Source organism: Sus scrofa, chromosome 8 (assembly GCF_000003025.6).
Source record: "Sus scrofa isolate TJ Tabasco breed Duroc chromosome 8, Sscrofa11.1, whole genome shotgun sequence".
Lineage (NCBI taxonomy): Eukaryota > Metazoa > Chordata > Mammalia > Artiodactyla > Suidae > Sus > Sus scrofa.
In genome coordinates this window covers 71,971,162-72,522,892 of record NC_010450.4, presented here as the reverse complement: position 1 = coordinate 72,522,892, position 551,731 = coordinate 71,971,162, and the positions used below count along the sequence as shown (strand labels likewise).

General features: G+C 43.9%; 3 protein-coding genes, 3 long non-coding RNA genes and 1 pseudogene across 14 annotated transcripts; 3 read left to right on the top strand and 4 right to left on the bottom strand.

Moving 5' to 3' along the window:
* Positions 52,449–54,487, bottom strand: LOC110262130. The gene is made up of 2 exons (XR_002346718.1): positions 53,165–54,487; positions 52,449–52,899 (listed from the first exon to the last, which is right to left on the bottom strand). It is a non-coding gene; the product is annotated as an uncharacterized LOC110262130 (long non-coding RNA).
* On the bottom strand, positions 79,024–425,332 carry SHROOM3 (shroom family member 3). The gene is given in 16 exon segments (XM_003482418.4): positions 79,024–80,170; positions 80,173–80,455; positions 83,689–83,961; positions 94,044–94,194; positions 97,911–98,420; positions 99,941–100,741; positions 105,748–105,821; positions 112,556–113,971; positions 113,974–114,116; positions 114,119–115,408; positions 115,411–115,772; positions 121,998–122,129; positions 143,296–143,427; positions 306,190–306,344; positions 424,310–424,564; positions 424,995–425,332. Coding segments are annotated over 15 exon segments (5,970 nt in total). The 5' UTR covers positions 424,475–424,564; positions 424,995–425,332; the 3' UTR covers positions 79,024–80,087.
* On the bottom strand, positions 165,409–168,471 carry LOC110262128. Its single transcript, XR_002346716.1, has 2 exons — positions 166,388–168,471; positions 165,409–166,094 (listed from the first exon to the last, which is right to left on the bottom strand). It is a non-coding gene; the product is annotated as an uncharacterized LOC110262128 (long non-coding RNA).
* LOC110262129 lies at positions 306,306–316,878 on the top strand. The gene is made up of 3 exons (XR_002346717.1): positions 306,306–306,385; positions 315,944–316,037; positions 316,596–316,878. It is a non-coding gene; the product is annotated as an uncharacterized LOC110262129 (long non-coding RNA).
* Positions 416,550–420,105, top strand: LOC110262127 (annotated as a pseudogene).
* Positions 433,927–532,780, top strand: CCDC158 (coiled-coil domain containing 158). 9 transcript variants are annotated; one of them, XM_021101463.1, is made up of 23 exons: positions 433,928–434,157; positions 447,954–448,096; positions 453,479–453,592; positions 458,126–458,235; positions 458,352–458,679; positions 459,034–459,110; positions 460,325–460,435; positions 461,094–461,208; positions 467,833–467,952; positions 470,000–470,197; positions 471,395–471,877; positions 474,533–474,722; positions 476,666–476,818; positions 481,162–481,274; positions 483,560–483,718; positions 484,949–485,041; positions 485,825–485,950; positions 517,542–517,699; positions 520,465–520,524; positions 523,058–523,125; positions 526,278–526,436; positions 528,954–529,053; positions 532,577–532,780. In XM_021101463.1, exons 2-23 carry the CDS (start codon positions 448,055–448,057, stop codon positions 532,695–532,697), a joined length of 3,198 nt encoding a protein of 1,065 aa, XP_020957122.1. In that variant the 5' UTR covers positions 433,928–434,157; positions 447,954–448,054; the 3' UTR covers positions 532,698–532,780. The 9 variants fall into 9 exon arrangements, with proteins under 9 accessions (XP_020957125.1, XP_020957122.1, XP_020957119.1 ...); XM_021101460.1 differs by having other exon boundaries at positions 453,375–453,592; positions 484,961–485,041; XM_013978793.2 differs by having other exon boundaries at positions 453,375–453,592.
* Positions 535,013–539,906, bottom strand: STBD1 (starch binding domain 1). The gene is made up of 2 exons (XM_003129093.4): positions 539,057–539,906; positions 535,013–537,185 (listed from the first exon to the last, which is right to left on the bottom strand). The coding sequence occupies exons 1-2, from the start codon at positions 539,721–539,723 to the stop codon at positions 536,326–536,328; spliced, it is 1,527 nt and encodes a 508-aa protein (XP_003129141.2). The 5' UTR covers positions 539,724–539,906; the 3' UTR covers positions 535,013–536,325.

The following is a 551,731-nucleotide window of genomic DNA, read 5'->3' as shown; positions in this document are numbered from 1 at the left end:
TTCGATCCCTGGCCTTGCTCAGTAGGTAAGGATCCGGCATTGCCATGAGCTATGGCGTAGGTTGCAGATGTGACTTGGATCTGGTGTTGCTGTGGCTGTTGTATAGACCGGCAGCTGCAGTTCCAATTGGACCCCTAGCTTGGGAACCTCTATATGCTGTGGGTACGGCCCTAGAAAAGACAAAAAGACCAAAAAAAAAAAAAAAAAAGAGAGAGAGAAAATTTGAAAATCCTGACAAGCCAACTCTTTCACTTTATAGATGAAGAGAAATGCCTTGTCCAAGATCACCCATACCACAGATTGACCGATCCTCTGATTTCTAAGCCACTGCTCCATCCACTAGCCATCAACTATCTAGCTCACTCTTGAATTATCTAGATCACTAAACATCACCAATTCGATGTTTATATGTGCACCTCTAATTATAGGTACATGTACCAACCACCGTTACAGACTTGGAGATAAAATGGTGAACAAAATACACAAAAATGTCATCTTTGTTTTTTTTTTTTTTTGTTTTTGTTTTGTTTTTTTTTTTGCTTTTTAGGGCCGCACTCACGGCATATGGCAGTTTTTGGGCTAGGGGTTGAATCAGAGCTGTAGCCACCAGCCTACACCACAGTCACAGCAATGCCAGATCCCAGCTGCATCTGCGACCTACACCACAGCTCACGGCAATGACAGATCCTTAACCCACTGAGCAAGGCCAGGGATTGAACCTGCATCCTCATGGGTACTAATTGGGTTTGTAACTGCAAAGCCACAACAGGAACTCCAAAATGTCTGTCATCTTACAGCTTGTATTGTATTTGGGGGGAAAAGGCAATAAACAAAAAAGATAGGTAAAATACCCAGTGTGTTAGATTTTTCCAGAAAAAAAAAAAAAAAAAAGGTATGGGCTGGGAGAGTGTCAGAGTAGTGTGAAGGTTTAAATTTTTCAATTAGGAAAATCCTCACCAAAATTCTTCAATGTTCTTGACATCAGGGTCTCCCACGTCCTTATCCTATTTTCTATATATCTTACCATTCTTAGCACAGTACTTTGAACATAGAAGACATTCAACATCTTTAGTGAATTTAATTTAATCATAAACCGACACTTGAAATACAAAACAAGCTAAAAAATTCCCTTTTATTCAAACCGAAAGCAAAGATCTTAGGGAGGTCTTGTTGTGGCACAGTGGAAACGAATCCTACTAATATCCTGAGGATGTGGGTTCGATCTGTGGCCCCGCTCAGTGCGTTAAGGATCTGGTGTTGCCCTGAGCTGTGGTGTAGGTTGTAGACGCAGCTTGGACTTGGCATAGCTGTGGCTGTGGTATAGGCCAGTGGCTGCAGCTCCAAATCAACCCCTAGCCTGGAAACTTCCATATGTCACGAGTGCAGCCCTAAAAAGCAAAAAAAAAAAAAAAAAAAAAAAACAGAGATCTTAGAATTTCCATACGAAAGTCCCTAATTATGAAACAAACCTTGATCATTAGTTACTGTTTTACTTATTTTATTTTGTTAGCAGTTTCACTTAAACCAGTATGGTGTATTTGATATGTGTATTTTTAGCCCCAAATTAACCCTAAAAAAGAAAGAAGCGTATTTTAATACTTGGCAGAGTAGCTCCTCATGTAAACATAGCTTAGGTTGAGTTTCCCATCTGAAACTTTGTAAAATCAGTTGATGCATCATGCCTGGAAGTCGGGGAAAAACTTTTCGCAGAGATTAGTTTAGAATAAACCAGATAAGTCGCATAACACGGGAAGACTTTCAAACCCATTTCTTTTCAGTATAAAAACTGCTGGGAGTTCCCGTTGTGGCGCAGTGGAAACAAATCTGACTAGTATCCATGAGGATGCGGGCTTGAGCCCTGGCCTCACTCAGTGGGTTAAGGATCTGGCATTGCCGTGAGCTGTAGTGTAGGTTGCAGACGAGTCTCGGATCCTTCGTTGCTTGGCTGTGGTGTAGGCCGGTGGCTATAGCTCCAATTAGACCTCTAGCCTGGGAACTTCCATATGCTGCGGGGGAGGCCCTAAAAAGCAAAAAAATAAAAAAATAAAATAATAATAATAAAATATTCAGAGTCGTGTACCGTCACTAGCCTCTAGTTTCAGAACACTTTCATTATTCCAGAAATAATCCCTTTACCCATTAGCATTCACTCTCATTTCACCCCAGCATCCCACGAACCAAGGTAGTTACTCATCTCCTTTCAGTCCCTATGGATTTACCTGATCTGGATATTTCATATAAATGAAACCATACAACATATGGTTTTTTGTGTCTGGATTCTTTCACTTAGCATAATGTTTCAAGGTTCGTCCATGCTATAGCATGTACTTCATTCCTTTTTATGACTAGTAATATTCCATTATTGGCTATCACACATTTTGTTTATTCATCAATTGATGGACATTTGAACTCTTTTTTAGCTGTTTGAATTATGCTGCTATGAGCATTCATGTACAAATTTTAGAGTGAACGTATATTTTCATTTCTCTTGGGTATAACTAGGAGTGGAAGACCTAGGCCATATGGTAACTCTAATATTTTTAGGAACTCCAAACTATTTTCCGAAGTGACTAAGCCGTTTATATTCCCAACAGCAGTGTTTAAAATATTCCAATTTCTCCACATCCTTCTTCACCAATGCTTGTTATTATCTATCTTTTTGAATATAGCTATCTTAGTGGATATGAAGTGGTATCTTGTTGTGGTTTAAATTTGCATTTCCCTAATGATTAATGATATTGAGCATCTTTTCAAGAACTTATTGGCTATATGTATATATTCGTTGAAATTATCTGTTCAAATACTTTATCCATTTTAAAATCAGGCAATTGCTAGAGTTCCCATCATGGTGCAGAAGATGAATCTGACTAGGAACCATGAGGTTTCGGGTTCGATCCCTGGCCTCGCTCAGTGGGTTAAGGATCTGGTGTTGCTCTGAGCTGTGGTGTAGGTCGCAGACTCGGCTTGGATCCTATGTTGCTGTGGCTCTGGCGTAGGCTGGCAGCTGTAGCTCCAATTCAACCCCTAGCCTGAGAACCTCCCTATGCCATGCAGGTGCAGCCCTGAAAAGCAAAAAAAATAAAAAAATTAAAAAATAAAATAAAATAAAGCTATTTTTTAAATTGCGGTGTTTAAGTTCTTTATATATTCTGAACACTAATCTATTGTCAAATATATCATTTGAAAATATTTTCTCCCATTCTGTCAGTGTCTTTCACTTTCTTGATAGTGTCATTTGTTTTAACATTGGATAAAGAACAGTTTACTTTTTCTTTGGTTGCTGTGTTTTTGGTGTTGCATTTGAGAAACCATTGCACATGAAGGTTTTCTCCTATGTTTTCTTCTAAGAGTTTTATAGTTTAGATCTTACAATTAATTCTTTGATTTTGAGTTAATCTTTGTGTACGATATAATGGTTAATTTTATGTATCAGCTTGACTGGGCTGAGGGATGTCCAGATAGCTGGTAAATCCTCATATCTGCGTGTGTCTGTGAGGGTGAATCCAAAGTGATTAGCATTTCAATCTGTAGGCTGAGTAAAGATCGCCCTCACCCTCTTAGGTAGGTATCGTCCAATCCACTGAGGCCCTAAATAGAACAAAAAGGCAGAGTTCCCATCCAGGAAACCATCCCACTAGTCTCCATGAGGATGCAGGTTCAATCCCTGGCCTCCCTCAGTGGGTCAGGGATTCGGCATTGCCTCGAGCTGTGGCATTGCTGTGGCTGTGGTGTAGGCTGGCAACTGCAGCTCTAATTTGACCTCTCAGCCTGGGAACTGCCATAGCCACCTGTGCAGCCTTGAAAAGAAAAATTAAAAGAACTAAAAGGCAAAGTAAGGGCAAATTTGCTTTTTTGTTCAAGCTGGGACATCCGTCTTCTCAGGCCCTTGGACATTGACACTCCTAGATCTCAGGCCTTTGGACTCAGAATGGACTTATATTATCAGTCCCCACCCTACCCCCAGTCTCAGACTTTTGAGTTTTTTACACCATTGGCTCCCTTGGTTCTCAGGCCTTTACGATTCGACTAGAATTATACCACTTCACTGGGCCTCCAGCTGGCAGACAGTGGATTGTAACTTCTTGGCCTCTACGACCATGTGAGCCGATTCTTCAGAATACATCTCTTTCTGTGGAGTTCCCATCATGGCACACTGGGAACGAATCCAACTAGGAACCTTGAGGTTACGGTTCGATCCCTGGCCTCCCTCAGTGGGTTAAGGATCCAGCATTGCCATGAGCTGTGGTGTAGGTTGCAGACGGAGCTCGGATCCCATGTTGCTGTGACTGTGGTGTGGGCCGGCAGCTGTAGCTCCGATTCAACCCCTAGCCTGGGAACCTTCATATGCTGCAGGTGCGACCCTAAAAAGAAAAAAAAAAAAAATCTCTTTCTGTATGTCTCTATATATCATCAGATATATATTTATACACGTATATTGGCTCTGTTTCTCTGGAGAACCCTGACTAGTATAGGTAAGATTCCAACTTCATTTTTTTACACATAAATATTCAGTTGCCCCAGCACCATTTGTTAAAAAGACTACGATTTTCCTACTGAGTTGTCTTGACACTTGTAGAAACCAATAGACCATACTGTAATCATTGATTTCGGGACTCTCAATGCAGTTCCATTGATCTATAGATCTGTCTTTATGCTAATATTTCACTGAATGGACTGCTGTAGCTTTGTAGTAACTTTTGAAATTGGGAAGCGTGATTCCAATTTCGTGCTTCCTTTTCAAGAATATTTTAGCTTTTCTGGGTCCCTTGCATTTCCATATGAATTTTAGGATCAAATGGTCAATTTCTGAAAAAAAGGCACTTAGGATTTTGATAGGATTGGACTGAATTTGGAAAGTATTGCTATGTTCGCAATATTAAGTCTTTCCATCCTGAATACAAAATATCTCTCAATTTATTTAGGTCTTTCCTAGACATACAACCAGCCCTACCACTTTATTTTATTTTTTTATTTTTTTTTGCCTTTTAGGGCCACACCTGAGGCACATGGAGGTTCCCAGGCTAGGGGTCGAATCAGAGCTACAGCTGCCAGTCCACACCACAGCAATGCCAGATCCGAGCCACGTCTGCGACCTACACCACAGATCACGGAAACGCTGGATCATTAACCCACTGGGCGAGGCCAGGGTTCAAACCCACAACCTCATGGTTCCTAGTCGATTTGTTTCTGCTGTGTTACCACAGGAACTCCAACTCTACCATTTGTATCCTTCTAGATTTCTCGAAAAACGCTGGACTGTTGCAAAGCCTCCTATGAATATCTTATTCCTCAGCTTTTCCTTCCAAATTTTTTGGTCAGTTTCTTGTTTGTCTCAGTTGTTTTCACCGCTTGAGGCAGTTGTGATGTTAACTGCTGTTGATCATTTTGATAAATGCTCTTGTGGAAAAAGCTGTTTTGAGTCAGGTCAAATATAGACAAGACTTTAAAACAGAGTTTTCCAGGAAATGGTTTGACATATCAAATAGTGACAATTCTCTGTGAATGGTGTTCTGGAGAGTTCTGACCCCATTCTTTCCCTGCCAGTGGCTACTAGGCTGCTGGTTTTCCCTGTGAATGGGGTACTTTTTAAAATTTTTTTTTTATTTTTGTCTTTTTTTTTTTTTTTTTTTTTTTTTGCTATTTCTTGGGCCGCTCCTGCGGCATATGGAGGTTCCCAGGCTAGGGGTCGAATCGGAGCTGCAGCCACCGGCCTATGCCAGAGCCACAGCAACACGGGATCCGAGCCGCGTCTGCAACCTACACCACAGCTCACGGCAACACCGATCGTTAACCCACTGAGCAAGGGCAGGGACCGAACCCGCAACCTCATGGTTCCTAGTCGGATTCGTTAACCACTGCGCCACGACGGGAACTCCGGTACTTTTTTTTTAAAAAAAAACTCCTTCCATGTGTATTTCTTTCATTATTATTATTATTTTTTTCTCTTTTTACAGTCACATCTGAGGGACATGGAAATTCCTGGGCTAAGGGTCAAAAGGAGCTGCAGCTGCCAGCCTATGCCTCAGCCACAGCAATGCCAGATCCTTAACCCAACTGAGCAAGGCCAAGGATCAAACCTGCATCCTCATGGACACTATGTTGGGTTCCTAACCCACTGAGCCACAGCGGCAACTCCCCATTTGGTTTCAAGGCTGCTATAGAGCTGGGGAGAAGGGGTAGGAATAGGGCAAGTGGTGGAGTTCCTGTCGTGGCTCAGTGGTTAACGAATCCGACTAGGAACCATGAGATTGCGGTTCCATCCCTGGCCTCGCTCAGTGGGTTAAGGATCTGGTGTTGCTGTGAGCTGTGGTGTAGGTCACAGATGCGACTTGGATCCCCTGTTGCTGTGGCTGTGGTGTAGGCTGGCACAACAGCTCGTATTAGACTCCTAGCCTGGGAACCTCCATATGCCATGGGTGTGGCCCTAGAAAAGACAAAAAAAAAAAAAAAAAGGAATTTTTGAAGCAAAGATCAGTAAAGTGATCTGTCTACAGTGACACAGCTAATAATCTATAGGCTCAGTACTGCTTCCCCGACCTGACTGACTTGCTGTTTCTATTATGTCATTTGATTTCCCCAAAGATTAGGGAGTGGGAATCTCAGAGTTCTTTTGGTATACTCATTCTCCATCTATGTATTATTTTTAGAGATAGTGGGGAAAGATGGATAATCTGACCCAAAGCACAAGATAAAAGTAATATTTTATCTAGAATTGAATCATTACTAGTTCCAGCTTAGTAAATGTAAGTAAGGAACTTATCTGACTTCTTAAAACTCTTGATTAATAGTTTATTGAAGTTTGCCGATGAGATTTACAAAACAGACTAGGAAATTTTCCTGGAAGTCTGTAGCTGCTAAGCTAAGACAAGGAGTATGAGTACCTGTTTCCTTTTGACCTATAAAGTGGGAATTATTGCACAGCTAGTCCAGATAATTAATGCACAGTTACCTTGTGACCCAGTGTGACACTTATTTGGCCTTAATTCACTGATTTTAATGTTCATCCCTAGTGCTTTTTATGCCACAATATTTTTGTCAGTAAGGTTACTTTATTCCTCAGTTTGCTAAGTAGGCCTTGGAGTAATTTTTTCAGAAATGGCATGGAGGTGGTAGATTTCCTGGGCCCTTGAATAACTGAGCATGTATTTCTGTTGGCTTTTAGTATAAGCAACACCTCAGCTGCTCATAGACACTTGAATCACAGGTCGTCTTCCTTTTGAGGTGTGGATATAGGTACAGACATTCCACTTCTTAATAGGGAGTCGAACATTTCACAGGTTCTAGAGAAAGACTCTGTATAGATTACAAGAGGAATGGCCCAGGAAGCCTCTGGCCCTGGTCGAAGTGTTTTAGATGCTTCTGAGGGTACCTACTGGTGTCTTTAAGTCTGTCTGCTAAGGCGTAGGGGCTCTGGACTGGAGGAAGTGATCAATTTCCATGACAACATGAGTAAAACCTGCCCCCATACACTGCCCTCCCTTTGTGGCAGTTCCAGGTTCAAAGATTCTCCAGGTACAAAGATCTGAGGTCTAGTCTATGGCTAATAATGGACACGCATGGTGGCTGCAACCTAATCAGACTCAGGGGAAGGTAGAAACCGAAGTTCATTACCTCTTGTGGTAGACACTAAGTGCCAGGATTATTTAATGATTCATGTTCATTTCTGTGACATAAGCAAATGCATATGGCTTAGCATACCATACTGTAATAATAATAATAAAAACATGTTCTAAGTGTTTACACATTAATTCACTTAATTCTCACAACAACCTTAAGAGGCAGTGGGTCCTGTGCCATTCCCATGTTATAGATGAAGAGACTGAGGCAAAGGATGGACAAATCATTTGCCCCAGGTTACACCTTTAGCAAGTAGCAGAGCTGGCAAGAAAATTGATCAAGGCTGATATCAAAGAATTGGCTTCTCCCCACCACACTCTTTTGATATCATGATATAGTCAAACTTTATTGATGTAAATCTTTAAAGTTACTATTGCATTATCTGTAAAAAAGAGTTTACTGTTTCTGACTGTAGAGAATATTGTTGGAGTTCCCTAGTGGCTCAGTGGGTTAAGATGTTGTCACTGCTGTGGCTTGGGTCACCGCTGTGGCATGGGTTTGATCCCTGGCCTGGGAACTCCTGCCTGCTGCAGGTAGAGCCCCCAAAAATAAAACAAACATTGTCAGAAAATGTTTAATAAACACATCCATGAATATACACTGACTTACATTTGGCATAATTGACATCCCTTTACTTGGGCTCATGTCGCCTCACCCTTTCCCCTTTCATGACTACCTCTGTCACTTATAAACACATTGCTTAAAGCTGTGCTGTGAAGGGGTTTAGATGAGATAATCAGGTTTCTTCTAACTAAAATTCTGTGATCCTGTGAGATTTGTTGTTAAAGAAAGGTGTTAACGCCTATTGAAGTCATCTAAATAAAAAATTTTTAAAGTCCCTTTTGTCTTTTTAGGGTCGTACCCATGGCATATGGAAGTTTCCAGGCTAGGGGTTGAATCGGAGTTGTAGCCGCTGGCCTACCCCACAGCCACAGCAATGTCAGATCCAAGCTGCATCTGTGACCTACACCACAGCTCACGGCAATGCCGGATCCTTGACCCACTGAGCGAGGTCAGGAATCGAACCTGCGTCCTCACAGATGCTAGTCAGTTGCGTTTCCGCTGAACCATGACGGACTCCCATCCAAATAAATTGAAGTGATAAAATATATGAGAGATGCCAAGGGAAATCAGGGGCGCTCATCATTCTCATTCGTTAGGTTTTCTTTGAGGGCAGTTTGAAAGCATGTGTATGTGTGCACTCGTAGGTGTAAAAATCTGGTATTTCCACTTTTAGAGGGTTATGTCAGGAATGTTTTGGCCATAAATAAGGACAATTTTGACTTGGTTTACAGTGGCTTAAATGTGTAGGGGTTCATGTTCCTGGATTAGCAAGAGCTCTAGAGGTAGGGTTACTGGCCCTGTTCAACCTGGACCCCTGGGATGCTCTTACCTTTGTTTGTCACAAGAAGACTGCTTCTGGCAGCCGTAGAGATGCTCTCGGTGATGGAGGAGAGTCCACTGTCTGGATCTCCTGTACTGTTCTCGGTGCACTGAGTGGCTTCCAGCCAGCGACTGACACCATGGGGGTGGAGGTGGGGGTGAGGCTGCAGTGCAGGCCATTCCTGCAGGATGCTTGCTGTAAAGGATAGGAGCAGGACAATTGGCAACATTTGCAAAAGGCCCATGGATTAGAATATAGTTGTCAATCAGGTTTAAAGTTTTTTTTTTTTTTTTTTTTTTTTTTGCTTTTTAGGCCTGACCCAAGGCATATGGAGGTTCCCAGGCTAGGGGTCTAATCGGAGCTGTAGCCACCAGCCTATGCCAGAGCCACAGCAACGTGGGATCCGAGCTGCGTCTGCAACCTACACCACAGCTCACGGCAACGACAGATCCTTAACTCACTGAGCAAGGGCAGGGATCGAACCCTCAATCTCATGGTTCCTAGTCAGATTTGTTTCCGCTTCGTCCCCACAGGAACTCTCAAAGTCAATGTCTTGATTTTGATCATTGTGCCCTGGTTATGTCAAAAAATGTCCTTTTTGGAATCCCTTTGAGGCTCGGTGGGTTAAGGATCTGGCATTGTCACTGCAGCCGCTCAGGGAGCTGCTGTGTCATGGATTCAGTCCCTAGCCTGGGAACTTCTACATGCCATGGGCTTGGCCAAAAAACAGTCCTTATTTTCAGGAAATACATATAGAAATCTTAGAGACAAAAAAGTATGTTATATCTGCAATTCACTTGCAAATGGTTCAGAAAAAAGCACACAGAGGGGGAGGATGGCGAGGTAAATAGGGTAATTGCTGTTCCTGGGGGAATCTGGTATACAGAAATTCTTTTTTTGCAACTTTTCTGTAAGTCTGGAATTGTTTCAAAATAAAAAGTGAAACACATCTAAAAAAAAATACTTTGAGATTCAAACTAGGTGTTACAAAGGTTACAAAGATGTCAGATTTTTTTTTTTTTTTTTTTTTTTTGTCTTTTTGCCTTTTCTAGGGCTGCTCCTGCGGCATATGGAGGGTCCCAGGCTAGGGGTCGAATTGGAGCTGTAGCCATCGGCCTACGCCAGAGCCACAGCAACGCAGGATCTGAGCTGTGTCTGCGACCTACACCACAGCTCACGGCAATGCTGGATCCTCAACCCACTGAGCAAGGCCAGGGATCGACCTGCAAGCTCATGGTTCCTAGTCAGATTCGTTAACCACTGAGCCATGACGGGAACTCCCAAAAGATGTCAGATCTTGTGGTACAGTAATTCAGGGAAACATACGATACGTGGTTCCCAGTTTACCCTGTCTTGTATTTCCTTATCACTTAGAAGTTTCTGTGGTAATTTATCTCATGCCAGTAATAACTTGCTGCTTCTCAATGTAAATTAAAAAATGAAAACAAGAATCAGTTGTTAAAGCCCTACTTTCACAAGGGGAACCAGTGAGCAGAATTTGGCTCGGGTGTGGCTCTGCTGATGCTCCTGCCTCGCCCTCGCCCTCTGCTCACCTGCTGATCTTGCATCCAATCTCTGGGCTCTGTGGTCCCATCCCTAGTTCCTGTCCACTGGCCCCTTTGGTCTTTGTGCTTTGTGCTCCCCCCAGAGAAGGGCCTTGAAGTGCCTCCACATTGATCTTCAGTTCTGATTGTGTCTTTGCCATAGTATCTCTTATCTCCTTAAATAACATTCCTTGCCTAACCCTGGACCCTGGTGCCCACCACTCTCTCCTGTTCCTTGGCTCAGCAAAGCTTCAGCCTTTTTCTCCTCTCCTCCCCCACCTGGGCTGCAATAAAATCCCTTCTTCATCCCTTCCACAATATTTACTTACTAAGCGTCTACTAAGAACCTGGCACTGTTTTAGATCGAGAGAACAAAACAGACCAAAACGATGCTCAAGCACGGAACTTGCCTTCTGGTAGAGGAAGGCAGAAAGCAAAAGAAATGGGCCAAAGACAGTTGGAGAGATGGGGAGAGATGGCTTCCAAGAACAATCAAGCTTATTCTGTGGAGCCTGTGGGTCCACAGCCCAGAGGCAGTGACTGCAACAAAGAGAAACCAGGAGGTGGAAGGAGGTTCATGGTGAGTCCTGAGAGCTGAGCATAGAACGCTTTTCCAGCAGGAGAAACAAATGCCTATTACACCACGTCCAGCTGGCCTGAGCAATGAAGTTCTTTCCAGGAAGGAAAATAAGCAAAGTGTAATTGGACCTTCTTGGAAAATGAGTGATGGGACCGGCTGATGGGAAAGATAGGTGTCTGAGAACCGGCGCCCTGATTTCCGGCTGGGGTGGCCTGTGCATGGCTCTTAATGAGACCCCAGGACTGGAAAGTGCCAGGTGATGAGATTCCAGGAAGTCTCCGGGGGTGCTTTGCCGTCTTCACCAAGACAGTCTGGATTGCAGTTTACAAAGGCATTGGCAGTGTCACATGGCTGTTCCAAGCGGTTCGAATTGGTCAGGCACATGTTCAGTGTCCCAGTCGGTGCTGGTGTTTGGTAATGTTGAGACGGAGCCCCTGCCACAAGGGAGGGAAGACGTGGAGCTGCTCTGGGTGCGGCCCTCCTGCCTCCCCTGCCCCAGCTCAAGCCCTAAATAGCCCAGAGCGGTCCTTAGGTTCCCCCAGCGTGGTGCTCCCTCCCATAGCAGGGATCGTGGAGTTTGCCCCTAAATGGTCCTCACTCAATCATGTACCTTTCTTTTTTTTTTCTTTTTTGGGTCTTTTCCAGGGCCATGCTTGTGGCATATGGAGGTTCCCAGGCTAGGGGTCTAATCGGAGCTGTTGCTGTCAGCCTACGCCAGAGCCACAGCAACTCAGGATCCGAGCCACATCTGCAACCTACACCACAGCTCACAGCAACGCCAGATCCCTAACCCACTGAGTGGGACCAGGGATGGAACCCGCAACCTCATGGTTCCTAGTCAGATTCGTTAACCACTGAGCCACGAAGGGAACTCCCATGTACCTTTCATTTAAAACTCTTTTTTATTCTTTCATGATAGGGACTTAATCTGATCAAACTATCTTACTCTTGGCTGTTGCCAACATTGAGTGTACAGATCAGCCATCTAGGGGGGTAAAATGAGGACTCCTGGGCCCCAGGCCAGATCTACTTAGATTCTCTGTGGTGGATCTAAGGAGCTGATAGGGTCACTGAAGATCAAAAATCCCTGCTCTTTCCATACCTGGGACTTCCTAGTGCCTCTATAAAACCAATACCTGTTTTCCAAGTTGCCCTGCTGATAGACATACCTGGAACCTCATTAAACAAACTCAGAAGCCGTATCCAAACCCCTGAATCAGAACCTCCAAGACAGAGGCCTAGGAATTGTTCTCTCTCTCTCTCTTTTTTTTATGGCTGCACCTGCATTATATGGAAGTTCCCAGGCTAGGGAATGAATCTGAGCTGCAGCTGCAACCCGAGCCACAGTAGTGGCAACACTAGTTCCTTGAATCCACTGCACCAGGCTGGGGATGGAACCTGCATCTTCACAGTGACCCGACCCACTGTGCCACTGTGGGAATGCCTAGGAATCTCTATTTAATAAACTCCTTTTGTTGTTGTTGTTTGGTATCACTAGAGAAGTCTGAATATGATTAAAAAAAAAAAAAGGACAGGGAGGCCACCATCAGACTCGCAGAGAACACACATCATAGATAAGGCACAAATTGCTGTCTTCGGATTAGGATCCAACTCCAGTTCAATCTGCTGTGGCCAGTTGAAGTGGGGTCACATGGTAGAAAATACAACCATTTACACCATGGAAAGAAATGTCGGGGACTTCCCTGGTGGCTCACTGGGTTAAGGATACAGTGTTGTCACTGCTGTGGCTTAGGTTCGATCCCTGGCCCAGGAAATTCCACATGCTGTGGGTGCAGCACAAAAAAATGCTAATTAAAAAAAAACACTTATTAGGGAGTTTCCTTTGTGGTCAGCGGAAATGAATCCAACTAGTATCCATGAGGATGTGGGTTGGATCCCTGGCCTCGCTCAGTGGGTCAGGGATCCTGGCATTGCCATGAGCTGTGGTGTAGGTTGCAGACTTGGCTCAGATCCCATGTTGCTGTGGCTGTGGTATAGACCAGCAACTGTAGCTCCGATTGGATCCCTAGCCTGGAACTTCCATATGCTGAGGGTGCAGCCCTAAAAAGCAAAAAATAAATAAACCCACTGTTTGGAACCCCCTCCCCCCCAAAATGCCAGGAACTCTGGGACCATCACAATGGCAACAAAAAGCAAAGATGTGATCTAACATCTGAATAAAGGCTTGAGAGATTTTCCATTTATTGCAAATGTAATTGACAGTTCCAACATAAATGAAGTAAGAAAGGATGTGAAAAAAAAGGGAGTTTAAGCTAGAAACTGAGAGCACAAATAGAGGTCACATTCTGAGTTTTCAGGGGTAGACTTTGCATTCCCCTTTGCTTGAACTACTATGAGTAGATTGCTGATTTTTGCAACTAATGAAGCTCTGCCCTAATGCAACAATTGCTCTGAAGTAAAGGAGATGGATATTTCTTAGAAACTTTGATTCTACATTACTTTCCCCGTAAAAGTCCTAAAAGTTGTGCCAAAGATATAGTGACCTCCAAATATAGATATGGAGCCCAATTCTGTCCAGTGGCTGCCTGGTGCGTTGCCAAGATCTTTGGCCCTGCGGTGTGTCTGGTGCTCTCTAGACCACAGATTCTCCAACTTTTTGGTTTTAGGACTCTTTTGCCCTATTACAAAATCATTGATAATTCCAAAAAGCTTTTGTTTATGTGCGTTGCATCCATTGATACTCACTGTGTCTGAAATTAAAGCAGAAGTGTTTAACATTTTAATTTCTTTATTTTAAAATAATAATGTATAGGCTATAAATATTTTCCCAAGAAATTCAGCAATAGAAGTGTTTTCTTCCAGGGCCAGAGAATGAGCTCTTGTCTAACACTCAGAAATGAATTGTCCAAGGAGATACACATGCTGACAAAGCAAAAAAGACTTTATTGGGAAGGGGCAGCTGGGCAGAGAGCAGCAGGGGAATGGAACCTTGGAGACCTGCTCTGCCAAGTGGCTCAGTCTCAGGCTTTACGGGAATGGGGTTAGTTTCTGGGTTGTCTCTGGCCAGTCATCTTGCTTGGCCCGTACTTGGTCTGGCTCAGGGTCCTTCTTGGTGGCGCCTGCACCTCTCAGCCAAGATGGAGGCCACCGCCAAGGATTCTGGGAGGTTGGTTGTCTCCTTCCTCCTGTTGGCTCCTCTCAAATTCTCCTGGTTAGTTTTCAGGGCAGCACAAAGTTCCTTATCAGGGCTTCCTGTTGTGAGACAACTCTTGCAGGAGACTATTATCATGCGTGGCCAAGGTGGGTGGTTTCTGTCAACAGTTCCCTAACAGGAGTGTCCTTGTTTTACATTCTTTGCAAGTATCTTTCATGTCTGGCTTAATAAGAGAAAACTGGATTCTCATTCCTGCTTCTGGTTCCATCAGTTGTGACGCCACATTCAGGAAGCCGGCAGGAGGACACTCCACAGCAACCTCAAGAGGGAATGACAATGATAAAGGCTCATAGACTCCCTCAAAGGGCTTTGGGGAATTCCTAGATGTCCCCAAACTACCTTCTGAGAACTGTCACTCTAGATATTGCAGTTAGTAGGAATAAAGGCCAGGCTTTGGAAAAAAATATATATATATTTTTCTCAAATGGAAACAGTCTCTTGCTTGGCTCTTATCCTCAGTCTCTAGCTTCAAAACTCTCTCCATCCTCTCATCAACTTTGTTCTCCACTGAGAATAGCATCTTAAAGTAATGAATTAGCTTCTTTTTTTTTTTTTTTTTTTTTTTTTTGGTCTTTTTAGGGCTGCACCCTCGGCATATGGATTTTCCCAGGCTAGGGTTCAAATTACAGCAACACCAGATCCGAGCAATGTCTGCAACCTACACCACAGCTCATAGCAACACAGGATCCTTAACCCAATGAGCCAGGCCAGGGATCGAACCTGCTTCCTCATGGATGCTAGTCAGATTCGTTTCCACTGAGCCACGATGCAAATGCCTGAATTAACATTTTTTGAGCAATTTCCACGTGTCAGGTCCTAGAGAAAGCACTCTACATGCATTATCTCTTTTCATCTTTACACCAACCTGTAAAATATTAGAAAATACATATATTGGTCTCTGTCTCTGGTTCCTGGCACAAAGCTCCTAAATCCATCGACATTTCCAAAGTGATAAGAACTCAGAACACTAGGAGCATCTTTTGTTCTAACGTATGGTCTTTGACCCCAGTTCTTAAATCCCTTGGAATTTCCTGGGTGATAGCAATGGCTTTTGTTCAGTGAGTTGACTCTGAATGGCCTCCTGCATGGGGGCTGATCACCAGAAAGATCAGGCTGTGATGAGAGGTTTGGAATTTTCAGCCCCACTCTCCATTCTCCAGGGAGAGAGGCTGGAAATGGGTTGATCAATCATGCCTCATCAATGGAGCCTCCATAAAAATCCCAAGAGGAGCTTCCAGGTTGGTGAACATGTGGAGGTGCTGGGGGAGGGGTACACCTGGAGAGGCCATGGAAGCATCCACATACTTTGCCCTGTGCAGCTCTTCCTTTTGGCTGTTCACCTTTTGTAATATACTGGTTCATCTTTTATAATTTCCTTTATCACATCTTTTTTTATATATATATATATTTTTAGAGCTGCACCCACGGCATATGGAATTTTCCAAGCTAAGAGTTGAATTAGAACTGTAGCTGGTGGCCTACACCACAGCCACACCAGATCCGAGCTGAGTATCTAACGTACACACCGCAGCTCATGGTAACACCATAACCTTAACCCACTGGGTGAGGCCAGGAATCAAACCTGCATCCTCATGGATGCTATTTGGATTCTCTCTCTCCTTTTTTTTTTTTTTTTTTTTTGTCTTTTTGCCTCTTCTAGGGCCGCTCCTGTGGCATATGGAGGTTCTCAGGCTAGGGGTCAAATTGGAGCTGTAGCCACCGGCCTACACCAGAGCCACAGCAACACCAGATCCGAGCCACGTCTGCAACCCACACCACAGCTCACGGCAACCTGGGATCCTTAACCCATTGAGCAAGGCCAGGGATCAAACCCGCAACCTCACGGTTCCTAGTCAGATTTATTAACCACTACGCCACGACGGGAACTCTTTTTTTTTTTTTTTTTTTTTTTGTCTTTTCTAGGGCCACTCTTGCAGCATATAGAGGTTTCCAAGCTAGGGGTCGAATCGGAGCTACAGCTGCCAGCCTACACCACAGCTCACAGCAACACTGGATCCTTACTTAACCCACTGAGCGAGGCCAGGGTTCAAACCCGCAACCTCATGGTTCCTAGTCGGATTCTTTTCCGCTGCACCACAACAGGAACTCGTGGTATCAGAAGTGTTCTGAGTATAGCATTAGTATGGGAGTAAAGGAGAAACACAGGAAGAAAACCGAGGTTCTCTTTATGCAACCCCAAAAGGCAGGAGGTATTGTGATCCTTTTTTTTTTTTTTTTTAACTGATGGAGGAAAAACGAGGCCGTAATGTGCTCCCAATCACAGAGCAAGTAAGTTAAGAAACCAGGAATCTAAATCAGACTTCCAGCTTTTAATTGTTAGATCTTCCTAAATAGTAAGTAGCTCATTGTAAGCTCATATATAATTTTGAAGCAAGATTTCTCATTTTATGCATTCGATGTGCTTCTTTTTTTTTTTTTTTGTCCTTTTGCCATTTCTTGGGCCGCTCCCGCGGCATGTGAATGTTCCCAGGCTAGGGGTCAAATTGGAGCTGTAGCCACCGGCCTATGCCAGAGCCACAGCAACGCGGGATCCAAGCCATGTCTGCGACCTACACCACAGCTCAGGGCAACGCCGGATCGTTAACCCACTGAGCAAGGGCAGGGACCGAACCCGCAACCTCATGGTTCTTAGTCGGATTCGTTAACCACTGCACCACGATGGGAACTCCTCGATGTGCTTCTTAAATTATTTTCAGTTTTTGAAAATTCAGTTCAGAAAATTAGATGTCTATTGGGAACCCTACGATTTTGAAGTTCTCTCTTTTCCTGTGTATTCATCAGGGCTTGCTCTATAGTCTGGCTTCAGAAAGTTTTATGTCTTTGGCTGAATATTAGTTTAGGGGAATCCTGGTCTCAAATACCATTTGAGTTTAGAGATTTTTTGTCATTACTGTGTTCTACCCATTTGGAGTGGGTTGAATAGTGTCACCCAAAAACTCAGGTCATGGAACCTTGGGGTGTGATCTTATTGGGAAATGGGGTCTTTGCCGATGTAATTAAGATAAGCCTTGAAATGAGATCATACTGGGTTAGGGTGGGTCCTAAATCCAATGAGCGGTGTCCTTATAAAAGACAGAAAAAGACACAGAGTAGCATAGGGAGAAAGGCCATGTGAAGCAGGAGGCAGAGACTGGCGAGAGCTGTCACAGTGAAGGAGCCCCCGGAACTAGGAAGGGGCAGGAAAGGACTCTCCTTCAGAGTTCTGGACTCTAGAACTGAGAGAGAAGTAAATTTCTGTTGTTTTACGTCTCCCAGTTTGTGGGAATTTGTTATCGCAGCCCCAGGAAACTAATATACCATCCTTCAAGACGTGGTCCCAAATCAACCTCCTTTCTATGGCCTTCCCTCATCATTTAAGAGAAAAGGGTTTCTCCCTCTGCTGAACTTCAGGAGTACTTGCTGTCTCCACAGTTCAGGACTCAGGTTTTTTTCTTTTTTCTTTCTTTTTTTTTTTTTTTTTTGGCTTTTTGCCTTTTCTTGGGCTGCTGCCATGGCATATGGAGGTTCCCAGGCTAGGGGTCTAATCGGAGCTGCAGCCGCCAGCCTACATCAGAGCCACAGCAATGCGGGATCCAAGCCACGTCTGCAACCTACACCACAGCTCACAGCCATGTGGGATCCTTAACCCCCTGAGCGAGGCCAGGGATCGAACCCACAACCTCACCCTTCCCAGTCGGATTCGTAAACACTGAGCCACGATGGGAACGCCAGGACTCAGGTTTTTATCATGTATATATGTCAGCTTCTCCAGGCAGAAAGCTTGTTGTCTAATCCTTCCTTGAGTCTTGGCTGAGTCCTAATTCAGCTATGTGTCTATGTACAGAACACAAACATGTATGTATACATATGTATATATGTGTACACACCCACACATGTATATGCACATATGTATATACATATATTGCGTGCCTATACATATTACACATTTGTGTACATGCAGATATGTATATTGTACATAGCACACTATATATTTATGGTTGCATGTGTGTATACATGCGTATGTGCACATATATGTATATACACACACATGTATGTATGTCTTATCTTTAATACATCATTGTTGAATGTATAGTTTTCCCAATTCTTTCTTTCCATTTAATGATCCATTCAACAAATATTTATCGAGCGCCTACAATGCGTCAGACATTATGTGTTTCTTATCTTTGGGGTAAATCCGTGAACCAAAAAGACAAAATTCTGTCCTGATGGAGTTTACTTTTCACTGAGAATGCAAGTTTGAAAGTCACATACCCTAGTCCCATGTTTGAGCTTAGCTTCTATATATTTCCCTGCCCCTTGTTGTCTGGAGCCCAGTTTCCGATGTGAGACTTACCCTGGCATCCTCTCAGATCTTCGTCTTGACTGCCAAGGCCAGAGAGGAGGGGGTGAAGAGATTTGAGGGGTGTTTCAGTTCTTTCAGAATGGTTCTCTCTCATAAGCCGCCCTTGTGTTCTGAACTTCCCTGCGCCCATCGAAACATATTTGTCCGCTGTGTTGGAGCCAACTTCTGGAGATTTGATGTGTGAGTCTGGATGCAGGCCAAGAGAACAGGAAGGCATGCAAATCTGGGCAGAGTGTTAGCCAGGACCCAATGCTTTGGTCTAGTCCCAGACAGGGGGATAGTGCCACTTTTGCCAGGATCTGTGGCTCATCAGCTGTCCTCTGTTGCTGCCAAAATAAGGGATTCTTGCTTCTCTAAGTGGGTACAAATGCCAGTCATCAGGACCACGTGTATGCAGTAAGTAGGGTGTGTTTTTTGATAGGGGAAAAATGTGGAACAAAGAAAAGTGTTGGTTCTCTAGTCTCTAGTGACCATTTTGATGTCAGCCCAAAGCAAATCTGATTGATATGCTAGTCTCTCTGTAGCTAATTTGAGGGACGGGAACTGTGGTCATAGAGAATACCAGTGCATCAGTCAACCTGTCCACGTGGCAAATGCGTATTTAAAGATTAATGCTTAGTTATTTGAGAGTGTGGTGAAATAGCACTCAGAAACTGCTATTGGGAGGAAGTAATGCAAATTAATACAAACTTTTTTTTTCCTTTTTTTGTCTTTTGTCTTTTTAGGGCTGCGCCCGCAGCATGTGGAGATTCCCAGGCTAGGGTCTAATCAGAGCTGTAGCCACCGGCCTACGCCAGAGCCACAGCAACGCCAGATCTGAGCCACGTCTGTAACCTACACCACAGCTCATGGCAACACTGGATCCCTAACCCACTGGGCGAGGCCTGGGATCAAACCCACAACCTCATGGTTCCTGGTCGGATTCGTTTCCGATGCGCCACGATGGGAACTCCAATACAAACTTTCTAATATGCACTTTAGCAACATGTTTCAAAAGTCTTAACATGTTCATCCTCTTTAATCAAGTAATTTTATTTTCAAGAATTTATCCCAAGGAAATAATTTTATATTTGCACAAAGATGTATTCAGAAAGATCTTTGCAGTGTTGTTTACAGTAAGGAAAAACAACACAAATGTCTAACAACAGGACTGGTTAAATTAACAATGCTCTATCTATGTGTTAGAATATGAAGTAGCCATTAAAAATTGTATTCAAATATTGAAAAATGTTAATAATTTTAAAGTGAGGTTTCCATGTAGGTGCTAGTTATGGTATTCTCTATACCTTGGGGTATGACTGAAACTCGCGATAATAGAAACTAAAAATTGTTCTCAAAGAATGTTTACATCTAATGGAAAATGCTTGTAAAGTATTATTAAGGAGAAAAGGCAGATTATCAAACAGTATGTATTGATATATGGTAGGATTCCATAGGATTCTCATAAAACAAACAGACCTTTCTGTTCATTTTATATACTGAAAAAATATATATATATAAAATGTTAACAGTGGCTATCCCTGGGTGGTGCAAATATAGAAACTGTAGATTTTTCCTCTTATATTTCTAATTATTTTCAAACACCCACTTAATAAGCATGTAATGTTTTTATCATCAGCAAAAAAAAAAAAAAAAAAAAAAGTTTAAAAAAAGGAGAGCCTTTTAGAAGAAGGGCAGAGAGTCCCATAGGTCTGAGTCCTGGTTCATGACTTACTGGCTGCATGACCTGGGGCAAATTTCTTAGCCTTCTTAAGCTTTAGATTTATGTCTGTAACAAGAAAAAAATGCTACCTACTTTACGGGGTTTATATGAAGATTAGATAATGCAGATGAAGCTCTTAACATGATATCGAATAGGGAGTGAGGCTCAGTAAATATTAGTTTAATAAAACCCAAGTCTGACTTCTGCTGTGGTCATGATAGAATAACTGGGGATTTATTAGCCTCTGCAATAAATAACTAGAAAACTGGACAAAATATAAAAAACAACTGTCTTCATACAGTGAACAACAGGTACGCAGAACTTTGACCCCTGAGAGAAAAAGAACCAGCGTGGTTCTCGGATTTCCTTGGATTTCCCAGGCTTTCTGGACCATTGTATAGGGAGAGAGGTGGCAAGAGGGACATGACTGAAATGAGACAGACAGAGGTCAGAGTATGTGGCGGCTGAGCACCTGGAATTGGTGGGGCAAGTTCCCAGACCAAAAGATTTACAGAAAAAAGGACTCTCTAAGTATACAAAGGATCCCCTTAAGTCTTTTATTTTTTTTCTTTTTAGAGCTGCACCTGTGGCGTATGGAAGTTCCCAGGCTAGAGTCGAATCGGATCTGCAGCTGCCGGCCTACACTACAGCCACAGCCACTGCCACAGCAACGTGGGATTCTTAACCCACTGAGCGAGGCCAGGGATTGAACCTGCATTTTCATGGATACTATGTTGGACCCTTAACCTACTGAGCCACAGTGGGAACTCCTTTCCCGTAAGTCTTTGGACATATATTATGCTGTACATCTGTGAGGTGAGATTCCATAAGTTGGGCACGTAGAACAATTATCAGAGAAAGGAAAACTCAGGGACCTGCAATCTGAACACTAATGGCTGCTTGCAGAGGCTGGAGAGACCTTCTAGTTGCAACCAGCCGTTCATTAGACTGCAAAGAAGCCACAGCTTGAGAGTAAGGCTAAAGTAATCCTAAAATAAAGGATACTTTAGATCCTTCCAAGAAAAGCTTGAAAATAAACCTCAAGAAGACTTCAAAAGCCGATCCCCAACTAAATTAACTGCCTATAAGAAGAAAGCTCAGTGCCTTCTAAGAGAAAACAACAAAAATCCAGACACTCAGAGTTCCTGTTGTGGCTCAGTGGTAAGCAAACCCGACTAGCATCCATGAGGACTCAGGTTTGATCCCTGTCCTCACTCAGTGGGTTAAGGATCCGGTGTTGCCATGAGCTGTGGTGTAGGTCACAGACATGGCTTGGATCCTGTGTTGTTGTGGCTGTGATGTAGGCTGGCAGCTGTAACTCCCACTGGACCCCTACTTTCATATGCCGTGGCCTTGGCCGTAAAAGACAAAAAGACCAAAAAAAAAAAACCATCAGACACTCAACAACAGGACCCTCACAATGTCCAAAATATGTTAAAAAGATTACCAGACATGTGGGAAAACATGAAGATATGATCCTTAGCCAGGAAAATAAAAGGCAACCAACAGTAGAAACAGATACATAAATAACTGAAATGAAATTAGCAGACAAGGATTTTAAGAGAGCTATTGTAAATATGTTTAAGGATTTAAAGAAAGCTTCAATGATTGCAATGAGAAACATGGAAAATTATAATAAAACAATCAAATGTAATTTGTAGGCCTAAAAATCAGAAATACTTAATTTGTAGAATGGGCTTAGCATGTGATTGCGCAGAAAGAAAGGAGAAATAAAAGAACTTGAAGACGTAGCCAAAAAAAAAAAAAAATTCAAACTGAATCTCAGAAATAAAAAGAGCCAGAAAATATGGAGTTCTTACTGTGGTTTAGTCAGTTAAGAACCCGACTAACACCCATGAGGCTGTGAGTTCTATCCCTGGTCTTGCTCAGAGGGTTAAGGATTCGGCATTGTTGTAAGCTATGGTGTAGGTTGAGGATGAGGCCTGGATCTGGCATTGCCATGGCTGTGTCCTAGGCCAGCAGCTGCAGCTCCAATTCCGACCCTAGCCTGGGAACTTCTATATGCCGCAGGTGCCATCCTAAAAAGGAACAAATAAATATATAAACACATCAATTAAAAGCAGAGATTGTTAGGAGTTTCCATTGTGTCTTAGCGGTTAACTAACCCTATTAGTATCCATGGGGACTCAGGTTTGATCCCTGGCCTTGCTCAGTGGGTTAAGGATCTGGCATTGCTGTGAGCTGTGGTGTAGGTCACAGACTCGGCTCGGATCTGGTGTGGCTGTGACTCTGGTGTAGGCCGGCAGCTGTAGCTCTGATTAGACGCCTAGCCTGGGAACCTCCATATGCTGTGGGTGTGCCCCCCCCCCAAAAAAAGCAGAGATTGTTATTCTGGAAGAAGATAGGATTCATATAGTTTGTCTAAAAGCAACACTCTAGGAGTTCTTGTCGTGGTTCAGTGGTTAACGAATCTGACTAGGAACCATGAAGTTGTGGGTTTGATCCCTGGCCTTGCTCAGTGGGTTAATGATACTGTGTTGCTGTGACTGGTGGCTACAGCTCTGATTTTAGTTCCCTAGCCTGGGAACCTTATATGCCATGGGTGTGGCTGTAGAAAAGGCAAAAATAAAAAAATAATAAAAAATAAAAGAAACACTCTAAATATAAGGACAGAGTTTAAAAATAAAAGAATGAAATAAAATATACCATGCAAATATTAATCAAAATTAAGCTATATTGAGGCTATATTTGAACCTCAGGACAAGGACCATTATCAATGACAGAGGGATATTTTATAATGATAAAAGGATGAATTCACTATGAAGACATAATGCTAAATATTTATGTACACAGTAACAGAGCTTCAAACTACATGAAGTAAAAAATGACAGGATTAAAAGGAAAAATAGACAAATCCACAATTATAGTTAGAAATTTTAATACTCCTCCCTCAGTAATTCATAAAATAAGTAAACAAACATAAGGATATAGGTTTGAAAACACTCTCAGTATGACCTGATTGGCATAGATAAAATATTACAGCCAGCAGTGGCAAATACATATTCTTTTAAAGTACACTAAGAGAGACAACATGCTAGGTTATAAACTGTCTCAGTAAGTTAAAAATGAGTATTTTTTATGTTAATGTAATTATATGAGAAAAGCATATCTGTAAAATCTCCAAATATTTGGAAATTAAACACATTTCTAAGCAACCAATGGGACAAAGAAGAAATTATAAGAGAAGTTAGAAAAATTTCAAACTGAATGATAATGCAAGTACAAATATTAGAATTTGTGGGATTCAGTTAAAGCAGTGCTTAGAGGGAAATTTATACTATTAAATGCTTATATTAGACACAAAGAAAATTCTAAAAGTAGGTAGGAAATCATAAAGAGCAGAAATCAATGAAACAAAAATTGGGCAAAAATAGAAAAAATCTGGAGTTCCCGTTGTGGCTCAGAGGTAACGAACCCAACTAGTATCCATGAGGGTTTGCGTTCAATCCCTGGCCTTGCTCAGTGGGTTTAGGATCTGGCGTTACTGTGGCTGAGGTGTAGGCCAGCAGCTGTGCCTCCAGTTTGACCCCTAGCCTGGGAACTTCCATAGGCCGCAGATGCGGCTCTAAAAATAAAAAGAAAGAAAAGGAAAAAGAAGAAAAAATCAAGTAATACAAATGTTGGTTTATTGGAAGGATTAAATTCATACAGTTGATAAACCTCTAGCTGGACTGAAGGAGAGAATACAAGTTACTAGTACTAGAAATGAATGCAAAAAAAAAAAAAAGGGAGTTCCCGTCATGGCTCAGTGGTTAACGAACCCGACTAGTAACCATGAGGTTGGGGGTTCCATCCCTTGGCCTCATTCAGTGGGTCGAGGATCCAGTGTTGCCGTGAGCTGTGGTGTAGGTCGAAGACGCGGCTCAGATCCCACATTGCTGTGGCTGTGGTGTGGGCTGGCAGCTGTAGCTCCAATTAGACCCCTAGCCTGGGAACCTCCATATGCTGTGGGGGTGGCCCTAGAAAACAAAACAAAACAAGAAAGGGACTATTAATGGATATGGCCATAAAGTTCATACATACAGTTCAAAAGTCTCTTGGTGGTTTGTTGAAATTCAACATAGGAAATCAATCAACTTCAAAAAGAAAAAGATAAAGAAACAAACCCTGGTGAAACAGTCCTCTTTGCCACGACCCTCCTAGCCCCTGACCTTATTCCCTCCCCCCATAATTCTGGGCAAGAGTTAAAGAGTTGACCTGATTGTGTGTCTGGAGAGAGATGTGTGTGCAGCAGTCACAGAGCAGCTAAAAGCGGCTGCTGGAAGCAGGAGAGCTTCCTGGGTCAACTGGCAGATGGGAGGGAACAGCTCATCTTCTGGTTTCCGATCAATTAGGAAGAGAGCATCCCAGTTCTGAAATACTGGAAGTGACTTTTCCATCCAATTTCCTTCTTTCTATGGGCCCTGGAGTCTGAGCCAAGCCTTGCACAGTCTCAGGTCATGACTGTACAGTGGACCCGCCTGCCCGCCACCATCCATCATGCTGAAAGCCCTGGCACGAGGCTTGGGGCTCTCCGCCAGCAAGACTGGCAGCCAGTGACACGGATGGCGGAGGCTGGCTTCTCCTAAGGGCCTCTGCCTGCTGCCTGGTGAAGCCGGGGGTGGTCTCCTCACATGCCCTTTTCAGAAGGCTTTGTCCTATTTTGCTTTGTGGGGACTTGGTCCCCACCAGCCATCAGCTGGGTGGCAGCACTTGAGGCAGAGAACTGAGCCAAGAAATGATGCATCACAAAAGAACATGAACCCAAGCTGCATTTCAACATCTGTTTCCTACGTACCGCCCTTCAGAAAGTGTGGCATTGTTAGCTTTCCAAATCAGTTCCCAGCAATCCAGGAGGGGAAAAAAAGCCATTAGTGTTTGAGGTAAGGTTGGGTCTTTTCCGATAGGACAGTTGAACTTCTCTTTGAACCTTGGGGGTCCTGAGGGATCCCCAAATTATCAGCATTTAAAAATCATGCAGACAGGTGTCTTGGCAGAGTCTATGAAGGTTGCTCTTTTTTTTTTTTTTTTTTTTTTTTGCTTTTTAGGGCCATCTCCACAGTATATGGAGGTTCCCAGGCTAGGGGTCTAATCGGAGCTGCAGCTGCCAGCCTACACCAGAGCCATAGCAACGCCAGATCTGAGCCGCGTCTGCAACCTATACCACAGGGACGGCAATGCTGGATCCTTAACCCACTGAGCTAGGAGGCCAGGGATCAAATCCACAGCCTCATGGTTCCTAGTTGGATTCGTTTCCACTGTGCCACAACAGGAAGCCCCCTTTTTTTCTTTAAAGAAAAAAATTTTTTTTTTACTGTAGTTGATTTGCAATATTCTGTCAGTTTCTGCTGTACAGCAAAGTGACTCAGTCACACACACATATGTATATAATCTTTATTTTCATTTAAAAAAATTTTCATATTTGATTTAGTGTTCTGTCAATTTCTGCTATACAGCAAAGTGACACAGTTATACATAGATATACGTTCTTTTTCTCATATTATCTTCCATCATGTTTTATCACAAGTGATTGGATATAGTTCCCTGTGGGCAGGCACTTTAAATCCTCAGAGAATTTGGGCAGGGATTGACTAACTCCTTAAGACGGAGGACAGTGGTTGATCTAGGGTCTGGACTGCTGTTCTGGTGAACATCTCATAGCCAGAAATTCCACAACCATGATGACCAGGGGGTGGGCTTGGGGCTGCACAGGCCCTGGAATTCATGAGCCTCGTGACCTTGGGCAAGGTCACTTCTTGGAATTTTCAATGGTCAGATAGAAATACTAAAGCTGCTTTTATAAGGATATTGTGTGAAACAATGACCTAGCACTTACAAAGCACTTGGATAATGCCTGGCCTCGAGTAGATACTTAATATTATTAGCTATTTTTATTATTATGACTATTAGACTCACATCAACTGCAGTCAGTCTCCATGAAACACATCCTGTTTGGCCCTTTGGGTTTTACAGAATACTATAGAAATATTCTGTGCTACAGTCAGCCAATGGTGGATCAAAAATACTTGAAAAAAAAGTCCAGAAAAGGGAGTTCCCATTGTGGCACATCAGAAACGAATCCGACTAGGAATCATGAGGTTGCAGGTTCAGTCCCTGCCCTTGCTCAGTGGGTTAAGGATCTGGCGTTGCCGTGAGCTGTGGTGTAGGTTGCAGACGCGGCTTGGATCTGGCGTAGCTGGGTCTGTGGTGTAGGCCGGCAACAACAGCTCTGATTAGACCCCTAGCCTGGGAACCTCCACATGCCATGGGTGCAGCCCTAAAAGGACAAAAGACAGAAAAAAAAAAAAAAAAAGAAATTTGAGAGTAGGGCTTCATTCTACTACTGGAATGGTCATCCTGCTACTTTTCAGTTCCATCCATTCATTCACTTAAATCATCTATTCGTTTATTTGCTCATCAAATTTATTAACCATTGTTTGCTAAGGGCCTTTCTATGTACCAACCATTAACTTATAACATGAAAGGCCGGAGGGTACTGTGGTCATGGTATGACATGGGGATTATAGCCTGGTGGTGAAATCTGAAATAGGGCACTTTGGTCAAGCAAGTTTTTAGGTTCTTGTTGGTAGCCCCCAAAGAAGTTTTGAGAAAAGTAAAGATAGGTTACTTCCCCATGCTTCACTACCAGGTTATCATGAAAGCAAGTTTCAGACCAAGTCCTGCCACATAGACAGACATTAGTAGATAGAAGTTCCTGCTGTGGCTCAGCAGGTTATGAATCCCACTAGTATCCCTGAGGTTGCGGGTTCGATCCCTGGCCTTGCTCAGTGGATTAAGGATCCAACATTGCCATGAGCTATGTAACCGGTGGCTACAGCTCCAATTTGACCTCTAGCCTGGGAACCTCCATGTGCCTCAGGTGAGGCCCTAAAAAGCAGAAAAAAATAGAAATATTAGTAGATAAATATTCACTAGTCAGCAGGCACAACAGAGTTCATGCAACTGTTCTGGGAGAATAAATCCTAGATCTCAGCCTGCTGAGTTTCTTCCACCAGATTCCACATGAGAGGTTTTTTCCAGGAAGCGTCTATGGCTTCTAGTGGGCATCAGACTATCAGAAACCCCTGGTCAGTGAGCAAGCCTCAGGCACTATCACTAAAGGTTTGGGCTCCAGGCCCCACCAGCTTTTTACGCCTTGTTAGGAATTACCTTTAAGATATTTTCTAGCCACTCTATCTTGAATTCCTTTAATTTCATCACTGAAAACCCATTTCTAATATCAGTCATGCATTAAAATGTCACTAGCTTCCAGAGTTCCCGTCATGGCTCAGTGGTTAACAAACCCGACTAGTATCCATGAGGACTCGGGTTCAGTCCCTGGCCTTGCTCAGTGGGTTAAGGATTCGGTGTTGCCGTGAGTTGTGGTGTAGGTCACATACGTGGCTTGGATTCCTTGTTGCTGTGGCTGTGGCTATGCCTAGTGGCTACAGCGCCAATTCGTCCAATTGGACCCCTAGCCTGGCTTGGGAACCTCCATATGCTGCAGGTGCGGCCCTAAAAAAACAAAAATAAATAAATAAAATGTCACTAGCTTCCCAATAAAAACCCACCTCTGATACTGACTGTACTTACTGGAAACTTATTGGTTGTTGGTGGAGGTGTGATAATGCAGAGATTGGCTTGGAGCCAGGAACTTTCTGATGAAATGTTAGCTGCCTGCTGCTTCATGGAGCTTTCTTGGTCAGTCCCAGGGTTTTGACTTAACCTGAGAAACACACGTGTGATATTATATTGTAAATGCTGAAATGTTTTAAAATACATTACAGGCACTAGAATACTTGCGGACAAAAAGGGCTTGCAGGATGAACTCAGCATCCTCTGGGATCTGATTGTTAGTTTTCTGGGCCAGAAATTTAATTTTGTTCTCATAGCACAAGAAGAAAGCTCAAATTAACCAAGCTTAGGGAGCCTGGTATATAAAATCAAGTTAATTTATTTGTTTATAGGGAAATCTCAAACCATTGTGCAGCTTTGATATTCATGGGATAAACATATTTTCTCCCTGGACACTGTTTTAAGGGGAAGTTACCATCACAAAATTGTTTGTTGAACACTGAAATTCCAACAAGAGGCTGTGGTTGTTTGAGCCACAAGAAGTATAGATCTACCAGAAGTACTCGAGTCTGTAAGCCAGGGCACCTTTCTTTCTTATCTGAGCTTAAATAGACAATGCTGATTTCTTTTTTTTTTTTTTTTAAGAAAAGAATTACAGATTTAATTGCACAAAGATATGTTTTGCATGACAAAATAATTTATAAATGAAGATAAGAGACAAATAACAGACCAGAGGAAGTAGTTGTACCATGATGCAGAATGGACAAAGGGTTAATATCCATAATATACAAAGAGTTCTTAAAAATCAACAAGATCAATATGTAGAATAATGGGCACAGGATAGACAGCAACACTGATTTCTGACTTTTGGGTTCCATGCTCCAGTCTACTTGCCTTTCTTCTGTTCGCACAACAGACCACAATTTGGGCCATTATATAATTCATTATGTTCTACCTCTTACTAAATCAACCATGATATTCTAGTTACAACTCCTTAGAAATATGCACTTTTCATTCATTGAAGTCAGGAGCAGAGTCAAACTCTTCCATCACTTTTAGATAGGACGATAGCTAATCACATTCACTTTGAGTATGTGGATTATACTGACTGAAATTTCAAAGGGTGCGTTAGACAGTGTTCTTTGAATTATAAGGAATGGAAAACCCAACTCAGAATTTGTTGGTTTATGTAATTTCAAAGTTTCTGGTGCATCTGGATCCAAGGATTCAATGTCATCAACCTAGTCCTTTGGATCTGCTCTACCCCGTGTTGGCTTCACTCAAGTAGGCTGTTGCCAGTGGCCCCTAAGAGTTCCAGATACACATCCCCCCTCTAAGTCCAATTGAAAAAGGGCTTCCCTCTTTTCAGTTCCTATAGTTAAAACTCTTTGGCCTGGCTTGGGTTGTGGGTGCATCAATGCACCAATCATGGTATCTGGAGATAGAATACATGGATTATCTAGACCTTGGTACCATGACCACTCCTGAGGTCTCGTTTCTGTACATGAATTGAGACTGAGTGGAATATGATGATGCTGTTACCAGAAGAAGGTGGGTGGATTCCAGGTAAGCAAAACCAACAGATTCCACTGAAGAGGTAACCTGATTTGTCTTATCTCCAAGTTCTAGGGGGTTGCTTTCCTTTGTACTATGTATGTCCAAAAAACAGGTAGTATGGATAATGCAATGTTTGGCCTCTGCCTGACATCCAGGAGCTCAGTCTACCAAGGAGAATAGGTCTGTGCACAATGACCACAATGAATAAATCAACAAGGTCAGTATCATGTAAACAGTACAGAGGGAGAATGGAGTTATGGCCAGAGATCGAACCCATGTCACAGCAGTGACGAGGGCAGTGAAGACACTGGATCCTTAACACACTGCACCACAAGGAAACTCTGAGAGGTCAGGTTGCCGATAGGTTATGATAGGTGGAGACAGAGGGGCTGACGCTGCAGGGGAGGGAATTGCACAAGCGAACATGCTGTGATTGGGAAGAGGAAAGAGGGTCCATCTTTTGGGGTCTACCAGAATTCCCCAGAATGTGTGGGAAACATCCGAGCACTGTCAGGTTGAACAGGTGCTACCTGGCAGGTGTGGGCAGCCCATCAAGGATAAAGGAGTTTCAGGAGTTGTGAAGCTGTCCCATTTTTTTCAATGTTTCTGGAAGTGTAGTCCAGGATTTTTTTTTTTTTTTTTTTTTTTTTGGTCTTTTGAGGCATATGGAGGTTCTCAGGCTAGGGGTCGAATCAGAGCTACAGCTGCTGGCCTCCACCATAGCCACAGCAACACAGGATCCTAGACTCATCTGCAACCTGCACGGCAGCTCATGTCAACGCTGGATCCCACTGAGCAAGGCCAGGGATCGAACCCGAGTCCTCATGGATGCTAGTCAGGTTCATTAACTGCTGAGCTACAACCAGAACTCCCAGGATGCTTTTAAACATGCCAATGTCTGTACTGATCCCAGACTCTGAGAAAGTAGGTCCTTATGCTTTTTGTTTGGGGCTGAAGCCCAAGTGGATTTCAGGACATCCTCCAAGCCTGCATTTAGCCGGTTTTGACAGGACTACCCACTTCCAGTCACACGTACCAACTCCCTTGCCCTTTTGGACTGAGATTCCTCTGCCCTGCCCTACCTTTATGACTTTGGCTGGAACTAGAGCCCAGGTGTCACAGCCTAGGTGTCCAGGTAGGGTGCAGGGTACAGGTCTCTGTTGACCTTAAGGAAGAAAGCAAGAGCCTTATCGGATCTGCAAGATCAGCCAGGCGGTTCTTCCTGTGACGGCTCTTTAGGGGACATGGGTACAGACCAAGGAGAGAGGGTTTCAGATTTTGTTTGGAAAAACCCAGACCACGTGACGTCTGTCGACACTTAATGTCCAGGGCAGGGAGTGCTCACAGGCACAGACTGCGGTTCACAGGCTTCCAACACTTCGTAGTCGTGGGTGGGTTTACACCCCAGGTAAATAAACACTTCCATTCAGCCCCCACTGCCAAAGGCTCACATTTCTTGCCTGCCGGCCTCGCTCTGCGCCGCCGAGCAGCCTGGTCACTGTTACTCTAAGGCAGAGGCTGTGTCCTCTGAGGAAGGAGGCCTGGCCACACTCTAGACCCTCCCCAGTAGCTTTGCCAAGTTCCTGGAACTCTGTCCTTTTTGGGAACTGTGTCAGCATTTGGGGGAAGAGAAGGGTGGGTGGTACTGTTTATATGATTTAAATTGAGTAATTGGCTCCTGGAAAACTTAGAGAAGCTCCGCACTCCGGAAACGGAAGAGATGAGCTAAAGGGTAGACAGACCAGGTGGGTGTCACCATTTTCTGTGCTCACTGGAGCCATGCTCCCCTCTTGGGTTCTTGGCTTCAGGCCTTTTCTGCAGCCTTATCCCACCTTTCCACACCCCTTTCCCTCCCTCTTCAGAGCTGGGCTGAATTAGCAGAGCTGCCTGGAGTGGCCTCCCCAGAAAGAGGGGCAGGAAGGGGGTACCCAGGACTGCTCCCTACCCACAGGGCTCAGGGGACTTGCTCAGCGAGGGGGCCTTTCAAACCCGGGCTGTGCCCCCTCTGAACCATGGGGTCTCCGTGGCCCCAGGCTCACGCCACTTAGCTCAGGGCAAGCAGATTCAGGCTTCGGCTCCCAGACCACTGCCTATGGGCCCAGGAGCTCCTGCTGCAATTAGCTGGCTCCCCTCAGCCTGAGATGCCAACGGGTCTCTTTCCCTTAACTCAGCACACTAGGACTCCCGGTTTCATTCTGTTCTCTGTTCTCACTCTCTTTGGAAGATTCTGATTCTGATTCCCCCTGTGGGATGACTTCTAGCACACTGATGACTTCTTGTTTTGTCTTCCTGGCTCTGCTGAAGTGACCTTTGGAATTTCATGGCTCCCTGCCACAACCCCCGGTTCTTCCCAGCATCTGTTTAAACACTGCACTTCCGGTGGCAGTACCCTTTGCCTTTCTAACCCTTTGGTCATCTGGCTCCAAATTCCAAAGGGGATTTTACTGCCTGTCAGGTCAGTAGTAGTGCCCTGGGGCCAGAAGAAAAGCCTTAATAGCACGTTCTCTTTGGGTATCAGGTTGCCAACATTTTAAAGGTTGGCACTTGGGGAAAATTTCAAGGCTTCTTTTACAAGTTGGAAAAAACCACAACCCAGTATCCGACGCCCTCCCGACGAGCCTTTCCTCCACCCGTGGCTCCTCTCCCTCAGCTGAGACGTGCACTTTATCTAGTTCCCTGGCCTCTTGGACTTTGCCTAAGCTGTTTCCTCTGCCTGGATCACCTCCCCCAACTCCGCTTTCTATTTCTGCCTGGCACGATTCCTGCCTGATCCTAAGTGTCAATGCCAACACCCAACAGCTTCCCTCGGTCCTTTCTCATCTGATTTAACCTCTCCCTCCAGCCCCTGTCCCCCCGTTGTGCTATTTTGAGATATAGCTCTATGGATACAGCTTTATATTGAGATATAATTCACGTACCATACAATTCATCCGCTTAAGGCATACAGTTCAGTAGCTTTTAGGATAGTCACAGAATTGTGTAACCGTCCCCATAATCAATTCTAGACTGTTTTCATCACCCCCTTCATCCCATACTCGATAGCCATCACTCAGCAATCTGCACCCCACTCCCCTTTTCCCAGATCTTCTCCACGAATCTGCTTTCTGTCTCTATAGAGTTACTATTCAGAACATTTCACGTAAATGGAATCATACCGTATGTGGTCTTTTGTGACCAGCTTCCTTTAAAGTAATGTTTTCAGGGTTCATTCACGCTGTTAGTTGTAACAGCAGTCCTGCATTCAAGAGGCGCATTTAAAAAACACTTTACCATGATGGAATATGTCATCCTCATAGAATTTTTACCCAAGACACCGATTTCTCGACCAGATTAGCATTTACTTTATTTATAGAGACTTTGCAAGTATGTTGTCTTTCCAATGGTGCCTTGCTTGGTACTCTCCTGGTGGTGACATAGCATTGGTTCTACAGAATCATGTGGTGGTTTTTTGTTTTGTTGGTTTGTTTTGTTTTTTAATAACCGCATGTTCTAAGTGTGCATTCTTGTCAACCTTTGCAACAGTTATTTCATACAGATGTTTAATATTTAAGCTACTGTGCTCTTTTCTGTTATGTATTCTGATTTTCAAGGATTACTTTTTTGTATTATCAAAAAATACATTTGAACTTAGCATAAAAAAAATAAAAAAATAAAAAACACTTTACTGTCTCTGAGTTAAGGATGCATCCTGAGACCAGTGGTGCACATGGGACCTATGTTCGTAAATCGTTGACTATACTCAACAAACCACAAAGACATCGGCACCCTATATCTACTATTTGGTGCCTGAGCAGGAATGGTAGGTACTGCCTTAAGCCTACTAATTCACGCTGAATTAGGTCAGCCCGGAACCTTACTTGGCGATGACCAAATCTATAATGTAATTGTTACAGCCCATGCCTTTGTAATAATCTAATTATCAGTAGCTTTTCTCTTTTAGTAATACCTAAAATAAGGATGCATCTTCTAAGCAAGGGTTTCAAATTCAATGCAATGTTATATTTATATCTGTGCCTTACTTCCTATCACATCTGCTTTGCAGCCAACTCATGTTTATGAGTCTCGCTTGCTCATAAACTATAGACTCTGGAACGATAGCAGCTATGTCTTAACTATCTGTGAATCCTTTAAAAGACCTAGCACAGTACTTGGCTTTCAGGAAGTGCTCAATAAATATGAAAAAGAGCTAATGTTATATTCAGAGACAGAGTCTCCAACAGCACCAGGGTAGAGCAGAGCAGGAGAAAAGTGCAAAATCTTCATGCACACTTGGGGAGCATACAGTGTGCTTATGATTGTTAAGTTTCTGGTGATTGAGATTATTAATTAACTAAACATTTGAGCACCTGCTCAGTGCCAGGTTCGATGTTCCAAGCAGAGAGTGTTATAAAGGTGGTCATGACATGCTCCCTCTCCCAAGGAACTCATATCTTAGAAAGACATTTATATCAATGGTTATACAACACGGAGGATGGATGCATGCTGTAGGCACTGCTGATGCTGAGACAGAGGTAGAGGACACTATTTAGAGGGGGCATTCGTACTTAACTCTTAGGCATTTAGAATATGAGCTTTTCCTGAAAACCAGCACTGCTGAGTAAAGGCAAATGTGTCACATCACAATTTACTGAAAGGACAGAGCCAAAAAAAAAAAAAAAAAAAAAAAAACCACAGCCTTTTTGCTGTACTAATAACTGAATCAAAACTTCATCAGAGACTATTATTTGTTGCTATATGAAAACCTTTGGGGTACAAGGAGTGGTTTAACAACATGCTGATTATATGAATCTAGGCATATGTGAGTGTTAGTTGAGCAGGAATAAACTAAAAAAAAGAAAAAAGAAAAAGAATATGTTTTACATTCTGGCACTCCTGGCTTTCGTCACTTCCCTGTGAACTAGGCCATGATACTGAACTTTCCGTGGTTCCACTTCTTTATCTCTACTATGGATATTTAAAAAAATATGTATCTCTTACAGTTGTAAGAATCAGATGAGACAACCAGTGCAAAACATCTGGCATATTAGTAGGTGCTCAAATAAAGGATGGTTTTATTCTTGTGAATTTTATTTTTTTAAATTTTTTTATTTTTTTGTCTTTTTGCCATTTCTTGGGCCGCTCCTGCGGCATATGGAGGTTCCTGGGCTAGGGGTCAAATCAGAGCTGTAGCTGCCAGCCTACGCCAGGGCCACAGCAACACAGGATCCTAGCCGCATCTGCGACCTACACCACAGCTCACAGCAACACCGGGAACCTTGACCCACTGAGCAAGGGCAGGGATCGAACCTGTAACCTCATGGTTCCTAGTCGGATTCGTTAACCACTGCGCTACGACGGGAACTCTGATTCTTGTGAGTTTTAGATCATTAAACCTTTGGGGATTTGTGTGTGTGTGTGTGTGTGTGTGTGTGTGTGTGTGTGTGTCTTTTTGGGGCTGCACCGGAGGCATTTAGATGTTCCCAGGGATGACTCAGAGCTGTAGCTGCCAGCCTACACCACAGCCATAGCAACGTAGGATCCAAGCCCCACCTGCAACCTACACTACAGCTCACAGTAACACCAGATCCTTAACCCACTGAGCAGTGCAAGGGCTCGAACCCACGTCCTCATGGATACTAGTCAGGTTCGTTAACCACTGAGCCATGATGGGAACACCAGGGGATTTTAGAAATTACTTAATCAACCCTCCCCCCCATACAACTAACTTGCCTTAGGATCTAAACACTAGGTGGAGCCTCTGGGTGGAGGAGGTAGGAGCAGGCTTCCTGAAGGGGAGGCATTAGAAGGATGGGAGATGTTAAAATAAGCCAAGAATTTTCAGTAAGTAAGATGGGCTGTTCCTCTAGCCCAGCCTACTGGCCCTCCTTTTTTCCTCCCCATGTGCAGCCACTTTGTTTATTTTCATGGAGCCTTTATATTTATATATGTAAACTCTGCCCTGTATTTGTACAGCTCTTAGCAGGAAAATCTCCGCCCTGTCTAGATCATAAGCTCTGGTTCCTTCCTGTGTATTATTTTTCTCCTCTCAACAAGCTGTACTTTCTCTGGACTGTCAGGGGCTGAGGTTTCTGCATTTTTATTCCTCAAGTGTCTAGCATGATGGGCAAAGGAGTTCTATATAAGTGTTGTGTTGTGGTTTTTATTTTTAACTTTTTATTTTGAAATATTAACAAGAGTTGTTGAATGAAAGAAAGAATCACTGTATTTTAAGTGAATAATGAGTTCAGTAACTGACAAGTGGTTCCAGGGTGGACTATAACAATGGACTCCTCAAAAGAAAAAAATGCCTTTCTTTCCTAAGGGGAAAATCAGGTAGAGATGAAAGCTAAAAGAATTGTCCTCATTTGTTCAGTTTTTTGGTTTTATGAGAAATATTTTGCTCATGGGGTTCCCATTGTGGCACAGTGGTTAACGAATCCGACTAGGAACCATGAGGTTGCGAGTTTGATCCCTGGCCTTGCTCAGTGGGTTAAGGATTCGGCATTGCCATGAGCTGTGATGTAGGTTGCAGATGCAACTTGGATCCCACATTGCTGTGGCTGTGGCATAGGCCGGCGGCTACAGGCTCCGATTAGACCCCTAGCCTGGAACCTCCATATGCCTCGGGAGCTGCCCAAGAAATGGCAAAAAGACTAAATAAATAAATAAATAAATAAATAAATAAAAATAGTGCCTTGACCAGATATAATCATGGCAACACCAGGCTCCAAAGGAGGCTGGGAAATGTAGTCTTTATTCTAGGTGATCAGGTGCCAGGTAAAAATCACCATTCAGGAGTTCCCGTTGTAGCTCAGTGGAAGTGAATCTGACTAGCATCCAAGAAGACGCAGCTTCGATCCCTGGCCTTGCTCAGTGGGTTAAGGATCCAGGGTTTCTGTGAGCTGTGGTGTTAAGTCACAGATGCAGCTTAGATCCTGCGTTGCTGTAGCTGTGCTGTAGGCAGGTAGCTGTAGCTTCGATTCGACCCCTAGCCTGGGAACCTCCATATGCCAAGGGTGCGGGCCTAAAAAGACAAAAAAACAAAACAAAACAAAACAAAGCAAAAAAACCCCACAGTTCATTTACCAAGAAGGAGGAAAGATGACTATAGGGGCAGCAAGTAGCTGTCTCTGCCGCAAGGGTCCAAATACATGCCCGTGAATGTTAGGGTGGGTGTGGCTGGGACAGAGAGGGTGGTCAGTGTCCCCCAGGAAAGCTCTGTTGGGTAACAGACCCATGTAAAGTGCTATCCTGGAAGTTAGCAGCTTCCCTCCCAATAAGAAAAGTTCATAAGTACCCCCCATCCCCTGCAAGCCCCCACATTCACCCTAGGATTCTTCTATTTTTGATGTTGTTTTGTTTTTTGTCTTTTTAGGGCTGCGCCCATGGCATATAGAGGTTCCCAGGCTAGGAGTCTAATGGGAACTGTAGCTGCTAGCCTATGCCAAAGCCATAACAAAAACGCCAGATCTGAGCCTCATCTGTGACCTGCATCACAGCTCACAGCAATGCCGGATCCTAAACCCACTGAGGGAAGCCAGGGATCGAACCCGAAACCTCATGGTTCCTAGTCAGATTCGTTTCTGCTGCGCCACTATGGGAACTCTTTTGTTTTCTGTCTGGATCTCTTCTGAATGCAGCTGAGATGTTGGGTCCCTTTGCTTCACCCCTTGACCATTCTTGAGATTAGATTTGAAACTAGGCTCAGGCACTCAATAAACATGTAATGTTGGACAAGTTATCGAACACCCTGCACCTCGTTTTCCATACCGCTGAAATATTAATAATCTATAATAATAATACATAAAAATGAAAATAAGGCCTGATAGAATGTCAGCTTACTTTCCCAACCAAATGGGCCATGTGAAAGCAGACACTCTCATCCCCTCCCCACCCCCCGAAAAATCAGCATCTTCCTGAGATATTCCAAACTTAATCCATATGCTAATCTTTATCCAATTCTGATTTTGTTAGTAATGCCAGAGTCTATGCAGCGTGTGCTTTGTGCCAGACACTATTCTAAGTTGTGTGTGTTGATGCATTTACACCTCCCAACAAGCCTATGAACTCACCATTGCTATGCCCACTTGACAGGGCAAAGTTAAGCAATGCACTGAATTCTTTTTTCTTTCTTTCTTTTTTTTTTTTTTTTTTTTGCCTTTAGGGCCGCTCCCTCAGCATATGGAGGTTCCCAGGCTAGGGGTGGAATCGGAGCTGTAGCTGCCAGCCTATGCCAGAGCCACAGCAATGCGGGATCTGAGCCTCGTCTTCGACCTACACCACAGGTCACGGCAAAGCTGTATCCTTAACCCACTGAGCAAGGCCAGGGATCAAACCTGCAACCTCTTGGTTCCTAGTCGGATTCGTCAACCACTGCTCCACGATGGGAACTCCTGAAATTCTTTAAACCAGTGACAGAGCTAGGCTATGGGTCCAGATAGTCTGGCTCCAAAGTCTGTGAACTTTAACAGCAAATGCTAAGGCCTCCATGGGAGCCCCACACCCACCCTTTTATCTTCTTAAGATCATGGTTAAAGATTTGTAAATTTTGCCAGGATGGGAACCTTTTGAAAGCCCTCAACCTCTCCCACCCTCCCCATCCTTTATCTTCTTTGTCACTTTCAGTCTCTTACAAAAGCGTTTTTACTTGGGTTAATGATCAGTTATTCAACAAATATTTGTGTCAGGATTGAGTCTCTGTCGCTTTAACAGTCTTTGGAGGGGAGATAAGAAGTTAAAAGACAATTACACCTATGATTCAGGAACTGTACTTCTGAGTATATAGCCCAAAGAATTGAAAGCATAGACTTGAATAGATCTTTGTACATCCACGTTCATAGCAGCATTATTCACAATAGCCAAAGAGTGGAAACAACCCGTGTCCACTGACAGGTGAATGGATAAACAAAATATGCAATATACATACAATGAAATACTACTCAGGAGTTCCCGTCGTGGCTCAGTGGTAACGAACCCGACTAATATCCATGAGGACCCAGGTTCCATCCCTGGCCGTGCTCAGTGGGTTAAGGATCCAGCCTGGCTGTGAGCTGTGGTGTAGGCTGCAGATGCAGCTCGGATCCATGTGTCTGTATCTGTGGAGTAGGCCAGCAGCTGTAGCTCCAATGTGACCCCTAGCCTGGGAACCTCCATATGCCGCAAGTGAGGCCTTGAAAAGACAAAAAAAAAAAAAAAAAAAAAAAAAAAAAAAGAAATACTACTCAAACTTTAAAAGGGAGAAATTCTGGTACATGCTGCAACATGGATTATGAATTAAGCCAAGGGAAAAAAAAAAAAAAAACAACAAAACAGTGTAGTGTGATTCCACTTATATGAAGTACCTAGAGACGAAGTACACAGAGGAGTCAAGTTCAGAGACAGAGTAGCATGGGAGTTGCTGGGAGCTGGGGGAAGGCAGAATGGGGAATTTAGTGTTTAATGCGCGTGTAGTTTCAGTTTGGGAAGATTGAAAAGCTCTGGAGGTGGACGGTGGTGATCCCTGCACAAGCATATGAGCGTATCAAAGTCATTGAACTGTACCCTTAAAAATGACTATAATTTCGAGAGGCTGCAGAGTGGAGGTAGGTGACCTGGGCAACTTCACCTGATCATTTGTCAGGTCACCAGGATAGCTTTCCTTGTCTCCTCAGCCCCTTTTCTTTGGCTGGTCTGAACGCATTCCCCTCTCTTGGCCTTCAGCACAAACTGGCGCTCTGGGGATCCCTAGGGGACGGGGAGCAGCCGGGCAGGGCAGCCCAGTGATGCTGGGTGCTGCCGAATCCTACCAGGCGCATGCGGGTTGCTGAGGTCTGGACCGGGGCAAAGCGCAGGGCGTCTAGGGCATAGTGGCTGAGGCGGAAGCCTTTCTAGCTGTCAATGGGCAAAATCTAGGTGAGTGAAGGTGGGCGCCGGTGTCAAATGGGGTGAGAAGAGACAGAGGGAAGCATAGGGATTTGAGAAGCGTTGGAGTTCCCATCGTGGCTCAGTGGTTAACGAATCCCACTAGGAACCATGAGGTTGCAGGTTCGATCCCTGGCCTTGTTCAGTGGGTTAAGGATCCGGCGTTGCCCTGAGCTGTAGTGTAGGTTGCAGACACGGCTCGGATCTGGCGTTGCTGTGGCTCTAGTTTAGGCAGGTGGCTACAGCTCCGATTCAACCCCTAGCCTGGGAACCTCCATATGCCGTGGGAGCAGCCCAAGAAAATGGCAAAAAGACAAAAAAAAAAAAAAAAAAAAAAAAAAAAGTGTTGCTAGTGGTCTAAAGGCAGAGCAGCGTGGGTAGAAGAGCACTCAGGGAGGACAGCCGGCTTTCCGGTTTGGACCAGGAGGTGGATGGGTGAGCTGTTCCTGAAAAGGGAATAGAGGGGGGCGGATGTGTTGGTTGGAAATAGTGACGTCTGGTTTCTATTTCTGGACATGCTGACTTTAAGAGGTTTGCAAGATATCCAAGTAGCTATTTACCCTAAAGGAAATATCAGTTTTAAATTCATACAAAGAAGAGTTCAGGTTGTGACCCAGCAGGTTAAGAACCCAGCATAGCGTCCATGAGGATGCAAGTTCCATCCCTGGCCTCGCTCAGTGGGTCAGTGATCATGGGGTTGCCTGGGAGCTGCAGGTAGGTCACAGATGCAGCTCAGATTCGGCACTGCTATGACTGTGATGTAAGCTGGCAGCTGCAGCTCCGGGTTAGACCCCTAGCCTGGAAACTTCCATATGCCGCAGGTTCAGCAATAAAAAGAAAAAAAAAAAGTTTATGTAAAGAAGACTCAGGGGGATTCATTAGAGGAACAGATTGAGATTGAAACACACACACACACACACACACACACACAAGCAGTGTTCAGAAAACATCCAAAGAGAATACAGGACCAGGGTGCAGCCTGCAGAATTTTGGTATCTTCCAGTGCAAGTCTGATTTATGTTTATTTTCCACAAGTAACCCACACTCAGTTCGTTCTCTTGGTTCTCGTTAGCAAACTCACTGATGAGGATCCAGCACCAGCTCTGTGGTCTTCCTGGTTGAAATCCAAGTCACAGTTTCCAGGACTTGAAAGGAAAGAATAAGACCCTTAATTTTTCAGTATTATACAATGCAACCCCCTGCTTTTATGTCATTGGGAACGGTTTCTTTGTTTCTAAGCCTGACTTGCCTTCAAAAGGATAAAAGGATTTTCGCTGGGGAGATAGCTCTATTATTTCCTTTCCTTTTTTTTTAGGGCTACACAGGGGTCGAATTGAAGCTGGAGCTGTTGGTCTACACCCACAGCTCACAGCAACTGGGATCCTTCACCCACTGAGCGAGGCTAGGGATCAAACTCTTGTCCTCATGGATACTGGTCGGGTTTGTTACCGCTGAGCCACGACGGGAACTCCTTCTTTTGCTTTGTTTTAGATAATGTTTACCTCCCCTTTTACACGTATCATCACTGCCGATGCAAACTTCACACATTACGCCTGGGCACACGGATTGGCCTCGGCTTTTCCTGCCTGTTCTTACTTTTTCTCACGGCTCTCAGAGCCTTGGAGATGCAACCAGGTACATCACTGACCTCCTATCTGAGGCCTCCCTCCATCTGCCTGAACTTGGGACAGTTTCTCTTCACACATTCGCCTAGTTTTCCTTCCTCTTTAGAGAGCCAGTACAGCGAAGACCAAATATGGATGATGCTTGGGTTTTGGACACTGTCCCATTGTTTGTCAGTTCGTGTGATAGCAAAAAAAGAAAGAAAAAAAAACCCAATCAGTGTACCGTGTTACAGTGCACCGGGTACTTCAACATTCATCATCTTATCATCACCTCCTAGGCCTCAGTTTTTTCAGCTGTGAAATGGGGAGAAACATATCTACTCATCTTTGTCCATCACAACACTTGCAAAGATCAGGACGGATAAGAGATACAGAATCTGTGGGAAATGACCAAATCTATTTTAAAAATATGTACAATCTTAAACTTACAGCCTGTTTTTTGGAAACTCCTAACTGTTACTCTCCTGGTTTTCTTTTTTCTTTTTTTTTTTTTTTGGCTTTTTGCTATTTCTTTGGGCCGCTCCCACGGCATATGGAGGTTCCCAGGCTAGGGGTCTAATCGGAGCTGTAGCCACCAGCCTACGCCAGAGCCACAGCAACGCCAGATCCGAGCCGCGTCTGCAACCTACACCACAGCTCACGGCAACGCCAGATCCTTAACCCACTGAGCAAGGCCAGGGACCGAACCCGCAACCTCATGGTTCCTAGTCGGATTCGTTAACCACTGTTCCACGACGGGAACTCCTCTCTGGTTTTCTTTCCAGCAAAAATACCTGCCAGCTCCTATTCCAATGCTTTTTTTTTTTTTTTTTTTTTTTTTTTTGTTAAATGAGGCCACACATACAGCATATGGAAGTTCCCAGGCTAGGGGTCAAATCAGAGCGGCAACCGCTGGCCTGCACCACAGCCATAGCAACGCCAGATCTGAGCTGCATCTGTGACCTACACCACAGCTTTTGGCAATGCTGGATTCTTAGCCCACTGAACAAGGTCTGGGATGGATCCTGCATTCTCACAGTCACTATGTTGGGTTCTTAACCCACTGAGCCACAACAGGAACTCCCAATGCTCTTTTTATATGAATTATCTTATCAAGCTCTTACCAGGGTAGGTAGTAATTGCATTAAGAATCCCCATTTAGTAGGAGTTCCCGTTGTGGCGCAGCAGAAATGAATCCGACTAGGAACCATGAAGTTGTGGATTCAATCCCTGGCCTTGCTCAGTGGGTTAAGGATCTGGCATTGCCATGAGTTGCAATGTAGGTCACAAATGTGGTTTGGATCAGGCGTTGCTGTGGCTGTGGTGTAGGCTGGCGGCTATAGCTCCATTTCGACCCCTAGCCTGGGAACCTCCATATGCCACGGGTGCAGCCCTAAAAAGACAAAAAAAAAAAAAAAAAAGAATCCTCATTTAGTTTTTTTGAAAGCAGGTACAAATATGCCCATTTTACAGGTAAGGAAACAGAGGCCCGGGAGGTGGAACTAACCAATCCTACTGCACATAATGAATTGGTGGCAGAGACAGGATTGTAAACCAGATCTGATGTGAATCTGGGCTTCTGCCCTGAGCCTTTAGGATTTACTGAGTCACCTGGCTCTCCACTTGTCAGAGTCGCCTCTAATTTCCTTCTTCTTCCTCTGCCTCCCTCTCCCTCCTTCCTAAAACTATCTTTATTTCCAGGCCTCAAAAATGCCTATTTTGGAAACCACAAGTAAACAAAAGAAATCTGCTTGGATGCTATGTTCTCCCCAGGCTCAGTGTGGGATGTGGAGGTGGGGCCGGAGGGAGGTGAGGGGGTAACTGGCCGAAGGAGAACATTGACTGCACCGCATGCATCCTCTTTAGAGAGTCGGGGAACCAGTCTCCAGAGGTGGCGAGGATCCCCCGCTGCTTGCAGCTGCCAGTCCCCGGACCCCTCTCTTTTGACAGTCCTGCTTTACATCCCGCATCTTGGACGGCTAGGGGTCTGGCCGAGGAGGGAGAGAGGGGGGCCCAGCCAGAGAGGGGGTTAAGGAGAGGAGGAAGACTGAGAAAAGCAGCTGGAACTCATCTCCTGGGGTCTGGCCAAGAAGGAGGCCCAAGCCTGGGGAAACCTTTCGTCTCCCACGATGCACCCCCTCCCAGCTTCCTCTTCAGTCTGTGGGACACAAGGACTTAGCCCACTGGTGGCAGCTCCCAATAGAAAGCACCACAGACGTCCTGGCAGCGTGGAGACCCACACTGGGAGAGGAGATGTGCTTCCATGCGGCAAGGAGCCCGTGGCCAGAATGAAGCAATGTCCTTCCTGGTGTCAACATTGTAAATCAGAAAATGAAGTCTCCAGGTAGGCAAGATTCCAGTCAGCAAGGCCGTGTGGCCAGCGAGGCTGGGACAATGGCAATGCTGGATCCTTAACCCACTGAGCAAGGCCAGGAATCGAACCCATGTCTCCATGAATACTAGTCAGGTTTGTTACTACTGAGCCACAATGGGAACTCCCTTTTTTTTTTTTAGAATTTTATTTTTAAAAATTTTTATAGAAGTTCCCATCATGGTGCAGCGGAAACAAATCCGACTAGGAAACATGAGGTTTCCGGTTCGATCCCTGGCCTCGTCAGTGGGTTAAGGCTCGGTGTTGCCGTGAGCTATGGTGTGGGTCACAGACACAGCTTGGATCTGGCATTGCTGTGGCTGTGGTGTAGACTGGCAGCTGTGGCTCCGATTTGACCCCTAGCCTGGGAACCTCAATCATAGTTGATTTACAGTGTTGTGTCAACTACTGTACAACAATGTTACCCAGTCTCTCTCTCTCTCTCTATATATATATATACATTCTTTTTCTCATCCTATCTTCCATCATGGTCTATCCCAAGAGACTGGATATAGTTCCCTGCTATACAGCAGGATCTCATTGCTTATTCATTCTAAAATGTAATAGTTCGCATCTATTAACCCCACACTCCCCTCCATCCCACTGCCTCCTCCTCCCCCTTGACAACCACAGGTCTGTTCTCTAGGTCTGTGAGTCTGTTTCTGTTCTGTATATAGGTTCTTTTGTGCCATATTTTAAACTAGGTTAGAGAATTTTAAAACTTCAGTATCTCTGTGAGACTCTGGTCTTCAGAGGAGCTCCGCAGAGGGCAGGAGCCCTTGTGTGAGGGGAGGAACCAGGAAAGAAGTTTGGTGAAATGAATGTGGGGCCAGTGAGCGAGTCCTCTGCTGAGGCTCTTAAAGTCATTCCAGGCTTTTTTATTTATTTATTTATTTTTAAAATTTTTAAAATTTTTGGTCTTTTTGCCTTTTCTAGGGTCCCGTGACATATGGAGATTCCCACTGAGCAAGGCCAGGGATTGAACCTGCAACCTCATAGTTCCTAGTCAGATTTGTTAACCACTGCGCCACGATGGGAACTCCAGGCTTGTTTTAAATTTAGAGAAAATCAAGTCATTCTGGAGTCATTCTCGGTCTGTGCATGAGATCAGAGGAAACTATTTTAGAAAATAGATTATATCATGTTGCTTCCCTGCTTATAACCATTGGGAGCTTCTGTTAGAATAAAAGGAAATCCTGGAGTTCCCGTTGTGGCTCAGCAATAACAAACCCGACTAGTAGCCGTGAGGATGCAGGTTCGATCCCTGGCCTCGCTCGGTGGGTTAAGGATCTGGTATTGCCATGAGCTGTGGTGTGGGTCGCAGACACAGCTCAGATCTGGGATTGCTGTGGCTGTGGTGTAGGCCAGCAGCTGCAGCTCCGATTAGACCCCTAGCCTGGGAACCTCCATATACCACAGGTGCAGCCCTAAAAACAGACAAAAAAAAAAGAATTAAAGTAAATCCCAAACTTGCTGCCGTGGCCTGCAGACTTCATGACAGGTCCCTGCTGGCAGTTCCCACTCTGTTTCCCACCCCATGGACTCTAGCCCTGCTGGCCTTCTTAGATTCTACAAACTCCACACTCAGGGGCCATTGAATCTGCTCTTCCCTTTGCCTAGAAAAGTGTTGTTTATGGGCGTTCCCCTGTGGTGCAGTGGGTTAAGAGTCTGGCATTAGCACTGCAGTGGCTCAGGTCACTGCTGTGGTGCAGGTTTGATCCCTGGCCCAGGAACTTACACATGCTGTGGGCGTGGCAAAAAAAAGAAGAAAAATGTCTCTGGCCTCTGCTTGTGATAGTACTTTTCAAACTACAGGTCATAATCCATTAGTGAAATTAATTTAGTGGGTCGTAACCAACTTAAAAAAATTAAACATAGTAGAAAATAGATATATTCGTGGAGTTCCTGTCATGGCGCAGTGGAAATGAATCTGACTAGGAACCATGAGGTTGCGGGTTTGACCCCTGGCCTTGCTCAGTGGGTTAAGGATCCAGTGTTGCTGTGAGCTGTGGTGTAGGTCACAGACTCAACTTGGATCCTGTGTTGCTATGGCTGTGGCATAGGCCGGCAGCAACAGCTCCGATTAGACCCCTAGCCTGGGAACCTCCATATACCTCTGGTGCGGCCCTAGAAAAAGACAAAAAAAAAAAAAAGAAAAGAAAATAGATGTATTTGACATACTAGAAAATAGACCATATAACAATAGATATTGTTTTTGAAATACGCATGTGGGTACTCTTAAAGGTACTGGCTTAGGAGTTGATGCTGCATAACTCAGACTTTTTAATTTTTTTTCCTATTAGGGGTCACCTTTCTGATCTCCTCATAGAGGCACTTCTATGAATGTCTGAAAAAAATGATTTGAGCCTGGAGTTCCCATTGTAGCTCAGTAGAAACAAATCTGACTAGTATCCATGAGGATGCCGGTTCGATCCCTGGCCTTGCTCAGTGGGTTAAGGATCCAGCATTGCTGTGAGCTGTGGTGTAGGTTGCAGATGAAGCTTGGATCTGGCATTGCTGTGGCTGTGGGGTTGTCCAGCAGCTGTAGCTCTGATTCTACCCCTAGCCTGGGAACCTCCATAGACTGCAGGTGTGGCCCTAAAAAAAAAAAAAAAAAAAAAAAAAGAAAAAGAAAAAGAAAAAAAAGAAATGGATTTGAGCCTAGCCTCAAAGATAATTAATAACCAATTAACCAATCTTAAAAAGTCTTCATGTACACTTGAAGATTGGTTAAGACTGTTCTTGTCTCCATGGTGCATGCCTTTATGGTATTAATAGGAGAATTGCTGCATGTGGGATCCATGATTAAAAGTTCTATAGCACCATATGATATCATTTATATGTGGAATTTAAAATATGGCACCAGTGAACCTATCTACAAAACAGAAACAGACTCCCAGACACAGAGAACAGACTTGTGGTTGCCAAGAGGGTGGGCGGGGAGGCAAACTATTACGTTTAAAATGGATAAGCAATGCAGTCGTGTTGTATAGCACAGGGAACTATATCCGATCTCCTGGGATAAACCATAATGGGAAGAAATATTTTTAAAAATAATGTACATATATGTGTAACTAAGTCACTTTGCAGTATGGTAGAAATTAGCACAACATTGTAAATCAACTATCCTTTAATAGAACAAAAACGTTCTATGGCAGACATGGCTGTTTAGCCAACAGACTCTCCTAGACTCATAGTTGCTTGCCATATTTTACTAAAGAGCCTGGAAAAGCTAAGTATTCCACTCTCCAGACTCCCTTGCAGCTAAGGATGGCCATGTGACATGGATCTGGCCAATGAGATATAAGTGAGAGTCTGCTCAAATATTGCTGGGAAAATGTTTGCTTTTCTAGTAAAAGGCACTCTGGTTGGCATTGCCTATACTACTCCTTTGTGCTTTGAATGAAGATGTGATGCCTATAGCTATTTTGGATCTGCAGCAGCCATATTTTGATGATGAGGGAAAGTCCTGGAAAATCAGAGACGCTGGCTCTGATAATTGGAAGTTCTGTAAACTCTACTCATGCCACATTTGCTGATGTCCCAATGGCTAAAGCCAAGCTCAAAATCAACATGGCAGAGAACTACACAATGGTATGGATACCAGGAAACATGATTCTTTGGAGTCATTAATATAACAGTTTGCCATCCCCTTTCTCATTTTATTTCCATCTCTTGGAAAATTGTATACAGGATACATAGTAGTATATATAGTATACTCATACTATTAGAACAAGACCCTTGACAATCATCTAAATAAAAAAGTGTTATATGCAAGCTTATGATGTCCAAAATGGAGTGGTAGCCTTTTAGATGTGGCATCATGGTATAGTGCACAACCTGCACAACCATGCCCAGAGGCTCTAATAAGTCTTAGCCCACTTTGTTGTGAGGGTTAGGTTCAAGGTTTATGTGGTTTTGCCCCTTCACACTTAATATCATGCCTGACATTTATAAATGCATGTCTTCTGTCATTTTCTCCAAATTCCGTTTGTTGACCACCGAGCTGCCCTTAACTTTTTAAGCAAAATAACAATTAGCAAAAAATATATTCTGAGCCCTTTTAATGTTCCAGGCACTGTGCTAAGTATCTATCTTATTTTATTTTATTTTATTTTAGTATATGTGCTGCCAAAGCAAGCACAATATCTCATTTAATACTCAACAACTTTGGGGAACCAGCATCTTTATTATTCCCATTTTATATGTGAGAAAATTATGATTTAGACATATTGTGCCACAAATCACACAGGTAGTACAAGAACAGTAAAACTGGTACTCAGGGAGTTCCCATCGTGGCTCAGCAGAGACAAATCTGACTGGCAGCCATGAGGACGCAGGTTCGATTCCTGGCCTCGCTCAGTGGGTTATGGATCTGGTGTTGCTGTGAGCCGTGGTATAGGTCACAGATGCAGCTTGGATCTGGCATTGCTGTGAGCTGTGGTGTAGGCTGGCAGCTACAGCTCTGATTTGACCCCTAGCCTGGGAATCTCCATATGCCATGGGTGAGGCCCTGAAAAGCAAAACAAAACAAAACAAAAACTGGCAGTCAGATCTGTTTGCCTCCAAAGCACATGTCAGGCATCCTCTGAGTGGTATTTCTCACAGTGAACTCTCTGGACCAGCTGCATCAAAATCATCTGAGGTCCTTGTTAAAATGCAGAGTTCTGGGCCCCATCTCAGACTTACTAAAGCTTGATCTTCTTGGCATGATTCACTAGGTTTCTCATAATTTGGCCTCTGCCCCCTTCTCTTGTTTCACCCTGGCTGGTCCTCTCCACTGCCCCCGCTGTGCCCGCACACAAAGGCACACACTACAAATCCATGTGGCAGGACTCCACATACCCGCGGATGCTGGTTCTCACTGGGAACCTGCACTCTCACATCCCTTCTTAGAACAGCTTCACTTCCCTTCCCGCCCAGTTGTGCAGTCCTCTGAAACTCCTTTCATCCTTCAAGGCCCAGGGTTTTGTTTTTTTTGTTTTTGTCTTTTTGCCATTTCTTGGGCCACTCCCACAGCATATGGAGGTTCCCAGGCTAGGGGTCTAATTGGAGCTGTAGCCACCGGCCTACACCACAGCCACAGCAACACGGGATCCAAGCCGCATCTGCAACCTACACCACAGCTCAGGGCAACGTCGGATCCTTAACCCACTGAACAAGGCCAGGGATCGAACCTGCAACCTCATGGTTACTAGTTGGATTCATTAACCACTGAGCCACGACGAGAACTCCAAGGCCCAGTTTAAAAGCCAGCTTCTCAGAGAAAACTTTCCTGTTGCCTCTTCCTCAACTGGAGGATGCTTTTCAGAGTTTTACTTTGTATTTCACTGTTAGTGCTACGCCACACTTACCAATAAATCTGTTGCTTTTTTTATGTCTTTATTATCATTATCATTTTTCTCACTTGCTGTGACCTCAGTAGGGCATTTGGTAAGTTTTTATTGTTTCTTTTAGATGTAATTGATATCTAAAACCCATTAGATGCAGGTGTACAACATAATGATTTGAGACCTGTATTCAATCCCCCAAATAAGTCTAGTTAACATCTGTCTCCAGTCGGTTACAAAGACATTTTTTTCTTGTGATGAGGACTTTTGAGATGTACTCTCTTAGCAACTTTCAAATATGCAATATAGTATTATTAACTGTCGCTATCTCTACATTGCATCCCTGACTTACTTATTTTATCACCAGAAGTTTAGAAGTTTGTACCTTAGTGGAGTTCCCGTCGTGGCGCAGTGGTTAACGAATCCGACTAGGAACCATGAGGTTGTGGGTTCGGTCCCTGCCCTTGCTCAGTGGGTTAACGATCCGGCGTTGCCGTGAGCTGTGGTGTAGGTTGCAGACGCGGCTCGGATCCCGCGTTGCTGTGGCTCTGGCGTAGGCTGGTGGCTACAGCTCCGATTGGACCCCTAGCCTGGAACCTCCATATGCTGTGGAGCGGCCCAAGAAATAGCAACAATAAAACAACAAAAAGACAAAAGACCAAAAAAAAAAAAAAAAAAAAAAAAAAAAAGAAGTTTGTACCTTAGTAAGTTGTGTTTGTTTTTGGCTGCACCAGCAGCATATGATAGTTCCCAGGTCAGGGATTGAATCTGAGCCACAGCAGTAACAACGCTGGATCCTTAACTCACTAGGCCACCAGGTAACTCTTAGTAAGTTTTAATATGTTTTTCAATAAAGTCAAATGCTTTAAAACAATAATAGTTCTAATGTTTTGGGTTTTGGTTTTTGGTTTTTTGGGTTTTTTTTTTTTTTTTTTTTTTTGCTTTTTAGGCCGGCACCCACAGCATATGGAAGTTCCCAGGCTAGGGGTCAAATCAGAGCTACAGTTGCTGACCTACACCACAGCCACAGCAACTCCAGATCTGAGCCGCATCTGTGACCTACACCACAGCTCACGGCAATGCCAGATCCTTAACCCACTGAGCAAGGCCCAGGGATTGAACCTGCAACCTCATGGTTCCTAGTGGGATTCATTTCTGTTGCACCACAACGAGAATTCCAATAATAGTTCTAATGTAAAAATCATAATTTAATAATAAATTAGGTCTTAGATTATACTAAAAAAAAAAAAAAACAAAAAAACTCCATACAATCGCAAAGCAAGACAGTTAAAATCAGGAAACAGGATGGGGTAAAAATTGTTTTTCAACTTATAAAGGGAAATTTAAAATAGTTTATTCTAAATGCTAGTATTTGGAATACACATAGATTCATGGACATTTACTTGTTTCTAATTTTATTACGGAAAATTCAAATATACACAAAAGTAGAGACCATCACACCAATTCCTTGACCTATTGACTAGCTCCAACAATTACCAACATTCTGCTGTTCTTTCAAATGTTCTAAAATACTTTTTTTTTTTTCCCTTTAGGGCCGCACCTGGGGCATATGGAGGTTCCCAGGCTAGAGGTCAAATCGGAGCTACAGTTGCTGGCTGACACCACAGCCACAGCAACGCCAGCTCCTTAACCCACCGAGCGAGGCCAGGGATAGAACCCACAACTTCATGGTTACTAGTTGGGTTAGTTTCCACTGAGCCACAACGGGAACTCCTAAAATACTTTTATTAATTAAAAAACAGAGAGGAGGTGCCATTGTGGCATAGCGGAAACTAATCCGACTAGGATCCGGGAGGTTGCGGGTTTGATCGCTGGCCTCGCTAAGTGGGGTAAGGATCTGGCGTGGCTCTGGCTGTGGTGTAGGCCAGCAGCTGTAGCTCCGATTGGACCCCTAGCCTGGGAACCTCCATGTGCCGCAGGTGGGGCCCTAAAAAGAAAAAAAAAGAATTCAAACAAAGAGCTGAAAGCAATTAAGTTAATTTAAACATACCCCTCTGTGTGATGTTGCAAAACCAGCCATGGTTTAAAAAGATGACATGAATAGCTATCATCTAATCACCTCATCCGTGGTGAACACCTCAAGTGCTCAAGGCAGGAATGCAGTTTCCCACTCTGAGCATCCTGTGCTGGGGAGGAGTGCAGAGGGGTCTCAGACCACCCTGGCCTGGGGCTTGGGCTGACAGCTGGGGCAATCAGATACTCTCGATTTTCTGCTCAAATTTCCTAGTAGCTGGTTGAAAGCTAGGTAAGGAGGGGTGATGATAATTGGGCCAGAACTTTCTCTGAAGGGAAATGGATATCAAAGGTTTTGACTGGGGTCACAAATTCATGGCAAGTCCTACATTTAGACTTCGGGTGATTGTGTTTTGGAAACAGTTTAATCATATTGTTTTGTGAGTATGTATTTAGGAGTCATTTGTTTAACGGAAACACTTAAAAGAGTCAACAGTGGGAGTTTCCATCATGGCTCAGTGGTAATGAACCCAACTAGCATCCATGAGGACGCAGGTTCCATCCCTGGCCTCACTCAGTGGGTTAAGGATCTGGCGTGGCTGTGTCTGTGGCCAGTTGCTGTAGTTCTGATTCGATCCCCAGCTTGGGAACCGCCATATGCCTTGGGTGCGGCCCTAAAAAGACAAAAATAAATTAAATAGTGTACAGTGTGGCTTTATTGGCATTTGTCAAATTTGAACACAGTATTCTGGGAACCCCAGCAAACGGAAGAAGACTGAGATGTTGTTGACCTCTGCAAGCCTCTGGTGGAGGATAGAAGGATTCAGGAAACATTTTGTTCTCCAAGTTCCTGTCGTAGTGCAGCGGAAAAGAATCTGACTAGGAACCAGGAGGTTGTGGGTTCAATCCCTGGCCTGGCTCAATGGGTTAAGGATCTGGCGTTACCATGACTTGTGGTGTAGGTTGCAGGCATGGCTTGGATCCCATATTGCTGTGGCTGAGGTGTAGGCTAGCAGCTGTAGCTCTAATTCGACCCCTAGTCTGGGAGCCTCCATGTGCCACCCATGAGGCCCTAAAAAGAAAAAGGCAAAGAAACATTGCTCTCTTCAGTGCTGCCCCGAGTTTTCTTCACAAGTGGCTCCTGTCTGAAGCTGATGGAAATAGTGCCAAGGTGAGAATTGCATCAGAGGGAGGCAACGAAAAGGAAAAAAGGCCAAGAAGCTGGTGGGTAAGGAGGCGGAAGATGTTTGCTTGGAGACGGCAGCAAGGAAATAATAAGAGAAAAATGAGAAATACCAAGACCAGATCTGTGAGACGGGAGGCCCCTCATGGTCTCTGGGTCCAAAATCACAAACTTGGACTTTTATTTAATCCAAATGTTTCTGCCTTTCTTAGAAAGGAGAAACCAGAGAAAAAAAAACAAAAAAAAAAACAAAAAAAACCCACCTGGGTTTTCATGATAAATTTTTTTAACTGGAAGGCAAATTCCAGATGCCCATCTTAGAGGGAGCCTCAGGGAGAGCCTGAATTCCTTGGTCTTGAGAGAAAAGAATGCCTGGGGCTTCCCTCTCTCCCACCCTGGCCGGCGGGAGGCTCTGCCAGATCCCTTGCAGATCTTTGGCGAGGCTGCCCAGCTTCAAGGTCAGGGGAACAAGGAGAGGAATTCAGAGTTTCTAGTAGGTGCCGGAAAAGCAGCCCTGCGGCAGAGCAGGGAGTAAGAATTGCTGAGTCGGTTGACCCTCCATCCCTAGGAAAGGGGAAAGGCTCTGGGGAGCCAGTGGCGTCCTGGAGAAAGGGTGGCCTTTGTGAACACTGCAGGGTCAGCTGGATGCCAGGAATGACACTCCCGACCGCCCCTCCCACGTTCTCCCCCAGGAAGGGGACGGATGCACAAGGGGAGGGCTCGCTGCACCACCCAGGGAGGGCCTTTCGACCTTGGCAGTGAGGGCTGCTGGGTGGCGCGGGAAAAGGAACTAGCATCTGGGAGAACAGCCAACAGACAGGGCCCCTGGGGTGGCTGGCTAATGAGCTCATCCATCCAGGCAGGTTCAAAGACAGGCAAGTGTGTCAGGGGAGGAGCTGTTCACACAGCTGAAGGATAGAGAGCCAAGCAGCACGCAATCCTGATGGTTTTCTCTGCACATGATTCCCCGGGGAGGGTGTGGTGGATAGACTTTTTTTTTCCTTTCTTTTCTAGTTAGCAGGTATGGAGAGCATGAGCCATGACATCTCAGCCATGCATTTCTGGGAAATCGAAAATTGAAGTGATTTGGTTACAGATTTAATTATTAATATGGCAAAACTAGTTTTGACTTGCACCGCCTCATTAAGTTGATTGGTTATAAACTGGGCAGGGCTCTTGGGAATGGATGCAACACATGCTCTTGGGTGTCTTACACTGCGCCCCCCACCCCAAGGAGAAAAGAGAAGCTAGGCTTTTGCAGTCTAACAAGTACCACGCAGCAAGCTCATATGTTGTATGTATGTGTTGCATGTAAAGGATACTCACAAAGCTGTATCCGTTCTGTTTCTGCATAAAGAGAAGCCACATGGAAATGTGGATGAGGCATGGGATTCCAAAGCTGTAATATACACCAAACAGGAAAAACTAAAGTATTTGTTTGGGATGAATGCCGTTCTTTGCCAACTGCCTGCTGAAGCATTTTGATTCCAACTCAGGATGGAGGGGAGGGAGGGGGAGAGAGAGAGGGGCAGGAAGGAAACTCTTTGGGGTGCACGCAGAATGCATTCCCACCTCCCGATTGTTGGGCATCTTTCTTCTTAACAACTCTATTTTTATCTTTGTTCTCCTTATAGCTTCTTTCAACATTTTTCTGCTTACAGAGTGGGTGAGGAGGCACGAAGAGAGTGAAACATCCAAACTGGGTCTCAACCTGAACCTAGTTAAGTAGAATTTCTTTAGAGCTTTCGACCCCTGGCACAGGCTTAATTCCAAGCGCCCCCCCCCCCGAACTTTCTCTCCCATTCCTGGGTGTTTGCAGGCATAGAGCCCATGGGGGGGAGAGGAGCAGAAGGGACATTTGTTTCTGGCATCGTGGTATCAGGGGTCTCAAATATGGCCTTTTGGCATTAACTCCAGATGAGCTTACACATGCAGCAGTTGTATTACAGGCGCATGCATGCCTAGAGCACTGGCTTATTAAAGGACCTTCAAAATACACCCCAATGAAGCTCTAAGTATATTGGAGCTGTTTTTGCATGCTTTCATTTCAAAAGTAAGTTCAGAATGTCAACGGAAGTCATCCAGGCCTCTTGCACCTTCTGAGAAGACTTGAATGCGCTGTTATCAAACGCACACAAGCAGAGCGTCGTCTTTTCTGCAAATAGGGTCATCCTTGAAAATTGGAGGGTGTATGTTCTCCGCCTGATGCGGTTGCCCCACTAAGAAGCCAAGGGCAAGATGACAGAGTCTACATCGTAGGGACACCCTTGGTCTTCTGGAAGATCCCCCCCCGCCCCGTTTTCACTGCTTTCTCCTCAGCTGCCAGTGGAATCTGTGGGTTCCAGGTGGAGGTGACGCAGAAGCAGAAAGTCGCGCAGCTCCAGGCGCCCTGGCCCCCACCTGCAGGTTCCCTCCTCCTAGCGTCCCAGGCGTGGGTTTTCCTCGCTCTGCTTCCTCCTCCAAGGCGAGCTGCCCAGCAGATGTTCACTGTTAAAAGGAAACGTAATTAAGCACGGCTGCTTCCCCTTGGAGATAATGCCGGCGCCCGGGGGAGGTGCCAAACCTGGCGAGGAGTTAAAGCGGGGGCTGGAGGGAGACGGTGCTGGCCACCCAGACCCCGCCAGCCGGGAGGAAATGCGGGCAAGTCAAAAAGGAAAAGGAGGTTGGGGACCCTAATTAGAGGTTTTTCCTCTTTGGGCTGCTCGAGAGCAAACCGAGAGGAGAAGGGGTCAGGGCGGGAGCAGACGGATTGGCTATTGACGGTGGAGGGGACTCCACGGAGACTGAAGCCCGGCGGAGGGGAGGGTCCAGCCGCCCCCGTCCGCTGTTGGTGCCGCCGCCCCAGCCTCCCTCCTGTGGTCATCGAGGATCGTCCCCTAGGCCTGAGGGGCTTCCCAGTGCCGGCGCAGCGCTAGAGGATGGATGCAAAGGTAAGGAACTTGGGGTCTTGGTACCCACGGCCTGGAGGTCTGGAGGGAGATGGGCTATGGGAAGAGAGTGACACCAGGGTTATTTACACTAGACCTATTTACAGCGGGCAGTCACAGCGCCGGGCAAGTGAAGTCAATGCTGCTGCAATTATTTAATGTTAACTATTATTATTTTGGAAGGCTGCAAGCACCTGGAGGAGGGCAGGGTCCAACTGCATCTGTCTTGCTGCTGCTCTATCACCCTCACCTAGAATAACTGCTGGGACATAGAATGAGAGCGTCCACTGACTAAGTGCCCATAAGCTATATAATGTATATATGGATATTACCTCTATATGTATGTAAAGTGGATGTGTATGTGGACACACTTTACATGTATGAAGTCATCTGATCCTCAGCCTAATCCTATGAGATATTAGCCCCATTTTACAGGTGATCAAACTAAGACATGGGATGATAGAGTAGCTTGCACAGTTAGTTACATAGCGAATCTGGGTTGGAATATAGGCTGTTTGGCTACAAAACCTATGTTTTATGTCTTTTTGCCTTTTCTAGGGCCGCTCCGGCGGCATATGGAGGTTCCCAGGCTAGGAGTCTAATGGGAGCTGTAGCTGCCAGCCTATGCCAGAGCCACAGCAACGCAGGATCCAAGCCATGTCTTTGACCCACACCACAGCTCACGGCATTGCTGGTTCCTTAACCCACTGAGCAAGGCCAAGGATTGAACCCGCAACCTCATGGTTCCTAGTTGGATTCGTTAACCACTGAGCCACGACGGGAACTCCCCAGAACCTATGTTGTAAATCACAGTTCTGTAAATGAAAAATACTTTGAAATGAGAAATTGATTTACTGGGGAGAGTTGAAAGCCTTCACTGATTGAATAGCGTTCTATTCTGGATCCAGGAGGGTTTTTCTTAGGGTGAAGGATCCTTCATGTTTTGTATTCACCACCATTGGGCCAATTGCCCAACTGACTGAATTTGGAGCAGGTGGCTCAGGTACTGTTGTTCATGGTGCAGTGAGGCGGCGAGTGAATACAAAGGGGAAAATTAAGTTCTGGTATCTTTGTGCGGAATTATATTCTGAGCAAAACGAAGAGGTAGGGCCACATTCAGTTGGACAAAGAAGAACCAAGAAGAGTTTGTGTTTGCCCCCTGGAGTTGTCTACTTTTTCCCACTAGACATTTTTTTTCTTCTTTCATTTTTTACAGTTTTATTGAAGTATAGTCTATTTACACTATTGTGATAATTTCTGCTGTACAACAAAGTGATTCAGCTATACATGTGCATAATCCATCTTTTTCAGGAGTTCCTGTCGTGGTGCAGTGGTTAACGAATCCGACTAGGAACCATGAGGTTGCGGGTTCCGTCCCCGCCCTTGCTCAGTGGGTTAAGGATCCGGCATTGCCGTGAGCAGTGGTGTAGGTCACAGATGTGGCTTGGATCCTGCGTTGCTGTGGCTCTGGCATAGGCCAGCAGCTACAGCTCCGATTGGACCCCTAGCCTGGGAACCTCCATATGTTGCAGGAGTGGCCCTAGAAAAGGCAAAATGACAAAAAAAAAAAAAAAAAAATCCATCTTTTTCAGCTCTTTTTCCCCCATAGACCATCATAGAATATAAGGTAGTGTTCCCTGTGCTATATAGCAGGTCCCCATTGGTCAGTCATTCCCACTAGATCTTTCGAATCTCTTACATACCTCATTGCTTTCTTCCCCTCTGTCTAGATCTATACTTGGAAAAAGAACTGTAACTCATCCAATAGCATTTAATCTTCAACAAGCATTTGATGAGCCTATCCCGCAAAATAAGTAGATGAATAGGTAGAATGGGTAGATTAGGGATAAAGTAAAGATTGTAAAATGTTGGAGTTCCTGTCGTGGCTCATTGGGTTAAGAATCCGACTAGTATCCAAGAGGATGTGGGTTCGATCCCTGGCTTTGCCCAGTGGGTTAAGGATCTGTCATTGCTGGGGCTGTGGTGTAGACCAGCAGCTATAGCTCTGATTCGACCTCTAGCCCTGATTCAAACCCTAGCCTGGGAACTTCCATATGCCGCAGGTGTGGCCTTAAAAAGCAAATAATAATAAATAGTAAAATGTTAGTGGTGGAATCTAGGTAGTGAGCATGTGTTTTCACTATAAAATTCTTTTTTAAAAATTTTATTTATTTAAATTTTACTATTTTTAATAGTTATTTCCCCATAAAATTCTTTATTTTTTGTTGTATGTTCAAAACATTTCAAAGCCTTGATTACCATATCGAAAAGGGCAGGAGGGAATACTGTTTTAAAAAAAAAAAGTAGTGAGATAGATCTTTGTCTCTGGAAAGCTTTTAGTCATTAGAAGAAATAAAGCACATATACAAGAAACTGCGTTCTAACTCTGGGATAGTATTTTGAGACCCTAAGTCTGGTCCTTTTCCTTTCTCTGTATTGTATTCTTTGCCCCATCCAAAGGCAAGGGATGTGGCTGACTGTGGAAACTAGGAGGAGGCTGCAGCTCCTTTTGGCTTTTATGTCAGAATGTCCAGACTGGTAGGAAAAGGAAATGCCCTAGAGACAGACAGTCCCCTTTGGAGGAGCAGAGGCGGAGTATTGCTTCCTGAACCTTGGGATTAGAAAGAGATTCTGGAAGGAGTGGCTCTGCTGGCTCACACTGAATAGGAAGTGCTCAGATTAGAAATGTCTCGAGTTCCCGAGTGGTGCAGCAGAAACAAATCCGACTAGGAACCATGAGGTTGTGGGTTTGATCTCTGGCCTCGCTCAGCGGGTTAAGGATCCAGTGTTGCCGTGAGCTGTGGTGTAGGTTACAGACACAACTCGGATGCTGTGTTGCTGTGGCTCTGGTGTAGGCTGGTGGCTACAGCTCCAATTCAACCCCTAGCCTGGGAACCTCCATATATGACGTGGGTACAGCCCTAAAAAGCAAAAAAAGGAAAAAGAAAAAAGAAATGGCTGTGTGTGGTTTACAAGCCTATTAACACTGTCTTCTAGTTGATTGATCAAACTAGGACACACGAGTTCAATCCCTGGCCTTACTCAGTGGGTTAAGAAGCTGTTGTGTACATCACAGACATGGCCCTAAAAAGCAAAAAGTTTCCTAGGATTATGATTAGTTTATATTGAATCTATGATCAGTTTGGGGAGAACTGACATTTTCCATTTATTTAAAATTCTTTAATTTCTCTTAGCAATGTTTTATAGTTATAAGTATAGGTCTTTCATGCCTTTGGCTAAATTTATTCCCAGTCTGTTTCTTACACAATTATAAATTGTAATAAATTAAATTTCTAGTTCAGGGAGTTCTTGTAGTGGCTCAGAAGAAATGAATCCAACTAGGAACAATGAGGTTGTAGGTTTGATCCCTGGCCTTGCTCAGCAGGTTAAGGATCCAGTGCTGCCGTGAGCTGTGGTGTAGGTTGCAGATGAGGCTCAGATCCTGCGTTGCTGTGACTCCAGCGCAGGCCAGCGGCTACAGCTCCGATTCAACCCCTAGCCTGGGAACCTCCACATGCCCTGGGTGCAGCCCTAAAAAGACAAAAAGACCAAAATAATAATAATTTTAGTTCAGTTTTCTTTTTCTTGAGATATAATTGACATATAGCATTTTTATTTATATACTGCATTAGGGTTGCCATTGTAGCATTAGCCAACACCTCTATCACATCATATAATTATTTTTTTCATTTTTGTGGTAGGAACACTTAAGAGCAGCAAGTTCGAGGTTTATAATACAGTACCGTTGTCTAAAATCACTATACCACGCATTAGCCCCTCAGGACCTATTTATCTACTAGTTCTAGTTCAATTTTTGATTGTTTGCTATTATGTAAGAATACAGGGAGTTCCCCTTGTGGCTCAGTGGTTAACACATCCAACTAGGAACCATGAGGCTGTGGGTTCGATCCCTGGCCTTGCTCAGCAGGTTAAGGATCCAGCGTTGCTGTGAGCTATGGTGTAGGTCGCAGACGTGGCTTGGATCCCCTGTTGCTGTGGCTCTGGTATAGGTCGGTGGCTATGGCTCCGATTAGACCCCTAGCCTGGGAGCCTCCATATGCCGTGGGAGTGGCCCTAGAAAAGGCAAAAAGACAAACAAAACAAAAAAACAAAAGAATACAGTTAGTTTTATATATTTACCATGTATCCTGAAACCCTGTTAAATTCACTTCTTGGTTTTCGGAACTGTTTATAGATTGGCTTTGGTTTTTTTTTTTTTTTTTTTTTATAATTTTGTCACATGCAAATAGAATTTTACTTCTTCTTTGCAAAATTTTCCTTTTATTTTTGCTTCATGACAAAGACTAGGCCCTCCAGTATAATCTAAAATAGAGATGATTCCAAAAAAAATTAATTTCCCTGGTGGTCTAGTGGTTAAGTATCTGGTGTTATCATTGCTGTGGCCGGTTTGATCCCTGGCCTAGGAGCTTTTGTATGTCATGAGTGCAGCAAAATAAATAAATAAAATATAGTAATTAATAATAATTAATAAAAAAAGAGAGGGCATGTCCTTGCCTCAATCCTAGTTTTAGGAAGAATATTCAAAATTTCACCATTAAACATGATGTAAATATAGATCTTTGGGTAAGTTATATTTTTCATAAGTGTACATTTCATCTGTGTTGTTAAACTTTTTGGCATAAAGTTATTCATAATATTCTCTTAATTATCCTTTTAATATTTATAGGATCTATAGATCTTTCCTGACATAGGTAATTTGTATTCTCACTTTTTTTCTGGATCAGATTACTAGGGGAATTAGTAAATTTGTTGCCTTTTGCCTTTGTTAGTTTCCTCAGTTGTTTGTTTTCTTTTGTGTTGATTTCTACTTTTGTCTTATTATTTCCCTCTCCTTACTTTTTTTTTTTTTTTTTTTTGCTTTTTAGGGCCCCACCTCCAGCATATGAAGGTTCCCAGGCTAGGGGTCGAATGGGAGCTACAGCTGCTGGCCTATGCCAGATTCACAGCAACTCCGGATGAGAGCTGCATCTGTGACCTACACCACAGCTCATGGCAACACCGGATCCTTAACCTGCTGAGTGAGGCCAGGGATTGAACCTGCAACCTCATGGTTCCTAGTTGGGATTCATTTCTGCTGTGCCACAATGAGAACTCTTCTCTCTCCTTACTTTTACTATATGTTGCTCTTTAGCTTTTACAGTAGAAACTTAAGTATTTAAGACTGTCCTTTTTTTTTTTTCTGACAAAAGCATTTAAAGCATTAAAGTAAATTTCCCTGTATTCACTTCTTTCAATATATTACATGATTTTTTTATGTTTCACTATCATACAATTTAAAATATTTTCTTGTGATTTCTTTTTTGATATAGAAGTGTGTTGTTGAATTTACAAATATTAGGGGATTGGGGTTGATAGATGCAAACTATTACATTTAGAATGGATAGGCAGTGAGGTTCTGCTGTACAGCACTGGGAACTATAACCAATCTCTTGTGATAGAACATGATAGAAGGTAAGATGAGGAAAAGAATGTATGTATATGTATGACCACATCACTGTGCAGTGAGACATTGACAGAACATTATAAATCAACCAGAGTAATAAAAAGACCCAGGTATAAGATAGAAGTGTGTTGTTTAATTTATAAATATTAGGGGTTTTCATAAGTGTCTTATTGCTATTAATTTCTAATTTATGTTCTTTCACAATTGAATTAATCTCTATGGTTTTAACCCTTTTAATTTTATTGAAACTTGCTTTATGGCCATATATATATTCTATCTTGGTATATATATCATATGTAATTAAAAAAGAATCATACTCTTCTATTGCTAGTTGTAATATGTAGAAATAGCAATTAGGTCAAGATGGTTGGTAGTATTCAAATTACTTTTTTTTTTTTTTTTTTTTGCTTTTTATGGCTGAACCTGCAGCATGTGGAAGTTCCCAGGCTAGGGGTCAAATCAGAGTTAAAGCTGCCAGTCTATACCACAGCCAGACCAGATTTGAGCTCCATCTTCCACCTATGCCACAGCTCACAGCAGTGCCAGATCCTTAACCCACTGAGTGAGCAAGCCCAGGGATCGAACCTGCATCCTCATGGATATTAGTCGGCTTCAATACCACTGAGCCACAGTGGGAACTCCCAAATTATCTATGCTTTTACTGAGAATTTTTTATGTGGTTTTTCTGTCAGTTAATGAGGGAGAGATGTCATGATTATGGATTTGTATTCTCTCTTAAATTTTGTCTGTTTTTGCTTTTTGTATTGTATTCTTCAAATAGGTGTAGACGTATTTATGATTATTACCTTTTGGTGAATTGACACCTTTTTTGACACTTTTATTATTATGAAATGTCCCTCTTTATCTGTGGTAATAATTTTAATGTTTTTTTTTGGCAAGATTTTTATTTTTTCTATGATAGTTGTGAGCCACATGGGAAGTCTGATTTTTTTCTATGATAGTTGATACTTTTCATCTTAAAGTCTATTTTATATGATATTATTAATACAGCCACTCTGGTTTTATGATTAGTGTTGCTATGACTTCTTTTTTTAACTACTTTCAAATTATTGGGTTTTTCTGTATATCGAAATGTATCTTGTAGAAAACAAAGTTGGGTCTTGATTTTTATAATTTATTTGGACAATTTCTGCTTTTAAATTGGATTCTTGAGGCTATTAAACTATAAAGTAATTATTCATAGATAACATGTAGGGCTACCATGTTGTTTTCTCTTTGTTGTTTTCTGGTTTTTTTCTTTTTCTTTCTTTCCTGACTTGTTTTGGGTTGTTCGAGTACACTGAAAAACTCCACTTTAACTTGTGAATTGGTTAGAGCTTTTTTAAAAAATTGACAGTCTAGGGACTACAGTTACAAATCCTGATGTTCCATAATGTGTTAAAATCCTTATTTTTTGTCATAAAAGTTGGATAACTTCTATTGCTCTGCTTCTAAGTTTACTGACACTTCATCCCTATTGTGCTTTTAAATTCATTCAATGTATTTTATTTATTTATTTTGGTCTTTTTGCCTTTTCTAGGGCCACTTCCGAGGCATATGGAGGTTCCCAGGCTAGGGGTCGAATCGGAGCTGTAGCCACCGGCCTACGCCAGAGCCACAGCAACGCGGGGATCCAAGCCGCGTCTGCGACCTACACCACAGCTCAAGGCAACGCCGGATCCTTAACCCACTGAGCAAGGCCAGGGACTGAACCCGCAACCTCATGGTTCCTAGTTGGATTCGTTAACCACTGTGCCACGACGGGAACTCCCTTTTTTTTTTGGTCTTTTCATTCAAAGTATTTTAAACTTTCAGATATTGTATATTGTAGTTTTGTCATTTCTATTTTTTTCTTTACGGTTTTTATTTGCTGAAATCTCCTATCTCTTTGTTCCTTATAAGCTTTCATTTTTTTTAAAAACTGAAATATAGTTGATTTATAGTGTTGACCAGCAAAATGATTCAGTTATACATATATACATGTATATTCTTTTTCATATTCTTTTCCATTATGGTTTATTACACGATACAGAATACAGTTCTCTGTGCTATACGGTAGAACCTTGTTATTTATCTATTTTATTTTATTTTATTTATTTATTTTTTTGCTATTTCTTTGGGCTGCTTCTGCGGCATATGGAGGTTCCCAGGCTAGGGGTCCAATCGGAGCTATAGCCACCGGCCTATGTCGGAGCTACAGCAACGTGGGATCTGAGCTGCATCTTTGACCTACACCACAGCTCACTCACGGCAGCGCTGGATCCTTAACCCACTGAGCAAGGCCAGGGATCAAACCCGCAACCTCATGGTTCCTAGTCGGATTTGTTAACCACTGCGCCACGACGGGAACTCCTATCTATTTTATATATAGTAGTTTGTATCTGCTAGTCCCAAACTCCCACATCCCCTTTCCCCTTTGGTTACCATAAGTCTGTTCTCCATGTCTATGAGTCTGTTTCTGTTTCATAAATAAGTTCATTTTTGTCATGTTTCAGATTCCACATATAAGTGATAGCATATGGTATTTGTTTTTCTGACTGACTTCATTAGTGTGATAATCTCTAGGTCCATCTATATTATTGCAAATGGCATGATTTCATTCTTTTTTATGGCTGAGTAGTATTCCATTGTATATCTATTCCATATTTTTTTTTATCCATTCCTCTGTCGATGGGCATTTAGGTTGCTTCCATGTCTTGGCTAATGTAAATAGTGCTGCAGTGAACACTGGCGGTGCATGTATCTTTTTGAATTATGATTTTCTCAGGATATATGCCCAGGAATGGGATTTCTAGATCATCTGGTAGTTCTGTATTTAGTTTTCTGAGGAACTGCCATACTGTTTCCCATGTGGTTATACCAGTTTACATTCCCACCAACAATGTAGGAGGGTTCCCTTTTCTCTACACCATCTCCAGTATTTATTGTTTGTAGACTTTTTGATGATGGGCATTCTGACTGGTGTGAAGTGATAGTAGACTTGGTTGGTATTTCTCTAATACTTAGCAATGTTGAGTATCCTTACATGTATTTTTTGGCCGTCTGTATTTCTTTGGAGAAATGTCTATTTAAGTCTTCTGCCCATTTTTCTTTTCTTTTCTTTTTTTTTTTCTTTTTGTCTTTTTGCCTTTTCTAGGGGCCCTCCCACGGCATATGGAGATTCCCAGGCTAGGGGTCTAATCGGAGCCGTAGCCGCTGGCCTACACCACAGCTCACAGCAATGCCGGATCCTTAACCCACTGAGCAAGGCCAGGGATTGAACCTGCAAGCTCATGGTTCCTAGTCGGATTCGTTAACCACTGAGCCACAATGGGAACTCCCTTTTGCCCATTTTTCAATTGGGTTATTTGTGTTTTGATATCGACCTGCATAAATTATATATTTTGGACAGAGATTAATCCCTTGTGAGTTACTTCATTTGCAAATATTTTCTCCCAGCCTGTGGGTTGTCTTTTCTTTCTTTCTTTTATTAAATGGTTTCCTTTGATGTGCAGAAGCTTTTAAGTTTAATTAGGTTCCATTTGTTTATATTTGTTTTTATTTTCATTACTCTAGAAGATGGATCCAAAAAGATATTACTGCACTTAATGTTCAAGAGTGTTCTGCCTATGTTTTCCTCTAAGAGTTTTATTGTATAACATTTTACATTTAGGTCTTCAATCCATTTTGAGTTTATTTTTGTGTATGGTTTTAGAGAATGTTCTGATTTCCTTCTTTTACATTTATCTGTCCAGTTTTCCCAGCACCACATATTGAAGAGATGTCTTTTCTCCACTGTGTATTCTTGCCTCCTTAGTTGTAGATTAATTGAGCAATTGGTATAAGTTATTCTTTGTATGTTTGGTAGAACTCCCCAGTAGAGCCATTTTGTCTTGGACTTTTGTTTGCAGGGATTGTTTTTTTATTACAGATTCTATTTCACTGCTAGTGATTGGACTGTTCAGAGTATTTCTTCTTGGAGCTCCCTGTGGTGCAGTGGATTAAGGACCTGGTGGTGTTACTGTGGCAGCCCAGGTCACTGCCGCCGTGCAGGTTCAATCCCAAGGCCAGGAACTTCCATACGACTCAGGCGCTGCCAGAACTGCACCCCCACCCCCCCAAAAAAACCTCAAAAATATTTCTTTTGATTCAGTTTTGGTGGGCTGTGTGTTTCTCATTATGAGCTTTTATTAATGAACATTTTCCTTTAACTAACTGAGCCTGGTTATAGTAGCTGGCATAATTTTTGGTGTTTGCTAATTCCAGCTTCTGGGTCATTTCAGGATTGGTTTTTGCTAATTATCTCTTGAGATTGAGTCACAATTCCTGCTTCCTCCTGTGCTAAGCAGTTTTATTTTATTTATTTATATACTTATTTATCTATTTATTTATTTTTAGGGCTGCATCCACAGCATATGAAGTTCCCAGGCTAGGGGTTGAATCAGAGCTGCAGTTGCTACCCTACAACACAGCCACAGCAATGCCAGATCCAAGCCTCTTGTGCAACCTACAACATAGCTCACAGAAATGCTGGATCCTTAACCCTCTGAGTGGGGCCAGGGGTTGAAAGCACATCCTCATTGATACTAGTTGGGTTGGTTATTGCCGAGCCACAACTGGAACTCCAGCAATTTTAGATTGTAAGCTGGATGATGTAAATATTACATCCTGAAAACTGTATTCTGTTATACATTTCTCTAGAGAGTTGATATTTTTGTTTTGATGAGCCAACTAATGTAACTGGAATCATATTTCAAGCTCCATTTTTGGGACAGCAGTTCAAATCTTAGCTCAATTATTATTGTATCTTCATTTTTACTTTTTTTTTTTTGCTGTTTTGGTCTTTTTAGTGCCACACATGTAGCATACGGAGGTTCCCAGGCTAGGGGTCGAATCGGAGCTACAGCTGCCAGCCTGTGCCACAGCCACAGCAGGTCTGAGCCGTGTCTGTGACCCACAGCTCATGACAATGCCGGGTCCCTGACCCACTGAGCAAGGGCAGGGATTGAACCTGTGTCCTCATGGAGGCTAGTCAGATTCGCTTTCACTGAGCCACGATGGGAACTCCTACTTATTTTTTAAAAAATGTTTATTATAGTTGATTTACCATGTTCTAGTTCTGCTCTACAGCAAAGTGACCCAGTCATACATATAAATACATTCTTTTACTCATTATCTTCTATCATGTTCCATCACAAGTGATTTTTTTTTTTTTTTTTTTTGGTCTTTTTGCCTTTTCTAGGGCCGCTCCCGTGGCACATGGAGGTTCCTAGGCTAGGGGTCCAATTGGAGCTGTAGCCGCCGGCCTACACCAGAGCCACAGCAAGGTGGGATCCGAGCTGCATCTGCAACCTATACCACAGCTCACGGCAACGCCGGATCCTTAACCCACTGAGCAAGGCCAGGGATTGAACTCACTATCTCATGGTTCCTAGTCAGATTCGTTAACCACTTAGCCACAATGGGAACTCCTATCACAAGTGATTTGATATATAGTTCCTGTGCTATACAACAGGACCTCATTGCTTATCTATTCTATTTATTTATTTTTGTCTTTTTTGTCTTTTAGGCCCGCACCTGCAGCATATGGAGGTTCCCAAGCTGGGGGTCAATCAGAACTGAAGCCACCAGCCTTTGCCAGAGCCACAGTAACTCAGGATCCAAGCCGTGTCTGTAACCTATACCATAACTCATGGCAACGCCTGATCCTTAACCCACTGAGCCAGGGATCAAACACATGTCCTCATGGATGCTAGTCAGGGTCACTAACCACTGAGCCACGATGGGAACTCCTGCTTATCCAATCTAAATGTAATAGTTTTCATCTACTAACCGCAAACTACCAGTCTACCTGACTCCTTCCGCCTTGGCAACATAAGTCTGCTCACCATGCTAGTGAGTCCCTTTCTGTTCTGTTGATAGGTTCATCTTGCCATATTTTAGATTCCACATATAGGTGATGTCATATGATATTTGTCTTTCTCTTTCTGACTTAACTCCACTTAATTTGAGAGTCTCTAGTTCCATCCATATTACTGCAAATGGCAGTATTTTGTTCTTTTTTATGGCTGAGTAGTATTCCATTGTGTATGTATACCACATCTTTGTAACCCATTCATCTGTCAATGGACTAAATTTAGGTTGTTCCATGTCTTGGCTATTGTGAATAGTGCTGCAATAAACATTGGAGCGAATGTATCTTTTTCAGTGAAAGTTTTGTCTGGATGTATGCCCAGGAGTGGGATAACTGGATAATATGGTAGTTCTATATTGAGTTTGCTGAGAAGCTTCCATACTGTTTTCCATTGTGGTTGTACAAATTTGCATCCCCACAAACAGTGTAAGAGGGTTCCCTTTTCTCCACACCCTCTCCAGCATTTGTTATTTGTAGACTTACTAATGATAACCATTCTGACTGCTGTGAGGTGGTACCTTGGTGTAGTTTTGTGGTTTTTTTTTTTTTTCCTTTTCTAGGGCTGCTTCCAGCGGCATATGGAGGTTCCCAGGCTAGGGGTCAGAGCTGTAGCCACCGGCCTACGCCAGAGCCACAGCAACTAGGAATCTGAGCCATGTCTGCGATCTACACCACAGCCCACAGAATGCCAGATCCTTAACCCACTGAACAAGTCCAGGGATCAAACCCGCAACCTCATGGTTCCCAGTTGGATTCTTTAACCACTGCGCCATGACAGGAACTCCCCTTGTTGTAGTTCTGATTTGCGTTTCTCTAATAGTGATGTTGAACATTTTTTCATGTGCCTGTTGGCCATCCGTATATCTTTTTTAGATAAATGTCTATTTAGAACTTCGGACTTTTTTGGTTGGGCTGTTTCTTTTTTCTCTTGATTGGTATGAGTTCTTTGTATGTTTGGGTGGTATGAGTTGTCTGTATATTTTGGAGATTAAACTCTCATTGGTTGCATCACTTGCAACTATTTTCTCCCATTCCGTAGGTTGTCTTTTCAGTTTTTTCATGGTTTCCTTTGCTGTGAAAAAGCTTGTAAGTTTGATTAGGTTTCACTGGTTTATTTTTGTTTTTATTTCTATTGCCTAGGGAGACTGACCTAAGAAAACATTTGGATGGTTTATGTCAGAGAGTGTTTTGCCTGTGTTCTCTTCTAGGAGTTTGATGGTTTTGTCTTTTGTTTAAGTCTTTAAGCCATTTTGAGTTTATTTTTCTGCCTGGTGTGAGGTTATGCTCTAGTATCACTGATTAACATGAAGCTGTCCAGTTTTCCCAACACCACAAGCTGAAGAGACTATCTTTTCCCCATTTCATATTCTTGTTTCCTTTGCTGAAGAATTATTGACATTAAGTGTCTTGGTTTATTTCTGGGCTCTCTATTCTGTACCACTGATCTATGTGTCTGTTTTTTTTTTGCCAATAGCATACTGTCTTGATTGCTATAGCTTTGTAACATAGCTTGACATCAAGAAGTATGATGCATCCAGCTTGGCTGTATTATTCTTCCTCAAAATTATTTTGGCTATTTGGGGTCTTTTGTGATTCCATACAAATTTTAGGATTGTTTGTTCTATGTCTGTGGAAAAATGCCATTGGAATTTTGATAGCAGTTGCACTGAATCTGTAGATTGTTTTGGGTGTCTGGACATTTAATATTAATTTTTGTAATCCATGAGCATGGAATGTCTTTTTTTGTATCATCTTCAGTATCTTTCATCAGTATCTTATAGTTTTCAGTGTACAGGTATTTCATTTCTATGAATTTATCCTAAGTATTTTATTGTTTTGAAGCGGTTGTAGTTGGAATCGTTTGCCTGGTTTCTCTAATAGTTTATTTTTAGTGTATAGGAATGCAACTTATTTTCCTATATTGATTTTGTATCCTGCACCTTTGCTACATTTTTTTCTTTGTTCTAACAGTATTTTGGTGGAGTCTTTAGAGTTTTTCTCTGATATCCTATTATCTCTGCAAACAGAGACTCTTCTACTTTTTTTTCTGATTTGGATGTATATTTTTACTTTTTCTGGTCTGATTGCTGTAGCTAGGGCTTCCGATACTATTTGAATAAACATGGTGAGAGTGTACATCCTTGTCTTGTTCCTGATATTAGAGGAAAAGCTTTTGGCTTTTCACCATTGAGTATAATGCTGGCTGTGGGCTTGTCATATATGGCCTTTATTATGTTGAGATATGTTCCCGCTCAACCCATTTTGTTGAGAGTTTTTATCATGAATGGATGTTGAATTTTGTAAGATACTTTTTCTGCACCTGTTGAGATGATTATATGATTTTTAGCCTACATTTTGTTAAGGTGATGTGTCACATTTATTTGTGGATGTTGCCTCCTTGGAATAAATTCCACTTGATCATGGTGTATGTTCCTTTTACTGTGTTGTTGGATTGAGTTTACTAATATTTGGTTAAGGATTTTTGCAACTATGTTCACGAGGGATAGCGACTGTAATTTTCTTTTACTGTAGTGTCCGTGTCTGGTTTGGGGATCAGGATAATGCTGGTTTCCTAAGATGAGTTTGGAGGTATTCCCTCCTATTTTTTGGAAGAATTTGAGAAAGATTTGTATTAGTCTTTAAATATTTCATAGAATGCATTTGTGAAGCCATCTGGTTCTGGATTTTTGTTTGTTGGGAGGTTTTTGATTACTGATTCAATCTCCTTACTAGTAATTGCTCTGTTCAGATTTTCTATTTCTTCATGATCCAGTCTTTATAGGCTATATGTTTCTAGGCAGGCATTCATTTCTTCTAGGTTGTCCAATTTGTTAGCACATAACTGCTCATTGTAGTCTTTTATGATCCTTTTTATTTCTGTGGCATCAGCTTTTTTTGGGGGGGGGTGGCACGCATGCAGCAAATGGAGGTTCCCAGGACAGGGGTTGAATAGGAGCTGCAGCTGCCAGTCTACAGAAAAAGACAAAGCCTACATAAAACAGGTAGGAGAGGTTGAGATGCAGTCTCACCAAACCCCACCCTGGGTGTAGTTGACAACAACTGGGAGGGAAGTTGTAACTCCCAGCTCCTCCCTCAGGAGTAAAGAGTCTGGAATACATATCTGGTGCCCCAACTTTTAAGACCTCCATTTGAGAGATGGCCCCTAAAAATATCTAGCTTGAGAGCTCCCTTGTGGCATAGCGGTTAAGGATCTGGCATTGTCACTGCAGTGGCTTGCTGCTGTGGCATGGGTTTAATCCCTGGGCCAGCATAGTCCACTAAACTAGTCTTATAAGAAATGTTAAAGGGGCTTCTTTAAGCTGAAACAAAAGGGTGCTAATTAGTAAAAGAAAACATCCAAGTCTAAATCTCTCTGATAAAGGTAAATAAATAGCCAAATTCAGAATAATAAAATACTGTAATGGTGGTAGGTTCATCATTCATAAGTCTACCATGAAGGTTAAAAGACAGAAGTAGTAAGAATAACTATAACTACAGTAATTTGTTAGTGTATAAAAAAGATGAAAAGATGTAAACTGTGACATCAAAAACATTAAATGTGAGAACTATGTCTAGATACTTACATCGCAACAGAACAATGGAAGGAAAAAAATGTATACATGTTTGTGTAACTTGGTTCCCATGCTGTACAGTGGAAAAAATAAATTAAAAAAAAAGAATCAGAAAAAAAACAAAACAAAACAAAAAAATGTTAAATGTTGGCAGAGCTTTAGAATGCATTTAAGTTATCACCTTAAAATAGACTGTTAGAATTCTAAGATGTTTTTATGTAAAGCTCATGGTACCCAAAGTAAAAAAACCTATAGTAGACCCAGAAAAGATTAAAAAGAATCTAAGCCCACTGCTATGGAAAAATCATCAAAGCACAAGGAAGAGAGCAAGAGAAGAAGAAAGGGACTGAATTATAAAACGGCCAGAAAATCAAATGGCAATAATAAGTCCACATCTGTCACTAAATAAATGTAAGTAACTGGACTAAATTCTCCAATCAAGACATAGAGCAGCTGGATGAATTTATAAAACAAGACCCAACTCCATACTACATACAAGAGACTTTGTCTTTTTCACCCAGTGTATAGGAATTGCTCGGCTAGTTTCTGGATATTCTTCAGAGGGAATTGTTCTATGTGTAGCTGTAGATTTGGTGGGAGGAGGTGATTTCAGGAGCCTCCCATATTGCCTTTTTTTGTATTTTTAGTGCTGTGCCTGCAACATATGGAAGTTCCCAGGCTAGGGGTCAAAGCAGAGCTGCAGCTGCCAGCCTACACCATGGCCACTGCAACATGGGATCTGAGCCCTATCTGTGATGACACCACAGCTCATTCCAATGCCCCATCCTTAACCCTCTGAGCAAGGCCTGGGATGGAATCCATGTCCTCATGGATACTAGTTGAGTTCATTACTGATTAAGAACGTGACAGTGTCTGTGAGGATTCGGGTTTGATCCCTGGCCTCGCTCAGTGGGTTAAGGATCTGGCATTGCCACAAGCAGCGGTGTAGGTTGCAGATGTGGCTTGGATCTGCTATTGCTATGGCTGTGGCGTAGGTCTGCAGCTGCAGCTCCAATTTGACCCCTAGCCCAGGAACGTCCATATGCCTCAGGTGTAGTAAAACAAAGACATTAAGAGTATTTCACTGTATTGATGTACTGTAATTTAATCTGCTTACCTGTTGATAGAGATTTGAGTTGTTTTCAGTTGCCTGTTGTGATTCAAGCTGTGTGTGTGTGTAGATAATATTTTAATTTCTCTAGAGCAACTAACCTAAAAGTGGAAGTGCTAGATCATAGGGTAAATACATACTTTGTTTTGTAAAGAACTACTGAGCAGTTCTCTGAAGTGGCTTCCTTGCTCACCCGAGTGCATAAAAACTCCATTTGTTCCACGTACTCGCCAACACTTGATTTTAGTCATTTCAGCGAGTGGGTTATGGAACCTCATTGTGGTTTAAATTTGTATTTCTCTGATCACATAAAACTGTCCATTGCCTTTCCATGTGTTGATTGGCAATTTGTTTATCTTCTTTTGTGAAATGTCACTTTTAATTTTTTTTAATGGAAGTATAGCTGATTTACAATGTTGTGTTCGTTTCAAGTGTACAGCAAAGCAATTCAGTTACACACACATGTATATGTATGCGCGCATACATAGTTCAGATTCTTTTCCCATATAAGTTGTTACAAAATATTGGGTATAGTTCTCTGTGCTATATGGTGGGACCTTACTGTTTTATCTATTTTATCATAGTAGTGTATATATGTTACTCTTAAATTCAATTTATTCCTCCCACCTTTCCCCTTTGGTAGCTATGTTTTCTATGTCTGGGAGGTCTCTTTAAATTTTTTTTTTTTTTTTTGCCAAGATGTTAAAACTGGGTTATTTCTATTGCAGATTTGTATTTGTGTGTCATCCATATTTATGCATTATGGAGATAAATCCTTTTCTTAGCTACCTCCTCCTGATTTCTGATCAATTCAATCTAGAGAGCTGTGGTTCTATTTGTGTTAGCAGGCTTATGATAATCCCTTCTCAGTTAGCCATGCCAATGAGAATATTTAAGAACATTTAAGGGAGTTCCCTTTGTGGCTCAGCGGTTAATGAATCCCACTAGGACCCACGAGGATGTGGATTCAATCCCTGGCCTCGCTCAGCAGGTTGAGGATCCAGTGTTGCCGTGAACTGTGGTGTAGGTCACAGAGGCGGCTCAGATCCCATGTGGCTGTGGCTGTGGCTGGCCTGGCAGCTGTAGCTCCGATTTGACCCCTTGCCTGGGAACCTCCATATGCTGCGGGTGTGGCCCTAAAAAGCAAAAAAAAAAAAAGTTGAGAGTAATGTAAACATGCACATTTCCTGCTCTACTTCCCAAATGTGCTGCTTTCTTCCTACCTGTGGAGGGAGATAGTTTAACCACATCTTGAAATTATTTCCTTAGTTTCTTGTTAAGGAATAAGCATATTATTCCTTAGGTAGCTTTTAACTCACATTTGCAAGATGGTCTTACAATTTCTTCTTAAACTCTGTTATATCACCTTCAATATTTATTGTTCAAAACCAAGAAGGCTTCGGTAAGGTTTGTGGAAAAGATCAGGAAAGGATGGAGGATGAAAAGGATTTGCATTCTCATTGCAAAAAAATATGTTTATTCAGGCTTAAACATGGAGTAAAGTAATTATTCCTTGACTTGGGGAAAGTTGCCTCAGTATTAAATAATAATACCAAAACCCATCTAAAGATGTGTTATTAAGCTGAGTTTATTATTAAACTCATTATGAAACTTTTTGAATAAACTTGGAAAATGCCTGTTGATGGCCTAAGCTGCCCATCTACCTGCTGAGCACCGTAGCCCTGGATGCGCTATCAGACTATCTGCTTCCAAACATTTCATACCAGGTGGACCTGTATTCCATTTTTTTTCTTTTAATTGTGAAGAAGGTTAGTGTTCTTAAGTTCTTCATCCAGAGCTTTTGAATTGTCTTTGTTGGTTGTTCTTCTTACCCACTCAATTCCTGCTACTGAAAAATCAAGTGATGCCTATATTCTCTTCTAATCAGAGAAGAGAATTAGCTCTCATTCACTCTCATGTCTACTTATACATGTCGCAACATTTGCAAAGTCTTCCTTTACCTGTTTCTCTCTTTTTTTTGAATGAGCTTGAATGTGATGAATTTTTCCCCTAAATTGAAAAGAAAAGCACATTCTTTTTTTTTTTTTTTTTAACCATTTCTTGGGCTGCTCCCACAGCATATGCAGGTTCCCAGGCTAGGGGTCTAATCAGAGTGGTAGCTGCCAGCCTACACCAGAGCCACAGCAATGCAGGATCAGAGCCACTTCTGCCACCTACACCACAGCTCACGGCAACGCCAGATCCTTAACCCACTGAGCAAGGCCAGGGATCGAACCTGCAACCTCATGGTTCCTAGTCGGATTCGTTAACCACTGAGCCACGACAGGAACTCCTGAAAAGCAGAGTCTTGACTTTACTCAAAGGTTGTCTTGCCTTCTAGCTCTTTACTCATTCCCACTTTATCCTTTCTAAGTCACAGCCCCTCTCCCCCGCCACCCGAAGAAAGACAAAATATAAATGGAACCCTTTGGGAAATGAAGAAAACTGTAGAGTGAGGTGGACACACACACACACACACACACACACACACACACACACACACACACACACAATGGATAGAAAGGCATACCTTGTGGAGACGCCAGGAGACAGACACAGGTACACAGAGGCAGAGCTAGGCAGAGACAGGGGTGGACGGGTATTAAACTTACATATCCTCTTAAATAGGTCTCCTTCTAAAACCACTGCTTCAGGTGCTTTGAAGAATATGAGTAATGAAGCACATTTAAAGAAAATACGAGAAACTGCTTTCCTTTGATGGTTTCTCCTTCAAGAGATAGAAATTGGCCACTTGATAGGTTTTTTTTTGTTACTATCAGAGAAAGAGATCTTACAGAAGCAACAGCTAAAAAATCCTATATGATACCAGAAGTTAATGCTTGAGTAAAAATCTAGACGAGTAAATCTGTGCCAGTGATCAGTTTATTGCCTCCTGGCTCCGCATTCACCCTTCTTCGGTCTATGCTCTGTGGCTGTGAACAGCCGCGTTCATCTCCTTCGCAATGCATGTGATGTTAGGCTTTCTCAGTAGAGGGCGCTGGAGGGCAGGGTGGAAGGTGAGGATTGCATCGCTGTTTGGTGTGGGTGTGAGGACGTCCGAGGACGTTCTGGCCCAACCACGGGCTGGCCTCAGCCGGTGATAACCTCCTCCCAACTCTGTGAACCAGAAGGATTCCTGCTTGCATCCACACCCCTCAGAAACTGCCAACACCCGCTCCCCCGGACCCCATGTGGATAACCTGTGACTCAGAGGCTTTCCACTGAGCCGCCACCCCCTCCCAGCACTGCCCCCCCACTGCCACCCCCAGTCTGTGCCGTGGGAGTGACTTCACCTTACCCGGCTTGCACTCCGAAAGGTCGCTTCCTGCTTGCCCTGGGAACTGCAGAGCAAGCTCTGGCCTGAGCAGACCAGCAGCCTGCTCAGTTATTGGTGGGCTGAGTTCCCCAAGGAGCTCTGGACCCCAGCCGTGGGGAGAGGGCCCTTTCCAAGCTTATCTTTCCTCCAGGACTCCTCAGCCGGCAGGTATCACATAGAATCTCCTTATATTCTCTAGATGCTTGTTTATCAGAATTTAAGTAATTGCTGGAGTTCCCATGGGTTAAGAATCTGATTGCAGCGGCTTGGGTTGCTGTGGAGCTGCGGGTTCTATCCCCCCGAGAGGCACAGTGGGTTAAAGGATCTGGCATTGCCACAGTTGCAGTGTAGGTCCAAGCTGCAGCTCAGATTCAATCCCTGACCCGTGAACTTCCATTATACCATGGGTGTGACCATAAAAAAAAAAGAAAATAAGAATTTTATAACTTCTTGTATTAAACTTCCATTATGTAAAGTAATAGCAATATTGATGTTTCAGCAAGAAATGCAACTGCTTTTCCACTCATAGAAAATTTGAGAGGAATTTATGGAATGAAGTAGGAATAAGGGAACCAGTTTCTTCATTCACACTTTTTTTTTTTTTTTTTTTTTTTTTTTGCCCAAGTTTGATTTTAGGCTCTTAGTCGGGCAGTGGCTCCTTTCACTTCTTAAAGGAAATGAACACATTTTTGTTTCACTAGCTAGACTGTCAATTCCAAGACAAGAGAAATTCTAAGTTATATGTAGCATGAGACATGTGATGAAGCAACAGAAATCGGAATTTCTGGTCCCCACTGAAAAGGCCAGTCATAGATTTCAGGTCAGCACAGCCATCATGGCAGCCTTTCAGATGACACTGTGTGATACGCCAATTCCTTTAGGGAAGAAATAATGAGCACATTTGGGCCTGAATAAGGACTTAGCGTGTTTAAATTTAAAACAGATCTTGGAGAGAGTGAGTGGGGGGTGGGGGGAACCTGGAACCACACAACCTCTGGGATTATATAATCGTGGGGATGATATTAACTCATAATAATGTGCTTAATGAGAGTAAATGTGATGGGGCTTTGAACGTGAGATTGCCATGACACACATTCATGCTAGTCCAGTTGTGATCCTAACAACAGAAACTGTACAAACGAGGCTCCCAGATGTCAGAGCACATCAGATAAATCGGGGAGCTTGTTAAGATGCAAGTTCCCAGCCTAGCTGGTTGTGTCCAGGAAACTGGCATCTTTCACAAGCACTCGTGATTCTGACGTAGGTGGCATCTTGACTGCCCTTTGAGACAAAATGATTTCATGTCTGAATGAGCTCCCTTAAGAAAAGTGAGGCTTTGGAGTTCCCGTCGTGGCGCAGTGGTTAACAAATCCGACTGGGAACCATGAGGTTGCAGGTTCGATCCCTGGCCTTGCTCAGTGGGTTAAGGATCTGGCGTTGCCGTGAGCTGTGGTGTAGGTTGCAGTCTTGGCTTGGATCCTGCATTGCTATGGCTGTGGCATAGGCTGGTGGCTACAGTTCTGATTAGACCCCTAGCCTGGGAACCTCCATATGCTACAGGAAGCAGCCCTAGAAAAGGAAAAAAGACCCCCCCCCCAAAAAAAAAAGTGAGGCTTTATTTGGAAGTAAGAGTTGGAGTTCCTGCTGTGGTGCAGTGGGTTAAGGATGCAGTGTTGCTGCAGCTGTGGCAGAAGTTGCAATGGGACTTGGATTCAATCCTTGGTCTGGGAACTTCCATATGGCGTCAACGTGGCCAAAAACCAAACAACGAACAAACAACACAAAAAGAAATGAGAATAAACTAGAACACTGTTACTGTGTTCCTTTCTGATGCTAAAATGGCCTTTATCATTTTACCCCATGCTTCATCCCAGAGTTTCGGCAGGGCAGCAATGAACACTCTGTCCCTAAGAATCTACTTTTATGTAGAAAAGCCCCTTCACATTCATCCGGCTACCTCTTTCGGGAGATGGAAAAATCGTATCTGGCTGAGGTTCTTCCTTTTTCGCTCCTAGCAGTAAGGTGAATAAAACTCATTGTGTTCTAAGAAAGGGAAAACAGTTCCAACTTAACAGAATAAAGCCAATAATATCACGGAAACCTCAAGAGAAAATTTTGGAATCATGTAAGAATAAAGAGCCAGCATTTCCCAAAGTACTCAGGAAAAAAAGATGCTTAATTAAAATGCAAACTTAAAAGCAGAACTCGGGAGTTGCTGTAGTGGCTCAGTGGTTAACAAATCTGACTAGGAACCACGAGGTTGCAGGTTTGATCCCTAGCCTCACTCAGTGGGTTGAGGATCCGGTGTTTCTGTGAGCTGTGGTGTAGGTCGAAGACACGGCTTGGATCCTGCATTGCTGTGGCTGTGGTGTGGGCCGGCAGCTGTAGCTCCTACTGGAGCCCTAACCTGGGAACCTCCATATGCCTCGGGTACGGCCCTAAAAAGACCAAAAAAAAAAGTAGAACTCATACTAGGCATGACTGTGATCTACTTTTAAACTCAGAAGTGACTTTGGATCAGACGGAGTACTAGGAAAACTGAATGTTCCGGGCTAGTTTCTGTTTTATAAGCCCCCACATACCTCATGTAAGCCCTCCATCCTCACTTCAACAGACTCTTGGGAGCTGACCCAAACTTACCCAAGCCACAAGTCTGAAAATCATGGTGCAAAACAGAACCTAAAATGATCCCCTGGAGCAAAGGAAAAAAAGGTTTGGTTTCGACAATGCTTCGGGGAGAAACTTAAGACACATTCACAGTGGATCCTCCCTGCATTCTTTGGGGTTAAGCAGCCACAAGAAGCAAAACAGCCTGAGAAAAGGCTGAGTCAGGCAACATGTAGCCACACGCCCAGGAACTTCTCCGGAGGCCTCCCAGTTCTGCCAGAGGGCATCACCTTTTCTCAGACCTTCAAGAGGTTGCCGGTGCATCAGCAGAAGGCCGTTCCCCTCCCACCTGACTTCTCACAGGAGGGGGTATCTCTGAAATGATCCCACCATGGGGATGCTTACTGCCTGAAGGAACATTCCTGAGGATGTCATGGGTGTTTGAAATCGGGACCAACAACTTGGCCATGGTTGCTAGGCTCATGATTTTGGCTCAAGATATGGTTTGGAGGGGAAAGGTGGCTTCTACTGTAGCTTTTTTGAGTCGTGGGGAAGAATGCAAAAGAGGAAAGGGATAAAGAACAGGCTTATTTTCTAGTGAAAGTGAATAATGTAAATTAGGTTAGTGGTTTCCACTCCCCAGAACCCAGAGGTCAAGTCCTGTTAGAAATATCACGTCACCTGAAGATTCGACAGCATCACACATGGTACCTCACTCGTTTCACATGAGAGGACAGTGTTTCAACGGAGCGAAAGGATACTGTCCTCAGTGTTCCAGCTTGCAGGTGCTTGTGGCGCCTTGAAGCATTAGCTGCTGCTCCACCACGGGGCTCACTACTCTGACACGCAGAGGTTAGAAAAGTGGTTGAAAAAGACTGCATGTGTAAAATGTTCCCAGTCAAATCCTTAAGGGTAATTTTGAAGAGTGCTGGGAACTGGGCGCCCCGGAATCCCCTGAGGAACTTCACTAAGAACTGCTGAAGACAGGGAGTTCCCATCATGGCTCAGTGGTTAACGAATCCAACTAGGAATCATGAGGTTGTGGGTTCGATCCCTGGTCTCACTCAGTGGGTTAAGGATCCGGCGGCGGTGCCGTGAGCTGTGGTGTAGGTTGCAGACACGGCTCGGATCCTGCGTTGCTGCGGCTCTGGTGTAGGTCGGCGGCTACAGCTCCAATTCAGTCCCTAGCCTAGGAACCTCCATATGCCGCGGGAGCAGCCCAAGAAATGGCAAAAAGACAAAAAAAAAAAAAAAAAAAAAAGTGCTGAAGACATTAGCTGGCCAGCTTCCACCTGCTCTGACCCCAAGGCACAGCAAGTATCAGCAAGTCAGGTGGTCAGTTCCTGATTGGACTTGATCTCAGGCTCCTGTGTGGGCCTAAGTCTGAGGAAATGTCAACGAGGCACACTATTTTTTCTTGACTTTAAAATGACCATGACCATGCCGTGTGGCTGCTGAATGCCATCACTGGTTCTACTGAGTCCCTGGGAGATGGAACCTCTAGATGTGAGAGAGAAGCTTTTGAAGCCATTCCTGGGAACCTGAGCTGCAGTCAGACAGTGTAAAACTTCCAGAGAAGGAAGCAATGCATTTTGTTGATGGCTCATAAATTTCTGGGGGGGCCTACTGGTTTTAAATTCATCCAGACACATCTGTATTGGGACCAAAACTACACTTTTGACGTTCTTATCTAGAAAAATTTCATTCATTAAAATATACCAAGGAAAAAGGGCATTGGTATCCTCTCCTGCTTCTCTAAGGCTGGCTGCTATAGTACGTGGAGCCCACATCAGCACAGGTGGCCACCAGCCAAGGATTAAACCCACGTGAGAACATCAGAACTAAAGCACAGCCTCGGCTGTGCCACTTGCTCCAAGTACCAGGCTGTTGCCCTCCCTGGCCACTGACAACATAGCCTGGTCACTGGCCCATCACCTCCTCCCATCTTCTGTTCATCATTTTTGCTTTTTAGGGCCACACCTGTAGCATATGGAAGTTCCAGGCTAGGGGTCCAACTGGAGCTGTAGCTACCCGCCTACACCACAGCCATAGGAATGCAGGATCCAAGACTCGTCTGCAATCTACACCAAAACTCACAGCAAAACTGGATCCTTAACCCACTGAGCAAGGCCGGGGATCGAACCCACATTCTCAGGGATACTAGTCGGATTTGTTTCCACTGTGCCACAACAGAAACACCCTTCTGGTCTATTTTAATAGACTTAAAGCATGTGCCTGACTACCCTCTAAGGTGTTCTTACTGAAGTATAATTGTGCAAAATCATTCTGCAGATATTAAGGAGGGAGTCTTTAATAAAAGTGTGGTTAAGTTTGACAGTTTGGGAAAAGAAACTTTGAAAAGCATCCATAAAACAGCCTGATAATGTATCTCACTGCAGAAGCCAGTGTCAGGTCAAATCTCATACAGTAGGACACATGAGTTCCGTTTCAAATGGACTTGGGTCCTGGCCTCCTCCCCTTGTCAAGAGGTTGGAGAGTTGTCCTTGTGAATAAAATTCAGCTTTCTCTCCACCCCCGTGATAGTGACAGGAACCCCTCGAAATGACGTGGTAACCACGGTGCATGACGCCTTCTTCCTGGGAAGGCGGTTGTTGCAGGAGGAAGGCGGTGAGTCGGGCAGCGGTGGCAGCAGGGCCTCCCCCACACTCGGCTGAACACAAGGGCTACTCAGTCTGTATTTACGGAAAAAAAAGTCCCCACACGTAATGTGACTGTCTTTGGAATTCTTCATTTCATTTAGGGTCTCACAAAACAGCTCAAACGTAACCTTGTCTACATCCAACACAAGAGGGAGGAGCAAATAAATGGTTAGCACACTGACAATGATCTTTTTTCATTGTTAAAAATATAAATAACAGTGTTCAAGGTTTGACAGTTTTCCCCTCCGTGTGTGTTTCTCTGTAAGGCTTTATGCCGCAGGCCCTTCAGGAATAAGAACCAGTACCTGTCATCCGCAAGCAAGGAGGGCCACTGTGCCTAGATTCCTGAGGGGGACACACACTGACCCACGTTGCCTCAGCCTGTGAACAACTAAACCATCAATCACCCTCCAGCCAGGTCTCATGGTTGCCCTGATTTCTTCCTCCTACGAAATAACAATAGAAAGGGGTGAGTTCTCAGCAGCATTCAGGCTCTCAGAAGATCAATCATGAAGGCGAGAAGGAAAGGACAGGCTTTTTCCTGGAGAGAATTTTTTCCTTTTGTCCAGAAACCGCCCCCACCCCCACCCCCCAAATAACCCATCCAGTGTAAAGGGTGGCTTGGACTGAGACATTTTTCAGGTTACACAGTGTGGAGAGAGACAGGGTGACGTGTTGGTTTGGGTTCCGGCAAAGAGGTTAAAGTGGAGAGGTCACTGCTGGGAAGAGACCGCTGACAGCACATCCCGCCAGAGCGGTCACGTCGCCGGCGAGGTCTGGGGCAGTGCCAGGGCCCCCGCCTTGGGAACAAAATCCGAGGGAAGACTCTCCAGCAGACACTTGACCTGCTCCTGGCCCAGCTTGATCTTGTCGTCCAGCTTCCGCTGCTCGATGAGGAGGGTGGACTTCATCTTCACAAAGTGCTGGTAGTCCTGGAGCTGCTCCTCAGAGAGGTAATTGGCCAGGATGTCCAACACCACGCGCTCCCTTCGATCCAGGTTCTCCTTGAGCTCCCGGGCGTCCTCGTGCTGGCCAGCCAGGACCTTCCTCTTCTCGTTGAGAGAGCTCTGCCGGGGCGAGACAGGCAGGTCAGCCAAGGGCCAGAGGAAGGGGGAAAGAGCCCAACTGCCTGCAGAGCGACCTTTTATGGGACCGGGAGGCAACTTAAGATCCTATTTCGATTGTCACTCCAAAGTAAGGAGACTCGGTTTTTTTGAAAATCAGGTTATTACCCTGAGGATGCATATATAGAGGTCGCTCACGTGTCACGTGACAGCTTTGATTTGAGGGAGATGATGTTAAATTGGCTGGGGTAATGGCTTTACTTTAGGCTTCTAGACTTAAAAGGATGATCCAGGATGCCACTTAAAGTGGTCCAGGTCACAGAGACACAAAGGAGAGTGGTTGTTGCCAGGACGTGGGCAGAGCAGAGAACGGAGGGGAGTTGCTTGTTTTGATAGGTTTAGCGTTTTAGTTTCATAAGATGAAAAAGTTCTGTAAATATATACTTAGCGCTACTGAACTAAGCACTACTGAACTGTACCTAAAAATGGTTAAGATGGGAAATTTTATGTTATATGTAGTCTACCACCATAAAAACAGTGAAGGGAAAAAAAGTCAGTTATCAGGGTACCTTGAGTATTTGCAAGTATTTACATTTATAGTGGTTCCCAAAGTGTAGCCCAGCAACATCGCCTGGGAATTTGTTAGAAATGCAAAAGTTGGAGTTCCCGTCATGGCTCAGTGGTTAATGAATCTGACTAGGAACCATGAGGTTGTGGGTTCGATCCCTGGCCTTGCTCAGTGGGTTAAGGATCCAGTGTTGCCGTGAGCTGTGGTGTAGGTCACTGCGTTTCAGTGGCGTGGTGTAGGCCGGCAGCTGTAGCTCCTACTGGAGCCCTAACCTGGGAACCTCCACAGGCTGTGGGAGCGGCTCAAGAAAAGGTGGAAAAAAAAAAAAAAAAAAAAAAAAAGAAAGAAATGCAAAAGTTCTAGCCCTCTTCTACCTACAGAATCCAAAGCTCTGGAGGCAGGGCCCAGAGATCTGGAATTGAATAAACCTTCCAGGTGATTCGTTTGCAGCTGAAGGCTGAGAACAAGTGCCCTAATCCGTAATCAACAATGGGAACATCTCTGAAAAAAAAATGTTTTCATTTTCAAGCCTCTAAATCCAACATGAGAGAAATTCATTTTAACAATGATGGCAATTTCATATTCTGAGAGTTTCTTATACAGACCTAATGGTAAGGGAGCATATTATCTTTAGGGCCAATTTACTAGATGAAAACCTTTAATGTGGCTTTTGACCCAATATGCTGATCGATCTATCTATATGTATGTGTGTGTATAGTTATATATTATTAGCATCATTACAAATTTTTTTTTCATTTTAAAATTTTAAACAATTTTATATTTAACCAGATTCTTCAGGCCAAAGTGAGAATCTTTTTTTTTTTTTTTTTTTTTTTTTTTGTCTTTTTGCTATTTCTTCGGGCCGCTCCTGCGGCATATGGAGGGTCCCAGGCTAGGGGTCGAATCGGAGCTGTAGCCACCGGCCTACGCCAGAGCCACAGCAACACGGGATCTGAGCCACGTCTGCAACCTACACCACAGCTCACGGCAACGCCGGATCGTTAACCCACTGAGCAAGGGCAGGGACCGAACCTGCAACCTCATGGTTCCTAGTCGGATTCGTTAACCACTGCGCCACGATGGGAACTCCCCAAAGTGAGAATCTTTAAAGTGGAAATTAATCAAGAAATCAGATTATTTAAATATATACCTCACTATAAATTAGCTTATGTGGGGTTATAAAAGGCTCATGTGTCTTTGCTCTAACTCCCCTTAAACTAGCCTGTTAGATCTTCCATTTTCCTAGAGGAAGAGTACAAAGTTAAAGGTTTATCTTACACATAGCTCCATTTTCATAGACTTCCTTCCCTTAAGCAGAAAAACTCATCTTAAAAAGAACCCTTTAGGGGCTGAATTTGCATGAAGACATCTTTTAAAATACTGTAGAGAAATACGTTAAAAAGTAAGAACCTCCTCGTCATCTTTAAAAAAATGATGAACTATTTTAAGCATCAGCATTGCATTGAGAGCAGTAGAATATCTGTATACCCATCACTAACAGTGCTAAATCTTAGCATGAACATTTTTCATATTTCAGATTAAAAACAAGAGAGGAGTTCCCATCATGGCTCAGTGGTTAGCAAATCCAACTAAGAACCATGAGGTTGTGGGTTCAATCCCTGGCCTTGCTCAGTGGGTTGGGGATCTGGTGTTGCCGTGAGCTGTGGTGTAGGTCGCAGATGCGGCTCAGATCCCCCATTGCTGTGGCTCTGGCGTAGGCTGGCGGCTACAGCTCTGATTGGACCCCTATCCTGGGAACCTCCATATGCCGCGGGAGTGGCCCAAGAAGTGGCAAAAAGACAAAAACACCAAAACAAACAAACAAACAAAAGTAAGAGATTCAGTTGAAGCCTTGTATATTCAGTTGATATACTTCCCCTAATTCCCTTCCCCATCCCCTGCCCCTCCCATTGGTAACTCTGATCCTCAGTTTGGCATTGACCATTTATTCTCCTTTCCTCATTCTCATGTATACTTTTAGTTTCTTTTTTTTCTTAGGGCCACACCCATAGCATACAGAAGTTCCCAGGCTAGGGGTCCAATGGGAGATATAGCTGCCCTGCCTATGCTACAGACACAGCAACACGGGATCTGAGCTGTGTCCGCAACCTACGCCACAGCTCACGGCAACACTGGATCCTTAACCCACTGAGTGAGGCCAGGGATCAAACCTGCATCTTCATGAATACTAGAAGAGTTCTTAACCTGCTGAGCCACAACAGGAAGTCCCGCCCCTCTCTCTTTTAATGTCAACCCTCATCATGCTTTTTACCTTTCCTTTTTTTTTTTGGCTGCAGCATGCAGCAACTTAATGTGGGATCTCACTTCCCAGACCAAGGACTGAACCCAGGCTGCAGTGGTGAAAAGTGTGGAATCCAAACCACTAGACCACTGGGGAACTCCCACCTTTTCTTTTTCTGGGTAGGACGGAAGGAAAGAGACTCTGGCACCACGTTTTTACTTCCCTAAGCACTGCCCAGGCAGAAGTACCAGCATGGCATCTTGGCATGGAAGATGCCATCACCCCTGTTCCCTGCTCATCTGCCCACTGGACTGTCCCTGCCCAGAGATGGTCATCTTCTCGGGAAGGGCTCCTGTCGAATCAGACTTCTCTGTGCGCATGGGCGCAGAGGGACGAGCTGTTGAATGGAACCACGAGGCCACCTACCCTTTCCTCGTCACTGGCGTCTTGGCCAAGGCCGCTGAGGACGTTCTCCACGCGGGCCAGGCGCCCCGAGAGGGACAGCAGCAGGTTCACCACCTTGTCCAGGTCCCCGATGAACATCTTGTACTTGTCAATCTCGTTGGGCTTGCAGAGCTCGCTGATCCAGGCCTCCACCTCTTCCCCCAGGGCGTTATTGAGCTTGATGTCCATCAGCAGGCTGCCCTTCGCCTCCTGCAGGGTCTCCAGCTTGTGGGTGAGGCTTCCGATCAGCTCCGCCTGTGACGAGAGAGGAGCGACAGAGCGCGATCAGTGGAAGGAAGCAGCATCTCTCCTCCCAGCCGCGCCTTCCTGCCTTTGCTTGGAGGCTCAGGTAAAGGGCCCCCTGCTCTGTAGGGACTGCCCCCTCCCACCCCCTCCCCCAGCGTTTCCTTTCCCTGAAATGTCTACAAATGCCTTTCTCTGAACCTGCCCAGTCTTCACAGGCCAACACTCAGTACACATGGCCTGGGAATGTTTTCCAAGTGTGTCGTGCTGGGCGTAGCCCTGCCTTCCCAACTGGTTTGCTAACTACTCACTTTGACAAGTCTTTCTGAGCCATGTTCTCATGTGATGCTCACAACAATACCACAGGTAGGCAGGGTAACTATTCTTGTTTTATGAACAGAGAAGCCAAGAGTCAGGGACCTGCCCACGATCACAGAGCTGAGTTGACTATTAATCACTGATACCATCTGTACAGCCATTACTGTGAGCCAGACACTGTGCGAGGGAAGTCTAGGGACCATCTCCCTCAGCCTCCCCCACAGTTTTGTAGTATATACTCCTCTGTCCCCAGAGAGAGCACAAGGTGAGGACGACACATGACCACTGGGTGGGGCTGAACGCGGGTCGGCTTGACTCCAGGGCCACCCTTGGACCATCACTGTACATAGTCACATCGACACTGTCACCAGAATCCAGTCCCTTGTTCTGGCCACGGCTCCCACTGCCTCCAGTTACCAGAGCTGTGTGATCTGCCATCTTACTTACAAATTTCTATATAGACAACAAATGCACAAATATCCAATACATTTAACTGAAGAATGAAGTGAAGGTCTTAGTGGTTTCACGTTGGACTTCGTTTATAGGAACTGTCTACTGCTACTTTGCTGCAAAAGAAAATGAATCCAGGCTTTCTATTTTTTAATTTTTTGTCTTTTTTTGTGTGTTTTTAGGGCTGCACCTGCGGCATATAGAGGCTCCCAGGCTAGGGGTTTAATCAGAGCTGTTGCTGCCAGCCTACACCACAGCCACAGCAACACCAGATCCGAGTCGTGTCTTCGACCTACACCACAGCTCACAGCAACGCTGGATCCTTAACCCACTAAGCAAGGCCAGGGATCGAACCCGAAACCTCATGGTTCCTAGTCGGATTCATTTCCGCTGTGCCACGACGGGAAATCCTCCATGGCTTTTTAAATTAGTCTTTCATTTTTCTCTTTGCCCGAGGTGGCAAGATGGAAAAAGAACATTTTCCCCCCTTTGGTTAATAACCTATTTCTTTAGCACTAAAAAGGTTCCAGCTCAACATTTATATATATGTGTATATATATACATAAAACTGAGCTGTCTGTTGGAAACTTTGTAAAAAAGGGTCACAGTTTCTGTGTTAGTGTAAGTCTTCATTTTAAAGGAAGAGAAAAAAAATATTTTTGACTAACAGAATTGAAGGGTACTGAGGACTCTGTGTACCATTTCTTCAGCATGAGCACCAGAGAATACAAGAATCACAATGATATAGGAGAACATCAATTTCTTCCCAATCTGCCTGTCTGGGAGCTGGACCCCAGAGGTACTTCAGTCTAATTGAGGTTCATAATGTCCTCAACATGTCCCAGTTTTGGCTCTGGCTTCTCAACCCACCCAATCCCAGAGACTGAAGCTGTCTCACCTGTGGCAGCGACTCGCCATGGCTTTCTTTTCTTGTTTTTCTGGTTTTTTTTTTTTTTTTTTGGTCTTTTTAGGGCCATACCCATGGCTTATGGAGGTTCCCAGGCTAGGGGTTGCATCAGAGCTGCAGCTGCCAGCCTACACCATAGCTCATGGTAATGCCGGATCCTTAACCAAGTAAGCAAGGCCAGGGACTAACCCTTTGTGTCCTCATGGATCCTAGTCAGGTTCATTATCGCTGAGCCATGATGGGAACTCCTCGACATGGCTTTCAACAGGCAGTTTAGTTAAGACAAAGTAGATACAAATGATGCTTTTATAGTGGGAAGAAAAATGTACAGTGTGTATCACTCCCCTAAGGAAGAGTCTGAGCCAGAAACATGCAGGTGGGAGAGAATATTGCTTAATGTTGTTTAATTTTCCTTATATTCCCCTGGAAAACTCTTCTTTTTCTGAAAAACCGTGCTGGCTGGCAACTATGGTATTTGCAAGATAACCTGTGGGAGACCTCCAGCAAAATGGCCAGCGGGGCTGTCGCTCTTGCACCGTGCTCTCTGCTCCTACGAAGGGAGTGGCAAGGTTACTGGAATGGAGAGCAGGAGGGACCATAAACGCTGCTGCTGTCACATCTCCCAACATCCCTGCTGGACAGGGTTATGACAAGTCAAATGGCACCATTCCCGTCTTTCAGGCGGATAGTGAGAAAGACTGACATCTATAAGACGCTGGCCCAGGAGGTGGAGCTTGCATTTCCCAGGCTTGCCACTCTCGATGTTAACCAGACGGTACTTACTGATAGAAAACTAGGTTTACCGAATCCGGAGAGCACCAACATTAACTGAGCATCATCATTCTTATCACTTCAACCTCAGGGAAAGGCCACCTGCTTATTCAAATGTTTTGGGAGCCATTTCAACCTCACATCTTGAAAAGGATATTTTCTGGAAAAGGCTTTTAAAAAACCAGTGTAGAAAGAAAAGGGAAGAGCCTCATGTTTTCCGTTATTCCTATGAATATGACTTCCTGTGAAACCAATGTTGTCATTTATGTCATTTCTGGAAGGGACTCAAAGGACTTTTATCAACGATGAAATCGAGATGACTTTTACAACGCTCAAGGCTTTCAGCAGCTGGCATCTTAAGGGACAGGTATGATGATTTTTAGTTCACAAATGAACAGGAACCAGTAAAGCGAAGGCTCTCTTCCCCACGTGGGGACGAGTGGGGAAGACAGGAGAACCCTTCCCCCGAGTTCCTGCTGAATGTGGCTCACTCGTTTTGCAGGCTCCTTCTATCTAAGTAGGGCCCACCACGTCCTTGACCTGTCCACATTATGGCTTTAATTGAAGGGGACAGGTCAGCAGCGCTGTAGGGGCAGCCACCAAGTGAGCACGGTTCAATGGGTAAGGACAAAGAAGCTGACAGCGCTCTGCAGCCACGAGGCTCAGAGTCCAGCCCCCTCTCTGTCTTTCCCCTGCAGACCCTGTTTGGTTTTCAAAGCCATCAATGCTGGCAGAACTGCAAGCTTATGTGTATGGGAGCTGACGTGTCCTCCGGGCTTCATGGGACAAGGAAGAACAGAGATGAATAGGAGTGATACATGGAGGCTGATGTGGGAAGACCCAATACGCATGACGTGGAGTTCTGATTTCTGAAGGCTGCTGGCTGGGCTGTAATGTGACACCTCACAGCCGGCCCACACCTGCTGACACCAGTGTTACTGAGCAATCCATCAGTCACTCCTGGCCCAGAGGCTGCACATTTGGATGGTATTTAAAATTTTAATTTCACCAATCCTTGGAAGTATTAGAGATTTGAATTTTATTTTACTCACTTCTTTTTTAGTTGCATTCACGGCATGTGGAAGTTCCCAGGCCAGGGACAGAACCTGAGCAGCAGCTGCAACAATGCTGGATCCTTAGCCCACTGTGCAGGGCTGGGGATTGAACCCACGCAGGCAACACCAGCTCCCTAACCTACTGCGGCACAACAGGAACTCCTACTTTTTAAAATATGGTTAAGAGGGATTTGAGTAACTGAAGGAAACAAGGGAAAGTTGGCAGTACTAGATAGCCATTTCTCCGCTTGGCAGATCTCTTAAAAAATTGCCAACCCATACCCATAGCATTCAGTGGGGGAGAGAGAAGTGTTTTGATTCTTTTTTTAAAAAAACAACTCAACAGCTCTCAGGAGCTAATGAATTTGCAAAATCATTGACATTTCTCCATTTCTCTTCTGGCATAAACTGTTTCTAAGAGCTCTATTTCTAAGGGCTCTTTCGGTAAACATAGTTTAACAGACCCTCCCACCCACCCACCTCACCACCTGTAGGCAGAAATCTTGCTGGGCCCTGCCCACCTCCTCGCTGCTCCAGCACTGGCTTGAACCCTGGTCCAGAAGTCAGGAGACCCAGCTTTCACTGAAAGCTCGCCATCAGGCCAGTCACTTGACCTTCGGTGTGCTGTCCCCATGCACACCAAGAGCACTCTAATGCCTGCCTAAAACGAAGAGTAACGTTGGGTGTCTGAGCTCTTTCCCCGGGGCAGGCATTTCTTAAGTGTTTTCCCATTCAATTACTACTCACAACCACCCGATGAGATGGGTGCTGTTATCACCCCCCTTTTACTGATGAGGAAAGTGAGGCGGATAGAGGTTATTTCCCTTGCCCAAGCTCAGGCCGCTAGAAGGTGGCAGCCCCAAGCTGAAATCCAGGTCCTTTGGCTGCAGGGTTCAGGCCTTTCATTGCTATGTTAAAAGAGCTCAGAGGAATGTTGTGGGATTCAGATAAAATAAAGCAGGTGTGGGGTCTTGGGAAAATATAAAAGTATGAGACACATGCAAGCCGTCACTGTTTTGTGCTGTCATTAAGATGAGGCAACAACCTGAAGCACGCACACCAGTCGCTTGGGTAGAGGCTGGCGGGGGAGCATGCCCCCCTACCCCCAACAACACGGCTTCCCCTTCTGCTCTGACAGGGATGCCACTAACGTCACTACATACACACAGCTGGCCTCTAGTGCTGGCCTGTCTTCACCTACATGAGGAACTTGGGGCTCCTAGCCGCGTGGCCAGGGTTTGGGGAGGAGCGAAATTCAGGCTCCTGGGGTGAAACCAGGACTAGGGAAGGCCCTCAATAGGAGGATCCAGGCTGCAGCATGAGACTGTCTTCTGCCCTGAGCCACCACGTCCCATGCTGTGCAACCTCATCCAAGCAGGTCATGGGGACCCGACGGCCACGTCTGATGGCCTCCAGCACATTCCCTGTCCAGACAGGCTCTTTGCCACTTCCTCTCGGGAAGGCTCCTGAGCAGCAGGTTGTCAGGTTTGTTTAGCCTGGTGTCTGGGTAACAGGGATGAGGACTCTTTCCTTCTCTTTGCATTCAGCCACCATCCTCCTCCTCCCTCCCCGGATGACCTCTCATTTTCCCTGTTCCTACAGGACAGTCCCCTTCAGCTCTGGCTCGCCTCTCTCGTCTGCTCCATGTCTAATCTGCTCTTAGGTTCTATTTTACATCCCTTTTTAAAACATGTAAACCCATCTGTTCCTGGCTGCTCCTGCAGACTTGCCGGGGCGGCTGCAACCCCCTCCAGCACTCCCTCTTCCCTGTCTGACTGCACACACAGACACCTTCTGAAAGGCAGGTCACTCGCCCTGCGGATAAACGCAGGGAGGAGGACTGATGGCCAGAGGCAGGAGCCCACTGCGGCCGCCCCCACTCACTGCAGTGAGCATCCTGGCCGCAGAGGGCTCTGTGAGTTACCAGTTGCATGCATCGGGGATGGGGCCGAGCTGGCAGTGTGACCCAAACAGGGTGAGCTTTCTATTTCCTCCCCCTTTTATGCTCCAGCTCTGTCTGGCCGGGGAATAGCCAGGGCTGAACCACGCGGGGCACGTGGCAGCAGAAACACTGTCAGGAGCCAGGACTAAACGCTGAGCCATAAAGCGGGCAGGGCAGGGCAGGGCGGTCCCACTTCTGCCCCTTCCTTCTCTTTCTCCCTCCATCTCTCCCACACCTGCCCCCAAGGCAACTCTCCTTGCAGAGCTGCCCAGCACAGTGGTGACACAGGCATTTAAAGAGAAAACCCCTCTTCCTGTTCAGAGGAACTGAGGAAAAGGACCTCAGGGGTCTGCTGACAGCGAGGGGACTGCTGACCATTCTTTTATGAGAGCATCTCAGCCATACAGGACAGCACAGCTGTGCAGGCTGCTGTGACACCGAGAGAACTTTGTCCAGAAGCCCAGGAAAAGGATGGGGGTATACTGGACAGGAGAGAGCAGGAAAAGAAGCCCCCCTAACCCTATGTGTGCACTGCCTTAGGTCCTGGCTCACCCTCAAACTGTACATGTGGGGGACCGACCTCAGGCAGAACCGCAAAGGCTTTGAGAACTGAACTCGACCCTGTCCCAGACTCACCCCCATGAGGTGCCTGTGTGAGACAGACACATGCAATGTAGAATGCAGCAAAGGCTCTGAAAACCAAATTGACCCTGGTACCAACACCCACAGGTGGGACAGAACTTGTAGCCTAAACCTAACTAGGTTGACTGCCTGCTAAAGCCAAACAATAAGTCTACATTCTTCAGAAGATTTTAACAGAACCCAGAGTCTCATAATACTCGAAATGTTCAGATTACAATGTTACCTGACATGAAGAGAACCAGTAAAACACAAGCAACTCAGAGCTATCTCAGCCTGAGATAACCCCAACGTTGGGACCATCAAAGCCTTTAAAAGAGCTTTTGTCAGATCCGTCTCCTAGAGTAATGACAAAACAAAAATAAACAAATTGAACTTAATTAAACTTAAGTTTCTGCACAGCAAAGGAAACCCTAAACAAAATGAAAAGACAACCCACATGAATGGGAGAAAATATTTTCAAATGAATCAACTGACAAGGGATTAATCTCCAAAATTTAAACACCTTCTGTAGCTCAATACCAAAAAAAACAAACAACCCCATCAAAAAATGGGCAGAAGATCTAAACAGACAATTCTCCAAAGAAGACATACAGATGGCCACAAAACACATGAAAAGATGTTCACCATCACTCCTTATTAGAGAAATGCAAATCAAAACCACTATGAGATGCCACCTTACACCGGCCAGAATGGCCCTCATCAAAAAGTCTACAAACAATAAATGCTGGAGAGGGTGTGGAGAAAAAGGAACCCTAGTACACTGTTGGTGGCAATGTAAATTGGTGCAACCACTGTGGAAAACAGTATGGAGATGCCTCAGAAAACTAAACATAGAACTACCATTTGATCCAGCAATCCCACTCCTGGGCATCTATCCAGAGAAAACCATGACTCGCAAAGACACATGTACTCCGATGTTCACTGCAGCACTCTTTTCAATAACCAAGACATGGAAACAACCTAAATGTCCATCAACAGAGGAGTAGATAAAGAAGATGTGGTACATATACACAGTGGAATATTGCTCAGCCATTAAAAGGAATGAAATAATGGCATTTTTAGCAACATGGATGGACCCAGAAATTACATGCTAAGTTAGTCAAACAGTGAGACACCAACATCATATGCTCTCACTTACATGTGGAATCTAAAAAAAGGACCCAATGAACTTCTCTGCAGAAGAGATACTGACTCACAGACTTTGAAAAATTTATGGTTTCCAAATGAGAAGGGTTGGGGGGGTGGAGGGATGTGCTGGGGGTTTGGGATGGAAATGCTATAAAATTGGGTTATGGTGATTGTTGTACAACTATAAACGTAATAAAATTCATTGAGTAAAAAAAAAATCATGTATTGACCAAATGAAAAAAACAAAACAAAACAGCTTTTATAACCATGCTCCACAGTAAAAGTAAAGACTCTGGAAATGAATGGACACCACAAAAAACTGAGTGGAAATTCTAGAAGTGAAAAATATATTTGATACTAAAAAAAAAAAAAAAAATCACTGGCAGAATGGAGGCAGCAAAGTCACTAAAACTGAAGATAGATTAATAGAAATGATCCAACAGAATAAACTGACAAAAAACTTTAAAAACTGAACAAAGTTTCAGAGACTTGCAGGGGAGTAACAAAAGGCCTAACATCTGTGTCACTGGAGAGAAAGGTAAGAGAAAGAGATTAGTGCATAAGAAAGGATTTAAGACATAATGGCTAAACACTTCTTCAATTTGGTGAAAGACAAAAATTTACAAAATCAAGAAGCTCAGCGAACTCCAGCAGGATAAACCTAAGAAAATCAGGCCCATATATATCATAACCAAACTGCTGAAAATCAAAGATAAAAAAATTTGAAAGCAGCAAGAGGAAGACAAGACATTGCCTATAGGAGGAACAAGTATTTATTTATTTTTATTTTTTTGCTTAATTTTATTTTTTTTTAGGGCTACACCTTCAGCACATGGACGTTCCCAGGCCAGGGGTCTAATCAGAGCTGCAGCTGCCGGCCTACACCACAGCCACAGCGACAGCAACACCAGATCTGGGCCTTTTCTGCGACCTACACCACAGCTCATGGCAATGCCAGATCCTTAACCCACTGAGTGAGGCCAGGGATTGAACCTGCATCCTCATGGTTGCTAGTCAGATTCATTTCTGCTGCGCCACAACAGGAACTCCAAGGAATGAATACTTAAAGAGCTGTGCATTTCTCATCAGAGACCATGGAAGTGAGAAATGGGTCATTTTTTAAAGTTGAAAGAAAAAGAAGTCATATTCAGAATTCCATATCCAGTGAAGATTCTGTAGGAATGACAGAATACAGACATTCCTAGACTAAGGAAAACTACAAGAATTTGTCACCAGCAGACAGATGCTAAAAAAAAAAAAAAAGAATGCTAAAGGATATTTTTCAGGCTGAAAGGAAGACAGACCAAAGGGAAACTTGGAACTTTAAGAATGAAGCAAGAGCAACAGAAACGGGCAGTTGGGAACCATCGGGGTCACTGATGATCTCTTGGGCAAAGCCAGTTCTGAGAAACAGCAGATTCTTTCTGCCTTTTGAAATATTCCACTAAGTCTCCAAGCCAAGCCTTCAGAATAAGGAATCATGGGATCTAGTTAAGCAGATTTTTGCCTAATAGATATGGCAGGGGTTGGCCAAAGAAGTGAAGGCTCTCATTATTCAACTGTCTTTAGACTTTATATACGTCAGAAGTTCAGACGGTTTTATATTTTCACTAATACTTCTAGTTACTTGGGATATTATAATTCATCATCTAGGATATAGAAATAGAATACATATGAAATGATTTTTAAAATGCTAGTTTCAAGGTTTTTTTTTTGTTTGTTTGTTTTTTGTCTTTTTGCCTTTTTTGCCTTTTCTGCGGCATATGGAGGTTCCCAGGCTAGGGGTCGAATCGGAGCTGTAGCCACCGGCCTACACCATAGCCATAGCAACGCGGGATCTGAGCCATGTCTGTGACCTACACCACAGCTCATGGCAACACCGGATCCTTAACCTACTGAGCGAGGCCAGGGATCGAACCTGCAACCTCATGGTTCTTAGTCAGATTCGTTAACCACTGAGCCATGACGAAAACTCCTAGTTTCAGGTTTTAAATTGTTAACAAATCGGGACTCTGGTTTCCATTGTTAGTGATTTTCATGCCTAGAAATGCATCTTAGGTTATTAATAACTTTAATATATTAGGCAACAAATGATTACATTGCAGAAGTTGGTGGAAGACTACATTCTTGCCTAAGAATGACCTAGACCAAGCGTCATGTTGTAACACCATCCTTAGAAAAGCTTCTTGTACATCAAGAAAACAACGCCATGCTGCACATATTAACAGATGCTTCAGCGACATTAACTAAAAACTGACATATTTTCTCTGTTTCCAGATTGGATATGTAACTCGGAGTGACACACACATTCTATTCCACATTTAGGAACTTGCAGTTCATTAAAACAAAAAAGTCTCACAGGGTTCTCCACTGCCACACCGTCAAATCCAAATGCTAGCATTGCACACAAAGCCCCTCGGGACCTCCAGGACCTTCTGCCCCCATGGATCGTCCCGGCCGCATCTCCTGCCATTCATGGCTCTTCTTTGTTATTCCCTAAATTTGGTAATTTCTAATGGAATTACCAGCCTTTTTATTTTACATTCCCATATACCAAAGCCTCCTGGAATGAGCCTTCTTCAACCCACATGCACTCCCCATGGTTTTTTCACACCTTCGCCTGCATACCTCCAATGCCCCTCTCATCTCCTGATTCATGCTGATTACTCCATGTAACATGTGACAAGCAGGGCACCTTTACTTTTGTCATTCATAAAAAACAAAAAACCACAGGAGAGCTGTGAGGCAATTGCTCCTGGTGCCTTGCAAATCAGGAATGTCCTGGTCAGCGGGGTTGGTCCCCTCCGGCTGTAAGGGGCTGGGAACCCTGCAGGACCGTGACTGGCTTTCTAGGGGGAGCAGAACCCCATTCTCTCTTTACCTTCTTTTCGTTGACATCTGCCTGCTCCTCTTCCTCATTCACCTCTTCTGGCATATCTTTGATTTTGTTCAGAAGCTCAGCCTTGGGAGCAGATACACTGTAGTAGGCAGGACAGCTGACCAACACGCCCACCGCGTCCTTGTCTTCACTCCTGGGCCAGAAGGAACAAAGAGTACAGCCACACACAGCACATAAAAGAGGCTTCATTTCACCACATGTCTGTCCATTCAGAAATGTGTAAAAAAATCCTATTCAATATCTTCCTAGAAGTTCGAGGGAAAATGAAATTTTTTTTTTTTTTTTTGGTCTCTTTAGGGCCACACCTGTGGCATATGGAGGTTCCCAGGCTAGGGGTTGAATCAGAGCTACAGCTGCTGGCCTACACCGCAGCCACAGCAACGTGGGATCTGGGCCATGTCTGGGACCGACACCATAGCTCACGGCCAGGCTGGATCCTTCACCCACTGAGTGAAGCCAGGGATCGAATCTCCGTCCTTATAGATGCTAGTCAGATTCGTTTCCCCTGAGCCACGACAGGAACTCCTGAAAATGAATATTTATTAGTGACTGATGACTATGTCTGGGGCTCTTGAAGCCAGCATACTTGGGATGGAAAACCACCAGGGCAGTAAGGGGAGGCTAGCAGGAGTCAGGACTGTGGATGTGCTGGATGACCCTTCACCTCTCTTCGTGTTTGTCCTTTTGTGATACACAGCAGAATGATATTCCCTGTTTCACAGAAAGGCAACAGGGAGCCATGACTTAGTTGATGTGAAAGTATTTTTAAGGTGCTGTACAAACCTCAGGTTTTAGGTCAACTATTTCCTACTCATCCACGTTACCCAAAATTGCTCCGATGCCCACTGTAATTGCTGCTTGCACACTTACCATTTTTCCTTCTTCTTCTCTGAGCCGGAGGCTCTGTGTAACCCTGCGAGATCTGGACTTGCTGGCCAACAGTGAACCAATACAAGATGTAAAATCTACCCCCTGATGACACAACAGGGGCAGGGCTTCAAGACTGGAGAAATTGGGAATCTGATAACTGGTGTTCTTTGTGTTGCTATAATCAGACTGCTTTTTGGACGATGTCATCAGGGCATAATAGGTTCTTTTGGAGAGGTAATCTTGTGACTTTTTTTTTCTTATTTTTTTTTTTTATTACAGTTGACTTCCATTGTTCTGTCAATTTCCATTATTTAACATCTAGACTGTCATTTTACTACGGAACAAAGAATCACCAAAGTCATTTTTACTAGTTTCCTGCTAAATGGGGTTATTCCTCTAAACAATACAGTTGGAATTCCTGTTGTGGCGCAGTGATTAATGAATCTGACTAGAAACCATGAGGTTGCGGGTTCAATCCCTGGCCTTGTTCAGTGGGTTAAGGATCCAGCGTTGCCGTGAGCCGTAGTGTAGGTTGCAGACGCGGCTCGGATCCTGAGTTGCTGTGGCTGTGGCTTTGGCTGGCGTAGGCCGGCGGCTACAGCTCCATTTAGACCCCCTAGCCTGGGAACCTCCATATACCACAGGAAGCGGCCCTAGAAAAGGCAAAAAGACAAAAAAACAAAAACAATATAGTTACCTTAATCCAGTTAATTGAAAAAATGGGGAGAAGGTCTGATACATGTCTTCTCCCCAGATAGATTCATCACCTTACAAATGAGCTTCTTGGCCACTGATTAAGTAAACCTCACGGCGGCTCTTGCCAGTCTCAGGCACAACAGGACAACACTCCCTTTTACCAGAAGGTGGCACAGGTCATCCTTCTGAAAGTTCTCAGGAAGCTCTCAGTACTACAGAAGCTACATGGCCACTTCACTTCTAAACTTTGAAGTTCTCAATGCTAATGCTAGGAAATACTTTTCTTTCTTTCTTTTTTTTTTTCTTCTGTCTTTTTGCCTTTTGAGGGCTGCTCCTGTGGCATATGGAGGTTCCCAGGCTAGGGGTCTAATCGGAGATGTAGCCACCAGCCTACGCCAGAGCCACAGCAACTCGGGATCCAAGCCGCGTCTGTGACCTACACTACAGCTCACGGCAATGCCGGATCCTGAACCCACTGAGCAAGGCCAGGGATGGAACCTGCAACCTCATGGTTGGTTCCTAGTCGGATTCGTTAACCACTGAGCCATGATGGGAACTCCAGGAAATGCTTTTCTAAGGGTGTACCTCTACATTGCTTTACAGTAACAGGTACTGTAATAGGTACGGTATAGGTACTACAGGATGTACCTATGGTGCATGGTCAAGGACAACCACTTATAGTAACTGCCTGGCATGTCCACGGAAAACTCATTTGTGGATGCCCAGCGAACTGCTTTGCACGTTGTAGGTGCTCAGGAAATGTTTGCTAAACACATGACCCTGGATAAGTCACTTCTCCTAAATTAGTCTCTTTCTGCCAAATCTGAAAAAGGAGGGGTTGGACAAGATGACTGCTGAGGCCCTGTATCAGGAGGGCCTCTGATAACATCGGAGAAACTGTAAGTGCCACACAGTTCTCTTCTTGCTCCCCTCCCCTGCTACTCAAAACATAGGGTTCCTGGAAGCAGTTTAGTTAGGATCAGTTGGAAATTTCTAAAATGCAAGCCCAAATGTAGGTGAAATGCTCTGATTTTATTTAATCTGGAAGCCACCGACTGGAGCTCCAGTCTGTTGATCCATATAGCTTTCTTTGAAAATTTAAAAGAAAATTTAAAAAAATGTTTCCTCTAGTGGTCCCTTAAGGACATCAAACATGCAAGAAAATATTGCAATAACCTAGGAGAAATCAAAAGAAGGAAAAAGAGTGGGGGAGGGGTGGACTAGGGGTTTGGGATTGGCACATGTGCACTGAGATGTAGGGAATGACTGGCCAATGGAAACCTGCTGCACAGCACAGGGAACTCTACCCAATATTCTGGGATAATCTCCATGGGAAAAGAATCTAAAAAAGAATGGATGTGTGTACATGTATAACTGAATCACTTTGTTGTCCCAGCAGAAATGATCTCAGCTGTATCAACTGTTAATCAACTGTATCTCAATAAAACTTTAAAAAATGAAAAAAGAAAGGAAAAACAGACTGCTCCTAGTCCTCTCACTGGCCATGGACGAGCTCCAGGACACATGTCATGGGGCAGGGAACCCGCTGCTCAAGGAGCTTCCAGCAGGAGGCCTAAGGCTGAACAAAACCACCAGTGCACTCCTATTCAGATCTCCTTTGATTTTCAGGACTTGAGCAGATGTCAAACCTACCTTTTCAAAGGCGGGGTAGGTCAATCTGTTTCTCCAAGCTCTCACCCTGTTCAGAAAACCATCTTCCCCTGGGCCAGGCTGGGGGAAGGGCCTCTCAAGCACCCTATCTGCCTCTCCTGCCTCAGCACTGCCCCCCTGTGGAGCGCTCTGTAAGAGCAGCCCGGGCAGAAAGGGCAACTGCACCTGAGCAGAGATAGGGGCGCTAAACACAGAGAGCACCCAGATGCTGTCACTCACATGTGGTATGATTTCGGTTGGGCATGTTCTTAATGTCTCTGTGTGCCAGTTGCTTCATTTGTAAAATGGAGTTAAAACTGGTAGCTATCTCAGAAGGTTCTTGTGAAGATTAAATGAGATAATGTTTATACAGAGGAATTAACACAATGCTTGACACACACAGAACATGAACGTAGAAATTAACAGCAATTCTTATTATATTGTTATTTTTGGTGTTGGGCAAATAACTCAAGGTAGGTCAGAGCCATTCCCCTAAGGCTGAGGTGAAATGTCACTCTGGGGTCAGGATCTTTGGAAGCAGGAAAACCTCAGCTGAGTGGTTCTAGGCTTATCATCACCCACGTGGAAGGAGTTCAGTTTTAAGTCTCTTTAGGGACATGAGCAGAGACTTACCTCTTGGCTATGCATCCTGGGAAGCTGACAGTTCTCTGCATGGCTTTCCTCTTCATGCTGTTTTCCTTCAGCAAAGCTACATCTGGGGGGAACAAACCTTCCATCAGGTCCATGGTTGTCTTCATTTTGGAGTCTGGATCTAAAATGTCTGCCAGAGATTTGTCTTGGTGGACAATTTCCTTGGCCAGAGCCTCTGTTCTGATGTCTTCGGAGGTCTTCTGAGGACCAGAGTTGACATTCTTTTCTAAATCTTGAGTCCCACTGACTGGGTCGTGCATGAGGCTTTGGGGCTGGATGGGAGGTAACTGCCCTGGGCTTGGCTGCTTGCAAAGAGACCCTGGGGGTTGGGCCAGGGCACTCGTGGGGGTGGGCGGGTTGGTCTCGTTGGCCTCTGAACTCTTGATAGAAGGTTGGGATCTGGACACCAGTATCTGACTATCAGTCAAATGGGCTGGAGCAGGCATGGGCCTTTCCTCGGCAACGGTCACCTTGGCAAGCTTGCTGGAGCTGCTAGGGATATTAAAAAAGGGGGTGGCAAGAGGAGAGTCAGCAGAAGGGAAGACGGGGAAACACCTGCATACTGGGGCTGTAGCTGCCCACACATCAGGAGTTTCTGGGCTGTCATTCCCCACAAACTTCAGGGGTCAAAGGGATCTTCAACCACGCCCACCAGCTGGTCATAGGGAGGTTGTGTAACTTTGTAAGGGGGATGGATCTAGTAGGAATTCAGTTTTGGCGAGTGCTGCTGTCAGATTCCAGAGCTTTATGAAAGTGAAGGGTAGTGGTGGTGTATCAAGGAAGTTCCCACAAAGTCCTATCAGGCAGTGCATTTTTAGTGCCGTACTAGGGAATATGTGTCGGGAAGGCTTCTTCCCCATCCTCCTGGTTCCAAGAAGAGGTCTTCCCTAAACACTACTAGCCTTTAGCCTTACTCTTTATTCCTTTCTGTGGACAGGGAGTGACTCTGGATAGAGAGGCTGACCACAGTCCATTCCTAGTCCAGCCTCCTCCTTTAGAGAATAAGGCTGCTTCTTGCATGTTTGTGTATCTAGCACAGATGACTGTTTATTTCTATTTATTTATTTATTTAGTCTTTTTTAGGGCCCCACCTGGGACATAAGGAAGTTTCCAGGCAAGGGATCTAATTGGAGCTGTAACTGCTGGCCTATGCCAGAGCCAGATCTGAGCTGCGTCTGCAACCTACATCACAGCTCAAGGCAACGCCAGATCCTTAACTCACGGAGCGAGGCTAGGGATCGAACCTGCGTCCTTACAGATGCTAGTCAGATTCGTTTCCACTGAGCCACACCAGGAACTCCAAACAACCCTGTTTAGGAGTTCCCATCGTGGCGCAGTGGTTAACGGATCCGACTAGGAACCATGAGGTTGAGGGTTCGATCCCTGGCTTTGCTCAGTGGGTGATCTGGCGTTGCCGTGAGCTGTGGTGTAGGTTGCAGACGCGGCTTGGATCCCGAGTTGCTGTGGCTCTGGCGCAGGCCGGTGGCTACAGCTCCGTTTAGACCCCTAGCCTGGGAACCTCTGTATGCCATAGGAGTGGCCCTAGAAAAGGCAAGAAGACCAAGAAAAAACAGAAAACAAAAAACAAAACCCTGTTTCATTTGGGGCTTGGTATCAGAAGGCCCATTTATCCTCAGAAGCCATATTCTCACTATCAGCTCCCTCAGTAATAAAAGTGGCATTTTTGTTTTCTGTACGCCTTCTTCTTTTGCCTTATTTCTTGACTGATTCAGAACTCAGGGAAGAGAGATGCTGTTTATTTGGACCCTTTGAACTGCCATGTCCACAAAAGTGAACTTCTCCTCTTGGGTCCTGGCTTCTGTTTCCCCTAGTTTCACTCCTTGGTGCTCAAGGACAACTGGCATAACAACCGCCAAGGTCAACAAATGAAACAGCGGTGCCAGCTTCAGGAGCTGGGCTGGCATAAAAACCCTCCACCGGGCTCTTGGGTAGGTGGTGGGCAGAGGCGCTGCGGGGAAGCCTGGGGGATGGGAGTCTCTTCCTGCTCTCACCTGGCCTGGGGCTCCTGGCAGCCCTCACTGTCCTGCGGTGGCGGTGGCGGTGCCGGGCACACGTGGGGAGGGGGCGGGGGGAAGAGGTCCAGGGCCAGGTCCCTGCTGGGGGTCAGGATCCGGGCCGGGGCCTCCCTGCTGGGCGGCGCTTCGTGGGCAGGGCTGGCTGTGGATGTGGGGCACCGCTCCCTCACAAACACATCGTCGTCGTCGTCCTCCCGAGGCGGCGGAGAGGCCAGCAGGGCCGACTCGGAAATCCGCAGGGAGATCCTGCCCGGAGCGCCCGCGGCCCAGGGTGGCGTGTCTGGGTCTGAAGTGCTGCTGGAAGCGGGCAGGTCGTGCGGCCTGGGGGAGCGCTGGGGGCCCTCGGGGAGGCTGTCCTCCCAGCTGGCAGCGAGGGGCAGCTTCAGCCAGGCCTGCGAGGCCTGCCTCCTCGCCCCCTCCTCCAGCCCGCGCTCGGGGCTGGGAGGCCCGGCCGGGCTGTGGCTGCGGCTTCTGGGGGTCCCGGCTGGGGTTGGGGGCTGAAAGCAGTAGCTCGAGGGGCCAGGGGCAGGCGGGGCGGGGCCGAGCGGGGTCACGGGCACCGCGCCGGCGTCTGGGAGAGGTCCTTGCGCTCCGGTGGGCAGCGGCCGGGGGCAAGGCGTTCTGCTGGGCTGTCTCGGAGGCTCCAGGGGTCCAGGACCCCCGCCAGGGACAGAGGCACCACCACCTGCTTTGCAGCCCGAACCCCCCCAACGAGGGTTGGGATGGTGTTGGAGCGACAGCATCTCTTCACGGCCTCTTTCGGAACAAGTGAAGGGCCTGCAGCAGATACAGACAGGAGGGTTAGCTCTGCAGAAAAGCGCAAACACTGAGCCCAAGGTGCGTAACTCAGAGCAGAAAAGCATTTGCGGGAGAGAGGGACCCCGGAGAAGCTGCACACTGTCTTCCCCCTGGCTGCTCATACAAAGAACAAGCTTAAATGAAATACCAGGTGGGCATAAACTCCTACAGCAAAATGTCACAGGGCAAGCCTGGGTCACAAGCATTTCCTATTATTAACCCTCTCTCAGGGCCCACCTGCGTGGACAAACACCACCCCCCCTCCTGCTTTTAAGGAGAGGCTCCAGGATATAAAAGGCTAAAACTAGCAAGGGCATTTCTTCAGCTTCTTTTAGGACTAGTTTGGGAACCAGCTCCTGACTCGGGAAAAGAATGCTGCCTCGGAGTTCCCATCATGGCGCAGTGGTTAAAGAATCCGACTAGGAACCATGAGGTTGCGGGTTCCGTCCCTGGCCTTGCTCAGTGGGTTAAGGATCCGGCATTGCTGTGAGCTGTGGTGTAGGTTGCAGACACAGCTCGGATCCTGAGTTGCTGTGGCTCTAGTATAGGCCAGCGGCTACAGCTCAGATTTGACCCCTAGCCTGGGAACCTCCATATGCTGCGGGAAGCGGCCCTAGAAAAAGGCAAAAAAAAAAAAAGAATGTTTCCTCATTCTCTCTAGGTGCCACTCTCATGGGGGAGGGGGGGACAGTCTGTTCAGAAAACATGTGTGTGGGCTGCTGCCACCAAAGGTTTTATTTACAATTTTCTCTTCCTCTCCCAGTGTTTCCATTTCTTAAAATGGAACGTAGGAAGAAAAGGGAGTCTCACCTAAGGAGCTAATAAGCAGTTACCGCTGAAGAAAGAGATGAACAATAATGGGCAAACAGGTGCATGGTGATTTAAAAAGTGGTCCTCTAGGCTTCAAGGAAAAACCCAACAATTTCTGATACTTTTGGTATTGTGTTCAAAAGGAGGCCAAAGCAAGACACATGTCTGCAGCACTGCCTGCCTGCCAGGCAAGAGTGAATGTGAGGATAAAAAAAGTCTCCAGCAGGAGTTCCCGTCGTGGCGCGGTGGTTGACGAATCCAACTAGGAACCATGAGGTTGTGGGTTCGGTCCCTGGCCTTGCTTAGTGGGTTAAGGATCCGGCGTTGCCATGAGCTGTGGTGTAGGTTGAAGACATGGCTCAGATCCTGAGTTGATGTGGCTCTGGTGTAGGCCAGTGGCTACAGCTCCGATTCGACCACTAGCCTGGGAACCTCCATATGCCTCGGGAGCGGCTCAAGGAAAGGCAAAAAGACAAAAAAAAAAAAAAGTCTCCAGCAAACCATCATAATGTGCAAATCCCCATTTGTAGCTCTCTGACTAGTGAATCTGGCGGGCAGATGGCACTTTTTGTTTGATAGACCCACTCAGTCCCTAGAAGGAGCCCCAGCACAGGCCTGCCACAAAATCATCTACATGCCAGGAGAGGGTAAGACAGCAAACAGAGGAAAAAGGCCATGAAGCAACAAATTAGCTCTTCTTGTGCCATTCTTTTTTCTTTACTCTAAATGCCGACGACTGAGCAAGGGGCCCAGGCATTTCCCACTCGGATGCAAACCTTCCCCTCCCATTGCAGATCCTTTTCATTTAGAGGCAGTTTCTTTACCAGGAACCGAATATCCAAGGGTGCTATTCTGTCCTTCCTGGCGGTAACTAAATGGAAACCCAACGGCAGGAGATTTGCCCGGGCTGCTCTTTATTCCCGTGTCTTGTTCATTTTGGTACCCCCAGATCGGGACAAGAGGTACCGTCTCAGTAAATGTCTGCTGAACAAATGATTTCTCTTCTGCCCAACTGCTGTTTGACTGTACACGGTGAACTGTTTTTAAACTCAGCATCCTCTAAGAAGACAGGGGGTAAACTGGACTCTGATGCTTTAAGGACTAATTCAGGCATCTTCATTTTGCTTTTTAAAAAGGGGAGCCATCACTAAAACACACAGTAAAATCGTAGTTATCTTTTAAAGATCTAGCCTAAATAACCTTGATACAATATTCCTCATTTATAGGTTTATAGGAACCATACTTAAACTGCATTTTCTTGAATGTAACAGAGTTTAGTTTGGCTGAGATTATTTTTCCCTGTTGATTGTTTTCCAAGAATAAAGAATAGAGACAAAAAGATTTTTGTTTCTGGAGTTCCTGTCATGGCTCAGGGGAAATGAATCCACTAGGAACCATGAGGTTGTGGTTCGATCCCTGGCCTCGCTTAGTGGGTTAAGGATCTGGCACTGCTGTGGCTGTGGTTTAGGCCATCAGCTGTAGCTCTGATTGGACCCCTGGCCTGGGAATCTCCATATGCCTTGGGTGCAGCCCTAAAAAGCAAAACAAAAAAACAAAACAAAAATTTGTTTCAGTCTTTTTTTTTTCAGTCTTTTTTTTTTTAAGATGGGCAGACTTTATTGTAAATAAATTACACATCCACAAAGTGGATTTTTTTTGGGGGGGGGCGCACCTGCGGCATATGGATGCTCCCGGGCTAGGGGTTGAATCGGAGATACAGCTGCTGGCCTACACTGCAGCCACGGCCACGCAGGATCCAAGTGTGTCTTCGACCTACACCATAGCTCACAGCAATGCCGGATCCTTAACCCACAGAGCGAGGCCAGGGATTGAACCCACAGCCTCATGGATCCTTGTCGGGTTCGTTAATCACTGAGCCAAAGGGAACTCAGGGATTTTTTTTTTTTTTAACCTTTTGAAAGGTCCCCTGGATTTGACATCCTGTCACCTAGCTCTGCTTCCATGCTCTGGTCCAGAGACAGACTGTTTTAGTCTCTTTAAGAATAGAGTGTAACAGTCAAACATCTGCTGATATGTATCCAGGAATCCTAATATTCAAGAATGAAGTTTGGTTAGTCTCATTTCTTCCCTTCATAGCATTTTTTAAATGTTAAAAAACCTAAAATTTACAAACATAAAATTTACTACTTTAAATTTAAATTCATTTTAATTTGAAATTCTTTTTCTTTTTTTTTTTTTGTCTCTTGTCTTTTAAGGGCCACAGCAACAACTTCTCTTTTCTCCCTTCTCCAGCCCTTGTAACCACCATTCTACTTTCTATAAATTCAACCACTTTAGATACCTCATACAAGTGGAATTATAAAGTATGCATGACCAGCTTATTTTGCTTGGCATAACGTCCTCAAGGTTCATCCATGTTGTAGCATGTGACAGCATCTCCTTCCTTTTGAAGGCTAAATAATATTCCACTGCATGCACACAGCACCTTCTGTTTATCCATCCATCAGTGGACATCTAGGTTGCTTTCACTTCTTTGCTACTGGGAACAGTGCTGCTGCAAACATGGGTGTGAAAATATCTCTTCAAGACACCGCTTTCTATTCTTTTGGGTTTATGCTCAGAAGTGGGATATATGGCAGATTTTTAAGTTTTTGAGGAACCTTCATAATGTTTCCCATGGCAGCCTCACCATTTTGGAATCCCACCAGCAGTGCACAAGGGTTCCAGTTTCTCCACATTCTCACCAACACTTGTTCTTTTAGGGTTTTTTTGATAGCAGTCATCCCAATGAGTGTGATTTTGATATGCATGTCTCTGCTGATGTGGAGTGTCTTTTCAGGTCCTGTTGGCCATTTGGAGAAATGTCTATTCAAGTCCTTTTTGTAATCGAGCTATTTGATTTTTTTGTAGTTGACGTTAGTTTCACCCGAAGACTTCAGATCAATTCTCTTTCGGCAGAGCTCTGGTTTACTGTTAGTCTTCTTCTGTCTCAAGCTTTTATTTAATGCACCCAAACTAACTAAAGTCCTCAGCCTCACCTTGACTACTTTGTTCACTTTAGGCATAGCTACAGGAGCAAGAGCACGGAACTAGAGACGGCTGCTCTTGGCAGTGAAGGAGGTAACTCAATACCCACTTCCTGATCGTGCTGGCGGTATTAGGTTGAGCTATTGAGAAGGTGAATACAGAAAAAGAGAGGAACAACGACTAAATGAAACACCACGAAAATTGAGGAAATGCCTTGAAAAAACATGGAGCTAGTAGGGAAGGTCTAACTATATTACATAAAAGATTACAGTAGATAGATAGCCCTGTAACGCTGCGATAAAATGATACACAGGCATGTGGTCTAGGGGAAACTCTCTTTGGAAATTTCTGCTTGTTTAGCTCCAAGTGACTAGTTCAACAATTCAAATTCTAAAAAATGGTCCTATAATTATATCTTTCTACCAAGGAGAAATGATTTTGATGGCAATCTTTTAAAAAGGGCTTCCTTGCTATTTTGTATGTCTAAGTGCCTAAAATAACGATTTTAGAGCTTCATTTATTATTCATATTATTCATATTATTATTATTTTTTATTTATTCTGGTGCTTCCTGTGAGTTTATTTTGCTCTTTGAAGCTATTCATGAAACTCACATACTTCCCCTTGTGCTTTTTTCTGAAGACCTGATCCTTTGGCACAGAGCCAGAAGAGAGGCCCTGCATGTGAGAGTCGGAGGATATATATGAGAAGAGCACATCTGCCAACCATTTGGATGCTCAACTTACTAGAATTCAACCACTGCCTCAATAGTGCACGTCTCCAACCTACTTTATTTTAATTGTCTATTTTCCTTTTCTGCCGCACCCTCAGCCCGTAGAAGTTCCCGGGCCAGGGATCACATGGGAGCCACAGCTGCAGCAACACTGGGCCAGGGATCAAACCCGTACCTCAGCAGTAACCCATGGGGCCACAGAAACAACGCCAGGTCCTTAACCCACTGTGCCACAGTGGGAACTCCCAAAACCTATTTTAAATAATATCATTCTTAGGAAAAGCCATCTATAAATAAAAAAATAAAGTTCCCCAGGGCTGAGTCAAACTGAAATGGCAGCACACGATACTATAAAACATCATAATATTACATCTTAATTTCTGGTAGAGAGAAAAGAAATATTTAACCCCTGCAGCATTCATAAGGCAGAAGGCATCATAAATACACATACATACCTGGATCCTGGGCCAGCCAAGTAGCATGGATCCTTCACAAGACCAAAGCCATTGTCTTCCCCCAAAAGCACATCCTTAAAACATAAGCCACAGTGTTATTACCAACAGACAGGTATTTAAATTTACCAAGGGGAGGAGGCAGAAAGAAAAAGGAACATGTTTTGGAGGTCTGCTATTTACTGTTAGGCACCAGGGCGGCACTCTTACATACTAACCCACTTTATTCTAAAAGCCCCCAGAAGTATTGCTAACTCCACCGCGTGGAAGAGCACACGGGCCCTAAGTGGTTAGCCCCCAAGGTCACAAGTGGCAGAACCTCAGTCTATCTCACCAGGTGCCTCTCCTAATAAAGACATTTGCTAAGCAAGAGAAGTTTGACAATTATCTCCAGGTTTCAAAACAACTGCTACACCTGAAATATGATGAAAATTACTTCAAAGGGCCAAGTTTTGAAACAGCAATAGGGAAATATGGGAGATGACAGGAAAAGGATAGGTTACTGAATTCAGGAAAAATCTCAAGAATTAGATATGAATCTGGTTTATACTCGGGCAGACACTGATTTGATTAGCTAATTTTGTCTTTTTAGGGCTGCACCTGCAGCATATGGAAATTCCCAGGCTAGGGGTCGAATCAGAGCTGCAGCTGCCAGCCTACACCACAGCCACAGCAACACAGGATCCGAGCCATGTCTGCCACCTACCTACACCACAGTGCACAGCAACGCCAGATCCTTAACCCACTGAGCGAGGCCAGGGATCAAACCCACATCCTCATGGATACTAGTCAAGTTCGTTACCACTGAGCCACAGCAGGAACTCCCTGTTTTTATTTTTAATAAAGGTATATATAGGTTTCCTGAAAGGGCTGTAGGTCAGTTTTTGCCAGTATAAAATTCAGTTCACTTGAACAAGGACTAATTGCTTTTCATCCGCTTTCTCTCTCCCCCCCCAGCCCCACCCCGCCCAATCAGCAGTAAAGGTACTAAAAAGCAATGAAAAGGCAAAGGTGGGCATAGGGCCAAAGAACAAACAACCCTGAATATTGCTAGTAACTGCAGCCTCCTCTTAGTGGGCATTTACTGTGTGCCAGACACTTGGCCAAGTTCTTCACAAACCTCAAATTATGTGCCTGGATAATTTGTGATATTTCTCCTGTAATTTAATCTATGACAATGGGGACAGGGCGGTAACTTCGCCCAGAGAAGATAAGTATCTTACCTAGTTAAGTAAATGGAGGAGGAGCTAGGATTCAAACGCTGATCTCCTCAGAGCCTAAGGTTTACCCCTGGGATGGCAAGGGGAGTGGTGGCTGAGCTGGATGCAATCAGATGGCCGTGCTTTGAGAGAAAGGAAGTCCCTGTGCCGCGGACTTGCTCAGTTATCACCAGAGGGAATGGGAATTCCTCGTCTCCATGACACTGTAGGGTCCCTTTAAAGTCTTTCTCCACCCCACCCCCTCTGTGGACCTGAATGTTCAGCTTTGCCAGCAATTAACTGGAAAAGTCTCTAGGTCCCTTTAAAGCTCCTAATCTAGAAATGTTCAAATCTATATCTTTCCATTCTATTATTTCCTTTGAATTACAGCGTGAGCTTGATATTTATGTGGGTGTCAATAAAATAATGGGAGTTAGACCCAGTAATAGGCCATTGAGAGACACTTCCAAATCTCCTATCAATGGAAGCACCATCTGGGCAGAAGCATAATGCCTTCCCCTTCTAGTAGAAAGCCTCTTGTTGCATTTATTTGCTTTGTTTGGCCATATATGCACGGTTGAAGACTTCATTTTCTGTAAAGTGGTAGGAAGTACAAATTATTATGGCAGTTTATGAAAAAGCAGCGGCTGTGGGAGAAAACCTACGTATAGGCTTAGACCAACAGAGGCTGTTGTTAAGTGTCTGTTTTTGCTAATTGTCATTGACTTAAAAACACACTTGTTCTTATTCTTCATGAGTCGCAGCACATTTAAAACCATCCATCCTTTCAAATCTGAATTCTCACTCTTACTTTTGAGTTCTGAGTTAGGTATCCTAATAGCTCTGTAACCAGTGAAATATGAAGACAATATTCATCTACTTTGGAATATCAGCTTCAAGTATCTGCTCAAAGGAATTAGACATTCATTTTATCTATCTATCTATCTATCTATCTGCTTTTATGGGCCGAACCTGTGGCATATGGAAGTTCCCAGGCTAGGGATGGAACTGGAGCTGCAGCTGCCGGCCTACACCACAGCCACAGCTGTGCTGGAGCCAAGCCACATCTGTGACCTACACCACAGCTCACAGCAACACCAGATCCTTAACCCACTGAGCGAGGCCTAGGATCAAACCCACATCCTCATGGATACCCACATCCTCTCAACCCACTGAGCCACAATGGGAACTCCCTAGAAATTTATTTGAAAAATTTTAAAATGTTATTGACATGTAAATGACAGTAATTGATTACTGTTAAAGTGCAATCAATTCACTGGCTGGAGTCTTCAGATGTAAGATGTTTAACTTCATGTCCCTCCCACCTACCCAGCCCCAGTCTTTTCTGATCCTAAGAAGCAGTATGGTATAGTGACTTTAAATTTCTGGAGTTGGACAATATGCGGTCAAAAGCTTGATCCATTACCTTGGGCATATTTCTCACCCCTTCTGTGCCTCATTTCCCTTCTCTGTAATACAGAGGTAACAACAGTATCTCCTTCTTGGCACACAGGTAGGATTAAGTTTATGCCTATAAAACACAGTACAATGACTGGCACATAATACACATTTGATTATTAGTAGCTATTTGTAACTTTACATTTTGTGGAAAGCTGATTCTGTTACTTATTCCCAAGTGCCAAAGGGCCTGTGGAGAGGTGCTAAAGATGATTTACAAGCTGCCTCTTACAGACTCCAGCCTACATCGAACCCTGTGGGGCTCCCTGCACACAGCAATTTCCTCAGCAGTTAAGTGTCTGTCACATCATCACACGATGAACGTGTTACATGTCAGAACTGAAGATCTCTGAAGACACAGGGGGAACCACAGAGGACCCTAACTCAGCATCTGGAAAAAATCAAGACCCGATCAGGAAACATTTCTTCAAAAGGTTTCTTTTTATAGCCTCTGCTATATTTTAGAACTATGCAATGAAGAGGTGTGAATTTCCAATATCCAAGGTAGAAAAATGTTTGGATTTGTTTTTGTAGCTTTGCAGGCAGGGCCTACCTACTTTCAAGAGGTTAAGTTTTCCAAAGTCTCATAGAAAGGAGGAGATAGCCAAGAATTTGATGTGCCCTTCTGCTCCATCACTATTATCCATTTGTTCTGCAATTTCCCCTTCCCAATGAAGAGGGATTAAAGAAGAGGCAACGGGAGGCTGCCTGCTCAGAGACAGACCACAGCTGGCTCCGGAGAGGGGCAGGCCTGGGAGTGTCTGAGCTGCTCTCAGGCTCTGAACAGTGGCAGCTTTCTGCAGTCATCATCAGGCCCAAGAATGATCAATTTTTATAAAGAGAAATTGATTTCCATGCTGACCTTGTTTTGGAAGCAGAAACTCTCCTCACTAATGGACTTTTAAAAAGGAGCCGAATCTTTGTCAAAAGCTTGTAAAATCCTGCTCTGTTAGCATCCAGCTGGCAGGAGCAAGCAGCATTTGTTCAGGATGCCCTGGGCTGAGCCAGCACTGGAAATAGACTCTGTATTTTAGGTTTCATTCAGGGGACAGTCTAGTCTCCTCAGAGACACTTCATTTCTTGGAGTTCTCTAAAGCTGAGATGCGAAAAATTCTTATTTAACACCTTCCCCAAAGCTTGACTGGGTAATGGTAAAGTTCCCAGAATTTATTCAAATTAAAAAAAAAAAAGTATGTTGAAATAATAACCACAAGAATTGTGTGGAGACTGGTTTTATCTTGTTTTTAGCTAGTTCTACAACCAAGGTAGATAACGGACATGTGAAGAAGATCGAGGGGCTGACCTTGCCGTGGACCAGGTCTCAGGGCAGGTGCAGTGTGGCTGCCGAGTGAGGGAATGGAAGAGGAAGCCCAAGAACACAGCCTTGGTGCAATGGCAATCTGAGAGATGATAACCTATTTTCAGAATTTGTCCGAGCAAAGCAGCAAAGTATTTCACATTGAAAGATGTTCCTCCCTCTGGCAAGATATTCCCCAAGTTAAATAATTTCTAAATGTGGTACTCTATTGAAGAAAACATTAAAAAGTGTTCTGTATTTAGTGCCTGTCCACAAAACGTTTTTTTGTTTTGTTTTTGCTTTTTAACGGCCACACCCGAGGCATATGGAGGTATAATCACATGCCGCACCAGGCTAGGGGGTTATTTATTTATTTATTTTTTGCCTTTTTTTTTTTCCCCCTAGGGCTGCTCCCCACGGCATATGGAGGTTCCCAGGCTAGGGGTCTAATTGGAGCTGTAGCCGCTGGCCTACGCCAGAGCCACAGCAATGCAGGATCTGAGCCGCATCTGTGACCTACACCATAGCTCACGGCAAGGCCGGATCCTTAACCCACTGAGCAAAGCCACAACCTCATGGTTCCTCGTCAGATTCATTTCCGCTGTTCCACGATGGGAACTCCCTACAAAGTGCTTTTTAATAATATCAAAGAATTGGGATTTAACTGGGACCAGTGCTCTCCACCACTTACGGTTGAGCTCTATTTCCCAGCTTACCAGGCTTGAGAAATATTTGGAAGGGAAGGCAAAATAACATTCATAACCATCCAACCAATTCCCCCAAAGAGAATAATGACATCTAGTGGGGAATAAACAACAGAAGGTGGCTTGGTTTTCACCTAAACATTTCTATCTTCTTTAGAACATGGGGAGAGAAATGAAGGAAATGTTTTGCTTTGCTAGGCAGTAAGCTTCTAAAGCCCACCAAACTAGCCAGAATGGCATGTTACAAATATGGATTTAAAAGCGTTTTAGGGGCAGGGTAAAGAGGAAATTAGCCCTGTTCTTCATTCTAAGGGGAGGAAAACAGCTCTCAGAGGATTGCTTCTATAGATTTTGTATGTGTGTGTGCATTCATACCAGGGAGAAAATATTTCTGAACTGAATATAACTGGAAGGGAGCCAGGTCATCTCTCAGAAGGCTGTGTATGTGTTTAAGAAGCAGTGCAGCAAGTGCATTTCTTAGGCAGTAATGGCTAATCTCTCTTTGTCTGAAGCTGCTTCCTCTGCCTCCCACACACAACCCCCAAACCTCTGTCAACGTCCTTCCCATCCTTGACAGCCTGGCTCAAATCCCATCTCCTGCAAGAGAGGCGCTCTCAGATCCCATCAGTCAGAATGAATCACTTTCCCTCCCATAGCATGTTACTTTTGACCACCACCAAAACTTTCATCTTAGTTCTAGAAAAATTCTTATTGTGTGTTCATTCTAGAAAAATTCATATTCTGTGCTTAGTTGTGAACCCTGGCAAGGCATGAGGCTTATTCTCCTTCACATCTCTTTCAAAGCTACAGTCCTTTTCATAGAACAGACATTCTACAAATGCTTGCTGAGTGACTGAATTCTCTGCCAGGGAAAAGAGAATCTGAGGGGTGTTGTAACCTGTGGTTCCATATGCATGGACTCCTCCTATCCTTCTTACCTGGGTAGGGAACCACAAGGCGGGATGCTGATCTGCAGTGCAAGTGAAGCTTAAGGACGGTCTAAGAACTGAAATTAATGGACTCCTGGGAGTCACAGGGCTTGGGTTTTATTTCTAGCTCTGCCTAAAATTTCCAGTGGAAAGCGCCTCATGATCTTGGCATGGTTGGAGCCTCTGTTAGAAAGTTCCTTTATGTCAGAATTGAAAAGTCTGACATTCTTCCATCTTGCCAAGGTAGTGCACAGAAAGAGCTCAGATAAAAGTCAGAGAGACATGGGTTTGATATGGATAATATATTCTACTGCACAGGAGTACTTATGAGGATTGATGAGATGTAAAGGCATACTTAGTTGAGGGCCTGAAACTCAATAACCAGCAATTATCAAAGCCAGTAACTGTACCTATTTTGTAAACGCAAAAGTCTAATAGAAACAAAGTGGGTGTGAAGCTAAAATCTTTAAAATGAAACACAGCCTCCATTACATGATTGTTTAAAAAAGACCAAAAAAGCAAAACACAGAAAAAAAGCCAAAAACCCAGAGAAGAAAAATTAATCCCTAACTTTTCCTAACCTAATTCTTACACTGAGAACTGGGTGACATTAAAATGAAGTCATCACATATATATACATGTATGTATACACACACACCACACACTACATAATATGTACACGCTAGGACCCGGGGATGGATACCAAAATCTGCCTGATGCTATATGAAGTGTCATAGTATTTGCATATAACCTACATACATCTTCCTGTATACTTTAAATCCTCTTTAGATCACCTATAATGTAAATACCATGTAAAGAGTTGCCAGTGTGCTGGCAAATTCAAGTTTTGCTTTATGAAACTTTCTGGGATTTTTCTAAATATTTTCCATTCCTGTACCGATATGGGGTACAGGATATGGGGATATGGGATATGGGGCTTATTGTGTGTGGTATGTCTATAGGTATAGATACACGTATACAGATAGCTACATGTATACATATGTATCTACATAAGCTATCTATACAGCTGTATAGATTTCGTGGTGGAGCTGTATCTCTGTAAGGATCTCATCCCAGAGGAACATTGAGAAAGACATCGCTTTACGAAAACAAATACTAGTCTCTTGCACGTAAAAGGAAAAAGAAGGGAGGAGGTGGGCTGGGAGGAGCACTAAAGCTTCCAAGATGGACAGGGCAGTCCTAGGCCCTGCGGCCCGCACGTACCTGGCGTTTGTCTGCAGTGGGAGATGACCGTGATCTCACGTGGACTGGGACAGCGCGGACGTCCAGGCGCTCTAGCAGGTCCTCGGCGGACATGGACTTCGCGGCCCTCCCGGCCGCAGCCCCCCAGGGGGAGGGCTCTCCAGGGGTCCTGTCCAGCCTTTGGGGGCCTTTTGGCCCACTGTTGGCGCCACCAGGCAGCTCTCTCGGGGCTTGGTCCCCGCGGCGCCGTTCCCCGACGAGGAGGCGGCTGCCGGCGAAGGAGCTGCTGCGATCTCGGGAGGCCCGCGGGGGCTCCCCGCCACCCCCCGCTGCAGTGGCCGGCAGGAGGGTGGCCTCCCGGCGTGGGGGCAGGCTGGGCTCCCGCAGCGAGGAGAGGCTGGAGGCCGCAGCCAGGCCCGGGGCCTCCGGCGCGGGCTGGAGGTAAGCGCTCTGGGCGCGCTCCCGCAGCGGCCCGGGCTCCTGGAAGCTGCAGGTGGCGGTGGCGGTGGCGGTGGCGGGCCGCTTGCCGGTCTTGCGCTGAATGTAGTCGGCCAGGGCGCTCTGCTGGAACTGCTTCAGCTCGGGCCCCGACAGGCTGAGGGTCGAGCAGGCCCTGCCGTCGCGCTCGAAGATGAGGCGGCGGTCGGCCATCGAGCTCTCCAGGCCAGGTGGCCCCTTCCTGGGCGGGCCCGGCGGCTCCGGGTCGGCCTCCTCTGAGACCCCCACCTCGTGCATCTTCTCGGGCTCTGAATACGATCGCTTCTTCTGCTCGGGGGTCAGGCGCCGGCGCGGGCCCCTCCGGGCGGTGGGCAGTGCGGGCCGGGCCGGGTCGCTCTCCGCAGGGGTCACGCTGTGCCGCTCGCGCGGGGTGTGCGGGGAGGCGGCAGCTGGCGCCTCCGGGCTGCGCAGCCCCACGTGGGCTGAGGCGGGTCGTGGCCCCCTCGGTCTGGAAGTCGAGGACGTCCCCAGCTCGAGGTCCCGGCGCCGAAAGGAGGTGGCCCCCAGGACGCGGGACTGCGCATCCTTGATGCTGTTCCGGTAGGCGCGGCTGAAGGGGGCGTCCAGCACGGGTGACTCCGGCGACCCAGGCCTGTCGTCCCGCCAAGCGGCCTCCTCGGCCTCGCTAAAGAGCTGGAAGGTGCTCTGGCTGCGGAGCAGGCGAGCGTCCCGCCTCAGGGGCTCACCGGCCCGCAGCGAGGGGCCCCAGCCAACCTCGGCACCACGTCTTGGCTGCTGACCACACGGCTGCCAGGACATCTCTTCCGACTTGGGATCCCCGTTTTTGACGTGCAGTTCCCCATTGCCTAGCGCTTCTGCGCCTTCGGAAAAACGGATGTGGGCTTTTGTCTCCTCCAAGTCATTCCCCGAAGTACTGGACGTCGGGAGTGTCCTACTGGGCCTGTAGTTATGGCCGTAACTAGAGCTGCCCGCACTCGGGGTCTCTGGCTCCCTTGCTCTCGTTGCTCGATCTTGAAAACCTTCTCGAGCACCGAGCAGTGGGGCTTCCCGTACTGAAAGCCCTGCAGAGCAGAGGCGCTGCTGGAACTGAGCCTCCTACGGCCCAGACTGGCTGTCTCCTGGGGGGTGGGGAGGGCGGCTCTTCACATCTTGGGTCTGAACTGTGGAAAGAAGCCAAGGCACCCGTTCTCCCCTCGGGCCTTAGATAGGAACCTGACCTGTCCAGTTGGCTCCTGTGATCGGGAGCAACTTTCCTTCCACAGTCCTCTGCCTTGCTGTTGACTACAAAGGGGGCTGGGCCCTCCAGGTAGATCTGCTGGGCTCCCCGGCCTAGATCCAGGCCACTCTGCCCCCTTAGATCCTCGGGAATGTTCTGGAGGGAGGAGAAGGCAGATTTGGTCTTGCCAAAGTTGCCTGGCATGCTCTGGCCTAGGCTGCCTCTGTCGGGCCTACCCCGGAGGTTGGCGTTGTGGTCTTCGTGGAAATCTCCGTCCCAAGGCTCTGGGGGCAGGAAAGATCTGTCATCACCCACCTCCCAGGCCTGAGCCTCGGGGGAGTGGGGACTGGGGTAATGAGAATATTTGTTACCATGGGTGCTTTTCCTCTCACCGGGATGGGGGCTGTTGCTGTGGAGAGGCATGAGATGCCTTTTCAGGGAGGGATCCTCTTCATTTTCAGGCACTGAGGGGAAATGGACTTTGTAGGGGACACATTTGGCTGACGTCTCAGGTTTCCTCTCTACTGGGGACACCGAGTCATAGTCTAGGGGCTGGCAGAAGGCAAAGCCAGGCCTACTGGATCCGTTCTGGTTCCCGTTCTCATCGAGGGCAGCCACCTTGTTGCCAGCCCCCTGGGGAGCTGTGTACCCACCCTCCTTGGCCAGCGCAGGGTAGAGGGTGCCGTTACTGCTCACGGAAGCCCGGGGCACCTGGGCAAAGTGCGGCTCCAGGGAAGGTACCGGGTAGATGCCAGTTGGCAGCAGAGGTTGGCCAGGCTGGGCTTTCTGGGTGTAATTATGCTTGGGTTTCATGGGGGGGCTGTTTTCTGGACTCTTCTCTAGCACGGTATGCAGCTGTTCCTCTGGGAAGGCGGATTTCAGGGCACCTGCTGAATTTGCCAGAGGCCGGCAGAACCGTTTCTGATCCAGGCTAGACCAAGAGCTGGGCCGTTCTCGCTGCCGAAAGGCTGCATAACTGTCACTCCGAGCTGGGGGCAAGGGCGCGGCCACTTTAGGAGGCAAGTTGTCAGCGGCAGTCTCCAGGGAACTGGGGCACTGCTGGCTCCAAGAGGAGGGTATTGCGCCCTTGCTCCGGGGAACATTATGCCATTTCTCATAGCTCTGACCATCCGTCGAGGCTCGGGCCTCCCTCCCGGGCAGCAGCAGTGCTGCTGAGTTCACCTCATACTCTGCTGAGACCCCCTCCGGGGATCATAGACTGTCTTGACATAGCGGATGTCTGCCTGCCTCATTCCTTCCAGGAGGCCACCTCGAGCAGAAGTGGCGTCCGTGGAGCCTGAACGCTCCCGGCCAGACATGCCAGGAGGTGGATACTCGAGGATGCTAGAACTGGTGGAGAAGGAGCTGTATGCCGAGTCTCTCTTGTTATGGAGGTGGCCGAGCTGGTCGATGCTGCTGGTGGACTTGGCCGGGGAGAGAAGGTGGCAGGCTGGGTATCCCCCGCTGGGCTCCAGGCTCTCCATGCTCCCCTGGGAGCTGCACTGGTCAGGGCTCCGCCTCAGATAAGCATGGTCGTAGCTGGAGAGGTCACTGGTGGAGGAGCTGCAAGAAAGGCAGGCAAAGCAGTCAGCACCGAGCCCTCATCAATCGGGCGGTGTCCAGGCACAGCACCCAGCTTATAAATGTACTCTTGTGCAAGATGTTTGGTTTCTGGAAGGGTGGGTGAAAGGGCCATATTTGGGCCTTGCTCGGCCTCCCTACATGTCGTCACTAGGAGTGACTGCCCAAGACCGTCACCAACGTGCCTCTAATTAATCACCCAGGCTCGCCAGGGGAGAAGCAGGGGGCACGCAGAGGCCACGCAGCACACTGATGTGATCTGCTACGACATTCTGCACATGCCAAGAAATGAGAGAGGTGGGCAAGCAAAGGGGGGGAGGGGGAAGGGGAGTGATGGAGACTGACATTTTGTGTCTCCTGTGGGAAGAAGGGCACCGCTTAGTAAGAGACCAGGCGTGCAAATGGCTGAGGGACACTCTGTACATGTCCATGGCTTTAGTTGACATCTTTCCTTTTTATGGAATTAAAGGGCTACTCCCTGGCAATCTTCCTGGAATCTCAACTGTACAACAGACAATCTTGTTTGTGGTGAGAAAGCCCAACACGAAACTGGATGAAAGGAATACAGAGAGAGAGGCTCGGTAAGAAGTCTTCATCACCGGAGCCCATCACCCACAGACGACCTCCCGGCGTCTGGGCAAGCCTCGTACACTGGAGGGTGACACCTTCTCCTTCACAAGCTCCTCCAGTGACCCTCAGAGCCTGCTGGGGCAGGGGGAGGGACCTCACTCCTGGCAGGGTACATCCCAGAAAGTGCCATGACACAGAGCTCCTTATAATTAGCCTTAATTATAAACTCAAAATAGACTTCCCCCAGCATGCTGGGGGAGGGAGGATATAGACATAGGAAGGAATAAGCAGTTCAATAACCAAAGTGAAGTCTCCATAGTTCAAACACTTGAGACTCACTGCTCTTTAAAGAAGAACCAAGAGTTCTTGCCTAAGGTTTTCCTTTTTTTTTTTTGTTTTTCATTTTTTGTTTTTTGTCTTTTTGCCTTTTCTAGGGCCGCTTCCTCAGCATATGGAGGTTCCCAGGCTAGGGGTCTAATCGGAGCTACAGCTGCCAGCCTACACCACAGCCACAGCAATGCAGGATCTGAGCTGCGTCTGCAACCTACACCACAGCTCATGGCAAAGCCAGATCCTTAAGCCACTGAGCGAGGCCAGGGATCGGACCCGCAACCTCATGCTTCCCAGTTGGATTCGTTAATCACTGAGCCATGACGGGAACTCCAGGTTTTCCATTTTTAAATGAATAGGCACCTAAGTGCTATGAAAAGTCATGGACTTATTACTGTTTTTCTAGATTCCATCTAAGTAAATACGGTGCCTTACTGGCCGCATATGTGATAATGCTTTATGGCTGGACTGTTTTCAGAGCACATGGGAAGTGACCAGAAGGAACATAATCGGAGTCAAAACTGGTGCTGGAATTCAAGGAAAGGAAGGCCACATTTTTGGCCACTCCCCTCCAGAAGGTAATCTTTCTCTATCAGGGCAAGTGAACTTACTGAAGGGAGCAGCCCACTTTGGGGCAGACAGGTGTAAATTCAAGAGAGAAACGAAGGGAAGAGCTCCTGAGGCAGATTAGGGAAATCAGATCTGGCACTCAGGGCCATGGCCATATGTCACTGCCAGCTTTTGCCACCATGCTCCCCTTTGCATGAAGAGGCTGTGTTGAAAATGCACCTGACATGGCTCAGGTGAGCTTGATCCCACATGATCCACTCGTGCTTCCCTTTAGCTCCTCCAACAGAAGATTCAGAGCTGCCACTCTGAGGGGACACGGAAGCAGTAGATCCCACAAGAGCTGTTTTGCTCACTATGCAGGTGGCAGACACTGCTTAATTCTCCTCCCAACTGCTAAGAATGTTAGCAGTCTTTTGCTAAAAGGATAACTCAAATCTAACTGAGGAACATGCAAAAAAAAAACCCAAAAAACAAAACAAAACCAAAAAAACCTCAAAGTGCATAAACCAGTGGGTTAACTGAAACAACTTCCAAGTCGGAGGAAATGCCATCTCCTCAGATCTCAAAATACAGATGATATTTAGAAATATGAAATCACTGGTATACACTGCTCCAGGCAGAAAGGGTAGAGTGGGGTCCATCTCAGAGCCAAAGGAAATGCAACCCACCAGCCTCCGATGCAATGTGACACATGCATGCTTCTCCCTGCCACTCAGAGAGGGCTCTGTCCCTTGGAATTCCCATTCCCAAGCAGACTGGGGACTATGACCAAGCGACCTATGCCGTGCCACTGTGCCACTGAGTGCCCTGACATGGCCTTCTAGGAACAAGTTCTTCTACCATGTTCTGGAGGCCGTCCTTCTGATTACCCTTGCCATTCCTGCTTCCAAGATGGCACGCTTAGTGATGGTCGAGAAGAACTTGGCATGAAGGTCTGTGACCCCTGAATAGTTTCAGCCCACGCAGAGATAGCCTCATGCTCAAGAGGAGCACACCGAGTGTGTCAGAGTTCTTACTGTGGTCTGGTGACTTCAACCTCATTTTTACCCTCCATCTTGCTCGCTGCACTCCAGGTTAGTGGGCAACTTACAGCCTCAAACGTCAGGGTCTCGGGGGTTCATCCTCACGGTTCCCACCACAAGAAATGCTCTACGCCAGCTCACTCCCTTCCTTTATTTAAGTCTCTGCATCAGCGAGGACTTCCTGGACCTCACTCTCGAAAACGTACCTCTCCCCTCCTTCCTCCCTGTGCCTCTGCTTTATTTTCTTCATGGACATGTACCATTTGACATGACATCCTATCTGCTTAAAAGTACTTTCTAAATACTTAAAACACAGCAAAGAGCACAAAACACGTGTATGACAACATTGCCTAAAGGTACACCCAGAACCTGAATTCCTTAGACGATCAGATATGTTTGGATAATACTGAGCTAAACAAGTTGAATAACTTTAGTTACTTTAATTCTTTATTTTTATTTTTTATTATTCTTATTTTTTAGTAGTTATTTCCCCAATACTTTTATTTTTATTGTTTTTAATAGTTATTTCCCCAATAATTTTATTATTTTTTAATAGTTATTTCCCCAATACTTGGTAGTTATTTTAAGACGTCAGAGTCCGTCATACACTGTTGCTTATGTGATATGCTTAAAGGAAAATATACAAAGCAGTGTTTTCTTTCTTTTCTTCTTCTTCTTTTTTTTTTTTTTGTCTTTTCTGCCATTTCTTGGGCCGCTCCGGTGGCATATGGAGGTTCCCAGGCTAGGGGTCTAATCGGAGCTGTAGCTGCCGGCCTACACCACAGCCACAGCAACGCAGGATCCGAGCCGCATCTGCAACCTACACCACAGCTCATGGCAACACCGGATCCTTAACCCACTGAGTGAGGCCAGGGATCAAACCTGCAACCTCATGGTTCTTAGTCAGATTCATTAACCACTGAGCCACGATGGGAACTCCACTAAGCAGTGTTTTCTAAACTTAAATGATCCCAGAAACTTTTCTCTAAGGAGCACCTAATGGATGATTATTCCAAGGACTGCATCTGGGGAAACAATAAATATTCTGGGGTAGGGGGTTTTATGTCTTCTTCAGCCCTCTGCCCTCAGTAACTGGAAATCATCCATGACACAGAGAGTATTCCAGGCATATTTGCTGAAAGAATGATTGATGAACATGTACGGCTTCTTCAATATTTTAAGACTGTTCTTTCAGCCTCTCAGGAGGGAACCAGATCACATGACTTTTCAAGGCTTCTTCTAAAGTCCCCAGGTCTTTAGAAGTTCTGATACTTTAGGGCCACTGTGGGACTTCCAGGGGACAGCAAAAAGACAGTGATGAGGGTCTGACAAAAGCAGCTGAAGAACGACTGCAGTGAAATTCCCGATGGGAGCCAGCAGACAGGGCCAATGACGTGTCTTCAGCCTCTTTGAACCACTCTCTCCCTCTCTCTGGCCTCTGCCCAGCCCCAAGCTCCCTCCTCCTGCTTTAAGAAGAAAGAGAAACAGAGCCACACATTTAGGACAGGGACTGGGTTTCTGGAGCTAAAGGAAGGCTGTCCCAGGGGTGTGGAGCACCAGGCCACTAGATGCCACTGTGCTCCTCGGAAACGTGATGCAGAGCTTCTGCCAGAGCTGCCAGCGGGTGGCTGAACAGACCATAGGACGCTACGTGCATGCGGGGGCAGAAAAGAATCTCCGTGCCGTGTCATCCGGGGTGACCTGAGCTTCCTATCTCCCTCTGCACCCCACACAGAGCTCTTGCCCTGCCAGTCACTCTGTCGGGGGAGGCTGTTCTGAAGCCTGAATTAGAGGGTCAAGATCCACACCCCCGCTGGAGGCTGGGACGCGGAGGAGGAATGGCACAGCCTTCAAAATATCGTACTTCTCTCTCTGCCTTCTTTTCTGTAGTTTAACTTTTTCTAGCTTTGTACATATTCTAAATATATGTTAAAATCACACTGTTCATTTCCTACTTTTCAAATAAATTTTTTTTTTTTTAAAAAATACGGTATTTACGTATTTCTGAAGCCAGCGCCGCCTTCTCCTGGGGCCCTGGGGAGCTCCCCATAGTTACTGCGAGCAGTTACTCTAACACGGATTGCAGCTGCCTCATTTTTCTCTTTGGGTCAGCGTGTTTTTTAGGGCACAGTATGACATCAGATTTAGGGTCTCCTAAGGCTAGGGGGTTAGGAGGCTCCAAAGGGCCCCACTGCTGAGGGGTACTCAGTGATACACACCTGCATTGTGTAAGTTTATGCCATCAACCCAACTCAAAGCTAGGTTTCACGGTGCCTCAGATAAGTCTTCAGCCTAATTATCATAATTGGTTTTCATAATTATTGAGTGCCTCCTACGTTCCAGGAACTAAACTAAGTGTTTTTCATATGTTATCCTGCTTAGTCCTCACTACGATCCAATTAAGTATGTATTATTAATTTTATTTTGCAGACAAGGAAACCGAGATCAAAGAGGTAAAGTGATTTACTCAAGCTTAAGTAACAGGAGGGGAACTTGAGATTTAAACTGAGGTCTGGAGTTCCCGACGTGGCTCAGTGGCTAACGAACTCGACTAGGAACAATGAGGTTGTGGGTCCGATTCCTGGCCTTGCTCAGTGGGTTAAGGATCCGGCGTTGCCATGAGCTGTGGTGTAGGTGGCAGATGCGGCTGGGATCCTGTGCTGCTGTGGCTCTGGCGTAGGCTGGTGGCTACAGCTCCAATCGGACCCCCAGCCTGGGAACCTCCATATGCCGCGGGAGCAGCCCCAGAAAAGGCAAAAAGACAAAAAAAATAAAAATAAAAAATAAATAAAATAACTACTGTAGAGGAATGCTAGCCACTGGTTACATGCCACAGCTCTGAAACCTGACTTGGGGCCTGGATGTGAGTCTTGACTTGGGGGCTGGTCAGATGTTTGACCTTGGCCAAGTCTGTCTCTCCAGCCTCACTGTCCTGTCCTGTGAAAGGGGGTTAAGGACACTGTATCTGTTTTGAGGGAGTAGGTAAGGATCACCCAAGATGAAGTGCACACAGCAGTGATCGGGGTGTGCACTGCTTCTGTGGGAGCTAAGTTGTTAACTCGCCTTAAGAGAGGGAGAAAAACCAAGTGTGAAGTTCAAATACAGAATTCCATCATTCCGATAAAAAAACAGACATATGTGACTACAGAAAGAAGGACGTGAGGCATGAAGGGAAGGGGCTGTCGCTTCTTCCAGCGCAGGTTATAACGTGTAATTGAGAAATGTCTGTCTGACGGAGAATCGACAGACCCCACAAGGATCTCAAATGGCCAGTCAGCGCCCAAAATAATCCTGGCCTCCCTTCACGCCACTCTAGCCCAGGATGTGAAGATGACTCAGACATGTTAGGGGTTTTGAGAGGATGAGGCTAGTGGGTAGAGAGATATAATACTCAGCAGAAGTATAAGCAAACAGTCTAGGAGTTCCTGTTGTGGCTCAGAGGGTTAAGAACCCAACATAGTGGCTGTGAGGATGCAGGTTCGATCCCTGGCTTTGTTCAGTGGGTTAAGGATCTGGCACTGCCACAAGCTGCAGTATACTCTGGCAGCTGCAGCTCAGATTCAAACTCTAGCCCAGAACTTCCATATGCCACAGGTGCACGTGGAAAAGAAAAAAGAAAAAAAAAAAGGAAGAAAAAAAGAAAAAGAAAATAGTCTTTTCTGGGAACAGGACATCGTAGAGTAGGAAGCCCTGGGTCTCAGTCATGGCTACTTACCTGGAGTGGTAGCTTTGGGGCCAAGGAGTGCCGATCGAGCCCTGAGATATCTGCATCATGCTGGCATCGGGTTGGTTTTCGCCAAATTTGGTTGAATGCCAAGAGTGAGGTCGGCCTGCAGGTTCACTGCGCCTGGGGAGACACGGGAAAGGGACCCCCAGTATGAGGAACAATCTCAGCTGATCGCTTCATCAATGAGATTTATGGACTTTGAAGCAGAGCCTGCTGTATCCTCAGAGATTGAAAACAATCAAGGAAATACTCTTAGTAGCCATTGTTATTCTCTGCTTTATTTTTATTTTCATTCTGACATGATTTCGGTGACAGAAAAATATTGCAAACTTAGTTTACAGAATTCCCTCATAAATCTTAGGGCACTGTTGGTGAGAATGCTAATTGGTATGGCTACTATGGAAAATAGTGTGGACTTTCCTCTAAAAAATTAAAAACAGAGCTACTAATATGATCCAGCAATCTCATTTCTGGGTATCTAGCCAAAGGAAATAAAATCAGGATCTTGAAGAGGTATCTGCACTCCCACATTCACTGCAGCATCACTCACAACAGCCAAGACACGGAACGGATAAAGAACACATGCAATGTACATACAATGGAATACGTACATTGCATGGGAAAGAAGGAAATCTTGCCATGTGCCACAACTTGGATGCATTATGCCAAGTGAAACAGGCCAGATAAAGAAAGACACATATTGCGTGATCTCACGTATATGTAAAATCTAAAAAGGACAAACTCAGAAAAATGGAGTAGAGTGGTGGTTACCATGGGTTGTGTGTAAGGGGGGAGGTGGGGATTTGGGTCAAAGGGTGCAAACGTTAAGTTATAAGATTAACAAGTTCTGGGGAACTAAAGTACAACAGGGTGATTAGAGCTAATAATACTATATCACATGCATTCTTTTTATTTTTTTATGTTTTGGCTTTTTGGGGCTACACCCACGGCATAGGGAGGTTCCCACGCTAGGGGTCCCATCGGAGCTGTAGCCTCCGGCCTACACCCCAGCCACAGCAACGCCAGATCCGAGCCGCAGCTTCAGCCTACACCACAGCTCACGGCAACGCTGGATCCTTAACCCACTGAGAGAGGGCAGGGATTGAAGCTATGTCCTCATGGATGCTAGTCAGATTCGTTTCCACTGCACCACAACAGGAACTCCTCATATACATTCTCGAATGGGAATAGGTTTTAAGTGTTCTCACCACAAAAAAAGAAACAGTAACTCTGTGACTGAATAGAGGTGCTAATTAATACAATGGTGATAATCACTTTGCAATTTATAAATGTATCAAATAAAGATGCTCTACACTTTAAACTTATACAATATTGTATATCAATTGTATTTCAATAAGGCTGGGAAAAAAATCCCACATAATCTTCACCTAGCTCTTGTAACATGTTAACATTTTTTTGGTTTATTGATTTAAAGCACATGAAGTTGTCTTGGTCTTTCTTTGTACTACTTATTATATGATACGATATAATATAACAGGGAGCAATAATCCCTGCCCACCTCCCAAGGGACTTTGTGTGGCTCTATGGCTTAAAGCTTTCTGGGGATTCTAAAGTCCTCTGTCATATCCTGATGCTGAATAAATGCTATTCTTTTAATATCTTCATAAGAAATACATAAAAATTAGCAGCTACCTTGGTGTTAACACTGCCCTAAGCTGCAGGATATAAACGAGATGCTCTCCAAAACAGCTTTTCACTTTGCAAGTCAGTGCCTTTACTTCTTACTATCCTGCCCTTATAACACAAAGAACTGACAAAGCCAAAGGGAAACCGTGGGTGTCCTTCAGGCTGTGAAACTAAAGGATGAACTTGGTAACAAGGACTACACTGCTCTAGGTCAGAGTCAGGGGAGTAGCTGTGCTTCATTTTTGGCAAAAAAGGGAGGTGAGTTATCATGTATTATACGCTGAAAACTTTTGAACAGTAAGACTGTAGGGGAATCTTTCTGTGGTTTAGAAACACTTTTTTGAGATCCAAGAATCCACTTTGATGTGCAGAAAGTAAAGCTACTAGTACCTATTCCTTTGCTAGTCTGCCAGTACCATTTCAAGAGTGTTACGTACATCAGAATAATAATAGCCCAGGTGTCAGGAGATGTGGGTTCTCACCCCTGCTTTGTTATTAACTTGCTGTTTAGGCAAGTAAGTATAAGTCGCTTTCCCACCCAAGGACTTTTGTTTGCCTAAAAACTAAAGACATTAATCAAAGAGCCTGGATTAATCTCATTTTCATCTGAAGCAACTTTTAGAATGTGTAAGAGACCCTGAAGGACTTAAGAGATAACGATTTCCCAAAAATACATACATTTCAACTCTCTGAAGAGAGGATATGGTGATAGGAAAATGGTCTTGTGTGAAGCCAAGGATCTGGAGCAAGCAAGGTTTTTAGCAATGAGTCAAAAAATACTGGGTGGAGGGACCCGCTAGTCAGGTGGACCAACATCTGGGCTGTGACATAGGCCAGGCAAAGTGAAAACAGTTGAAATCTCTTGATAAAATTCTGGGGATGGGAGTTCCCATCGTGGCTCAGTGCTTAATGAATCCAACTAGGAACCATGAGGTTGTGGGTTTGATCCCTGGCCTCGCTCAGTGGGTTAAGGATCTGGTGTTGCTGTGAGCTATGGTGTAGGTCGCAGATGCAGCTTGGATCCTGTGTTGCTGTGGCTCTGGCGTAGGCCAGTGGCTATAGCTCCGATTAGACCCCTAGCCTGGGAACCTCCATGTGCCGCAAGAGCGGCTCAAGAAAAAGGCAAAAAGACAAAAAAAAAAAAAAATTTTTTTTCTGGGGATGGAGAAAGGCTGCAATGTGGCTAAAAGTCTCAGCTCTGAGGTCTGATAGAGCTGAGTTCTAATCCTCATACCACCAGTGTTTAGCCTTTAGATTTTAGTTACATTTCTTAAACCGCTCTGAGTTTCCTCATCGTAAAAGGCAGATTATAACCGAACCTATTCATAGATAGGGTTTTACGTGAGATTAACAATGAGATGATGTACCCGGCGCATAGTAAGAGCTCAATACATGTTAAATACAATTATCATCAATCGTTCATTATTAATGAATTGACAAAGAGTAGAGACAAGCTCATCAGAGAGATCTGAGAGGAAGGACAGAAAAGGAGAGAAAGAGGCTGAGGGAATGAGGAGGCGAGGGGAAGGGACAGGAACCGGGGTGGTTGGTGGCCCAGCTCGGACCCTCCCAGTACGGTACTGGGTTGGTAACTGGGGCAGAAACGGCACTGAGGCTTACTGTGATCACAGCCTGAAGGACCTTGGCCACCGTGCTGAGGCCAGGACAGTGACTGTGACCTCTAGTCAGGGAGGTAAACGCAGGCCAGGAAGGATAGATTTTGCCTACCTGGAACCTGGGAAAGAACTCAAGGAAGTGGCAGTGTAATGGAGCAGAACCCGTGGCACCTTCCTGAGACGGGCCCCACCCCCACATCCTCGCTGCAGCTCCTATCTGGGTGTCCAGGTAAGGGCCTCTGATGCACACGTCCTGAGCTGTTTTACAGATGCTAAGCCCCCAGCAAGTGGAAGAAATGATCTACTGGATGACCTCAAGCCTGTAGCCCCCAGACCCACTGGTGCCTAAGGACTGATAATGTTAACCCCTGTGATTCCACGCTGTTATCTCTCCATCAGCTAATGGGAGCACTAGGCACTAGCTCATCATATATTGTGGGACAGCCCTACCTCACTTTGCCTTTAAAAATGCGTTGCTGGGAATTCCTGTTGTGGCACAGCAGAAATGAGTCCGACTAGTATCCTTGAGGATGCAGGTTCATCCTCATGGATGATGGCAGCTCGGATCCCGAGTTGCTGTGGCTGTGGTGTAGGCCGACAGCTATAGCTCCAGGTTGATCCCTAGCCTGGGAACCTCCATATACTGCACGTGCAGCCCTAAAAAGCAAGAAGAATAAAAATTCAAATTAAAAAAATTGCTTTGCTGAAATCTATTGGGTTTTTTTGTTTGTTTGTTTTTAGGGCCACGCACGAGACATATGGATGTTCCCAGGCTAGGGGTCGAACTGGAGTTACAGCTGCCGGCCTATGCCACAGCCACAGCAAAACAGGATCTGAGCTGCATCTGTGACCTACACCACAGCTCACAGCAATGCCAGATCCCCAATCCACTGAGCGAGCCCAGTGCTCAAACCCACATCTTCATGGATACTAGTTGGGTTCTTAACCCGTTGAGCTACGACAGGAAGGCCGGCGTTCTGGTATTTTGAGTGCTAGCTGCCTGGGCTCCTTGCTTGGTGCCTGCAGGAAACGCTGTGCTCTCCTTCACCACCACTCGTGCCAGGAGACTGGCTTTACCCGGGCACAGGCAAGAGAACTCAAGTTTGGTTGAGGAATAGGAACCCAGCTTTGGGCTCAAGCAATGAAGCAGGATGCAAAATCAAGAAACCAACCACAGAAGCCAATAAATGACAACCTGCTTGGCTCCTTGCCCCATATGTCTCTAAGCCTCATAGTAGGTCCCAGCTAACCCGTTCCTCGGGGTTCAGCACTGCCCCCAAGTTCAATGAGCCATTTCGCAGAGGGGGCATTCAGGGAGCCCTAGGTTAAAGCCTCCGTTTCGTAGCAGTCTGGTGTTCTTGCTATTAGCCCCACTTTGACCTTTGACACCCTGCTCCTTCAAAAATAGGGTGATGACTCTTCAACCAGTTCCTCGAAGCCAGGCTGCTTCCCTGACCTCCAGCTCCTCACTGACTTAAGAGTCCCACTTTATCAGCCAGTTCCATCTAGTGATGAGAAATCCTTCCTGGTATGCCAAGCCCCTCAAGGATTGGCCCGAATCCTGCAGCCTGTAAATCCCAGAGTCAGTGTTGACACCCAGGCCAATGACTTTAGGCTCAATAAATGCTGTGGCTTACATACGGCAAAAGCCTAGAACTTAACAAAAAAATATAAAGTCTCTTTAGCCTAAGGCACCTGGAGACCGTTCATATGCGTACCATTTTGGACACAAAGGGTCCAGAATACATAAGGAGAAAAAACCACTCGTCATCTTTCTGCCCCCTGGTCTGGCCACCTGGTAAGAGGAGTTGGCAGGACCCCTCTCAGTAGTAGGATGCTAGCCCTGGACAGGCACTGGCCTTGAGAAGCCGATGGAGCAAGGCAAAGAGTGAACTCAGCCACACCCCTGAGGATGCTAATGCCGAGGATGGCTCTTCAGCAGCTTTATAGCCCAGCAGTATCTGCTCACCCCCAGCTAAAAACACCAGTGCTGCGAAACTTTCCCCATCCAAGGCAAACGGACAGGGCCTGAAAAACCCTACAACGATACAGAAAGAAGATCCCTCTTCCCATCAAGGAGATTAGGTATGAGATGATGTTTACGAGTAACTTCAGGGATTCCAGAGAAGCCCTCTTGTCTGAAACCTCAATGGAGAGAGGAGAGGAGGTGCCCTGAAGTAGAATAGAGCTGCCCGAACTTCTGTCTGATGGTCCAGCCCCTTCACGATCAGACCCCTTGCTGAACATTCTGAATCAGACTCTAAAATATAAAAGAAGGCTGTGCAGAGAACAGTGAAGACACATGGAGCTGTTTCACCAAAATTAAGTGAAGAAAACTTCTCTTTGGGCTTAAAGACAATAGCAAGGCTTGCTTTTGCATTTACCCTATCCACTCATTCCTTCCCGCTTGTTCAAGGGCGTCCATCCAGGCTCCCTGCATGCCAGCCACTCCGCAGGCACTGCGGATGCAAAGGAGAACCAAGTATCATCAGGCCCAAACAATTCACAGTCCAGGAGAAGAGATAGCCAAGTCAATGGTTATCCAGCGAGATGGTACAGAGACCTGTACAAGGTGCTCACCGAACTGAGAACGAGTCACTCGGACACAGAGAACTGACTTGTGGCTGCCAGGGGGGAGGGGTGGATTGGGAGTTTGGGGTTAGCAGAGGCAAATCATTATACATAGAATGCATAAAAACAAGGTCCTACTGGACAGCACAGGGAACTATATTCACTATCCTATAATAAACCATAATGGAAAAGAATGTGAAAAAGAATGTATATCGTACACACACATACCCATGTGTATGTAAATAAAAGTACATCACTTTGCTACACAGCAGAAATTAACCCAACACTGTAAATCAACTATCCATCAATACAATACATTTAATTGGGAGTTCCCGTCGTGGCTCAGTGGTTAACGAATCCGACTAGGAACTATGAGGTTGCAGGTTCTATCCCTGCCCTTGCTCAGTGGGGTGAGGATCCGGCGTTGCCGTGAGCTGTGGTGTAGGTTGTAGACGCGGCTCGGATCCCGCATTGCTGGTGGCTCTGGCATAGGCTAGTGGCTACAGCTCCGATTCGACCCCTAGCCTGGGAACCTCCATGTGCCGCGGGAGTGGCCCCAGAAAAGACAAAAAAGAAAAAAAAAAAGAAATTCTGGAGTCACAAAACACACGGCCTTTGAGGAAAGTCAAGTTGCTTTCCTTGCATGGGAGACAGAAAGGAAGTACTTTAAGGAGGGGTCTCTGAGAACCATCACAATTTGGGGGGTACTAGGTGGAGTGGGGCTGCAGGGAGTCCAAGAAGCTTCCAGAGAAGGAGGAAAAGGAGGAGAATGTGGGAGCTTCACAGAACAAGGAGAACTGTCAACATCCATCCCGGCCACTACAGAGAGATCAGTCTGATGCGGGCGGAGGCACGTCCACCAGATCTGATGACTGGTAAGTCATGGCCATGGAATGATGGGCAGAGGCCAGATTAGGATGGGGTGAGAGGGGAATGAAAGAGAAGATGGGAAAAGCAAGAGCAGGTGCTTCTTTTTTTTTGGCTTTTTGCCTTTTCTAGGGCTGCTCCTGTGGCATATGCAGGTTCCCAGGCCAGGGGTCTAATTGGAGCTGTAGCTGCCGGCCTACACCACAGCCACAGCAACAGGGGATCCGAGCCGCATCTGCGACCTATACCACAGCTCAGAGCAACACCGGATCTTTAGCCCACTTAGCAGGGCCAGGGATCGAACCCGCCACCTCATGGTTCCTAGTCAGATTTGCCAACCACTGTGCTACAACGGGAACTCCAAGGGCAGGTGAGTCTTTCAAGAACTTGGCTCTAAAGGAGAGAAAGGCAGCTTGAACTAGAAGACCAGAGGGAGCTAGGCAGTGTGAAGGGTTCATGCTTGCTGTGTTGTTTTAAATAATGAGAAGTAGGAGCAAATCTGTCGGAGACAGGGAGGGCAAGCATGCGCTGAAGACATGGGATGGAGAGAGGCTAACAGTCCTTAGGACTCATGAGGAAATGGCAAAAGATGGCATTCTAGGGCACGTGGCAGGCATGGCCATCTACGGGAAGGAGGCCAGTTCTGCTGAGACGAGAAGAAATCAGGAGGTGAGAGGTTGATGCTCCCCAGTATGAAAGGGAGCAAGTCGGGGGACAGTGTAGGGACTTCATCCCCATTGTCCCCTATTTTCATTATAAAGCCCCAAAAGGAAGAGTGAGGGGGCTTGATGTGGAGGGTGGGGCTCAAGGGACATGATAGATGAGGACTGAGGAGCTGAAACTGACCAGAGAGATATTTAAAAGATTTTAGCAGAGCTTCCGTGCCTACCCACTTGCATCTCACAAGCGTCCTAGCCTAATAAATCTATTTCTTGCCTATCAAAAAAAAAAAAAAAGATTTGAAATAACTAAGACATGGTCTCCCCCCTTAAGGGGCTTATATTCTGGTGGGAAGACCAAATGGAGTAATTCTCTAGTAAACAGAAAATCATAAAGAAATAATTCCTACAGAAAAGATGAGGTAAGTGCCCAAGACTGGCAATGCCAAGCGGGACACCCCACGTGGGGAGCTGCTTGCGGAGCAGACTGCAGAGGGAACTATTTGCCCTGGGGTAGGAGGTGGGGGCAGACTTCATCACAGGTTCTGAAAAACATCCACCTTTTCTCTTGGATGCAGAACAGCTGTTGGGAGAAGGTTTCAGAGATAAATCTTTCTTTTATAAGATTCTTCTGATATGTACAGTTAAGTGACGAAATGAGGAAAAAGAATAATGCAAATGATGACCAAAATATAGCCCAACTCTTATAAATGAGTACAACCTCAATAAAGAGCAGTTTGGCAACATTCGGTAGAATAATTTTTAAATGACATATCCATCAAAAGACAGAAACCCAATGCTCATCAGCAGCAGACCAGTTGAGCCAGTATGGTACCTCCACAGGATGGGATACTTGTGTGGCCACTGAAAGAACTGAGTAGGAGTTCCCTCTGTGGCTCAGTGGTTAACAAACCCAACTAGGATCCATGAGGACACAGGTTCAGTCCCTGGCCTAGCTCAGTGAGTTTAGGATCCAGCGTTGCCATCAGCTGTGGTGTAGGTTGCAAGCACAGCTCAGATCTGGCATTGCTGGGGCTGTGGTGTAGGCTGGCAGCTGCAGCTCTGCTTTGACCCCTAGCCTGGGAACTTCCATACACTGCAGGTGCAGCCCTAAAAAGCAAACAAACAACAAACAAAAAAACACTGAGTAGTTCTATACATATTGATATGAAAATATCTCCAAGTGTACAGTTAGAGGACAACAGTAAGGGAGTTCCTGTTGTGGCTCGGCGGGTTAAGAACCCAACTAGTATGCATGAGGATGCAAGTTTGGTCCCTGGCCTCAGTCAGTGGGTTAAGGATCCGGTGTTGTTATGGCTGTGGTGTAGGCCAGCAGCTGTAGCTCCGATTTGCAGCTCCTAGCCCGGGGAACTTCCATATGCCGTGAGTGCAGCCCTAAAAAGAAAAAAAAAAAAAAAAAAAAAAAAGGACAACACTAGGATGCAGAATGGTGCCTACAGTATCCTGCCGTGTATGTGTGTGTGTGGGGGAGGCATGATAATCACTTACATTTATTCATGTAAAGAATATTTTAGGAGAATACTTGAGAAACGAGAACCAGTGACTGCCTCTGGGGAGGAAAACTTGTTTTTCACTCTATTTCCTTTTTTTAACTTTTGATTTGTGTGCTGTGTACATGTGTTACCTATAAAAAAGCAAATTATTTTAAAAATAGCATCCCATTTTAAAAAATATAGTTCCCTGTACCTTGAGATAACCAAAAAAGTCAAGCAGCTGTTTACTGACTTTTGCAAGGATGCCAGTAATTTCATAAGCATTCCTCAAGAGTACAGCATGCTTTTACCTTTTAGGATCGCTTTGATCTAAAAGAAGATAAGGGAGATATGTTCCCAAAGCACATTTCGTCATGAGCCTATCGATAAGAGTCAGAAGATGACTTAATTTTAAAACTGAGCAAACAAAGTTTGGTGTGTGGGTGTAATTCAAACACAGCCCTTTTGTTGTCTTCCTAACCGCAAACAAGGAAGCCTGACTGCGTGGGATGGGCAGGCTGATGAAACTGGAATTAGCAAGTGACACGATGTCCTCAGATGATTTTGCCCGAACACAGAGATTCTGGAATGCAAAGCAACTTTTGGAGAAACCTACAATAAAGCAGTTCAGGTCCTTCGAGCAGTATTCACCCATCATCTGCCATGTGTCTTCTGCCTTGTTCAAATACCAATGGAGCTCTGGGATGGGAGTGGGGGGTGGGGGTAAGGGGGAGGGTTACAGATGGCCTCAAGGAGTTTATAATCTTACTGGGGACCCTCAGATGCAAGAAAAAGTATTCAACAGCATCAAGGTATTAACTCATTCACTCGAAAACTCTTTGAAGGCTTACTGAGTGCCAAGCATCATTCTAGAAAAATTGACACGTGTTCTCGCACTTAAATTTCATACTCTATCCTTACAATCGATGTAGGGCCATTAATGAGAAAATGAGGTCATCAGGAGCGAGTGGGCAACCTGTCCCCCGTCTCGAGGGTTTTGAGGAGCAGAGCTGCTATTTCGACTCACGCATCTGTCCCCAGAGCCAGTGTTCTTAACTTCCGAGCAATGAGCAGCATAAATGAGGTGAGGTGGGCAGAGCAGAGAGACAGACAATTAGCAAGAAAGCAAATAAACAGGGTGCTTTCCTGGAGTCAGAAGGTCTCTGGAGGAAATAAAACTGGGGCATGTGAGAATGTGATGAGGGTCCTGCTTTGGGTGAGGGATGGCCTCTTTGAAAGGGTAACAGGCAAACCAGATCTAAATGATGGGAAAGAATTAACCATGCAAAGAGCCCGGGGGGTAGGGGAGAGGAAAGGGAGGTTTTGCAGTAATGAATTGGAGGTTTCCAAGGAGCAGAAGAGAGCAGAGCCAGAGCCTTGTGCATGAGGGACAGACGGGAGAAAAGTCAGGAGATCACCTTGGGCCAGGTAGGCTCTGAGGATTTTGGTGTTGGCATCCCAAAGCACACGAGCTGCCAGTGATCAAGAATGGGGTCTGCAGCTGGTCAAAAGGCCTGGTAACAAGACTGCGACTTTCAATGACCTGGCAGGATTGGTATGCTTGGGATGAATGGAGAAGGAGACAACACAACTTGGAACATAAGCAATTCTAAGCAGTGGGAGTTAATTTGTTGGTTGATGCTATTCCTTGATGAGCTGTTACAACAGAGACTTTGCTTGGGCTCTTCTGGGCGCAGTAACATTGTAAACCATGCCAGTTATGAACTGGATGTGAGCTGAATGGGTGAGAATGTCAAATATATGCCGACTACCAGCACGACCAAATAAAACATCAAATTCTTCATCCATTTACAAACCACTCCTTGCCATCATTTGTTTAGTGCACAATGCAGCGAAGTCCATCATAACAAGGTTCTAGTCTAACCTCCCTCCCAAAAAAGAAAGAAAATACAATAATACCAATATATTAGAATTAACATGTCCTGGATTTGGGTTGAGGGTCTTCATGATATACTTACTGAACACCACATGCTTATTAGCAGGGGATAAAGCATCTTCCTTAAGGTTCTTTTTGCACCTTGCTATTATTTTTGTCCCTATTTCTCTTCCGCTTTTAAAAACATTATGAAATACTTCGAACATCCATAAATGCATGCAAATGAAGATTAAAAACACTCATGTACTTAGTACCAAAATGGACCAAATCTTAGTATTTTCCCTATTTTATTGCTGGTATTGTTTTGAATAGGTAATTCATTCATATAGTTTTTTTTAAAGATCAAAATCATTGAGAAATTGGGTTGTGGGATGGAAATCCTGTGAAATTGGATTGTGATGATCATTATACAACTACAGATGTGATAAATTCATTGAATTAAAAAAAGAAGTCATTGAGAAATCTTACTTTCCCTGCTTCCCAGCCCCTTCCACGAACCATTTCTCTTCTCCCTACAGGGAACATTTGTGGTTATTTTCTTATATATTTTTCCCAGTGCTTTGTTATGCAAATATAAGCAAATATGAACAGATCTCGTTTCACCCCTTCACAAAAGGAAAGCTGTGTGGTGGTCAACCCCTCGCATTTTTTAACTTAACAACACATACTGGAGATCATTCTCGATCGGTATTTACAGAGCTTCCTCACAGTCTGGCTTTTCCTTTTAGCCTCCTGGTATTCCGCTGTGGGCGTATACCGTATTTATTTAACCAAACCCTTTCTGTAGACACTTTTTGTTATTACAAATAATACTTCAATGAAGAACCATGCCCATACACTGTTTTCTATCTATGCCGACATATCTGCCGAAATTCCTTGAAGGGGAATTGCTGGCTCAAAATAAAATGTACGTGCAATTATGGTACTTATGGCTAAATTGCCCCTTTCATGCTTTAAAGGAGAAACAAACTTAACATGGATGTTAAACGTCACTGTGCAAGTAATTAGGGGGCATTACAACTCTACCTTTAGTACAGAAGAACTGATTCGGACATGAACAACAAAGACTTTTTTAGACATTTCCTGTTTATAGGAAAATGATGCACCCCAAATCCTCATGATAGAAATACACAGACCATGAAAACTACAACCGGGGTTCCTGCTGTGGCTCAGCAGTTAAGAACCCAGCTAGTGTCTGTGAGGATGCAAGATCAATCTCTGGCCTTACTCAGTGGGTTAAAGATCCGGCATTGCCGCAAACTGAAGGGTAGGTCATAGATGGGCTCAGATCTAGTGCGGCCCTTAGCCCGGGAACCTCCATGGGCTGCAGGTGTGGCCCTAAAAAGAAATGAAAAAGAAAATAAAGGAGAAAAAGTAAGAAAGGAAGGAAGGAAGGGAAAAAATTATGACTAAGTCAAGCTGCACTGGGCTGCACTGGGCTGCACTCATAACACAGTTTTATTCATAGATCCAGATGGAATTCTCTCTGGAATAAAAAAAAAATCACCCTAGGAGTTCCCGTGGTGGCTCAGTGCTTAACAAATCCGACTAGGAACGATGAGGTTTTGGGTTTGATCCCTGGCCTCGCTCAGTGGGTTAAGGATCTGGCATTACCATGAGCTGTGGTGTAGGTCGCAGACGCGGCTCAGATCCTGCGTTGCTGTGGCTCTGGTGTAGGCCGGCAGTTGCAGCTCCGATTAGACCCCTAGTCTGGGAACCTCCATATGCCAAGGAAGCGGACCAAGAAATAGCAAAAAGACAAAAAAAAAAAAAAAAAAAAAAAAACCACCCTTTATTGAGATGTTTTCTACATGTTCACAGGAGACAGAGAAGCTCTTGAGACTTTTTAGAGTTGAAAAAAAAATCATCCTCCAAAATGTAGAAAAAGGTAGTGATTGTCCTTTAACATACTTCTGATTGTGTGTGTTCACCCTCTTAGCCATTTTCAGCACCTCTAACCTCTAGTTTCTATGACTACTGGGCTCCTCAAGGCTATACTTCAGATTTTTTTTGGGGGGGGGGTCATTTTAGGGCTGCACCTGTGGCATATGGAAGTTCCCAGTCTAGGGGTCCAATCAGAGTTGTAGCCGCCAGCCTACGCCACAGTCACAGCAACGCAGGATCCAAGCTGCATCTGCGACCTACACTAACATCTCATGGCAACACCAGATCCTTAACCCATTGAGAGAGCCCAGGGGTCTCAAACCCACATCCTCTTGGATACTAGTCAGGTTTGTTACCACTGAGCCACGACAGGAACTCCCCAGACTTTTTTGGATCCACAGAAAAATCTAACAAGCTAACATTTCCAAGGCTTTTATAATTGCCTCACTAACATCTGTGTCTTTAAAAAGTGGTTCAGTGGATAGAAAGGTATGTGCATTAGGTAATATAACCCCATAGCAACACACAGTCCTTTCTGGAAAGAGAAGTTCTTTTTAAATGTCACATCCTGATAATATGCCCCAGGGACTTCTGGCTTTGGCAACTGAATTACAAGTAAGAGTGAAATCAGCTACCAGACAAAATAAGACTCTGCCACCTAAAATTTGCATAAAGAGTTAAGAAAACCACACACATCCCTTTCCTTGTAAGACAGTTTACCCCATTCTTCCACACCTGTTTCAACAGCTTTCACTAGAAGTTTATCTCATCCTAGTCCTCTGTTTTGAAACATTTCTTAAGGATTAAGTTTTATTGATAACCATAAAAAAGAGGGGACCAGCCATGGGGATAGGCGTTTTTCACTTAGTCACCAATGGGGAATGATGCTGAAATATCTTTTTCTCAATATTCCCCTCTTTCTACACTCCTCCCCTCAACTCTGATGGCTACTGAGGAATCAGAATAGTCAACTCTCCTCCCGACACTTTGATGTCTGCCTGGGAGTCATGGCAGAAGTGATGGCAACACTCTTAACATCTTTGCTCTGTAACAACATCCACCTTCATCTTTCTTTGACTTTCAAATTCAATTACAATAGGCTAGCACAGCATACATAGACTACCATATGCTCTGATTATCAACAATTTCTTCTCAACTATCAATTTTTTTTTTTTTTTGGTCTTTTTGCCTTTTCTTGGGCCGCTTCCTGCAGCATATGGAGGTTCCCAGGCTAGGGGTCCAATCGGAGCTGTAGCTGCCAGCCTACACCACAGCCACAGCAACTCGGCAACACCGGATCCTTAACCCACTGAGCAAGGCCAGGGATCAAACCCACAACCTCATGGTTCCTAGTCGGATTCGTTAACCACTGTGCCATGATAGGAACTCCTCAACTATCAGTTTTGAACTGGACATTTTATTTGCTGGAAGAAGGAAGGAGAGACTGGCTGTACTGATGTCTTCAGATATCAGATATTACAACTTTAAAACTCTTGGGAGTTCCCAAGTGTTAAGGACTGGTGGCTCAGTGGGTTAAGGACTAGCATTGTCAATGCTGTGGCACGGGTTTGATGCCTGGCCTGGGCACTTCAGCATGTCACGGGTACCGCCAAAAGTAAATAAAATTTTCTTTACTATTTCTCTGTGCCACAGAATCTGTTGCTGGATTTGGGGAGAGAAATCACTTCCTTGCTATTTGTTTTGACCTTCCACACACAGACACCCATAAACACACTCTCATGGATCTCAGAGGGGATCAGATAGTTGCAGAGAACTAGAAACACAGTGTGTGCCCCAGCATCACCCGAGGCTTGCCCAGATCAGGAGCAGCTCAGCAGCGCAGGTGAATCAGGAGCAGCTCAGCAGCACAGGGGAAGGTGGGCGGGCTCTCCCCCTCCACCCAGGGCAGGGGCTGCCAGCTGAGGGCAGGAAGGGCAGGGCCCCACCACAACAGGGGATACACCCCCTTCCCAAGATGTAAATCCACAGAAGAACATCCTTGAGGGTTTAAAGGATGCCCTTTAAACCAAATACCAGCCAGGATATTTCAAAATCAAGCTAATTAATTTTTATACAATGCCAGTGCACAGACTGAATTTCATTTGCTAAGATAAGTATAGAAAGGTTTTTTTGTTTTGTGTGTGTGTGTGTGTGTGTGTGTGGTAGAAGCCTTACCTCTTGGTCGTGATTTTTTTTCTAAACACCATCCCATTCAACAAAAACAAATACATGCTCCCCAAACGTCCAACACCAAAGACACTAAGTTCTCTTTTGGAGCGAGTCTGATGCATCTGATTGTGTTTTTCTTTTCTCTATTTCACTTTCTCCTCATTCAAAGGAAGAGGCGGCAAATGAGAAATTAAAGGCAGCAAGAAAACAAGGGAGATGACAGAAAGCATTAATTTTAGATAAGAACCTTAATCGATGGGCAAAAGAAGAATCTACATTTTAAAATCATACTGGAAAAAGAATTATTCACTAAAATAAAGTTTTCAAATATTACCAAAACCGGAATGAAAAGAATAGTGAGGGTTTTAAGGTAGAGAACCCCAGTCCCACAGTTCCTATGTACCAATATCTCCAGAATGAATTTTACAACAAGGAGGAGTTTACCAGCCACCACCATTCACAACCAACGTGACACTGTTGGGGAGAAAATAACACAACTCAGAAGAATGCTCTCTCTTATTCACCTTCACATGAAAGATGGCCAAGGCAAACTTGAAAAACCAGCCCAGCATCTCTATGTATGTGTGTTTTATAATTTAAGCAATTCATATTTTCTTTTTTACCTGGCACATGGTATACCAATAAGATGAATGCCTGTCAGAATAAATACTCAAGTCACCTTGAATTCTAGTGCCTGACCTCAACGGCACGGCCACCTGTTCTCTGCCATATCATGATTAAGTAAAAGCATCCCTAGACATAAAGAGTGGCATTAAGCATAGCTCTAAACAAAAATTTCATATCAACAATGATAAGGATAAGAGCTGCATTCAAACTCCTGCAAAGCAAGGATAATCAAGTATTTAAGCCTTCCGTGGTGATGGAGTTAAATAAGGTACAAACACTTCTTTTCAGGTAAACTCAAAGTTAAACGAGAAGACCACACCTTGTCTTCAAAATTGAGAAGACAGTTGCAGGTTCCTTTTTTTTACACAAACATTGGCACTAAGAATAGAGAACTTGGCTCCTAGGACACAGATAAGTACCAGTTCCTCCAAAGAAAGAGAAACTGCTATCCTGAAATTCCCTGGGGAAATAGGGAAGCAAAACCACAAAGCACACGACACAAAAAGCAACTGCTTACGTGAATGAGATCAAAAGCCACTCTAAATAGTACATCACAAGAAATACGGCAACTCTATGTATCAGAGAGAATGACTGACAATTCCCACATATTAACAGCACAAAGAATTTCCCGAGGTGCTCAAATCATGAGACCTTCCGTGACACTGAAGAGAAATGGGCTTCAACTTAACAAGCGGTTGGTTATTAATTTGGCTTAATAAATAGATACGGCACCCCATCAAAAAGACACGTGTGAAAGGCTTGGCAGGGGAGAATCCTGCCACTCAAGATTCATTCTAACAGAAGAGCGGGCTTACCTGGTGGCAAAGAGGAACATCCTAGATAACAACCCTCTGGCCAACTGCAAGTCATACTCAGGAGTGGGATAAAAAGCCATTTCACCCTGTGACTGCTCTATCTGCTCCTCGATTCTCAACGATTCCAGGCGGTTCCATGCGCCTCCCCTCAGAGGGCCTGAACTGACCGGAACACACTAAGCTTCATGTATGTGGGAGGGGCTCATTGCCAGCCACTTCTGTAAATTGCCCAGTAAAAGTCAACTCCTGCTCTCTAAGAGGAAAGGAGAGAAAGAGACGCTTGGTAACTCTCTGAGAAGAGCCAGCATCATCAGACAACAACACACAGCTTGGAAAGGCCAGAATTCTAGGCTGTGGGCAGGAGGAGGAGGAGGCAAGGAAGGAAAATCATCTGTGGAAAAAATGCATCAAACTGCAATAAGGAAGTTTTCTTTTTAATTGATCTCCTCTGCTAAACCCACGTCCTCCTCCACAGGCAAAAATGCCGCTGTCTGCAAAAATGTCTGTTAATGGCTTGAAGCTTCCCACAGTGGGCGAGGCGACTGAAGGCAGTCCTACACCAACATCCACTGAGGCTCCCTGACACACCGGGGCGGCAGTACAGGGACAGAACTCATTGCCAACAGAAATGCAAGTGCCAGCTGAGCTCACCTTGCTGCCCATTTGAGAATGAATGAAGTCAGAGCCTGAGCGTCTATTACCCATTCACCTCAATTCCCTTTCTAGAGCCCACATGGCCACGTATGGGTAAGTGCTTCCTGATGAGATGGGAAAGTCCTTATAATGATGGTGACCCTCGGTGGCGGGTGAGGAAGGGATGAGAACTTCATGGAGGAAGCACTGGCTGGGGAAAATCTCTGAGTTTTTTTTTTTTGTTTTGTTTTGTTTTGTTTTTTTTGGTGTTTTCTAGGACTGTTCCTGCGGCATATGGAGATTCCCAGGCTAGGGGTCGAATCGGAGCTGTAGCCACAGGCCTACACCACAGCCACAGCAACTCGAGATCTGAGCCGCATCTGCAACCCACACCACAGCCCACGGCAACGCCGGCTCCTTAACCCACTGAGCAAGGCCAGGGATCGAACCCGAAACCTCATCGTTCCTAGTCGGATTCGTTAACCACTAAGCCACGATGGGAACTCCCTGAGGTTTTTTGTTTTTGTTTTTGTTTTTTAAGGTGAAACACCTCATCTATTTAACTCATTGAACTACCCTACCCTGAGGCTTGACAGATTTTAGGGAGAAGTTCTGCCAAGACAACTTCATAGGAGTCCAAGATCATAGGATTCCTACTGACAAGTTAGACGAGAGAGAATTCAGGGATCTGAGCAGGAAAGGAAGGGTTGGAGGTATGAGAATATTAAGTCCTGGACCACTAAGAGTTTTTCTCTGTAGCTTGGTGGTTTGGCTGGTCCCTGTATAGACCTTAGGACGGGGGGAGGCAAGGATGGAGTTTCTTCCTTCTGCTCTTTCCTTTTCCTTATGTATAAGTGAAAAACTCCTTTCTGGCTAGTTACTCCATGAAAAAAGGAGCTACACACACCCATGCCCCATTGGACTTGGAATTGGCTTACAAGGTGATCCAAGCCCTTTGCAATTCCAAAATCAGTATAGGAGTCATGACCTGCCATGAATTAGACTTGCTCACTGCCCACTACTAGCCTCCCACATCCATACCTGTAAGACTCCCAAGACACTAAGCACATCGTGTCTGCTCTCCCTAAAGACATCCGCACTTCACCCCCTCCCACACTGCAAAACAGGATTTAGACCACAGCCAGCTTAAAAGGACAAAGACGGCCAAAGCTGGAACAAAGTGAGCAATAGTGTAAATAACAGTCTTGGATTATAACCTGCAGAATAAAATAATACGAAGGACTCCTTACTGATATAAATAGCTGGACAAATAAGTGGGGGAAAGAGACAGCTCTTCCTGATGGAAGACTTCCAATGAATAAACGAGGAAGGAATAAAAGAAATACAGACTCATATTCAGAACGTTTCAGTAATAACTGCCGCAGGCAAATATCTTTCCATGGCTGCTGAAATCAGCAGGAGAAAGCCTGAGGAGGAAGAATGTTTGCATAGCCTCAAAGCTATCGCCCACCAAAATACATACCCATTACAAGACACACGTAACAACTTCAGAGTGAAGAAACCTGGCTGACCTCACTTTAACCAGGCAATCAAAGGTTAACATCACCAGCAATAACACATATTGACACCATGTGACCCCAGAGAGGACACACCAAGAAGGACATGTCACTTTTGTGGTATGTTTGCCAAAAATGCATTACCTCAATCCAATCGTGAGACAATATCGGACAAACCAAGATAGGAGGCATTCTACCAGATAGCTGGTCCATACTCTTCAAAAGCATCAAGGTCATAGAGGACAAGGAAAGACGGAAGAAGTAGCACAGATTCGAGGAGACTAAGGAAATGTGATGAGTAAACACAACATAGGAATGGAAAAGGGACATTAGCAGGTACAAAAAAAAAAAAAAGAAGAAATCTGAATAAAGTCTATGAAAGTCTTACAGGCTGTAGTGAATATATTACACTGGAAGCTCCCATGTGGCACAGCAGGTTAAGGCTCTGGCGTTGCCGCAGCTGTGGTGCAGGTTGCAGCTGTGGCGCAGTTTCAATCCCTAGCCTGGGAATTTCCACATGCTGGGGGTGTAGCCAAAAAAAAAAAAAAGTATTATACCAACGCTAATTTCTTTTTTTGTTTATTTATTTTACTGGAATATAGTTGATTTTACAATGTGTCAATTTCTGCTGTACAGCAAAGTGATTCAGTTACACATATACACACATTCTTTTTCAAATTCTATTCCATTATGGTTTATCACAGGACATTGACTATAGCTCCCTGTGCTATACAGTAGGACCTTGTTGTTAACTAATGCTAATTTCTTAGTTTTATTTTACTATTATTATCTTTTATAGCTGCACCTGCAGCATATGGAATTTCCCAGGCCAGCGATTACAAATGAGCTGCAGCTGCAACCTACACAGCAGCCCCGGCCAACACCAGATCCTTTAATACACTGCACCAGGCCAGGGATGGAACCCGTGCCTCTGCAGAGCACCCAAGCTGCTACAGTTGGATTCCTAACCCCCTGTGCCACAGCAGGAACTCCTCTTAGTTTTAATATTTATACCATAGCTGTAAGAGATCTTAACATTAGGGAAAGTGACATGATGGATGTATGAGAAATTTCGGTACTATTTTTGCGACTTTGAAAGTATTTCCAAATAAAAAGTAAAAAACAGAACAGGCAGGATTCAGGATCTGAACATAATTGGATGAGAACCACGCCAATTTCCAAGTGCAGCCCTACATCAGTGAAACCCGGGTTGCAGAGACCCCAGAGGAGAGGAAAGAGGGGGACTACTGCAGGGGCTCACAATACAGTTCTGGAGACAAGACACCTGTAAAGTTCTTAGAGTGTAAGTAGAGTAGAAATTCCAGCCAGTAGGATGTGAGCAGGTGTGATGTTTGCAACATCCAGTGCCTGACTTTTTCAAAAGGACACAGCTTGCCTGTCTGCCTCTTCCAGTCTCCCTCACACAGACAGCACCAGGGGCCTCGACCATGCTGAGAACGCCAGCACCAGCTGTGTTTGGTTTTGTTTGTTTGTTTTGCTTTTTAGGGCACACCTGTGGCATATGGAGGTTCCCAGGCTAGAGGTCGAATTGGAGCTGATGCAGGATCCAAGCCTCATCTGCAACCTACGTAGCAGCTCACGGCAACGCTGGATCCTTAACCCACTGAACAAGGCAAGAGATCGAACCCACATCCTCATGGATCCTAGTCGGGTTCGTTAACCGCTGAGCTGTGACGGGAACTCCAACTGCAGCCTTTTTTTTTTTTTTTTTTTTTTTTTTGCTTTTTAGAGCCACACCCTAAGCATATGGAGGTTCCCAGGCTAGGGGTCTAGTCGGAGCTATAGCTGCTAGCCTACATCACAGCCACAGCAACACCAGATCCTTAACCCAGTGAGCAAGGCCAGGCCAGTTGGGTTCGTTAACTGCTAAGCAAGGACTGAAACTCAACTGTTTTTAATTACAGTTTTAAAAACACTTCTGAGTGTTTTTTAATTTTTATTTAGCTCTTTTTTATGGCGTACCGAGCCATATGGAAGTTCCTGGGCCAGGGACTGAATCCAAGCCACAGTTGGGACCTACCATGCAGCTGTGGCAATACCGGATCATTTAACCCACTGTGCCACCAGGGATCAAGCCTGTGCCTCTGCAGGGACCTGAGCTGCTGCAGCTGGATTCTTAACCCACTGAACCACAGCGGAAACTCCCTGAACATAGTTTTTTTTTTTTTTCTTTTTTGGCCACCCCACAGCACATAGGGTTCCTGGGCCAGGGTTCAGATCTGAGCCCCAATTGTAAATTATGCCACAGCTGTGGCAATGCCAGGTCCTTTAACCCACTGTGCCAGGCTGGGGATCGAACCTGCATCCCAGTGCTCCAGAGACATTGACAATCCCATTGCGCCACAGCGGGAACTCCTCTCTGAAGGTGTATGCTTTTTTTAAAAGATATTTGCATCAAATGATTTGAGGGACACCCCCTGCCCCCCGCCGATTACCTTCCAGGAACTTTATGCTTCTTCAGAAACTAGTTTGAAAGCTGCCCTTAGAAGTTCCCGTCATGGCGCAGTGGAAACGAATCTGACTAGGAACCATGAGGTTGAGGGTTCAATCCCTGGCCTTGCTCAGTGGCTTAAGGGTTCAGCGTTGCTGTGAGCTGTGGTGTAGGCTGGCAGCTATAGCTCCGATTCGACCCCTAGCCTGGGAACCTTCATATGCCACAGGTGTGGCCCTAAAAGGCAAAATTAAAAAGAAAAGAAAGCTGTCCTTAAAGTGTTTTCTTCTGAACTCTAAGCTCCCATCTGACCTCGCCATTCAGCCCCTCCTCACCTCACTCATCAGCCTGAACCTTGTCCAGCCTCGCTCCCACGTCCCTCTGACAGCAGCCAAGTCCCTCTGCTGAACCGCTCGGCACAGCCCTCTGTGCCGCTTACCTGTGCTTCAGCCGAAGTTTAGCGGCTCCTGACCATGCTGCTTTCCGGTGCTGTGGATCAGAGGTGAGGTGCTCCGGGCCAAAGGAGTCAGAGGCGCCAGTATCCGCAGGGCCTGGGTCTGCATACACATCTCTGGCAAAAACAAGAAAACAGGAAGTCAAGCGTGATGCTGTTCCCGGGCAGGTGCACAAATACGTCCACATGGGGATGCGTGAGACTCAACCCCACAGCGAGAGCAGGCAGCGCAGCGGCGCGCGGAGGGCAAAGCTGGCCCCCCAACCAGGTGCTTTGCCCGGAGCAAGGTGGATGCGCTACTCCGCAAGGTAGATGCTGTGTTTCTGTGAAGCAATAACGTGCACTTCTCAATCTGAGGGGACCAGATTTTCCCCACCAAAGGGAACGAAAGGTATACTGCCTATCATGAAGCTAAACCCTCCTGGAAGTCAGTATCCATCGGCGAGTAAGTGAAAACCAGGGTCTCTAAAGCCACTGTCAAAGGAGGTGGCCCCCGAGACAAGCCCCCACTGATTACACTGTCTCTCGTCTCCGTTTCCCAGTGTCACTGTAAAGAGCACCACCTCCGAGGGCGGCAGCCCTGGCTCTGTCCAGTGGGTGGGAGCTCAGAGGGGCACAGGCCAACTTTGAGCCCAAGCTATTTCAGATTGTTTAGATTCCACTGCGCTGGAGGCAAGCCTTTTGTGTGTCCGTTGAAATCCACCCTCCACCCTCACCCCCAGTCCCCAACATCATTCCCATAAACTCTTTTCCTCTACACGCCCAGGGAGGCACAGAAAAATGTTAAGCTCTGAGTGGTCCATGTGTTCTGCCGCAGAAACAGATGCATTTCTTCTCCCTGGGAGAGCCTTGGCTCCTGAATTTCCAAACTCCCTGACTGTACCTTCGAGGCCTCCTCTTAATGGGACTGAAGACTTTGAAGTGGGTTTGCCGCGCTGGGTGACAGTGGTGTGTTTTCAATGTCTGTCTCTGAGGATCTTTCTAAGCCTCTGAGAGTTGATGGGTAGCCCCTGCACCGTGTCCTTTGAGCAGGAGAAGGTGCAAATGCCTTCTGTTTCTCATCTGTAAAGGCCTGAGCTGAGAAGCAGTGGGATTATGAATGGTGTTGATGTCTTTGTATTTCAGGACAAGGAGGGAGGAGACCAGGGAGTCAGCTGGGAGTATCCCGTCTAAGGTCAAGTTTTCATCTTTGCCTTAGTTTTACCTAAGCACCATCACCGCCTTTGTTACATTACTTTTCTCACCAAATTTGGGATTCCTGGCTTTGAAGATATTCAATATTCCTCTAGACTTGACATCTGAAGACCTGGCTGCGGAGCTGTCACTTGTGAGCTGAATGATGCTGGGCAGGTAAATGCCGAAAGCTTTAGGTTCCTCCATGGGAACATGAGAAATAAGAGGCAGGGCACACCATGTCAGGAGCCTGGCTCTAGGGTCTGCTGCTCTGAGTTGGAGTCCTGCCCCTGCCGGTGAACCAGCTCTGCGACCTGGTCCTCTCTGCACCTCCGTTCTCCCATCTCTGAAATGGGTGCAAAGGACCAATGGCTTTCATTGGGTTGCCGAGAAGCATAAATAAACTAATTCAGGTAAAGTACTCAGAATAGAGTCTGGCATATATTCAGCACTCAGCAAACTGCCGCTATTTATATGTAGCCTTCAGGGTTGCTATCAAATTTCTAGATAATGTCTAGTGACTCTCAAGCATGCTGCCTGCACACGGGGTAAGTGCTTAATGAACAAATCATTTTCATGTTTGTCTTCAATGGTACCTTCATTTTAGAGCTTCTCTGAGCTCTCTTTTTTCACGTAAAACAGACACAAGTAATCTACGCAGGAAATAATAGCAAGAGCCTTGTCCAGAGTTAACATATCAAAGCCTTTTGCAGAATTCATCATGCGGTCTCCAATTTCTCCTACAATTCTCAGCAGCACCAACCCCCATGACCATCTGGCTTAAGCTCAGGTGGAAAGTATACTCAAAGGTATCTCATCATCAAACCCACGAACATAAAGAGGACACAAATGTATACAGCACATCCAAGACTACCCCCTGGGAGAAGCCATTCTGACGACAAGCTTGCCTTTCCCTGTCTCCTCTAGATCCTGATGCTGCCTGTTGGGGGGAAAACAATAGAGACCAGGTCCGAGCTTTCACAAAGCCTTTGTGGCACTTAATAACTTCCTCACTGTTTTGCCTAAACCACAACCGCTGGCTCTGTCTCTTTGGCACAGTGGCTGAGCCCCTTTCTCGTTCCGTGCCCCCACCCCCCCCCCGCCCCGAGAGGTACCACAAACAGATGGTCCAGGGTGCGGGCTGCTGGAGTGAAGGGCTGGTAGGAAGAGCAGGCAAACGGGATAGAGATGGAAGCATGGCGAATATGAGACAAGCTCATCTTTTTAAGGATCTGCAAAGCATGGTTCTCAATCCCAGCGGAGATCAGCAGCTTAGCCGTGCTCTCCAGACCAGCTGAGGGTAACAGCTGGGGGTGAGGGTTTGTAAAACTTGTTGCTTGTAGCTGGTTGCTGATGTGGCCCCCAGGCTAAGTCGTAGCACAGCCTCCCCACTCACCCTCGCCTCCCCCCACCCTGGGTGGGCTGGTTCCCGGGACTCGTGAGTGGGTTTTTTTGTTTTTTCGTTTTTTTGTCTTTTTGCCATTTCTAGGGCCGCTCCCACAGCATATGGAGGTTCCCAGGCTAGGGGTCCAATCGGAGCTGTAGCCACCAACCTACACCACAGCCATAGCAGCACCAGATCCAAGTTGTGTCTGTGACCTACACCACAGCTCACGGCAACACCGGATCCTTAACTCATTGAGTGAGGCCAGGGATCGAACCTGCAACCTCATGGTTCCTAGTCGGATTCATTAACCACTGAGCCACGACAGGAACTCCTCCTGAGTGGGTTTTTCCGGATGCCCGACACCAAGGAGGAAGCAGGCTGGAAGGAATGCAGGAAAAATCACCAACCACCAGAGCACACTTTTTCTGCCATAATTCTCTTTCTGGAAGAACCTGGACAGCTAATAAACATTTTAAAATTCACATGTCCTAATGAAAAGAAATTCCACAGTGACGCTTGCTGGCAAAACTAATGAGCCATTTTTGACGGCTATTTTTTTAAGACTATTTCTTGCTGTTCTCCAGTCATGGTATCACAAACTGAATGAGGAAACAAAGTGAAGCTGACTTGAGAAGATTTAGCAGCGGCTAAAAAAAAATGACCGTGGTTGCTGTACAGCAGAAATTGGCACAACATTGTAAACCAACTATACTTTTAAAAGAAGTTAAAAAATGAAAGAAAAAAAAAACCTATAGCAAACAACTGAAAAAAAAAAAAAGAGGGGGGGACCCACTACCCCAGTATCATCTTTCTTTGCCAAATAGTTAAGAAATCCAGGCCAACCACCTACGTATTTCTACTTCCTACGATGCCTACATTCATATTCCACCCCTCATATTAACAACTCATGAATATATACTGACTGCTTTACTGTTTGGTATTTCAATAGAGTCTTTAACTGCTTTCTGAACTGAGTTTCAACCAATATTGGAGAAAAAAGTTCCAGATCGTCCTGTTCCGGTAGCTCCCCTGAACACCACGAAAGCTGGGGAAGGATGGGAAGCTGGAGCAAAAGATGCAGAGAGCTGGGCCGGGCCTGATAATCCGGTCTCCCCAGATCCCTTTAGATCGTGGTTCCTACTCAGTTTAAATGCGGATGAGGAGAGGGAGCTCCCATCTCCTCAGCAGGTTACAACCTCAGGAAGAACCTAGTTCTGAGAATCAACTGTTTCGCCTTTTTTGGTTGTGTTTTGTCCAGGAGGGAACAGCTTCCTCTCTGGCCATAGCCACTCCTGTCCCCTGCAACCCAGGAGCCAGCATCACGTTTTTAAAAAAGTAAATGAGTTCCTGTTGTGGCTCAGCGGTAACGAACCAACTAGTATCCATGAGGATGCTGGTTCGAGCCCTGGCCTTGCTCAGTGGCTTAAGGATCCGGCATTGCCATGAGCTATGGTATGTATAGGTTGCAGACGTGACTGGGATCCTGCGTTGTTATGGCTGTGGTGTAGGCCAGCAGCTGCAGCTCTGATTCCACCCCTAGCCTGGGAACTTCCATATGCCTTGGGTGTGGCCCTAAAAAAGCAAAAAAAAAAAAAAAAAAAAAAAAAAGAAAATGAATTATGTCATCTAATAAAACCATGCACTCTGGAGAAAATCCAAGTTGCTAACAGCTTGGCTGCAAAGCCTCGAGGGACCTGGTGCCTGCCCACCAAACTTTCAGCATCTCTCCCTTCGCTCCCCATGTCCTCACTAGCCTGCCCTGGGCACCTGGAGCCTGCCAAGCTCTCCGCTCTCGCCCATGCGGTTCTCTCCACCTGGAATGCGCTCCTGATGCTTCTGCGCTTGGCTGGCTCTTCCTCCACCTTCTGGTCCCGAGTAGAACCTTACCTCCTCCGAGACGGCCTCATCTACCACACACAGGTTCTTCCTGCACCTGGGCCTTCCCTTCAGGGCACTCAGGACCACCAGCAAATGTTCACGTGCATGGTCGGCTCCCTTTATGGGACAGTGATCTCAGCAACGTCAAGGCCCACGGCTGGCTCTTCTTCAGTTTTGTGCTTTTAAAGCACTACATCCTCAGGTCCTCACACAGTGAGTGGCTCATGGTAGGCACACCGTACAGATTTGTCAAATCACCATTGATTGTAAAGGGGAAAGTCGTGCGATGCACCTAAAATGGAGCTCGATGACCTTAAACTCTTTTTCTTTTTAGGGCCGCACTTGCAGCATATGGAAGCTCCCAGGCTAGGGGTTGAATCGGAGCTACCGCTGCTGGCCTACGTCACAGCCACAGCAACCTGGGATCAGAGCCACATCTGTGACCTACACAACAGCTCATGGCAATGCCAGATCCTTAACCCACTGAGTGAGGCCAGGGGTCAAACCCACATCTTCATGGATCCTAGTCAGGTTACCACTGAGCCACGTTGGGAACTCCCAACTTTAAACTCTTTATTTTTCAGTAACACTAGATAATAAAATAGTTTTATTTATAATTTATGAATCCAAAGCTAATCTTTACTGATTTTTTTTTTTTTTTTGGTCTTTTTGCCTTTTCTAGGGCTGCTCCCGCAGCATATGGAGGTTCGCAGGCTACAGGTTGAATTGGAGCTATAGCTGCCGGCCTACACCACAGCCACAGCAACGCAGGATCCAAGCTGTGTCTGCAACCTACACCACAGCTCACGGCAACGCCAGATCCTTAACCCACTGAGCAAGACCAGGGATCAAACCCACATCCTCATGGACACCAGTCAGTTTCTTAACCTGCTGAGACACAACGGGAATGCCTTCTTTTCGTCACTTTCTATATAAGGTTGGGAGACAGTTTGGAAAGGAGAATTCAGCCCTAACTCTTGGTCCCTGTCATCAGCAGCTGCTTTCGTGGAATAGAGAGGACCCATGTTGGGGAACTCTTGGCCAAGCCTTTCAACAAACAGTTGGCACAGCCCAGGGCAGCTTTGTTGCCTTATGTTTCGAAGGAGCAGCATTTTGAGATTAAGCAGACAGAAGTGCACTGATACTGGGCAAAGCTGTCCTCAGAGCCCTTTGGAGAAACTCCTTGGATTGAGGCTGGGTGCTCGTGTGTATTCATTTTCATAACTGGCTTCATGGAAAGTCGTGCCCGTGGTTTCCTCTGTTTCTGTTTTCTTCTTGTCCCGCCTCATGTCTGTCACGCACGGCTCTTCCCATCCTGTGAGGGGGCCTCTGCTGTCACTGCCAGCGGCTCCCCTTTGTTGCCTGGAGGTGGAGATGGCCTGCATTCTCGGCTTCCTTGGCTTGTGAAGGAAGATTTTAAGAACTGATGTCCTTAGGTTCAGATTTCTGTTCTTGGTCTAACAAGCTCTTCTTCATTTTCCGATGACTGGACGTTTCTGGAAGGTTTCGCGGACATTCTCAGGGAAGCGCCCTTTCTTGAAAACCCCTTGTCCCTACTGCTGACCTCTTGGTACCCACATACTTAGATCTATCTTTCGAGTCACTGTCCTTTCATCATTTTCCTTTTTTTTGCTTTTTCACTCATTATTTACCATCTAGGAAGCTCACTCTGCATTCCCTCAGGCCTGTATTGTATCTGGCATGTTCCATCACAGGCATGCCATCTACTTGTCCTTAAAACCCTCCTCTTCCTGCTCACCCACCTTGTGAGGCAGCTTCGTTATGACAAAGGGTCCCTACCTAACCCTTTAGCCACGCACAGGTGTGCTCTGTACGGCTCGGCCCAGTGTGTTTGCACTTCCTGCTCCTTTGGCTAACGCTTGTCCTCGCCCTCCCAAATGGACCACGTGTGCAACTTATACCACTGACATTCAGCATGTTTCTGATTCTTTCTGAAACCAGAAGCCTAACTATCTGCAGATCTCAGCCAGTGACCTCTCTGTCAACACTGCAGAAAGACTGGCAAAGGGTGGATAGGGGAAAGAGCCAAATGACTAGCCAGATCTTTTAACCTAACTATTAAATATGTAATCTGGAATTCCTGTTGTGGCTCAGTGGTTAATGAATCCAACTAGGAACCAAGAGGTTGTGGGTTCAATCCCTGGCCTCGCTCAGTGGGTTAAGGATCCAGCATTGTCATGAGCCGTGGTGTAGATTGCAGACGCGGCTCAAATCCCGAGTTGCTGTGGCTCTGGTGTAGGCTGGTGGCTACAGTTCTGATTGGACCCCAAGCCTGGGAACCTCCATATGCCGTGGATGCGGCCCTAGAAAAGACAAAAAGAAAAATAAATATTTAATCTGCTCCAAATTTACTTTTGACTCAAAACCCCCCACCCACGGGGCCCGAGGACTTAGCCAGCGTGGAGCACGTGCAGAAGAAAGCCAAGTGCCCTCATGCACAGGCTTAAACTGGTGACATTGTCCCCGGTGGACTGTGTGGCCCAACTACATACTCGGAGCCTGAGCTTAAATCAACTCTAGCACGTGGCAGGCTGCATAACCTGAATGAACAATGTCAATTCCACAGCCAGCTGCTTGGGCTCCTGGTCCAGCCCGATCACCTCGCAGGTGTTTGACTTTGGGCAGGTCACTCAACCACTCATGCCTCAGATTCTTTGTCTATAAAATAAGGATAATTGCAGCTCTTTCATCAAAGGGGGGGTTGTGAGGCTTGAATAAATTAATATGTGTAAAGCACTCAGAACGGTTGGTACCTGGCAATCAGGGTTCAATTCATTTTTTTCTTTTTTGTTTTTTGGGTTTTTTTTTTTTTTTTTTTTTTTTTTTTTTGCTTTTTAGAGCTGTACTCACGGCACATGGAGGTTCCCAGGCTAGGGGTCGAATGGGAGCTGTAGCTGCTGGTCTACACCACAGCCACAGCAATGCCAGATCTAAGCCACGTCTGCAAACTATACCACAGCTCATGGCGACGCCGGTTCTAACCCGCTGAGCAAGGCCAGGGATCAAACCCACATCCTTATGGATACCAGTCAGATTCGTTTCCACTAAGCCACGACGGGAACTCCCAATCAGGGTTCATTTCTTACCAAGAGAATGGAAACTTACATTTATTGGGCACATGGTAAGTACCAGATACTGTCCTTGAAAAAGTCATTCAGTTATCTTCTCATCATTTGAGACAGTGATGATCCTCATTTTACAGAGAAAAAATGCAAAATGAAATAAAACAAGCAGAAAGATGTCTGGCCAGAGACCACGCCACCCCTCATTAAATGCCACTGAGGATCCCTGGGCTTTCCATTTTTTCTTAAGCATCAGCCACATCCCAAGCTATGCATGCTTCCCATTCACATGAGACAAAAAGATATGAATGAAGACAAAAGACGAGCAAATGTACCAAAATGTTACTACTTAGTGACAGGAGTACGGGTGATATTTTTCTTCTCTTTTTCTATATCTTGCAGATTGTCTCCAACTGATGTTTATTATTTTAATTATTAGAAAAAGTGAAATTAGTCTTTCTTTTTCCTTTCTTTTTTTTTTTTTTGTCTTTTTGCCTTTTCTAGGGCCGCTCCCGCAGCATATGGAGGTTCCCAGGCTAGGGGTCAAATCGGAGTTGTAGCCGCTGGCCTACACCACAGCCACAGCAACCCAGGATCCGAGCCGCGTCTGCGACCCACACCACAGCTCACTGGATCCTTAAGCCACTGAGCAAGGCCAGGGATCAAACCCGCAACTTCATGATTCCTAGTTGGATCCTTAAGCCGGATCCTTAAGCCACTGAGCAAGGCCAGGGATCAAACCCGCAACCTCATGGTTCCTAGTCGGATTCGCTAACCACTGAGCCACGACGGGAACTCCCAAGTCTTACTTTTTTTTCTTATTTGAGTGAGTCTCAGTCTAGTTTCCCCATATTTTAAAAGGAAATTCCATGCTAGGAAATGGCAGTGGATGTATCTATCTCAGGAGCAAGTTTGGGCAGCGGGAAGACTTCACGCTGGTGGCGGTTTTCCTTTGGGATCTCCAGCGACCACTGAAAATACTCAGAGGAGGGCTCAGGAAGCAGGATCAGCAGATGGGTGTGAATTGGTCTTGAGCAAGTGAGGCCTCCATCCTTCTTCCCTCTCCCTGCTCTCCCTAGTTCCCTAAAAAATCATAATTCCTCACTTTAATGTCATCCATTATAGCCTGAACGTACCTCCTGTGCATTAGTCCACCTGGTCCTAATACTAATCCCAGAGGGCAAACAGAGCAGGTATTATTTATCCCCATTTAACAGATGGTGAGACAGCCTCACAGACCTGCCTCTCCCAGAGCACACTGCACTAAGGGTCACATAAGAGCAGCAGCTGCAGACCTATGCCACAGCTTGAGGCAACGTCCGATCCTTAACCCACTGAGCGAGGCCAGGGATAGAACCCACAACCTCATGAATACCATGTTGGGTTCCTCACCCACTGAGCCACAACGGGAACTCCCGAGAGGATCTACTAGAGGTGGGAAGAGCAAGAGAGACAGAGGACAGGAAGCAACACAGCGGGGGTTCCAGCAGCTCAGGCGGTGAAGGGCAGGTGGCAGAGGTCAGGCAATCCAGCTTAGCACAGGCTCTTGGCACGCCAGCACACATCCATCCTACTGCCACAATGCCCAAGAGGAGATCTGTGCCTGCGAAAGTGGAAACGAAGCCAAAAAGGTGGCAGGAAAGGATAGATCTTCAAACAAAGAAGTGCAAACAAAAGGGGAAAGGGGGGCAAAGGGGAAACAGGTCAAAGCGTCTACCTCAGAGACAAAGAAGATTCACCTGCAGAAAACAGAGAGGCCACAAATGAGGGCAGCCCGGCCTCCGATGAAGCAACAGAGAAAGAAGCCAAGTCTGAACAGTACCCTACGCCCGGTCCTGTCACTGGTCCCTGTCTCCCTTCTCCTACAACCCAGAGGAACACTTTTATCCACTGTTTTGTAAATGCAGGTTTTATAGTAGCTTTAGAAACATTTTTAAGGAGGGAATCCCACCTCATCCCACTTTTTAAGTGTAAATGCTTTTTAAAGCATTTAAAGAGGTGAAATCAGTTGCTGGTTGTTCATTTTGCGGTGCAACCAGAAACTAGTGGAATACAGGCAAGCTTTGACTGTTTCAGGGGTCACCTTAACATTCCATCAATGGGGGTAGGAACACACACTTTTTTCTTTTTTTGGTCTTTTTAGGGCCACACCTCTGGCTTATGGAAGTGCCCAGGCTAGGGGTAGAATTGGAGCTGCAGCTGCCAGCCACAGCCATACCACAGAGCCACGTCTGCGACCCACACCACAGCAATGCCAGATCCTTAACCCGCTGAGCAAGGCCAAGGATCGAACCTGCTAGTCAGATGCTAGTCAGATTCATTTCCGCTGAAATCCCTTGAACATACATGTTAAATGACTTCTGATGTTGTTTTTGGTAGAACTGGCTCCTAAAGCAAACCACTGTGATCTTGGCTCTTTTGGTCAGAATTCTGTGCACCCCGTAACAGTTTTGGTCATGCTAATCCAGTTTTCCTATTAACTTTGCTAATATTGCTGTGAACCACTGAAAATTTGAATATGCAGTGGATATATTAAATCATGAATTAACGATCTAACAGTGTATCAACATTAAATATATTGGTATTTGATGTTATCTTGTTAAGGAAACTGCCTCCAAGTGTTAAGCTGGAAAGTCATTGGAATAACTATACAGAAGAGAATCACCACAGCATGATTTTTTTATATTTTTGATACATAAAGAATTGTGTACAAGTTGAAATGTCTGTACCTGGTCCTCAAAACAACCAATAAAATCTCAATTATGAAGAAAAAAAAAAGGGATATGGTAGAACACAGGAAAATAGATCTGATAATACTTTCTTTCCTTATTTCCACAAAACATAAGGAAAAAGGTATTTAGATGGCTAAGTAGACACCAAAAATGGCCCTACCTGCATATGCACCATTATAGAGGGAACCAGTACTGGATGAGCAGCCAGAAGACTCGAACTATTGGGTTTTCATGAGTTTTTGAGGTTTTCAGTTTCCTTTTCCTTTTACCAGTCTATGAGCTAAGGTGGAAAAAGGACATAAATGACAAATCCTTTCCAAGTGAGAAAACAATTTCTTGAGTTATCTCCATCCACAAGTGACAAGCACTTTCTTTTGTGTGTGTGTGTGTGTGTGTGTGTGTGTGTGTGTGTTTAGGGCTACACCTGCGACATATGGAAGTTCCCAGACTAGAGGTCAAATCGGAACTGCAACTGCTGGCCTACACCACAGCAATGTGAGATCCAAGCCACATCTGCGACCTACACCACAGCTCATGGCAACACGGGATTCTTAACCCACTGAGTGAGGCCAGGGATCGAACTCACGTCCTCATGGATACTAGCCGGGTTCGTTTCTGCTGAGCCACAGTGGGAACTGCGACGAGCACTTTCTATATGCAGGATCCAAGTAGGAAACGTTATGGAAGAAAAGACAGTTGCTGATCTCTAGTCTTGCTGGAGAGAGACACCCAGAATTTGGTGCCAGATCAAGCTGGGGTCCAGCCTGAGCTCTGCCAGTCCCTGGCCACTAGTCTGACCCTTAGGACCTCGTCTATAAAAAGGGAACAAAGTACTATGTGTCTGGTGAGCTGGCTGAGATGACCTGGCAGGTGAAAACCACTACTAGAGCAATTATCATTTAATCCAAGTGGCCTAGGAGAGGAAGAACATAAGAAGTCACCCAAGGGGTGTGACAGATACTGGAGTAAGGATGGGCTCTTTAATTCCTTAAAAAGGGAAACTGCAAATGACCAAAGCATTTGGCAAGAGATATAAATATTTAACTGTTGTGTGTGTGAACAGGAAATATGGGCCATTACCTGCGCCCCAAGGAACAGATTGGCACAGAGGACCTCACCATCTGGGCGAAAGAAATGCTCCTGGAGGAGTTTCCGCTGTGGCCCAGTGGGTTAAGAATCCGACTGCAGTGGCTTAGGTCACTGCAGAGGCACAGGTTCCTTCCCAGGCCTGGGGCAGCGGGTGAACCATCTGGCATTGCTATAGCTGCTGGCTTGGATTCAATCCCTGGCCGGGGAACTTCCATATGCCGTGGGTGTGGCCATAAAAATAAAAGACATAAAAATAAAAGAAATGCTCCTGGAGCATCAAGGCTGATAATTAGCCTGAGGAATTCACTGGGCAGGAATGGTACTCAGTATCTGCATTAAAAACATAATGCTGGAATTCCTGTTGTGGCTCAGTGGTAACGAAGAACCCGACTAGTATCCATGAGTATGTGGGTTTGATTCCTGGTCTCGCTCAATAGGTTAAGGATCCGGCGTTGCCATGAGCTGTGGTGTAGGTCACAGATGGGGCTCAGATCCTGCGTTGCTGTGGCTGTGATGTAGGCTGGCAGCTACCGCCCTGACTGGACTCCTAGCTTTGGAACTTCCATATGCTGCAGGTGCAGCCCTAAAAAAAGCAAAAAAAATTTTTTTAAATAAAAATAAAAACATAATGCTTACAGGGGAAATTGGTACAACACTGTATATCAACTATACTTTAATAAAATAATAATACATAAAAACATAATGTGTTTTTAATGCACAGGTTTTTTGAGCCCCTGGAGTCCTCCCACCTCAGGCTCTAGGGAGAGGACCCCTGCCCTCCTGCAGGTGGCAGTGTGTGTGGGAACTCTGGCTCTGGAAGGTTCCTAGGATCCTAGTGTAGTCTATGGGAGCCAGGATTTTCTCTCTCCCATCTACATGCAAAATAAGCTGCTCCAGTCCTAGACCTGCCTGGAGAAGAGGGATGGACATTAAAAATGTAAATGGCGATGGTCATTCATTGGGAGAAAATAGGTCCCTTGCTAAATTTGGCATCGGCTGAGGAATCTTAGCAAAAATGAACTCCCCCCTCCTTGTTTGTGAGGGAGGCTTAATCCTTACTTTGCCCAAGAGGATTATTGGGTCTTAGAAAGAAGCTCATATGCACTTTTTTTTTAAAGCTTGTGCCAAATGCATTTGTGTCCACAATATCCAAGATTCGTTCTACTTTTTAGGGTGGATAATAGACATTCCATGCTATTTAAATGCCTCCAAATCTCAAACCTAAATGTTTCCAACCTTCCCTATCACCCCAAGTGGGACTCTGGCTCTCCTAAACTGTCCCCTGGCTGTCACTTCATATTCTTGGGAAGCAGGGTTTCAGTGGAAGCCAGGGTACCAAACTACAGCTGATTTGTGGAAAAGTAATTGTGGTTAACAATATACCTTGTCAAGGTGACTGTAACTGTGGTTCCACTGGCTCAGTTTCTACTTAGCCCCCTCATTTTTCCCTTCCCTTGGTTACTATAGGGTTATAATACCGTCCCGAGCTCTTTTCCTTTCTTTTTCTTTTTCTTGTTTTTCTAATCCTGATGTTCCTACTTATTACAGCACAACCCTCTCTTGTCCAGGGAATTCTGGACCCAGTGACATATGTAACACAAAAGCAGGACTAACAAAAATCTGTAGCTTACATGGTGCTCTCAAAACATCCTTGAAAAATATGACAGGAGTTCCCATCATGGCTCAGTGGTTAACAAGTCCAACTAGGAACCATGAGGTAGCGGGTTTGATCCCTGGCCTTGCTCGGTGGGTTAAGGATCTGGCGTTGCCGTGAGCCGTGGTGTAGGTCGCAGACGCGGCTCGGATCTGGCATTGCTGTGGCTCTGGTGTAGGCTGGTGGCTACAGCTCCGATTAGACCCCTAGCCTGGGAACCTCCATATGCTGGGGGAGCAGCCCTGGAAAAGGCAAAAAGACAAAAAAATAAAAAATAAAAATATGACAAATGGGCACCCTTATTGGGTTTTACCATGTACAAAGTATTTCACATAACAAATTCAGTGTTTGTAATAACCTTATGAAGTGTTCTTCCTCTTTTACAGGAAAGGAAACCGAGGCACGGGTAATTTCAGTAAGTTGCTCGAGGTCACAAAGAAAGTGATAAAGCCAGGACCCAGCACATTATAAGGCTCCAAAGCATGGCTTCAGCCAGGTTCTACAACGGCTCTGTCACCTAAGGGCTCGGGTACCTGCTGGCTGAACGAGCTCTAGAAAACAAGCTGCCTGATCACAGGAAGAGCATGGCAATTCTTCCAGAACTGCATCCTCAGCATCGTGGTCTGCGCCACCTTCTATTGGAAACTGCTTCTCGCTCTTGCCACCCAGGCCACTTAATTTCCACCTGTAGTTGCAATTCATGATTTAGCTCTGGGGCCAATGGGACTCCCAGGGAGAAGGCACTTGGGCCTCAAACAGTATCTGAGACAAGAGCTCCAGGGCAAACTCTGAGCTAGTTGTGTTCTCATATTTTTTTTTTTTTTTGGTTTTCAGGGCAGTTCTCAGGTGAGGGGTTCAATAGGAGCTATACCTGCCAGGCTACACCACAGCCACAGCAACCTGGTATCCGAGACTCAACTGTGACCTACACCACAGCTCATGGCAATGCCAGATCCTTAACCCACTGAGTGAGGTCAGGGATTGAACCCGCATCCTCATGGATACTAGTCGGGTTCACTACTGATGAACCACAACAGGAACTCCTGTGTTCTCTTTTTTTTTTTTTTTTTTTTTGTCTTTTTGCCTTTTCCAGGGCTGCACCTGCAGCATAGGGAGGTTCCCAGGTTAGGGGTCCAATCAGAGCTGTAGCTGCCAGCCTACACCACAGCCACAGCAATGCCAGATCAGAGCCATGTCTGTGACCTACGCCATAGCTCATGGCAACGCCGGATCCTTAACCCACTAAGCGAGGCCAGGGATCGAACCTGCAACCTCATGGTTCCTAGTCGGATTCATTTCCGCTGCACCACGATGGGAACTCCCTCATCTCGAACCTCAGGTCCTCACACCATCCCCCGGTTCCCTGAGCCAACCTGGTCCTCCAGGCTGGATGTCAATTCCTTCCAGACCAGAGCCTGGCCCTGTCTAGTACCAACACAGATGGTCCTGGCACCAAAGCTGAAGGGAAAGCAGGTGGGGAAGGAGGGGTCATCTTTATCTGACTGGGCAGGGCAGGTCCCCTGGCTTTCTCTGGGCACCAACACACAGGAGGAGGTGGCAGCAGGCAGGAGCATAGCAGGTCATGGGACGGCCGAGCCAGCCCAGGGCAAGAAATCCCGTGAGCCATACATCAGCCCTGATCTCTCCTCCCACTAAAACGCCAGCATGCCAAGCCTGGGAAAGGTACAGCATCCACGACAAAGCGAAGGTACTGGACTGTGACCCTATGTCACAATCCAGCGGCAGAGCAGTGGCCTCCGGCCCAGCCAGACCTGGCTCAGTGGGAGGCAGCCTCCTCTCACTGCAGAATTCCAGCTGCTGGTGGTGAAGAGGTAACCATGGGAACAGACACAAAGGGCTTAAAGTTGAGGACAAGAGGCTGGAGGCGATGGTGAAGAGGCAGAGGGGACTTCAAGTGACAGTCCTGCCATTCTCCTAACTTTAGCCGCAAATGGCTACTGGGGATCAGACTTAAAGACAAGTGGAGCTTGCACACAGCCAAGCAGCCTTGAGGGGTCGGGGGCAACCAGGGAGCCAAGATCCCTGGGGGTCCTTTCCCCAGATTTCTTTTCTCCCCTTCAGAGAGCGGAGCCCCCAAAAGTTTCATCTGCCAGGAAATTTGCCCTGAGATAACATGGCTCACTTGGGGAGACAAAACCAATACCCGATGACATTCCTCTAAGTACAAGCAGCAGGAGTTCCCATTGTGGCTCAGGGGTAACAAATCCAACTAGCATCCATGAAGACTAGAGTTCAATCCCTGGACTTTCTCAGTGGGATAAGGATCCGGCGTGGCCATGAGCTATGGTATAGGTCGCAGGTTCGGCTGGGATCCCATGTTGCTGTGGTGTAGGCCAGAGCTGTAGCTCCAATTCAATCCCTAGCCTGGGAACGTCTATATGGCACAAGTATGGCCCTAGAAAGCAAATACATAAATAAATTTAAAAAGCACTTTGCAAAGGGGCTCCTCCCCATGCCACCACCCCCACCCCAGCTTCAGCCCACTGCCTCCACCCCAGCTTCAGCCCACTGCCTCCAGCGGCACCCACTCTGCCTGCTGGGAGGCTTCTCTTGGTGGGTCTTAAACAGACCTGGCTCACTGGGTGGTGGAGGAAATGGTCCTGAAATTTCAGCTGTCAAGCTACATCGCAAAGGAGAGGCATGGATGTCGAGAAAGGTAACACAGAGCATCTTGCAAAAAAACCTGCACTTTGGTGGAACGGGGTGGGTATCAGGTGGCAAGGCTCATGCCTAAACAGAAAATTGGGTGTGTACAATTGCCCCCCGAGGCATCCACACATTACTTTAATAAACTGGCCAAGGTGACTCCTAACGTCTTCATCAAATCAGTAGGGTTCTCAAACCACCACTGGAATCTTTATTCTTATTTAAAGTTCTAACTCCAGAATCTAGCAGTTGAGGAAATGTCCAGGAAATGGGGGATACAAAATATCCCAAGGTAATAGTTTACTGTCCCGGTCCCCATCCCCTTTTTTGTTTTTTTTTTTTGTTTTGTTTTTTCTCTGCTTTTTATGGCCATACCCGCGGCATATGGAGGCTCTCAGGCTAGGGGTCAAGTTGGAGCCACAGCTGCCAGCCTACACCACAGCCACAGCCACGCCAGATCCAATCTGAGCCACCATCTGGGACCTACACTATAGCTCACAGCAAGGCCAGATCCTTAACCCTCTGAGTGAGGCCAGGGATTGAACCTGTGTCCTCATGACTACAGGTCAGGTTCATGTCTGCTGAGCCACAATGGGAACTCCTCTCTGTCTCTTTTTTAGTATAGTACAGCAAAGTGATTCAGATATATACATATAAATTCAGTTATATATATAAATTCAGTTATGTGTGTATGTGTGTGTTTACATACACACACACACACACACACATATAAAACAGATACACACCACTATACACAGAACATATAAACAGCAAAGACCTACTGTTTCTCTTATTTCCCAGGCTCTGGAATACACTTCTCCCCCTGCCTTCCTGGTAGAGACCAAGATAACATCACTTCTATGTCAATCCCTACGTGGACTCAGCAAAGTCAAGGCCAAATCCACATTTTCTGTTCATCAGTCAGAGAGGGCCACTGACAGGAAGACTTTTGAGGAACTGGGGAGAGACCTGACATGCTCACGAGTGCCTGTCCCAGGGCCCCCCCACAAAGCAGAAAGGAGACCTTCTAACAGCTTAGGAGCACACCAACTCCAGCCCCAGCATTCAGGTGTATGAAGCCCGTAATGGTGGCCCTAGCGCCATGTATTGGTGTTACTTTCTCCTGCAGTCATTCAACCTTAAAAATAATTTATCTAGGGAGTTCCTGTCATGGCTCAGTGGTTAACGAATCCAACTAGGAACCATGAGGTTGCGGGTTCGATCCCTAGCCTTGCTCAGTGGGTTAAGGATCCGGCGTTGCCGTGAACTGTGGTGTAGGTCGAAGATGCAACTTGGATCCTGCATTGCTGTGGCTGTGGCATAGGCTGGTGGCTATAGCTCCAATTAAACCCCTAGCCTGGGAACCTCCATATGCTGCAGGAGCGGCCCAAGAAATGGCAAAAAAAAAAAAAAAATTTACCTAAAAGTGACAGCTTTTATGAACCTCCTTAGTTGCAGGCAAGATCTTGTTCCATGTCCATGCCCTGGGCAAGCTAGCCCATCTCTTCTGTGTTTTGGGCTCCTCACCTTTGAAAAGAGACAATAACAATGCCTCCCTCATAGGAGTGTGAGGAAGATACACGAAGAGTTTCAAACAGTGCTGGACTCTTAGCAAGCACTGGCTAAATATCAGAAAGGAATACCTGGAGTTCCCGTCATTGTGCAGTGGACACGAATCCAACTAAGGAACCATGAGGTTGCGGGTTCAATCCCTGGCCTTGCTCAGTGGGTTAAGGATCCGGCATTGCCATGAGCTGTGGTGTAGGTCACAGATGCAGCTCGGATCTGGCGCTGCTGTGGCTCTGGTGTAGGCTGGCAGCTGTAGCTCCGACTGGACCCCTAGCCTGGGAACCTCCATATGCTGCAGGTGCAGCCCTAAAAAGACCAAAGACAAAAAAAAGAAAAAAAAAGAAAGAAATGAATATACCCACCAGATGCCAGCCTATTGTTACATGTATTTTGTCATTTTCATTTAATCCTTATCACAGCCTAATCTAATATGTATTAATATGTCTTTCAAGGTATTATTACACCTATTTTGCAGATGAGGGAACTCAGGCTTAAAGAATTTAAGAACTCCCTCAGGGTTGTGGGATGGAAATCCTATAAAATTGGATTGTGATGATCACTGTACAACTACAAATGTAATAAATTCACTGAGTAATAAAAAAAAAAAGAATTTAAGAACTTCCTCTCAATTACTAGTAGGGAGCAGATTCAACTGCAGCTTGTTCTGTCTCCAGAGTCTAAGACTTTTCCATGACACCTCACTGTCTTTACAAAATGCCAGTTAGTTGTTCTTTCTAGTAAGGATAAGAAGAAGAAATTCTGCTGTTTAAAAAAATAGCACCAATGGGGCAGGGAGGACCAGGATTTTAAACCTCTGCCTTAAGCAATAAGCTTTTTTCTTTTTTTTTTTTTGCCTTTTCTAGGGCTGCTCCCACAGCACATGGAGGTTCCCAGACCAGGGGTCTAATCAGAGCTGCAGTCACCGGCCTACGCCAGAGCCATAGCAACGCGGGATCCGAGCTGTGTCTGCAACCTACACCACAGCTCATGGCAACGCCAGATCCTTAACCCACTGAGCAAGGCCAGGGATCGAACCCGCAACCTCATGGTTCCTAGTCAGATTCGTTAACCACCGCATCATGACAGGAACTCCGCAATAAGCTTTTTTAAAAAGCCAGCAAGACTAGTCTAAGACAGAGCCCCCTGCTCTGAAAAAAATTCCAAGAGAAACGACACATTCCCACTCACAGTCAGGGCAGCTACGAGCCCTTCCTTATAAAACATATTATTATTCATCACTGAATTCCCAGAGGCTAATATGTTCTCAGTAAATGTTTGATAATTGTTTTGTGAATGAATTAAACCAATCCAACACTAAAATGCCTCCACTGGAGTTGGCAAAGTTGGCAAAGTGTATCTTTTCCAAACACTTTTTTGAACCTAAGTAAACTGAAGCTTAATAGATGGACTATCATTACATTTATCACTCTGTGCAAGATATTTTACTGAAAATTCAAGTTACTACATCCCTTTAAGAAAAAGCACGATAGTAATTTGATACAGACATCAAGAGTTTTCCTTTTCCACCTACATCTTTGGAAAGAGGAGATAACCTGTAAACCTTTCACCTGAATTCTGTGAATTCTGTGAACCCAGTCTGGGAGTTCAGCTTCAACTATCATTAAATCAGTCCTCAAAAAAAAAAAAAAAAAAAAGAGGAGTTGCTTAGCAGATATTTCCTCTCTTTGAGGTCTACCTCAGTTGGCAAAGCTAAGCCCCAGTGGTATTTTGATCAGGTAGATAAGAACTTCAAATTCCCCGCAGTCTGGAAAAAGAGCCCCTTACAATGAAGACAACATAGAATCCTACGGATACCGGTTCAATATGTGACAAGATCCTTGATCATCTAAATGAGACGGCGTTCACGAAAAAGGGCAAGTAACTCCAGCATCAACACCAAAACCACATATTTATCACGGTCCATGGAATTACTTAATACGTTCTTACCAAGCTAAATACTTTCATTATCTAACTCAATCCTTGCCACCACCCTAGGAAGGAGATGTTTTATTACTGTCCGATGTTTCTGAGATCAGAGACATTGAATAACTTGCTCTCAGAAACTTACAACTAGAGGCAGAGATGGGATGTATATACCCTTGTCTACCATAGAAGCTAAGTTCTAACTGAGCTAATGCTTTGCATGTAATAACACACATATGTCTCAAGTGCTGTTTGGTAGAGTCTGATAACTGCGTAAGCATCACTCAAATCAAGACCTAGATCTCCAGGCTCTCCAGGGCTCCTAGATCTCCTAGTCTCTCCTGACCTCTTTCCTGTCCATCTCCCCACTCTGCCCCGTCAAAGCAACCAGTAACTTCTGAATTCCATTCGTACGTCTGTACCACAGTTGACCCACCTGTTTTCTTGTTGATGGGCATAGGGTTGTTCCCAGTTATTGGCAATTATATGTAAGGTTGGGGTGGCCACTCCGTACCAGTCTCTTTGTGGACATTTGTTTTCATCAACTTGGATAAACAGCTAGGCGTGGATATGTTGAGTCATAGGGTTGATGTATGTTTAACTTTACAACAAACACAAGTTCTTAACCCCTGTACTCTACTCCCTCAGAATGGCACTAGCTTATTAACATGTTTGACTTCTCCTCTTATAGGATAAGTTCCTTGAGGGCAGAGGACCCATCACCAGTCGCTGGGCTACCTCCCACATAACAAATGTTTGCTGAACAAATGAATGACCATTGTTCACACTCCTGTTCCTTCTTTGGGTGTTACCATAGCCTAAGAAAACACGCTTGGCATGCATGGAGAAATACGGTGAGCTGAAGGGTGTGAGGTGGGGATAAAAAAAAAAAAACTGCACAGCCAGGAGACTCTGGCTTCCCCATTTTCTTTTTGACAGGACCTTTCCTAGAAAGTGAACCCCTCCCAGTGACCCTGGAGGGAGAGGGAGGGGTGGTTGCTCCTGATCGAGTGACGCTATGGACAGGGAGGAAGGTGTCGCTGCAACGGAGGTCACGCAATGGTTAGAATTACAGGATACTTCTATCACGCAGGAGGGCGGAGGAAGCAGCAAGCCATGAAACCCCAACCTCTTTGGTCCCCAGCAAAAAAAAACAGCAGCATGGAATAGCCTTCCACAGAAGAGACAGGAATACTTGGTTTTGGTCAAAGTACTACCATGGTTTCTACATTGGAAATGGAAAGCCAAGAATAAGTTTGTTCTTTTTTTTTTTTTTTTTTTTTTTTTTTTATCTTTTTGCCTTTTCTAGGGCCACTTCCCAAGGCATATGGAGGTTCCCAGGCTAGGGGGTCTAGTCGGAGCTGTAGCCGTCGGCCTACATCAGAGCCACAGCAACGCGGGATCTGAGCTGCGTCTATGATCTACACCACAGGTCACAGCAACACCAGATCCTTAACCCACTGAGCAAGGCCAGGGATCGAACTCAAAACCTCATCGTTCCTAGTTGGATTCGTTAACTACTGAGCCACCACAGGAACTCCAAGCCAAGAATAAGTTTTGAGGACAAAGTAGAATGCTAATGTAAAGAAACCAGATTGAATACCCAAAGTGAGAGACTGAAAAGCGCACACACACACACACACTTACACACCCCTTCCTGTTTTAGGAGGCAGAACTTTTAATTTCCATGAATCCACACATTCATTTACTTAAGTAACAGAACTTCCACTTTATTTATTTTTGTCCTTTTTAGGGCAGCACCTGTGGCATATGGAGGTTCCCAGGCTAGGGGTCTAATTGGAGCTACAGCTGCTGGCCTACACCACAGACACAGCAATGCCAGATCCGAGCCTTGTCTGCAACCTACACCACAGCTCATGGCAATGCCGGATCCTTAAGCCACTGAGTGAGGCCAGGGATCAAACCCGCAACCTCGTGGTTCCTAGTCAGATTTGTTTCCGCTGCGCCACAATGGGAACTCCCAGAACTTCCACTTTATTTGAGAACTTCTTAGCAAAAAAAATCACCAATAGAAAAGGATCGGCAAGTCCTGGGGATATTTTAAAATCTTTCTTACCAAAGGAGAATCTTTTACCTAAATCAAAACAGGGCTGGCTTCACCTCATCCTGGGCTCAGGTACATTCAAGGCAATCTTTACTTCCTTTGGTTCCAGGTTATTGAGAACTGAAACTTGTTTAGAATTCCTCCATTGGGGGGACCTGAGAGGTGACCCAGCCTTCCTTTTTCCAGACTGTTCAGCACTGAAGCCATCCTAGGCAGATGGATGTTTATCCTATTCTGAAAATCTCCAGGGAAGTAAATGCTCTCCAGCCTCCCCTGGTAACCTTCTCCAGGGTTTTATCAAGCGTACAGAGAGGAAGTTCTGATGCAGAAACCAATAAAAATATTAACTCTATGAGCTTAGTTACAAGCACCGGAAAGGGACATGTGTTCGGGCACTTTGCCTTCATGGTAGAGACGTATTTACAAAACAGGCTCTACAAACAGAAACCATTTGTCAGGAGCAGATGTGGGAAGGGACTCAAGAGAAACTGCCACAGTAAATTCTGTCCCATAAACCATGTGAATAAGTTATCGTTGGTTATAATGGTTTTCTAAAGCACAAATTCATTTCCCTGTCAATTGCTAGTTTTAGCTCCTAAACCAGGTTTGTAAGCAATTTTTAAAAGTCCATAGCTGCAAAGTTTTCAACTGCCTAAGCTTCCAAGAAAAACAAGGCCTTAGCAAACAGAATGTAAATGTTAGGGATAGAAACAGTTTTCTTCTTTCTTAGTTCTATATAGTCCACCTTTTCTACAATGATCATGTAATATTTTTAGAGTCATACGGAAAAGACTTTTAAAAGACAAGAAGAACCATCAAAATTAATTAAAATGTAAACCAACTTGTGGCGAGATTATTGGAAGGAAGATTTCACCATATGTCTGACCAAGGTACTTTTATTTAATCAGAAACGATCATTTAACCAGTCTTTAAATATTAACTGATTAGAAACAGGAGAAGAGGTCCTGTTGCACCAGGACGTCTCATAGCACTACCTCCATAGAAATTATATGAATGTGGGCACCCAGTCCTGTCCTCTCAAAAGCTTCGGAGCACAGAAGCGCATCACGCTATGATTTAAAAAACAAAACAAAAAAAAAGCCAAAACACATTAGCAAGAGATGGTCACACCCCACCCCCACCGGAAGCTGGATGTATTGAAATTTTATAACCTCGCCCCCACCCCTCAGCAAAGCATTTTTATCTCTCCCGCAACTCAGTCAAGCACGTGTCAGGTATAGTTTCATTTTCATGATTTAACGTTTGCTCCATGACAGTGGAACACACCTTAAAAAAAAAAAAAAAAAAAAAACCTGCCTTAAGATCTGGAACAAGTGGAAGGGGGGAGGGGCAGGCATGCCCCTCAAAAGCACACTTGGGCTCTTTCCTACAGAAACAAATCCTGTAAAATTAAGAAAGGCAAGTCGTTCTGAACGCAGTAGGAGCCCTCGGGGGAAGCAATTTATCAAAATTAAAATATTTCACAGATCATTTCTTCTGAAAAGTTTTCAGGCTGTCAATAATCCGCAATTCTTTCGCTCTTGGAGTGGCAGTTTCTGCCTTCCTAATAAATTAAAAAAAAAAAAAAAAAAAAAAAAAAAAAAAAAAAGCTAAGGCCCAGAGTGTGAGGAGACCCTCGGGGCGCGCCACCCTCCCCCTCCTCCCAGCAGGCAGCTGCTGGCAAAGGAAGCCCGCCCGGGGGCCCATCCTCACGGATCCAGAGTCGCCGCAGGGACCCACATAGACACCCTTTAGAAAGCAGACGGCGGGTCACCCGCCCTCCCTCCCCAAAGGCGGCAGTGCACCCCGCCGCCCCGGCCACGGGCCAGGGAAAGCGGACCCCAGCCCAGCACTCACCATCGCGCTCGCGGGGCCGCGCGGGGCTCCCGGCCGACGCCAAGTTCAAACCTCACCACGGCTCGGAGGAGGCGGCGCGGGGCATCGCCGGCGGAGCTCGGCCGCGCTCAACAATGGGCCGCTCGGCCGCGCCCTGCGCCGGGGCTACAGCGGCTGCGGCGCGGCGGGCCCGGGGTGCGGGGCTGCGGCTGGTGAAGCCCGGCTCCGGGCCCGGAGGGTGCGGGGGCGCCCGACCACCACGCCTCCCCGGCCGCGGGGGCCGCGCCGGAGGGTCCGCGCGGGCTCGGCGCTCGCCACCAGGTAATCCCACAGGAAGCCTCCCGGATTGGCCCGGCTGCTCAGGACCGGATTTGCATTTCAATGGCAGCGCTGGCTCCCTAAGGTTTGAAAGCGGATTCTGGGCTGCGAGAGCCGGGCTCCGCTCGTCCGTCCGCAGTTAAGGTCCTCGGGTCCTCGTGGTGTTAAGGGGACCGACGCACACACTCCCAGCCTCTGCTTTACCGGTTCACAGTCTGATAGGTGTCTTAATTCCACCTCCCCGCCTGTTTTGAAATGAAGATGAATCGCAAAGCACAATATCAACTTCAAGAAGCCCGCGCTCGCTTTTTAGGGGCTATACAGTTTGTAATTGATCAAATGAAGCATGAATGAAGCAAGGTAAAAAGTTCACAGCTTAAAAAAAAAAAAAAAAAAAAAAAAAAAAAAGCTCACGTTACAAGGAAAATAACCATCCTTTTTCTCCAGGTGTCCTTTTTCAGTATAAATCAACCAGAGAGATTCAGGTTATTGCTGATCTCTAATGCTGTTGAAACCTCCCTTCCAAGTTCTTTTGTTTCCACGAGCATCATCTCTAGATGAGGGACAGGTGGTTATTTCAGTGGTTATGAGTGTGATCTTTCAGGAGATTTTGGATTCAGCGTTGCAAACTTTGGCATCTTAGGCAATGCACATATTTGCATCAGTCTTGCATTATGATATGATAGAGGTGCCCACTTAATTTGCTTAAAGAAGGTATGGTGTTATTTTCCATTTCATCGTTCTTCAAAATCTCTTCCAGCCTCTTTCAACTGAGGTAAGATTTTTTTCCCCTAGAGAATACCTTTCTTAATTGCTTTCACATGTCATCTCCAGAGATGAAAATAACAGTAAGGTTTGAAATTGGCTTTATTTTTTCTCACTCAAGCAGAATTTCTGTTAAAATTTCAGGTTCTGTATTTAAGGCAGTAAATACCCATAGAGACACAGAAAAAAGAATGCCTAAAGAGGTAGGAATTAGAAGTCTCAGTTCCCATAGCATTAACACTATTTGCTTTTATGTGGCTGTGCTCTATGTAATATTCTGGCAGAATGCAGAAGTATCAGGGGCTACAGCAAAAACTAAATAAACCTCTTTACTGATATCTTCATGGGCAGGCTCCCCCATTTCCCCAAGGTATTACCCCCCTTAAAATTGCATTTTGTTATTACTACGGTAATACACACACACACACACACACACACACACACACACCCGCACACAGTCAGTGAAGTACCCACACACGTTGTTGCTAGCTGTTGGAAGCAAGGAGGCCGATGTTGCCTGTCTTGTGCACTAATGTCCTGTGGGAATCTAGTTTTAGGGGAAGTAGTGGATGCTCAGAACTGAAAGAAATGGTCATGTCCTTATAGCTTAGAAAGGACATTGCCTCTGCCACAATGCTGATGAAATAAGAATTAGCTAAGGACACAGCCAGGAGCTCTGTAGGCAGAAGAGATGAGACCTCCTCTCCTGCTGCTGTTTTATCTTGTTTTCTAAGTGCTCAGGGTCAGGTGAAATCTCCTAAGGGTGGACCAGATCCCTCTATTCCTGTGTGAAACATCACTTTGAATTGGTGATTAAAAATACACTTTGGATACTGAAAACAAATTTATGATTACCAAAGAGGAAAGGGGGTAGGGAAGGAATCAATTAGGAGTTTGAAGTTAGCAGATACAAATTACTATAAATAAAACAGATAAACAATAAGGTGCTACACTATATAGCACAGGGAACTATATTTAGTATCTTGTAATAACCTATAAGGGAAAAAAGTGAAAAAGAATATATATGTATACATGTGCATAATGTTTATACATGCACACACACACATATATGTAACTGAATCACTGTGTTGTCCATCAGAAATTAACACAACTATAATTCAATTTTAAAAGTTAAAAAAAAAAATACTTGGGATCCAAATTTTACCTCTCACAAGACCTGTATTATACCAGTGAAATCCATCACTATGATTGGAGCTCCCTGGGCTTCCACTGTATCACCGAGTCTGGAAGAATACTTTTTACTTGTATCTGTAATTTAGAGGCTTGTAGATGAAAGGAAAACAAACTGTCTCATGGGATCAAAGGTGGACTGGAAATGAGAAATTCTCCAGTGCAATACAGAGTCATTCAAAATTCTCTCTGCATGAGCTAGGGGCAAGTTCCCTCACCTGGTGCCTCAGTTCTTCTGCAAAATGCTCCATCCCTTCCTCACAAAGCATACATGATAAATGACTGTGAAACAACCACATATGTCAAGTGGACATATGGATAAATGCCAAGATGTTTTTTGTCAAGTCATGCTGCCCTTTCGTTCCTGTACCAGGACTACTCTTAGAAATGGTGCATCCCACTAGAAAACAAAGCATTTTATTTTTTTCACATGAAAACAGCTATCTTTCAAGAAATAAAGCTTTAAAAAATGCAAAAATCATTTATGAGGAGGTAACAAATAGGAAAGTACACATGCAGCAACCTGCTCTTTGAATGCTTTTTCTTTTAAGTCATGATTATTTTGTAAAACACCTTTATTGAGATATAATTCTTGTACCACTTGGAAAGAGCCTGCCCCCCAGGCACCCCCCCCCAACAGCCTTCTCTGATTCTGGAGTTGGTAGTGGGAGGAAAAGACCAGGGGCCAGATTGGGTCTCTGACAGCCTGGGGAACCACAGCACCCACCTACACAGAGAAACATCAGCCAGGGTGTGGAAGGTGCAGCCAGGTGGGGGTGGGGGTGGGGGGGGTCATGAGTCCAAAGCAGGGGTGGTGACAGGAGCTAATGGCGCTGAGGCAGCCGGCACAGGCTCTGTATGCGCTCATGGGTCCAATAATTTTCCTCCCATCTCGCTTAAATAGTTCGACCTACAGACCCAAATTTCAGTGTGAGTTAAATATGACAACCTAAAAATATTTTAAATCGTATTAGCCTGAGGATCTAGCACAATTCAGAATCGTCTGGTTTATACCGTATATACATTTAGATGTGTTTTTTCTACTACAATTGTCAGGTCTTGTTACTAAGGAGAAACCTGAGAACAAAATAATCTTTTTCAAACAAAAAGCTTAAGAGATTTCAGATTATTTCCATATATCTCTAAATTTCTGCCTCAGCAATGATTCTTTGATTATTTAATTTTAATCGTTCTAATACATTTAATTAATTATATCTTTAAAGAAACTGCATATAGAAATCATATACATGATTCAGGTTCTGAATTTGTGTGTGTGTGTCTTTTTGTCTTTTCTAGGGTTGCACCCATGGTATATGGAGGTTCCCAGGCTAGGGGTCCAATGGGAGCTGTAGCCGCCGGCCTACACCAGAGCCACAGCAATTCGAGATCCAAGCCGTGTCTGCGACCTACACCACAGCTCACGGCAACGCCAGACCCTTAACCCACTGAGAAAGGCCAGGGATCGAACCCGCAACCTCATGTTCCTAGTCGGATTCGTTAACCACTGAGCCATGACAGGAACTCCTGAATTTTTTTTTAACAAATTAACTTCTTTTCTGTATTATGATAGTAAGTTTTATATGTTGTACTTGGTTAAATTTCACTTATAAATAGTCTACCATTACTTTTATACTTTAGAATATGAAACTAAACTTCACCTAGAAATAATCAACATTACTTCTTACCAATTCAGTTTTGCACCTTTCTATTTTTCCAAAGAAACATAAACTAAGTTGTCATGTGAAAAATATAACTACTTGAAACATGAGTCTTTGCTAAATAGACTGCCTTTGCCATAGCTATGCAATAAATTCCCTGGTTCCCTGGTTCATCTGTCCTCTTATTTTGGATGTGGACACCTTAGAAAAACGATGTCAATATCCATTAAATATTGAAAAATTCTATGGACTGTTTAATGGTCAGTATAAGCACAACCAAGAAAGAATATACTGGAAACATAAATTGTTTGCTTCAGAGAGAAAATATTAGGAAAGAACATATGGTGTGCTTCCTTCTCAAATGGGTATTTGGGTATATAACTTTTTTTTTTTTTTTGTCTTTTAGGGCCACACCCGTGGCATATGGAAGCTCCCAGGCTAGGGGCTGAATTGGAGCTGCAGCTGCTGACCTACGCTACAGCCACAGCAGCTGGGGATCCAAGCCACATCTACAACCTATACCACAGCTCACGGCAACGCCGGATCTTTAACACTGAGCGAGGCCAGGGATCAAACCTGAGTCATGGATGCTAGTCAGGTTCGTTAACCACTGAGCCACGACTGGAACTCTAGTTTATAACTTCTAATGTCATATTCCCTTCGATAAATATATTGATTTTTTGAACGACTCACAGCGAAATGTGAAAAACAAATAAACAGCCACCCTACCAAATAAAATGTTAAAATGGAAATTGAAAGTAAGGAAACACACCAAAGACAGCTCCAAACCTGGGGAGGAATTGATTTCATAAAGTGGTGATTGGAACATGAAAGGGGAAAACTCTATCATTTCTTGAGCTTTTCAGCACTAGTTACCCCTCTACCACAGGCTCTTCCCATAAATACTCAGCAAGCCCCCAAGTCCTCTGAGCGACACCTCCTTCACTCTCTCTCCCTACTGAAGGCATCTGCTGCCTCTAGCGGCTGATTCACATTGACCAGGGCACCTCTGTTTTCTGCTGTTCTTTGTAGCCTCAGGACCAGGGCCCCAAGTAAGGGCCTCTACGCAACCTCGTTATTATCCAGAAAGCTACTTAGAATCTTGCAGAGGTCAGAACCCAAGGAAAAGAGAGGGGAGAACTAGGTAGGCAAAAGCTCACTTGCCGTGTGTGTCACTACAAATGCATGTTGGTACAGCACTCAATGGCAGCATGCATGGCTTTGTGGGTCAGATTTGGGACCCAGCATGAAACCCGTGTCTAAACAGAAGCAAAAAGGAAGGACAGAACAACAACAGACCTAGCAGAGTCAGACTTGAAGGAACAGCCTTCGATGGTGAGGGTATAGCAAGTTTTTGTCCTCATGACATACAGGAGACAAAGGCCATTTTCAATGCTATGGGGGGGAGCGGTCACTAAGAACCATCACTCAGGTCGGCAGCCTCAAGTCATTCAGGAGACAAGGACTGACAGCCTTCTCTTTGGAAAGTCTTGCTTGAAAGACTAGAAATGCATCTTGAAGATTGGAAACAACCTAAATGTTCATGTAGAAAATGCTTAAATTGGAGTTCCCGTCGTGGCGCAGTGGTTAACGAATCCGACTAGGAACCGTGAGGTTGCAGGTTCGATCCCTGGCCTTGCTCAGTGGGTTAAGGATCCAGCATTGCCGTGAGCTGTGGTGTAGGTTGCAAATGTGGCTTGGATCACGTGTTGCTGTGGCTCTGGTGTAGGCCGGTGGCTACAGCTCCAATTGGACCCCTAGCCTGGGAACCTCCATATGCTGCGGGAGCGGCCCTAGAAAAGGCAAAAAGACAAAAAACAAAACAAACAAACAAACAAAAAACACTTAAATTAATTGTGCAGCATTTAATAGGAAAGAGATGGACCTACATTTAGTGACATGGAGCAAAGGCCAGATCATTAAGTACAAAAGCTTCCCATTGGCTGTGTACATACACATTAAACACAATATTTAGTACATGTTTTATGAAAGGCCAGAAAAACTTCTGGAAGGAAAGGCAGAGCTATTCCTGGGGTGTGGGACTGCAGGGTGAGGACCTGTGGGGAGAAACACAAATTTATCTTCTGCTTTCAAACACCTATAGCGTCTGGGCATTTTTTAGAAAACCAGAAGCATGATTGACCCTTTGAATTAAACGTATGCAATAAAGATTTGACTAATTTAAAAAGCACCTTGTGTTCTGAAATCTTTCAACCATGTAAGTTATTTTTGATTAACGGAATATGACTTTCTGCTCCCTCCTTTCCTCTGTGCGTTCTTAGGGTGAGGCTTTGTAAGACAGCGAGGCAACCCAGGAAACACAGTTTGGACATGAAGCTTCAGCTGAATCCAATTTCCTGAGAGCCTGGGTACTCCAAGGCTAATGTGGAAAGACAGAAGAGAAGGTGGAAAATGAAAAATAGAGACAGAGAGGCGTTCCCATTGTGGCTCAGCAATAACGAACTCAACTAGTATCCATTATGACGAGGGTTCAATCCCTGGTCTTGCTCAGTAGGTTCAGGATCTGTGAGCTGTAGTGTAGGTCGCAGACCTGGCTTGGATCTGGCGTGGCTGTGGCTGTGGCTGTGGCTGTGGTGTAGGCTGGCAGCTGTAGCTCCAATTCAGCTCTGAGCCTGGGAACTTCCACATGCCATGGGTGCGGCCCTAAAAAGACAAAAGAAAAAATAGAGAAGCGGAAGAAAGAGAGAAAAAAGAGTTGGGAAGAGAAAAGGGTGAAAGAACGAGAGACGGTAGCTACTAGAAAGCGAAACAAGGGGAGGGCAGGAGAGAAATAAATGGAAACATCTGGGGTTTGCTTTTGGCGCAGCAGGTTAAGGATCCAGCGTGGTCACTGCAGCAGCTCTGGTTGCAGCTGTAGCTTGGGTTTGATTCTTGGCCCAGGAAATTCCACACACCACGGGCGTGGCCAAAAACTAAATCCAACTCCCAATCAACTATGATAAAAAAAAAATTTTTTTTTTAAAACCAACTCCCCAAACATGAAGATGTGCTTGAACACATGTGTGAGACACAAGGGAGCACGTTCACGAGGTTATTAACCAAAGTTACCTGGGAGAGGTGGGAAGGGGGAAATACTAACTTTTTCATTTTACTTTCATTGTGTTGTAGGATTTGTTACAAGATCAAATAATAAAATGAAAAAAATAAAGAAACGGACAACTACGAAGAAGAAAAAAAAAAACTTCAGCAAACCCACCTTTGATTGCAACTTGGGCATGTCACAGCCTCAAACCTTTACCCTCCACCTAGATGAATCGTCTAACAAATATGATATTTGTTATCAGAGGAGTTTATCTAATGTGAAATAATAAGAGCTGTCAGGGAAAAACTGAATAGAAAGGTATGCAATTCTAGAAGTGACCAGATTTCTATCCCACCAGCATCTTGGATGGCCATGTCAAGAAATTAAATAAAAATCAACCAGGACTTCACTGGCTGATAACTGTCAGCAGTTCTGGTCACTGCTCATGTATGCACGCAGTCTCCACTTATTATTGCTGTGTCACTGATGCCATTACACCCTTTTCTGGAACCAGGAATTAATTTCTATACCTACAATAATCCGACTATAATGCAGGGAGAGTCTAGTTCTGGACATGATTTAGATGATACCATTAAACTTTCAATTGCACTTATATTTTAGTTGGCAGAATATCATTCAGAAAGTTTCAGAAGAGCTTAGGTACAGGAACTTTCCCACTCGCCTGTCCCTCCTCTTCCTTCTGTATTTCCTTCTTTTTCCTTGATCCATTTCAATTCAAATACCACCTACTGAGCACCTGCTAAGTGCAGAGCATTGAAGATATCAGGATGGATGAGGCTTGAGCTCTGACTTCAAGGAGCTCAGTTCAGTGGAAAACAGATATCTAAAGAAATTATTTCGGAGTTTCAGTCGTGGCTCAGTGGTTAACGAACCAACTAGCCTCCATGAGGATGAGGGTTCGATCCCTGGCCTCACTCAGTGGGTTAAGGATCCAGCATTGCCACGAGCTGTGGTGTGGGTTGCAGACACTGCTCGGATCCCACATTGCTGTGGCTGTGGTGTAGCCCAGTGGCTACAGCCCTGATTGGATCCCTAGCCTGGGAACCTCCATGTGCCATGGGTGAGCCCCTAAAATGACAAAAAACAAAAAAGAAAAAATTGATTTCAGTACCACGTGATAAGAATAGTTTCGGCTGTTGGGCAAGAGCAAGGATTGGATTCAAGAGCTGGCTGGGGGTGTGCCTCTACTGATCTCACCAAGCCTCAGTTTAAAATAAGAATAATTAGACCTCCCATAGGTTTTTGCGAAGATCTACATGAACGAATCACAAGGGTGTGTGTCTGGAGGGCAGGGCTAATAGTGAGATATTAATGGTTCTTATTCGCCCCATTGAATTTCCTCACAGTCCTGTCTTTCCTCCCAGGTGGTGTCACTCATTGATCAAGGCAGGCATGACTCAGCAGCATTTTTATAACGAAAGAATCCAGGCTTAAGATTTGAGCGACTACTCCATTAGAGCCAGGATTTCTTCAACAGACATTACAGCGTTCCAGGACTGACCAAACAGGGCAAGGAGAGTCAGAAGGGAAGGGGAGACAGAAGCTGGAACAACCTCTGAGTCCTACACAACGTAAGACCAAGGCTGCAGATAGGCTTGGGGATCTGAAAGCAGCAAGTCTATGGATCCTGCCTCCAAGCAAGAGTTTGGAGAACTGGCTTAGCCCCAGAGTGGCTGGGAACTCAGCACAGAGCAGGAGTCAAAGAAACGTCTGCATGGCACACCTTGGTAGTAGAGTGGCTCACACTTTCACCAGCGCCCAGCCCAGCGTGGTCCAGGAGAGGCAGAGTGTTTCTGGTAAAGCCCAGAGGGCACAGATGCCTGATGGATCTGGGGAGCCTGCAGATACGACCATCCCAGTTTGTGTGGTGACCAGACGTGTCAGACACCAGCACGGGGAGATGGTGATGTGGAAGACAAAGGTGCAACTTTACCCGATTTTCCTGCAACACACACACACACACACACACACCTGGACTCTGACTAAGCCCCTCACAACTCAGCTGAAACCCCAGGAGCTGGAGGAGACTCTGAACTGAGTTTCTGTCTCCCTGCTGAATGAGGACTCAAAAGAGAAACTATAGTCAATTTTTCTTTCTTTCTTTCTTTCTTTTTTAGGGCCACACCTGCAGCCTACAGAAATTCCCAGGCTAGGGGTCTAATTGGAGCTATAGCTGCCAGACTACACCATAGCCACAGCAATGCCAGATCCAAGCTGAGTCTGTGACCTATACCACAGCTCCGGGCAATGTCAGACCCTTAACCCACTGAGCAAGGCCAGGGATCGAACCCACAACCTCATGGATGCTAGTCGGGTTTGTTACCACTGAGCCAAGACAAGAACTCCCAGAAAAATCCACTTTCTAAATTCACGTGTAAAAAGTCCAGGTCAAGCACAGTTCAAACAATGAAATCTCATCAGCTTAAAAGTGACTGTACCTGTTTGTGTTGGAGAAAGGGTTTTTCCTTTTCAACCCTGAAGCGCTGAGCAGGGTTGATGTGAACTACAGCTGCCAACCTCCCATCAGCAGCAACCACCTTCGGGAAGAAGGTGACTGTGTGCTTGGTATGTGAAGGGCATTTGACTCCTGGAAAAGACATGTGACCTAGGTGACAATGAGTGCTGACCGCCCAGAATCCTGAAAGGTAAAACCCCAGAAGTGACAGGTCCTTCAGAGCGTGGGTTCACCTGGAGTACATTCAAATACTGGAATGTCCTTGTCGCCAGGGAAGTGGGGCGGCTGGACAAGGGCGTTCAGGGCTGAGCCAGCCAGCAACAATCTAACCTGCGCCTGCGCAGAAGCATGAACGTGAATTGCCGTCAAGGCAAGTGCGTGTCTGAGCTGACGGTGGCCAAGAAGCCTATGAACAGAGGACTGTAATTTTCTGGGACATCATCCAAAATGTTTTGATGCAAGCTGTAAACCCTGTTTTTTTTTTTTTTTTTTTCTTCCTTTCCAGAAAAATATTCGTTAAGTTTCTGAAAATATAGATGGAGATAAATAAGGACCGGAGGCGGGGCGGGGGGAGGTGAGGAAGGGAAACATAACCAATTTAGGGATGGAATTCAGTGCGATTTCTGTCACTGGTTTGCAGCTTGTATTTTTAATAAGAACTGCTTCCTTGTCTGAGAACCCGCGTGGTGCCGGGTGAGGGAAAAGAGCCACTGAGACTGGGCGGGAGATGAGAGATCAAAAGGGAGAAAAATTAGGCAGAGCTGACTTGCGATGAAAAGAGCTGCACTCCTGGAGGGCTGTAGGTGGAGGGTTTAAAGCCCAATGGAGGTATCTGAATCTAATCCTATGTAATACATAAGGAGAAAATAGAATTGGAAATGCAGATGGGTGATACTGTTATAAACTGGCATACAAACTGAACAAGTGGTTTACAGAAATCTGCCCCCTTTTTTTTTTTTTTTTTTTTTTTGCCAGACCCTCGGCATATGGAAATTCCTGGGCTAGGGGTTGAATCTGACCACAGCTGCAACCTACACCAGAGCTGCAGCAATGCCAGATCCTTAATCCATTGCACCGGGCCAGGGATCAAACCTGCGCTGCCCAAAGACCACACCAGACACTTAACCCGCTGCACCATAGCAGGAACTCCTACAGAAGTCTGTCTTAAGGTCTACAAGTATCATGTTATTCCACTTCTTGCAAACCTCTTATTACTTATAAAGAACTGCTTCCCTGACCAAGAGAATTCATCAAAGACACCATCAACGATTTGTTCACAATGACCCAAAGCATCGACAAAATCAAAACGATTTTTCAAAATTGCTCATTGAGGAGTTCCTGTCGTGGCTCAGTGGAAACAAATCCAACTAGGAACCATGAATTTTGGGTTTGATCCCTGGCCTCACTCAGACGGTCAAGGATCCATGCATTGCCACGAGCTGTGGTGTAGGTCGCAGACAAAGCTTGGCTCTGGCGTTGCTGTGGCTGTGGTGTAGGCCGGTGGCTACAGCTCTGATTCGACCCTAGCCTGGGAACCTCCATATGCTGCAGGTACAGCCCTAGAAAAGGCAAAATAAAATAAAATAGCTCATTGTTTTGGCACTTCTGGTCTTTCCATTATATCAGAATTTTAGACCTTCCAAAAAGGACGTCTTATTAATCTTATTCATGGCACTGACATCTATTCTCCCAACTGGGTTTTCATCCTAAGATTGAGTTATATGAAGTCTTGAATACACATAAGTATGTAAATGACATCAATATGGCATATAATGCTTTACAAATAACCCAAATGGTACAGAAGTGTATCTTCAAGAGATAATAACAAGAAAGTTGCTCAAATAAAAACAACTGGAATTTCTGAAATGTAGAGGACTTGCTTTGATAATTTACTGCCACTGAGGTTTAGACAACGTGGTATTTACCGTCTACATGTTTTTCAAAAGGAGTTGCATCCTCTTTAGTGCTTTAGGTTTTAAAAAAAAATCACCTTATCTTCATTTGTAAACTTAATTTTGAAAATCCAATATTCCACTAGCTAGTTGTCAGTTTCACTGGTCTTGAAGTATTAACATCTCTGGCTCTTGAAATAAAAACAAAAAGTAAAGGAGTTCCCATTATGGCTCAGTGGTTAATGAATCTAAGAACCATGAGTTTGCAGGTTTGATCCCCAGCCTCGCTCAGTGGGTTAAGGATCTGGCATTGCTGTGAGCTGTTGTAGAGGTTGCAGACACGGCTCGGATCTGGCATTGCTGTGGCTGTGGCATAGGCCAGCAGCTACAACTCCGATTAGACCCCTAGCCTGGGAACCTCCATATGTCACGGGTGTGGCCCTAGAAAAGACCAAAAAAAAAAAAAAATTTAAAGGTAGCTGCTGTTTACTTTTTTGGCAGTCTCACTCTATTGGCTTAAAGAAGCCTATTAGTCTCTCCTTATTTTTTTAAAAACTCACAAACTATGTGCTTTAAAAAAATAAAAGATTCCAGCCACCAAGCACCAATAATAGTTCATTTTCTAGGATCTTTTTCATTTGCCTCACATGACACAGTTTTGTTTTCTACTTTCACATGCAGATTCCAGCAAGGGGAAAATTTTCCTTGCCTTTCCAGCTTATTTGCTTCTGAGCACAACTTTCTCCCAGGAGGTGTTCAGGAAAGAGTCCCAGCCCAAGCCGGATGTCAGTGTTATTCCACATACTTTAGGGCTCTCGCCTAAGAACCAGAAGATAAGATGGGAGAGACAATTTATTTTTAAAGTTCTTGTAATCAGCACCTTTGGGAGGTGTCCAAAGTGTGCTTATATTGGCCAAAGGCAATTAGGTGCAGAGTCCCAGGCAGACTCTCGTAGGCTGTTGGCTGCCGTTTCTCCGTGGGAGACTCAAAGAACCGAGCATAGCCTATCAGTAATAGTAACAGGAATAGTAACATTTATTTTGTGCTCAGTATTAGTGTAGCAGATGCCTGAGGATTTACATACCTTATTTCCAATGACAGTAATGCCCCGAGGTAGCTATTCCTAGTCTCATTTCATAGAAGAGAAAACGAAGCTCAGATTTTACAGAACTTGCCAAAAAGCCAACCGAGTAGAAGGGGCAGAATTAAGAACCAGACTCCACAGCCCAGGCCTCGCTCTCACACTATCCTGCATGACCAAGAGGACACTCAGGTTACGCCACTTTCATCAGGGGCGAGGTTTTGCTGGCTCCCAGAAGGTGAAGGAAAGTAGGTATATCTATTCTCTGTTGGCAGACTTCATTGTCATTCCGAGCACCCAGGAAAAAAACAGCCTCTTTTATTTTTTATTTTTTTGGCCATTTCTTGGGCCACTTTCTCGGCATATGGAGGTTCCCAAGCTAGGGGACAAATCGGAGCTGGAGCCACTGGCCTACACCACAGCCACAGCAATGTGGGATCTGAGCTGTGTCTGTGACCTACACCACAGTTCATGGCAATGACGGATCCTTAACCCACTGAGCAGGGCCAGGGATCGAACCTGCAACCTCATGGCTTCTAGTCGGATTCATTAACCACTGAGCCATGAAGGGAACTCCAAAAAACAGCCTCTTAAAAACCCTTTTTTGTCTATATGTCTAATGAAGGGGGTGCAAAGCCCCAGATCTCTCCAGAATGCTCTTTTTCCTTAAATAGAAAGTGACTACATCTTTCCCTTCAAAATTGTGCCTTTTCCCAGTGAAGGGCACTTCACTTGGCCTGATTCCATTCATATCGACATGGCTGTAAGGGACAGAGTTTTCCTAGTTGCCTCTAACGAGCCCAGTAACTAGCGTTTGGCGAGCAGGCCTGGGTTTCCCTCCTTGGTGCCTTACCAGCATTTTCCTTTGGGTGGAGATTCCTTCCTCGACCCTGATCTCTGCTAAGGGTATTCTAGCCAACTTCCGAGGACCTGCAAGATGTATTCCTTCCTCAAGGAAAGTTCTCTGATCCTTCACCAAAAGCAAGTTCTCCTCCTCGGAATGTTCCAAAGCACATCACTCAGCCATCGTCTATAGCCCGTATCACATTTCACCTGGAAGAGAGCACCTGATGCCATTAAGACAAAACTCTCCCTTCCCAGACTAGATGTTTAAGAGCGGAGATGATGCTTCCTTCGTCTCTGACGTCCAAGGTGCACAGCACATGACAGTACGCGGTGAATTAATGTTTGCAGGCCATTACACCCATGCCCAGCATCTCATTTTAATGAGTCCAGGTTGTTTTGTCCCCCTTTGTTTATGTCAGTCCTATTCTTTTCTTTCCTTTTTTTTTTTTTTTTTTTGTCTTTTCTAGGGCCGATCCTGTGGCATACGGAGGTTCCCAGGCTAGGAGTCTAATTGGAGCTGTAGCCACTGGCCTACACCACAGCCACAGCAACGCCAGATCTGAGCTGCATCTGTGACCTACACCACAGCTCACGGCAACGCTGGATCCCTAACCCACTGAGTGAGGCCAGGTATCGAACCTGCAACCTCTTGGTTCCTAGTCGGATTCGTTAACCACTGAGCCATGATGGGAACTCCTAATGTCGGTCTTATTCTTATAAGACCTTTCCCCATTCACTGTAGCCTTCCCCTACCCAACCCGGGGAATTTATGAACTAAATTCTTAGTGCTTCTATACTGCGTTGAAGCACGATTTGTTTTATTATGTTCATGCTCCATGTGCCCTGTATTTCCTTATGATATGTATTTCTGGGGCTTGTGTCTGTCCGGATGATGCTATTACTCCTGCTGTGAATGATTTTCATTGAACAAACACTGTGTCTCAGGCTCTGCTGAATGCTTCATTTACCTTATCCTGTTCCTTACAGAACTTCAGGGGCCCTGACTTTGTTCCTTGGCCTGTATCAGCCTGCAGCCTTCTCTAGTGGAATGCACTCCAGGGTTCTGACAACCAGACAGACGGTAAGACACTAGGAGGTAGAGACGGCATCTTTCTTACTCATGTCTATTGCAGTGCCTGGCAGAGAACAAATCCCCAAAACACGTTCCATAGGAGTGCTGGAGTTATACTGAGTTCACAAAACAAAGAGTGCTTTAAAACCTGTTTTTAGAAATACCAGCAGAGGGGGAGCTCCCGTCGTGGCTCAGTGGTTAACAAAGCTGACCAGCATCTATGAGGATGCGGGTTCAATCCCTAGCCTTGAGCAGGGGGTTAAGGATCTGGCGTTGCCATGAGCTGTGGTGTGGGTCGCAGACACGGCTCCGGTTTGACCCCTAGCCTGGGAACTTTCATAGGCCGTGGGTGCGGCCCTAAAAAGACCAAACAAAGAAATACCAGTGGACATTTCATAATTATCGAGTGAGAACTGGTCCCCTATCAGTATGGGAACTGCCAGATTAAGAATTCTACTATTAAAAAAAAAAAAAAAATCCTGAGATCCCCACTCTCCGTTAAATGGATGAGTTTTAGGCAAAAGCATGAAAGGCCGTGCTAAGAATCTTGACTGCAAGCTTCCCTCCTGCTCCCTGCCCGCACCCCGCCTTGTTTATCTCTGGTCTGTACTCCTATTTGCGTCTAAAGAGAGCACTGGTCTCCTCTTCATGAGCTGGAATGAAAAGATCTGATGGGAACTTAAAAGCTCCCCCACAGGAAACTGTCTAAGCCCGTGATTTACATCCTGGTTTTCTTATTAACTAACTGCCAGGTTTCGGAAAACTGGAGCCAACCCAAGTGGGGACCCTGGCAGCTGGTGTGAAGCGTGAGACCAGAGACCAGAGAGTCACAGTGGCTAAGAGTTGGGGGTCGGGGCGGGGGGCGGGGGGAACGACGAGGAGGCTGGGGAGGTTGGAGGGAGGAAATGGCTTCTGTAAATGTACCTGTGCTCCCGGTAAGAAGGATGGTTCTATGCGGTTAGAGGACAACTCACCCCTGATCCCTGCATAAGGGGGGAGTCAGGGAGGCCAGTCTACCAAGGGTTCAAGGGCAGGATCTGTTTCCTCCTTCACCTATCTTAGAATGTGTAGGAGAGAGGAAAAGATGAGTAATCGAAAGAAATGCAAACAGGCGATCACTGTGCACGGAAAACAGATAGCTTTTCCATGACATGAGAAACACTTCAAATTTTGACTTCCTGACAGATGAGGTAATGAGGACATCACACAGAATCCGAAGACTTTGTCTGATTAATTGCAATTTGTAAAACGACAGTAAAGGGGGGAAAAAGGGGAGGTGTCGTTTCATGGGCAGAGAGTTTCAGTTTTGCAAAATGATGTTCCGAGATGTCGCACAACCATGTGCATCTACTTGGCGCTTTATAATGGCTAAGATGGTAAAGTTCGTGTTATTTGGGTTTTTTTTTTTTTTAACCACAATTAAATTTTTTTGAAAACTTAAAAAAAATGAAAGAACAAAAAATAAAAAGAAAATAACCAATTCTATTCCAAAGATGAAAATGCATTACTCTTCTTTTGCCCCCCCCCAACCCTTATTCCCTTAGTGAGTCATCTCGTGTTATACATAAATATTCTCTCTCTTTATGTGGACAAAAGGGGGAAAAAGAGAAATACCTCAGTATCTGCAGAAGCAGAGAGGGCAATTGTGGATCTTCCTCTTTCTGTGGTTCTCTTTGAACCACTGGCCAATACGATGTTTTTGAAATTGCATGTGTATACTGGGTAACAAACAGCAAAGAAGCGTCTGAAGTCCAAAGAATAGGCTACATTAAGTCCTTACTACTCAATTCCCAATCAAAAGTCTCATAGAGATTTGGAAAGTTAACAACCGTGGACAGTCATGCCAACAGGCAAAATCAGGACCGATGCAATCGCCTTCCTAATTCTTCTTCCTCTCCCTTGGCCCATCCCGTTGTTTTCGTTCTCATCCAGTTGGGAGGCTGAGCTGTTTATATTGACTGATTTAATTTAGGGAAGGGACTGTTTTTGAATCTGGCCTGGTTTGCAGTTTTTCTCTTTTGGAGATGGGTGTTTGTTGATCAAAGCGACAAACAACAGTGTTGTTTTAATTTATGCTTCCTTTAGTTCTGCAAATTTGGGGAGGAGGGCTTTTTTATAAGAGGTAATGAGGCAGAATCCTCTTAATGGCAAGGATATTTTCTCACCAAATTAAAACCCATGTATGCTTTTTAAAAAATAATGAAATAAAAGTAGCTTTTCTTCGGGAAGCAAATAAATTTTAAAGTAAGAAACTTCCCACACAGTTTGAGCTTGCTGTTCCTATCAATACAGGCTTGGGAAGGGGATACGAGGATATTTTCTTTTCTTTCTTTCTTTCTTTTCTTTTCTTTCTCTTTCTTTTTTTTCCCAAACTTGAAGTAACAGAATAATTTACAGCAACAAGAATCTGATCAAAACATTTAAGACATATGCTTGCTAAAGCAATAATCTTAAATGCCAATAGCAGGAACAGAATTTTTTTCTTTTCTATTTCTCTGAAAAAAATATAAATATATGTAAATATATTTCATTTTTCAGCCATGCCCATGGTATGTGCAAGTTTCCAAGCCAGGGACTGAACCCATGCCACAGCAGTGATCTGAGCCGCTGCAGTGACAATACCAAATCCTTAACCCACTGAGGCACCAGAGAACTCTCTGAAAATGTATTACTTTATTTTAGTCAAATGAGCTCAGAACTTTGTGCAAATACCACTTCATTAATATTAGTCCCATGTATACAATGAGACTAGAAAATTTTGCTATGTTTTATTTTTTTAAGAGGGACAAACCATCTTGACTTTCTCACAGCATCATTAATGGAAATAGTACATACAGCTTCTATGTCCTAGATCAGAACTCTGAAAAACACTCTTTCCCTTAAGTGTGGAGACCATGGCATCACATAAATAAGAAAAGTCAATACCAGCTAAACCTGTCTCCCTATGATGTTCCTTTCTGGGTGTTCATTCGTCTAAAATGCATGTTTTATTGAGCAACTACTATGCCATGGGCACTGTGTGATGGAATCTGTCTATCAAGCTGGAGAACCACGGGAAAGCATCCCGAACCAGAACTGAGGGATTAGGAAAGGATTCTAAGCTGTGGGCCAGGAAATGAATGGGCATTAGCTGGGCAAAGAGAATGGAGGGAAGAGAGCCCAGCAAAACCTAGGCATGGAAAGAGATCGGTATGGCTGGAGTGGAGCACAAAAAAGAAGTGGCAAAGAGGGCTGGACACAAAGGCTTGGGCAGACACTGGACATGAAGGTCTGGTCACGTCCTGGTCAGGAGTTGGAAGTTTTTTTGTTTTTGTTTTGTTTTTTAGGGCCACACCTGTGGCATATGGAAATTCCGAGGCTAGGGGTCAAATCGGAGCTACAGCTGCCAGCCTACACCACAGCCAGAGCAAAGCGGGATCCGAGCTGTGTCTGTGACCTACACCACAGCTCATAGCAACACCAGATCCTTAACCCACTGAGCAAGGCCAGAGATCGAACCTGCAACCTCATGGATACTAGTCAGGTTTGTTAACCTCTGAGCCACGAAGGGAATTTCAGGAGTTTGAAGTTTATATACAAAGCAATGGGAAGGCGTTGCAAGTTTTCAAGCAAACCAATGGGGTCAGGTTTGCACTTCAGAAAGATCACTTTGCCTGCAGTGGCCACGGATGGGAGAGAGGCAAGGCCAGTGGACCAGTTAGGATGTGACCACAGGAATGCAGCCTAAGGGTCTGTCGTCCTTTCACCCTAGAAAGCAAGCTCCATGAGGGCAGGGCTTTTTGTTCGTTTACTCACTATGTAACCAGCACCTAGAAGAGTGGGTGCCACATAATATTTGTTGAACAAATAAATAGTCTGAAATAGAGTAATGCCAGAGAGGATTTAAGAGGAGGGTAGATGGGGAGAAAAATTAGGAAGCGGACTAGCCTTGTTAATCTTTGTGAAATTTGTTGTTAGTTTTTTCAGTCATGCCCCTAGGCCAGGGATTGAACCAGCACCACAGCCATGACAAAGCCCAATCCGAAACACACTGCACCCCAGGGAACTCCTGCGAAACCTTTAAAATCTCTTTCTTGATATAAATAGTCAGGCCTCTTTGCATCCTTTCCAAAATAAATCCATTTGATTCAATATAAAATATCTAAGTTACTTTCTAAAATAAGATGCTCACTTTGTATAAATCAATGATTTTTGGTAAATTCACAGAGTTGTGCAACCATAGCCATAATCCAGTTTTAGGACATTTTCATCACCTCAGAATGTCCCCTTATGCCTAGGCCCTGCTCTCGCCTCCAACTTCAGGCAACTCCTGATCTGTTGTTTGTCTCTACAGCTTTGCCTTTTCTAGATGTTTCAAATACATGGAATCATATATGATGTAATCTTTTAGGCCTGGTTTCTTTCACTTAGCATGTTTCTGAGTTCTGCTATGAACATCTGTGCGCAAGTCTTTTGGGTGGCCAGACAGAGGCCCTGATAATGAGCATTAAATATAGGAGGTGCTGAGACAACTGGCGGGCTCAAGATTTCAAGCTTGGGCGGCTGGAGGGATGGTGATACAATTCACTGAAATGGGGAAGAGCAGATGAGAAGCAGCTTTGATGGCAAGGTGACCTCCATTTTGGTCAAGTGCCTGGGAGCCCGAGGCGGGTAGGCCCAGGAGGCAGGTGACAGGAGGGTCTGGAGGGTTAGCTTCTTCAAACTGTCCACAAAAGGCCCATTTAATCTGAGCAGCCTGTTTCATGTTTAAGATTTATTTTTCAGGCATAATAAAAGCAATTCTCTGTAACCACGACTCATCTTTCTACTAACTCGACCAAAGAAGAAATTCAGAAGACATCACATCAAATACTCATTTCGGTTTGCATAATCATTATAATAATACCTTCTATCTGTTCAGTATTTTAATGTTGGTAAAACACACACTTTACTATCGTCACCATTTTTAAGTGTATAGCTTGGTGGTATTAAGTACATTCACATTATTGTCCTGCTATCACTACCACCCATCTCCAAAACTCTTTCATCTTTTCTTTCTTTCTTTTTAATTTTGCCTTTTAGGACCTCACCCGTGGCACATGGAGGTTCCCAGGCGAGGGGTCGAATTGGAGCTGGAGCCACCAGCCTACACCAGAGCCACAGCAACGCAGGATCTGAGCCACATCTACGACCTACACCACAACTCACGGCAGCGCTGGACCCTTAACCCACTGAGCAAGGCCAGGGATCAAACCTGCAAGCTCATGGTTCCTAGTCGGATTCGTTAACCACTCCGCCATGATGGGAACTCCCCATGATCAGTTTAAAATCGTAACTACAATTACCCACATGCACCGAATGCGGCCAGAACTCTCCCCAGCTTACAGAAACACTGGGTGTCACTGGGCTTTTCTGACACTTTAGGTCTACAAGGCAACAAATTATTCTTTCCCCCCCTTTTTTAGGATTTTGGTGATACCACCTTAAATCAACCAAAACTTGAGACCCAAGCCTTTATAAAATTCTTTATCTTGGAGTTCCTGTTGTGGTGCAGCAGAAACGAATCTGACTAGGAACCACGAGGTTGCAGGTTTGATCCCTGGCCTTGCTCATTGGGTTAAGGATCCCGCGTTGCCCTGAGCTGTGGTGTAGGTCGCAGATGCAGCTCGGATCCTGCGTTGCTGTGTCTGTGGTATAGGCCGGCAGCTGTAGCTCCAATTCGACCCCCAGCCTGGGAACCTCCATATGCCAAGGGTGTGGCCCTAAAAGGTTAAAAAAGGATCCTTTATTTTCTGGATGATCTCTGGGGTCCTGAAAGTGACCCAGTTCTGTTTGTTTCTGTGATGAAAGTGGGAGCCTCGTAATGCACTTATGTCACGTTCTGTGGTGCATCAGGTCAGGCAGGTCTGTGCTGACATAATTAAATGTCCCAGGACAGCACTTATTGGGGAATGAAGTTATGACATGGGGCCAGGATGACATACTTGATGGAAGAGGGAAAATTAGACACACACCAGCAAACAGCAGGGAGAGGTTTGGAAGGCAGGACCAAGCATTGTCCCAGCTCTACCACCTGAAACTGTCTCTCAAAAACACTAACACTCTCCACACACGAAGAGAGCAGACAGTTCACAGAAAATACCAGAACGGGGCAATGTTTTCATTTTACCAGGCTCATGAGAGGCCTCTGAGAAGTGCCAGAAGGTAAATGAATACAATCAGCCAGGTTAAATAGCCATAAACGTCAGCAAGCACCACTGTAATTTTAAGCAACGTAGGAAAGAGTAGCCAAATCCACAGATGGGTCCAGCACCGGGGAGAGCCCTGGACTGGCCACTGCTGGAAAGGAAAGACACACGGGTCTGGGAGCAGGCCCCGCTCCTCTGAACGGCCGTTTCTTCTGTCAGACTCCAGGCTCTGTGCCCAGGGTGCAGAGGGAAGGATCCAGCTTCCTGGAACACCCTCCCAGATGGCCCACCCTCAACTGGTATGGAAGGCGGGACAAGAAATTAAACACAGCATAGCAATGGCAGGGAGACAGAGATAAAAATGGAGTTCCTGTTGTGGCTCAGTGGCAACAAACCGGACTCGTATCCATGAGGACATGGATTCGATCCCTGGCCCCACTCAGGGGGTTAAGGATCCGGTGTTGCCATGAGCTGTAGTGTAGGTCACAGATGGGCTCAGATCTGGTGTGGCTGTGGCTGTGGTGTAGACTGGTAGCTGCAGCTCCAATTTGACTCCTAGCCTGGGAGGAAAAAAAAAAGGATCCCAGCCCGACCATAGTACATGTCTCATAGGCCAGGCCATAGCCACTTGCAGACTTGAAGGGCTTCTATCAATATGAGGCCCAAGGGCAGAGGCTCATTTTGACTCAAGGCTGGAAAAGATCCTGTTATATAGGCAGTAAACCCCTCCCACCTATGGCTGGATGGCACCAGCAGCTGTGGAACCCGAGGTAAGAACTGCAGAAGCCTTGGCCCCCTTTTAGAGAAGGGGATCTTTGCCTCTAAGTCAGTAATTCTCACTCTTGGCTGTACCTGCAAACCACTTGGGAGGCTTATAAAACCAGAGGCCCAGGGGAGTTCCCAGGTGGCCTAACAAGTTAAGGATCAGGCACTGTCATTGCTGTGGCTTGGGTTTGATCCCTGGCCCAGTAAGTTTTGCATGCCATGGGTGCGGCCAAGAAATAAAATAAAATAAAATAAAACAAAGTCAGAGGCCCAGGACAAACCCTAAACTAACCGAATCAGAATTTTGGGGGATGAACCTCTTGCTAATTTTAAAAGCTCCACAGATGATTCTCAGGTGCAGCTAAATAATCACAGCTGTCAGTCACTAGGATTCTAGCGCATAAACTTAAGCATTATCAACTAACTTACTGCATACATTTCAAAAGGTGACACAGAAGTTCCTCCAGAGAAATATACCTTAGGAAGTGGTATGAGTTAGCCTGGGCTACCATAAAAAAACACCTGGCTTAAACAACAGAGATGAATTTTCTCACAGTTCTGGGGGCTGGAAATTCAAAATTGAGATGTCAACAGGTTTGTTTTCTCCTAAGGTCTCTCCCCAGCTTGCAGGTGGCCGTCTCATCACTGTGTCCTCATGTGGCCTCTCCTCTGTGCGCATCCCTAATCCCTCTTTGTGGGTCCATATTTCAGACTGGATTAGGGTCACCCTAAGGGTCTCGTTTTTAATTTAAGCATCAATTTAAAGGCCCTATCTCCAAATACAGTCAATTCTGAGATATTGGGGGTTAAAGCTTCAACATGAATTTGGAGGTTGGGGTGGGACACAATTCAGTCCATACATAACATCTTCTTGTTGGGGGTGGGGGGAGCTTATGGGGCCAAACCCTCAGTATATGGAAGATCCCAGGCTAGGGGTCGAATCATAGCTGCAGCTGCCAGCCTATACCACAGCCTCAGCAATGCAGGATCCGAGCTGCATTCACAGCCTATACCACAGCTCCTGGCGATGCTGGATCCTTAACCCACTGAGTGAGACCAGGGATTGAATCCATGTCCTCATGGATACCAGTCAGGTTACTGCTGAGCCACAATGGGAACTCCCATACATAAGATGTTTACTTATGTTTCTCTTTTTCAGCCACACCCGTGGCATATTGAAGTTCCCAGGCCAGGGTTTGAATCCAAGCCGCACCTGCAACCTCCGCCACAGCTATGGCAACACCCGTTTCTTAACCCACTGCACCACAGTGGGAACTCATACATAGAAAAAGTCCTTTAGATGACAGGGTGGCTTTCTTGGATAAATTCTCTGATTTCACAAACAGCAAATGTTTCATTTCCTTAAAGTAAGAATTTCCCAATGACTAAGCAAGCCCATTAGGAAAAGAGTACTTTTTTGAAACGATGTGAATGCTGAGCAGGGAAAACGCTCTTTTAAATGGCCAGAATTAAGGCCAGGAAGTAGCTCACCTATTTTAAAAATCTGGCTCATTATCTTCAATAGCTAGGAAATGAGAGCCAAGTGTATTTGGTAGGTATCGCCCAGAAAATAAATTGAATAGTCAGGCAAGGTGTCTCAAAACTGCAGCCTGCGGTGAGGCAGGCGTCATGACTCAGATTCCTACAGAAACTGAGAAGGTAAAGGGATGAAGCGAACCAGGCAGACTCATGCTGTGATTCAAGGGCCTGTTCACACCTGGAACACTCGTGCCCTGGTTCAAGGGCCTTACACAAAGTGAGTCAACTCTTACCTGAGCTCCCAACTTCCAAAAAAAAGCGCTCGACATCTGGATTTTCATGCAAAAATTTCCCATTTTTAAGTGTTGGAAATTAATTCAAATAAAAAACGTCACCATCCTGCGGGCCAAATAAAACACTTTTCCAGGAGTGGCTAGGCTGGTCTGCCGCTGGTCATTGCCTCTGGTGTAAAGCCAAGGGGCCACCTGGGTTTGAATCTGAATTTGGCAAGTTGTTGGACTTTGTCACTACGCTAGCCTGTCTGGAAAAGTAAGGGGGGAGCTCCCGTTGTGGCTCAGCAGTAACGAACCCGACTCGTATCTGTGAGGACACAGGTTCGAACCCTGGTCTCACTCAGTGGATTAAGGATCTGGTGTGGCTGTGAGCTGGGTTGTAGGTCACAGACACGGCTGGGATCCCGCTTTGCTGTGGCTGTGGTGTAGGCCGGCAACTGTAGCTCCGATTCTACCCCTAGCCTGGGAATGCCCATGTGCTGTGAGTGCAGCCCTAAAAAGCCAAAAAAAAAAAAAACGGAAGAAAGAAAGAAAAGAAAAGTAAGGGGGCTTTGGGTGAGTTTAGCGAAAGTGAAAGTCAGGGACAAATTCTGTTATTTTCTATTGGAGGAAATGCAGAGTCTCCAGGTCCAGTGAGATTTCCAGCACAGACTCAAGGACTCCTAAGACCCCAGCATCTAAACAGGAGCAGGTCAATTCCACCAGCTCTTTGCCTCCTTCAGCTAGTTTCAAGCTGAAAGAAGATAACTTTTCTTTTTGTTTGTTTGTTTGGAGTTTTTTGGGACCACGGCCACGGCACAGTTCCCAGGCTAGGGATCAAACCCACACCATGGCTGTAACCAGAGCCGCAGCAGCGGCAAAGCCGGATCCTTAACCTGCCGAGCCACGAGGGAACTCAGAAGATAAGTTTTCTGGAATGGATCTGGCTAATCTAAAAATGTTGATTTGGAACTAAGAAAGATAATGTCATCTATGCCTGATTTTCACTAAATGTTCTCTAGATGGCCAGAGATTTCTATTGTGGCTTAAATCAACAAACCTCAAAGTCCTCTCTCAGGACCAGACACCTCACAAGAAGCAAAGAGTCACTGGAAGGCAGTGAAGCGCGCTCTGCCCAGGAATCTAGGGACATGGCTCTGAGCTCATCTCTGAGTGCCCAACCCTTTGAATCCTTTCTCCAGTCTTTAGTTGGACTCTGAAGACCTCAGGACTTTTCAACCCTCTATTCTATTATTCTAGCTACCAAAATTAAAATATCACTTCTCAGTTCTGCAACCAGTTATAAGAGACACCATCAACTTGGTCAAGTCACTCCTATGTCTAAGTTTCCCAGTCTTAATACTGCTGGCTAGTGAGCTTGGTCGTGTTAGATGGACTGTCAAACTCAATGCTGGGGAAGCACTTAGCTGCTTTCAAATGCAGGGAGTTTCATACATGCATAGCGCACATGTGGTAAAGAGATAATTACTGAAACCACAGTAAGTATGATTATTCAGGAGTAAAGCATTTTTGAAATCTCAAGCTTTAGAGTTCCCATCGTGGCTCAGCGGTTAACAAACCCGACTAGCATCCATGAGGACATGGGTTCGATCCCTGGCCTGGAGCAGGGGGTTAAGGATCTGGCGTGGCCATGAGCTGTGGTATAGGTCACAGACATTACAGATCCCGCATTGCTGTGGTTCTGGTGTAGGCCGGCGAGTATAGCCCCAAATGGACCCCTAGTCTGGAACCTCCATATGCTGCGGGTACGGCCCTAAAAGACAAAAAGACCGAAAAAAAAAAAAAAAAAAAAGAAAAGAAATATCAAGCTTTGAAAACAATGGATAATGAAAAGGGATGCTGGTTTTCAAGCTTACCATGGACTGCTGTGGTTGGCAGAATTCTAAAGATAGCCTTGAGATTCCTGTCCCCTGGTTACAAACATTAATTTAGATACTACTGAGAAGGGAGTCTGCAGGTGCAATTATAGTTCCAAGTCGATTGACCTTAAGATAAGAGATTATCCAGGTAAGCATGACCCAACCAGGTGAGTTTTTTTTTTTTTTTGTCATTTTTAGGGCCGCACCCACGGCATATGGAGGTTCCCAGGCTAGAGGTCCAGTCGGAGCTGTAGCTGCCGGTCTACACCAGAGCCACAGCAATGCGGGATCCGAGTTGTGTCTGCGACCCACACCACAGCTCATGGCAATGCCGGATCGTTAACACACTGAGTGAGGCCAGGGATCGAACCCGAAACCTCATGGTTCCTAGTTGGTTCATTTCCACTGTGCCACGATGGGAACTCCAGGTGAGTCTTTTTAAAAGCAGTAAGGAAGAAAATTTGAACCTCAGCGCAGGGGGTTGGGGGAGGGGTCAAGGTGTTTTGCAGGCTTAAAAACAGAGGGGGCTACATTGAGGAAAAGATGCCCGCTGCCTCCAGAGCAGAGAGCTGCTCCAAGTGACAGCCAGTAAGGAAACCACAGGAACTGACCTGAACCAACAATCTGTGTGAGTCAGAAGGTGGATTCTTCCCAACAGCCTCCAGATAAGAACCCAGCCCAGGTGCCACTCCGTTTCAGCCTGTGACCTTAAACATGGAACTCAGGTGAGTCATACAAGACTTCTGACCTGGAGAACTGTGAGCTAATACATCTGCTTTCAGATGCTAGGTTTGAAGTAATTTCTTACACAGCCATAGAAAACTAACACAACTGCCAGCAACAAACACTGAAGGTTGTGAAGCAACTGGAACTGAGTAGTAAGGTGGTACAACTGCCCTGGAAAATGCATGGACATTTCTTATTAGACAAATGCACATCTACCGTATGATCCAGCATCTCACTCCTAAATATTCACCCAAGAGAATGAAAATACATGTCTACAAAAAGACATGTGCGCACTAATACCCGTAGTAGCTTTATTCATTAACAGCCCCATACCAGACACAGCACAAACGCCCATCAACAGGAGGACGAATCAGCAAAGAGCATACGCACCAACATGGATGAAATGAAAACCATTACGTTGAGTAAAAAAATCATACAGAAGAGTACATACTATGGGAGTTCCTGTCATGGCACAGTGGTTAAGGAATCCGACTAGGAACCATGAGGTTGTGGGTTCGATCCCTGGCCTCTCTCAGTGGGTTAAGGATCTGGCATTGCCGTGAGCTGTAGTGTAGGTTTCAGACATGGCTCGAATCCCACGTTGCTGTGGCTGTGGTGTAGACCGGCAGCAACAGCTCTGATTAGACCCCTCGCCTGGGAACCTCCATGTGCCACAGGAGCGGCCTCAGAAAAGGCAAAAAGACCAAAAAAAAGAAAAAAAAAAAAAAGTACATACTGTGTTATTTCATTTATAAGAAGTTCTAGAATCGGCAAAACTAATTGATGGTGAAATAAATCAGAAAGCTGGATGGCTCAGGGTTGGGGGTGGACTGAGAAAGGTCATGGATCTTTTGGGAATGAGGAAAGGGATGCATGTCTTGATAAAGGGCAGGTCACACGGGTGTATACATTTATCAGGACTTGTGGAACTGTGATATTTAAGCTTATGCGTCAGTTTATAAATGATCTCAATAAAAATATATTGAAAAACGAATTAAAGAAATAATTTAAGGAGTTCCCGTTGGGCCGCATGAAAAACTGTTGGGCACTGTGGACTGTCTGGAGGACCTCAATTCACTCTCATACTTACTCGAGTCGTCCTGCCGAAAACTGCCCTAAGTTTAATTTATGCTCAGGTCCAACATGCTAAAAGGTGACTGGTGAAGATGCTGAAGAGTCTGCAGCCACCAAGTAAGAAGGGCTCTGAAGGGGGGCCGGGGGCCCGGGGCCCAGGGGCAAGCGGCAGTGCCCTGAGACTCCTGCAGGAGGAAGAAGGCGTAGGAGCTGCAAGCTCTCAGGTCGGATGGCCCAGGGATGGCAACCCACAGGGGTGGCCTCTAGGTGACACCCAGCATGCTGAGCCCTGATGGCCTCTGGAGATACTGCTGTGCAGCCACATCCCTGGTTTCTTTAGCATTAACAACTGGGGAACACATACACTCTAGGGATGGGGTGTTTCAGTTAAACTCTTCTTTATACTGAAGCATAGCTGATGGACCATGTAAGTTACAGGTGTCTGACATAGTGAGTCACAGGTTTTAAAGGTTATACTGCATCTGTAGTTAATATAAACTGTTGGCTATATTCCCTGTGTTGTACAAGATATCCATGTAGCTTCTTTTAAACCCAACAGTTTGTACCTCTTAATCCTCCACCCCCATCTCATCCTTCCCACTGGTGAGCACAGCATTGTTCTCTACATCTTTGTAAACTCAGCTTTTTTACTTGGCGAAAGAGGCTTCTCAAAGCCCATAGAGATTTCACTGGATTCCACAGGCTTATACTTTGGTGCTTGTGAAAGGACCCTAAACAGAGCCAACAATTGAAGGCTAAAATTTTTCTCAGTTTGACCGACGTGGTTCTTTTTTTTTTTTGTATTTTTGCCTTTTCTAGGGCCGCTCCCTCGGCATATGGAGGTTCCCAGGCTAGGGGTCGAATCGGAGCTGGAGCCACCAGCCTATGCCAGAGCCACAGCAACTCGGGATCCGAGCTGCATCTGTGACCTACACCACAGCTCACGGCAATGCTGGATCCTTAACCCACTGAGCAAGGCCAGGGATCAAACCTGCAACCTCATGGTTCCTAGTCGGATTCGTTAACCACTGCGCCACGACGGGAACTCCTGACCGTTGTGGTTCTAAACCAAAACGATGGATAGGAAAGGTGGCGCTTTAAAATGTGGGCTGCATTTTTTAGAGTTCCCGTGTGGCTTAGCAGGTTCCAGATCTGCACATGATCACTGCAGCAACTCAGGCCACTGCTGTGGTGCAGGTTCCATATCTCCTGGAAACTTCCGCATGCCTCAGGAGTGGCCAAAAATATAAATAAACTAAAATAAAAAATAAAAGTAAAATGCGGGCTGCACTTTTTTCTAAGGAGCTGTAATGGTTAGACAGTGGTGGGAGTGGAGGATCTAATGTAGAGACGCCACCTGTTTGGCAAGGCGTCTTGGGTCTGTTGGCCTCTGTCCTTAGAAAGTTCCGCCAGTAAATGGAAAGTGACAGGTACTTGGCCCTCTTGGGAGGTGAAAAGTCAGATCACATCCACATCCGGGAAGCTGTGGCTATAGGGCCAGGAGAGGTGGGAAAGGGTGGGCCTTGAGGATTTACAATGAGAGTTAAAATGAGACAATTTAGGGAGTTTCCTTGTTGCCCAGTGGCTAAGGATCCAGCATCGTCACTGCTGTGGTACAGGTTTGATCCCTGGCCCAGGAATTTCTGCATGCCACGGGTGTGGCCAAAAAAAAAAAGGAGGGGGACACTGAAATCAACTCTCCTGTTAGGTAGCCACCTGGAGAAGAAAGAATGGAATCTCAATGAAATTCTTTCTTATGTGAGTCTTGACTAATTTTTTTGGTTTGTTTAATAAGAACAGTGGTTTGAAAAAGGTTTACCAGTGAGTCAGGAATGGGTTTGGCTACATACACCATAAATTAGTTACAAATTTCCTAATTTTTTCTTTCTTCTTCTTTTTTAAAAAAATTTTTTTAGGGCTGCACCCACGGCATGTGGAGGTTCCCAGGCTAGGGGTCAAATCAGAGCTGCAGCTGCCACCTATACCACAGCCATAGCAACGCAGGATTTGAGCCACATCTGCAACCTACACCACAGCTTACAGCAATGATCCTTAACCCACTGAGCAAGGTCAGGGATCACACCCACATCCTCATGGATACTAGTCGGGCTCTTAACGGCTGAGCCATAATGGGAACTCCCCTAATTATTTCTAAAAAAGTTTTACTTGGAAATGATGCAAGTGCCATTGAATCCATAGGTTTTGCTCTTTTTTTGTAAGTTTTGTGTATCTGACTTGTCAGTTTTGCAATCTGCTTGACTCTGATACTGAGAAGTGTTTGCTAGTTTGGCTTTGTGTGGAACTGAGACTTGACCTGTTTTCCAGCCACAGGTGCCCATGTTAGATACTCCTTGGATCCTACCCATCGAATCCACACATCGGGATGAGAGTCTGGAAGGGGTTCCCATAGCATCCTGCAGGAGCGCTTAATGCCTCTCTCACCACACTATCCTGTTCCTGGTTTGTCCCTCATCTGAACACGAGGTCTTTAGGGGCACGCACTGGTTTGTCTTATTTACCTGAATGCCCAACAAGTATCCGACACACAGTCAATGGAAATAAATATTTTTAATCTTGCAATTTCCTGTTCCATTCCCTGGGTAGATAGAAAGCCAACCCTGTTTTTTTTTCTTTTTCTACCTGGAGATACACACTCACGGCTCAGTTTCAGAGGATCCAACTATATAACCTTTCCTTTGCTTTGTTATCTTTAGAACGTCTCCCCAGGGTTCTTTCAGAAATGAAGCAAGAGTTTCTGAATAACCTGGTGAATTCCAACTAGGGCAGGGAACACAAGTCACCGAGGCCGGGGTTTAACACCTGTCATTTGGTGGGCAGCTCCCCCTCCTCACAGTCTGGTGGGTGCTAAGCAGACGTGACTATGCTTTTCTAATTTTCACAGCTGGGGTGGGATTGTGGGGATTTATTATGACATGTGTGGAAGAGCCTTGGTACTGCGAAACAGGTCTGGTTATCAGCTTCACTTCATCCATGGGGGGAAGGACCAGAGGTAATGGGAGCTGCCCGGGTGATGCACGCAGTAACCCATCTGGATCCCAAACCAATGGTTTCCCCACATGCCCCATGAATGTGCCAAACTCTGCAAAGACAGGACCAATTGCAGGACTGCCCCACACGGCCATGGAGGACCCAGGTGGCACCCATCTGAGCACACGTGTCCTTGGCAAGGGTCCTGAAACCAGCCCACTCTGCAGGGGACCAGGCATTGACCACAAGCTTGACTAACTTGGTGGGCCCAGAGACAGTCTGTTTTCTTGTCTGTCTCTATCAGGAAACCCAGTGGTCACAGAGCTGAGAAGCAGGTTTCCTCTCTAATTAGTGCAACAGACCAATGGATGTCACTGTTGCACCACAGAAGCAGAATCTCAACCCCAAGGGGACTTTGAACAGCAACGCACTCACTGCTAGATTGCTTTAACAGAGCAGAGTGCACCTTGAATCAATGGGAAACTATTTTAAGTGGGATGGTATGATACTGTGATTTATCTATATTTGGTCATTCAGATCTTCCATCCACAGCTCCAGGTTCACAGCTCCCAAACCCTTCGAATTTCCTATGAGATGTCTTTTGTTAGGTCAGTTAACTCTCAGTGAGGTGACTTGGGGAAAGCACCGATGGGTGGGGGCTGGTTGCCAGTGGAGCCAACCTTGTGATTAGAGGGTTGGAACTTTCAGTTTTGCCCGCAAACCCAGGGGAAGAGGTTGACTTCAATCACCAAGAGCCATGCAATTGTGCCTATGCAATAAAGCCTCCATAAAACCCCATAAGGACAGAGTTCAGAGGGCTTCCGGGCTGGTGAACACGGGAGACTAGGGAGGGTGGAGCGCCTGGGCGGGCATAGAAGCACCATGCCCTTTGCCCTGTGCCTCTTTTCCATTGGGTCGTTCCTGACTTCAAAATAAACTGGTGATCTAACAACTAAAATGTTGTCCTGAGTTCTGGGAGCACTCTAGCAAATGAACTGAGCCCAAGGAAGAGGCTTGGGTACCTCTGATTTACAGCCAGTTGGCCAGAAGTCCAGGTAACAAGCTGCACTCGTGATGGGCATCCTGAGCTGGGCGGTAGGGAGCAGGGTGGGGAGTGTCATCAGAACCCCCAGTTTGTAGTCTGCAGGTCAGAAGCACAGGTAACTACCTGGGCTGTGTCTAGTTCTGAAGTGTGTGTGTTCAGTCTTGTACGAGTGAACTCTTAACCTGTGGAATCCGATGCTATCTTTGGGTAGATAGTGTCAGAGTGGAGTTGAATTCTCAGACACCCTGCTGGGGATTGAGAGTGGCTGGTTGGTGTAGGGAAATCCCCCTCCCCAAACGCATTGAAATTGGGGTCAGAATGCCAAAAGATGGTAATTAATATTCATTCCATTTAAAATTTTTTTTTCTGGGTGTGCCCACGGCATGTGCAAGTTCCTGGGCCAGGGATCAAACCTGCGCCACAGCAGCAACCCAAGTCACAGCAGTGACAATCCCAGATCCTTAACCTACTGCGCTGCAAGAGAATTCCTCCATTTAAAATTTTTATTTATTTATTTATTTATTTATTTATTTATTTATTTGTCTTTTTGTCCTTTCGAGGGCCGCACCTACGGCATATGGAGATTCACAGGCTAGGGGTCTAATCGGAGCTGTTGCTGCCAGCCTACACCACAGCCATAGCAACACCAGATCTGGCTGCGTCTGTAACCTACACCACAAGCTCATGGCAACGTTGGATCCTTAACCCACTGAGCAAGGCCAGGGATCGAACCTGCAACCTCATGGTACCTAGTCAGATTCGTTAATCACTGAGCCATGATGGGAACTCCCATTTTTAATTTTTAGAGCAAGTACATTCAGGTTAAGTGAAGGTGAATCACTCAGGTTAAGACAAATAGCTTTGGACAGTGTGGAGAGCCATAGTGACCTCTGTCTGTCACCTATCAGGGAAAAAGCTGAGAAAATTAATCAAACCAAGTCCTTTGACTTCAAATATTGCGTTTCTCCCACTATACATGACTATCTTTCACAGACAATGTGCAAATTTATTTTATTTTTATTTAATTCTGTTTATTTTAATTTTTTTGTTTTTTGTTTTTTTTTGTTGTTGTTGTTGTTGTTTGTCTTTTAGGGCCACACACAGCATAAAGAGATTCCCAGGCCAGGGGTCAAATCGGAGCTACAGCAGCCAGCTTACACCACAGCCACCGCAACTCTGGATCCGAGCCATGTCTGCGACCTACACCACAACTCACGGCAACACCAGATCCTTAACCCACCGGGCGAGGCCAAGGATCAAACTTTCGTCCTCACAGATGCTAGTCACATTCGTTTCCAATGAACCACGACAGGAACTCCGATTTGCAAAATTATTTTAAAAATACATATGCTAATACTTGGAGTCAGACCTCTCACTGTATCAATGGCCTGGCATAAACGTTTTGGAAAGAACTTCTAATCATCAGTCTGTATAATGGTCAAAGGAATCAGTACATTTATTAAACACTCATTCTGTGCCAGGAACTGTGTTAGACTTTTCACAGCTCTGTAAGTATTATTTCCATTTTTCATATGAAGAAGTTGGGGGCGAGCCAGAGTAAGTGATGGTTCCAGTTTATAGCTGCTAAGGGACAACACGGATACAAACCCACGTCCCCTGTCCTGCAAAGCCCCTGCGCTTTCCAACGGCCCAAGAAAGAAATCTCAGTGACAGTCCCTGGCAATTCTTAGAAGCCTTTAGAGCTGTCATAGGTCACAGGCTACAATCATTCTTGGATTTTCTGACGTCAAGAGTTGTCACTGCTGTCAAGCAGGCTTAACTGGCTTTTTTGGACACTTTCTTAAAATATAAGTAAATTGGGCAACTAATCCTACATGTCTGTGTCTTGGGTCCTCTTGGAGCTTTGAAGTCTAGCTTTGGAGATGGAAGAATTAAGGGAGCAATCCTAGAGAGAAGACCCACAGGAATTCCTTTGTGTTTATCTTAATGACACCCATAAGATCCATCATGTAGCACAGTGACTATCATCCCCCTTCCTACCCAACATCCATTCTTGGTCTTGGTCACATTTAACATTTTTGGACAGAAACAACAATAGGACTAGAGATCCTCTAATTGACCCAGAATTTAATGGTGAGGCCGAGAAAAAAAATAATATCAATTACCAAATAATTTTAGCTATCCTCATGTCCCCGACTATGTGTCTGAAGAGGCAGAACAAAGCACTATGGGCCCAAAGACTTCACCAGTTGGTGCCAGGAACCTGAGAAGGGACTAAAGCCACCCAGGTGGCTGCTCTTTGCATGTAATATTTGGTGAGCCACTCAACAGTTTGGAATGCATGAAAATGATATGGTGATATTGGCTTAATTTTCATTAACATCAATCATTCTTCCATTCAGTAAATAGCACGTACCAAGGGTAAAAGCCAATGGTGTACAGTGGAAATTCTCACAACCTTGCAAATCAACGATACTTCAATAAAACTTAACAAAAAAGCCAGTGGTAACTGGAGTTCCCGTCGTGGCTCAGTGGTTAACGAATCCGATGAGGAACTATGAGGTTGCGGGTTCGATCCCTGGCCTTGCTCAGTGGGTTAAGGATCCGGCGTTGCTGTGAGCTGTGGTGTAGGTTGCAGATGCGGCTCGGATCCTGCATTGCTATGGCTCTGGCATAGGCCGGCGGCTGCAGCTCCGATTGGACCCCTAGCCTGGGAACCTCTATATGCTTCGGGAGTTGCCCTAGAAATGGCAAAAAGGCAAAAAAAAAAAAAAAAAAAAAAAAAAAAAAGAGCCAGTGGTAACTGAGTCTGCTTCTTTTGGAGTGATGCCATTTGCACCAGTTTAATCTATACTTAGCCAGAGTCACACAGTAGAAGAGAGAAGAAGTCGGACAGTCAGGAGCTCCTGCTGTGGCGCAAAGGGATCAGCGGTGTCTCTGGAGAACTGGGACACAGGTTTGATCTCTGGCCCAGCGCAGTGGGTTAAGGATCTGGTCTTGCCACAGCTGTGGTATAGGTCACAACTGTGGCTCAGACCTGATTCCTGGCTGGGGAACTCCATATGCCACGCGATGGCCAAAAAAGAAGGAAAAAAAAAAAAGTTAAGACAGTCAAGCAGGGCTCGGGTCACTAGCTGTGTGACTTAGGGTTAACCCAAAGCTTCAATTTTCCTCTGAGCTTCAATTTTCTCATCTGCAAAATGATGATAAGAAGAAGCTGGTCGGATAGCATAATACATTGCTTACCCTCTCTGAGGATTTCCTGCATGCTAGACATGGAGAGCGATGCCTTAGAACAAGTGTGACAGGCTGTCATCCCAGAGTGCTCCTTCTTCCTCATCTCTCACATCCAAAGAGTCACCAAGTCACGCCTTCTTATCTCTGAGAGCATTCTCAAATCCCTCCCCTCCTTCCTTGGCCCTCGTTCAGGCCGTTATTATCTCCCAGCTGCCTAAATCAGACTCCCTGCTTTGACTCTTGCGTCCCTTAAATCCATTCTCTGCATACCAACCAAAGCAATTGGTGTTAAAAAACCCATGCCACTCCCGACTTAAGGCCCGTCAATGGCTCCTCACCTCCTACAATCAAGCACAAGCTCTTAGAACAGCACGCAGGGTCATCTGTGGACCCCTTCAGACTTTTGCATTTCCTGCCCAGCACATACACACACTGTAGGCTTTTGTCATCTCCACATCTTGTCTTAGGCATCCATGTTGCAACACTGAACTATGCCTCTGTTCAGGATTCTCATCTCCTGCATTTGACTTGTCTTTGAAGACTCAGTCCAGACTAGACAATGGAGGGAAGCCTTCCCTGATGCTGCCAGTCTTCTTGGGCTGCTTCCCAAGCTGCTGAGAATGCTCCCTCCCAGACCGCTACCATGTGCTCCCAGTTCCTGAGCACATTGAGTTCACAGCATTTGCCCCATTGTTGGCAATTTATTTATTTATTTATTTATTTATTTATTTATTTATGACTTTTTGCCTTTTCTAGGGCCATTCCCGCAGCATATGGAGGTTCCCAGGCTAGGGGTCGAATCAGAGCTGTAGCCACCGGCCTACACCAGAGCCACAGCAATGCGGGATCCAAGCCGCATCTGCAACCTACATCACAGCTCACGACAATGCCAGATCCTCAATCCACTGAGCAAGGCCAGGGAACGAACCCGCAACCTCATGGTTCCTAGTAGGGTTCGTTAACCACTGAGTCACAACGGGAACTCCTGGCAATTTATTTATTTATGAGTATTTTTGGCTTAGCAGATGCTTCTCCTTAAGGAGAAAACCCTAGCATTTTCACCCTTTTCTCCCCATCAGCTGGCACGGTTGCTGGCACACGGACAGGGCTCAGGAACTAAAGTGAATGCAGGAACGGAGACAGTGGTGTGACACCCAGCTCATGCTCTTGGCAGACACCACACCCCATCGCAAACAGGTTGTGTGTCTGGAACACTGGTTCTCAACCAGGGGCAATTTTGCTCCCGGAGGACATTTCACAATGTCTGGTAACATTCAGGTTGTCACAATGAGGGGGAAAGGGAGTGTGCTTCTAACACCTGGTGGAGGGGCCCTGGGACACTGCCTACAAGACAGCCCCAGGACAGCCCCGGCTCAAAGAATTGCATAGCCCCAGAGGTTAAAAAGAGCCAAGACTGAAAACTCCTGATCTAAGAGTTCCTGTTGTAGCTCAGCGTGTTAAGAACCTAACATAATGTCTGTGAAGATGCAGGTTCAATCCCTTCCCTGGCCTCACTCAGTGGCTTAAGGATCCAGTGTTGACACCAGCTACAGAGTAGACCGCAGCTACAGCTTCCATTCAACCCCTAGCCCAGGAACTCCCATATGTCACAGGGGTAGCCCTAAAAAGAAAAAAAGAAAAAGAAAAATCCTGATTTAGAACAGGGTCTGGTACATGGAAGACCTCAAGAAGGGATTCCTACTGCTGGCAGCCTAGTGGCACTCGTGGCAGAAATGACAATCATGCTTGAGACACATCATGTAATTGTACAGGACACTGTTTTCAGTGCATCGAGCAGTTCTGTAAGACATTCGCTCATTTCACAGCAGCAGACCTGAGGGTGTTCAGTTCTACTTTCACAGTCAAGCTTTCCATGAAGCAGAAAGGAGGATGGGTGGAGTATGACGTGTGGCCCACTCCTCCCACTGCTCTCCTCCCACACCCAATCCACCTGCTCTGGTCTGCATCCCTGAACGACCAGCTAGAATGCCCAGACCACACGGGTAAGTCGCTTAGCTCACCAGCTATGGTGTTGCTGGAACACAGACACACACACACACACACACTCACACACACATATATATATACAAACACACACACACACCATACTACACACTCAAATGTATTTCATACCTTATGGAAACTCATAACTCAAACACCCTCTCCAGGAAGGCCTGGCCTCTCAGGGATCATAAGAGAAAAATGTAATAATTAAAACTTTTAAGCTGTCAGGTGAGTTTTTTATTACCCACTTGACATAGCACAGCTCAGGCAGTGGCCTGTGGCATGGAACATGGGCTGATCCACTTTGCAGGAAACGCACGGTTCCATCAACTATGCGTAATCCAGAAAAGCTATTCATCTGGGTGATTCTTCTCATCCGTGCACATCCCACCACCTACTGTCCGGAGAAGAAGGCTGCCTAGAGGTACCGAAACCAGGATGGAAGTTCTAAATTCAACAAAGGGACCCCGGTCTATAATTCAGCAGCCTGACCCTGTCTGAACCCTGTGGTAAATTTATGATCAGTTTCTCCTGGTTATCTTCAGCTCCTCTTTCAGCTGCCCTCTTATCAGGCCAGATGTCTTTTTGCTTTTGAGAAGAGCCATCTTCTCTGTCTCAGCAACTCCCCTTTCTCCTTATCTAACTCGAATTATTAAACTGCTAAAACTGATGGCCAGCACTGCACATGTTGGCCTTGGCTTAATACACACTGGCACACAAGTGCCTGTGTACTTCTTTTTGCAATTAAATTTTGCACTTAATTCATCCTAGAACTTCTAAGCTGAGATGACGCAGTCCCCCACCCCCCAACCCCATATGTTGAAACCCTAAAGGCCAATAAAGTAGCTTTGAGTCCTAGTATAAGTAGGAGTGATTTTCTTTACTTTAGAAAACCGTTTTAATTCAACAACAATGGTTTTGTGTGTGTGTGTGTGTGTGTGTGTGTGTGTGTGTGTGTGTGTGTGTCTTTTTGCCATTTCTTGGGCTGCTCTCATGGCATATGGAGGTTCCCAGGCTAGGGGTCTAATCAGAACTGTAGCCGCCAGCCACAGCAACTGTAGTACCAGAGCCACAGCAACGCGGGATCCGAGCCACGTCTGTGACCTACACCACAGCTCACAGCAATGCCGGATCCTTAACCCACTGAGCAAGGCCAGGGATTGAACCTGCAACCTCATGGTTCCTAGTCGGATTCGTTAACCACTGCGCCACGACAGGAACTCCCAACAACAATGGTTTTACCCATCATTGAAATCACACCCAGGTAGAAGTTCAGAGTAATGAAGTTGGACTCTGCAAAGCTTCCTTTGCCAAGGTCCTAATTTGCCAGATAGATAACCAATGTCCCAAAATGATGGGTTTTGATAGAGAATTTCCCATTGGCTACAGTGCCATTAAATATATTTTAAGGGAGTTCCACTAAATGTGTAGTGAAGAGGCTCCTGCTGGTTGTGGTATGGTTGTGGTGCTCCTTGGCTTGGGCAATTAGTTCATTTAAATGTAAATGAACAGAAAATGCAACACTATGCCATGAGCTGTGGTATAGGTCACAAATGTGGTTCAGATCTGGCATTGGTGTGGCTGTGGCATAGGTCAGCAGCTACAGCTCCAATTCGACCCCTAGCCTGGGAGCTTCCGTATGCTGCGGGTGTGGCCCTAAAAAGACCAAAAACAATAACAAAAAAAGAGAAGAAAATGCAATACTAGCCTGCTCTTAGGTTACCCAACGGCTTTCCAGCTACCCACCCAAATATCCTCTAAGTGGCGAAGGCATTACCTACTGATGTTCAAGGCCCTAGCCCCTTTCCAAACCCAGGAGTTCCCTGACCTCTTAGTTATTGTTACATGGTGTTAGAGACTGAATGCTTGTGTTCCTCCACCAAATTCACATGTTCATATGCTAACCCCCAATATGGCTATATTTGGAGATAAGGTCCTCTAAAAAAGTAAGGTTAAATGACATCAGAAGGGTGAGGCTCTGCTTTAAGAAGATTAATGTTCTTATAGGAGACACCAAAGAGCTCATTTTCCCCCTTTCTTTCTGCTATACTTTTGCAGGCACCCAGGAAAGGCCATGAGAGCATGCAGTGAGAAGGTGGCCATCTGCAAGCCAGGAAGAGAGCTGTCACCAGAAGTCAAGGCCTGCTGGAACCCTCATCTTGATTGTGGACTTTCCAGCCTCCAGAACTGTGAGAAAACACATTTCTATTGTTCAAGCCATGCAGGCCATTGTATTCTGTCATGGCAGACTGAGCAAACTAATGCAGATGGTTATTATAAACTGTATTAAGAAGTGAACAACCTACTATGGTTATAACAATTACCATCCACAGCAATCACCTAACATCTGTTCCTGTGTACAAGTCATCAAAATGCAAGATTTTAGAAATTAAGAAAATAATTCCATTTGCAACTGCATTCAAAAGAATAAAATATCCAGCAATAAATTTAACCAAGGAGGTGAAAGACTTGTACACTGAAAAATTATAGACACTGATGAAAGAAGTTGTAGAAAACACAAATAAATGGTAAGATATTCTATACTCATGGATGGGAAAAATGAATATTGTTAAAATGCCCCCATCACCTAAAGCAATCTATAGATTCAATGCAGTCCCTACTGAAATCCAATTCGCATTTTTTACAAATGGAACAAACAATCCTAAAATTTGTGTCGAACCACAGGAGACCCTAGATAGCCAAAGCAATCTTGAGAAAAACAAAGCTGGAGGCTTCACACTTTCTGATTTCAAACTATATTACAAAGCTATTACTATAGCACATAATATACTCTAGTCAAAACAGTATGGTATTGGCATAAAAACAGACACAAAAATCAAAGGAACAGAACAGAGGGCCCAGAAATAAATCCATGCATATATGGACAATTAATTTGCAAAAAAAAGAGTCATGAATATACAATGAGGAAAGGACAGTCTCTTTAATAAATGGTATTGAGAAAATGGGCCAGGTTTATGCAAAGGAATAAAACTGGACCAGTATCTTAACACCATACACAAAAATCAACTTGAAATGGATTAAACTTGAACCCAGACCTGAAACCATAAAACTCCTAGAAGAAAACATAGAAGGTAAGCTCCTTTACATCCATCTTGGCAATGAATTTTTTGGGTGGGCTGTGCCTGTGGCATGTGGAAGTTCCCCAGCCAGGGATCGAACTTGCACCACAGCAGTCCCCTGAGCCACTGCAGTGACAATGCTGGATCCTTAACCCACTGTGCCACAGGGAACTCCTTGGCAACAATTTTTATATTTAAAACCAACAGCAGACATAAACAAGTGGAACTACATCAAACTAAAAATCTTCTGTATAGCAAAGGAAACCATCAATAAAATCAAATGGCAATCTATTGAATGGGAAAAAATATTTGCAAATCTTATATCCAATAAGTTAATATGCAAAATATATAAAGAACTCATACAACTCAATAGCAGAAGGCCCAAACAGTTCGAAAATGGGCAGAGGAACTGAATAGACATTTTTCTAAAGAAGACAGTCAGATGGCCAATAAGTATATGAAAAAGTACTAAGTGTCACTAATTGTCAGGAAAATGTGAATCAGAACCACAGTGAGATATCACTTCACAACTGGTAGAAGAGCTATTAGCAAAAAACAAGAAATATTAAATATTGGCAAGGACTGGAGAAAAGGGAACCCTCATGAAGTGCTGGTAGGAATATAAATTTTTTTTTTTTTTTTTTTTTTTTTTTTGTCTATTTGCTATTTCTTTGGGCCGCTCCTGCGGCATATGGAGGTTCCCAGGCTAGGGGTTGAATCGGAGCTGTAGCTGCCGGCTTACGCCAGATCCACAGCAACTCGGGATCAGAGCCACGTCTGCAACCTACACCAGAGCTCACGGCAACGCCGGATCGTTAACCCACTGAGCAAGGCCAGCGACCGAACCTGCAACCTCATGGTTCCTAGTCGGATTCGTTAACCACTGCGCCACGACGGGAACTCCGGAATATAAATTGATGCAGCCACTAAGGAAAAGATCATGGAGGTTCCTTTACATTTTTAAAATAGAATTACCATATAATCCAGCAATTCCACTTCTGGGTATTTATCAGAAGGAAATGAAGACACTAACTTGAAAAGATATCTGCATTTCCATATTCACTGTAGCATTATTTACAATAGCCAAAAGATGAAAACAACCTACATGTCCACTGATGGATAAGTGGATAAAGATGCTGTGGTACATATACACACTGGAATATGATTCAGCCATAAAAAGAAGCAAAACCTGCCATTTGTAACAACATGGAGGGACCTTGAGGGAATTATATGCCAAGTGAAATTAGCCAAAGACAAATACTGCATAATCTCATTTACATGTGTAATCTGGAAAAAAAGAAAAAAACCAACTTCATAGATACAGAGAACACACTGGTGATTACTATATGCAGGGAATGGGAGATGGGGAACAGGCAAAATGGGTGAAGGTGGACAAAAGGTACGAACTTCCAGATATGAGACATGAGTGCTGGAGATGGGACTGTAGATAACAAGGAGTTCCCGTCATGGCACAGTGGTTAATGAATCCGACTAGAAGCCATGAGGATGTGGGTTTGATCCCTGGCCTTGCTCAGTGGGTTAACGATCCGGCGTTGCCGTGAGCTGTGGTGTAGGTTGCAGACGTGGCTCGGATCCTGCATTGCTGTGGCTCTGGCATAGGCCGGTGGCTGCAGCTCTGATTGGACCCCTAGCCTGGGAACCTCTATATGCCATGGGAGTGGTCCAAAAAAAGGCAAAAAGTCCAAAAAATATATATAGATAGATAGATAATAAGACTGTATCACATATATATATATATATATTTTTTTTTTTTTTGTCTTTTCTAGGGCCGATTCCTGTGACATATGGAGGTTCCCAGGCTAGGGGCCTAATCCTTTTTTTTTTTTTTTTTTTTTGACTGTATCGTATTTTTAAAAGTTACTAAGAGGAATTCCCCCTGTGGCTCAGAGGTAACGAACCCAACTAGTATCTAGAGGATGTGAATTCAATCCCTGGACTCTCTCAGTGGGTTAAGGAACTGGCGTTGCTGTGGCTGTGGTGTAGGCTGGCAGCTGCAGCTCTGATTCTACCCCTAGCCTGGGAACCTCCATATACCACGTGCGCGGCCCTAAGAAAAGGAAATAAATAAAAGTCGCTAAGAGAATCTTAAAAGTTCTCATCATAAGAAAAAAATTTTAACAATGTGTGGTGATGAATGTCAACTAAACATACTGTGGTAATCATTTCACAACATATATGCATATCAAATCATGGTTGTACACCTAAAACTAATATAATATTATTTGTCTATCTCAATTGTTTTAAATGCCAAATTTTATTTTTTTATTTTATTTTTAAAAGATTTTTATTTTTTCCATTATAGCTGGTATACAGTGTTTTGTCAATTTTCTACTGTACAGTAAAGAGACTCAGTCACACATACATATATACATTCTTTTTCTCACATTTTCCTCCATCATAAGTGACTAGATATATTTCCCAGTGCCCCACAGCAGGATCTCATTGTTTATCTACTCCAAAGGCAATCGTTTTAAACCAGGATTTGTTTTACGTCAGATGGAGAATCAATTATAAACGAATCCTACATATACATGACTTTTTAACATCTTCCTGGATCATTTTATCTAATTTGGGAGAAAAGCTAGTTTAGTTTATCATACGATCTTAAATTTATGCAGCACATTTTCCCCAAGAAGTTCAAAGGAGTTTGCTCAAAACCGCTCACTGGTTTTGTTTGAAACCCCAGGATCTAGAGGCAAAAGGTTGATTCTACTGCCCCATTTTTCACTGAAAATCATCTTGCTTTCCCTCCGTACTTGGTGAGAAAAGCAGCTCTTTGATTTGGGGATCTTTTTAAAATTGACTTTGTTCTTTTTTAATCCCAACTGCTCCAGGCATCATTAGCTCTTTTTAATAGAAGTTTTGATTTCCTTTTATCCCCTTGAGCCTGGGTTCCAATGTCCTCAAAGCAGCACCTTTTAATTGGCCTGGAAAAGGTCACCGTTTTAAGAAGAGGAAATCATACTGAACATTTTACACAGTCAATGTGGGCCTTTGAGATCAGAAAGGGATGGTGGCAGGCGGTGGACTCATCACAGCAATGCTTGGGTGGCATGTGCTGACTCTCCTAGACATTTCTTTTTTCCCTTTTCTTTTTTGTCTTTTTAGGGCTGCACTTTCGGCGTATGGAGGTTCCCAGGTTAGGGGTGGAATCAGAGCTATGGCTGCTGGCCTACACCACAGCTCACTGCAACACCGGATCCTTAACCCACTGTTTGAGGCCAGGGATCTAACCTGCATCCTCACGGATTCTAGTCGGACTCGGAACTCCCTCCTAAACATTTCCAACATAATCTTCCATGTAACTACATATACCCACTTTTAGCCAACACATGCCCAGGTATAGGTAATTGGCCTTTATTTAAAATTCATTTGGGGAGTTCCTGCCGTGGTGCAGTGGTTAACGAATCCGACTAGGAACCATGAGGTCTCGGGTTTGATTCTTAGCCTCACTCAGTGGATTAAGGATCTGGTGTTGCCATGAGCTGTGGTGTAGGTTGCAGACGCGGCTCCGATCCTGTGTTGCTGTGGCTCTGGCATAGGCCAGCAGCTACAGTTCCGATTAGACCCCTAGCCTGGGAACCTCCACATGCCACGGATTCGGCCCTAGAAAAGGCAAAAAATAAAATAAAATTCATTTGGCTTTGGAGTTCCCATTGCAGCTCAGTGGTTAACAAAACTGACTAGCAGCCATGAGGATGCAGGTTCGATCCCTGGCCTCGATTGGTGGGTTAAGGATCTGGCATTGACGTGAGCTGTGGTATAGGCCACAGATGAGCCTCAGATCCCATGTTGCTGTGGCTGTGGTGTAGGGTGGTGGCTACAGCTCCAATTGGACCCCTAGCCTGGGAATTTCCATACACCGTGGGTGCAGCCCTAAAAAAAGACCAAAAAAAAAAAAAAATCATTTGGCTTTAAGACTTTGTCTTTTGTTTTAAATTTAGCCAATGGCTGAGAGGCAGTATAATTTGGATGGTGGTTGCCTTATATGTAATGACCTTTGGTGACACTCTCCTGTACAGACGCCCCAATCAGATGCTTTTTAGAAAATGATACGACGGCATCTAACGTCTTCTCCCACCTCCCCGACCACATGCTGTCTTGTATATTCTAGCAGTGACGTCTCTAAGGAAGTCTAAGGTGTAATCAGATCTTATATAGACATGGACACAGTTTATAATCAAAGAAAGCTTTTTGAGGGAAAGCTACTCTATTACTTCACTTTCTTCTAGTGTTACAAAAACTAATCGGGATCTGGAGTGGGTACCTAAATCCTGCAGCGGAGGAGGGAAGCAGTAAACCTTTCAAGGATCTGAAAGAATTCACAGAAATTTGACGCCATCAGGGCAGCAGTAAAGGGGGTGGGGGGAGCGGCCAAAACAAAACAAAACAGAAAACACCTAGTCTTTAAGGGGTTAGCCATCCACTTCAAAGAATCACTGACATAAAGTCTCAGTCTTCAATATTTCATCTGTTTAAAGACACCTTTAAGAAGCCTCAGTATTTGGTACCTTAGGAGGTGTTACTCAGACACTAATGAAAAGTTAAACGTTGTTATTTCCACACAATTCCTATCTTATGGATGGACCATGGATAAATATTATGAAAAAATGGCATATCAGAAAGATGCTACAATACACAAAATAAAAAAAAGTCTAGGTCCACAGGTTTTTCCAAAACTATTGCCTGAAGAAAAAGAAATTGATGAAGTGGTTTTGTGGTTTGTTGTACAAACCTCCCAGGATGGAGTTCCTTAGTTTCCCCTTCTTTTGAAGAATGGGATGAAAGTCTAAGTTTATGCACGTAATAGAAGTAGAGCATCGAGGATGAGGTCCTCATCTCATCTTCCCGGAAGCGCTGAGTTCTAAGTTAGATGTCACTCACGTGAGAGGGACAGGGACAAATCAGAACCCAATCAAGGTAGAGGGACTTAACAGCCCAGGATTTTGGATCACAACATGCAAATAACAGGTGAAGGAATTAAACAACTAACTTGGAAAAGGGAAGATTTAGCAGAAATATGGTAACTGTTCTCAAAAATCGGAAGGTGGTAAAGTGAAAAAAACCATTCAGTATCTTCTGCTTGGTCCGAGAAGGATGAAAGGACTGAAGTTAGGATAGAATTAGTATAAAGAAGAACACTGTAATTTGAAATGCTCTGCAAATGAGGTTGTCTGCTTTAGGGAATTCATTTTCTTTCTTTTCTTTTTTTTTTTTTTCTTTTTAGGGCCACACCTGTGGCATATGGAAGTTCCCAGGCTAGGGATCAAATCAGAGCTGCACCTGCCAGCCTGCACCACAGCCACAGCAATGCCAGATCCCATCAACACCAAAGCTCATTGTAACGCTGGATCCTTAATCTACTGAGCGAGGTCAAGGATCAAACCCACATCCTTATGGATACTAGTTAGATTTTTAACTCACTGAGCCACAACAGGAACTCCAGGGAGTTTACTGTCTATAACAGTGTTCAAATGGAGGCTGGGGGATCACTCTAGGGAGCTGTTATAAAACATAAGAGACAAGAAACTGAACCACTTGGATTTTCAGTTCCCCTTCTAACCCTGGAGTTCTATAAAAATGCCCAGTTTGGGGTGAAATCATTCAATGCCACAAAATTAGGTAAAACAAAAATAATTCAAAAATTAATGGTTTTCAGGATCTAGGACATAGAATTTATCTTGTATGGTCTTTGGTAGCCTTTCCTAACACAAAGCTAAGGGGTTAATTTATTCCATTAAAAGAGGCTGTACACAATCCCACTCTTGGGCATATATCCAGACAAAACTTTCCTTAAAAAAGACACATGCACCTGCATGTTCACTGCAGCACTATTCACAATAGCCCAGACATGGAAACAACCCAAATGTCCATTGACAGACGATTGGATTAAGAAGATGTGGTATATATACACAATGGAATACTACTCAGCCATAAAAAAGAACAACATAATGCCATTTGCAGCAACATGGATGGAACTAAAGACTCATACTGAGTGAAATAAGTCAGAAAGAGAAAGACAAATACCATACGATATCATTTATAATTGGAATCTAATATACAGCACAAATGAATATTTCCACAGAAAAGAAAATCATGGACTTGGAAAATAGACTTGTGGCTGCCCGGAGGTAGAGGGAGGGAGTGGGAGGGATCGGGAGTTTAGGATTAAAGGATGCAAACTATTGCTATTGGAATGGATTTACAATGAGATCCTGCTGTGTAGCATTGAGAACCATGTCTAGATACTTACATCGCAACACAACAATGGGAGGAAAAATTATGTGCATGTGTATGTGTAACTTGGTCCCCATGCTGTAAATAAATAAATAAAATAAAAAAGAGGCTGTATAGCAAACCAGTCTAGTTCACTTAGATAACAAAACAAAACCACTAAGTCCTCCACCGAGATTGTGTATCTACACTCATCTACGTAAACTGGCTCTTTTGAAATTCCCGAGTGGGCTAGGCTGGGTGGCTGGATGTGGATTTTCTGCAGCTGTCATGTCACCTAGCTGGGATGTGGAGGGGTTCCCCCCACTCTCCCCAGGAACTTCAGCGGCTTTTCCCTCAGCCTCCGCCAGCAGGGAGGAGACTAAATGGGAGGTTCGAGGCATCCTCTGGGACTGTTGAGAGGCAGTGGGTCAAACTCCAGACTAACAAGAGACCTACAGGGAGGGGATGAAGAGAGTAACAGCAGAAAGGAAGGTGCTTCATCTCTCTTTTTTTTTTTTTTTTTTTTTTTTTTTTTTAAGGCTGCACCTGTGGTATATAGAAATTCCCAGGCTAGGGGTTGAACTGGAGCTGAAGCTGACCCACTGAATGAGGCCAGGGATCGAACCTTCATCCTCACGATACTAGTCAGGTTCATCACCGCTGAGCCACAGTGGAACTCCAGGAAGGTGCTTCTTGGGACAAGTCCTCCTTTACATGCTGGTGTTTGTGATGTGCTCCAGAAGGAGAAGGGGCAGAGCCCCTCTTTACACACTAACTTTTCCTCCACAATCGACCCCAACGTGACACGCTGCGGAGCCCACCTCGTCTTTAGGTAAAAAGACTCTCGAAAGACATAAGGAGAAAGTGTGGTGCTAAATACACAGGCTTTGGAATCATGGAGCCAGGGTTTGAATTCCACCTTTCTAATTTCTAACCATATGGACTTGAGCAAGCAAGTTAACGTCACCTCTCTAGGTCTCCGTCGCCTCACCCAGAAAATGGGGCTGGGAACCGTACCTGGTTCATGGTGAGGACGAGAGAAATGCGAGGGTCTCTTATGGTCACAGAAACCAAAAGCTGAGTCCCTCCTGAGCTTGCTTCTCCTTGAGTCAGGTCCAAGACCCAGAAGGAACAAGCAGGGCATTGAGGTAAGAATTTAGGTCACGTCACACCTGTGGCTCTGCTGATTGGAAAAGAACCTGAACCCACACTGGGGAATGCTGAACGTGAACATGAGCCCTACACAACTTTTATTTATTTATTTTTTTTAATTTTTTTTTTTTTGTCTTTTTTTTTTTGCCATTTCTCGGGCCGCTCTCGCGGCATATGGAGGTTCCCAGGCTAGGGGTCGAATCGGAGCTGTAGCCACCGGCCTACACCAGAGCCACAGCAACGCAGGATCCGAGCCGCGTCTGCAACCTACACCACAGCTCACGGCAACGCCAGATCCTTAACCCATGAGCAAGGGCAGGGACCGAACCCGCAACCTCATGGTTCCTAGTCGGATTCGTTAACCACTGCGCCACGACAGGAACTCCCGCCTACACAACTTTTAAAGGAAATAAAATGAAACTGTATTTTCTGACATGGAGAGATGTCCGAAATACATTAAATGAAAAACTATGATTGCCTACGGGGAAAAAAGATTACTATCGACATCCATGATGATAATATGTCAGCATACATAAAAGAGAAGAGCTGGAGGAATTTCCACCCAATAATGGACAATGATTTAGGGGGCAATTAGGATTGCATGGGACAGTCACTCTATAGCTGTTATTTCTATAATATTTGGATGTTTATAAAGAATATGATTCTTGGAGATCCTGTCGTGGCTCAGTGGTTAACGAATCCGACTAGGAACCATGAGGTTTCGGGTTTGATCCCTGGCCTCACTCAGTGGATTAAGGATCCGGTGTTGCTGTGGCTGTGGTGTAGGCCGGCGGCTACATCTCCGTTTAGACCCCTAGCCTAGGAACCTCCATATGCCACGGGTGCAGCCCTAGAAAAGACAAAAAAAAAAAAAAAAAAAAAAAAGAATATGATTCTCTTTTGGGGGGGCCTCACCCAAGGCATGTGGAAGTTCCCAAGGCCAGGAATTGAACCCACACCAAAGCTGTAACCAGAGCCACAGCAGTGAAAATACATGATCCTTAACCTGATGAGCCACCAGGGAACTCCTATTACTCATTTTAAAATTAGGAAAATCAGGAGTTCTTATTGTGGCTCAGCGGTAACCAGCCCAACTAGTATCCACGAGGACGTGGGTTCGATCCCTGGCCTTGCTCAGTGGGTTAAGGATCTGGCATTGCTGTAAGCTGCAGTGTAGGTCACAGACTCAGCTCAGATCTGGTGTAGCTGTGCCTGTGGTGTAGGCCAGCGGCTGCAGCTCTGATTCAACCCTTACTCTGAGAACATCTGCATGCTGTGGGTGCAGCCCTAAACAAACAAACAAAAAACAAAAAAAAGAAAAGAAATGTGTAAAAAGAAAAAGCATATTATGCAATTATAGATTTTTATATTGCATTGTATATGGATCACCTTACCTGGGAGCAGGCAATGAATAATGATGAGTGCTAAGCAGATGCAGAAAATGCTTCTCAGTTCTCCTTTCAAATGAGAACACATTGCATTCTAGAACCTCTCATCATACCATAAACCCTCCCATGAGCCTGCAGAAGTAGGCATTTGTGGTTAACACTCTGAGCTGTGCTGCCTGACGTCCTGGTCTGAATCCTGGCTCTTCCTAACCACACGACCTTGGTCAAGTTTCTTGATCGCCAGTTTCTTTGCTTCAGTTAACTGACCTCAAAGAGGATGTGAGGATGAATTGAGATACTGTATGTAAAATGCTTAGAACAATGACTGCCATATAGTAAGCACTTAATAAAGAGTCCAGTAAGCACTATTTTCATCCGCATTTAGAGAAAACTGGATCCAAATGATACCTTGATCTCAAAATGAAACAACCACCTCCTCCAAATCTTGGAATTCACTCCCACTGCTGCCTCTCTAAGACCAGGATTTGATTACATAACTCATAGATGGTTGCTGTACCTTCCTGAGCAGGCGGCTTGCTCCAACCCACCTTGCCAGGAACTGCTGGGTCCAGCTCTTTGGGGCTTTCCTTTTATCCTTTAGGGTTTGGCTTAAATGGCCTCAGTGGTTTCCCCTATTGAAAGTCTCCATGTCAAACATCTTTGCCTGTCCCTTCACAACACTGGCTTCATCCTACCTTTCTTATATGTGACACGGGATTTCAAACACAAACCCTCTGCCTCAGCCTCACTGTTTCCTGAGAACCACTAGAGCATCCTTAATTCTGAGCCTCTGCCTCCGGCCATTGCCCACCCCCACAACTCTTTTTCTTTTCTTTTCTTTTCTTTTTTTTTTTTTTTTTTGTCTTTTTAGGGCCGAACCCATGGCATATGGAGGTTCCCAGGCTAGGGGTCAAATAGGAGCTGTAGGTGCTGGCCTACACCACAGCCACTCCAGATCCGAGCAGTGTCTGCGACCTACATCACAGGTCACAGCAACGCCAGAGCCTTAACCCACTGAGCAAGGCCAGGGATCAAACTTGCCTTCTCAAGGATGCTCGTCAGATTTGTTTCCGCTGAGCCATGATGGGAACTCACCACTCTCACCTCTTAATCTCCTCAGCTCAAGATCTCAGTCAGTAATACCATTACCAATATTACCAATATTCAAGAAAGCTGTCTGACCACTCAGGTCCACAGTGAAATCCTGTGAGCATCCACTTTGAAATCCTAGAGCATCTGATATCCCAGGCTGACCTCTCACTTGAGACTCAGTTATTGTCCCTGAGGCAGGTATCATGTGTAAACTCAATAATTTTTTAAAAATTTATTTTACTGAAGTATAGTTGATTTACAATGTTGGGTTAATTGCTGCTGTGCACCTAAATGGTATACATTCTTTTTCATACTCTTTTCCATTATAATTTATCACAGTTTTGTTTGTTTGTTTGTTTTTGTTTTGTTTTGTTTTTTGTCTTTTTGCCATTTCTTGGGCCGCTCCCGTGGCATATGGAGGTTCCCAGGCTAGGGGTCGAATTGGAGCTACAGCTGCCAGCCTACGCCATAGACGTAGCAATGCAGGATCTGAGCCATGTCTGTGACCTACACCCACAGCAACACCGGATCCTTAACCCACTGATCGAGGCCAGGGATCGAACCCTCAACCTCATGGTTCCTAGTCGGATTCGTTAACCACTGAGCCATGACGGGAACTCCATATCACAGGTTATTAAATATAGTCCCTTATGCTATACAGAGGACCTTATTGTTTATCCATTCTCTATATAATAGTTTGCACCTGCTAATCCCAAATCCTCAGTCCATCCCTCCCTAATCCTCCCTTGGCAACAACCAGTCTGTTCCCTGTGTCTATGAGTCTGTTTCTGTTTCATAGATAAGCTCATTCAACAAACATTTATTGATCAGGCTTTGGGAATTCAGAGATGAACAACACAAAGTCGCTATTCTTATGGATCCCACGTCCTACTAGAGAAGCAAGTAAACAAACGATTCCTTGGCCACAGCTGGCCACATGCCTTGTCAGAAGCGCAGACAAGGTATGGTGGTGATCCAAAGACAGAAACAATGACAAAAGAACGAATCTAGATTAAGGGCTTGAAGTATGTGGCTCAACTTTCTACCAAGCAAATTTGCCTTTCCTCTGGCTGGTCACAAACATGGAGCTGGAGCTGAGATATTTCAAGATCCTGTCCTACTCAAGGTCCCAAAATGACAGGCTCTAACCGGTTTCCCCTCTCTGGCACACCGGCCTCTCTCTGGAGTATATTTCCACCTTCCCTGCCACTTAGTTCAACTCTAGCTGCCTATTTATTTGTTTAAAATGTGAACCAACTGGTCAGGTGCAGTAGTCAAATTCTGCATATGGTCTGAGGCCAATGCATGGAGGGCGTTCAATCAATAATGGCACCTGATGTGCCTTTCCTAGATCCCAGCTGCCCAGGTCTGAGACTGAGGCTGGGATCCTTGGAGGAAAGAGTCAGTGGATGAAAGGTGAGGGCTCTGGAGACCATGAAGGCAAATCTGTTCTGATTGCCCCCACCCAGAGATTATGCACCTGGTGGGCTTGCTGTAGTGAAGCCGATGACATGCAAATGTTACTGCACTGAGTTGGTGAGGGTGTGACCTTCCTGACACGGTTTTCCCAGATTCAATCTGGGTAAAAGTGCAAAGAGCCTTCCTCCCTATGAGCACACAGACCGGTATTTACTTGCCTTCATTAAGGAGATTCTCCTTCCTGCGAGTGGGTGGTTCTGGGAGGGGTGAGGCAGGAGACTCTGTTGGATTATATGGGCAGTCCCCAGGGAAGAAGCTCAGGGAGGAGACAGGAAGTCCTTATAATAAAATTTCATGGACAGCACATGTCCACCCATTGATCAGTTCATCCCTTATCTATCTACCATGGGATGGGCAGTGAGGCTGCAAAGATGAATGTCATAGGATCTGGTTCATGCAAGATACTTGATAAATATTTACAGAATTAGCAATTAAAGTGTATGCATTAGCTTTCCTTTGATTATCATTTCCTACTGGAGAACATTCTGTACTTTCTGGATGACAGATAATATCTAGCACATTTCAGCCCACAGGAAGAGAGGCTTTTCAGCCAGCACTAAAAGGATCTGCCAGCATATTCCTTCCAGTCTTGAACTTAGATCTCCAAATGCTTCATGTTTAACCTTCTCCCTGCTGTCTTCTCCCAATCTCCACTTACGATTCCACTGTTTGACCCACTATTTGGTGTCTCCTGGCTTCTAGATGATAATTCAAGGACAGATTGCTTTCAGGCTTCCCTGGCAGTTTCAACTTGTCTCTAGCTCTCTCTTCTAAGCCCCGTTGTCTCAGACAGCGAGGGGCTGGAGAGGCATCAAGGGAGTTGTCTCCCAGTTCTCGCTAGATCACCTGGCTTGGGGGCAATTTGGCTGGTCCAGCCGCATCTCCCATTCTCCGTCTGCAGATGGGCAGTGATGCCAACTGGCCCAGAGATAGAGCAAGGGTTGGTGAGCTCATAGCTGGAAGGCATGATGTATCCAAGAACAAAGCAACGTTATGAGGTGAAATTCTGATTTTTATGGTCCATCAATACCAAGCCTCACACTGTTTCTGGCTTTTCTGCCTCTGCGATTTTGGCACATTACTTCTAAGGAAGAGGTCGCATAATGAGCATGACTGTCTTCCCAAGCACAGACTCCCACACGCAGAATGCATTTGGCACAAATCAGAACACCAGAGGGTAGCTGGCTGCTAATCACACACTGCCAGCAGGTGAGCACGAAGTGCACCTGGCTTGGAGAGGCACTTCTGATGCACGAGAGCATTTTTCTAAAGTTTCATGTAAAGCTGGATTCCATTGAACTGCAAGTTTGAGAAGAACTCATGTTACAAAATGAGAAATCAATTCTTACGCTTAAAGATGCCCAACTTGCAGATTACAGCTACCGAGAAAGAAAGAAACCACACACAGACACACACAAAGACACCAATGAATTATTTTTTTTCCCCCTACGGACGATACACAACCAATTCTTTGAGCATGGACTGTGGAAGTCCCTCTAGAAGAAAACTCTCCTTTATAGCTGCTTGTAATCATCTGGCAGCTGACAAATATGTTAGCGATGCACACAAAAGAGCAGCTTAAATCCAAAACAAACACCACTCTCATAAGCTGAACATAAAAATGGCAAAATCAATGTCCACTAAAGGGTGGATAATCCCAATTGTTTCTTATATTATAATGTTCAAACATAAGAATAAGCAAGCAGCTGCTCTTTCTACTTGAAAAAAAAGAAATTGGACAGAAATAGGATTCTCTTAGAGAAAAGGCCTTTTCATCTAAAACCAGCACCACCACCACCCCCGCCCCCCGCCCCCGGTTGCTGGAAGATGCAGGCAACATCCGTGCTGTGCTCGCGTGGCACGCACCGCTTTCCATTTACCTGATGCAGGAAGTAAAAGTACCAAGGGCTGGACCCCTGCCTTTACATTTGCCACCTCTCCCCAGAGGCCCTCACGCAGGAAGATGGGCTAGAAGGAAACACAGGCCAGTGTCACCCGCACTTACGGATTTTGCTGCCTTCTTGAGTTTTGGGTCCCAAGCCTGGGGAACATCCGAGCCAAGCAGCCGCCCTTGCTTAGCACCATATCCGAAACAGGCCAGCGACAAGGTTGGTGCAGGCGGACGGGCGGGCAGGCGGGCGGGGAGGACAGGCAGCCCAGGGGGAAGAGGAAGAGCTGGCTTACTCTTACTCACCATCCACTCAGAGCTGGCTCCGGTTGTAAAAACAGCAGAACTCCCCCACGCAGGAGCACCTCCCCGCCACCCTGCCTGTCACCAACCTGCGGTCATAGGCTGTGCTGCAGGCATGTGAGCAGAGAGAGCTGGAGGAGGGGACACAGACCAGACACCCCAAGACTCTGCTGCTCAGAGAAACGTTCATTTCAGTGGGGGCTTGGTGATTCTGGGGATCAGCAACAAAAGGCACATCCTTCGAGCGCAGGGACCATGGAGTTACACGTGGATTTATTAGGGACTCAGCAAATGGCTTTGGGCTCCTGTTTGGAACACCTCCCAATAAGCAGAACCTCCTGCCAAAGGTGTGAGCAGTTCTCTGAGATTCAAGTTAAGGCAGTTTCTGAGACCCTGGCAAAGATCTGGCTTCTGGCGGCCACAAGGTTACCGTCTTAGAAATGTGTGTGTCTGGGGGGTGGAGGCAGAGGGATGGTAATTCTCCAGGCTTTGCTTCTCTTCCCCCAAAGCCCACTCCAGTTTCCACAGATGCAAGGGCTCCTAGATTTGTGGGTTAGTCTATTACTCATGACCTAAAGCCCATCCCTCCCCAAGAGGTTAGGTCAATTCTGGGGGTTGGCAAACACTGTAGAGTCCTCAGAGTAGAAAACACACCACCTCTCTTGATCTGATCCATGGAGGCTCATTCCTAGGGTCAGACTACAGTGTAGCACAGATCTTTCTTTTCTTTTCTTTTTCTTTTCAAGGCCACACCCGTGGCATATGGAAGTTCCCCGAGCTAGGGGTTGACTCACAGTTGTGGCTGCTGGATCCCAGCCACATCTGCAACCTACACTGCAGCTTGCTGCAATGCCAGATCCTTAGCCCACTGAGCGAGGCCAGGGATTGAACCCACATCCTCACGGACATAATGTCAGGTTCTTAACCTTTTGAGCTGAAACAGGAACTCCAAGATGTCTATCTTTTTAAATTTGCTTTAAAAAAAAATCAGCTATATCACCTTATTTCTCGAGATAATTTTAAAGTTTTGCAGATGAAGACTCAAGAAAATGAGAAGAAAAAAAATGACACAAATGAACTTATTTACAAAACAGAAACTGACCCACAGACATAGAAAACCAATTTATGGTGACCAAAGAGGAAACATGGGGTGGGGGAGGGATAAATTAGGAGTTTGGGAGTTCCCGTCGTGGCTCAGTGGTTAATGAACCCAACTAAGAACCATGAGGTTCCCTGGCCTCACTCAGTGGGTTAAGGATCCGGCATTGCCGTGAGCTGTGGTGTAGGTCACAGATGTGGCTCGGATCCTGTGTTGCTGTGGCTGTGGTGTAGGCCAGCAACTACAGTTCCAATTGGACCCCTAACCTGGGAACCCCCATGTGCCGTGGGAGCGGTCTTAGAAAAGGCAGAAAGACAAAAAAAAAAAAAAAAAAAAGAGTTTGGGATTAACATATACACACTGCTATTAGAAATAGATGGGTACCAAGGACCCGCTGTAGAACACGAGGAACTCCACTCAATACTGCGTAATAGCCTACATGGGAAAAGAATCTGAAAGAGAAAGAATATATGTGTATGTATAATTGAATCACTTTGCTGTGCCCAAAACTAACACAACATCGTAAATCAAAGTTACACTCCAATAAAATAAAATTTAAAAGAAAAAAAAAAAAAGAAAGAAAGAAAATGAGAAGGGATGGCCTCCACAGACGACTCACGGTATTTAAAGTGTTGAGCCTCCTGCTCCTGGTCCCACTGAATGCTACACACGTAATCTTTAGGACCTTTGAAAGCAGATTTTGACTAAAAATAGTTTTGATTTCTTTAACACTTCTGGCCAGAGTATAAGGGCAACTCAAGGACTGAAAATAACGAGTAATCAATCAACCAACCAGGCAATATCAGAGAATTCATTTCTGACATTTCTATACATTCCGTGCTCTGAAAAAAATTCAGATAGACAAAAGCAGAGCTTGAAGTCTCTTGCTGACTTGCCTAACAGGCTTGGCGAAAGCTTTTTCTTTGACGTTCCCAAGAAGACAACGTCTTAGGTGTCCAGCTCCCAGCCACTCCACCCACCCACCAAACTCAGGGCGGCTTGGGTAGGTGTTGCTTAGTTCCCCTGGGCTATTCAGATGCCACTCATTGCAGAGATTTGGAGTCATTAAATCCTGCCAGACCTGACCTGGAGACCTGGGAGGGGAAAGGCATTAGAGACAAGGGGCTGAACCCAGAACCTGGCTTACTCCTTCCAAGGCTCAAGAGCACACACAGACTTGGCAAAGGTTCCAGCCCTTGACTTTGGCTTATGATCCCTAGGTCTCATAATGAGGGTGTTTCCCTAATGCAAACAATTGAAAGAGTTTTGTTTCACTTCTGATCAAGGACATTCCCACAACCTCTAATGCCTGGAATCATCCTTAGAATACATAGATTCGGAGTTCCCGTTGTGGCTCAGCAGGTTACGAACCTGACTAGTCTCCCTGAGGATGTGGGTTCCATCCCTGGCCTCACTCAGTGGCTTAAGGATCTGGCGTTGCCTCCAGATGCAGCATAGGTCGTAGATGTGGCTTGGATCCTGAGTTGCTTCGGCCGTGGTATAGGCAAGCAGGGGCAGCTCCAATTTGACCATACACTGGGAACTTTCATATGCTGCAGGTATGGCCCTAAAAAGCAAAAAAAAAAAAAAAAAAGAATACATAGATTTGTCATTTGGGGCAGAATTTTCCACCTTCATAGTTTGTTTCCCCTTTAGCAAGTCTCGTTGGCCAGGGGAGCCAGCGACAGTCAGGTTACTGCCAGCTTCTGACCAAACCCTTCTTCTCCAAAGAGCATCACCCTCTGCAGAGGCTGCAAGGAGAAACATAACGTGGAATTTTAAAGAAGAAAACGAGAGAAGGAGCCTGAGTTATTCAGAGTATTCTCTGTTTTTTGAGACCTTTCCTTCCCCTAAATATAACGATTCTTCTGTTGTCCTAGTTTTTGGCCACTAAAGTTCCGATCCTGATTATATTACCAGGGTGAGGCCAAGCACTCAATCCTTATGTTTTCATTAGACCTAGAAAAACAGCGCAAAACAGAGAGGCTTTCTCTGTCTGGTGCATGTGCAAGGGTTTGGGTGCAAGCTCTCCAAGCCTATTTTCCATGACATCAGATGACCATTCAGAAAAGCCCTGTAATATTTTCTTTCTTTTGAAAACTACGGGTTACTTAGGTAAAATTGTATATTACATAGCACTGTCTTTTCTCCCAACTAGGAGTGAATGCAATAACAATAATTCTCGGGAAATTATAGGCAAATGGGATTGCTAGACACACCAGGAAAAGCGACTTTAAATTAATAGTAATATCAAGGATGAAGTCAAAGCCTGCTTCTGTACTTTATGTGAACATAGTTACACAGGATGTCCATTAAACCATTGCCAACATGTTTTCCCTCGGGTTCTTAAATGGTTGGGACACTTTTTAAACAGGAAGACCATTCAAAATTAAAATCAAAATCAAAATCACATGTCGGAGTTCCCGCCGTGGCTCAGTGGTTAACGAATCCGACTAGGAACCATGAGGTTGCGGGTTCGGTCCCTGCCCTTGCTCAGTGGGTTAACGATCCGGCGTTGCCATGAGCTGTGGTGTAGGTCGCAGACGCGGCTCGGATCCCGCGTTGCTGTGGCTCTGGAGTAGGCTGGTGGCTACGACTCTGATTCAGCCCCTAGCCTGGGAACCTCCATATGCTGTGGAAGCGGCCCAAGAAATAACAAAAAAAGACAAAAAAAAAAAAAAAAATCACATGTCATACATCTACACTTTCCTTTTTGATATTTGTCTCCCAGACATCTAGTACATTAGATGATTGACTGCTTTTATCTTCAGTAAGACAGAATCTTCTTTGGGGTGCGGTTCAAAGTGAGAATATAGGCATTTCCTGAGGAGTAACCAGCCCTTAGGAGGAGTTCTTATCCTTTCAATTAGAAAAGCCTGGCAGTCACTGGAAGTGCCCTAGACTGGAATTGTTTTTGTTGTTCTCATCTGAAAATGACAACATAGAACACAGCCAATGGCATTTTATTATGGGTGATGCAGCTTTAATTGGTATGTAGAAGGCATGCCTGTGGAATTAGTCCTGGGAGCACCGGCCAATCAGATCACTTTCGACGTTTCTCAATGTTTAGTTTCATCGTATAATTAAGTAACAATGATCATTTCCTGGCAGCTAATGACTGGCTAGAGGAGTTAGAAACCTCATTAGCTTTCGAATTTATCAAATTCTAAGCTCTGCATCTGCAGTGATGCTAAAAGAGAAAGCATCCCCAAATTCCAAAGTGATTAAAGACCATCTCCAACCACACCTCATGTGTGTGCTCACTTGTTCTTCAAAGGCTTTGTTATTTTCCAAATTTTTAAAATAAAAACAACTGTGTATTATTATATAATCAGGAAAAAAATGTCGCTGTGACTGTGATAGAGATTATGTTCACACACACACACACACACACATACACACACACACACGCCAAAACAAAAGTAGAGCTGACAGCGCAGGTTTCCTTTAAGAGTCTTTTTGTGACAATTCCACACCCTGGACTATCCATTAATTCTAGAAATAGCATCCTCTTTCCTTTCTAGCCCCATACTTATGCTTTATTACTTTTATGCAGTGTTGTACCAACACTGTTTTTATCAGATGTCATCTGCTTTTCCTTTCTGGAATCTCTTTCCCCATGCCTTGAGATAAAGGGTGATGGTTGAGGAGCAGGATCCTGGAGTTCCCAGACTGACTGAATTCCAGTCCCAAACTGCCATGTAAGCATGAGTTTTGGTATCTGGGTGAGAAGGAGAGCGATACAATTTAAAATTGTGCTGAACTATAAGCATTTCCCAACTTAAGGGCAAGCCGTGTTGCAAGCTGTCAATTACAAGTTAATCACCTGGATTTGAGAGAGCACAGTGAGACCTTACCGAAAAGGACTCTGACAGTCCCTGCCACACAAGGTCAGGAATCAGTGAGTGATGACAGCTCTAAACAGCACACTAAGGGCTCCGTAAAAGCTGATTTTAAATTATTATTGCTTTATGCTCTACTTGGGTTTTGCTACGGGAAACAGACGCAAGGAACTGGTGTCAAAGAATGATTAGAAGCAGCAGGGATAAACATCAGGGTGACTCTGGGGAAGCTTAATCCTCCCAAGCAGACACAGCAGATCAAATTTCCCAGGAATGTATATTAGTTCAAATTCATCATTCTAAAACCTAAGATTAGGAGAGACTTCCTAGCACCTCTGGTTATGGTCCTGCCTCATCACCACGTCCCTAGTTACGAGGGTGATAGAAACCATACGTGTTGCTAAATTATCTGCACTTGTCTCCATTGTATCATGACCCGTTCTCTCTTCAACCCACTGCAGTCCAGCTTCCATCCCCAACACTCCTCGGCAGCTGCTCCCGTCAAAGTTCTCTCTGTGCCAAGGGCAGTGGTTTGCGATGTCTCCCGGGATCCGTCAGCAGCAGCATTCACCCCAGGTGACTGTTCCCTAAGAAACACTTTCTTTTCCTGACTTCCACGATGATAGCACACCCACCCCCCAACTCCCTGACAGATGCTTCTCAGCTGCCTTTGCTGGGTCCTCCTTCCTCCTCTCAAGGCTCATGTGCCCCAGGGCTTGGTCTTCATGTCTTTTCTCTAGTTACACTCTCTCTGGTGAGTAAATCAGGTCCTGTGACCTTAAATACTGTTTATATGTTGATGACTCTCAACTTTCTCTCCCTAGGTCTCATCTCTCCCTGGAGTCCAAACTTTCATGTACAGCTACCTACTCAGATACCTGATTGGTTTATCAAACATGATGTGTTTGCGACTTTTTTTTTCTTTTTTCTTTTTAGGGCCGCACCCGTGCCATATGGAGGTTCCCAGGTTAGGAGTCGAATCGGAGCTACAGCTGCTGGCCTACACCACAGCCACAGCCACACCGGATCTGAGCCTCGTCTGTGACCTACACCACAGCTCATGGCCATACTAGATCCTTAACCCACTGAGCGAGGCCAGGGATCGAACCCGCATCCTCATGGATCCTAGCCGGGTCCGTTAACTGCTGAACCACGACGGGAACTCCAGGTGATGTGTCTGAAATAGAACTCTGGCCTCTGTTACTCCCCCACAGCACAAGCTCCCTCCACCCCCACACCCCAAGCTCACTGCCCTGTTTTCCCCCAGCCTAACTAATGCTTCCATCACCCCAACTGCACAGCCCCCAACCCAACAGTCACCTCCATTGTTCTTTCTCTTAATCTTCTCTTCAATCTATCAGTGAGTCAGTTGACGCCATCTCAGAAATCTGTCTCAAACCCCATCAGCTCACCATCTCCACGGCCCCCATCCTAGAACAAGCTACCATCACATCCTCAGGTTGGCATAAGAGCTTCCTCCCTGGTCACCCTACTCCCACTCTTGCCCTTACAGACGCTCTTCCTCTTTCAAAGAAATGAATTTGATGACATTGTTCCCTCGCTTAAAATCCTCCAATGGCCTCATGCTACACTTTGACTGGAATCCAGTCCCTGACTCTGGCCTGAGAGGCCCACACGTTGTGGCCTCAGCTACCTTGTTCCTTATGCTTCAGCCATACCGGCTTCCTTCTATTTCCTTCATCATCCCAAGATTGATCCTTTGCTCTGGAATTTTCCCTCTGCCTGGAATGCTCCACGCCCCTATGTGGCAGAATCCTTATAATTTAGGTTCAAAAATCACCTGATGCTCTCAGACCCTCCTACCTGTTCTGTTTTCCTCATAGCACTTAGATTACTATCTGGAATTTTCTTCACTTATGTGTTCATTTTTTTATCTGTGTGACCCTACAAAAATATAAAGTCCATGAAAACATGGAGTTCCTGTCGCGGCTCAGTGGTTAACAAATCTGACTAGGAACCATGAGGTTGGGGGTTCGATCCCTGGCCTCGCTCAGTGGGTTAAAGATCCAGTGTTGCTGTGAGCTCTGGTGTAGGTCACAGACGCAGCTCGGATCCGGCATTGCTGTGGCTGTGGAGTAGGCCAGCGGCTACAGCTCCAATTAGACCCCTAGCCTGGGAACCTCCATATGCCATGGGTGCGGCCCTAGAAAAGGCAAAAAGACCGAAAAAAAAAAAAAAAAAAAAGACCATTCCATGAAAACAAATACCTCGCCTGTCTTACTTACCACTGCTTTTTCCATATCGAGGGAAAGGCCTGCCATTTGGTGGGTACTCAGTAAATGTCTGTTGAATGAATGAATGATCCCTAAGTGTAATTGCAGTTTGTACATTATATTTAATGACCCATTAGAATTCAACAGCCAATCTAACTAATTCACCAATAGCTGAGAAAGGGCTGGGACCAGGGGCAGATTGAATTGGAGTATATATCTAATCACAGTCCCAGTCATATAAAAATTATGTTCAATGCTGTTCTTTTGGTCCTTTCCAGGTTTTCCTCCAATTCATCATCAGCTTTGGATGCCAAGCTGACGGCAGCTCCCTACATTCGCTTTCTTCTTCCCCCTCTAGTTTCCAAGTCTAACAGGAGAAGAATAATTTATTCGGACCGATCAGATGAAAGAAATTATTCTTTCTGCACCCCAGCTCCCTATAGTCCAAAAATAATGCCCTGTTTTATTTGAAACCTGGCCTGAGCTCCTCATCCGAGGGTGCTTTCCAACTCTCCCTCTGAGAGGCGTCAGGTCTCTCACAGGCGCCATGGCTTTTACAGTCAGGGATGTAGGTGCTGCTGGAGCTGGAGCACAGGAGAGCTCCACCCCCTGCTTCTGCCCTAAAGCAAACAGCTGGTGGCAGAATGATCTTTACCTCTCTCTCATCACCTTGCCTGTTTCATCAGAGGGAACTGGAGAGTCGTACTGAGCTCGAGGGCAGGCCTACTGCTGACTCTGCTGTAACCATTGACTATAATGTTGGGCAAATCATTTACCTCCTCTGAGCATCTCTTCTTTATCTGTAAAATGAGAAACTTGAGTAGATGACCTCCAGCCCTAACTGTGCCTGGGGTGGGAATGTTTCGCATCCAGGAAATACACAAAACAATTAAACGAATCGATGTCCCTGGATAGGATTGGGGTCATCCTGCTATAGTCAAAAGACAACAGAAGGCGGGGTCATCTTGGCCCAGAGGATCGGAATGAGTCCTGGCTCATGGCTACAGCTTCTAGAGATGGGATTTCCAGGAATGAGTGACTTCCCATGGGACACTTTATAGCTTTAAGACCCATATATATTCCAAAAACCCCCAAATTTCCATCTTCAGCCCAGTTCCCCATTCTAAACACCAGATGCATATACCCAACTACCTAGTCAACACCTTCGTCTGATGTCAATAGGTGTATTTGATTTAAAATGCTTAAAATCTCTCTCCAGAGCCTATTCAACTTGTCATCTTCTCTGTCTCAGTGGATAGCAATACCATCCACCTGCTGCTCAAGCCTAAAACCTTTACTCCTTTCTTTCTCTCACTCCACATCTACCAAGAAGATCATGTTACTTTGACCTGCAAAATAAATCCAGAATCCAATAGCATTTCACCATTTCCACTGCTATCATCTAGGCCCCATGATCATCTTGTTCCTAGATTATTATTGAGCCTCCTCACTGGAATTTCTTTTGCCCTTGCCTCCCATCCCAGTCTTTTTGGTGATTCTTTTGAAACATGATTCAAATCATGTCAGTCTTCTGCTTAAGACCCTGTAGGATTTCTCCATGTCACTCAGACAAAAAGCAGAGGTCCTGACGATGGTCCATGGTCTGCATATGCTCTATTGCCCCTGACCCACCCATCATATCTTCACCTGGTCCACACTGCTCTCCCCTCCCATTCTGCTCCAGCCACAGCGGCCACCCTGCTATTCTAAACACACTAAGCGAGCGCAGGAAATTCCCTCTGCTCAGGGTTCCCATGACTTCCTCCCTCACTGCCTTCAAATGTCACTTTTGAATTGAGGCTCATTCGATCTCCCCCTTTGGAATTACCACCTTCTCCCCTCCTCCCTACCCTAGAAATTCTAATCCATTTTCTCCCCATGCACTAGTCATTCAATATTGTTTATAATGTAATTAAGTATTCTGTTTAACGTTTATTGCCTATACTCATGCCCTAAGAATAATCTCAATAAGGGCAAGGATTCTGGTATGTTTTGTGCCTGGAACAAACAGACACCCAGTAAAATATATGTTGAGGAAATGAACAAGAATCACCACGGGTTAGGAGTGTCCCAATGCCTGTGCCCTTACTGCACCCACTTCCTCAAAAAGCTTAAGGTTTACTTAGTGCTGTCCTCTTGGTTGATTCCATCCTATTATCAAGAATCTCATGAGATCCAACCTGTTCACTGAATCACAATGGCACATAATGCAAGTCTGCTTTCTTTAATTTTAAGGCTATTTCCTCCACTGAACCATGGATTTCAGAAATAGGGAAAAATTCAGTGATCCATAATTGATTAATTTGCTAATAGTGAAAAAAGTCCCCAAATACCATGCTAATGTAAGATTCAGCCTCCTTTTCTTTTTTTTTTTTTTTTTTTTTTTTTTTTTTGGCCTTTTTTGCTTTTCAGGGCCACACTCAAAGCATGTGGAAGCTCCCAGGTTAGGGGTCAAATCTGAGCTACAGCTGCCAGCCTATGCCACAGCCATAGCAACACCAGATCCAAGCCGTGTCAGTGAACTACACCACAGCTCACGGCAACGCCAGATCCTTAACTCATTGAGTGAGGCCAGGGATCCAACCTGCAACCTCATGGCTACTGTTTGGATTGTTTCCACTGTGCCACAATGGAAACTCCCAATACCAGATCTTTAACCCACTGAGCGAGGCCAGGGATTGAACCCACATCCTCATGGATACATGTTTGGTTCTTAACCTGCTGAGCCACAAGGAGAATTCCCAGCCCCGCTTTCTCCTCTCCGTTCCTTCTAACATTAACTATAACTCTACAATTATTTTTTTCTTTTTAGGGCCACACCTGCAGCATATGGAGGTTCCCAGGTTAGGGATCGAATCAGAGCTGCAGCTGCCAGCCTACACCACAGCCACAGAAACACCGGGTCTGAGCCACATCTACAACCTACGCCACAGCTTGTGGCAATGCCAGATCCTTAACCCATTGAGCAAGGCCAAGGATCAAACCCACATCCTCATAGATACTATGTTGGGTTCTTAACTCGCTGAGCCACAACAGGAACTCCTACAATTTTTTTATATCTTACCATCTTAAAATATTTAAAGCCATGTTTACATTTCTTTGGGTAAATAATAGCTATATTTTCAATGCCTTTTTGTATAGAATAGACCTGTCAGTCTTCCCAACTATCATAAAGCAGGATTTGTAATTCCAAAAGGCCTGTCTGTTCATCCAACGAGAAAGGAAGTGGAATTGATTGAAAGGACATTTCCATCAAAGGCGAGTTGCCAGTGTTAAATTACAGTTATTCATTTGTTCTGATATTTACAGCTTCAATAGGTTGCAGTCAATACCCCATCTTCTGAATTTCCTTTATGAAGGAAAAGCAATAGTAAGACTTTTGCAAAACACTGGAATGTATATGCCCTTAAAAGTATGATAATCACAGGACTATGATAATTTAGGAAAGATTGCTGACTTTCCCAGCAGTTGACTTTCACAGAGCTTGAAACAAGTAGTCTCCCTAAATCCCTGTTGCCACCATCATCACACACAGAATATAAACAATAGAGAACGCTACCCTGGACAGAATCTCAACCCAGTGTAAACTTCACTGGCATAACTGTAAAATCTGAAACTTGGGGGTTTTAACACATTAGAACTAGTTCATTCATTATGTCCCTGAAGACAGGGCTCCTGGATTGTATCTTATTCCAGAGGGTCTGACTCACAGCCCAGGTTTTAGACTATTCTTAAGCTTTATATGACCCCAGGATCTACCCCTCTGCAGACTGCTCTCCAGAAACTCCTTGATTTACCTCCTGGGACTGGCCAAGAAGTTGAGAGAACGTCTGAGAAAAACCTTAGAGAAAAACCCCATCCCCAAAAGTTGTGTGGGCCTAACAAATAATAACCAATAATGTAACACGGACAAGCCTACATACTGTGACATGTCTATGTAATTCCGGGAAACATAATCAAAAACTCGTTAGCCAGGCAATGACTAGTCACTTGAGCTTTTTGGACAGACTCCCACCAGTTTGAATTAGAATCCCAAAGCTCTGCAAACACTGTCTGTGATTACAAATTCGAGAATGATGAGACAACACTGCTGAGGTGGCCACCATCAGCCACTGTGTCATCATGGTACATACAAAGGGCAGTGTGTAGGTGTTTGCCCATATCTTTGCAGAAGGCACCTAATGCCTGGGAAAACAAGAGCACCCTTATTATAAAGGAAAAATATATAGCAGAGATAGGGGTTTAGGGGCAGACCAACAGAATTTCAAAGCCCAGATATGTCACATTCTATGTAATCTTGGAATCAAGATTCACCTCTCTGAGCTTCAGCTTCTTTATCTGTAAAGAGGGAAGTACCATCTGTCATTGTTGAGATGATCAGAGATGATGCAGATAAGATGCCTGACATCAACTTTGCATAAATGGAAGCTACTTTAGGTAATTTTACCCCAGGTTATGCTAAGATTATATGTCTAAGTTCCAGCAGTTTCTTTTTCTTTTTACTGGCCACATAAGATGAATAAGTTAACAATAACCATGCAGTTAGCTATGGGGTAAACAAAGATATGATGTTACCAGAATAGCCACCAGCTTTAGGGAGGGGAGAACGGACATTCTTGAGCAGTACCCTGTGCCAAGGTAGGGGACAGAGAAAGCATGCTCTGCTCAGCCACTGGAAGTGCACGGAGGGTGAAACTGGAAAAGAAGCGGGTCCTCCCTGGTCAGGTGTGAGGTTAGAGAAGGAAACCCTGCTCACTGTGTATAAATCTGGACTCTTATCCTGCAGGCAATGTGGAGCAATGAGGGCTTTAAGTCACTCAAGAAAGGACAGACATGAGTTCCTGTCATGGCTCAGTGGTTAACGAATCTGACTAGGAACTGTGAGGTCACGGGTTTGATCCCTGGCCTCACTCAATGGGTTAAGGATCCGGTGTTGCCGTGAGCTGTGGTGTAGGTCACAGATGCAGCTCGGATCTGGTATTGCTGTGGCTGTGGTGTAGGCCAATGGCTAGAGCTCCGATTAGACCCCTAGCCTGGGAACCTCCACATGCCATGGGTGCGGCCCTAGAAAAGACAGAAAAAAAAATAAAAAAAAAAAAAAAAAGAGAGAGAGAGAGAGAGAGGACAGACAGAAGGAAAAGGAGGAGGGGAGAAGGAGGGAGGGGGAGAAGGAGGGAGAGGGGAGAGGGAGGTTATCCTTGTGGAAAATGGAAAGATTTGTCTCAGGTCCCCAAAGAAGAATGTTCTCTTATATTTCATTTTGGCATAGCTGCATCACCAAGTAGCTAGCTCTCTGGGGTTACTTGGGTTTTGCTTTTTTTTTAAAGACAGAAAAATGTCAGGCCTATAGTTTTTTATCAGGAAATTTTAAACCATATGTTTGATAGCCCCTATTAGAATTTACTTGGGGGGGGAGATGAGGCTGAAACTGGAGCCACAGTGCCATTGCAGTTTGGGAATTACTTTGGCCTCCTGGGAAGGCGGAATTTGGCTGATCATCTCATTTAATATAGGAATCACATCCCAAAGGCACTGAATAAGCTAGGAGTATGACCTGAAACTATTTCTGTTCTTTTTATACAATTCAAGGGTGCCTGAATTACTGGGCAAGGCTTACATATCAGCTTTGCACACAGAGACCTTTTCGCCTCCAACGATAATGTTTTATGTAAGATCATTACGCTGAGGTTAATGAGGGGACAACAGGTCATAAAGGCAAAAAATATAAATCATATGCTATCATTCCTTTTAACTCAGAAAATGATTAAAATCCATTACAGATGACCTCAACTTTTTTTTTTTTTTTTTTTTTTTGCAAATATGCCAATTCTCACCTGGCTTGAATTCAAACAGTCGTTCTAATGTTCAATGCTATTATTACATCCAGAAAGGATTTGAAGTGGCTCTGAAAGATGCAATGTACAGGCTTACTCTACAATGGTTTAGATGTGCTTTTAACACACTGATTCATGTCAGACAGCTTGTTTTCATTTCTGTCTGGGTTCTTCAAGCATGAAACACCACAATAACCACTTTTTACAAAAAGGTGATAGAGGAGGGGGTGCCAGGCACCAAATTTTAACATGTAGTGTTAATGGCCCTGGCTGGGAATTCTCATGCCCCACATCCACTCTTGGAAACCTGAATAACAAAACAGACGCCAGGCTTCCAAAGTTACTCAGGCTGGAGCCAACACCGCTCACACTTTGTCTCCTGGGAAACCCAGAAACTTCCCAAGAATGAAGTTACGTGGCAAAGCAGGCAGCTGGGTGAACCCAGGAGCTGTAACATACAGTCTTTTGCAGACAACAGCGCTTCAGTGTCAAAGCCACAAGACCACAGGCGAGCAGAAATCCTTCTGGCACGGCATCCAGAAGAAAGCCTCTATCAGGACACAAAAAACTGATCACAGACAGGTGGCCTGGACGAGAGGGCAGAAGCAGAGCCTGCTGAGCCGTCTCAATAGAAAGCATCGCCCGCAATTGTTTGTCACTCTGGCATTTTCATGAGAAATAAACAGGGAGATATGAAGGTTTTTATAAGAATTACATTTCTATGTTAAAACTACCAGGTAACTCTTTTTTAGAGGGTCGTTTCTCTTCTACATCAATAGAGATTTAAAAAAAAAATAGAGATTTAAAAAATATTTGATGAGGACATTGGAAATAACCTAAATTTAAAACCCATATATATGAACTACAAATATCGACATGCTGGGAATTAGAAACAAAACTAAACTAAACAAGAGTTTCTCTCAGAACTGGACCTGAACTTCCTCCACGGAATGATCTAGAAAGAAAATGCAGACTCCTCACTTACCGGGACATTGGAGGGTGCAGGGAGTTTATTTGCTTTCCCTGTTCCCCCCAAGGTCTCTTATTTCAGATTCCAAGATAGTTCTTTCAGTTTCACACTTGCTGCCGAAAAATACTTTGGTGTCCCATGCAAATCCAAAGCTAAACAGGAAAGAGGCAGTAAAAGGTTTTGAAGCATAATAATCTTGAAAGAACATGATTCTGTATCCTGTTTGTCAGTTATCTGAAAAAAAAAGACCTTTATTTAAGAAATGTGCAACTGAATAATACTTTTTTTTTTAAAGAATTCGAGGGCTTCTCTTCTTCTTTTTTTTTTTTTTTTTTTTTTTTTTTTGTTGCAAGCAAAGTTTTTATTAAAGGAAAGCAGATAGCTCCCAGAGTTACTAGGAGGTGGGAGAAGAGCCCCCTTTCTCTATTGTCCTATAGGGGGTTTTATTCCTTAAAGTTGGGGATGGGTAACAACGTGGGGTCCAGAGAGATGTGGTCTTCTCCCATTGGCCTTGCTTAGTTACCTATATCAGTCCTTGTCCAATGGGGCCTTAGGGGTGGAAATGTCCCATAAGTCTCATAGTCTCTTCGACCTTTTTCTCCTGTAAACTGAGTCACAGCGGGTTAGGGATTCATGTCCATCTGGGCGTAGCTACACTCCCTAGAGTAAACAAGGCCTGTGGGGATGTTACTCCCTGGAGCCCTTATTGAGGGCTTCTTTTTAAAATTTTCTTCTTATTCCAGTTGATTGACAATGTCCTGTCAATTTCTGCTGCACAGCAAAGTGACCCAGTCATACTTCCACAGACATTCTTTTTCTCCCATTATCCTCCATCATGTTCCATCACAAGTGATCAGATAACAGTTCCCCATGCTAGACAGCAGGATTTCATTGCTGATCCCCTCCAAATGCAATAGCTGGCAAATAAGAATTTTTTAAGTATCACCTTTCTGAAAAGAAATTTGTGTCAGTTGGATCAGAAAATGTAGAATGTTCTTGCTTGGAAAGGTCAGTGTTTGGGCCACAATGGACCTGAAGCGTCCTGAGCAGGAGCCCAGTGCTTTTCCTCCCTCTCCTACCCCCACAACTCCCCACCCCTGGCAGGTAGCTTTCCAGCTAGGAGTCAAGGTTTATAAACTGCTAAGTGACCAGACAGACAGACCGGCTCTGCAAGGTAATGTTTCCAATTTGACTCAAGCTTATGGTCTTTGACCTTAGCAGTCATTTGTGGTCCAAGCGCCATCGACATTCTGAAGGGTGGGTGGCGCAGCGAGGGAAGAGCTTCGACATTCAGACTCGAGCTGGCTTCTTCCCTTGCTGTCTGCAGCCTTGGGACAGCGAGTGACATGTGTGGTAGAAAAAGAAGGACGGAAGAGGAAAGGGGAAGAAAAGAAAACAACCGCGATATATTTCTTGAAGGCAAAACTATCGCAAACTTGAGTCAGAAAAGGAGTCAAAAGCATAAAATAGATCTTATGGGGAGCTCTTTCCCCCTCAAATAAACAAAGAGTGTGCCCAGAGAATAAACAAAGGTGTACTGTAAATCAAAATCCTCTGCCTAATGCATTCCTGGAGGTTCTTCCGGAGAGCAAGTGCCGCTGCGAAATTGGTGTTCAGGAACCCAGATGACGACACAGAGGTTAGGGCAGGCTACCCGAGACACTTTCATTACAGAGATAAGATCACCCGGGCCTCTTCAGTAGCTTTAATAGCTAATGGCCCTCCATCTGATTCTGCGTCTCAAAGTCATAAACTGAGAAGGAAAAACCCCTTTGCTTTTAGCCAGTTCTACCTGCAACTGAAGCAAAGACAGCATTGGGAATGACAAAGCATTCAGAGCCATCAATGAGATTCACCAGTAGAGCCATGCTCTGCTGGCAGACGTAGTTCTTGCCTCCATCAAGGGAAAAATATGCCTTCCACATCTCCCTTTTTTTTTTTTTTTTTTTTTTTGGTTCCTTCTCAAACCAAACTCCCTTGGAATATAATCTCTCTTTGCTTGAAGAAGGTTCTGGAAAGCTAGAGACACTTTATCAGCCTGTAGGAAATGGAATTAGCTGAAAACCTAATGGAAACTTTGGTAGGAATCCTCCAGTGAATAGTTAAATATTTACTACCTACTACCTAAGAACCAGCTCATTTGAAAGCAAATGGACAAGTGCCTGGCTTCATTCCCTGCCTCAGGAATCAAGAATGTTCCCTTGCTGAGAGCCTGCCATTTTACTGACATTTAACTAAGAACTGACTCCAGGAAAAGAAGGTAGGAGTGAGCATGGGAACTACAGTTTGGCAAACCAGTACTGCAAACCGGTATGGTAATAGATGAGTTCATTGAGATGCAGCTGTCTTTTTTATTCTATTCTATTCTATTCTATTCTATTCTATTCTATTCTATTCTATTCTACTCTATTCATTTCATTTCATTTTATTTCATTTTATCATTTCATTTTATTTTATTTTGTCTTTGTCTTTTCTAGGGCCACTCCTGTGGCATATGGAGGTTTCTAGGCTAGGGGTCCAATTGGAGCTATAGCTGCCGGTTTATGCTACAGCCACAGCAACACAGGATCCAAGCCACATCTGTGACCTACACCACTGCCCACAGAGTGAGGCCAGGGATTGAACCCCTGTCCTCATGGATGCTAGTCAGGTTCGCTAACCGCTGAGCCACGAGAACTCCACAGCTGCCCTATAAACAACACACTCACAAAGAAGAAAACATCTAGGAAAAACAAAGGATCATTGTGACATCAAGTACAGGGGGTGCCCTGAGAAAACTCAACAGTCTACTCATCCATCTTCCAAGACTAAACCGGATATAAAGAATGTAAGATGGTCTAAATTATATCAGACTTAAACAAAACACCGGGAATGTAAGATGGTCTAAATTATATCAGACTTAAACAAAACACCGGAACTCTACTCTTTAGGCAACCGGGACCTGCATCCCACTCAAGGTGGAAGGAAAAAGAAGGAATTGGGATGAGGGGGTGAGTAGGGAGGAAATAAAGCTTCACTCAAACTGACATGGAAAGGAAGGGGGCAGGGCACAACCATGAAAAGAAAGACACAGCCATTGAGGATACAGCAAAAACCAGGTAGAACCAACTAGGCCCAAGATGGCGGAAGACTCCACTCCCAGGAGACCTCAAGCCTCCTTATCTGCCCACCGTAGTACAGTAGCTAAATGATACACCCATGACAGTTCCCTAAGAGGCCAGAATGTAGGCGAGGGCCCAATTCCTCAAAATTTCCACCCTTTCTCCAAAATAGCATAATCCTCCCACTCGTGAGGTAGGTAATCCTGCAGCCCGTAAAAACCTAACCCTGATCCCCACCCCCACCATAGCCCAGGGCACCAAACTGCTCCCCCTCGATGGCCAAACCCGGCCACCTCTCCTCAGCAGCAGCCCCCTCCCAGCTTCAATGCTGACATCGCTAATCCTCCCTCCCCTTCAGTCTTTCTCCCTGCCTTCCAGAACAGCGTCTTCTCATTACTCCTCCCCTTGGCACTCACTTTTGCTTTACTGTCTCTTCCTCTAAGCACCGAGGCACAGGGCCCGCCTCTCTCGGCTGCCTCTGCTGTCTTCCTCAGGCTCTCATCATCCTCATCCTTAACAGCCTCACCTCTGTGTAGATAATCCCCCCAATTCATCATCTTTTTCCAAACAAAAAGGTCCCAGATCACCATCCTGAGTGGCCCATTTTTACTAATTACCTCCCAATTCCACAAGGCAATGTTTTCAAACATCTCTTCCAATTAGGATCAAATCCAGGCCCACTCTGACCATCCCGTGCCTTTCCTTCCTCGTGTCACCACCACTCAGATCTTCGTGACCTTCCCCCCAAACTATGTGTCTTTCTCGTCAGATAAAAGGACCAGCTCGCCCTCTCACTGCCATTCCTCAGCCGCACCCATCTCCACGTTTCCAACAAGCTTCTTCCCACAAGTTGGGTCTTTCAGTACCTGCTCTACACGTCTATGAAAGAAAATAAATGAACAAGAGACCAATAACAAGGAGATGTTAAAATAGACCAATGCTTGTCATGTTTACAAATTTCACTAAGATGTGAGGCCATTTGGTTGGTGGCTTCATTAAACCTCTCCTGGGGCAGGCTGCTCTCCCAAGACTGGGTTGGTCCCTACCCGTCATCAAATAGGTCCAAGCACCAGACACGGGGATTCACCCTGGGATCGAAGGGCTCAGCCTGAGAACTCAACAGAGTAAGTTGAGTTCAAACACAAGGCCGGTCCCAAGGTCAAATGAAGGGTCTGCCATATTTTACTGGAAAAAAGGAAGAGTATATTCTTCAAAAATGACAATTTCATTGAAGACAAAGAGAGGCTGTGCACGTGATCCAGATAAAAAGACAAGCTAACTAACTGCTGTACCTGGCCCAGGACTGGATCTAGCACTGGAAGGAAAAAAATGCTGGCAAGGTCATTACTGGTCCTCTTGCTAAAACTGAAGTACAAACAGTAAAGTGCTGTATCCGTCTTCAAACGACTAATGTTGATAATCGAACTGTAGTGATGAAAGAGAATATTCCTATTTTTAGGAAATACACTGAAGTATTTAGCAGTAAAAGGGTCCTCTATAATTTACCCTCAAGTGGTTCAAAAATGTCAGAGTTAGGAGTTCCCGTCGTGGCCCAGCAGTAACAAACCTGACTAGTATCCATGAGGATGCAGGTTCGATCCCTGGCCTCACTCAGTGGGTTAAGGATGCAGTATTGCCATGAGCTGTGGTGTAGGTCATAAATGCAGCTCAGATCCTGCGTTGCTGTGGCTGTGGTGTAGGCCGGCAGCTGCAGCTCTGATTCGACCTGGGAACTTCCATATGCTGCAGGAGCTGCCCTAAAAAGAAAAAAGAAAAAAAAAAATCAGACTTAGATGGACCACATGATAAAGCAAGTAATATGTGAATCTTGGTGAAGGATACATGAGTGTTTTGTGAGCTATTCTTGTTCTTGCAACTTTTCTATAATTTTGAAATTAGTTCCAAATAAAAAGTTAAAGGACTTTAAAGAATTAAGTCCTCATATCTATATTATTGATAAGCAGGGGAGCTCTGCAAGTTGCAGAGAATCAAACAATATTTGAGGAATGACTATCCAATGAATACACCTTTTTAAAAAATTCTTTTTGTTGTATCATGGTAAAGGACACTTAATGTCAGGTCTGCTTCTTTAACACATTTTGAGGGGTGCAATGCCTCAGTGCTCTCTCCAGGCACAAGGCTGTGTAGCGTTATCTCCAGAACTTATTTCGGCTAACTGAAACTTTATTGTTGGCTCCTTCTAATGTCCCTGTAGAATGGATAATTTTTTTTTTTTTTTGGTCTTTTTGCCTTTTCTAGGGCTGCTCCCGTGGCATATGGAGATTCCCAGGCCAGGGGTCCAGTCGGAGCTGTAGCCACCGGCTTATGCCAGAGCCACAGCAACACGGGATCCACAGCTCAGGGCAACGCCGGGTCCTTAACCCACTGAGCAAGGTCAGGGATCGAACCCGCAACCTCACAGTTCCTAGTCAGATTCGTTAACCACTGAGCCACGATGGGAACTCTGAAAAATGGATAATTTTTAATTTCTACTTTATATATTAGGAAACGGAGGCCCACAGGGGTTAAAGCATTTGCTCAAGGCACACAGTGGGTGAGTAACTGAGCCCATATTCAAGTCTAATATTGTGTTGTTGGGGAAGGTTGCAGCAGCTTGATGTGGGATTTTAGTTCTCAGACAAAGGTTTGAACCCGGGCCACAGCAGTGAAAGCGCTGAGTCCTAACCACAGACCACCAGGGAATCTCCAAACCTTCTTGAATTAGCACCTACTTGGGTAACATTCATGTTCATGGCATTCACCTTTCCAGACTTCCCAACATCTTATTCTAAATTCAGCTCAAATTACACACATGTGAAGATAAATTTGAGGATTCCATAATACAACATATATGTATACAAATAGTACACAAAATACAACATATGTATACAAACATGTATGTGTTTCCGTCAAATTGTCATTCTAACATTTCATATTTTATTTATTTACTTATTTTTTTGTCTTTTTGCCATTTCTTGGGCCGCTCCCGCAGCATATGGAGGTTCCCAGGCTAGGGGTCCAATCAGAGCTGTAGCCGCCAGCCTACACCAGAGCCACAGCAATGCGGGATCCGAGCTGCGTCTTTGACCCACACCACAGCTCAGGGCAATGCCGGATCCTTAACCCACTGAGCAAGGCCAGGGATCGAACCCGCAACCTCATGGTTCCTAGTTGGATTCGTTAACCACTGAGCCACGATGGGAACTCCAACATTTCATATTTTAGTGTGAAAAAAAATCAGCATTCCACAGGACTAGAATTGGTCCTGGTATTGTCCACTTAGCTATCAATTTAAAGATTTTATGTGGTAATTGCTGGTTAGACAGAATAAACATGGGCCAATTTCTGTAACTCAGAAAGCATCATTAGGCTGGAACTGCACCTTAGAAAACTAAATTCTTTGATGATTAACAAACAAAAGGCCCCAAATGTGTTCATTTCTATTTCTGGAATGCAGTGAGGGTGTCAAACATATTCCTACAGGTCTATAAGGTTGCAGTCTGAAAAATATCTGACTGTAGTCAAAGGGAAATTTCTCTAGATAACAAAAACTTTCTTTAATCCTTTTATCGATGCATCATTACTCTGACAAAGAGCCCTCATAATATCACCAGCTCGACTGGGAAAGCATTCAGTCAAAATATTTAAGGAGGTCTCTTGTGGTGCAGTAGGCTAAGGATCTGGTGGTGTCACCGCAGCAGCTCGGTCACTGCTGCGGCTTGGGTTGAATCCCTGGCTTGGGAATTTCTGCATGCCAAGGGCTCGGCTAAAAAATTAAAAATAAATTACATATCATTCAAATGCCAACATGGGCTATTATTTGAAGCAAATACATTCTTCAGGGAAAAAAGTAAAATTTAGTCCATCAAGTCAGCTCTATAAACAGCTGGGTGACAGTGGCACAGCTGGCTTTGGATCTCATGCTACGTGCCATGCTTGGTTCTCAATGTTCATGCTCAGTTCTCAACATTTATATGCCCTCAACCCTCTTAGTTTTCCTGCAGATTCTATGAGATTAGGTACTATCATTAATACCATTGCACAGATGATGAAACAGAGGCATTCACTGAGGGGTTAGGTGATTTGCTCAAGATCTAAAGTAGAGGTAGGTCTTGAATATTGCCCATCTGGCTCCAGAGTGTGCTCTTAATTGCTAGTTGTATCTATTTTGATAAACCCGCCCCGATGCCGCTTTCACCGTGAAGTTGATTTTTATGCATTCACCTGGCTTTGACTTTCTGAGATCCTCTCCCAGTTCATACTGCTTATATGACCTATTTCATTAACTTCACTCTCCACTGTATGCTAATTTCTGCATTAGGGAAACCCGGTTGATAGGCAAAGAAAGTGAATTATTATTTTTATTTTTTATTTATTTTTTTTATTTTTTGCTTCTTAGGGCCACACCCACGGCATATGGAGGTTCCCAGGCTAGGGGTCCAATCGGAGCTGTCGCTGCTGGCCTACGCCACAGTCACAGCAACGCTAGATCTGAGCCCAGTCTGTGACCTATACCACAGCTCACAGCAACGCCAGATCCCCAACCCACTGAGGGAGGCCAGGGATCAAACTCGCATCCTCATGCACACTCGTCAGATTCATTTCTGCTGCGCCTCAATAGGAACTCCCTGAATTGTTGTTTTTAAAACATGATTTATGACCCAGGAAGCAGGAAACGCAAGAATGTCGATCCTTTCAGGATTCCAAGCCAGATTATTAGAATCACAGACTCTCAAGGTTAGATAAGAACAGAGACCTCATCTTACCTGGCCCCTGTTAGATACCTAAATCTCCTTGGGAACTGCCACCAAGCCATGGTTTGGCCCTGGCTCAAGGCTTCTTCTGTTTTGTTTGAAAAAAATCTGATGTCTGCCTCCCTTTCACCTCCACCCATTGGCAATGATTCTGTCCTCTAGAACCTAATCCAGCTTTTTTTTTTTTGTCTTTTTGGTATTTCTTGGGCCACTCCCGCAGCATATGGAGGTTCCCAGGCTAGGGATCGAATTGGAGCTGTAGCCGCAGACAGCAACACGGGATCTGAGCTGCGTCTGTGACCTACACCACAGCTCATGGCAACACCAGATCCCCAACCTACTGAGCAAGGCCAGGGATCGAACCCACATCCTCATGGTTCCTAGTCGGATTCGTTAACCACTGAGCCACGACGGGAACTCCAAGTCTAATCCAGCTTTTGCATCATGATCTTTGACATACTGTGAGGGAGACCCGAGCGTTCACTCAGATAAAATACACCCTGCTGTGACAACTATGCAGCCGCAGAGTTAGACGAGCACGAGGTTCATAATGCGAAGGCTTTACCTTCTTCCCTTGATGTACCACTCACACTATATTTACAGGTGAACCTGAGATCAAGATTGCACTTGGATTCTATCACCTGATCCAAATCCCAGCTAATCCTGCATTTTATAGATTCAACTCAATTCATTTTATGTAGCCGATGCCATCCCACCGGCTCCGTAATTCCTGGAAGAAGAAGAAGGCTTCCCGGCTTTCAGGACTTGGCCGTCAGCATCTTTCCTTGGTTAAGGGTCCTACATACCTCTCCATGGGCCCCTTTCCCCCCTCCTCCACGTGATGCCACCAATGCATTCATGCTCCATCACCTCTAAAATTCTTAGCCATAAAACAGCCGCAAAGCAGCAGGATGATGATTTACTTTCAACCTCAAACAGGATTTGTAAACACCATGATAAATGAGGCCCCAAAGCTGCATTCCTCTAGCGGGTCCTCTTAAATGGAAACATCCTGCATCTCAGCATCAGTTGGCATAAATCATTCATTTCAAATCAGGGCTGAACCCCCCCCCCCGCCCCAGCCTTTCTATCAGGCGCCTTTCTCAACTGAACCCCTGAAGAGCTCGTGTCAACCCAAATTACAGGTAACTGGCCTGTCACTGTGTCCCGGACTAGACAACACAGGTTTCAAATCAATTAACTGCTCTTGTGGTTGAAAGTGCTACTTGCAATCTGTACCAAGTCAAGGGCCTTTTTTAGGGAAGAGGAAAGTTTAGACAGCTTTCGCTGGCCTCCTGGGTTCCTGCTCTTTTCTCCCTTATTGGGCAGTCGCTGCCCACGCTGTTCCCCTTCTCAGCCAGTTTCTTCCTTTGCGCCCGGATAAGGTCAACTGATCTCAGGGGGCAACCAGGCATTTCATTAGGGGTGACACAGAGCTGACGCAATCTTTTCTGGAGAAGGGGGTCGGGGGAGGGGGGCTGGCAAAGGTCAACTGCAGAAAACCATCTGGGTCCACTCACGGCCCCATGCCTGGGTGCCCTTCACTCAGGACACAACCTGCCCAGGAGCTTCCCAAACCCTCGACCAGCATCTGCAAACAGAATTTGGCTCACGGGCCTGTTTCGGGTGATCTGGCACTGTGCTGGTGCACACAGGGCTTTCCAGTTGAGCATTTAATCATTTGGGATCTTTCACATAAAAATCCAGATTTCTGGCAATGCCGGGTCTGCATGCCTTCATGATAATTCCCCACTGCGGGTGAGAAATTGCTGCTCCCTTTGGACAGGGCGTGACTGCCCCGTTCCTCACCATGCTGTGCTGTGCCATTAGAAAAAGCACAATTTACGTTGTGATCCTTGCCCGCTTCACTCATTTGTGTTTCTTCCTTGGTCCTATGGCCATGTGCGTTTGCAAGCCTGGTAGAGATTCTACGGAGAAATATTTGATCTGTTTTCCTATGTACAATATACGGAGGGGTGGCCTTCTACTCCAAGATTATAGAATTTAGTGGCTTGCTGAGCAACAGAGAGATCATGCTGTTTGTTGTTGATCCCATTTTCTCAGTAGCAAGTGCATGACCAGTGACAGCTGTGACTGAGGGACCATCTACACCCCAAGCCCTTCTCTCAGATATGGCTTTTACTCGAACCCAGTACGGCCCCTCTCTTCCTTGTCATCAATGTCAAAAGAAGAGGAGCCAAACAGGAGTTCCTGTCATGGCTCAGCAGAAACAAATCTGACTAGCATCCATGAGGACGATGGTTCAATTCCTGGCCTCTCTCAGTGGGTTAAGGATCCAGCGTTGCCATGAACCGTGGTATAGGTCACAGACACAGCTCAGATCCTGCATGCTGTGGCTCTGGCGTAGGCCAGCAGCTACTGTTCCGATTCGATCCCTAGCCTGGGAACCTCCATATGCTGCAGGTGCAGCTCTAAAAAAACAAAAAAACACAACAACAACAAAAGGAGCCAAATGGATGTTGAAGAGGAAGTTCAGGTTTGAATGGTGACGTCTATCATAGTCCAATCTGATGCCTCTAACTTCCATGCTAACTTGCCCATCTGTAGTGTGTTCCCAGGAGCACCTGAGGGCTTCTTAGCAAAGCCAAGGAGAGCCATTGGTGAAACGGATCAGACGTTTCTCTGTCACCGTGCTGTCTGACTCCCTGCCACGTCACAACGAGCTGAAATAATAATACATCCGTGCTAAATGCTCTATGTGAGTTATGCACATGTGTTCATAAGACATATAGAGCAGCATGAAGTAACACCTTCCCTAGGCAAGGAGTATGGTCAAGGGTGAATTAGTGCAGAGAGGTGAGGACTTGGGGTCAGCTCAACTTTCTAACAGTGAGAGCCATGCAACGAGGAATGAACTGGCTTGTCAGGTACTGGTTTCTCTGACTCTGAAACTGTGCAGGGAGAGGCTGGATGAGCCTCTGTCCTAGATACTGTAGGAGGTGCCTGCGTTGGGCACGGGGGTAGGAATTGGGGGAGGGGGAACGCTGGCCTGCCCATCCCTCTGACTCCTTATGCTGGGACGTCTTCCTGTGTCCGTGGATTTTTTTTCTTCTTTCTTCTCTATAACTTAGAAGCCCACTGATTTAGTGTTCGCCCACCTCGCAAGATGCTAGGGTGACTGTTATTATGTGGATTAGGCTCCAACTTGGTCGGTGATTCAGCAGTGTTTGTTTTAAGAACCTAAATGTATAGCGTTGTATGTTTCAGAGTATTTGTGACATGTGACTAAATCTTGCCTGACATAAATGTCATTACTATACCGAATTATTTTTCAGTAAAGAAAATTTAATAACAGCAACTGGTGTAAAATATGAAGCTCACTAAAGCTCTGGCAAAAAATAAACATGTTTAAGCCTGATGGTAACCCCTTTATTTTTTTAATTTTTTAATTTTTAATTTTTTGTCTTTTCAGGGCCGCACCCATGACATATGGAAGTCTCCAGGCTAGGGGTCGAATCAGAGCTACAGATACCAGCCTACACCACAGCCAGAGCAATGTGGGATCCGAGTCGTGTCTGTAATCTACACCACAGCTCACAGCAACGCCAGATCCTTAACCCACTGAGGGAGGCCAGGAATTGAACTTGAGTGCCCATGGATACTAGTCAGGTTCATTACCCCTGAGCCAAGATGGGAACTCCCTGATGGTAACCCCTTTAGAGGTGACTCAGCGGCTCCCAAGCTGAGCCTTGGATTGATTAGCAGTTATAAAGGAAATTAAGGAGTTCCTGTCATGGCACAGTGGAAATGAATCCGACTAGGAACCATGAAGTTGCGGGTTCAATCCCTGGCCTCACTCAATGGGTTAAGGATCCGGCGTTGCCGTGAGCTGTGCTTTAGGTCGCAGATGTGGCTCGGAGCCAGCGTTGCTGTGGCTGTGGTGCAAGCTGGCGGCTACAGCTCCTATTAGACCCCTAGCCTGGGAATTTTCATATGCCACAGGTGCGCCCCCCCAAAAAAAGCAAAAAATAATAATAAAGAAAATTAAAATTCACTAGCTAACACTGTTAGGTTTTCAGCTTGGCTCCACAAATCTTTAAATACTCCTATAACACAAGCACTGCTTCCACTCGTATTTTTCTTGTTTGACTAAGAAAACTAGTTCCATACCTAAGATTATCACCTTAATTAGCCAGAGATATAACTTGCAACTCCTGCCTCAGGAGACAAAGATGTTGAGGCAGCCACACAAGGATTACATGCTGCTGCCAACTTGAGATGTCATCTTCCTGGACACGGCCATATCTGGAAGAAAAAATACTCGCGAAACAAAAAGGAGAATTCCCTTGGAGAAGGTTTCGAGCAGACAGAAACGTATGAACAACAAAAGGGCAGGAAGGAGGCGGAGGAGGGCAAGGTGTTTGGAGCAAAAAGCAATGTGTCTGAGCAAGTTTCTCTTTGGGCAAAATGCAATTAACTTGTACCAAGAATATTCCAGGAAGCAGAGTGTATCTTACTCAGCGTGTGACTGATTCAGCCTGTGCTGTACAAACACACGTCCACGGCCAATAATCCTGACACAGGGTGAAGAAAGTCATCATTCCTTCAGGGATCCCCCCAAGACTCAGAAAAACGGGAGCAGCAGAGGGGCGCCTACAAGGAGGTCTTCCCTCGTCAGCTCGATGCTGGAGGCTGGCACGTCCTGTGTGTCTGTGGCCGAGATCCTGGTATGCGGTGCCTGCTAAGCAAACATTAAAGCACTTCCCTCCACTGGCTTCATGGGAACCCAAGGGCACCCTGACCTTAGAGGAATGCTTATCAACGGGCAGCAAATATCAAAACACTAAGGAGGTTGCCCTAAGATCCAGCCACAAAGCTTCCTAGGTACAAGCTGGGAGTCTCAGTTCTTTGAGAAGGCCAGCATGCCCCGAGAGCACTCAGACTCTGTTTCCAGGAGAGTGAGAGAGAGAGAGAGAGAGAGTGTGTGTGTGTGTGTGTGTGTGTGCGCGCACACACACACGCGTGTTTGTGTGAATTTAGGGCAGCACCGCTGCATATGGAGGTTCCCAGGCCAGGGGTCTAATCAGAGCTGTAGCTGCTGGCCTACGCCACAGCCACAGCAATGCCAGACCCGAGCTGCGTTGGCAGCCTATACCACAGCTCATGGCAATGCTGGATCCTTAGCCCACTGAGTAAGGCCAGGGATCGAACCCACGTCCTCAGGGATGGTAGTCAGGTTCATTAACCACTGAGCCACGAAGGGAACTCCCCAGGAGTGGTTTAACGTCAACTCACCATTTCCTCTCTTTTGCTAAACTGACTCGCAGAAGAGGTTCCTCCCTTTTGCCTCTTCACCCCGGCCATCGTTCTTAGAGAAAAAAGTCAGCATTCCCGATAAGAAGTAACCCAAACAACAAGATCCTCTGAATTCCACTGAAACCAATTTATCATGGAGTGCTCAAAAAGAAACCCTCCCCACGCTCCAAGAAAAATAATCAGGACAGGAACACAGACTTAGAGAGAGAGCATACGCAAAGTTAACTGGAATTTGGGGGCTGAGGCCAGAGCGGGCTTTAAAAATCCCCTTGGAGTTCCGAAGATGGAGAGCAGTGGTGGTTGCACAGCCATGTAAACGTGCTTGATGACAATGAATTGTACACTTAAAAATGGTTACAGTGGCCAATTTTATGTTTTATATATATGTCTTAGTCTGCCTGGACTGCTATAACAAAATATCATAGGCTGGATGGCACATAAACAAGAGAAATTTATTTCTCATAATCTGGAGGCTGGGAAGTCAAGATGAAGGCACCAGCAGATTCTGTGTCCCATGAGCACTCGCTTCCTGGATCCCAGACGGCTGTCTTCTCCCTTTACCCTCACGTGGCAGAAGGGAGCAGAAGGGAGCAGAGCAGAGGGTCTCCTTTATAAGGGCACTAATCCCATTCAAGAGGGCTCCACCCCCATGCCCTAATCACCTCCCAAAGACCTCACCTCCTAACACCAACACACTGGGAATTAAATTTCAAAAGAGGAATTCAATCTATGTCAGTATATGTCACCATGATTTTTTTTCTTGGTCTTTTTAGGGCCACACCCATGGCATATGGAGGTTCCCAGGCTAGGGGTCGAATCCAAGCTAGAGCTGCCGGCCACAGCCACAGCCACAGCAATGCCTGATCCAAGCCACGTCTACGACCCTACACCACATCTCATGACAACACTGGATCCTTAGCCCACTGAGCAAGGCCAGGGATTGAACTCTCATCCTCATGGATACTAGTGGAGTTTGTTACTGCTGAGCCACAACAGGCACTCCCACAATTTTTTAAATAGGGAAAAAACCACCCTTAGACAAATCCTTCTCCCATCTCCATCCACAGAGGAGGACAAACAGGTTGAGACGGTAAAGTGACACCTCTCTCTCTTTTTTTTTTTTAAATATTCTCCTCGTTAAAAAAAATGTTTTTATTAAACTATAGTGGATTTACAATGTTGTGTCAGTTTCTGTTGTAGAGATGGTGAAACCTCTTAATAGTGCCCAGCTGAACAAGGGCTACCAACCGGGGGTTGAGGGGTGGAGAGTAACACTGCACATCACCAAGCAGCAGAATCTTAGCCCCCTCTGAGCTGGATCTGGAGCAGCTCGTCCACGTGCAAGAAGTTGCTGGAAACATCCCTGCTCACCTTAAAACCTGGATCTCTCAGTCAACAAGGAGGGCTTGGGCAGGAGGGACAGACACCAGAATTCGTCTATGGGGACACTATAGCAAAATCATGTTAAAATAAAACCCCAGATTACAGAGAATAACATGGGAAAGTTAAAGATGGATTCGAGTGGGGGCGGATCCCACTGGGAAAAATACACATTCAAACATAACAGGAGTCACTGCAAGAGTATGTCGAGATACGTAGCTATTTGAAAAAAATACACAAAAGTGGCTGACATAAAACAAGAGGATGCCATGATTTCTGCAAAAGGGGATGTTTCATCTCCAAATTTCACATTCATACATATAACACTAACCACTCTACTCTTGTTTTTTCGTTTCTTTTTTTCTTTTGGTGCTTCAAGTTCCTCATTGCCGAAGCAGAAAAATCCTCAGAATCTACTGTTACCTCTTCAGGAAGCCAAAATCACCAAAACTCAAAAGCTGTGATACTGCTCAACACATGAAACCTTTTCACAAAATGCTGTAACTTAACTCATACCTTGATGCCACGTCACTCAACGAGAGCAGAATGTAAATATTTTTGAAACAAGGGTGGTTTTCTTTGCTCAGACAACCACCATATGGGGGTCATTTTCCGTCCTGGATTTACAATAGTGAAAGACTACCCTGGCTTTGTTGCTTTGGTTTGACAGACGATGGTTAAGGATACCACTGAGATTACATTCCCGGTACTCTTTGTAAAGGAAGACAACACGGCATCAAAATGCCCTGCCTGAGACCCCGCATCGGAGTTCCCATTGTGGCTCAGTGGTTAATGAATCTGACTTGGAACCATGAGGTTATGGGTTCGATCCCTGGCCTCACTCAGTGGGTTAAGGATCTGGCGTTGCTGTGAGCTATGGTGTAGGTCGCAGATTCGGCTCGGATCCTGTGTTGCTGTGGCTCTGGCTTTAGGCTTGGCAGCTACAGCTCTGATTAGATCCCTAGCCTGGGAACCTCCATATGCCACGGGTGCCGTCCTAGAAAAAGCAAAAAGTCAAAAAAAACAAAAAAAAACAAAAAACGCCCTGCCTGTCTGGGGCATTCTTCAAAACCCTTTACCCTCTGCCCTCCAACAGATAAATAAAAATGAAGCAAAACGGGGAGCAGGTGGCAAAAGCTGCCAGAAGCATGTCTGAGAATCTAAACATAAGACCAATAAGATGTTTACAGCTTGGTAGAATCTACTGAAAAAGTAAATTAACCCTGTCTCTTCCATTGTTAATGTCAGTCAGACCCTTTAATGGTGCGGCTATTTGAATATTCTAGACTCACTCTTTTTAGCCAAGGGTTAGGAAGTCATAGCTGAGCAGACTCTCCTCACAGCCCCTACCCTCTCGTCCCATCCTGACGGGGCCATTTGAAAGGAAAGGAAAAGTTTACAACACTGTTTGGCTTTGCACATATTAAAAAAAAAAAAAGAAAATAGGATTGTGATTCTGAAGAAAATAATAGTTAGAACCAGACTCTAGAAAGCTGTACATGCACTGGGAGGTCCTGAGAGCCTGGAGAAATGATCCTTTGGCTTCACAAGGCCGAACCTGTCCTCCAGCAATGAAATGACTGCCTTCTCCATCAGCTCTCAGGACACTATCCGCACATCCTAAAGTAAGATGCTCAGGGGAGGGGCGCGTTCTTGTTAATTGCATATCATCATGCACTTAGTAAGATTTTTCCAAATACAATTTTCAAAAATTAAAATATCAGGAGGTGTATTTTGTCTTTCTTTTTACAGCCACACCTGTGGCCCACACCTCCCAGGGTAGGGGTTGAATCGGAGCTGCAGCTGCCCACCTAGGCCACAGTCACAGTGACGCCAGATCCGAGCCACGTCTGCAACCTATGCTGCAGCTTGTGGCAACGCAGGATCATGAGACCGCTGAGTGAGGCCAGGGATTGAACCTGCATCTGCACAGAGACTACATCAGGTCCTTAAACTGCTAAGCCACAATGGGAACTCCATTGAACATCATTTATATCCTACTGATGATATTATAATAATGATGATAACAATAACTATTACTATTATTATTATAGCAGCCACCATTTATTAAATGTTTGTTCAATATCGGTGGTTCCCAAACTTGAGCAAGCATTAGAACCACATGGAGAACTTATTAAAATTCAGATCGCCGGGCTCCACCTTGAGTTACTTTTTAAAATTATGGTGAAATAATTTTCACCATCTTAACTATTTGTAAGTGCATTGTTCAGCAGTGTTAAGTTCATTTACACTGTCGTGCAACTCATCTCCAAAACTACTTTCGTCTTACAAAACTGAAACTCTATACCCATGAAACAATAGCTCCGCATTGCATCTGTCCCTCCCCTCAGCCCCTGGCAATCACCTATCAATTTCCTGTCTCTCTATAAGTTAGACTACTAACCTAGGTACCTCATACATGTGGAATCATAGTATTTCTCTTTTTGCGACTAGCTTATTTCACTTAACATAATGTCCTCAAGGTCCGCCCCAATTGTAGCATGGGTCAGAATCTCCTTCCTTTTAAAGGCTGACTAGGAGTTCCCGTCATGGCGCAGTGGAAACGAATCCGACTAGGAACCACAGGTTTCGGGTTCGATCCCTGGCCTCACCCAGTGGGTTAAGGATCTGGCCTTGCCGTGAACTGTGGTGTAGGTCGCAGATGAGGCTTGGATCCTGCTTTGCTATGGCTGTGGTGCAGGCCAGCAGCTATAGCTCTGATGAGACCCCTAGCCTGGGAACCTCCATATGCCACGGGTGCGGCCATGAAAAGACAACAGATAACAAATCAATACATAAAGCCTGACTGATATTCCACTGCATATACAGGTGTCTACATATTTTTGTTTATCCATTTATCCATGGTTGAGCATCTCAGTTGCTTCCATCTTTTGGCTATTAGGAATAATGCTGCTATGAACATAGGTGGACAAACATCTCTTTTAAGGCCCTATTTTTAATTACTTGGGGTATAAACCAAGAAGTTGAATTGCTGGATCGTACAGTAATCCTATGTTTAACTTTTTGAGGAACTACCGTACTATTTTCCATAGCAGCTGTACAATTTTGCATTCTCACCAATAGCGCACAAGCGTTCCAATCCCACATCCTCTTATTTTTTTTTTTTTGATAGCAGCTGTGTTATTAACAGTTGTGAGGTGGTATCTCATTGTGATTTTGATTTGCATTTTCCAGAGGATTAGTGATGTTGAGCAGCTTTTCATGTGTTTACTGACCACTTGTAGATCATCTTTGGAGAAATGTCCATTCACATCCTTTGCGTGTTTTAAAAATCAGATTGTGTGTTTTGTGGTTGCTATTTAGGAGTTTTACATATATGTTCTGGATAGTAACCCCTTAGCAGATATATGATTTGCAAATATTTTCTCCTGCTTCCCTGATTGTCTATAGGGCCCTGAGAATTTGCATTTCTACCAAGTCCCCAGGTGATGCTGATAATCCGTGGCCCCCCACTTTGAGAGCACCTGCTCCAAGGCAAGAGTATTAAGGACTTTACATATGTCATCTCACCTAAACTGCTCATGATCATTTTTGTTTTACAGAAGATGAAATGGATACTCCAAGAGATAAAACTTATTCAAGGTTATTCGACTAATAAGTGGTAATGCAGGGACTGTGACCCAGTCCTCTCAACCTGGCATCGCACTGCCCCATCTCTGCCACATTGAATCAAATAAAGTGCACTGAAAATATGTTCCAATGACCAAGGCAGTGGACTTGAGGACAGGCAATGCTTTGCAAGTTCCATCTCTCTTTGCTGCAGTCAGGACTAAAGCTCTGGGCCCCTTTCCTTGGATGTTATGTTCTGGCATCATTCCGATGAATTAGGCCCTACATTTAATATCCTATAATAAACCATAATGGAAAAGAATATGAAAAAGACTAACTATATATGTGTATGTATCACAGAGTCACTTTGCTGTATAGCAGAAATTAACACAACATTGTAAATCAACAATACTTCAATAAAATAAACTTAAAAAAAAAAAGATACATTGATAAAGCCAAAGGAATCTGCTTTAAGGCAGGGAGGAAAAGGGTGGTGATGGGAGGCAGGCGTGGGTCACACCACCCAAGCACAGCTGGACCAGACTGACCTGATGAATGAACTCACTCAAGAGCCAAGTGTTTGACTTTGGTAGATTAGGTGAGTGTTGTGCCTTCCCCCAAAGCTGTCTGTGTTTAGACATTTTCCTGATAGCAGCCTTCAGTCAGGACCACAACTAGCCCATAGGGGCCTTTCTTTGGATGCGTGGGGAAAAGCCCCTCTCTGCCCATCTCCCCCCCACCCAGAGCAGTGCAGCCAGCACCACAGTGCCTGGCCAGCCCTGCATCCTCTTTAATGACTCACTGCCCAGTGAGCAGCCAGAGATGACGTGTGACAAGGTAGAGAGAGACAGCCCAGATAAAGGTTAGTGTTACTACTGGTTAAAAGAGAAAGAGGACGATATGGCCCCCTGATTACTCACTTCTTTGGATAACCAAGGGCCAGTGGTAACCTAATAGCCATGAAGGTTTTAAGTATCGAGAGTAAAAACAATTCATACTTTAGGGAATTCATCAGCTTTGGTGTGTACTTTGAGTCCTTCAGCCCAAATCAGTGACCTATTCTGATGTAAAGCTGGCTATGTAAGACCAGCCTGGAAACTCTAACCTTTATTAAGCCTGAGAATAAAAAAAAAAGAAATCCACCCCTCCCAGACCCCGAGCCCCATGGTATCCTAGTAGAACCTGATGCTTTGTGCTGGACTTCACAGCTGCGAAGCCAAAGTGCGGAGGAGCCTCAGAGGCGCTTCTAAAGGGAAAACGCAGAGGTCCCTGGATGAAGACACAGCCTTTATTTGTCTTCAGATGTTGACATTCCCCAGAGCCACCACAACAAAAACAGAATTAAGATGCAAAAGGAATTCAGAACCTTCCTAGGCTATCCCAAGCCTGGGAATCTTTTCAAATTTAAATGAATATCTGTCAAACTAATTAAGAGAAGATGCAATGCTCTCCTCCTGTGCTCATTAGAGGACAACTTACTGGTCCTAAATTCCTCAGGCAGTGGGAGGGAATAGGTCTCTACTCTCTTGCTTAAGATTCCTGGCCTTGTTTATTTCCAGTTGGGCCTGTTCATCTTCTCGACCCAGAGAGACCGCAAAACATGCCTGGATCCAAGTTTTAAATTCCGTAAGACAGAAATGGATAAGATTATGATGAGATGTTGCAACTGATGTTTTTTAATCAACAAAACTGGGGGACGTGACAAGTAATCCTTTCTATCTGAGCGGCATCTTTTTTTTTTCCAAGATGTTTTATATTCATGAGATTTCAAAACTCCAATGTTTCACATACACACACAGATACACACACACACACACACACACACACACACACCATGGAGTTTTCCTCTCCATTTTTGCAGATTCTGAAACTGAGACTCAATGAACTGATTTGGTAAAATATGTGCAAATCAAGTCAGAGTCCAGACAGAATTTAAGGTACGAAAACCCATCTCAGCGTGTCCCTCTAGCATTTATTGGACTCTTGCCAGCTACCCAGTCCAATATGATGTATTTAATTAATTTATTTATTTATTTTGTCTTTTTGCCTTTTCTAGGGCCACTCCTGTGGCATATGGAGGTTCCCAGGCTAGGGGTCCAATCAGAGCTGTAGCCACCGGCCTACACCGAAGCTCATGGCAATGCCGGATCCTTAACCCACTGAGTGAGGCCAGGGATTGAACCCGCAACCTCATGCTTCCTAGTCAGATTCGTTAACCACTGAGCCACCACGGAAACTCCACGATGTATTTAATTTAATGTATATGTACGTAATTAATAATGTGGGAAACTCTGCAGGCAGAGATTTTTAACCCTCATTTTACAGATAAGAAAACAGATTTGGAGCAGTTATCTTGCACCACACTGGTGAGCAGCAAAGCCAGCAGTAGGCATGACACTTAAAAATACTAGCTTATTGAAAATATGCAGTATCATGCCAGAGTTGACAAAATTTTGGAAATCTGAAATGATAAAGAATGAGCCTGTATCTAAAATTGTATTATTGGAACAAAATTTAGCTGTAGCTCTTAGAATTTCCACTGAACGTCTGTAAAGACACACTTTAGAAAACAAGGATTTTCCATCTATTTATAATCCCATCTCTTTTCCTTATTTTTTTCTGGGCTCTGGGATTTAGGCCACTGAAAATACAGTTTTCCTTTCTTCAGCCATGCCATTGCTCTCTGACAGCAAGTGAGAGCTCAAAGGGATACACAATCACTAACAGGATGCAGAATTTGAGGTTACGGTGCTGGTCAAATTCAAATCTAATTTAAGGTATTCATTATTTTTCCAACTCTTCCTAGAATTTCTATAATGAGACCTATTCTTTCCCACTAACAGGCAATAAAACGGGGCTTCAGAAACCTCTCTGCTGAGCTGAATGTCACCAACACGTCGTTTCCTGGGTAAATCTCGGCTCTCAATCTCTCCACTCATGTTTTTAATTAAAGTTTACTCTGATAATGCTGTCCAGGCCACCACCTCCGCGGCTGCGCCCACTCAGCTGCAGTCAGCATGAAATAGGGCCAGCTTACCTTCCACAGCAGTCTTTCCACACATACCCTCGTACTGATGCTCTGATCACCATGGGGACATCACTTTTACAGCCCATGTTTCAGCTGTTGAAGAGGGTATTTAAATCCCCATCAGTTTAATGTTTACTAGTAAGGCTTTGTTTAGCACTGAATCAAATATGCATCTGCTTGCAGGTCCCTGGTGGCACAGGGGGTTAAGCATCTGGCATTGTCACTGCAGTGGCTCCAATTGCTGATGTGGCATGGGTTCGACCCCTGGCCGGGAATTTCTACATGCTACAGGCTTGCCCCCCCAGAAAAGAAATTCCTTAAAAAAATATTCATCTACTGTACCCCTGAAGGAGTGCAATCCAAAAGCCACATTACATTGATCTTGACATTTTAGAGACAAAATGTACCTGAGACATCTAGTTTTTTTTTTTTTTTTTTTTTTTTTTGGTCTTTTTGCCTTTTCTAGGGCCGCTCCTGCAGAATATAGAGGTTCCCAGGCTAGGGGTCTAATCAGAGCTGTTGCTGCTGGCCACAGCAACGCCAGATACAAGCCGCATCTGCAACCTACACCACAGCTCACAGCAACGCCGGATCCTTAACCCACCGAGCAAGGCCAGGGATTGAACACGCAACCTCATGGTTCCTAGTCAGATTCGTTAACCACTGCACCATGAAGGGAACTCCTCTAGTTCATATTTTAAATATAAAGATGAGTAAATCCTTAGCTTTACACATTCAAGTAATTAGTCATTTATTCAAAATTCAATCTAGAATGAATAGAATATAACTCTCAGATCTCTGATTTGAAATGCACTATCACCTTTGTCTTATAAAACGTACAATTTTAGTGTTTCTACATCCTTACTCTTCTCCCTTCTCACTGCTGCTGGAGGGGGTTATGATTTCAAGTTTCAGACACTATCTGAAAATTACTAACATTAAGCCTCGAGAAACAATGGTTTCTAATATTTTCAAGGCATTCCTTAGCTGGATGGTTCTTGTGTTACCATTTAAAGAAGAAAACTTAGACTTTCGAGAGATCGTTTTGATCAAGTGCCTTTATTTACTGGAATAACATGCAGGCGACTTAGATGCCATGCTAAGAAGGAAGTACATACCTACAGGATGTAGTTAAGCTTAAAGGCAACTGTATGTCTTTACTTAGGAGAACAAATGAGATCTGTTTCTAGGAAATAAATGGAAAAACCAAAGCTATGAAATCATCTCCACCTGTTACTGCACAGCATTTTGATCCTTTCGGGACAATAAATACAACATGTCGGCAACTTGGCAAAAATAGAGCCAGAATATATTTGATATCAACATCCCTTAGACCACAATCATCCAAACCTCCAAGTCTTACCCAGGCTAAAAGGGCTGAGAGCATCCTCTTTCAAGGCAACCAGAAGCTCAAATTCTAGTATGTGGCCCCTGTTACCTGAAGAGTAGGAGGCACTTAAGGTTTGGGAATCCAGGATGCTGGCCTTAGCCCAGTGTTTCATATGGCCATACTGCATAAAAAGCCAGAGGATGTGGTCATAAGTCAATACATCTCTGCCTTGTCAGTTCCAAAGTATATGCTTTTGTTTGTTGCTTTTCTTTTCTTTATTTTTATTTTATTTTATTTTATTGTCTTTTTAGGGCCACAACTGCAGCATATGGAAGTCCCAGGCTAGGGGTCGAACTGGAGCTGCAGCATTGCCAGTCTACACCACAGCCACAGCAATGTCAGATCCGAGCTGCAATCTGCGACCTACACCACAGTTCATGGCAACACCAGATCCTTAACCCACTGATCAAGACCAGGGATTGAACCCGAATCCTCATGGATACTGTGGGGTTCAGTACCGCTGAGCCACAACAGGAACTCCCCAGAGCATATTTTTAAAAGTATATGTTTTTAGAAGATGGCCATCTCAAGAAACAGGAGGTGATAGAGACCTGCCTGGTCCATTTACACCACATTAGATTTAGGCAAGCTGCAGGGGCCCCAGCCATCAGTGTTCCATCCCTCTACCTCTTAGTATAAATGCAGAATAATAAAATACAATGTAACAATGCGAATGCCAATGAGGACAATAAAAATAACTAACAGTTATTGAGCACTTACTTTGTGCTAGTTACACGCCTTAGCCCATTTAATCCTCACAATCACCTTCTGGGGAAAACACTCCCATCCTCTTTTTTTTTTTTTTTTTTTGGTCTTTTTTGCTTTTTCTAGGGCTGCACCCACAGCGTGTGGAAGTTCCCAGGCTAGGGGTCTCATCAGAGCTGTAGCCACCGGCCACAGCCACAGCCACAGCAATTCGGGATCCGAACCGCGTCTGCGATCTACACCACAGCTCACGGCCAACGCCAGATCCTTAAGCCACTGAGCAAGGCCAGGGATTGAACCCGCAACCTCATGGTTCCTAGTCAGATTCATTAACCACTGAGCCACTTTGGGAACTCCCACTCCCATCCTCTTTTGGAAGACAAGGAAGCTGAGGAGAGAAGTGATCTATCCAAAGTTCCAGGGTCCCGGAGTCAGTGACAAGCCAGCATCTGAACACAGCCAGTCTGGCTCAAAAGGCTCTTCTCTTTCTAAACTCTAAACACCACATTGCACAGTGAGATCCATGGAAGAATCCAAAGATGTACTCACAGCTATCACAGTGCAAAGTAATTTGCTCTCCTGCAGGGCAACCAAGAGGGATTCAATTTAAAAACCATTTCGTAGCATTGACTAAAGTTTATTTATGGTAACTCATTTTACTTTTGCCTACTATTTACCAATCTACCTCCACTAGTCAACCTAGGTACAAGTGGGTAGTCTTTCAAAGATGAAGCAAAGGCTTTCAGCACAGAACAAATGCAGGAAATGCAGCGTGACATAGGTCTGCAGCCATCATTTGTCAGGAATTTATGCAATTTTACAGTTTTCAATAAAGACAAATGCATAGCAGCATGTGGATTAACCGTACACTTTGCAAGACAGAAATGCATAAAATCTGGGGGAGAAAGCCCATTGTTCAATTCTTTCTTTTTGAAATGATGTGATTACCTAGAGGACTTTGTGATTTCTTTTAGCTATTCTTAGACCCACGGGGTCCTTCTGTATCATGAGCAGCCCTTCTCACCAGAGTTGGGTTGGAAAATACGCAATCAGTCATTTGTGAACTAAAGATAACCAAGGAGAACAGAGAACAGCGAACCAAAGGAAAGTTCTGTGATTGCTCCAGGATGGTCTCACCCTTGGCCGGCTTTCCCTTTCCTTGAAGGAAAGTGTTGAAATGTGAAGGCATTCCTCACCCAGCCTCTCTCCGTCCCCTCCCTGGATGGCCACGGGACAGCCATGTGTCCAAAGAGGGCTAAACCTCATTCGTTGGAAGGTGAACACTTAGTCAATCTGGTCATGGCTTCTTTTTTTCCCACCCACAATCTCCCAAGCAACTGGCCTGATGATTTTTTTTTTTTTTGTCTTTTTGCCATTTCTTGGGCTGCTCCTCCAGCACATGGAAGTTCCCAGGCTAGGGGTCGAATCGGAGCTGTAGCCACCTGCCTACACCACAGCATAGCCACTCAGGCTCCGAGCCGCATCTGCGACCTATGCCATAGCTCACGGCAACGCCGGATCCTTAACCCACCGAGCAAGGCCAGGGATCGAACCCGCAACCTCATGGCTCCTAGTCGGATTCGTTAACCACTGCGCCACGACGGGAACTCCACGGCCTGATGATTTTTTGGACTGAAGTGTTGGATAATTTGAGAGTTACACAGAAAGAAGACAGCCCAGGCTACTAAACCTATAGGAAGGATTAGCAATTGTTTCCCTATATAGACAGAAGAAAAGAATTTCATTTAGCAATTGGAAGGCTACATTCTTGCTGAAAGAGACAGTCCAGTTTTGAAAAGTAATCACCTGTTGCTCCCAGCAGTCATTATGTAACCCAGGATTTCTCAAACTTGCACCACGTGGGCCAGATAATGCCTTGTTGTGGAGGCCGTCCTGGGCACCGGACGACCTGCCCTCTGCCCTATAGAACCAGTAGCACAACTTCCCCAGCGTGACAACCAAAAAAATCTCCAGACTTGGCTAAAGGCAAACCCACTTCCAGTTGAGAACCGATAATTTAAATATTTAACTATCACCAGCGTTTCTGCCTTCTCTGTCATAACAAACATATTATGGATGGTTCTTTTTAAACATCTTGAAAGAGTTTTCTTCCTCAAAGGCATAATAGATTTCAGAGTAGTGCTAAAAAAAAAACAGGCTTTCCACTTTTCCTGGTCTCTGATTCTGATAGTCAGGGTTGCTTCACAAAGATTCAGTGACAATCAGGAACAATGATTCTTGATGCTTAAATATGTATTTCTTATCCCAGGCACTTTAACAATATTTTCTCCTGAGTTCTCACCACTCCCCTTTTTACCAGTGAGGTAGAAACACACTAGTTGTTTACTTTCAGTTATAGTGCAGCATAATTTTTTTTTTTTTTTTTTTTTTAGGGCCGCACCCGAGGCATATGGAGGTTCCCAGGCCAGGGGTCAAATCAGAACTGCAGCTGCCGGCCTACACCGCAGCCCAAGCAATGCCAGATCCAAGCCTCAGCTGAGACCTACACCAGAGCCACATCAACGCAGGATCCTTAACTCACTGAACAAGGCCAAGGATTGAACCCACGTCCTCATGGATACTAGTCAGGTTTGCTACCGCTGAGCCATGACGAGCACTCCCATAAAATATTTCTAATATGCAAAAGCATTAAATGGAGGCATTTACAAAAATATCACACCTATGGGCAATGAAAACTGGCAGGACCATCGGGGACATTCCAGAGCAATGACCAGGGTTACAGTCACTGAGTACCTTATCGAGACCGTTTCTTGATAAGGAAAGTTAATCACTCTTTCAGTGCAACTGGCTGATAAAACCACACACGCTAATAGTTATCAAGAAATTTTCTTCATTGAATTATTAAACATAAAATATCAAACATAGCTTCAGTGCTCGACTGTATCCTAGAAAAACATCTCAGGCATGTGAAAACCAGGAGTACCATAGTTCTGGGAGTTCCCTGGTGGCCTAGCGGTTAAGGATCTGGCGTCAATGCTGTGGCACAGTTTCGATCCCTGCCTGGGGAACTTCCGCATATGAGGGAGTGGCAGGAAAAAAAAAAGGACCATCGTTCTCTGCCTTCTTTCAGCGGTTTCTGTAGTCTAATGGTATGCTTTTCTATCCCAGCATAACCAGCCTCATCTCCCAAGGTGCCCAGGAAAGAGTGGGGTATGTATGGAAACTTCCCTCTGATTCATGGGGCATGCACCGCTTTCCCGTGGCCCCATCCATCAAGAAGGCAGCATTGCATAATGTTCGCCATCCAGCAGATGCCAGCTCAAGGAATAATCAAAGTTGGCAAAAGCACATTGTATCATTTCTTAACGTCTCCACATCGGCATTGATAACAAGAGCAACAACAGCCCCTGCTACCAGCACCACTGTGACCAGCATGCTACCTGCCAGCCCCACGTCAAGCACTTCACTTTCATTGCCCCTTAACCGTCGTGACGGCTCTGTGAGCTGGGTCATAGCTCCCCCACTTTACAGATGAGGTTCACAAAAGTAAGTATCCTGCCCAAAGCGATGGAAGGAATTGAAGTCGATATTCAAACCAGGGACAATTCACCTTGAAAGCCTGAACAATTATCCTATCATGACAAGCACAGCAAGACAGAAAAAACCCTAGCTGTGCACTACCATGAGCAAAACAAAAAAATGCTTTCTCCAAAAGAACGGGGAGAGGGTTTGGGAGACTCTAGGTTTATATCATTTTACTCTTTTAAAAAAATTTTTATGTAAGAAAGATAACCAGAGTGATAGGTATATTATGCGGACAAAAGCCAAAGTGCACCTGGGACCCAAGGCTGTGTTGGTTTTCAATTGTTTTTTTGGGGGGGTGGTTTGTTTGTTTTTGTTTTTTAATGGCCGCACCTGTGGCATGTGGAGGTTCCTGGGCTGGGGATTGAACCCAAGCCTCCACAGTGACCCAAGCCTCTTTTACTCTTGAAAGAAAGAAGAAGGGTGAGGAACTAGCTGTCTGCAGCTGGGCAGCACTATCTGGTAAAGACCGATTATCCACCGCAGGAAATTTTACTGTACTTGAAAGGGGGCATAACAATTTCCTTTAATATCAGTTGGCCGTTTTCTGAAGGGTCACAACTTAAGACCCATGTTTCCCTGTATCTCAAAAGCAACTAATAAAGCCTTCCTTTTAATCCTTAACTGCAGGCTTCCATGACAAACTTTTGATTGTTATTCACGAGTTAACGCCTTTCTCTGTGTCAAAGTTCTCAGGTTTATCAGCCTTTGCTAGGAAGCCAAACCTTCTACTGAGCTGCCAAAGTGAAAAATCTGGGAGTCATTCTGACAGCCTCCTCCTGCCATCACATCCACCTACTCCCCTTCCAGATACCAAACCCACCACGTCCTCCCCTTTTACTGACACACACTGACACACACACACACACACACACACACACACACACACACACACAACTTTTCAGATTCTTTTCTAATATTGGTTATCATAAGATTTTTTTGGCCATGCCCATGGCGTGCAGAAGTTCCCGAGCCAGGGATAGAACCCGAGCCACAGCTGTAAAAATGCTGGATATATATATATAATTTTTTTTTTTTTTTTTTTTTTTTTGTGTGTCTTTTAGGGCTGCACCCACAGCACATGAAGATTCCCAGGCTAGGAGTCAAAGCAGAACTGTAGCTGCTGGCCTACACCACAGCCACAGCAATGCCAGATCTGAGCTGTGTCTGCGACCTACACCACAGCTCATGGCAACGCCAGATCCTTAACCCAGTTAAGTAAGGCCAGGGACTGAACCTGTGTCCTCATGGATGCGAGTCAGATTCATTTCTGCTGAGCCACGACAGGAACTCCAATGCTGGATCTTTAATAGCTAGGCCACCAAGGAATGACACAAGATATTATTACTCCCTGTGCTGTTCAGTAGGTCCTTGTTGGTTTTCTATTTTATATATAGTAGTATGTATACGTTAATCCCAAACTCCTAATCCATCCCTCCCCCTGCCTTACCCTTTCGGTAACCAGAAGTTTGTTTAAGTATGTCTGCGAGTCTATTTCTGTTTTGTAAATAAGTTGATTCGTATCATTTTTTTTTTTTTTTTAGATTCCACATATAAGTGATATATGGTATTTGTCTTTCTCTGACATACTTCGCTTAGTATGATAATCTCCAGGTCCATCCATGATGGACAAATGGCATTATTTCATTCACTCCTGATCTGCCTTTTAAATTCCTCAGTAACTCCCTATCACCTTCAGGGTCGTGTTCAATCTTATGAGCATCCTCACATATGCTTTCCAATAAAAAAATACCAAATACGAGTTCCCATCATGGCTCAGTGGGTTCAGAACCCGACCAGTATTGAGAAGTATGTGGGTTCAATTCCTGGCCTCATTCAGTGGGTTAAGGATCCAGGGTTGCCATGAGCTGTGGTGCAGGTCACAGATGAGGCTCGGACTTGGCATTGCTGTGGCTGTGGCATAGGCTGGAACCTCCATATGCTGCAGATGGGGCCCTAAGAAGAGGGAGAAAAAAAAAATACCTTCAGGCAGGTCTACCTCCAGCCCACGTGGCACCTTGTGCAAATTAGACAAAGGCACTTCCTACTACAGGTGCTCCGAGGAGCCAAGCCCACGCAGGATTTCAGCCCTGCTCTCACCCCATCTCTGCCCACCCTTTTTGAAAGGTCACAAGTGCTCAACCAGCCCTGCAGCCCTAACTTAAGCTTCTCATCAAGCACCTCTTTGTCTACTTGTCTAGAACACCTTTACCCACTAAATCCCCCTACCTAACTCCTATTCGTCCTTCTAAACGTCAAAGCAATCATTCTCCTCCAAGAGGAACCCACCTACTCTATGCTACCAGAAAACCCTTGTCACAGCATGCCTGTCACAGATTTTTCCATTCATTTCCCCCATGTAGCATTCTGTGACCATAAGGACCCTGTCTCTTAGATCTGTGTGCCTGTAGAGCTCAGCACAGCGCCGCAGACCCATCGTTGCTGAATGTCAAACAAACGATGCCACTTGCTTATATGGTCACCATGTAAGATCCCCAGCAGTTTGGAGATGGGGCCACTGGGAGGGGGGTGCTGTTCCTCAAATTACATAATCCCCACTCAGATAACCAGAAGCCAAGTTTCATTGAGCAATCATTTCATTAACCTATGATTAAGAAGAACAAACATTTTATTTATGTATTGCTTTTTTAGAGCTGCACACGTGGCATATGGAGGTTTCCAGGCTAGGGGTGAAATAGGAGCTGCAGCTGCTGGCCTCCACCACAGCTACAGCCACAGCCACACCAGATCCTTAACCCACTGAGTGAGGCCAGGAATCAAACCCGCATCCTGATGGATACTAGTGGGGTTCATTACCACTGAGCCACAACGGAAACTCCAATATTAAAAAAATAAAGAGTTAGCCCTACTTCCTGAAGCACAGGCCGGCGCTCTTCTACACCTGCCTTTCTTGGGATTTGCCAATTCCCTCCTGACACAAATCCAGAATTCTCTTCTCGATTCATGCCAGGCTAAAGGAAGCGGAGCCCCCAGACTTTAAGTCCCTGTTCAAAGCACCTGTGTATCTGAAATTGAGCTATTTTACTTGGGAAAAATGTACTTGTCAGTTGGGTGTGAGCCATTTGGAGGAAAGACTGGGCCAATACCTCGGGGATTTAGTCAGAGATGTTACAGCCTCTCTGCTCACCAGGACGCCAAGGTGTGCCACCCTGCCCCAGCCCCCGCTGAAGGTGACAACAGAACCCTTCAGCTTGCTGCCTGTGGATTGAGGTACTGGGGCCCAGAGACAATGAGTTAATGAGGTGACAAAAGCTGGGGAGCTGGGAGGACACATGGGGGAACCCACAGCTTCGTGGAGGGCCAGTGCCCCCCAGGGCCAAGGCCACTCACGAGGGGGGCCAGGCGGATGGAAACCCAGAAGGCGGGGGGTTGGGGTGGGGGAATTCAGCAGACAGGATCTTGTTGTTGCTGCAAATGACACAAGTGACACCGAACCTTCAAAGACTTTTATGCAAAAATGGGAATTCCTTGGGGCGGCCCAGGATGAGGATGGCCTCAGGGACTGAAAATACCGTCAGACTCTCCTTCACCCCCCTCCTATCAGGCACCATCTCTTTGGATGTGTGTGCTCGAGGGCATGCACGTGTGTGTGTGTTTGTGTGTGTGTGTGTGTCTGTCTGTCTGTCTGTCTCAGTTTCTACATCTTTTTCTCTCTCTTTCCATATCACATACATACTTTTTTCTACAGGAAACAGGACTCTCCTTCAGTGCGTGAGTGAGAGGGTGCATGCGTGTGTCTCAGTTTCTATGTCATTTTCTCTCTCTTTCCAGATCGTAGATATACTTTTTCCTACAGTAAACAGGACTCTTCTGTGTGTGTGTGCATGGGGGTGGGGATGCAGAAAGCAATCACAGAGCAGAGAACGTCAGGTTTATTTCATCCCATATTAGCCACTTCAAAAGACAGAACGTTCTGGCTTCTCGTAGACTGTATATAGACCCTCGGAAGAGGACCCTGGTCTGTGTGGCTTGGATACCTGCTTATCTATGATGGTCCTTAGCCCTGTTTACTCAGTGGTGCCCGTCCTTGGGCTTCCTCACAAACAGATCTGATCCCACCACAGTATCCGTGCCCTGTGTGCTCGGGAAGACAGAGACTTCCACAGCCCCAAGAGAGAAATCATTCTTCATCCACACCAGTCATGACACTCTGACTCCCTTGCCGGGTACTAGTCTGGGCACAGGGACAGGACAGCCCTAGCTAACGAGCTTCAATCCAAAGGAAAGTTTGTAGGAGAGTTTTTGTCCCTCATTCTTGATAAAATACATCAAACTGGGACTCCCTCCAGCCTCTGGATAGAGTTATGCAAAGATATGATGCCTGGGGGGTTCCCATCATGGCTCAGTGGTTAAGGAATCTGCCTAGGAAGCATGAGGTTGCAGGTTCGATCCCTTGCCTCACTCAGCGGGTTAAGGACCCGGCATTGCCGTGAGCTGTGGTGTAGGTCGCAGATGCGGCTCAGAACTGGCGTTGCTGGGGCTCTGGCGTAGGCTGGTGGCTACAGCTCCCCTTAGACCTCTAGCCTGGGAACCTCCATATGTCGCGGGTGCGGCCTTAGAGAAAGGCAAAAAAAAAAAAAATTAAACCTATATTTTAAAAAAATTTTTAAAAAAAGATATGATGCCTGAGCCATCTTGTAATCATGAGGGACAAATCTGGAGATTTCAACCATCACGCTGAGGATGGTAGAATGGAAACAAATCAACCTGGAGCCCCGATGACATCACTATGCCATCCCATTAACCCCAGGACCCTGTCCTTCAGGAAGCCAGTCTGCAGGGAGAATAACAGAACTGATGTTCAAAGCCAGCTGAAAGGAGGGACTATTCAGCCCAAGGATAAAGCGAATAGCTGCCTACAAAAATCATAATAGGAGTTCCCATTGTGGCTCAGTGGTTAACGAATCCGACTAGGAACCATGAGGTTTCGGGTTCGATCCCTGGCCCTGCTCAGTGGGTTAAGGATCTGGCGTTGCCATGAGCTGTGGTGTAGGTCGCAGACGTGGCTCAGATCCCAAGTTGATGTGGCTCTGGTGTAGGCTGGTGGCTACAGCTCCGATTAGACCCCTAGCCTGGGAACCTCCATATGCCACAGGTGCAGCCCTAAAAAAGGCAAAAAGCCAAAAAAAAAAAAAAATCATAATAAAGGCTAGTGGTTACTGACCATTGACTCTGTATGTGTCAGGCAGTGCTCCACGTGCTTTAAATGCATTACCTCATTTCATCAATACAACAACCCAACAAGGTAGATCCTTTCATTATTCCCTGCTTTTCAGATAGGCAAACAAGTCCAGAAACATCAAGGAATTTATCCAAGGACACAAACTCAGCAATGCCAGGGAGGATTTCTCTCACCCTTCTGACTCCTTCTGACTTAGTCATTAGGTTATCTTGGACGTGCTCCTGGCTGGCCGCAGTTGGATTCCTCAAGCTTCCCTCCCTTCTTTTCAAAGAACCCTCTTTTTATTTTGGCTGGTTTGAGCCAGTTTAATTTCACTGCACCCATATGTCCCCTTAGGCTCCAGCACTGGCCAAACTCAGGCTTCCTTTCTCGGGTCCCTTAATAAATCTGTGAGTCTCAGTGTCCGTTTGTCAAATGCACTGAGTCCAGATCCCACATTAAAACTCTAATTTGGTGGAATCTGTGGTTCCTTGTTTGGCTCCTTCCCCAACTGTCACGTGGCCAGTGTTAGTTTGGGGTCTTTCATCGGCCTCTCTAGTGTGAGATGACTCATTAATTAAAATATTAACGAGCACTTCACAAGAGATGAAGTTGTTGACACTGCGCCATTATACCCTCACCTCTAATTTCATCTGGTTTTTAACTTTTCAAAGTCAAAGTTTTTGCAGTAAGTGACATCCTGCATTCACATGTATCCCTGTGGCTCTGTGGGATCAGGAAGGCATCCCTATGGCCTTACTACTGTTTATTCATGTCACACCCTTACTCCCTCATTCATTCAACAAATATTTGAGTATCTGCCATGCCCCAGGCACTATGCTAGGTGCTGGGTATCAATAGTTGTTCTCTGCCCTCACAGAGGGCAATAAAGTGCAATGATAGGCCAGATGGGTTTTTTTTTTCCTTTCCCCCTCTCTCTCTAAATCAACAGGAGAGCTACCACAAATGAGAAAGGTTATAGGAGTAGACAAAGCAGTTTGTGGGCACAACCAAACAAATGGGAGTGAGGAGCGCAGATCCTGCTGGCTGACTGCCGGGGCTCAAATCCTAGCTCTCTCGCTGCATGACCTTGGCTTAGTTACTGAACTGGCGTCTCAATTGTTTAATTACCTGTTCAATAGGGATTAAAATCATAGCTTTGTCAGTAGGCTTTTTGTGAGAGCATCTTTATAAGTCTTTTAGAACAAAACACGTACAAGTATTTGTTCAAAAGGGAAAGGGAGCTATAGCCTGTTCCACCCACTGATCATAAGGAAGCAACTATGCTGCAAGTAGTGCAATGGGACAACACGCTGATCTTGGAATCTGCAAACAGGAGCACAGCACAGTCAGTGTTGGGGAGAACTGGGGCTCCAGGCGCCGGGCCCAGAGTCACCCCTGTGGAAGATGACCCGCTGCGTGCCACCCCCCCACTAACACCAAGCAAAACAGAGCCCCCACAGTCAGTTGTCTCTTGCTCTCTCAGAATCCCCAAATCAAGGTGTTGCTAAAATTAAAGGTGACTTTTCCTGCAGAATTTGTTTTCCAGAGGCATAACTTGGAAGGAAGCAGAACGACCGATTTGGAAGAATCTTGGGAGCCAAGCATCACCCAATTGTTTGATAACCCTGCCTCTGCTGGCACATTTCTGCTGATGAGGGCGCACATTTTCAGTTAGCCTTTCCCTTATTGGTCATCTCTGGTTATCATCAAGTACTTCCTTTTATTGCTCCCAAACCACCTTTCCTGGTGCTGCAGCAAGGATCGCCCTGACTCTAAAGGATGTCTTGAAATGCCTGGAGAAAGGGGTTCCCCCCTTTCTAGGTTCTGAGCAAGTCATTACCTGACAAGAGTTCAGACCAAAATCCTTCAAGATCAAAGGAGGGGACGCAGAGGGGCGTCCTAGAAGATCATTTTGAGAGAGGGCTCTCCAAACGCCCAGGAAAGCCGATCGTGCTTCTGGGCCCTGGAGAGAAGGAAAGACATGGATACCTCGTTTTCATCACCTCTGCGGTAGATTCTTCCCCCACCCGGAATCCTGCGCCCTGGAGAAGAGGATCCACATCAAAACTCAAACACAAGTACCCGGTGAGAGCACGTGAATTCAGTGGACTTCAACAGGGCAGTTTGCAGCTGAAACTTACACCCAATGTATCAAAATACATCTGTCTCTAGAGAGTATGGGCTCAGTGCTCTCTGACTAGAGACAATGGGGTAGCTTAAACAAGGCCAGTTTTTTTAAAGTAAGCTCTTCCTTTTTAAGCGTGAAGATAGAGAATTGGGACCTGCTTAGGTATAAGAATTGAATCTATATGGGGCCAAAGCTGGGAGTTTAATTCTCATAAGAACAATCAGCTTTAATGAGAACAAAGCTCTCTTCTGTATGCTATCTTTAAATCTTAGCTAGTGGTAATAAATGAGCAAACAATAGCAACCAACTGTAGGAGATTTTTTATGTGGTTGGCATGATGCTTAAAGGCTTTAAGTAAATTATTTCATTTAAACCTTGCAGTCGCTCTGTGAAAGAAGTTCTCAGCGGGTTCATTCAGAGTAAAAGTCAAACACCTTCCAGGCGCCCAGAGGCCCTGACCTGTATCCCCCCACTCTCCCCCACCTCACACCCCACACACTCATCTGGTTCTTCCTCGCCCCACTCCCCCACCCCAGGGCCTTTGCACTTGCTGTTCTCTCTGCCTCTAGCCTCCTCCTCCTCACCCAAGGCTCAGTCTCTCACCTCCTTCAAGTCTTAGTCCTCCTTCAATATCTTCTTCATGATGCCCTCTCCCACCCCCATTTAGAAAATGCAGTAATCCCCTCTGCCATCATATTCCTTTGCTTCAGGTTTTTCCATAGCAATTATCACTTTATAACCTACAACACAATCGACTTATTTATCTGTCTCCCTTGACCAGAATGTATGCAAGGGTTTTTATCTGCTTTTGTTCACAACCCTAAACCCAACATGTAGAAACCATACTGGCACAGGTAGACTCCATATATACACATCACTAAACTTTATACAAGAGGCAACAGCTACAGAGAGGGTAAGCGGTTGTGATTTTCATAGAAAGACTTCATTAGGGGCCCATGTTCCAAAACCAAACTTAGAGCACACATCCTTGTCTTGAGAGTTGGTGACATAACTTTCAACCATTGGGGCAATATGTTAGATATGAATAGATAGGACTTCTGAAAAATACTACCAATCAAAAATGTAAAGAAGTCTTCCACTTGTGTACTATATTCAAGAATTATATATGTGTAGGTGCAGTTACTTGTCAGAATAGTTTTTGACTCTATAGGAAAATTGTATTTGACAAGATTTGAGGATATATATTTATATCCCCTTCAGTTTTTTAAAAAAAATTTTGGGAAGTTCCCGTTGTGGCGCAGTGGTTAACAAATCAGACTAGGAACCATGAGGTTGCGGGTTCGATCCCTGGCCTTGCACAGTGGTTTAAGGATCTGGCATTTCGGTGAGCTGTGGTGTAGGTCACAGATGCGGCTTGGATCCCGTGTTGCTGTGGCTGTGGTGTAGGCCGGTGGCTACAGTTCCAATTAGACCCCTAACCTGGGAACCTCCATATGCCAAGGGAGCGGCCCTAGAAATGGCAAAAAGACAAAAAAAAAAAAAAAATCTGGGCTAAGCCCATGGCGTGCAGAAATTCTTAGGCCAGGGATCAAACCTGAGCCACAGCAGTGACAACACCAAATCCTTAACCACAAGGCCCTGGGGAACTCCCCTCTTCAGGGCTTTTTTTTGATGTGCGTGTATTTTTTTATAATGATTTTTATTTTTTCCATTATAGTTGGTTTACAGTGTTCTATCAATTTTCTACTGAACAGCAAAGTGACCCAGTCACACACACATCTATAAAACATACATGCTTTTTCTTACATTATCCTCCATCATGTTCCATCAGCAGTGACTAGATATAGTTCCCATGCTGTACAGCAGGATCTCATTGCTTATTCATTCCAAAGGCAATAGTTTGCACCTCTTAACCCCAGACTCCCAGTCCATCCCACTCCCTCCCCCTCCCCCTTGACAACCACAAGTCTGTTCTCCAAGTCCATGACTTTCTTTTCTGTGGAAAGGTCCACGTGTGCCATACATTAGATTTTTGTGTGTTTTTTTTTTTTTTCATTAAAGTATAGTTGATTCACATGCTGTGCCAGTTTCTGCTGTAACTTCAGGTTTTTTAAATTAAAATATAAATATTTAAATATATAAAAATTTGTATACACACACACACAAGTGAAAATGTTTTCCCAGGGTTGTACAATAGCAAGAACGACAGCCCATAACACTCCTTTATAGATGCCACTCAGATTCAAGGGTCATTTCCCGATTTCCTATTATGTGATTGTATTTAACCTTCCTAATAACGCAGAAATCCAATTTGCAGATGAGGAACTATGTATGTTCTAAGAGGTTGTGTGCCTTCCTAAAATAGCCCAGTATGGGGGAGAATTTGGAACAGAATATAATTCTTTTGGCTCCATTTAGAATCCCACCTGTACACGCAGCTGCTGTTCAGTTTCAGGTGCTAATCATCTTACGGGATCTTCTATCCCGAGGAAGGAACTCAGTTTTGATAAATGGCGAACTTAATGTCCCATCAACTGAAAATTTCAGTGCTACAAATATTACTTTGCCTCTCTCTGTTTGTTTGTTTGTTTTGGTTTTGGTTGTTCCCACAGCATGTGGAAGTTCCTGGGCCAGGGTTCGAACCTGAGCTGCTACAGTGACAATGCCAGATCCTTAACCTGCGGCTCCACAAGGAAACAATACCCCTCTCTTTTTCTAAGATCTGCTCTTGCACAAACTCGAGAGATTCATGCTGGAGGGCCCACAATCGGCACAGTAAAATCAGTGTCTTTGTCATTTCACTAACTACACATCCAGGTTTATAAAGGTCACATTATTACAGAGGAAAAAAAAAATGCAGCTGCTGACAGGATCGCTAAGAGCAACAAATACCAGGAAAGTCTCAAAACTCTGACCACTTTTTTCTCAACTGGAGTTTTGCCAATGATTTCTCCACCGCTTTGGAAACTTGTTCTTGCCTCTCCCCTTTTCCAAAAGATCATCCTCACCCCAGGGGGAAAAAAAAAATGAAGACCTCAAAACCCAGGACAAATTGCTCATTTAAAGAACTGGAGTTAAGGATGCAGGGGCTCTTCTTCCTTAAAAGCTCATCACTCTGCAGAAAGAATCCGAACCCAGTCCTGATTTTTCCTGAGCAATGGAGCAGTTTTTGGTTTGGGGTTAATTTTAATTTAAAAAAAAAAAAAAAAAAGGCACCATTCTTGAGAAGCTGTTGCTATGAGACTTCCCGGGCCTCAACAGATGGCCCCAGAGCAGCTCTCAGCCCCAGCTTGGGCTCTGAAGCCCTCCACTCACGCATGCCATTAACATTCCTGAAATACTTCTGGAGGCAAATGCGGGCTGGCCGCCTTCAGACTAGCTCACCCGCAGCTCCGGGCTGGCCTCCTGGTAAGGGGCTTGGGTTGAAATTTGTTATAAATGAATGATCAGGCCTCTCTAGGAAAAGGCCACAGCCCAGACGTTGCCATCTTTCTCAGTTTAAGCCTTTACCCTGGGGTTTGGAGTCCTTTAGTGGAGCAGGTGGGCACATGTGCACACACGCACACACTCAGGCACACACACTGCACTCCACAGCCGATTCATTTCATCATTTGTAAGCTTCTGACCCCTTCCCAGGCACAGGGTGATGAAGTTAAGAGAGCAATGCATTTATGGACGGAGGCCTCCTTTGGTGCCCAGAGTTGCTGGGGGAGCGGTTTAAGAATTGCTGGTTTCTCTTTTGCCAGAAAGACAGAAAGGAAAGGAAATAAGCAGGGCATTGGTCAGGTTCCACTTTCCCACTAACTTTCCGGCCGAATCACTCCATGTCCCCACCTTTCTTGCTCCTCCGAACCGGGATAATGACACTGACCTACATGCATCAGATAGAGGAACTGATGAACCATGACTGATACACGACTGTGAACTCGCTGCCTAAATATCAGGTCCTGGGGACCAGCCTCCACTGCTGCCGGGAGGAGCTTGGAGACAGACCCCTGAGGGTCTCATGATGGGGACCACCGCCTCTGGAGGGCAGGTCTGGAAGGCTGACCACAGGTTTTGGTGGGCAAGGTCTACCGGTAGCTTTATTGGTCACTAAGGAGCTTTGGGACTTGGAAAAAAACAAGTGGCTCTACACTGGAGCTTTTCAGGGTGGGGCTCATTTAAATTCCATCCCCTGAGCTTTGGCTACAAAACCAGGCCTGGAGTATACCAGCAAAGTCCTACTGAAGTGTCTGACGCCTGGCGCTCACTCGCTCGATCACCTGATAGGACTGTCCGAGCAAACCTACCAGTTTCAGGTCACGGACTTCCTTAAAAGCTTTTCTCCCAAGGATATCCGATGATATCAGATGATGTTGCACAAATATTGCACGGCCACCATCATGTGACGCTCGTGGTTTTGACTCTAGTCTGTCCAATGACGGGCACAATAACCTGAGACGGCTTAGGATCCCGCCTTCCAAAAGCACCCATTTGTTCTGACGTAAATCTTCTCTCTAGTCTCCGAAATGTGAGCATTAGGATTGCTGGAAGGTTTTTTTGTTTTGTTTTTGTTTTTAAATGCCTTTTAGAAGTTTGGCCTAACAAGGAGTACCAGCCTTTTCCTACTAAGCAGGGCCATTTTTTGTTTGTTTGTTTGTTTTGTTTTTGTTTTTTTGTTTTTTCTAGGGCCACACCTGCGGCATATGGAGGTTCCCAGGCTAGGGGCCGATCGGAGCTGCAGCCATCGGCCTACGCCAGAGCCACAGCAGGGATCTAAGCCACGTCTGTGACCTACACCACGGCTCATGGCAACACTGGATCTTTAACCCACTGAGCGAGGCCAGGGATCAAACCCGCAACCTCATGGTTCCTAGTCAGATTCATTAACCACTGAGCCACGACGGGAACTTCTAACCAGGGCCATTTTGATGAAGCCATAAGAGGGGTGGAGATGAGAAAGCTTCTTTTTCCATCTGTCTGGGGCTACAGAACCCCAGTTTGCTTGGCCGGTCTCTACGGACGTGGCACATCCAGCCAAGGGAGGTCCAGCTCAGTGGTTCAGCTCCAGAGCTCCAGAGCTCCACCCCCATGCACACTCAGAAAAGTCTGGGGCAAAGGCTGGAATCCGGGGCTGTTTGGAGGGAGGAGGAAGGGGAGGGCCAGGTCTGACACGGATGCATCATTTGCATGGCTGGACCTTTCAGGCAAAGCCAGAGGGGCCCGCAGTGTGGGTCTGGGAGGGTGAGACTGAGTGCCCTCCACTGTGCCCCATTGTGAGCTCCCCACGACACCAGAGGGGGCCATCACCACACTGCTGACGAGGGAGCCGGGCAGGCACTCCACAGCTCCAGAAAGGAGACTGGAAAATTGTCACTGGGGAAAAATGTATTTAACATACTTTTGTTGTTTTGTCTTTTTAGGGCCACACCCAGGGCATATGGAGGTTCCCAGGCTAGGGGTTGAATCGGAGCTTTAGCCATGGGCCTATGCACAGCCACAGCCACCCCAGATCTTAGCCGAATCATCGACCTACATCACAGCTCATGGCAACGCCATCGTATTCTTAACCCACTGAGCGAGGCCAGGGATTGCACCTACATCCTCACAGATACTAATCAAATTTGTTTCGATGAGCCATGATAGGAACACCGAATTTAAGATACTTAATCCCCTGCTCCAGTCCATCTCTAATGATATTGTTCTTAGGATGGAATGCGGGTGTGTGTTTGTGTGTGTGTGTGTGAGCATTTTATTCATTAATAACTGTGTTAAATTACACCTTTGGGGGGGGCCTTGTACTCTGCAGATAGGTACAGGGTTTTCTACACTCAATATGAAATGACTTTATTTCCTTTTTGACTAGAAATAAAGGTTTTTCAACTAGCCCTCACTTCCTCTCTACCTTTTCAGTTTAATGAGATTTTTTATGGATAGTGATTTTTTTTTTTTTTTTTTTTTTAGGATAGTGATTCCGGCTCAAATGGTATTTATTCCTCCCCCATACAATGGTAACTTATCCTTAACCCAGGAAATCATTTTTGATGTATACACTCTAGGTTGTAAGCAAGGTAGAATTGTGAAATTTCCATCAGTGCTAAATAAATCAACATTTGTTTAGTTTACAACATTCATTCCTCCTTTTTAACTCCCTCGACATTAATAAATTCACTTAATGGGGAGTTCCTGTCGTGGCTCAGTGGTTAACGAATCTGACTAGGAACCATGAGGTTGCGGGTTCGATCCCTGGCCTTGCTCAGTGGGTTAACGATCCAGCGTTGCTGTGAGCTGTAGTGTAGGCCAGTGGCTACAGCTCCGATTCGACCCCCAGCCTGGGAACCTGCTGCAGGAGCGGCCCCAGAAAAGGCAAAAAGACCAAAAAAATAAAAATAAAAAATAAAAATAAAATAAATTCACTTAGTATCTACCTACCAAGAGATCTAATTTTTCAATGATCACCATCATCTGTACTATTTGCACCCACGTTGTATTTTAAAGGATTTCTGTCGATGTGTGTAATGACCACATTTCTTCTCATGGGCAATGTCATTTCTGACACTTTCATTCATCAAAACAGTCATTTAAATATTTATAGTTAGGATTACCAATACATTGCTCCTATTACAGGAAAATGTCTTTATCAAGAAGAGTTAGCTAACGGCTGAGAAAGATGGAGATTTCCAACTGGCTATAAATATTGGAAGACAAACACACATTTCAGGATTAACAGATTGCAAGCATATGGCTTCTGAAGGCTTATTGCCTGGTTTTCACCACTGCTGTCTGTCCTTACTGTTTATTACTTGAATTGAATCATTTAGAATTGAGGAACATCTCTGTATTACCTTTGCAATTAACGTGGTGGGTAAAGTCTCAGAACCTCTTTGGATTTATAAATGGATCTTTACCCATTTACAGACAATTTTCATTAAAAAAACCACACACACACAATTGTCTCCTCCCTGTCAGTACAAACAAGCAAAGCTGTAAGTCCAAACCACGAGTCCTCTCACCACCCCTGGGTGCCTCAACCCTGGAATGAAAGCATGCTGACAGCAGGTCCAAGGAGAGGTCCCCACGGGAAGTCAGGATGGTCCCCAAAGTTACTTCTCAATCAACTTAAAAGTACATAAAATGAAATCAGAGCAGAGCTGAAGCTTAATCAGGATCGTGGCCCCATATTCCTAAGCATCTCACTGCTGCTCAAATCTGGATGACCACAAGGGTGGAGGGAAGTGAGCCAAGCAGGGCCATCAAAGCCTGTGCACCACTGACTCCCCTAATCTGGGCAGACCCTCAAAGGAAAAACTGCTTTCATATCACAAGATAAAAAATTAAAGGGAGCTTTAAAAAGAAGTGGTAATTAGAATCAGATGGTAAATCCTGGGGTTGCATGGCTGGAAGAAACCTTCTGCACAAGCACATATATATTTGCTGGTCCTAGTGAAGGGTCACTTGGCATCACTTCAGCTTCTCTCACACAGGAAGGAGCGCGCAGAGAAGTGCCGACTGCCCGCAAGGACCACAGGCCTTTGTCCACCCTTCCCGTTGTACATCTTTATTTATGCCTTGGAATCATTCTGCCAGCACATCTGACAGCCAAATCACGTAGGAATTCATCATGAAGGCCTAACTAAACAACTTCCCTGCCTCCCTGTAGTTTACCTTCTGCGATGCCAGCATTTCTGTGGAGACAAACGCAGAAATCACATCGAGAAACAATCCGGTGGAAAATGGTCTTACCTTAAGGAAGTCTAAGCCTGCATTTCCACTGTCCTCCGCTATCTGTTGGGCATCTCTGTCCAGCATGACACTGGGCCAAGCCGGCCCATCGAGGGGGCTCAGGGGCTTGGGGGCGGTGGCTGGGGGCACGATTCCGATTCCGGGCCGGGAAAGAATCCCCGGGAGGCAGCCCGGGAAGTGAGAGCTAAGACACAGGTGTCAGACACCACCCAGGCACCTCGGCTCGCAACCTGCAATCAAACGGCTGCCCTGATTAGCCAAGTACAAAAGGCAGTTCGGATTACTGCCCTCCTCCCAACCAATCGCAGGCCGGCCTGCCTGACAGCGGCCGGCCCCTGATGTAAGGGGAAGTACACGCGGCCAGACCCGAGAACCGGTTTCTGCGGCGGCCGCAGGCACGCCAGCCCCGTGCCCCGGCCCGCGGAAGCTGTTTGTCGGGCTGTTGTAAGCAGAGCCCGTGGCAACGGGTAAGCCCTCTCCTGTCCGTCTCCCAGCCCCAGATCACTCTAGGGCCCGCTGACACAAAAGCACGGAGCCCCGGGATGACGGGATGACGCTTAAAGCGAAGGGAAGGACGAAGGCAGCATGAATGAGGCGAGGGAGCACTCCGGGGGCGCTGGCTCTTCCTCCCGCCCCTAGCCAGCCCCCACTCCTGCTTCTGTGCAGCTGAATAAGTGCAATTTTTTAATTCGCTATGGTTTTTGCAAGCAATAGCTTCTCACAGAAACCAGAAGAAGGGAGAGTCAAATAAAAGAGAAAATCTTTCTGTCATTGTTTCCAAGGATAAGGTTCAATATTATAACAACCCCATCCTACTCACCCCCAGACAAAAAAGTTCATAAAAGTCGTGCTTGTAAAACAAAACCACACAAAAATAACAGCAAGACACCGTTTTGAAAATTCAGCACGGCGAGTCCTAAGCAGCTCACCTTGTGCATGGAATCCTGACAAGTTTCCCGAACTGCAACAGGATAAAGGAATTTCACCTTAAACTGTCATCTGAGCCCCTGAGACTGCAGCCTTTGCAGCTGTATGGAGAAGTGGTGCTTGGTATTTGCCCCAGACTGTAGGGGTCAGCTTAACAGTAACCATAGACACAAAGAGGAGAAAAGGAATAGGGCACAGAGAAAGAAAACGACTCCAAGTGTGTCTGCGTTCATGGGTATGCAAATGCATTTTCATCGGGTTAACAGGCGCCATGGTGGGAAAAAACAAATCTTGGGATCAAATCATGGGATCCACGCATAATCTGGAAACCTCCTTGCCATAGATGCTTTAAAAGACTTCCAGACTATTTTGTTAAATGTGGAAAGAAAGAAAAGAACATAGCCCCAGACACACAGACATACACACACACACACACACACACACTCACACACACACACACACACACACACACACAGAACAGAATTCTGACATCACAGGGGGTATTATACTCTAAACCCAGTAGTAATCTCCATTCCAGACACCAAGAAAGTCTGAAGCTTCCCTGGAGATGTCAGTCCATTTCATTGGTGAGACTAATTTTAGTGAAAGATTATTCCTGTATTAACTAGCAAGGCTGTCTCTCCTGAGTGCTTCCCTTGAATTCCAGTGCTATTTGTATTCTTATAAATATGAAATCTAAGGAAAGAGGACTGAGGCCAACATATGCTGGGAGCGGTGATGGGGGTGGGGCTGAGAATCCTCTTTGAGCAGCAAAAGCGCCCCCCCCTCCATCATGCACCATAGATGTAGTCTTTCTTTTTGTTTTTTGTTTTCTTGTTTTTGTTTTTGTTTTTGTTTTTTTGTCTTTTTGCCTTTTTTAGGGCTGCTCCTGCAGCATATAGAGGTTCTAGGCTAGGGGTCTAATCAGAACTGTAGCCGCCGGCATACTCCAGAGCCATAGCAACACAGGATCTGAGCCACGTCTGCAACCTACACCACAGCTCATGGCAACGCCGGATCCATAAACCCACTGAGCAAGGCCAGGGATCGAACCCACGACCTCATGGTTGCTAGTTGGATTCATTAACCACTGAGCCATGATGGGAACTCCAGATGTACTCTTTCAAAAGAGGCCTTCTTTCCTCTGAGGAAGGCAAATTCTTATCCCAGCATTATGTTCCTCCCAGCCCCACCCTGTAGCCTCCTGAGACACCACAACTGAGTTGCGAGCCCCTCCATCTCACAGGCTATTCTCCCCAAATCAGAGTTCAAGGGCAGCCGGGCCACAAAATGCATTTTGGAGATGTCAAATTTAACAACCTCCCGCTGCTGGCCAGGAGCTGGTCACCACAGTGCACAATGACAAATGGCTCTGCCTGACATCTGTTTATCACCATCAGCCCCCTAGCATGGGAACGCCACTCCCTCAGACAGCAGAACATTCCCAGGGGCTTAAAGGAGCCAGGATCTACCCCCCTCTGGATTCCCCAGTCATTTCCTCATGGTCCAGCTCTGCGCAATCCAAGCTCACTTCAAATCTGCTTCCCTCCAAGCTCCCTGTGACAACATCCTCAACAGATCAGTGGCCCAGGGAACCTCCTCACTGTGTATGTCCTCATGGGTGTGCTGTGTTACATAGGAGAAGATTCTTCCCATGTGGTTCTTTTTATTTTATTTTATTATTATTCTTTTTTAGGGCCGCACCCCCGGGGTTCCCAGGCTAGGGGTCTAATTGGAGCTGTTGCTGCCGGCCTACACCACAGCCACAGCAACTCCATATCTGAGCTGCATCTGTGACCTATACCACAGTTCACAGCAACGCCGGAGCCTCAACCCACTGAGCAAGGCCAGGGATCAAACCCGCAACCTCAAGTTTCCTAGTTGGATTCATTTTCTGCTGCGCCATGATGGGAACTCCCTCCATGTGGTTCTTTAGAGAAAGTACAATGAGCAGGAAAGTCAAGAGAAAAAAAAAAGTGTACTGAAGCCATTAAACACCTGTCCTTTCACAAATTATGAGATGAATAAGGGAACCGTCGTTATATTTACCAAAAATGAATATGCCTACGTGGTATTAGAGTGAATCATATGAAATGTCAATATTTGACCATTCTCAGTCTACCACAAGAGCAATGTCATGGGAGTCAACCTGTAGATGAACTATAGTTAACTCCTTCACAACTAGTAATTAACTATGTGTCAATAGTGACTATGTTATATTCTCTAATCATCACAAACCTATAAGCTAAAAACTGTAATTACTGTTACAACCTTACAGATGAAGAAAGGGCGGCTGGGGGAGGTTATGTATTGTGTTAAACACCTCACAGCTAGCGAGCAGGGACCCAGGGTTCACATCCAGGCAATCGGACCCCAGAGCCCATGCTTTGAGCCACCCTTCTCTAGAAAGGAGAATTTGAATTCTGACTTTGGCATTCACTAGCTCTGTGACTCTGGGCCGATTACGAAACTTCTCCAAGACTCAGTTTTCTTACCTCTGAAATGGGATTGATAATAGAACCTACCCGATATGAAGACCGGACGTGATGACGTAAGCAACGCACGTAGCTCAGGGCGTGGCCCAGGGGAAGAGCTCAAATGTCACCTAATAGTGGTGGTATGGGCAGGACCTTCACTCTTCCACCTTCACCAGGACCTGAAGTGACAGCCCATGGCATGTTCCCACCACCTTGTGGTGGTGCAGCGGCCACTCACGGGCAGAAGGACAATGCAGTGTGGGGTCCTCGAGTCTGGAAGCGATACCCTTGGGAGTCAGAGATGGTCACTTTGGTGCATAGCAAGTTCTTCCCACTGGAAGGGCCAGCAGCTCCCCCTCATCGAGAAGTGAGACTTTCCATGCCAGGCTGCCCCCCAATTCTGCCCTCACCCCCATCTTTTATTTCCTGCTCTGCTCTACTTTAGATTTCTACTGAGAATCTGCAACACTTTCACCAACACCTTCGACGTCTCGTTGACCACTGCCTAGCTTCTAAATGGCCATCAACCCATGTCTGAAGACGCATTGATGATCTAATGTGGAAGCAGAGCTGGGCCACCCACAGCGCTGGACCAGGAGGTGGGGGGCTTGACTTCCTTCTGGTTCTGCTGCTAACCTGCTGGGTGACCTTGAACAAGTCCCTGAACATCTCTGGGCTCTAGTCCTCACTCTGATCCAGAGCATCACTAAGTTTCTTCTCAGTCCTCATATCTGTGGCAAAGAGGGGAAAAAGAATAAACCATTTGAATTTTTGAAGAAATGTGGGGCTTTTCTTTTTCCTTTTCTCTAAAAGCTAGTAGTTCACCTACTCAGACACATCCTGTTTTCTTCTGATGACCATTTATTTATTTATTTATTTATTTATTTGTCACTTCTTGGGCCGCTCCCGCGGCATATGGAGGTTCCCAGGCTAGGGGTCTCATCGGAGCTGTAGCCACCGGCCTACACCAGAGCCACAGCAACTCCCCTGATGACCTTTTAGAAAACAAGCCTAGAGGCAGGAGAGTTTGATGTTATTCCGCTGATAGACTGCAGACCAAGGGAGATAGCCTTGATTTCAGAGCCCAGGACGTCCACAGGTATTGAATGATTTGCACATGTCATCGTGGGGGGCTTGTTTGTGGTTAGAGATGGGGGCTGTGGAGAGAAAGCCTCACACAGGAAAGAAGATGTGGTGTGTCCTTCCTCCTTTTCGATGACTTTGTGTCTGTGTCCGTGCATAAGACGGCCTCTGTTCTCCAGCAGTTGTCAGACTGACACGGCCACTGTGTAAGCTGGGTCTGGACGTCTGTAGCACGCTTCCTTGCCAGGATTTGTATTTCCACGGCACGCTCCAGAAGCTCAAAGGACTTTCACAGAGTCCATTTTTTAAAATTACAAGTTTGACCTCAATACTCCCAGGAGGAATTAAGAGAATTTTAGGAATGGAGGAGATGGAAAGAGCCTCTTGCCTCTGATCTGCTTTCTTTCCATAAAGCACTCACCACCTTTGCACTTTGCCCTTTGCCCACAGTGTGTAACTTACATAGGTACTGTGTTCACCACACATTTCCTCCCCTTCCAAGAATGTCAGCTCCTTGAGGACAGAGATGTGTCAGACCATGGCTGAGGCCCAAACACCTAAAGCAATGACTGGCGTATATTAGACGCTCAAGAAATAAACTAAACTTTGTAAAATCATGTAAACGATTCCAGTAGAACGGGAGCCTATGCATCTCACTTTGAGAAATCACACCGGGTCCTCAGGAAGAAGAGGCATTGTAGAAAGGACAGTGATAATGACCGAGGTGATGATGGTGTGTAAATAACACGTGGGTTCAGAGGTAGTTTAGCCTCGGAGTTCCCGTCGTGGCTCAGTGGTTAACGAATCCAACTAGGAACCATGAGGTTGCAGGTTCGATCCCCGGCCTTGCTCAGTGGGTTAAGGATCGGCATTGCCGTGAGCTGCGGTGTAGCTCGCAGACGCGGCTCGAATCCCACATTGCTGTGGCTCTGGTGTAGGCCAGCAGCTACAGCTCCAGTTAGAACCCTAGCCTGGGAACCTCCATATGCTGCACGAGTGGCCCTAGAAAAGGAAGGAAAAAAAAAAAAAAAAAAAGAAGTAGTTTAGCCTAACTCTGCAAATTCCCACATAGAGGTTCTAGGCTGAAAGAAAACCAGGCAGTGAACCTAGGAAGAAACTTAGTAAGCTCCATTTCTCTTTTCCGGTCCATTTTCCTTCCATTTCATGGGAAATTGTATTTGGTTGAGAACTCCAAATGTGTCTAAAGGGGTCAGATCCTTGAGGACACTGCAAGGAAAGTGGAGATGAGAGCCGCTGAGCCACGCTCTCTTTGTGTTCAAGTGACTATTTCTTAATCCCAGTCTGACCAGATGTTGACAGGAAGGTTGATGAGTAATGCCACAGGGCTCTGAGTGTCATAAAAGAAGACAGTTACGTCCAAAGTATTATTCCACAATACCTTTCCCATATAGCAGTTGCAGGTCATAAACCATTTATGATACAGAAATCCAACAGCATAATATTTTTCTCATTGCTAACATTACTGATGAGTCACACTTCTTCCACTTAAATTCTGCCCCTCTTGTGCTTGGACCACAGAGACTCACAGACCTAAAGGAATTGTAGCACACCTGTTCTTTTTCTCTCTTCATATTCTCTAATTCTTTGAGGGAAACCAAAGTATTTCTTCACAAGAATCTTAGTGGCCAGAAGGTAGCAAACAAAGACATGGAGTTCGGTCATCCCTTCCAAGTCCCAGCATCCCAGATGGGGACCCCAAGTTGGCAATTGATGCCAAGGGTAAGAGTTAGAGGAATTATGTTTGCGTTCACTTTCTACCCTTGGGGATAAAAAGAAAACCCAGGAGAAAGCATTGTGAAACACAAGTGACAGTATTATTCTTGGTGACTCATTCTCTAGGAAAACGACACAGCTAATATAAAAATGCATAAAGAGGGAAGGGAGCAACAAAAAGCAGGTACACGTGTAGACGTATATACCTGCTAAGTTTCTTAGCAGGGTGTTTATTCTGTATCAGGTCGTGTACTCAGTACTGCATATATTTTGTTTTAACTGTTCCGACAGCTCTACTAGGGAAGTGCTATATTGCACTCATTTCACGGCTGAAGACTCTCAGGCACAGAGAGATTAAAACCTTGCCCAAGATCGAGAAACTAGCAAGTGATGGTAACAGGATGTGAACCCCAGCAGCCTGATTTCAAAGACTACGCTCTTAAATAATACAGTCTATGCTAGATTGGTTGTGACTTAGAAACGGGATGTGTCTGGCATGCAGGATGTTTAGGAGTTTGGGGTATTTTTCCAGCTGGCAGATTTCTCCCTAGGGAGAACATGCCACACAGCCCCCAGCCCCATATCAGCAGAATAGATCAGCTGAATGGCGCCAGCAAAGCAGTAACGAGAGAGGCTGTCAAGCAATTAGCCTGATGATAATTTGCCATAATCAAACCTGCTTCAAATCATAATTTAAGCAGACAGTGTGGAGAACATTCTTCCTTTTGATTTTCTAACCCTCCATCTTGTCTATGGTCTAAAAAGGCAGTTGTGGAGTTCCTGTTGTGGCTCAGTGGTTAACGAATCTGGCTAGGAACCATGAGGTTGCAGGTTCAATCCCTGACCTTGCTCAGTGGGTTAAGGATCCGGCGTTGCCATGAGCTGTGGTGTAGATTGCAGACGTGGCTTGGATCCCACGTTGCTGTGGTTCTGGCAAAGGCAGGTGGCTACAGCTCCAATGAGACCCCTAGCCTGGGACCCTCCATGTGCCGTGGGAGCAGCCCTAGAAAAGAAAAAAAGACAAAAAAAAAGGCATAAAAATAAAAAAATAAATAAAAAGGCAGGTGGCCTCACAGTGGAGCTAGCACACTCACACTCCTGGAAAAGCAGTATGATAGGAGACACACACAAGCAGGCTGTTGGCACAGTGCGTGGACTTTTCACCCAGTCAGCAAACACTGAGCGCTGGCTATGAGGGGCGCTGGGGAGATCAGAGAGGCTGAGACATGGTGATTTCCTGTCCCAGTTCAGTACTGGAAATGGTTTGCTAGAACAGACACAGTCTGGGAGTTCCCAGTGTGGCTCAACAGTAACAAATCCAACTAGTATCCATGAGGATGTGGTTTAAGGATTCCATGTTGCTGTGGCTATGGTGCAGGCAGGCAGCTGCAGCTGCAGCTCTGATTCAACCCTTAGCCTGGGAACTTCCATATGCCACAGGCACGGCCCTAAACAACAACAATAACAACAAAAGAAAAGAAAGAAAGAAAAGCTAAAAAAAGAAAAGAAAGACTCAGCCTGACAACTGATTGGAGATGGAATAAGACAACTGAACAATCAGTGTTTGAGCTACCAGGCTAGCGAACTCAACCGCCTACTGGGCCAGGCAGGCAGGGTAAAGGGGCAGGGGGTGGGGGCAGGTGTAAGACCCCGGGAAGCAGCAGAGCCCCAAAGCGAACGAGAGAGCACACCACACCTGATGCGGGTACACACGGCTCCAACCTACTGCTGTCATATCAACTGATTTTTCCAGAAGCCAGATTCTTGTGTAAAACTTCCAGATTTTAAATGAGGATTAAACAAATGTTTGCAGGCCAAATACTTCTAGATCAAACAAATGTCTGCAGGCTAAATACTTCTGTGAGATGTAGTTTTCAAATTTTGTTTTGATGTTCAGTCAAAGAGCTTTATGAAATTCACAGAGTTGACTTTTTAAAAATAAAATTGACTAGGAGCTCCCATTATGTCTCCGTGGTTTACGAACCCAACTAGTATCCATCAGGACATGGGTTCTATCCCTCGCCTTGCTCAGTGGGCTAAGGATCTGGTGTTGCCGTGAGCTGTGGTATAGGTCACAGACGAGGCTCGGATCCTATGTCGCTATGGCTGTGGTGTAGGCCAGCAGCTATGGCTCCAATTCAACCCCTAGCCTGGGAACCTCCATATGCCGCGGGTACAGCCCTAAAAAGACAAAGAAATTAAAAAAAAAAAATCAACTAGCTTTAATTGTGGATTTGGTATATGTTGACCTTTAGATCCTTATGTCCATCAGTCCAAATTATTTTAAATTTTTTATTAAGATGTAAAATCCAGAGAGTGTATAAGGTGCATTATAATCATATGGAAACAGCAAAAACAATACAGACTATTTCTAACATCTACTTGAGGCCCCTTTCAGACTTTTCCAGCCTAGTCCAGATCCCCACCCCTACTTTGACCTCCACGATCAATTAGCTTTGCCTGTTGTTGCCTAGTTCAAATCTTAATCACAAGAAATTGATACCAGATGTAGCAGCCTCAGGTTTGAAAGAAGAAAGAAAACTGTGTTTAAACAAATAAGGGCCCAAGCAAAGAGTCGAAGTAAACCCAACACCACACTCAGCACTGTGAGAGCCATGCACCTAGCCCAGTGCCTCAGCTTCTGATGCTTCTGACTTTCAGGCACCTGTTCTTTCATTTCCTGGGTGAATAACATACGCCAGCTCTGTACTTGTCACTCTGCGTAGAGTACCTCATTCAAGCATCACAAAAACTCTCTGAGATGCACACTTAGATAAAATTTATTCCAACCGTACAGCTAAAGAAAACCAGACCTGTGGTGGTTCGGCAGCTAGACCCACAAAGACAATTCCTGCAATATCTAGGTTCACGGGAAGGGCTATTACAAAGCCCAGGTACTTTCCATTGGACCACATGGCCTCCTCATAAAATTAGCAAATGGTATGTTTTCTTTACCCTTCCACAAGAATATGATACATTTCAGTTCTTGGAGTTCCCACTGTGGCATGATAGAATCGGCGGCATCCTGGGAACGCTGGGATGCAGGTTCGATCCCTGGCCTTGCTCAGTGGGTTAAGGATCCAGCGTTGCTAGGAGCTGTGGTGTAGGTCACAAACATGGCTTGAATCCCACGTTGCTGTGGCTCTGGAATAGGCCAGCAGCTACAGCTCCAATTGGACCTCTAGCCTGGGAACCTCCATATGCCACAGGGTGCAGCCCTAGAAAAGACAAAAAAAAAAAAAAATCCGGCATTGCCACAGTTGTGGCTTAGGTCTCGGCTACAGCTCAGATCTGAGCCCTGGCCCAGGAACTCCATACGCCATGGGCAGCCAAAAATGACCAAAAAAAAAAAAAAAAATCAGTTCTTAGCCAGGAGCATAGTGACCCTTACTGAATTTAGTATCTGATAGAAGTTCATGCTTCACATATAAGGATTAGTGGTGATAGTAGAGGTATTGAAAACTGATCTTCATTATCTAGAGTATTCTTATTTTTTAAAACTACTTAATGAGAATATATATGTGTGTGTGTGAGTGTGTGTATCTGAAACATTTTGCTATATACCTGAAACCAAAATAACATTTTCATTCAACTCTGTAATTTTAAAAAAGCACTCAATGTCTGACACATTAAAAATTCATAAATGTTAATATCATGATGATGATGATTAGATATTTAAAACAAATCTGATTACAAGGCCCAACAAAATTAACTTCCCAGGATATTGAAACAATTTGAAGATATGATGCTGGAACATCATGGATGAACAATAATCAAGAAATAATGGAAAATATGAGAGTCTGGGAAAATATGATTTTTTTTTTAAAGTGGAGGAGTTAGATGGCAATAGAGTCTAGAAACAGTGGCTATGTGGATTTCATATAGATCTTCAGAAAAAAAATCTGTAGGAGATTAATTTGATGGTTCATAAACACCCAGAAAGTCATCCGTGGTCACTAGAAGCCACCTTGGGCTTACTCAGAGCAAGTCATGGTAATATCTTATTTAAGGAAAAAAAAAAAAAATCAGACTTCTCTGGTGGTTCAGCTGGTTAAGGATCTGGCATTGTCACTGCTGCGGCTCTGGTCACTGCAGTAGTGCAGGTTTGATCTCTGGCCTGGGAACTTCTGCAGGCCACGAGTGCCCCCAAAAGAAGAAAAAAAGAAAAAGGAAAAGAAAAACATGACATCATTTCATAATCTAGCCTTCCTTTGTGATGATATAGTATTCACAAATTGGAAAAACACAATTTCATCCATCAAAATAAAATAAAATTGAAAGCAACTTAATGAACACAGTGGACAAAATATATATATATATATGTATATATTTAGCAAAGGTCTTACCCATCTTTACCTGATTTCCTGAGGCTTATGAGAACACTTCTTGTATGAACATAGTTCTGAGAGAGGAGGTAGATTTGGATGTTTAAAGATGTTTCTCTCTTCCAGGACATTTGTGCAGCATGGAAATGGAATTAGAACAGTGGTGGCTTCAGAATTTGCCATAAGAGCGGTGGCAACTAGATTGTGCGGGAGTTGCAGAGAAGTTGCCCTGAAGCTATGTTCTGCAGAGGAAGTATCGTTCACTGTTTTTACTTGGACTGGAGCTGCTTTTTGTTTGTTTTGGCGGCAGGGAGGGGGGTGGTTTGTTTTGGGGCTGCACTCATGGCATGCAGAAGTTCCTGGGCCAGGGATCAAACCCATGCCACCAAAGTAACCAGAGCCACAGCAGTGACAACACTGGATCGTTAACCTGCTGAGCCACAAGGGAACTCTTCAATTTTTTTTCAGTTTAGATAGGAGTTCCCGCTGTGGTACAGTGGGTTAAGAATCTGACTGTAACAGCTCAGGTTTGATCCTGGGCTGGTGCAGGGGGTTAAGCCTCTGGCTTTGCCGCAACTGTGGCATAGGTCGCAGCTGTAGCTCAGATTCAATACCTGGCCTGAGAACGTTCATATGCCCTGGGTGTGGCCGTTAAAAAATTTTTTTAGGTAAAATAAAGAAACTGCATTTTCTCTTGTATATCTCAGTTGTCATGTGATGAGGGTTGTTAGAATCAGGGACATACGTTCACTAAAAAATTATTTGCCCACTGAAATTCAAATATAAGTGGGCATCCTGCTTTTTGATGTGCTAAATGTAGCAATCTGACATGGGCTGACTATTGTATGTGTACATATGGCAATAAAGTTACCAGGGTAACCCTTCATCACCCCAAATCCCAACGGTAATGGTCCCATTACTGTGCCAACTGAAGGCAACTGACAGAGGGGAACCCCAACTGCCACATACTGGGTTTCAAGCTGCGATACTAGTTCAGAAACAGGTCGCAGAGGAAAACTACCTCAGGATAAAACCCGCCCTACTGGAGTTCCTGTTGTGGTTCAGTGGATTAAGAACCTGCATAGTGTCGGTGAGGATGTGGGTTCCATCCCTGGCCTCGCTCAGCGGGTTAAGGATCAGGCGTTGCCGTGAGCTGTGGTGAAGGCCGGCAGCTATAGCTCCAATTCAATCCCTAGCCTGGGAACTTCCATGGGCCACAGCTGTGGCCAGAAAAAGAAAACAAAAATTAAAAAATAAAACAAAACACTCCCTGGAGACAATTCTACAAAGGGGCGAATCCACACCTGTTGGATACCAGTTGCTTTCTTTTCAGTACATTCAGACACGGATATTCACATTTGAACCATCACGACAAACTTTTGGATCATTTCCCAAATTGAGAAAGGATCATTTTAATTATGCTGTCAAGACAGCTGATGCATCTTCAATCCCTCGTCCCCAGGGCTCACCATCGCTGGCTGCTTAGGCTCCCTGCTGACTGTACAGAGGCATCCTCAGGGGGCTGTGTCAGCCACACAGCTGAAAGGCCAAGGTCACCTTCTGTCTACGACTCGAAGGCTTCTAATGACAAGACCTACCTATCCACAGATACCTCCAAGTAATCTCTTACAACACTGCTGGAAGCACATTCCTTCAGGGTTAGAGATCAATAATCTGCAAAAATCACTTTTAAACATATAAATAACAGCTCTATTACTGCCTCTTTTTTTTTGTCTTTTTGCCTTTTCTAGGGCTGCTCCCACAGCATATGTCTTTTTGCCTTTTCTACGGCCTACACCAGAGCCACAGCAACACGGGATCCAAGCTGCATCTGCAACCTACACCACAGCTCACGGCAAGGCCGGATCCTTAACCCACTGAGCAAGGCCAGGGACCGAACCCACAACCTCATGGTTCCTAGTTGGATTCGTTAACCACTGAGCCACGACAGGAACTCCTATTACTGCTGTTTTTCTATTAGTGTTAGATCATATTGCTCTCAAAGGACGTCAGCTATTCCCTTCAGAGATTTGCAAGTCATTCCCCAGCAAGGTTCCGAGGGAGGGAGAAACAGAGAGGTGGGTTTGGATGAGGAACCAGCAAAGAGATGGGTATGGAGTAACAATTCCTAGAAGGGGAGAGCTTTGAGGGAGATGGGGTGGGCTCTGAAGAGAGCAGCAGGTGCTGAGCTGGGGAGAAGCCAGGGGACTTCATTAGGGTCCCGGCTAGGGCAGAGCACAAAGACAACTGCATCCTCTTAGAAGCTGGATGCATCCGTCCTGCTATGAACAAAGAGTCTTCCAGGGCCAAGGGTAAGCGCTCCAAAGTCCAGCACTTACACTCAACATCGTTTATCAAGCGTCTGCTATTTGGGTGAGGAGATAAAAGCTCAAATGTTCTCTTACAAAACAATGAATGTTCCAGCATCTCAATATTAATCAGGTATTTCAACCGTTTAAAAATTACAGGAGTTCCCGTCGTGGCGCAGTGGTTAACGAATCCGACTAGGAACCATGAGGTTGCGGGTTCGGTCCCTGCCCTTGCTTAGTGGGTTAACGATCCGGCGTTGTGGTGAGCTGTGGTGTAGGTTGCAGACGCGGCTTGGATCCCGAGTTGCTGTGGCTCTGGCGTAGGCCGGTGGCTACAGCTCTGATTAGATCCCTAGCCTGGGAACCTCCATATGCCGCGGGAGCGGCCCAAGAAATAGCAAAAAAAAAAAAAAAAAAAAAAAGACAAAAAAAAAATTACAGAACAAACTGATGGGAATCAAGTTGTGGAGGTTTTTTGTATTGTTTGTGGGGAGAGTAGAAAATGAGGAGCCTGTATTCATATCTTCAGAACCATAAAACCCTCTGTCACCTCTCCCTTCTTGCTGCATTATTTCTCCTATTTTTCTTTGGCACGTGACTTGAGCCCATCAAGTGAGCCAGACAAGATGGGAGGGTTAATTTTATTTCAGGGAATGTGAATCAACACTCCTGGGAAAACAAAAGGCACCAAGTGAGTACTGTCTTTAAATCGAAACAAATAAAAGCTATGATGGAATCCAAACTGTGGTCCCCCAGAGGCTGAAGAACCCACGCTGGTTTGGCGTTTGGGCAACCGCAGAAAACCAGCTGTCTGAACACCTACTGACTTAAGAGCCTGGGCTTTTGTGTAAGACAGATCGGAGTTCAAATCCACACTTAAGAGATGTGTCCCCTTGGCCGGGCTGCCCTATTAAAAGTCTGCTTCCTCATTTGCAAACCAGAGGAATAAGAATACCTGCTTCCTGGGGTTGTTATGAGAATCAAATAGGAGAGTGAAATGTTTAGAACACCCAAAGCTCAGGGGTGAGAGCTTCCTAGAACTATTTCTTTAGAGGTGGCCAGCTAACTCATAAAGCAAAACTGATTCCTAGAGATAAGAGTCTCCATTTGATCCAAATTAATCCGTTTTTTAGAACCTGCTATAAATCTTATGCATGTGAATGCCCAGTGGACAAGTTCAATCACCTCATGTATACTCTATTTTTTTGTTGTTGTTGTTGTCTTTTATCTTTTTAGGGCCGAATCCACAGCCCATGGAAGTTCCCAGGCTAGGGGTTGAACTGGAGCTGTGGCTGCCGGCCTACACCACAGCCACAGCAACAATAGATCCGAGCCACATCTGTGACCTACACCACAGCTCATGGCAACACCGGATCCTTCACCCACTGATCGAGGCCAGGGATCAAACCTGCATCCTAACCGATGCTAGTCACATTGGTTTCCACTGAGCCACCACGGAAACTCCGTCTCATGTATATTCAATGCCAAGTGCCCCCATTCCTTTACTCTATTTCCTTAATTTTAGACTGTTAAGCCCAAGAAATTTTCATTCTAATACCACCTACATCATCTGCATTTAGGGACTAGGTTATGGGTGCCAGGAATGATTACACAAAAAGAAGAGACCTCTCACTACTGCAAAGCTGTTCCAAAAAAAAAAAAAAAAAAAAAAAGCAAAAACAAAGACAGGCCTTTTCTGAACATTTTGCTAAAAGGCTTTCAAGTTACATTTGCATATGATGCCTCGTAAACTCACATGTGTGCCAAGAGGAAAAATGCAAGATAGATTAAACAAAATCAAGCATGGGGGGGGGGGGTCTTACATTCCTGGACGTGAGCTTCTTTTTCTGTTCACCAGTATCTTGTGGAGTGACTTGGAGCTTTTGACCTCTGCCCTGACTTGGAGGCAGTGATGGAGAGGGAGGGAGGGATCATGAAGCAAAGGTCGAAAAGGCCCTGAATCCAAACACCGCTGGCCTCGCGGGGAGGGAGCCTGACCCTCCCAGGCTGCAGCTCCAGCTTGCACACACCCAGAATCCCCACAGACCTAAGCAGGCCCTCAGGCCTCACTGTTGTTCTGAAGGTGTCAGACGTGAAATGGTAAACAGAGTGACGCAGAGGCCATTCTTGCTTAGTGACCTGTACCAGGAAGGTCTATTTTTAGAAACTGCTGCAAACTCTTATGCCCTTGGAAAGAAGGCAGGCCACACACTATTGCTATTTTCGAACATTTCTGTGCACTGGGGTTGCATTTGTGAAGGAGCTTCGAGAAGACAAGAACCATCCATGATATCCATCTAAAGTTGAAAATCTGCTGTGGCTCAGGTCACTGCTGTGGCACAGGTTTGCTCCCTGGCTCAGGAATTTCCGTATGCCACAGGCGCTGCCAAAACAAAAAAAAAGGTGAAAATGTGAATTTGAATTTCACTTATGCATCACAGCTAAGGAGAGGCGTGGAGCTAATTTCTCCAGGAATAACCACAGGGTTGCTTCAGTTGACACTGAGCCCGTTATTTGAGGTCTTACGTGGGCCAGAAACACGAAATATCCACAGGAATGACCTCCCAGCCAGGGGAAGGCTGAGGCCCATCTCCCGGTCTTCGGGCTGCTGCCTCCGTGGCATTAGAATCAGTCAGCAAGTTTGCTAAAGAGCAGGCGCCCCACCCCGCACAAGAGAGTCTGACGGGGGAGCAGGCACCACAGTCGATTGTGATGCAAGTTGTTCAAAGTTCCACGTTGAGGAAAAACTGACATAGGAAGAAGAGAACATGAAACATGAAAGATGCTGAAGAGTGAGAAGGCAGAAACACCAAAAAAACCATGAGCATGCCAAATTGTCAGTTCCTGCCACTAAGGAGAAAGAAAAGCCGTTAAGATAAAAGGGAAGAAGAGCTCACCTTCCAACAGGGTCCTTCTTTGTGGGGGATACAGGTGAAAAGTGGTCAGTTCGGTGATGACCAAACTCTTTTTTTTAAATTCTTTTTTGGCTGCCCTGTGGCACATGGAGTTCCTGTCCCAGGGATCAGATCCCAGACATAGTTGCAACCTAAGTCGCAGCTGCAGCATCGCTGGATCCCTAACCCTCTGTGCCTGGCTGAGGATCGAATCTGCATCCCAGCGCTCCCAAGACACTGCTGATCGCATTGCACCACAGTGGGAACTCTGGTTGGTGATGAGGCTCTTGACCATAAGACTCTTTTTTTTTTTTTTAATTTTTTAGGACCGCACCCACTGCATATGGAGGTTCCCAGGCGAGGGGCTGAATCGGAGCTGCAGCTGCTGGCCTACACCACAGCCACAGCAACATGGGATCCAGGCCTCGTCTTCAACCTACCCCACAGTTCATGGAAACACCAGATCCTTAGCCCACTGAGCGAGGCCAGGGATCAAACCTGCATCATCATGGATACTAGTTGGGTTCATTACCGCTGAGCCACAATGGGAACTCTGATCATAAGACTCTTGACAAGAGAGAGCAGTGAGGAGGATCCCAGCCGGGCCCATCCCAATAAACTCTTTTTTTTTTTTTTTTTTTTTAAGCACAGAGGCGGTTTATTGGCTCACACAACCAAAAAGACTAGGGTCTGACTGGATCTGGCTGGATCCAGAGGCTCAGACAATGTCGTCAGGAATCTTCCTCCATCCTCGGTATGGCGTCCCTCTGGCGTCCCTCTGAGTTGCCTTCATTCCCAGACTGGGGGGGGGGGGTCCCCATGTGATGATGAAGATGGCTCCTGGCTGGCAGACTTGAGGGGACCAGCTTGAAAACCTCAGCGGAGAGAGTGTCCCCAGTGAACTCAACTCGGGGGAAAAGCTAACCCTGTCCAGCAACACAGTTCTTAACAGCCAGTGTTTAGAGGGCAACTTACGACACCAGTGAGGGAGATATTGTTATTGCACCCATTTTATGGATGATAAAACTATGTTGGAGGTTAAGGTACTCGACCAGCCAATGCTAAAGGTGGGATTCAAAGTCAGACTGCCTGGCTCAGGGCCTGGGCTCCCATCCGCCTGCCATGCAGCTGCTATTAGGTCTGTTTTTGTTTTCATTGGGAATGTTTTCCATCACAACCATTCAGTGAGCACATTTCATGTGCCAGGAACCATTCCAGGCACTGGGGACACCACATTGAGGAAAATTTCTGCCATCGAGGAGTTTACAGTCCAGTGCGAGGAAACAGAACGAATAACTTCAGGATCGTAGGTCTCACAGGTGAAAAATAAAAAATAACGAGCATTGGGGAAATGGTAGGAAGGGGGCTGCAGCTTTTAATTGACTGTGCAGAGAAGACTGACGTTTGAGCAAATAACTGAAGGAAGCCAGGGAGCAAGTCCAAGGGTATAATTGATTAAAAAAAAAAAATTACTTACTTTAAAAAAAAAGGAGTTCCCGTTGTGGCACAGTGGAAACAAACCCGACTAGTATCCATGAGGATGCAGGTTCGATCCCTGGCCTTGCTCAGTGGGTTAAGGATCCGGCCTTGCTGTGAGCTGCAGTGTAAGCCGCAGACTCAGCTTGGATCCTGCATTGCTGTGACTATGGTGTAGGCTGGCAGCTGCAGTTCCGATTCGACCCCTAGCCTGAGAATTTCCATGTGCCATGAGTGCGGCCCTAAAAAGAAAAACAACAACAACAACAACAACAACAAAAAAAACACTTAAGTGATACGCAGCCACAAGTGAAAAACAAAGATGCTCTTTCATCTGCTCCTCCTTTAAGTTTTGAGGGTGAAGGATGGAAGGTTAGGAAAACATGTCACTCCAGTGACAACAGTGAAAGACTTCTTAGGTGGCCACGGCTTGCAGGCCCTGCTTATTTACAATCAATGTATGAGAACGGCTGATTCTTAAGAGACACCTTTAAAGAAGCATCCCAAAGAACCCTTTCAAAATGCTCCTTCGAATCAGTCTTCATGAAAACAACCCAGCAGCCTTCCCACATAAACAAGGAACACATGCATCAAGCAACCAGCTGGAGGATAATTTCACACCTTCCAGTTACTAAGCAAACACAGCATCAGCCCGGAGTTTGACAGAAGGGTGAGGCGGGAGGGGAGAAACTGCACTTTCCACGTGCGCTGATCCGGCAGCTGGTGGCGAGTGACGTGGACTCTAGACCAGAAGGCAGTGGAACAAACATTTTAGTGACAGAGGCAAAGGCAGAACAGGCTGGTCTTGGAGGTAAACTTTTACCAAGGACACACCAGCTTCTTCAAAACTGCCACACGTGAGGATGCCAGAGGTATCAGAACCATAAGACAGGTGGTGACAAACACAAACAGGTGTTTGAGGTGGCCACGTTAATTAGCAACGGTCAAAGAGAACAGGACCTTAGGGGTCATGGCACATCAGCCGGATCAGGGCTTCTCCAGCTCCGGGAGGCTAAGCCATCCACCCAGGGTCTCACTTGGGGGTTCCCAGCCCTACACTTTAAGCCTCTTGCCAGGTCCTTGCTAGGACATCTGTCATCTTGCAGCAGTTATAATTAAATAAGATACGAAAATGTATAATCCAAAAGGAAAGGGGTCATCAAAAGGTGGAATTATCTAGAAGAGGACAAAACTGCCAGGATCTTCAAAGCTCTGATGGCCCATGAAGGACACGTGCAATGCATTTCTCTATCCCTGGGTCCTAGAAATGGAGGGGTGGTTCTACAGCTAGACAAAGTATGGTTTTTAGAAACCAGGGATGGATGAAGTCAATGAATATTCCCTAAAGATGCTCCTACACTTGTTTTTTTGTCTTTTTGCCTTTTCTAGGGCTGCATCCTATGGCATATGGAGGTTCCCAGGCTAAGGATCCAATCGTAGCTGTAGCTACCGGCCTTCATGGCAATGCTGGATCCTTAACCCACTAAACAAGGCCAGGGATCAAACCCGCAACCCCATGGTTCCTAGTCGGATTTGCTAACCACTGTGCCATGACAGGAACTCCGCTCCTACGCTTGTTTCACCGGCCTTGTCTGTCTTCTTGTCATATATCCCATTAGATTGAATGAATTCAATGGCATCAAGCCATCTTTCTTTCATGGTTTGTGTCTTGGGGGTGCCATTCAGAAATGGCATCAGAGTGAACATGGCAACTGCAGTATGATTGGGTGTGGTCCTACCTACTCAAAATGGCTCGAGGGCACCAACACTCATGAACTCCCAGAGAATGGCATGTGACACCAGCTCAGGTCACAGGTGGCCCAGAGAGGGCCAGACAAGTGCTTTCTGCCCATGCCTATCTGGCAGTAGTAACATCATTCCATGAGCTTTTTAAAAGTGACACCTCCATACAGCCGTAATGTGAAACAGATCTCATAGAATGTGAGAACAGAGCTACTGCTGGAGCGGCCCTGCCCTGCAGGCCCCTGTGGGTCCTGGGTGGTAGGCAGACCTCAGCAGGGGCTCTGTTTTGGTAGCTTAGCGGCCCCCATTCACAAGGTTCTCCTCTACTCATTGCCTCTTTTGATTTGCTTTCTTCTTTTCTTTTTTTGTCTTTTTAGGGTCTCACTTGTGGCATGTGGAGGTTCACAGGCTAGGGGTCAAATTGGAGCTGCAGCTGCTGACCTACAACACAGCCACAGCAACACAGGATCCAAGCCACATCTGCAACCTACACCATAGCTCACAGTCAACTGCTGGATCCTTAACCCACTGAGCAAGGCCAGGGATCGAACCTGTATCCTCACAGACACTATGTCAGGTTCTTACCCCACAGAGTCACAATGAGAACTCCTTGATTGGCCTTCTTGACTCTCCTCCCGCTACTGTCCTTATGCCGGATCTTCTGCTCTGCAGGTCTTTCTCCCCATCTTAGTTTCCACCTGCTCCTTGTTTCTGTCACTTCAACTTCCAGCTGAAACCAGTGGTTCTCAAACTTCACTGCTCATTAGAATCACCCAGGAAGCAATAAAAATGCCCAACACCAGGCTACACCCTATACCAATTAAATGAGACTCTTTAGGGGTGGGAGCCAGGCATCTGTTTATTATTAACTCCCTAGTTAAGCCCATTGTGGAGCCAAGCTTGAGATGGACCAGCTTTAAGCCATTTTGATGCAAGGATGCAGAGATTGGCGCATCTTCTATATCAGAAGCATCCAAACTTCTTTGTTCAGATTAACGCTCCTACATTTAGAATGGGGGAAGGCTTCCACCATAACTTTTGTGTGATCTCAGCATTCAGATTTTATATCCTCTATAAAGACTCAGCTATCTGAGGGCCATTCCTTAGTGGCTGGGCACGGACTGGTGACTCCTGCTTGGAATACACATTTGTCTGAAGAAGAACTGTGTTATCCCAGGAATGAACCGAGGTCTTTTATCATCAAACCTCCTTCCTGGGGAACAATAGGGCATTCCTTTGAATAGGGCTTGTGTTGAGTGCATAGCCAGTGAGCATATGCAGCCCACCGAATAAAAATAGCTGTCATCAGTATGCGCTACAGGAAAAACGCTCCTTTTCTCATCACAGTAAGAGTCTCATTGCATACCTCTTAGGAAACCTAATAATGTGTTACATGCATTTTCCACGGGAAGGAACAACTGGTTAGGAAATCAAATCCTATACTTCTAGACGCTGACATTCAAGCCTAAGACCCCAGGGAAGCCCAGAACTGCTCCAAGGCTGGTCCCAGCAGGATTGAAATACCTCCGCAAAGCACACTGAGCAGATTCCCATGATGCCAGGCCTCCTGGAAAAGTTCCTGGGGGTGGAAGGCCACTGCAGCTGCCTCCTTCCCCTCTTCTCAACCACTTGCTCAAGTGGAAAAAATGTTTCAAGGGTACATGACCACAATTCTCAGTTATCCCGATGCCCCCTGTGGGGAAGTCTAGACCTGGGCCCTCAGAGGGGATGCAAACCACACTGCAGCTGGGGATTTGTACTCGTGTCCCAGGTATTCAGCAGCCTGAGCTCAGATAAAGAAGGGCAGAGAGCCACAGAGCGAAAGGACAAGTGAGGCAATGGTGGGGGGCAGCGGGGTGAGAGGCAAGAGGGTCATCACAAGTGTTAGAGAGGCGGGTGGGGTGGGAGACGCTCGCAGTCGCGCTGCCTCCATATTGGCTTCGGGAATCTCCTCAGAGGGCGCTGGTCCCCGCACCCCTTCCTGCGCCTCCAGAGAGGGCTCAGCCACAGAGCATCGCAGGGGGCCCTTTTCATATCTCCAGAGGCAATTGTTGGAACTTCCAGGGGGCAAAAATCTTTCTCATGTGTCTTGGGTGTCCAGGCAAGGTTGGGGAAGCCACTGCATTTGATGCCTACTGAGTGTTTGGAACTACAAGAACAGCTTTGCACCTGCTTATCCTAAGGTTATTGTTCTTTTTCTTTCTTTCTTTCTTTTTTTTTTTTGTCTTTTTTTGTGTGTGTCTTTTTTTTAAGGGCCACACCCATGGCATATGGCGGTTCCCAGGCTAGGGGCTGAATTGGAACTATAGCCACAGCAACGCCAGATCTGAGCCTTGTCTGCGACCTTCACCACAGCTCACGGCAACACCAGGTCCTTAACCCACTGAGTGAGGCCAGGAATCAAACCTGAGACCTCATGGATACTAGTTGGGTTTATTACCCTGAGCCACAACAGAAACTCCTATCGTTCCTTTTCTATTTGTCCTCAGCTCCTGCCTACCAACTTGACAGTTACCTTTCCACGTCATTTCCGCAAAGGCTGCATCTTGTGCTCAAGAGCACTCTCTTTCCAAATGGCTCAGCCTATGCCACATACATATGCCCATATAACCAACCTAACCATTTAATTCAGTGGAACAAAGATGCACCAGGAGATGAGAGATATTCGCCTTGAGAACCTGCTTCAGCAATCAGAGAGTCCTTTTCTGTAGCCCAGCTTCCTACCAAGGGGCTTCAACTTTTTTCAGAATCAGAAGGCCTCCTACTCACGTACTCCAGAGAACATGGTCTTTTTCTTTAAACCCCCATTCTGAACTTGGGCCTCGTTGGTATTGTCTTTCCAACGAGCTTCCTCTTAGCAAACAGGCTATAATCGGAAACTTAAAAAACTCTTATGTTCTCATTTACACCAACAGTCAAATTAGCACATTAAATGGAACAATCATAAGAGTATGCAGTCAGGTAAATTTTCATGAGCTGAGACTGTGCCCAGAAGTTTCTCATGGAATCATGACTCAGTATCTTATCCCAATGAACCCTTTTCATATACGCAATCTTATTTCATCCTTACAGCCTTGTTTTGTTTTGTTGGCCAGGCCCACAGCATTCGGAAGTTCCCGGGCCAGGGACCAAAGTGGAGGCACAGCTACCCAAGCTGACACTACTGGATCGTTAATCTGCTGAGCCACCAGGGAACCCCTACTTTCTATACTTTAAGGAGAAACCAACAGATGCTTTTTATGTTCTAGAAATGTTTCAACCCTCCCTTCAAATTTTGTTGCTTTAAAAATAGGGGGTTCTGGAATTCCCATTGTGGTCCAGCAGAAATGAATCCGACTAGTATCCATGAGGATGCGGGTTTGATCCTTGGCCTTGTTCAGAGTGTGTCAGGGATCCAGCATTGCCATGAGCTGTGGTGAAGGTTGCAGACTCGGCTCAGATCCCGAGTTGGTGTGGCTGTGGTGTAGGCTGGCAGCTATAGCTGGACTTCCATATGCTATAGGCTTGGCCCTAAAAAGGAAAAAAAGAAAAAAGAAAAGGCGTTCTGTTCAACTTACTCTTGAAAGCTCTTAGTGAACAGTTTCTTTAAACTGCTTTAAAATAGTTTAAAAGAGACAGTACATGGTTAACCAGAGGAAGATGCTTTAAAATATAGATGCTTTTTAGTCAGGCAGGTGCAGGGATGGGGGGGGCAAAAAGTGTGAAGGATGTGGGAGGGAGATAGAGATAAAATCTATGACATTGTGTCCTTTTATAAAGTGTAACCACAAGTTGGAAAAGGAACTGATTATGCAAAATCCTTTTTTTTTTTTTTTCCCACGGCAACACAGGATCCAAGCCGCATCTGTGACCTACACCACAGCTCACAGCGGCGCCAGATCCTTAACCCACTGAGCGAGGCCTGCATCCTCATGGATACTAGTCGGATTCAGTTCCGTTTCGCCACGAGACAGGAACTCCTGCAGAATCCTTTTTTGCGAATAGTTATTAGAGTTAATTTTATATCCTTTAAGAGACCCTTAAAAGCATTCCATTCACTGCCAGGTACTTCTTACAAGATCACTAAACTTGCAAATCCTGGGTGAGTTCCGGTCTCACAACTCAATCTGGACATAAAAAGGTCACAGAAACCTGACACGGAGGTAGGAAGTGTGTGCGCCACCCCCATCCATTCCATTCCAATAATGTCATCCTGCCTGTTTATAAAAAGAACTAGTCTGCTAACCCTCAGAAATGTGGGATAGTCTATTCGGGGAGTGTGGGCCGAGGGTGGTGGCGAACTTAATTTCATCACCATTTTTTTGGTCAGGAGGGAGGAAGCAGCTGTGAGGCAACAGTTTTATCCAGAGGCTGGTGGAGACCCTGGCGTCAGCTCGGGGCACAAAGCAGTGAAATGCATTTCCTCTGAAGGGTCCCAGGAAGTTCAAGGTCAGTGGGGAATCGCCTCTCATTCTTGTTTCTCCCAGATAAATTGAAAATCAGTTCATCTGCTTTTTCTTGGTTTTGTTTTGTTTTTGTCCATTTTTTTAAGTGTCACGAATATTTCTTTTTTTCTTTTTTTTTTTCTTTTGCTTTTTTAGGGCTTCACCCGCAGCCTGTGGAAGTTCCCACAGCAACGCAGAATCTGAGCCATGTCTGCATGCCTATAGCCCAGCTCACAGCAACGCCGGATCCTTAACCCACTGAGCAAGGCCAGGGATCAAACCTGCGTCCTCATGGATACGAGTCGGATTCGTTTCCATTGCACAGGGGGAACCCCTCCACAAATACCTCTCAATGAAGGAGGCAGCTGGGCGGAAAGCACCAGCTCACCGTTTGAGATGCCAAGAGGCTCCAAGACCTGCTTCTCCGAAACCTCCATTCTCATTCTGGCTCTCAGCACGGGCCTTGGGCAAGTCACCCTCCATCTTTGGATGAAGTTCCCGCATTTCCGCCTCACGCAGAGCTGTGGGCTGGAAGTGACAAGACTTAGATTCTCCCTCTGGCCCCCACTAATTTTGATGATCTGTCCGGGACAGGAAGCTGAGTCTGAACACAAGGCAAGTCAGGAAGCCTGGGAGTGCACATATTTTAGGCAAAGGCTTGTTGTTGTTGATTTTTACTAATTCAAACCTCCTTTCTCCTCCATCTCATTTTCCCCAGTAAAATGTGATCTACGTTTACCCCTCCATCTCCTCACATACAAACATGTATATTTAAGTGAAAAATCTGCATTCCCTTGCAACATGTCAACTCGGACTAAATGAATGGGAAGGGAAGACGCCGTGTCTAATTGGCAGGGATGGCGGGAAGGTTCAGGAGTAAGATTTCATTCTGAAAGGGGGCTCGCTTTCCCCACCTTCTATTTACTGCTCTGAACCAGACACACTGCTTCCTGTGCCCAGAAAGACCATTACCCCACACAGCCTTCTCATTTGCTGGGATTCCAATCATGGACTATGCTCTAGAGATTAAAACAGATTCCTTTCACCATAATTCAAAATGATACTTGCACCCCAAGGTTCACTGCAGCACTATGCACAATAGCCAACCCTTTAGGTTATGGAAACAACCTAAAGGGCCATCAACAGAGGAGTGGCTAAAGAAGATGTGGTACATATACACAATGGAATACTACTCAGCCAAAAAAAGAACCAAACAATACCATCTACAGCAACATGGATGGACTTAGAGATGATCATACTAAGTGAAGTTAGATGGAGAAAGAGAAGTATCATGTGATGCTATTTATATGTGGAATCTAATTTTTAAAACATACAAATGAATTTATTTATTTATTGTCCCTTTAGGACCTCACCCCTGGCATGTAGAGGTTCCCAGGCTAGGGGTCGAATCAGAGCTGCAGGTGCCAGCCTACACCACAGCCACAGCAACGCTGGATCTGAACCATGTCTGTGAACAACACCACAGCTCGTGGCAATGCCAGATCCTTAACCCACTGAGCAAGGCCAGGGATCAAACCTGCATCCTCATGGATACTAGTCGGGTTCGTTTACCACTGAGCCACGATGGGAACTCCCCAAATGAACTTAATTACAAAACAGAAACATACTCACAGATTTAGAAAACAAACGTTGGGTTACCAAAGGGGAAATGCGGGGTTGGGGGAGCAATTAATTAGGAGTTTGGGATTAACAGATACACACTGCTATATATAAAATACATAACTAACAAGGAAGGTCCTACTATGAGGCACAAGGAACTTTACTCAACATTCTGTAATAACTTACATGAGGAAAGAATCTGCAAAAGAACCAATATATGTATATGTATAACTGAATCACTTTGAATCACACCTGAAACTAACACAACATTGTAAAGCAACTATGCTCCAAAGAAATTAAATAAATAAATAAATAAATAAATAAATAAATAATTTTTAAACAAGGGTTTCTTTCAAGAGGCAAGTTACTTCAAAAATACGAAATTTAGGAGTTCCCGTCGTGGCGCAGTGGTTAACGAATCCGACTAGGAACCATGAGGTTGCGGGTTCGGTCCCTGCCCTTGCTCAGTGGGTTAACGATCCGGCGTTGCCGTGAGCTGTGGTGTAGGTTGCAGACACGGCTCGGATCCCGCGTTGCTGTGGCCCTGGCGTAGGCCAGTGGCTACAGCTCCGATTCGACCCCTAGCCTGGGAACCTCCATATGCCGCGGGAGCGGCCCAAGAAATAGCAAAAAGACAAAAAAAAAAAAAAAAAAAAAAAATACGAAATTTATTTTCAGGAGTGTTCGTGCTTTGATCACCACACTATATACTGACTGTACATATTTCTCAATTCTCACAACAATCCTTTGAGGCAATAACCAAATAGATTTGCTTTCCAGGCAGTGGCAAACCTGCATCACCATCTCACATATCTTTTCTCCTACAAAGAATGAATCTAACTTTCAAATGGCTTCCATGAGCCTTGCAAAAATGTTTAAAACATTTACCCTGAAAAATACCCCAGAACTTTTCTTTGCAAAATTAAACATTGATACCAAACTTAGGAATAGGACAGTATTTGCCAAGGTAGCATCTTGATGCAGAAGTTAGGAAGGTTGGATTTGTCCAAAAAAAAAAAAAAACAAAAAAAAAAAAATGGGGGTTAGGGGCAATCTCATTGTGCTTACAGGTCCATTGGTTACAGTGCCTTTCTGATGATCCGATTCAGGACAGGAATCTGAGTCCCAACTCAGAGGGACTGAGGTTCAGTACATGAGGTTAGATGTATACCTCTCAGAAATTAACCACAACAGTCTGTTCTGAAAAGGAAATGTAGCCTCTGACTTTTGTTTTTGTTTTTTATTACTCTATGAATTTATTACATTCATAGTTGTACAATGATCATCACAATCCAGTTTTATAGGATTTCCATCCCAAACCCCCAGCGTATCCTCCCACCCCCAACTTGTCTCCTTTGGAAACCATAAGTTTTTCAAAGTTTGTGAGTCAGTATCTGTTCTGCAAAGAAGTTCATTGGGTCCTTTTTTCCCAATTCCACGTGTAAGTGATAGCTTTTGATGTTGGTGTCTCATTGTCTGACTGACTTCACTTAGCATGACAATTTCTAGGTCCATCCATGTTGCAAAAATGCCATTATTTCATTCCTTTTAATGGCTGAGTGATATTCCATTGTGTGTATGGACCACGTCTTCTGGATCCACTCCTCTGTCGATGGACATTTAGGTTGTGTCCACGTCTTGGCTATTGCAAATAATGCTGCAATGAACATTGGAGTACAAGTGTCTTTTCGAGTCATGGTTTTCTCTGGACAGATACCCAGGAGTGGGATTACTGGATCAAATAGTAGTTCTACTTTTAGTTTTCTGAGGACTCTCCATACTGTTTTCCACAGTGGTTGCACCAGTTTACATTCCCACCAACAGTGTAATAGGGTTCCCTTTTCTCCACACCCTCTCCAGCACTGATTTTTTGTAGACTTTTTGATGATGGCCATTCTGGCTGGTGTAAGGTGGTACCTCATAGTGGTTTTGATTTGCATTTCTCTCATGATGAGTAATGTTGAACATCTTTTCATGTGTTTTTTGGGCATCCGTATGTCTTCTTTGGAGAACTGTCTGCTTAGATCTTCTGCCCATTTTTTGATGGGATTTAGCCTCTGATTTTTTTAATTTAACTTTTAGGTTATCTGTGAAGAGCAGAGGGTACTCTCTGTACTCAGAGCACTTTGCATGATTCTCAGGGATTTAAAGCAAACCCTTTCCTTTGTCCTTAGTTTCCATTCTAAATATTACTGGTTCTCGGGCGGGCATTTTACACCTCTCCGCCAAATAAAATCTTGGTTGATTTCAGAGAGGGTTGGGAGTATTCACTCTGATTTGGGTACAGGTCTGTGTTCCTAATTTATATCTTTTGTACTGTCCTTGAACTCCACGAAGGTTTTCCTTCTTCAATTTCCCTTCAACTGGGAGATGTTTGTTTTCCGTTTCGAAGGTCTTTTCTTTGGTTCACCTCTCATTTTATCATTTCTTCTCCATTTTATCCACCCCTCACTTACTCAGCAGCAGGCACAGGCACATTCTCTGTTCTTGCGACATCCATGGCACCCCCTTCACACCCCCTCCCAAACAACTAAACTCTGACTTCTTCATGGGTCAGCAGATCTTCTAAGGTCACTGACCCACAACTTACTTGAGACTTTGCATTTCTCTTGTCACTGTAGCCTTTTAAGAAGGTGTTTTTACTTTGATTGTTTTTGATCACTGAGTAAGATACCCTCCAAACTTATATAAACACCATCATTCGACTCAGCATTCTTGGCATATTTATGATGCATGAGGAAGCCTATCAACACGAGGTGTAGCCCTCACCCATCCAAAACTAACTTTAAGAGAACAGGAGGCAGAGATAGACGAAGCTACCAGCAGATATACATTTTCATTATGCAAATGATTTCTCCTGGAAACAGACCCCCCAGTTACACTTCCCGGAAGCTACTTCAATCTTTTTAAAAAGTATAGAAATCACTTAGGAAAAAAAAGGAACCCCAGCAAGTGAAATATCACAAGTCACCCTGTCAGAATCAAGTGGAAGGAAATGAAATCTCTGGATGTGACATGTGCCAGGGTATAAAGATAAGACTTCTCAGTAAAGTGACAGTTGTACAAAATACAAACCCAGGAGTTCCTGTCATGACTCAGCGGAAATGAATCTGACTAGCATCCATGAGGTCAGGGGTTCGATCCCTGGCCTTGCTCAGCGAGTTAAGGATCTGGCGTTGCTGTGAGCTGTGGTGTAGGCTGCAGATGGGGCTCAGATCCTGTGTTACCACTGCTGAGGCTGTGGTGTAGGCCAGCAGCTACAGCTCCAATTCGACCCCTAGCCTGGGAACTTCCATATGCTGTGGGTGCAGCCCTAAAAAGACAAAAATAAATTAAAAAGTAAATACAAAGCCAGATTATTCCAGACCCCAGGGGCTTCCACCCACTTCTCCAAATGGCAGGGGAGGAATGTCCACGCACGTCTGCTAAGGCAAGGTCATGAATCCCCATCTCTAAACGTACATGAGCGGTGAAGACTGCCTCCTTCTCCTCAACTCCCAAAGTTCAACTATAAAAATCAACACATAATCGATGAGATAAAACATATTCAAAAGGCATCTGAGAGACAAAAGTTTCCCACAGCAAAGAGGCAGAAAGTGCAGGGATCTTCCGTAACCTTATCGATCACATTAGCATATCTAAAGAAGGAATGTGTCAATCAGAAAGGGGGTGAGGGGGCAGAGGAGAAAGGAGATGGAAAGGATCTTTGGCAGAATGGCTCCCCATGGTCCAGGGGGACAGGGCCCAGGTTCAGCAGCATGAGCGTCTGGCCGGCCAGCAGACACATCTCTCATGGAAACCTGGGCCATCTGGCCTCCAGCGCCAATGCCAGCACTCAGTCTGAGATCAGCTCGCGACCTCCTGACCTAATGAAGCTCAGACTTTCTATTTTGTTTTCCTCTGGGGATAAAGTATCCTTGTTCCACTTAGAGGTGTCCTTTTTTTTGGTCGTCTTTTTTAGGGCCACTCCTATGGCATATGGAGGTTCCCAGGCTAGGGGTCCAATTGGAGATGTAGCTGCCAGCCTACACCAGAGCCACAGTAAGGTGGGATCTGAGCCGCATCTGCGACCTACACAACATCTCATGGCAACGCCAGATCCTGAACCCACTGAGCAAGGCCAGGGATCAAACCCGCAACCTCATGGTTCTTAGTTGGATTCGTTAACCACTGAACCACGATGGGAACTCCTAGAAGTGTTTTTTTCTAAGTGGCTTAACATGTTGACATCCTGGTCTACATCCTTCAATTTCCTGTGAGTTTGGATGATGTGAATTAACATTCCTAAACTCCAGGAGATCCCGGGCACTGTGATGATCTGTTCTGTATCTGTAAGCCTGGGGACCAGCCCCGTATTGGTGATAAATTCACCAAGGCAATAAAGGGGCTTAGGGGGCTTCTCAATGACGGGGCACCCAGTGTATGTAATATGGCAATACTTCTCTATATGGCCACATGCCTCTCTAACCTAATCCAGAACAATAATCAAATACTGCACATATACAATACACTTATCCTTTATGTTAAATCTTCATAATGCCCTTTTAAGGTAGGAATTATTTCCTATTATTATTTTGTAAATGAGAAAACTGAAGCTTAAAGGGGCCCAAAGTCACACAAATAATTTGCAAATGGCAACGCCAGATTTCAACCCCAGCGCTGACCGTTGCCTCTTGAGACAGAGGAATTCAAATCTCTTGTCACCATCAACTAGAAGGTATAACCGGAAGACAGCACGACTACTTTTCATAGCAGGAAACAGGGCAGCCCTCTCCAGAGGTTAATCAGTCACCCAGGTCCCATCGAAACACATCAGGAGTGTGGATTCAGCTGTCAGCTTGCAACAGATAAATGCCAGTGTTCGTTCTCAAGGTGGGCTTTGAGTTCCAATGCAGAAGTGGTTCAAAACCTTCAGTGTGCTTCTGGACACGTGGAATAGACTTAATGGTTCTGAGCCATCTGTTTGCAAAATCAAGCCACTGTGTTTGGGATGATTGCTTGTTTTGCTCAAATCGTGACCCACAAGTAATGACAGTATTCCTAGAGTTTGCCCATAATAATAAAAATTATAATAGCAGCAGCATCTGTTACCAAGAGTTACCACACGGAGTATTTCATTTAGTTGTTCTAATTATTTTGGGAAGTAGGCATTTTAATCTCCATTTAAAGATAAGGAAACTGAATCTTCAATAAGAGTAAATAATTTGTCCAAGATCACTCAGTTAGAGGATGGCAGCCCTAGAATTTGAACTCAGGTCAGCTCTGACTCTGGTGCCTGTCCTTTGAGCCACTCTGCATCACTGGCCACCAGAGAAGCAAGGTCTGGAGAGATGGCCCTGAAGGGACACAGCCAAGCACACAGAGGAGAGTCTCTAGAGCCTGGGGACATGGTGGGACCACACCCAGGGCTGTGTTTCTGTGGTTGGGAGGAGCTGCCATTCCCTAGAGCAAGGCCTCACCCAGTCAACTGAATGCAGGAGTGAAATGTCCCCTAAGAAATGATCTGCAGCATAAGACCACCTTACTTTTCACATCTTAAAAACGAGGTGGCTTGATGAATGTCTCAAGTTCCAGCCAACCCGAACATCTTCAAATATAACACTTAGTTGCCACATGAGGCAGCTGAAACCTGCTTAATGAAGATATATCCAAATAAACAAAATAGGTAAGCCCAGGACTTAGTAGGTCAAGTGGCTCCGTGAAGTGGAACCAGGGGTGTCTAGACCCCCCTACCGGCTCTTCCACTTACCAGCGTGCACACGCATACACACACACAAACACACACACACACACACACACACACACACACACACACACCTGCTTCAGTAACTTACTTAACTTCTTGACTATAAAACGGGGAACGTGAGAGACATCTCACCAAGTGCTTGTACAGCCAGATGCACTAACGCATGTAAAACTTTGTAATTAGGATTTTTTAAAACATGTAACTCCCCTCCCCTTTCCTTAAGTAGTGCCCACACCACCACAGGTTATTTTTCCTGGGACGTGGGCATGTCTTCCTTGAGGGCATTATAACCAACCACAAGCCAAACCTTTTTCAACAGAGGAGACACTGCTATCAAAACCAGAAAAAAACAAACCAAACCAAACCAAAGCAGGAATTTGCTTGTTTTGATGACTTCCCCTGGGGTAGATGAGGTCCTTGGAATGCCACCTAGCTCCACGCCCATCACGTTCCCCTCCCACAGGGAGAGGACACTTCATAGAATTCTGACCACCACAGGGATGAGCATCACTTTTCATCAAGCCCCCAAACACAGGAAGAAGTACAGTGAACCCCGCCAAGCCAATTCCTGCTGGGAAAGCCCGTGTTTCACCAGACGATCATCTCTGAAATGCCTTCACATGCCACAAGATGGGCAAGAAAAAAGGCAAAGAGGGGTGGGGCGGGGAGGAACTTAAGAATCCACCGGCTCGGTTGAAAGCTCAAGCCCATTCCCCGGGTGCGGGGCGGGGGGTGGGGAGGAGGCAGGTGGAGCAGGAACCCCAGGCCCGCCCCGCCTACCTGCGCACCAGCAGCCGCAGGGTCTGGTAGGAACCTTTCACCAGGCAAACGGCCTCGCTCCTGGAGCTGCTCAGCGCCACCTCGTTGATGTGCAGCACCTCGTCCCCGGCCCGCAGCTTGGCGCTCCCCAGGTCCGCTTTGCCCCCTTCTTCGATCTGCTCGGAAAAATGAGACAGCCACAGGTGAGCTGCCACAGGTAAGCCCCCCACCCCCGGCCCGGAACTCGCTCAGAGCCCGCCCCAGCGGCCGTGGCCACGCCCCGTATCCACGGTAAACTTCCAGCAGGCACCACACCTTCCAGCGCCCAGGCCCCCCCACCTGCCCACAGAGGGTGCTGGGGAATATTAGCCGAAGGGAGGAAGGAACTTGGTTTCCATCCAAAGGCCACTCAAGACGACCACCCCTTGGGAGTGTTAAACTCCCAAAGTTCCCTCAAAGCAACTGATTTTTTTGTTTTGGCTTTTTGCCTTTTCTAGGGCCGCTCCCCGGCATATGGAGGTTCCCAGGTTAGAGGTCCAATCGGAGCTGTAGCCGCCGGCTTAGGCCAGAGCCACAGACAGCAACGTGGGATCCGAGTTGCATCTGCGACCTACACCACAGCTCACGGTAACGCCGGATCCTTAACCCACTGAGCAAGGCCAGGGATCAAACCCGTAACCTCATGGTCCCTAGTCAGGTTCATTAACCACTGAGCCAGGACGGGAACTCCCCAAAGCAACTGTTTTATTCCTTTAGAAGCTGTGTTCTTCTGATTTCATTTTTTGCTCTAAAATTATAACTCACTGGGTAAATTAACTGAACATCCAGACAATGAAATATTATTCAGCACTAAAAAAAGAAAACAAGGAAATGAATCTGGCTGGGATCTACCAGGATGCGGTTTGATGGTTAGTGGGTTAAGGATCCTGCAATGCCGTGAGCTGTGTGTAGTTCACAGATGAGGCTCAGATCCCAAGTTGCTGTGAATGTGGCACAAGCCAGCAGCTGCAGCTCTGATTCGATCCCTAGCCCGGGAACCTCCATATGCCACAGATGCATTCCTAAAAAGCAAAAGAGAGAAAGAAAGAAAAATAAGGAAAGAAAGAAAGAAAGAAAGAAAGAAAGAAAGAAAGAAAGAAAGAAAGAAAGAAAGAAAGAAAGAAAGAAAGAGAAAGAAAAAGAAAATGAAATAAGAGACCATGAAAAGTCATGGGACACGGCATGTACATCAACTATAATTCAGCAAAACAATAAACAAATAAAGTTAGGCTAAGAGAAAAGAAGAAGATTAAAAATAAAATCATCTTTGCAACAGCGAAAAAATAAATACATAAATAAAAAAAGAAAGAACTTATTTTAGAAATAAAATTATTCAACCCGGAAAGGAAGGAAGGAAGAGAAAGAAGGAAGGAAGGAAGGAAGGAAAGGAAGGAAGGAAGGAAGGAAGGAAGGAAGGAAGGAAGGAAGGAAGGAAAGAAAGAAAGAAAGAAAGAAAGAAAGAAAGAAAGAAAGAAAGAAAGAAAAAGAAAACGAACGGAAGGAAGGAAGAACAGGCGTGGGAAAACTTTCCATGCGTAGATTACAGCAAAGAAGCCAGTGTGAAAAGGCTACACACTGAAGGAGTCTAACTCTGGAAAAGGCAAACCTATGGGAACAGTGGCAAGATCAGTGGCGGCCAGGGTTAGACAGATGGGAAGGATGCATAGGCAGAGCACAGAGTGAAGTTCAGGACAGTGAAACTACTCTGTGTGATACTTTAAGGTTAGATACATGACATTATATCATAGAACGTATAAGACCAAGAGTGAACCCTAACAAACTGTGGACTTCAGTGATGATGAGGTGTCATCGTAGGCTCATCAGCTGTAACAAATGTACAGTCTGGTAGGGAAGTTGATAATGGGGGAGGCCATGCAAGGAATCGAGGCACAGGAAGTATTTGGAGATGCTCTCTGCTTCCTGCTCGATGTTGCTTTGAACCTAAAACTGCTATTATTAAAAAACACGTCTATTAATAACTGTAATTCATTCAACAAAGTGATTCAACACTTGCTTTATGCCAGAAATTGTTCCAGGGGCTAAGGCTGGAACAGTGGACAAACCAGACAGAAATCCTTGCTCTTCTGGTACTTAGAGCAGAGGCAGGAGACAAACCTTAACAAACAAGTAACTGATGCATTATGTTAGCAGTTGATGCAGTGCTTTGGACATTTCAGCAGAGCAAAATAATGCCCCATCCAGTGTCATATGCCAGTGGATGCTTGTGGCATGTCAGTGATAACAGGGAGGAGTTCCCGCCAGCTGCAGAGAGTACGGGTTCGATGCCTGGCCCGGTGCAATTGGTTAAAGGATCCAGCATTGCTGCAGCTGGAGCATAGGTCACAGTTGCAGCTTGGGTTCGATCCCTGGCCCAGGAACTTCCTTATGCCTTGGGCACAGCTACAAAACAAAATAAAACAGAACAAAAAACAAGTAAAAAACCTGACCATGTTTTCTCTTCTTTCAATAATTGCTCCCCAGAATTGCCCACATGTTCAAAAACCTTCAATAGGTCTTAACGTACATAAACCAAATTCCTATAATGAATTTGTAAAGTTGGTCCTTGCTGGCTTTTATTTTATTTATTCATTCATTTATTTATTTTTATTTTTTGGCCGCCCGGCAGCATATGGAGTGCCCAGGCCAGGAATCAGATCTGAGCCACAGTTTCGACCTATGCTACAGGTGTTGAAACAACAGATTCTTTTTCTTCTTCTTCTTCTTCTTCTTCTTCTTTTCGCCCTTTCTAGGGCCGCTCCCGTGGCATATGGAGATTCCCAGGCTAGGGGTCTAATCGGAGCCGTAGCCACCGGCCTACACCAGAGCCACAGCAACACAGGATCCGAGCCGAGTCTGCGACCTACACCACAGCTCATGGCAACACCAGATCCTTAAGCCACTGAGCAAGGCCAGGGATCAAACCCGCAACCTCATGATCCCTAGTCGGATTCATTAACCACTGCACCACCATGGGAACTCCGAAAGAACAGATTCTTAATCGACTGGGGTGGGACAGGTCCCAGCCAACCTGTGTCCCAGCTCTCCAGAGATGCCGCCAATCCTGTTTTGCTGCAGTGGCAACTCCTATTTTTAATCATTAAAATAATATATGCTAAAACTAATACTTCAATTATTTTTATTTATTTATTTGTCTTTTTTTTTTTTTTTTTTTGCCTTTTCTAGGGCCAGTCCTGCAGCATATGGAGGTTCCCAGGCTAGGGGTCAAACTGGTGCTGCAGCTGCCAGCCTATGCCACAGCCACAGCAATGCAGGATCCAAGCTGCGTCTGTGACCCACACCACAGCTCATGGCAACGCCAGATCCTTAACCTGCTGAGAGAGGCCAGGGATCGAACCCTTGTCCTCATGGATACTAGTTGGTTTCGTTAACCACTGAGCCATGACGAGAACTCCCAGAGATGACTTTTAGACCTTTCCTCTAACAGGAATCTTTTTCATAAACCCTTATCCTACATTTTCATTTTCTTTTTTCTTGTTCCTCATTTTTCCTTCAAATACGCCTCCTCCATTATGAAACTTCTCCTTATCAACCCAGATAGCATCTCTCTTTCTTCTCTAAACCATTTCTCCCTGCCTTGAGACAAGCCACAGCAATGTCTTTGTTGTGGGTATGTCTGACCATGCCCCATGCCCTCTTTTAGGTTTTAAACTCCTGTAGGTCAGAAACTCTTTTGTCCACAAGTATCTTTTGAGCATCTCCCATGAGTCAGACATTTTCTGGGGAAATGTCAAGGCAGAAAACAAACTTCATGCTCTCCTTTCTTGGAGTTTATATTCTAGCGTATTTTTTTAATACATTTCATATCTTTGTGTTAAAATACTTGCACTCAAGAATTCCCATAGTGGCTCAGCAGGTTAGTGTACATGAGGATATGAGTTCAATCCCTGGCCCCACGAAGGGTGTTATGGGTCCGGTGTTGCTGTGACCATGGCATACGCCTCAGCTATAGCTCAGATTCAGCCCCTAGCTGGGGAACTTCCACATGCCACAGGTGAGGCCAGAAAAAGAAAAAAATAAATAAATAAATAAAAGTTTTTTAAAAATTAAAACTTGCATTCAGGGAGTTCCCGTTTGTGGTTCAGTGGGTTACGAACCTAATATCCATGAGGATGCAGGTTCCATCCCTGGCCTCACTTAGTGGGTTAAGGATCCAGTGTTACCATGAGCTGTGGTGTAGTTCACAGACACAGCTTGGATCTGGCGTTGCTGTGGCTGTGGTGTAGGCAGGCTCCAATTTAACCCCTAGCCCAGGAACTTCCATGTGCTGTGGGTGTGGCCCTGGAAAAAAAAAAAAAAAAAGCAACAACAACAACAAAAAATCTTGCACCCAGAGTTCCCTTGTGGTGCAGCAGGCTAAGGATCCAGTTTTGTCATTACTGTGGCTTGGGTTATTGCTGTGATGCAGGTTTAATCTCTGGCCTGGAAACTCCCACATGCCAAATAAGTAAATAAATAAGTAAAAACTTGCACATTCATGGAGGCAGCTGGGAGAGCCTACAGCGATCCAAACAAGGCAGGGTTCTTTCTGGGGTTTTGTTTGTTTGTTTGTTTGTTTGTTTGTTTTTTAATGGTCACATCCTCGGCCTATGGAGGTTCCCAGGCGAGGGGTCGAATCAGAGCTATAGCTGCCAGCCTACCTCACAGCCACAGCAACACCAGATCTGAGCCTCGTCTGTGACCTACACCATAGCTTGAAGCAACACCAGAACCTTCACCCACCGAATGAAGCCAGGGATCAAACCCAAATCCTCATGGAGTTCCCGTCGTGGGTCAGTGGTTAACGAATCCGACTAGGAACCATGAAGTTGCGGGTTCAATCCCTGGCCTTGCTCAGTGGCTTAAGGATCTGGCATTGGCCGTGAGCTGTGGTGTAGGTTGCAGATGCGGCTCGGATCCCGAGTTGCTGTGGCTCTGGCGTAGGCTGATGGCTACAGCTCTGATTCGACCCCTAGCCTGGGAATCTCCATATGCCACGGGAGCGGCCCAAGAAATGGCAAAAAGACAAAAAAAAAATCCTCATGGATACTAGTCGGGTTCATAACCCACTGAGCTACAAAGGGAACTCTGGAGTTCTTTCTGTTCTTAGGGGGCTTCATTCATCCACACGCACTACTCTCCCTGGGAGGTCAGACAATTCTAGTGAATCAGCAGAGTCCTGGGAGGTCGGCTTAGGGCTAGGATTCACCCCAGGGCTCCATTCTGAAATGTGGAGTCCCAGTAGGCCCAGCCAGTTGGATACAAGTGTAGATACAAGCCCTCATCCCACGCGGTTTCAGCTAACCAGATGAAGGGCAGCCGTAGTGCCCAGGTGTGGATTTACCAGGGACCCCACATTCCCCTCCTCCTCTGCTGCTTGTCCTTCGGCCGCCTTCCTGTTTGGTAGCATCGGTGTCAGTGAATGTCCTCTCTGTTGGGCTCTCAGGTGGTAAACCTGGCGGCTAAGTACGTTGAAGCTACTGGCTCAAACAAGGCTGTGACTTACACAGTCTTGAGTTCTGTGTCCATGTCAGCAGCAGGGTGTGATGTGTGGAGGGGCAAGAAGTCAGGTCCGTCTCCTTCCCTCTCCCTGATCTGAGTGTGGAGAGGAGGAGCAGCTGGACGTGATCTAACCTGTGTTACTGTCTCTGTTTATTATCAAAATGAGAAATTAAGATATTGAGACGCCTTTGCTGATGCCCTGGTAACGACATGACTGATTTCCATCCACTGCGGCTAACTAAACGCTTAAGTCTTAACTTTATGCCAATTATTCTCACTGTTTATCTAAAAATCATTATTAGGACTTGAAAAGAACTCACATTTACAAAAGGCTTACCAATAATTCTCTTGAACTATTCATCAAAGAGGATTACGCTGCTTCTAACCTCAAGCGCTGCCGATACTGTCTGTCAACAAGACTCAGTGAAAAATGAAGCTTATTATGTCAAACCTTTGGACCAACACTTGAACAGCTAAAGAGGTCACTGGCGTTGTTTGTCCAATTTCACCTGCAGAGAATTCACTTATTCCAAGAATGTGATTGTCCACAGGTTAAATGACTTCAGATAATGAACCATGTACAACTGGGTGGGAAATCCCTAAGCTAACAAACTAGGGAGAAGGCGATTATACACCTGCAAAATTAGCGTGCTCCTTCCCTTCTCAAATCCAAAGTGCATCCACACCTGTTGGATTGAGTTGATTTTTCTCTGATGACCATGGGAAGGGTTGGGTTTTGAATCATTTATAGTTTTTACATCACAGTACATTTCGCACCTGACCTAGTGCCTGCACATAAGTGATTAATAAAACACTTGTTGAGCAAATCGGGGGAAGCTGGAGTTCCTGCTGTGGTGCAGTGGGTTAAGAATCCCACGGCAGTGGCTTGGGTCTCTCTGGAGGTGAGGGATCAATTCCCTGCCCAGTGCAGTGGGTTAAAGAATCCGGTGTTGCCACAGCTGTGGCGTAGGTTGAAGCTGTGGCTTGGAGTCAGTCCTTGGCCTGGGAACTTCCATATGCCACGGGTGCAGCCATAAAACAAAAAAAATCTGGGGAAGCTGACTTTTTACAGTACTGGGTGATATATGCTACACTAGAAGTACATTCCAAATATGGGTAAAGGGGTGAGTTCTATGTCCATGTCAGCAGCAGGGCGTGATGTGTAGAGGGGGAAGAAGTCAGGTCCGTCTCTTTCCCTCTCCCTGAAGCCCCTGCCCAGTCTCAATGAGGGCATGTGGAGTTCCTTGGCGGCCTAGTGGGCTAAGGATCTGGCATTGTCACTGCTGAGGTGCGGGTTGGATCCCTGGCCTGGGAACGTCTTGCTTCACATTGAAGGCATGACCAAAAAACAAACAAAAAAGAGGGCGCATGCAGCTGCCATGTTAGGGATGTGTGCTTCACCCTCCAAACCCAAATGCCTTGATGCCCTGCCGCGAGCGCTGCTCCCCATCTTCTGTCCTCATTACAGCATCTGGTCTGCCATGATCAGAAGCATGTCATTGGAAGCAAGCTAGTGATCCCACTGCCACTTCAGTTAGATCACGTCTAGCTGCTCCTCCTCTCCACACTCAGATCAGAAACCAAGTCTTCCCTGGGCACCAAGGACCCTGCAGGATTTGGCGCCTCACTTCTCCCCCTCCTTCTGCTCCCCTCTCGGCCAATTCAACCCAGACCCCCCAGCCTCCCCATGGCATAGAGGAGTATGCTAGGCGCACTCTCGCCTCAGGCAGCCACTTGCACCTGCTGTTCCCTCAGCCTGGAATGCTTTTCCCGCAGGTAACCACTTGCCCTGCTCCCTCACCTCCTCCAGGTTTTTATACAAAGTCAGTTTCCAGAGGAGGATTTTCCTGCCCACCCCTCTAAATTTTCAGCCTCTTTTCTTTCCGTCTTTAACTTTTCTCTTTAGCACCTCAACCACGATCTACCTCACTATGTTTTTACTTACATATTTTATACTTTATCATCTGTCTCACTGGAAGGTCAGCCCCATGGGGACAGGGACTTGGATCCCTTTCGTTCACTGCGGTGTCCCCAGCACCCAGGACAGCGTGGGGTCACCTAGAGCCACTCATATGTATTGTTATGAGTGAACGAATCGTCATCATCACTGCCATCAGCTGAGTGCCTTCTGTGTTTCAGGAGCTTGACTTCATCATCTGAAAAGTCACAGAGCCTCTGTAAAACATTATCATCTTGTTCTAAACAGCAAGACTCAGAGGGTCAAATGACGGGTTCAGGGTTGCAGGGTCAATAAAACAGGGAGCTTTGGGCTGGAAGTCCGAGCCCTCACTCTGCAACCTGTTGCCGCCAGGTCCCCAGGTCAGCTCTCCACCTGTCTCCCTGATCCTTCCCGTGCCCAAGAAACCTGACACCCATCACGCCTGAGTTCGGATCCTTCCCTTTCAGGGACCCTGAGAACTCGAGCTATTATATGAGCTCCCAGGCTCAACAGAATTCACAGCTCACATGTGAGAAAAAGTTGACCTTGCAGTGCCATGGGGCAGGGAGATGCCTGGCCAAGTAAAGCCGAACATGGTTTCCAGTTTCCATGTGCAGTTCTGCCTGCAGTTTTCATGAAAATCGCATTCAGCCTGTAGACATCTACCGCCATTGAATATCCCCTGCATTCTCATGTCTGAATTCTGTCTCTTTTTTTTTTTTTTTTCTTTATAAGGCTGCACCCGAGGCATATGGAAGTTCCCAGGCTAAGAGTTATATCAGAGTTGCAGCTGCCAGCCTGCCCTACAGCCACAGCCACGCAGGATCCAAGCCACTTCTACGACCTAAACTACAGCTCACAGCAATGCCAGATCCCTAGCACACTGAGCAGGGCCAGGGATTGAGCCTGCATTCTCTCGGATACTAGTTGGGTTCGTAACCCACTGAACCTCAACGGGAGCTCCCTGAATTCTCTGTCTCTCTTTTTTATAATGTTTGGTTTGGGTTTTTTGGCCCTGAAACATGCACCACAGCAGGGATATGAGCCACGGCAGTAGCAATGCTGGATCCTTAACCTACTGAGCCACCAGGAAACTCTTTCTGGTTTTTGTTGTTGTTGTTGTTTCTTTTTTAACCAGGGAAGTTTTAATGTCTGAATTCTTGAGTGCTTTCTTTTCCCGACTACTTTCCTTCCTGGTCGATACCAAGGAAGGAGAATGGGGAACAAAGGGTAATTCGATCACCCACAGTCAGGCCAACAAAACATACAATTGGTTTGCTGAATTGTGCGGTTGGTGATTTGAGGAGAAATAGACTCCGTACCTGCAAAAACTGTACTGAAGGAATAAGAAAATACGGAAAGATTTAAAAGCTAAGTAGATAAACATATTAAGAAGCTTTCAACCAAAGCGGTCTGGAGTGCTGCTTTTTATTCAGTTAGGCATTACAACCTGATGAGCATTCTTGTTCTCAAACTGTACATTAAGCAGGGACAAAGAAATAAAGGAAAATTAATAAAATGTCCTCCCACGAACTATATCTGGCTCTCAGGTCCGGTGAAATGAATAAGCATTTCTGGGAACCCAGAACGAACTGCTGAATGCTAAACAAAACAGAGAAACATCCCCATGGGTTGTGCTGAGTGACAAGAAGGTACAGAGAGGAGGCGTTCTTTGTCACCATCTGCTTCTCATCTGACCTCACACTGTTAGGTTTAGACTGTTGAAAACTCCTTTTTTCGGGTCATAAATTGAATGATGTGTATTGTAGTAGAAGAAAGAACACAAGATTAAGAGGTAGGAATCCTGGGGCCTCATTCCAACTCTGGCCCCTTTTCTATGTAAGGCCTCGGATGGGTCTCTAGTTTATAACATGACCTGTTGGTCATCTGTACCCACTTAAGATGACCAACAAGGAAAATTCCACAGTCCTTATTTATATTTTTTTCTTTTTGCAGCCACACCTGCGGCATATGGAGGTTCCCAGGCCAGAGGTCGAATTGGAGCTGTAGCTGCAGGCCTACGCCACAACCACAGCAGCACCAGATCCGAGCCACGCCTTTGATCTGCGCCATAGTTTTTGGCAACACCAGATCCGTAACCTACTGAGCGAGGCCAGGGATCGAAGCCACGTCCTCAAAGACACTATGTCAGGTCCTTAACCTGTTGAGCCACAATGGGAACTCCCTCCACAGTTCTGTTTTAAATTGAAATACGTATACAACAATTACTATTTAAAATTATGTAGTCACCTTCTTTTGCTATTTTCTAAATAAGAGGTAAATTGTTTCTTTTCCAAGGTTCATAATCTAGATGGAAAGTCCAAGAACAGAGGTGAAAGCAGTAGCAGTGTGGTGTGTAAACACAGAGAGCTCTAGCATCAGACCAACGTGGGTAAGACTCTCACTTCCAGTCCTGGGCGATCTTGGGCAAAATATGTATCATCTCTGAGCATCCATCCCTTTAGCCTCAATATGGGAAGAAGACTAATGACACAGAGTCAGTGTGGGGATTACAAGAACTAACATGTTGAAGTTTCCTTACACATAGCAAGGGCTCCATAAAAGTGTTTCCTGGATTACGGGGTTTTGTGGTTTTATTTAATACATTTGGGAGTTTTTGTGATGGCTCTGCGGGTTAAGAACCTGACATGGCGTCCATGAGAATGCGGGTTCAATCCCTGGCCTCGCTCAGTGTGTTAAGAATCTGGCATTGCCAGAAGCTGCAGTGTAGCTTTCCGCAGATGCAGCTCAGATCCTGCCTTGCTGTGGCTGTGGTGTAGGCCGATGATACAGATACAATTCAACCCCTGGCCCTGAAACTTCATGTGATGCAGGTGGACCCATTAAAAAAAAAAAAAAGAAAGAAAAGAAAAAGAAAAAGAAAAAAAGAAAGAAAGAAAGAAAAAGTAAAGGGAAAAAAAAATGAGCTTAATATTTTTCTGACTTTCAGAAGGTGGTGGCAACAGCAGAGACCAAGAGGAAGACATTTGCTGAGAGGAGGAGAGAGGTTATTTACTTCAAGTCAAAGAACAGGAGTTTACTTGATTTATAAGTGAAATAGGAGATAGTCTCTCCTTTGGAGGGAAGTTTTTATTTCACAAAGTGGTCCCAGGACAGGAAATTATCCAGTAACATCTTATGGACCATCCAAAGGAGCTGCAGCCTCCAGACACCTAGACGTGCCCCCGGTTTTTGATTTCCTGCTCACTGGGCAGGCGGAACTGATCTCAAAGGTAAGATAAACGTCAAGCTTCGCTGAAGCCACCTCAGCCACTCAACTAACCATGATCTCGCAGTTGTGGAGGTCACAAGTCTAAAATGGGCCTCACGGGGCTGACCCTGAAGGGGTCTCATAGCCGTGGTCTTTCCAGGGCTCGAGAAAGAATCTGTTCTGTTGCCTTTTGTAGCCTCTAGAGGCTGCCCAGTGGCTCATGGCCCCTTTCCTCCACCTTCCAACGCCAGCGTTGGCCCCTGGAGTCTCCGTCCGAGACTTATTCTCTTACCTGCCTCTTTTTGTTTATGACGAGGGCCCTTTGATTACATTGAGACCAGCCAGAGAGTTCAGGAGACCCTCCCCATCTCAAGGTCAGCTGATTAGTACCCTTAATTCCATCTGCACCCTTAATTCCCCTTTGCCAGGCAGCATATTCCCAGGGTCCCAAGATGAAGATGTGGAGAACTCTGGGGAGGAGACATGCAACCTGCCATAACCACTCACTAGCTGTGGGCTGTTAGGCAGTTATTCCCTTCCTCTCAGCCTCAGTTGACTTTCCTGAAAAGTAACCTGGGAGTTCCCGTCGTGGCGCAGTGGTTAAGGAATCTGACTAGGAACCATGAGGTTGTGGGTTCGGTCGCTGGCCTTGCTCAGTGGGTTAAGGATCCGGTGTTGCCATGAGCTGTGGTGTAGGTCGCAGATGCGGCTCGGATCCCGCGTTGCTGTGGCTCTGGCGTAGGCCAGCAGCTACAGCTTCGATTGGACCCCCAGCCTGGGAACCTCCATATGCCGCAGGAGCAGCCCAAGAAATAGTAAAAAGACAAAAAAACAAAACAAAAACAAACACAGGGAGGGTGATGATAAGAGCGCCTACCCGTGGGGATTGTTGAAAGCATGAAAGCCAATGATGATAATGAATGAAAAGCACAGCTCCGTCCCTGACGGAGAGTAAGGGGTCAATGAAAATTGCCTCTATCACCATCACCATTTACGGGGCGGGGGGGGGGGGGGGGGGGCGGGGAAGAGGTTATACACACTCGATCCTCCACCCCGTATCTCCTGCAGTAGAAGGAGCATCACTATAGGGGCCCTCCTGCCTTTTCTCCATCCTTCCTTTGCCCACCCCTGTTTCGGGACTTTGAACAGGGTCAAGCGCCCACAACCGTGATTGACACACAAGGGACCATGCCCTCCAAGTTGAGCCCTTTGAGCTCCTGGTGTTTGAACTCACTAAGTCTGCTCTCTTGTCTTCGAAAAAGACTTGAGAGGTAGGTCTGGCTCCAAGCCAGTTTCTCAGGGTCCTCTGCATGCGTGGAGGAACCCTGGGACTCCTTAGGGGGTAACAAAGGCAAGACTCGCCAGTGTGGGGCAAGGGCTGTCCCTGTGGCTGTATGCGCCCGCTGGGTGGACCCCTGCCTTCACAGAGAGCATGGGCTCCTGCTGTTTTCCCTCTCGGTGGAGTTCCTGAGCCTCTCTGTCATTATGTGCCAGACCCCAGGGAACCCCACTGAACCTCAAAGAAGGGAGGGGCTGGGCCGGTTCAGAGGATGAGAGGCCGAGGCTCCCTGGACGCCAGCTGGGCCTCTATGCTCAGATTCTGCTCCATTCAGAGTAAAGCCTTGGACAAACACTTTCTTTAAACTTAAAGGTGTTTGTATTTTACTCCATCCTTGACATGATTTCAGGCATCTTAGCATGGTTATTCCACGTTCCTAAGGAAGACCCTTTCAGTTGCCCCATTTGTTCAAGTCATAGTGGTTTTCATTCATTAGACTGGTCCTGCTGTATTTATTCATGGAAATCTACTACATTATGTATCTATCCGTATAGGACATGTATTAAAACACACATACATAGAGAATGTATATTTAAACCGTTTTCCACGTGAAAGAAGGAGAACTTCTTTTCGTAGCCACATCAGTGGAGAACCTGGATTTTTGGAAAGTAGATAAAACCCACAAGTCATATGTGTATTTCATGTATTTCCTAAGTACACCCAGTATGATCACTTCTTGTGACCAATAAAATAGGAATAGGAATCATAGGACATAGACACCCGAACACACACCTGAAACATACATGCTTCATCTCATTTTAGAGGACAATTTCCAAATCTCCCCTTATCAAATTTATATCAAAATTTCTGACCTACTAAAATGACCAGGATTGAGTTTCCTCTTCTCTCTCTCTCTTTGTTTTCCCTATTCCTGCTCTGGGAGAGAGTCCTCAAAACTTAAAACCAGTGGCAGCAAGAAGAAAAATGACAAATCTTGAGATGTTTTGAATGTTTGACCATCCACTCCTTAAATTGCCTTCGCTATCATACCTCTAGTGTGTAGTTAAGATGTCTTCATTCTACTGCTCTAGGATGACTGGAGTGGGTGCCTACTGGGTCACCCTTAGGCAAAAATCCTCCTGCTTCCTAAGGAAAAGTCCACTTGAGCCAGAGAAGCAACAGGACCTTCCTTTTAACCTCATGAACTGTTTCCCAATGCTTTCCAAAGTTTCCCACAGGTTTTTAGATTTATGGCATCAAGAAAGCTTTAGGAGTTCCTGTTGTGGCTCAGAGGTAATGAACCTGACTAGTATCCATGAGGATGCAGATTCAGTCCCAGACCTCAAAGGATCCAGCGTTGCCGTGAGCTGTGGTGTAGGTCGCAGAGGCGGCTCAGATCCCACATTGCCGTGACTGTGATGTAGGCCAGCAGTTGCAGCTCCAATCGGACCCCTAGCCTGGCAACCTCCATATGCTGTGGGTTTGGCCCGAAAAAACAAAAAGCAAAAAAAGAGAGAGAAAGAAAGAAGGTTTAGCTTGCAACAAGCAGAACCGTAAGTGTGACCAGCGGGGCTGTTCTTATTGCGGTTATCTCAGAAGGACTGACTTCTTTGTCTCTGCAAAAGAATTCTCAGGGTGGTTGAGCTAGAAGGACACTGGGTAATAAAACTCACACAGACCCACCTCCAGTGCAGGATAATAATAGTATTCTATTAGTCACTGCTGTGAACTACCGGCATTTTCAAGCTGCATGGCATTCCAGGCCAGAAAGATACGTGAATAGGGACTGGCGAAAAGATTTCTTCACCTGGGATTTCTGAACAATGATGTATTTATTTATCTTCCCAGCAGAGCCATATAGTGGTTAAGCTCTGGAACCAGACTGCCTGGGTTCAAATCCTGCCCCCACTCTTAGAAGCTATGTGACCTTCGACAAGTTATTTGACCTCGCTGTGCCTGTCTCCCCTTCTGTGAGATAAGGTTAATAATACCCTTCCCAGGATGGTTGTGAGGATTAAGTTAATGCAAGAGTGTTTAGAAAAATGCCATTCAGTAAATACCCAGTAAATGTTAGTTTCTCTCAGTACCTTATATTCTCTTCCAAAAATTAGCAATACTTATATCTCTTTCATATACCTCACAGGTTATTTTAAAGATTAAGATTAGAGGCATTTAAGAAAACATTTTGAGATGCAAAACCTGGTTCTCTAAAGTCAACTATGAGAGGGACTCTACGGCCAATCTGGAAGTTGGCTTGTAAATTACAACCATCCCTGGAAGAAGGCCTCTGATTAGAAGGCAGACAATAGAGCTGCTAAAAGCTAGAAATCAAACAGAAGCAGCAACATCAGCAGAAAAGCAAGAGAAGGAAAAACAGAAAGTCTGCTTGCTATCTGCCAGGAGCTTGACACGTAGAACATAATTTAATTCTCACCAGCACTTATGAGGTAGGTGCTTTGTCGACAACAAAGCTAAGACCTAGAGGATTAAATAAGCTGCCCAAGGTCACAGAGGTATAAATAGCAGAGCCAGAATCCAAACACAGCTCTAGCCAAAGCCAAAACCAATCAAACATCCTCCACCCAGCTATAACACAGGCAGCACCCCACCCCCTTCAAAATAAATAAATAAATAAATAAAGCCACTCGTTGTGTTTGTGTAACTGAACAACAGAGAAGGCCCACGTGATGACAGCAATCAGGGCAAGTTACATCCTCATCATACAATAGGCCTCCCTTCCACCAGCACACAGTAGGTTCTGGGGAAACTCAGTGAAAGGAGATCATCACGCAGCAACCGGGACACTGCTGCGCTCCCAAGGGTCAGCTCTGCCACGTCTGGCTGCATCCTCAGACATGGCCAAGTGACTAGATCGTGGGGCCAGAAAGAGAAGGTGTATGTGTTGTAGGAATGAATCCACGAGTGAAGGAAAAGTGCAGCAGGCCCTGAATACTAAGGGATCTTTTGTCCTTCACAAATAGCCAGATGCCAGAACAGTCTTCCTTTTTTATTATTTTTTTGTTTTTGGCCAAGCCCGCGGCATGTGGAAGTTCCCAGGCCAGGCATCCCACTGGAGCCACAGCAGTGAGCCGGCTGCTGCAGTGACAATGTTGGATCCTTAACCAGCTGTGCCAGTAGGAAACTCCCAGAACGGTCTTTCTAACCTCCCTCCCCCTCCAGCCACAGCCCAGCTTTGAGCTACCTGCTATCAGATTCCCACTTAGCATGAGGCTTCCTTGCTGTAGGCATCTGCAAACCCTCAGCTTACTCCTCCTCACTCCATGAAGGTCTTTACCCCAGGCTCACTGTCAGCTTCTCAGCACGGGCACATGTGATGCCCAGAACCTCAGAGGATCCTCTGTCTGCCTTAACTCCCACCTTCAAGCCATCGTGGCTACTGCGTCCACGGTCAGCCCCTAGCTGTGTCGTAATGGGCACACCCTCCATAATTTCAGCCTCAAGCATTCCACTCTGACCACCTCCTCCTGTCTTTCTTCTTCGTAACAGCTTTATTGAGATGTAACTCATATACTATTACATTTGGCCCTTTAAAGTGATCGATTCAGTGGTTTTTTGTGTAGGTACAGAGTTATACAACAGTTACCACAATCAACTGTAGAATATTTGAATCGCTACCCTCCCTCCCAAAAAATCCACTAGACCTATTAGTCTTCACAGCCCCTCCCAATTCTCCTTTTGCTCCCAGTCTAGGCAACCACCCGTTTATTTGGTGTTTCTATGTGTTTATCTATTTTGAATATATTTTATTCCTAGTTTCTCAGCATATTTTCTAGTTTAATCTAAATCGTAGCAGAATGAAATACCAGAAACGTATTCCTTTTTATTGCCAAATCATGCTCAAGTGTATGGATATGTTCATTTCTTTATCCCTTCATTGATTGATGGACATTTATGCGCAACTTTTTATGTGATACAAGCTTTCACTTCCCTTGGGTTTATCTACGCCTAGAAGTGGAATTGCTGGGTCATATGGCAACTCTGTATTAACATTGTGAGGAATTGCCAGACTGTTTTCCAGAGTCACTGTAGCCTTTTATAATTCACATCAGCTGTGAATGAGGATTCCAATTTCTCTACTGCCTCCTCAACTCTTGTTGTTATCTTTTTCTGTTATCACAGACATCCTGGTGGGTGAGAAATGATGTCTCGGTGTGGTTTCATTTCGCAGTTTCCCCTCCTCTCTTTTCAATTCATTTGTTCTAATACTCTGACTCTAACAGATTTTTTTGTTTTATTCCATTCATTTGTCCTAAGACTTTTTCACTGCTTCTCACCCATTTCTAGGAAGTGCTCGATTCCTTCCTTACACATCTTAATGTCCATGGACTGTCATTATAATCACTTATTTGCACAGATTCTCAGCTCTTTGGCTCTTATTCTTCCTTACACCCAACTGGCAAAACCCCAGGTTTAGGTGACTTTCCACCTTCTCCACACTTTTACCTGCATGGATAAAACTAGCTGGTCCCAGTTTAAATCCATGACCTTCGACCCCATCTCAGACCTTAACACTTCTTGGCCATTCTAAATCTCTTCACTTGGCAAACTCAAAGCCATTCTTTCTTCCATTTCCCTGGTCAATTTCATAGCTTGGTCAACTTCACCACCATCCTCATGCTGGCTCTGCTTTCTACTTCATCAAGGAAAGAGATGCAATCAAAGACAACTCCTCAAACTCGTGCTGCCACATGGACCTCTCTGCTTTATCCTCCTTTCTGTTTCTAGGCTTGGACCAGCTATAGCAATGGTCCCATTTGTGCCCAAGATCCATTCTTTTATCATCTGCTCATATTCTTTACTCCAGCAATTGTCCCCTCTCAGGAACTATCACATGTTCCCATTCTATTGTATTATTCTCATTACTGAAAAACAGTCTATTATTTCCCCCATCTATTAACCAAAGCAAACCTTCCAATCCTACATCTTCCTCCAGCCTTTCTCTCCCTAGCCTGTATCTCAGCTGAACTCCAGGCGCATATATGTAATTGCCTGCTGTCGGATGGTTTTTTTAGCATCTTGAGTTTAACAAGACTAAAATGAAGCTCCTCCTGATCCCCACAAACCTGCTCTTTTACGGCAAATGGCATCACCATCTCCCAATTTCTTAGACTACAAATCTTAAGAAGTCTCTCTCACATTACACATTGACTCTATCAGCAAAGCCTAAATCACTACCTCAAAGATATGTTCAAAATCTGACCATTTCTGTCCACCTACACTACTGACCTGCTCTGACCATCTCTCACCTGGATCTTTTTTTATTTTTTTGCCTTTTCTAGGGCCACACCCGCAGCATATGGAGGTTCCCAGGCTAGGGGTCGAATCAGAGCTGTAGCTGCCGGCCTACGCCAGAGCCACAGCAACTCGGGATCCGAGCCACATCTTCGACCTACACCACAGGTCACCACAACGCCGGATGCTCAACCCACTGAGCAAGGCCAGGGATCGAACCTGCAACCTCATGGTTCCTAGTAGGATTCGTTAACACTGCGCCATGATGGGAACTCCTCACCAGGATCTTTAGTAGAATCCTAAACGGCTATTTCTACTTCTGCCCACATGCCCCTTCTACTCATTCCCCATCCCTACTCCAGACTGTGTTTTCTTTCTTCCTTTCTTTTTCATTTTTCCCAGCTTTGTTGAGATGTTATTGGCATAGAACATATGTAAGTTTAAGGCATCCACTGCAATGATTTCATACATGTCCTGTTAGCACATTTTCAGCACAGCAGCCAAAGTGACCATTTTAAAACCAAGTCGAACATGTCGCTCTTCAATTTAGCATCATCACATGGCTTTCCAGCCCACTTAGAATAAAAGCTCAAGTCCTCTTAATGGTCTTCGAGGCCCTACACGGTCACACCATCTGCCCCTCTGTATCTCCTGGACCTTTCTCCAATCCCTCCCCCTTGGGGTTACTCTCCTTCAGCCACCCTGGCTTTGCTGAGATCCCCTGAACTGCCCAAGGACACATCTACCACGTGGTCCTTGCACTTGATGGATTTTTGTTTGGAACACCTTTCCCCAGGCAGGCGCGTGGTTCACACCTTCTCCTCCTTCGGGTCTCCTGCATTTTTCAGAAGCTGAGCAAAGGCTGTTCCAAGTCAGAAAATTGCCAGGGCAGGGTTAGAGGGGACTGGAATAAGAGAAAGAAGAGAAAAGAAAAAAGACAGTTTGATGTTGAGGATCCCTTAAAGGCCAGGGGCTAATTGCTTGTTATTTGGTTTAATCTTCACATCCTGCGGAGTAAGGATGATTATATACCCGCTGTACAGATGAGATAACAGAGGTGCAGAGGGATTAAGCCATAACCCTAACAAATCTCTAGTAAATGGTGGTGCTTAGGGTCCAATCAAAAAAAAAAAAAAAAAAAAAAAATCTAACCTCAAAACCTATCCCTGGCCCACTACCTCACAGATAATCCAGCTTCCTATTTAATTGACAGCAAGTTGGGAATGCGGATCCATTACAAAACTCAAATATTTGCAGTAGTCAAGAAATCAATATGGCTTATTTTTACAAATTCTTCGCCTTGACTCTACCCTAAAATGAAACTTCTGTGTGCTCAACTGCAGGTTAATTAGATTCCAGAGATTCCTGGCACTCTCTCAACTAATCACCTAGGATCACTTTTGCATGATAAAAATTCCCTCAGGTGGCCCACTGCACAGGGATGCTTGTCAGCAAATTTGCTCCTTCCAGTTGCTGCTAAGGAGGCATAAACTGAAGGTCCTGGTGGGGAAGGAAATGAAAAGTAATTTGTTAATGGCTTTACTCAACAGTGCAAAAGTCCATCCTGGGTGGCCCAAAGATTTAGAAACCCATGCTCTGTAGACCTTTTCAGATGAGCTCTAACCCTGGGCCTTGTGAAGATGCCTGAGAAATCTTGGGGTGTCCAGCATCCCCTGGTACTGTGCTGCTGTAAGCCACCCCCACATTCATTATCTTTCAATTATCGGCTCAGCATTTCTTCCCCCCTCGCTGGCCTATTCTTCTCCTCTGACCTCTGACTTATGTATTTGCTTTTCCCTGTCTGGAATCCTTGCTCAAACCAACTTTAATCACTCAAACCCCGTGCTTTGAGCGGGGAGATGAATGTGGGGGAGCGGTGACAACCAAGTGACTTATGTGGATTTGTTTGTGCCGTGCCTTCTGGCAAGCCTTTCCCTCCTTATTTAATGGTGATGGGTTATTCATTAAATGACCATGAACCATCAGTGAGAGGCTGGTTTCTATTGTATGTTGGTTTTCTTTTTCTTTTTTGCTTTTTAGGGCCGCACCTGCAGCATATGGATGTTCCTAGGCTAGGAGTCAAATTGGAGCTAGAGCTATCAGCCTACACCACAGCCATAGCAGCGCTGGATCCTGAACGCACTGAGCGAGGCCAGAGGTCAAACCCAAATCTTCATGGATTCTAGTCAGGTTCTTAACCCACTGAGCCACAGTGGGAACTCCTTTACATTGGTTTTCTATAGACCTTAAATCAGCCCCATAAAATAGCCAATTTAAAATGTCTTATCCATTCTGCCAACACCCATTTCTGATAGAAACCCTTCAGAAAGTGGGCATAGAGGGAACCTACCGCAACATAATAAAGGCCACATATGACAAACCCACAGAAAACATCATTCTCAATGGTGAAAAGCTGAAAGAATTCCCGCTGAGATCAGGAACAAGACAAGGATGTCTGCTCTCACCACTACTCTTCAACATAGTTTTGGAAGTCCTAGTCACAGCAATCAGAGAAGTAAAAGAGATAAAAGGAATCCAAATTGTAAAGGAAGAAGTAAAACTGTCACTATTTGCAGATGACATGATACTGTACCTAGAGAATCCTAAAGAATCCACCAGAAAACTGTTAGAGCTCATCCATGAATTTGGTGAAGTCGCAGAATACAAAATTAATACAAGAAATCGACTGCATTTCTATATATTAACAATGAAAGATCACAAAGAGAAATTAGCAATCCCATTTATCATCGCATCCAAAAGAATAAAATACCTAGGAGTAAACCTACCTAAAGAGACAAAAGACCTGTATTCTGAAAACTATATGACACTGATGAAAGAAATCAAAGATGACACAAATAGATGGAAAGACGTACCATGCTCTTGGATTGGAAGAGTCAATATTATCAAAATGACTATACTACCCAAGGCAATCTACAGATTCAATGCAATCCCTATCAAATTACCAAGGACATTTTTCACAGAACTCAAACAAAATATTTTAAAGTTTTTTTGGAGGCACAAAAGGCCCAAAATAGCCAAAGACATCCTGAAAAAGAAAAATGGAGCTGGAGGAATCAGGCTCCTGGACTTCAGACTCTACTACAAAGCAACAGTCATCAAACCATATGGTACTGGCACAAAGACAAAAATATAGATCAGTGGAACAGGATAGAAAGCCCAGAATTAAACCCATACACCTACAGCCAACTGATCTATGACAAAGGAGGCAAGAATATACAATGGAGAAAAGACAGTCCCTCCAATAAGTGGTGCTGGGAAAACTGGACAGCCACATGTAAAAGAATGAAATTAGAACACTCCCTAACACCATACACAAAAATAAACTCCAAATGGATTTAATACCTAGATAAAAGACCAGACACTATACAACTCTTAGAGGAAAACATAGGCTGAACACTCTCTGACATAAACCACAGCAATATCTTCTCAGATCCACTGCCTAGACTAATGACGTTAAAAACAAAAATAAACAAATGGGACTTAATTAAACTTAAAAGTTCCTGTACAGCAAAGGAAACCCTAAACAAAACAAAAAGACAACCCACAGAATGGGAGAAAATCTTTGCAAATGAATCAACTGACAAGAGATTAATCTCCAAAATTTATAAACACCCCCGGTCGCTCAATACCAAAAAACAAACACCCAACCCCATCAAAAAATGGGCAGAAGATCTAAACAGACAGTTCTCCAAAGAAGACATACGGATGCCCAAAAAACACATGAAAAGATGTTCAACATCACTCATTACGAGAGAAATACAAATCAAAACCACTATGAGGTACCACCTTACACCAGCCAGAATGGCCATCATCAAAAAGTCTACAAAAAATCAGTGCTGGAGAGGGTGTGGAGAAAAGGGAACCCTATTACACTGTTGGTGGGAATGTAAACTGGTGCAACCACTGTGGAAAACAGTATGGAGAGTCCTCAGAAAACTAAAAGTAGAACTACTATTTGATCCAGTAATCCCACTCCTGGGTATCTGTCCGGAGAAAACCATGACTCGAAAAGACACTTGTACTCCAATGTTCATTGCAGCATTATTTGCAATAGCCAAGACGTGGAAACAACCTAAATGTCCATCGACAGAGGAGTGGATCCAGAAGATGTGGTCCATACACACAATGGAATATCACTCAGCCATTAAAAGGAATGAAATAATGGCATTTTTGCAACATGGATGGACCTAGAAATTGTCATGCTAAGTGAAGTCAGTCAGACAATGAGACACCAACATCAAAAGCTATCACTTACACGTGGAATTGGGAAAAAAGGACCCAATGAACTTCTTTGCAGAACAGATACTGACTCACAAACTTTGAAAAACTTATGGTTTCCAAAGGAGACACAGGTTGGGAGGTGGGGGATGTGCTAGGGGTTTGGGATAGAAATGCTATAAAATTGTGCTGTGATGATCATTGTGCAACTATAAATATAATAAATTCATTGAGTAATAAAAAATATAAATAAATAAAATGTCTTATCCATTCTGGTTTCTACTTCCTATAGCTGAAGTTTGGGAATTAAATGGTGGCCAGAAGACTATGGAGCAGTCCTCTAAATTTATTAAGTTGCCATCAGTATAACTATAACTTCCAGTTGGAAATATTTCCCAGGGGCTATTTAGTCTAAAGTTGATCAATTTCATGCAAATAATGATCTTGAGAAGTCAATTAGTATTGTATCCATTTTACAAAGAAGGCACGTGAAAAAACTTGCCTCAAAGTCCAATATTAAATATGTGGAATTTAGACTCAGTTTAACTCAAAGTCCATTAGACAACACACCTCTTAATGGCTGGCAGCATCCAATGAAAAAATTAATTTATTTCTACATGTACTGGTTTATATACATACATAGAAATGTAAGTATATATCTAAGTATAGATACAAGCATACATATAAGTATATAAAATATATACTATATAAATACCTGTCAATATATACATATGTATGTGTATATGTGTGTATATACATATGTATATGTTCTTGTGTACACACACACACACACACGCATGCACGCACGCGCGCGCGCGCACGCACATAGAAAGAGAGAAAGAGAAACTGCTCTGTCCTGGGCTCAGAAGAGACAAAAAAATTTGATTTTCACTCCTTTGTAATCTAAACGAAAATGAAAGACCTATAAAAAAGAAAGATGGAGTTCCCATTGTGGCTCAGCAGGTTAAGAACCTGACATAGTGTCCGTGAGGATGCAGGTTCAATCCCTAGCCTCGCTCAGTGGCTTAAGGATCTGGTGTTGCTGTGACTGTGATGTAGGCCGGCAGTTACAGCTCCAGTTCGACCCCTAGCTTGGGAACTCTATATGCTGCAGGTGCAGCCATAAAAAGAAAAGAAAAGAAAGATAACTAGCATTGCAAGGTGGTATATCCAGGCGCAAACGTGAATGAGAAACAGAAAGTCCACTGTGTGTGTTTTCCAATCAGAGAGAAACCACTGAGGCTGTGCAGGACTAGAATGGTCTTTTATGGAGAAGGGGTATTGACCTAGGACTGGAAACCTTTTAGGCCATTTGCTAGAGAGTTCTTTTTTTCTTTTTTTGTCTTTTCTAGGGCCGCACCCGAAGCATATGGAGGTTCCCAGGCTATGGGCCCAATGAGAGCTGTAGCCATCAGCCTACACCACAGCCCCAGCAAAGCAGGATCCAAGCTGCGTCTGCCACCTACACCACAGCTCATGGCAATGCCGGATCCTTAACCCACTGAGTGAGGCCAGGGATTGAACCCGAAACCTCATGGTTCCTAGCCAGATTCATTAACCACTGAGCCAGGATGGGAACTCCCCGAGTGTTCTTGAATTACATAAAACTTGAGCCAAGAATAAGTCTTTTCTCTGGTCCCCAAGGAGGAAATTTAAACAAGGACGATGGAGCATGGGTCATATTAAGGGCCAATTTTCCCCCTTAGAAACATGCTGGTGGTCATGGACTGTGCATGCCTGGCACAGACTTCAAAACACCTTTCTTAATATCTAGATATTATTTGTTGTTTATCTGGAAGTCAACTTTAATTCAATATCCAGTATTTTTATTTGCTAAATCTGGCAACCCTATTCTCACCACGACATCTGCTTCAGGACTGCCTTCGCTGAATGTTTTTTCAATTGACTTTGGAAAGAAGAACCTTTGGAAAGGGGAAGGCGATGGTTCAGCTTTGCAGGCTGGGACCTTGATTTGGTCATTGTAGCCAGAGGTGAGTTCAGCAGGGGTCCCTCGCAGGAATCCAACTCATGAGAGACTATCTGCACTTGAACTGTGCAGACTTGGGGTGTTCCAGGCCACCATGCTTTTGCCCAGTGCCTGGAATGCCCTTCTAACCATTTCTTATCACTTGCTTAGTAAACTTATTTATTTATTTATTTATTTATTTATTTATTTATTTATTCAGCTCATTTGTTGAATCAGTCACTATCTGCTGAGCACCTACTGTGTGCCAGGTACTGTACTGGGAGCTGAACACCTACACTTCCCTCGGTGTTCAAGCATCAATAATCATGATGATAGCTAATATGTGGGGGGACTTGTCACAAGTAGTCCATTAAGTTATTTCATCTTCACATAACACTCTGATGTATTTACTATTATTATTCACATTTGACCAGTAAGGACATTGAGCCGCAATGGAGTTAAAAAAACTAACAAACAGGAGTTCCCTGGTGGCTCAGTGGTTAAGGACTCAGCTTTGTTACTGCTGTGGTTCAGGTTCAATCCCTGGTCCAGGAACTTCCACTTGCCTCGGGAGTAGCCAAAAAAATCGTGGAGGCAGGATTTGAATCTAGCAGTTTTCCAGTCTTAACCCTCCATTAAACTACCTTCTCTTTAACCATCCCCTGCTTGACTCTCCCCTCCTACAAGCTAGGCATGTCCCCCTCCAGGCTCCTATGCCACCGTGAACTTTGTAGACATCAGTAGTGATTTTGTTTCACTGTCTCGCAGGTTCTTGGCTTACACATCTGTCTCCTCAATCAGACCATAAGCTCCTCCAGGGCAGGGATGATGCCTTACTCATTAATGTGTCCTCAGCGCCTAGCACAGCTTGTGGTATAAAGTACACATGCGATACACCTTGCTGGATGGATTTCATGCCTGTTGTGAGAAGCAAGAATGGTTCAGGTATCAGTCAGAGGTGATCTAGGAAAACAGAAATGATGCTTAAGTATTTAAAAGAGAGGGAATAGGAGTTCCTGTTGTGGCTCAGCTGTTTAAGAACTCAACTAGTATCCATGAGGATGCGGGTTTGATCCCTGGCCCTGCTCCGTGGGTTAAGGATCCAGCGTTGCCAGGAGCTGTAGTGTAGGTCGCAGATGCAGCTCGGATCCAGCATTGCTGTGGCTGTGGTGTAGGCCGGCAGCTGCACCTCTGATTTGACCCCAAGCCTGGGGACCTCCATATGCCAAGGGTGTGGCCCTAAAAAGAAAAAAAAGGGGAGGGGATAGAACAGAGACACTTGGCTGTGTAGACAGAGAATGAGGTCCCCTGGCACAGCAGGAAGCCACCCCCACCCTCACCCCCAGGGGCAGAAGGTCTGCCAGGGGAGCCCAAGAAGGCTTGATCAAATGGAAAAGACAAAACATTGTCACAGACATGTCTCAGATCAAGGGACAGGAGACAAGCCCTGGCCCTGCCCTCCTCTCTCCCTCTGTCCAGTCATCCATCTCCCATTGGCCAAACGCTGCCAGAAGCCACCTGACTGGGAAGACAGAGAAGAAGCCTGCAGGGGTCAGCCTCCTGGGAAAGGGGCCAGGATGGGCTTTAGGGGCCCAAAGACCCAGGACAGGGGACAGAGTGCCTATCAGAGATTGCACTTCTCTTAGGACCATCATGAGAAACTGTGGGCTAAGGATGCTGACTGTCCCTGCAGTGCCAGGTAATGGTGACAAGTGCTTAAGCGTAGTGTCCCACCGCTGTCTAGGTTCCACAGGGACCCCACTCTTCTGCCAACCTACTGTCTCCAGGTGAGTCTAAATTCAAATGGGCACCTCCTTCTTTATGTTTCCACTGACAATGACAACAGGAAATACTTACTAAGCATCTGCTTTGCATCAGACATCTGCTAGGTCCCCGGGAGAAAGAACTCCAAAAGGGAGACACCCAGGATGGCAAGGAATTCTCAGCCAAGGGGACAGAGACAACTAAGCAGACAATTCCTCTGCCACGTGGGAAGGGCCATGACCACAGCAAGCATGTACCTACATTTGAACTTGGGAGCCCCAACGAGGGTCTCACCTTACCCCCAAGAGCTTGGAAATGCAAGAAAGAGATTCTTTTATGAGAGTTTAAACTACAAAATCCATGTGCAAGGGCTCAGAGTAGATAAGCAAAGACAAATGCAGGCAATGGAATAACCCCTAAGGCTGAACGCCCAGCTCTGAAATCCTGGCCTTCTGTGCTCTGCACACACTCACCAGAAGGCCACCTCATGGCACACCCACTGTATCCCAGGCACTGGGCCAGGTCTTTCCACACGTAATCTCTGTATTAACTCCCCGAGTCTCTGAGTTTTACTCCACAGACACTTGAACCTTATAAATAATCATTTTACAGGTGAAAAATGATGTGAGAGCTTCTTTATCCTGCCCAGGGTCCGAGAGCCAAATAGCTGCAGAGCCGGCTTTGGTACCTCTGTCTCCAGATACCCGTCTCTGCTCTAAGACACTAACTACCCCTGGCACAGGAGTGTGTTCTGCAGTTGCAAAAATAAAATTCAGCTAGGAGTTCCCGTCATGGCGCAGTGGTTAACGAATCCGACTAGGAACCATGAGGTTGCGGGTTTGGTCCCTGCGCTTGCTTAGTGGGTTAACGATCCGGCGTTGCCATGAGCTGTGGTGTAGGTTGCAGATGCGGCTTGGATCCTGCATTGCTGTGGCTCTGGCGTAGGCCGGAGACTACAGCTCCGATTGGACCCCTAGCCTGGGAACCCCATATGCCGCAGGAGCAGCCCAAGAAATAGCAAAAAGACAAAAAAAAAAACCAAAAAAACCCAAAAACTCAGCTAAAGTAAGGCTCCCTAAAGGTCCGCTTAATTAACAGCTTCCCAGATTGCGTGCAAACTCCTTTTAAAACAATTAAGTGCATCTATTGGGTTATGATTTTTTTTTTTTAATACCCAAATAGCTGGCTGGATCAAAAAGAAAGGGTGGTCATTTTATACATTTAGCACTTTGTTAAATATAAAACCTGGGCAGGATGTGTTCTTTTTAAAATCCTGTGCTAGTTGGGAGCTCATTCTTGGCTTTTCTATAACAGCGTTCTCTAAGGTGATGCCCAGAGACCCTTCACCTCGCCCCCAGTCACCTACCTGCTGAGCTACTGGAGCAGCCGGCCCCTTGGAGACAAATAGGAACAGTCTAGGAACAGGTTTTATTTTATTTTATTTTTTAGAACCGCACCTGCAGCATATGGAGATTCCCAGGCTGGGGGCCAAATCAGAGCTGCAGCTGCAGCCCTACGCCACAGCCACAGCAACGCAGGATCCAAGCCATGTCTGCAACCTACACCACAGCTCGCAGCAACACCAGATCTTAACCCACTGAGGAAGGCCAAGGATCAAACCCGCATCCTCTTGCATACTAGTTGGGTTCATTACCACTGAGCCACAATGGGCCCTCCCCAGAAACAGGGTTTAGTGTGATGGGAATAATGGTTTCTGACTCCATGGTCATCTGCCCTTGAGTTTTTTCTGGGAGATCACTAAACCTCCCTTAGGTTTTTCAAATATTCATTTCAAGTTAACTTTGCTTCTGCCTTATGTAGACCGTCCTGCCACCTCCCCGACCCTAATAATGCCCCTACAGAAAGCACAGAGTCATGAAGGAAATTATTATAAGCTGTTCCTAAGTGAAACAAAACAAGATGATAGCTCATCAAGACCGGTTATATGAGGAAAGATAAAGCTGGGCCCTCATTCTTCCTGTGTGTTCAAAATCAACTGCAGCAGGGCCTCCTATTTGAGGAAATTATTTCATTCCCAATGGAATAGGAGGTTGAAGCGTTCATGCTTTCCAGCTCCTTACTGTAAAAGAAGGAAGCCTTCAAGAGCAAGTGGGCAGGGAGCTTGGGGGTTGGTTCCAAAGGCCATCAACACTGACCTTCCTGGAAAGGAATGATTCCTTTGAGGGCCTTGCTCATGGCTTTCAGGATGCTTTCTGTGCAATGGAGTGGGAGGTAATCCCCCTTGAGACATTTTTGAAATGCTGGCTCAACTGGATGACTGCATGGACAGGGCACGCTGTCCTTCGGTAATTGTTTACTAAGAGCTGTACTGAACACTTTGGGTGGGTCTGCATTTAATCCTCAGAACAACCCCATAAAGATAACACAGTTATGACTGAAAGATGTGGAAGCTCAGATTTGGGTGATGTTTCCAATCTTTTTCCCAACACGGCACCTCCTTGAGGGCCAACAGGACCAAGCCCTCAGCTCATGCGTCCACCGTTCATGGTGCACTGGAAGGAGGGCTCGAATTTGGACAGGGCTAAGCATCTTGCCTGGGGCGAGAAAGTGGCTGAGTTTTAAATCCAAGGCTGTGACTCAAAAACTGGGCTCTTAATCACTACTTTATACTACAGTGTACCATCCAGTTATATGTGTGGTGGTGTAAAATTCTCACAAACACCCCCAAAGGTGAATTGTATTTGTCTTTCTTTTAAGAGGGAATATAGCTGAGTCCCTGTATGATGCCAGCATTGCGACATTGGCCAAGCCCTCACTTTATGGGGTTATTCTATTACATTGTGTTTTTATTTTTTTAATTTTTTGTCTTTTTGGGGTTGCACTCGTGGCATATGGAGGTTCCCAGAATAGGGTTTGAATCGGAGCTGTAGCTGCGGGCCTACACCGCAGCCACAGCAATGCTGGTTCCTTAACCCACTGAGCAAGGCCAGGGATCAAACCCATATCCTCATGGTTACTAGTTGGGTTTGTTAACTGCTGAGCCATGACAGGAACTCCACATTGTATTTTCAATGTCCTGTGCTTTTAGGGTTACCATTTGCCTGATGTTTTGATGGAAATCCTGTCATCTCATTGGCTCCCTTGTAAGAAGATTCTACTCTATGCTCTGAGTGGGAGGGTGTTGGACATGGAAATTGGAAAGCCAAGCAAACAGAATAGCTATTACTACCCTAGAAAGACAGGGGAACCACTCTTTCAGGCTAATTTAACGCACCCCAGGGGAATCTGGGAAAGCAAGTACATTCCTTGGCAATTGTTCTTTTTTGTATGTCTGAATCCACTGAGAAACTAGTAGGAGGATATCGCTCTAAAGACCAGCTAGTCCATATCTAACCTCCCACGTGTGACCATCTCCATCCACAAGACACAGATGCAAAAGTTGAGTAGGTGATATCTCAGTGTTACTTGTTAATCTGGTCCTCCCTGCTCTGCGTTCAGTTGATTAGAAGCTCTGCATGGGTGTGAGAGTTAAAGATCTCATGGGCTCTGTCCCTCTACCTGGAGACAAAATACCTTCCCTGGGTTTTCTTCCTCCAAGTTTTATTTATCTTCTTGTGAACATTCACAATGAAGCAATGAACATTCATTGCTTACTCACCCAGAAGTTAGATTCAGTATCAACTGAGAAAAGAGGACAAGCAACTACATATATTGAGGATAAGAGAACTATCAACACGTCTTAATCCTAAGGAAACACACATCATTTTTCAGGGGTATTTACTCTCAGTTAAGCCTTAAAGGAAGCAAGAGGTGTGGGTCTAATAACAAGACGGTGGAGGATGAAGAGTCAGGCTGTGGCTGGGAGCTGCCCATCACAGCAATTGATCTAGACCTTGTCCTAGGAGCCTAGAACTTGCAGGTGCCTCTTCATGAAGCAGATTCCTCAAGAGAAAAAGGGAAATGGACCCAAAGTTGCAACACCACCCGCTAAAAGTATTCAGCCAGCTTTAACACAGTGTTTACCCAACACCTGGTTAATCTGTGCCTGAGAAAACCAGCCCATTACCTATAGCAGCAACAGTTCTTTGCTACTAAATGCCTTCCTGTTTGCCTTGTAAGCAAGAGAGTTTTCAGAAAAGACCTGTTTTTTGTTTGTTTGTTTTTGTTTTTTGGGTTTTTTTTTTTAGTGTTAAAAAAGAAAATCCCTGGAAAAAAAAGGTGAATATCAGATCTCTGTATATCACCACTCACCCCAAAAGAATTTCCCCAGCCAAGGGGAAATTGTGTCAAATATGCTTCCAAGAACAAACCCAATGAGAAATACATTCGAGTCTCTCATCCTGTTGGATTTGTGAGAAAGTTCTGCTGCATTGCTAAAGCCAAGAAGATGGTTCCCAATCACAGGCTTGCTGTCAAGGTCCAGATTTGAAGTAAAACTACTAACCATAGGGTTCACCCCATAACCAAGAGATTTAAAAGAATGAAAATTACACCACTTCTATGTGGAATCTGTTTGAAAAAAGGATACAAAAGAACAATCTGTAAATCAGAAACAAACTCACAGATTTCAAAACCAAAAACCGTAGGCGAAACCATTGCAGAGGAGGGAAGAATTGGGGAAGTGGGAATAACATACACACCCTATTGTATAAAATAGATGATTAACGAAACAATAGTTTGTGATAACCTCTATGGGAAAAAAGAATGGATATATTTATATGTGTGACTGATTCACTTTGCTGTACACCTGAAACTAATACAACATTGAAAGTGAAAACAAACAAATATAAAAAGAGCTTAGGAGTTCCCATCAAGGCTCAGTGGTAACAAACCTGACCAGTATCCATGAAGACTCGGGTTCGATTCCTGGTCCCACTCAATGGGTTAAGAATCCAGCATTGCTGTGAGCTGTGATGTAGTTGCTAGATGTGGCTCGGATCCAAGCAGCATTGCTGTTTTGCCATGGCTATGGTGTAGGCTGGCAACTACAGCTCCAATTTGACTGCTAGCCTGGGAACATCCATATGCTTCAGGTGTGGCCCTAAAAAGACAAAGAAAAAAAAAAGAGCTTAATAAGTGAAAAATAATTTTAAAATAAAATAATGAAAATTATGTAAACCTTCCTTCAAACTTGAGAGAAAGGGGATTTTTTTTTTTCTTTTTATCCATGCACCTGTGGAATATGGAGGTTCCCAGGCTAGGGGTCGAATCAGAGCTGCAGCTGCCATTTACACCACAGCCACAGCAACACTGGATCTGAGCCCCATCTTCGACCTATGCCACAGCTTGCAGCAATGCCACATCCTTAGGCCAGGGATTGAACCCGCATCCTCATATTAGGTCCTTAACCCACTGAGCCACAATGGGAACTCTGAGAAAGGAGATTAAAAAAAAAAAAAAAAAAAACTCTTTTGGGCTGGAAGAAAAAGAACAAGAGAGCAAGTCCTTGGTGAGAATGGCTGATGTCCAACCCTGGGAGCAGCAGGGAGACAAGAGAGCTGGGAGCAGGAGGGCTTGGGCCCTCCCTCCCCAGCAAGAATCCTGCAAGGGAACATTCTCACCCAGAGCCCTGGGCCAGCGTGCAGGCTAGAGCAGAGAGCAATGGCCACAGGGTAGGTCCAGCCAGACAGCCCCTCTGAGACAGACCCTCCACCCCACCTCCACGCTTCCTGCAGCATCACAGCAGCCCAGGAGAGCCGTGGGTATCTTCCCCGTGGTTTCCCTCCCACCTGCTCTCTGAGATGGGGCAAGGGTTTGCCTGAGAGAAACAGTGGACTAGGAATAGCCTTATTGTGTATGAACCTGGCAGCCACAGGGCAGGGGCGGGCTATGGACATCAGCCCTGGGGGGCAGGGAGGACAGCAGTCAAAAGTCAAAGTCAGCCCAGAAGAGGTTCGTCTCAAGAACCAGTTTTCTACCCCTTAAATGTCAAGGTCACCATAAGAACACCAAGAACCAAAAAAAAAAAGAGAGAGAGAGAGAGGAAAAGAAAAATCTTGACTAAGAGTTACTCAAGAAGGACTGGGTTTCCAGCATCTAGAGTCACATCCCAACAGCTCTTGCCCTGGTATGCTGGCATCCTCAGAGAGCGTCTGCTGCTCTGGCTTCACTGACGAGGGAAATCGGTGCCCCCCAGCAATGCTCAGATCAGAAACACACCCTTGATGGCTTCTGGACAGAGCAGGTTAGCAGGCATCTTCCCTCATACCCCTCGGGGAGTCGGTACCTGCCATGGTGTATTATACGCCCTTTTCTCTTTCTGCTACAGCTGCTACAAAATTCCCGGGAAGGCAGTGCTCCCAAAGCAGACCATCATGGCCAACGGCAAATTCTCCTGAAGAAGAGCTGAGATTGAGGGTAGGGATGGGGGCTTGAAGTCAGGTGGGAGAAGAGTTTTTTGGGGGGTTTTTAAAATTTTTTTTTTCTTTTTAGAGCCACACCTGCAGTGTATGGAAATTCCCAGGATAAGGGTCAAATTGGAGCTGGATCTGCTGGCTTATACCACAGCCATGTGGTAACACTGGATCCGAGCCGCATCTGCAATCTACACCGCAGCTCACAGCAATGCAGGATTCTTAACCCACTGAGCGAGGCCAGGGGTCGAACCTGAATCCTCATGGATGCTAGTCAGGTTCGTTACCACTGAGCCACATTGGGAAATCCCAAAGAAGTTATATTTAAATGCTTAAAAAAGACCAGGGTTTAAACCAGAGGTAATTGGATTTATCTTGAATTAGAAATATTTAGTTTTCTATTACCATGTAGAAATTAGGGCTCATGAGTTAATTTAATTCAATTATAGAAAAATAAAATTACTTCTCAGCTCACTTGACATTTGTGTTAATGAAAATTTACTCTCTCAGAATTTTTTTTTTTTTTTTTTTTTTTTGGCCATGTCCATGGTGTGCAGTAGTTCCTGGGCCACGGATGGAACTTGTGCCACAGCAGCGACCGAGCTATAGCAGTGACAATGCCAGATGTTTAATTGCTAGACTACCAGGGAACTCCCTCTCTGTACATTTTCATGTAAATTCACTGTTACTATTTCAATTTTTTTTTTTTTTTTTTTAGGGCCACACACGAGGCATATGGAGGTTCCCAGGCTAGGGGTAGTCAGAGCTGCAGCTGCTGGTCTACACCACAGCCGCAGCAATGCCAGATCCAAGTCATGTCTGCGATCTACACCACAGCTCATGGCAATACCAGATCCTTAACCCACTGAGTGAGGCCTGGGAGGGAACTACATCCTTATGGATACTAGTCTGGTTTGTTCCTGCTGGGGCATGACGGGGAACTCCCACTGTTTCAATTTTATCTCACCTTTCAGAATTAGAGGTTTGATGCCCTCATAAAAGAGTTTTAATCCTCAGTGCAAGAATTAGAGGGACTGTTCTAGCGGGTGTATCAGTGGGCCTGGCGATTGTCGTCCAGCATCCACTGCACCCTTGAAGCAGCTGTGGTGACTGCATCTCCAAGTGAGCCCCGAGCCACCCACAGGGACCCCTAGCCTCAGCCAGTCCGCACATGACATTTCTCAGATCAGAGGCCTCAGTCACAGTTGGGGCAGGGGTATCAGCCAGTGCTGGGGACAGACCTCCTCTCTCTGGAGATGGACAAGGAGAAGTGGCAAAGGCCTTAAGTTTGAAATTAACACCATTGAAGGTAAAGAACAAAGAACAAACGCCTGGCCAGTTACTCAGTCCCACCAACGCTGAGACCCTCTGGGGTTTCCAGGGCCGAGGCAGTCAGTCCAGCTCTTGGATTGTTCAACCCAGTTTGAGGTGGGCTCTGTGTTCCGTGTGACCAAAACCCCCTGAAATGCCGTGGCTGCAACAGAGGACGTTCTGCGCTCCGAATTTTCAATGCACTGCCCTCCGACCTGCGACTTCATTCTCCCAGGGGCCTGGAGCCACAGGCCTCTCTCTCGCTTTCCCCTCCTCCCTCGGCTTTTCATCCTTCAAGACGAGAGGGAGGGCGGGGGGGAGAGGGAAGGGGGGAGAAGGGGGGAGAAGCGGGGGAGGGGGAGGCGGCATCAGCTTCCTGCTTTTGGTCCAGGCCGCTGGAACATTCCTTATGCGCTCTTACATAAAACGAAGAATGTGAGCGCTCATTGTTCAGGGGTGTTGGGTGACTCCAGACTCCGGGAGAACAATCCATTCCACACATTCCGCCAGCAGCTCGTGACCAGGTGATGCAAGCCGGGGGGACGCGATGCCCCGAGCTGGTTTGATCTGTCGTGGGGATCGGGGATCGGGGATCGGGGCTGGCGGCTCTGAGACTGTTACCTTTCACTCGCCCCGCTGCCCTCTCACATACCACTTCTAGACCCTTCCAGGCACCTCCCAGGCCGAGTTTACAACAAGCCACTGGACGGGACACTTATCAAAGGGCAAACATTGACTTTACAAGGTGGCAGTTAAAAATAACCTGCCAGAGGCTCAGAGTGCGTCAGGGAAGGCCATTGTCCCCTGGGGTGTGTGGTGTGCCCAAGACTTCCTCCCCAAGGCCTCCCTCCCACCTTCGTCTTTTGTACGTATTGATTGATTAAAGTATAGTTGATTGAGGACGTTGTGTTTTAGGTGGACCGCAAAGAGGTTCAGTTTTGTATACAGATTATATTCTTTCTGACTCTTTTCCATTATAGGTTATTACAGGATACTGAACACAGTTCCCTGTGCTGAGTAGGTCCTTGTTGTTTCTCTGTTTTATGTAGAGTGGTGTGTATCTTTTCATCCCAAACTCCTAATTTCTCTCTCCCCACCCTTTCCCCTTTGGTGACCATTAGTTTTCTGTCTCTGAATCTGCTTCTGCTTTGTACATAGGTTCGTGTGTGTCCTATTTTAGATTCCACATATAAGTGATATCATGCAGGATTTGTCTTTCCCTGTCTGGCTTCCTTCGCTTAGTAATGCACATTCTGTTTCCTTTCTGTGGCTGCAGATTGACAAGATTCAAAGAGGGCAGTGTCTTTAGGATGTCAGATTTTTTTTTAGTTTCTGCCCTTTCCCATTTACTCTTTGTCTTTGGGGCTAGCAGACAAATCCCAACCTGGCTGGTGCAGAGAGGAGCAGTACACAGGAACCTACTAGCATGCATGCATTCATTCATTCATCCATCCATTCATTTTTGCATCCAGAGGCATGTGGATCCTGGAAAAGAGGCATCATTCCCAAGGCTTGGTTTCAGCTCACAAAGCCAACAATGAAGTCAGGTCCAGGCTGCTTGCCATGCAGGCAGCACAAAGGTAGGACACAGTCAGGCCATGGCCAGCAAAGATCAGAGGAGGCAGCAGACTCTTTTCAAATGTGACATGGGGGGAGAGTTCCCTTCATGGGGCAGCAGAAATGAATCTGACTAGTATCCACAAAGATGCACGTTCGATCTTTGGCCTCGCTCAGTGGGTTGAGGATCCGGCATTGCCATGAGCTGTGGTGTATGTCACAGTCATGGGTTGGATCCCGTGTTCCTATGGCTGTGGTGTAGGCCGGCAGCTGTAGCTCCAAGTCAATCTCTAGCCTAGGAACCTTCATATGCTGCAGTTCGGCCCTAAAAAGACACACACACAAAAAAGTTATCAAATGCGACATGGGGGGGATGCCCGTTAAATAATAAAAGACTGGTTCCTTGCATCCATGTTGAAGCAAAGGTGTTTAGAGTCAATACCCTGCTGGAAAGCGCTAAATTTTAGAATAGGCTCTGTGCTTGGAAAAATGATATTCGAGAACCTTGAAGAACTCTACTGAAAGACCTCTCAAAACTCTGTGTTAAAAAAAACAAACAACTCAACTGGAAAGTGGGCAACTGGAAAGTGGGCGGAGGAAGAGGATATAGGATGGCAAATAAGCACATGAAAAGGTGTTCAACCTCACTAACCAGTAGAGAGATGCAAATTAAGACCGCAGTGAGATAATATTATTCAGCTAACTGAAATAAAAAACCGTAATAATGCCAATGCTGATGAGGATCTGGAGAAACTTCTTGATCTTTCATACTTAGCCGGTCAGGGGGGCAAGGAACTTAAAATGCTTCAGCCTCTCTGGAAAATCGTGTGAAAGTTTCTTTTTTTCTTTCTTTTTTCTTTTTTTTTTTTTGTCTTTTCTAGGGCTGCACCTGAGGCATGTCGAGGTTCCCAGGCTAGGGGTCAAATCAGAGCTTCAGCTGCCAACCTACACCACAGCCACAGCCACGCCAGATCCGAGCCTCGTCTGCAACCTATACCACGGCTCACAGCAACACCCGATCCTTAACCCACTGAGCAAGGCCAGGGATCAAACCCGCAACCTCATGGTTCCTAGTCGGATTTGTTAACCACTGAACCACAATGGGAACTCCTGAGAGTTTCTTTTAAAACTAAACATACCCTTGCCATGTGACCCAGCAATTGCACTCCCGGGCATCTCTCCTAGGGAAATGAAAATTTTCGTCCAATAGTAACTTGTACATGCAATTGTTCACAGCAGCTTTTTTTTTTTTTTTTTCTTTTGGTAGGGCCTAAGGTGCAGCATATGGAGGTTCCCAGGCTAGGTAGGGGTCGAATCCAAGCTACAGCTGCCGGCCACAGCCACAGCCACAGCAGCATGAGATCTGAGCCACGTCTTCGGAACTATATCACTGCTCACGGCAACCTGCTCACGGCAACGCTGGATCCTTAACCCACTGACAGAGGCCAGGAATTCAACCTCAAGGATACTAGTCAGGTGCATTTCAGCTGAGCCACAGCAGGAACTCCAATTGCTCACAGCAACTTTATCTGTAGTAGCCCATAACTGGCTTCAACCAAAATAACCCTCAAAAGCTGAGTGGTTAAACAAAACTGTGGTGCATTTCAGTTAAAAAATGAAACAGAAACCTCAATTAAACAGAGCCCAGGAGAGGGAGCTCTCGCACTCTGAGATGATGGCGGAGCCCAAAAGGAAGGAGAAAAACTCCTTTCTTTCCTGGCAAGGACTCAGCCAATGAAAAGCCAAAGACTCTTTGTATGTGAAGCCTCCCAACTTCCTCTTCCGTCTGAAAGTGTTCTCCTCCCTTGTTCTGTGGGGACTTGCACATGGCTCCCTGTGGTTGCTGACCCTGAAATGCAATTCTCTACTGATCCCCAAGAAATCCATCTTTGCTGGAGAAATATCTGGCAGTCTTTTTCTTTTAGGCCAACAGTCCATACCAGGGACTACTCTTCAACAATAAAAGGGAATGACCTTCATAGAACATTCTTAAAATGACAGCATTAGAAATGAAAACCAGATTAGTGGTTGCAGGGGTTAGGGATGGTGGGGGGGGGGAGTAATATGACTACACAGGGGTAGAATGAGGGGGATTTTGTGGTCACAGAATAGTCCTGTATTCTGATTGCATTTGTGATTACATGATTTTACACATGTGATGAAATGGCATGGACTTTTACACGTGCATTTGTACCAATGTCAAATTCCTGGCTTTGATAATGTACCATAATTATGTAAGATGGAAGCAATTAGGTGCAGAGTTCACCAGATCTGGAGTTCCCATTGTGGTTCAGTGGTTAACGAATCTGACTAGCATCCAGGAGGACACAGGTTCGATCTACGGCCTTGCTCAGTGGGTTAAGGGTCTGGCATTGCCGTGGACTGTGGTATGGCTCACAGACACGGCTCAGATCCTGCGTTGCTGTGGCTGTGGTGTAGGCCGGCAGCTACAGCTCCGATTCCACCCCTAGCCTGGGAACCTCCATATGCTGCGGAAGCGACTCAAGAAAATGCAAAAAAAAAAAAAAAAAGGAACAGCTGATGAGAAGAAAGCAAGGGCCGATAAAAAGGAGACATGTAGGGACATGACTGGTCTCTTCAAAGGCTTGAAATGCTGCCAAGAGGCAGAGGGATCAGATGATTTGCATGTGCCTCTGGGAACCCATATACTATATCAAAGGGTATAAATTCCAGGAATTCAGCATTGGGCTTAATATATGGAGAAGATCGCTTTAGCGGTGAGAATAGTCTGCAGATCCGCGGCTTTTGCTTGGAGTGAGAGGGGTCCTGGTTGTCACTCCCATCTGGATGGTCCTTTGGGATTTAAGAATCACCTGGAAGATTCAATCAGATGGTCCAAGGGAACCCAGCCCTGTGACTCTATCCTTAGATACACCGTTAAAGCATCAAGCAAGATCTTAAAGCCTGATCAAAATATAAGAAGCTCTGCACAAATAAGAACTCCTATGTTGCAACACTGTCAACCTTACAAGTCTCAAACCTACTCATTAGTCATTCTTCCCATTTCTATCCAATACTCACCCAAAGAGGAAAAGAGAAGCAATAAAGAGATTTCATCTGAATAATACACAGATGCACATACAAAACCATAAGAAGTGAAAAAAAATTAAAAAATAAATAATGGAATCTACGTCATGGCTCAATGGAAATGAATCCGACTAGTATCCACAAGGATGTGGGTTTGATCCCTGGCCTTGCTCAATGGGTTGGGGACCCGGTGTTTCGGTGAGCTATAGTGTAGGTCAAAGACATTGTGGCCAGCAGCTATGGCTCCTATTTGACCCCTAGCCTGGGAACCTCATTATGCTGCGAGTGAGGCCCTAAAAAGCAAAAAAAAACAAACAAAAACAAAAAACAACAGCAACAAAAAAACCCCGAAAAAACATAAGAAGCACTTTGCAGGAGTTTAATTTCTAAGATCATCAGTGTATGTGGTAAAAATCACGTATAGACAAAATTGCCCTGAGGAATCCAGGAAGGCACCACCGTGGCTGCTGCCTCTTTGAAAGCCCAGCACTGAGAGTGTCCCTTCAGTGCTGGAACTGATTTCTGCTTTTCTGGTTCAACACCAAGTAAAGGACTTGGCTTCTATTTCAGTGCCAAGTTCTATGAAATATATGCTTAAGCAGGACTCTTAGTCAGGGGGAAGAGATATTTGTTGTGTGGGGAGATGAGACCAGATGAGACCAAGGAGACTCACGTCGCCCATATATTCTCACCCAGTGAGTGGAACAGCAAATGGAAAGCGTTGCATCATTTATACTGCTGCTATTTTTCTATTCCTTTTCTTTTTTCTATTTATCCAAGTGCACAGAGTTGACGTTGCTGAAGTTAAATGCATTCCTCTGAACACTCAGGAGCAAGCCAGAGCTTCTGAATGAGCCATCGTTCTCTTTAAGTTCACGGTCTCTATGACTATTTCCCCCCCACCCACCCCACCGCCCAGCCCCTGGAAACACACCCCATTGCTTATCCAGCGCCCTGCTTTCTTCCAGGAAAGACATCCCTTCCCTGAGGGGGGCTGCACCTTCCCCCCTGCAGCCAATGATGCTAGGATGCCACCAACCACAGGGCCTCACTGGCCACACAATCAGCACGTGACCCAAGTTGGGCCAATCAGAAGCCTGCCCTGGAATTTCTGCACCTGCAACCAGAGACCAGCTCTCAGCCTCCGGGTTTTAGAAGACAACCAGGACAAAAGAGAGAGGCAGTGTGGAGAGATGGAGAGAGGGTGCCAAGCTCCATTTCTGTCCTCGTTCCAATAGTCGCTAGGGTCCCGCATGCCCCTGCCCTTCTCGTAATGACCCAATAAAAGCCTCCTTTTTGCTTAATTGCGCTTACACCATTTCCAGTAAAAGGACTTTTAATCCAGGCCTCAAGAATTTGATTCCTTGACCTGAACCAATCTCAATATTTTCTGGGTAAATGAGAGGGAACATGGAGAGAAGCGTGGATGCCGTGTCCCGTCCTTGCTACAGCACAAGCTCGGGAACATGTTCATTTTTAGGCAGGCTCCATAGAGCCAACCAAGCATAAGGTGAAGTTTTAAATCCTTCCAAATTATTTAGATCATCTAGTACATGGCAGGAAGGGAGGGAAGGAGGGAGGGAAAGAAAAAAGGAAGGAGTGAGGGGAAATGAAAGGAAGCCCTCCACCTTAATGAGAGCCCCCTCTGCTTCTGTCTTTCAACGTCTTCGGAAAAAAGGCTCTTATTTAACCCCAGCAAACATTTGAGTGCCTGTTCTGTGCAGATGCTGCTGTCGGATGGAGGAGACGAGACACATGAATATATGCCCGCCCCACCCTTGAGGACTCAGCCCCCAAAGGATTCTTGAGTTTGAGCCTCCCCCAAATTTACCTTTAATAGGTCCATTGATTCTTTCCCCCTATTTATCAGAGATTGAGATAAGTTGATATTTGATATGAATCTTAAGAGTCTAGCTCTCACTCTTCAGTAGGAACATACACACGATAACAAAATAACTATCTTGCAATTTCTGAGAATTATTCGAGGGGCCATTTCATTGTAACATAAATAAATCTCTCATGTTCGCAGTTATCCTTTAGGGGAAAAAAGAAAAAAAAATCTTTCCGGATTAAAAAAAAAAAAAAAACCCAAAAAACTCTGAGTTAAAGAAATTTACCACCACCAATGCGTAGCCTTTACTTTGGAAGGGAAAAGGCTTGGTGTCCCCTCTACATGCAAGGAAGTAGATCTTCGGCCCCAACACCTTTGTCAGGATGTGGGACTGGGAGGCCTCAGGTTCAGTGATTTGTCCAAGGTTGCATGATGACAAGTCCTGACCCCAAGTCCTGCTCTGCAAATTCTTGGCCTTTTCCTCCCTCTGCCAGCAAACACAAGCCCTTGTTGACCCGAGCATTAGCAGAACAGATCCCAGGGTGTTTAGGAAGTTTCCAAGTTGACTTAGCCACGGACTGAAACCATAATGTCCAAAAATAAACCCTAAGAATTCTCTGGTACCTCGGCAATCTACCCAAGAGAAATGCTTCCCATGTCCTTGGCATGGACAGGAATCTTAAATCTTATCTCTCTAGTACATCATCTGAGAAAATGACATGTTAGCCAGAGAGGAATTCTGAGATGCCACCCAGTCAGGGCTTAGAGTCACAGGGCTGAGGACAGTCCACCAGGGGTAGGGACGTGTTGTACTTGGGACGCAGTTTTCCTGCTGGGAGTGGGGGAGGGTGTGAGCCTCTGGGGACAGCCTGTTTCTAAGAGTTCAGGTAATTTGCCTACACCTATTCAATGCCCAGCGCAAGGAAACTGGGGTAACTGCCAGCCCCTAGACAATGAGGGTGTGGCGCAGGATAGGCAAATACACAAGCCCTTCTCCACCTGTGCCCATGACTGGCAGTTTCCACACATTGAAGCTCAGATGCCTTTTACAGCGGGGAAGACTTAGAAGAAACCTCATTGATACCCTTGGAATGGTCCTCTGAGCACTAAATGTCTAATCTTTTTGTACAACTGGAGGTGAAAAAGTCACATTTTTAGGGCCGCACCCGCAGCACATGGAAGTTCCCAGGCTAGGGGTCCAATCGGAGCTGTAGCTGCCAGCCTATGCCACCGCTCACGGCAACACCAGATCCTTAACCCACTTAGCAAGGCCAGGGACCAAATCTACATCCTCGTGGATACTAGTCAGATACATTACCGCTGAGCCACAATGGGAACTCCCCATCACTGAATTCTGAGTATTTGGAGAGTTTGACTGGAAATAAACCTCGGCGTTGGCTAGCTCCGAGGAGGTTCCCCAGCTTTCCTGTAAAACTTTTCACAGGTTGCCCCAGTGATCATGAGACTGGGGCTGGCACTGGAAGGAGCAGATGGAATTCATGAAAGGACCAGGACCAGAAACTCAGACAACCAGGATGAGAGACCAAACACAAGTGCATTTATCAACTGGACTTTCTCCAGGGATGGGCACTGAGAATGGACACTGGGCTTTGTGTTTCCGAGATGTTCTTCTTGTGTAATAGCTAGTAGCCCATGGTTTTGGGTTCCTTTTCAAAAAAATCATACTCCTTTTTTCATGTAGTGTGATCAGAGTGCTATAACTGGAGAGTGTCAGCTGACCTGGGCCATTGAGTGCAGGCACTTCTCCTCATGCCTGGGTGGGGGCTTGAGATATGGTAAAATTTGATGGCTCCGCATGGGAACTGCAGTCCTTCTCACCCTAAGCATCTCAGCTTACAGCTTCATCTACTCTCAACACTGGGAACTGATAGGCAGGGACATAGCATGATTTGGATTTCAGAAATATTATTTTTGTAAGATGAGGGATGGATTTTAGGGGAGCATGATTAGACAGGAGAAAATTTATTACGAAGCTATTGTAACTGATTGAGGTAGAGATGAAGCAAGACTGAGTGAGAGAAAAGACAGAAAGGAAGGGAAGAAATCTGAGTAATTGAAGGAAGTACCATCAGCAGCCATGGTGCCCGATGGACCACAGAGGGTGAAGGAGAAGGGGACCCCATGGTGACTTCTCAGAAGGACCCAAACCCACACCCCCTCTTGGCCCACTGCTAGTTTCCTTAATTTTTCACTAATCCGAGTCTTTCCCAAGCTCTCTCACTGTCTTTGTTTCGTTATGAAGTATCATTTCTAATGATTAGAAGTGACCTATGTTGAATCATGTCCCATGTCCCTATATCAAAAAGCTGAGGTTCCTACCCATCTGGTGTTTGAAAATAGGTCAAGACCAATTCACACTCGAGACCTCATAAAATTAACAGCCCTAGGTCAGAAGACCACCTATAGGACTTCTTAATTGGACCACAAATAATCAAATCAAATTTGGCAATGGAGAACCTTTATCCAGACATTCTTGGCTTGAGATTATATGGTTTTTCAATATAATATTCAACTCCGGTCACTGACTCATACTGCAAAAATCAAGACAGGTTTCATATCCTCAGTTCATGAACTCTACTGGAATAAGAGCCAAGCCGCTGAAGAATTTAAAGGCAAAGGACAATTCGAAGAGCTGGAAACAACGGTCAATGTATTATTTAGAAGTTCAAAGGGCAATAATAAATAGCAATAAGTTGAAAGCCCAAATGACCCTCAGAGAACAATGAAAGAAATCTTCTATTATGTCAAAAAATCAGAGAATCAGCCTCCTCTTTTGTTCTCATTTTCGTTCTTGCGCCAAGGGTTTTCTTTTCCATCCTCCCCCATGCTTCCCTTTAATTATAATTGGGTTATATTTTATTTATTCATTCATTTATTTATTTATTTGCTATTTTAGGGTCACACCCATGGCATATGGAAGTTCCCAGGCTAGGGGTCAAAATGGAGCAGTAGCCGCCAGCCTACACCAGAGCCACAGCAACACAAGATCCAAGCCGCGTCTGTGACCTACACCACAGCTCATGGCAACGCCGGATGCTTAACCCACTGAGCAAGGCCAGGGATCAAACCTGCATCCTCATGGATGCTAATCAGGTTCGTTAACCGCTGAGCCATGACTGGAGCTCTGGGTTATATTTTAAATGTTTAATATACTTTTTTTGAATAGAGCTTTGTATTTTAAATAAAGCTTCATATTTTATTGTGGTATAATTTACATACCATAAAAGTTTTCAAGTGCCATAAAATTCACCTTCTTTAATTGTACAACTCAGTGTTTTCACATTGTTGTGCAGCCATCCTCACTGTCTAATTTGGGAACATTTCATCACCGTATCCACTAGGGGTCACTCCCCATTCTCCCCTACACCCAGCACCTGGCAATCACCAATCTCCTTTCCATTTCCATGGATTTGTCTATTCTGGACCTCCCACGTAAATGAAGCCAAACAATATGTGACCTTTGGTACCTGGCTTCTTTCACTTAGCATGTTTTCAAGGTTCATCCGTGTTATAGTATGTGCCAGTACTTCATCCTTTATTTTCCAGCCACACCTGCAGCATATAGAAGCTCCTCGGCCAGGGATCATATCTGAGCCGCTGCAGAAACAATGCCAGATCCTTAACCTGCTTCGCCACAGCAGGAACTCCCATACTTCATTCTTATTTTTATGGCCGAATAACATTCCATTGTATGGGTATACCACATTTAGCTGATCTATCAACAGTCAACAGACATCGGGGTTCCCCCTACTTTGGGGGAATTATGAATAATGCTGCTATAAATACTCATACGAGCATTTGTGTGGATACATGTCTTCATTTCTCTTGGGTAAATTTCTAAGAGTGGAATTCTTGGTCATATGGTCACTTAATTTTTGGAGGAACTTTCAAGCAGTTTTCCAAAGTGGCTGCAAAATGTGGCTATGCTTCATATTTTCCCCTTAAGTATTTAGTCAGTGAATGGCTTTTAGGAAAAAAAAAGTCAATTAAGTTGCCTCTGGCTTTCCATCAGCCTTAGACTGATTTTTTTTTTTTTTTGTCTTTTTTTTTTTTTTTTGTCTTTTTAGGGCCTCACCCGAGGCACATGGAGGTTCCCAGGCTAGGGGTCTAATCTGAGCTACAGCTGCCAGCCTACACCAGAGCCACAGCAATGCTAGATCCGAGCTGAGTCTGTGACCTACACCACAGCTCACGGCAACACAGATCCTTAATCCACTGAGTGGGGCCAGGGATGGAATTCGCAACCTCATGGTTCCTAGTTGGATTTGTTACTGTGCGACTACGGGAACTCCATAGACTGATTTTGAATGTGGGTCACTGGGCTTCCATCCACTCAAGTTTTGCACCCCTGCTCCAGGAGTTGCAGCAGCAGAAGTTTTGAAATGATCAGTTAATGACTAAACAATAGTGGATCATTTCTCAAAGATCAATGGCTGACCCAGATAAGAAAAAGCAAAGTCCCCAAGTCTTCCAAATTTCCCCCTTATCCTCAGCATTTTCTCAGTGCCTCCCAGGTGAGGACAGAGACTTGTCCCTGTGGATGTTTGCTAAAGACAATGAAGTCATTTTCTTTTAAAGCCTTTACGTTAGGAGTTCTCTGGCTCAGCGGGTTAAGGATCCAAGTGTTGTCACTGCTGTGGTTCTGGTTACAGCCGTGGTGGGTTCGATCCCTGGCCGGGGAACTTTCATAGTTGCAGCCAACATTTAAAAAATAAAATAGGGAGTTCCCGTCGTGGCGCAGTGGTTAACGAATTTGACTAGGAACCATGAGGTTGCGGATTCGGTCCCTGCCCTTGCTCAGTGGGTTGACGATCCGGCATTGCCGTGAGCTGTGGTGTAGGTTGCAGACGCGGCTCGGATCCCGCATTGCTGTGGCTCTGGTGTAGGCCGGCGGCTACAGCTCCTATTGGACCCCTGGCCGGGGAACCTCTATGTGCCGCAGAAGCGGCCCAAAGATATAGCAAAAAAAAAAAAAAAAAAAAAAAGACAAAAAATAAATAAATAAAAATAAAAAATAAAATAGGGAGTTCCCGTTGTGGCACAGTGGTTAACGAATCCGACTAGGAACCATGAGGTTGCGGGTTCGGTCCCTGGCCTTGCTCCGTGGGTTAAGGATCTGGCGTTGCCATGAGCTGTGGTGTGGGTCGGATCCCGCGTTGCCGTGGCTCTGGCATAGGCTGGTGGCTATGGCTCCTATTCAACCCCTAGTCTGGGAAATGGCAAAAAGACAAAAAATAAATAAATAAATAAATAAATAAAATAAAAGCTTTACTTTAGCAATTATTCAGCTCTCCTTTCCCCCTCAAAGCAAGTAATCATAAATGTGATCAGCAAGGTAGAAATATTGTCTTCCCTGCAAACGTTAGAATTACAATTAACCACCAGCTTCCTCTTCTCCCCACGCCAGCCTGTACAGCTTTTTCTTATGTTGAGCCAGGGCTCTCTCCCTTAGAGGCTACAGCACAGACAAAAACATCTGTTGGGGAACCACGAAAGGCCTGAACCGTTCCATGGAGGGTCCTCTGAGGTCTGTGGTCTGTGGAACTCCAGGACGAGCCCTGGACACAGGTCAGCCACCTGCTCCAGCTCTGCAGATGGGAGCTGGGGGCCCAGCATCGTACGGGGAGCCTAGCAGCAGGCTGGCCCGAGGAGGGTGGTGCCCTGCAAAGCCTCGGAGCACTTTATAGGACTTGTTCACCCAGATGTGGGTGCGCGTACGGTTTGGGCACTTTTATGAAGTTGTCAACAACGTCAATTATGATCAATCCCCCTTCTCTCTTTTCTGTGTTTTAGCAAAATATGAAGCATTTTCCACCCTGGGCCCTGCCTAAAGCTCTCCCCAGTTAGTCACAATTCAGGTCTGTGAGAAGGTCTTTAACAGAATTTTCTGCTTCTTTTCCCTGCCTGGGAATGTCAAGTTATAAGAGAACCTATGCCTCAATGTCCTGGCAGCGCTCCCTCCACCAGCCCCTCAAGGCCACATTAGGTTTCCTTTCTTCCATTCTTCCAGGCACCCTACCCCAACTCATTTTGGAGGTAATTTGGGAAATGGCTTCCCAAAGCCCACCAAATTCAAAGGTTAAACATTTTCCTGATTTGACCCTCGATCCCCAAGCACCCTGCAAAGTGTATGACCTCTAGAGCAGGCCTGGGAAGATGGCAAATGAGGGAATGCTAAGAAAACAGTCCACATTCTGAATCTACCAGTTTTTTTCCTTTTCTTTTTTTTTTTTTAATGGCCACACCTGTGTCATTAGGAAGTTCCCAGGCTAGGGGCCGAATGGGAGCTGCAGCTGAGGCCTATGCCAGAGCTTGTGAAAACACTGGATCCTTAACCCACTGAGCGAGGCCAGGGATCGAACCCGAATCCTCAGGGGCACGTTCTTACGCTGGGTTCCTAACCCGCTGAGCCACAGCAGGAACTCCCCAAATCTACCAGTTTAAAAAAGCTGCTGCTTTCCTTCATTATTCTGTCCCTACCGTTTAGTAGGAAGAAAAGGCAAGAAGGAAAAGGATTTTCTCTGAGAATCAAAACTCAGCTCATGGCCCGTACTCTGCTCTCTCGCGTGAAGACGTCCCCCTCCCTCCCACCCCCTGGTCCCCAGGAAGACCTGCAGCATCCCAAGAATCTGCAAAGTTCACCACCAATCACTCTGCCATTGTTGGAGGTGAATCTCAGGAAGGAGCTGAGCTCCAGTTATGGGGATGATGAACCCAGCCTCGAGCTGCTCGAATCCTACGGCACAGGCTTAACCCACTGATCGACTTCATCCCCGTATTTATATGTCACTTCCTTCCAGTCCTGAGGACAGCTCTTTCACTTGACCCATGACCCTATCTTTTTAGCCCTTCCATTCTACTTCCACCTGCCCCGCTTAAGCCAACCTCTGTCTTGACGTCTTCTAGGTCCTTAGAGAAGGGGGAGCTTCTTATTTAGGCCTCAAGCCATTCCCTTTGGCCTCAGGTGGAAATTCTTTGGCTAAAGGTCACCCAGCCTGCATGTGAAGCAGGTCCCTGGCCTCTGCCCCCAGGAGTTCTTGGAAGCCTCTTATCTAGTTTCTGTGGACAGGTCCTTTATTCTGTTTCAGCAACAGGGTTGCCCATCTCATTCCACGGTCTGCCTCCTGCCTCTTTCCTAGCCCACCTGGCCAGGGGCCACCAGCCAACCAAGGATCCTGGTGTCCCAACCCCCGGCTCTGCCTCTTCTGCCACCATTGGTAACCAGGACACCCTGGAACGGAGCAGTAACACAAGGGTGTTGTTTTATTTGAAATTTATTTTCCTGGGTGGCCACTGCCAGGCCCTTGTACCTCAAATCCTCCCAGATCCTGGAAGAAAGAAGTTTTTGTTTGCATCTCGTAAAGCACGCAGCTGCCACCCTGCCATGCAGCCCCCAGCTTATCACAGGCGAGGACTTGGCAGCCATGATGGAAAAAGCCTTGGTGAATGGTGTGTGTGTGTGTGTGTGTGTGTGTGTGCGCGCGCGCGCGCGCGCGCGGGGGGGCGGGGGGGGCAGTGCTGAGAGTAGTTGCTGCACACCTTCTGTGGACATATTGAAAAAACAGGAAAATCCTGATTTTAGTGACATAAACGTTATTCTAGAGATATGAAACCTGGGCCTCTTAGGAGCAGGTGGTGATCTTCAGGCATCTGCATCCTTTAAATTACAACCTATCCACCTGGTGGGAGCAGACTGGCAGCCAGGAGTCTTGTCTTCTGCTGCCACCTGCTGTTTAAGAGAAGAAAGTCTAAATTCCTGGTTGGTCTGGCGATGAGAAACCAGCATTTCAGAGCTGGAAGAGACTTTAGCAATTCTCTAGTCCAATCCCTTCAAGTCACAGATAAGGAACTTGAGACTCAGACTGGAACAAGGGCCCCTCCCCGTCCCCTGCGCCATCCCCCACTTCTCTGGACAATTACACTCACTGCAAAGTACTCAAGTCCTCAGCAACTCAGATCATAGATGCATGTGGCCGCAAAACCCAGTGTGAGCAAATCTGTACATTCAGTAAATATATTCCCATGGGATTGCAGTCATGTGTGACAGGGCCAGGTAAGCAATACCAAGAGGTAATGTTTCGAGAACACCAGGGAGGGATCAGGTACTGTGTGAAGCGCTGTGCCCATCATCTCACTTAATGCTTCCAGGCACCCTATGAAGCCACAACTATTTTATCCCCATCTTACAAACTTAAGGAAACTGAATGGTTAAGTAACTTGCCCAAAGTCACACAGCCACATTTGGCAGAGAGAGACTTCAAATTCAGATCCATGCAGTACAAAATCTATGCTTTTAACCTTTTACCAATATTCATCACATTGGCTTCACATCACAAGAAAGGTTCACACAAGGAGAGAGCCCCTGCTCACTTTCTACCTTTCTTTGTCTGCATCCTGTCATCTTCCTTCCTTTGGCTCTCCTGCCCTGTGGTCCTCAGACCAGCAGCTTCATTTGGGAATGCAAATTCTCAGCCAGCATCCCAGTCCAACTGAATCAGAAAATCTAGAGGCTGGACCTCCTGGTCTGAAGAGACCCTCAGGGTATTCTGAGGCTGCTCAAGTGTGTGATCCACTGCTAGAGAACATCTAGGTCCTTCAACAACGGCTTGATGTCAAAGAAAGAATAGACAGGAATTTAGGTCTCTGTCTAATAACTGAAAACAGAGAGTGCCTATTTAATTTAGGTGAGGCCAAGCTCTAATCTTATTTAGCTAGAGGGAAAGGCTCTGCAATTTTTGTAGTTCCTTCCAAATCCCCCTTGACTCCTCACCTTTAGGCCTGTAGAGACAAGGGTCTGCCACCCACTAAGAGAAGCAGAAAAGGAAGCACTGCCTCTGGGCACAGGTGGAACCAACAGAAGAGGAGCCAAACCCCCATCCTCGGTCTGGTGTTCAGCAGCACCAAAGTAACGCCCCTACAAACAGTGCTGGGACAATTGTGTCTCCATGACGAAAGAAGACCTTGGACCCTTATTTCACTCCATATACAAAAATTAACTCAAGGAATCAAGACTGGGAAAAAAGAGGTAAAACTGTCATTGTTTGCAGATGACATGACGCAATACATAGAAAAATCCTAAAGATGCTACCAGAAAACCACTAGAACTCACCGATGAATTTAGTGACATTGCAGAATACAAAATTAATACACAGAAATCTCTTGTGTTCCTATACACTAACAACAAAAGATCAGAAAGAGAAATTAAGGAAACAGTCCCATTTACCATCACATTGAAGAGAATAAAATACCTGGGAATAAACCTAACTAAAGAGGTAAAAGACCTGTATTCTGAAAACTATAAAACATTGATGAAGGAAATCAAAGATAACACAGATGGGAAGATATACCATGCTCTTGGATCAGAAGAATCAACATTGTCAAAATGACTATGCATTTGACCAAGGCAATCTATACATTGAGCACAATCCCTATCAAATTACCAATGGCACTTTTCACAGACCTAGAATAAAATATCTTCAGATTTTTTGGAAACACAAAGGACCTTGTATAGCTAGAGCAATCGAGAAAGAAAAACAGAGCTGGAGGAATCAGACTCCCCAACTTCGGACTTAATTACAAAGCTACTGTAATCAAAACAGTATGGTACTGGCACAAAAACAGAAACATAGATCAGTGGAACAGCATAGAAAACCCAGAAATAAACTCAGGCACCTATGGTCAATTAATGTACGACAGAGGGGCCAAGAATAAACAATGGAGAAAAGACAGCCTCTTCAATAAGTAGTGCTGGGAAAACCAGACAGTTTTACATAAAAGAATGAATTAGAACACTCTCTAACACCCTATACAAAATCAACTCAAAATGAATTAAAGACTTAAATCTAAGGCCAGATACTTTAAAACTCTAAGAGGAAAACATAGGTGAACACTTTTTGACATAAATTGCAGAAATATATTTTTTCGATTCACCTCCTAGAGAAATGAAAATAAAAACAAAAGTAAACAAATGGGACCTAATTAAACTTAAAACTTTTGCATAGCAAAAGCAACCATAAACAAAACAAAGACAACCCACAGAATGGGAGAAAATCTTTGCAAAAGAAGCAACTGAAGAGGGATTAATCTCCAAAATATACAAACATTTCATACAGCTTTACACCAAACAAACAACCCAATTAAAAAATAGTTAGAAGATCTATAGGTTCGATCCCTGGCCTTGCTCAGTGGGTTAAGGATCCAGTGGTGCCGTGAGTTGTGGTGTAGGTCGCAGATGTGGCTTGGATCCTGCATTGCTGTGGCTCTGGCATAGGCCGGTGGCTACAGCTCAGATTAGACCCTGAGCCTGGGAACCTCCATGTGCCGCAGGAAGCAGGCTTAGAAAAGGCAAAAAGACAAAAAATAGACATTTCTCCAAAGAATACAGAGAGATGGCCAAAGAACAAATGAAAAGATTTTCAACATCGTTTTTTTTCAGATTCTTTATTGCCTTTTTTTTTTTTTTTGGCTTTTCAGGGCCATACCCATGGCATATGGAGGTTCCCAGACTAGGGGTTGAAATCAGAGCTACAGTTGCCAGCCCATGCCAGAGCCCAGCAACATGGGATCCGAGCCACGTCTGTGACCTACACCACAGCTCATGGCAATGCCAGATCCTTAACCCACTGAGCAAGGCCAGGGATTGAACTCCCAACCTCATGGTTTCTGGTTGGATTCATTTCTGCTGTGCCACGATGGGAACTCCTCCAGATTTTCAACATCATTAATTATTAGAGAAATACAAAAACTTATGGTTACCAAAGGAGAAACAGGAGTGGGGAGGGATAATTCAGGGGGTTGGGATTATATGTACATACTACTACATATAAAATAGATGGGTAACAAGGACCAACTGTATAACACAGGAAAATTTACTCAACACTGTGTAATAACCTATATGAGAAAAGAATCTGAAAAGGAATGGATATATGTATAGCTAATTCACTTTGCTGTACACCCAAAATTAACACAACTTTGTTGTCAACTATACTCCATCAAAATTTGTTTTTTAAAAATTAACTCAAAATATCAAAGACCTAAATGTCAGCGTTAAAACTATAAAGTTTTTAAAAGAAAACATAGGAGTTCCCTGGTGGCTCAGTGGGTTAAGGATCTGGTGTTGTCACTGCTGTGGCTCTGGTTACCGCTGTGGTGCCAATTCAACCCCTGGTCTAAGATCTTCTGTATGCCATGGGTGCTGCCAAAAAAAATTTTAAAATAAAGAAAATGAAGTAAATTTTCATTCTCTTCTGTTGGATCAGATATGGACTAACAGCTGTATAAAATCTTCTTTTATTCTTCCTATTATTGCACAAAGATACCTTACTTTATTTTTATTTTTCCCATTATAGTTGGTTTACAGTGTTCTGTCAATTTTCTACTGTACAGCAAAGTGACCCAGTCACACACACACACACAGACATTCTTTTTCTCACATTATTCTCCATCATAAGATATTTTAGTTTATTTTATTCTTTTTAGGGCTGCATCTGCAGCATATGGAATTTCCTAGGCTAGGGGTCAAACTGGAACTGTAGCTCTTGGCCTACACCACAGCCACAGCAACGTGGGATCCGAGCTGCATCCGTTACCTACACCACAGCTCATTGCAATGCTGAATCCTTAACCCATTGAGCGAAGCCAGGGACCAAACCTGCTTCCTCATGGACACTAGCCAGGTTCATAACTGCTGAGCCGCAACAGTATAATTTTCTATAAATTCACAACACTATAAATTTCTCTTAAAATTATATACATTATATATTCCTTAACAACTTATCTCTTTGACTCATTTAAGACTCAAGTTCAGTCTTGTCCAACAGTAATCAAGTGAATCTGGATCTCTTCTCTTCGTACTCACTTTCTGTGCCTTTATTCATTCTTTTAGTTATTGTGGAGAAGGCAAAATATACAAATTATAATTAAATTATGTTTCCATACATGGGATCATAAATGGGGAAGAGTGGGAAGGATGGGTGGAGTACTACAAGAAAGCTAAGTTTTCAACTTCCATTAATAGAAAGTCCATAGAGAGTACCTACATCTGAAAATATTCGAGGAGTTCCCGTCGTGGCGCAGTGGTTAACCAATCCGACTAGGAACCATGAGGTTGCGGGTTCGGTCCCTGCCCTTGCTCAGTGGGTTAACGATCCCGCGTTGCCGTGAGCTGTGGTGTAGGTTGCAGACGCGGCTCGGATCCCGCATTGCCGTGGCTCTGGCGTAGGCTGGTGGCTACAGCTCCGATTGGATCCCTAGCCTGGGAATTTCCATATGCCGCGGGAGCGGCCTAAGAAATAACAAATAGACAAAAAAAAAAAAAAAAGAAAGAAAATACTCTAGAAAAAGCCATATAGGCATGTTGTTAAAAATGCAGCCACAAATACAGAAAGAAATAGGTAAGAGTTGAGCTGTGGCCTCAGGGAATCAAGAATGAGGTAGGAAGGGATAAGGGAAGGAGAAGGTACTAGTATTTGTAGCCAAGGTTTTTAGGATACTGTGCTCTATTACTTTTCCCTGCCCTCTGGGTTCACTGTTAAGATTTTTGATAATATTCACAGGTGACATTCATTGAGCACCTACTATGTGTCAGGCCAAGTATTATATGTATATACAAGGGAGATAAAGCCAAGCTCTGGGAAAGGGCTATAGTGTTGGGTTGTAGAGTTAAAACAGAAGTGGACATCTTGAAAGATCCAGAAAAAGCATTTGATGAAATTCAACACCCATTCACACTTCCAAACCAAACTTAGGAAACCAGAAATGGAAGGAGACTTCCTTAAACCTCCTCTAATATACACTAGAATCTCAGTAAGGTAAGCACTATTAGTACTGCCATTTACCAGCTAGGGAATCTTACATCCATAGGGCTTGTAAGTGGCAAGGCACTGCTTGTCTCCATGACTGGAGATCTTTCTACCATGAAGTTCACCTTCAAGAAGAGGGACACAAATACATAAAGTAATCCTTGGAGTGATAACTGCTACACGCTGCATACATTCGCTCAAGTCCACAAGAGGGCGCTAGGGATCATGTAACGTCAACTTTTCAGCAGTTGTTGAAAGAACGAAGTAATTGTATAGTATCAAAATGTTTATTATTATTTTTATTATTATTATTACTTTGGCCTCACCCATGGCATGCATAAATTCCCAGGCCAGGGATTAAACCCATGCCGCAACAATGACTGGATCCACAGCAATTATAACTCCAGAACCTTAACCATCTGAGCCACCAGGGAACTCCTCAAGCTGTTTAAATATTAGTAAAATTGGAACTCCCTAAGACATGTATTCTACAGGGTCTATTTACAACTTGGGCCAGAACTGACAAGCTCTGTACCTTTCAATAATAAAATCTCATTACTAATAGTCTTCAGATAGTTCTCCCTATCCAAACTACCCAGGGACATTGATGCCATACTGACAATAGATGGCACAACCAGCTGATTGGCACCTCTTTCATGTGGGAGTATTTTATGGCTGCTATTTCAATGATTTGCAACAGGAAGAGAGTAGTGAGGAAATCTACTCTTCCAGGAAGAATGGATTAGACGTTGGGTGTGGGGGAATATTGGGTATAAAATTTGAAAAAAACATAATCCATATTAAATTTTATACTTGGAAAATTGCTTATTGTTTCTATAATGCAAATAATAGACAAAAGTGTGAGGTTTTTCATGTCTATCAAAAGGAGTTTAAAAAAATTGAGAAGTCTCGCTTTATCTCATCCAAACCCCTTTGCAACTGTACAAAATATTTATGTTATAGAGCATCAAGATCTCTCTCATTCACCTCCTTTCCAGGTTTATTGCCATTTCCCTGGCACAAGTCCTTGTTTGTCCAGTTTTTATTCACTGTGTTTTGTGAATGTAGGATATAGATCCAAGCCCATGGAAAGGAATTTAGTATTGGGTTCTAAAGCTGAATCAAAACAGAAGTGGACATCTTAAGAGAAGCAGAAAAATCATTTGCTAAAGCTCAGCACCCTCTCGATTTTAAACTACATCTTAGGAAACTAGGAATAGAAATGTACTTTCTCAAACTAATAAAGGATATCTACAAAAAGTCTTCTATAAATATCATACTTTATTGAACTTACAAGATCACTAGAGTCAATATACAAAATTCAATTATATGTCTATAAATTAGCAACAAACGGAACAAATTTTTATTTTATTTGGAACCAATTTTTTAACATAATACTCCTTATTATAGCAAGTTAAACATGTAGGAATAAATCTGTCAAAATATGTTGAAGACCTCGACGATGATTACTACAAAATATTATTGGGCACAATTAAAGAAGACCCAAATATATGGAGAGATACACCATGGTCATGGATTGCGAGACTCAGTAATGCTAAGATGTTGATTTTCCATGAATTAATCTACAGATTCATCACAATATTAATCAAAATTCAAGCATACTTTTTGTGGAAATTGACGAGCTGAATTTAAAATACATATGAAAATGCAAAGGACTAAGAATAGCTGAGGCAATCTTAAGCAGACAATCTTAAAGAAGAACAAAGCTGGGAGACTTCCACTTCCAGATGTCAAGACGCATTATAAAGCTATAGCAATCAAGATTGTGCTATATTGGCACAAGGAAGTGGACCAATGGAGAAGAATACTGTAGAGTCTGAAAATAAAACCACACATATACAGTCACTTAATTTATTAGAAGGGTGACATTGCAGTGAACTAAGAAGAAAGGTTCTGGGTCCACTGGATAGACATATGAGAAGAAAGGTATCAGGTTTCTATTACATCACACAGAAAGACCAATTCCAGATAAATTGCATATCCTGATGTAAAAGATAAGACCACAAAATATTTAGAAGAAAGCATAGAAAAATACCCTTATGATACTAGAGTAGCAAACATATCTTTAAAAATGATAAAAAAAGGGAGTTCCCGTCGTGGCACAGTGGTTAACGAATCCTACTAGGAACCATGAGGTTGTGGGTTCGATCCCTGCCCTTGCTCAGTGGGTTAACGATCTGGCGTTGCCGTGAGCTGTGGTGTAGGTCGCAGACGCGGCTGGAATCCCGCGTTGCTGTGGCACTGGTGTAGGCTGGCAGCTACAGCTCCGATTGGACCCCTAGCCTGGGAACCTCCATATACCGCGGGAGCGGCCCAAGAAATGGCAAAAAGACAAAAAATAAATAAATAAAATTTTTTTAAAAATCCAAACTTGATTTTAAAAAATAATAATAAAAAAATAAAATAAAAATGATAAAAAAGTAGAAAGCATAAATTATGAAAGTTTATAAGTTAAAATATATTAAAATTAAGGCTATCTGTTCCTTAAAAGATATCATTAAGTGAATGAAAAGGCAAGCCCCAGAATGAGAAAAGATATTTGCAAAACATATCTCTGACAAAGGATTTGTACCCATAACATATTAAATTTTTTTTCACAAATCAATAAATAAGAAACAGGTAACTCAGTTTAGAAAGGGGGAATGACCTGGACACTTCACTGCAGAAGATATCTAAATGGCCAAAAAACGCAAGAAAAGGTATCCAACTTCTGTAGTTCAGAGAAATTCAAATTAAAACCACAATGAGATACCACTATATATAATCACCAGAATGGCTAAAATGAAAGGACAGAAAATACCAAGTGTTTACAAGGGTGTAGAATAGCTGGAACTCTCATACACAGTGAGAATATAAATTGGCATAACCACTTTGGAAAACTACCTGGCAGTATCTATTAAAGACGACCATTGGAACTCCTGCTGTGATGCCACGGGATTGGAAGCATCTTGGGAGTGCTGGGACACGGGTTGGACCCCCAGCCCAGCACAGTGGGTTAAGGATCTGCTGTTGCTCCAGCTGCAGCTTAGATCGAGAATGAGGCTCAGATCTGATCCCTACCCTGGGAGCTCCATTTACTGCAGTGGCCAAATAAAAAAAAAAAAAAAAAAAAAAAAAAAAGAAAGAGAAAAAGAAAAAAAGATGAACATATGATTATCCGGACTCCAAAATTCCATTCTCTGCAAAGATAGAGACAGATTTGAGGGAACAAATAAGAGAAGATAAAGCACCCTGGGATCAGCAATAGCTGTCCAGGAACAAGAAGAGGGGATGGTTTGGGAAGCTATGGGAGAAACCAGTGCACAGGAGGTGCGGTCTTCCATTGAGGAAAGCAGCCCCAGCAAAGCTGAGATTTGCCCTGCAATTTCCTTTCCATTATTGCAACTGGAAACCAGAGAACAAAGGAGCTGGTTGATAGAACCCACATGGCTCAGCCCCCAGGGGCAGAGCATGGATGTGGAGGAACAAAAGGAGAAAGTTGAGTGCACTGTCTAATGCCGAAACTGAAGCATAAACTCTGGAGCCAGATGACTTGGGTCCAAGGTTGAATCTGCCATGCCCCAGCTAGGAGGCCTTCGGGCAATAGGCTTAGCCCCTCGATGCCTCAGTTTCCTCATCTTTAAAGTGGAGATAATAATATCTACCTCAAAGTTGCTCAATAAGCAAGAGAATAAATACATGAGAAGTATTTAGTATGTAGCAAGTGTTTCGTAAGTGGTAACTACTATTATTGTTTTAAACATTCCTAGGAGTTTCCTGGTGGTCTAGTGGTTAGGATTTGGTGCTTTCACCACAGCAGCCTGGGTTCAATCCCTGGTCTGGAAACTGAGGTCCCACATCAAGCTGCTGCACACCATGACCAAATAATAAGAATAAAATAATTTTTAGGAGTTCCCATCTTGGCTTAGCTGTTAATGAACCCTGATGCTAGTGGTTAACTAGCATCCATGAGGACACTATTTAATCCCTGGCCTCACTCAGTGGGTTAAGGATCCAGCATTGCTGTGACTGTGGTGTAGGCTGGCAGCTATAGCTCTGATTTGACCCCTAGCCTGGGAACCTCCAAATGCCACAGATGGGCCCTAAAAAAAGACAAAAGACCAAAAAAAATTTTTTTTAATTCCCTTTCTATATTCTCTGCTCATTTAAACAAGAGTTTATAAAATCTAAATATATCCTATGTTGTGTCTACACTTAAGAAATTTCAAATAGGAATGTTCCCCAATCTCTTCCAGAACCTTCCAAGAAGTCCTCGAAATGTGACTTTCTCCGTGAAGACTTCCCTGAGCCCCTCATGCAGAAGGAGCCTCTTCTGTGCCTCCAGAAACCTGTGTCCACTCCCCTCTAGTGGCTACCACAGTCCTCACCAAAATATATATGACTAGGGTACATATGGCTCTTCTCATTTCCTTAAAACCAGGAATCATAACTCCTTATTTATTTATTTATTTATTTACGTCTTTTTAGGGCTGCACCCGGGGCATATGGAAGTTCCAGGCTAGGGGTCTAATCAGAGCCACAGCTGCCAGCCTACACCTCAGCCGCAGCAACACAGGAGCCAAGCTGCATCTTCAAACTACACCACAGCTCACAGCATCTGCAACCTATGCCACTGTTCACAGCAATGCCAGATCCTTAACCCACTGAGAGAGGCCAGGGATCCAACCTGCAACTTCATGGGTTCTTGACGGGTTCGTTTCCACTGCGCCACAACAGGAACTCCCTCCTTATTTATTTTTGAAATAACTATAGTGCCTAACACTGTACTTTATATATACAAACATTTATTGCCCTGAATTATATTGAAATTGTAGTGTTTTGAATATGGCTTGAAACAAGTTCACTGCTGGTTGACATTTTATTTTATTTATTTAATTATTTTTTGTTAAATTTAGGGCCGCACCTGCAGCATGTGGAAGTTCCCAGGCTAGGGGTCGAAGAGGAGCTGCAGCTGCCCATCCCAGCATGGCCACAGCAACGCAGGATCCCAGCTGAGTCTGAGACCTACACAGCAGCTCACAGCAACACCAGATCCTTTAACCCACTGAGCAAGGCCAGGAATCCAACCCACATCCTCATGGGTACTAGTCTGGCTCCTAACCCACTAAGCCACAATGGGAACTCCTCATTGATATTTAAAAATCCTGTAGTTACACTGAGTATCTGTTGAGATGGTTTTTCTTTTTCCCGGGCATATGGAAGTTCTGGGGCCGGGGACTGAATCTGAGCTGCAGCTGTGGGAACTCAGGATCCTTTAATTCACTGCACCAGGCTGGGGATTGAACCCACATCCTCATAGATACCAGACAGGTTCGTAACCTGCTGAGCTGGGACAGGAACGCCCTGCACTGTATGATTTTAGTGAAGTAGCTTTGTCTGTTCCTATCATGTGGCTTCTGATTACTGCTGGGGACATTTCTTCTTTCAGAAAAAAAAAAAAAAATCTGTTAGAAAACACAGGTGTTCTCAATTTCCATCACACGAATGCAAGAGGCAGGTTTGGTGAAACTGCCTTTGATGGGACTCAAATTTCCCCTTCTTCAGTTTCATGGGTTATAGTGAAGTCAACAAGAGTGTAATTTGTGTTTGCATAAAACCAGAACACAAAAGAAAAGATCCAGGCATTATGGAGCATTCCCATACCGAAAGGGCGAAGTTCAGTTTTTGTTAGTTACTCTCACTATTCAGCAAATACGCCTCTGGTAATATCCCAGGGCCAAATCTCTCTAATGTTCCCACTGCTTAAGGGAGATAAGGGAAAACCCAATTACTACTTGGTTAAACTAGATATATCTGATGATTAAGGAGGAGAAACCAAGATAATGTTAATTAAGATAATGTTGATGATTCAGGAGGAGAAATTAAGATAACGATGCAATTTCTGAACTCTGTGTTTGTACCCAAAGAAAGAAAACGTTCACCAGTCCTTCTTATATGCTGCCTAAAAGAGGAAGCCTCTATCTCTCCATCCATCTATCCTTCCACCCAACCAAACATCCATCCATTTCCACATCCATCTGCCAATCTATGCATATATATATATGTATATGTTTATATGTATGTATGTATCTATCTATCTTCCTTGACTTATCAACTTGAGCCTGAGTCTAGCTCAAAAAGACTGTAGGCAGACAGCTGGAAAACTACAAATAGGACAGTCACCCCTGTGTGAACTCCCTGGGAACTGAAAATACAAACTCTTAACCCACAAACATAAAACTAAAAACCTTCCCAAGGAAGCAGCCTATATCTGATCGTATAAAATCAGATTGTTCTGTCTCCTGACCCTGGAAAATACACATCTGCATGATCAGAGTCAAGAGAACAAACTGGAATTCATATAAGAGGAAAGGACTGAAGACTGCAAGTTACACCACTTTGTTCAAAGCCCCCCAGGGGTTCCCCATCTCCCTCAGAGGAAAAGCCAAAGTCCTTGCATTGGCCAAGGTCCCAGCGTGATCTGGCTGCTCACTGCTGTCCTCCCTGCTTGCTGTGCTCCACCACTCAGGGCCTCTTTCCTGATCTTCTCGCATGCCTGGCAGGTCCCACTGTAGGACCTTGAACACCCTCTGCCTTGAACACCCTTTCCTCAAACGAAACGCCCCCTGGTCCACTGCCTTATCTCCCTGTCTTTCTTTTTTTTTTTTTTTTTTGTCTTTTTGCCTTTTCTAGGGCCGCTCCCACGGCATATGGAGGTTCCTAGGCTAGGGGTCTAATTGGGGCTGTTGCCTCCAGCCTATGCCAGAGCCACAGCAACGCAGGATCCAAGCCACGGCTGTGACCTACACCACAGCTCACGGCAAAGCCGGATCATTAACCCACTGAGCAAGGGCAAGGATCGAACCCCCAACCTCATGGTTCCTAGTCGGATTCGTTAACCACTGCGCCATGACGGGAACTCCCTCCCTGTCTTTCTAATTAATTGGTTTTTCACTACGATCTTTGTTATGACTTTTTTCCTACTTACTTTGAAATACAAATCATTGTGAAAGCCACAATATAGAGGAATTACTTGTTACGTAGCAATAGGTTACTGAAACACAAAGGAAAACAGATTCTCTGCAAATGAGCTACTTGAAGAAGTTCCAGAAGTTTTAGTTAGCCAAGACATAGTGCTGGGGTGAATAGGAGTTAAAGCGTTTGGCTGATATGCTGTGGAATCAAAAATCATACAATATTAGAGTTCCTGTCATGGCAGAGCAGAAATGAATTCATCTAGGAACCATGAGGTTGCAGGTTCGATCCCTGGCCTCGCTCAATGGGTTAAGGATCCAGGGTTGCCATGAGCTGTGGTATAGTTTGCAAACGCGGCTTGGATCTGCGTGGCTGTGGCTGTGGCGTGGGCCAGAAGCTATAGCTCTGATTAGACCCCTAGCCTGGGAACCTCCATTTTTTGTGGCCCTCAAAAGACAAAAAGACAAAAAAAAATTTTTTTTTTAATCACAACATTGTTGAATGAGTGAAAAAGTACTTTGATCAGGTCAAGTTGAAATGACTTGTCCAAAATCACACAGTGAATAGGAACAAATCTAGGAATAGAACTGGAGCTTCCCTAACTCTCAGCTCATCATATACTTATTTATTCTACAAATATTTATCGAGCGCATTCTTTGTGTAAGGCACTATGCCAGGAGCTGGGGATGCAGTGATGGTCCTTGTCCTTAGAGAGGTTACATTCCATCAGGTGACACTGACCTTAGGCAATGACCTACTTGACTTTTTTGTTTGCTTAATTACAACTGTGATAAGAGTCACCAAGGGGAATAGGGCGCTTGGGTGGGGGAGGGTCTCTGAAATAGTCGGGAGAGAACAGCGACAGTTAAGCTGCAACCAAAGGACAAGTAAAAATGAACTGCAATGAAGGGAAGGGAAGATTTCAGGTAGAACTAAAGGCACCAACCCTTTCCACTACATCAACTGCTTGTCATATATCATGGTGTTCCTGACTCTAGAATCCCAGCAAGATTCTTGGGTCAGGAGTTCCCATCGTGGCGCAGTGGTTAACAAATCTGACTAGGAACCACGAGGTTGTGGGTTCGATCCCTGCCCTTGCTCAGTGGGTTAAGGATCCGGCTTTGCCATGAGCTGCGGTGTAGGTCGCAGACGTGGCTTGGATCCCGCATTGCTGTGGCTGTGGTGTAGGCCGGTGGCTACAGCTCTGATTAGACCCCTAGCCTGGGAACCTCCATGTGCCGTGGGAAGTGGCCCTAGAAAAGGCATAAAGACAAAAAAAAAAAAAAAGATTCCTCGGTCAGCAAGATAATCAGGAGATAAGACTAGCAAGTGGAAATACACAGAAAAGAAAGAGAGAGAGAAATGAGAAATCAGTAAGAGTAGAGTTTTCCTACTTGAGAGACATAACCGAAGGCCAACTGGTCCAAGAGGGTGTGGGACACCGTGACAATGGAAAGATGGGAACTATCGAAGCTGTTAACCCATGGTTTGGGTCAAAAACCACCAGGAAAAAGGGTCTCACTGGGAATTCCTGAAGCTCCAATAACTTGTCTGTGTCTAGTGCCTTCATTAGGGACGCGCCTACCTCTCTGGGGCTTGGGGCAGGTGATCATGGCAAGTTCATGTAAATTTCTGGGGCCACTACCACACCTCAGGGCCACAAGGTCCCTGAGGATGGCTCATCCAGCTCCCGGACCCTGCAGGGCTTTGCCCTCCTTACCCGGAAATGTCCCATCCGCTTAATTCTCAGACACCTGTGCCCTTAGCAGATCTAAACCTGTCATTAGGCAAAAGAGCTCTAAACTTAAATCTTTTGCATCCCAGACTCTGAACACATCCTCCAAGCCTCCTATTCTTGCCACATGTTCTCCGTTGTTGTGCTCATCACACAGTCTTCAGTCTTAATACCTTTGCTCCATTGACACCTCTATTGTCTCCCAAAGGAGTCATTCCTGCCTAGCTTCAAGTCCTCTCTCATCACGCTTGGTCTTTCTATGGGGTCCATTTGTCAGCACTGCAGCCGCGAGCCATCTGCTTCTGTTTGAGTATCCAGGCTGCTGGGTGCTGATGATAATGATACTGCCATGCAGATGATGCCCCAAAAGTATCATGGTCTCTCTTCTAAGCTGACAATCAACGCTGTCCCTATTCCCCACACGCGCCACACACTCGCCACATCAACGCTCACCAGCCAGCTTGTCTGCCCTTTCTCTCACGTCACTGAAAATATACACCTGCAATGTCAGAACCACATCAACTTCCTGCTCCTCTGCTGTCAGATGGGACTTCCTAGATGTAGAGCCAGAGACGGATTCACACGTAAAGTGATGTGCTGAGAAAACTATAAGGAAGTGAGGGAGGCAGGATGGCACAGAAGTCAGGATGTGGTTGCAGCTGAAGCCTGTTTTCAGGCTGATCCCCCGGGAACTCTGGAGCAGGAATAGCACAGAGCTGTCCACTTGGAGCCAAGGAGGTCAGAGTCTTGTCCTTTCTCATCAATCAGCCATTGGCTATAGGCTGTTCCTGGGGAAGCATACATAGCCCCTGGGCAAATTTTTTCTTTTCTTTTTTTTGCTTTTTAGGGCTGCACCCATGACATATGGAAGTTCCCAGGCTAGGGGTTGAATCCGAGCTGCAGCTGCTGGCCACAGCCACCACAGCCATGCCAGATCCAAGCCATGTTTGCAACCTAGGCCTCAGCGTGCAGCAACGCCAGATCCTTAACCCACTGAGCGAGGCCAGGGATGGAACCCACATACTCATGGATACTAGTTCGTAATCCACTTTGCCACAATAGGAACTCCAGGCCTGGGCCATTTCTGCTCCTTTCAGCAGAGGGCAGTCTATCCTGAGAGAGGGCAGCAGGGCAGCCTGACAGCCAGTGCTCCCAGACAGCCAGTGCTCCCAGTCCTGTCAAGGGGATCTGGGCACCGCACCACCAGCAGCTCCTGCGGTGCCCTAGCCCACAGGCTTCCTTACATCTATCATCTTCCTCTCCCTGAATTCCTCAGGGTCCCCACCCGCAGCACAGCCTAACCCAGTGTGAATTAGCCCCACAGCACTCAGGACCTTCTAGTGCCCCCATCAGCTTCCTTTGTTTGCTAAGCTCCCAGACAGCAGGGGCATTCGCTCTTCTCTGTTTCCCTGGTGCCTAGTACGCAGAAGAAAGCTGTCCTGAGCAAAGGCTTTGGCCTCCTTGGTGGTTCTAGTAGCAGGACCTTCAATTAGGCAGAAGCTGAAAGAGAAGAACCTTCCTCATCCTCTGGATCACCCTCAGATGGCACAGGTGACAAATTTAAGCAGCCCCTTCAGAAGTGGCCTTGACCCCTGACCTCCATTTACCAAATTCGGCATGTCGGGCACCAAAGCCTAAAACCCAAGGACCCCCTGAGAGCACCACACAGAGGGCACCCCAAAGAGTCCCTCCCACCACCATCCTCGCGGTAAATCACTGAAAAGCCAAGGTGTGTGCTCTGTGCTGGTATTCGGGGATGGGCACATCCCCTTAGCATCAGCCTCTCATCCCAGCCATTTCTTGTACCATGTGTGTAGCGGTAACTCAGCAGGTTCTCTTCCCTGTTAATTTATTTGCTGCTTTTAACATAAAGGGCCCTGAGATGCTGAGCATCTGGGAGAGGTGGCCTCCAGCTCAGCCATCCACTCACTTCATGGGGAAGCACGGTTACCGAACCCACATGTGTTAAGTGGTCTTGTTTGACCAGCAGGAACAAACGTGCAGTGTGCAATGTTGACTGTGCCTCTGCAGTGCCGCAGGCAGCTACCTACACATGGGATCACAACCCAAGAGCAAGCCTGTCCCTCTATCCTCTGTGGACTCATGCCTTTTGCTTCCTTAAAGACAGACGATTGGGCAAAGAGTGTACAGACATTTGAAGGATGAGTAGAAATAAAATCTGAAAAGGCTTGGAAATTTAGAAGAGAGTTTGAGAAATGTGGCAATCATTTCTCTATTGAGAAAGAGCTAGCCCACAGTGGTGGCAGGGAGGAATCAATCTGGAACACACACGCCAGCGGAAATCAATCTAAGAGGGAGGGGGTTGCTGAGCACAGGGAATGTGACAAATAAACCAAGTTCCACCCACTCAAATCAAAATTCAGAACAAGGACCAGAAAAGGGATGTCATAACACAGCCTATCGTGAAAAGTTAATATTTTCATTTTTGTGAAAACCAATTAAGGGTGAGAAAGGGAAAGGGGACTGAAAAAATGTTCAAGGGTTGGAGTCCCCACTGTGGCTCAGTGGAAATGAACCCAACTAGTACCCATGAGGATTCGAGGGATCCCAGATCCCTCATTTCTGTGGCTGTGGCTGTGGCCAGCAGCTACAGCTCCAATTCGACCCCAAGCCTGGGAATTTCCATATGCTGTAGGTGCGGCCACAGGTGGGCAAAAGACCTGAATAGACATTTCTCCAAAGAAGATATACAGATGGCCAACAAGCACATGAAAAAAAATGCTCAACATCACTGATTATTAGAGAAATGCAAATCAAAACAACCATGAGATACACCTCACACCAGTCAGAATGGCCATCATTCATAAGTCCACAAATAACAAATGCTGGAGGGGTTGTGGAGAAAAGGGAACCCTCCTGCACTGTTGATGGCAATGTAAATTGATACAACCACTACGAAAACAGTATGGAGGTACCTCAGAAAACTAAATATAGAACTGTCATATGACCCATCAATCCCACTCTTGGGCATATATGCGGACAAAACTTTCCTTGAAAAAGACACATGCACTCGCATGTTCATTGCAGCACTATTCACAATAGCCAAGACGTGGAAACAACCTAAATGTCAATTGACAGATGAATGGATTAGGAAGATGTGATATAAACACACAATGGAACACTACTCAGCCATAAAAAAGAACAAAATAATACCATTTGCAGCAACATGGATGGAATTAGAGACTCTCCTACTGTGTGAAGTCAGAAAAAGAAAGACAAATACCATATGATATCACTTATATCTGGAATCTAATATACAGCACAAATGAACCTTTCCACAGAAAAGAAACTCATGGACTTGGAGAATAGACTTGTGGTTGCCAAGGGGGAGGGGCAGGGAGTGGGATGGACTGGGAGTCCGGGGTTAATAGATGCAAACTCTTGCCTTTAGAATAGATAAGCAACGAGATCCTCTGTATAGCACTGAGAACCATATCTAAGTCACTTATGATGGAGCATGATGGAGGATAATGTGAGAAAAAGAATGTATATATGTATATGTGACTAGGTCACTTTGCTGTGCAGTAGAAAATTGACAGAACACTGTAAACAAACTACAATGGAAAAAATAAAAATCATTAAAAAGGGGAGGGAAGCCAAAGGGATCTAACTTATTTGCATCCTTAGTATTTTTTTTTTTTTTTTTTTTTAGGGTAACTGAGGAATCAGGAGAGAGAGGGCTCTCTGTCTCCCAATTCCTGACATATACCTCAGGCTTTTCACTCCCCTCACCTTTGGCTGAACCTACTCAGCCCTCTACAGGGACCACAGATCTATGAGACCTACAGAATCCTCCTGGAGTGCTGCCTTTATCCTCTCTTGAGTAATTTAGGCTGATGTCATTACATCAGTGACTTCCAGCAGAATTCACGTTGCCAGGTTTAGCAAATCCAAATATAAGACTACCAGTTAAATCTGAATTTCAAATAAGATCTTAGATATTTTTAGTATAAGTATATCCCTTATGATATTTGGGATATACTCATACTAAAAAAAAATTTTTTTTTTTGCTTCACTGAAATTCAAATTTAAGTAAGTATCCTGTATTTTATCTGGCATGTCCACCCAAAATTCTAGCATCAGAACCAAATTTTGTTGACATAATACTTCTAGAAAGATTTGTCTCCAGGCATGATCTCTCAGAGGTGTGTGAGAGGTGTATTTCATCCCACCCTTGGGGTAGATCATGGCTTAAACAGCAGAAACTCTAAGCTCACATGGACAAGATCTTACACAAGATTTAGTCAAATATTTTCATTGGCAAATATGGAAGCCTGGAAAGATTAAATAATTTTCCCTCCTAAGTGGCAGAATCAAGACTAGAATAGCATGTTTCCCCTGCTTCCTCCCTGACAAGAATTTTCTTATCATGAACTTTATATATAACACACAAAACTTCAGGAGCCAATTGATGAAGTGGGTACTAAATTCCAAAATAACTTTGCCAACTTAAAAAGAAGAAAATGGGAGTTCCCTGGTGGCCTAGCGGTTAAGGATCCAGGGTTGCAGGGTTGTCACTACTATGGCTTGGGTCACTGCTGTGGCACAGGTTCAATCCCTGGCCCAGGAAATGCCATGGGCATGGTCAAAAGAAAAAAATAAAAAGGAACAAAATGAGTAAAAAGAATAGCATAATAAAGAAAGAGTCGGCCTTTGTGAAATCTAACTTTGCAATGTACTTTTTTTTTTTTCTTTTCCAGGGCCACACTTGTGGCATATGGAGGTTCCCAGGCTAGGGGTCAAATCAGATCTGTAGCCACCGGCCTACACCAGAGCCACAGCAACGGGGGATCTCCAAGCCACGTCTGCGACCTACACCACAGCTCAGGGCAACACCAGATCCTTAACCCACTGAGCAAGGCCAGGGATGGAACCCACAACCTCATGGTTCCTAGTCAGATTCGTTAACCACTGAGCCACGATGGGAACTCCTGTAATGTACATTTTGAATCTTATTTTGAAATTCTGTAATTAATTACTTTCCAATAGGTCATCCAGAAAACACTTGCTCCAATTTGAAAGCTCCATGAAGCAGCTTAATTCTTCTTAGCACATCTATCACTGGGCCAAGCATGCCTCACTGCCAGCAGATACCAGCAATGCTACAAAGGTGGGAGGAAGCGAATGAAAAGAGCAGCAACTCTGAAAATGAAGATGCTTCCTTCGCCCAGTGTGTATCTAGGGGCTATGGGAATGCTTCGATTTCTAATGATCCCCGTTGTTGTTTGAAAAGCACATTGCAACACTAAAACCTAACAGGGACTCTCACCTAGCAGCAAACTGGGCCAGATTGTTGGACCTTTAGAGACTTTTGTTAAAATGCCCTCATTTTCTAGAAATGGGATCCAAAGTGCATTCTCGTTTTAAGGAACTCCTACTATTTTAAAGGCTTCAGTGGACAGTTCCGATACTCACCGCCCCCCCCCATGGAGTTTTCCCCCAAATTAATGTCCAAAAGAGAAAATATAGCCAGCTTCAGATCCCAAGGTAATCTGGGACCCGCACAAGGCCTGTGTCAGTTGGGATGCTGTGGCTACAAATAGCAAGACACCCATCCAAAAGTGCCTTGAAAAATAAGTTTTTTTCATGATAAGTTGAGAGAAGGATGGTCTGGGTGATGTTTCAGGAGCTTCCCAATGTCAGAGCTCTGAGTCAACTTCCCACTTGTTTTCTCCACCTGTGCCTCAGGACTACAAGATGGCTGCAGCAGCTCCCTGTGTGATAAACTTGCACTTGAAATCCAAAGCAGAAAGAGATTTTCCTTACTGGATTCCTTATCATTGAAGAGAAAAATCTTTCCTAGAAATTCCCAGTAGGTATCTGCTTGTGTCTCATGAAACAAAGCTGGGTCACATGCAAGGGAGTCTAGGAAAGCAAGAATCCAGAATGTTTAGCTTCTTTGTAGGGAGATGAAGGCTATGACGTTAAGGAAAGACTAATTGCACATTAGCGCCCCACCATCACTGCAGGCCCAAAGCATCCCCACAGGCCTGGATGTCTTTGCAAACAGCTTCATCTCTTGATTTGCTTGCTTGCTTGCATGCTTGCTTTTTTTCCTATGTTTTTAGGGCCACACCTGTAGCATATGGAAGTTCTCAGGCTAGGGGCTGCATTGGAGCTGCAGCTGCCGGCCTACACCACAGCCACAGCAAAGCTGGATCTGAGCTGCATCTTCAACCTACAGTGCAGCTGCGACAATGCCAGATCCATAACCTACTGAACCAGGACAGAGATTGAACCCAAATCCTCATGGACACTATGTTGGTGTCTTAAACCACTGAGCCACAGCGGGAACTCCGGATGTCTATTCATGACACCAGCAATTTTTCTGTCACTACTTTGGAGACCTCAGATTCACCTGGACTCCTTCCTTTCCCTAATTCCCACAGCCAATCCGTCTGCATGTCGCAAAGATCATTCATTACTTCTCAGGAGGTCTTATCTCTCTCTTCTTCTTTTGGTTCTAATCACTTCACAGCCATATTAATTCTGCCTTCATCCCAGATACCACTTCTTCATAAGTTTCCTGTTGAGAAAACTTTCACGAATTCCCCATTAGGGAGTTCCTGTTGTGGCTCAGCGGTAATGTACCTGACTAGTATCCATGAGGACACGAGTTTCTTCCCTGCCATCATTCAGGATCTGGCATTGCCATGAGCTGTGGTGTAGGCCAGCAGCTGCAGCTCTGATTCAACTCCTAGCCTGGGAACTTCCATTTGCCGAGGGTGTGGCCCTTAAAAAAAAAGAATTCCCCCATTAACCACAGAAGATATTCCAAAAACTTTAGCTTAATCCTTAAAGTCAGCCATGGTGGGCTGCTGTGGTTAAGAAAAACAGACTCTGTAGTTAAGTGACTTGTGTGATATTTGGCTGTTGACTTAACTCTTCAAGATTCCATTTATTCATCCATAAAATAGATGTGAGAATAACATTTAGCATGCATGGTAAATATTAATGAATGAATGAATAAAGACAGTTATTTTTGTTCTTGTTCTTAAGTAGCAGGTGCTCTACTGTGTACTTAGATGTGGGGCAGAGAATTCCTGTTGTGGCTCAGCAGGTTAAGAACCCAGTTAGTATCCATGAGGATGTGGGTTCAATCCCTGGCCTTGCTCAGTGGATTAAGGATCCAGCGTTGCTGTGATTTGAGGTGTAGGTCATAGACGAGGCTCAGATCCAGTGTTGCTATGGCTGTGGCCGACAGCTAGAGCTCCAATTTGACCCCTACCCTGAGAACTGCCCTATGCTGTGGGTGTGGCCCTAAAAAAGAAAAGAAAAGAAAAAAGGTGGAATATATGTATATATACGGTGGCTGCCCTCAGTGAGCTAATTTCAATTGCTGAAATAAAATTCAACCATTCCATTGGCTGAGTGCACCTCTAATCCACCATTTAATATCCATTTTCTAAGCTGACTCTTTGTCTTCCTCTGTGTTACTCAGGAGAGTCCCAGGGGCAGCACCACTTTGGGCTTACTTGTTCTTCAAGAAAGCATCCTGTAAACAATTATTTTATCCACAAGAAGATCTTCATTCACTCTGAAGCCATAACCCCTGGCTCATGCCTTGATTCATTCTCTCAATGCACATTATGCTTCCCACCAGAAGCTGGTAACAGTCTTTATTTATCTTCATCTGATATCTGTGCAACTTCAAAAACCAGAAATGGAAAGACATGATGGCTCTTTATTTCATTAGGCCACCACTAGATTGTTGCTGCAAATTTTAAGTCCCAGAGATGAAAAAGTCACACCAGGAATCAAATGGACCCGCCAATTACATTCTTGTGACTTACCTTTTTCACCTTTACATTTCAACTCCTCTTAACTTGACTCTTTTGCCAGTTTCCACAAACCAGCCACAATAAAAGACAGTGTTGTACACTCATTGTGTGTGTGTAAGGGTGTCTCTTTAAAGCTAAGCTAGATCCATACTCTGCTGATACCTTCTGGCCGTAAGAGAATTCCGTACAACTAATACTTCTCTTGCCTCTGAAATTCTCCAAGCAGTGAGAGGCCAGGAGAATTCCTCAGTTTACCAGTTGACTCTGGCAAAGTGCTGGCAGAGAACTGAGCCCTGCCCTCCCTATCTCCTTCCTCTAGGGGCAGGCACGAGTTTCTCCAGGTTTCCGGTCTATGCAGGAACACCACGTGGTTAAGGACACTGGCTCTGGAACTAGACCACGTGGGCTCACATCACATCATGGTTGTGCAACTTTGGGCAATTCGCTCACTTATTTGTGCCTGAGTTCCCTCATTTAAATTGAGGATAAAAACCAACTGACCTCATAGGAAGTGTTGTGAGAATCACGAGAATTAATGCACATAACGTGCTTAGGGCCCTGTCTGTCGTATGATTAAGAGCTCCGTACGTGTGAGCTGTTGTCATTACTAATACTCTTTCCCTTGGCTTGGCCACCTATCAACAGTCTTGATGGCTTGCTGGAACCCTTCCTAAACATTCCCCAAAGCTCTCTATTCAAAACTTCAAGCCAGCCTATGAATCAACCAAGTTCATTCTGTAGAAAGGAGTCCAAGAAGGATAAATGGGTCATGCTGGATACGGTGGGGCGGATGCTTTATTAGGTTCTTAAGAAATCTGAACAACAGAAATAAATGCAAACTGCTTTGCTTGAAGGGAGTCCATATTTTATTCCTCTCCCACGAAACAATGTTCTCCTTAAAAGTCAAACAGCATCTTTCTCACTGCCTTCTCCTATGAGCGCCTACTCAGATATACATGCACTAAGGACACTGTGAATGTCTGCACAGTTCAAATAGCTTTGGCTGCTTAAAAACCAGACTTTTGACAAGTCCATTAATCCAAGGATCTCAGTCCTAAGGTAGTGCTCAATTTGCCAAGTCACAACTAGAACCCCTCTGTATAAAGTTACTATTATGATGAAAATGCGGTCTATTTTTAAAAGCCTTTCTGGTGGTCCTTTTTCTCACTTAAAAAAATAAATACTATAATGTATACACTGAAACAATTTGCCTCCGGTACTGTAAGTTCTTTTTACCATAACAATAACTCTAAACGCACAATATGGTACACTAAGAATAGGCTGAAAGAAGCAGACTGTGCCATCTTCATAGTTTGGGGATCAACAAAACAATTTACAAGGCCCATAAAAGCCCATGATGACAAACCTAGTGAAAGTTCTTTTCACCTAAAGACTATAAAAACACTGTGGCTGAGTTACTTGTTTTTCAGGCCTCTTAGTTCACTAAACGGCACTAATGAAAAGCAAAAAGACTGAAAGATAAAAGGATGGCAAGGAACTAAGAGAGCAAAAGCCACAGAATAATCTGAAATTGGCTCCAGCCACCCTTTGAGAGTTGCCTGATGGAAGCAGGGAACCCCAGTTTCCACTCTATAGTTCCAATTCTTTTTTTTTTTTTTTGTCTTTTTTGTTCTTTTAGGGGCACACCGGCAGCATGTAGAGGTTCCCAGGCTAGGGTTTGCTGAGTCAGAGCTACAGCTGCCAGCCACAGCCACAGCCACAGCAACACAGGATCCTTAACCCACTGAGCGAGGCCAGGGATCGAACCTGCAATCTCATGGTTCCTAGTCAGATTTGTTTCCACTGCACCGTTATGGGGACTCCTACAGTTCCTTCCAGTTCTTGATGAATACTGTCTGCGTTCCAGGTGCAGCAGAAAATAAGAAATCAAAGTGAATTCAATGTAAGTATGACCCTGTGTGCAGAGACCAAACATTCAGTACATTCAAATATCTGTGGTTAACCTACGGGTTCTCAGCATGGGTGGGGGCAGAGGGTGAAAGGTTGTCATAGGACGAGAACTATTAGTCAAGCCAGACACATAACTTTAATAACATGACTTTTAATAAAACAGTTAATAATGGAGAGGTGTTATTTTTTTCTTTTGGCCACATTTGTGTCATACGAAAGTTCTCAGGCCAGGGACTGACTCTGAGCCGCAGCTGCAACCTATGCTGCAGGTGTAACGTCAGATCCTTTAACCCACTGTGCTGGCTGGGATGGAACCCACACCTCCGCACAATCTGAGCCACTGCAGATTCTTAACCCACTGTGCCACATCCAAGAGAACTGAGAATATATGCCCACACAATCTGTACATGAATGTCTATAACATTATTATTCTTCATAAGAGCCAAAAAGTGGAAATAGCTCAGATATCCACTAATGAATGTATTAAAAAAAAGTGCCACATCCATACAATGTGCAAAAGTATATTTGGCAATAAAAACAAATGCAGCACTGACACATGCTACAACATGGATGGACCCTGAAAACATTATACTAAGTGAACGTAGCTGGTCATAAACGGTCACATTATGTGCTGTTCTCTTTACATGATCTGTCCAGAATAGGCACATCCATAGGGACAGAAGGTAGATTCATGGTTTCCAGGATCTGGGAGAAGGAGGGAACCAGGAAAGCCATAACCGGAACTCCAGAACAGGGGGTGAATGATGACAGCAAGGGGATTTGGCAGCGAGCGTAATGAGATGTTTATAAATCGATTATGGTGGTGGTTGTACTAGTCCATAAATATACTAAAAATGACTGAATCGTATATTTTAAATGGGTGAATGTTATGATATGCAAATTATATTTAAATAAATCTTCTTTTTTTTTTCTTTTTTTAGGTCTGCACCCGAGGCATATGGAGGTTGCCAGGCTAGGGATGGAATTGGAGCTACGGCCGCTGGCCTACACCACAGCCAAAGCAATGTGGGATCCAAGCCTCATCTGCGACCTACACCACAGCTCACGGCAATGCTGGATTCTTAATCCACTGAGCAAGGCCACGGATCCAATCTGCATCCTCATGGATACTAGTGGGATTCTTTAACAACCACTGAGCCACAACAGAAACTCCTAAATCTGCTCTTTTTAAAGTCGCTTTTCTCGCATTTCTTCACCAAGTAGATATTTATTAATTACTCAGTCCAAGTTACAGGGCTAATGGTGAAGTCTATAAGATACTCAGGAGACCTTTGTCCTTCACAAAGGATACTCTGGAAACATTTCCAAATAGCCAAATAAATGATTAGCACCAGGGCCAGGACATTGCACAACTACAGGGGGGTGTCATTCATGTGAGAATCTCCGTGAAGGGTGATCCCAGGAGTCCAGCAGAGCAAAATCTGCATGGCCATACAGGGTGGTCCTGGCTACCAATAAGACGCTAGAATGTAGCTTTCTTTCCCCGGACCTTCCCCTCCCAACACCACCAAAGAACCGGTCCTCTTTGTTTCACTTTACAAGAATTACTGATTATGTGCCAATGGCTTGGGATACAGATAGTGGCTGGTCAGCCAGGTGATAAGGTTTATTCCCAGCACTCATAAAGATCTTCGATTTCTATCGTCGGCTCTCCTGTCTCAACCACATCTCCTCCAAATGTTTATGAAAGAGGTACCAACCATGTGGTTATGAACTGTTCATTTTATTTACAGGCAAACGATTTTTTTCTGCATATTTTAGACATCTTTTTTAATTTGCTGGTTTTTGGGGTTTGTTTTTTTGTTTTTTGTTTTTTTGTCTTTTGTCTTTTTAGGGTGGCACCTGAGGCATATGGAAATTCCCAGGCCAGGGGTCCAATTGGAGCTGTAGCCACAGCAATGCCAGATTCGAGCTGCATCTTCGACCTACACCACAGTTCATGGCAATGCCAGATCCTTAACCCACTGAGCGAGGCCAGGGATCGAACCCACAACCTCATGGTTCCTAGTCGGATTCATTTCTGCTGCGCCACAACAGGAATTCCTGAAACATCCTTTTTAAAATATACTAGTCTGTATATATATATATAAATATATCCACTGTCTGTTCTGGCCTTTTTGAATTTCCAATTAAATACACACCTTGTTGTGCTTTTGCAGTGGACATAGTTGGCATTGCAACACTTAGACATACTCATCAAATGCATTTGAACTCACTTCCACCCCAGCCTGCAGAGATGGAAGCTGCTGATCTTCAAGCAAATGGCAGTGCACACTTATATATTCTGTAAATCAGAGAGAGTGCAACTAGTCACATCCATAACATTCCATGTGTGTTTGTTTAAGGGGTAAGAAAGCAGAAAAGGAGTTCTCATCATGGCTCAGTGGTTAACGAATCCGACTAGAATCCCTGCCCTTGCTCAGTGGGTTAAGGATGTGGCCTTGCCATGAGCTGTGGTGTAGGTCGCAGATGCGGCTCGGATCTGGCATGGCTGTGGCTATGGTGTAGGCCGGTGGCTACAGCTCTGATTAGACCCCTAGCCTGGGAACCTCCATATGCCAAGGGAGTGGCCCTAGAAAAGGCAAAAAGACAAAAAAAAAAAAAAAAAAAAAGCAGAAAAGAATGGAAATGGGCAAACCGTTACCATGCTAGTATCTGTGCAAATGAATCTTTTGACTCTGTGGGACTAATTTCCCAAAACCATTTGTTCTATTTCGTTTTTACAAACATTTAACTATTATGATACATTTCTGACATATAAGGCATAAAGCATAAAGAAGCATCTCATTGCTTTACCATAATCCTACATAAGCAATAAATGCAATTGGAGCCCCGATCACATTATTCTCTCTGCTATTTATTTTCAAATGACTTGGGAAAGGACAAAAAGGTGATGCATAAAACCTACTCAAGAACTGCAGGGCAAAACATGGGTCTCAGCCAGGCCAACATTCTGTGATGATACTGCCCTTATAGTCTAATACAAAGGGATTACCTGGCCAAAGTGACCCCACTGCCCTGAATCCACACTGCCAGCTGTCTCCACTGCTCACCACTACTTCTTCTTTTAAGCTAAAGCATCAAAGTTTCTATGCAGAGATGAACAAGCACCCTGCATAGTGGAAGCTCCAGGAAAATACCATGAATGGCTCTATTTCTGAATATTCTTATTTTTTCACGCTGCACCCACAGCATGCAGAATTTCCTAGGCCTGAGATCAAATCCTCGCCGCAGCAGTGACCCAAGCCACAGCAGTGACAACACTGGATCCTTAGCTGCCAGGCCACCAGGGAACTCCAATTTCTGAAACAAAATGTTCCAAACATAGAACTCTTCTTCAGAAATGGTCTATCCGGAGTTCCCATTGTGGCTCAGTGGTAACGAGCCTGACTGGCATCCATGAGAATGCGGGTTCTATCTCTGGCCTCGCAGTGGGTTAAGGATCCAGCATTGCTGTGAGCTGTGGTGTAGGTCAGACGTGACTCGGATACCGAGTTACTATAACTGTGGCATAGGGTGGCAGCTGCAGCTCTGATTTGACCCCTAGCCTGGGCACCTCCATGTGCTACCGGGCAGCCCTAAAAAAACAGACAGACAGACAGAAATAAAGAAGGAGTGGGTTTATCAATTTTTCTATTTATATCTTAGAAAAAAACCCCTCATGATTGGGGCTTATCTACTTTCCAATCCATCTTATCAACTCTAGCCACAGAGAGCTTTAAATCTTTCTTTTCATGTGGAATAAACAAAAACAGAAAAACCTCAGAGACCAGGGTATTTGTAGGCAGGAAGATGAGGACATAAAACAGGGGGAGCAAGAGATGGTTGACCCCCAATTCTACCGAATTCTAAAATTCCAAGGACCCACAGGACATTGACACACTATGGGAAGGTCATTACCAGGGATTTCCTATGTGATCTGAGAGCTCTTTAATTCTCTGATATTCACTGTGAATGTCCTTATCGCATTAGATTCTCTCTCCTAACAGACCTGAGGGAACAGGACACTGACCAGTTAGATTCTAGTCAGTGAATGGAGAAGAAGGAGTCAAGGGCTTGAGGGCTTCCTCCGCAGTGACAGGCCTGGCTGGGCAGCATGAGAAGCTGGTCCTAGAGAGGGAAGTGGGGGGCAGGGCAGGGAGACAAAAGGCTGGTTCTGCCTGTTTTCTCAGATGCCAGGCCCCCCGCCCAGGCTCCGAAACGTCAACTGTAATCACAGCCCCCTTGCTTGCTACAAAACAGCTCAACCAGTTTTGCAGTTTGAGTAGAAGCCCTGGTATTAGAAAGAAAGGAAGGTTGAAAGCTGCTCCTCTTAAACCATAACCAACTCTCCCAAGACCTATTTGTTTGTTTGTTTGTTTGTTTGTTTGTTCATTCGTTTCTGGCCGCATATGGAAGTTTGTTTGTTTGTTTTATTTCTGCAGCATATGGAAGTTCCCAGGCTAGCCCTCACCACAGCCACAGCAACAGGGGATCCAAATCCAAGCCTCATCTGCCACCTACACCACAGCTCATGACAACACCAGATCCCCAACCCACTGAGTGAGGTGAGGGATAGCACCAGCCCGCATCCTCAGGGATACTAGTTGGATTCATTTCCGCTGTGCCACAGTGGGAACTCCCAAGACCTGTTTTTTTTGTTTGTTTTTTGTTTTTTTAATTTGCTTTTTGTTCTGTGTCATCTTTCTGTGTGCCCTATTCAAATGAGTTTTCGTGTCCCCCTGATATAAAAGAAAATGCTAACTAGAGGTTATGGACAGAAAAAGAACCATCTGGCCTGCCTCATGTGTTCTTTACCACACATTCATTTCTCACTTCTTTCCAAAAATAATTATAGATGACTTTATAAGAAAGAAAAAATATATATATACATATACACATATATACATATCTGTATACACACTCACGCATGTATAAATTATACACATATGATAAACTAGAAAGAAAAAAATCTTGGCAATGATTTAAAATTTTTAAACTTAATACAGTTACTGTAACTGAGCATTAAGAATGGGAGTTCCCGTTGTGGCTCAGTGGTTAGCGAATCCAACTAGGAACCATGAGGTTGTGGGTTCGATCCCTGGCCTTGCTCAGTGGGTTAAGGATCCGGAGTTGCTGTGAGCTGTGGTGTAGGTCACAGACGCGGCTCGGATCCCGCGTTGCTGTGGCTCTGGAGTAGGCTGGTGGCTACGACTCCGATTCAGCCCCTAGCCAGGCAACCTCCATATGCCACAGGAACGGCCCAAGAAATGGCAAAAAGACAAAAAAAAAAAAAAGGTTGGGGGCCTCCAGACATCTCAAGGCAAAAACAGAAAAAATGTCAAGTTAGGCGTAGTCTTATAGCAACAGGCAATGGTCTGAGTTACCCTAAAGGGGCTGCTCTTTCCTCTTTTCACACATCAAGTTGAACCAAATCTTCTTTGGTTTAGGAAATGTTGCTCCCAGTCTCTCGGTCTTATTTCAGCCACATGAACTAGTTAAGATATATGTTACAAGCATTCTCTTATATCTTTAATTCTTACTTACTTTTCCGAACTCCAGACTCAGAACTTGTAGCCAAGCCTACCCCAGCGCATCAGCAGTCACACACTTGGAAGCCCATGGCACATTCCCAGAAGCATTATCTCAATGCAATAGGTTCTACAGGGGATTAAGAGATGAAAGGAGAGGCTACAGAGCCTAATTCTTAATCTTCTGCTCTTTCTGCTTAAGAAAAAGACAGACATTGCAATAGAACAAAAACGAAATAAAAATTTTAAAAAGTCACATACAGCAAACATCTGAGACAGGACAGATCTTTTGAAAGTAGGTAAAGTTGATAACCAAAAGGTCCATGGACTTATATGCAGCTCTTCTTTAACCGAGAAACAAACAAAAAAGCAGAAGGGCTCAGGTAAAAAAAGCCCAATGTCTAGAGATAAATTAGATTCTGTTGCCACTAAGCCGGTTTACGAGAATGCAGTAATCTGATGCTCAGAGGCCAAGTCTCTCTAATAATGGACAGATCAGCATTTAGAAAACTATAGGAAACAGATCCTAGGTCAGACCTTCGGTCTGTATCAGAGGTCATATTCTTGAAGCAAATGGCTTTGAGAGTCTAGCACAAGGGTAAAGAGATCAACTCTCCCTGTATGTAAAACGCCGCACATGCTTCTCTAACCTAATTAGGTAACTGATTCCTTCAAAACCAAGAGTTTTCAAATTACTCTAAAAAAACTGCTGCCTCCACATTCAGATCCCACCAAAGTCTCATTTTCCTTGATATGTTTGTCCTCAGCGTACTACCTGACTCATAGAGATATTCTGCTGGCATAGTTGCTTTAAGATTGTTTTGTGTGCCTGTGCAGTTCAATAGGTTTAAATAAAATAAAATATAATTGTAATACAGGTGAGATTGTTTCATGTGATTTCTAGAATGAGGGGATTAAAAAAAAAAAAGAGCAGTATTGTTTTGTGCTGATTAAACCACCTAGATCCTAGAGAATATTGTAGAAACCTCTAAGAGAATACACTACTCAATGTTTTCTCATTTATTATAAAATTTTTTCCCACCACAGAATATTAAAGATGACTGGTGTGAACAATGAATTTGAAGTTAACATATTTGACTGAATCTGTCCTTCTGAAAAACTTCATTGAGACAGTTTTGTGCTATGCAAAAGTTCAAGCAATTTGCTTTGGATTCCTTAACATTCTTTTTCAGAATGTTAGTTTTCCAAAAAGCCAACATTTGCCTTACAAGCTTTCAAAATGTCCAGTAAACATATACTCAAAAAGCCATGTTGGAAATGGATTTTATACATCTTCTGATATAACTTTTTATTTTACTTTTATTAGAGCTTCCAAAAACTAACTTGATTTTTTAAAAAATCTTCTGTACATCATTAATTCTTCCATGATTGTCTATGTGTCGATGGTAAAACACAGAGTGCAAAAGTCCTTTGCCTCTGCCCCAGGAGTCTAACGTCTTCTGCAAGCATCTATTAGGTTAGCTTGTTAGTAGGGTAAATTCTCAGACCCTTCTCAGTTCTTGACACCTCTCATCAAATTATCATTATATAAATGTCTTGTTGAGACCTGGACTGATACACTAATATATTTTCCCTTTCCTAGTCTCTAAGTCAGGGATGCATATTAGGGAACAGGACAGAAATCTTGTCTTCATCTTCTGTCACTTTTTCCTATGAAAGTCATGCTTTATGTTCTATATTCCCATACATATATCCATAACGCTTTACATTAATATGAAGTTGTATATCATTGAATTTACCAGGCTAATATGGTTAAGTTCTCGATTGAGGGAAAATTTCTAAAATCATATCTATTCCTAACACAAAACTAAACTACCAAATACAAAATCCCTTGTACCTACCAGTACAAAGCCTAGGAGAGATGCAAGGATGATGGTGAAAATGATGCAGGAATAAATTTCCTGAACCAGGAGTTCCTGCCGTGGCACAACAGAAATGAATCTAAGAACCATGGGGTTTCAGGTTCGATCCCTGGCCTTGCTCAGTGGGTTAAGGATCCAGCATTACAGTGGCTGTGGTGTAGGCCAGCAACTGTAGCTCCAGTTAGACCCCTAGCCTGGGAACCTCCATGTGCCACAGGTGCAGCCCTAAAAGACAAAAGATAAAAAATAAATATATAAATAAATTTCCTGAACCATTTCTAATCACGTTACTTACTCTAAATAACCTTTAATGGTTCTCCATGGCCAGCTTCCCAACAATCAACGCCCTTTATAATTTCAGCCTAATTAATATTTTCAAATTTATTTCCTATTACTCCCTTTATACATGCTACAATTTAGACAAATATAACCATTGCAAAGCATTGACCTGCCCCATCCTTTAAATTTTACTTATTTTATTGAGATATTATTCACCTACTATGATACCCACTTTATTGGGATGTACAAGTCAGTGATTTTGATTGAGTATATTTACAGAGTTTTGCAACCATTATCACCATCTAAGGCCATAACATTTTTTATTACCCCCCCAAAGAAATTCCATACTCATCCGTAATCACTCCCTAGCCCCCTCTCCTCTCACCCTCTGGCAACCACTAATCTGCTTTCTCTTTCTATTTTGGACATTCCATATAAATGGGATCATACAACATGTGGTCTTTTGTGACCAGCTTCTTTCACTTAGTATAATGTTTTCAAGGGTCATGCATGTTGCAGCTGAAATCAGAACATCATTCTTTAAATGATTCAATAATAATCAATTGTGTGAATATACCATATTTTGTTTATCCATCAGTTGAGGAACAGATGAGATTTCCCCCCCACTTTCTTGACTGTTTGGAATAGTGCTGCTATAAACATTCATGTACAAGATTTTGTGTGGACTTACACTTTCATTTCTCTTGAGTAAATACCTCTAGTGGGATTTCTGAGTCATGTGCTAACTCCGGGTTGAACGTTTTGAGGGATTACCCAATGATTTTCCAAAGTGGCTACACCATTTTATATTTCCACCAGCAATGTACGACTGATACAATTTCTCCACATCTTCGTCAACACTTGCTATTGTCTGCTTCTTTCATTATAGCCATCCAAGGGGTGTGAAGTGGTACGTCTATGGTTTTAATTTGCATTTCTTTGATGACTAATGATGTTGAATATCTTTTTGTGTGGTTTTTGTCCATTTGTATATCTTTTGGGGAGAAATATCTTCAAATCTTTTGCTCATTTTTGATGGAGTTATTTGTCTCTTTTCTTTTGTCTTTTTGCCTTTTCTAGGGCTGCTCCTGCAGCATATGGAGTTTCCCAGGCTAGGGGTCTAATCGGAGCTGTGGCTGCCAGCCCACACCAGAGCCACAGCAATGCAGGATCCGAGCCTCATCTGTGACCTACACCACAGCTCAGGTCAATGCTGGATCCTTAACCCACTGAGCATGGCCAGGGATTGAACCTGCAACCTCATGGTTCCTAGTCAGATTCATTAACCACTGAGCCACGATGGGAACTCCTATTTGTCTCTTTTCATTGTTGCATTTTAATAGTTATTTTTCTTTTATTTTTAAATTTCAAATTAATTGAGGTATAACTGGCAAATGTAATTATTTTCTTTATATTCTAGATACTCAACCAATATTATATACATGATTCAAAAATTATTTCTCCAACTCTGTGAGTTGTATTTGTACTTTCTTGATACTTTCCTTTGAAACAAAATTTTAATTTTTTTTTTTTTTTTTTTTTTTGCTTTCTAGGTTCACAATTGCGGCATATGGAAGTTCCCTGGCTAGGGGTCAGATCAGAGCTACAGCTGCCAGCCCACACAAGAGCCACAGCAATGTAGGATCCGAGCCTCGTCTGTGACCTACACCACAGCTCAGGTCAATGCTGGATCCTTAACGCACTGACTGAGGCCAGGGATTGAACCCATGACCTCATGGATACTAGTCAGGCTCCTTACCTCTGCGCCACAATGGGAACTTGCCAAAATTTTTAATTTCGATTAAATGAATTTATCTATTTTTCTCGTTTGCTTACTTGTGCTTTGGGTGCCCATCTAAGAAACCACTCAGTAACCAGGAATATCTAATAATTTTTTAATTGAAATATAATTCACATGCCATTCTTAGACTTTTTTATTGTGAATATAACTCACTGCTTTCCCATCAAAACACCCTCTCATCTCCATGGCAAGCTTATGGTTCTTGAAGGCAAGTTCCAAAACAGATCCACCTCTGTGTTCAAATGGAATTTGTAATAGTACTTGATAGCAAATATTATTGAATGAATTAGCAAAAATGGATTCAGTTAATTTTACTATTTCCTATGAATTTTTGATTGGTGAAGAGTTTTAGAATATTGCAAAAATCTGCATTTCTCAATCTGTTGTTGTTGTTGGTTTTGTTTTGTTTCTTGTCTTTTTGTCCTTTTTAGGGCTGGGCCCTCAGCATATGGAGGTTCCCAGGCTAGGGGTTGAATCAGAGCTACAGCTGCCAGCCTATGCCAGAGCCACAGCAACACAGGATCCAAGCCTCGTCTTTGACCTACACCACAGCTCACGGCAACGCCGGATCCCTAACCTACTGCGTGAGGCCAGGGATTGAACCAGAAACCTCATGGCTCCTAGCAAGATTTGCCTCTGCTGCTGCCATGACAGCAACTCCAATCTGTTTTTGTTTTTGTTTGTTTTGTCCCAATCCATCTTAGGTACATGACACATTTTGAATAATTGATTGGTTTACTCTAGGTAGGTCAAGGAATGTAGTAATACCAATAATAAAATAGCTAATCATTATACAACTACAGATGTGATCAATTCATTTGAGTAATAAAAAAAAAAACCGAGAAAAAAAATAGCTAATAGTTATTGATGGCATGTTTACCATAAGGCTGAAACTATGCCAAGCATTATGTCAATCTTTTACATCTTAATTTTTTTTTCCTTAATTCTTTCCTTCCTTCCTAGGGTTTCAGCTGTGATATATGGAAGTTCCCAGGCTAGGGGTCAAATCAGAGCTGCAGCTATCAGCCTACACCACAGCCACAGCAACAACAATGCTGGATCCATGCCACCATCTGTGACCTACCCTGCAGTTTGCAGCAAAGTGGGATCATCCTTAACTCACTGAGTGAGGCCAGGGATTCACACCCATGTCCTCATGGATACTGATCAGGTTCCTAACCCACTGAGCCGAAACATCTTTAATGAGATATATATATTTTTCTCTCTCCCCTCCTCCCCTCCCTGTGCTCCGCTCTTCACTCTTTCATTTTTACCAACAGAAGCACCAAGGCTTACTAGTAAGAAAACTGCCCCAAGTCACAGAGCTCTCAAACAGCAGAAAAAGCCAGCAAAATCAAACCATCTGACTCCAGAGCCTACATGAGGCAACTGTCAACTCTTCCTGTAATTCTAATTCCCAAAGCACTTGAGAGCTGCCCATAAATCTGTTTAGGAATAAAGGTGCTCACTGGACAGACCCCTGATGTCTTTCTCAGATGTACTTCCAGATGTACATATCCTTGGAAGACGAAGTGTTCAATAAATGGTGTGTACTGTAACACATTTTCGTTCTTTTTGTTTGATTGTTTGTTTTTGCTTTTTGGGGCCATACCTGCAGCATATGGAGGTTCCCAGGCTAGGGGTCTAATCAGAGCCATAGCCACCGGCCTACACCAGAGCCACAGCAACGCGGGATCCGAGCTGAGTCTGCAACCTACACCACAGTTCACAGCAACGCCGGATCCTTAACCCACTGAGCAAGGCCAGGGATCGAACCCGCAACCTCATGGTTCCTAGTCAGATTCGTTAACCACTGCGCCGTGACGCGAACTCCCTTGGGCCCATTCTTGATGCCTCCATGTATCACTTCCTGACTGGGCTAGCAGGCTCTAGGGGCGCTAGGACTGAGCAAGACCTCTCCTACTGTTTTAGATTTGCTACATAAGGGAAAGCATGTGGCCATAAAGAAAGAAGGAACAAGTACTTCTAAGAGAGCATTATCTTCAGGTAAACTTAGAGCTGTATGATTTTATGATAAGATAACCATAGCAGTTCCTGTTGTGGCTCAGCAGGTTACAAACCCGACTAGCATCCATGAGAATGAGGATTCAATCCCTGGCCTTGCTCAGTGGGTTAAGGATCCCGTGTTGCTGTGGCTGTGGCACTGGCCAGAGCAGCTGTAGCTCCGATCTGACCCCCTAGCCTAGGAATTTCCATATGCTGCACCTGCAGCCCTAAAAACAACAACAAAAAGATACCCATAGCAGTTCAAGGGTCACTCAGAAATACTGCTTTCTTCGGTCAAGACCTTTTAACTGTCCTTGTTTTGGTATGAAGATAAGTGATATTTCTTAAAAAGGTAGTACACACACACACACACACACACACACACACACACACACAACCTTTTACCTCGTCCTCGTAAAAAGGCACAGAAAATTAGGAGTTCCCCAGTGAAGGCTCCAGCATTGTCACTGCCGTGGCTCTGGTCACTGCTGTGGCCTGGGCTTGATCCCTGGCCCGGGAACTCCTGTAATGCTGTGGGTGCAGCCAAAAAAAGAAAAGAAAAAAGAAAAAAAGGAAAGACAGAGCACAAGATAGGAACCCAATATCCTTGGCAAATTTTTGGACCAGCTTTCATCAGGAGTATAACCAAGATGGGACAGAAGAATTCTCTGCGAATCACCGCTTTGTGTGTACAGCATTACCCACAGGCTGTCATGTGAGCACAGGGTATTTGTCTCATTTACGGCCCACAAAAGGGACGGTATTAGATGAATTAAATTCTGCTTGAAACGTTGCGTGCTAAATTGCCCATGGCCGGCTTGGTGGCAGTCCTCTAACAAAGTCATAAATTCAGTCTGGGCCTGGAGAACACATCCCTGGCAAAAGGCTTCTTGGCATTTTCAGCCTCATTTGTTAAGTGAGGATACATGTTCCAAGAGCTTCATTAGCAGCGGAAGGTGAGAACAATCTATCAGGCCATGCAATTTTCCCCTCTTCGCCAGGTCAGGTCCTGTTCCAGAGACGGTCCTACACCACGTGGCAATGCAATCACAGCTCTCAGCTCTGTGAAAACTCTCACCTCATCCAAAAAGGTTATTTTTTATTATTACAATTTATTTTAATTATATGTCATATTTTCTTTTTTAGCCTTGAGTTTTTCTTAGCACTTTTCCATCCACAAGTGCTCCTCTAGGGAGCTCCTGCTGTGGCTCAGTGGGGTAAGAATCTGACTGCATTGGCTCAGGTTGCTGCTGAGGTGCAGGTTTGAAACCCCGCTGGTACAGTGGGTTAAAGGGTCCATGGAAGCCCCAGCCACAGTGTAGGTTGTAACTGTGGCTCAAATTCAATCCCTGGCAGGGAATTTCCATATGCCCCAAGTGCAGCCATTAAAAAAAAGAAAGGTCCTCTAACCTCTGGTTAATTTTAATTTAGTTTTGATAGTAACTTGCTTTCCAAGTATGGTATTAAAAGGATTGTTCCACAGAGTAAACTGAATAACATTTTCTGTCGCTTGGAACTGGCTTTCAAGTATCTAGTGCTTTGTGGGGTTTATTTTTCTTCTTTTTTCTTTTTTGTCTTTTTGTCTTTTCTAGGGCCGCACCTGCAGCATATGGAGGTTCCCAGGGTAGGCGTCTAACCTGAGCTGTAGGTGCTGGCCTACGCCAGAGCCACAGCAATGTGGGATCTGAGCCGCATCTTCGACCTACACCACAGCTCACAGCAACGCTGGATCCTTAACCCACTGATCGAGGCCGGGGATCCAACCCGAAAGCTCATGGCTCCTAGTCGGATTCGTTAATCACAGAGCTACCACAGGAGCCCCTGGTGCTTTGTTGTTTTTCAAAGCACTTTCACACCCAGAAACTCACTTGATTCTCACAGAAACCCTATGAAGTAGACAGAGAGACACAGTGCAGTGAAGAGTCCTGAGTCCAGGGTCAGATCACTTAGTCTAAATTTCTTTCCATCACTGCAAAATGTGGTATATAATAGGACCTACTACATAGATGTGTCATAAAGAATAAACGAGTTCATATAGAATATTGAGTTCAGGTACATATAAGGACTAACTACAAGTTAGCTATAATTTTTGATTTTAAAATGTGTGTGTCAGTGAAGAGTGAGGCTTAAATAAGGTCTTTTAAGAGTCTTACCAGATAAACCTTAGCTAAGTGATGCTGGCTTCACAGAATGAGTTGGGTGGTATTCCTTCCTCTACAATTTTTTGGAATCGTTTGGGAAGGATAGCTGTTAACTATTCTCTAAGTGTTTGGTAGAATTCAGCTGTGGAGCCATCTGGTCCTGGACTTTTGTTTGTTGGGAGTTTTTAAATTACTGATTCAATTTCATTACTGGTAACTGTTCTGTTCATATTTTCTACTTCTTCCTGGTTAAGTCTTGGGAGATTACATCTTTCTAAGAATTTATCCGCTTCTAGGTTGTCTGTTTTACTGGCATATTGTTGTTCGTAATAGTCTCTTATGATCCTTTGTGTCTCTGTGGTGGCAGTTGTAACTTGTCCTTTTTCATTTCTGATTTCATCGGCTTGGACTCTCTCCCTTATTTTCTTGAGTATGACTATAAAGTTTTATCACTTTTGCCTAGGCTTTCAAGGAATCAGCATTTCATTTCATTGATCTTTTCTTTTTTTTGTCTCTATTTCATTTATTTCTGCTCTGAGCTTTATGATTTCTTTCTTTCTACTAACTTTGGGTTTTGTTTGTTCTTCTTTCTCTAGTTGCTTTGGGTGTAAGGTAGGTAGTTTATCAATGCTCATAGCAGCATTATTTACAATAGCCAAGAGAGGGAAGCAACCTAAGTGTCCATCAACAGATAAACGGATAAAGAAGCTGTGGTGTATGTATACAATGAAACACTAAGCCATACCAAACAATGAAATTTTGTCATCTGTAGCGACATGGATGGCTTTGGAGGGCATTTTGCTAAGTGAAATAAGTCAGACAGGGAAAGACAAATACTATATGACATTACTGGAAGGAGTGGATCATGACCTATTTGCCCAACCAGCATTTCTTTTATTATATATTGCAATGCTTCTTATGCTATTCCCTACATTGAATCATCATGACAAACAGAACCCCAACCCACTTGAAATTAGAAACAGCTTTTAAGAGTACTCATTAATACAATATGTACATTTAATGCATATGTTTATTATTTTTACATATTTGCGTGTGTATATAATTTGTATACACACACACACACATATATACACATTATACACTGTTTTGGCTTTAACTATCATAATAATTATGAGTCAACCTAGTAATTTGGGGGGGGGGGCATGCCTATGTCATGCGGAAGTTCCCAGGCCAGGATCAAACCTGCACCACAACTGTACTCAGCACCACAGCAGAGACAATGCCAGATCCTTAACCCACTGAGTGAGGCCAGGGATCAAACCTGCATCCTCATGGATGCTAGGCAGATTTATTAACCTCTAAGCCACGACGGGAACTCCTAGTAATTTTTAAATGAACCCAAGTTCATAACAGAAAATAATAGCTCTGTGAAGGCTATTGAAAGTCCCAAGTGAGACTTATCAAAATTATGCAAATAATCCTAGTCAAGACACAAGAAATTTTCCTCTTTGTTGCCTCTTTCCAAGAACGCTGCAGTTAAAGGCCTTGTACACATACCACTATGAACATGCATGAATATTTCTTTAAATCCAGACCCTAGAAGTGGTACTGCTGGGTTAAAGAAAATGTGAGTTTGTAATTCCAATAGATGCTTCCAAAATGCTCTCTCTGTGGATGTTGTACCCATTTACATCTCCGCTAGCCGTATGCAGGAATGTCCCCTATACATAGAATGTTTTCCCCTGCTCTTGCCAGATCTCGGCCAACAGGACAGGTAAGAATTAAGCCCAGCTCTTTGGAGGGAACTCGTATTTGAAAGCTCACTCTTCCAGGGGCTGAATGTGGTCCTCTAAGCTGTCAAGGGCGTCTCTTTGTGCTTCTTCATGTCAGTTCAAATACTGTCCGTTATCTGTATTTCCTCATGTCCCACTTTCCAGAATAAGGGAGTTGGCCCAAATCAAGCCTCAACTCATTTCCCTTTTTTTACATTGGGTATTAGAAAATATGGTGTACTTTCAGGAAGTCAGCCTTATAACCGAATCATCGCTCTATGTTCTGGTTCTTTTTTTTTTTTTTTTGGACTAGAGTTGACTTACAATGTTTTATGCGTTTCAGGTGTGCAGCAACAGTGAATCAGTTATGCAAATACATATACCCATTCTTTTTTTCCCATATAGGTTATTACAGACTCCTGAGTAGATTTCCCTGTGCTATGCCATAGGCCCTGGTTAATTATTTATTTTATGTAGAGTAGAGTGTGTGTGTTCTAACTTCCTCAAGCCAGTACAAATGAGGGTTTAGCGTGCCTCAGAGCTAATCAAAATTATTCAAATTGGGAGTTCCCGTTGTGGTGCAGTGGTTAACAAATCCAACTAGGAACCATGAGGTTGCCAGTTCGGTCCCTGGCCTTGCTTAGTGGGTTAAGGATCCGGCATTGCCATGAGCTGTGGTGTGTAGGTTGCAGACGCAGCTCGAATCCCGCATTGCTGTGGCTCTGGCGTAGGCCGGCAGCTACAGCTCCGATTAGACCCCTAGCCTGGGAACCTCTATATGCCACAAGTGCAGCCCTGGAAAAGACAAAAAAAAAAAAAAAAAATTCGAAGTATGACTGGGTTTATGCATGTTGGGGACTACATATATTCAACGCTAGTCTTCCTAGGCTTCCTCTTGAAGATCACCAGTTGAAGCTTCAGTGTCTTCACTTGCCAGGTCTCTCAGACCCCGGCTAGATTAGCCAAGCACATGGAGGGCCGTCACATCACAGCTTGTGACAGACTGGAACCCATTACTTAGCTGCCTCGGGCATTAGTCCCTCTTACCAGCATTTGTTCTGTCCTTTAGTGCTCCAGCATAATTCTCCTTCATCCATAATATACAGTCAGACAGGCCTGGGTTCGAATCTCAGAGGGACCACTAACAGGCCATGCGATCGTGGGAAAATTTAACATCTCTAACCCTCTGTTTACGCCTCAATAAAATGGAGGTGACATGCTTCCCTTTCTGACTTCTGGAGAGGACAAAGATAACAAGTATGTGCCCATTTAGATCACCTATAAACTGCAAGGGTTGGCACAAAGCGCTGATGCAACAAATAATTATTTCCTTCTATGACAGCCCTGGCAGAGAAGCAAAATACTATTTTCGCAATATTTTACTCTCTTAAATATATTGTCATTGCCTCTGCAGCCCCAAACCTAGGCACTTCTTCTTTATCTCTTATTATTGCTAAAATATAAAATTAAGCAAGCAAACAAATTTAAAAAAGGGATTTTGTTTTTTCTTTTTACGGCCACAGTTGCAGCATATGGAAGGTCCCAGGCTAGGGGTTGAATTGGAGCTGGAACCAGGGCCGACGCCACAGCCACAGCAACACCAGATCTAAACCACATCTGCAAACTATGCCACAGCCTGCACCAATACTGGATCCTTAACCCACTGAGCAAGGCCAGGGATCCAGCCTGCATCCCCACAGAGACAACATCGGGTCCTTAACCCACCAAGTCACAAAGGGAACTCCAAAAGAGACTATTTTATGGCCCTTAGGGCTTGGTCTTTGTTGTTGTTGTTTGTTTTATTTAGTTTGATTATTTTTGTGCCAGGCTTCTACTAATACTAGACTTCACTGTTACTATTACAAGGTGAATGTTTTAGACTCTCTTAAGATTAAATCACAATTGACTGAAAGCCTAAAACATCCAGGAAAGAGCAGCCACCCGCCCCGCTTTCTGCATTATGTAAAAAATATTACAGACTTGGTGGTGCCTCGGTGGCCAAGGCTTCCCAAGGCAGCTCTGCTCCCGACGGGAGCTGGTCTACAAGGCAGAAGACACTGACTCCTACAGCTGCTGCTGTAACCGAGATCTCTGCCTTGCCAATAACAATGAAGGGTACCATGTCTTGAAAATTCACAAGGCAGACTAGAATGTGAAAGAGGAAGAGCATGAAGAAGCAGATGCCGTGGGAGAAGAGAAAGACAATTTTGCTTTTAGTTTATCTGATTAGGCTGTGATAATGCCCTCTACAGAACTGTCCATCACTGCCTCACGGAGGTCAGACGAGAGTCTGACCCCAGTGCCTGGGCGACAAAGGACAAACAATGCCAAATTCAATTTGAGCTGATCCTTGACAGAAGGAAAAAATATTCTGCAAGGAGCCTGTTGAGAGCACCACACGAAGCCCACATTTTTCATTTTTGGCACATGAGATCTTGGGTGAACAGTTCATGATATAAAATAGAAAGAAAAATACAGAGCAGAGATAGACAAACGTCTAAAGACTACCCAAGTTCCCAATTTCTGCTCCCAGTCCCAGGAATTTAATCTTCCTGGATCCACTTTAAAATCCTTTATTTCCAAAAGCAACACTTTTTCACCTAGGGAATGGATATTTTTCTAGGGGGGAAGAAACCAACTCTATTCAAGCCTTTTGTGTTTGGCATATTTAATTTTTTAACTTTTAGTTATTAGGAAAAAGTAAAATTACGCTCCCTAGGCCCAGAAACCTTATACATGTCAACAATGTAATATTCAGTGGACTACAGGATTTTTTGCATGATTAGTTGGTTTTTGTGTCCACTTGGATCTTCTGAGAAACAAATGTCCTCTTGAGGAACAAGTTGTGACAGATGCTTGGGGGACACACCTGTGGCAGATAAAGGGGAGAGGGATCGGGAAGAGGAAGGAAGAGCCTTCTGACCACAGTGCAGGTCTGACACCTATGAACGGAGAGCAGGAAGGAAGGAGGCCAAGTAGGAGGCGCTTCAGCCTGCAGTGCAGTTCTGAGCAGGTCTTGGCCAGCCTGATGGGGAGCCCCAGAGCAAAGATCACCTGTCATAGCAGCATCAGACATCAGCTAGTATACACTAGCTTGGATAAACAAGTGATGTGGATCAACTTTGCTAATAAGATTCAAGTGAAGTCAGCCTTTTTATTGAGGGACGTGGAAGCGTCTATAAAGCTTTGAAAATTTCCACATACGAGTTCACAATGGAGGCTAATTTCTGGGGACTCAAAACGCCACTGGAGATCAGTAGTCAAAGAGAAGACTTATGGTACTCAGGTGATACGTGAGATTTGAGCTCAAGTCTACCTGACAGGATCCACCCTATGGTTATTTCCTTAGTTCTAAAATGTGTAATTGATGGAGACGTGCTTGGAAACTGGAATGTGGCAAAATGCTGTAGAAAGGCCAAGTGGAAGCTCTTGACATTCCCTCCACCCCATCCCCAACAGCTGGCTAAAAGCAATACCACATCCTTAGAAGAATTGTCAAGACGCACATGCTATCACCAGCAACTTCAAAGATGCAGGTGTGGCAATTCCTAACATTTCCCTTCAACTTACCTGTGTGGTCCGTGCAGAAGCTGTACTCCTCTTGGATAATGATGATGAATTACTGTAAAATTCATCAGGTGATACCAATTAGCACTGCTATTTCTGATGTGATACCTTGGGCAAATTAACCCAAGTATCTGGCAACTGATACACGCTATTGATCTAATTTTTTTCTCCTTCAAACAATCTTCAAGGATCCTAAGTCTTTTGCTGTCTACTGGGGGGGACAACAGTACCCCCTCACTGTCTCACCTTGGGGCTATGTCAATCCTTCTGCTCTCTGTCGTGGTCTGTGTCATAGTCCCCAGAGGTCTTAACTATCTTGACATCACACAGAACATCACGTGTGTTTCCATCACTGATATCATGCTAAATTGACCCTCATGAGCAGATATCTTTATGCTTATTCCCTATGTTAAATGTCCTCTGTAGACATAACGAGAGCAGATTCTATTTTCCTGTCTGACACAACTCCAAATTCCACTTTCCAAACCAAAACTTGTGGGCCAAACATCTAAACCAAACAAAAAATGATTGCCAAGTGTCTTTTATTTTTCCATGAAAGGCTGAGTTTCTCCATAAACATCAGATATCCTGCATAGGATTGTTATAAGGATCACAGGAGATACTCAGACAAATTTCACAACTGGCTTCACAACTCCTTTGATTCTTTTATAAAATACTGGAGTAAGTCCTGATCCTTTGGCAAATTTCTCATTGTCCATAAAGCAAAAGCATGGTATAGGCTGAACTATATCCGACTGCTATTCATATGTTGAAGCCCTAACCCCAAACACCTCAGAATATAACCATATTTGGAAGTAGGACCTTTAAAGAGGTGATTAAGTTAAAATGAGGTTGTTAGAATGAGTCCTAATCCAATATGACTGGTGCCTTTTAAGAAGAGGAAATTTGGACACAGACAGAGGTGTCAAGGATATGCGAGCACGCGTGCGCGCACACACACACACACAGGACCACATGAGGACACAGGGAGATGGCTGTCTGTAAACCAAGGGGAGAGGCCTCAGAAGAAACCACCTGCTAACACCTTGGTTTCAGATTTCAAGACTCCAGAACTGTAAGAAAATGTCTGTTGTCAAGCCAACCACTCTGTGTGTGGTATTTTGTTAAGGCAGCCCAAGCAAACTAAGACCCAGCCTGTGGCATAAAGACATAATACAGCTTTTAAAACTTTCAGTAGTACGTGACATAAAGGTCACAAGACAAGGGTGAAAGTGTCTTTCTTTGTCTTTGGTTTGGTTTCTTTGTGCATCTATGTCTCTATCAGGATCCCTAACTCTCCACTGTCTTTCCCTCTCTGGATGATTCTTTTCAGTTTTGTTTTTTTTTGTTTGTTTGTTTTGCTGGGGGAGAAAGGGTTTTATGTGACCCCATCTTTCTCTCTTCTTTCCCCAAACTCTCTTCCAATTAACTAGGTACTAGTAACGATCCTTACTCTGTTAATCACTGTTTAAAGAGTTTACATCTATTAACTCATTAAAACCCTACAAGGACTTTATAAATTACCACATTTTATCTCTGTTTTATACATGGGGAAATAGAGGGACAGAGTGGCTAAATGACCCGTCCAAGGCACATGGTTAGCAGGTGACAGAGCTCAAATTTGAGCCCCCAAATTCTGGCTCTAGAGCCAGGGCTCATAATCACCATTCTGTGCTAGATTTCACGTAAAAGAGAAGGATGCCTGTGGATATATCCGTTCCTAAATACGCTACTTTTACTGAATCAAAGACAATTGCAGAGAGCATTTTATATCTCAGTACCTCAGTTATAGTCACTTTGGAACTTACAGAGACCTCAACACTTTTCCTTGGGTAATATTACAGAGTTGGTTTTTTTTGGCATAAAGACAATATACACATAATTCAGAAGTCAGGTCCACACAACTTCTAATTTCAAATGATAATGAGTTAGAAGCATACCTCACTCTATTTTTTTCTTTTTTCTTTTTCTTTTTTTTTAGTTTTTTTATTACTCAAATGAATTTATCACATCTGTAGTTGTATAATGATCATCACAATCTAATTTCACAGGATTTCCATCCCACAGTCCATGCACATCCCCCCACCCCCCAAACTGTCTCCTCGGGAGACCATAAGTTTTTCAGTCTGTGAGTCAGCATCTGTTCTGCAAAGAAGTTCTGTCTGTCCTTTTTTCAGATTCCACATGTCAGTGAAAGCATTTGATGTTGGTGACTCATTGTCTGGCTGACTTCACGTAGCATGATAATTTCAAGGTCCATCCACGTGGCTAAAAATGCCGGTATTTTGTTCTTTTTAATGGCTGGAAGCATGCCTCACTCTTACAACAAACGTGTGAGTTACCCCTCCTTGATCCGCACAGGAACCTTGTGCATTCGAAGGCGAACGTATACATCCATTCTTTGCAGATGAGGACATTGAGGCCAGGAGGCACTGAGGACCAGCTAGACTGCAAGGCCATGAGCAGGACCCTGGGGTGTCCAAGCAGGGCCCCTAGCTCCTTTACACCACTCATAATGCCACTCAGAGGAGGCACGTAAGCTGCAAGACCAGTACCAGCATTTGTTCAATTATGGTGACAGCACTTTCGCCAAAGCTCCAAGAAGACGCAATGCAGTTAGAAGGAGGATTTGACGGTTTTCTGTGCCTTGGCCCAGACGCCATCATGACTCAGCATCAGTGAAAAAGGAAAGTGGATCGAGGCACCATATCTGGCTGCGTGATTTTCCTCCATTGATTTTTTTTTTTTTTTTTTTCTCTCTCCGTCTACTGCTCCAACTTGATCCTGTTTAGTGAATGAGGCCTGACGGGCAAACCGAAGCCTGCATAAAAAGCTCCCTGCTGACGCGCTGTCACAGCCGCTCAACCTAGGCTCCCGGGAACTTGGGCAAGCGGAAGAATCCTTTGTCTTCAGACCATGACAAGAGTGGAAAAAAATCCCAACTATGTGGCTGTGTAGCATCATTCAAGCATGCCTTAATGGGGAAGGTCTAATGAGGAATGCAGCCTTTGAAAGATGGAGCTTTAAAAACTCCCAAAGCATTTTCACTGTACAATTCTACACCATTATCATTAATAGGATTCAAACTACAAACCAGAGATTATGTTACTATTTTACTCAGTTTTGATGGCCACGGATGCTTCTTTTCTTTACTGGTTATGTTCAAAGAGATCTTGGCCTGTTATTATAATCAAATGTGCAGGAGAAAACATCCCTATTCTTCGTGGATTCTATGGGGGTAGCAGGAATAAGAGAATCAAAGAAAAGCCAAATTTAAACTACCGAATGAACCGCAGCTGCTCCAGGGCCCTTCCAATCCCCCCTCCCTCTCCTGCTGTTGACCTATTAATGGATTCCTGCTCTCCAGCTTAACTCAACTTTCAGAGGGGAGCTGGGCCTGAACCCAGTTTGAAACAGTTTTTGAAGGTACCCAGAGGTCCTTTCCAAACACAGTGCATGGGTTTCTGGCAGGTAAAATTCACTTATATTTTTTTTCCTCTATAATTTCTCCCAAAGGAGTTCAAGAGCATTCACCTCCAACTTTGTACTTCATGCATGATTAAAATGTTTCTGATTTAAAAAAAAAAACAAAAAAACAAAGAGGGTTAAAATACTTCAACAGTATATGTGTGCTGGGAGCTCTGTATGGTATTTGAATTATATCTCAATAAAATTGTTAATTTTTTAAAAAGTATATGTGTAGCTAGGAAGGGAAAAGAATGGATAAACATGACTGAATACAGAATACTGTTTTTAAAAGACATCACTAAGGAAGGGGATAATGGGAAGTTATTGCTTAATCGGTACAGGGGCAATTTAGATGAATGAAAAAGTTCTAGAGATGGATAGTGGTGATAGCTACATAACAACACAAATGTACTTAATGCCACTGAATTATACACCTAAAAATTGGTTAAAATGGTAAACCAAATGTGTTGTATATTTTACCACAATAAAAAAAAAGCCATCGCTGTTTTTTAATTAACGAAAACCATTAGTTAAGATTATGTGTTTGTCGTAGAAACCTTGGAAAAAGAAATGAGAAGCAGAGGAAACTATAAATCACCTAAATCCCGCTATCTGGACACACCTTTTTTTTTTTTTTTTAGTCACACCCACAGCATGCAGAAGTTCCCAGGCCAGGGATTGAACCCAAGTCACAGCAGTGACAACAAGCCATGGCGGTGACAACACCGAATCCTTAAACTTTAGGCCACAAGGGACACAACCTGGACACAACCATTTTTAATACTTTTCTATATATAGCCTCCCAAATTTTGTCAAAAATGTATAAGTAAATAAAACTGGAATTGGACTGGGTATACTATTTAGCAATCTGCTTCTCACTCAAAAAAATACATATATCTTTCTATGCTTAGATGATAGATAGATAGACAGACAGACAGACAAACTGATTTACAGGTACAGTGGGCCTTTCACATCTGCAGGTTCAGCCTATCATCAGTCAGGGAGCTCCCCGTCAACCACTCTCTAGCCAATCCTTATCTGTAAGCCAGGAGGAGAGCTTTCACCAGAAACCACAACAGCCAGAAACTTGATCTTGGAACTGATCAAGTTCCAGGTTCTAGCCTCAAAGCATTGTGAGAAAATAGATTATTGAAGTTTAAGCCAGCAAGTATTTTGTTATGGCCATCCAAGCCAAGACAAAAGGTACTCGAGAAATATCTGCACACCTATGTTCATAGAAGCATTATTCACAATAGCTAAAAGGTGGAAACAACCCACCTGTCCTTCAATACATGAGCAGATAAACTACAATGGAATATTATGCAGCCTTAAAAAGGAAGGAAACACTGCCACATGCTACAACATGGATGGCCTGTGAAGACATTAATGTCAAGTGAAATAAGCCACAGAACACAAACACTGTAGGATTCTAGTTATATAGTGAGAGGAGTAAACCATTTAGAGTCTGAAAGTAGATTTCGGGCACAAGAAGAATGGCGAGCTGGCTAATGGGTAGAGTTTCAATTTGGGAACATAAAAAATTCTGGAACTGGATGGTGGTGATAGTTGCACAAGGTGAGTATACTTAACGTCACTGAAATATATACTTAAAATGGTAAATTCTGGGTTCTGTATATTTGGATCACGTTCAAAAATTTTTTGAACTCTGTGCTTGCTAAAAGAATTCAAACAATACAGAAATAAATGGAGTAAATGTATTTCACTATTGTTATGTACATCTTGAATTCATCTGGCTTTATTTTGGTGTTAGGAATGAAGTGGAGCCAGCTTTTATCTTTTCTGGTCACAATATTATTACTAAATAATCCTTCCCCTCCCACCCACCTCCACCCTATTGAATTTAAGTGTCACTTTCATCATAACCTAAAGTCTTATCTATGTAGTGGATCCATTTCTAAATTTTCTACTTTGTTCCATTGGCCAATTTGTCCCTGCCTCACACTTTACTTAAGGTGTAATTTATACGAAGTAAAATGCACAGGACCTAAGGATGAAATTCAATGCATTTTGACAAATGCATACATCCAGATACCTCATACTGCTATTAAGATAGCAAACATTTCAATCACCCAGAACGATGCCTTGTGCCTCAGTCAATCCCCGACACTCACCCCCATCACAGAAGCAACAATTTTTCTGATTTCCTTCACCACTGATTCGCTTTGCCTGTTCTAAAACTTCATGTAATTGGAATAATCCAGTATGTACTCACTGCATTCTACCTTCTGTGACTCAGCACAGTGTTTCTGCAGTTGATCCATGTTTCTGCCTGTACCAGTAGTCTATTCCTTTTTATGAATGAGCTGTATTTTCTCCTGTGGATATGCCACAGTTTCGTTACCCATTCTCTATTGTCAGACATTTAGATTATTTTCAGCTTAGAGCTATTATGAATACAACTGCTACAAACGTTCCTGTACAAGTCTCCTTATGAACAAGTATTTTCATTTTCCTTTGAGAACCACACTTTTAAATTACTTTAGTTTTATAATAAGCATTGAGATTTACTCTGGACATTCTTCACCCATCATTTTTAAATTTTCTTTTCTAAAATGGGCTATTTTTACATTATTCTACCAAAACATGTCTTTGGGAATTTTGGAATTTGATAGATTAATTTAAGAAAAACTAACATCTTAACATCTTGATAACATTTAGTCTTCCCATTCCAAAACAAACATGCTACATTTTTCCATTTGGTCAGTTGTTCTTTTTTTTTTTTTTTTTTTTTTTTTTTTTTTTTTTTTTAAGTCCTCACCTACGGCATATGGAAGTTCCAGGGGCTAGGAGGTGAATCAGAGCTGCAGCTGCAGCTGCAGCCTACATCACAGCTTCAGCAGGAATCTGAGCCGCATCTGCCACACGCAGCAACACCAGATCCTTAACCCACTGAGTGAGGCCAGGGATCAAATGTTCATCCTCACGGATACTATGTTGGGTTTTTAACCGACTGAGCCACATCAGGAACTCATGAAATGTGGGTTCCATCCCTGGCTCTGCTCAGTGGCTGGGGGTAGGTGCCAATTTCAGTAGTAATAGGAAATCAAACTACCTACAAATTAGTTAGAAATGTGCAACACTTTTTGATACAAATGAAACATTTTACTGAGTAACTTAAAAGAAGACTTTATGTGACTAAGGAGTTCTCTCATGGATACTAGTCAGATTGGTTTCTGCTGCACCACAATGGGAACTCCCTTTTCTAGTTCATCTAATACAAACTATTTTAAACATTTACTTTGTGGAAGATTTTTTTTTTCTCAGAAGAAAATGCAAGGAAAATTGTATTTTTCTAAAGCCTCACTGGAATGCTTTCCAATCCCGCTTTCATGGCCACACTCCCTTATAACCAGTGATTTGCCTACCAACAACTCCAACCCGGAACTCCTTTCTCTTGTGTCAATTACAAAACTTTAGAGAAGTCAACTGTCAATAGGAGAGAATAGGCAAGTGCAACTTATACCAGTCAAGGATGAAAAAGACCATAACAACAACAGCAACAACAGGGTTGTTATTGACTTGTTAGTCACACAAGTATCCATCATCTTTTTCCATAAAGAAGCAGCCACTACACATAAAGCAGCAGCCACCTACACAAACATCCTCTATAGATCCTTTGGTTTTGGGAGTTTTTTATTTTGTTATTAATCAATGAATTTATTACATTTATGTTTGTACAAGGATCATCACAATCCCATTCTATAAGATTTCCATCCCACACCCCCAGCATATCCCCCACCCCCCAACCTCTCTCCTTTGGAAACCATAAGTTTTTCAAAGTCTGTGAGTCAGTATCTGTTCTACAAAGAAGTTCATTGTATCCTTTTTTCAGATTCCACATGTAAGTGATAGCATTTGATGTTGGTGTCTCATTCTGACTTCACTTAGCATGATAATTTCTAGGTCCATTCATGTTGCTAAAAATGCCAGTATTTCGTTCTTTTTAATGGCTGAGTAATATTCCATTGTGTATAGGTACCACATCTTCTTGATCCACTCCTCTGTTGATGGGCATTTAGGTTGTTTCCATGTCTTTTTTTTTTTTTTTCCGTTTTTTTGCCTTTTCTAGGGCTGCTTCCCTCGGCATATGGAGGTTCCCAGGCTAAGGGTCGAATCAGAGCTATAGCTGCTGGCCTACACCAGAGCCACAGCAATGCAGGATCTGAGCCGAGTCTGTGACCCACAACACAGCTCACAGCAACGCTGGATCCTTAACCCACTGAATGAGGCCAGGGATTGAACCCACAACCTCATGGTTCGTAGTCGGATTTGTTAACCACTGCGCCACAATAGGAACTCCTGTTTCCGTGTCTTGGCTATTGAAAATCGTGCTGCAATGAACTTTGGAGTACATGTGTCTGTTCAAGTCATGGTTTTCTCTGGATAGATGTCCAGGAGTGGGATTGCTGGATCAAATGGTAGTTCTATTTTTCTAGAGATCCTTTGGATCTGAGACCATTTTGATCAGCAGATACTGGAATGGAGGACACCAAGGGACTGGAGACACTGGAGAGACCCTTCTCCCTCTTCTCCCAAACGCCACAGATCCCCAGGAGAAGTCAGGGTGGACAGCCAGAGTAGATACCAGGGGGCAGAGGGAGCAACCAGCATCATCAGGGTTCGAGAGGCTCCTGCTCACAGGTGGCCCATCCCCCTACATGGCTTCGCAAAGTGTAAGGTGGCCCTTGTGAAACACTTCCTCACCCATCTGTCTGACACACTTCTTTTTCCTCTTTGTAATCTAACCGGTTCAGCAGCTTACTCACCTGCACAACCTCTGAAGTGGGGAGACATCACTGATTTCCATTTCTCAATGAACAAAAATTTCTCAAACTTGAATCGCCAGCACCCCTGATCTTCTGCAGTGTCAGTCTGTGTTCTGTTAAGATGTTAAATGCATTTCTGTCCTCGGACTCCACTAAAGAATGAACTCCTATCCTCAGCGAAGTAGCAAAAACTTCCCTAGTTTACATATCCTGCTTTCCCAGAACCCTGAAAGTTCATTTCTCAAAATATGGGCAGAATTAAATATAGAGATTCTAGACCCCGATATCTGACAAGGAAGGCACTCTTCCTTCAGAGAAGAGCTTAGGGTCCTCTAAATGTGCCATACTCGGTCTCATTTCTGAAGCGGTCTTATAAGCAACTTTTTAGATTATCCCGATTCCCTAACTAATTGGGCTCTACCGTGGATTTTTGGGTTTTGGTTTTTTTGGTTTTGTTTTGCTTTTTAGGGCCACACCCAGGCTAGAGGTCAAATTGGAGTTGCAGCTGCCGGCCTACGCCACAGCAATGCAGGATCAGAGCTGCCTCTGAGCAGGGCTAGGAATCGAAACCACATCCTCATGGATCCTAGTCAGGTTCATTTCCGAAGAACCACAACGGGAACTCCCTGCCATGGTTTTTAGAGCTTCATTTTGGTTGTTCTCTTCTACCACTTTAAATTTAAGTTCATTAAATCACTACTGAATGCTTACCCTGGTAATAGCTACTTTGTGATTCTTTTTTCTTTCCCTTTTTAAATTTTTCTTCTACTTTTTATTGCCAGAATAAAAGTGGGTTTTTTTCCCTTTACAATTCAGTGATTTTTAATGGAAAATTGTGCATCCATCACTTTGATCTACTTTCAGAGCACTCAGTTCATCACCTCAAAAAGAAATTTTAGAGTTTCTCTCCATTTAGGGTTACTCTCCATTCCCATTCCTAGCCTTAGACAAGGGGTTAATCCATTTTCTGTCTCTGTAGATCTGCCTCTTTGGGACATCTCACATGAATGGAATTACATAATATGTGTTTTATTGTGTCTGGCTACTTTTTTTTTTAATCTCTTTTTCTTTTTTCTTTTTTTTTTTTTTTAGCTCATGGCAACGCCGGATTCTCAACCCACTGAGTAAGGCCAGGGATTGAACCCGCGTCCACATGGATGCTAGTCAGATTCATTTCTGCTGAGCCATGACAGGAACTCCGTGTCTGTCTTCTTTAACTGAGAATCTATTAATTTCTGAGATTAATTTCTGTTGTAACATGTATCAACTGTTGTAACTGAAAATCTGTTAATTTCTGAGATGAATTCATGTTGTAACATGTATCAGGAATCAGGATTCAGTTCTTTTTATTGCTAAATAGTAGTCTATCAGATGGCTATACCACGTTTTGTTTAACCAGTTGATAAGCATTGGGATTTTTTTCCACTTCATGCCTATTGTGAACAATGCAGCTACAAACATCTGTGTCTTTGTATGGACATACATTTTCATTTCTCCTGGATGTCTTTTAGAAACATAATTGTTGGGTAATATGGTCACTCCATGTTTAACATTTGAAGAAACTGCCATCTGTTTTTCCAAAGTGGCTGCATCATTTTACATTCCCACTAGCAGTGACTGGACAGGTCGATTTCTAACCTCCATGAAATGACAGCATAAATAGGACCAACTAAGGAACTTTTGACTGAAGAATGCATCCTTTCCCTTGCTTGAGAGGTGGGAGATTGAGAGATGCTTTTCTTCTATGTACTTTCTGAATCTATTTTCTGTTCCTTAGGCTCCCTGGATCGAGAATGAGCATGAATGTGCTCGGCAATCAACGTCATGAGGTTCAAATGGACACTGACTCGCCAAGATCTCCATTATTACGATGAAATGTTCCTCCCTATGCGCATGCTCTCACTCACACACAAACACACAGGATTTTTTTGTTTGTTTTGTTTTTTTGTCTTTTTGCCTTTTCTAGGGCCGCTCCCTTGGCATATGGAAGTTCCCAGGCTAGGGGTCTAAGAGGACCTGTAACCGCTGGCGTGCGCCAGAGCCACAGCAACACAGGATCCGAGCCACATCTGTGACCTACACCACAGCTCAGGGCAACACTGGATCTTTAACCTGCTGAGCAAGGCCAGGGATAGAACCCACAACCTCATGGTTCCTAGTTGGATTTGTTAACCACCCTGTCACCACGGGAACTCCAACCACACAATTTTAAGAAAATGCTTATTTCCCACTAACACAAAGAAGTGAATACTTATCTTCCTTATCTTCTCTTTTATTTTCACCTATTTATCTTGGCCACACCCATGGCATGTGGAAGTTCCCAGGCCAGGGATCAAACCCATGCCACAGCAGCAACTCAAGCCACTACAGTGACAATGCTGGATCCTCAACCTGATGCTCCATAGGACAATACCTTTTTTTTTTTTTAAAGATTTTTTTCTTTATTTTATAAGCTAATTGTGTCGGGATTTTAAAAATTTTTTTGCCATTCCCCCCCCAGCCGACTCCACCCCAGGCATGCAGCAGCTTGATGTGGGATCTCAGTTCCAAGACCAGAGATTGAACCCAGGCCACAGCAGTGAAAGCACCAAATCCTATCCACTACACCACCAGGGAATTCCCATCTTCTCTCTCCCTCTCTCTCTTTTTTAATAGAAAATATGCTTATTGCTCTATTACTCAGAGTTCAGACTGCTATAAAAGTGCTTTTTCTGGAGGAAGGAACAATGCCTTTTGCATTATTATATTCAAATAGAAACACAATAAAGAGAAGACCAGAAGCATGTTTAGTTTCTCTGGAGTTGCCAGTTTCATATAGCTGACAACATGGATTATATCACATAAAATGTATCCATTATCCTATCCATTCAAGATAAAGTTGAAGTTTAAGAGAGACTAATGGCCGTCACATGAACCTACTGTGTGTCAGTCCTCAGTGAAGTCAAGCAAAAACAAGGAAATTGGGAAGAGACAACATAGGGAGTCAAAGAATTTATACTGTGGGGAAATGGCTCCACAAGAAAAGAAGCTTCTTGTATAGAATTTGGCAGTGGCACCAGTTATACCAGGAAACTACATTTCAGTGTTGAAAAGTTATTCTGTTATTTGGGGGTTGAGATAGAGTATGTTCTATTTCATTGTTTGCTTAGGTGCCAAACTTCACACCACTGCCAGGTTATACTGTCAAATATCTTAGACTAAAAAATAGTACAGGAATTCCCATCGTGACGCAGCGGAAACGAATCCAACTAGGAACCATGGGCTGTGAGTTCGATCCCTGGCCTCGCTCAGTGGGTTAAGGATCCAGCATTGCCCTGAGCTGTGGTGTAGGTCGCAGATGCGGCTCGGATCCCGCGTTGCTATGGTTGTGGGCTCTGATTTGACCCCCAGCCTGGGAAACTCCATATGCCGAGGGTGCGGCCCTAAAAACGACAAACGATGAAAAAAAAAATAGTATGTTGTTTACTTTTCTTCACGTGCTATGTTTACAGAATGAATTGAGAAAGAAAAAGAACATAAAATTCTAGAAAAGAAACTATGCTCCGAGAGCCCTCCCCACACCAGATATAATTTTCTCTGTTCTGCTCAGGGGGCCACATTTTCCTTAACCACTAACTTACGGAACCTATGGAATAAAAGAACCTATGGAACACAAGAGAGACTGGATCTGCCTCTCAGAGGGGAGGGGAAAGTCTCATGGTGCTTGACTGATACAGAAAAATGAAGCAAGAATAAAAACAATGAGGCTCAACGAAGCATTTGATGGAGGGAAAAAAAAACAGAAAGGCAGGCCCATCACTGAGAGGGTAGAGGATGAAAGAGAGAATTACAAAACATCGTACCTAAGAATAAATTTCTCCTTTTCTTAGTATCCAAGGACATGCAAGGTCTAAGAAACTATGGGATTCCTCCTGCTTGAATTCCAGAGCAGAGTGGAAAGACCATAGGCTTTGGGAACAGATCTACATTAGATTTTTTTTTCTTCTTTTTTAGGGCGGCACCTGTGGCAGATGGAAGTTCCTGGGCCAGGGGTTGAATCAGAGTTGCAGCTACCAGCCTACCCCACAGCCACTGCAACACCAGATCCTTAGCCCACTGAGCGAGTCCAAAGATCGAACCCACATTCTCACGGACACTGTGTCGGGTTCTTAACCTGCTGAGCCATGACAGCAACTTCTACATTAGATCTTAGGTTCTGGCTTTCACTCAGTAAGCATTCTCTACTTGGTGGTTATCTGGGTTTGGGTTTCCCCGAAGCAGACTCTGAGACAAGAATCAAAAGCAAGGAGTTTCTCTGGGAAGTAAAGAAAACTGAAAGGAAAGTGGGCAAAAGAAGCAGGAAAAGGAAGGCAGACACATTATCAAGGCAGCTATAAGGGTTGCATAAGGCAATTCGCAGGCTAGGGGTCAAATTGGAGCTGCAGGACCTCGTGGGCTTAGCCCACCCAAAGGATGAAAGGGCTAGGCTGTCCATCTTCTGACTCCCCTCGGTCATGGGTTGAGGGTCACTCCCAGAGTCATTAACCAAAGGGGAGGCAAAATAAAGTCCCTAAGCAAAAAAAAAAAAAAAAAAAAAAAAAAAAAAAAAAAAAAAGGAGATGCTGACAATTGTACCGGAAGTCTAATCTTTTTGCAGAGCAGTGAAAGGTGTGTGACAGCAGCTAGATCAGTTTCAAGTGATATAAAAAGAAACAGGGATGGGAGCTCCCATTGTGGCTCAGTGGTAATGAACCTGACTAGTATCCATGAGGACATGGGTTCGACCCCTGGCCTTGCTCAGTGCGTTAAGGATATCATGTTGCCATGAGCTGGGGTGTAGGTGGCATAGGTGGCTCAGATCCCTGCATTGCTACGGCTGTGGCATAGGCCAGCAGCTGCAGCTCTAATTTGACCCCTAGCCTGGGAATTTCCTTATGCCACATATGCAGCTGAAAAGGAAAAAGAGAGAGAGAGAGAGAAAGAAACAGGGAATATATTTCATCTTTTGGGTGCAAGAATCTTGTTTGCTGTTGTTTCTCCAATTCTGTCATATTGGAGGCATTCAATAAATATAAAGTTTAAATAATGTGCTACCGAATGTATGAAATAATTTAGCTTTACATCCTGACTCCATCTTTTGTGAAAAATCTCTTTTCTCATATACAAAACCAAATCTCATTCTGTGAAATAATAAATGAAAATCTAAAATAGTGCCAGACTCACAGCCAGAACTGAGTAAGTATAAATATTGATATTATGTATCCATGTCCTCCCTTCTTTAGTTTGCTTCCCTGACAGGGAGGAAAGTTGGCTATAGCCCTTGATGGTGCCACGTTCAGAAATCTGCAATAAGTCTTGGCTCACTGGAAGGGCCCACCCCAACGACTGCTTCTTAAAGGTTAAATGCATTAACTTGCATATGTAGTGGAAGCTGTGATAGCAATTGTTTAAGAGAAAGCCCAACCTCTTATTTATTTATTTATTTATTTGTCTTTTGTCCTTTTAGGGCCACACCCACGGCGTTTGGAGGTTCCCAGGCTAGGGGTCCAATTGGAGCTACAGCTGCCAGCCTACACCACAGCCACAGCCACAGAAGATCCAAGCCTCGTCTACCTACACCACAGCTCACAGCAACACTGGATCCTTAACCCACTGAGCAAGGCCAGGGATCAAACTCGCAATCTCATGGTTCTTAGTCGGGTTTGTTAACCACTAAGCCATGGCGGGAACTCCCCAACCGCTTATTTAATTGTAAGTTTTAAGCCAAGAGCACCCACTAGGCAACTATGAATGCAATCCTGAAGAACAAGACTAATTCTTTTAACCTGCCTGCAGTTTATACTGAGGTCAGTGGCTCCTTTTTTGACTTTTTTTTTTTTTTTTTTTTTTTTTTGATCTGCAGTTCATCAGTAATTACTCCAAAGTGAAAATATGAAAAAAATCAAAAATAACAACTTATTTTCTGCCTTTGCATCCCACAAGTCTAGTCCTTCTCCTTTTTTAATGATTTATCTCAACACCCAACATATGTATTTATTTCCAGAACCCAGCCAGGTCCCAAGTCTGAATTCCAGCAGCTCATTTCCTAGTTTCCATGAGACAAGACCTGAAAAATGTGAACTTCTCAGAAGACTGCACACACAAGATGAGAAAATCTTAAATTATACCCATACAACTTCCCCCATTAAAAATTTTAACTTTTAGGAGTTCCGTCGTGGCGCAGTGGAAATGAATCCAACTACGAACCATGAGGTTGCGGGTTCAACCCCTGGCCTCGCTCAGTGGGTTACACATCCCGTGTTACTGTGAGCTGTGGTGTAGGTCGCAGATGTGACTCAGATCTGGCATGCTGTGGCTGTGGCTTAGGCTGGCAGCTGTAGCTCTGATTCTCCCCCTAGCCTGGGAACCTCCAAATGCTTCAGGTACAGCCCTAAAAAGCAAAAAAAAAAAAAAAAAAATTAACTTTTAAAACAACTTGTGGTTACCAAAGGGGACAGTTGGGATTAACAGATACACACTATTATATATGAAATAGATAAACAAGGATCTACTGTATAGCACAGGGAACTATATTCAACATCTTGCAATAATATCTTGTTTATATATGCACAAAAAACAGTTTGCTGTACATCTGAAACATTGTAAATAAACTATGCTTCATTTAAAAAAGTTTTTTTTAACTTTTCAAAGGAGAAGAATAAGACAACTCCAGAAAGGCTATCTTTCTTCTTACCTTCTAGCAAATGTGTGGCTCAGGATATAATTTAACACCCAAAGTAATAGGTACCTGGTCCAGCTAAACCTGAAGAATGCTTACTCCACTTAAATGGCCTGTGTTTTGAGATCTTTTTACAATGTTTGAGATCTCAGAATCCGAGAATCTGTCTGAACCAGGTTTCCAGGTGCCAAAACTGGGTGAGGAATGAGGCCAGCTAAACCAGGACCCTACCGGGCGGCAGTGGCTCTGAGGGTAACCACTGTATGTGGAGGTCCCAGGATTATGCCAAGTAGAGGCTCTGTTAGGAGACCCAGAAACCACGCTTTTCAGGGAAGGTGGGTGCAAGTCATGGGACCAGAGCTGATAGTTGAATGCACGTATTGTCAGCTAAGCAGTAGACAAGCTGCGAGAGCCAAGCGGATGTACTATGCTATGAAACTAGCAACAGCTAGAAACGAACAAACTAAATGAGACCAAGTTTGGTACGAAGGACATTCCTTCTTGAAAGACCATCTGTTGTGTTACTGAGCGCATAACTAGGTCTCTTCACCAAGCTGGGCCAGGGGAGTCATGAACTTGAAGTCTCCAGAAAAAGCAATGCTCTATCAGTTTGAAGCTCAAGTCTGATTGTGACTCAAACATAGGCTTTGATCACTGACCTTACCTGGGGTCAAACTGGGTGATTTTTCCTCCACTGCTGTTCACTCTTTGCAGCCTCTCCTTCTTCACTTTCCCTTTCAGTGTGATATTTTATTCTCTATAATTCTGAAAAGCGCAGTGGGCTAAATAATGCAGTGAGTTAGTTTCCTATCGCTGCTGTAACAAATGACCATAGACTTGGGGGTTCAAACAATGGAAATTTATCATCTGACAGCACTGGAGGTCAGAGTCCATGGATTTTACTGGACTGATAGATGCCTATGATTTCGGCAGAGTTATGTTCCTTTTGGAAGCTCCAGAGGGACATTGTTGCCTTGCCTGCTCTGGCTTCTCAGGGTCACCTGCATTCCCTGACTTTTTTTTTTTTTTTTTTTTTTTTTTTTGTCTTTTTACATTTTTCTAGGGCTGCTCCCATGGCAAATGGAGTTCCCAGGCTAGGGGTCTAATCGGAGCTGAAGCCACTGGTCTACACCAGAGCCATAGCAACGTGGGATCCGAGCCGCGTCTGCGACTTATGCCACAGCTCATGGCAACGCCGGATCCTTAACCCACTGAGTAAGGCCAGGGATCGAACCCGCAACCTCATGGTTCCTAGTCGGATTCGTTAACCACTGTGCCACGACGGGAACTCCCTGCATTCCTTGACCTGTGCCCTACATCATTCTGACCTCTGCTTCCATCTCACTCCTTCCTGACAAGTCTGATCCCTGTATTAACTGGATCCAGCCCCTGTTAGCTTTAACCTGTTTAGTGTTCATTTCATCAATTAGTGTTTCTCCTTGGGTAATGGGTCTGATTTGAGGGTTAAGGTTTTATCATGGCTTAAGCATGTGATGGAGCGTATCCGGCCCAAGAAGTAAGCCCTAGGGTTTAGGCTGCTGGGGAGGGGCCAGTTTAGGGCAATTGAGGAGAGGAGGGCAGGAGAGAAAAACAAAGGGTCAAGAGGATGACTGGGCATGGAGCTAGAAACACAGGAGCTCAGCTGAAAAATCACACAGAGAGGTGAACTGAGACCAAGGTTAGAATCTGGCAGAAATAGGAGCTCCCATCATGGCTCAGTGGTTAATGAAACTGACTAGCATCCATGAGGATGTGGTTTCGATCCCTGGCCTCACTCAATGGGTTAAGGGTCTGTGTGGCTGTGAGCTGTGCTGTAGGTGGCAGACGCAGCTCGGATCTGGCGTTGCTGTGGCTGTGGTATAGGCTGGCAGCAACAGCTCCGATTAGACCCCTGGCCTGGGAATCTCCATACGCAGTGGGTGAAGCCCTAAAAAGAAAAAAAAGAACCTGGCAGAAGTAAAACAGCAGAAAAACAGGGCTTGAGAAGTTTCAGGGAATCCAATTTAATTCTTTTTTTTTTTTTTTTTTTTCTTTTTGCCTTTTCTAGGGCCGCACCCACAGCATATGGAGGTTCCCAGGCTAAGGGTCTAATGGGAGCTGTAGCCACCGGCCTACGCCACAGCCACAGCAACACGGGATCCGAGCCGCATCTTCGACCTACACCGCAGCTCACAGCAACGCCAGATCCTTAACCCACTGAGCAAGGCCAGGGATCGAACCCACAACCTCATGGTTCCTAGTCAGATTCGTTAACCACTGCACCATGACGGGAGCTCCCCAATTTAATTCTGAAGGTTGACATTTCAGGCACACTCCTCATTTCACCTTGCAAGTGACCTTCAAGATGCCATTGAGCTGTCTGACTATCCCACAGTTCACACAGCCCACTTCTTCCCCCAGTTCCTCATCAGATGGGGCAAAGCAGACTGGAGTATTCTTTGGAAGTATTCTTTGGAACTATACAAGGACAACACAGTAACTTTAAAAGGTATTTCTCAGGCTTAAAGTTTAAAAAGTCTTTGGAGTTCCCGTCGTGGCACAGTGGTTAACGAATCCAACTAGGAACCATGAGGTTTTGGGTTCCATCCCTGGCCTCGCTCAGTGGGTTAAGGATCCAGTGTTGCCGTAAGCTGTGGTGTGGGTCACAGACGCAGCTCGGATCCCATGTTGCTGTGGCTGTGGCATAGGCTGGTGGCTACAGCTCTGATTAGACCCCTAGCCTGGGAGTCTCCATATGCCAAGGGTGTGGCCCTGGGAAAAGATTAAAAAAAAAAAGTTTAAAAAGTCTTGGATCAGGCCCTAGCCACTTTTATGACTCCAGTTTCTTAAACTGGAATCTATAAAGTGGGAATAATAATTGCACCTGTACCTCACAGAGTTTTGTGAAGCCTGTGTGAGCCAGTGTGCCAATTACATGCTAGATCTCAGGAACGTAAGTCAACCTGCTATGACAAAAGCAACCCCAGGAAATTTTATTGTTTTCAAGTGAAAAATAACCCAACAAATCAACAGTTATGGGGTGGAGGGGGAGAACAGTCTCCCAACTCATCAGAAAGAATATTCACTGCATCACTTAAATCACAATGAATTTTGAGAGTTGTCTTCTGGAAAGCCATGGCCCATTGCAGACCCGGCCAGTTAATAAATGGTAGAAATGAAAGTTATTTGTTTTCACTCTAAGTCCTATAGTGTCTGGGATATATATTTTGGACAGGCTTACCTAAAATGAAAGGGAAAAAGATAACATAGAAATTACGACCCTATGGAATTCCTATCATGGCTCAGTGGTAACAAACCTGACTAGAATCCTTGAGGGTGCTGGTTGGATTCCTGGCCTTGCTCAGTAGGTTAAGGATGTGGTGTTGCCGTGAGCTTCGGTGTAGGTCACAGAGGTGGCTCAGATCCTGCATAGCTGTGGCTGTGGTGTAGGCCAGCAACTGCAGCTCCAGACTGACTCCTAGCCTGGGGACCTCCATATGCCAGGGGTGCGGACCTGAAAAGAAAAGAACAGAACTGCAACCCTAAATCAATACAGACAAAACAAAGACATTGAAAAATAAAGACGTTATTTAGCTAGATCATTTGAATCTCTAAGGTAAAATGCAGTTTGAGATGAAGAAGAATAAAATGAATAAATGCATGAATGGCTGGGGAATGAAAAAATGCAGTTGACTTAAGAGTAAATTCAGGCTCAGATCCCCGGGCAGCAAGTTCTGCACATCAGTCAAGTTAGAAATGCCTCCTCTGAAGGCAGGAAAGAATCGTCACTTCCATTCTACAGATGGATATACAAGTTTTCTTTTGTGGGGATAGTCATTAGACGAGAGAACGAAACAGTGCTTAGACTTAGCCGAGTCACTGAAAGGCCGGAAAGTCACAGCATAAGAGATGGATGGATGCCTGAGACAGACCAAGTGGGAGAACAGAGAGAACAGAGAGTCTGCAGCTCTTGGGATCACAGTGTTCACTGTTCGAAAGTACATCAAAGGGAGAGACTGGAAGATTCTGTCTGCGGGTTAGTTAAGAACCAGGATGTCTCTTGGGGTTTTGTCTTTTTCAAAGATTGATAGAAAGTCTCTCACAGTGTGTCTCCAATCACATTGTGGGTTCACTACAATGAGACAAATATTTCTTAAGTTGTGTTCCCTGCAGTGGAGGCAGTGACTTAGGCATCTATTAGCTGGAAAAGAAAGTGAGTTCTTACTGATGCTAAAAGCCATCTGGCACACTGTCTCAGCATGCTACATAAATAAAAGTTATTTCCAACAACATTGATAGCATCGCAAGCTTAGTTTTTGTCTAAAAACACATAGCACTTTAAGTTAGGATGGTTTTTTAAAGGTTAAATTAAAAACAGGAATTTCCTTTATTTCTCAATCAATACAAACATTTTATATATTCAAGACATCAACAAATTGAGAGTCAAACTTAACCTACTTACTAGTTAATTTATTAAAATTAAAATTAATTTTAAAGAATGTGTTTTCTTTCTGGCTGCACAGCACACAGAAGTTCCCAGGCCAGGGCTCAAACCCATGCCATAGCAGAAACCCAAGCCACAGAAGTGGCAGCGCCAGATCATTCACCTGCTGTACCACCAGGGAACTCCTACATTAATTTTTTAAGCAGGGGTTTTTGGTTTTTTTGTTTGTTTGTTTTTTAGGGCCACACCTGTGGCATATGGAGGTTCCCAGGCTAGGGGTAGAATCGGAGCTACAGCTGCTGGCCACAGCCACAGCAACGCCAGATCCCAGCCGCATCTGTGATCTACACCAACAGCTCACGGTAACACCAGCTCCTTAACCCACCAAGCAAGGCCAGGTATCGAATCCGCAACCTCTTGGTTCCTAGTCAGATTTGTTACTGTTGCACCACGACAGGAACTCCTCAGCAGGGTTTTCTAGTATCATAATTGCACACTGCCCTCAGCATCTTTCTAACAAAGACTTTAAAGAAATCCTATTTAATGTTCGTTTGTCTTCCTTCACTAATACATTTTCATTTTCATCAGTTATGCATTGCGGATAAGAGAAAGAAAAGAAGAAAGGAAAGGAGGGAGGAAAGGTTCTTAGCTTCCAGAAGTTAACAGCCTAACAGGGAGCTAGGAAAAGTATAAATGGCCCATCCAGAAAGCAATTATTCTCTCACTAGCTGAGCTTTACACACACACACACACACACACACACACACACACACACACACACAACTTGTTTGCTGTGGCAGAAAACATCTTGGCAAATAGATGAGCGTCATTGTGTCTCAGATTTCTCTCTGTGTAATGAAGTCAGATTAGATAATTGCTGAGTCTTTATAGCACTAACATCCTTTACGTCATTCAACATTTATTGAGCATTTATTGTGTGAGAAATGAGAGCATTTTGCTAGGAGAAGCAGGATGGACAGCCTGAATAAAACTCATTTGGCTTTAAAGTGATTACAATTTAATGGATTTAATGGTCAAATGCAAACACCTACTCGCACTGGAAGACGCATGAATAAAAGGTGCTGGGGACACGAGAGGAAGGAAGACTTGATGCAAACACAGGACAGAGGGGGACGGAATAATAGGGGACCAAACAAAGCAGTTTAAGGACAGCAAACGTGAGGCTACCCTGGTATGAAGGGCACAGGCTGTTAAAGGAAAGAGCAAGAAAGGCAGGGAGAGGACTTCCCTGGTGGCTCAGTGGATTAAGGACCCAGTGTTGTAACTGCTGTAACTTGGGCTGCAGCTGTGGCTCAGGTTTGATCCCTGGCCCAGAAACTTCTGCTTTCCATGGACATAGCCAAAACAAAACAAAACAAAACCAACCAAACAAGAAACAACAACAACAAAAAAGGAGAGAGCCTCAGAAAGAACTGGCTGTTTTATTTTATTTTATTCTTTTTTGGCCACGCCATGGCATGTAGAAGTTCCCAGGCCAGGGATTTAACCTGTGCCACAGCAGCAACCAGAGCCACAGCAGTGACAATGCCAGATCATTATCCCACTAAGCCACAAGGGAATTCTCAGAACTGGCTATTTTAAAGGGTCAACAGTAGGCCGATCTAGCTTAGTTCTTGGAAGGAGATGAAAAAGATGACTTTGGGATGAACTCATTCAACCAGCTCAAGGTTTTAGGAAACTTCCCAAAAGTAAATTTCACATTGAACTCAGAAACCATGGCTCATAAAATAATCTTTGTTTCAGTGCAGAAGAAATGGGCCAAGAGAGAGTGTATGGCTGATGTTGGTACGTTGAAACCAAGGATCACTAAGAAAGCCAGAAGGTTGGAAACTGCTCCATGTGGACAGATGGAAATAGAAAATCCAGAGGTGAGGAAATGCCATCATGGTCATCCAGACAATCTAAGTATGTTCCAAATGAGTCATTTCCTCATCTATGGACTATTTCTATCTCCAAGGCATCTCACAATGCAGTAAGGCAGTACATTTCATCTTGAGATGGCAGGTTGATGGGCAGCTTTGGATGATTCTCTTGAGAGGAAGAGTTATGAAGAGGACTCAGGGATTAGCTCATATCATGGAGGCTAGAAGAACCCAACGAAAGAATCCATTCTAAAATCTGAGTGGTGTCAGCCAGCAAGAAGTCAGGGCACGTGTGTTTGAGGTTAACCTCTGATGTGCCCTAGCAGACCCACCTGCTTATAGATAAAGAATGGAAAGTTGGGGCTGCGATGGGGCAGTGAGCCAAGTCTTGGTAGGGAAGGCTGTGATTTGGATTGACGGGAAGAGGATGATGGTGTTATGGGTGGTAGAAGCAGTTTCAGAGAGGGAGGGGTAACGGTGTGAAAGTTGGAACCAGCAGGATTTATACATGAGATGGCACAAAACAGAGTCCAGCCAGGCCAAAGATACCTCTGGGGGGAGCGGCAGGTAGGAACCAGGAATACGTGCTCTGAGTGTTAATGACGTAAGTACAGTAAGAGACAATGGCTTACCTTCAATTCTGAAGCCCAGGATTTTTCCTTTTTAACACACACAAATTTAAAACATATATAGCAAAGGATTAGTCCCATATTTTACCCAGATAATAGCTCTAGAATCTAGACAGAATCAAATATTTGGTAGGTGAGGGTAATAGGGTGGCAGAGTGTGCCAAGTAGGTGGACTCTGGAGAACCAAGATGTCTGAATTCAAAACCCAACGCTAGCACTTCCTACTGGCTATGAGAGCTTCTGAAAGCTACCCAAACTCTGGGTCTTGGTTTCTCAAGTATAAAACTGGCATAAACCCTTTTGGCTCCCTGAGCAGCACCATGGAGATCAGCAAGAATAAGCAGCTTACAAAAGGCGGCCAAAAGGGAGCCAAGAAGAAAGTGGTTGACTCACGTTCTAAGAAAGGTTGGTATGAGGTGAAGCACCTGCTATGTTCAACGTAAGAAATACCAGGAAAACACTAGTCACGAGAGGTCAAAGAATCAAAATTGCACCTGATGGCCTCAAGAGTCATGTTTTTGAAGTGATGGGATGCATCGCATTCATTGCTGATGTGCAGAATGATGAAGTTGCATTTGAAAATTCAAGCTAATTACTGAAGATGCTCAAAGCAAAAACTGCCTAATTTCCACGGCACAGTTCATAGCCATGACAAAATGTGCTCCCTGGCCAAAAATGGCAGACCATGATTGAAGCTCTTGTTGATGTCAAGACTAATGATGGTTATTTGCTTTGTCTATTCTGTGAGGGCTTTCCTAAAAAAATTCAACAATCAAATTCAAAAGATGTCTTATGCCCAAACAGAAACAGATCCTCCAAAGCTGAAAAAAGATGGTGGAAATCCTGATCCAAGAGGAGGTGCACACAAACGACTTGAAAGAGGTGGTCATTAAATTGATACCAGACAGCATCAGAAAAAGGCTTGCCAATCTATTTATCCACTGCATGATGTCTTTATTAGAGAAGAAAAAATGCTAAAGAAGACCAGGTTTGAATTGGGAAAACTCGCGGAGCAACATGGTGAAGTTCTGGAAAAGCTACTGGGGATGAGACAGGTGTTCAAGTCGAGCAAGCTGATGGATATAAGCCACCAGTCCAAGAATCTGTTTAAAATTCAGACTTTTGGAGTTCCCTGGTGGTACAGGAGGTTAAGGATCCAGCATTGTCATTGCAGTGGCTCAGGTCACTGCTGCTGCTATGGAGGTTCTGATCCCTGGCCTGGGAACTTCTATATGCCATGGGCACAGCCAAAGAAAATCAGACCTTTAATGGTGACAAGGATCTCATTTGTGATTTTAAAAACCTGACAATCATAATATCACCTTCCATGGAGTTGTGGAAATTAAAATGTGATTTTAAAAACCTGACAATAATAATATTACCTTCCTCATAGAGCTGTGGAAATTAAAAAGAGAACACGCGTGGATCTCTTAGAATAGAGCTTGGTACATAGAAAGCACTTCGCAAGTGCCAGCATTTACTGCTGGTTGTTACTGGTTGTTGTTGCTTTTTGTTGGTGTAGCTGTTACCTGATTTATGAATCCTAAGGGCAGGTGTATCCCAACTGCAGGTGGAACTGCTTTCCTCAGCCACAAAACACATCTGAGTCATAATAAAATCATGCTGCCAACTTCCTGAACTATTGAATTACGATCCCTATTTTTTTTTTTAAAGTTACCCTTTCTTTTTGAAGTTCGTAGATTACAGAGGCTGTTTCCTCCACTCCACCTTTCCTTTTCAAAGACATCAAATCCCGAAGAAGGCAATTTGGAAAGGATTTCTTTTATTGCCACCCTTTTATACTCCTTTTCCCCATTCATTCTCCTGCCTCATTTGTACCTAAAGAAAAACGATACTTCATTCATGGTATTGTCATCTATACCTGGCAGCTTAAGCTGCTTTGTATAAGTGTACGTGCCTTTCAAATGTAAGGCTCAATGTGTGCCATCCCTTTGCTTCATTTACAATGGGAGTCACCCTACATTAGGGGAATAGTGAACTTTGGGCTAGCAGCATATGAGCTAAGGTGCACTTGTTTCATCATCCTAGAAAGAAGATCTGGGATACACACAACCAGCAACTAAAGTTTACTTTTGTCTCATCCCTGGGACTATCTTAATTATGTGGATGTTCATCCTTGTTCAAATGTCCCGTGGGTTGACAGAATGATGCCTTCTCCCCTTCCCCAAAGACATGCACATTCTAATCCCTGGAACCTGTGAATACTTTAGATGACGTGGCAAAGGGGAATCAAGGTTGCAGAGAGACTTAAGGTCATTACTCAACTGATCTTAAAATCGGGATATTATCCCAGTAAACCCCCAGCATCGGAAGAGGGAGGCAGAAGTCAGAGAGCTGAATAATGCAGTGCAAGAGGGACTCAACCTGCCATTGGTGGTTTCGAAGACAGAGGAAGCCAGGACCATGAGCCGGGGAAGGCAGACAGCCTTTAGAAGACGGAAAAGGCAGGGAAAGTGCTTCTCCCTGACAGCCTCCAAAAGGAACACAGCCTTGCTGACAGCTGGATGTGAGGCCAGTGAGACCTGTGTTAGACTTCTGACCTACAGAACTATAAGAAGCTTGTGTTGGGAGTTCCCCTCGTGGCACAGCAGAAACGATGCCGCCTAGGAACCATGAGGTGGCAGGTTCGATCCCTGGCCTCACTCAGTGGGTTAAGGATCTGGCATTGCCATGAGCTGTGGTGTAGGTTGCAGATGCGGCTCAGATCCTGCATTGTTGTGGCTGTGGTGTAGGCCAGGGGCTACAGCTCCAATTAGAACCGTAGTCTGAGAACCTCCATGTGCAAGGTGCAGCCCTAAGAAGCAAAAAAAAAAGGGAAGTTTGTTTTGTTTAAGCCACTAGGTTTGTGGTCCTTTTGACAGGAGCCAGGGGCAACGGATACGTGGTCCATCTCAGGAGATCTTCCTGGCGTCTCATCTCATAGGAGGACCCTGCTTCTCTTCTGACACTGCCCCTTTTTCTGTTTTTTTCTCTGCTTATTCATTCAATAGAAGTTATCGAGCACCTATTCTGTGCCAGGCACTCTGCTGGGTCTTGGAAATACAAGATAAATAACACAGAACCTGTGCCTTTTCATTTACTCAACAAATATTTGTGTACCCAGGCTCTGAGTTAGCTGGGGTAGAGATGAAAATAATCCTAGCCTTTCAAGAGGCTCTTAGACTGCTGAGAAGACAGTCAACATAAAAAATCATGATTCTATGTGATAAATGTGGGTTACATGAGTATTGAAGACAGACAAGAAGTTCCCATTGTGGCTCAGTGGGTTAAGAACCCTATATAGTGTCGGTGAGGAAGTGAGTTTGATCCCTGGCCTCGCTCAGTGGGTTAAGGATCTGGCGTTGCCATGAGCCACGGTGTAGGTCAAAGATGCAGTTCCGGTCTGGTGTTGCTACGGCTGTGGTGTAGGCCGGCAGCTGCAGCTCAAATTCAAACCTTAGCCTTGGAACTTCCATATGCAGCAGGTGTGGCTGTAAAGAGAAAAAAAAGAATAAGCTAGGCCACCTAACCCAGCTTGATGAAGTCAGGAAAACTTCAGCAAGAGGAAGAAATAGAGCTTGGATGAATATGAGTTTTCCAGACAGACGGGATGAGGGGAGAGATTCAAGAACTTTAAAGCAATGCAGCACTTGAAATCTAGCTAATGGATATGAGAAACAGAATTTAAAAGTATATTTCCTTTCAGGTATTTATTTTTTTTTCTTTCTAGGGCTGCACATACGGCGTATGGAAGTTCCCAGGCTAGGGGTCAAATCAGAGCTACAACTGCCAGCCTCTGCCACAGCCACAGCAACGCCAGGTCCAAGCTGCATGTGCAACCTACACCACAGCTCAGGGCAATGCTAGATTCTTAACCCACTGACCAGGGCCAGGGATCAAACCCAAATCCTCATGGATACTAGTCAGGTTCGTTACTGCTGAACCACAACGGGAACGCCTCTAGTTTTTTATTTTTTAATGGCTGCATCCTTGGCACATGGAAGTTCCTGGGCCAGGGACTAGATCTGAGCCTCAGCTGCAACCTACGCCTCAGGTGTGACAACACTGATCCTTTAACCCACTGCTCTGGACCTGCATCCTCAAGGAGACCAGCTGGGGTTCTTACCCCCCTGAGCCACAACGGGAACTCCCCTTTTAGTTACTTTTAATTGAAATGGAAATAGCCATATGTGGCTGGTAGCTACTATGCTGGAGAGAGTAGACTGCCCCAGATTACATCCTTGAAAGGAAAGAGATTGCCTTCTGCTTCCTCTTTTTTCACTTCTTACTGTCTGGAAAGCTGATGTTATGACAAATCGCCATGGACCAGGCAGACAGGGCATCACTCCAGGGATGGAAGTAAGAAAGTAGAAGGGACTAGGGTCCCTGACCCATGTGGTCATCTTTCAGTTTGGCTTACATTCAGATTTGTCATGTGAGAGAGAGAAAAATTCCTATATTGTTTAAGCTGTTGTTATTTTGGATCTTTGTATAGCCTGTATCCTAATACAGCATCTCTTAGAATAATGAAAAGCTGAGTTCCCATCAAGGAAATGAATCTGATCAGTATCCATAAGGACTCAGGTTCGATCCCTGGCCTCGCTCAGTGGGTTAAGGATGCAGTGTTGCCATGCGCCATGGTGTGGGTCTCAGACTCGGTTCAGATCTGGCATTGCTGTGGCTGTGGCTGTGGCAGGTGGCTACAGCTCCAATTCAACCTCAGGTGCAGGCATCAAAAAAAAAAAAAAAAAAAAAAAAAGAAGAAAAAGAAAAGAAAAGAAAAGCAACGTCATAATCTTTGCAGAGATTTTTGAGCTTTTTCTGTGTATCAGATCCTATGCTAACTATTCTAAATGCACAGTATCATTCAATCCTCACACATTCCAATAAGGGAAATAATTGTTTACCCTCTTTCTGCAGATAAAATGGAGCCTTAGCACAGCGGCTCATTAGTGGTAGGATTAGGCCTGTCTGACAGCAAACTGTATTCACGTAAACAGATACATAAAATCCTATTAAAGACCAGGCAAACTGAATATAAATCAGAGTTTTAAAATGCAGAGATGTTATTTATGTCTGTGGCAGATATTCTCAGCTGTTTACCTAATACTCATTCCCTCTTTCTTCCTGAAACAGACCCTCGATTTGTTCAAATAGTGGGTAGAGGTTTCCTTGACATCAGGAAGGCTGAGTTTCTACTACAGAACCCAGGAGAGAAATCCTGACTGGTCTAAACTAGTCATGGTAATATCATTCCCTTGGCCAGTAATCGGTCTAAGGATAGTTATGCGACACAGTTCTGGTCAATGAGATGTAAGCACGAGTTTCACAGGGAGGTTGTCCCTCTTCAAATAAAAATTCCAAATCCTGCCCAGAATGAAGATGCAATGCTGGAGGTGTGGCATCCATCTTGCAACCATGAAGACAAAAGCCAACATCATAAAAAGGCAGAAGGGACGTTCTCGACTTTATTAAGCTGCCTCTCCTCGCTTGGACAGCCTAACTCCAGACTGCTTTTGTTTTTGTTTGTTCATTTGTTTTGGCTGTGCCCATGGCATGCAGAAGTTCCCAGGCCAGGGATCGAACCCACACCACAGTTATAACCAGAGCCACAGCAACAGAAACACCTTAACCCACTAAACCATAAGGGAACTCCTAGATATCTTGTAACAGGAGAAAAACTAAGCCCATTTACTTAGGCCACTATCAGTTGGGTTTCCAGTTACTTATAGGTGGAAGCCTTCCTTATGAATACACATATATGTAAACATATCTTGTTTTCTTAGGAAAGACAAGGAAAAGTCACACAGCTTACAGTAATAACCTGCACACTCTTGGCTCACTGCTGGAAACCAATTCCCACTGGCTCACCCACAATAAGAATCATTTCAGACTCCCCTAAAACACGCATTTGGTGGAATATGAAAACTAACCTTAAATAGGTAACCAAACTCAGGCAAAATGCATATTTAACTCTTTCCCACCTTCAAACCAGAAAAAAATTTTCGCCTCAATTACCAGTGTTTCTTGAGTAATGCACTTATATTCCATTATTTTTGATTGCTAATATTCTGAAATTTTAAAAGAAATCTCTGCACGGTTTCTTAATCTCTGTAGTTTCAGAGAAAAACAGAAACACTAAACCTACGGCATAAAATGGATTCATGCAATGGGCGTACGTATCCTCACCAAGAGAAATGAAGAACCAAGGCACGCTGCGGGATGGCTAAGGTTTAAAAATTGGCTTAAATGCATAGATAAAGAAGAGAGGCAAAAATGCTGTTTTGCCCTGGAATCATACTGAAGGCTGATTTAATTCTCCTCTCTGAATGTGCAAAAAGCAAAAAATAATATTGATGCAATTGATGATCCAGAATTACAAATTCTAAAATATTTTAGAATGCTAGATATTTTCAGTTGAAAGAAGAGCAGATATTTCTCTAGCCATATGCCAAATAAAAGTGCACATATACAGATACCCAGTCTGCCACCACCTTAGCTGTGCTGTTAATCTTTAATCTGATTCATAACTGAAAAGATCATGTGGTAGCTTGTTTGATACTATTTCATTCACAAAAAGAGATTAGCCATCAAACAAGCACATTTTCCTCTGGGATTTCACCAAATAAAGGCGCTAGACACATTTTTCTTTCACATGCCAAGCCAGGCAAAATATTTCCAGATACAATCAGAAAGGTCACGAAACAGCAAAGCAGGCACTCTTCAGGCACTCCTTGGCCTTATTTTTGTGTTTTTGACAGATCTGGCAAAAGGTGAACAAAAGCAATTTGAAGACAGTACTGGAAAAAGAAGCATACCTTAGAGATGATTAATGGTTCTCCGTGCTCCAGGCCACCTTTCAAAGTAAAACCCCAAGGAGCTCCTCCCTGCAGGAAAGCTTCCAGATAAATGTACCTGGCCCTGGGGGGCCTGTTCGGGTTCAGGGTGGCACTGGTTTCCTCGAAGTTCTCCTTGGTCATCATGCCAAACACATGAGCCGGAGAGTTAAATTTTAAACAGATTCAGGCAGGCGCTTCTTCTAGAGTACAATATGCCATCCTTTGGGACCCACACTGGCAAAAGAAAAGTTTTCAGAAACTGTTTCTTTCCGATGGAAAATGTTCTTCCGACCTTAACGCCAAGATGCTGAGCCAGAATTTCTCATTTCAACATTTCTGAATGTAACCTCTCCTCCTGGAATTCCTGGTTCTCACTGAAGCCCCCAACTGATGTTATGTTTCTCCATTCTGTTCAAAAAACTTCTTTCAGAGTTACTCTCAAGACCGCTTTTATTTCACACCTACACACACCCAAACTTTTCCTGTACATTTTACAGAGAAACTTAAAAATCACCTTACAAATAGTAAGAAAATTGCCAAAACTCAACTGAATACCTCAGTTTTGATTGATTATCAACCCTTTCTTCCTCCCCCGAGTGAAATTTACCATTACAATAGCCTCCCCTAGCCCCAGAAGTAGCTTTAAAAGAAAGAAAGCACTTACTATGCTTCTGCTGGCTTCAGAATTTTCTAACGTGTCCCAAAGAGACAGAGAAGCTGCGCTAACACTTCTGGCCCAGGTTTTCCAGCAATAAGTTCATAGTTTGTTTCTTGCAAAAAGGAAAAATAAGTTTTTGCAGAATGTAAGGGGAAGGAAAAAAAAAAAAAAGGAAATTAACCATCGGTGGGAAAAAAGATCCAGGAGGCAGCTCAGTTCTTCGGTATTTTCAGGGATGATCAGCCACCGCTGCTACCCAGGCAGCCACTTGCCTCCTCTGAGAAGAAAGAGTAAGGAAGTGAGAGGAAATGGATTAAGGCAAACAGAGGCACCGCAACCTTTCTGCACAGTAAGCAGTGCTCTGCGGAATTCAACTCACCACAAAGACCTGACCAATCAAAACAGCCTTACAGTTGATAAAAGGTAGACAGTTAAAAATACCATACAGATGGCTAATTAGCAAGGAGCAGAAAATAGTTGCCACACGAGCCCCACCTTGTTCCAATTAAAGCAGAATCCTTGGGGGCGAGCCGTAGGTATTGACATTTTTCTAAAATGCAGGGCAATGCTGCTGTGCAGCCAAGTTTGCGAAGTAGTGCCCTGAGCGGTTTTGGTAAACATTTAAGTAGGGGTCAAGGTGGTGGCACAAGGGCTTTATTTTGTTCATTAGAAAATGCCAATAGAATAAATGTCCAGCTTCTCATCTGGAAATCATCCGATCAAATTTCTGCTTGTTGGATTCAATACAAACAAGAGGCAGACTTTCTTCTATATTTTAATTGTTATCTATTTCAAACCTGTGTGTTATCCATTCTTCAAATGAAAAGAAATATTTAATGCCTGGCAAACAGTAGGCACGCCAGGCAGAATGTTGTTCTGATTTCAGGTTAGTAATGGAATTTTGTAATAATGTTACATAACATCTCACAGGAATACTCTCTGTTAAAAATTTAAACAGTGCTGAGAAAACTGTATCTTTTACCCGGAAGCCTTAGCTATCAAGTTATTGGAACAATTTAGAATTACTTCTTCTGTTTGTTTTTATTTTTTTATTTTTTTAGAATCACTTTCAAAGGATATTTTGCTGAAATGCTTTCTGTTTAAAAATACATGATAATGTGAATTATGCTGGAAACTGAGGTTTTGCTATCAATTTAATTTTGGTGTTTGTGCCTATAGTTAATGAAAAGTTAAATATTAGAGAAGAGATATACCATGCAAAGAAGTCATGACAATATTTAATGCACAACACCTGACAAGTGTTATTTGCTTTTCAGTAGTAACTCCATCCATAGGGCTCAGAGATTGAAAAAAAAAATTGTAAAAAGTCATTTTAATGTAATGATAGTACTTTAGTGGAAACAAATGTGTACAAAATAGAAGCATAAGGTAAATGTTGTCTGATTCTCAAGAAGTAATTTGTGCAATTTTTATTGGGGCTTCCTTTTGCAGCCTAGTTTATAAATTAAGAATAAAGGCAAAACCTTGGCTTTTCTTTCACTCTAGTATTTAAATAAAATCGTAAGTAGATGAAGAGGTTTTTTTTTGAAAAATTTTTTTTGTGGCACTTGTGATTTTGCTCCTAAATTCATTTTGTAAAAAATGAGATTTCACAGAATCAACATTTAATATTAAAAGCAAAAAGGATATATGGCTGGGCCACTTTGCTGTAGAGCAGAAATTGGTACAACACTGTAAATCAACTATACTTTAGTCAAAAAATAAATTTTAAAAAATATGAAAAGTAATGAAGCTCAAACAAAAGGCAAAGTAAAGAACAAGGTAAGCAGTGAATAGAACTCAGGGCTCGCGGACCAAAGAAACCTCTATTTCATTGTATCATCAAAATATTTTAATGAAAAATAATATATAATCTGAAAAAAAAAACATATAGAACTTCATTTGGTGGCTATTCAGTGTAGCAACTGATAGATCGGGGTTAGAATATAATTTTCCCCATCTTACATTGCTCACAATCAAAGAATGTATCCTTGTTTTCAGAGGAAAGGGCACAGAGGCCATGAGAAGCCTAAATAATCTGACCAGAGTCATCTTGCAAGCAGCCTAAATGGGCATAGATTTAAAATTGTCAGATTCCATTGTTAGGAATGGAATCTCAGATTGCATAATTTATGGCAAACTTTCTTTGTGGCCAGCATTGCTAATTCATAAGGATAACCTCTGTTAGGGCCTGTGATTTGACCCAAATTCTAATTAGAGGATGAAATTGGACTCTCCCTCCTCCCCAGGGAGAGAAAGACAACTCTGTTGTCTCAAGGTGTTGCTAGGAGGAGGGACTAAGACTACATCTTAGTATTATTATGAAAATGGCTTTGACCTTGCAAACCCAAAAGGGTCTCAGAGACCAAGATCCCCAGATCCCACTTTGAGAATTGCTATCCTTAACCAGATATCTAAAGCTATCCCACTCTTACCAGTTTGTTGAGCCTATAAACACATGTGTATTTTTTCCTTAAACAGCTAGAGTGGGGTTTCTGTTACTTGCCATTGAAAGTTTTTTTTGTTTTTTTTTTTATTTTTGTCTTTTGTCTTTTTAGGGCCACACCTGCAGCATATGGAGGTTCCCAGGCTAGGGGTCTAATGGGAGCTGTTGCTGCCGGCCTACACCACAGCCACAGCAACGCCAAATCCAAGCTGAGTCTGCGACCTACACCACAGCTCACGGCAACGCCGGATCCTTAACCCACTGAGCAAGGGCAGGGACCGAACCCACAATCTCATGGTTTCTAGTTGGATTCGTTAACCACTGCGCCACAACGGGAACTCCTGAAAGAATTTTAAGTAAACACAGTGACATCCTTGATGGTTCTTCCTGATTCAGGAGACATTTTAGGGAAGTTTAGTGCAGTCTCATAGCAGTGGCTTCAAATCTTGTTCCCTCTCTTTGTTTCCTCTTCCCTTCTTCCTTCTACCTCTAATTTAGAATTACTCCTACTTTCTTATCAAGTTCTTCCCTGTGTGACAAATAGATCCAACACAGCTTACAACTTTACATTCTCTGTATGAAAAAAATCCCCAGTGTTGTAACTGAGTTCATTTTGTTCTGTTACTGTGAAGATGATCCCAGAGCAGAAAAAATATTCAACCATGTTGACTCTCCTATTCTACTGGAATGCTTATATCAATCGCTCTTTTATTTTTTGTCTTTTTAGGGCCGCACCCACAGCCTAGGGAGGTTGCCAGGCTAGGGGTCCATTTGGAGCTGTAGCCACTGGCCTATGCCACAGCCATTAACAATGCCAGATCTGATCCTCGTCTGTGTCCTGCACCCCAGCTCGCGGCAACGCCTGATCCTTAACCCACTGTATGAGGCCAGAGATTGAAACTGCAACCTCATGGATGCTAGTTAGATTCATTTCCGCTGAACCACAAAGGGAACTCCCAAACATTCGCTTAAATGTCATTTGCCTAATCACTGTTATGACTTCTTAGAAATCAGGTATTACTCTATTTAACATCACTTAAGGAAAAATTAATTTGTTCTTTTCAAAATTCTGATTTAATTTGAGTTTTTCATAGCAACATGTATGTCTTTCTTTTCATCTTTTTAAGCATCTTAAATGTGATTTTTAATTTACTGGATTTTTTGAATGCCTTTAAATCGAGTATTTCAAAGATTGAAAACATCACTCGATCGGCTCTGAAAAACAACAAAGTCAGAGTGACATCTAGTGGCTCTTCTGGCTCACTAAATAATCATTAAAGTAACTAGACAATAAATTGTTAAATTGTAGGCTTGGAAGTTTACTTGGTCTTTCTTAGAAAGAATGTCTCGGAACCATTCCGATAAAAATCAACCTTAATTTAAAGTTTGCACACCCTCTTGGGGCCACCTTTCAGAGGCAAAAAGAATCATCTCTTCATGTGTCTCCTTAAGAGTGAGGAAAACTTCCAAGCCCACCTTCCCTCACTGCTAAATGCCAAGAAGTCTCACCTGAAAACAGTCACTTGAAAGAGGATTGAAAGCCCAAAGAGTAGTTTAAAATCATCAGGATGCACCTGCTAGAACTCCTCCTGAACAAGGTGAAGGCTCTGTAGAAAGGTTATGTTGAATCTACAAAGTGGGATTCTCTGCAAAAGGGGGAACGCTGGGGATGCAGTTTCCAGCATCTGCTTCACTACCATAAGGACTATCACAAAACTATTAGAGCACAAGCAATTCAAATCTTTTGGGAATGATGAAAATGTTATGTCTTGATTGAGGCTGTAGTTTCACAGGTGTATATAGTTGATCCTTGACAACATGAAGGTTAGGGGCACAGATTCCCCCCAATCCATGAAGTTGAAAAAGCTGTATATAACTTTATAGTCAGCCCTCTGTTTCCCTGATTTTGCATTGAGGATTTAACCAACCGGAGATGGTGTGGTATTGTAGAATTTACTATTTTTTTTAAAAATCTGTGAATAAATGGACTCTCACAGTTTAAATCCTTGTTGTTCAAGTGTTTGTATACCAAAACACATCAAATGGGACACTTTAAACAGATGCCGTTTAATGAACAGAAGTTATGCCTCAATAAAGTTAGTCTAATGCATTTGTTTTTCTTGTTTTTTGTTTGTTTGTTTGTTTGTTGTCTATTTCTAGGGCCGCACCCACAGCATATGGAGGTTCCTGGACTAGGAGTCGAATCTGAGATGCAGCCGCCGGCCTACACCACAGCCACAGCAACACGGGATCCGAGCCGGGATCCGAGCCGCGTCTGCAATCTACACCACAGCTCACGGCAACACCGGATCCTTAACCTACTGAGTGAGGCCAGGAATCGAACCCTCAACCTCATGGTTCCTAGTCGGATTCGTTAACTACTGAGCCACGATGGGAACGCCAATAAAGTTAGTCTAAAAAAAAAAAAAATACTCAAGAATTCTATCGATAGATGAATGGGTAAACAAAATATGAGCATATATATATACACACACAAACACATATATAGCATAGCAATTGAATACTATTCAGCCTTTAAAAGGAAGGAAATTCTGCCACATATTCCAAATAGATGAAACTTGAGGACATTATGCTAAGTGAAATAAGCTGTTCATAAATACGTTATAATTAGTCTTGTATGAGGTACCTTGAAGAGTTAAATTTGTAGAGACAGTAGAATGGTAGTTGCTAGGGGCTGGGGGGAAAGTTAGAGTTTAATGGGTACAGAGTTCAGTTTGGGGAAAAGTTATAGAGATGGATGGTGATGATGGTTGTAAAACAAAGTGAATATAACTGAACTATCCATTTAAAAGGGTCAAAATGGTCAATTTTATGTTTTGTACATTTTAACCACAATCCGTTCTTTTTCAGATTTTTTCACATATAAGTTATTACAGAATATTGAGTAGAGTTCCCTGTGCTATACAGCATCTACTAAGTTTTAATATGTTAATTAGGACAAATGATGATTTATGATCTGTCTCTTCCAACTAGAATAAGTCCCATGAGGGCAGGATTTGTCTGTTTTGTTCACTGATGTTTCTGGTACATAGTAGGCATTTAATAAGTATTTGTTGAATGAATTCAAACTTCCTTATTAAATATATTTCTTTTCTCATAGTCTTGGTAGAAAGAAAATGTTAGAACGTTAACTATACAGTTTGTAATGTTTTATGCCCTATCTCCTTGCAAAATTATTGGAGGTGATTTACCATTTATTTCCTCCCCAATATATATTGAGTCACTTCTCTGTCTGCATTCCACCAGGTTCTGGGGAAATATGGCCATCATATCACAATTATAATAGAAAATTTAAAAATCCAGTCTTCTCTGTTAAGTCTGATTTAGCATTGCATTTAGTTTTGAATATCTTTGGCAAAAAGATTTTTGAAGTTTAAGTTATAAGGGAAACCCCATGGTTAAATTTTTTCATATAGGAGTTCCTGTTGTGGTTCAGTGGTTAACGAATCTGACTAGGAACCATGAGGTTTCTGGTTCCATCCCTGGCCGTGTTCAGTGGGTTAAGGATCTGGCAATGCTGTGAGCTGTGGTGTAGGTGGCAGACATGGCTCAGATCTGACTTGACGTAATTTTTTCTATTACTCATTCACAAAATTGCGTTGGGTGAAACAAGATTTTTTTAAACTAAGCAAATGGTTGAATTAAACTGAGAGTAGAGTCCCTGCATCATGTATGTGATGTCTGGAGTGCTTTCCTTGTACATTTTTTTTTTTTTTTTTTGGTCTTTTTATCGCCACACTCTCGACATATGGAGGTTCCTAGGCTAGAGATCCAGTCGGAGTTGTAGCTGCCAGCCTATACCACAGCCACAGCAACCCCGATCCTTAACCCACTGAGTGAGGCCGGGGATCGAAACTCCGTCCTCATGGATGCTAGTCAGATTCATTTCCACTGAACTACGATGGGAACTCCTCCTGCTACACTTTTAACATATGCTTTTTTACTAAGATAAAGTTCTAGTCTTTAGTTTTATAGACTCATAGTTTTTTAGTTTTTTTTTTTCAGTCAGAAAAAAATATTTTGTGATAGTTCCCACATCTAACATTTTGCAAATAAAATACAAAACGCTCTGAAATGGTAAATGGTTTGGCCAAGGCTGTATAGTTTGCAACAAAGCTCAGAGCAGACCTGGGTTCTTTATTCCTAAACCATCCTCCAATCAACCACCTGCCCTTAACTGCACCTCATAAAGGCCAGCAGCCAATTGCACTGACAAATATAAGAAGGGGGTTTTGAGAGCAGAAACTGGAGCTTCTTTGCCTCTCTCCCAGTGCCCAGTCTGGTCCAGAGGAAGAATCTGAGGGAGGGAGACAAATAAAAACCCTGGATCCAGGCATGACTCTTTCTAACGAGCTCTTGGTGACTTGGCCCCTCATCTCCCTGGTCCACCCTGCTCAGGCTTCACTGGCCTTTTGGCTGATTCTTAAATACACCAGGTACTTGGCTTGGGAAGCTCTGTTCTACAACATCCATATGCACCCTCCCTCCAGTCCTCCAGGCTGCTGCTCAAGGTCACTTTATCAAGGAGGCCTCCTCAACCACACTGTGATATGCTACCCACACTCCCCAAGCTCCTTTCCCTGTCTCCACAACGCTTGTCCCCACCTGACATACTTGGATTTGTCTCTCTGCACATTGCTCATCTTCTACAAGAATGTAAACTCTATGAAGGTAGGGAACTTTTTTGGTTTTGACACCTTTGCAAGTCATATGTCAGGTGCTCTATAAATAATGTGAAATGACTGAATAAATGGTAAAGGAACTCTGGACCCCTTCCTTTATCTCTCAATTTTTTATTTTAAAAGCTAAAAAGCTCTTTTTAATTTAGCTTTTTTTTTTTTTTTTTTCCTGTCTTTTTAGGGCCGCACCCACGGCATATGGAGGTTCTCAGGCTAGGGGTCTAATTGGAGCTATTGCTACTGGCCTATGCCACAGTCACAGCAACGCCAAATCTGAGCGGTGTCTGCAACCTACACCACAGTTCACGGCAACGCCAGATCCTTAACCCACTGAGCAAGGCCAGGGATCAAACCCATAGCCTTCTGACTCCTAGTTAGATTCGTTTCTGCTGTGCCACGATGGAAATTCCATTTAATTCAGTATTTTTTTTTTTAAATACCATAAAGTAAAACTGCAAGACACTTCAAAATACAAAGAATTTTATAATAAAATTATAATAAAAGACTAACTTTCACACATATATGTGGGTTTAAATAGCTTCATAGTATTTTCACTAACATTTTAATTAAAGACTTCGAAAAGAAAAGAAAAAAGAACTTTCTTGGTTCTCAGGGCCCACACTACAAATATTGAGACACCAATGGAAATCACGTATTAGCTAACTAAAATATTTTCTTGCCATAGGAACACACTCACCATTTGATAGAATCGAAGTTTAATACAAAATAATTAAAATTTGCTTTCTGTCTAGCCACAAACCTTAAAACCATTCACTTTCCCATTTAATGCTTAGTTCATTCTCTGTTAAGGTACTTGATTCTATAAGCAGTCTTATATCTTCCGAGTCAATAAACGGAATAATTTAAATTATAGGCGTGGAAAAGGGAATCTTTAGTGGTCTTTAATGCTAGTTTTATCAAAACATAACTACATTATATAAGGTAGGTTTTATTAATATTTCCAGTTTACACATAGTTATTTGCCCTAGGTGTCAGCAGAACTCGACTGCTAATTGTATTAACGCGACTGGTCGCATCTATTACACTCAGGCCTTTCTGGATTCCTTTCATTTGAGCACCAATCTGGGCGGCCCCCAAGAGGTCTGGGTAACCACATAATCTGATAAATTCTACATCGGAGATGATGACAGAGAGCAACTGAAGCCCAGCGGAAGAAACAACTCTCCGGAGGCAAGAGAGTCAGCAACCCCGATGAGAACATGTCTGACCCCTGAAAACATTCCAGGTAGAGGAATGACAGAAGCCAAGACAGAGCTGCAACGTGTGTATTCTGTTAAGTGAAACAGCAGGGGGGACTTGAGGGTAGAGGTGGGGACACCGACAGAAGGCGGATCGTGGGGGACGTGGGAAGGCTGACTGGCAACCACAAGACTGGGCTTGACTCTTAGAGAGCAGGTAGAGATAGAATGTGTGGGGGTCGCTAAGAGTGGGGGGAAATCATCTGAGAAACAACTTCAAGAATAGCCTGGGGCGTTGGGGTCGGGGGCAAGAGTAGGACGCGGAGACCGGTTAGGAGGCCGAGGAAAAAAGGAAGAGGCCTTTGGTGGCAGAGAGTACTGGTGGAGACCAGAATCGGTGTCGTTTCTGGGGTAGGGCTGGTAGGATCTGATATGGGCGGGATGAAAGCCCCCCTCAGGCGGGGCACTTGGGGTGGGGGGGGAATGCGCTCCGTTGCCCAGGCGACGGAGTCTGGGGGCGGAGTCGGCCCCCGCGGGGAGCCCTGCCCCACCCACCTCCTCCTTCTCTTCCTCCTCCTCCTCACGCCTCTCCCAGGTGCCCAACGGTTGCTGGCGCAGCTCGCGTGGAGCTGCGGCGGCCAGAGACCCGGGGCCCGAGGAGCGGGCGTGGGCGGGGCAGCGTCGGGCGCTGTCGCTGCCGCCACCGAGTCGGAGCCGCCCCCGTCTCCGCCGCCGCCGCCTGGTCGACGCAGGTGCGGCCGCCGCGCCCGCCGGCGCCCCCGCGGGGATGGGGCCGGTCTCTTAGGATGAGGCGTTGGTCGCAGGTACTGGGGCAGGCGTGACTCGGGGACGGGGCGAGGGTGTGGGTCATTCTCCGACCGACCCGGAGCAGTGCGTCTTCACTTCTGGAACCTTCCAGACCTATTCTGTGTGTTTTGCACATGGTAGATGCCCAATAAATTGTATGCCGGCATGCACAGGCTGTTGTTTAGAAATATAACAGGCAATCCTGTCCCGACGTTACCAACAACTCCTGTTCCTACCCTGCTTCCGGCGAGTTGGGGGAGGGATGGGGAAGACACGGAGATAAAGAGAAACGTGTGCCTTTGGGCAGCCTCAGCCTGAGTGAGATTGTATTAAATGCTGTGCAAGAGCCTTTTCAGCTGGAGCCCTTCCTGTTACGTGAGCGGTCTGGTTCTGCATATTGTCAGCATCAATCAGAAACAGTTTCTGAGCCGAGTCGATTCTTTTTCACAAAACTCTTAAGTCCCCATAGAGGCTGTTCCAGGTTTTTGTCCAGTGCATCTTGATGTACTTAAGGGCAAGGGAAAGTCGAAGAAAAGTGGAGTTGGCTATTTCTCGGGGGGCGGGGGGTTATGTTTTTGTTTTCGTTTTTGACTGGACTGGCAGCCGATTCAGGAAAGAAAGGGCCAGAGTTTTCCACCGTCCCAGAGACCAGCGAGGCAGGACGGTTTCTCTGTAAAGTCCCGAAGGTGGGGTAGAGGAATGGTGGAGAGGTCTGGTCCTCCCATCTCTGTACCACTTTTATTCTTTTTAAACTTATACAGTGATCTTTGTGTTGTGGATAAAATGGGCTTTATGCCATAGAGATAGTATTAGGCTCCATTCAATTGAAGGCAGAAATTGACAATTTATTTGGTATGTGCAAAGCCTCTTATATTGTGTTTTACAAAGAGAACTCAATGTTGTCTATCTGGTGTGTTAGGGTCACTCACTGTAATAACCCACAGTTCATTAAATAGGGCCTCTGTGAACCATCTGTTCCCAAACTAGATGGCCCCAAATCATATGGTATGGTAGGCAGAATAAGGGCCACCCAAAACATCACATGCCTAATCCCTGGAACCTGTAAATGGCTTAAGGAAAAGGGTCTTTGCTTATCTGATCAAGTGAAGGTTCTTGAAATGGGGAGGTTATCTGAGTAGGTTCTAAATGTGAACACAGTAGGTCCCATTTTGGTTCAGTGGCTTAAGCCGGCTAGTATCTGTGAGGATGTGGGTTCGATCCCTGGCCTCCCTCAGTGGGTTAAGGTTCTGGCGTAGCCACAAGCTGTCACAGATGGGGCTCACCTCTGACATTGCTGTGGCTGTGGTGTAGGCCTCAGCTGCAGCTCTGATTTGACCCCTAGTCTGGGAACTTCCATATGCTGCAGGTGTGGCCCTAAAAAATAAACAGTTTCCTTCGTGACTCAGCGGCTAACGAACCCATCTAGGATCCATGAGGTTGCGGGTTTGATCCCTGGCCTCGCTTGTTGGGTTAAGGATCTGAGCTGTGGAGTAGGTCACATATGTGGCTCCGATCCCACATCACTGTGGCTGTGGCGTAGGCCGGCAGCTGTAGCTTCGGTTCGACGCCTATCCTGGGAACTCCTATATACCACAGGTGCGGACCTGAACAGCAAAAACAAAAAACAGAACCCCCAAAATTAACAAATAAATGTGAACACAAATGTCCTTATAAGAGGGAGGCAGAGGCAGTGCAGTACAGACAGAAGAGGTGGATGCAGTGGGACCACAGAGGTAGAGATTGGAGTGATGGGCCACAGGTCAAGAAATGCCAGCAGCAACCCGAAGCTGGGGAAGTCAAGGAATGGGTTCATTTCTAGATCCTCTGGAGGGAGCACAACCCTGCCAGTACTTGGATTGTTGGCTCTCCATTGTGTGTATATCAGATCAGATTTGCAGACACCTGGGGACTGAGTGCCAGGCTCAATCCAGGGGAAAAGAGGCAATGCAGAAGCACTTCCGGAGTTCCCGTCCTGGCGCAGTGGTTAACGAATCCAACTAGGAACCATGAGGTTGTGGGTTCGCTCCCTGGCCTTGCTCAGTGGGTTAACGATCCGGCGTTGCCGTGAGCTGTGGTGTAGGTTGCAGACGTGGCTCGGATCCCGCGTTGCTGTGGCTCTGGCGTGGGCCAGTGGCTACAGCTCCGATTGGACCCCTAGCCTGGGAACCTCCATATGCCGCGGGAGCGGCCCAAGAAATAGCAACAACAACAACAACAACAAAAGACAAAAAAAAAAAAAAAAAAAAAAAAGAAGCACTTCCTTGTGAAGGGAAGTTCAAAGCAGCCTCTAGTCAACTGGAAATGAAAACACTTCCGAGTTTTCGGGGTGCAGGATAAAAACCAGTGTTCAGGTTTATTTGATTGACTTCTGGGTTCTAGGCAGCTAATTTGCACTCCCCTATTCTTACCCCACAAAACATCACAAAAATCCACTCTCTTTTTGAACTGCTTTTTTAAGGGAAATCTTGCATACCATAAAATTCACCAATGTTAAGTATAAAATCCACTGATTTTTAGTAGTTTAGAGTTGTACAGTCATCACCACAATTCAGTTTTGGAATGTTTTCTTCACCCCATAAAGATCGCCCTTACTCATTTGTAATTAGTTCCCAGCCCCAGCACCAATCCATAACTGGTTCCTGCTTACTCAGTATATTTCCTACCCTGCTGCTGGAGGATTAGCAGCTGGTTAAAATCCTCCAGTAGCTTTCCTGAAATTAGAATAAACCCCAAAGTCCTTAGCAAGGCCTTTTCAAGGTCCTGTGAGCTCTACCCCCTGCCAGTGTCACCAGCAACTTCTCGGGATGATTTAGGAAAGGAACTGGTCATAAGCACAGCATCTCCTTGGGCACAGTACACAGGTGGCTGTCCATGAGCAGACCTCCAGCAGCTGGGTAGGAGATATACTGAGTTTTCTTTCTCTTAATATTAGAACATTGATTGTTAAAGACTGGATCAATGCACATTGCTGCATAGTTTTGAATTTCTTCACATCCCTAAAAACTAAACTGGAGAATTTTTTGCTGTAAAGAGGATGAAAAAGAAGAGCATAAATAAAAGCAGGATCCTGAAAGATCCAGATGTGCTTGGGGCCCAGTGTGAGTCAGGGGAGTGGGGAGGCTGGGAGGTTGGTCAGGCAGACTGTAAAGGCTTTGAGTGCTCCTCTTAGTTCACACCTTCATCTGCTCTTAGTTCACACCTTCATCTCCAAACAAGGTATGGCAAAATGGCTCTGATTTTTTTTTTTGGTCTTTTTGCCTTTTTCTAGGGCCGCTCCTGCGGCATACGGAGGTTCCCAGGCTAGGGGTTGAATCGGAGCTGTAGCCACCAGCCTACGCCAGAGCCATAGCTCACGGCAACGCTGGATCCTTAACCCACTGAGCAAGGCCAGGGAGCGAACCCACAACTTCATGGTTCCTAGTTGGATTCGGTAACCACTGTGCCACAACAGGAACTCCAAAATGGCTCTGATTTTAAAGGAAGAGTGTTAGAAACTAGAAGGATCATAGTTCTAGCAAGAGTTGATTAAATCATGAAAGAATACAATAGGACTAAAATTAACTAAACAACATATTCAAGGATTCCTTCCTTATGACTTATGACCAGTCGAAGTCTCCTCCACTGAGTTAAAAGGTATTCAGAGATAGACTCCAACAGGATGTTGAGTTTGAATAGATGAATAACAGCTGAGGACACTGAAATGAAATGTCTGACTTGGGAAACTGGGTGTGTGTCACTGTATTTAACCCTAGACAGCAGTTTAGGTGGAAATGTGAAGAGACCAGATTCGGGACAAGATGAACTTAAGGTGACTGTAAACATATACGCAGAGGTGTTACAGGAACAAATACTCACCAAAATTTATCTACAACCAAAATTTTTGAACAGAAGAGTGTGAAACTTGATATAAGCAGTAGAATTGTCCCTTTGCTATTTTACTGATATCACCTGTGAGTCATTGTATTTCTGGTCATCTTTTTGCTGAATATTCTTCATACAAAATCATAGAATGTCCAGGTTGGAGACAGTTTTACAGATCTTTTCAGCACTCTGCCTAAGAGAACAGCCAGTAGCAGGTGTCATCCCAACAAATGCTCAGCCACCCTCAGCCTGAGCGCCTCTCAGGGAAGGCCACTCTGTATATATTTAAGGTGCTCTGGTTTTTAGAATGTCCATCTCCATCCTGAGCTAGAACCCGCCTCCCTTTCTTTCTGTTCATTAGTCCTAATTCTGCACATAGAAGTTTTTTTTGTTTTTGTTTTTGTTTTTTTTTAGTTGAGGCATAATAGACATAAAACATTATATTAGTTTAAGGGGTATTACATAATGATTTTTTTTTTGTCTTTTGTCTTTTTAGGGCCACACCCACATCATATGGAAGTTCCCAGGCTAGGGGGTCCACTTGGAGCTGCAGCTGCTAACGTACACCACAGCCACAGCAACGTGGAATCCCTAACCCATTGAGCAAAGCCAGGGATTGAACCTGCGTCCTCATGAGCACAAGAGCTGTTACCTGATCAGAGCATCTCCAAGCAGTAAAAAGCAGTTTCAATGGTCAGAAGACATGCAGGGGATCCATTTAGGTCAGTTTGGACTGTCTCTGGAGAAAGATCAGGCCTGGGTTTGTAGATACTGCCTGGGGGGCACCTGTAAGTTTACTTGCCATGTTATCTTGATAACGTCAGTGAGACCTGTACCGAAAAGATTAGCACTGGACCAATGCGGAGCATATAATCAAACATGTTCTGTTATATAAACATAGCCTAGATAAATTCCATAGGCTAAAGTTAAAAATATGCTTTACAATATAAGCCCAAAGGAAAAAGAATTTAAAGTTTTTTTGTTGTTGCTGTTGTTGTTGTGTGTGTATGTTTTAGGTGTTGTCAAGATCTTAAGTGATGAAAGAGAACTTGCGAATTGAACTTTTTAGAAATAATAAATTTTGGATAATGAAATATTATATAGTAAAAGCAGATTTTAAAATATTTTATTTTTTTCAGGTCTTCATAGGATAAGTGAAAATAAGAATATCCAGATATTAAGGTAGTTTGAGTTATATTTAAGAATTGTGAATATATACAACTGGTAACACTAATTTATTATATCTCTATCTAATATTAGAGCCTGAAGTCTTAAACTTGATGAATGCCTAGGCTGGAATATCTAAGATAATAAAGTTAACATGGGGTTTATCTCTGTCATTTTCAAACTCTGCTCAGTGGAGCCTTCTGCATCCCGTAAAGGTGTTTGGAGGGCAGAGAGGAGGGTGTGTAGTCAGGGGTCTGAAGATTCAAAGAAAGGCTTCCACTCCATAAGGTTTGGAAAACACAACTGTCATCTCATTTTAGTAATGGTGGAAATTGAGGCTCAGAGATGTGAAAAGATTTGGCCATGCATTCATAGGGAACCAGTGAACAGAATTACATGTCCTGATTCCAGGTTCTGTACTTTGTGCATAGTTTCTCCCTACAAGATGGTATTATGTGCTGGTAGAGGATGATCTTAAATGATCTTAAATGGCTTAATTCGACATTACATTGCAATGGTCCCTGTATTTACTCAATGCAGTTTAAAGCCACTTTCTCTTGTGCTAGTGGACCTATATGCAACTTATATCTTATTTCTAGATAAATAGAAAGATACAGGCATTTATTACGGGAAAGTGAGCTGGCATACACTGCTTAAATTAAAAAGACAGTATTGTTACCCATGTTTTACTCTCCTGTTACGTGGCACTATGTACTCTATGGTAAGTCTGAGTTATCTCAGTTAACTCTTATTCCTTTGAGGTATGTGCTCTTTGTCCATCTTATAGTCTCACAGAGGTTAAATATTGTTCTCAAGGCCACACGGGTGGTAGATCACAGAACTAGTAGGACTGGAGCCCTGAGAGTCAATGATGACATCCAGAGAGAATGTGATTGAGTGAAGTTAATACTAACAATTAACAATAACTCAGGCAGGAAAGGGTTGTTCAGTAATACCTGCTTTCTCATTGTGTTCAGAGACTGTGCTGGCCCCATATATATGGTCCTTGGATCAATCTTGGGGTACCTTAGAATTTCCTAAGGAAAACTTATACCTGAAGACTGATTCTGTGAGTGTGGACCAGTTTTATAAGATCTTCAGTCTCAGGCTTCTGCGAAAGGTAGCATCCTGGAGGCTTGAGTCATTAGTTGATGAATCTAGTAATCTAACATAGATTATAAGTAGCCTTTCCCACTCAAAATAGAGCATGGGTTCTAAATTAGCTTATTGTGGAGACAGTTATATCCTTCCAGTCGTAGAAGAGCTCACATTACGTAGCCGTGAGGAAAAAAATCAAGCTGAGGGCTGGTCAAGTTAGGGACCAGCCTTGGCCTTTTGGGAGCCAAGGAGAAGGTATAAGAACCCAGGAGACACTTTTTAAGCCCTTTAGCTTTAGTTTATTTGGTGTAACAAAAACTAAAGCCTATAAACTATTTTTCTTCAAAAGGCATCTTTTTGTAGCCTGTGGTTTCTAAGGTCTTCTCTGCAACATTCCGATTAAATATCCAGAGTAGAATCGTTACCTAGCTATTACTTGTCCGAAGCTTGAGGCTGCTTTCCATGTGAACCCGTTCATGATTTTAAATCAGGCAGAGATGTTCTTAATAAATCTCGGGCACACTAGAAGAGGCCGAGGTCTCATCCGTGTACTTTACTCAGAGATTTAAATCAAACACATGGAGTTCCCGTCGTGGCGCAGTGGTTAACGAATCCGACTAGGAACCATGAGGTTTCGGGTTCGGTCCTGGCCCTTGCTCAGTGGGTTAAACGATCCGGCGTTGCCGTGAGCTGTGGTGTAGGTTGCAGACGCGGCTCGGATCCCGCGTTGCTGTGGCTCTGGCGTACGCTGGTGGCTGCAGCTCCGATTCAACCCCTAGCCTGGGAATCTCCATATACCGCGGGAACGGCCCAAGAAATAGCAACAACAACAAAAAGACAAAAATAAATAAATAAATAAATAAATCAAACACATACAAGTTCATGCTATGATCCCCAAACCAACACAGTGCAGCATTTTCACAATTTTATGACTTATCGAGGCAGAAAACCCCTCTGTTTTCTCAGGAATCCATATACCTTAAGTTTTATGCCTGAAAATAGGAATAATGCTGCAATTCTTTTTTTTTTTTTTTTTTTTGGTCTTTTTTGGTCTTTTTTGCTATTTCTTGGGCCGCTCCCACGGCATATGGAGGTTCCCAGGCTAGGGGTTGAATCGGAGCTGCAGCCACCAGCGTACGCCAGAGCCACAGCAACGCGGGACCCAAGCCGAGTCTGCAACCTACAGCTCACGGCAATGCCAGATCCTCAACCCACTGAGCAAGGCCAGGGGTCGAACCCGCAACCTCATGGTTTCTAGTCGGATCCGTCAACCACTGAGCCATGACAGGAACTCCTAAACTGTTAATTTTCTAAAAAAAATTAATTTCCTTCTGAAGCACTGTGACTCTTCGTGACTTACCACCAATCAGTGGATACTGATGAATGAGTTTATTATCATCACCTTATGCCAAAGTAAAACATGGTTTCCATATCAGAATATTCTAAAGTCAAACCTTCTCTCTTCTCTTCTCCAACTTCTTGTACCCATTCTGCTTATCTTGCTTATAGGTTCTGTTTCCTTCTTGATACTAAAACCTCTGGTACCAAGCAGAGTGATTAGTGTGTGATCTCCTGGTGATGGGCTTTGATTCCCCCTGTCCTGCTCATTCCTTCATGCTTTCAATCTAGCCGTAATTTATGATAATAACATTACTCAGTAATTTATACTTTCTGAGTGTCTTTCACCACTCTAAAGAATCCCCAAATGCATCATTTTAGTGTGTAAGTTAAGTCCTACAGCAAACATCCATGATAAAACTTGTTTAAATGAGGTTTTTTTTTCCAAATAGCAATTTTGTTCTATTTAGAACATTTAAATTGCCTAGCAATCTTGAGTAACATTCCATTTGTTATCATTCTTTATGGAATCTCTCTACCCTACTACCTAAACATGTTAAGGTAGAGTTTATCTAATTGTAGTTTTGACACATGGAGCCTCAGTAATCTAAAAGGGAGAAACTGTGAGTGAAATAAAAAGGAATTCTGTTCGACAAAAATTGTTTTTACCTTCAAAGTTTTCAAAAAAAATTCTAACACTATACTTACATTGTGAATTAATATAAAAATGATAAGCACTATGTTTTATGTGATCTTTCTCTTTCCATCATTTTGATGGTCCTTGTCTATATTTTTTTTAAGAATAAGGATTCTGATTCATTTATTTGGTCTATTGTTTTTCTGTTTCCTTCATTAATTTCTGCTTTTAACTTTATTTCCTACCAGGCGCTTCCTTTCTTATAATTTTTGTCCCCTCCCTTTTTGTGTTAGAAATCTAATCCACTCATTTTCATTCTTTTTTAAAAATCGAAATAGGTGTTTGAGGCTAGGAATTTTTCTCTTTGAATTGCCTTAATGTATCTCAGATTCTGATATGTAGTGCTTTCATTGTCATTATTTTTTAAAATTTCTGTTTATATTTTTCTTATCACACAAGAGTTATTTAATAGAAGGCCTTTTTTTTTTTTTTTTTTTTTTGTCTTTTTTTTGTCTGTTGTTGTTGCTGTTGTTGCTATTTCTTGGGCCGCTCCCGCGGCATATGGAGGTTCCCAGGCTAGGGGTTGAATCGGAGCTGTAGCCACCGGCCTACGCCAGAGCCACAGCAACGCGGGATCCGAGCCGCGTCTGCGACCTACACCACAGCTCACGGCAACGCCGGATCGTTAACCCACTGAACAAGGGCAGGGACCGAACCCGCAACCTCATGGTTCCTAGTCGGATTCGTTAACCACTGCGCCACGACGGGAACTCCAGAAGGCCTTTTAATTTCCAATTGGAAGGGCCTTTTTGCTTTGGGGTTTTACTTTTAATTTTTAGTTTTATTACATTGTGACCAGAGGGGGATGTTTATAACATTTCCACTTTATGGAACCTACTGATCTTTTATTTGTGTCCTAGGGTATGATTGGGTTTGTTACTATTCCATGTGCACTTGAGAGGAAGGTACATTCTCTGTTATCAAAATGTAATGTTCAATATTTATCCAAAAAGTCTACCCTAATGATTGTTTCACCTAAATATTTTATATCCTTATTTATTTTTTGGCCACTTGACTTATCTCATACTGAGCGGCCCATTAAAGTCTCTCATTGCTGTTTCTATAGTTCTTTTTTTTTTTTTTTTTTTTTTGTCTTTTCTAAGCCTGCACCTGCAGCATATGGAGGTTCCCAGGCTAGGGATCTAATCAGAGCTGTAGCTACTGGCCTACACCAGAGCCACGGCAACACCAGATCCGAGCCGAATCTTCGACCTACACCACAGCTCACTGCAACGCCGGATCCTTAGCCCACCGACCAAGGCCAGGGATTGAACCCGTAGCCTCATGGTTCCCAGTCGGATTTGTTAACCACTGGGCCACTATGGGAACTCCCTGTTTCTATAGTTCTTACTGCATCTCCTATAACTTATGTTTTATCTAAGTGGTTGCTGTGTTATATAGTACACAGAGTCAGAGATACTATATCTTTATTGTGGAACGTTGCTTTTTATTTTTTTTAAAAAAACATGTTAGAGGTCATTTATTATAATTAAAAGGTAAGGAAATACCAAACTATCATAAAATAGGTGACAGAACATTTTTTGTTTTATACAGAAGAGTGGAACCATATTGTCAGTTGGGTTTTTTTTGTTTTGTTTTTTGTTTTTTTGCTTTTTTTTTTTTGTTTTTTACTTTAAGTGCCCTTTGTCTTATTTAATACTCTTTGGCTTGAAGACGACTTGGTCTGGGATCAGGATTTTAATCCATTCTTTCTCATGGATAGCAATTGGTTCCTTACTGCTGAGCTGCAGTAGGAACTCCTAACCCATGCTTTCTTATTGCTTCATTTGCTTAGTGAATCTTTGTCCGTGACATTATTTATAGTCTTTTAAAATTGGTGCCTTTAGTCCTCTTGGGTACAGCACAGAGTTGATTTTTTTTTTTTTTTTTTTTTTTTTGCTGCCTCAATGGCATATGGAGGTGTTGGGGCCAGGGATCAAATCTGAGCTGTAGCTGCATTGCAGTTGCGGCAATACTGGATCATTAACCCACTGTGCAGGGCCGGGGGTCGAACCTGAGCTGCCATAGAGACAATGCCAGATCCTTAACATATTGTGCCAAAGTGAGAACTCCCAGAGCTGAATTTTCTGAGAGCCAGTTAGAAAATCCTTTTCTTTGAATAAGCAAGTTAAGTCCCTTCAGGTTTAATGACAAGACTGTTGTGTTTGCTCTAAATTTTGTCACGTTATAATTACAATAATTACATTGTTGTATTGTGGTGTAATTACTCCATGTATTATGTCTACTCTGTTTATTTGATATTCTTTTTCTTTTTAAAATTCTTTTGTCACTTAAGATTTGTATTTTTATTCTAAGTGGTTAGCTTTGCCTAAATGCTTTCTGTACTGCACCTATAAACCCCTTTTTTTCTTACTTAACCTTTTGCTTTTTGTCAGATTTAAATGGTACAACCAGTGATCTCTACTTTCCCTTTTTTTCTCTCTTCCCATCTTTGGTTAATCTGATCTCCTTTGTCACACATATAATATTTATATATTGTTCTTTAATGGTATTACTGCACCCATATTTTAGTCTCAGCCCTGCAGTTGAATATTTAAATGTTTACATCAGTCTTTTTTCAGTGTTCCTAGTCACCTTTTAAAAAAATGTTCATCCTTACCTTTTCCCCAGATTTTATTTTGAAATCTTTGAAACCTGGGAGTTCCCATTGTGGCACAGTGGAAACGAATCCAACTAGGAACCGCAAGGTTGTGGGTTCAATCCCTGGCCTCGCTCAGTGGGTTGAGGATCCGGTGTTGCCGTGAGCTGTGGTGCAGGTCGCAGACACAGCTCGGAACCTGCGTTGCTATGGCTGTGGTATAGGCTGGCAGCGGTAGCCTGGAAACCTACATATGCCATGGGTGTGGCCTTAAAAAGCAAAAAAAATTAAAAAATAAAAAATAAAACCTACAGAAAAGCCAAAGCTTTTCATCAGTTGTTACCCCTTTGCCACCTTTGCTGGTTGGACAAAGCTTCACCCCTGCTAGTAGCTTCCTCAGAGGGTACGCATGTGTGCAGTGTTCTGGCAGGTTCAGAACTGCTTTTTTTCTGTGCCTTTGGCTCTTTTGAAGGAGGTCTTAGCTAGATATAATATCTTTGGTTTGTACTTTCCTTATATTTCTTGAAAATGCTGCTGTACTGTTGCCTTGCTTTGTATACTGTTTTTGAATAATCTATTGCCATTCTGATCCTCTTGCCTTTGTAAATTATTTCATCCTTTTTCGCCTGAAGGCCTTGGATTTTTTTCATAATCTTTAAAGTCTCTTAGTATTGTTTTATTAGGATATATTTCAGAGTTGATCACTCTTGATCTTCCCTAGTAGGAAAAATGTATAATTTGGGTCTTACCTTATTCCTAGGAGACTTCCTTGGATTATGGTTTTAAGTAATAGTTCTGTTTCATTGTTGGGTGTAGACTTCGTCTTCAGGTATGCTCCGCTCCCTATGCCTGTCTTCCATCTCCTTCACTTTCTTGCTCTCGCCCTTCTCGCTTGTCTCAGTTTTCCTTCTCTTGGATGTTTTCCTGATTTTCCTCAGTGCCTTCACGAAGTTCACATTATAGTCTGTCCTCCCTGAGCAGTTTGTAATTTGCTCTTCATTTCCCATAGAAGTTTATCTTTTTCTTTTCATTCATTCCTGACTTGTATCACCTCTTCTTTCATTTCTTCCTGTTTGTTTGCTTGTTTTATTTCTCTTTCTGCTTCTGTTGTTGTATTTTACAATTCCGAGTCAAGGGTGATTTGTCATTATCCCCAAATGCCTGTTTTGAGAATATTTAGTTCCATTTGGAGGGTGGCGTTACAGGTTTCTTTGACTTTGTATTTGTTGGGGGGAAGGCTTGAGGGAGACTTCAGGAGCAGAAAAGATTTTATTCACATTGTCTGACATTTTGTGATAGTTTTGTGTGGATGAGGGCTCCTTTTTATCTTGTCCTGTTCATTTCGTGGGTAGATTCCAGGTCTGAGAGAGCTGTCTTCTGTGCGTTCTCTTTGTTCTCTCTTACGATGGAAGTGGCAGGTGATGAAGGTGAAAGGAGTGTTGGCGCATCTTGCTTCCCTTTGGTTCTGCGGCTCCTGAGTTTTCCTTTCTCCCTTCTTCCTTTGATTCCCACCTCCAGGGGAGCCCACCTCTTCCCCCCACATCCAGTTCTCCCTGGAAGCCCCTCTCGGAGGCTGATTCTTCTGGTCCACGCCCACATTGACATCCTCTCTGCACATCCAAGACTGCAGACTGTCAAGTTCCAGCCTGTGCTGAGTAGCCAGCTTTTTCTGTTTACTTTCTGGGGTGACCTTGTGCTTGTCCTCAGCCCTCTGCTCCCTTTCAATCCTTTCAATCTCTTTCCCGTCGTGCATCCCCACGGGCCTGCAGTACTGGCCAGTAGAAGGTGGGAGCCCTTTTGGAAAAACATTTTCCTCTACTTCCAGGTGATTGGACAATTGCAGCATTCTCTGTCTCCTGGAATGCTGAAGGCTGGGAGCCCACGTGGTTTTATTTGTTTGTTGTTCTTGTTGACTTTACGGATATTCAGAGGATGAAGGGAGGTTTGGAATCAGGCCACTGCATTGTTATCCAAACCCAGAAGTCCCCACTTGGCCTAACCTGAAATTATGAGCACTGTTTGATATCAAAGAGGTTTTATAACTTTTACTAGTGATTCCCAATTTGCTGGTTTGTGATTCTTTTTTCATAATTTGTAATAATTTTACTGAGGAAATATTTTCTCCATTATTTGACAATGTAATTTTCTGAGAGAAACGCAAGAGGGAAAAAAAAAAAAAACTCTGCCCCAGGAGTTCCCATCATGGTGCAGCAGAAACGAATCAGACTAAGAACCATGAGGTTGTGGGTTCGATCCCTGGCCTTGCTCAGTGGGTTAAGGATCCAGCGTTGCCGGGAGCTGTGGTGTAGGTCACAGACGTGGCTCAGATCCCGAGTTGCTGTGGCTGTGGCATAGTCCAGTGGCTACAGCTCCACTTAGACCCCTAGCCTGGGAATCTCCATATGCCACGGGCGTGGCCCTGAAAAGACAAAAAAACAAAAAAAAACCAAACAAAAAAAACTCTGCCCCAAATCAGAGTGCTAATAATCATAGTGATTAAAGTATTCATTTTTTGGAGTTCCCGTCATGGCGCAGTGGTTAACGAATCCAACTAGGAACCATGAGGTTGCGGGTCCAGTCCCTGCCCTTGCTCAGTGGGTTAATGATCCGGCTTTGCCGTGAGCTGTGGTGTAGGTTGCAGACGTGGCTCGGATCCCGAGTTGCTGTGGCTCTGGCATAGGCCGGTGGCTACAGCTCCGATTAGACCCCTAGCCTGGGAACCTCCATATGCCGCGGGAGCGGCCCAAGAAATAGCAAAAAGACAAAAAAAATAAATAAAGTATTCATTTTTTATTTTCAGATTGTCTTTAATAAGCCACTTGGCTATTCAAATCAATAAGTTATACAGTAAGATTCTATTCACTTATTAATTTTAGGTAGTAATATATTTCTGTGTATTTCCTAAGTGAAAAGTTATTACTGAATTTCAAATATGAACAAAGTCAATTCTTTCTCTATGAACTTTTTGCATGTAATACCTTATTAATAAAGATTGAATCCCTGTCTTTTATTTTTTTAATTAAAAAAAATTTGTTAATCCTTGTCTATTATAGATAAGAACAAAAAGCCTAAATAGGGAAGCATTCATATTTCAAGATCTCTAAGAAGAGGTAGCACATATTTAATATGGAACAAAAACCTTGTGAAGCAAATAATGAAGAGCTCTTGTCAAGTAGTGGCATCACATCCAATGCAGGTATGTGTTTTTTATAAAACAAAATGGGAAAAAAATGAGAAATATGCAGTTATCATGTATTTGTTCAAGCTCCTATTTTTGTTCTAGTTTTAACTCTGCAGGGTGCAGACCTTGGTCATGAATGTTTACCAGATTATTTATAATTCTGCTTTTTTTAGTCTTTTAAAATAGCATATCTGTTTTTTAGCAGATGTTTACTTGTTTGGTTTCAAGATTGTTTCCATGTTGCGGCCCTTCAGCACAGGCCATGTTTCTCTAAATGCCTTCTCTTCCTTTGTCCTCTCCAAGCCCGAATTCCACATCATTTGACTTCTTTTACCTTAAATCCCCTCCCCTACACCTCCAGGTCCAGTCAGGTACCCTCTGCTCCCTCCGTTGTCCGAAATGTCTCCTGAATGCATCTTCTCTCTCCATTCCCTTGCCTGCCTCATTAGGATGTCTTAGTTCAGGCTCCCATCAACACTGATGGAAATTAATTCAGTCAACAGCAGGTAGGAAAACAGAAACAGGTGGAATAAATAGGTGGCACTTAATACAGGGAATTGGTGACACGGGTGTTGAAAGAGCTGAGGAGGGAATTCCTGTCATGGCTCAGAGGTTAACGAACCCGACTAGTATCCATGAGGATTCAGGTTCGATCCCTGGCCTCACTCAGTAGATTAAGGATCCAGTGTTGCCGTGAGCTCTGGTGTATGTCACAGACATGGCTTGGATCCCATGTTGCTGTTGCTGTGGCTGTGGTATAGGCCGACAGCTGCAGCTCTGATTCAACCCCTAGCCTGGGAATCTCCATATGCCATGGGTTTGGCCCTAAAAAGACAAAAGAAAAAAAAAAAAAAAAAAGCTGAGAAGCCTCACAGGAGATGAGACAACTCAGAGATTAGCCACTGCAGGAAGCTGCTACCAGCTTGGGACTAGAAGGACCCTGAAAATGGAAATGTCATAGAACCACGGAGAGAGCTGCCTGCAGGAGCCACCACTCACTGCCAGCAGCCCTTCCAAGGCCGGGGAGAGGAGCAGCTGGAGACAGACCAAGGGCCTGGAGAGGAGCCATCCATCTGTAACCTCTCGATGCTGCCTCCTGCCTCTGACCTTTCACCAGCACCTCCCATTGGGAACCTGCCAGGAAACGGGAAGGAACAGAGCCTGGGAAGACTAGTTCTCTACAACATGACAGAACCAGAACAGGGCAGCACAGAGGAGGCAGGATTATCCTGCCGTTGGGCAGGTGACCTGTACCCTGCCTGCTTCCCCTGCCTTGTCTCTCTCCTCGGGAAGAAAGCATCCCGAGTTCATTCTCAGTTCCAGGCCTGTGGTTTCACCAACCTGCTGAAAAACCTTTATGTAGCACCCTTGTTTTGTAAAAGCTTCTGCTCATTAGGATGCTCATGTCATCGTCACCTCCGCCCTGCTATAGCCATCAGCCCTCGCTCACCTCCCGCCTGCCCTCTCTCCCTCATTCTCATCAGGGGCACGGGCACTGAGCTCAGGAGCTGTCACTCCCTCTCCAGACACATCATCATCATCCCGTAACACCATTGCCCTCGGACATTTGAACCTAGTGTTCCAGGGAAATCACTCTGGCCCAAACGACTAGATTTTCTCTTTTTTGCTGACTCCAGTGACCTCTTCCCCTGCCCAACATTTTATTTTGAATTTTTCCAAAATGGCAGAAAAATTGAAAAAAATAGTACGCTGAAGACCTTAAATACCTTTCAACTGAGACACCAGTTGTCGGCATTTTACCATATTTTCTTTATCTCTATACCTACAATTTATATTTCATTTTGCTGAAGTTGAAGGCATCATGATTCTTGCCTCAAAACCTAAATGTGCATCATCTTAGAATAAGGGTGATTTTATACATGGCCACATCATTGGATCTAAGAAAATTATTGTCAGTGCTCTATCATCTAATTTGCATTCATATTTAAATTTCCCCAGTTGTTCCAAAAAAAAGTTAGTAAACTTTTCAAAGAATCCAGTCAGAGATCATGTACTGTATTTGTTGTCTGGTCCCTTTACTCTCTTTAAATCTGTAAGCAGCCTCTGTCCTTTTGCTGTTGTTTCTGATGGCATTTCTTTGAGTCCAGACCTGTTGTGTTATAGAACGTTCCACTTCTAGACTTTTCCGATTGTCGTGTTTAGATTCAAATTAAAATAATTGGGCAGGTTTTACGTAAGTGACATTGTCTACTTTTACATCAAACTTTAGGGAGCACACATTGCCAGATCCCGATGATTTAAAGTTAGACTTTCCCCTTTACAATTAATAAGTAACCTATCAATTACCAGGCTAGCCCTACTGAGACCTACTGAATGTCCTAGTACTAAATAATCTTTTACTCAGTAGTTTTAGCATTGACATTCCTTGCCTGAATTAATTATTGCATTGATGATTCTCTAGTTTTACCATAGTTATTAGCTTCTATTTTTCACAAAAGAAAAACTTTTATTATTATCACTATAGATCCATAGATTGCTTTTAAATTCAAAGTGCTATAATGCATTGTAGTCACTTTGCTTTTGATGCTCAATTGTACCAAATTTGGCCAGCCACTTTAAGCCAATTTCTATGTCTTTTATCTTTTTTTTTTTTCTTTTGCCACACATGCAACATGCAGAAGTTCCTGGGCCAGGGATTGAACCTGAGCTACAGCAGTGACAGCACTGAATCCTTAATCACTAGGCCACCAGGGAACTCTTTCTGTGTCTTTTTAAAACATAAGCCCACTTCACTGCTTTCTGGCAAAACAGAATGTTCTAGGCTCATGCTGTCCTTTTCCTGTTCCTCCAGGCCTAGAATCAATTGGCTAAGGAGCCTGGTTCCTTTTAGTAGTAAATAGTACTCAGACACCAGGATCTTTAAAAGCATATTGCTTTTAAAGTGTATTTGGGTGTGTCTAGGAGTGTTCAGTGTCTAAAGCTTGGAATTAGATTTTTTGTTTGTTTGTTTTTCTTTTTAGGGCCGCACCCCAAGTATATGTAGGTTCCCAGGCTAAGGGGCAAATTGAAGCTGTAGCCGCCAACCTACACCACAGCCACAGCACCACTAGATCCGAGCTGTGTCTATGACCCACACCACAGCTCATGGCAACGCCGGATCCTTAACCCACTGAGCAAGGCCAGGGATCAAACCTGCAACCTCATGGTTCCTAGTCGGATTCGTTTCCACTGCACCACGACAGGAACTCCAAGGAATTAGATTTTTTTTTTTTATCTTAAGTTCACACTAGTAACTCAAATTCAAATCCAGTACCATCGAGTTCTTATCTTCCCATTTCATATCTGTATTTCCCTTACAGTGAAAACTCAAGTTTCCAGAAACTTCAGTGTGTTCACTTATTTTCTCTCTTCTACAGTACACACAAAATCGTTCCAGCGTCACAGCAACACTGTTACATTAACCACTTACCTACTAAGTAAAGTTCACGAGCTGTCAGGAGTTGTGTTCTAAAGTTATTTGACAAAACAGTTTTCTCCTTGAGGTTACATTGTCAACTTACTGTACACTTCGATTTGCTTGTTTCTGTTGGCATTCAATTTCATTTTATCTTTGAATATGTATAACATGTATATGCTTCAAAAGTGAACCCTTCATAAAAAGTGTAATCAGCGGATTCTTGCTGCCACCTGTGTCCCTCCTGTTCTATTGGCACGCATCCCTGTACCTCTGTTGATGGCAGTTGTCATGGGAGTCTGTCTTATTCTTCCAGTGTTTCCTTTATGCAAAATTAAGCAGATGCCACACACATACGCACATAGATATGCACAGACACTCTTGTTTCTCCTCTCTTACAGCGAGGGAAATTAACCGCCACCTATTAAAGGAAGGAGTATCAAAGAATTTGTGGGCATGTTTTAAAACCTCTACAGTTTGCCTTCTGTATTTGTATTTCTCTCACATAAAAAGTACACTCACTCTGCTAAGAAGGCCTCTAACAGTCTGATCCAACACAGCATTCACGAAAGGCCAGAATCTCTTTATGTACATTAGGTTCAAGTGTGAGGACACTCAGAAGACCTGTGACACCCAGGGTACAATGGTGGGCAGGCACATGCCTATTCAGAAAGTGATAAACAGGCGCACGTGTCCATCACAATTCTGAAATGAGCTGGGCACTGGTTGACAGCTCAGCACTACATTACCTACAGCCCCTGGTACCAGCCACTGGACCCTTGGGTCTGACTTCGAGTTCCTCCTTGTGCCTGAAAGGTGGCACATGTTCTCATCTGAGGGGCTTCTTTCAGGCTGCTCGTGAAAAAGCCTTGCTCTCTCTCTCTCACCATCTCTGTTCCTTAGTCTGAACCAGTGCGGGCTTGAATATAGTACTCTCTGGGAGCCTTCCATGACTGTCACTGGGTTTCACTTTCTTGCCTTCCTTGTAAGCATTAATATTTGCCCAGAGTGCTCTTCCTGGCCCTCTTCTCCTTTCACTCTGTTCCTTACCCCTGATGGTCCGTTGACTCCAGGGCATCACTGGAACTCTCATGCTGCTCATTCCCAGGTCCTTATTCCTAAAGCAAAGCCCTCTCCCAGACTTCAATCCTTGTACAGTATTTGCAAGTCAACATCATTACTTGGATGTTTCTGCAGGCCCAAACTGAAGAGCAATCTTTGACGGCCCCTCTCTGTTACTTACACATACGTTGCTTAAATCCAGGCCTTTGTTTCTGTCTTCCTGGCCTTTGCCCTAGGGCAGGCCCTCACCCTGTCCTGCTGCACTGGGAAGGGCCTTCTCCTACTTGGGTTCTCTTCCTCCTCTACCCCCATCCAGTGCTTTCTCCACATAGAAGCCAGGGAACTTTTCCAGAACCCAGACCTGGTTATACTATCCCCTCCCTTCAAGTCCTAGATACCCCCTCCCATGATTCCCTAGAGCTTCCAAGGTGAAGTCCAAGTCCTTGGCATGACCACAAGGCTTAATCTCCTATCTGGGCACTACTTTCCTTCCATCCAGCATAAGCCCTGCCACTTCAAGGCTCCTCGCTAGTGATGACGGCACTCCCTCTGCCTGGAATGCCCTTCCTTCCTCCCATCTTCCAGATGAAGCTGTCTTGGTCATAGATGCTGCGAGGCTCTGTCAGCTCAAGTGTCCCTCGGTCACTAGCCTCCCTAACCTGCTCTCCCTTTACCTTGTGCCTCCTCCCAGAGACTGCCTCTCTCCCCGTGAGACCTTGAGCACCTTTGGGGTTCAGAAAGGGAATTACCTGGGATAATGTGTGCCACAAGATTATTTTATTTAGGTAATTAATTAGTTAATCCTTCAATATTTAGGTTCTTCAGGTCCATTTTTTATGCCATCTATCCGTGGAACAATAATTGAAAACACATCTTCAACCGGGACTTTGACGCAAATTCCTTTTTTCCCTAAATATGAGGTGGAACTTGATTCTCACAGAAAAGTCATTCCTTACCCTGGAAAAGAACACATTGAACGTGTTTTGGAAGAATATTCACATCAAGTCAAAGATTTGCAGAGAAGACTAAATGAAGTGAGTTGCATTCTTTTCCTCTGGTTCCTGCTGCCATTTTGGGAAGACAGTATGGCATGGTGCCTTGGAACAGAACCCAGACTTTCTGGAAGAGAAAGTTAATAGTGGATTCATTGGTTAAACGTGTTAATTTGGCCTGTGCCTTTTATTTCAGTATTCCAAATTGGGCTGATGAAAAGCCTACATACCTATTTATCTTTTGTTAATAATTAGTCATAATGCCTTGGGTTAATGGTGTAATTTTTTCCCGGCTTTATTTTATTTTATTTTTTTGTTTTGTTTTGTCTTTTTGCCTTTTCTAGGGCCGCTCCTGCGGCATATGGAGGTTCCCAGGCTAGGGGTCCAATCAGAGCTGCAGCCACTGGCCTACGCCAGAGCCACAGCAATGCGGGATCCGAGCCGCGTCTGCGACCCACACCACAGCTCACGGCAAAGCCAGATCCTTAACCCACTGAGCAAGGCCAGGGATCGAACCCGCAATCTCATGGTTCCTAGTCGATTCGTTAACCGCTGAGCCACAATGGGAACTCCCCGGTTTTACTGAGGTATATAATTAACATTACAGACACTGTGTGCATTCAAGGTGTGCTGCATAATGATTTGACTTAAATATATCATGAAATGTTTACCGTAATATATTTAGTTAATATTTATTGTCTCATATAGATTAAAAAAAGAAAAAGAAAAAAAAATTTCCTTGTCATGAGAACTCTTAGGACTACTCTCTTAACAACTGTGACATATCACACAGAGTGTTAACTGTTGTCATCATGTTGTACATTACATCCCAGGGCTTAGGTTGTACCTTTGACCACGTTCATCCAGTTCCCCCTCTCCCTACCCTGCCTTTGGTAATGACAAATATGACCTCCTTTTCTGTGAATTTTTTTGTTTTTTAGATTCCATATATAAGTGAGATCATCATATGGTACTTGTGTTTCTCGGTCTAACTTATTTCTCTTAGCATAATGCCCTCATTTTGCATCCATGATGTCATAAATGGCAGGATATATATGCATACATCAGAACTTTATCCATTCTCCTGTCAATGGATGGGTTGTTTCCATGTCTCAGCTGTTATAAAGAATGGTCCTTTGCACAGATATCTCTTTGATGTATTTTCAGTTCCTTTGCCTATATTCCCAGAAGTGGAATTGCCTGATTACATGGTAGTTCTATTTTTGATTTTTTGAGGGTCCTCCATACTATTTTTCATAGTGGCTGCATCAGTTAACAGTTCCATCAACAGTGGGCAAGGGTTCCCTTTTCTCTACATCTAGCATTTGTTTTCTCTTATTTTTTTCATGCTAGCCATTCTAACAGGTGTGAGGTGACGTCTCATTGTGGTTTTGATTTGCATTTCCCTGATGATTAGTGATATTGAGCATCTTTTCATGTACCTGTTGGTCATTCATGTATATCATCTTTGGGAAAATGTCAGGTCCCTTGCCCATTTTTAATTGGATTATTTGTTTTTTTTACTATTGCGTTTTTTAAATATATTTTGAATATACCCCTTATCAGATATATGAAGTGCACATACCATTTTTTCCCATTCCATAGTTTTTTTTTCATTTTATTAATTGTTTCTTTTGCTGTGTTTTTGATATAATCTTGGTGAAACTGGAGTAGCTGAAAATGTTATAATTAATTACACTCATCTGTAATTATAATTAATAATTAGTTCAGGGCTGCTCTCCTATCATGATACCTAGTTTTTCTTTACAAAGCAGTGTTAGAGAGTAGGCTCTTAGGTGTATGTGTATGCATGATGACTAAATGGTGTATAGAAATTAATTGATAAAAATTTCAAGTGTACCTTATGTAGAATCAGGCTGTCTTTAGTCAGCTTTGCACTTGCATGTTGGATCCTCGTAGTCTATAGCCTAAAAGTCGAACTTAAACAAGGGCCTTTGTGATCTGATCTTTCCCTCTGCATTGTAGCCTCTTCTGCTACCTGTTCCCGTACGTACCCTCCATCCCACAATATCAAGCTGCTTGCTCGTCCCTGATGTGCCATACTTTTCTAGACCTTCATGCCTTTGCCCAGGTCCGTCCTCTTCTCTATCCTATTATATTTCCTTTCTTGTGTAGTTTTTGTTTTTCCTGTGCTTCCTAATTGCCTTTCTTTTTCCTTATACTATTTATCTTCATCATATACTCACTTTAAAAATTATCATGTAGGTTTTCTGTGAAACTCTGCTTTAACCCAGGACTTCTTTTATCTAGTCTAGATGATTTTCTTCTTAGGCCTGTTGTACAACTGTTTTCTTGAGACTCCTATCACTGCTTTCTTGGTTGGATCCATGATTTCCAGGATTCACTGTTTTCTCTCTTTTTCTTTCTTGAAGTATTTCTTCATTTAGTCAAAACACATCCTTAGGAGCTTCTTAAAGAGTATATGGAACATACATTTTATGAATTTTTTCTTCCTGAGAATGACTTAAGTTGGGTAAAGTTGAGGAGTTCCTTGTGGCCTAGTGGTTAAGGATTTGGAATTGTCCCTGCTGTGCTTTATTGTCACCACAATGGCTTGGGTTCAATCTGTGGCCCAGGAACTTTTTCATGCTATGGGTACAGCAAAAAAAAAAAAAAAAAAACACTGGATAAGTTGAAAGTCATTTCCTCTCAATCCTTTGAAATATCATGTCCTTGCACCCAGCACTGCTGCTAAGAAGATGTCGGATGTCAACTGGACCCATGTTCCTTTGTAGATGGTGTATCTGTACTTAATTAAGGCTTCACCTTGGAAACTTTAGGGTCTTTACCTCTGAAATTCCACTATAATGTACATAAGTGTGGATTTTTGTTTTTTCATTCACTTTGCCAGAGACTCAGTGGACCCTTGTAGTCTGAGATTTGTGCCTTTCAGCTCTGAGGAATTTGGTCATGTGGGGGTTTTGCTTTGTTTTTTTCTTTTTTTCTCTGTTTTCTTAGTTTTCTCTTTCTGAGTCTCCTCTTAGTTAAATATTATCTCCTAGGTTGAACCTCTAAATCTCTTACCTTTACTTTCAAAATTTTTGTCTACTTTGTCTTCAGTCAGGTGCCTTTCTTTCCTGACTTCCATGATTTCTATTGCAACTTCTTAGTTTGCAACCATATTTTTAATTTCTAAGAACTCTTTCTTCTCCTCTGATCATTTCTTTGTCATAGTGTCTGTTAGAGCTAAAAGATCTCTCAATTTTCTCTGTAATACAAGTTTTGGAAATGTTCTTCTATTGTTGTGTTATCTCTTTTGGATTTCAGAGAGACAGCGGTGAGTCTTGGTTTGAAGCGAGATCTTGATTCTCTGCTCAGGAGTTGAACCTGGGCAGCCTGGGTGAAAACCAAGAATCCTAGCCACTAGACCAGACAGAGGCTAAAAGCAGGAATACACACCCAAAGGAGGAGAGCAGGTGCAGGCGTTCTCCTGAATGAGGAGCTCAGCAGAGAAGCGATTAAACCACTTCTATGGGGCAGTTCTGGGCCTTTGTTTTCCTTTGGCCAGTTATCTTGTTTTATTTCTCATCCCTGATCTGACCCAGGGCCCTCCCTAATATGCGTGTGCATCTTTTGACCAAGACGGATTCCAGAGCAAAGGGTTTTGGGACAGTTATCAGGACCTATTATGGCCTGGCACCCCCTCCCTTTCTGACCCAGAGGGGTCTCTCTGCACATGTGGAGTTGGGGGTCACCCTGACCCCAAAAGACCCCTGATCTTTTGCCTAAGCAGGACCTAGCCCTCTCTGCCTCTGCCAGTACCTTTGTTTAAAGTGTCCACAGAAGATGAATTCCAGGTACTTACCTTGTTCCTGTTGTTATTTCTATCTTGTACAAACAGGTGTCTGGTTATAAGTGACTGTCCTGGAGCCCATCTGTCTCTTCCCTCATTTTGTTTCTCTAGGTCTTTTTTTCTGGATATTTGCTCATTTGTTTAATCTTGGTCTCTTTTTTTATTTTGTAACGTTCCCTCAAGTGTTCGATGGTTTTTGGCCTTTTGTTCACACTCAAGGATGAGCAACAACAAAACGGATGGCAGTCTCTCTGTGGGCAGCATGTAGTGGCTTTACTTTGGAATAATTAGGTGGGACATCAACTGTTAGGCTGGGAAATCTCTCAGTGCCTGATTTTAGAGATCTTTGTGACTTCATTTGTAGTAGAGCACCTTGATTTTTGAATGGTGGTTGTCTGCTGCCAAATTTTTTAAGTCAGTTGAAGGTGGGGGGTTGACTTTTCTATATACATAATTTTAACCAATTTTCCTGTCTTCGGGAATAGAGTTTATTCTTATGTCTATCTTGAGCCAGAAGTCAGATTTGTTTGAGAAACAATGTTTTGGTTGTAAAGTTTGAGATTGAAAGTTTGAGACTGTGAAACTGAGGTATTCCAGAAATCTAGGTGAGAAATAACTAAGTAGGCCTTGAACAATGGTGAAGGGGAGGCAAGTGTACATAAAAATAAATCATCGATATGTAGATATTTGGAAATTATTAGCTGTAAGGAAATATGTTCCTCTGATGAAGACTAATTTGTAGGACTTTTTTTTTTTTTCAGAGCAATGAATTGCATGAGAAACAAAAGTTTTACTTAAGACAGTCAGTCATTGATTTGCAAACAAAACTTCAAGAGATGCAGATGGAGAGGGATGCCATGGCTGACATCAGGTTGGAATTCCTTACGTTAAAGTATCTTAGGCTGTACTCTGTGATGTGTAAAATCACTTGTGTGAATCTGAGTTTTATCCACATTATTTCTTTCTTCTCTGTCATTTATTTCATAGACGAAGGGAGAGTCAGTCCCAGGAGGATTTAAGAAATCAGCTTCAAAATACAGTTCATGAACTCGAAGCTGCCAAATGCCTTAAGGAGGATATGCTGAAAGATAGCAACACCCAGATAGAGCAGCTGAGAAAGATGATGCTTGGTCATGAGGGAGTGCTTCAAGAAATCCGATCAGTCCTAGTTGACTTTGAAGAGGCCTCAGGCAAGAAAATATATGAACACGACAGCATGTCTACCCTCCACTTCCGCAGCATGGGCTCAGCTATTAGTAAAATCCTAAGAGAATTAGACACAGAGATTTCTTATCTTAAAGGGAGGATATTTCCAGTAAGTGGTGAGAACACTACATCAGCTTTATATTAAAATTCATTAAGACAGTAGTATTAGGCATGTAATTTTTAATACTCTTCACAGTAAGCCAGGTTCTCATTTTTCTCTAAAATAACAAAGGAACTTCTACAGTGTTCTCTCAATAAAGGGAACAAACCTGACTTACCTGTATAGTTTCATCAGAATATAGCCAAAATGAAAGACCTAATAAAATACTGTGATAGAATATATTCGACTTTAGTATTAGTTGTATTTGTCTTTCTAAAGCATTCCCATTGTTAGAAAATCTTTAAATTTTCCAAGCTTTAGATTTGCTGGTTCCTAAATCAATGACTCTTTTTTTATACTCAGGTAGAGGATCAGCTCGAAGCGCTGAAATCTGAATCACAGAACAAAATGGAACTACTTCTTCAACAACATCAAGATAGGTAGGTTTCACACAGAGGAATAGAAATTGGTCATAGTGAAACTATATCACAAGTCTGCAGTCTCATTAGCAATTCCAAAATCTAAAAAGCTCTAAAACACAGAATTTTTTTTCGTAGGTTTGTGACAAACTTATGTTAAAGAAAAATTATTCTGACATTTGTTTAAAAAGTAGGGAAGACTTGATTCAAGTCTGTTGGGTAGGAGTTTGAATGAAAAGTGATCAGACTCAACTCTCAACACAAGGACAGATGGGGATTCATAGCCAAGAAGCAGGATGAGGGGGTCAGTGCCGCAAAATGCCTAGGAGGCAGGAGGGTGGGGGGACTCTCACTAGCTGACTTAGGAGAGTCTTACTAAGCCTAAGCTTCTTACTGTGGCGGGGGGTGGGGGGAATCTCCAAGAGACATCTGACTAAGTTCCATCAAGATGAGAGTCTTTTGTCCCTCATTTGTTGGCAAAACCTGATCTGAACTAACAAAGTTTTTTATAGTCATTGTCATTTACTGTGTCTATTTTAAAATATTGTATTAGTAATATGTCTGGCCTCTGGGACACTTCCCTAGAGCTCTCTGGGGCTGTCGCATGATGTTTAGGACTGTTATTAAATATTTTTTAAAAATTCTGAATTCCAAAACCTAACTGGCCCCCAATGGATTTGGATGAAGGATTCTGGATCTAACTTAGATACTTGTCAGAAAAAAAAAAAAGATTAGCATGGAGTTCCTGTTATGGCTCAGCGGAAGTTAATCTGACTAGCATCCATGAAGATGCAGGTTTGATCCCTGGCCTCGCTCAGTGGGTTAAAATACCTGATGTTGCTGTGACCTGTGGTGTAGGTCACAGACTTGGCTTGGATCTGGCTGTGTTTTAGGCCAGCGGCAACAGCTTCAATTTGACCCCTAGCCTGGGAACCTCCATATGCTGTGGGTGCAGCCCTAAAAAGACCAAAAAAAAAAAAAAAAGAGTAGCATACTCAAAGCCAAAACAAGGGAGTTGTCTCATGGCACAGTGGGTTAAGGATCCACTGTTGTCACTGCTGTGGCATAGGAACCAACCTGGGAACTTCCATCTGCTGCAGATATAGCTCCCCCTGACCAAAAAGCCAAAACAAGACATTAAATTTGAGAGTTTGAAAATCATTAATTTTTAGAATAATTCATTGTCAGGCACAATCTGTATCAAATAACAATCATAATAACAATTCTTTTTGTAGGATTGAGCAGTTAATAAATGAACATGAAATTGAAATAACAGGACTTACTGAGAAAGCCAGCAGTGCTCGGAGCCAAGCTAATAGTATCCAGAGTCAACTGGAAATCATTCAGTATGTGTGTCCTGGTGCTTTGAAATGGATAGTCACTTAGCATCATTTTTTTTTAATTAATTTTTTGTTCTAAAATCTTTTTAAAAATTGCTTCATAATTGATTCTACAAGAAGGTAAAACTTTTCTAACATTCAAATGAACAAAAAAGATTATTTAACATATAGTAGGTAGTAACTTATAACCCTATCAGAAATATTACTGCAAGTATTTGGGTCTCTTGGGATTGGATGTTTCAAATATTTTTTATATTTCAGTTGATAAAACACTATATATGTGTGTGTAAATATATATAAATTATGTGTATATATATACAATGTACAATATTATATATATAATATATATTATGTATATATATCATATAAATAATTTAATAAATTGAGCTCTTGTGTTGAAACTTTTTATGTGGACATTTTCAGTCATATCCAAAAGTAGAGAAGAAAATTATATAATGAACCCCTGTGTATTTATCACCTACCTTTAATAGTTAACATTTTTGAACTTAAGCTATTAAGAAGCAGTTTTGGAAAATAAAAGACTATTGGCCTACTAATGCCATATTAAATAATTAGTGGAAGTATCTAAAGCTGGAGCACCCTTAGGCATCACATTTATTCATAGTTTGCTATTTGCTCTTATTCCCCCTTTAACCGTTCTTAGAGAACAAGCAAGAAACCAAAATTCAATGTATATGCGTCAACTCAGTGACCTAGAATCTACTGTTTCTCAACTACGTTCTGAATTAAGAGAAGCCAAAAGGATGTATGAAGACAAGGTGAGTTTATTTTTTGCTGCTTCCAGAGATTATTATACACAGAATCAATTATGTAGTTTTTTATATAGTTTATATAGTGTATATATTACATAGTTTATATAAATTATATAGTTTATTTGAAAATAATCAAAGCAATTATTTAAAATTAAAAGCATTTTATAAGATAGATGCTGAATATTTTTATGTTAAATTATAAACAGTTTTTAAGTTGTTTGCTCAAATTAATTCATTCTTAGAAAACTTCAAGTAAGTTTCTAAAAAATGAAGAATAAGGTCATTTTAATGACTTTTACAAGGCTCACCCTTAGCAAGTACTTTGGGATCAGCTGGTTCCCCCCACCCCCCAATGAATTCTTTAGGGCCTACCTCTTCTCTTACTTCAACTCCTACTTCTTAATCATTATATGACAGCAAACTGAATTCACTTTAAGGTTAGTCTAAATAAGAAATAATTGAGGACGTAAATTTTCATCTCTCATCACACAGATCCTATTAAAATGAGGTATTAATATTTACTGTTGTATCCTGTCCTCTTGTCCAAAGCTATTCATTATCAACCGTCTTTCCAGAGCTTAGGTTTTTGTTAATTTCTAGGGCACAAAACAGTATCCTATTTTGTGAATGCCACCTTTCATCTTTAAAATATCCTAGTTTGGAAGATAAAATCCGCATATAACCATCTTACCTCCAAGAAAACCTACAGTTCTAACCACTTGTAGCCAATTTCTTACACCTTAATTGATTAGGAAGAAATAGAGTTTAGGAAAGATGCCAGATTTTCTTTATAAAAAATAACCTAATTTTACAGGGTAATAGTACAAGAAAAAAGCTCCTTATAGAAAGAGGCAGTTGAATATTGCAGCACTACTTCTTCCAGTTGTTTTCCTGCCTTTGGGCAACCCCTCCTATAAGTACCACTATGCTGGCCACAGGAGGGGGCTCTTTCTCCTTTATCCTCTAATTTAAGCATGGACTATAAGACCTCAACTTCAGTTTGTTGTGGTACAGCTGAAAGAATGGAAATTTTATTTTTTATTTTTTTGGTCTTTTTGCCTTTTCTAGGGCCGCACCCTCGGCAGATGGAAGTTCCCAGGCTAGGGGTCTAATCGGACCCGTAGCTGCCAGCCTATGTCACAGCCACAGCAACACTGGATCTGAGCTGCGTCTGCAACCTATACCACAGCTCACGGCAAAGCCGGATCCTTAACCCACCGAGTGAGGCCAGGGATCGAACCCGCAACCTCATGGTTCCTAGTCAGATTTGTTAACCACTGAGCCACGACGGGAACTCCTAGAATGAAAAATTAAGGTATGACTTTGCTATAAAAGTCTAAACAATAAAGAGTGACGTGAAACTATAACCTCAGTTACAAGACCTATATCATCTACAGGCGCTTTCAAACACTTTTGATCACCACCCACAGCGGGAAATATAGTTTACATGTACTACATCTGCCTACTACACACATACCACCCAAGCACGCTTCACAAAACAGTGTTTACCTGTATTGCTTATGATGCTGGCTCTTTTCTGTTCTCTCCAGATACTGATCTGATGCTCACTGAGCTGATTTCATGTTTCATTAGTGGGTTGCAGCATGAATAACACTGCCCTCCAAAACCTCTTCCTTGGCTGTTGGCCTAGATCCTTGGGTCAAAGGTCATATCAACCACTGCCACCCAGAAGCAGCTTTAAGGAACCACAGACTTCTTAAAGGCTAAACTCAAGAAACAAAAGCCCAGAGAGAAACATTTCTACATTTCTTCTTTCTTGCTTCTCGGAGGCCTCCTGTTTGTGTTCTAGTTTCTTTGCTCAGGATGAGCTTTCTCCCTGAAGATTGGCATCAGGAATATCCACCCCATTTGGAGCAGATCATGCCCCACAAAAGGCCTGATCTCACCCTGCAGGATGGTCATGATTTCAGTACAGCACAGGGGAGAAAGATGCTTTCTTCCTCAGGTCTAGTGGAGGCAGGCTTCTTGGCAGACCTGAGTGCTGACAATGAGACAGGAACCAGGAGAGCTGCTGTATTATAGTCCAGTGCTGTAACTGATACGCATCACAACTTAAGCCATTTTGGAATGACTAAATTTTGATTGTTTATTGACAAATTAAACCCTTTGAAAAGCCACAAACTACTGAATAAAATTTGGCTCACCTTTTTGTCTTATGCAATTTGAAATTGCTATAGCTTTCCATTGTAACGTTGCTTGGAAAAAATTACCCTTTCATAAACTGTCACCCACTGTTTGCTTATCTACATGTGCATTGTGCTAATCAACTCTAGATTTTGGGCATGGTGGGAAATTTTAACAAATACATCTAAGCAATAAAAAAATTGTTTTTGTTTTTATAAACATCTATCTCTTTAGCATTGTATAAGCATGAGCAACCAGACAAATGACTGCAAACCTTTTATATGAGTGTTTTGAGGTCGTATAGATTCAGATACAATACGATGATTATTGTTTTATTTTGCTCTGATGTAAACAATGGATCACCAAGAATTTCGACAGTCTTCAACAGGCAACATTTAATGGAAATAAGAGGAGCATATTAGTTTAATTAATTTTAATCCAGATCAGTGAGACTTGTAATAAAGCATGTTGAACCTAACTGAGTTGGCACCTAGTTTATGTTAACTAGGCTCTCATAATAGTGACTCCCTTTAGTCAAGGAGCACTAAGAGATCATTAACCTGCCATGTTACTGTGGATTACTTTGGCCTGAAAGGTATCAATACATGGGGAAATACCATCGAAGACCAAGCAGGTTAACAAAAGGATTGCATTTTGTGTTCATGAAAACTTCTATTGTTATGAAGTGTTTGTGTTGTAATAAATTAAATATAGAATCTAAAATACAAGATTCTTCTGTTTAATTTCTTTCATTTTCATGTACCTTGACTTTACATTGTTAAAGCTTATTAAAATTTTTAAATCTATTGTCCACTGCTTCAGTGTACATTTTAGTGTATACTGTTCAAAAAACAGTAAGGAAAAATTACTTAAAAGCTGTGATTAAAAGTGAGACTTGGGGGAAAGAAACTTAAAAGGGTCCGTTGATAATATATATCAGCATCTTTTATGAGAGGCAGGCAACATTAGTATTTTCTTCTGGAGTCATATTCTTTGAGGAGAAAAGTATTTATTATTTTTAAAAATGGATGACATGGCAAGTCTGAACAAAACTTTCCCAGCCAGAATGCAGAAATTAAGAGAAAATTGGTTTAGGAAGGCAGTGTTTCTCTTCCCGCAAACAAAAGTATTTTCATATTGATGAAAATAGAAATTGTGTTTCAAAGAAGATTTTAGAGATAGCTTTTTGACATACAAAAGTGTTTTACTGTAATGTTTTTTTCTATTCTTCTCTTTCCATTTTAGGAGAACCTCCAGAATTCCCCTTTACGAATTTGGACCAGTAGAAGCTGTCACTATTGGCTCTGTAGATTTGGCTTTACTCTTAACTTTCGCTTTTTGACAACAAAAATATATCATGATCTTGATTTTAAGTTTATTTTTCCTACTTTGAAAGACTTTGGGGTTGAATTTCATACTCAAAAAGTGAAGATTTAGTAGCACTGGCTGGAGCCATATGCTCTGCGAGAAGATTCTGTGCAAACCTCTGCATAGTGCTGCCCGTGCACCTCTGTGCTGACCTGTGGCATCTCTTGTTATTCCATAACTGTGTCTATCTGAGCACAGAATGCAAAAGATTCAATTTGGCATGATGGGTAATATCTAAAATCACTGTAAGATTAGAATGCGATTCCAGTACTTACTTGTTCAGTGATCAACAGCAAAAAGTCGATTCATAGATGGTGAAAGGGAAAACCAGTGCTGCTATTTTTAAAAGAAAAGAAAAAGAAAAAAATCTTTATGTTATCTCAGATGTCATTATTTATTCTGGACATTTTCTTCATAGTGTCTTTTACAGCTGTTTGTATCAGCTCAGCTGCTACTTCAATGGTTTTCCCTTTCACTCTCCATTTATCTTTTTGATTGATTAATTGATATAAATATTTTTATTCTAAAAAGTGAAAGGTAAAAGCAGAGCTATAGCAGTTGAGTCAGTACTGACGACTACAAAACATGTTCCTGCAGGGGTCTGGAGGAACTTCTGACACTTAGACGGAAAGATAAGAGTTCCCTCTTTTTCTTTTTCCTTTTCTTTTTTTTTTTTTTTTTTTTTTGAAATTTTGGTTTCATTAATTTTAACATCAAATGGTTATCCAGAATGTTTAAAAAAGTGAAAACAGACATAAAGTAACAAGTCTCAATTTAGCCTTTATAGCACATCTGCAAATATTTTGCTCAAAAACAAATGGTTTTATGCCAGATTAGGAGTAGAAAATGTCTGTTTTAGTTGTATGAGTAACTTTTCAAATTGAAAGTATTCTTGCTAAATTTGGAGTTCCCTTCATGATTCAGCAGTTGGTGAGCCGGGCTAGGATCCATAAGAATGCGGGTTTGATCCCTGGCCTCCCTCACTGGGTTAAGGATCCGGTGTTGCCGCGAGCTGTGGTGTAGGTCACAGAGGTGGCTCAGCTCCTGCATTGCTGTGGCCGTGGTGTAGGCCAGCAGCTCTAGTTGAGATTCAGCCCCTAGCCTGGGAACTTCCATATGCCACGAGTGCGGCCCTAAAAAATCAATAAAATAAAATAATTCAAAAAAGAAAGTGTTCTTATTAAATTTATAGCTCAAAATATAGTTTCTTTGACCATATTTTGTTTCCAAAGACAGGTGGAAAATATAGAATTTCAGCTCATTAATACGGATCATCTGGTGTAAAAAAGTCTTACAGGCAGAATTGAAAGGAATTTGAAGGATCATGTAGAATACTCTTTTCAAATTATAGATGAAAAAATTATAATTTAGACTCAAATTATAGACTCCGCTTATGTGATAGAAGATAGTTCAGAACGCAGTGTTTGACTCAGCCTGATCACATCACCTCTCTGGTCAAAAAAAGTTTCTGGGTTTTTCTTAAGTATTCCTACTGTCCTTACTGAGTGTTCTGACTTAGTCTTTCCCAATAATAGCAGAGCTAAAGAGGTTGTATCAACTGATATTATTCAGTCATTTTTCTTTGGAGACTATCTGTGCTACAGAGGTTGAGTTGTTCTAGGGTTTTTTTCTGTCTGTGCCCCAGAGCGGCACAAGAGTCCTTACAGGATTATTAGACTCTATGAGCACATTTTTATCAGTCATCTGATGTTTTATTTTATCTAATTCCTGTGAAATACTTTTAAAATATATAACACAAATACAAAATCAGTTTTAATATACATCCAGTGTAAATATTAAACTTTATATTCCTATAGGCTATGATACTCCTCTGTTGATAAATGTGAAACTGATAGGCCTATATTAGTATTTTCTTAAGTTACATATGTATATTTTGATAAAGATATATATATATATATAACTTCTATGTATTCATTCTTAGCATTTATCAATGAGATGGTTGTATATATATGTTTGTATACAATATGGTTAATAAGTATGTGTTGAATTAATAAATGAAGATCTCAGATGAACTTAGTCCAATTTGGAATAGTCATCAAGGAAAAGTTAGCTTTGCTCATATGTTCTCTAAGAAGGTTTAATCCTCCAGATCAATCAGTAAGTCTTGGTAGTATATTTGGAAGCCTGTTGAATAGATGCCTAAAAAGAAATATGTAGCATTTATAGAGACATGACAGATTTCTTATTACTAGAAAGTAGATGATGAAATATTGTAGGTATCGCATTAAAGATCAGGCATCACTGCACAACACTAAGGATCAGTAGTTTTTCATCATTTTAATATTTGTGTCTAAGCTCTTCAGTTGTATAGCTGTGCTTAAATCCAAGCCCAGAATCTCCACTAACTGAGATCTTAACCTCTTAGCCTACCTGCACCTACAGTTTAAGAGCTGTAGGAACACTGTTACCAGTGATGGCCCTTCTGGCATGTGTCATGAAAATACATGGTCACACAGATCACACAGCTGCCCTGTCTGTAAGAGAAAACTACACCCATGACAGTCCTTTAGAATTGGTAGTCTCATTCCATTTTATAGTTGGAAGAAAACGAGGATTTTAATATATAATATGTATTAAATATGTTAATATATTTAATATATGTATAATACATATATATAAACTCACCCTTTCAAAATGGAGTAACTATATAATAATGACAGCTATAAATTTGCCATTCATTCTTTTCTATTCATTGCCTTTTATTATTGAAACTGATAATGCTGAAACAAAATAGCTCTTCTCAGTACAATATAGTTCATTTCTGTAGGCTCTGCAGTATGTTATTTATGCCACATCAGGCATCTTTAGCTACCAGATTATAAAACAGATACTCACAGAAGATAAATCTTGAATAATGTGAAAATGAGAGCAACACATTACAGACAGTGGCCAAATCAAACAGGACCAAGTATTTCATCTTAGTTTCTCTGACTAAGTTCTATGTAGATCTTAAGTTTAGAAAACTTTGCAAAACATCACAATATTTTATTTTTGCCCCCCCAATGATACCCTTGTCCCGTCATAATACCATTTGTTTTCCAAAGACGGTATTTTCTATGACTCACTGATATAGACTGATTTGTGCTTTCCTTTTAGATAGAAGAGCTGGAGAAGCAGTTAGTTCTTGCGAACTCAGAGCTAACAGAAGCACGGACAGAGCGTGATCAGTTCAGTCAGGAATCTGGAAATCTGGACGATCAACTTCAAAAGCTCTTGGTAAGATGATGCTCTAAGATATGAATGAGATTAACTCTGGGAAGATTTTTTACCACAGTATTTCATAAAATTAGTTTCATTTATAAAATTAACAAATCTTAAAACATATCTGTACATATATACATGACACAATATCTAGACACGATTCCAGTTTAGCATATAAAATATAATATTCTACACTTTACCTCTTTTTTCCTAAGCAGAACTGTTATGGCTTAAAAATTAGGTGAAGCTGATAGTCTTTCAGTTAGGTACTGTGTTCTGCTAAATTGAAGTAGTATTGACTTTGTTTTAAAGCCAAATTGCATCCAAAATACAGACAAACTATGTATAAAGAAAATTTAAATGCAAGTTCAGGTAAAAAAAAATTTAGAAAGAAAAAAATAGGATTCTCTTAGTAGTGAACCAGCTTTTGTCTTCTGTTAGAGATATTATAAGATGAGAAATTTAGGCCAGGAAGTGTTCGGTACACTTGGTGTGATATTTATTAGAGGTACTTTAGAATAGGCTTCTCTCTCCCCCCAAACCCCATCCCTGGGCACAGTGCTCGCTGTGCTATAGCTCCCTCTGTAGGCTACAAGGGGCTTGAGGAGCCTGTGCAAAAGGGAGAGTTTACAGCTGTGAGACAAGCTTAAAACCTTGGGACAGTCCTTCACTTCTTTCCCTCTGATTACAGGTGCCCCAGTGTCCACACATCTCACTTAAAAAGTTCAGAGAGGGAGTTCCCATCGTGGCTCAGGGAGTTCCCATGAGGACACAGGTTCAATCCCTGGGCTTGCTCAGCAGGCTAAGGATCTGGTGTTGCTGTGAGCTGTGATGTAGTTCCCAGACATGGTTCTGATCTGGCGTTGCTGTGGCTGTGGTGTAGGCCAGCAGCTGTAGCTCACATTCAACCCTTAGCCGGGGAACTTCCATATGTCTTGAGTGTGGCCCTAAAAAGAAAAAAAGAAAAAAAAAAAAAAAAAGAAAGGAAGAAAAATTTCAGAGATTAAATGTCTGAAAGATCCTCAGAGCTGTCCCCGCCTTTTCATTCTTGCCACTGCCCTTCATCCAGGCCCCTCATTCCACCTGCAGCATGGCAGTGACTCCTCACTCAGTTCCCACTCCAGTTTCTCCCCACTCAGCCCAGCCTCTATTCATATTTCTAAAGTATAGCTCTGATTATCTCTCTTTTCCACTGAAAAATTACTCTCCCATAAAGTCTGACTCCCTATCTTTCGAGACTGTTCCTGACCCGGCTTCACCTTACCTCTCCAATCTTTCCTCTCCCCCCAACACACCCAGTGCTCCAGGCAAGCCACGGGTGCCCTCTTCTAGTCTCTTTTTGCTAATTCCTGCATCTCCAAGCTGTTCGCAAGGTCCAACTCAAATGCCACCTTAAAGTGTTTTGCTCTCAGTAATTTCTCTCTGCTGTTCGTCAGCTCTGTCTCTTTAATGAAAAGCCACCTCCAGTTATTTGTGTCTGTGTGTTATCTTTCTCTTGGAGTGAGAAGCCTTCTGAAGACCTCTGTGCCTTTGTTTGTCTTTCTCTGACTAAGGAGTTTTTGCCAGCAGTGAACACTCACAGTGTACTTTTTGAGTGACTGAAGAGGGAGGTCATTCTATCCACAGCCCCATGGCTGCTCCAGGCCCAGTCCTGACTCTCTTCTGCCTTTTCTGAAGTAGAAGTCCAGCTTATTGTTACTATTCCTTTAAGCTTTTGAGCGTTTCCTTATCACAGGAGCGCACCTGATGTGATGCATAATACCTTCGTTAGAAAATTTAAAACTAAAAAAAAAAAAAAAAGATGATTTGTAGTTTCCTTTTCATTATATAGTTTCAGGGTCTGGTCCATTGAAATTTACTTGTAAAGCTAGAAATTACAAGTAAGCTGTTATTTTTCTAGGAAGTCATTGTTCCTAACCATACCTTTATAAAGGAGTCAGATTCCAAAAATCAAAGGCTTCTCAAATTACGTAAAAACTCCAAAGATGATGCAAGGAAGAGAGGAGTTTTATTTTCATTATTGAATACCAAGGATAAAGAGAGCTTGCCTCACTTCTTGTAGGCTGATCTGCATAAGCGAGAGAAGGAGCTGAGTCTGGAGAAGGAGCAGAACAAGCGTCTGTGGGACAGGGACACAGGCAACAGCATCACCATTGACCACCTGCGGCGGGAGCTGGACGACAGGAACATGGAGGTGCAGCGCCTGGAGGCCCTTCTCAAGGCCATGAAGAGCGAGTGCCAGGGCCAAATGGAGCGGCAGGTCAGGCAGGGGGCGGCCTCTCCCAGAGCAGAGCTGTGGGGGTTCTCTGAGCGAGCTCAGAACCTGCTGTTGATTTCTGTATTTCTGACCATTTGCTGAATGTAAAACACTACGCTTTATCTCGCTTTTGTCCATCATTGAGTAACGAAGCTCCCGTCCAATTGCCTATTCATTCTCAACCTAGAAATGGGTCACCTAATGATTGCTTGTTTCAGAAAAGCATCAAACCATAGGGAGAGCTGAGGAACAGAGGGATGGAAGTTTCTGACAGAGGTTTTTTTGTTTTTGTTTTTCCTATGAAAGAGGCTTTCCCCTCCACTCCCCCCAGGCCTGTTAGGACTGATATATATGCAGGTGGGGTGCCCTCCTTTTCAGGGCACTGGTAGTGAACCCCGTGGAGGGCTCTGCTAACAGCAGTGTAGCCTCAGTCCTGCAAGAACATGGTTCCAGTGCCGGTAGTCGCCATACAGACATAAAAGCATCCCACAGGGAGTTCCCATTGTGGCTCAGTGGGTTAAGAACCCGACTAGTATCCATGAGGATGCCGCCCTGGCCCGGATCAATGGATTAAGGATCTGGTATTGCCTTGAGCTGTGGTATAGGTCACAGATGCATCTCAGATCTGGTGTCACTGTAGCTGTGGTGTAGGCCAGCAGCTACAGCTCTGATTCGACCCCTAGTCTGGAAATTTCCATATGCCAAGGGTGTGGCCCTAAAAAGAAAAGAAAAAAAAAAGCATCCCTCAAAAAAAATAAGCTTCCCAGGATGAGAAATCAAACCAAAGGGCCAGTCTTGGTTTAGACCAGGCGGAATCATTTTCCTATTCTCTCATTTTTCCCTCAGAAGCAGAATTAATGGGCTGGCTGGAAGGAAATAGGGCAGTTATCTTCAACCCTGCCACGCTTCCCCTGTTGCCAGTGTCATCCTGGCTTAAATTGATAGAGAAAACAGCCCCAGGGGAAACTTGCCAAGCTCCTCCCCCTCCCAGAAAGCCACTCCGGAGAAACATTATTATTTAATTAAGGCCTCTCCACCTTGGTCTAATGAGCAGATATCAATCTCTGGTATGTATGAAGCTCTGCCAGCAAAACAATTTGAGGTCCTATCAGATTCATGATTGCATGTTCTTGAGCTAACTTGTTCTGTCTCAGATCTGTCTGCCCAAATCCACGAAATTCTCTCTTCTTTAACAATCAGATGGCAGCAATTCAGGGAAAGAATGAAAGTCTAGAGAAAGTGTCCTCCTTGACGGCCCAACTGGAATCCACCAAAGAGATGCTCCGCAAAGTAGTGGAAGAGTTGACAGCCAAGAAGATGACCCTGGAGAGCTCCGAGAGGACCGTGTCTGACCTGACAGCTTCTCTGCAGGAAAAAGAGAGGGCCATCGAGGCCACCAACTCGGAGATCCTGAAGCTGCGCTCCCGGGTGGACCTGAAGCTGCAGGAGCTGCAGCACCTGAAGAATGAGGGGGATCACCTCCGAGACGTGCAGACCGAGTGCGAGGCCCTCAAGCTGCAGATGGCAGAGAAGGACAAAGTCATCGAGATCCTGCGGCAGCAGATTGAGAACATGACCCAGCTGGTGGGCCAGCACGGCCGGACGGCTGGCGCCATGCAGGTGGAGAAGGCCCGGCTGGAGAAGGAGGTCGGCGACCGGAGGCTGGAGCTGCAGGAGCTGAAGGTCTGTGGGCTCCTTCGGCGGTCTAGCTTCGGAAATAGCTGTGTTCCTAGGAGCAAGGACGACCTGATTTACTGGACAGGGCTCCTGCAAGGATGACTGTGGACCCTCGGAAATGGTTGGAAAATGTTTATGTCAGTGCGCATGTGTGTGTGTAAGAAAGGATCCATCTTTTGATTAGATTCCAAAAGGCGTGGCTCCCAAATGGTTTAGAACTGATGATTCGGAAGAGAAAAATCAGAAAGCCCAGCTTCTTCTTGAAGCCTTTCCTGACCCACAGTTTGAAAAAGTGTTTTCTCCCTTTTCAGGCAGACCTAAATTTCAACCCCATCTCTTACCACTCAGTAATTGTAAAACACTGGACCGTTTGCTGAATGGTGGCCTCAAGGTCTGTAAACCAAAACCAAACCAAACACCAAAACAAAAAAACATCTCAAAACCTTATTGGGTTACTTGAGGCTTAAATGAGAAAATATATACCGAGGACTTAGCCTGGTTCCTGGCCTGTAGAAGATGTTTAGAAAATATTAGTTCTGTTCTCCACCCGCACTTTATCACACTTTATTTGTACCTGTTCTAACCTGGATCCCGTTCTGTATCACAGCGTGTGTGTGGGTGTGGGGGTATGTGTGTTCTTATGTGAATGCCAGTGCCTCCTCTTCCCTGTAAGACTGCAGACTTCTTCAAGCAGGTACACATCTTATTCATATTTGCACCCCTGCCCCATGACCTTGTGCCTTGCACCCAGCAGGTGCTCAGTAAATATTTTTCAAAATTTAAAATTATTGAACTAACTTTTAAAAATTTGATTTCCTAAGCTTTATATCACCTGTATCTTCTCTAGTAACTAGTAGGAGACAAATCATATACCATTTTTTCTTTCAGTTTTATTGAGATAAAATTGACATATAGCACTAAGTTTAAGGTGTACAGTGTAATTGCTTGACTTACATATATTGTGCCATGATTACCACTAAGTTAACATCCATCATCTTATATAGGTACAAAAAATAAATAAAACAATGTTTTTTCCCTTAAGATGAGAACTTCGAGGATCTACTCTGTCAGCATACAGCAGTAGTAACTGTAGTCATCACATGGTACATTCCATCACTAGTAATGATTTAGCCTGTAACTGGAACTTTGTACCTTTTGACTACCTTCAGCCAATTCCCCTTCCCTCTCCTTTCCCTGCCTCTGAGAACCACATATCTTGAATAAACTTTGGATGGTCGTGTTTGCTCCTTCTAAAAATCAGGCCGATGGATTATTACCTATCCTATGGAGACATACAAGTTCATTGCCTAAAGAACTGGAATTTTCTAGTGCTTAAGTTTTACTTGATTATATCGTAATTTTTTAAATAGCCAAAGTCACCATGAAAGAGACTTTAAAAGCCTTTAAAAGGCTTCTTGGTGGCCAGTCCTTACCGTAGAAACTTTAGAATAGGTTTGTAGAACATGTTAGAGGATAAAAGCGATTATTCAACGTTCTTGTTAAAAGAGATGGATTTCTGGTATTGTTAAGAGTATAAACAAATGCAAGACTCTTTTGAGTTTTATATTCCAGAAATTAAATAATTTGACCTTCACGAAAACCTGATGAGGTGGGTACATTTTGCAGAAGAGGAAACAGACCGTAGCTCTGCCTGAGAGCACCACTACCTTGGGATCTGACCCTAGGCAGTGTATGAGTAAATATTATAGTGTAGTGGGTCTCAATCACTTGGACTGAGAACCAGAATCAGCTGGAGGGCTTGTTAAAACACAGACTGCGGGGCCCCAGCCCCAGGGTTTCCGATTCAGTTGGTCTGGGATGGGGCCTGAGAGTTAGTGTTTCTGAACAAGTCTCCATCTGATGCTGGTCTGGAGAGCACGCCCCAGAGTAGTAAGGGTTCCTGTGACTAGAGTGGCCTGTGAAGACTTCATAGAGAAGTGGGGACTTGAAATGGGTAAAACTAGGCAAAGAGGAGGAAAGAAGGCATTCCTAGCTTGGGAAGGCTCAGTTTGTATTTTATCCTGGAGATGGTGTGGGAGCCATGACAGGTTTGGGGTAGAGAGGAGGAGGTGGCACGAAAAAGGCAGCATTGGGGGTAGGTTGATCTGAGGAAGTTTGGATAAAGAATGCAAAAACAGATTGGAGAGGGTAGAAACTAATTTTCACTTCCCAGATACGGAGCAGCTTCAGGCAAAGGTCAGCCTAGGTGCGAAGAGCCTCACACAGATGCAAAGGCTGTGAGTTAAACACTTGAGCTTTAATACCCCATCCACGTGCATGAGCTGCCAGGTGCATGAGCTGCCTTTCCCCTCTCTCCCCCTGCCGAGAGGACAGGAGTAGCATATGCCCAGCACAGCCTGTCCCTTCCCACACCCCTTCCCACACCCCATGACACCAGCTGGATCTAGGGTGACAGCAGGAGTGGCTTGATGAGCAGGAATCAGGGCCATATTTAGGGCCTTTCCCACCCAAGCCCATCACAGGTGAGAGTGAGACAAGCCCACAGCGCTCCACCAGTCCTTTCTGAAACAGCCAAAAGCTTGTCATGTGTTACATTTCAAATATAGCCTTGGCCTGTGTATTTAAACTGCATTAGCTGGTACTGCATTTAAGGCTACGTGTTTTTCTTACTCCATCCTTTGTATTTATCCCTATATTTAGATTTTGAAAGATAAAAAAGATGCAAAGATACGGGAGCTTGAGGCCAGAGTGAGTGACCTGGAGCTGGAAAAGGTGAAGCTGGTGAATGCAGGTTCTGAGCGGCTCCGTGCAGTGAAGGACATCAAACAAGAGAGAGATCATTTATTAAGTGAGGTGAAAACCAGTAGGAATGAGTTAAACAGTCTTACAGGTATGTTGCTCCAGTTCAAATTCTGCTGAAACATCGGAGTGCTATGAGTGGAGTTCACTGCGGATGGTAGAACCATCACAGCAGAATGGCTCCTAATCCCACATTTCAGACGTGGATAATGATGCTGCCTGGGTGGGGACGGTTCATCATGTGACATGCTGATACTGCTCCTTGGCTTGGGCTCACTCACCACTGGCTTTAGTCAGCCTTCAAGGTCCATGAGAAGGGCGAGGGAAGCGGAAACCTTGAGTCCTTTGAGTCAGGTAGCTTGTTTAGGGTTAATAATGAAGCAGCACCTGTCAACAGGCTTATGAAAACTTCTTGAAATGGAGGAATCCAAGACCTTAAATTTTAAAATGAAACTCTCCGAGTTCACCAGGAGTATGCCACACACATACACACACACACCACCCCATCATTGATTCCTGAGCACATACTATGCCACAGGCCAAGACAGGCCCTAGAAACAGTGAGCCTCCTGACTGGTTGGGAGTCAGAGCTGGGGAAACAGTACAGTGGGTGGGACAGTGGACGAGTGCTGTATGCAGACGTGGGAGAGGATGGAGTATCAGCCTCCCATGGGAGGTGACATCTGTACCAGGTTTGATGAGGAAAAGGAATTTAGCAGGTGAAAAAGAGGTAGAAGGGCAATCCAGGTGGGGAGAACATGGTGTGCAGAGCACGAAGGCACAAATAATATGATGTGACCTCAGGAGTACTTGTGAGCACTGAGAAATGAGGCAGAGTGCGAGGCAGAGCTGGACAATGTGGAGCCAGCAAAAGGTATTGTGAGATTGATGTCACCAAATTTACATTTTAGAAGGACAGTGTTAGCAGGTGAAAAGAGGCCAGCCTAAAGGGATGAGGCCAGCCACTTAAGGAAGATTTTGCAGTGGTCCCAGGGGAAGCTGGTGAGAATTTGAACTAGGCAGTGGCAGTGAATGAGAAGAGAGGGAAGAATTAAGAATGTTTTTGAAGGTTGAATCAGCAGTACTTGATGAATAGAGGGGTTGTGTGTGTTCCAGGCTTTAAATTTGCAGTGTTGGGAGAATAGAACACCTGAGAGCTGAAAAGCAGGACAGGAAGGCTTGAGGGCGGGAGGGCGAGATGTCCGTGTGAGACGGTTGGTCTGGGGGCCCCTGGACGTGCATGTGAAGTGTCTGGATAGGCAGTTAGAGCTCAGCACAGAGGTCTTGGCTCTCTTTGTTCCCTTTATATGTAAGCCTATCATATATCAACATCTAAATGTAAATAAGTAGCTAGTTGAGTAAGTGTGTGTCTTTTGTCTTTTAAGGGCCGAACCCATGACATATGGAGGTTCCCAGTCTAGAGGTTGAATTTGGAGCTGTAGCCGCCAGCCTACACCACAGCCACAGCAATGCCAAATCCGAGCCGCCTCTTTGACCTACACCACAGCTCACGGCAACACAGGGTCCTTAACCCACTGAGCGAGGCCAGGGATTGAACCCTTGTCCTCATGGATGCTAGTCGGGTTCGTTAAACAGTGAGCCGTGACGGGAACTCCGATATGTGTATTCTTGTATGTGAATGGTGAATGTCAGGTGTTTTGATAGTTAGTGGAGATAAAAAATCAGGTAAGACACATAGCAGTCTCAAGTTACTTGGAGTGTTATGGAGACTCATCTTCCTGCTGAGGATGATTAAACCTGTTGAGGTGGATGTGATTATCCAGGAAGGTTTAAGATGAAATCCATAAGAGCCAATTACACTGGCTGGGAAAAAGCAGTGACTAATAAGTAATAAAGAGGAGGACCCACCCAAGCAGATTTAAGAGTCATATCCCCAGAAATACATACATACATGTGAGTTCTGTAACAAATGATGATGTAGCAAATAGAGTCCTGTGATCATGAATTACAAATAAAATATATTGTGTAACAATGGGATAGAAAGGAGTAACTGTCTGTTATCACGTTGTACAGAGGACTATGAAGTCTTAAAAAGGAATTTTCGAAACAAAAGTGAAGAAATGGAAACTACGACAAATAAGCTGAAAATGCAATTAAAATCTGCACAGTCTGAGCTAGAACAAACAAGAAATACATTAAAGTCCATGGAAGGATCTGATGGTCATGGTATGCTTTAGTAGATTTTTTTCCTTTTATTTTTAATTCTCTTGTTCTAGATTTAATAAAACCCGGAACGAACACTGCCTTTCACCTCCTCCCAGTGCACATAATGTGAGAGACATACAACAGTCAGTATTATATAACAGTAGTTCTCTTTTTTTTTTTTCCTGAGAGAAATTGCCATTTGCTTACTTTACTTCTGAAATATCTGCATCTTTCCTTTTCTGTAGCTATTTTAATAATTTCTAACAGACCTCAATGCCAATTAATTGTTTTTAAGGAAATGGTGATACAAGTACTGGTTACTAATCATTTTCATTCATCCCCTTATTTTTCACATGCTCATTATCTACGTAAACTGTGTGTCTGTGGCTATTTACCAGTTCCTGATTCCTTCTCTGAGATAAAAATGGGAGGGAGTCCCGGGAAATGAACTGCTCAGGGAAGAGTCCCTTCTCACCACTCTGTTCCCAGCTTGCTGCCCATAGTTATTTGGAAGAAGGAAGTTGCTGTTTCATATTATTCATATCATTGTTGGTATGGCTATATTAGCTGACTGTGAGAATAAATACTTAACTAAAGTCTGCATTTTTCTATCTCTCAATATTTTTCAATGTCAAAAGAGTGCTCACTGCAGCAGCATGTGTACCAGAATTGGCATGATACTGAAAAGATAATCATGGCCCCTGCACAAAGGTGGCACACAGATTCTTGAAGCATCCGTATTTTGTGCAATTCTAGAGGTTGAGCTCTTTCTTGCTGGTTAACACTAAGAGAACAGTGGGGCTTGGAGAGGGCCCTCAGACCCATTTGGGGTCTGTTCCCTCTTCCCCCTCCACCAGGCAGAGATCCTTGTTCTGCTCTCCAGGTTACTCCACAACTGCCCCAGTCACAGAAGTTGTTAAATTAACTAGGCAATCCTATATTTGCTTTCGAATGTGTATTCATTGATTAAAATCATCTAAAATTTTTTCAAAATTATTAAGAAAATTACCTTTGGGCCAAACATGATCCACTTAATCAGAGCAGAATTCTTGAGTGGTGAGTAAGACTTTTAATCTGTTAATAGATCGGTGTATTTTATCTATATTAACTCTGTTTTTGACAGTTTAGCTGTAGGAACTATATCTTGTTAGCAAGAAGTTAGATCTTTCAATCTCTGATAGTTTGGTTTTAAAGAATGACACATTTTCTTTTTCTTAGTGGTGTTTTCAAACCTCTTTTCTCTGCTGACTATGATAAACAACATAGGGTCTCTGAATTTCCAAGCAAGGATGAGCTTTATCTTTTCAGTGGCCTGCCATGCCCTAAGTATTCAGTGCCTACTCACTGTCTAGAACATTCTCATCCTGTCACCAGTTTCAGTAAAATAATCACATATATGCTTACATTGCCATTTTGACTATTGAAACAGTAGTGAATTCCTAGCACATGACAATAACCATGAGAATGGAAATTGAATGGCTTGTGATATCACTGGTATCTTTAAAAACAATCACTAATAATAGATGTCTTATACGGTCTTTTATTTATTTATTTACTTATTTATTTATTTTTAAAATGATTTTTATTTTTTCCATTATAACTAATTTACAGTGTTCTGTCAATTTTCTACTGCACCCAGTCACACATACATGTATACATTCTTTTTTCTCGCATTATCATGCTCCATCACAAGTGACTATAGTTCCCAGTGCTATACAGCAGGATCCCATTGCTTATCCATTCCAAAGGCAATAGTTTGTATCTATTAACCCCAAATTCCTAGTCCCTCCTACTCCCTCCACCTCCCCCTTGGCAACCCCAGGTCTGTTCTCCATGTCCATAATTTTCTGTGGAAAGGTTCATTTGTGCCATATATTAGATTCCAGATATAAATGATATCATATAGTATTTGTCTTTCTCTTTCTGACTCACTTCACTTAATATGAGAGTCTCTAATTCCATCCGTGTTGCTGCAAATGGCATTATTTTGTTATTTTTTATGACTGAGTAGTATTCCATTGTGTATACATACATCTTCTTAATCCAATCATCTGTCGATGGACATTTAGGTTGTTTCCATGTCTTGGCTACTGTGAACAGTGCTGCAGTGAACGTGCGAGTGCTTGTGTCTTTTTCAAGGAAAGTTTTGTCTGGGTATATGCCCAAGAGTGGGATTGCTGGGTCATATGATAGTTCTATATATAGTTTTCTAAGGTACCTCCATACTGTTTTCCATAGTGGTTGTACCAATTTACATTCCCACCAGCAGTGCAGGAGGGTTCCCTTTTCTCCACACCCCCTCCAGCACTTGTTATTTGTGGACTTATGAATGATGGCCATTCTGACTGGTGTGAGGTGATGCTTCATAGTAGTTTTGATTTGCATTTCTCTAATAATTAGTTATGTTGAGCATTGTTTCAAGTGTTTGTTGGCCATCTGTATATCTTCTTTGGAGAAATGTCTATTCAGGTCTTTTGCCCATTTTTCAACTGGGTTGTTGGCTTTTGTGCTATTGAGTTATATATAAGTTTGTATATTTTAGAGATTAAGCCCTTGTCAGTTGCATCATTTGAAACTATTTTCTCCCATTCTGTAAGTTGTCCTTTTGGTGTGTGTGTATGTGTGTGGTTTTTTTTGGTTTTGTTTGTTTGTTTGTTTGTTTCTAATGGTTTCCTTTGCTGTGCAAAAGCTTGTCAGTTTGATTAGGTCCCATTGGTTTATTTTTGCTTTTATTTCTGTTGCTTTGGAAGACTGACCTAAGAAAACATTTGTAAGGTTGATATCAGAGAATGTTTGGCCTATGTTCTTTTCTAGGAGTTTGATGGTATCTTATCTTACATTTAAGTCTTTAAGCCATTTTGAGTTTCTTTTTGTGCATGGTGTGAGAGTGTGTTCCAGTTTCATTGATTTACATGTGGCTGTCCAGTTTTCCCAGCACCACTTATTGAAAAGACTGTCTTTTTCCCATTTTTTTTATTCTTGCCTCCTGTGTCAAAAATTAATTGACCATAGGAGTTCCTGTCGTGGCACAGTGGTTGACGGATCCGACTGGGAACCATGAGGTTGCGGGTTCAATCCCTGGCCTTGCTCAGTGGGTTAATGATCCAGTGTTGCCATGAGCTGTGGTGTGGGTTGCAGGTGCGGCTCGGATCCCGTGTTGCTGTGGCTCTGGCGTAGGCTGGCGGCTGCAGCTCTGGTTGGACCCCTAGCCTGGGAACCTCCATATGCTGTGGGAGCGGCCCAAGAAATGGCAAAAAGACAAAAAAAAAAAAATTAATTGACCATAGGTGTCTGGGTTTATTTTTGGGTTCTCTATTCTGTTCCACTGGTCTGTCTGTCTGTTTTGGTACCAGTACCACACTGTCTTGATGACTGTGGCTCTGTAATATTGCCTGACGTCTGGGAGAGTTATGCCTCCTGCTTGGTTTTGTTCCTCAGGATTGCTTTGGAAATTCTGGGTCTTTTGTGGTTTCATATAAATTTTTGGATTGTTTGTTCTAGTTCTGTGAAAAATGTCATGGGTAATTTGGTAAGGATTGCATAGAATCTGTAGATTGCTTTGGGTAGTATGGCCATTTTTACAATATTAATTTTTCCAACCCAGGAGCTTGGAATATCTTTCCGTTTCTTTGCATCCACTTTAATTTCCTTGAATAATGTTTTATATATCTCAGCATATAAGTCTTTCACCTCCTTAGTCATGTTTACTCCCAGGTATTTGATTTTTGGGGGTGTAATTTTAAAAGGTATTATATTGTTTTATTCCTTTTGTAATATTTCATTGTTAGTGTACAGAAATGCAACTGATTTTTGAATGTTAATCTTATTAAATCCTGCTACTTTGCTGAATTTGTTGATCAGTTCGAATAGTTTTTGGGTTGAGTCCTTAGGGTTTTCTATATATAGTGTCAGGTCATCTGCATTATGTGATATTTTATATATGGGTTTCTAGAAAAATTATTTTAGTAAAAATTCTATACACATTTTTCATTGTATGACTATATATTTTTGTGCATAATTTCCTATGTGTGCAAGTATGGATTTGGTCAGTATTAGTTACTACATTGGAGATGTGGCAGATTACAAAGGGCAATGAAATTAATTACATCATGGAATCACAAAACATCATCATATATACATTCATTTCTCAGCTCAAAATCTTTGAGTACTTGCTGAAAATTGTTATATCCCAGTATTGTGAAATCTGAAGACCTTTTCTGTGTGTGTGAACGCTTCCTTGAAACTGTCCGAGTGCCTTGGAGGAATCTTACTTGTCATCCTCTCATGTTTTCCATCAAATTATAGTCACCCCTAAAAATTTAAAAACTAAAACCTAAGGCCCAATTTACTTCTTTTTTTTACAGCTATGAAAGTGGCAATGGGGATGCAAAAGCAAATTACAGCTAAAAGAGGTCAGATAGATGCCCTTCAGAGCAAGATACAATTTTTGGAAGAGGCAATGACAAACGCAAACAAGGTGAGTGCCTGTCCTCCAGGTGGGGGAGGCTGATATGGTCACTCATTAATAAACTACAAGAAAGGATGAAACCTAGCAGAGACACAAGGTACAGTAGAGAAAAGACAAGATGTTATTTCAGACTGAGAGAATGAGGGGGAAGTTCCTGAAGAAACATTTGAGCAGGACCTCAAAAGAGCTAGTATTTTAAAAGTCCAGGAAGTGGGCAAAGGCTTTTCTTTGTAAAGACAGAATGGTTTTAAAGAAAGCATATTTAGTTCTGTTTCATGCAAGATATGTGGTCCTAAAAGCACTGTGCTATGCAAAATTGTGCAGTAGAAACCACCACAGGGTTATGGCAACAACGAAATTAGGAGCACCACACAAAGGAACTTCATCAGTGACACAAGAAAAACAGGAACCTAATGAAAATGGTAGCACAGTTTTACATACGTTAAATGCTTAAGAGATACATAAATACTGCAATGAAGATGGCCCTTTACCTTAAACAAGACCTGAAGTTTGCTTGTGGATGTGTGCGTGAAAGAGCTGCGGTGTGGGAGTTGTTAAGAAGGAGCGGAAGGTGATCTTTCTATAACAGCTAGTGTGCATGCACGTGGCTCCTAACGCAGAGCAAACCAGAGCTGTTTGAAGAGTATGCCTGTGTGCTTTTTGTGTATTTCTGTGCAGCTCTGCTGAGCTGGGTACAGTTTTTTGAATTGACCTAGTATTTCTCATCAATGAAACTGTGCATAAGTAAATATGAAATTTGTGTCATGCTCAGATGTTCCCTCATGTATCAATCACTTTGGAACAAATTTGCACTTTCAGAAGAAGAGTTAGAACTGACTATAATGGAGATGAGAAGATAAAAAGCATAAACAGAAAATAAGTACAACTAAAGTAATTGCTTTCCCCATATCCAAAATGAGCTGCTGAAATACTTTTTTATAATGAGGCTAAATATTAGCAAAAATGTACATACCCCTCATCACAAGGACTTATTTATTTATTCTGGTTTTGTTCGTTCCCATTTTTTTCTCCCATCCATTTCTCTTATTCTAAATTTTTCTTTTTTTTTTCTTTTTGCCACACCTGCAGCATATAGAATTTCCCAGACCAAAGAGTGAATCTGAGCTGCAGCTGTGACCTGTGCCACACCTGCCACAATGCCAGATCCTTAACCCACTGCACTAGGCCGGGATCAAACCTGCACCTCCACAGTAACCGGAGCCGCTGCAGTCAGAGCCTTAACCTATTGTGCCGCAGCAGCCCTTTGTCTTTTACGCCCATTATTTGCCTATTTGGAATCTAAAGCATTAAGATGTTACTGCCTGCTGGCATCAGAAACCCCTGCCCCTTGAAGGAAGGTGTTCATCAAAGCTCAATGACACTTCCTCAAATAGGAACAATGCAACTTGTGAAATTAATTTCTTAAGCCTCCTCTGCCTAACTAATCAGAAAAGGAACAATTCTTGGCATTGAAAATGTGTTATACAGTGGCAGTAACTACTGCCTGATTTACCTTAAACACTTTAAACCATTTTCTTTATAAAAAAACAAGGAATCGTGTGTCCTATTTCTTTTATGCCAGAGGACTCTACAGTAGGCATTTGTGATATGAACATTCAACCTTGAAACAAAATAGAAAGCCCACAAAGCTTTCAAATGCATCTTCTTCATTTTTATCTATTATTATTATTTTTTTTAACAGCCGCACCTGTGGCGTATGGAGGTTCCCAGGCTAGGGGTCAAATTGGAGCTGCAGCTGCTGGCCTGTACCACAGCCACAGCAACATAGGATCCAGGCCACATCTATGACTTATGCCATAGGTCACAGTAATGCCGGATCCTTAACCCACTGAGCGAGGCCAGGGATCGAACCCACATCCTCACAGACACAACATCAGGTCCTTAACCTGCAGAGTCTTGACAGGGAAGCTAAATGCATGTTCTTTAAATTTCTTTTGTCATTTTAAACAAGTTCTAATAATATTTGGAATATGATTACTCAATTTCAGTCACCATATACGTCTGTTTTTATGACAACATAGTTATTATATATTTCATAGATTTTATCAAAGATGTATTGAGTGTAGAAAGAAGTAATTGTACTAGTAGTGATAAAAAAAGAGAGTACATGGTAACATAATTCTAGCAGCTTCCAACTCCAACTCAGAAGAAATTAAATGTCGTATCAAGTAAAACTATAGTCCAGATCTTTATGTAATAGTTTTGTATTTTCATTACAACTCAGCATCTACATCAGCATATTATTTCTCATATTTGCTCCTTTATAATTGTAGGAAAAGCATTTTCTAAAAGAAGAGAAGACTAAATTAAGCCAGGAATTGAGTACTGTTGCAACAGAGAAAAACAAGATGGCTGGAGAACTAGAGGTCCTGAGATCCCAGGAACGCCGTTTGAAAGAAAAGGTTGCTAATATGGAAGTTGCTCTTGATAAGGTGGTTATTAACTAAATACATAAAGTAATTATCAACTAAATAGTTATTAACCTAGTAGAATTGTTCTGAATGAAAGCTCCATGTTGATAGGAACAAAATCTGTCAAATTGTATTGTATCCCAGTCCCCTCACACAGGAAAGAAAGTACTGTGTCCTGTAGAGAAGACTGAGCTTTAAAAACTTAGTCATGATGCATACTTTGACAAAATTATCTTTTTTTTTTTTTTTTTTTTTTTGTCTTTTTTGCCATTTCTCGGGCCACTCCCGCGGCATATGGAGTTCCCAGGCTAGGGGTCTAATCAGAGCCGTAGCCACCGGCCTATGCCAGAGCCACAGCAACATGGGATCCAAGCTGCATCTGCAACCTACACCACAGCTCACGGCAACGCTGGATCCTTAACCCACTGAGCAAGGGCAAGGATCGAACCCACAACCTCATGGTTCCTAGTCGGATTCGTTAACCACTGTGCCACAACGGGAACTCCAAAATTATCTTTTTTTCAGGCTGACATGGTCACAAGGGCTGTAAGATACATGATGTAAGATGTTTCACAGCCTGAATAATTAAAAATGCCACCAATTTAACTTAGCATCAAAGGACTTGAATACTAGGTAGAATGTAGTCTGTTAATAATATCAATAAAAAGATTAAGTAATGCTAAAGTCCAGCACTTTGTGGAGTCCAGAAAGTACAGGTAGAAAATACACCTTAAGAATGAGAAGGATCAACGGCACTATATTTGTCGTTAACATTTATTGTAGAGGAGTAAATCTCTCTTTGTGTCACTTGAAAACTCTGGAATCCTAAACGTATACCAAAGCTAGTCCTTGATTCTTGAGAAATCAGAGCCTTCGCCGTAATCAAAATGATCTGTGATCCCAGCTATGCAAACTTCAATCCGAAGTTTGAATCAGAGATTTTCAGTTGTGGTTATTTTTATGAAAGTGTTTTTACGTTGCTAAAACTGTTGTTCATTTCTTCCGTAATTCATTCATTCTTTTGAGTGCTTTCCACATACTAAATGCCATGTAGATGCTGGGGCTATGGAGGATAAAGACATGGCCTCCAATTACTCTGTTTCCTGAATAAAACAGATAAATAGATAAATGCCAAGCGTGCCAAGAAGGGGACAAGTTTCCTTGAAGAGACGGTGACTCTGCATTATAGGTTGATAAAATAAACTTGCATAAAGAGTGGAGGATAAACCACATGTGGTTGCTTGATTGTAGGCATCTTTGCAGTTTGCAGAATGTCAGGATATAATACAGCGTCAGGAGCAAGAATCTGTGCGCCTGAAACTTCAACACACTTTGGATGTAAAAGTAAGGTCTTTTTTCCATCATAAATAGTAGTTTAAGCAAAAATTATACCTTTGAGATATTTTATATTTTCCTCATGTACTTTAGACACATTGACGTTATCTGATATTAGCTATTTACAAATCTACACAAACATTGTTACATAGCATACCTGTCCTTTTTGTGCATGGTAACAAATTGAAGCACCATGTGCTTTATGTTAAATTTACATTGAGTGAGGGAAACACAGAAGTACCTAATTTGGGGGACTGGGGGTTTGCATACAGGAAGGGGTCAGGCCAGCCCAAAGTATGTTTGGCTTCTTTGGATAATAACAAAAACGATTTAGTTTGCATGGCAAAACGTGTTCTTTAAAAATAGTATATTTTCCGCTGAAATATGTCTATTTTTCGAGTATATTTTAAAATTTCAGACACACACTAAAGCCTCAGTCCTGGCGACTTTCACAGGCAGGAGCACTCTCTAGGTGGAGAGGATCTTTCTCAGTAGGATGTCACAACCAGCTGCAGTCTCTGGCAAAGTGAGAAACCAACCTATTAGCATCCTATCTGAGGTGCGTTTTCACCTCTGGAATGCTTTTATCAGTCGGAAGTGTGAAGGCATTAGTGATTAGTCCCCAGAGAGTAACAGCATGCATCCAGAATCATCTGGCTTAAATCTTTGGCCTATAACTTTGTAGAAGTTCAACATGTAACACCGAAATTGTACTTGCAAAAGTACATTTGGATTTCACAGTTCTTACTATACATTGACAGTTGTTTTGCTTACATGTATATCGTCTTCCAGGAGCTTCAGGGCCCTGGATATACCTCAAATTCTTCTGTGAAACCACGCCTTCTACAGCCGTCATCTGCTGCCCGTTCTCATTCTAATATACCATCTTCCCAATCCACAGCCAGCTTCCTGTCTCATGTAAGTAACTGGCCGTATATTCTATGATGCAAATAGCATAATAGATCAATTTTTTTGGTCTTTTTTTAGGGCCACACCCATGGCATGTGAAGATTCCCAGGCTAAGGGTCAGATTGGAGCTGTAGCCTCCAGCCTACACCACACTTACAGCAACGTGGTATCCAACCCGCATCTGTGACCTACACCACAGCTCACCACTCTTAACCCAGTGAGCAAGGCCCGGGATCAAACCTGCATCCTCATGGATACTAGTCAGGTTTGTTTCCACTGAGCCACAAATGGGAACTCATAGGTAAATAATTTTAAATTGAGAAGAATTTCTTTTTTCTTTCTTTTTTTGGGGGGTGGGGGGAGCACAGGTGTGGCATATGGGGGTTCCCAGGCTAGGGGTTGAATCAGGGCTGCAGCTGCCAGCCTGCAGCACAACCACAGCAATGCCAGATCGGAGCCATGTCTGCCACCTACACCACAGCTCACAGGAATGTCAGAACCTTATTAACCCACTGAGTGGGGCCAGGGATTGAACCCACATCCTCATGGATGCTAGTTGGGTGTGTTTCCGCTGAGCCACAATAGGAACTCCAAAAATTTCATTTTTAAAATATTTCTATAGTTATGATATTTTCAATCACTGGACTTTAGTTTATATAGACCAGGTGAATGAAAATGTTTTTCTTCCCTGTTTGGTGTTTTCTCTGGGAAAAACAAATTGAAATACTCAATGAGATTAATATTAACAATAATTGTTAGGGTAAGTTACTTAATAGCCTGGAGTTCCCGTCATGGTGCAGTGGTTAACGAATCCGACTAGGAACCATGAGGTTGCGGGTTCGATCCCTGCCCTTGCTCAGTGGGTTAAGGATCCGGCGTTGCCGGGAGCTATGGTGTAGGTCACAGACACGGCTCGGATCCCGCATTGCTGTGGCTCTGGCGTAGGCCGGCGGCTACAGCTCCGATTAGACCCCTAGCCTGGGAACCTCCATATGCCGCGAGAGCGGTCCAAGAAATCGCAAAAAGACCAATATATATATATATATATTAATAGCCTTATATTCATTTTTTTCCATTATAAGCATTTTCACTTGACAAAGCAAATGTTAAGATGGCTAAAAATAAGCCTCAGATGCCAAAGGCAAATTACCTGTATATTTAGTTCTCTGCCAAGATGAAAATGATTTCCTGTTTATTGTCTTTTCATGAACTATATGTGGACTTATTTATAATCACAGACTTTATTAATATTAAAATTTTTTATTCACTTTAAAATATTGGAGACTTTGGAAAAATTTTAGTTTAGACTTTCATACTTTTAAAACAGGGGAAAAGTATGTGCAATTTAAAATTCAGGTTTTATCTCTTCTGAAGTTGTATGTATTTATGGAACCACTAATCCCCTGCAACTAGTATTCAGTGCCAATGCTAAAGAAATGAGACTTATTTCATAAATCACACATGAAAGTCAATTTCATTAGTTAATGGTCTTATTGTATGTATTACATCAGCGTTGCCAGTAACCTACCAGTTATTCTGCTTGTGCATTTAAATAAAAGCAGGTACTACAAAATGTAAAACTTGAAATGGAGTCCTCTCACACGCATAAGATATGTGCACTAGTAAGCTACCTATCATACAACAAATAATATTCTAGCAAACGAAAGAATAATATTCATACTAGAAGTTCTACGTGGTTCTCTCTGGAGACTGGAACTTGGAGACTTGGGCAGAGGAAAGGCAGGAGGCCACTGCTTTTTGTTTTAAGTGTTATAAAGTCATTTTACCTTTAAAACTATATGCATATTACACTGATAAAAAATAAATAAAACCCCTCTTCCCAAAATTACCCCATGAACCAAACAGCAAAGAAGGAACACCAACAAAGAACATTTGACCAGGGGTCTTTGGGACTTATTTGTGTGATCTTGGAAAATGAGTTAAGTGTATTGCACCTTTTCATCTCTAATGAGGAGTCTGGACTGTAGATCCAGCTCTAGGGTTGTCTAGAAGACCAGCGTTGAAATTCCATGACTTGCCATTACCCAAAAGCCAGCATAGTAAATAGGCTCTTTAATACATAGACTGATTATAAATATTTGTCTCCATCACTGAAAAAGTACTAAGTCATAAATCTATTAAATTAAAAATTTTAATTATAATTCTAACAGCAGTAATGAAGTGTATTTTTTAAATTGAACATTAAGCATGTTATACACAATTACTTTCTTCCCTTAAAAATGTTTTATTATATAATTTTGCACATTAAATGTCATATGCATTCTTTGTTTTGTTCACTGATATGTTCTAAGTACTAGAACAGTATCTAGCATATGGTAGGTATCTAGTGCATATTTGCCTAATGAGTGAATGAATTTCTTGTAGAACATTGTGTTCAGATTTTCTTTGTTTCTACTGACAAGTCAATTTTAAATCTTACTGTTGCTTTTTCAGAGGTGATTTTTTTCTCTGATCACTTTAAAGATTTTTCTCTTTGTTTTGGTTTAAGTAGGTTGAGTGTAATGTGCCTACATATGGTCCTCTTTGTATTTATCTTTCCTGGGATTTACTGATCTTCTTGGATGTATGGATTGATATCTTTCATCAATTTTGGAAAATTTTTATCTTTTATATTCTCTATTATTTTTTTCTATCCCATTCTCTTATTTCCTTCTGAGACTTGCATTATTAAGAAACTTTATTTTTTAGTTGGTATATGATAACTCCATTATCTGAATCCCCTATGGACCTGTCACTGTTGTTTTCTTGGTTTCTAGTCATTTTTCCATCTGGTCATTTTGCTTCCTTTTTTAAAAGACTTTATTTTTTAGAGTAGTTTCAGATTCACTCTAAAATTGAGAAGATGCAGAGATTTCATTTCATTGTACTCTCTGCCGCCATACATGCACAGCCTTCCCATTATCAACATTAGTCACCAGAATGATACATGGGGTTTTTTTGCATAGATTTTTGTTAAAATTTTATTATAGTTGATTTATAATGTTCTGTCAATTTCTGCTGTACAGCAAAGTCACCCAGTTTTTCTCACATTATTCTCCATCATGTTCCATCACAAGTGATTGGATATAGTTCCCTGTGCTGACAGCAGGATCTCATTGCTTTTCCACTTCAAATGCATCTACTAGCCCCAAACTCCCAGTCCATCCCCCTACCTCCCCCTCCCTCTTGGCAACAACAGGTTCCATTTTCCATGTCCATGAGTTTGTTTCTTTTCTATAGATAGGTTCATTTGTGCCATATATTAGATTTCAGATAAAAGGGATATCATATGGTATTTGTCTTTTTCTTTCTGACTTCACTTAGCATGAGAATCCATAGTTCCATCTATGATGCCGCAAATGGCACAAATGGCATTATCTTGTTCTTTTTATGACTGAGTAGTATTCCACTGTGTATATATAACACATGTTCTTAATCCGTTCATCTGTCAGTGGACATTTAGGTTGTTTCCATGTCTTGGCTATTGTGAATAGGGCTGCAGTGAACATATGGGTGCATGTTTACTTTTTCAATGAAAGTTTTGTCTGAATATATGCCTAGGAATGGGATTGCTGGATCATATGGTAGTTCTATATTTTGTTTTCTATGGTACCTCCATACTGTTTTCCATAGTGGCTGTACCAATTTACATTCCAACACCATAGGAGGGTTCTCTTTTCTCCACACCCCCTCCAGCATCTGTTATTTGCAGACTTACTAATGATACCCATTCTGACTAGTGTGAGGTGGTACCTCAGTGTAGTTTGATTTTCATTTTTCTAACAATTTGTGATGTTGAGCATTTTTGTATGTGACTGTTGACCACCTGTGTGTCTTTGTTGGAGAAATGTCTATTCAGGTCTTCTGTCAAGTTTTCAATTGGGTTGTTTGTTTTTTTGCTGTTGAGTTGTACGAATTGTTTGTATATTCTGGAGATTGAGCCCTGTCAGTTGCATTGTTTGAAACTATTTTCTCCCATTTCATAGGTTGTCTTTTTGGTTGTTGGTTTTTTTTTTTTTATGGTTTCCTTTTCTATGCAAAAGCTTGCCAGTTTGATTAGGTCCAAGTGGTTTATGTTTGTTTTTATTTCTGTTGCCTTGGGAGACTGACCTAAGAAAACATTTGTACAGTTAATGTCAGAGAATGTTTTGCCCATGTTCCCTTCAAGGAGTTTGATGGTGTCTTATGTTTAAGTCTTTAAGCCATTTCGAGTTTATTTTTGTGCATGGTGTGAGGGTATGTTCTAGTTTCATTGATTTACATGCAGCTGTCCAGTTTTCCCGGCACCACTTGCTGAAGAAACTATCTTTTCCCCCTTTTATATTCTTGCCTTCTTTTTGGAAGATTAATTGACCACAGGTGTCTGGGTTTATTTCTGGATCTCTGTTCTGTTCCATCAGTCTGTAAGTCTGTTCTTCTACCAGTACCACACTATTTTGATTACTGTAGTTTTGCAGTAATGTCTGAAGTCTGGGAGAGTTATGCCTCCTGCTTGGGTTTTTTTTCCTCAGGATAGCTTTGGCAATTCTGGGACCTTAATGGTTCCATATAAGTTTTTGAATTGTTTGTTCTAGTTCTGTGAAAAAATGTCATGGGTAATTTGATAGGGATTGCATTAAATCTGTAGATGGCTTTGGGTAGTATGGCCGTTTTAGCAATATTAATTTTTCCAATCCAGGAGCATGGAATATTTCTCCATTTCTTTGAATCCCCTTCAGTTTCCTTAATTTCTATAGTTCTCAGCATACAAGTCTTTGATCTGCTTGATCAGGCTTTTCCTAGGTGTTTAATTTTGGGGGCGTGATATTAAAAGTATTGTATTTTTATATTCCTTTTCTAAGATTTCATTGTTATTATACAGAAATGCAACCTATTTCTGAACGTTAATCTTATATCCTGCTACTTTGCTGAATTCATTGATCAATTGGAGTAATTTTTGTGTGGAGTCCTTAGGATTTTCTGTATATAGTATCATGTTATCTGCATACAGTATCAATTTTACCTTTTCCCTTCCAATTTGGATACCTCTTATTTCTTTTGTTTGTCTGATTGCTGTGGCTAGGACTTTCAACACTATGTTGAATAAAAGTGGGGGGAGTGGAGTTCCCATTGTGGCTCAGTGGTTAACTAATCCGACTAGGGACCATGAGGTTGTGGGTTCAATCCCTGGCCTCGCTCAGTGGGTTAAGGATCTGGTGTCGCCGTGAGCTGTGATATAGGTCATAGACGCAGCTTGGATCCAGTGTTGCTGTGGCTCTGGGGTAGGCCAGCGGCTACAGCTCCAATTAGACCCCTAGCCTGGGAACCTCCATATGCCGAGGGTGTGGCCCTAGAAAAGACCAAAAAAAAAAAGTGGGGAGAGTGAGCATCCTTGTCTTATTCCAGATTTTAGTGGGAAGGCTTTTCAGCTTTTCTCTATTGAGTATTGTATTGGCTGTGGGTTTGTCATATATGGCTTATTATGTTAAGGTATGTTTCCTCTATACCCACTTTGGTGAGAATTTTTATACATGAATGGTTGTTGGACTTTGTCAAACGCTTTTTCTGTATCTATTGAGATGAGCATGTAGTTTTGGACTTTTCTTTTGTGAATGTAGTGTATGACATTGATTTGCATATGCTGAACCATCCTTGTGGTTGAATGAATACCACTTTGTCATGGTGTGTGATCTTTTGTATGTGTTGTTAGATTTGGTGCCTAAAATTTTGTTGAGAATTTTTGCATCTATATTTATCAAAGATATTGGCCTGTAACTTTCTTTTTTGGTGGTATCTTTGTCTGGTTTTGTTATTAGGGTGATGATGACTTCATAGAATGTTTTTGGGAGTGTTCCTTCTTCAGCCTTTTGGAAAAGTTTAAGAAGGATGGTGTGAGTTCCTCTTTGCATGTTTGGTAGAATTTTCCTGTGAAGCCATCTGGTCCTGACTGGACTTTTGTTTGTAGGGAGTGTTTTTATTATCTATTCAATTTCATTCCTAGTGATCAGTCTGTTCAGTTGATATGTTTCTTCTTGATTCAGTTTTGGCAGGCTGTATGTCTCTTGAAACTTATCCATTTCTTCTCAGTCATCAAATTTGTTGGTATGCAGTGGTTCATAGTATTCCATTGTGTTTTTTTGTATTTCTGCAGTTGAGATTTCTCCTTTTTCATTTTTTAGTTTGTTTATTTGAGTTCTTTCTCTCTTCCTCTAGGTGAGTCTGGCCAGAGGTTTGTCAATTTTGTTTACCCTCTCAAAGAATCAGCTCTTGGTTTTATTGATTTTTTTCTATTGTTTTTTGAATCTCTACTTTATTGATTTCCTGTATTCTGCTGTACTGAGGCCAGCTCAGCAGGATGGGGCTGAAGTTAACATAAAACAAGTCACAGAGACATTTATCTTAAGTAAAGGTGGGGAACTGAGGGACTCAAGGTCTCAGGGACCAAGAGCCCTGCCTCAAGAAACCACACTGCTTTTATTGTGCTCTTTAGATGAGATTAGTGAGGAGTGGCTATGGGTGGATGATATAGGGTTTGTTTGCTATTATATAAGTTCTTTTACTATTTTAAAAGCCACTTAGCTGGTAAAAGGTTAAGCTGTTACTCTGACCTCTAGGCATATAACAGTTCTTAAGTCATTTACCAGCACTGTGACTGTTTTTCAAGCAGGAAGATGGGATAAAGTAAAGAAGGACAAGATGGAGTTATCAAAGAAACAAGTCTTGCAACACTGCTGACTTTAGGTTTTGTTTGTTCTTTTTCTAATTCTTTTAGGTGGTAGGTTAAGTTGTTGATTTGAGAATTTTCTTCTCTTCTGAGGAAGGCCTATATTGCTATGAACGTCCCTCTAAGCACTGCTTTTGCAGTATCCCATAGATTTTTTTTGAATGGTTGTGTTTTCATTATCATTTGTTTTGAGGTATTTTTAAAAGTTTATTTATTGAGGAGTTCCCGTTGTGGCTCAGTGGCTAACGAATCTGACTAGGAACCATGAGATTGCAGGTTTGATCCCTGGCCTTGCTCAGTGGGTTAAGGATCCGGCATTGCTGAGAGCTGTGGTGTAGGTTGCAGACGCAACTCAGATCCCATGTTGCTGTGGCTCTGGCTCTGGCCAGCAGCTATAGCTCCAATTGGACCCCTAGCCTGGGAACCTCCATATGCCTCAGGAAGCGGCCCTAGAAAAGGCAAAAAGACAAAAAAAAAATTTATTTATTTGTTTTTTCAAAGAGAGTCAAAATGATAATTTTAGTTTCAGAAGAAGCTGTCACATGAATTTGGATTAGAAAACATTATGAGGAGTACTTCACTTCTGGGGACACATACAAATTGAAAGTGAGAGGATGGAAGAAAATATTTCATGCAAATGGGGATCAAGAGAAAGCTGGAGTAGCAATACTCATATCAGACAAAATAGACTTTAAAATGAAGAATATTTTAAGGGACAAAGAAGGACATTACATAATGATCAAAGGATCAATCCAAGAAGATGATATAACAATTTTAAATATCTACGCACCCAACACAGGTTCACCGCAATATATAAGGCAACTGCTAACAACCTGACAAGGAGAAATCGACAATAACACAGTCATAACGGGGGACTTTAACACCCCACTTACAGCAATGGACAGATCAACCAGACAGAAAATCAATAAGGAAACATAGGCCCTGAATGATGCATTAAACCAGATGGACTTAATAGATATTTATAGGACAATTCATCCAAAAGCAGCAGAATACACATTCTTCTCAAGTACACATGGAACATTCTCAAAGTTTGATCATATCCTGGGCTACAAATCCAACCTCCATAACTTTAAGAAAGTTGAAATCATATCAATCATCTTTTCCGACCATGACGCTATAAGATTGGAAGTCAACAAGAAAAAAACTTCAAAAAACACGAACACGTGGAGACTACACAACATGCTACTAAACAACCAATGGATCACTGAAGAAATCAAAGAGGAAGTTAAAAAATACCTAGCAGCAAATGACAATGAAGATACAACACTCCAAAACCTATGGGATGCAGCAAAAGCCATTCTAAGAGGAAAGTTTATAGCAATACAAGCCCACCTCAGGAAACAAGAAAAAGCCCAAATAAACAAGCTAACTTTACATCTAAAGCAGCTTGAGAGAGAAGAACAGACAAGACCTAAAGTTAGTAGAAGGAAAGAAATCATAAAGATCAGAGCAGAAATCAATGAAATAGAAACAAAGAAAACCATAGAAAAGATCAGTGAAACAAAAAGCTGGTTCTTTGAAAAGATCAACAAAATTGATCAACCCCTAGCCAGACTTATCAAGCAAAAAGAGAGAGGACTCAAATCAATAAAATTAGAAATGAAAAAGGAGAAGTAACAACGGACATCCCAGAAATACAAAGGATCATAAGAGACTACTGCATGCAACTATATGCCAATAAAATGGAAAAGCTAGAAGAAATGGACAAATTCTTAGAAAAGTACAATCTTCCAAGACTAAACCAAGATGAAATAGAAAAGATGAATGGACCCATCGCAAGAACTGAAATTGAAACTGTGATTAAAAAACTTCCAACAAACAAAAGTCCAGGACCAGATGGCTTCCCAGGCAAATTCTATCAAACATTTAGAGAAGAGCTAACACATCTCCTTCTGAAACTATTTCAAAAAATTGCAGAGGAAGAAACACTCCCAAACTCATTCTAGGAGGCCACCATCACCCTGGTACCAAAACCAGACAAAGATGCCACAAAAAAAAGAAAACTACAGGCCAATTTCACTGATGAACATCGATGCAAAATTCCTTAACAAAATACTAGCAAACTGCATCAAACAATACATTAAAAGGATTATACATCATGATAAAGTGGGATTTATCCCAGGGATACAAGGGTTCTTCAATATCTGCAAATCCATCAGTGTGATATGCCACATTAACAAACTGAAGGATAAAAAACACATGATCCTCTCAATAGACACGGAAAAAGCCTTTGACAAAATCCAACACCCATTTCTGATAAAAATCCTTCAGAAAGTGGGCATAATGGGAACCTACTTCAACATGATAAAGGCCATATATGACAAACCCACAGCTAATATCATTCTCAGTGGTGAAAAGCTGAAAGAATTCCTATTGAGATCGGAACAAGACAAGGATGTCCGCTCTCGCCACTACTCTTCAACATAGTTCTGGAAGTCCTAGCCACAGCAATCAGAGAAGTAAAAGACATAAAAGGAATCCAAATTGGAAAGGAAGAAGTAAAACTATCGCTATTTGCAGATGACATGATACTATACGTAGAGAATCCTAAAGACTCTACCAGAAAACTGTTAGAGCTCATCCACGAATTTGGCAAAGTCGCAGGATACAAAATCAATACACAGAAATCGATGGCATTTCTATACACTAACAATGAAAGAGCAGAAAAAGAAATTAGGGAAGCAATCCCATTTACCATTGCATCCAAAAAAATAAAATACCTGGGAGTAAACCTACCTAAAGAGACAAAAGATCTGTACTCTGAAAACTATAAGCCACTGATGAAAGAAATCAAAGATGACACAAATAGATGGAAAGATATATCATGCTCGTGGATTGGAAGAGTTAATATTATCAAAATGACTATACTGCCTAAAGCAGTCTACAGATTCAATGCAATCCCTATCAAATTACAAAGGACATTTTTCACAGAACTTGAACAAAATATTTTAAAGTTTGTTTGGAAGCACAAAAGACCCAGAATAGCCAAAGACATCCTTAAAAAGAAAAATGGAGCTGGAGGAATCAGGCTCCCGGACTTCAGACTATACTACAAAGCAACAGTCATCAAAACCACATGGTACCAACACAAAGACAGAAATATAGATCAGTGGAACAGGATAGAAAGCCCAGAATTCAACCCATGCACTTACAGCCAACTAATCTATGACAAAGGAGGCAAGAATATACAGTGGAGAAAAGACAGCCCCTTAAATAAGTGCTGCTGGGAAAACTGGACAGCCACTGGAAAAGAATGAAATTAGAACACTCCCTAACACCATACACAAAAATAAACTCCAAATGGATTAAAGACCTAGATATAAGACCAGACACTAGCAAACTCCTAGAGGAAAACATAGGCCAAACACTCTGACATTAATGACAGCAGCATCTTCTCATATCCACCTATCAGAGTATTGACAACAAAAACAAAAATAAACAAATGGGACCTACTCAACTTCAAAGTTTCTGCACAGCAAAGGAAACCCTAAACAACACAAAAAGACAACCCACAGAATGGGAGAAAATCTTTGCAAGTGAATCGACTGACAAGGGATTAATCTCCAAAATTTATAAACACCTTCTACAGTTCCATACCAAAAAAAAAAAAACAAAAACAAAAAACAAAAAAAAAACAAGCCTATCAAAAAACAGGCAGAAAATCTAAACAGACAGTTCTCCAAAGAAGACATACAGATGGCCAAGAAATACATGAAATGATGTTCAACATCACTCATTATTAGAGAAATGCAAATCAAAACCACTCTGAGGTACCACCTTACACCAACCAGAATGGCCATCATCCAGAAGTCTACAATCAATAAGTGCTGGAGAGGATGTGGAGAAAAAGGAACCCTAGTACACTGTTGGTGGGATTGTAAATTGGTGCAACTACTGTGGAAAGCAGTATGGAGATGCCTCAGAAAACTAAACATAGAACTACCATTTGATCCAGCAATCCCACTCCTGGGCATCTACCCAGAGAAAACTATGACTCGCAAAGACACATGTACTCCGATGTTCACTGCAGCACTATTTACAATAGCCAAGACATGGAAACAACCTAAATGTCCATCGACAGAGGAGTGGATCAAGAAGATGTGGTACATATCCACAATGGAATATTACTCAGCCATTAAGAAGAATGAAATACCAGCATTTTTAGCAACATGGATGGACCTAGAAACTATCATGCTAAGTGAAGTCAGCCATACAATGAGACACCAACATCAAATGCTTTCACTGACATGTGGAATCTGAAAAAAGGACAGACTGAACTTCTTTGCAGAACAGAAGCTGACTCACAGACATTGAAAAACTTATGGTCTCTGGAGGAGACAGTTTGAGGAGTGGGGGGATGTGCTTGGGCTGTGGGGTGGAAATCCTGTGAAATCAGATTGTTATGATCATTATACAACTACAGATGTGATAAATTCATTTGAGTAATAAAAAGAAGGAAGGAAAGAAAGGAAAGAAAGAAAGAAACAAACAAACAAACATATGAGGAGTTCCTGTCGTGGCACAGCGGAAACGAATCTGGCTAGGAACCATGAGGTTGTGGGTTTGATCCCTGGCCTTCCTTGCTCAGTGGGTTAAGGATCTGACATTGCCATGAGCTGTGGTGTAGGTCGAAGATGCGGCTTGGATCTGGCATTACTGTGGCTGTGGCATAGGCCGGCAGCTATAGCTCCAATTAGACCCTTAGCCTGGGAACCTTCATATGCCGTGGGTGCAGCCCTAGAAAAGGCAAAAGACCAAAAAAAAAAAAAAAAAAAAAAAGGAAAAAAAAAGAAAAGAAAACATACAAGCCTTAGTTTTTCTAGAAATGTAAAGAAGAGAAACAACCCTTAATAGGTTCAACCATCATTTTCCAGATCTTCCTCTTGCATCAAAAGCTATATATCTTCTCCCTCCACAAAGTACCTGCTCCAAGAGCCAACTTACCCTCTTTATCTCACTCCATCCAGTACAAGCTAATTCTCCTCTACCCCCACCTCTCTTCTTTCAGTTACACTGTGTGGATGCCAAAGACCCTGGGCTCTGACCAATGAATAGAATTTTCCTTTAAGCCAACAACCCTCAGGCAGTGGCTACCCAAAGCCCCACTCCCAGTCCCCATGGAGTGACCACAGAGCTGGCATTGTTTCCACTGTCTTAGGAAAAAGAAGCCAAAAGCTGACCCTGAGCATAAATCAAGGCCCACTATGGAGAGAGAATGAGGGCTCCCAGGTCTAGTGCAGGCCAAAAGGTGGGGGCAGGAAAAGGGAGTTTTTGCAGTTACTCCGTCTTCAGAAATAAGGGGGAAAGTGGACACTTTGCCACTGCTGTGGTTCTATAAGGTACTCTACTACTGAGCTCCAGTGGGGTCTGCAAGCACAAAGGGTCTAAACAAATCACAACTTTGCCCTGCCTGAGGATAACAGCAGCAAAGAGAAAGATAAGTCAGTGTAATATTTGCAGGAAGATGATGTTGGGAACTTCAGCTTCTCATATGGCTGCCAGCCCTACAGAAGACAACACAGTTAAGAATGAAGACAGCCACTAGACCAGGTTAGTTGGGAAATCATTAGGCTGGACTGGAACTGCCAGCCTACACTGCAACACTGGATCCACCACAGCTCATGGCAACACCAGATCTTTAACCCACTTAGTGAGGCCGGGGGTTGATCCCATGTCCTCATGGATCCTAGTCGGGATCAGGGGTTCCCTTATAATTAAGTCTTTTTTTTTTTCTTGCAGCCATTAGAATCATCTCTTTAACTTTTGCCATTTGTATTATGTCTTGATTCAGGCCTGTTTGGGTTCAACTTGTTTGGGGCCCTCTGTGCTTCCTGTATCTTGATACCTGTTTCCATTAAGATTTGGAAAAGCTTTTCAGCCATGATTTCTTCAACTATATTTTAAATCCCCATTTCTTTTTCTTCTCCTTCTGGAATCGCTATTATATGTAGCTTGGCCTGCTTTACTTTATCCCATAGATCTCTTATATTGCTTTCATTTTTTTTCCATTTGGTTTTCTGTCTGCTAATTGGGTGATTTCCATTATTTTGTCTTCCAGGTCACTAATTTGTTTCTCTGCATTGTTCATTCTGCTCTTCAGTGCCTTTAATTCAGCTTGCATTTCTGTAAATGAATTTTATAATTTTTCTTGGCTCCTCCTTATATTTTCTAGTTCCTTTCTAAAGTAATGTGCATTACTGTTCATATATCCACTCTTAATTCCTTCATATTCACTCTTAATTCCTTCAGTATTTTCACTGTCTCCTTTTTGAACTCAGTGTCAGTTAGACTGCAGAGGTCTGTTTCATTGTTTGCTCATTCAGGGGAATTTTCCTGTTCTTTTAACTGGGAATGGTTCCTTCTTCATTTTGCTTATATTTTTCTTATTTTATGAGTTTAGGGAAAACAACTACTGTCATCTTATAGGGCTATTTATATGCAAGACTACCCCTAGGTATTTTGTGAGGGCTTACTATTTATTTTTGGAATGAGGGCTGCTTTTGGTTTGGATGCTTGCTGACTCTTTCCTCAGTGTGTGCAGGCTCTTATACCCTTGATAGGGGGTGCTGGTGTACAGCCTGCCCATGCTTCCAGGGAGATGGAGGCAGTGGGCGGGGATAGTAGCCAGTGCCTCGTTGCTGGGCCCTTGACAGTGGCAAGGACCTGCGGGGAGGTGGTGCAGGCAGCTCCAGATTGCAGGGCTCTGGAAAGTGGCAGTTATCCTCAGGCAGGTGTATGCAGCACCCAGAGCATTTGGCAGTGGCAGTCGCAGAGCATGTGCATTCCAAGGGAAGTGAGACCAACAACGAGGGGCACTCAATTGCTGTGCCCTCATCTGTGCAAACCTCTGATATGACTGGGGCTGTAGGTGGTGCCTTTCTCATACAACTAGTGATGGCAGACCACACCCACCTCTGGAATCTGAGATGGCTGTGGCGATTTGCCCCAGCTGCCCGTAGCCCACTCAAGAGGTCCCCCGCAGCTGAGAGCCCACATGTGCACAGAGAAAGATGTTTCCATGGTGGTCCACCCCTCCTCCTCTTGCCCTCCCCAACAGTGGCACCTTGCTTCTTCTGCAGGCCCAGACCTCCTCCCGAGTTTCCTCAGCTGTCACACTCCACGCCCCAGCCCATACTGCTCCCTAGACCCTCAGGCTGTGTCCACATAGCCAACCTTAGTCTTCTCCCCAGAACTGACCTCCAGTGGCTGAGTCTCAGTGCCCAGCCCCTGCCCAAGCATCCAAGCTGTGGTGTCTGGGGAGGTGGTACTGATGGTCTGTGCAGCTCTCTGTCTGCTTTGCCCTTCTCAGTCCAGCTGCTGTGCTCGTCCCAAGACTTTGAGATCCCTCCATCTTGGCTGATCCTCCCTATCAGTTAGGTGCCTTCCCAGGGTTTGGGTTCCTTTCCTCTTTAACAGCTCCCCCTCAGGAGTGCTGGTCCCATCCAGATTCCCTTTTTTCTCTTTCTCTTCTCTCTCTTTTTCTCTTTTTTCCTTTTGTTCTACCCAGTTATGTGGAGTGTTTCTTGCCCTTTTTGTAGGTTTAATGTCTTCTACCAGCATTCAGTAGATATTCTGTGCAAATCATTCCTAATATAAATGGTTTATTTTGATGTGTTTGTGGGAGAAGGTGAGTGCCATGTCTTACTCCTCCACCATCTTGATACATGAGAATGATACATGTTTATCAAGGATGAAACTGCAGTGACACATGATAACCACCCAGAGTCTGTGGTTTGCCTTGGAGTTTGCTCTTGGTGTGGTACCTTCCATGGGTTTGGACAAGCGTTTGTGTGTATGTCTTTATTGACATACATCTATCATTACCATATCATACACAGTATTTTCACTTCCCTAAAAATCCTCTGTGCTACACCTGTTGATCCTTGTCCCCCCTTCCACTCCTGACAACCGCTGATCTTATTGTCTCCTGGTTTTACTTTTCCAGAATATCACTGAGTTGGAATCATACAGTATGTAGCCATTTCAGATGGGCCTCTTTCACTTAAATAATGTATATTAAGTTTCCTCCATGTTTTTTCATGACTTGATTGCTCATTTCTTTTTAGCACTGAATAGTAATTCATTGTCTGGAGGTACCACAGTTTATCTGCTTATCTACTGAAAGGCATTTTGGTTGCTTTCAAGTTTTGGCAATTGTGAATAAAGCTGCTATAAACAGCCATGTGTAGGTGTTTGGGTAGACATGTTTTCAATGTCTTGGGCAAATATTAAGCACATGATTTCTGGGTCATTTGGTAAGAATATGTTTAGTTTTGAAGAACCTACCAAACTGTCTTCCATTTTGCACTCCCACCAGCAATGAATGAGAGTTCTGTTGCTGCATGGTCTCACTAGCATTTATTTGATGGTGCCTGTGTTCTGGATTTTGGCCATTTGAATAGATATGTAGTGGTATCTCATTGTTTTAATTTACATTTACCGGATGACGTATGCTGCAGAGCACCTTTTCCTACACTGTTTACCATCTACATATCTTCTTTGGTGAGGTGTCTGTTAAGGTCTTTGGCCCATTTTTAAATCATTTGCTGCTGCTGCTTTTTTTTTTTTTTTTTTTTTTTTTTTGGCCATGGCTACAGCAAGTGGAAGTTCCTAGGCCAAGGATTAAACCCATGCCACAGCGGCAACCCAAACTGCTACAGTGACAACACTAGATCCTTAACCTGCTGCACCACAAGAGAACGCCATCATTTGCTTCCTTTTTAAATAATTAATTTCTGGTAATTGACCGTGAAAAATTACAGAGATAATTTTGGATTCTAGATGATTTTTTTTCCTTCATAGAGGAGTTTCATTTTCTCCTGGATGGTAGCTATGTTAAGGCCAATAACAGTCCCACGTCACCCTAATTTATCTGAAGATTGAGGTTATTTGGACCAAGGCTCTTATCCTAGAGTCTCTAGTTTACCAGTTATTCTCCACTTCTTTGATACAGTTCCAGTTTTTATCCCTCTAGCTCCTTGATTCTGCCAAAATTTCACCTTGTTAGCCTTTCAGCTGCTGCTTTTAGAATTGGCAAATGTTTCTACAGAAAAAATGGCCCAAATGCCTGTCTTCTCTGGATTTTCTATTGTCCAGACTTTGGCCCCGTAATTCTTTACTGTGTTGGTAATTCTCTGATATTGTCAGAAATACTTACAAATATATTTTGTGTACTTTTCTAGTGAATTCTGAAAGAAGGGTTTGTCTGCCATTACTAGAAAAAGAACTCTTCTACTGTTATTCCTTGCTCATACAGTTTTAGATAGTATCTGTAAACTACTATAAAACATAAAAATGTAGCCTTTCTTTTACCTCACACATGTGCATGCACACACACACACACAATCCCTATTTAATTCCCTCTATATAATCATATCTTTTGGTGAAGTCATATTGAGTGTTCAAATTATTTTAACTGTATAAATATTCCCTAGCTGAATTGTACAGTGAACTGTAACTATATTTCCTTTTTGCCCTTAGATTTAGTAATGGTTTTGTTTTACTGTTTATTTTCTACATATGTAAAACTGTGATATCTAGAATTATCCCTTAAAATTCTCACAAAAAAACTATAAAACTTTTGCTGTGAGCAAAGTGTGGGGGTGAAAAATTTCCTCTCTTCGAAGTCCTTTGGTTGGTCTAATAGTTAAATTGGCATAAGACAGATTAACAGGAGAAAACAGAAAGAAAACAGGAGAAAAACAAAAAGTTCCCGTGTGGCCCAGGAACTTCCACATGCCACGGGTGTGGCCAAAAAAAAAAAAAGGAGAAAAACAAATTTCCTTTTGTTATGTATGGGAGCCCCACAAAGACAATGAGACTCAAGAGCAGGTCAGGCAGTTGAGGTTTATATTCCATCCTGTGCTGAGGAATGGAATGGGGCCTGGGGCTTTAGGGGAGGGGAATCATTCCCGAGGAGACGAGAAGAGCAGATGTTTGGTAATCAGTTTCCCAGCCATGTGGGTAAGTCTTTCAGATTAAAAAAAAAAAAAAGGTTATCTGTTAATAACTCTCTGGTACAGGCTCTATCTAAATTCTTTTAGGCAGTTAAGGGAACGGTGTAAGTTTTTACTGAGTCTACTGGGTCTTGATTGCCTTCAGCTCAAAATAATCCACATGCCAAAGTGGCACAGTTTGGCATGGCATAGTCATACTTTATCAGTTGCTTTCTTTGTGTATATAATATGTTATCAGTCTGTTCTGGAGCCCTCCTCTCCCCATTCCCATTGGTTGTTCTCTAGGACTACTGCCTGCTTACCTTCTGTGATTTTCCTTTTACCGCTATCAAGGGAATTCCTTTCATTTTGTTTTCTGCTTTTTAGGTTTAATTCCCTTTTTTGCTTTATCGCTCTTTTTTGGTGGCACATATACTGTAGTAGTTACTGTGAAAGGGTGCATTTCATTAAGTGTTTTAAAACCTTGCATGTCTGAAAATATCTTTACTCTTCGCTATGTTTGATTGGTGCATGAAATGTTGTTGCTATTGTGCTATTTTGATTCTAAGACCTTTTTATGTGACTAATTTGTTTCTCAAAGCTTTGAGAGTCTTTTTTTTTAATCCCTGGTATTCATTTCAGGGTGATTTCTGCTAGGGGGCCTTTTTCACTTCATTGTGTAGGAGCTTAAGTTCTTTCTCAGTAATTCTCTTATATCATTTATTTGATTGTTTTCTCCCTCCATTTTTTTTTTCAGTTTTTCCAATCTGGAATTCCAGTCAAGTCACCTGTTAGGCCTCCTTGATTTTTTTTTTTTTTTTTTTTTTTTTTTTTTTTTTGTCTTTTTTGCTATTTCTTGGGCTGCTCCCGCAGCATATGGCGGTTCCCAGGCTAGGGGTCTAATTGGAGCTGTAGCTGCCGGCCTACACCAGAGCCACAGCAACGCAGGATCCAAGCCACGTCTGTGACCTACACCACAGCTCCCGGCAACGCCAGATCGTTAACCCACTGAGCAAGGCCAGGGATCGAACCCGCAACCTTGTGGTTCCTAGTTGGATTAGTTAACCACTGTGCCACGACGGGAACTCCTCGATTTATTCTTTACTCTCTCTCTCTCTCTCTCTCTCTTTTTTTTTTTTTTTGCTCTGCCTGTGGCATGTGGAAGTTCCTAGACCAGGGGTCAAACCTGTGCCACAGCATTGACCTGAGCCACTGCAGTGACAGTGCTGAATTGTTTCCCTGCTGCTGCACCACCAGGGAACTGCTCTTTAATTTTGACTTCTAATCTCCATCTTCTCATATTTTATTTCCACCTTTTAAGAAAATTCAACTCTGTCTCCCAAACATCTATTGAATTTTTTTTTCTGATATCGTATTTTTTTTTAAATTTCCAGAAGGCTTTTTTGTTATTGTTCTTTTTAAATCTTCTCTTCGTATTGTTTTATGTTCTTTTGTGGATACACTATATTTTCATTTCCATTTAAGGATAATTATTAACTTAAGTTTTTCAAAATTTCCTCTATTACCTGAATTATTGCTATTTCTTTCCATTCTTTTTTTTTTTTCTTCTTCTTTTTTGGCTGCACCTGCTGCACATGGAAATTCTCAGGCCAGGGGTTGAATCCATTTTGCACCTGAAGCAACTCCAGATCCTTAACCCACTGTGCTACATACAGCAGGAGCTCCTTTAAATTCATTTTTTCTGTTTGTTTTGATATCTGTCTTTTATGTTGGAGATTTACCTTCAGTGTTTAGTGATTATTGGCTGTCCATTCATATTTAAGATTGAGGCCCTAAAAAGCCACTTAAAAGCACTTTGTAAGGTTCATAGGATTTGTCAACTAGTAGATGGTTAGATATTACTTTTTAACTGAGGAACCCAAAAATTATCTCTAGATTTTTTTTTTTTCTCGGTTCCGTCAGTTCCCTTAAAGAGCGATTCTCTTACTACTGGCTAACAGGTATAAATATTTGCCAGTATTCCGAGGGGTGAGTCGGGCAGGGAATCTGGGGTAACATTCTTACTTAATGCTTGTGTTTTCAGTTTGCAGTCTTACTCCTGCTGTACCAGATATCCTGGAACTTAACATCCTTTGGTTCAACCTCACCCAGAGATTATAAATTTATTTAGGGGAAAAGAATGAACTCTAACCTGACTACATGGGGAACATATCTGGGATTCTCACAGCTTCTGCCATAAACTGTTAGCCAATCCTCCCCTTTGCCACCCAGTCTTGCCCCGGCCTTTGAAAATACCCAGGCCTCCATGTCCTCAGTCTTGCTGGAATACTCTTGCAGAACAGCTTGTTGCTTCTTGGCTGCTTCTGTGCAGGTACTTGATGTTGTAGCTTTCTTTGTTCTGCTAAACTAGTTGTAAATTACCCATTTGCTTTCCATCTCCCAAAATATTATCATCCTTACTCATCTAATGTTATCTCTCCTTTCCTCTTTATCCTTGTTCATTTCTTTAGTGTCATTTTAGTGGGGCCTCAGATAGAGCAGAAATAAATGTCAAGTCTTATGTTTAAAAGTAGAATGTTCCTGGGGGTTTGGGTTGGAAATGCTAGAAAATTTGGTTGTGATGATCAGTGTACAACTATAAATGTAATTGAGTAATAAAAAAATGAAAAAAAAGAATGTTCCTGTGTGCATCGTTCTGCGTTGTCCCTTCATTTATCTCATTTCAGTTTAGTCATCTTGTTCTGTGATTGTACTGATAGTCATTATTTACTAAACACCAGGCACTGGACAATGTACTTTCCATAGATTATAGAATTTATTCCTCACAACTGCCCACACGAGGTAAGTGCTGGCATTATACCTATTTTACAGTGGAAGAAACCGAAGCTTAGAGAAGCTAAATAAGTGACTTACAGAGCTCACACCCCCAGAACGTGTTTGTGCCAAGACTTAACCAACACAGCCTGAGTCTAGAACCTGTCTTCTTAACCAGTTATACCATACCGATTCTCTACACCACATTGTTGAGTGCTGATTATAAAAAAATGAGTAAATGATGTAAATAGATACTCCACCTTAACTAATAGTGAATAAGGTCTTTGTAAATGAGGATCATAGTGTTTTGGAGGTCCAGAGGCGTTAAAAATTAGCCAGTTGATTACTCTAGTGTTTATAGGTGAGAAAATGGTAGAACCAGAAAAATTGTATTATATGATTTGGTCCAAGTTCAAACACCTACAACATGTACATATATGTCTGTATATGTATATACACATACATACATGGATACACATGCATATAATTGGTAGCTTGATGTAGAAGTATTTTAGATTAATGTTTCAGCTAAAGGGTATTTTAGCATATGAAAATAAAATTTTTCCAGGATAATATAATTTATTTTATTTATATATCAGATTCTATTCGCTTGCACTGTAATTTACTAGTTGTGCTTGATCTTTGTCACCGAAGTACCTATAATGTGAACAGAATTTTCAACAAGACTTTATAACCTTTGTCTTATTTCCTACTCAACCATTTTAGTACGCAATATGAATAATATATTTATATTTCAAATAGTATATTTATATTCCATTTTTATTACAGTCCTCTGACAGGAATATAAGTACTATAAGAGATGGATTTGGTCAGACATTCTCAAAATAGAATAGTCTAATTCAAACTGAATGAGATCAAGCTTTTATTTTTAGCTTTTACATTTATCTTCTATCTTTGGAGAACGGAGGTGGGACCAGCTGAGAAGGCCACACTCTGCCTAGACATTACTTATCTTACATCGTAACTCATGGTTTGCCTGTAATGGCCTCAAGGCCATTAGAGAGCAATATTTGGAGAAGATGGAGGTGCATTAGAGATATAATTTGCAAATTATTTCGGAAACACATTTCAGAGTCAGAATGTAATAGGAAGCTAATAAAATCACAAAGTAAACCCTAAGTTTAACAACACCAGTATAAGGTTATATTCTTCCCTTAAAACCAAAAAGCCTGTAGAAGTTTTGACTTGAAAATATGTGTCCCCTAGAAATAGCCTCATTGTGTATCCTGAGAGTCAAAGGGTTGGAGTCAGGAAAAGCAAGATCCTTTGAACGGGTTCCAGTAACTTCAGGAAGAACTTGTGTGTCACTCTTTCTTTACCAGCCAGACAGGAATTGTATATAAAGAATATTTTTTGCTTGTTGGTTGGTTGGTTTTTTGTCTTTTTAGGGCCTCACCAGCCACATATGGAAGTTCCCAGGCTAGAGGTTGAATCGGAAATGCAACAGCTGTCCTGCACCACAGCCACAGCAACACAGGATCCGAGCTACATCTGTGACCTACAGCACAGCTCATGGCAATGCCAAATCCTTAATGCACTGAGCGAGCCCAGGGATGGAACCTGCCTCCTCATGGATGCTATTCAGATTGTTTCCCCTGAGCCAAGATAAAACTCCTAAATAGACTTCTTAAATCACAAAACCACCACAAACAAAATGAAATCACATACTAGAAAAATATTTCTAGTAAATAAAGGGTTAACATATATAATATGGAGAGTTTTAATATACCTGGATGAAGATAGCATATACTGGAAAAGTATAGTAAAGCTATGGATACAAAATTCACGTAAGAAATGGAGATAGCCAGTAAACATGAAAAAATGTTCAAACTCATTTATAAATAAAAAATAACTACATATTAAAGCAAAAACAAACTGCCAATTTTGTGTATAAGATGGTCAAATGGTAATGGGAAGAGTGTAGCATAATGACCACTCTTGTGTCATACCCTACTGATAAATATATAAATTTGATAAGACTTTTGTTGTCATTTTTGCTTCCAAAGTTCACAGTTTCTGTTTCTTCCTTTTAAATTAATATACTTTATTTTTAAGGATAGTTTTAGCTTTACAGAAAATTGAGCAGAAGTTAGAGTGCTCCCAGAGATCCCTCTGCTCTGCCCCTCCCTCACCTGTTCCCCTATTACCAGCAGCTCACACTAGGCACTGGTGTGGTACATTTGTTACAGTTGAGAGAGCCATTATTGGTACGCCATGATTAACTAAAGTCTATAGTTTACATTTGGGATTCATTCCTTGTGTTATACATTCTGTGGGATTTGACAGAGGTATAGTGATATGTATTCACCATTACAGGTTTATACGGAATAATTTCACTGCTCTAAAAATGCCCTGTGGCTTCATCTTCTCTGCTTCCCTTCCCCTGAACCCCTGGCAATGAGTGATCTTTTTGCTGTCTTCATAGTTTTGTCTTTTCCAAAATGTTATGTAATTGGAATCATGGAGTAGTCTTTTCAGATAGGCTTCTTTCACTTAGCAATATGCTTGCGAGAGTCCTTCATATCTTTTCATCCTTTAATAGCTCATTTCTTTTTCACTGAATAACATTCCATAATACAAATGTACCACAGTTTATCCATTCACCTGTCGAAGGACGTCCTGATTGCTTCCAAGTTTTGGCAAATTATAAATAAAGCTGCCATAAACATCTGTGTGCGGGTTTTGCCTGGGTATCACGTTTTCAACTCTGTGAGATAAATACTACAGAGCATGATTGCTGGATTGTATAGTAAGAGCTTGTTTAGGTTTTTTTGGTTTTTGTTTTTGCTTTCTTGAGCCGCTCCCGCGGCATATGGAGCTTCCCAGGCTAGGGGTCTAATCGGAGCTGTAGCCATCAGCCTATGCCAGAGCCACAGCAACGCGGGATCCGAACCGCTTCTGCGACCTACACCACAGTTCATGGCAACGCTGGATCCTTAATCCACTGAGCAAGGCCAGGGATTGAACCCACAACCTCATGGTTCCTAGTCGGATTCGTTAACCACTGAGCCACAACGGGAACTCCAAGCATGTTTAGTTTTGTAAGAAACTACCAAGCAGTCTTCCAAAGTGACTGTACCATTTTTGCAATCTCACCAGCAGTGAATGAGAGTTCCTGTTGCTCCCCATGCTTATCAGCATTTGGTTAGTGTCTGGATTTCAGCCATTCTAATAGGAGTAAAGTGTGATTTCTTGTCATTTTAATTTGAAACTCCTTAGTGAAAGATGGTGTTAAGCATATTTTCATGTTTATTTACCATCTGCATATTTTCTATGGTGAGATGTCTGTTCCAAACTTTTGCCCATTTTTAAAATTGAGTTGTTTTCTTACTATTGAGTTATAAGAGTCTCTTTTTTTGTTGTTTTTTGTGACCCAGTCCTTCATCAGTTATGTGTTTTGAAAAGATGTTCTGCCAGTCTATGGTTTACGTTTCCACTTTTAACATTATCATTCTAAAGAAAAAAAAAGTTTTTAAAATTAATAAAATCCAACTTACTACTTTTATTTCATGACTCATGCTTGCCAAGGGGTGGAATAGGGGCAGGGGAAGAAGTGAGATGGATGGGGAGTTTGGGGTTGGTAGTTGCAAACTATTACATTTAGAATGGATATGTGATGAGGTCCTACTGTATAGCACAATGTACTATATCCAGTCTCTTGGGATAGACCATAATGAAAAATAATGTGAGAAAAATAATGTGTATATATATATGTGTATATATATATATATATATATATATATGTATAACTGGGCCACTATGCTGTACAACAGAAATTGGCTCAACACTGTAAATCAACTATACCCTAATAAAAAATAAATTAAAAAAAACCATCACTAAACCCCAGTCATCTAAATTTTCTCCTGTGTTATCTTCTAGGAGTTTTACAGTCTTGAATTTTACATTTAAGTCTGTGGTTCACTTGGAGTTAATTTTTGTGAAAGATATAAGGCCAGCATCTGGCTTCTTATTTTTTTTCTACATGTCAATGTCCAGTTGTTCCAGCACCACTTGTTGAAAATATTGCCCTTTCTCTATTGAATTGTCTTTGCCCTTTTGTTGAAGATGAGTGGACTGTATTTGTACGGGACTATTTCTGGGCTCTTTATTTTATTCTGTTCCGTTGATCTACTTGTCTATTCTTTTACCAGTATCTTATTACAGTAAATCTTTAACTTGGGTAGTGCCAGTTCTCAAACCTTGTTGGCCTTTAGTGTTGTCTTAGCTATTCTGGACTTTTTGCCTTCCCATATGAACTTTATATTTTATTTTATTTTTTCTCAATGCTGCACTTGAGGCATATGGAAGTTCCCAGGCTAGGGGTCAAATTGAAGCCGCAGCTGCCAGCCTACACCACATTCACAGCAATGCCAGAACTGAGCTGTATCTGTGACCTACACCATAGCTCACATCAATGCTAGATCCTTAACCCACTGAACCCGTGCCTCTTCAGCAACCATGCTGCTGCATTTGGATTCTTAACCCACTGCGCCACAGCAGGAGCTCCTCCATTGTGTATTCTAGCTTCCTTTGTTGTAGATTAATTGACATAGGTGCATGGGTTTATTTCTGGGCTGTATTCTGTTCCATCGATCTATGTGCCTTTTTTTGTACCAGCGTCACACTGTTTTGATTTGTTTTGATAGCTTTATAGTAGTTTTTTCTCAGAATTGCCTTGGCAATTAGGAGTCTTTTGTGTTTCCATATAAGTATTAGGATTATTCATTCTAGTTCTGTGAAAACTGTTATGAGTGTTTTAATAGCAATTGCTTTAAATCTCCTTTGCTTTGGATAGTATAGCCATTTTAATAACATTAATTCTTCCATTCCAAGAGCATTCCAAGACCATTTACATTTTTTTGAATCTTTTTTTTAAAATTTTTATGGCCGCACCTGCAGCATATGGAAGTTCCCGAACTAGGGATCAAATTGGAGCAGCAGCTGAAGCCTACACCACAGCTATGGCAACACCAGATCTGAGCCGCAGCTGCGACCTGTGCAGTAGCTTGCAGGATCCTTAACCCACTAACGAAGGCTATGAATCAAACCCATATCCTCACAGAGATAATGTCAGGTCCTTAACCAACTGAGTCACAACAGGAACTCTGTCTCTGAATCATCTTAAATCTCTTCATCAATGTTTTATAGTTTTCAGAGTATAGGTCTTTCACATCCTTGGTTAAGTTTATTCCCAGGTATTTTATTTTGGGAGGGTATATATATATATATATATATATATATATGGTTTTTTTTGTGTGTATATATGTTTTTTTGTGTGTGTGTATGTTTTTATGTATATATATGTTTATATGTATATGTTTATATGTGTGTGTTTATATATATATATATTTTGTTCTGTTTTGTTTTGTTTTTGCTTTTTAGGGCCACACTCATAGCATATGGAAGTTCCCAGACTAAGGGTCAAATAGTAGCTACAGCTGCTGGCCTACACTACAGCCACAGCAATGTGGGATGCAAGCTGCATTTGCGACCTACACCACAGCTCACAGCAACACTGGATCCCTGACCCACTGAGTAAGGTTAGAGATCAAACCCACATCCTCATGAATACTAGTCTGATTCATTTCCACTCCACCACAACAGGAACTCCCAAGAATGCAATTTTAAGTGGAGTTGTTTTTATTTACTTTCTCTTTTTAGTATTTCATTATTAATGTATAGAAATGGAATTATTTTTGTATATTGATCTTGTATCCCACCACCTTGCTGAATTCATTTATTTTGACAGTTTTTGGGTAGAAACTTTAGGGTTCTTCATATAGAGTATCATGTCATCTGCAAATAGTGACAGTTTTACCTCTTCTCTTCGAATTTGGTTTTTTGGATACATTTTATTTCTTTTCCTTATCTAATTGCTATGGCTAGGACTTCCAATACTATGCTAAATGGAAGTGGCAAGAGTGGGCAGCCTTGTGTTGTTACTGAATTTAGTGGGAAGGCTTTTAGCTTTTCACCGTTGAGTATCATGTTGTCTATGGGTTTGTCGTAAGTGGCCCTTTGCTGAGAGTTTTTATCATGAGTGAATGTTGGATTTTGTCAGATGCATTTTCTGCATCAATTGAATGAAAATGTGATTTAGCCTGTTGATGATGATAGATTATAGTAATTTTTTTTATGGCCACTCCTGTGGCATATGGAAGTTCCCAAGCCAGGGAGTGAATCTGAGCTGTAGCTGTGACCTGTGCTGCAGCTGCAGCAACACCAGATCCTTTAACCCACTGTACCAGGTTGGGGCTCAAACCCACACCTCCACAGCAACCCAAACTGCTGCAGTTGGATTCTTAACCCAGTGTGCCACAATTGGAACTCCTATACTAATTGATTTTTGAATGTTGAACTAGCTTTGTATAGCTGGCATAAATCCCAATTGATTGTGGGATATAATTTTTAAAATAAATTGTTGGATTGTATTTGCTGATATTTTGTTGAATATTTTTATGTCGATGTTAACAAGAGATAGTGGGCTATAGTTTTCTTACAGTGTTTTGGCCTTGGTATCAGGGTAATGCTGGTCTCATAGAATGAATTAGGAAATATTTCCTCTACATCTGTTTTCTGGAAGAAATTATAAAGAATTGGTGTAATTTTTTCCTTAAATGTTTGTTAGAGTTTAGCAGTGAACCCATTTAAGCCTGGTGCTTTCTGTTTTGAAAGATCATCAATTACTGATTTAATGTCTATAATAGATACCTAGTCAAATTATCTATTTCTTCTTATATAAGTTTTGGCAATTATGTCTTTGAAGGCATTGATCCATTTCATCTAGGTTTTCAAAGTTGTGTATACAGAGTTGTTCATAATATTCATTTACTATGTTTTTAATGTTAAAACTTCTCTTTCATTTCTGATGTTAGTAATTTTTGTATTCTCTTTTTTCTTAGCCTGGCTAGAGGCTTACTAATTTTATTGATCTTTCCAAAGAACCTGCTTTTGGGTCATTGATTATCTCTATCGGTTTTCAATTCCATTTTGAATTCAGCTTTAAATTTTATTATCTATTTTCTTTGCTTGTTTTGGATCTAATTTGCTCTTTGTAGTAATAACTAGACTGTAAGTATGTTGAGGTCAGATGCTCAGCTATATAGTTTAATCCTTGTCCATATTCTGTAATTTTGTGATTTTTATGACCCTATATTTGGAAATCTCATTAGAAACTGATCACATTTTCTAATAATTATACCAGTGAGAATTAGTCAGTGTATCACATTAGGAAGATCATGGACTTTCAAGACAAACAGATGGTGTTTTTTATCCCAGTTTTGCCATTTACCCCTTGTGTGATTTCGAGCAAGTTGTTTAACCTCTCTGTACATTAGTTTTCTCATTTCTAAAGTGGAGGTGATGATTTCTACCTTATTGGGTGGTTTGAAGATTAAAGTTTAAATGAAATCATATATGGAGTGCCTAGTACATGACAAGCACTTGATAAATGGTGCCTCTATTTATTTATCATGATAGTTGAAATGATGGGCCAAGTCTATGAGAGAAGGTTTGGTTGGGATAGGTGTAGTCTTGAACTTGATACTAAATACACAAAATACAAAGTTACAGGACATGGAAAATGTGGCTCATCAATAATTTGTGGAAAAGACCTGGGGAGCCTAGCTGACTACCTGCTCAGTCTGAGTCAGCAGGATAGTGTTGGATCAAGGAAGGAGACAGCTCTCCTCCCTTCTCTGCTCAGACTCTCGCTGGATTCTCTATTTCATTTTCGGACATGAGCATTTAAGAGAATCATCAACTAACCAAAGTCTGGCAAAAAGAAGCACAGCCAAAGTGGTGAGAAATTGTGAGCCCATGTCATTGCTTTTAATTTTTATTTATTTATTTATTTATTTATTTATTTATTTATTTTATGGCCACACTCAAGGCATATGGAAGTTCCCAGGCCAGGGAGTGAATCTGAGTTGCAATGTGCAACATTCACTGCTACTGTGGCAACGACCCATCCTTTAACCCACTGTGCTTGCCCGGGATCAAACCCCTGCCTCTACAGCAACACAGGCTGATGCAGTCAGATTCTTAACCCACTGAGCCACAGTGGGGACACCCCCAAGTCATTTCAAAGCGTTAATAAATTGAGAAGCTATAGCCTGGGTGTGTGTTAGAAAGTGTAGTTGGGGAGGGGAAGTTGGGAGTAATGCAATAAGTATCTGTTTCTAAAGGGTTTTGGTGTTAGACTTGTTCCTTCATGAGGGGGATGAAATTTGTATGAAGGAAGATGCAGTTTAAGCCTTTCTTGCAAAGGATTAAAACCATATAAAAATTAAACTGCCTTCCTTGGCTTTTGGTGAACAAGAGAAGGATCCCAATATACTGATAAGTATATTGCTGGGATCCCGTAGAGAAAATTCATCATCGTTTCTGACTGGAGATGGGACTAGTACTAATTGATCTTAGAGACCCCTCCAACTTTATATTTTCATGGTTTTATACACAAGCCAAGAATGGGTTATTTGAAATGCAGTATATAAAGACAGTGATAAACCAGTCCTTGTCTATATGAAATTTACATTTTAATTGAAGGAACAACACAAATTTTAAAGTTTTAAAGAATATTAGGATGAAATCACAGTAAGAGAATATCATGGAGCTGATTATGATCAATTGTTAAATGAATCTTGATATTAATTGAATGCTTTTCAAGCTTTTGTATATTTTTTTATATTTCTGTTTACTTTTTTCCTTTTTATAGCATTTTTTATTACTCAGTTAAATTTATAGTTGTACAATGATCATCACAACCCAATTTTATAGCATTTCCATCCCAAACCCCCAGCACATCCCCCTACCCCCCATCTTGTCTCATTTGGAAACCATAAGTTTTTCAAAGTCTGTGAGTAGTGTCGGTTCTGCAAAGAAGTTCTTTGTATCCTTTTTTTAGGTTCCACATGTAAGTGATAGTATTTGATGTTGGTGTCTCACTGTCTGACTAACTTCACTTAGCATGATAATTTCTAGGTCCATCCATATTGCTGCAAATGCCATTATTTCTTTCCTTTTAATGGCTGAGTAATATTCCATTGTGTATATGTACCACATCTTCTTGATCCACTCTTCTGCCGATGGACATTTAGGTTGTTTCCATGTCTTGGCTATTGTATTATAGTGCTGCAGTTAACATTGGAGTACGACCCATCTTTTAACCCACTGTGCTAGGCCAGGATCCAACTGGATGTATCTTTTTGAGTCATGGATGTATCTTTTCGAGTCATGGTTTTCTCTGGATAGATGCCCAGGAGTGGGATTGCTGGATCAAATGGCAATTCTGTTTTTAGTTTTCTGAGGAATCCATACTGTTTTCCACAGTGGTTGCACCAATTTACATTCCCACCAACAGTGTATGAGGGTTCCCTTTTCTCCACACCATCTCCAACATTTATTGTTTGTAGACATTTTGATGATGGCCATTCTGGCCGGTGTAACGTGGTACCTCAGAGTGGTTTTGATTTGCATTTCTCTAATAATGAGTGATGTTGAACATCATTTCATGTGTTTCTTGGCCATCTGTATGTCTTCTTTGGAGAATTGTCTGTTTAGATTTTGTGCCTGTTTTTTGATAGGCTTGTTTGTTTTTTTGGTATTGAGCTGTAGAAGGTGTTCATAAAGTTTGGAGATTAATCCCTTGTCAGTCGCTTCATTTGCAAGTATTTTCTCCCATTATATATAGATTGTCTTTTCGTTTTGTTTAGGTTTCCTTTGCTGTACAGGAACTTTTTTAAGTTTAATTAAGTCCCATTTGTTTATCTTTGTTTTTATTGTCATTGCTCTAGGAGGTGGATCTGAGAAGATACTGCTGTGGTTTATGTTGGAGAGCATTTGGCCTATGTTTTCCTCTAAGAGTTTTATAGTATCTGGTCTTATATTTAGGTCTTTAATCCATTTGGAGTTTATTTTGTGTATGGTGTTAGGAAGTGTTCTAATTTCATTCTTTTCCATGTGGCTGTCCACTTTTCCCAGCAGCACTTATTTAAGGGGCTGTCTTTTCTCCATTGTATATTCTTGCCTCCTTTAACATAAAGCACCAGTTGCTGTCAAAGAACCTGAGTGCCATGATCCTGGGGAGTGGGAGGGAAGCACATGTATATGTTTGTAAGGTTTTTTTCTGGTTTTGTTTGTTTGTTTGTTTGTTTTTTGTCTTTTTTAGGGCCGCACCCGCAGCATGTGGAGGTTACCAGGCTAGAGGTCAAATGGGAGCTGTAGCCACTGGCCTACGCCAGAGCCACAGCAATCCGAGGCATGTCTGCACCCTACGCCAGAGCTCATGGAAACGCCAGATCTTTAACCCACTGAGCAAGGCCTCATGGATGCTAGTCGGGTTCATTAACTGCTGGGGCCATGACGGGAACTCCTGTTTGTAGGTTATTATACTGACAATTTATAATAAATACCAAAGGCTTAAATTTTTTAATAATTGACAAAGCTTATTAAGTAAACTTTCTAGGGGGGCAGAAGATATGAGTTCCAGGTGTTATATTGAGATTTCAAGGTTAAAACTAAAGTGACCAAATATTGCAGTATGATAATGTTTTTGAAGTTTTATTCCACATCAAATATGATACCCACCAGGGCTTAGGGCCACAACAAAACCGGTGTTTGGTGAAATTGGATCTGCTCAGAGACAAAATAGTTCAGTATGTGAGGGATCAGTGTGTGTGTACGTTGGAAATCTCTGTACCTTTGTTACTCATTCTTGCTGTGAACCCAAAACTACTCTAAAAAATAAAGTCTCTTAAAAACGGTTCATACCTTCATATGTTTTAAATTAATGACATCAAATTTAATAATTTAATGGAGTCTAATTTATGAAACTCTGAACTCATCATGGTAATTTTTGGGGTAAGGTGCCCATCATAAACTGAAAAGATCATACTTACTTCACATTCAGTTTGTTAGAGCTCTTGACATCTTCAGCTGGATATTTTATGTGGTTTATCAGGGGGAGTAGGAAGGGAAGGGGATCGTGGGGGTGTCACCAGTCACATCGACACTTGGTCGACATGGAACCTAGAAAAGTAAAGCCCAAAGAACAAAAAGTATGCCGTATTCATCCTTCAGCAGCCAGTCTGTGTGGCAGCTTTAACTCTCCATTGGGGAGTTCCCATCATGGCGCAGTGGTTAATGAATCTGACTAGGAACCATGAGGGTGCGGGTTCAATCCCTGGCCTTGCTCAGTGGGTTAAGGATCTGGCGTTGCTGTGAGCTGTGGTGTAGGTTGCAGATGCACTCAGATCCTGCATTGCTGTGGCTCTGACGTAGGCTGGTGGCTACAGCTCTAATTTAACCCCTAACCTGGGAACCTCCATATGCCACGGGAAACGGCCCTAGAAAAGACAAAAAGACAAAAATAAATAAATAAATAAATAAATAACTCACTCTCCATTGGGACAGACGCTTTGGGGTGCAATAGCCTGATGATGCTCGCTGCCTCTCTAGCCATGAACATCCTCCACTAAGTCCACCTGCTCACCAGGGCACCTTCTGCCTGTCAGTAGATTTCCTCTCTTTTTGTGCCTATTGGGAACATCTATACTCCTTCTTACATTATAAGTATTCATTGAAGAATACTACCTATCTGAAAATCTGTTTATATTACTCCCCAACAAACATAGTTTGAAAATATTGGATAATCTTTTTCCTTATCAGTAAAGTGTGGAGTGTGATTAACTCATCACTAGAGAATTCCATGCTTCTAAGCTTCTATACCTTTATAAAATTAGTTCAGCCCTTATCAAAGTATTGAAATTATATTGCCTGGATGTAGTTGCAAATATTCAATGGCATGATAAGATGTCCATACCACATTGTTAAAGTTAAAAAATAAAAAATATTTAAAAATAGATGTGTATAGTCTGATCCTACATGTATGTACTAATTTATAAATATGTTTACATATATGTATAAGTAGGTATATGTATATTTGTAAATTAGAACACTATGTTGATTATTGATTGGATATTATATATTATTATTATCCCCGAGTAGTAAGATTACAGGTTTTTTTATTTCTGCTTCTTTCTCGTCCATGATTTCTGTTCACTGGTTGAATTAATTTTATGGTAGGAAATGGCATTTGAATCTGAATAAACACAGTGTCATTGTCTTGTAAACTGTTTTCATTCAGCACTCTCTGAAACCTAACCCGAAGGAAGACCCCACGAGGGACTTGAAACAGCTTCTGCAGGAGTTGAGAAGCGTGATCAACGAGGAGCCGGCCGTGCCTCTGGGCAAGACAGAGGAGGACGAGAGAGCACCGTCCCTGGGCGTCTCCTACGTGGCCGTGTAAGCCTGAGCGTGCTTCAGGGCAGCTGGCCATCACATTGTCTACGTGGGACAACCTCTGGGAGGCTGAGGTTTTAGTAACTTTGAGGGGTGTCTGACGTCACCAGGAAGACAATAGGAAAACAGAGGAGTTAAGCAAAAGTAAAACAGCTTGACATCGAGAAAATAATAATTGTTCTATTCAGAAATTAAGGCAGCATGTTACCCAAAATTACATTCATGTAGTAATTTATAATTCCCAACAGATCTCACATCCATAGTCTTCTTTAATTATCACAACTATTTGAGACAAGACAGAGCAGGATTTATTTATTCCATTTTACAAATGAGCAAACCACAAGTTCCAAAAGGTTGAGCACAGAGAGCTACATAACTCTCCAGGTATGAGATAATTGGAAAACCTTGGTTCTCTAGGCATCCATGCCAATGACTTATATCAAATTAATAAGAGATCAGATCCAAAAAGAACTCAATAGTCTGCCAGCCACTCCCTGTTTGTACCTGCAGAAATCAATGAGATTCTCATTTTCTTTTACAAATAATGTTTTAAATTATTATTCTGTGCTATTATTAGATTAACTTAGAGTGTATATATATATATTTTTTTTTTTCGTCTTTTTGTCTTTATAGGGCTGTACCTGTGGCATACGGAGGTTCTCAGACTAGGGGTTTAATCCGAGCTACAGCTGCTGGCCTTCGCCAGAGCCACAGCAATGCCAGATCCGAGCCACGTCTGCAACCTACACCACAGCTCACAGCAATGCCGGATCCTTAACCCAATGAACAAGGCCAAAGATCAAACCTGCAACCTCATGGTTCCTAATCGAATTCATTTCCACTGCGCCACTATGGGAACTCCAACTTAAGAGTATTTTAACATGGTATATACTATATTCTTAGCATTATAATACTAATTGTATGTTGTTAGTATTATAACAACCCATTATTGTAATATTTATTTTCTAGCTATATGGCAAATACCTTGAAATAATGCTTTCTGATATAATACTTATATATAAACAATCTGAAGTTTCTTAAGATGTTCAGTTAGTGTTTATTAACCTGAGGTAGCAAAATGTTAGCTGGGTTTGTCTGTTTTGTATTAATATTATTAATAGTAGTAGTAAAATACTAGTAACAGTTATCTAGCATAACATTGCAGTCTCTGAATCACATGTCAAAAACATTGCATTGTCACTCCATCCAAGAAAACTTATATGTGCAGAGCACTTTCATTTTTGTCATAACTCTGTAATAAGCCTTCTAAGCCAGGGCAGTAGTATTAAGCTCATTTGACAGATTTAGACATAGATTGAATTGCCTCCTATGAGGCAAAGAGGCAAAGTCAGAAGTAAACATCAGAGCCCCTGCTCCCAGTCCGATCGATATCATCGATATCATCGATATCAATCAATCAATCGATCGATCATTCCAGAAGATTACCGTGGCTTCCCTCATCAAATGTCCATCACTTCAACCTCTGATTATGGGATTGACTTTATAGGACTATACTGAAGATGAATATATTTGATCCCTGCTTTTAGAGGGTTTATGTTAATTTTCTGTAATCCTACAAATGACCTTGTCACCTAAGTCTAAATTCAGCCTAAAGCTTTTAAGAGTTTAGGAACAAAAGTATTTCTAAGTTGACGAACTCCAAGGGTAACCCTTTGCAAAATTTGCTAGGAGGCCTAAAATCTACTGTTGCGCTTTAAAGAAGAGTTAAATACATGTGAGCAATTGATTACTCTAAAAATACATGGAATCTGCAAATTGTTCTTTGTATAATTAACTGAGTTCTGTTTATCTGGGCAGAGATGATAGATTGCATTAATGAGTCAGGCCTGAGATTAGAGATATGCCATAGATAAGAAGAATCTGAGATTCTGAATCTCAGTTGTCCAAGAATTTTATATGTGACTGGGTAGTTTGGAAAGCCTCTTTGGACAGTTTACATGGGAGTTGATGGAAAACTGTTACAGTGTTTAACTGAAACCAAAAAGGATTTCAGTGAAATATCCTACAGTAATTTATTTTTTAGAAGTCAACTTAATAGGCATTTTTTTGCTTATTTTAAATTTTCCCGTTGTTTACCCAGATGGAGATATTTATATGGCATGCCATTCAAAAAAAATGGAATTTTTCTATATTTACATATATTTACAATAGCTTGCATAACTTTTGAGAGGAGGGTGGTCAGAAAGGAAAGTAGAACAACTCCCATATAGGATTATGAGAGCCTCACTGAAAACAATCTTATTTTTATTAATAATTGAATAGCTGAATTTTTAGTGAAATTATAAAAAGAGCATACAGGAATGAAATCCATAGCCCCTAAACAAAGACAGCCTCTGAGAACTGACTTTAGCCAAAAAGAGAAAAAGCTCACGTTAATTCGTTCCTGGTGTCAGACATAGAAGCCACTGCCTACAGACCTGCAGTAGCTCCTCACTGTCTCTGCACTAAGTACGTGGGTCTCAGGCTGACATTGAAGAGCCTCCCTAACCAGTCACCACCCTACAGCTCTCCTCCTGTGCTGTGCTCTAACCCAGACAAGCTACTCCTGACTCCCAGAAGAAGTTCATTTCCTTCTGTCTTCAAGCTTTTCTCTATACTTCTTCCTCCACTGGAAGAGCCAGTGCCCTAGTCTTATTCCTTTGAATCTGCTTTTGTCTAAGAGCTATAGTCAGAGGAACAGTTTTGTCTTATCACTGAGTTAAAATTATGTCACGTAGTCTTTAACTTCTCCAACCCTCTGCCAACAGAAGCAACAACTCACTAAGGGAATCCACTGAAGGCAGCAAATCAAGTGAAACTCTTAGCAGGTGAGAAACATCTGACCAGCCCTTGACTTTCCAAACATCCCCTTTACTGCTGTTCATTCATTAATTCAAAAGATCATTAACTGCCTGATGTGCTGACTCTGCTGGGCCCTGAGGAGGTAACAGCAGTGAGCAAGATGGACGTGGGCCCTGTCCTCAAGCTGCTTACAGTCCTAGGGTCTATTTATTGACTGCCTGGAAAAAAAGCTTTTATCTTTGCTATTTTTACCACTTATGAAAAATAAAGATACCGGAGAGCTGTCTTAATATCATAAGAACATGAAACTGAATCCCACTATTTAAATTCCAGTTAGGCAAAGACTTAATCATTGCTGCATGTATCTTCACCAGACATATTGCCTGCCATATACTAGCTGTTGAGAAAGTATCTGTTCAGGGAATTAATTAAGACAGATTATAAATACTTCCTTTCTGTCCCTGCTGTTTGATCAATATTCAGTAAAATGGAATCTTTCTAAATAGAGCTTTCTCTTAGCCTCAAAGAAACAATTTTTGATTTTCTGCTCACCTGAGTGTATATTACATTTTTCCTATAGTAATACCTGTAACTAACTACTGCATATTTTTATTTTTATTATCTGGGTGTTATAGACTTATTTAGTCTAACTAATCGAATCTATGCTGTAGGCGTTATTATCCCCATATATGGGTTAGAAATGAAGACTCAGATTGTCCAGCAATTTGCCAATATCATACAGCTTGTAAACAGAGGAGCTAGATTTGAACTCAGGTTTAGCTGGCTCCTGAGCTCAGGTTTGTAACCACTCCTGTGTTTTGCCTCTGGATACCTGGACTGAGCTACCAGGAAAAGAGCCCAGTCAAGACGTTGGCAAGGCTACACTCCCTCCCTCCACAAGCCCTTGGGATTAGCCCCTTTTCTTCTCTTCTCTTCTAGAGCTTCTGGGCCTCTAGAGCCTCATTCTTTTCACTCTTTGATTTGTGACTCCCTCCGAGCTCCCAGCCCAGGACATAGCATCCTCAAGTCTTCTGCTGCTTGTTCCATGGCCTTCTCCCTGCTGTGTGAAACCTCCCCTTGCCTTCCTCTAATAAAGAGACTTGTGATAGCATTTAGATTATGCAGGTATATCTCCCAGATAACCCAGGATAATTTCCCCTCCTCAGGATTCTTGATTTAATCACATCTGCAAAGTCTCTAATACCATATGAGGTCACACGCATAGGGTCTTGGCATTTGGACACAGATATATTTGGCAGCCGTCGCTCATCCTACCACATTGCTTTTTCGGCCATGGTACCATATTCTCATGGACAATTGTAGTGGCCTCTACAGTGTTCAGGATGGATTTTTTAAATCTCCAGTCTCTTGCAAGTTCCAGTCACTTCTGTGAATAAATTTCAAATTGATCAGCCTCAAGCACACCTCAGACTATGTTCCCAGCCCTCAAACCCTAAAAGGCTCCCCATTGCCTCCTGTAGCAAGAACAAACTCTTTGCCTCGATAATTAAGACTAGCCACAGTATGGCCATGACCTTCCTTTCCAGGGCTTTTCTCCTAATATTCTCAAACTTTTTGGTTTCCAGGACCCCTCTGCACTCACAAATATCACTGAAGATTCCAAAAAGCCTTTGTTTATATAGGTCATTTCTATTTTTTAGTATTGGAAAGTAAGTTTGAATTTTAAGCATTAAAAAATTAAAAGATTTTAGTATTTCTTCACTTAAAAATAACAAAGTACCTGTTACACGGACTTTGTACATGTTACCTGTGAAATTACATGTAATCATAACAATGTATTTTATTATGAAAAAATATTTTTCAAACAAAAAATCATGGAGAAGACATTGTTTCACAGTTTAATTGTGACTTAATAACATAGCTGGATTCCATCTAACTCTGCATTTATATGCTGTGATAGCAGATATTACAGAGCCTCGGGGAAATTCCACTGTACACTGGTGAGAGACTGAGAGTTCAAAAGAAAATACCTTAGCATTATAATAAAAATAGTATTAGTATTGACCTCACAAACCCCTGTTGCAAAGGCACCATTTTGAGAACTACAGTCATAATATTTTCATACTGATACCCAACCCACAGAGAACTGTGTGGTTTATCTCAACTTATTTATTTAAATAGGTCTGATAGTTTTGTAAAGCAATACTTATTATTGCTAAGAGAATTTTTTTTAATTCCTTTGGTTTTTTTTTTTTTTCATTTTTAAATGAATCCTTATGATTGCATCTCTTAGAATCCATGAGAGAAATACTGGGTTTCATAGCTATTACTACACAAAAACAAATTTTCTAACCAAGATTATATATTACTACAATTTCATTCTACCAAATGTTCATGGGCACTGAATACATAAAGCTGATGCAACTTTGGCTCTCCCTCAAGGGACGGTTTAGGATTTCGGCAGCATAGGGCTATGACTGCCATCTCGGGTTTCTATTTTAAGCCATCATCCTTGCCTTCTTTAGCTAACCTCTGTCCGTAAACCTTAGCCATGAGTTTGGAAGTGGAATGTTTGTATGACCATTCTTATGCTTCCAGAGAGCCCGTCACGTTACACACAGAAGAGTTGGAAGATCCCGCCAGTTGCTTCACATTCCCATCTGCAGGTGAGTTTTCAGTGAAAGCACAGGCTTGGGGCCTGCGTAGAACCTGCAGCGACTCCCCTCACACTCGCTGTTCCTCCGCATTGCTCAGCCTTTACCTCCTTTAAAGCCTTTGCTTAGATGTCGCGTTCTCAGTGAGATTTACTGTCAACCACTGTATGTAAAAATTATAACCCTCCTATAGTCCCAGTCTTCCTTATCTTTGTCTTATTTTTACGTATTTTTTATTTATCTGGGGCTGCACCCAAGGCATGTGGAAGTTCCCAGGCCAGAGATCAAACCCGTGCCACAGCAGTGACCCAAGCCACAACAGTGACAACACTGGGTCCTAAACCCACTTATCCACAGAGGAACTCCAGCAATTATTTTATATATGTAGCTTCCTAATTTATGTGGTCCATTGTGTGTCACCTCCTGCTAGACAAAAGCTGCACAAGGACCTGTGTCTTTAATTGTTTGGTTCCTTGATGTATCCCAGGACCTAGAATCTTCCAGGCTCAATAAGTACTTATTGAATGGAGGGGAGGGTAGAAATGAAATAGATGGTTTTCCATATATTTTCCAAAGACTGTAAGTAAACAAAATGTTCTCTATAAAACAAGGAGGTCAAGGAAGAGATTGAGAGGTAACAGAATCTGTCGAAAAGAAAAATGGCACAACTCGGATTAGAAATGGAAAAGGAAAAATAAAAATATTTCAGGGGGAAGCCTTAGAAAAATAAAAAATAGGATAGGATAGGATAGACATGGCTGAAATCATAGTCAGGGACATGATGAACCCCTGGAGAAAATTACAGAAGAGGAATTTTTAAAACTAAGAAAGATGAAAGATGATAGAGAATATGTTAGATTTAGAAGGCAAAGGCAAGTCAGCAGACACATAATCACCTTTCCTGTGGAAGAGAACCAAATGCAGGGGACAGTATGATACTGTGAAAATGGTGGTTATTCAACACACGTTTAGGGCTAACTCTGGACAGGAATAGCGTAAATAGGGAAAATTGAGGTGTGAGGTAAAAGAGATAGAAGAAGTTAAGTTTCCAAATTTTCTCATCTTTTGTAGAAGAATCTCAGTGTGTGTGTGTGTGTGTGTGTGTATAAAATCAATGTTCTTAAATAAAATAGATGCAAAATCTTAATTTTTAAATTATCTTTAACTTGGAAACCTTTTAAGAATTAATATTTTTATTTTTTATTTTTTTTGTCTTTTTGCCTTTTCTAGAGCTGATCCTGCGGCATATGCAGGTTCCCAGGCTGGGGGTCTAATCAGAGCTGTAGCCACCGGCCTACACCACGGCCACAGCAATGCAGGATCCGAGCCGCGTCTGCGACCCACACCAGAGCTCACGGCAACGCCGAATCCTCAACCCACTGAGCAAGGCCAAGGATCGAACCCGCAACCTCATGGTTCCTAGTCAGATATGTTAACCACTGAGCCACGACGGGAACTCCAAGAATTAATATTTTAAAGAAAACAGCATTTATTTGAAGTTGAACAGTTCCTTCAGGTTTTACTTTACTTTATACTGTTGTTTTAATGCTTAGTCAAGAGAATACAACATACCTCCTTGTTTGATTAGATTAATGTAAATGAACGCCTTTATCTTTTCTCATAAATCATGAGTACCCTGGAACATGTTAACTCTATCCACTTTCCTTCCAACTTACATCCAGTTGTTGTCACCTACTTTAATTATAAATGTAAATACCATAATGGCCCATTTGCATTGTATTGTACAGTTAATATTTACTTAGATACACTCACATTTTCATACTTTACTTTCTATCAGGTATCATTTTACTTTTGCCTTTAATGTTTCTTTTAATGTATTCTCCTAGTTTCTGTTTTTATGAACTTGTCTTTGTTTTATTTTATTTTATTTACTTGTTTTTTGACTGCACCTGAGACATGCAAAAGTTCCTGGGCCAGGGATGGAACCTGAGCCACAGCAATGACAATACCAAATCCTTAACCACTAGGCCACCAGGGAACTCCATATTTTATCCGTATTTTTGAGGATGATTTTTCCTGAGTATAGAATTCTAGGTTGATATTTTTCCCTCACTTTGAAAATACTCCATTGTTTTCTGGCTTCCATTGTCTCTATTAAGAAGTCAGCTCTCAGGGGGTTAAGAAACCATCACTGTCACTGCTATGGCTCAGGTCACTGCTGTAGTATGAATTCAGTCCGTGGCCTTTTGCATGCCACAGACATGGCCAAAAAACAGAGGGAAAACCAGCTTTAATTGTTGGTCATTTAAATGTAATCTATCTTTTTTGCCTTTCTGACAGCTTTAAGACTGTTTTTGTCTTTGGGTTTGTTTGTTGTTTTGTTTTGTTTTTTCTTTTGTAGTTTTTATTGATATGTTTTCTAGGTATGAAGATCTCGTTTGGGGTTTGGAATAATGCTGTTGAATCTGTGGTAGTCTGTGCTTCCATTATCCAGACCCTGTGGCTCTATATCTATTATCTGTACTTTTTCTCTTGGTTTTATGCTATGTCATTTTGTCTCCTCACATGCCTGGTTATTTTATTTTATTTTATTTTATTTTTATTTTATTTTATTTTATTTTATTTTATATATTGCTGCACCCAGGGATATGGAAGTTCTTGGACCAGGGATTGAATCCGGGTTGCAACTGTGACCCATGCCACAGCCATGGCGATGCTGGATTCTTTAACCCACTGCATCAGGCCAGGGATCAAACCTGCACCTCCACAGCAATGCAAACCACTGCAATCTGATTCTGTGCCACAGTGGGAACTCTCCTGGTTATTTTTATTGTATGACAAACATATATGAAAAATTGTACAGATGGTTTGCAACTTAGAATGATGTTACCCTCCTCCAGAGAGCATCCATGCTTGCTTCCAGTACACAAGCCATGGACACCAGCAATCCCACATCAATTTAATCCAATCAGGAATTAAGATGATTTTAAGATAGACCTCAGGATGCCCAAGGGCAGATCTTGTTTCTTATTCCTAAAACATAGCCCTTTTCAGTTTCAACCTAAAGCCTTGAGTATTCACCAGAACACATCCCACCCCCGTCATTGGGAACACTTTCTCATGAAAGTTTGATTTTCTTAGAGATGCAGTATACTACTTTTGATAAATTCTCTCCTTTTACTTCTGTTCTTATAAAATTTTAGGAAGTCCATCTGTAAAAAATTCAGCTCCTCGTTCATTCCATTCTTCTCCGAAGAAGTCTCCAGTTCATTCACTCCTAACTAGTTCAGTTGAAGACTCTATAGGTTCCACATCACAATATAGATCCACCAAGCCTGTTCATTCACCTGATTCTGTTAAAGGTAAGAGTGATTTGGAGTTCCCGTCGTGGCGCAGTGGTTAACGAATCCGACTAGGAACCATGAGGTTGCGGGTTCGGTCCCTGCCCTTGCTCAGTGGGTTAACGATCCGGCGTTGCCATGAGCTGTGGTGTAGGTCGCGGACGCGGCTCGGATCCCGTGTTGCTGTGGCTCTGGCGTAGGCCAGTGGCTACAGCTCCGATTCGACCCCTCGCCTGGGAACCTCCATATGCCGCAGGAGCGGCCCAAGAAATGGCAAAAAGACAAAAAAAAAAAAAAAAAAAAAAAAAAAAAAGGTAAGAGTGATTTGATACTAGTGATGAGATTAATTGATTTCCCATTCTGGCAAATAAAAGTTCTTTTCCATAATTGGAATTAATAAGGTTTTACACATATTCCTGTATGCATACTCTGATTGATGCTGTGTAACTTAAGTGGGTCTTTTTTTATTATTAGTTTTAAGTGAGTCTTATTTAAATAGGATAGCTATTGTGTAGACACATAAACACACACCCCTTAGTAAATATACATAGATATTATAGATAAATATTATCTCTTTCTCTGACTTGAATAATGAACTATCTTCTCTATTATGAGATTTGGGGCCTTTTTAAATTTAATTTTATTTTTATTTTTAAGGCCAAATTTGCGGCATATGGAAGTTCCCAGGCTAGGGGTCAAATTGGAGCTGCACCTACCAACCTACACCACGGCCACAGCAATGCTAGATCTGAGCCTTGCGTCTGTGACCTATACCTCAGCTCATGGCAACATGGCATCCTTAACCCACTGAGCAAGAGACCTCCTCATGGATACTAGTCAGGTTCTTAACCCACTGAGCCACAATGGGAAATTCCTTGGGCCTTCTTTTCAATACTGAGAATGACTTTTTTTTCTTATTTACATTCTTTAAAATTATGGCTCTCTTCAGCCTCTGCCTTTGTAAGTCTAAGTATCTATCATACAAACTTGGAAAATGTTCTCATTTTGAAAATTTTAAATTAATTTGTTATTCACTAAGACAGATGGTGAAAGTGGTTTGATTTGGAATAATGCCTGATAAATAAGTGGACATTAAATATGTATATGTTGGGTTGAACTTGAATATTTTTCATCTTCTAAGACTGTGACCCAGGCTGGGTGGCATCATTCCCTTTGATAACGGATGAATTAGGCAACTTGTTGCATCATTGTTAAGTTAGTTCCTAGCCTCTTGAAATTCTATGCCTAACATATTTTTAGATCCAAAAAAAAAAAAAAAGATTCAGCACCTAATCATAGATTTTAGTACATTTTCTTTTTTACCATCTTTTTGTGCATTTGTGTCCTCCTTCATCTCCTGTGTTTCTAGGTTATTATTTGATATTTTAAAAAATTTAGAATAGCAAGTTATTTCCTTATTAGAGCATTGATTATTACGGGAATAGAGCAGTGCTGCTGGTGACCTCATTATTAATTTGTGGTTACAGCACAGCACAGTATTTTTTTTCCCTATTGTCAGATACTCATCAACATCACATATTTCACATTATTTATGTTAAAAATCTCTCTCTGAGAAATTATTCCTTGAACTAAAATAATTCCTAGATGATTGCCTTTAATTAAGAGTATTTTTGATAGGAAAATATGCCATCAAAAATATTTTCAAGATTATACAGCAAGTTAGAGACTAAGCTCAAAGTTATAATCTTGAGATTGCAATCAGGTATTTTTTAGAGGTTGACAAAACCTAGCATACTTACTAGAGAATGGCTCACGTGCTTCTAGCCCCTCCTCAGTTGTTGCCACATTTTTTCTAGGTTTGGTGTCCACTGCAGCCATGTCAGCATCCATACTTCCCTCCCCCCTCATTCCAGTGACAACTGAAGTAGGCATTGGCCTTTCACACATTCAAAAATGTTGCCAGTGTCAGTATTACATCTTGCTCTTCCAAACACTAAATTAATACCAAGCTAGTCAGGTTTGGTGTAAAAAGTTGTCATTTAGGTAGTTCCCGTTGTAGCTCAGCGGTAACAAACCCGACTAGTATCCTTGAGGCTGCAGGTTCTATCCCTGGCCTCACTAGATGAATTAAGGATCCAGCATTGCTGTGAGCTCTGGTGTAGGTTTCAGATGCAGCTCAGATCCCACATTGCTGTGGCTGTGTTGTGTAGGCCGGCATCTGCAGCTCCAATTCAGCCTCTAGCCTGGGAACTTCCATATGTCGCAGGTGTGGCCCTAAAGAGAAAAAAAAGTTGTCATTTGTAGTGCAGATTATCATTAATCTTGAAGTATTCCTCCTGCTCATCCCATTTAATGCCATGTAGTTAAATAATAGTAAATCAGGTTGGTTTGAAACAAAATCAGGCGAGCTAGTATTACAGTGTTTAAACACGACACTTCTTTATTTTTAAGTGGTGTTTTAAAGTTCCCATTGTTTCAAAGGACAGGTTGTTTAACCCATAGTTGGAAGATTTCTAAAAAGAAGTATTGACTAGACTTTTAATACCACATCTAAGAAATTTTCTAATAGCTTCACAGTCTCAGCCAATAGAAACAACCGGGAAAACATGCAGGAAGCTTCAGAACAGACTGGAAAGCTTGCAGACTCTGGTAGAAGATTTACAGATGAAGAACCAAGGTACAGTGTACATTCTTGGAAAGATCTTACTTGCTCATAAGAATACTCAACTGTCTTTTCAGGTTAAGCCTCCTATCTGTATATATACTGGAAAGGATTGAACAAGCAATTCAGAAACCTTAGTCAAAATATGAGAGTCCTAACCATGACCAACCCCTGGATTAATAGTGTGGCCTTGGGCAGGTCGCCTGGGCCCTACTCACCTCTTTCATCTAATAGGGATGATAATACCGCTGACCAGCTCGCAGTGGGACACATGTTTTGAGTGGCTGATTTCACAAGAGATGTCCCAGCACACTATCTTTCTTGTCCCTGGTAGGTCTGTGGCAAGCATTTGTATGACAGTAACCAGGGTGAGGTTGCAATTTAATAGCCAGAAATCAAAGTTACAGTATTTAGTCTTACAGAGGATTTAAATTAGCAAGAGCCCTAAGAGACTGTTCCGCCCAGTCAATCACTAAATAAAAGGATAAACTACTTCTAAATATACTAGAGCTATTAGAATGAGAAACTGCTGTACTCTGCAGATGATGGGCAACTTTGGGGGCATACAGTCTAAGTGGATGTTCCCAGGAATATAGGAAGCTATCATGTTTTGTGATTTTCTTTTTCTTTTTTTTTTTTTTTTTTTTATCTTTTTAGAGCCACACTTTAAGCATATGGAGATTTCCAGGTCTAATTGGAGCTGCTGCTGCTGGCCTGCGCCAGAGCCACAGCAACGCCAGATCCAAGCTGTGTCTGCGACCTACACCACAGCTCACAGCAACGCCAGATCCTTAACCCACTAAGCAAAGCCAGGGATCGAACCCCCAACCTCATGGTTCCTAGTCAGATTCATTTCCTCTGTGCCACGACAGGAACTCTGTTTTGTGATTTTCTGATATAAGTTCCTGAATCCAGGAGCCTTTGTCAGAGAGAAATTAATTTTGGCGTATACATGTTACTTTTATTTCATCTTTCCATCTCTAGAGAATGTAAGTTATTAGATGGAGAATAATAAATATTTTTTTCAGAATTAAATCCTTATAAAATAATTTAATCTTATTAATAATAATAGTTGTTATTAGCATTTATTGGGCCCTCGTCAGCCATGTCCCAGGCCCTGTACTCAGTGCTTTGCTCATGAGCTTCCCTACACTGGGGGAGTGGGTACTAACATAATGTCATTTGGTAATGAGGAAGCTGAAGATGACAGTAAGTTCTAAGTAACACACTGAGTGGGGTAGCTGAGACTTGATCTCTGCAATTTCTGGCTCCAAATCCACATTTTTTTTAACTTTATTTTTTTATTATTACTCAAATGAATCTATCACATCTGTAGTTGTATAATGATCATAACAATCTGATTTCAAAGGATTTCCATCCCACAGCCCAAGCACATCCCCCCACCCCCCAAACTGTCTCCTCCGGAGACCATAAGTTTTACAATGTCTGTGAGTCAGCACATTTTTTTTTAATGTACTAAAGCTATGCAGAATTATTTTTAAAGAGAATTATAAATTATTTATGACAACTCCATATCCCTCTGCATAGAAACATAAAGAAAAACATTTGATTTTAATACTGACCCCATTTTTTTTGTTTTTTTTTTTTTTTTCTTTTTGCCATTTCTTGGGCCGCTCCCGCGGCATATGGAGGTTCCCAGGCGAGGGGTCGAATCGGAGCTGTAGCCACCAGCCTACGCCAGAGCCACAGCAACGTGGGATCTGAGCCGCGTCTGCAACCTACACCACAGCTCACAGCAACGCCGGATCCTTAACCCACTGAGCAAGGCCAGGGATCGAACCCGCAATTTCATGGTTCCTAGTCGGATTCGTTAACCACTGTGCCACAACGGGAACACCAATGTTTAAAAAAATTTTTAAAAGCTTTTTTACTGGGTACAGTGTGGATGGAACATATCTTGGAAATTATGAAAACAAATATTTTGGAGAAAATTTTGAGAACATTTATCAACCTAAAGTACACATACTCTTTTTTAAAGTGTATTTTATTAAAGTGTAGTTGATTTACAGTGATGTGTTAGTTTCTGCTGTATAGCAGAGTGATTCAGTTTTATATAATATATAATATGTATATTATATATATATTTTTTCATATTCTCCATTATGGTTTATTACAGAATATTGAACATGGTTTCCTATGCTATACAGTAGGAGCTTGTTGTCTACTTTATATATAGTATTTGTATCTGCTAATCCCCAACTCCTAATTTATCCCTCCCCCAGCCCTTTTCTCCTTCAGTAACCCTAAGTTTGTTTTTGAAGTCTGTGAGTCTATTTCTGTTTTGTAAATAAGTTCATTTGTGTCATTTTAGATTCTACATATGAGGTATCGTATGATATTTTACATATGAGGTCTTTCTCTATCTGACTTCCCTTAGTATGATAATCTCTAGGTTCATCCATGTTGCCGCAAATGGTGTCATTTCGTTCTTTTTTTATAGCTAAGTAATATTCCATTGTATATACATACTACATCTTTAACTATTCATCTGTCAGTGAACACTTAAGTCACTTCTGGGTCTTGGCTGTTGTATACAGTGAGTGCTACAGTGAACATTGGGATGCATGTATCTTTTCGAATTAGAGTTTTCTCCAGGAGTGGGATTGCTAGATCCTGTGGTAACTCTATTTTCCGTTTTTTTAAGGAAACTCCATACTGTCTTCTGTAGTGGTTGTGCATTCCTACAGACTGTAGGAGGGTTCCCTTTTCTCCACACCCTCCCCAGCATTTGTTATTTGTCGACTTTTTAGTGATGGCAATGCTGACTGGTGTGTGGTGGCACCTCATTACAGTTTTCATTTACATTTCTCCAATAATTAATGATGTTGAGCATCTTTTCTAAAGTACACATATTCTTTAACCCATTAGCTCCACTCTTAGCAATTTATTCTGCAAGAAAAGTTGCACACACACATAAAAATCTGTTTACAGAAGTATTTCCTATATCACTGTTTATAAATAAAAATAAGAAAGCAATTTTAAAAATTCATTTACTAACATACAGATACACCCACATAATGGAATACTGTGCAGTCATAACAAAACATGAGCTGAAAAGAAAAGACGTTGACATTTTGTTAAGTGAATAAAGCAAGCTACAGAACCATTTAAATCACATAGTTCCATTTATGTAAAGAAGAGTGTGTGTGTGTGTGTGTGTATACATGGAAATATTTTCACCAAGGGGTTTACAGTGATGACCTGGGAGGGAGACGTTCAGCAGACTCAGGGAACAAAGCATGACCTTCATCTCTCTTTGTACCCTTCTGAGGTGTTCTCATTATTTATAGCTAGTATGTGTTACTTCTGTTTAATAGTTACCATACTCATGTAAAACAACTGAAGAATCAGACTTACCCTTAGCTGTTCCATGACTGAAGTTTTTTTAAAAACCTGCTACTTTGCAATTTTTAAGAACTTCTTGAGCTCAGAATGTGTCTCTGCTGTAGCAGCAAGCTGACAGAATATAAGCCTGGTAAATGTTGCTTTTCTAACTTTGCTTTATCAATGTTTTCAGCAATGTCCTCCATGATCAGAAATCAAGAAAAGAGGATACAGAAAGTGAAAGACCAGGAAAAAATGTTACTAAAATGATACATTGCTTGCCTATTCTTTACAGAGAAATGATGCCCAATTAATTGTGGTGTTACTTGTAATTAGTGCCCTGTGTACTTTTTTCTTTTTATGTGAAAATTTAATAAATGATACCCTGTCCTGTAAATTCCAGTTTGAAATAAACTATGCTTGAATGCTTTCGCAGTGAAACCCCAAGCAGCACTAGCCAGATGTGAGAGCATTCACACCTCGTAGGTCTTAATTGTGCTAATACCAGTGTGTTGGAATAATTATGAGTTTTTTATTATCTTGATCGGTGCTAAGGCAATAGTCTTTTTTTTTTTCTTTTTTTTTTTCTTCAGCTTCAAAAACTTGTTTCTCATGAAAGTGAAAGATGGGCTCCAAGGCCCTGAACAGAAGGACAAACTCCAGGTTACTGACAGGGACTCCTTTTGTGACCCTGAACTGTTTGTTCTGTCAATATCAGCAAGTGTAATCTTGTAACAGAACATCCGGGCCTGTAATCAAAACTTTCCGAAAAGTTTCTCTTTTTACACATTAACAACTAGAAAAGAAAGACAGTTTTTATTCTTCAGCTAGTGGGTAACTTCTACAGATTGGGTGGATTCAGTCTGCCTGAATGAGAGGTTTGTATGTAGAGTGTTTTCCAACTGCAGTGACCACTTCTCTGTGGACACCAACTGTGTGTGCAGTTCTGATGCTACCTACCTGGGGTTAGTGTCAGATTCTACAGATGTAAGGGCTCAGTCCCCCAAGTCTGCCCACTTCAGATGCCAGTCAGCAGTCCTGGCCATCTGTACTCTTTGACCAACTGGCTATAAAGTGGGGGGTTCCCACATCTGCCTCTCAAGTTTAATAATCTGCTAGGCCTGCTCCCAGAACTCAGGACAGCGCTTTGCTCACTGTTACAGTTTCTTTTAAAGGATGTAACTCAGGACCAGCCAGGTGGAAGAGAGGCACAGAGCGAGGAATGGCGTGAGGGTGGAGCCCCCAGGCCCCGTCAGGGCTCCCACCAGCCCCGAAGCCCATCCCATCTCATCACTTCACCTGGAGCTTCATCTCCAGCCCCTCCCCATCCCTGAGATCAGCGTAGAGGGCTGAAGGTGGCCAGCCCCAGCCTGAGGCTCTCTAGGGGCCCTACCTAAGTCACCTCACTAGCAGAAACTCGGGTATGATCTAAAGGCCTCATTGTGGATAAGAAAAGACACTCCTGTCTTTCAGCAGATGCCCAGGGTCTGGGGAGCTCTGTGCCAGGAACCGGGGACAAAGACCAAATGTCTTTATTACACTACAGGATGTGAACCAAATAAGAGGAGACCAGAAGAACAGATATAAAAATGTTTAAATCGTGCCAAGGACAACAGGAACAACGTCACAGAAGCCAAGCTGTCCAAAAAAGTCTGTACTCCGTTCCGTACACTGAGAAACTGCCACCCGGCTCAAGGCTCTGTTTCCCAGCCTGCCTCCCCCCCACACCTGGATGTGGCCACATGCCAGTTCTCAGGAATGACACGGGGACACAGCAGTATGTGGCACTTTCTGGCCCAAAGTTCTAGTGTTGTCTTTCCTAACTCTTTCCCCTTCGATGGGCTGGCTACAGGGGACAGTGAGTCCTAGGGGATGGCAGAGCCTGGGTGATGATCTGAAGGCAGGCTGCCCTCCTGCCAGGAGCACCCACTGCTCTTCAGCCTTCTCACAGGGATGGTGACTAGCAGCAGGTGGCAGTGGGCCCACCAGTGCTAAGTAGGACATAAGCACTCCCACGGCCTGCCTGCACCTCACTCTAAGCACATCTGATTTTAAATCAGTTTTAATAGTACAAAGCTTGGAGTTCCCATCATGGCACAGCGGAAACGAATCCAACTAGAAACTATGAGGTTGCAGGTTCGATCCCTGGCCTTGTTCAATGGGTTAAGGATCTGGTGTTGCCATGAGCTGTGGTGTGGGTGGCAGATGTGGCTCGGATCTGGCATTGCTGTGGCTCTGGTGTAGGCCGGCAGCTGTAATTTCACTTAGACCCCTAGCCTGGGAACCTCCATGTGCCACAGGTGCTGCCCTAAAAAGCAAAAAAAAAAAAAAAAAAAAAAAAAAAAAAAAAAAAGCAAAGCTTTTTGTTATATACATCTCTTAAATCAGTTGTTTTCACTCAAAGATCTCTATTTCATTCGGAAATAATAAAATGCCTAGTGGCAGAACTCTAAACAGTTTTACTGTAAATGGTTTTCCCTTTAATTTTACCTAATAGAAACGCTTGGGCCTTCTGTGCAGTAATTAATGGTAAATGCCTTCCGAGAACCACCCCCCCCCATAGAACATAAAATTCATTACAAAGTATACCAAGTGTATGTGAATTTAACACAAAGTGCTATGAGCCAAAAACAGTTCATGTACTTTCTATTTTCAGTTGGGTTTACGCTCTTTTCAGCCAAGACCGCCTGAACCCAGGATTAAATGTCGTTTTGCCCATAGATGTTACCCCATTAAAAGTTGTTTTAACATAAGATTAATTTTCAAGTACAAGCATATACATAATAGCCCTCCAAACAAAGGAAAAGTTTTAAAAGAAAGAGTCTAAACCTTTTCTTCTCAAGGGAAGAGAACAGATTTCTGTGCCTCTTGATGTGTGCTTTTCTCCTGTGTCATTAGTAGAGAAAAATATTAGTATTTTATTTTGTCTACACTATTATGTTACTAAGATTTGTACAAATAATTAGACATTTAATAAGGATATTAAAACTCAGTTTTTATTATTTTTTTCAGTTATAATGGAAAGTTTAAATGTTTATTTCTTCCCAAAGCATAGATGTACTTCTGTATCACTGTTCTGTTACAATTTTGTTACCTGGGATGCTGCTGGCAGGAAGGGAGAAGGAAGAAGGTAAAACAGTTGCTGTGGGACAGTCCACGCATCAGCCCAGATCCGGTCTGAGAGGCAGGACAGTGGGGAGAGGCCGTGGGGCCGGGCCTGCACCTCCCAGTCCTCTAAGAGGAATCACTCAGGCCACCCTGCTCAGCCCACACCTGATCCCCTCCCTCTTGGGCTGCTCCGGGGGGCAGACTCTGCTTAGGCCCCTTAGGTCTGCACCAGCCTCTGGTCGTTGAGACAAAAACATACTTGCTAACTTCCGACTATACATGGCAGGCAAAACCAAACAAAAAACAGAAGGCTTGATGCGTTCCCGCATATCCTTGCTAACCACATCTAGTGACCAAAGATTTTCTAATCATAGTTCCACATGGTATTAACCATTTTGAAATATAAAGTGTGTATATAGTTAAGAGAGCACTTCTCCTGCTGGACCAATAGGAAATCAGCTCTTTTTGAACCTGGCTTGTCTTATTCCCCTGGTTTAAGGATCACCCAAAGGCACAAGCCTGAGCCCTGTGCAGATGGTTAGTTCCTGGGCTCCCTGACCAGCGCACCTCTGAAGTGCAGCCAAGCCCCCCTGAAGACCATCAGGCCCCAAAGTAACGGATGGCTCAGGATAAATCCATCCATCGGGGCCACAGGAAAAGAAGTCCATGCTCCCTGGAAGCATTATCTACACATTAGACCAAAGCCACAGCAAATCTGAAACAACTCTGATGGCTAGATTTGAAGGTACACTTATTTTAAATTATTCAGGATGCTTCCCACCCTCGGCCTCTTTCATATTCTGCAACAGCCTCTTTCAGACTTTGCAGACTGAATCAGTGAATCCCCCACCACTTGTGAACCACTTGATCTTCGTGACCGGTCTCTAAGAATCTATTGCTGCACTCTTCCCAACGGGTAACTTCCCCATTCTCCACCACCACAAACTTCCATTCCACCCCTGTGTCTGCCGGCAGGGGCACCGATCGAGACCAGAGCCCATCCTGGCTACACTGGAGTGGGATGTATGCTTTCCATCTCCCAAGGCTCTCATGGTCTCCAGTTACTGCAATGAATTGCATACCAGCACCTGTGATATAATGGACCTGGAACCGGATGCTAACTTTCCGGGACTCCCAAGACACCCCTGCTACCTTTTTTCTTTTCACATCCACTTCCTGAGCTCTTGCTTCCACGAGAGTGCGTCTGCCATAGTCCTTTCCCTGATTAGAGCTTAACACCGGAGCCTCCAGACTGCCACCCAAACCAACATCTCCCCAAGATGAGTGCCGGGCCACCATCTCCCAGTCCTCATGGTCAGCCCGGGCCTGACTGTCCGACTGTGCGAGGCTCACTTCCTTCCCTCTGTCCAGGAGCAGATTGCCAGACGGCGACTTCTCTGCCAGACATGGAGCTGCTTTAGTGGGCGTCTCTTGGCCCTTCTGGAATCTCCATGCTCCTACAGGAGATCCAAGGCTTTCAGTGCTTGAAACGTCAGAATAACTTCCAGCGTGACTAGACTCAGAGGTAGCTAGAGATCCTGTGTCTGGAAACTTTCCAGAAGGAACATGCGCTCTTGAGCTATCACAGTTACCACCTTCTCCAGAAGGACCCTGCTGTCTCCGTGCTGCTTCCTGCAGGTCACCAGGGCCTTTGGTCTCAGAAACCAAACAGCCATTGCTTTCTTGAGGATGCTCTGGAAAAACAAAAGGAAAAATGTAATAGTGTTAGGCAGTTCATGTGAGAAAACAGCTTTAGTTACTAAAGACTTCGCTGCTAATCCATCCACAGTATACAAAATCTGTCTTTGTTAAATCTGGTATTTAAATCCCAACACTGTGCGCTAAGAATAATGCATGCATACCCAATAGTAAAAGGCACATGCAGGAGTGCAATATACCAGCACAGGAGTGTAAATGAGGTGGTAAGCTGTAGAGGCGGAAGTGTAACCCTGCCATGGTCCTGGATCTCCGCAGTCCAGGCCACCCTGGCATGCAACCAAGTCAAGTTGTTTGGCTCCTGTCATCAAAAAATGTCATCCAGCCTGTGTGGCGAAGAGCTGCATGGTTACCCTGCAACCCAGAAGAGGACATTTGTACTCCCAGGAACTGTGTGCAGGCCAGGGATTGGCTCTCACATATGCGGACAGACCAGGAGCACCTGTCACTGTGGGAGACTACAAAGGAAGGCAGTGCATGGCTGGTCCAGAGCAGAGAGACAGGGGTGAGGGTAGGGGGAGAGGGCTGGATTCTCCTTGACAACCCCTCCTGGTATCTCAGGAACCTCTTCAAGAAACACAGGCCTTTTACATCCCCTCTCAAATAACTATTCTTAAGAGCACACAATCAAGCTCGCTAAAGACTCTCTTTCCTTCTTGGCCACCTAATAGTCCAAATAGCTCCCTACAAGATCAAAATCTCAAAAGCCATGCCCTCATGGGAGGTGTGGGTGTGGGGGAGGGAGATGTGGGGAAGCGGGAATGGATAGAGAGCAGTCTTGTTTCATTTTGCCTCTTTAATGGTGGGGTTGGAAGTGAGATGTAAACAAATATTACCCTGAATTCCCAATCTTTCCACCTGAAACATGAGGCTGACTTTCTGAAAAAGAAGATAAATGAGCCCTCTGCTCATCCCAAACAAATCGCAGGAAGGCACAGGGGCCGACTTTCAAGTGGCTACACACAGACACCACTCCACTAAAAATAAAGTTCGCAGATGTCATTTTCACCATTAGGCTGGAGTCCAGGCACCGGGAAGGTGAGGTTTTCTGCCAGGGCTCTTTGCCTGGTGCACAGGGTCTAAAATGTGGACATGTAAACCTAGGCGTCAGTCCTGCTTATGGGACTTGGGTCTGCTTTTGGGAGCTGGGTCCAGTGCCAAGTGTGTCTCTTCCCCAGGGTTTTAGACAACCACGCACTGTTCGTGTGATCATGGGGAAGGGCCGACAACTCGCAGTCTCAGGGCTTCATGAAGCCGAGGCCTTCGTGGCCAGAGTCCAACCTGAACTTTGCCTCCCCAACAGAAGCATCCAGATAGCGGGGGCTGCTCACTGCTCTGGCGTCCCCAAACGCGGTTCTTTTGAGGCGAAGGAGGGGAGGTCATGAGGCTATGGGATTGGGGCTGAGACTGGGTTCCTGCTCCGTCAGATACTGGAGAGGGTGGCGGGATCCCCTAACCCGAAGCATTCCTTTCCGAAGGCCCGGAAGGGGCGCCGCCGCCGCAGCCGCCCGCACTGCACCAAGCGCCGCCAAGCGGAGGAACCCAACCCCGCCGGAGGGGCAGGGGCAGGTCCCCGCGGGCTGGAGCTGAGGGCAGCGACTCAGCGGGGCGCGGCCCTGGACGAACCGCCAGGGCATCTCCTGGGCCTCGCCTCGCTGGAGGCGAGAACCCGCCCGGCGCGTGCACACCAGCTGGGGGGAAATCGGGCCGCGGGGAGGGTCCACTCCTGGGTGAGGGAAGCTAGCCCCCGGGTATGGGCCGCCACGGAACTCCAGACGGGGTTTTCCTTCCCTCGGGGAACTTCTAACCCCCCTGGTGATCTGCCCTCAAGACCAGGGAGGAAGAATACCTGGTTTGGTGACCGGCTCCCGCCTAGAAGGTCCAGGGCTCAGTCCGCCGCCGCCACCCTGATCGCCTCCCGGAGCCGCCGCCTCCCCTGAAGGAGCGTCCTTCCGCTGCTCCGCGTCCCCCTCCTTTCCCGTGTCCCGCAGCAGCCAAACGAAAAGCGCTCCGGCCAGACCCCCTCCGACCAGCAGGGCAGACCAGACGGCGCCCATGGCTGAGAGGCCGCAGCTGCGGGAGACGACGGCGATCGAGGCCCGGGCTCGGGTCACGCAGGCAGAGCCACACCTACCCAACCCGCTCCAGCCTTTTACGGTCCCTGGCCGCAGGCGCTCCCACGCGGAGCCCAGCCCTCCGCGACTAACACTCAACTTTCCCAGCCCCGCCCCACTCCCCGCCCCGGGGCTGCAGCCCCAGGCTCCGGCCCGGCGGATACGCGAGCGCCCTCCTTCTCCAACCTCTTCCCTTCCCGACCCCGCCGGTCGCCGGCGGCCGGGAGCACTGGGCGTCCGGGTCCAAGTGCGTCCCGCATGGCTGAGGACCCCAGGGCGCACGGCTTCCGCGCGCCAACCCGCGCCGGCCACGCCGCCTGCTCTTCCCGCTGCAGCTGCCCGCCAGGCCCAGCCCTGCTTGGGGCAGTTCCGGGCACCTCGCCGCCTCCTCTTTACAAACATTCAGCAGCAGCGCGGCCACATAGAAGCCGGAGCTTCCTAGAACTTCGACGCGGAAGACGCCGATGTGCGTCGGAGACGAGCGGGGCTGGGGCGGGTGAGCTGGGGTAGATCCAGAGCACAGCGGGTGCGGTAGAACTTCCATTCCGCCGCCCGTTAGCTGCACTTGGTCTCCGCAAGCCTCCGCCTTCCCACCCGGAAAAGGAAGGGATTGGGCTAAGATCATCCATCAGTAAATGCCAGTCATCTCAAACACATCCAGTCATTGCTTCTTCCTCGACCTCTTTTTGGGGTGCGTGGTTGTCACAAAATGCGCGCCCTCCAGACTGGACTGGATGTTGCCCAGAGGCAGGTTTCTGCAGACGGGTTTATTAATAAAAATTGCAAAGGCCTTTTAAGTGCTGTGGGTGTGCCTGGTGTTAATGTATTTATTTAGTTTGATTCTCACACAACCACCACCACCCTGGGAACTAAGAATTATATACATTGCTTTCTAAATTCACTCTTCTGCCAATCTGGTGGCTTTACCCACCAGCTTCAAGCTAATGATCCCCATATTTGTATCTGCAGGGAGAGCCATTTCCTTGACCTACACGCTCCTACATCCAACTGCTAAGGCCACAGCTGGCAGATATTCGCCTTGGAGTAATTACTACGATGGCTTCTCTGGTAAAACAAATCGCTCAAATGTGCCCCGTGCACGAGCAGACAGAAGTCCCTGACAGGTTGCAAGACTGGGCCAGTAGAGCTGCTGATGCTGGTGCTTTGGCTCAGGTCACAGCCCCTATCATCAAAAGGTCAGGGGGAGAGGGAAAGTGGGGAAGGAGACCAAGCCAGCTTGGGCCTGCTTTTTCGATGCTAACAGACGTCTCAAACCCAGCTCACTCAAATCTGACATGCCCAAAACTGTTCCTTGCTCCCACTTCATCCCAGGAAGTGGCGACCACATCCTTTCTCCTTGCTAAAAAGTGTCATCTTACCCTCTTTTTACCCCCACTCATTGGAGGCAGTGGCAAATTCTGGTCTTGTTTCTTCGAAATATATTCAGAATTTTACTTCTCCCTGCAGCGAGTGCCACCCTGCTCTGCCACCATTACGTTTCTCCTGGATTACTGCCATCACCTGGCCCAGGGATCCCCACTTCCACCCTTGAGTCCCTACATCATTTCAAAGCAGCAGTCTGAATGATCCTGTCTAAACACTCCCATCTTCTGGGCTTCTGCTCAAGACTCTCCAATTGCTCTACATCTCCTAGCAAAAACCTTTCAGAAGGATAGCATCTGTCCCCCAGGTCCTCTCCCAGCTCATCTCCATCTCCTCCTCCCTGGCTGAGTCATCCTTCCTGCAGATAGCCATCCAGACATCCAGCCTCTCTCCCTTTCCCTCTTCTTTTTTGCACAATGTCATCTGCCCTTGATAATCCCCATTGCAATTACATACATCCCCTTCTCCATGTGCCCTTTTCCTGCCTTATTTTTCTCCTTACCATTTAGGACACCAAATCTAATACAGTGTAGAATCCATGGATTTGTTCTGCCTAATTCCACTTTCCTCTCCTTACAATGTACTAGGAGTTGCTGCTGTGGCACAGTGGGTAAATGATCTGACTTGTGTCTGTGGCATTGCCGGTTCAATCCCCGGCCTGGTGCAATGGGTTAAGGATCCAGATTCAGTCCTGGGCCCTGAAAATTCCTTATGCTGAGGGTGAAGCCAGAAAAGAAAAATGTAAAAGCAGGGTTTATTGACAGCAGGATGTATTATCCTTTGTTTTCTGCTGAATTCCTGGCACCTGAAACACTCCTGAAGCCATCCCTCAAAAAGTATAGTACAGGTTGAGGAGTTCCCTTGCAGTGAAGTGGGTTAAAGATCTGGAATTGTCACTGCAGTGGCTCAGGTCACTGCTGTAGCTCAGGTTTGATCCCTGGCCAGGAAGTTCCACATTCTGGGGGCAAAGCAAAAAAAAAAAAAAAAAAAAAAAAAAAAAGTACAGATTAAGTAAATGAATTAAAAGCTTCACGTGGTCACAGTCTGAAGCAGTACTGTTAACCTCTTTATATGGATTTTACCTGCATTTTTAAAGTACAATGAAGATGCAGATTTGGGTTTTTTTGTCAAGTAAATTTTATCTTTTTCTTTTTTTTTAGGGCCGAACCTGTGGCAAATGGAAGGAAGTTCCCAGGCTAGGGGTCAAATTGGAGCGGCAGCTGCCAACCTACACCACAGCCACCACAAAGCAGGATCCAAGCTGCATCTGCAACCTATGCCCACCAGATCCTTAACCCACTGAGCAAGGCCAGGGATCAAACCCAAATCCTCATGGGTACTAGTTGGATTCTTAACCCACTGAGCCACAATGGGAACTCCCAGATTTCTTTTCTTAAACTAATTAGGGAATTGACGATGAACTTTTTAAAGACCTCTAAAGTTTAAAACCACTGACAACCAGACGTACATTTCAATCCAGGCAGCTTTATGATAATAAAACTAATCTTGAGATGAGTATGAATGAAATAAGAAGTGGTAGCAAAGCTGTTTTTAAGAAAATGAATGTCACTATATAAAATAACATTCTCTCTTTTTTTTTTCTTTTTTAGGGCCCCACCTGTGGCATATGGAAGTTCCTGGGCTAGGGGCTGAATGGAAGCTGCAGCTACCAGCCTATGCCACAGACACAGCAACTTGCAATCAGATCCACAGCATATAGAAGTTTCCAGCACAGGGAATGAATCTGAGCCACAGCTGTGGAAATGCCAGATACTTAACCCACTGCACCAAGCCAGGAACTGAACCCTCATCTCCACAGCAATTCGAGCCGCTGCAGTTGTGGCACAGTGGCTCCTTAACCCACTGCGCCACAGCAGGAAATCTAGATCCAATTTTTAAGTCTCAATTTTGTAGAAAAATTTAGAATTATTTCATCTCCTTTTGTCACAGTAAAACTTAATGTCAAATATAGGGTGTCCTTAAATTTCACAAACTCTAAAGCCAATAGAGTGATTATATAAATAATGTGAAAATCCTTGAACATTTCTCTTTATTTCCTTACTGATAACTTTAGCTGTTGCTTCATCAAAGTTTTTTATCGACGTGCTAATGAATGAAATTCCAGAAGCTCTGTAAAATCCTGGAGTGAAAACCCCACAATTCAATTCTGATAACTGGAAGGCCCTTCATAAAGATTTACTGTCATCAATTGCTATTTCATTTATTAAAAATATAACAAAGATTTAATTCTTCCCAACTTAGAATTCTTTTTACATTGTTTCAGATTTATCATGCAACGTTTTTGAAGAGCATTATTTATTTGACTTTTCTAAACTTGAATGTTGACACACTGATTTCTGGGTTGCTGCTTTCAAAAAAAAAAAATACTCCACTCACTATTATATTTTTTAAAAGTCTACAGCCCACATATTCTAAAAACATCCTTATAGCTCTAACAGTACCGTGTTTATCACTGTACAATTGCAAATAATGTTCTTTGCCTCTATATGGAAGGCCTTTGAGGCTAGGAACATGGAGACAAAAAGGAAGCAGACTCAGTAGAGATGAAGGAGCAGATAATGAGTTCTGCTGGTATGGGTTTAATTTAAGGCACTAGCAGGACGTTGGGTCTGGGGAATCTATAGTTTAAGAAGAAGGTCAGGGCTGGAGATATTAGAAATTCCTTACAAGGAAGTGGCATTAAATTAAAGTGGTAGAAATTAATATTCCAAAGGGAAATCGAGAATGAGCCTAACTTCAGCCATTGGCATAACTTCAAGGAAGACTAGAAAGCTGCCTCCATATTGCTACTTATTTGCAATTATGCCTTCATGTTATATTTTAGGGGCCATAATGTAGGGCCCATTTTCTAACTGTTTATTATTCTATTAAGTGGAGTATAAATAGATAGATACAGATATGGGTGGATATTTTAAGCCTATATACGTTTATTATGTACATATACCACCAGCAAAGCCCACTGAGGTCCAGAAAAAATAAGAAAGATGGAATCCAGGTGATAAGAAGCCCTATGCAAGACACTCAACATGGAGTTCCCACTGTGGCCCAGCTGAAGCCCTATGCAAGACGCTCAATTCAAAATGGCATTCCCATTGTGGTGCAGTGGCGCAGTGGAAATGAACCCAACTAGTATCCATGAGGATGCGGTTGGATCCCTGGCCTAGCTCATTATGTCTTAGCTCCATAGTTGCCATGGGCTGTGGTATAGGTCACAGACCGGCTTGGATCTGGCATTGCTGTGATACAGGCCAGCAGCTGCAGCTCCAACTTGACCCCTGGCCTGGGAACCTCCATATGCCTCAGGTATGAGCCTAAAAAGAAAAGAAAAAAAAAAAAAAAAAAAGATGGTGCCCCTGATCCTGTGTGCAGAGACGCTGCACCCAGCACTGTGAACTCAAGGCAGAGCTCGAGCTGCACAGCTGCGGCCACCTTGGGAGAACTCCGCCCCCTCCCCAAGATCAAGTCCCTATAGAGCAGCCCCGCCCCAAGATCAAGTCCCTATAAAGCAGCCCCGCCCTATAAAGGAGCGTTTTTGTTCTAGGGCGGGGGTTTTCCTCTCTCCATTCTTTGCTCAACTAAATCTTTGCTTCTGAGCTAAAGTCTGTCTGGCACTTACTGGTGGGTGCAACACTGGGCAGAAGGACCCTTACTGGGGCCTGACTCTTGGGCATGCGTAATATACATGTATCTATATGCAATTGTTTTCCCCTTTCTTTTTTTATACATTTTTTTAAAATTTCCCTTTATTTATGTATTTATTTATTTAGTCTTTTTGCTATTTCTTGGGCCGCTCCCACGGCATATGGAGGTTCCCAGGCTAGGGGTCGAATCGGAGCTGTAACCACTGGCCTACGCCAGAGCCACAGCAACGCGGGATCCGAGCCGCGTCTGCAATCTACACCACAGCTCACGGCAACGCCGGATCGTTAACCCACTGAGCAAGGGCAGGGACCAAACCCGCAACCTCATGGTTCCTAGTCGGATTCGTTAACCACTGCGCCACAACGGGAACTCCTGTTTTCCCCTTTCAATTGTGCAAGAAAAGATTGCTTATTCCTGGTGTGGAGGTGGGGGAGAGGACAACGAACTGCAGTTTTGTTTGCAGGGCAGGGCGACTGAAGAGGTGGGAGGGATGGGCTCGGCAAAGAAAACCTTGGGAGATGTGTCTGCAGAGTCAGGAGCAGAGAACAGTGGGAGAAGGTGGCGGGGGCGGGGGGAAATGGGAGCGACACTCAGCAGAGTTTAAGTGAAAAAAAGTGGTTGGATTCGATAAGAGGCCCCCAGGGGCTCGGCAGTGTTGGGGGGCGGGCGGGAGCTCGTTTGGGGTTGAGCTGGGAGCGTGGTGAGGGCTCTGAAGGCCAACGTTGAGGGAACCCTCTCCTGAGAAATGAGGAGGCCAACGTGAGCAGCGAAACTGACGTGTCGCTTAAGAAGAGCACAAGGCTCTGGGAGGCCTGCGGGGAGCGGCGAGGACGGGAAATCCTTCTGGGCGGTTCCACGCGGAGGAGGAAGTGGAGGCGGTGGGTCAAGCAGCCCGTGGAAGGGGCGGCCTGGGATGCAAGAGGGAAGGACACGGGCGGGAACTAGAGAAACATTGGGAAATACAAAGGGAGCCCGGAGTGGGGTTATGCATCAACTGAAGAGGAGAAGGGAAGTGCAGTTGAGGTTTGAAGGAAAGCAGAGCAAGCCAGGAGGACGTGGCCGCTGGGAGAAGAGGCTGCTGCCGGGTCCTGTGGGTTCTTACATCGCGGGCCGTTGCTTTGCTCCCTTTCCGTCGCTTCCAGGGCCCGCGCGCCCCCTCTTCAGACCCCGCTAACCCTGTGCAGACACTGCTATCCTCTGCACGTCGCCCCACTCCGGCTGCGATCCGCTCCGCAACCGCTCCAGCCTTCGTCCTGCCCAAGTACCGCCCCAAGCAGGGCACCTCCTCTGTCTACGGATTAAATTCAGCCCCATTTTAGCCTTCAAAGCTAAAGCCCATCAGCCTCTCTTACCATTTATCTGCACTCCGGGCCGGAAGGGGACTCTCCCACTGGAGCCTTCACTCATTGCTCGCGACATTTCCCCAAAGTCACTGCCGACCGTGAAACTTTCCCACCCACCCCCAGTCCGCTCCCCGCCCGCAGCCCTCAAATAGATACGCCATTCTTTTCTTTGACCTCTAATTACATATATTACTTCTTAACTCTCTTTGAGCAAAAGACAAGATTTTCTCTTATGGTATAATTATTTTTGTAGTTCATCTCATGCCCATATTAGATCATACATCCCTTGAGGGCCAGAAGCTGTTTATTTTTTGCATTCCCCAGAATGCAAAGTCTGTTGTGTCATAGGACTTTTTCTTGCCTTTGTTTATTGAAGACCTAATATACACTGACCCTAAAGGCAGTGCTTGATCCGGATTAGCTTGTGTCAATCCCTGAGGGTGAGCAATCTGCTGAAGGTCATACTGCTGGTGAGTGACCAAGTTGGGGTTTGAACCCAGTGTTCTGACTTCCCAGGACTTAATGCTTGAAACTTGAGCTCCACTGAATCCCAGGGCCTTTAAACCATGTCCAAATTTCAAAGCAAGTCTTTTAAAAGCGAGTGTGCAAAATTCGAATGTGATACCAGAGAATCCCTCTGGTAGTATTCCAGCATTTACAATGAATTTCAGCCTTGCTCTTGGTTTGTAATACCTCTCTCCACAAGCCCTCACCTCCTTAGGGAACTGCACTCACCACCAGCACCTGTTCCTTGCTGTCAAGCCTCTGACTCCTGCTACTCCACATAATATTAACCACAAGTCAAACCTTTCAGCACAGCAGTCACATTGGAGCTGCCCAGCCTCAGATTTCACAGAGACATTTTTCTAAATGCATCTGTTTACAAACCTCTGACTCATCTTAGTTCCAGAATAGACTCAAGCCCGAGATCTCATACGCTGAATGATGAAATCTTTAGAGCAAAGGAAAATCTGTGTCAGGAGAAGGAGCTCACTGTATAGAGGAAAATAAAATTAGATTACTATTTTGTGCCACATAAAATGATGGAGTCCAGGTGGAATAAAGTCCTAAATGTATATGGTAAAACTACAGAGCTAATAGAAAAAAATCCAGGAGACTCTCACTGTGATACTGAATAACATAGGAGGCCAAAAAAGTCTTGACTTTATCAAAATAAGGGGACTTGGTGAGTGATGATGCTGTAGACACAGTTAGCAGGTAGATCCAGATGGGGGCAGATGTTTTTGTTGTTAAAAATGACAAGGCATCAATATGTAGATACATGATGAACTTGTACAAATTGATTTTAAAAAATGAGATACAATATAAAATGCACAGGGCATGCTTTCCCCCAGTGCCTAGAACAATGCCTGGAGCATATTAAGAATTCGCGGTAATTTTTGGTTGAATAAATGGATGGCCAGCAAAAAAATTCAGAAATGTTCAAATTCACTGATAGTCAGATAAAGGCAAATTAAAACAATGATAATACACTATTTTATACTGACCAGAAAGGCACATAAATATTAGATGTGATGCTGCTGATAGAAAGGTAAGCGGGTACAAACAAGCTGGAAGAATTTGGTGAAATCAAATTCACGGTGTGACCCAGCAATCCCACTCCTGAGCGTGTATAGGCCAGAGGAAATTTTGCACAAGACTGTAAAGGGGACATATGGCATTATCTGGGCAACGCTAAGTTCAAGGCCACCTAGCTGCCCATCATGGGGAAATAGTAAAACATGTAGATGCCTGTGAAACACTATGAAGTATTAGAACAATGAATTTGACCCACACCCAGCAACATAATAAAAACTTAAATACATGTGGGTGACTGAAAGGTGAAAACAAGTTTTCTAGTGCAATAACATTTACGTACATTGAAAATACATACATACTTATACTAACACTACGTAGGTTTCAAAGATACATGTTTAAAAAAGGCCAGTTCTTAAACAGATTAAAGAGCATGTCTGTTGGGCAAAAGGATAGGCATGGACTTTGGGTAAAGGGGGAATGAATAAATAAATAGCCACAGAAGGGCCTTCACAGACCAGTGAGGACGGCAGCTTTGAACTAGAACTTCCCAAACTTAAATGCTCAGAGAAGCACTGACAAAATTGCCAAGTGCAGATTTCTAGTCAGCAGGTCTGGGATTCTGCTTTTCTTCTTTTTTTTTTTTTTCTTTTCTTTTTGCCTTTTCCTGAGCCGCTCCCTCAGCATACGGAGGTTCCCAGGCTAGGGGTCTAATCGGAGCTACAGCCGCCAGCCTACACCAGAGCCACAGCAACAAGGGATCTGAGCCTCATCTGCAACCCATACCACAGCTCACGGCAACGCTGGATCCTTAACCCACTGAGCAAGGCCAGGGATCAAACCTGCAGCCTCATGGTTCCTAGTCGGATTCCACGACAGGAACTCCAGAGATTCTGCTTTTCAAATAAGCTACCAGTCCAGGCCAATGCTGCAGGTGTGTGGACCCCACTTGAACAAGTAGGGTGACTACAGAGTACAGTAAACTCAGATCTAGGTTTAAAGAGGGAAGGAGCCAATCAGGAAGAGAAGAACGGAAATTGCCAGTGGTGTTGGGAGCATCCAGGGCAGGGCAGCGGATCTAGAACACATGAAGGGCAAGAACAGCACACACTCTCTGCTTCCCATGATCCGCCGGGCTACACATGCTGACGCTTCATCCTTATGGAAACAATTCAAAGAATTGCAGTAAGGAGCAAAAGATGCCCACTTCCCGCGGGTGCAAACTGATATCAAAGAGCACCTGAGGTCAGAATTCTTCCTCCACCTCCCCTATTCGGAGCCAAGCCCTCGACACCAGCCCAGCAGACCTGCTGCAGCTCATCCTCAGTCCTGGAGCCTCATGATGGCCCTTGTATTGCCCCGCACTCACCATGTTATCTTTGATTGCTCCTTAATGGTGTGTTTTGCTCATCAGGGTACAAGCTCATGAGGGCAGGGAATCTGTAGCTTTTTCCTAATGTCCTGCCAAGTGTCTAGAGTCCTACGTAGTCAGGGTCCAACTACGCATTTATTGACTGAATGAATGAACGCATGAATATCAGGAATGGTAAAGCACCGAGCAATGTATTACCCAAATATAACCCTTATCCCCACAGATGCTAGCCAAGTTCATTAACCACTGAGCCATGACAGGAACCCCGAAAATTTTTTTCTAACCCTTGGGAGAGAATGAGGTAGATTAGAAGAGGACGTAGCTGAGCAAAACCATGACGAGGGCAAATTTTGAGGGACCATTATCCCGTTTCTTGCCTTCTTCCTCTTTTCAGTATTATTTTGCTTCCTGATCTCACCCACCCATCCAACCACGGCACCTAACTCTTATTATTTGTTAATGTGTGTCAAAAAGAAAGTTGACATGTCACCAGTACCTCAGAGTGTATTTGTTTTGCCTGATATTTTAAAAATCTAGACATTCCCGTCGTGGCTCAGTGGTTAACAAATCTGACTAGGAACCATGAGCTTGCAGGTTCGATCCCTGGCCTCGCTCAGTGGATTAAGGATCTGGTGTTGTCGTGAGCTGTGGTGTAGGTCACAGACTCAGCTCGGATCCCGTGTTGCTGTGGCTCTGGTGTAGGCTGGCGGCTACAGCTGATTAGACCCCTAGCCTGGGAACTTCTACATGCCACAAGTGCAGCCCTATAAAGACAAAAAAAAAAAAAAAAAAAAAAAAAGACAAAAAAATAAAAATAAAGATCTAGTGGGAGAACGAACTAAAAGAATGGATTTCTAACAGAAGAATTTCATACACTGGGCCCCTGCCTGGGAGGGCTGGTGAGGGAATCAGGGCTTCTCCAAGTCTCCACACCAGGATGTAGAGACTGCGCTGCTCACATAGAAAGTAGCTCCTACACCTGCACCTTTGCTCATGCCCCAGAAGAAACATGGGCTAAGTCACAAAGAAATACACAGACCACAATCATTTCTTAGGGGTGCCTGTATCTTTTTGAATTATAATTTTGTCCGGATATATGTCCAGCAGTGAGATTGCTGAATCATATGGTAGTTCTGTATTTAGTTTTCTGAGGAACCTCCATACTGTCTTCCATAGTGTTTATACCAATTTCCATTCCCACACAACAGTGAAGGAGGGTTCCCTTTTCTCCACACCCTCTCCAGCATTTGTTATTTGTCGACTTTTTAATGATGGCCATTCTCACCGATGTGTGGTGGTACCTCATGGTAGTTTTGATTGCATTTCTCTAATAATGAGTGATGTGGAGCATCTTTTCTTGCAAAATCATTTCTTAAATGGTCAAGGTCACCAATAGTAAAAGAGATACAAATTAAAACGGGATACCAATTTTTGTCTATCAAATTGACAAAGACTTTTTTTTTTTTTTTTTTTTGTCTTTTGTCTTTTTGTTGTTGTTGTTGTTGCTATTTCTTGGGCCGCTCCCGCGGCATATGGAGGTTCCCAGGCTAGGGGTTGAATCGGAGCTGTAGCCACCGGCCTACGCCAGAGCCATAGCAACGCGGGATCCGAGCCGCATCTGCAACCTACACCGCAGCTAACAGCAACGCTGGATCGTTAACCCACTGAGCAAGGGCAGGGACCGAACCCGCAACCTCATGGTTCCTAGTCGGATTCGTTAACCACTGCGCCACGATGGGAACTCCAGACTTTTTTTTTTAAGACCAAACTGATATTGGCACAAAGGCGAAGAAAAAGGTACACAGATTCAACTTGTGAGAATGGGAAAAGATACAAACTTTTTGGAGGGCAATTTGGCTATCCAAAGCCATTTAAAAAGCAGAATAAATAAGCAACTTTGTGTGTGTGTGTGTGTGTGTGTGTACATATGTAAATACCCTTTGACACAGCAATTCAATTTCTAGTTATTTTGAATGAGTAGAGGCCAGGGATGCTGCCAAACATCCTAAAATGCACAGACAGTCCCTTGCAACAAAGAATAATCCTGCCCCAGACATCAAGAGTTCTGTGGTTGAAAAGCTCTACCCTAGAGCATGTGATCCAAGAGAAGGCAAAGGGGAAACACAAGGCCTTTTACAACCTAGTTTTGGAACTCACTTATCACCACTTCTGCTACCTTCTGTTCACTGGGAGTAAGCAGCTAAGTACAGCCCACCTGCTAGAAGAGGAGAACTAAACGCCTCCAAATTTCCTTTGAAGGAAAGAGCATCAGATAATTTGTGGACCTGGTCTAAGACCAGAACCATCAGTCACAAATTATTTACATGACTCTCACATTGCAAAATACACGTATCCTCTTTCTAGACACCCCGTTTTAGTCCAAGCTGACAATGTTTATTGCAAGATAATTCTTCAAAAAACATTGCAGGTCTCCTGTGAATATTATTGGGTCCACATTGTTATTCAAAAGCCAAACCCACAAATCTCTTTAAGATAAGTCCTTCTCTACCTTGAGAATCTGCTGAGGAACAACAGCCTCCAGTTTCTTAGATGCTCTATTGTCTGATTAAAAGAAATCTTGAGGTTGGGGTTCCCGTCGTGGCTCAGTGGTTAACGAATCCGACTAGGAACCATGAGGTTGTGGGTTCGATCCCTGGCCTCACTCAGTGGGTTAAGGATCCAGCGTTGCCGTGAGCTGCGGTGTAGGTTGCAGACGTGGCTCGGATCCCGCATTGCTGTGGCTCTGGGGTAGGCCGGCGGCTACAGCTCTGATTAGACCCCTAGCCTGGGAAACTCCATCTGCCACGGGTGCGGCCCTAGAAAAGGCAAAAAGACAAAACAAACAAAAAAGAAATCTTGAGGCATGCTTTAAAATTTTTAGTAGAATTTTCATCTGCCTGAATGTACTCTGAAGCATCATCTTTGATCTTTCTGAGGTCTTAACAAGGGATTTAACAGTTACATTCTTGGATTCATCTTTAGACCATGTTTTTCTGGCAGTATCCTCTTATGTGTCCTTTTAGATGAGATCTTTGCTCCAAATTAATTCTTCATTTACACATCAGTTGTCATCTGAGAGGCCCTGAATTTTCAAAACCATCTAGTCCTTGTTG

Excerpts from the sequence above, each read along its gene's own strand:
- CCDC158 (XM_013978793.2), top strand. The coding sequence starts at position 448,027 with ATGGAACAAAAACCTTGTGAAGCAAATAATGAAGAGCTCTTGTCAAGT. Across the intron at positions 458,680-459,033 it reads TTAAAGGGAGGATATTTCCA|GTAGAGGATCAGCTCGAAGC; the intron begins GTAAGTGGTGAG and ends TTTTATACTCAG. Across the intron at positions 474,723-476,665 it reads TGAGTTAAACAGTCTTACAG|AGGACTATGAAGTCTTAAAA; the intron begins GTATGTTGCTCC and ends CACGTTGTACAG.
- STBD1 (XM_003129093.4), bottom strand. The coding sequence starts at position 539,723 with ATGTTTGTAAAGAGGAGGCGGCGAGGTGCCCGGAACTGCCCCAAGCAG. Across the intron at positions 537,186-539,056 it reads GGAGCCGGTCACCAAACCAG|AGCATCCTCAAGAAAGCAAT; the intron begins GTATTCTTCCTC and ends TTGTTTTTCCAG.